At 44.1% G+C, this 565,952-nt stretch overlaps 4 protein-coding genes and 1 long non-coding RNA gene across 14 annotated transcripts; 2 read left to right on the forward strand and 3 right to left on the reverse strand.

Annotated features, from left to right (window-relative positions):
* The first annotated feature begins 35,591 nt into the window (after positions 1-35,591).
* Positions 35,592-361,492, forward strand: EML6 (EMAP like 6). Of its 2 annotated transcripts, XM_019500824.2 has the most exons (41): positions 35,592-36,298; positions 162,466-162,625; positions 171,021-171,119; positions 173,906-173,974; positions 177,435-177,620; positions 179,875-180,010; positions 190,656-190,857; positions 204,022-204,159; positions 207,163-207,419; positions 210,408-210,620; positions 235,681-235,848; positions 237,374-237,480; positions 242,971-243,089; positions 244,058-244,244; positions 246,689-246,794; positions 266,095-266,188; positions 274,558-274,658; positions 282,373-282,575; positions 285,516-285,627; positions 288,306-288,433; positions 290,716-290,857; positions 291,050-291,202; positions 291,442-291,573; positions 294,611-294,699; positions 296,021-296,197; positions 296,310-296,511; positions 296,786-296,912; positions 318,900-318,978; positions 323,743-323,872; positions 327,482-327,580; positions 330,216-330,389; positions 334,499-334,707; positions 335,380-335,537; positions 336,223-336,337; positions 339,113-339,301; positions 340,741-340,913; positions 341,488-341,650; positions 344,012-344,115; positions 345,512-345,665; positions 345,856-345,956; positions 359,104-361,492. In XM_019500824.2, the coding sequence occupies exons 1-41, from the start codon at positions 36,102-36,104 to the stop codon at positions 359,126-359,128; spliced, it is 5,877 nt and encodes a 1,958-aa protein (XP_019356369.1). In that variant the 5' UTR covers positions 35,592-36,101; the 3' UTR covers positions 359,129-361,492. The 2 variants fall into 2 exon arrangements, with proteins under 2 accessions (XP_019356369.1, XP_059575381.1); XM_059719398.1 differs by lacking the exon at positions 339,113-339,301.
* Positions 361,493-362,306: 814 nt separating this feature from the next.
* Positions 362,307-428,379, reverse strand: RTN4 (reticulon 4). Of its 5 annotated transcripts, XM_059719404.1 has the most exons (9): positions 427,871-428,379; positions 403,343-403,399; positions 400,146-402,602; positions 378,367-378,574; positions 374,837-374,975; positions 366,317-366,386; positions 365,645-365,691; positions 363,763-363,821; positions 362,307-363,349 (listed from the first exon to the last, which is right to left on the reverse strand). In XM_059719404.1, the coding sequence occupies exons 1-9, from the start codon at positions 428,295-428,297 to the stop codon at positions 363,307-363,309; spliced, it is 3,507 nt and encodes a 1,168-aa protein (XP_059575387.1). In that variant the 5' UTR covers positions 428,298-428,379; the 3' UTR covers positions 362,307-363,306. The 5 variants fall into 5 exon arrangements, with proteins under 5 accessions (XP_059575387.1, XP_059575394.1, XP_059575401.1 ...); XM_059719411.1 differs by lacking the exon at positions 400,146-402,602 and having other exon boundaries at positions 427,871-428,368; XM_059719418.1 differs by lacking the exons at positions 400,146-402,602; positions 403,343-403,399 and having other exon boundaries at positions 427,871-428,367.
* A 47,941-nt stretch (positions 428,380-476,320) lies between these two features.
* On the reverse strand, positions 476,321-500,779 carry LOC109286455 (uncharacterized). The gene is made up of 3 exons (XR_002094491.2): positions 500,683-500,779; positions 484,667-484,751; positions 476,321-476,523 (listed from the first exon to the last, which is right to left on the reverse strand). It is a non-coding gene; the product is annotated as an uncharacterized LOC109286455 (long non-coding RNA).
* A 30,514-nt stretch (positions 500,780-531,293) lies between these two features.
* CLHC1 (clathrin heavy chain linker domain containing 1) lies at positions 531,294-556,916 on the reverse strand. 5 transcript variants are annotated; one of them, XM_014595112.3, is made up of 12 exons: positions 556,787-556,916; positions 555,988-556,257; positions 552,338-552,525; positions 551,162-551,292; positions 550,154-550,361; positions 543,600-543,715; positions 542,043-542,130; positions 540,978-541,084; positions 537,262-537,436; positions 534,757-534,959; positions 532,125-532,298; positions 531,294-531,709 (listed from the first exon to the last, which is right to left on the reverse strand). In XM_014595112.3, the coding sequence occupies exons 2-12, from the start codon at positions 556,168-556,170 to the stop codon at positions 531,513-531,515; spliced, it is 1,770 nt and encodes a 589-aa protein (XP_014450598.1). In that variant the 5' UTR covers positions 556,171-556,257; positions 556,787-556,916; the 3' UTR covers positions 531,294-531,512. The 5 variants fall into 5 exon arrangements, with proteins under 5 accessions (XP_014450598.1, XP_006274500.2, XP_006274499.2 ...); XM_006274438.4 differs by lacking the exon at positions 556,787-556,916 and adding an exon at positions 556,693-556,734; XM_006274437.4 differs by lacking the exon at positions 556,787-556,916 and adding an exon at positions 556,693-556,732 and having other exon boundaries at positions 550,160-550,361.
* Positions 556,917-557,021: 105 nt separating this feature from the next.
* On the forward strand, positions 557,022-559,736 carry RPS27A (ribosomal protein S27a). Its single transcript, XM_006274436.4, has 5 exons — positions 557,022-557,140; positions 557,268-557,322; positions 557,416-557,501; positions 558,196-558,327; positions 559,227-559,736. The coding sequence occupies exons 1-5, from the start codon at positions 557,093-557,095 to the stop codon at positions 559,374-559,376; spliced, it is 471 nt and encodes a 156-aa protein (XP_006274498.1). The 5' UTR covers positions 557,022-557,092; the 3' UTR covers positions 559,377-559,736.
* The last annotated feature ends 6,216 nt before the right edge of the window (positions 559,737-565,952 follow it).

Genomic DNA, 565,952 nt, shown 5'->3' on the forward strand with positions numbered 1-565,952 from the left:
ACCTCTGTTCTAGGTAGGGAAACTTTTGCCATAGTGTCCACAGGCAGAAGCCGTGATGCCGCCACTATGTTGCTGTATAACGCAGTATAACTCCTATGGTATAACGTTGCTATAGCAATGTAGGGGCTAAAAACAACTGCGCTGCCAGCATGGCGCAGTATGGGCTGTTACTGCGCTGTCATTTAGTACTTTCTCAACAGCATCGTGGGGACACACGTAGGTGCACTCAATAAGTAGTGATACACTTCTCATTACAGCCTGTTTGCATCTGTTGTTTGATGTTGCCTTTTATTCATGGAGTGTTAAATTTGCAGTCTTGGCTGACCTGTAGTACAGTAGTACAGATTGAGTCTAAAAAAAATTAAGTTATGTAGGACTGGAACAAATTTTAAATGGTCTTAATTCCAAAGGAAGTGGAGGTGCTCAGCATCTCTGGAAATCATACTGTAAGTGACTCTGAGTCGATAGTGATTTATTGCCCAAACAGAAAATAGACTTGAATTTCCTGAGTCTAGTGCCCTTTCTACTGACCTGAACCATACAAAGAGAAAAGAATTGACAGAGATGGATGGGATCGCAAGCTTTGGTTTCCTCTTTCCATCTGCATCCAAGAGGGATATAATGCCATTTGTCCTATCTCATATCATGGGATCAAGAGAAACCTGTTCAGGTAATAAATACCCTTGATCTAGAACAACAGTAACCTCTGTGTCAAGTTCTGCCTGCAGCTAAACTCAGCTTCTTTGGTATCAGCAAACTTGCACAGGTGTAACTGAGAGACAATTTGCCCTGATCCTGCATCAAACTCCTGCATCCACCCAGGTCCCTGATGACTTCAGTTAGACGTCATGTAGGCCCAGGCATTTCCCTCCCTACTGCTCCCAAACCAGGCTGACTGCTGGATTGATGCTTGAAGTCAGAAGTAATATTTTAGTTCCAGAAAGGCTAGGATAACTGAGAGGGAGAGAATGTATTTAAGTGAATAATGGGAATGGAGCAGTTATGTAGTAATTTGTTGAAGGATAAAAGCTAGGAGCTGCCAGAAGCCTGGGCTGAAAATGTCTAACATCTAGCAGTTTTATTAAGTTAATTGTAGAATTCACACCAAATTACTCTTCACCACAGATCTGGGTTTTCCATTTGCCGCAGAAAAATGTGGATTTTCTCCTTTAAAGGAAAAAAAGGCGTGAAATGGTGGGTTTCCCCTTGTAGACTGTCAGGGTTATTGCCTGCAAGTGGCTGCATGGGTCTGGGGCTAGTGGGATGCAGAGGGCACCACATACATGTGCTGTGCATGGGTACATGTACATGGCCAGCAATATAGACAGGCAGCAGTGGAAAGTACTTCCCAGCTGCCTACAGGTAAGTCTATAGGTAGGAGGGGGCATAGGCAACGTGGGAATGGGGGGTAAGATTGAGGCCCCCATGGTGAAGGAGGGCGTGGGACAGGGTTGGTGTCTGGGGCTAGGGGCAGTGCCTGAGGCTGGGATGGGGATGCACTACTGTTAGGCCCAGCTGGAGGCTGGAAAGGAGCCATGGGTGGCTTGTCTGCAGGGTGGTGGGAGGGTCTGGCTCCTCACCACTCATACTTCTGGGGTGGAGGGCATGGGGGGGGGGCTCATCTTCCCCCAGATTTGTGCCCAGGGTGGGGGAGGATGTGGGCTGTCCACTGTAGAGTTCGGGGCTTCCCCACTCTGCTGCCCTCTCTACCCAGGGGCTTCTGCAGCCTAGCCAGCGGGACCCAGTGTTGGAGGGGGGAGCAGGGCAGGGAGACGGTGCTGCTGCTGTGACCACTGGGACTTCCACACCAGTAGTGGGGGGGGACAGCCACAGCTGGACTTGGATTCTGGTGAGCAATGGGGACAGGGAGGCTCTGATTTTTTATGATTAAAAAACCAAAATCAAACACCAAAATTTATAAGTATTTGGAATTGATTTTGTTATAATGTTTGAGGCACTGGTAGGCTTCTGAATTGATTTAAAATTGTAAATACACCACTAAAACACTGTTCAACTGATACCCATTATGTAATGGTTTTTAATTTTGATTGCAGAAAACCACAGATTTGGGGGGGGTTATCGAATAATTTGGGATTTTTAGACAGAAAATCAGGATCCCCACTCTTCACTCACTGTGATAAAACTTATTTTACCATTTTACCAAACAATCTTGCATCTTTCTAAGTGCTTGAGGGTTTTCAGGCTTGTTAGTGACCTTGACAGCTGTTGCCACCTGTGATTTGTGTTGTTAATCTATCCTGGTGACTGCTAATAGTGCTGTGGGCCCTGTTTTAGCCATTGCTTCCCAGCTGTCTCAGAGTGAAGCCGACTGCTGATGGTGCCAGCCTGTTTGATGGCTTTTTTTCCACAGTTCAAATGTTATTTGTAAGTCATGCAGTTACAAAAGAGAAGCAACTGCGTGGCTGCTGACATTACCTAGCAGATAATGTTCTCAAAAGAGAAACCCGGCAGAGCAGGAATGCTGTTAGGGATAGCTGGGCCACCTCTACCCCACGTCAGGTAGCCCCTGTAGAGGTAGCCTAGGGAGCAAAAAGGGATGGGCTTATGGCAGAGACTAATGAGCATAGCACAGACTTCAGAGCAGATGTAGAGAAGCTTCCTAGAGGCACAAAGGTTTGTTAGAAGGTGTGGAATCCAATGCCAAATCCTAGTCCTTTGTTTTTTGTGTGATATTGTATCCCAACAGGAAAGCAGAAGAAGATAAAGTGCAAATAATGATGTAGTTGGTGTGGGCCAGTCCTTTTTCTTTCCTGCAAAAATGTCCTATTTTTTAATTTGCTGATGCTTAAAAAGTCATTTTTAATATCCATTGGAGAAAAGATAGACAGACAGACTGATTTACCTTTTAACAAGGTAAATCAGGTAACCAGTGGCATTGCCAGTAGTACTTGCAATAGCAAATGTGACTCGCATCTCCCAGGTGTTCTTGCAGCTGGTGCCTGCAGTAGAATTTGGCACCGATGCTTCTCAAGGAAAACAAGAAACAAAAGCTCTGTATGCAAAGCAACTTGAAATAATTTTAAAGATCTCTTGAAATTAGAGCTGAAAAGAAAGCTGGCACTTCCCTCAACTTAATTTTCTTGCCTTTGCCAGATAATAGAAAAACAAAAATGAGAACTGTCTCCTGTGATCTCTAATGTAACTAAACACACTTTTTGCAACACCGAACCATATGATGGCTTAACAGTTGATTGGAAGTTGGCTCGTATTTGTCAGCCAAGAAAGGACGTGTATTAATTGCAATATTGAGGCTGAAATTGAATGTGGTTCTGAAACTGTTGCTTACTTAAACTTTAATACTACAAAAGGGTCATGCTAATTTAATACTTAGTGTCTAATTTAAAAAATCCACTCCGTTATACATAGTCCTTTTAATATCCTAAACTGTATATGTCTTATATCTCTCTCTCACACACACACACAACATTCATTTTGCTCTGTTTATAAGGTATTTTCTTCAAGAGAAATTTAGGCCTTCATCCTTCAAGCACAGAATGATCCCAGTCGTTCAGTCACTGATGGTGTTTTTACATGTGCTCTGGTGGTGGGGAAGTGGGCTTTAATTAAAAGTGAATTGGGTAAAAGTGCCCCACCGCCATTTTGAAGCGCAGGGATGCTGAATACATGAGATGCAGAGCAGTGGCAACGCGTAGGAGGTGCATGCTGTTCCCACTCCCTGGTTGGCGCTTGCAGGGGGGTCACCAGTGCTCCCGCCTCCCCTCCCCTCCCCATGTGCACCCCCTGAGAGTGCTGTTGCACTCCCTGACCAGCCGCGCTCGCTGCTTAGGTGACGGGTGGGCAGGCAGGAGTGCCAGTATCCCCCTGCGAGTGCTGGCTGGGGAGTGGGAGTGCTGCTCCCATTAGCAGCCGCAGCCAGTTCCAGAAACGCAATCGGCCCCTGGTCAGCCAGATCCAGCAGAGTCAATTAATTGAATTTGCCACAATGTGCTGTAAGTACAGCACATTGAAGCAGCATCCCCACACATCTGCAGGCATCCTGTGTCTGAAAATAATCAGGTATGAAAGGTCATTGATGCTCATAGTCCTATTCACTTCATGGGGATAACTCAAATAAAATTAGTGATGTGCTTAAGCATTTCTCAGTCACACCAGACTGATTATTAGGGATCAGGGTTTACTGTTTGTTGTGGAAAACTACAGATTTTCTGCTTTAATGGAGAAAAACATAGGATTTCTCCTTTAAAGGAGGAAAGCACAGGAAATGGCAGGTTTCCCCTTGCAGGCTGGCAGAGTTCCAGCTTGCAAGTTGCTGCTTGGGGCTGGGGGGAGCCAGACATGGGGTGCCACGTGCATGTGCACATACATGTGTTAGCCGGGCAGCAGTGGAGAGCAGCTTCTGCAGCTCCCTCCAAGGAAGTCCATGGGGGGAGGGGGGCAGGGACACGGTTGGGGAGAGGGGCAGAGCACAGGTGACACAGTGGGAGGGGGGGAGCAGGGTGGTCAAGGTGACGTGGTGGGGCAGGCGGACATGCGCCTCCTGAGATTTCTGTACTTACAGTGGGCCGGACCAGCTCTGGGGAGGAGCCACCTCCGCAGCCTAGCGTATGGGACCCGGTGCGGGAAAGTGAGGCATAGCGATGCAGGGTTGTGCTCCCCACTGCTGCTGGGTGGGTAGGAGGCACCTCAGCATGGTGGCATGGCACTCCCTCCCACACTGGGTCCCTCCTGCTGGGCCATGGAGGCAGCTCCTGCCCAAGCTGGTCTGGCCCAGCTGCAACCCTGCAGCCTGCTGTGTGTGCAGAAACCTGGTGGTGGGGGGCACATGCCTGCCCCCTGCACTCCCTGCCTCCCCCATCCCCCTTACACACCCACTCCCTTCCTCGCACGCTGGGGGCAGGGGGCTGTGGGTCGGGAGTGAAGGGGCACCAGCAGGGCCAGAGGGTGATGCATGGGGGAGTGAGGAGCACCAGTATATCAGGCCTGCTCAGCACCACAAAGCAACGGTGGGAACAGCCATAACTGGACCTGCATCCAGGTGAGTGAAGGGGCAGGAGGAGCTGTGATTTTCGATGATAAAAAACCCCCACAAAAACACTGAAATATATAGGTATTTAGAATTTATGTTATTGTGCTGATTGAGGCACTGGTAGGCTTCCAAATTGCTTTAAAATTGAAAATATATCAGTAAAACATTGTGCTCAACTGACACCTGTATATATGTGTGTGTATATATATATATATATATATATATATATATATATGTGTGTGTGTGTGTATATGTATAGTGGTGTTTCATTTATATTGTGGAAAAATTTGTATTTGGGGGTCTTAAATCAGAGAATTTGGGATTATTATTTTAGCAGAGAATTTGTCATTTATTTAAACAGAAAACCAGGATCCCTGTCGATTATACAGGAGAGCAGGTAATCTGAACAGATACAAAATACTGACAGATGTATATAGTAAACAAATTGGAAAAAGCAAAAATTGCATTTCTATTATCTCCTGTCTGTGGCAGTAATGAGGATGTAAAAACAGCAGGTTTCTAAGTATTGGGCAAATGGACAGAGACGTTGATTTTTGACTTACCAATATCCCTTTAAGGAGAAATGCTTTGGGGTCCTATGTGTCTCATTTATTTTAAATGGAAGTCAGGTTGTAAATTGGTCCATCAGGGCCAGGGCAAAACTATTCTAGTTAATAAGTGGAACAGTCTCCCCCTCTACATGTTACAGGTATTGGGCAATTAACTGAGTATTTGTGCAATTACCTGGAGACCAGCTACATGTGCAAAGTAGCTATCACACAATAAAAAGCTCCAACCAGCTATCAAGTTAGACTTCAAAATTGTGTTCTAACTTTATAGTTTGTTGCACATGTAGCATGCCCAGCAAAAAACCCTGGAGCCCTAGCCACCCTTGAAACCCCAGGCATCGCAGCTGCTGAGATCCCCAGGCTATGTCTTAAATACTTGTGGAAAAATGACTAACAGACTATTTTTCAACATGGGATAGACTATCCCATGTGGACTTCAAGCAGAAGGAAGGAAAAAAATCCCCAAGCCCTCACCCAGGATTTGACACCTGATATTTATAGGAAGGCAAACAGGCGTGATACCCACTGTCTAAGGCTCCCTCTACACGTGCAGGTAAAGGCACGATGGGATCTAATGTGTGATTCACACAACTGTGCCACCTGCCAGGCCACACGTGCATGGCAGGAAGCACAATTGTGGGATTGCACATAATATCCCATCATGCCTTATTGCTGGTGCTGGGGGAGCCTGATCCCAGACTCCCCCTGCACTGGTAAGAAGCAGGCTCCCACAGCTGGGGGTCCCATGCACCCCAGTTGAGGGGCTCCCAGGTATGGGGGCACCCCCACCCCTGAGCCTGTCGGATGGTTGCTGCAGCGATCCTCCTGCCCAGGGGTGCAGGGAAACCTCTGGAGCTGAAGAGTACACCAAGCTGTGGCAAGGCCTGGGGGTTTCATGCACCCCTGAGCCTTAGGGATTGTACCAGTCATGGACCCCACAGTCCAAGGTTTTCACGCACCTCTGAGCCCTAGCTATCCATTTAATTATTAATTTGATATGCCAATAAGCCCAACACTTCTGGGAAGAGGCCAGACTGTATCAGTCTCCTCAAACATCCCCAACAATTTCATTTGTGGGGTCTGCTCATTCTTCACCTGACAGAAGTACAGTATTACTGGGGGTGTCCAGGAAGAGCACAAGACCATCTGCAGATGCTTCCCTAGCTTGATGAAGGGTGTTTGTGCCTGAAAGCTTGCAAAGAAGAATTTTTCCAACTATTTGAGTTGGTTTAATAGAAGATACCTGATTTACCCAAAGAACCTTGTCTGCCAGTATTACTGGGGGATATTCTTCATCTGGTTCTTCATAGGGGGTGAACAACGGGCCCAACCCATTTAAACTGATTGATTGTGGTGCTGGGAGGGGGAACAAGCTTGAGGGTGCATATAGCAGCCTTACAAAGGGGATCACAGCAGGTCCCTGCATTCTCCCTGGGTGCTTGGAAGCATTTTGGCTATTTAGGCACACTTCTCTTGAGGTGAAGCATTTGGGGGCACTATGGTCCCTAGTGTCAATGTCTGACTGAAGCTCTATTTTCTAGTCCCAAACTGTGTAATTTACCATTCTGTTTCCAGATATTTCATTTGGATTGTGTAACAGCAGTGAACTGTCTGGTGCTGATTCTGATTCTAGTGGATTATTGTGTTCTGTTTCAAAGGACTTAAAAGGATCTTGAAGTACAAATTGGCTATGTGATACAGGAAACAAAATAAGATGCTTTGATAGAGAAATGCTTGGTACAAGAGACAAGCCTATGTAGAATTATGTTGTATACTCTTTTACCTCGGTTATAAAAAATCTTACTTGGTAGACCAATGTGTTTCCTGTGCCCTTAGCTTCCCTGCATTTGATCATAGCTTACAAAGGTTGAGATGTCTTATACCATGCATTAATCCTACTGAAGCAAATCTAGACTAGTTACGTGTACGATCACCTGATTTGAGTCATTAAGTATAGCGTAGTCATCCAAGTAGCTTCAGTAAAATCATGTGATCACATCTGCAGTGTGTCATAATGCAGGCATACAGTATGTACCCAGAAGGACAGGCATTAGAGCAGGAACAGATGATGTGTTCCTACGCGGCATAGCTTCTTAAGTATATCCTTCAGCTTAGCTGCTTAGAAGACTTGTAGTGGTGTACTTCATAGTAAAAATATTTCCTCCTGTAAAATATTTCACCCTAAATGTTTCATCCTAAAAAGTAGGAAATGCAACATTGAATGTATAATTGTATATTTCCCAATTAATCCTCCTCTAGTCTTTATTTCTGCAGATTATTTTGGAGCTTGCAAGTACCCATCCCAGGGTACAATTTGAATTGTACCCATTGTTCTAAAAATTTACAAAAGTATCATTTTACATGCATATTAAAATGAATTTTACTGAAATTATTAATAAAATGTATATTCTCTGAGATAATTTGATGCTTATTTTATAAATTTAGAAATGTTCAGTATCTTAAGTTGCACAGCTACTCTTTTTATTAATACCAACATTAAATTTTGCTTGGTTTAGAAAATAATTCACGTTCACAAAGTACTAGAGTTATCCAACAGAGGTCACCCTAATCAACAATATATGCAATAATTCTATATTTACTACATTTGGTAGCAGCACCTGAAAAGAAAATTTGGATATTATGATGCGCACTCAATCTGTCTTGAATATAAAATGACTTTTCATAGTTAATATGGTCTTACAACATTTTGTTTTCTTGCAGAATATGGTTATGTAAAATGAAATGTGAACAATTTCTATTGTTTTCCAGCAGTTGTTCTATCTAGCTGAGTAAATAGAAGGAAGCTATATTTCAAAAGAGTGGTTCACAATAAATATTTATTTCACAATTCACCTTGCTCATGTTCCACCAGAATTAAATTAGCAAATTACACTGGAATGAAAAACAGGGAAAGGACAGGGAAAGGAGACTTTACAGTCTTGGCAAAAGAATAGCAAAACTTTCCTTCTGCTTCTTTACCATCCATTGGTACAGCACTGGGCACTCTCATACCCCCTGTACTTCAGCCGCTGCTTCACTTGTGGCCGTGTTTCTCATGCCCCACTACTCCAGCTGCCATCACTTCCCTTCTCATCAATTGCTGCCAATTCCCATTGCCAGCAGCAGTTGCCAACAGGGAAATTGGTAGCAATCCCTGGTGAAGGAAATTGGCAGTGGGTACCAGGAACTGAAGAATGGTGGTTATGAGTGTGGCTGCAATCAGGCTGCAACTGCCAATTGCCACTATGTTTTGCACCCCACCTGGAAATCTTTTGTGCTCACCGTGAGAGGAGGAAGTACCCTCCAGTTTGGGAAATGCTTCTGTAACAAAAAAACCTAAAATTTTGGGAGAAATAGAGGAATTTCAGCAGAAATGTATCTATCAACATTTCACAGTCTTTGGACCTGATTCACATCCCAGGGAAGTTGATGGAGAGACTCCCACTATTTTCTGTGGACTTTGGATTGGGCTTTTTGTGTAAAATGCAAACTGATTGGCTTCAAGTTGCCACCATTATGGCTAGGAACAGAAGTTACACATAAACCAGTTTAAGGGATCAGAAACTGGTTTAAACCTGTAACAGAACAGAAGTTCAGTGCACATAAACCAGTTTAAAAATGGCCAGAACTGGTTTGAGATGAACCTGATTGAATGTAGTATCAGACTTGGGGGGGCTATGGCCACCCCTTTGAGCCTTGGTGCCACCACTCACCCTGAGCAGTCTGTGGCAGCTCTGCCTGCCCTGCTCTGTCCCACCCTCACCTGCAGCGCGGCGCCCTCGCCAGGGAAAGGCTTGAGCTCCTGGGAAACAATGACAGGGGCTGCTGCCCCGTCAGGGTTGCTCCCCCCTTGCCACTCCAGCAGCACGGACAGGGTGCACCCAGGGGCTGGCTGGCATTGCCCCCTTAGGTGAAGGGGCAGGGAAGGCGTTTATTTCCCCCTTCCCCCTGGCGTCTGGTGGAGGGGGCAGGGAGGGGGCTTATCCTGCCACTTGCCCCATGCAGGGGGCAATTGGAGGCAGCAGCAGCAGTGGTTGGGGCAGGTAGACCCTGGCTGCAGTCTCCCGGGGGCAGTGGGGTGAATGAACCCCCTTCCTGCCCCCTCTGCCTTGCAGGACCATGCTGGCCAGCCCCTGACTGAGCCCCAGCCCCTGCTGCTGCAGCAGCGAGGGGGGAGCTCAAGGTGGACCCTGGCTCAGGGCTGCTCTAATAACAACCCTAGGAAAAAGCAAGTAAGGTTTGTTTGATAATATGTTTTATTGGACCAGCTTCTTACTGAAACTGAGAGCTGTTCAAGAAAGGTCAGACACTGAAAATGGTTTGGTCTAGGAGAAATATACAAAGTAGAAACAAAAACAGGGTTTTCCTTGTATTTTCAGTGGAAGCATGACTGATAAAACATTGGGTCATTAATAGGGGCTCCAGGTAGGTCTTGGGCAGATCTGGTGACCTATATTTCCAGTCTCTGCCTATAAGAACTAATCAGACTAAGATGTGGGTGATGACTCACCACCTCTGGTCACAACTGCCAGTCTCTAAAGCTGTGGACTTAGGTAAACATCTAGTGCAAGGGTTTTCAACCCTTGGTCTGTGGACCCCTGGGGGTCTGCACAGTAGGTCTAAGGGGTCCGCAACAGATGACTATGATTAATTTAAATCTTGTGAATATCTACACTTACAATTTAAAGGGGTCCACACCTCTATTCCAGTTTTTTTAGGGGTCTGCAAAAGCAAGAAGGTGAAAACCATGATCTAGTGAAACAAATATATATGATGGACTGTCAGACTGGTTGGTTACCACAGAACAAATATAATGGCACTTCCTTTTTTCAGATTAAAATCTGCATATGTATAGCGCACATTTGTGTTTTGGAAAATGAGTTTGCTATTAATGCTGACTGTCTTTTGCCACCCTCAGATATGATATAAGCCCCTGGTTTTTTCCTTTCTGCCTTTCCCAATTAGATCAGTTGCCCAAACCTAGGGTTCAGTCTATAGTCGATGCAAAATTATATTTCCATGTAGCAGGGTTGGCCCTACAGAGATCACAGTGCACTAATTATTTTGCTATCCATTGAGCACATCTACACATGTATATTAATGTGATGCAAGAAACTCTGGTGCTTATCAAGCTGGAGTTCATTGCTCCCAGGCACCACATTTACATGTGTGCCCAGGACTGCAGCATGTTGAGCTGGGTCGGAGCAGCCCCGGCTGGCCAGGGGCCCAGGGGTGCCAGCCTGGGGCTGCTCTGACCTGGCTCAACATGCTGCACAGGGGCTGGCTGGGGCATGAGGGTGCTTCAGTGCGAGGTCAGCCAGGATGTAGCTCTTACACTGAAGCACCCCAGCCAACCAGGTTAGTCTCTACACACACACTGCTATGGAGTAAAAACTCAGCAGCAGGATAGAACTTATATTTACAAGTACTACCTTGCTGTGGAGTTTATTAATTTACTCCACCCTAATAGCCCCACACATGTAGCTGTGAGATGTTTACTGTGGTGCTAATTAGTAGGCATCTCTGCAGTAAATCTCTCATGTAGATGTGCTCAGTATCAAGCATTTGCACTGTGGCAGTAACAGGAGGCCTCAGTCTGGATTGAACCAACCTCATGGTAGGTGGTCAGCAGAGTTAGGACACGATTTTTGCCCCAGCCTGAAAATCCCATCTCATAATTTTCATTCATTTTACACTATTACAAAAGTCAAAGATGAATTTGCCCCATGGTATTTTGGAAGACCAATTATTCTAGATTCTGGACATGTAAATACAAAACCCAACACCCATATACTACTTTAATCCATGAAAGGTAAGCTGAAGTGTAATCTGTTATAGCAGTGTAAAAGATCTAAGTGAAAGCATAGACATTCCTGAGTTAGGGTATTTCTCCTGAAGACTGAACTATGGAGCGCTGCAAGGAAGGGGTCATTTTTAATTCCAGCTTTACTTAATAAGAACATAGGATGTATCAGCACAGACATAAGTAATTTGAGATGTGTGCAACTGGTGGCTGCTCAGCGTGGCATAACAGAGCACCAAAACAGTGTTTCAGCTCTCCAGTAGCTAGAGGGTGGACCAAATGCTATTTAGGCAGTGCCAGGACAGGATGCTAGTTTGGCTGTCACAAAATAATGGTAACAAAACACATTTCATGAGATCAAAATAAAAAATGTCAGTTTCCACTGCATGAAACATAAGCACAAAGCCACATACAAAATAAAATGTATGCCAGTTTCTCCTCCAGGGTTGTATTGCAATAGATCTTCTAGCTTGAAGATCCTTTTCCTACATCTCAGAGGTATTTTAGAATTAATAGTAATATGGTCCACAAACCTCACTAAATACCACACTGAAAATATTTGTTTTATTTTCCATTTTAACAATCAACATGGTTAAATTGTATAGAGGCTTTCTAATTTCTGTGCTGCCTGTATCTGACAGCCTACCTGTAGCCAATAATGATATTGGATAGGGCCAAGAGAGAGCAATTTTAGTGAGTCTACCAGTAATCACACATGTACAAGATAAGATCAGACTAATTTTTTTCAAATTGTTTCAACTTCTGTTTTTCCACATATTGATTTATACTCCCCCTCTGCACTGTTTATAGTTGTTCAGTGTGATTGATTACTATCATTATCTGAAAATAGTTAGTAGAAATCATATACAAGAGCTCCTCATGTTCCATACTCGTATAAGTGTAACTGGGCTTTCAAAGCTTCCTTCCATTGCCAGCATATAAATCATGTACAGGGTTGCCAAACCCAAGAAACTTTTCATTAGATTCATAGATATTAGGGTTGGAAGGGACCTCAGCAAATCATCGAGTCCAACCCCAGCCCCGGGCAGGAAAGAGTTTTGGGGTTAGATGACCCCAGCCAGGTGCCTATCCCGTCTCCTCTTAAAGACTCCCAAGGTAGGGGAAAGCAACACCTCCCTTGGTAGCCCATTCCAGATTCTGGCAGTCCTTACCATAAAGAAGTTCTTCCTGATGTCTAACCTGAATCTGCTCTCTGTCAGTTTGTGGCCATAATTTCTAGTTACTCCAGCAGGTGCCCTGGTAAACAGAGCATCTCCTATCCCTTGCTGTCCCCTGCCTGATGAATTTGTAGGTGGCCACAAGATCACCTCTCAGCCTTCTCTTTCAGAGGCTGAAGAGATTCAGGTCCCTCAATCTCTCCTCATAGCTGCAGGCCCCTAACCATACGAGTGGCCCTCTTCTGGACCCCGACAAGGTTATCCGCATCCCTCTTAAAGTGCAGCACCCAAAACTGGACACAGTACTCCAGCTGTGGCCTCACCAGTACCGCATAGAGGGGAAGGATCACCCTGGACCTGTTTGTGATGAACCTGCTAATGCATGATAAAGTGCAGTTAGCTTTACTGATCACTTCCTCACATTGATGACTCATGTTCATCTTGGAGTCAACTATGACTCCGGGATACCTTTCTGCTACAGTGCTGCTGAGAGGGTCAGCCACCAGCCTGTAGGTGTGCTGGTGATTCCTTCTCCCTAGGTGCAACACTGCGTTTGTCCTTGTTGAATTGCATCCTATTCTGTTCTGCTTTTCCAACCTCTCCAGATCCACCTAAATTCATTCCCTGCTCACTAGGGTGTTTACTTTACCCCATAATTTGGTGTCATCCACAAATTTGGACAGAGTGCTCTCCACGCCCTCATCCAAGTCACTGATGTAGACATTGAACAGCACTTGTCCAGGGACAGTAACTTGGGGAACTCCACTGCCCACATCTTTCCAGGCAGATGCTGACCGGTCCACCACCACTCTCTGGGTGCATCCCATTAGCCAATTTGCCACCCACCTGATCATGTAATCATCTATGTCACAGCCACTCAATTTATTTATGTGAATAGGGTGAGATACCATATCATAGATTTCATAGATTTCATAGACATTAGGGCTGGAAGGGACCTCAGAAGATCATCGAGTCCAGCCCCCCGCCCAAAGGGCAGGAAGTCAGCTGGGGTCATAGGATCCCAGCAAGATAAGCATCCAGTTTCATCTTGAAGGTGTTCAATTAAGGCGCTTGAACAACCTCCGGTGGCAGGCTGTTCCAGACTTTGGGGGCTCGGAGGCTCAAAGGCTTTCTTAAAATCCATGTAGATGACATCTACCTCATCCCCTGCATCTAAGCATTTTGTGACCTGGTCATAGAAAGAAACAAGGTTAGCCAGGCAGGATTTACCTGCTATGAACCCATGCTGGTTGTCCTTCAGCATTATTTTTCCTGCTGGACACCCATAAATGTGATCCTTAATAATTTTTTCAAAGGTTTTCCCAAGGATAGAGGTGAGGCTAACTGGTCTATAGTTACCCAGATCCTCCTTCTTCTTCTTGAAAACAGAGACCACATTGACCCTTTTCCAGTCCTCTGGGACCTGTCCTGAGCACCACCAGCACTTGAACAACCATGCCAGTGGTTCTGCTCTGACACTGGCCAATTCCTTCAGCACCCTGGGATGAAGATTTTAACAATCAACATGGTTAAATTGTATAGAGGCTTTCTAATTTCTGTGCTGCCTGTATCTGACAGCCTACCTGTAGCCAATAATGATATTGGATAGGGCCAAGAGAGAGCAATTTTAGTGAGTCTACCAGTAATCACACATGTACAAGATAAGATCAGACTAATTTTTTTCAAATTGTTTCAACTTCTGTTTTTCCACATATTGATTTATACTCCCCCTCTGCACTGTTTATAGTTGTTCAGTGTGATTGATTACTATCATTATCTGAAAATAGTTAGTAGAAATCATATACAAGAGCTCCTCATGTTCCATACTCGTATAAGTGTAACTGGGCTTTCAAAGCTTCCTTCCATTGCCAGCATATAAATCATGTACAGGGTTGCCAAACCCAAGAAACTTTTCATTAGATTCATAGATATTAGGGTTGGAAGGGACCTCAGCAAATCATCGAGTCCAACCCCAGCCCCGGGCAGGAAAGAGTTTTGGGGTTAGATGACCCCAGCCAGGTGCCTATCCCGTCTCCTCTTAAAGACTCCCAAGGTAGGGGAAAGCAACACCTCCCTTGGTAGCCCATTCCAGATTCTGGCAGTCCTTACCATAAAGAAGTTCTTCCTGATGTCTAACCTGAATCTGCTCTCTGTCAGTTTGTGGCCATAATTTCTAGTTACTCCAGCAGGTGCCCTGGTAAACAGAGCATCTCCTATCCCTTGCTGTCCCCTGCCTGATGAATTTGTAGGTGGCCACAAGATCACCTCTCAGCCTTCTCTTTCAGAGGCTGAAGAGATTCAGGTCCCTCAATCTCTCCTCATAGCTGCAGGCCCCTAACCATACGAGTGGCCCTCTTCTGGACCCCGACAAGGTTATCCGCATCCCTCTTAAAGTGCAGCACCCAAAACTGGACACAGTACTCCAGCTGTGGCCTCACCAGTACCGCATAGAGGGGAAGGATCACCCTGGACCTGTTTGTGATGAACCTGCTAATGCATGATAAAGTGCAGTTAGCTTTACTGATCACTTCCTCACATTGATGACTCATGTTCATCTTGGAGTCAACTATGACTCCGGGATACCTTTCTGCTACAGTGCTGCTGAGAGGGTCAGCCACCAGCCTGTAGGTGTGCTGGTGATTCCTTCTCCCTAGGTGCAACACTGCGTTTGTCCTTGTTGAATTGCATCCTATTCTGTTCTGCTTTTCCAACCTCTCCAGATCCACCTAAATTCATTCCCTGCTCACTAGGGTGTTTACTTTACCCCATAATTTGGTGTCATCCACAAATTTGGACAGAGTGCTCTCCACGCCCTCATCCAAGTCACTGATGTAGACATTGAACAGCACTTGTCCAGGGACAGTAACTTGGGGAACTCCACTGCCCACATCTTTCCAGGCAGATGCTGACCGGTCCACCACCACTCTCTGGGTGCATCCCATTAGCCAATTTGCCACCCACCTGATCATGTAATCATCTATGTCACAGCCACTCAATTTATTTATGTGAATAGGGTGAGATACCATATCATAGATTTCATAGATTTCATAGACATTAGGGCTGGAAGGGACCTCAGAAGATCATCGAGTCCAGCCCCCCGCCCAAAGGGCAGGAAGTCAGCTGGGGTCATAGGATCCCAGCAAGATAAGCATCCAGTTTCATCTTGAAGGTGTTCAATTAAGGCGCTTGAACAACCTCCGGTGGCAGGCTGTTCCAGACTTTGGGGGCTCGGAGGCTCAAAGGCTTTCTTAAAATCCATGTAGATGACATCTACCTCATCCCCTGCATCTAAGCATTTTGTGACCTGGTCATAGAAAGAAACAAGGTTAGCCAGGCAGGATTTACCTGCTATGAACCCATGCTGGTTGTCCTTCAGCATTATTTTTCCTGCTGGACACCCATAAATGTGATCCTTAATAATTTTTTCAAAGGTTTTCCCAAGGATAGAGGTGAGGCTAACTGGTCTATAGTTACCCAGATCCTCCTTCTTCTTCTTGAAAACAGAGACCACATTGACCCTTTTCCAGTCCTCTGGGACCTGTCCTGAGCACCACCAGCACTTGAACAACCATGCCAGTGGTTCTGCTCTGACACTGGCCAATTCCTTCAGCACCCTGGGATGAAGATCATCCAGGCCTGCTGACTCAAACACATCCAGCCCCTCCACGTGTCCCTTCATTAAGTCAATGCCAACAATTGGTGGGCTAGTTTCCCTCCTGTGCTAGTCTCTAATCCATGTTCAGGAATATGGAAGCAAAAAACTTTTTTTTTTCTTTTTTTTTTCTACCAATCTGCAAACATTTTTACTGATAACAAAACATTACTGACATGCATTTTCACTGTCCTTAAACAACATTTTTCTTGGGTTGACAACCCTGCATGACTGCAGCAATGATTTTTACCCTGTTGCCCCTGCCACAGGGGTCCCTCACTCACCCCATAACCTGAAACCCTGGACTGCACCCCATACCATGCTGCCTCTCCAGCTCACCCACCCTGACCTCCACTCCCCCTGTCCCAGTACAGACCCCACCTACTACCTCTCTTCCACCTCCTAGCCCACAGCTCTGTCCCTGTCCTGCAAGCCTCAGTTATTTCTAGGACATTTCAGCAGCAGCACTTTGCTAGAATAGGAGGGGAGAAGGAGCTACAGATGTTCACTGTAGGGCTCTGAACAGTGCTTAGACTCCAGGTGGCACTGATCTCCTCTCTCCGTCCATCACAGATGCTTGTATTTATTTGGCTTCAATCTCCAACACAGATCTTGAAATTAACTCAGTTTCTGCTTTTTATGGATGGCTTTTCTTACAGACATCATGGACAGGCATTTTTAGACTGTTAATTTATGGACTGTCTATACATTTACAGTCAGTTGGCAACCCTGGTCATGTATTTTACAACTGTAATATATTGAGTATCTACTCCTAGCTGTTAAGAAGTGGTATCTCAGGTGCAAAGTGGTATTTTTCTAAATTAATCAACCAAGACATCACATTTGTATGGAATTTCGCACCCATTTCTTGCTAATTCTAAAGCATGCCCCTCTGCCTGTCTGGCTTTATGGCATGTACACTCACACCTTCTTTCTCAGGTTCCCTCTCCCCACGGAGGCCTTTTTTGGAGCTGAGTTCAACAGCCAATTATAATCTGATTCCAAGACTCTGCAAGTGAGATCTGGCTAGGCCTAACTTTCAGACTCAAACATTGCTGGGTACTCCCTTGCCTGTGCTGAAAAGTCCAATTGGCAGCCTCTTCACCTTTGTCCATGACACCTACAGTTACAGAACAGACAAGCTCAAAAGAATAATTTTAAAGGGTAAAACAATAACTGACAATATGAAGTAGAGCAGTACATTCTGTTTTGAAGTTTCTATATCAAGTTTGATATACAACTTTGACTATACCTATGCTCCAGTGAAAACCATGAAGGACTAAGACTCTAGTACTCAATATTTCAGGGTGCAGTTTTGAGGCAGGTATGTTCTGCAACCTGGTAGAAACTGTGTGGGGGTAGGGGGAGACCAATTAAAACAAAACCTACAACAATGGACACAGCAGTATTTGCTCCCTAAAATATCAGGCACAATAGCTCATGCACAATGTTGGCAGATTAGAAGAGCTTCATATTCAGAATCACATGAGGAAAGTAAAGTAATTTGGGCTCCTGATCCTTGAAAAAGCCCCCAAGGTGCAACAGTAATAGACTACTTTTCACCAGCTAATCTCTGCTGACCACAGCAAACACTTGCTACTTCTCAAAATTAAGGTTCAGCTATTATTAACAATTACAGCACATCCTGAATTTTTACTGCTTACGAAGAATTTGTACAAATCTATAATTTGTGATTTTCAATGCAATGCTTAATATAGGTGTAAGTGGGTTAGCAAGCCTGCTGCCTCACAGGCTGGCTTAACCCCAGGGACTGCTCAACTAGTCCTTTAAATGTACTCATACTGTCTGTAAATGGGCTGGTGACCCTATTGACTGGCAGGCTGGCTTTGCCCCGTGAGAGTTCCTCAGCCAGTCCTTTACAATATATACAGCCCTTGCTCAAACAAGCCAGCAAACCAAAACATGTAGCACTTACCTAGGCAGTAAGTGAGGCCCTTTTTCCTGGCCCCTTCCTGGTATTAAGCTTATCTGGGTTTCAGTCCGTCTCTGGCCTGTGGGCCACTTCTTCCCTTTTGCTCAACTTTCCCTGCTCTCTCCTCTGGGGCTCTCTGTTCTCTGCCAGTGGGGTATTCCCTGGATGCGTTTACATGTTCATTAATGTGCAGTAGTGGCTGCGCATTTAGTTCAGTACTTGCTTAATAAAGTACTAACTAAATACACAGTAACTACAGTTACTGCACAGTAGTACCAGTGCACAGGTTTTTTATGTGATGCTTACTGCACAGTAGCCTAATATACTACTGCGCAGTAAGATATTAGCACAGTTTTTGCCCAGCACATTACTGTGCAGTGTTATTAGGTTACTGCGCATTAAGTGTCATGTGTAGATGTGCCCCCTGAGTAGCTAACTGTCTGCACCTGGGCTTCTACAACAGGGCTGTCTGCACCTACCTAAAGGGCCAGTCTGCCCTGTTACAGTATGCATTAATGATTAATGTGTGTTTATTTAATTATTATGTAATAATTAAATAGCATATTTTTCTAATCAGTGTCTAGGAGTGAATTGTTTTAGAGACCACTGCTGAAATACTTTGCAAAGGAGCCAGTACAAACTGCAATATACTAACACTGTTTGTAAAAACATCTGCTACTTCTTAGGATTACAGAATAGACAAGACATGCTGATTTAAAAGAGGTATACAATAATATTTCCTTTTACTATACCAGAAGACTCTTCCAACAGACTTCTGTAAGGGAGAAGTACACAATAGTAACATGGGAGGGGTGAATCCCTGCCAATCCAAGGAGTTAATGTTTCTACCCTGAAAAGAAGCTTGACTATTCTAACTATACTCCCAACCTGGAGTGACCTGCCCATAGGGCAAATATCTTCTATTCCCTAAACAGTTAGTGATTGTTTTATATCTTGGAGTATAAGGGTCCGTTAAAATGTTTTCCTATCTACAGTAATTGTGATGGTTCTCATTATTCATACAACATATTACTCAGATTCTTTTCTTCAACTATTTTCATGGCCTCCATCATACCTTTGTGGCAATGACCTGCACTGACTCATTTCATACATATATATAATGTATATGTAAAAATACTGCTTTTTTAATGTTTTACATGTGTTGCCATTCATTTTATTAAACTGTCCCTTCACACAAAGAGCACTTTTTCAGCAACCTGTAATCATCACTATAATTATTTTATTTACTGAAAATTTACAGTTTAAAACCCAGCAGTGCATGTGAATACTTCTAACTAGTCTTTCCAATGTACATTACATTGCATAAATCAGCGTTTAGTTTTACATGCAAATTTTTCCAGCTTTTCCAGATCATTAATGAAACATCAAGATTATTAGTATGGAACCCTTGGGTATCAGACTTACTTTTTTTGCCAGGTGAAGAAATGGATCATTTATACCTGTTCTTCACTTCCTGTTGAGCCAATCTGTAGTCCATGACAGAGGCTTTGCCCCTGTCCCACATGCTGTCACACTCTGTCTGTCTCTTTCCTGCCCCCTCCCCTCTCTCACTCTTTCCCCTAAAATGTTTAGTTTCCTTAATAAGCTTGAGACATTTTGTCAAAGATTTTCAGGGGATATCTGCACTGCTAGCTAGGGTTGATTTTAACGACATCCCCAAACCCATACCTGCTGTCCACCTATACTGAAAACCTTTAGGCATGACATCCCCCACCTCCTTCAGGTATGTGCAACCCCTGGCCTGCAGAGCTATGTAATACAGCCCACAAGACTTCCCCCCAGGGAGACCTGTGAGCCAGATAATGTGGCCCTGTGTGCTGGATTGGGCATGCAGGGTTGTGTGGGGCTCCATCTTGCCATGCAAGGCCAGGCCAAGGCAGCATGGCACCTGATTGGGGCATGACGGGCCAGGTGAGGGCAGTACAGGCCTGATCTAGGTGCAGAAGGCTGGACCAAAGTAGTGTGGGGCCTGATCCTGGCATGCAGGGCCCAATCCAGCATTGTGGTCTGTATTTTTGCCCCTCCTGGATTAGACTGTGGTTTAACCTTTCTTGGACCAGTGCTCTGCAGATTCTCTGTACTAGATTTACATGTTCACGATACAGTAGCTCTGCACCTAATTTCCATGTCATGTCAGTCCACTGGCTCACCCATTTTGACCATGTGTCTCTTTTGTAATATTTCACATTGAAGATACTGCCATTAACTAAAAGAATGTTCTATGAAGACATCTGCTAAAAATAGTTCTGTTTTCAATATCTCCAGAATATATAAGGGAGGATCAAGCCCTTGGAGAAGTACATGTGGCTATAAGATTTGTGTTCTTTTTTGCTGAGGTGAGTTTCCAGTTTACAACCTTTTGTGATTTAGAAATCAGTTATATACCCACCTTCAATAGTGTCAGTTAGACCAAGGGTGTCAAACTCAGGCTGTATCCTGGGCCAGATTTGTACTTTGGGGTTTGTTGCAGGATAGACCTAGCCCAGGGCATGGGGCAGCAGTGGTAGGACTGGTGCAGACAGCAGGACTGATGGCAGCTGTGGTGGGGACAGCTTCCGCGGGTGCAAAAATTATCACTGCCACAGCTTCTCTACTGCCAAAGTTTTGGACATGTGGGGAGCCCTGCAGACTGGATGACACGGTCCCACATGCTAGATTGCACTGGCACATGGGATTACTCTGCAGTCAGATCTGATTCATGAGATTGGGCCTGTTTGCCAGATTGCACCCATGGACTGAGCCCACACTGGATCTGGCCCATGGTCTGACCTCACCTGTGGGATCCAGCCCATGGACTGGCCCCATGCCCCTCATCTGGCCTATGGAACTGAAAGGTTAAGCACCACTGAGTTAGGCCATAAGGTGCCACACTGCCCTGCTTTCTGCCTGCCTTCAGACTAATATGGCTAACTAATTTTCTCAATGACAATTACACAAATTTTGTGATCAGAAAGGAATTTTCTCCCAGGTCAGATTGGCAAAGATTGTTGGAGGTTTTTTTGCTTTCTTCTGTAGCATAGAACATAGTCTGCTGAGAAGAATTATCTGAACACCCTAGGTGGCACCCTTGTCTCTTCTACTCCCTTTCTGCGGCACATTGTAGATTCTGTTTTGTGTGTGTGCACGCACGTGCGCGCGCAAGAAGGGACCAGCCTGGATGTTCCTATGGATTATTTTGGACAAACGTTAGCTTGTGAACACAGAGAACTAGGCTTCATTTCCAAAGGATAGGCATTTCATTCCAGTCTGACAGTCGTCATTCCTGTGTCCTATGTGAGATTTTCCAAAGCACTCAGAAGACCCTCATATAACCAACAAGTAGGCACATTTTACTCATACGTGTGGCATGATTAAATCAACCAGCGTGAGTTAGCACAATTCTCACAGCTAATTGTTGACCTCGACATACGTGGCACACTAGCTGACCCCATTACGCACAGATTTTAGAGGCCCAAAATATATCAGAGAATTAGAATTGTACAAGGAGAGAAGGTGTTACAGAACAGTAACAATCACGTACTATGGGCCTGCTGGACAAAGATTAGGCAGGAGTGCAGAACGGAATGGACAGCAATAGTGGTAACACGATAGGGGATGATGGAATATTAGGAGCCCTAAGAGGAAAAGTTGTCCCTCCTGAAGGGAGCTGCCTCAGAGGCTGGTACCAACAAAATACTTGGGAAATGTGATACTGAGTCAAACCCAGTACAGAAGGGCAGAATGCAAGTCACCAATAAACAGAAATAAACCTTTAGGTGAACTGATATAAATTCCAGAGCTACAAAAGGCTGCTAGATAATGAACAGTGTAGTGTAGTGATTTTCAACCCTTTTAGACTAAGGGCATACCTTGTTAGACTCAGGCACTCCTTGGAACATGCCAGCCCTTAATTTTCACTCTATTTTTGACTACAGAAAAATAATAGGGGAATTATTTTGTTGCAAATAACTCAGAATAACCATAAGAAGTCTGAATGCTTTTAACAAAATTCCTGTTTGAAGACTTGGTTCATCTTGTGACGTGTGTGTGTGCATCTAACTGCGATAACATTGTGTCCCATGGCACCTCTGACAGGATCGCAAAGCACCCCACAGTGCCACAGCACCCTGGTTGAGAATCACTGGCACAGAAAGGTAATTAAAGCAAGTTAAATACTTGAGTTTCACCTGCAAAACTTTCAGTTACTTATGGAAACAGAAATACTGCACCTAGCTAAATAGGGGAGCCACAAGGGAACAATTGCCAAGATAATTTTGTACCAAAATTATCAACCAAGGCATTACTGGCCATTGCCAGAGCTCTTTTTGCCATGTACTATGTGCTGCCTTAGAACAGGTTCCCCATGCATAAGGCCCTGTGCAATCACCAAAGGATTCCACTTGGTTGTAGCAACTGGATCTTTTTGCAAGTGCACTGATGGACCACATGGACGTAGCATCCTCATTCTTGGCCTCATCACTCTCTGTGCTGGGCTACTCGCAAGTCCATGATAGGATATAGTGAAATGGTCCAACAAAGTCAGATAAGGATTGTGTCTACTTCTTTCCCTATTAGTCTTTTGGTCATGTTGACAACTGATTCTACCTTCCTCTTGCTTTGTGGGTATTGTGTAGGAGAAGTCTTGTACTCAAATTGTGATTTTGTATGCATTATGGCCCACTGTCTGAACACAAGGTGTTGGGTATGCAATGCCTGGCAAAATGAGCCTTCAGTTTCCTGATTACAGTTCTTGTTTGAGGGTCTTCTGCCCCAAAAACTGGAGCAGTAATTTACTGTCACCATAACACAGTTTCTATCACTGAAAAGAGATTTGTCCTACTCTTTTGCCAAGGTTGTACTAGAATCTCATGAGGCTACAGCATCTACTTCTGTTGCCTGTCTCTGTGCTCTTTATACACCGTTCACTACTCCGTGTATGTCCTCACCTAGGAATTCATGTCTAGGTAGCAGACATGCCAGAGCTCGTTGCAGTTATACCTCTATCCCCAGTGTGAAACTTGTATTCTTTTTCATGATATCCTATCTTAAATTGGCATGGATTATTGGAGGCCATCAGAGAATGGGCAAGGTTTGGAGCTGTCTTTCTGGATGGAGCTGGTAGGATTCCTGGAACCATGGTTAGGGCACAGGTAAGTAGGGCAGTCCATGCTAAGGGTAAGTAGGATGGACCGTAGACCCCACACCTAAGTTCCAGTGTGGGAGGGCTGCTAGCAGTAGGGTTCGGCTGCAGGGTTGGAAAAGTTCTTCTGACTCTAGTGGGTGTTGTGGCAGCTAGAGATTTCCCAACTAGGTTTAGGGATGTAGTTTGGGGCTCTCCAAGTCTGTTGCTGTGGCCAGATTGCTCAGGGTCTTTTGCCTAGAGCTCAGGTTGGGGTTGTTGGGGTAGGGATGGAGTATGGGCAAGATTTGGGGTTAGGGGCTCAGGTGTTAGGGGTTGGAGGTAGGGGTTAAGGATTAGGGATTGGGGTTTAGGGTTTGGGTTTTAGGGTCAGAGTCAGGGGACTGGGGTTTGGGGTTTAGGGGATAGGGTTAGGTTTAAGGGCTTAGGCTTTAGAGTTGGGGTAGGAATTGGGGTTCTGGGGTTAGTGTTACAAGGGCTAAGGGTTAGGGGTTGGATTTAGGTTTTGTGTTGGTGTTAGGGATTGGGATTAGGATTGGGGTTGAGGTTTAGGAGTACAGAGAGTGAAAATTGGGCCTGAGATATCTGGTCCTATGTCTGGTTATAAGTAGGTCATCTGGTGACCTCTGTCTGACCCACCCTCTTTAAAGTGAGTGACAACTACCTATGGAAATGCTGAAAAGAAGTGCTGTGAGCACACCCACATGCTGGGTGCAGAGCCCAAGTGAATGGGGTGTACTACCCATATAAAAGGGGCTCTGATTGACAGGTCAGTGTGTGACTGTGGGTGTGTGGTGTGGCTTGACTGAGAGCTTGACTGAGAGGTCTGTGTGTGTTTGGGGGGGACTGAATATGAAAGCGGTATAGAGAGGCTCTGAGAGACTGGAGAAGAATGTTTGGTGGGGGAATTGGTTGTTGTGTTACTAAGGTGAGAGACTGGAGCGAGAGTTAGGATAGAGTGACTGGTTGCTTTGGCCAGTGCACCATGGAGGCACACCGTGCTGGATTCCAGTGACCTGTGAGGCTCCATCGACCTCCTCCCTCCACTGCGATGAATCTTTGCTGGAGGTAGCTAGGATCAGCTCCCCGGATTTCTTTCCCTCCGGGTGTGTGTACCACATAAAGCAGCAGCCCTCTACTTCCCTCATTCTTATCCTGGTTGTGGGTTACCTCTGCTTGTCTGTGAGGGGAAGGTAAGCCCTCCTGAGTGGTTGCCTGAGGAGCGGCCCACGTTTGGAAGACCGGAGACAGGAACACAAGCCTAATAAAGTTTCCCCTCTTCCTCAATAAAGCCTACCCCATCCTTGAGTGAATATTATATTGTTGTTGATTATATTTATTAGGGTTTAGATAGGATAACATAAGAATGATATTGTTGTATTGGTAAGGGTCATTGTGGGGACCGGCTGTGTGTGTGGGTTGTTTATTTACCTGTTATTTGTTGTGATTTAATAAACTGTTCTATTCATTCCAGTATATTTATATCGTGTAACTGTCCTTATTAACCATAGCTCTAATTGCTGGGTTAATTGGGTGGTGATTAGATACACCCTGGTTAATCCATTAGCTGACCTGGGGCCAAAAACCACCCCCGTTGAACTGGACTTGAGATAGCTGCTGATTGAGCACATACTTAGGCACTAATCAACTCCAGGCTCAACAGGAGTTAAATGGGAAGGGGTAGGGTTAGAGGTTAAGGGTAGGGACTTTGGTTTAGGGTTGGAGTAGGGGTTAAGGATTAGGGTTAGGGTATGACATTGGGGTTTAGGGTTAGGGTTTCAGAGTTGAGGTCAGGAGGCTGGGGTTCAGGTTAGGGGTTTGGAGTGTATGGGTTATGGTTTGGGGTTAAAGGTTAGGAGAGTAGGGGTTAAGGTTAGAGTTTCATGGTCAGGAGGCTGGGGTTAAGGTTATGGGTTTTGTGTTGGGGTTTATAGGTTAAAGATTAGGGTCAAGGGTTTAGGGGTTAGGGTTTCAAGGGTAGAGGTACATGTGCGGGCCGGGAGTGGTCCAAGGCCCCTTTTTTTTTTTTGCGCCATGGGCTGTGGCCAGCAGCCCGGACACGCTGGGTTGGGGAAGGCAGGCGGAGCGCTAGAATTAGGCACGGACGCTTAATGGTTGTTTAAGATTGTTTACTTACACCGAAGATGGTCGCTGTGCAGGCTGGAACTTTTCCAGGAATACTTCACTTAAATCCTAGTTTTAGGACTCGGACAGAACTCTGGATTCACTCACAATTCACTCACACAAAGTTGTCGAGGCTCTGTGGAACTTGCGCACAGGGAAGGGTACGTCGAGGGATCGTTCGGCCACGGGGAGAGACGAGAGGCTAATCAGACCCCTGTAGCCTTCTTGATATTCACGCTGGGTCCAATAGGCTTCACAGCGCTTAGAGATCTTCACGAGACGTGAAGTCTCCTCCTCCTGATGTTCGTGGAGTCCTCCAACTTGGGCAGAAACCACTCAAGCCTCTTATACGGCTAGCAAGCCAATCGCTAGCCACCACGTGGGAATAATTTAGAACTGACCAATAGTGGGGCACGAATTTAAATACAAATGGCGGGAACTCCTTGCAACGTGCATTTCCTTTCTGCAACTAAGAAATGCACCCTGCAAAGAAAGCTACAAACGGCGGGAAAATAATTCAGCAGTGCCAAAGCACACACAAACAAAAAATCACACCCTTGGGTTGTGACAGTACATAGGTCCACTATGGTTAGGTGTACATTCACTAGGGTTAGGCACAAGGATTGGGGTAGGACCACTAAGGTTATCATTAGGGTTAAGGGTAGTGGTAGGAGTAGAGGTAAGGCCACTAATGTTAGCAGTAGGAGTATGGGTAGTGCTAGGTACATTTGGGGTAGAGGTATGGATGTATCAGCTAGGGTTCTGTGTAGGAGTAGGGGATGGAGTAATGGTAGTGGTACATTGACAAGGGTTAGGCGTAAGGGTAGGGGTAGGTTCATACAGGTAGGGATACGTGAGCTGGAGATAGAAGTAGGGATATGGGTAGGTCTACTATATTTAGGAGTAGGAGTAGCGCTAGTGGTAGGTACACTATGGGTATGGTTAGGGGAAGGTCCACTACAGTTAGGTGTAGAAGTAGGGGGTAGGTCTCTTGGGGTTAGGGGTAGGGGTAATCCACTTGGGTTAGAAGACTATCCAAGGTGTAGTCCACTGGGGGTAGAGGGAAGGCATAAAGAATAGGGTAGGGGTATAGGTAGGTGCACTAGAGTTTGGGGTAGGGGTAGTGTTAGGTACACTAGAGTTAGAGAAAGGGGTGAGCGTAAGTCTATTGATGGTAGGGTTAGGTCCCCTAGGTGTAGGGATAGAGGTAGATTCACTAAGGGTAGGGGTAGGTCTACCAGAGGTAGTGGTAGGCATATTAGGGATAGGGGTAGAGGTAAGGTTTGGTCCATTACAGTTAGGGGTAGGTGTAGAAGTAGGGGTAGGTCCACTAGTGATAGGGGTACCAGTGGGGTCAGGCTCTGGTGTGGGACAATTTCTCTTGTTTGGAGGGTGTTGTGGTGGCTGGGAATCTCCTAGCTAGGCTTGGGAATCTGTGGGATTTCCAAGCTAGTTGCTGTGGTCAGGCTGCTTAGGGTCTCCTGCCTGGGGCTCAGATTGTGGCTGCTGGAGCAGCTCAAACTAAGGTTAAATTTAGGGTTAGAGAATAGGGATGCTTTAGAGCTTTTCCTCTGCGTGTAGTCACAAGCCCCCTGGACGTATATTTAGGACCTAGGGTTGTCCATGGTAAATATAAGTCTATAGGACCCTAGTTTGGAGAGTCCCTGCCTAGGATTAGTTATGAAGGACTCTGTGCAGTGCTCCCCAGAGTCACTTGCCTGGGGCCAGATTTGGGGCTGCCAGGGCTTTCTTCTATTCTGTTTGTAACATTTCCAGAGCTTTTATTCTGCAAGGAAAATGCTTCATGTTTTCTATTTTTAGTTATAGTTAATTAAGAAAAATGCCCCAACCATATAACAATTACTTGAAATCACAGTAATAACAATAGAAACCCATTTCAGTGTCCATATAATTTAGATAAATGAAATTTGGGTGTACGGATTTGGTATACGGCTACTGATTAAGGCGGCTGAACTCAGTCCAGAGGATGACTGTGAAAAAAGAATGTGTTAACTTTTGGTTTTTAATACATTTTTTCATATTGATTGCGAACATAGGAAAGATGGTTGATTTTTCTGAATGAATTGGAAAGAAGTTTAATTTTAATAACTACTCCTTTTGGAGGGCAAATGTTCCTTTCATCACAAGCCCAAGACGACAGCTTTCCTCATTCCATCCAAGCACCTCATCCATCCACAGTCACAGAGCATCAGCAAAACTATTTTTCAACCACTACTGCAGGATCTGGCATGCTGTTGCATCTACTCAGACAGTCTCCCACTTGGTCCCTTCTACAGCCCTTCTATAGCATTGGACCCTGCAAAATCTAGACAGGCAGAAAGACATGTTGTTTATTCAAATACTATATAACCCAGGGGCGGGCAATTACTTTGGGCAGAGGGCCGCTTACTGAGTTTTGGCAAGCCATCGAGAGCCACATGACAGGCAGCCCAGGGCAGATAAATATTAATTTTCTAAATTTTTTTAGGGGCCCCGCAGGCTGGATAGAATGGCCTGGAGAGCCGCATCCAGTCCCTGAGCCGCATTTTGCCCACTCCTGATATAACCTGTACAGCAGGTAAAAGGAAGGACTGGATAAGTTCTTAAGAGTTGATTAAGTCTTTACTAAACATTCTACTGTTGATTTTCAGACTGCATAAGGAAGCACACAAAGACAATACACAACGATTTTATGAAAGGAATATTAGGAGGCTCTGTGTATGTGGTACACAGAAAGTTACTAAACAGTGAGAAGACTGTAGATATTTTATTATAAACCAAAACTTGTATGTGTTTTTGGATTCTTGAGTCTTTTCAGTATCTTTTTTATGCTCAAGAAAAAGGTAGCTGACCTGTTTCTGGCTGCTTCCTTCAACTGCTTCCCTCTGTGATAGTGTCCCAATTTAAGCTAAATGACTAAGCTCTGAGCACCTTGTAGGCCCTCTGGTGGTAAAAAGCGATTTTTAGGATCTAAAAGAACACTAATATAAACCACTAATACAATGTATGCTTAGCAGGACAGAACAAGACAAAGCAACATCAAAAGTAGCTTTCTGGAGATTATTTATCAGTACAGTTTTAGAGAACCCTATCCAGAATTTAAAGCTGCTTCCCTTGGGGGTGAGTCCCTGTATGGCAGGAGTTGGCAACCTCTTGGGAGCAGTGGACCAAATTAGTACAACTCACTCCAAAGGTAGGCTGCATCTTCTGACCTGGCTGCCACTGTCTCCTGCATCGCTGAATTACTTTAATGCACTTTCAACTTGGCCACTGCTTTCCCTGCCTCTGATTACTCTTGCCACTCTAATGCTGCTAACTGCCAAACTTCATGGGCTGGATGAAATTGCTTATTGGGTTGGATATGGCCCATAGGTTGCCACTATCTGCTATATGCTACATGGTATTCTTCCCAGTGGGCACTGTGAAAGTGGAAATTACCTCCTCAGGGAACGAGTTAAATCTGGTCCATTATCTGGATCCTGCCTTGCCTTCCAAAAAGTTGATAAGCATAATTGCTGAGGGGATCAATCAAGAATTTTATCTGCTTTCACAGGGCTCCCTAACCTGTTGCTTTATAGAGTGGGACAGTACTGCATGGCTGCGGTTACAGGCACTGGTGCCACAATGGAGAATTCCCATGCCTCATTATGGAAGGAAAAGTGTAGGTGACTGGAAGGGCAGAGCCACAAAGGGATAAAAGCAGGGCTCTGACACAGAGAAGTCTGTCTGGCCAGACAGCAGGGCTAGGGACAGAAGTTGCACATAAACCAGTTTAAGTGATCAGAAACTGGGTTAAACCTGTAACAGAACAGAAGTTCAGTGCACATAAACAGCTTTCAAAATGACCAAAACTGGTTTAAGGTAGGCCTGGTTGGATGTAGTATCAGAACTTAAATGATTTAGGTCAAACTGATTTATGGAACTTCTGTCTCAGATCCAAGAGAGGAAGGACCTCCTTGGGGGAAGACTGCAAATAAATGTGGCACAGAGAGTAAGTCCATGGGGGTCAAAGCTGAGGTGCAGCCAAGATGTAAGTGAGGAGACCTGCAGAAAGGCCACCCCAGTAGCTGACATTTTTTCACTATGGACTATTGGTGTTGTTCACCTGAGGCATGGGGTGGCTGGTAGAGGACTAGAGCAGGCGCTGTGGATGCCTGACATGAGGATGCTCTTTGTTCTATTAATTTAGGGAAGTTGCCTTGTAAGAGGCTGTAATAGGTTGGTCTGGCCCTTTAAGAGGGAGCAGGCAGCTTGCTGTAGTAGCCCATTTGCAGGTGGTTAGTTAATGAGGAAATATTCCACTAGCAATTAAGCCCAGAGGAAATAGCAGAGAAGGGGAGCAGTTTGTAGACAGTAGGTAAACTGCAGCTCAGATAGGGTTGCTAGCAGGGAGGGCCACACTACTGTACTGGGCCAGATCTAAAGGGCCTCTCCTACTCCTTGGAGAAGAACAAAAAGCTTTGTTTGAAGGTTTGTGTGGTGCAAGGACTGTGTGTTTGTTGAAAGACTGGATGAGGAATTCCCAAGGGAAAAGCCAGCCTGTGAGGCAGCTTGCTTAGCCAACTTGCTTAGTCTTATAGACTAACCCAGGGAGGCTCAACCCGTCCATGGGCCGGATCCTGAATGTGATGCCCGATCCCAATGCACAGGGCTGGGCAGAGGAGGCACAGGGCCCCTGGAGCCTGATCTTGGCCCATAGGCTAGGGGAATCCTGCCCCAGTCTGGCTCTTCTGGGTACTCTCCCTTTTCTACCTGTCCTGCCATGCCTTGATGCAATTTATAGCACTGCAAGAGGCTGCACTAGGGTCCCAGTGCCAGCCTCAGTCCTTCAACTGGACTGTGCTCCATGTGCCCAACAAGCACTAGTCTTGCCTGCAGGCACAAATAACCTTAAGGGCATCACTCATGGCTTCCACCCTCTTCCCATAGAGAGCCTTCATGGCTGTCACTCAGTACTGATTCAAAGGGAACCTCCTCGCCCCCAACAGCACTGTGCCCCCCAGGACTCAAACCTTTGTCTGGGCTTCAGCCTTATCCATCTTCTCTGACTGTGCCTGTCAACCAAGATCCACTCCCCTGGACCTTGGCTCTGGGTCTCTTGGCTGTCTGGTCTTGGGCTCTGGGCCCCTCAGCTCTGGTCTCTTGTGACAACCCCTGGGAATCTCTGACCCAGGCAAGGCTGCTCTAACACTGCTGCACAGTCCCCAGTAGTTCCTGCCCCAGGCAAGGCTGCCCTCATTCTGTGCAGCCCTCTGTGGTCTCTGACCCTTACAAGGCTCTAGGCTGCATGCCCCTCAGGCACCCCTGTAGCCACAATCCTGATCTTGAACATAATATAAGCAAAGCATTTCCAAACTAAACTTTACCACCACCACTCTGGGTCAGTGCCTCACCACAAGCCATGCTTCCCCTTTAGCTGTCCTCATCTAGCTCCCCTGGGTTGCTTGGGTGTCCACGGACCTGTTTCCTGAAGCCCCTCTCTCCTACGAGCTCCTTCGCCTGCAGCACGCAGGGTCAGATTGCCTGCTTTGCCTCAAGCCCTGGGTTTCTATGCCTCAAAGCCCTACCGCTTCTGGTTATGTGGCTCTCCGGCCACATACAGGGGCTTCCCCTTTGCCTATTGGCCAGCCTGGCTCCTGCTGCAGCCCCACACAGCAAGCTTAAACTGCTGCCCCCTCCACTTGAAGTGACAGGAGCCCCTGGTTTCCCTGTCAGTCTGAACCAGCGCAAAGACCAGCCTAGTGCCCTTCATCTGACCTGCGGGGCTAAAAGGTTGAGCACTGCCAGACTAACCAAAATACATATAGTACAAACTTCTGTAAGCTTCATCTCACTTCAAGTAAGCTTCAGCTCACCCAAGCTTGTACTATGTATGTTATGTACACACACATACACACACACACACACACACACACACACACACACACAGAGCAAATCTATTCCGGTCAGTCTATAACAGTGGTTTTCAACCTTTTTTTCACTTGCAGACCCCTAAAAATGTCAAATGGAGGTGTGGGCTCCTTTGAAAATTTTGAATGGAGATGCAGACCACATTGAATTATAAGTGTGTGAATTCACGTACTTTTGATTGATCATAGTCATCATTCAGTGCACCCCTTAGATTTAGCCTGCAGACTCCCAGGTCCCTATGGATCACAGGTTGAAAACCATTGCACTAGATGTTTATCCGAAGTCCACAGCTTTAGAGACTGGCAGTTGTGACCCAAGGTGGGGAGTCATCATCACCCACATCTTAGTCTGACCTTTACAGGCTGAGACTGGAAATTTAGGTCACCAGATCTGCCCAGGACCTACCTGGAGCCACTATAAATAGCTCAAAGCCTTATCAATGTCATGCTTCCACTGAAAATACAAAGAAACCCTGTTTTTGTTTCTACCTTGTATAATCTTCAGCATCTGACTTTTATTGAACCGCTCTTAGTTTCAGTAAGAAGTTGGTTTGATAAAATATATTACTATTTTTTTTTCCCCGGGGTCTATAAGGTGCAAATCCATCTAGTCTTCTATCTGACTTCAGACCAACATAGCTAATAGGACTTGAATTGACTCCCACTTCTTAGAAGAGTGCATTAAGCTATGGAGCCTATCAAGTATTTTGTGTGTGCATATGTAGTGTTTCAATGACTTCTCTTGAAGCTGTTCCATACTGTATGAAAAAAAATCCATATTAATTATGAGAGAAAGAGAGAGTAGCCAAGTGGACAAGATGCTCATGTATAAAAATACAGAGTATATGGTTGCAGATTAAAGGTTAGGAGGGCATTCATTTCAGATACCAAAGATCTAGGATGTGGTCCCCTTCCATCTCCCATTGTGTTTTGTGAGAAAGGGATAAATTAAGTCTATTTCCAGGAAAGGTTTCATAGCTGAATCAGCCTTCCTTGTTGTCAGGTTAGTTACCGTATTCCTGAAAGGCTTTGACATTTCCTACTGGCTGCCATTTTAGGTCAGGTAGCAGGCCAGCTTTTGTGGATTCCGTTCTGAGCTGCTTCACAGTTTGAAAGGCAAGGATTTCTCAGAGAAATATCTTATTTAGACAAGCTTTCCAATGCAAGCCATTCTTTCTCAGTTCAAATTCACTGTATGGAGCAAGCAGGCCCCTAACCTAGGCCTAGCAAACTAGCGAACACCCAACTACATGCTACAATGCATCTTGTGTCAGGCACATTGCGCCCCACTCCGCTCCCATGGTTACCAGTACTCAGTAACATTGCTCCCCCCTCATTTCCACTGCACAAATGCTAAAGTAAATTTACCGTCCAGACTCTAGAATAATCCTACGTTGCCAGTGCAGTGGGATATACTCCACCCACCAATCGCTCGGCTCCCCTCAAGACACTCAATATGGGCCACCTTTTGAAAACCCTTTGACGTTTCCACTTACTCAATGGCACAAAGAATGGCCAGCACAAGCACCAATCGATCACCGCATCACCGCTGACCCTACAATCAGCCAACCAGGATTTAACTGGCCACATCATTATTGGGCACTTCTCAACTGTTTTTGAACAGTCACTGTGCCTCAGATCTATACCAGTGGGGCCTTCGCAATGGCAACAAATGGACAAGTTCAACCCATGTCCTACATTGTTGACTTGTGTCCATTTACAATGCTACCTGGTGGCCGTCAAGATCTTCACACTGGCGATGACATTGCCTTAAGATGGCTGCAGCCGCACACCCAAACTGCATACACTAAATAAATCAATTCAGGCCTGTGGTATGAAGGTTGCTAAGTAGTTTGGCAGATTTGCCAAGGTCTCAGGGACCCTTCTGTCCTCTCACCCGGGGCTCAAATTACACTTTGACACTTAGGCGACAGTCTGCAAAAAAAATTGGGCTCCCCATCACAATGCCCTAATAAAACTGGAGACCCCTCAGGTTATAATTGCCAAACCTTACAGGGGGGAGGCTCAGCTCCCCAAGCCCCCCATAATTCAAACCCTGTTCCCACCCCCACTCTCACGATTTTAGTTGAGTCCAGCTTTACACTTGTGTGCGCTCTTATTGTCCCAGCTACTGGGGTCATTTGTATCTGGGAGTCTGAGCTCTAATTAGGGTGGCCATCACAGAGGACAGTCCGGTTGCTCTCTGTCCTTTATCCATACAAAACTGGATGCCTTTACGTCCTCTATTTTCCTCTTCTCTTGCCCAAGTATTACAGATCAGGTAGCCACCACCGAAGACAACCCAGTTTTCTGCTACTCTGTCCTCTATCCATACAAAACCCAACGCTTTTACGTCCTGTTTTTCTCTTCAAGAGAAAAGATTTTTCTTCAAGAGACAAATAGAGGACGTGAAGGCATCGGGCTGCATATCGACAGAGGACAGAGCAGCAGAAAACTGGCGTGTCCCCTCCGCGGGCCACCCGAGCTGCAGTACTGGAGAAAGCTGGGAAACCCTCAGGCCGAGGAGGCCAAGCCTAATAAACCCGCGGGAAAGATCCAAGAGTCTCTCTGGTGGCTGTGACGCTGATGCCTATCCCCAGCATCCCTGCAGTGACTGTGCGGGAGGCGGGATTTGCCGGGCGGAGGCTCTCTCTGCTGCTGCGCTGGGAGGGGAGGGAAGGCGGGGGGAAGCCGGGCAGCGGCCCAGCCCAGCGGCGCCCGCGGGCCCGGGCGGGCGAGCGGGTCTCCGAGGCGCGGCAGGGCGCTGCTTCCCCCGCCGGCGCTCCCAGGGCGGCGCGCGCGGCAGCCTGGGGCTTGTAGGCGCGGGCCGGGAGCGAGGCGGAGCTCAGCCACGGAAAGGGCAGCCCTGTGCTTGGTGGGGGGCTTGCTCGGCACTGAATTGAAACGCAGGGAAACAAGGGGGTGTGAGGACGAAGTCTTTTTACCTCACAGGGCCCTGCTTCACCGCCAAATGAAAGCAGATGGAGCTCATTTTCTTGGTAGCTGGTTGGCGCTTTTTAGAACTGGAGAGTCATTTTTATCCTGATCATGACCGGCCACATGTGGCTAGTGTAGCTTTCTTGCCCAATCCCCCCGTGATAGAGCGGGTTGCCCATTTTTCAAGCACTATTTTGGTAGCTGGTTGGCTCTTTTTAGTGCTGGGGAGTCATTTTTATCCTGATCGTGCCTGGCCACATGTGGCGGGTCTAGGTTTCTTGCCTGATTCCCCAGTTAATTGTGTGGTTAACGACTTTGCACTTGTGGCCAGTCATGCTTTGCATGTGTGGTCTGTCTGCTTGGATTACCTGATTCACCAGTTGATTGCATAATGTGTGTAATGTGTAGCAGGGGCCTATTAGACTCTGAGGACCAGAGAGGTTAGCTCTGCTGAGGCCCCTGCTATGTTACTACATTAGGCAATTAACTGATGAAGCTCACAATAAATGGAGAGGGGCCATACCTGCAATGTAATTATAACATGCAATGAACTGGTGAGTCGTGTAATAAATGTAGGCCCACCACAGGTACAAAGCATGACCAGCCACAAGTGCAGTCATTAGCACACAATTAATGGGAATGGCACAATCAATTTAGACCAGGCAAGGCATGATCAGGAGATAACAATGACTCCCCAGTTCTAAAAAGAGCCAACCAAGTATCAGCGTAGTGCTTGAAAATGGGCAACCTACTCTATTGCTCGTGTCTATCCAGCTTTCATTTGATAGGGGAAGCAGGGCCCTGCCACTTTACATACATTGCTCAAGTAATGCAGACCCATGGCACATGTCAAGTCATCATTATACCATAAAAAACGGCTACCCAGTTCTAAAGAAGAACCAACCAGCTATGAAACTAGTGCTTGAAAATGTGTAACAACTTTATAGTTGGTTCATAACCAGCTTTCATTTGACAGGGGAAGCAGGGCCCCATTACTCAACACTTAACCAGTTACTTGAGTAATGTGGATAAATCCCCATAAATGCAGAACAGCGATACATGTCACGTCATCATCACACCATAAAAAATGTCCACCCAGTTCTGAAGAAGAACCACACAGTTATGAAATTAGTGCTTGGAAATGTGTAACAACTTTATAGTCAGCTTTCAGTTGACCCTGGACCCTCATGCCGGTGTTATGTGAACCCTTGCTTCCCCCCTCTCTCTCCCTCACGGAGTGATGATCCTGGATGCGGATTGGCAATTGATCCTGGATGCGGATTGGCAATTGCAAACTGCACATGAGAGCTCCCTTAGCCCTCCTCCCTGCCACCCCCTCGGACCTGTCAGGGGGCTCCACCCAGCCTCGGGGCTGGGGGCAAGGATTTAACCTGCAATTCCAATGCACTTTCCCCCTCTGGTCCCCACCCCCCTCCTCCATCAGCTGGCATGAAAAAGAAAAGGGGGGTGGGAATGAATCCGAGAAGCTCCTGTGTGCAGGAAGTTACTTTGCCAGGGCAGAGAGCAGCCCGGCGCGGGGTGGGTTTGGGCGTGTTTGTTGTCCCCAACGAGAAGTTGTCTGGGTTGCAGAGCAGACGCCGCTCGCCTCGGGCAGCAGCAGCAGCAGATTATGGTGGGAGCGCAGCAGGGCTAGCAGCAGCAGCAGCAGCAGCAGCAGCGGTGGCGGCGGCAGTTCCCAGCAGACCTGGGCTGTGATTGTGTGGTTTGCTTCCCCCACCCCCTGTTGCAAACCCCCGGGGGAAGCGCAGGCTGAGGAGCCGAGCGGGCATCGCGGAGGGGGGCCGGGGTGGGTGGCGCGGGCTGGCTGGGGAGAGGGCACCGAGTATCATGGCGGATCGGACAGCTCCTAGATGCCAGCTCCGCCTGGAGTGGGTGTACGGGTACAGGGGGCATCAGTGCCGCAACAATCTGTACTACACGGCCGGCAAAGAGGTTGTGTACTTCGTGGCTGGAGTCGGGGTGGTGTACAACACCAGGGAGCACAGCCAGAAATTCTTCCTGGGACACAACGATGACATTATCAGGTAAGGGGGGCAGGCTGGGTGGCTGGGGATGGCATGGCAGGGAAGGGAGGAGGGCAGAGGCGGGAGGAATGCCCCCTTCCTCCCCACCTCTGAGCCTGGCAGAGAAGCCCAGGCTGTGAGAGAAGGGGGAAATCTGGATCTAGCTGGATCTTGCTGATATCTATTTTGTGTGTGTGAAGCTTCTGAAATTTGTCATCTCAAAAATTGAAACCAAGTGCAGCTGCTCCTACTGCAGCAAAGGGCTGTGTTTTAAAGAAGCATGTTTAAAAAAAAAAAAGACAGAAAGAAATACCCAGTGCCACAGTGCTGCAGCCTCCTCCATCCCGCATGTGGGTTTTGGTCCCCTGCCCCCCACCCCCAGCTTTGATGTCTCAAAAGAGAGCAAGTGTAGATGTTCCTCTGACACCACAGAATCCAGATGTCTGTGCATCCCAGTGGGACAGCACCCAAAGACCCACTGGATCCAGCCGGTTTTGGGCTCTCGCCCTCCAAATGCCACTTAGAGAGCAAGTTGAGCTTCATGCATTCCAGCCAAGCTATGGAGGTATCCATGTATTCTGGGGCTACAGACCCACCAAAGCCCAAATGCAGCATCTGTGCCAATCTAATTTTTTTTTTTCCCCAAGCACCCATATGCTACTGTCTAAATAGAGAATGTGTTAGCCCCCCAGAAAAAGATGTTGTTTCTTAGTTGGTCTAATGCAAAATTCTAGAGTTTTGCATCCCATAGCCCCTCTTGCTGCACTTTAAGGATACTGCCCTTGGCACACCCCTGTTCAGCAATATTGCATGGGTTTGGCTCCATCAAGTTAACTTAAAGAACTAGATCCCTTATGTAAAAGGACCAAAATGTATTTGTCCACAAGTGTACAAATTCTGTCAGCAAAATAAGGAACAAATAGTGTTTCTGCTGTTTTGTTTCATGAACTTTGGACCCTAAATATCCTGGTACAAGGAAGCTGCATGGCAGTGGCACGCTGTTGAATTCAGCTCATTAAAAGGACCTTGTTGGGATATCATGCCTAGTTCCCTGCATTTCCATTTTTCTAATATTCATAGATTTATCTAGTCTGCCCCTTCCACACACCATAGCCACAAAGGACCCAATATACACCATCCCCTATAACATGCCACAGGTAAAGGGCTTGCTAATGTTGACTGCCTACTCCTGGTATCCTAAAAGCTGCTTCTAGTTAGCCTTAATAATTTGGAGTCCAGAACAGTTCCCAGTACATCATGGTGTGGCAGTGCTGCAGAAACATGTATCTAACATTGAATATGGTTGGGTATATTTGGGTTCTGGCACTGAATACCCAAATCATAAGATTATCATAAGTCCATAGGGAGTTTGTTTTTCAGAAATGAATCTACTTTGTGCAATATGAAGCTTTTGTCTACCATACGCATGTGAGAGTAGCATTGTTTAAGTCTCTCTTTATTTGTAGGCACCAAAGGGCTTCATTCTGGTTTGAGTCGTATTTTCAATCCAAGTGGTGTTTTGTGGGACTGGTAATACCTTAAAAATCAGTCAAATTTTAAGTACACCCACTACTTCTTGAACCTTCCCACATTATGTAGATGATGATTTATTTCTTAGAGGATAGGAAATACATTAGTTCCCATGTTTAGCAGATAGCATGCAAGTTTTATTTTGATACATTAATTCAAAGCCACAGGATGGAATTTTAATACTAAAAAGAAGAGATTTTTGTCAAAAATATTCTGTTTATTTTTATTATTTTCTAGTTGGGACTCTTGAGCTTTGATTATTTGGTATTTCATGTGCTGATGGAAAGTTGTCCTGATTACTATACTAGACCACACCCCCCCCCCCCCCCACAAAACACCCCAACCATATTGTGCAATGTGTTTGACAGTCATTTATGGAATATCTCAGATTAGAGGATTGTTTAAGTAATGTTACTTTATAACTGAAAGTGCTTAAAACATAATTAAAAAAAAATAAACCATAGGATCTTGAAAAATACTTAAAAATCAGTATGAAGGCCATAGCATTCTGTGTGGATTGTTTGCATTCTCAAATTCTGATCCATCCCTTTCCTTCTGAAAGCCTTCATTTGATAATGATGCTATTTTTTTGTGTGAGATAATGAACTCCATAAACAATAATGGTTGAGAACCCACACAGCACCCTGCACGCACCACCAGGTTGTGGACATGTCATGTATGTTTCTCCCGGGAAGAAAAGTCATGCATTTAAATTTTACACTTGTGCTTTCACTGTTTTATAAACTGGCCTATCTCTTGCCTTTTATCAAGGCAAATCCAATTGAATGATGATAATTTAGGGGCAAACTAATATATTTTTTTCCATTCTTAAAATATATGGAGGGTACAGACATACCTAATGCTCGAACTGTTCCAAAATGTCACTGATTGGAAACTGGCTCACAATTGTGCCTGGACAGAAGTGACTGCACAAACACTGCTAAGGATTCTACGTAGGACCCTCATTGTTTAAGGACTGAACTGCTGCTGAAACACCACCAGGAGATGGCAGAGTATCCAGATGGTCATGCCTTCCAAGAAGGAGTGGAGGGGTAGCTGTGTGGCCCACTGTTTGTGATTCCTGGGGTACTCCAGCTGCAAAGAGGGGCAACATGTGGTTTCCTCTTGTCTGCCTGGTCCTGCTGGGCATTCCTGGCCAGCCGAGGAACAAGAGCAAGAAAAGGGAACTGGCCTGCACTGCTGTCCCTTTCTGGAGCCTTCTCCCTCCCCCAATCAGCTAGGGGCAGAGACAGGAGTTGGGAGGAGAGGGGAAAAAGCGAGGGGTAGGGATGTGCTGCCAAGGATGGAGGGTAGTGGAGGGGACAGACTCTTGCATGTTTTGGGGACTGCTGCTCCTACAGCATGGTCTGAAAGTGGGGTGTGATCATGCTGCAAATCCACCCTCTCTGGATCTGTCCTTGCCAGTTTTGGGGGGGCTTTGTTGCACCTTGCTTGTGGTTCTCGGAGGACTGTGTCCTGTCCCCCCCCCCCCCCAGATCTCTGCAGCTTTTCATTCCCTGTCTTGAAAGCCATCCTGTCAATTGCACCCCTCTGCTAGAGACCCTGTGTGTTTGGGAGGGAACAGTGGGTGTGGTATGCAAATAAATCTGGTACAGGTGATTCACATCTCTCAGGACAGTAATTTCAATCTGTCTGAAGATCCAGGCAGACATCAATTATGGTGCCCCCCCCCCCCTTTTTTTTTAAGGTATGTTATAATCAAAAGACTTGAGGTGCCTTTTTAATGAAAAGATAACAGCTCAGGGGTATTTCTACTTACTGCACAAAAGCAAGGTGCATCTATCTTACAAAAGGCTAATAAGAAAAATTAGTTTGTGCTGAGGTCTGTGCTGCCATGGATACAGTGCTACTGGTTCCCAAGCTACCTAGTAAAGTTAGATTGGGTGTCTCTATACTGTTCTGTAATCTGCCATGTAGACCTGCTTTACACCTGTAACTTTTGTTTCATCATGTACATGGGCAACTGGTGCCTCTGGAATCTGGGGGGCACCCGCAGAAGCCGGGGGTGGTAGTGGTGGCGGTGGAGACAGGGCTGGCGAGCACCCTCAGGAACCAGGTCAAGGATGATTGTCTTGCATGATTGCCTTCTCTATGGGTCCAAAGACGGCTGATGAGGCTGGTCTGGGATTGATAGACTCTGTTGCAACATGGGCACATGTTTCTGTGCGGGGTGGGTGGCTCTGGATTCTTGATTCAGTCCATGACATGCTGTTCCTGCCACTCCCGCTTTATCATTCCTGTTATTGTTGTAACTACAAGTAAGATAAAACTGAGGACTTGAAGTTGACTACTGTAACAAGTAAACAGTGCAAATCTGAGAATATAGTGAAATGAGTCTTGTGACAACTTTATTTCAAACTGTTTCTTGAGGACGCAATGTTTGTCCCCAGCAAAGAAAGAACTTATGATTTTAAGTCCTGATCTGGCAAATAAATGCTCTAGTGTGATCTCTTGTATTTTATGGACTTGCACTTGCTTCAATGGGAGCACACATAAGTGTAGGGGTGTGTGCGGACAGATCCACTTTCAGGGCGTTTGCTAGTAACTGAGCTCTTCCAAGACAAGTTCAGATTTATAGCAGTTACATTCTAAATTATTTGTATAGAAACCCACATTTTAATTTCTCTCTCTCTCTCTCTCTCTCTCTCTCTCTCTCTCTCTCTCCTCGAAACATTCTTTACATTTTCCTAGCGTTTTGAGGCTTGAATCCTCATAGCGTGAAAAGTTCCAAAATAGCACTTCTCTGGTTTTCGACAATTGGTACATGTGAACAAGAAGTAGTTTACTATACAGGAAATAGCTAAAATAATCAGTTTAGGTGCTTACATTGTCACTTTTTAAAATTGGATTGATGTTTTTATTATTTTTAAAATGTGTAAATTCTGAAATTACATAGGTCATCAATAAACACACACATTTTACCACTTTGGGTTCTAATTGGTCATGTTCATCCCAAGGGTAACATCATTGCTTTTTATCCCATACATTATTCTTTGTCAGAAAATAGTGTCTTCTGAAATGTTGAGAAATATTGCTGTTGGTAACAATGTAGTGAGCATTTTTTTCCTATTTGTAGATTTCTAAGAATTTCTGTACTATTGAAAAATCTTCCTAGTGTTTCAAAGCCTGTTCAGAGAGCAGCTTTGAACTTGTATCAAAGACCTAGCCTGAACTTTTCATAAATCATATATATTTTTTGTTCTTTCTGCTATTCTTAGAACATTGTATGGCTCCTGACTGTTTGCCTTGACTTATGTTAAATGTACCAACATGCTATAATATTATACACCTACAAGAGCACATCCTGTATTATAGCTGGTCTAAAATAAATCAACTGTAAGGCAGGAAACCAAAAATCATACCACATTTACTAAAGTTTTATTTTTCCTACACAGAAATAATATAATATATTACCTAGAAATCCAGCCCACTATCCTCTAGTAACAAATCATGTTATTTATGTAAGGCAGGTTGCAACTTAATAATAATGTAGGATTTGCCAGAATAACCCTAAAAGTATGCTGATGTGTGTGTTCTACTGTGCTGACAGACTGAGATTAAAAAATGTTGATGTGCAAGGGGTGATGGGATTTATTGAGTTGAGTAAGCGAGTGAAGGCTTGTTTTATTCTTGACAGTGATCATTTCAGAAGACAGAAAACATATTAAAGCATGACTACTCATTTTTGCTCTCTTGATACAGTTAGGAAAAAGAAATGTGATGCTTTAAGCAATGTCTTACATAGTTGGGCAGAAATGTAATTTGAGAAGAAAGATTATAGGCAGAGTTGTAGTAATATGGAATTAAACTGTCTTAATTTCACTGTTTAAGTACAATATTACAATACCTGCGTTTAAAAACATTATTTCATGTTTTTATGATGCCTCTTTTACCCAAGGATAGTAAGCTACTTACAGTTTGGATATGCTGTTGTTACTGTTTTAATGGTAACTCTAGCTAGATGTTCATTACATAACGATAACTAGGCTGCTATAGTAATTTATTATGTTAAATGTGGGGGGAAAACGTTCAATAGTTTATGGCAACTGCTGCATGTATTGAAATGCAGTTCCCTTTGATATAAGGTTGTGTAAATTAACTATCTGAACACAAGTAACAGTTCAGACCCTCTTGTTTTATGGGTTCAATCCTGTCTCTTAAACTGTAACTGTTTTTGAAGTTAAGATTCTGGTACAAGTAGGGTTAGAGTGAGTTTTAATGCACAGTCTCCTTAAAATATTTCTCTCCTTTTATGTTCAAGGTGACATTAATTTCTCAAATTGACCTCTCTAATCTAGCTACTGTATTTAATTTGATGTTTCAAGTTAACATAGGAAAACCTTGTTCTCTAATAATTTATCCACAGAAAGGTTTTATTCCAAAGAGATAACTGTGGTTTGCCTGTCTAAATTCCTGTGCAGTTTCAACTCATTATGACTTTTTTTTTAAATTTCCTGCCTTAAGCTTGTTTAGCATTAGCCTGCTACATTCCACTTCACAGCTGAATTTTAATGATGAAAGAAGTGATTCCTGAATACCAAAACTTATAAAGCATATCAGCCTTCCAGAAGAAAAATGCTGTATCAGTGTAGGATAGTAGTATCTGTTACTAAAATGGAACTGGACTAAACACCTGGAGGTATGGAAAGGACAATGCTGTATTTGTAGGCAGAGGTACTAGATGATCTAGCATACCTTTTTGTTTGTTTATTTCTTTTGTTACTCTATCCAAGATTAATAGATGCCAGCATGCTTTAGGAAACTTCAGCTCCGTATGGGCTCATGTTGATGCTGAAAGTTGTATATATTGCTACTGCAGTTTAATTCTTGATTCCCAAAACTTCTCACTTTCAGTTCTTCCACTTCAGAAGCATTTGTTGTTTGTGCAGAATTTAACTTTTTTAACAAGCAGTAAATCAAACATTTTGACATGTAGTAACACTTAAATCTGAAATTGGAGTAATTTTCCCCACGATTTTCAAGTGGAGCAGGATTGGTTCTTTGTGCTCTACTGTTTACTATAGAAGGAACATCTCTAGCCTGTCCTCATTTTGTCTCCTTGCAATAAATTAGAGAAATTGCCTGAGCTGAGTAATCATTAAGAGCAGTTACAAATATGCAAAAATTCTATAGTTCAAGCGATGCGGGGGAGAGAAGACAGCACATTCAAGAGTGAATGAAGCCAACTGAGGCTTATCAGGTGCTTAGCTCTACATACCTATAAAGAAAATAAGAATAAGACTTAGTTATACATGCGGGTGTAAATTAGGAAGCGAATCTTGCCCGACTTTTATTTTAATAACATTCTAGTCTCTTACTCTATCTGAAGGCTTTTGCGGGGGGGGGGGGGGGGGAATAACCAGAAAGTAAATTGTATTTCTTGTTTTCAGTACCTGCAATCCATTATAGCTACTCTTGCATCCTACATTCTCCAAAGTGATTTCAGAGGCATCTGATGCAGTAAGTGGCTGCTTACTAGGGCTGTGCGAAGCTTCAGGTGCTGGTTCGATTCAGAGGAGATTCTCCCCGATTCGGTGGCTGAATCTCTGAATCTGAATAGAATCAAGGGACAATTAAAAGGTCCAAATCCTATTTTAAGCTCTCTGAATCTTCAGAAAAGATTTGGAGAGCTTTGATTAATTCAGGCAGTCCCAGTGGCTACAGCAGAGAGCCAGAGCCAGACTCTATGCTGGTAAGTACGGGATGGGGGAGGGGACCATGGGGGGACCCCTGCCTGCTTCTCCAGCCCCCCCTGATCTGCGCCCACTCCCCCAGACCCCCCATGGCTGCCCTGCCTGCCCCAGCTCTCAGTGCTTTAAAAAAAAGCCCCCACTCACCTGGTGCTGCCCTGCTGCACCGTGCCCGCCCAAGCTCCAGCCCTTTAAGAAAAAAAATGGAAAAAATCTCGGGACTCGCCATTCTTACAGCAGCCTCAGAGGGGCTCGTGGAAGAGCCCTCCATGTGGCGGGGGGGCAGCAGGAATTGCCCCCCACCCTGCAGGAACGGTGAGCCCGGGGGGGTGTTTCTTAAAGGGCTGTGGCTATGGCAGGTGGGGGGGCAGAGATTCATGCAGAGCTCCCCCACGCAGCATGGAGCAGTGGGGGACAGTGGGGATAACCCCCTCCACCCAGCAGCACCTGGTGAGCTCAGGGGTTTTGTTTTTTTTCAAAGTGCTGGGAATTGGGGTGGGTGGGGCAACAATTGCCGGGCTGGGAGAGCAGGTGGAAGATGGACCTGTGTGATTTGGAGGTTCAGCAGAATTGAATTGGGACAGTGATTTGAATCACTGGATCAAATTGCTGTCCCCCGAATCGGCCAAATCTGAATCCAAAGCGAATACTAGCCACTTCTCACAGGCCTACTGCTTATACTTAGAAGTATTTTGTAATGTCCTGATGCAAACAGGCTTGTTCAAACCAAGTTTGTGTTTGCCTGTGGCTTAGGTTAATTCTGAACTCTGAACCAAAAGCCCTCTGGACTTGCCCAGTTAATGCAAAAATCACTTTCACATGTAGAAGGGATAAAGCTTTAAATATGACATTTCAATATAGGTGCATAGGGGATTGTTTGCATTACAGTCTTGGAGCTGAACCTGCGATATGGTTTTGGTTCCAGCTTTATGTCTTTTCTTAAAGGGTTACAACTCCAGATGATGGAAAGTAATTGGAGGAGTTGGTTTCTCCTTATGTCTGTCTCAGACCTTCTCCATAATCATCTTTCTTTTAAAGTCACATGCCTTTTATACTGCATCTCTCACCAGTCATTCCAACTTTCTACCATGGACAAATTTATAAACTACATATCTATTGAAATAAATTTATCATAATACAAAACAGCCACTGGACAGTGTGGTGGCTTGTGCCTCCTCTCTTGTGACATCTGTATTTATTCTGAAATCTCCTCAAAACAAGGACTTCATAAAGTGCCAGTTTTGAGATGTGAAAGCAAAAAAAAGGAAATTAGTAAAATTTGGCAAGTACTATTTGGAGTTGAAATTCATAAAATGCCAGTAATAGACCCACTACATTAAGTCCTCTATTTTATAAGGGTGTAAAGCAAATGGTTCTCAACCCATGGCTTAAGGGCTACATGCAGCCCAAACTGCACACTGCTGTGGCCTATGTGACATGCTTTTTTCTTTAAAGGAGAGAAATGCAGATTTTTCCAATTTAAAGGAGAAAAACATAGGAAATACCAGGTTTCCCCTTGCAAGCTGGCAGAGTTCCAGCCTTCAAGGGGCTGCTTAGGGCTGGGGGGAATGGGAGGAGAGTGATTAGGCAGGGGGCACCATGTGCACGTGCACACATACACATGCATGTGGCAGCCAGGCAGTATGGAGAGCAGCTCCCTCGACGTAAGTCTATGGGGGAGGTGCAGATTTAGGCACCCAAAGTGAGGGAGGGCATAGAGTAGAGTAGGGCTGGGGCTGGGGCTGGAGCTGCTGCCCAGCTGAGGTAGTGCGTGGGGTCCTGGACCAGGGCAGGCATGTGGCACTAGTATGAGATGCTAGTGAAGTGAAGAGAAGACTTACAAGCTCCAGTCACAGCCTCTGAGCTCAGGGCAGTCCTTGTAAACTTCTGTCACCAGGGGCTGCAAGATCAGGTGGGTGAATTAATTGGGCTGTATACATGGGAAATGGACAGGCCATGGGGTGCTTATGCCCAGACTGCCAAGCCACACAACCAGGGCCACAGATGGCCACTTGCTATTTGGAGGAGACACCGTGCAGTACAGCAAAGCTGAGAGTCATAGCATCAAGATAGGGAGCTAATGTAGACAATTCTGGATGCTGGTAGTTGCCCCATACTTGCAGGCCCCCCAAGCAGTCCCAGGCCAGTCTTGAAGGGTTGCAGAAATGCTCAGACTGGTGGGCTGGGCAGCTTCTGGCAGCAGAGTCTGGTGATCCTAGCTTGACCAGCCCCTCCATGGGGAGTTCTTCCACTCCCTGGGCAGGGATTAGGAAGCGGGAGGGGGAGAGGGATGGTGCCTGGGCAGCCTGATTGTGGGCAGTGGTGCTCATGATGCAGGACCAGAGGAGCCTGTGGCAAGAGACCCAGGGCCAGGGTGTGAGTACTCAAAGCCTTTGGGTCCTACTCATCCGGGGAGGGCTCCCACTCCACATGGGTGAGGATGCAGTTGGCCAGGGCTTCACAGATCTGGACAGCCTGTTGCTCTGTGGGGCTGAGCCATGCATACTGGCAGGGGGCTTGCCCTCTCCCCCATGCCTGTACTGCATGTGTTCACAATGTCAGGCTCAGTCTGTAGTCAAAGCACTCCTTCTGGTGGTCCAGCTACCCCTCATAGGGCCCCATGAGCCAGGGCAGGAGGGGGTAGACTGGGCTGAGGAGGTAGAGGGGGTGGGGGAGTGATATCACTGATGAAGAAATCGGGGACCCTGGGAGCATAGCTCCCACTCTGTCACCCCAGGAAATGGGGACTTGCACAAGAGGCGAGCAACCTCTCCATTGGTTGTGAGAAAGTCAGTGGCCCAGTCATACCCTGGATGCCTGGGTTCTTTGTGTATGTGTTTGTGCATGTGTGTGTGTCCAGGGCACCTGGGTTCTGTGGGGGTCAGGTGGGTGTCCAGGTGGGCAGCCTTGATGTCCCTGCCGGCCAGTCCAAGTGGCTCAACTGTTTGGCTTTGCTTGGGCATCTTTGGCAGCCTGGGGAGTCTGTGGGGCATGCTAGGAGGTACAAGACCCCTCCCCCTCCCCCTGCACCCCCACTGCACTTGGGTTGTGCAAGCAGGCTTCAAGCCTCCTTCCCCCAACGAGGGTTAATATATGTTCTGCTTCCTCTTGACCTAAACAGGGATTCTTAGGATAAAATTCAAAAGTTAGAGCGCTTCCACTGAAGGCTTCTTAAATGCCTGTACTTAGCCATTATTTTAAAGTCAGGCAGAAGGTAGGGCAGGGTGGCACCTTAGGACACCTACACATGTGCCTGATGCCTGTTCCAGCTTGTGCTACTTAGCACATATCAGAGCAGACTTGATTGAGTCTGCTGGCGTGTGCTAATTAGCATGTTTCAGCAGCCTTGGTGTCTTGTGTATTCAGCATCCCCATGCTTCAAAATGGTGGGCGGGGAGGGGCACTTTAACTAAAGCTCATTTGATGATCTTTAGTTAAAGTGCCTCTGCTGCCATTTTAAAGCATGGGATGCTGAATGCATGAGATGCTGAGTGCTTTAATTAGAGTGGCTCCTGAGAGCCCTCTAAAGCAGTGCCTCTCAAAGTGGTGGTCCACGGACCGGTGCCGGTCCGCGAGCCACCAGTTGTCGGTCCTCAGCGAGTTGCCAGGAAAGAAAGAAATATATTTTCAGAAGCATAACATTGATATGTCATTGTGCCACAGTTTGTACGTTCTAACACTCCAGGTGACGTCACGTCGTGCGAGGTGAGGAAAGAGAAAGAAACAGCTGGTCGCACATTTGTGTAGTGCTGTTACACGTAGTTGCTGCCACTGGCTGAACCGGACACCGGTCCCTGGCCCACTGGAAGAAAAATTGCCTGTCCGCCACATCAGATAGTTTGAGAAGCACTGTTCTAAAGTACCCCCTCCTGCCACCCCAGAACACATGTAAAGATGCTAACTGTTCAGAGAAGTTTAAGCTGTCTTCGATGACAGCTTATGATCTGATGAAACAGGCTGTTGCCTATGAAATCTTAGGTTTCTTTGAACAAATTGGTCTCTAAGTTGCCACCCTTCCCTGCCTTCTGCCTGTTAGATCAGGGACAACAATCTTAGGTAAAATTAGAGCTGGCTAGGACTATTAACACCTCTCTGACTTTGTCACAAAAGCTAGAGTTTACATTTGGTTTTGCTGCACAAAATTCATCCTTCCCTAGAGTATATGGAGTTTGCTGGTGAGCAAGATTAGCAAGTACCTTTGGACTGCTTTCCCATATTGGCTGTTATTGTCTTGTCACCATAAAGGCTGGTCACCAGAGACTTGCAAGTCTAGCTGCAAAAAGTAAAGCTCACATTGGATCCAAAATACTACCACCAACTGCTGTACCCACAAGTAAGCCTGTAGCTAAGAACCCTCAATGGCCAAAATTGATGTGAGCAAGATGTTTCTACTTTTTTCTATCAGAAGAATGTTTCTATGAGCAGTTCACAATTCATGGGAAAACAGAGTGTGTTTACTAGCAGAAAGGTTCCTGAAGTTGCTTTCTATCAAACAGCTGTTGCATCTAAATCCCTTTCAAAAGGTGGTAGGCTTTCTAAGTGCATTAGGCCTTCTAATTTCAACAACATATGTCGCTTCTTATACCAGAGTCACAATAAGGCTTCTTCATAACTGAATGGCACAGATCTCAATTGTTCATCTCAAAAAAGATTGTTGTCATTGACATGGTAGAATCACTCAGGGAATGTTTTAAAGAGAATATCACTCAATCCCCTCCACTCCCACAGTGAAAGCCAGTCTGGATGTATCCAAGAACGTATAGAGAACACATCTAGATAGTCTCTTTGTTTGGAATCACTGGCGTTAATGAGAGCATGCTATAAATAAAGAACTTGAATTAAGACCTCTTCATCCAGTGCTCAGACTATTTCTTCCTCATATCCAGAGTCTAATAGTGCAAATCATTCCAACATTAATGTATTACCTAAACAAACAGGGAGGAGCTCCTTTCTTTCAAATCTGCAAGCAAATGCTCAGGCTTTAGGACTGTATATCTTTTACGGTGTTACCCCAGTTGCTCTGCATTGAGCAGATAAAAAGAACAGCTTAGCAGATCAACTCAGTAGAGATGTAACAGTTACATGAGCAGTAAGCCATCTAAGATTTATTCAGTTTCTGGGGTTTCTGAATATAATCTCTCTGCCATCAGATGCAGTATGAAGTATCTTTGTTTCTGTGCAAGGATGGACAGAGACACATTAGCCAAATCACCTGTTTTCCTTCTGAAGTGAGGATCAAGTATACTATGCACTTTTTTTTCTATTATCTTATTTTTTCTATTATTCTATTATCCTTATCTATTAATGAAAAGAAAACAAAGAAGAAGAAGAAGAAAGGCCAGTTGTGACCAGGGTGCTTCTAATCACTCTTGTCTCTTGAAACAACAGCAATACACGGCTTGGTTTCAACTTTCCAGGTGGGCATTCCAGACTTTAACAGATACTGAACAATCTTGCACTATAAAAGTGCAAAAGGTTTTAATCAAGCCTAGAAATAACTGACTAGAAAATGTTGTAAGCTGAAGTGATGGAGATTTGTACCCTTGTTATTTGGTAAAGCTGTAAATTCTCGACAAACACTCATTCAGTGTATTCTTGAATATTTCGTCCATTTGAAATCTGAAGACCTGCATAGCTCAGTGTTTTACAAAAGATGTGCTGCATCTTGCTCTGCACATGCATGGTGCGTCTGCTCCTCCCTGCCACTGGGCAGGTAAGTACAGGCCCCTCCTTCCCATCCCTTGTCAGGGTCAGCCTCTTATGGGGCGCCAGGAACCCTCTTGCCCAGCCCCCTCCACACTGAGCTGTGAGGACCTTTGCCAGGTAGGTGCAATCCCCTCCCTGCCCCAGCTGTACCTGCACCCCAAGGCCTTCCAAGGAAGTGCAGAGTTTATAGATTCCCACCACCCTGGTCCTGGGATGCACAGGAGAATGACTCTGTGTACTCTGTTGTAAAGGCTGCTACCCCAGTTCAGCTCGACACTGCCTTCCCCAAGGAAGTCTTTCCCCAAACCCGTGCTGCTACTTCTAGACATCTGAAAATTTGCGTTTGTGCCATGGCTGCCACTTTTCCCTGCTCCATTACTTGGGTGTAAGGGCGAAGTGTGACACCACTCTTAATCCAGAAAAAAACTGTGCCCCAGGTATCACAAGTTTGGGTAACACTGATCTAGCTTCTTGGAACATAATCATATAATAGTATTTTGTCATGTACTCATAGTTAATCAGTTTTACTCAAGATAGTTGCAAAAGACATTGAGATTTAGGGCATTTTGACACATGCTCTGAGGGTGGAGGGGACATGTTAATTAAAGCACCCGCATCATCTCATGTATCAGCATCCCCGCACTTCAAAATAGTGGCTGGGGTGCTTTAACTAAAGCTTGTTGAACAATCTGCACCTAACCAAAGTGCATGTGTGTGTGTGTGTGTGACAGGCACAAGCTTTCATGAGCTCACTTCATCAGATACTGTGAAAGGACTTGCAGAAAGCAGAGTATAAAGAGATAAATTGGCTCATGAAAATTTGTGCTACACCCCCCCACTTTGCTTATATTTACTTGACTTCAGACTAACACAGCTAACTGTGTCTATTTGTTTCATAAAACACTTTTTAAAAATAGTCATTACTTTAATAAGGCAAAGAAGTGTATTACATATCCTCTTGGCAGACCCACAATTCAGTCTTTCTCATATGAATAAAGTTGTTCATCCTCAATTCTTTCTAAAATTGGTATCTGATTTTCATATTAATCAGTTAACTTACTGCTCTTCTTTCTAAGTCTCATGTTACAAAAGGAGAATGAAAACTATGCGCCTTGGATGCTAGAAGAGCATGAACTTATTAGTTGAATAAAATCATAGAAAAGTAGGACTAGAAGTGACCTCAGAAGATCAGATAGTCCAATCCCCTGCTGAAGGCAAGATCATCTATGACTAAATCATTCCAGTCAAGTATTTGACTAGCCTGTTCTTAAAAATTTCTAAGGATGGAGATTCTACAATCCCTCTGGGTAGCCTGTTCCAATGCTTAACTATCCTCATAGTGTGAACGTTCTTCCTAATTCCTTATCTGCAATTTAAGATCTTTTTCTGTGTCTTGTTTCTTGTGGTCACAAAGAATAGTTTGTCACCATCCTCAGGTGTTTCAAATCCCCTATTCAGTTTTCTCTTCTCCAGACTACATAATCCCAGTTCTTTCAGGTTTCTTTCCTGCTCAAATCCTTCTTCAAGTCTGGGGTCCCAAACTGGACACACTACTCTAGGTGAGGCCTCACCTGTGCCAAATAGAAAAGAAGAATCACTTCCCTCAATGTGCAGTTGACACTCCTGTTAATACAACCTCACTATTGGGTTTTTTTCTTGCAACAAGAGCATTAGCTTATATTCATCTTGCAGTCTACTATAGCCCCTAGATCCTTTTCTTCAGAACTGCAGCCTAGACATCCCCCAGTCTGTATTTTTGCATATGATTGTTCTATCCCAAGTGCAGGACTTTGCACATGACTTTTTTGGACCATTTCTCTAGTTTATTGAGACCATTCTGAATCCTAGCCCCATCCTCCACTACGTCTACAATTCCATTCAACTTGATGTCATCTGCAGATTTGCTAAATATGCACTTAATCCCATGATCCAAATAATTAATGAAGATAATAAACAGTATTGGACCCAGGACAGACTCCTGGAGGAATTCCACTTGATACTTCTGTCCAACTATCCAACTAGATGTCAAGTCAATGACGACTACTCTTTGAACATGATGTTTCAATCGGTGATGTGTTCATCTTACAGTACTTTCATCTAGACTATGGACATGTGTAGACAAAATGAGAGGCGTATGCACGGCACTTCAAAGTGGGTTAAATGCTTTTGCATCACTTTAATGATGTTGGTGTTTGCATGCGTCAGCAGTGTATTGTGCATTAATTCCAGCCACTGTAGCACATTTGGTGGCATATGTGCCTTAAATGACTTTGGGGGTGCAGCAAACTAAAACTCCGAGGAGTTTTAGTTTGCTGCCCTACAGCTGTGGAGTGAAGCACCAGGCTCCATGCAGCTCAGGAACTGTGCAGGCAGACTGGCAGCAGCTCGGGAAAGCAGGCTCCACTGAAAGGGCGGGGAGATAAACAGCAAACCTGATCTTTTTCTTTTCTTTTCTTTTCTTTTTTGTTTTGTTTTTGTTTCCCCCTGGAGCCTGCCTGCCTACATGAGCTGCACAGTGACCTGGTCTTTCCCTCCACAGCTGCAGTGCCCTTTGGGACTGCCGGTGGGGGGGGGGGTGCTGCCGCTGCTGCTGCCATGGAGGGAAGCACCATCTCCACCCCCCCACCCCCTGCAGCCCAGGGGCTGCTCTGTCTGCTAGCAGCTTGCCATCTCCTCCCTGCCATCAGAGACAGGTAAGACATGGGTGTACATGACACCTGGGGGGGAGTTATTTTGTCCTAAATTGAAGCGGTGTTTTAAAAAACCCAAGGCTTCAATTTAGGGCCCCCATTTTGTCTACACACATTCTATATTTCTTTATCTTATGAATGAGAATATTGTGGGAGATGGTGCCAAACATCTTGCTAATATCAGGGTATGTCATAGCTGTTGCTCTCTCCCTGTCTACAGAGCCCATCACCTTGCCATGGAAGGACATCAAGTTGGTTGTGCATGACTTGTTCTTAATTAATCTATGTTGGCTTTTCCTGACCACCTTGCCCTCCCTCAAGGTGTTTAGATTCTTTCATCACCTGGTTCCTTTCTTCCTCCCTGTCTTAAAGATGGGCACTATATTTGCTCTTTTGAGTCATTTGGGACTATGCACCCAGCTTCCATGAGTTTTCCAAGACAGTAGATGTCTTTCATATTGCATGAGAGATCAATTTCCAGATCTATGAGCCACTGTCTGGTATTGCTCAATGTGCAGTTCCATTTGCCCCATCTGGGCATTTGTAAAGATTGCAGCTTTTGATTAAGTACTGTGCTGTTTCTTTTGGACATTACATTCACACAGGTGGCTGTCTAAGATGTTCCTCTTGTGAAGTGTTGTTTTGAAGTGCCTGTATCCAGATCTGTCTGTTCAGTTTGACCACGCTTCTCTGTCGAGGTCATGCCTAATGGGGGATTCATTTGGTGTTGGTATAAAATGCTGTAGGAATAGGTCTCGCCTTTCCCAGTGGTTGGCCCACTTTCTTGCTGCCCGTTGGTTTGGTTCAGCATCCCCAGTCTCTTCCTAGGAGCTTGTGGGCTTCATGTATAAATGGTTTACGGCTTCTAAGCCTCTATTTATTCGGGTCTTCAGTTAAAAAATCACTTGCTCAATCAGTTGTTGTCTTTTCTTGCCTCCTATTGCCAGTAATCATGATAGGATTTGTCATCTTTTATCACTTGATCTAATGCTTCAGAGTACAGGGAGTACATTTGTGTGTGTGTAAGTGTGAAGCCTCTAAAACAACCTTAGCCAGTTCCCTGAATAATCCAGGATGCATCCTGTACAGCCTGCTGACTTAAAAACATCTAGCTTCTGTTAAGAAATTCCTAACCTGCTCTTCCACTGGTCTAAGCTGCTTATCTCCCCTTTGATCCTTCTTGCCAATTGAACTTGTCCACTGATAGCTGACTTGTGAATAAAAGCTGAAGTACAAAGGCGATAAATACTTTAGCCTTCACATAGTATATTACTAGATTGCTCTCTGTGTTCAGTAAGGCTAGGTAGAGAAATTACACAAACCAGTATAAATGATCAGAAACTGGTTTAAAACACATAAACCTGTATCAGTGCACATAAACTGGTTTAAAAATGGCACAATCCGGTCTAAAGATAAACCTGGATGGATGTAGTATCCGATTGAATCACCTTAGTTTAGGCAAGTCTGTTGAGCTTCTGTTACACATCCCCTCCTGACTTAAGTCACTGTCCTGTGGCATCCCAGGATCTTTTGCAGGTCCCCACTAACCTTCCCTTGCCCCTGGGCTGTCACAAAGCTGAGGCGGCAAAGCCTCTGCTCCCCAGGCCTGTTTTCTGCCTGTGTCCTGCCCCCATCTCCCCCAGACTCAGCCAGAACAGCGGGGGGGGGGGGGAGTGCATGGCAGGGGCTCCCCCTCTCCACTACTGACTGGCCCAGCATGGATTCTGTCCAGCCCCACTTCTACCAGCTGCTAGTGGGTGCAGAGAGGCTGTGTGGTCCCAGCAATGTGGGAGCAGCCCCAGAACTGTGAGGAAGATCTCCATGTTTGCTTCCCCAACCCTCCTGCCCCCACCACTTAGAGGCAGTGAGTGAGGAGGGGCAGGGCTGCGGAGGGACCGTTGCTGGCCAGCAAAGCCAAGAAGCCTCCCTGTTCATTCCTTCTGCACCTGTCCCACATGCTCTGGGCTACCTAATGGCTGAGCTGTGTAAGGGGCAGAAGGGCTGTGGTCTGACAGCTGGAACCTCTGTTCTTGCCCAACATTGCTCCAGGGGTGGGGGGGGAGTGTACTGTGAGACCAGGGTGGGTTGGGGGTATGTGCCTGACAGCCAATTAGGGATGGCCCTGCTTGGCTGCCCTCAGCAATGTCTGGGATGCTGGGAGGCATGCAGGAGCACCCACCACCTTCTGGCCTCAACCAGTGCAGACATCTGCATGCCTCCCTCTACCAAAGGGCAAACATATGTTCCATTAATTCCTGATTCAATCTACGCAACTTGGAGAAACCTACGGAGAATGGATCAATTCTGCCTTGGGCTTTTTGAATGTCTGTACTTGGCCTGAGGGACCTACGCTTTCCTGGTCTTCTCTTACTTTTCAAATGCTTTTTTTATGACCTTTTATGTCCACTGTTAGTTGCATCTCAGTTCATGCATTGGCTTTTCTAATTGTTTCCCTGCATGCCCATGCAATCCTGTTATGCTTTTCTGTGGGTCTCTATTCATACTTTTTCAAAGTTGTACTCTTTTAACTATTTTAGATACTCAGTTTGGTAAAGCTGTGCTTCACTTTTCATTTACTTGGAGCTTCCCTGTCCTATTGTCTGATTTAATGGCCGCTGATTACTAAAATGCCACGAATGGGACTACACAGGTGTTCACAGACAAAATAGAGGCTACTTACTTTGCTAACAGAGTTCTAGTAGTCACATCTATTATGCCTCTGTGCATTTTAAAATGGCCACCAGGATGCTTTAGCTAAACCTCGCCAAATGACATTAAGCTAAAGCTTCCCACAGCCATTTTTATACATGCAGGGGCTTAATAGATGTGCCAATGAGGTGTTTTAATTAGAGTGGCTCTTTAGGAGCTGCTCTAATTAAAATGGCTTCCCACCCCTGAGTACATGTATAGGCAGCCCATCATACCCCTTTTTTTTTTTTTTTTTTTGGACCCTTGTCCTTAAAACACTTGATGGGCAGTGTGAAGGCCAGGAGCAATCCGGGCCCTTTTTCGCGCCGTGGGCTGTGGCCAGCAGCCCGGGCACGCTGAGTCGGAGAAAGCAGGCAACACGCTAGAATTAGGCACGGACACGTAATGGTTGATTCAAGATTGTTTACTTACACCGAAGATGGTCGCGGTGTAGGCTGGACAGTTTCCCAGGCAAAGCTCCGCTTAAATCCTCTTTTGAGGACTCCGACAGCATTCGGATCACTCCCACGGAGTTGTCAAGGCTCCGTGGATCCTTTTTGCGCGCAGGGAAGAGGGATATGTCGAGGGATTAGGCAGCAATGGGGAGAGGCGAGAGGCTGATCAGACCCCTGTTTCCTTCTTGATATTCACGCTGGGTCCAATAGGCTCCGCAGTGCTTAGAGATCTTCACGAGACGTGAAGTCTCCTCCTCCTGGTGTTCGTGGAGTCCTCCAACTTGGGCAGAAACCACTCAAGCCTTTTATACGGCTAGCAAGCCAATCGCTAGCCGCCACGCATGAATAATTTAACGCAAGCCAATAACGGGGCTTGAATTAGAATACAAATGGCGGGAACTCCTTGCAATGTGCATTTCTTAGCTGCAAAGAAGAAATGCACACTGCAAAGAAAGCTACAAATTGGCGGGAAAATAATTCAGTAGTGCCAAAGCACACACAAAACAAAAATCACACCCTTGGGTTGTGACAGGCAGGAGGGAAAGGAAGTGACATCTGAGCATTCTACTAGACATTGTAATGCTGCAACAAGATTTCACTGGCCAAGCTGCACTGGCTGGTTCACCCCATGAGTATGAATGTGGAAGGTGTATTTTAAAGAATTCAGTTAGGAATGAGTCCTGAAGGCTAAGTTTTTAGTTCAGTTGATTGTAAAAATAAACACCACATTATAGACCTAATACAAACTACTGTGTTCTGTCACATTCTTTGATCTAAGGCTGTATTGTTAATCACAGTGCAATGCAAACTTGTTATGATGATAAGACTATATAACATTCATTACTCATTGGTATGGGTATATAGAGGTAGTAAAGGTGTATTGTGTCTTCCTATGTGTTTTACAAATCTAGACTCTAGCGGTATGTTTGGGGGGGGGGGGTTGCATGCAGTAAAATTATTTAACCATTTTAAAATGTATTAATTATGCTGTAATTTGGTGCACAATGTCTTTTTAAAATAACTATTGGCATTCCTCTTGAATTCTGTTCTTTGCTGTGTGAAAAAGTATGACATTGCTGAAAAACAGGTGGATTATCTGTGTATGATAATGGAATATGATGCAATTATTTAAATAACAGTTAATCGATTAGGAGCAAGATTGTTGTCTGATGTTAGAGTACTGATCTCTACTGAAATTGTGACCCAGTGCCATAGGGATAGTTGGCAGCAACCCTCATATTTAGGTTGTCTAACAGTCTTTCCATTCCATTTCAAAGATTCTTGCAAGCTTTTTATTTTATTTATTTTTTTTTAGAAAGCTCTGCTGCCTGGATTGTTTGCAGCAGGCCTTTAAATTTCGCAGTGGGAAGCCCAGAGTAATTACTGTATAATCATTGCTAACCAGTAATGCAGCATATATGCAGTCATATAAATAATTTGGTGTGTCTGCTTCAACAGTGAGCATATATGTATGCACAACACTTACTTCCCAGACTTCAGCTACCTATTTAACTTTCAACCCGCACAAAAACATAATGCAAGCCTCATGTGCTGTCACATGCTGACTACAGTAGTATGTAACCCTATGGGTGCATCTACACATGCAAATAAGTATGACTAAAGTTAATGTAAATTAAGCTAATGCTTATTAAGTGATTTTTAAAAAAAATATTTTTTTTTGGGCAGGTGTCTACACAGGTAGGGACTTGGGTTTAAATTTTAAGCCCAAATCCCTCCAGTCCTGTTATGTGCCCCTGTGGTCACCAGGGGGAGCTCCAGTGTCCACCCACATAGTTGCCAGCACTTGGCAGTCATCTTGGAAGCTTCAGTCCCTGGCCAGCCCCTTCTCTTCCCTTCCCTTCCCAGAAGCCATGTGCCCAGCGCCCGGGCAGCATGCACCAGCTCCCTCCCTGCCCATCCTGCCTTCCTATGCCAGGGCAGCTCCTGTCCCTGCCCCTGCCAACAGTGCTCAGCACCCCATTGCTCCAGCAGGCCCCCCACTCCCACCCAGGTCCTAGGAGAGCTGCATACCTGCCAGTGGGGGCAAGGGCACTGGCTGCAAAAGGCCCTGCTTGACCCCCCTCCTCCTGCACTCCCCACTTCAACCCATCTGCCCCACTGCCCACACACCTCCTATCCTCTGCCCATCCCCAGAACAACTCTCAGGACACATATGGGTGAAATGAAAAAACTTTATTGCTCTCAGAACCCCCTCCCTACCCCACCCCACCCCTCCCCCCCTCAATGAAGAATACCCCTATCATCCTCCCCACCCACCAACAATAAAAAACCCACTTGCAGGAGGCAAACCATATACATGAGGCAAACTATATATATATATTGAAAACTTAACAATATTTTGGCCATTCAAGCCCACAGTGGGGAGACATAGGGGAGGCCCAGGAGGTAGAGCTTTGAGGCAGGTACCCAGCACCCCAGTCCTTGAATGTTCCCTCATGGGTCTGGGGGCTGTGGCAACTCCAGCAGGTGGTGGCCTCATGTGGAGCCAGGTCTTCAGCTGTGTGGTGTGGGGGAGAGAGGCAGGGCTGGGCCCAAGTGAGTGGCAACAGGTTCGGGGGAGAGGGTGGGCCAGGGGGGCTGGTGATCAGAAGATGCCCTAGGACCTCCTCTTTGGGCCAGGCAGGGGCCTGCTGCAGGGCAGCGGGTGGACACAGGGGCCCTTCTGGCCATGGGTGGGGGCCAGGCAGTGGGGGAGGGTACACGTACATGGCTACCAGGACCAGAAAGGTCTCCATGGCCTGGTGGTCAGTATCCCCCTGCTGCTAGAACTGCTCAAGGTGCTCCCACTGGTTTGGGACCAGCATTAGTGTCTTCCTTGGCATGAGAGGCCTGTGCCTGCCCAGTGGTGGGGACACAGGCTGCTCATTAAAGTGCTGAACTGTGTCCCTCCTGTGTGTTTGCTGTGGTGAGGGAACCCAGGTGGGCTGAGCAGGGAGTGGGGGTAGGGGCCAGGGCCAGAGCCAGGTGCAGGGACTGGGAGAGCCCTCCCCCAGTGAAGGACTTACCCTGTGTCCATGGCTGGCAAGCCTGGCAGATCAGTGCAGGCCATGTGACAGCAACCAGCTGCGCCTGGTGTCCATAGCACATAGTACACGGTGGGCTGGTGCCTGGCCAAGGCCCCACTCCCAGGGAGAAGCTGGCACTACTGGCAGCTGGCAATGGCTTTGCTGGTTGTTCCTTATGCTCCGGTCTGGGGCTGTGCTAAAGGCGAGGCAGCTTCTAGGCAGGCTCCCCGAGATGCCAGTGGATGCAGCAGCTGGGGAGGAGAGTGGGGCAGGGTGCTGAAGGCCCAAGGTCCCCTCATCCAGTGATGTGTCACTGGAGGCATCAGGATGGGCAGGGGCTTGGGCAGGACGCCCCTGCTGGTGGCAGATGTGTAGCCTGGCTCCCAGCCTGCCAAAATGCTAATCAGCTGCAGTATAAAGAGTGTTGACTTTTGAGCACAACTGGACTGAGAATTGAAGTCAGTCATGGCTATCTACTGTGCCCATAAGACTTTGACCTTCACATGGCACTGCTGTGCTGACCAAGATGCCCTCGCTCCCACATCCTGCCTGACAGGGCCTCATAAACGTGGGTGTTCAAGTGCCCACCTCTACACCATTGGCACGGCCCTAGAGCATCACAAGGTCACCAACCTCCTCCCGGGCCTAGTTGGTGGCCCTGGTGGTTGGCATGCAGGTGGGGCTGGGGCTTAACAGAGAGGAGGAGGGTAACATGGTCATCCCATGCCAGCTCTCTGGGCTCCTACGCAGCTGTTCCAGTGTGGCCATCCCTGGACAGCTACCAGCAGCGCTCAGGGCAGGGGCACAGCCAGGGACTGGAAGCCATGTGGCAGAGGCACTTCACCACAGGACCTGCAAGCACAGGAGACAGCTGGGGGTGAGCAGCAGTAGGGAGCAGGTGCTGGCCCTGCTGGCAGAGGCAGGCAGACAGCAGTTCACAGGGGATCTCGGGTCTGGACAAGGGGTGCAGCAAGCTGCAGCCCTTTGCAACGCTCATCTGTGGCCAAGCAGCAGCTGTGGAGAGGGGACAGAGCAGGCAGAGGCAGCCTGTGGCCTGTCTAGGGGAGCACATGGAGCCTGCTGGGCTCCTGCACAGATCACTAGTCTTGTCCAGCCTCCTGGTGGGTGTCCCAGGACACAAAATGGCTGGAGGCTTTTATAGCCTGAAGCTAGGGCTGCTAGAGAGCAGCCCAGCCCTGGGGGAGGGGAGGCAGCCAGCCAGGAGACTTGGGGCGTGGCTCAGGCCAGCCCCCTATTGCCTGGGCAGATCTGGCACTAAAGTTAGTGCAGGGGTAGGCAATGTTTTTTGGCCGGAGTGCCAAAAAACATCACAATGCCTACTTTGGAAGGTGCCAGAGTGCCAGCATGCCAGAAAACAAAATGAGGCCAGGGGATACATGGTCGAATGCCCTGCTTGTGCCCCAAAGCCTCTGCCCCCCAGCCCAGGCTCTGTGGCTGTCAGCAGCTACCCCAGCTCTGGGTAGCTGCGGGAGCCTGGGCTGCTCCCAGCAAGGCTTGCAGCATCCCACCTGCCTGCTGGGAGCAGCCTGGGTTCCCAGCTTGGAGCAGCTACTCAGAGCCGGGGCTGGCTGCAGGTAGGAGGCTGAAAACAACTGCGCCAAGCTCCGGAGCCCTGGCATCAGCTCTGTGCTGGCAGCAACTGTGCGTGCACCTCAGAGCAGACAGTGGGGCAGCGCAGCCCGCCCTGAGGTGTACACGCAGTAGCTGCCAGCATGGAGCTGATGTCAGAGCTGTGGAGCCTGGCACAGCTGTTCTCAGCCTGCCCGTTGCTTGCTGCAGCTGCCCAAAGCCCAGGCTGGCTACCAACAGCTGCATCAGGCTCCAGAGCCCGGCACAGCTGTTTGCAGCCTCCTGGCTGCAGCCGGCCACAGCTCTGGGTAGCTGCTGCCAGCTGGGAAGCTGTGCTGCTCCCAGCAGACAGCTAGGACACTGCAAGCCCTGCTGGGAGCAGCCCAGGCTCCCTTGCTGGCAGCATCTACCCAGAGCTGTGGCTGGCTGTGGCATGGTGAGCAAAATGGCCTCGCGTGCCATGCTCAGCATGTATGCCGAGGGGTGCCGACCCCTGAGTTAGTGCCAGGTCATGACTACACGTACATTAAAGCGCTTTAACTAATTGCACCTAAATTTGACACCTACATTTACAGGTATCAGATTTAGGTGCTATTAGCCTAAATTCACCATTTTTAATACACATTAAATTAAGCTAATGCACATTAATGCATCTTGTGTAGACGTGCCCTATAATTATTATGTGAACTTGTGCCAATAGTCACCACAAAGAAAGGGCATTCATTCATAATGGTTTTAGGCAGGATATAGCTGAATTCTATAGCCCAGGAGACAGTTGCATGTTTCTTTTTATTCTTTTTTAAAGAAGATTCTTTGTTCTGCAAAGAATCTTTAGTAGAAGAGACAAGTTATAAATTATGCCTCCATTTCCTAATAGCTTTAATTGTTCTTAGAATAAAAGGACTTCTTGTTCCCAGGCTAGACCATTAGACCATGCTACCTCTTTCATGGTAACCTACATATCTATAAAGAAAGCATCTCCTATTATGAAAGAACAGACAAAAATTTGAGTCAGAGCCAATCATCTAATTAGTGATCAACAGACTTTTCCTTAACCTTTTCTTTTATATTTCCATCTTACCACTTTCTAAACAATAGCAGCCAGATGCCAGATTTGGTCCCCAAATCCTGAAACTTAGTGGAAGCATAATTAAATAAATTAGATTCTGTCTCTCTCCTGAGTTTAATCCTTCTCTTTTATCTCTTCTGTGAAAAAATACCAGAAAGATAAGTAGATATATATTGGTAACAATTGCATAATTATTCTTGGGTCTTGCCCACATTGGGATCAGCACAGTCCAGCTACAGCCATGCTTAAGCTAAGTTGTCCTAGCAAGGTTCCAGCAGCTTTCTTAATTTTTGCAATTTGTCTTTAAAATAGTTTACTGATATAAATAGAACAGTATTTTAAAAATAATTGCTGAACTCCTTGTCAGGACAGTTTTGCCGATGGTTAGGAACTATGGACATCTTTACACATGCTCAAGGGGTGGGTGCTTTAATTAGAGAGGCTCTCAGGAGGTGCTCTAAAGTGCCCACAGTGTGTTGTGTATTCAGCGTCCTGTGTTTCAAAATGGCAGCAGGGCGCTTTAATTAAAGCTCATTAGATAAGCTTTAGACTCAAGTAATCAAGTCTGCTCCAGTGCACTGTAATTACAGCATGTTGGAGCAGGTGTCCCACATGTCTATAGTCACCATTTGTGTCATCATACTTGTAACTTCTAGCTATTCTTGTTTTGACCCAAGGTCAGGTTATGTCAGTCAATGGGTTAAGACAGACACGCAGGGTTTGTCCCTGAGCACGCTGCAGGAGAGCAGGGGTGGGGAGGAGGGGGCATGATTCTGAGAGCTGGGGGGTGTACGATTCTTATCCAGTCCTTGGCTGCTGCTGCTGCCGCTGCTGCTACCACCACGTGCTCTGCCTACCCTGGCTTTTGCTTTTAAAGCAGCAGCAGCAGAATGGTGTTCATGCACCAACTGCTGCTGCAAAAGCAACACTGTAGGGCTGCTCTTGCTGCTGGGGTGCAGATTCCATGGGGATGGGAGACCATTTTGACACCCCTCCTAAGTCAGCGACTGAAGCTGATGCCCCTCTTGCCCACCTCGTATTACACTTTGGATACAGTTTCAGAAACTGTTTTAGAATGGGGGCCTTAAATATGATACATAGTCATGAAGAAAATTGTATCTCTGAAGTTTAGGGATGGGAACAGGGTTTTTGGGGAGGAGGAGGAACCCATTCACATAAAAAGGTATAGCACTGTCCAGAAGGAAATGGCAGGATTCACTGCAAATGCACTAATTTTAGAAGTGTTAAACAGATGGTTTTTCACAGGCTGGACTATCTATCTATCAGAGCCTTGTGGCAGCTGTGTTAATCCCTATGGCTTCTAGAACCACTGGGTGCCTATAGACGTGCTTGTTCATGTTCTAACTGGACCACGTCAGAGCAGATTAATCAAGTCTGCTTCGTGTTATAATTAGAACACTCCAGTGTCTCCTCACTGTCATGTGTATTAAGTCCCCATGCATTTTAAAATGAGCTTTAGATAAAGCATCCCACAGCCATTTTAAAATGCATGGGGGGCTTAATATACATGACGATGAGCCATTTTAATTAGAGCAGCTGTCTGGGCACCACTGTAATTAAAACAGCACTCCCCTTTCCCTCCCCCAAGCACATATATAGGCAGCCATTGTGTCAGCATAGCTCCAGAACCCAGAGCATTAATGCTACTCATCAGCCCTCTACCCCTTACTTGCTGCTGAAATTTGGGGTTTTACTCACCCCTGGTGACTAAAACCAGGGGGATAAGCAGCAGCAATTCCTTGGGTCTCAGAACCAGGCTGATATGGTGGCTCCAGCAGGCACAGGGATTAACACGGCTGCTGCCTCTCACCGTTGTCTGGTCCATCAGAAACCCTATAGTTTGGAGCTGGCCTGTGGCTCATGTGGTCTAGAGCTGATCCACTGGAAGCCCAATATCTGGATTTCACCTGTGGGGCTGAGCAAACTTAACACCACTGTACTAATCCATTTACTACATTAACAATTGTTTCCTTTATTTGGTAAAAGTGAATGTACTTAAATTGCTTTAGAAGAGTCTATTACCAAGGTAAAATTTTACTTTAGTTTTCTCTTCAATAGAAAGTACAGGGACAGGTCTCTACCTCTATTATATTATGTAATTTATTCTTTCTGAGGGCATAGTAATTGGAAAAAATAATGGTCTCCGCCTTTGAATATATTTTCTTCAAAGACTTTGTTTTGAACACATTAGAATGCGAGTGGGTAGAAGAGATTTTCCATTTTATTCATTGTTACTGGTAATCCTTATCCTTTTTTATTTTATTTTTTTAATTTTCTGCTTGTAGCAGTAGTTTAAAAGAAAATTTGAACTACTGTAGACATTATTATACTATGCTTTTTCATTAAGATAATTGATACACATTAAATGAGGCAATAGCAATACTACACACAGAAACAGCAATTCAAAAGTACATATTTTGTGCTTGGATCTATTGAATCCCATTTGGGGATTTTGTTGGGTTTGGGGGTTTGTTTCTTTTTTAATTAAAAAAATCCCACACCCTGGCCCTTAAATTCAAAATAGACTGAACCCAGTTCAGTTTATATTTAACTTTCAGTAATCACTGGGCACATCTACACATGCAATTGATGCATATAGTATAATTGTTGCTGTTGTTATCATTTACCTCTGGCAAGTCAAAGGATGGTTTTGATGTTCCAAATAATGCCTGGTAGTTGTCTGTGAGGGTTGTTCCCAAACTTTAAGACTAGGTCAGACAATTATCTAGGACACTATCACTCAACGTTTTGGCCCTAAGGAGATGGGGCCAGTCTGTGGGCTGAATCAGGCCCTGGGGCCCTATGCTGCCCCACCTGCTGGGATCTGGCCTCAGGTCCCCACTGTCCCCGCTTAGGCTTATGTGCAGAAATCAGGCCCAGGGGGCTCCACACTGCCTCTGCCTAGACATGTGCTGAGATTGGGCTCCAGGGGCCCTGCAATACCGCTGCACACTAGGACTGGGCCCCGTGCTGCGCTGCATGCCCAACCTAGCATACAGGGCCATGGCCTATGAGGCTCCCCATGGACCAGGTGACATAGTGCCAGGGGCTGGATCTGGCCCAGAGGTTGTGCTGGTCTAGGATGGTATAGACATAAACAATCCTGCCTTGAGCAAGGGGTTGGATTAGATGCCATCCTGAGGTCCCTTCCAGCCCTACTGTCCTATGATTTTAAGCAATATTTGTAAAGCTGTAAAATATAGCACATTTTCTCACATATTACCCCCTCTCCTCCCCCCACACCTTTTCCCCTAAAATCAACTGGGGGGAAAACTGGGGTATACATTGTATGCAAAAAAAAAGTGGGGGCTCCTGCCAGTCTGAAATTTGGGAGGGGAGCAGAGTGGTGACAGAATTAATTGCTGAGACTCTGGGAGCTGCTACTGTTCACTGTCCCCCCTAGCCCCACAATGATGCATGGGATTGGTCCATGGTTGAAGTGGTGGCTTCAGCCGAGCACATGGCCCTGGAGCTAGCATGTGGCTCCAGAGCCAGTGCACAGGGTCAGAGATCCAGCACGCGGCTGCAGCCAGCATGCTGCACTAGGCCTCACCAGGCCGTGAGGTCCCCAGCTGCAGTGTCAGTCCCCAGTACTGGTGTGCAGAATCAGGCTCTGCTGAGCTATGTGGCTCCCAGCCGCAACCTGTGGCCTCCAGCCCCAGTGTGCAGCCCCCAGCCCTGGAGACCCAAACCTCTGCTACTTATCCACAGTCCATTACAATTTATTTTTCTTCTAGGGACCTTGTACACATAGCGTGTGTGTTATATTTCAGGGCATGGTACATGTGCAAAATATGATATATAGACTGTAAACAAAGTTAACTTGAAGGAATAAATAATTAATTTTATTTAAAATGAAATCTTATGTCAAGTAAAATTTCAAATCTGCCACTTGCGTATTCTCCTACAGCAATGATTCTCAACCAGGGTGCCATAGCACCCTGCAGTGCTGTGAGGTCCTTTTAAGGTGCCATACAATATAGAACTGTTAGGTAAACAACTACTTGTATATGTATAACCCTTCTGCTGAGTACCTGTCAGCAGCAACAAGAGCCAGGTTCACATTTGGGGTACTAAATATATTTTACTTTGGCTTGAGTCCCCACCTAGTCTACCTGGGAAACACTAGATAAATCACTAGGATGTCCAATAAAACCAACCACCCTTCCCTCACAAGCAGTATGAATAAAAAACCCTGATTTATTACAAAGACAAACACCCGCACGCAACATATGGTCAAGCAAAACAAAAAAAAAGAAAACACTGTCTCGGTTCAAAGTATACCCTATGTCACCTGTATCCCTTTTGGGGAGCCTTCAACCCCAGGCTCGGCCGTCTGGGAGTGGGGGAGTCTCAACCCAAAAGAGGTTAGTCCTTGGGGTTTGGGTATGTCATCTCCCTTGCCGCCACTGTCCGCTGGGGGTGCTGGTTCCCTCTGCGCTACAAAGGGCCCTTCGCTGAGTTGATGTAGCTCCGCCAAGCTGCTGGGGAGTGTCAGTCTCTGCTCCCGCCCTGAATTCCTGTTGATGTGACTCCACCAAGCTGCTGCGAGGTGCCGATCTCAGCTCCTGCCTGAGTGGCTGTGGGGGTGAGCTACCAGCTCCTGCCCTGGACTCCCAGTCCACATCCCACAGAGCTACTGGACTTGAAAAACCCTGGTGTTCTGTATCACCTGGCCTCAGGCTCAAGGCAGGATTCCAGCATTCATCCTCCCCTCTCCAGGAGACGCAGGGGAAAAACAAAGAAAGAGCACCCCCCCAGCCCAGGTGGCCTCAACCTTAAATAACTTTTCTGACCTCATCCAGGGTCGCAGCCAAAAAGCCTCATTGGAACACTGTTAATGCAGACCAACGAATTTATTCAGCAGCACTCCAGGATTTGGCCAGTCGCTCAACTGGTTCTCCAGGTCCTGTTGAGGAATCTTAAGGTAATGGTCTGGGGGGGATGGGAGGTGGTCCTCTCCACTCCTAGAGGAGGCACAATATACAGCAATCACACAGAAAACATGATCATACTTTACAGCCAAGTAGGCTACACAGTGACATGAAAAATACTTTATAGCACAAAATGACTTGTACATTTTGGGTGTGCTACACATGATTCACAAGATAAAGCCAGAGATTTCAAATAGGAATCCCTAGTGTCAAAACATTCTGACTTGTGGTCTTTCTGAGTTTTTTGCAACAGAAGAATTGCTTTATTATTTTTCCATAGTCAAAAAATGAGTGAAAAACTAAGAACTAGCATTTTCTGAGCAGTGCCTTGTGTGTTGTGAGGGGTCCCTTGAATCCTAAAAAGTAGAGAACCACTGTCCTAGAGTTGTATCAGTCCTGAATAAGAGGCTTGTCTGTGCAGGGAAGTCAGAAGAAAGATAACTTTAGAATCTTTCATCATTAATATATTACAAAACCCATTTGTATTTGTTTCTTTTTTCCAGAGGTAAGCAGGCTTTCTGCAGCTTTTATCTCCAAGACACTGTTAATGTATCCTTGTCCTAGTACACTTTGCAGCTTCATCTACCATATTATACAGACCATCTTTGCTATTGCAAGCCTATTTAGCAATGTACATTTCTACTGCTTTGCCCAGTCTCAGTTTAAACATCCTCATACACCCCCCCCCCCCCATCAGGAAATGTTTTCCAATATATGGCCTAATATCCTCCTCTTATTATCCTCCTCTATCTAGTTATTACTCCTATTACTCTTTATAATTCCTTTTTCTCCTTGATCTTTAATCTTTTCAGACATTTTAAAACTATTGTAGCATGTTTGCCTTTGTTTAGCTCAGTTTAAATATATTTAGCTTCTTTAATCTTTTTTATTATTTTTTCCAATATACTCTTAGTTTTTGAATGTTTCTTTTCTTATAATGTGATGCTCAAAGCTAACTGCAAGACTAGGTGTTTTATGACAAGATGTCTTTGCACAGTTTGCAGATGCAACCCAAATCACACTGAATTGCTTTTGAAAATCTTTTGGCATTGCAAATCCACGTTCACTCTTACCCATTGGGTCTCTGGTGATGTTAATCCTTTCTGTTTTGTCCCTTGCTTCCTGACCAAAGGTGTATTTTTGATCATTTAATATTTCATGGGCTTTGAGAGTTCTGAATTTGAGAAGAGTGTGTTCTTTACTTAGCCAACAAGTGCGTACAAACAAGATCAATGTATTCATGCTTGAGGTCATTTACAACTTCAGATGGTTTAGTTTTTGCTTAAATGTTGTTGACAGCTTTAGTGCTGTAGTCATGACCTCATCAAATTTCAATTTATTTGCTCACCAAGTCTGCTGATGGATGACTCACCGATAAAAAAACTGCGCATCTGGGACTCATAATTTTTTACAAGAGTACAGTATCCGATATTTTTCTCCATCACTGACCTGGCTCATCAGTTGTAACAGAGGAAAATTTCTAGCAAGAAATCTCATTTAAATGATGAAAATGACTTAACACAATCAAAAATATTTTGGCTTTCAGTTGTGTTATTCAAAGTTAGCAAGTGTTTCTTTACAACTAAATTAGTTGCTGCAGTCATGGTTGTTGCTGATTGTTCTATGTTACTACATTTTGATCTGTCTGCTGGCAGTGAGTGGCATTGGCAAGTTGTGATAACAGCATGATGTTGTGTAGACAGATGCAGATACTCATCTGTTCCAGAGTTCCATCTGCCATGCAAAGTGTTTTCATGTAAAGCTGTAGGAGCCTGACTTCACACTAAACCTTGAGTGTCATTTAGGGTACATCAAGATGTTCAGGGAGGTAAGGGGGAGGTTTGATTGTGTCCAAAATGGCCACCCAATCATTCTTAGTTTGTCCAGGTGTAGACCCTATACCAGGGGCCAGCAGTTATTTTCAGTGGAGGGCTGCTTACCCAGTTTTGGCAGGCTGTCAAGGGCTGCATGGGTAGCCCCGCCCCTTGACAGGTGCCCCACCCCCTGGTCACCATCTTGAGACCAATGTCCCAATGTCTTGGGACCAGTGTCCCAGGGCCAGCACCAGTGGGGCCTAGAGCAGGGCGCAGGCCAGCAGGGGTCTGTGAAGCCGGGCTGGGCTGCACCAGCAGGAAGAGGGGGGAGCTGTCCTGGCTCCATAGAGCCCCTGCCAGCTGGGACCCCACGCTCCTGCCACCCTGCTCTGAGCCCTGCTGGCACTGGCCCCTGGACACCAGTGTGGACCCTGTGCTTCCACTGGCTCCCCGCCCGCTCACACCCAGTGCCCCCTAGCCCCACAGTACAGGCGGGGGGCAGTGCATAGCTCCAACCCCCTGCTCACCAGCAGGGAAGATGCTGGTGCTGAGCACAGGGAAAAGCGGCCCCTCCCCACCCCATGGCTGGTGCTCCCTGCTGCAGCCACTTGCAGCCCATGTGGGGCTGTCCGGAGCAGGCACAGGCAGCCCCAGGCAGGCTGCAGGTGGCTGTAGCGTGGGGCACTGGCCATGGGGCAGGCAAGGGGCTGCTTTTCCCCCACACTCAGCACCAGCTTGTAACCCTCCTCACTGCCAGCCTGGCAGTGGGGCCAGGTTACAAGGTGGTGCTGAGTGCAGTGGGGTGGGGAAGCAGCCCCTCCCCGCCCCATGCCCGGTGCCCCATGCTGCAGCTGCTTGCAGCCCACCTGGGGCTGCCTGTGACTGCTCCAGACAGCCCTGAGTGGGCTATGAGCAGCTGCAGCAGGGAGTGCCGGCCATGGGGTGGGTGAGGGGCCACTTTTCTCCACACAGGGAAGGAGCCCAGGGAAAGCAGCCCCTCCCCTGCCCCACGGCCGGTGCCCCATGCTGTAGGTGCTCGCAGCCTGTGTGGGGCTGTCCAGAGCGGGCACAGGCTGCCCCATGCAGGCTGTGAGCAGCTGCAGTGTGGGACACCGGGCGGGGGGGGGGCTGCTTTCCCCCCCTGAGCACCTTCCCTGCCTGGGGTCCTCCCCCACTTACCTGAGCTTCCTGCGCTGGGGCAGCCATGTGCTCCCAGCCCAGAAACCCCGGCTGGGGCTTCTGGCTGGGGGGCGGGGTCGGGTGGGCCTGCTGTTGTGGGAGACTGCTGGGCTTCCCTTGGGTCCTACTGCCCTTGGTTCCTGTCACTTTTGACAGGAACCAAGGGCAGATAAATATTAATTTTTCACATTTTTTGTAGGGGCCCCGTAGGCTGGATAGAATGGCCTCACGGGCCGAATTCAGCCCGTGGGCTATATTTTGCCTACCCCTGCCCTATACTTAAATCCCTAGTTAGGTTGATCTAAGTGTGAACTGTTCAGGAAGGTTAAGTTGGTCTAAAAATGGCCAATCTAACTGAACTTCTGTACAGTTCCCAGCACAACCTCTGGGAAACCCCAACCACTGGCCACAGACCTTGGTCTGTGCCCCTCACCCCTTGCACCAGACTATTTTTAGCTCCCTGGCCCGCCTAACTTCCTTGAATGCCTGTATCTGTTCTTAAGGGTTTCTCTGCTAGGACTATGAAATATTAAATAGAGCATATATAATTGTTTCACTGTCTTCCTAGATTCCTTCTTCCAGTCAGCCCTACTTTCAAGGTCTTCAGCCAGTCTATTCCAGTGATTCCCAAACTAGGCATTATGATTTGCATATGGGGCAATGGCAGTGAGCAATATTCTGACCCACAGAGAAATTCAATAATATTGGTTGGACTCAGCTCAAAAATGGGGTGGTGAAGTTGGGCTGAGGCCATAGTGGAACAAGTTGGAAACCACTGCTTAATGCCCACAAGTAATTTTAACACATTTTCATCTCCTTTCTCTGATCTCATTGGATACTGCTGAAGGATTAGTACTTTTTGAATGCCAGCTTATTGGATGCCTCAGTGAGACTTTGGAACCTAACTTTAAGTATTTGTTTTTAAAGAAACATTGGGCTTATGTTTTAGAAGTATAAAATTGTATACATTTTTATATAAAGAAATGGAGTCCTGTAAATGTGTTTATAGTTTACAAATAGGTAATTAGTTAGTAGTTGGGAAGGAGTGGTCTGAGGAAAGGACAAGAGAAGCTACCACCCATTATACAGATTTTGCAATGTACAGAAGGGTTATTTTTTAGTAGACCTTATGAGGGCAATTTCCTACTCCCTGCTGAGATTCTCAAAGTTCAGAAACCAGGAGCAGATACATGCTTAAAGTTTAGTTAGTGAAGTACTAAACTGTAGAGGTGCACCAATACATTGGTCTGATATCAGATCGGCACGGATATAAAGAAAATTGACTGTATCGGAAATTGGCTTTTTTGCCTGATGTGGCCAATAAAGGCCTTATGCATGCATGCAGCACATAAGCAGCAAGGAGCACAGCCTGGCAGCATGGAGAGCAGTGTCCAGCTGGTAAGTCTGTTGTGGGGGAAAGGAAGGAGCATGCAGGGGGGCAGATCAAGGCCTCCACAGTGAAGGAGGGAGCAGGGCTGGGGCTGGGGTAGGAGCCACGGTTCATCGGGAGGGCTACCACCACTATGCGCACCCCTGGAGGGCATGGGGGGTGCGTACCCCCTGGATCTGTATGAGGTGGGCTGCCGCTGCAGGCTGGAGCTGAGGGCTGTGCTGGGCTTTTCCCGGCAAGGGCTGGGCTGTGCTTGAGGCAGGCACAGTGGTACTGGGAGGGAGGTTTGGGGGGCCTGCAGCATATTTTAGGGTGGCTGCAGTAGCAGCCTGCCCCAACCTGTGCAGATCTGGGGGGAACATGCACCCCAGGCCCTCCTGGGGTGTGCGCAGCGGCGGGAGATGCGCCCCCCCACTGCCCGCCCTTGTACCTCCTGGACAAACTCTGGTTGTGAATCCTGCACCTGGCCCTGGCTGAGCAGTGCCTACCCCAGCCCCATTTCCTCCTTCCCACACCACAGGGACCTAGATCTGCTCCACCCCCATGCCTCTTCTCTTCTCTCTCCCCTTCCACCACAACAGACTTACCAGCCGGACATTGCTCTTCAGGCTGCCAGGCTACGTATTGGAAATCAGATCAGTATTGGCCAATATGCCTCCTTAAAAATTGGCTATTGGTATTGGCTCCAAAAATCTCTATCAGTGCACCCCTACTAAACTGCGTAACTGGCTGAAATGTAAGGCAAGCTTTTTGATGACTGCTTTCTCGATCAGCTTTGCATAGATGACTTATCTTGCAAAATATGTTGTGCATTGCACCTTGAAAGTAAATGAAGCAAAATTAGTTGCACACAATTTTGTACTATATGTTTTACAACATACTAATTTGATGTGAAACTCTATAATATACAACGTAATAGAAAATTATTATTTTGAACAAATCTAACAAAAAACATATTCATATCAGAAGTCACATATAACTTAGCTTTTACTACAGTCTAGAAATGTGTAAGTGTTGGAAACTGAAAATCAGTACTTTGTTCACAGTTAGATGAAAAATATTAATGCCAAACCCAAAGAAATCCAGAAGGGCCTATTTAAAATGCTTATAACTGCTAAACCAGTTGGGTTGGTTTAAGGCTCATAGTGGATACCCAAGAAGTTCAATCCCTGTTTAAAGGCAAATGTCAATGAAGAAATGCCTTTCGCATCCTGTTTTCTACATATGGCATTTGATCTGTTTTTTTACTTCAGTTGGTGCTTGATTGCTTCCAGTACCTGGCATAATCAAGCCCTTTTCCTACATCCCATCTGTTAGTATGTGAAATTGTTTGAAATAGTATAACAAATTAAAATATAGAATTACAGTCTAAATCTTGGTACAGCCAGAAGTTGGGACACTACTTGGCAATGGATTGCCCTTAAGTATTGAGGAACTGCTAGTAAATAATTGTATTTAAAAATAACAGGAAAAAAACCTCTGAACTACTTCATTTTTGCTGGTGTTTATTTTTTTTAGGTAAAAACAGCCAACACTTGTCAAACACTAGATTCCTTAAAACACTTTAAAATGCTGCTTTGTTGCATTATACTGTCTTATAAGGACATTTCTGCTCAATTTGGTTAACAGGCAGGGAAACAAACGTTACTGGTACTGCAGTACCAGTCACTCTATAACCTCTCCCTGCAAGTATTTGGCAATCTTAAACACTGTTCAAAGTTGTCCCTCAGAGCCATTTGACATTTTGCTTTCCTACATGTGGAGATTTTCATATCGTTATGATCAGGAGGGAGGTATACAGGTAAGGGGAGCAGATGTACCAGGGAGTTCCAACAGAGAAATCTTGCCCTTAGTATATATGAACTAGAATAGCCTTTACTGGAGTAATTTTAAACTTGGAAAGGAAATAATAAAGTAAGGGAGATTTCCACCCCCCACCCTCTGCCCCCCAAGATGAATGCACAGAATGTTTTCACAGATGTGTAGCTCAATGCCAAACAGTGTCATCAGTATTTTGCTGAATGCAACCAGAAAAAGATGGGCTTTCTGGGTCAACTCAAGAGTATGTGAGATAAGGATGTTGTATTATCTCCATCATTTATAGGAAGAAAAATATGAATTATTGCGTCTCTAAGAGGAATTTAAACTGGATTTTGTGAAGCCATCTTTCTTTGGGTAAATCAACAATACTACAATCAGGCATACCCAAGCAATATCCAGCTAGCTTAGGTATCAACACCCACTTAGAAATAATCCTCTGACATAACGTTTTCTTTTTCAAATATATTCTTTGAACTCCTCTTTAAAATATGCTGAAGTAATTTATGTTATGACCTTAATGTGTGTGATTCTTTGTAGAGTTGTTTGAAGGAATATTTTGTTAAGTTGCATGCAACCTGTTTTGAATGACTAAAAGTTTAAAAAGATAATGTTTGGAATGTAAATAGTAGATCACTAAGGTTACTATAGTAGGGTAAAAAAGAAGGGTAAAGGTGTCAACCCATCCGCAACTCATTGCCACAAGCATTCACAGTGTGTTTCAGGTAGAGCTGGTCTACCCATGTCAGAAAAGTCATGTTGCTAATCCAAAGTAGTATATGTAGCCGTCATATTGGAATCCAGGATGGCTGCCATGTATTCACATTTTGGTCAATATTTCAGTCCCCAAAAGGGTTAGTAAATTAATTCCAATGACAAAACCAACATTGTATGAATCAAGGAGATCAATCATAACATTTCCATTGTGGTAGCCATACTGGAGTCCAAGATGGCTGCTGCAAAGTTACAGTTTTGTTCATTATTAGATACCTGAAGAGACTTGCCCTTAAGCAAATGTTACGATGGAGCTGATGGCATCACTGAATCCGGTGAAGTACAGCAGATATGACTTTGAATCTACAAGATGCATTATATGTCTGGAAGTAGGTTCACAGTCAATGGTTAGCCAAAGTACACCTGCCGGAATTGCATGAATAAATGAGACACTCATTCAATGTAGGACAGTTGCTGAATTCGACACTTGTTATGGCAGTATTCTTGACAGACTGTCACATTATGTTGATCCTCTACTGCACCATTCCAAAAGTCTCAATTGGCACCATTCTTGCTATAGTTCTTTTACACACAGAGGATGTATTGAGAGACTGTTAAGAAAGTCATGCAAGGCAGAAGATGAAAGGGAAACCCCACCAACAAAATCAAGTGAAGAATGTGCTAGGACATCAAGCAGATTATCTACTTCACCAGTTCACCAGAGGATGTGCATATTCTGACAGCAATGTTCTAATAAGAAGAGACTGAGTCAGGTGTTGTGTATTGCATTGGCTGATTCAAATGACAAGCTGGCAGAGAAAAATGAAGTGTTGTGTTGCTGCATTAGTTTTGAAGATCTAATGGCAGCTGAAGCATATTGACATCCTGAATGCAGGTGGGAGGAACAACATAAGCAAAAAGTCTCTCATTCCCATTCACATGTGGAGATAGCACAAAAAGATATCCTTCTTTCTCCTGAAGTGAGCTTGGCATCAAATGATTGATGAACGAGATGCTAGTTGTGTGGAAAAAAAATCAGTACAGTCTAAAAGATATACTTGAAAAATATTGTGATTTAGCAGAAGTTGAAGGTGGTGAACATCCTGTGACCACAGGGAAGCAAATGCAGCAAGAATTTCAGACTCACTGTAAGACAGCAATTCAGTTTCAGCACCAAAGAAATGCAAATCTTCCACTCCTTGTCTTCTAAACTGAACAACTGGCAAAGCCATACAAGCAATTGTAACATTGCACATAAATGATGAGGAAACCGTTGGCTTGAAGTTCAGAAAGGAGTTTTCAGACGCGTGAAACTTGTACTATGCTGCTCTTAAGGTCAAGGCAGATTTGAAAGTTATAGCTAGCATGAAGGGATATAGCAACTTGAATGAAGAGCAAGCCCAAAAATATGTTCTTGATAGTCTTTACTCAGTGATCGGTTTGATTTTGGAAGATCACGGTGATGACTTAGATATTGAAAGTTATGTGCAAGATAAAAATCTATACTGTATATACATATACTGTACTGAATATATCTCAGGATTTGGTTTACCTGCAGTCAGGGGGCAAAAAGATAATGCCAAAACACGTTGGATTATGTTTGCTGATACATCACATAATTGGATCTAAGAAGCTGGTGCAAAGTCTCCACGCTGCTTGATGCAGCATACAGTATGACACAGTTCTTTGCATCGAAACCACCATTGCTGAGAAAAACAAAGTCATTTTTGGGAAAATTGAGTTGTTATCCAAAGGATTCTAATTCCTGGTCATTTTGTTCAGTTTTCATTGGATAACGTCGTCATCTTGGAGGACATGCTGGATGGTAAACAAACATTTCATGTAACGCAAATTGTAGCATTTCGAAGAGGACTGTTGAAACCAGTTGAGATTGAAGAAAGCACTGACTTAATAGGAAGGAAAAGAACCTTGAAAGATGTACCACTTAAATTTAACAAAGTAATTGCAGCAATGATGACTTGTAACAAGTCATTGAAACCACATGTCCATATTACAGGTAGTAACACAGATGAAAAGCTCAACAGCTCAGCTGTTCAACAGATGTCAGTAGAGTTACCATGGACGCTGGGTAGAATATGAGCTGACAACCAGAACATTGCCATACCAGGGTGGACAGCATTTAACCAGTTTCTTATTGATGATAGATACTTCACCACCATTGATTGTTGGATTTTGTCTCATACTGCATGCACCAGCATCAATGAGTATGACACTATTTGGAGTGTCATGCAGTGTAAAACAATTGCAGGCCTGGGACAACAGCACACAGTCAAAACATTTAATCAGCCATTGTATTGCAAAGCAAATTAACTTGTCTGGGCTTAACCAGAAGAGACTAAAGGAGTAATCATTTGATTGGGAGGCTTCCATTCATAATGGTTTACCTACCAGGAATTGGTCAGCATTTTGCTTCTTCAGGATTTGAAAACTGTTGAAAAGAAAGTGGATTATTTTTGGAAACACGAACATGATCAAAAGAAAATGGTACAACCATGCTGTCAGAGCACACAAGATAACATTTGAAGCAATATGGAATATTTTGATAAATTAATTGTGTCTTTGCCCAGCTCAAGGGAAAAATAGATTAGGATTTTGTTGACTGGCTTTCTGGTAGCATAGCTGTTGCATTCAGAAATGGTGGTTGAAACAGGAAGGAACACAGTGAAAGGACTATTAGAACATCTTCCAGTGATTGTCACTCTACATTAAGAATTTGTGGAAGAATACTCCCATCAAGGTATATTCATGTACTGGGTGAACTATTTGGAAGTAGTCAATATACTCTTGTGCTTCATCAGGACTGAACGTGAAGGAAACTGGCATAAGCATTTACATGCCTTTGAAGAAATGCTTCCACTGGTAGCTGTGCATGATCATATCAGTTACATGAGATGGAATCCAGTATATCTTCAATGTATGAAGGATTTAGTTAATTTTGCTCCTATGGTGTATGTTGAGTTTGTAGAGAAGTATTTCAGGTCAAGACAACTAATCTCCCATGTATAAACATTTCAACTGACTAGGCAATAGAGGCATTAATAAGGTTTGCAAAATTGTCGGTGGCATAGTAAACATAACATGCAATGAATCAGCTAGACCAGTGGTTCCCAAACTCTGACAGATTGTGCACCACCAATTTAAAACAATACAACCTTAAGAACCACCAGCAATTTTTTTCATATAAAGTAATTATAATAAATCTGTTAACACTTACCACTGACAGGTTGTCTATGTACCACTGGTGGTACCTGTACCATAGATTGGGAACCACTGAGCTAGACAACCACTGGAGCTGAACTACTGTGAAAGAGGTCACCTAAACAAGATGGTAAATCAAATGCTTGGGATTAATACAACATCTTTTAATCAACAAAAGACAAAGGACACAGCTGAATTGAGATTATAACAAATGTCAAGGTGCTACAAGAACAGTTCAAAAAGTTCCATTTGTTTAAGATTTCCAATCATGAGCTGTTATGTTTTTTTTTACGGGAGATGTTGTGCTGGAAGATTCATAGAGTCGGAAGGAACCTCAGTGGGCCATGTAGTCTGCCTGCCTCTGGCAGGCAAGAAAAATCACCAATCCTGGGGTCATGTGATCCCAGCCAGGTGCCTGTCCAGTCTCCTCTTGAACACCCCCAAGGATGGGGCGAGCACCACCTCCCTTGGGAGCCCATTCTAGATTCTGGTAACCCTGACTGTGAAGAACTTTTTCCTAATGTCCAGCCTAAACCTTCTCTCTAGTAGCTTATGGCCATTGTTCCTTATTGTTCCAGGGGGTGGTCTGGTGAACAGATCATTGCCTACTCAAAGCCAGCGGATCACGGCGCTTCAGGGAGCCCACCCCTGCCCCAGCCCTGGTAAAATCTGTGGGCAAGGAAGGAGCCCCCCAGGGTGCACTTGCCTGCCTGTACACTAATGCCAGGAGCTTGGGGAATAAGCAGGAGGAGCTCATCCTCCTGCTCAGTGCAAACAATTACGATGTCATAGGGATAACGGAGACCTGGTGGGACTCCACCCATGACTGGACCACGGGTATAGATGGCTGTACCCTGTACAGGAGGGATCGTGTAGAGAAAAGGGGCGGGGGTGTATCTATCTATGTTAAGGAAAGCTACACGTCCCTGCAAGCCGATATTGGCAACCAGGGTGGACGGCTGGAGACCCTCTGGGTTAAAATCCGTGGGGAACATGGCACAGGGGACACAAAGGTGGGAGTCTATTACAGACCTCCCACCCAAAGTCCTGAGCTTGACCAGGAGTTTGCCCAGGAACTGACTGAGGCAGCTTGCTCCAGGACCATGGTTGTCATGGGTGACTTCAATTACCCGGACATCTCGTGGGAGGATCGCTCAGCAAAATCTGAGCGGTCGCAGAGCTTCCTCTCGTGCATGGATGACCTCTGCCTGACTCAAGAAGTCTATGGGCCAATGAGAGGCAAAGCGCTGCTCGACCTGGTACTGGCTACTGGGGATGACCTAGTCAGCGACCTAGTGATCGATGGGAAGCTGGGTGACAGCGACCACGAGCTGATCACCTTCACCATCCACCGAAAAGCTGGCAAGTCAGTCAGCAACACGCAAGTCCTTGACTTCAGGAAAGCCGACTTTGACAAGCTCAGGAGGCTTGTCAGTGAGGCCCTAAGGGACTGTGACCACAGGGAGAGGGGAGTTCAAGAAGAGTGGTTGCTCCTCAAGGGAGCGATCCTCAATGCCCAAACTAAGTCTATTCCATCTCGGAGGAAAGGCAGCAAGAGGGCACAGCAGCCCCCCTGGCTCTCCAGGGACCTAGCAGACCTCCTGAGGCTAAAAAGAAAGGCCTACAAAGGATGGAGGATGGGAGTCACCTCCAAGGAGGATTATTCTGCACTGGTCCGGTCCTGTAGGGAGCTGACCAGGAAAGCCAAGGCTGCAACTGAACTCCAGCTAGCTTTGAGCATCAAGGACAATAAAAAGTCCTTTTTCAGATATGTGGGGAGCCGGAGGAAAAGCAGGGGCAACGTTGGACCCCTGCTGAACCAGATGGGGCAACTGACAACTGACGCCTCGGAAAAAGCCAACCTATTAAATAGGTACTTTGCGTCGGTCTTTCATCAGCCCCATGGGATGCCCATGCCCGCTACAGGGCCGGGAGGTCCGAGTGAGGGTGATCCCTTGCTCTCCATTAATGCTGACTTTCTGAAGGAACATCTTGAGAAGCTGGATACCTTCAAGTCAGCTGGCCCTGACAATCTTCACCCCAGGGTACTCAAGGAGCTGGCGAGCATCATAGCCCAGCCTCTAGCACGGATCTTTGAAAACTCTTGGCGCTCTGGTGTAGTGCCCGAAGACTGGAAGAAGGCCAATGTGGTGCCTATCTTCAAGAAAGGGAGGAAAGTGGATCCGGTTAACTATAGGCCCATCAGCCTGACTTCTATCCCGGGGAAGATCTTAGAAAAGTTTATTAAAGAGGCCATCCTTAATGGACTGGCCGACGTCAACATCTTAAGGGATAGCCAGCATGGGTTTGTTGCGGGTAGGTCTTGCTTGACCAATCTCATTTCCTTCTACGACCAGGTGACCTATCATCTGGACAAGGGAGAAGAGATTGATGTCATATATCTTGACTCCAAAAAAGCCTTCTATCTGGTGTCCCATCATCGCCTCTTGGAGAAACTGGCCAATTGTAACCTTGGGTCCTCCACGATCCACTGGCTGGAAAATTGGCTCCGGGGTCGGACCCAGAGGGTAGTAATTGATGGAAGTCACTCATCGTGGTGTCCTGTGACCAGTGGGGTCCCCCAAGGCTCTGTCCTTGGACCCATACTGTTCAACATCTTCATTAATGATGTGGACACTGGAGTCAGAAGCGGACTGGCCAAGTTCACTGATGACACCAAACTTTGGGGCAAAGCATCCACACCAGAAGACAGGCGGGTGATCTAGGCTGACCTGGACAGGCTCAGCAAGTGGGCGGACGAGAATCTGATGGTGTTCAACGCCGATAAATGCAAGGTTCTCCACCTTGGGAAAAAAAACCTGCAGCATCCTTATAGGCTTGGCAGTGCTATGTTGGCTAGCACTATGGAAGGAAGAGACTTGGGGGTCATCATTGACCACAAGATGAACACGAGCCTGCAATGCGATGCGGCAGCTAGTAAAGCGACCAAAACGCTGGCTTGCATCCATAGATGCTTCTCAAGCAAATCCCGGGACGTCATTCTCCCCCTGTACTCGGCCTTAGTGAGGCCGCAGCTGGAGTACTATGTCCAGTTTTGGGCTCCACAATTCAAAAAGGATGTGGAGAAGCTTGAGAGAGTCCAGAAAAGAGTCACGCGTATGATCAGAGGTCAGGGAAGCAGACCCTACGATGACAGGCTGAGAGCCCTGGGGCTCTTTAGCCTGAAAAAGCGCAGGCTCAGGGGTGATCTGATGGCCACCTACAAGTTTATCAGGAGTGACCACCAGTATCTGGGGGAACGTTTGTTCACCAGAGCGCCCCAAGGGATGACGAGGTCGAATGGTCACAAACTACTTCAAGATCGTTTCAGGCTGGACATAAGGAAGAATTTCTTTACTGCCCAAGCCCCCAAGGTCTGGAACAGCCTGCCACCGGAGGTGGTTCAAGCGCCTTCATTGAACACCTTCAAGATGAAACTGGATGCTTATCTTGCTGGGATCCTATGACCCCAGCTGACTTCCTGCCCTTTGGGCAGGGGGCTGGACTCAATGATCTTCCGAGGTCCCTTCCAGCCCTAATGTCTATGAAATCTATGAAATACTTCATGTTGCTGTCCCCTTTATGAATTTGTATGCCAGCACAAAGTCTCCTCTCAGCCTTCTCTTGGAGAGGCTGAAGAGGTTAAGGTCTCTTAGCCTTTCCTTGTAGGGCCTTCCTTGCAGGCCTCTAATCAGGTGAGTGGCTCTTCTTTGGACCCTCTCCAGGTTGTCCACATACCACTTGAACTGCGGTGTCCAGAACTGGACACAGTACTCCAGCTGTGGTCTGACCAGTGCTGCATAGAGGGGGAGAATCACTTCCCTGGACCTGTTTGCAAAGCACCCACGGATGCACTACAAGGTGCAATTGACTCTGCCAACTGCTTCATCACATTGGAGACTCATATTCATCCTGGAGTCAACAGTGACTCCAAGATCTTTTTCTGCCTCAGTGGAGCTGAGAAGGTCGCCCCCCAGCCTGTAGGTATGATGGCAGTTCTTCCTCCCTAGATTCAGCACCTTGCACTTGTACTTATTGAATTGCATCCTGTTGTTCTCTGCCCACTTCCCCAGCCTGTCTAGGTTGACCTGGATCTGGTTCCTCCTCTCTCGGGTGTTAGCTGCACCCCATAATTTTGTGTCATCCGCGAATTTGGACAGGGTGCTTCCCACCCGCTCATCCAGATCACTGATGAAGATGTTGAACAGTACCGGCCCCAGAATTGAGCACTGAGGGACTCCACTGCCCATATTTTTCCAGGTTGACACTGACCCATCCACTACCACCCTCTGAGTGCGACCCTTGAGTCAATTTGCTACCCAGTCTACCATGTAATCATCCAAGGCAAATCCCCTCAGTTTATTTATAAGGATGGTATGGGATACCATGTCAAAGGCCTTCCTGAAGTCCAGATAGATAACATCCACCTCGACTCCTGCATCTAAACAATTGGTGGCCTTGTTGTAAAAGGAAACTAGGTTAGTCAGGCAGGACCTGCCGTCTAAAAAAACATGCTGGTTACCCCTCTGCAAGATATTGCATTAGACATTTTGAATGCACTTGACAAAGAGAAATTATGAACACCATTATCCAGAAATGTCTTACTGCAGATGTTACCAAGAGCTTCTGTGCAAACATGCACAAATCAAAATTGAAAACCTTCAAGGGTGTAAGTCAACTATAGGACAGTGCAGCAAAATGAAACATATGGAGAATGCAAAGGAGATCCAGCAAAGGCTACTTGGAGTGGTTGCAGCAAATAGAAAGTTTGATGCACACTCTCTCCTACAGCATAACTGTCTGGATACCTTCCATCACTTTTTAAACCTGACAAATTACTCAACATGGCCAGCAAAGCAGCCTTGTCATGGATCTTGATTGAAGATAAAGTAGTAACTGTTCTGCTGGATGTTGCTTCTGAGAGAGCAGCTGTTGTTATTGACAGCATGGCTCTTGTACAAAGACTAGGAAAGCCAAAAACTGCACAAACATTTGGAGATTTGACTGATTCCTTTGTGCAACAAGTGTTTGCCAACTATTCCAACATGGGCGATTGAGTCAACATTGTCTTTGATCAATAAATATCACCATCCATAAAGTTAGGCACAAAAATATTAAGGACTCTAATTACTAGGCTGCTCTGCAGAATCATTATCAGCAGATCTTGTCCCCTACCAGCATCATGGAGTAGTTTCATATCCTTACCAGCAAACAAAGAAAACCTAGTTAATTTTCTAAGTGAGGAGCTTCTTAAGGAATCACACAGATGTTTCCAAAGTGAATGAGTACTTATTATTGGTAGTTTCACTGATGGAACAGCAAAGCACTTTGGCTCCTGTGACATTTCACAACTGCATTCACAGCAAGAAGAGGCAGACACAATAATGCTCTTACATAGCAAATATGCAGTTGGTCAGGGATAGTTCTCTCTAGATTTTCTTTTGACGACACAGACATACTTGTCCTTCTCTATGGTATAATCTTGTGCCTAAAGTTTGGATGAAGAGAAGCAACCAGTAAGATTCATTCCAATTCATGGTATTGTGTCAGAATTGCTTGAGTCAGTCTGTACATCTATGCTTGGATTCCACCATGTCATTGGTTGTGACACCACCAGGCAATTCAACAGCCATGCTAAGAAAACTGTTTGGAAAGTGTTTATTCAACATCCACATCTATTGGCAGATCTACGAAGCAGGCCTTATTAATAAAGATTTTTACACTTGTATAGAAAAGTTTGTTGTGTTGCTATATCAGCCATATAACATCTTTGACAACCCTTCAGGATGCTAGGGTGTAATTATTCCATCAAGGAAAAACACTGGATAAACTTCTACCTACATGCAACGCTCTTGTGCACCATGTATGTAGAGCCAATTATCAGTCTCATTTGGCGAAATGCGCTTGAACCTAATCCACCATTTTCATCTTGCCAACCACACTGGTCAGGTGATGGCAATGATACCATCATAAACCCTCTTGACCCATTACTAGCAGAATACCTTTGGATAACAAGTTGCAAGTGCAGGATGGAATGCTGGGGACCAGCATGCTCATGCAAGCAGGTTAATGTGCCACGCACTCCTGGTTGCGAGTGCTATGAGAGAGCATGCTGCAATCATATATATGTAACTACAGGGATTCAGAAACAGATTCAGAAATGAGTTCAAGTGATGAAGAGATCTGAACAACTGCAATTACCCATTGTATTAATGTTATATATACACCATTGTATTACCATTGGATTAGACTATTACATTTTCCTATTGCCTCAAGCCAAACATATGCCTGTGTGTTTCATTGCCATTGAGTTATATATTATCTGACTTATCCACATTCTGAAATAATAAAAAAAAATTGTATTGTCATATTCAGTATAACTTGAACAAGTAGACTAGCCTGAGTTATAATGTTTTCAATACTGTAGGCCCGCTATGAAATTTGTAGTGATAGAATTTGTAAAGTTTTAGTATTAGAGTATTGTTTACTGGGTTTCTTAATTACACTGAGTCAATACATGCATGCTAAATGTGTCAGCCATCTTGGAATCTAATATGGCTACCACGACAGAAATGTTACCATTGATTTCCTTGATTTATACACTATTGTTTTCATAATTTGACTTTATTTTCTAACCCTACTGGGTGTTGAAAATGTGAATTCAATATGTGAATTCATCACAGCCATCTTGGATTTCAATATGGCAGCTACATGCAATACTTGACAGATTGTCAGCATGATTTTTCTGACAGGTGTAGACCACCTCTACCTGAAACACATTGTTGCCACTTGTGCAATGAGTTGCCTATAGCAACAAAATCTAGAGATCTTATTGGTCAACTTATGCCCTACTACTACAGTCATAAGAGGTATGAAACAATGTTATTGACAGCATAACAAAATTGAAAACATTGAAATAGAGAAAGCTGGGTCACTGGTAGTTCCCATTGTCATGGCGGGGTCCTGCAGGAGGGCCGTGATCTCCTCGAGGTCCCTCGCTCCGTGTCAAGGCTGGCCCAAGGCACCCTCTTATTCTCGCCCACCACGTTTTGCTGGTAAATATAAGGTTGGGAGGCTGCCTATGACTCCCTGGGCGCAGCTACTCAGGACCTCTGTCCCCACGGTTCTTCCGGACTCCTGTGGTCTCCCGGTATAACGGGTGCTCCCCAGGCACCCTAGCCTTATGGGCTACATGTGGCTCCTACCACCCCTAATACCATGCCCCAAGCCTCGCTGATGGGAAAGACGTTGTCCTGTCACAATGCACCTACGCCCACTCTTGGGCCTTCTCTACAATACACTAGTCCCCTCTGGGATGTCCCCTTGAGCCGCTGGTCTTTTAGGCCCACCGCATCACTACCCTCTCTAATACAGGCTCACCGCGCTGCTACTCCCCGCCCTCTCAGGGGGCAACCGCAGCACCTTGCCCTTCTCTGGGACGCTGTACTGCTAACCCTTTCTGTCTGGGTCCACCGTAGCACCCTTCCCCTGTCCTGGGCTTTCCGTGGTGCTAGCCTGTTACCGGGCTCGCTCCTCCTATCTGGGGTTTCTCACTTGGGCCCCTCTCGGGCTCCTCAGTATGGCCCCTCTCGGGATCCTCAGTAATCACCCCTCCCTGGGGCTGGGCCTACGCACCCTGCAAGTGATGCCCTTGCTGGCGTCTGCTGCGACCGTCCTGGGCTCCCTAATATGGCGCTCCCCCTCTTTGGGGCTCGCTGTGCCCACCTCGGGCTTCTCAGAAGACCAATATGGCGCTCCCCCTCTTTGGGGCTCACCGTGCCCACCTTGGGGTCCCTCATAAAATCGCCCCTCTCTCTGGGGCTGGGGTCTACGTACTCCGCACACAACCTGGGGTCTGTGTTCCCCATCCGCAACCCACTGGTTGCGCTCCTCACTACCAGTTGTGCCTGCACTGGCGTGTAAGCTGCGCCTTCACTGGCACTGTGAGAATAATGCGCCCTCTTGGCGCTAGACTGCGCCCTCCCTGGCGCTGGGGCCCCACCCCTCTGGGGTCCCTATGAGGACACTGCGCCCTCTTGGCGCTAGGGCACCCCACAGTCTCTGGGGTCCCTATGAGGCTCAGCCGCTCCTCTCTGAGCTTAACTGATCTCCCAACTCTGCCCTGTAACTCTCAGGGCCTAGCGCGCCCTCACTGGCGCTGGGGCCTCACACTCCCTTGTGAGTCCCCGATGAGGCCTCCTCCAACCCCTACAGCCTCACCCAAACCTCCAGTGTAATAACAAAGCCTGAACACAACCATAAACTAGAGCCTCCTGGCCATAACTCAGCTCAAAGCCACCTGGCTATAACAACATTGCTCCATATGACAATGGTACTTGCTACTAGGCTCCTTTCCACATCCTTGCTCCCAGAGCTCCTGCCTCCCTGGCTGCTGGCAGAGAACTGCCAGCCTGGCCTCAGCCCTGGGCTTTATAAGGGCCAGGCCCTGCCCCCTACAGGCAGCTGGCTCCCCTTAGTTGCTCCGGCAACCTGCAGCTGCGCTTGTTACCCTGGCAACCCGCAGCTGTGCTCATTAGGCTCTGCCAGGGCTCTCTCCCTGGCAGTTTCTTCTCTCTAGGAGCAGGCACTGAGGTGCCCTGCGACACCCATGAAGGAAAAAAGTCCATCATGTATATTTATAAAATATTTGCTAATTTTTTTAAGCTGTGTAACAGCAGTTCATGTGTCTCCCACCGCTGATTGGCTGGGGGGCCCTGGATAGCCCTGTTGTTTTCTGCTGAATGGCAAGGAGGCAAAAATGGCACCATGTTTTAAACCATGGTTTTAGCTTCCCTGTTGATCAGGAGGGAGTGGCAGTGTCCTCCGCAAATCAACTGGAGAGGGCAAGCAGGGGCGGGGAGGGTAGGAAGGGGCAAGGTGCACATGGGGGAACATGCAACACTCTGCTTCTACTATGAATTTGGTAGGTCCCTACAAATGGTTGTTCTAAGCTTTGGTAGTGTCATGGTTAATGTCCAGACCATTTAGCTGTGTCCCATTATGAAAACAAAAATTATGGATAAGGAAACTAATTTTCTCTTACCTGAATAGCAGGCTAATATAGTATAATGTGCCTAAATGGCAAAAATAGTTATTCAGATAAAAAAGAAAAAATCTCTTAAATGCTAAAAAGCTTGATTTTTTTCCCCCCATTAAACATAAAGACATAAAACTATTAATGGCAATGGATCTGCATTTCTAAATATTTAGAAATACTTAGAAAAAAAATGGCCTCAATCTATGAAGATGATGATGCATTGCTTAAAGAAATCTCTTAAGGAAAGTATCTGTATGAGTGTACCTAATTAGAAGAAATAAAGGATGAATTCTGTAGTGAAGGTTAATGCAAAAAGGTAATTTTACAATGGTGAATGGATTCTTAACTAAATGTTTATTGAATATATGCATGCAGGATTTCAAAAGTGAAGGTGGTGTTTGCAATGAACTCAAATACTAGTTACTAAAATCTTTGTCTTTATAAACTTTATAACCCTATTTTTAAAACTTTGTTTTCATATTCTTGATATATACATGCTATATTTTCTTCCTATGATTTGCAGACTTCTCCTAGGCTATTTTATATGCCAAATCAGTAAATTCAGAATCTAATTTAATGTATTGGTAATTTAGCTTTTGGCTTTCATAAGCAATGCATAATTCAGTTTATATTTAAAACTCCATACATAAGAGAAATATCCATTACAGATTCCAAATCAAAACTGAAAACTAGGGCTGTCAATTAATCACTGTTAATGTGTGTGAATAATGCATTAATTGGTTCTTGCATTAATTTTTTTAATGTGTTAATTACACATGGTTTTGGAGTCTGTGCCCAGGCTCATCAGTGCTGCCTCCAAGCTGCCCAGTGGGGCAGTGGTGGTAGTGAAGAGGAGCCACAGGGCAGCCCTGGCATGATCTCCAGGCTGCTGCAGCAGGAAGGTGTGTGGGGACACAGACACACACGCACATAAGCAGCCACAGCATGCACGTGGCCAGGAACACAGCCTGGTGGCATGTAAAGCAGCACCCAAAAGATAAGTCTGTCAGGGGGGAAGGGGTGAGGGGAGAGGGAAGGGGGGGCAGATTGAGGCCCCCAGGGTGAGGGAGGGAGGGAGTGGGGCAGGGGCTGGGGTGCATGGGGCCCTGGGGTTGGGGCAGGTCATGGGATAGAGCCACAGACAGCTTGTCCAGGGGTGTGGGAAAGGGTGCAGCTCCCTGTTGGTGCATGCACCCCCAGGGGAGGCATGGGGGGGGCACATGTCCCCCAGATTTGTGCAGGGCCGGAGGCTGACTGCTTACTGCAGGCTGGGGCTCTGTGCCATGCTGCCTTTGCCCTGGGAGCTGTGCAATGCCATGTTGTGCCTCCTGCCACTGAGCAGACAGGGGATACATGGCCAGCACGAAGCTCCCAGGGCAAAGGTAGCAGGGTGCAGAGCCCCAGCCTGCAGTGGGCAGCCCACCTCTGCTCTGTGCACAAATCCAGGGGACACATGCCCTCTGTGCCTCCTTTGGGGGTGCACACAGTGGCAGGAAGCTGTGCCCCTAGACAAGCTGCCCATGGCTCTGTCCCATCACTCACCCCAGCCCCAGGGCCCCATTCACCCCTGCCCCAGTCTCTCCCTCACCATGGGGGCCTTGATCTGCCACTGCCACCCCTTACCATCCACAGTCTTATCTGCTGGGCACTGCTCTACAGACTGCTGAGCTGCATTATTGTAGGGTTACTACATTCTCAGTTTCAAAAAAGAAGACACCTGTGGGGGTTGTAATATGATTGTGCAGGGGGCAGTGATGTGCCCATGCCCTACACCTGCCCCTCACTCTCAAGCCACAGCCACTACAGTGCTGCTGCTGCCCCTCACTCCTGACTCACTGTACCCCGCATCCTGCCAGGGTGTACGGGGACCCCCCGATTCTAGGGCTCCAAACCCCCCCCCCCACACACACCCACAGCCCCTCACACCTTCACAAATTCCCTCCACAGCACACACCCTATACCCGCCCCCCAACCATACAAAGTACCTGCATAATTTTGAGTTTTTAGCTGTGCGATTATAAACGCGATTAATCGTGACTAATTTTTTTAATTGTGCAACTAATCATGATCAAGTTTTTTAATCATTTGAGAGCCCTACTAAAAATGGTAAACATAACACTGTGCAGTCATTTTTTTTCTTTTCAATTCTGCTAAATGAGTAAATGAATCAAAAGTTTCAATCTGGGCATTCATTCTTACTGTCCATACTAGCCAATAACATTGTTGAAGAACATGACATATCCCTTCCTCTGTTACTCACTAGAATGTTATAATAGAAGTTGAATTATTTATATGGGCTAAAGGAAGAAAGAAACAGAATCTGCATCTAGTTGGGCACCCGTATTCTCTTCTCCTTCTCATATTAGAGTACTTTATCTGATAGACTAAAAATGAGTCATGGTTAAGTCTTAGAAGAATGAAAAAACAAACCAAACCAAACCAAAAGAAAACTATAGATACACTGTCTGAGAGACTTAACTGTTCTAGAAAATGACTTGATGGGGTAATTGGAAAATGGACAACAAAAATAATAACACTTGGTCATGTCACTGCTATGGGAATTCACGAGTAACCAAGTGAGTCCAAATAAATCAATGTATATAATATAGAGGAATGCTGTTACTTAAAATTCTAAGTATAATCATTAATGACAACAAGTCAGCTCAAGGGATGTATAAATAGTGCTGAATCATTTGGAGCAGTGAATTTCATCTGATTTCCGTCAGTTCTAAGGTTCTATTTCTACAATAAATCTCTGGTCTCTTTATGTGTGGTAAATTTTGCAGTGTTAAACTGCCACTGCTTTACCCAGGGTCAGTAACATAACTAGGGGTGGGTGTGCCATAATAGGAGCGGCACCAAAATCACCCCAATCCCCAGTGGAGTCCACACCCCACCATCATGTCTATGCTGGAAACTCAAACATGATGCCCAGCTGCTGCCACTTCAAAAACAACAGCCATGGTGGGCAGAGCGTATGTGCTGGCACCAGCAGCTCAGCTGGGACTGTGTAGTTCCCAGCTTGGGTAAGACTGCTGCCCACACCTTCAGATCCCATGCTCCCTGGGACAGCTTTTGAATCCTGTCCTTCCTCCTCCTTGGAACCTGTGCCCCCCACAAGCCATGTTTCCGCCTCCCCCCCCCCCCCCAACTGGGAACTGTGTGCCCTCCTCACTGTCCCCAGCCCCCAACCCCCCCTGCTCTCCTACAGGATTTGTCCCAGTAACAACTCTGCTTGTTCTGCCACTGCCTAGGGGTCACTAATAACAGTTTAAAAGTTACAGTTGTTGTACTCAGAGGCACTTGTGCTATTGCTTCGTGCTGTCTCTGAACCAGAGATATATGCAAAATGCTTGTTTACTATTTTTCAACAGTTCACATTATCCTGCTATGAAAGTAGATTTTCTGATTATCACTTTAGCCTGAATGTTGACTTCTTTCCTCATTTTGGTTTGGTGTGCAATATAATCATGACACCAATGGAGGAATAAAATGCTTAAGAAACAGATGTAACATCCACAATACATATTAATAAACATACATTGGCAGACTTCTTCTAGAAATAGAACTGGGAACGTCTTTGATTCAACCTTATTTATAACACCCTTCAAAAAAGCACTAATCTCTAGAATGGCTGGTGAGGAAGCCAGCTATTTGTCCAGGTTGAGTTATTTCATATTGGATTCAGGTAAGGGTTCCCTGTTAATATGCATTTCTAAATAAAATAAATCAAGGAACAGATGGAAACAAAGATGGACAATGAAGTTTCCAATTTAGCTCTTATAACCACTCATTAAAACCATTATACTTCTTGTCAAGGCCAGGTGGTCTTTTAAACCTATGAAACCTTATAAATTGAAGGGCAAGACCATAAGGCAGTAACTAGAGCATGAAAAGAAGAAAGACCTCTTTTAAGGAAAATTGAAATATTCAATATTTTTGGAGTGTTAAAGATTTTGCAGCCAAAATTCTGGCTGTTCTGGATTTTATACAATTTTGATTTTATGAAATCCATCAAATTGTATCTAGGACATTAAGAACAGCTCTGGAAACAAATTGGGATCTGCCTTTATTTTTTAAGTAAAGTGTATTGGGCCATCTGATTCCAAAACAGGAATTTATAAATAATACTATTTAGCTTAGCAGCAAAAATGTTAAACCTTCACTGTTTCTGTTTGTTAAATTGGGCTAGAGATGGTGTTCTATCTAAAAGGAAACAAAAACAGACTTTAAAAGCTTTAAGTCCTATTTGGCACTAGATTCAATAATTACAGGCACACAGTGAATGAGAACTAAGAAGAAACTTTTTTTGTGGAGCAGCAAGCAACCTCTGCAGACCCTTTATCTGTCTCACTAAATCACTAGGTAGCTGCTTCTCGAGGGACCGTCTCTCATTTTTCAACTCCCTCAGTCTTCTGTTGGCTTTATAAATTATAACCTCTGCCACTAATCCCCTTTCATGTCCCTATATTTCTAGAACTTTAATGCATACTGCAAACCACATGTTGGAGGTTTCTTTATTGAAAGGAAAATGATAAGCACTGAAGTAGAAGGTGCCAAGAAAACAGGATACTGAGGGTCAGGGCCTCAGGTGGCATAATCTGTGACAGCTTCAATGAAACAATGAGTTTATTTCAGTTGAGGGATTTACTTTTTGTTTTTAGGCTACCTTGTGTGCGGGCCGGGAGCGGTCCGAGGCTTTCGGGGGCGCGCGGCGTGCTGTGGCCAGCAGCCCTGGCACGTGGGTCGGGGAATTCGGCACGGCAGACTAGAATTAGGCACGGACGCGTAGTGGTTGATTAAAGATTATCTTACTTACACCGTAGATGGTTGCAGTGCAGGCAGGAAAACTTGCTTGCGTTGCAGTTACAGATAGAAAAGAAGAAGAGCGGACAAGAGTTCTAACCGCGAACTCTGGTCCAAGGCCGGCTGAGAGCTCTAGAACCGCGAGCCCATCGAATCAACCGGACGAAATAACCCGAGAAAAGCTCTGGATACCACGATGAGAGTCTGAAAGGTGACTCTCCACGAGAGCGCAGGGAAGGGTACGTTGAGGGATCAGGCGGCGACGGGGAGAGGCTAGAGGTTGATCAGGCCCCTGTATCCTTCTTAAGGCACACGCTGGGTTCGTTAAGCTCCACAGCGCGCTTAGAGTTCTTCACGAGATGTGAAGTCCTCCTTCTCCTCCAACTTGGGCGGAAACCGCTCAAGCCTCTTATACGGTTAGCAAGCCAATCGCTAGCCGCCACATGGGAATAATTTAGAAACAGCCAATAGTGGGACACACATTTACATAGGGGTGGCGGGAACTCCTTTGCACCGGGGTTTTCTCTATGCAACTGAGAATTGCACCATGCAAAGAAAGCTCCTTGTGGCAGGAAATAATTCTGCAGTGCCGAAGCACACACACAATCATACCCTTTGGGTCATGACACCTTGATTTCCTGAAATCTTTTTTATTTCAAATTACTAGCTGCTCATGTACAGTGCTGGTTCTACAGACTGCATTTTAGCTGAAAATAAATGTTGTTAAAGAATGCAGTTTGAATTTTGGAATACTTCTCCCATAGATGGCTTACACTTATATGTGTAACAGTCTAAATAATAGCCTTTCTAAGTCAGCCTCATTGGGAGAATATTAAATATTTCACAGCATGATGAGGAAACTAAAAAAAAGTTAACTAACAAAAAATAAAGGAATAAAAAATACCTTCTCTGAAATGGGTGTTATCTAAGGTCTTAATTAAATGGCAGAAATCCAAGGTAATTGTACTTCTTACTAAGGTCAAGTTTAAATGGTCTTTTGAAACTGAAAAACCTTGTAACTTGAAGTGCAAGACCACAAGGCAACTGTAGCAGGAAGAAAAAGTGGGAGGAGAGGAGCTTTTCTCTAATTCAGCCCACTGGTCTACATTTGATACTTTTCCCAGTGTGTCTAGATAATTCTGTCAACATTATAAATACCAATAATAATAATAATAATAATAATACCTCTTTGATTTGAGTTTGAAGAGTAAATGGAATGCAGAGATAGATATATTTTTCCTATTCTAGCAATTAAATACTATTAGTTGATTCTGGCATTTCACCAACAGGATATCATGATTATATCTACAAAAAATCTTAAGGGGAAACAAACAGTAATACAGTATAACCTCATGAGTCCGGCATGCTTGGGACCGAGCACCTGCTGGAAACATGACAATTCTGGATTTTTGAAACTGGAGTGGCTGTTGGTCCAGGAGCAGCGGGGTGGGAGGTAGCAGCGGCTGGTCCTGGAGCAGCAGCCGCACGCGGAGCGGTGGCACAGGGTGGTGGATGGTGGCAGCAGTTGCCGCATGTAAGCTTCCCTCTGCACTGCTCCAGGATGGCCACTTCTACTCCCCAATGAAGTGTAGTTTTTAAAAGTGCCAGTGTCATGGCGGGGTCCTCACGGAGGGCCGTGATCTCCTTGAGGCCCTCTCACCGCGCTACTCCGGCCCGAGGGCACCCTCCATTCTCGCCCGCCACGTCTTGATGGAATATGTAATAGGGAGGCTGCCTTGTGTTTCCTCGGGCCTGTCAGCTCCTGGACCCCTCGTGGGTCTCCCCATACAATGGGCGCTACCCAAGCGCCCTAGCCTTATGGGCTATGCGTGGCTCCTACCAGCCCCTAATACCATGCCCCAAGCCTTGCAGATGTAAAGGACGTTGTCCGGTCTATACGCCTGCTTCCCGGGCCTCCTCTCTAATGTGGCCCACTCTGGGCTCCCTCTCTCGTGCCCAGTCTCTTGCTGGGACTCTCGCCTGGCCCACTCTGGGCCTCCCCTGCCGGTGTGGTTCCGCTTCGGGACTCTCTAGTGGGCCTCTGGCCCTATGGGCCAACCGCACGGATACCCTCCCTGACTCTGGCTCCTCAGCGCTGCTACTCCCTGTCTTCTCAGGGGCAACCGCAGTGCCCTGCCTTGGTCTGAGGGGGATTGCCGCACTAGCCTGCGGCCGGGCTCGCTATGCCCGTGCGCCCACATTGGGCTACTCAACAAAGCACAATGGCGTTCCCCCTTTCTGGGGCTCGCCGCGCCTACACTGGGCTACTCAATAACGTACAAGGGCGTTCCCCCTCTCTGGGGGCTCGCCGCGCCCACGCTGGGCTACTCAGTATGGCCCCGCTCTCTAGGGCTGCTCAGTCTGGCGCTCCCCCCTTCTCTGGGGCTCGCCGTGCCCACACTGGGCTACTCAGTAATACCGCCCCTTTCCTGGGGCCGGGGGCTATGTTCCCCCCACACGCAATCCGGGGTCTCGGTCCCCGTCCGCAACCTACGGGTTGCGCCCGCGACCCACTGGCCGCACTCCTCGCCGCCAGCTGCTTGCGCAGTGGCTTGTGAGCTGCGCCTTCGGGGTCTATGTTCCCCCACACGCAATCCAGGGTCTAGGTCCCCGTCTGCAACCTACGGGTTGCGCCCGCGACCTACTGGCCGCGCTCCTCGCCGCCAGTTGCTCACGCACTGGCGTGCGAGTAATTGAGGCCTCCTCCAACCCCTACAGCCTCGCCCAAGCCTCCGGGTGTAATAACACAAACACAAAGCAAAACCACAAGCCCCTAGGCTGTAACACAAATGCAAGCCGCATGGCCATAACTCCTCATCATAGCTCAAGCCTCCAGGGCTATCATGAGCTGTACTTGCGACTTAGGCTCCTTCCCATATTTCGGCCGAGGGAGCTCCTGCCTCTCCAGCTGCTGGCAGAGAACTGCCAGCCTGGCTTCGGCCCTGGGCTTTATAAGGGCCAGGCCCTGCCCCCTACAGGCAGCTGGCTCCGCTTAGTTGCTCCGGCAACCCACAGCTGTGCTCACTTGGTTCTGCCAGGGCTCTCTCCCTGGCAGTTTCTCCTCTCTTAGGAACAGGCACTAAGGTGCCCTGCGACAGCCAGATTTTCGATAATTCTGGATTTTTGATATCTGGATTTATGAGGTTATACCAGGGCTGTCGGGGGGGGGGGGCACGGGGAATCAGGACAACCACCCTGGGCCCTGCGCTTTAGGGTGTCCCATGGACAGTGCCATTCAGGCCCCGCTGTGGCCGCCACACACTGCCAGCTCCACCATGGCTGCTGCATGCCACCAGCTCCATGCTCCAGCTGCTCGCCACTTACCACCCCCTGGCCCTGCACAGGCTGATATGCCCTGGGCCCTGCACACCCCTAGGGATGGCTCTGGGTTATACTGTACTTTACTATGCAATCTTCAAGCAATAATCATTAATAGCAATGTCATAACAACAGATTAGGTGAAAAAGTTCTATGTAGTAAACACTGACCACCTTAAAAGTTTACAAAAATGTCAGTACTTTCTTTGTTTATGTAGTCTTTGGGCTACTTTTAATTTTATACTATTCTACAGCAGTTGTTAAAAATGCTTGGTATGATAAACACTCCTTAAAATATACATTTGGCATTGGAATTCAGTTTTCACATCCTTAAAATCCAATTCTCTTGGTCTACAATTTACATATTTTCACAATACAAGTAGGTATCTATCCAAATTGAGGAGGTAGGAGGCTGATTTCATGGGCAGATTGTGGGACTAGTTGCCATTTTCACAAGCTTATCACAGCAGCCCCCACACTTCCCTCCCGTGCCTGTGATTGGCCAAGGGCACCCAGTGGCCCTGCCCCTTGCTGCTGATTGGTTATGAGGGCTGTTCATTATACAGCCCTGCCCCTCACTGCTGAATGGTGGAGAGAGGTGGGGCTGCATGACAGGCAGCCCTCTCAGCCAATCAGCAGTGAGGGGTGGCAGCCATATTGGGTGCTCCCCTTCATGCTGGCATCTCCCCTCCTAGCCACAGCAGGCTGCACAGGTGGGCCACAGCAGGCCTGAGGACTGGTGGCTCCCACTGGGGAGCCAGCATTTTATTTGTAGTATTTTTTGTTTCTTTTTGTGGATTTTGCAGACTTGGCCTGATTTTGCAATTTCCATGACATCCATGAAATTGCAAATTGAGTAGTTACTTAACTATAAGATAGGGTTTAATATACTAATAAAAAAGGTTTAAAAATATTATTGCATATTGTACAAGGAATCAAATGTGTAAAGACCACCATAAAAAGAAAGTTGTGCAGGATTTTTTCATGGAAATTTCCTTGTTGATCCTGGTCTCACTAAAAACTTGTGGTTGGAATTAAGTGGTTTGTATAGGTTGTTGTATAGGTTTTTTGGTTCTTTTGTTTTTGGGGTTTTTTTTAACAAAAGGTATAGGCACCAAGTAGGTTAGGTGCACTTTTACTGGCAAAAAGTGCTGTTGCAAGTATATATTGTTTTGTTCAGGAAACTAGCATAAGCTAAACTGGCAAAAACACTTATAGCAGTAAATGTTGGATCTGTACTGGGCATGGGATGGACAGTGATGGGAAGGTTTGCTAATACAGTTATATCAGCGGATACAGGATTGTGTCCTTGTGCAGTAACTGAGTTACAAAACAGGTAAATGCTGTCATATTACATCTTTCTCTTGCAAATGAATAGAACTGAGTCCAACAATCTGCTAATTAATTTATGGTTATTAAATGCTGTTTCTGGAATGGAAGTCTCATTGTTCCCCCAGTGAGTTTATTGAAACCTTTATGATGTATTTGATAATCCTTCTAAATTAATGCTCATTTGGTAGCTGTACTGAGCAAGATAGTCAGCATGTTCTTTGACCAAGCATTGAACAACTTCCTGTTTCTTGGGAGTATGGTGTGTTTGCAGCTTGTAACAATATTGAAAGAGGGGAGAGGCTTTCTTGTCTCAACTCAGTTTTGGCTCAGATGAGGTATTTTTACAAACAGTCATCCTCCTGGAGTTATTATTGTTTGATTTCCATAAATTAGATACAACTGACTATATAATACCTCTTCATTTAGTGGCTGACGCATAATTGTAACAGGGGACCCTGCCCTGTAACCAAGAGCATGAGAAACTGAGGACTGTGCTTTTAAGGCAAGCTCCTGTGAGGTTGGAAGAGACATGCTGGGGGCTATTGAAGACCTGCAACAGGCAGAGGGCCAGTCTGACTGGGCAGAACTGGAAGAAGGAGCTTGCTGCTGGGAGCTCTGTAAAGTGCTGCAGAGATTTGGAGACTGACCCTGACTCTGCTAATTTGAAGGCGCTCCCAGGGCATGAAGCCAAGAAGTAGGAGAGACCAATGAAGGAGCTTAGTAGGCCCAGGAGGGCCAGAGCTGGTGAGACTCAGTAGGACTGAGTAGGAGCCTGGAGAATGTTTTTTGAAAGGCTCCCCAGTTGCAACTGAATTGTAGTTGAATCCTGCTCATTGCATTTTGTGAGCCAGGAGGCATGGGAGTGCCTGAAAAAGAGAAAGGAGGCCACTGATGATCCCCCTCAGAGAGGTCTAGTTTTTTGCTGGGTTGGCAGGCTGGCAGAGACCCAGTAAACAATGACCAGGCTGCCAGAGCTCTGAGAGACAGGGCAGAAGGACAGGAACCCCAAGAAATGCTGCAAAGCAGGGCACCCAGGACCACATGCTCGTTCTCTGGAGCCAACCCAGAGTAGAACAAGAAGATCAAAGGCATGGCAGGTAAGGGAAGGGGGATACCCAGACGTACTAGAGTGTAAGATATGGTATTAGAGGCCACAAGAGGTGCCACTCCTGCCACTAGCAGTGAATCCTGCTACTGTAATTAGTCATTCAGGTTTTATTTCTTTATGCAAGCACAAAATAATGCATTCGATCTTTCTCTTTTGTTTGCTTAGGTGAATTTTTTTTAATATTTAAAAATTCTTTTCCTGGTGCATTTTAATGTCAGCACACACTCTGTCTCTCTGCTTTGCAGAAGTGCCAGTATTTGTAAACACCAGTGTGATGTGAAGCATTATCTGAAACTCATTTCAGCAATTCAGTTCCTTATGAAGATACATTTTAGAAAATACTGTACGTTTTAACCAAGTTCCCCGTGGTATAATGGTTCTCAGTGGACACATCTCCACATGCGCTTTAATGTGCATTAGCTTATTTTAATGTGCATTAAAACATCACTAAAAACCATGCTCTTTAGCTAATGGGCATTAAAATAGGCTAATGTGCATTTTTCTAGTACCTCACAGTGGAGGTACTATATTTAATGCACATTATCTAAAGCACATTACTAAATGTGTAGATGCACCCAGTGTCTTCCGTAATTTAATTCTTTCTCCTTACTAATATGAGAAAGGCAGGGTGATTGTGACACCAGCTTGAGAACCTCTGTGGTAGAAGCATAACTAAATGTATAGTGATTGGAGACAGCTGTTAGTAAACTGTTTTTTCCTTCAGCGTAAAATAGCTTTTTCTTCAGTATTTTGGCATGGTTTTTCTGGTGCTTTCCATCTATCTAAGAGTTCTTCAAGATGTGGTGACACACACCAGACATTTCAGAATCATCTTGGCAATCTATGTCCGGATCCTAGGCCAGTGAAAAATTCTCTTGCTCTTTGTATAATTTCATGAATGTATAATGTGTCCTTTTGCCTTTCATAATGAAGCAACACTTTTCCCTCATGCTGCTTTCAATACATATATATTTTTTAGAATTACAGCAGCAAAATACAAAAACACAACATGAACAAACCATTAACAATGAGTAACAGTAGTGAGATTTTTCTCTTTGTTCTTAGCTGTTCTCTAGATGCAATTTCTTGTTCAGTATTCCCATAAGAATATAAAGAATTTAGCAGCCTTGTCTCTGAAACATTATGGAGTGTTTAATTACTAGATATAAATATTCTTTGAAAATTCAAGAATTCTCATGCATTATGGAAGATAATTAATAAATTATCAACTTTATTAAACTATTTATTAATTATGAAACTAAATCCTAATTTACATCTCTTTTTTTTAATGACTCTCCTCTGGCAGCATAGCAATTCATACCTTAGCATTGATGGTCTGCCTAGACAGCCAGAGTGGCAGCTGGGAAGTAAATCCTGTCTAGGATAGCTGAGTCACTGGAGAGTAAAGAACAGCTGTTTGCCAGTACGGTGTTCGGAGTTTATAAATTCAGTATGCTCCTTGAGCCAGGCAGTTTTCCTTTTGTAAAAGCTATAAACTACATACTGGAAAAAGAGTGACATGGTAAAATCTGTGTGCTAGGTGGGCAGTTTAGGCTGCTGTTAACCTACCTTTGGGCTAGGGGCTCTCCAGACAAGAGCTATTGTAAACAATTAGCCAAAAAACAGTCTGTTCATACAAAAATAGAAACAATAAATGTCAAATGCAGAAGCAGCTGAAGGATGCAGTTAATACTTATTATACATTTAAAAGCTAAACATGACCATGTCAGATAGCTAGCCTGAAATCATGGTCTGTATCCAGACGAGCATGGATGTTTGTTTCTCTGGGGACAGATAGCAGCAGCACATTGTGTGCCGTTGCTGTTTATCCCCAGGGAATGCCCATGTCACATGCACTCTGATGCATGGCAGGTTACCCCAGGTGGGGTAGGAGAGGCTGGGGCCAGCAGTCTTATCTGGAGCCCTAGGGACCTCCTGGGGCTGCAGCAGGAAGCCTGGCTGGCAGGCTGAACGTGCGCTGCCCTGCTTTTGTTCAGCGTGGGGTTTTTTGACCCTAGGATCTGCTGGTGTCAGAAAATGCCCCTGTGCTGCAAGGTAGCAGTGCAGGGAACGCCTGAATGTGCTGCATGTGGTGCCGCAGACAGCTCTGCAGCACCACATACTGCGCATCTGCGTTGGTCTGGACATGGCCATGTACAGTATTGCAAAAACCATAAAAATCATCCAGTTGTGCTTGGATCGAGCCCATTAACTTGTTGAACAAGAATGTCTTTTAGAAACAAACATTCGAGCTTGATTTAAACATTTAAAATAACAGAATATCTACTACATCCATTGGTTAATTACTCCAGCTGTAAAAAGAGTCTTATTTTCTGTTTGAATTTGCCTACCTTTAGTTTCAAGTCACCAAATCTTACTACTCTCTTTTTTCCTAGATCAGAGTCTTGTGCACACTGCATAGACTGTTTGTGGCTTCTGAACCTTTGAAACACCTCCATAGTAGTTGGTGCTCTTTTGGTTTTTTTCTTTTTTCTTGATTTGAAAAACTTCAGATATACAAGGATGTTTCAGAAAGTAATGGCAATTTCAAAATAACACCATTTTGTGTGCAGTGAGTAAGGAACTACACAGCAGTGAGGAACATGGATGGTTGCTTTTTTGTAACACGCCTATCATTTATGACTATGGAGAAGTGGTGTGGTGCAGTAAACGATCGCTGTGTAATAATGGGTTTCTTTCAAAATTGCTGTAACTATATGAAACACTCTCATATCTAGTTCTTATGATCAAAATAAATACTGAATTATCCAACATTTGCTGTTTCAATGAAATATTAATGACCAGGGGCATAACTTACAAAAGCACCTCAGTGGAGTATAAATTCCATTTTCAGAAGAGAGAGGTGTACTTCTGGCCCAATTTCTTAATAAGCTGACATCTCTCCTGATGCCAGTAGTGGCATTCTGAAAAACGCTGAGCTGCCTAATTCGTACAGATTTCAGTAGAAGTCATGTGCGTTTGAAAATCCAGCTAAAAAGCCTACCTGCATCTTTAGACATCTTTGTATCTTAAGAAATCTGGCCATCAGTGCCTATGGCATTTGAAAATACAACTTATACCCCATACACACTAAGGTAATTTTTAATGTTTTACTCCATATTTTCCTTTACTTTTCTTAGTCTTCCTTGGGGTGAAACTGTTTCCTTAGGTTGCTTTTGCAAGATGGAGCTATCATTGTCATCATTGGTGGAAGGCAGGATGGTTCAAGGGCAACAGACGTAATTATCTTTTAAAGTACTCTTAATACTCCTTAGAAAAGGATAAATGTGTGCTCCTCCCTAAATCTGCCTCAAATATTAATATATGTGTCAGGGACTGGGACTGAGCCAACATGATATACCACACTCTTGAGCTATAGGAATGCTGGTTTCAAAAGATTCCAGTGAGTCCTGTAATAAACTCCTCTCTCTTTCCCCGTAGGTGCAACAGTACAGTTTTGGGTCTGTTCTGTCTTATCCTTCCTTCTCTCCCCCTGCCCCCCTAATATTCATGTATCAGATATGGGACAGAAATTTCCCTTTATAGACCTCTTATTGTTTTGTTTTGTTTTTTTATACCTCTAACATGATTCTTAGTCTGTCCTCTTTTTGGATTTATTTAAGGATTTTTCTTCTAGAAAAGCATGAATCTATTTTGATAAATGTTATAACCTTTTTGTTGGAGTTCCATCCTGTTTGATATACAAAGTGTGATTTACTGGTTTTTCTTTGCCCTGCAATGACCTTAAAGATTAAATGTTTTATCCAAAGATAGTTTTATGGAAAATAAATGACTGTAGTTAAAACTGCTATTAATATCTAAGTCACGGAGTATCCTCTATCCCTAATTCTCTTAGAACAATGTTTCAAGTCAAACACTGAAACTGTGCTTAGTACATATCAAGTACCTTGAATGTGTAGTGACAAGGAACCCCTTATCTCTGTTCCCCTCAGAGGCCATGATGAGAATTTCCATTGTAAATATCAATTTTTATCAACAGCATCTTTCCTTCCATCTTGGTTTGGCATGCTGTATTTTTGGCAGATATTCTTAATGTTTATATGCAAGTTTGTGATGGATGTCTATGTGAGTGTTCATTGGACTGTTTCTCATGAATTCTTACAATTTATTTGTCTTTTCTATCCCAAATACTGTAACATTAAGCTCCACCTGAGTGGCTCCTTCTGAAAACAGTGGTCCAAATTGGTGGGAACCTCTGGTGGCTGTGTGGGCTTTAAGCCCTGTGGGCCCATTTAGTAGTCCACCTGCCTACTATACCAAAAAAAACCTTGTGCCCTTTACATGCAACATAAGTCACATATAAAAAGATTAAAGCATAACTATGGAACACTACTACCCATCTATTAGATGTCTATGTATTTCTTTTCTACCTGCCTGAATCCTTGAAAAAGCATTCCTTCTCTAAGGACTTCCGCCAGGTGAGATAGGATCATTTGGGAGGGCTACACCTTGGGAGGAATAATAAAAAATTGCTACTGTTAGTTGTACAGATATGAAACTGAACTAAGAAGCATATTCCCAAAAGTTATGTGGATACCTGCATGTTACCGTAACTTACATAAATTAACACAAAATTGGTATTTTTTATGACGATTCTTTTTAATGCAAACAACTCCAAGTTCCTCTTGACTATTCTTTCCTCTTGGCTTTTCTGGATTTGTTAGTTAACTATTACAAGCAGTGATCTTTACCCTGTGACAGGTAACTTTACCCTTTGTGAAATTGCAGAGAAGAGCCAGATATCCTCTGTATGGGATTTTAAGAATGTCCTTATCATATTTAGGACACCCATTGTTTGTGCGTATTGTAGGATGTTTTTATATTGACAAAGCATTGTGGTCCAAAATATGCAATGTAAGTTGAGGCAGTTTTGTTGTGTTTACTGAATAGTACTTTGTTATAACATCTGTCTTTTCTCAAGCTGGCTGCTAGGAAGGTGTTCTGTTTAATCTCTGCATCTGATCTTGTAGTAGCAGGAGAGAGAGCCGCTACTATTCCTTCTGCCATCACTACTTGGCTTCTGCGAAGGACATAAGTAGTTTCCTATTTCTGCCTCCTTTTCTTTTCCGTCTATTTTTGATTAAATGGAGGAAGGACCATTTTTTTTGTTCTTCTGAAACCTCTTACCCCTGGCCACAAACTCCATTTCAATGAGCTAGGTAAGTACATGGCTAACTGAAGCATAAGAATAGTCCTGTTGAAATAAATTGGATTAAATGTGTGCTTAAAGATAGGCACCCTGCTCTCCTGAATCATACTGTTTGGCACAGCCTTCCATATTTATTAGTTTGTTCCTATGATCGTTGCTTTGACTGTGTGACAAGAATACAGCAGGTATTGAGTAAGCTTCATAAGAAGCCCTGAAGAGCTGCAGACAGCTCAAGAAGCAGAGCCTATACATTACTGATCTAAAATATTATTCAGTGAGAAACTTACTAACTAGCTTTTTAAAGCATTAGAAAAGGTTCCTTTTTACAGGAGGTTTTCTGTGGCCCTTTGGATGCTTCATTGCGTTAATGTATTCATATGAATATTCTCTCTCCCCTACCCCCTCTCTTATTCCCACACCTAGCAGCCACTACCAACTCATTAACTTCCCACTGTGAACAGCTTTGCTTCACATGGCGAAGCTGTCATGTTGTGCTCTGGTGAGAGTCACACACTCAACACATCAGCATCTCTTTGCCAGAACTTCATCAGGTGTAACCTGTTCTTTTAGCTGTGAGATCTGCAGAAGTAGTGAAAGCTAATATTGACTTTACTTGCCCTTATCATATTCATCCACTTCATTACTGATTCACTCTGTTCTCTTTATCATTAATGATGCTTCATGTACCACATATGACAATGATGAGTTTCCAGCTTTACAAGTTATTGCTGCTGTGTCCACTGCTCCAGATGTTCTCTGTAAACACATCTCAAAGATTTTTATTTAAGAAATACATTATTGAATGCCAGCAAGTCACTTATCTGTGACAAACACAGCAGAATATTTTGACTGTCTTTTCTCCTGGCCTGACTACAGATCCATAAATTCATTATTATGGGTTGTTATACGTAGACAATCCAAAGGAAAAGTATGATATTAGTGCATATTCCTTTGCTAGATTGCATGCTCCTTCAACAGACTGTCGAGTACAAAATACATAGTGAATATTTACCAAGTTTATAGTACATGAACCTTTCCCCAAACATCAGTCCCCCAAAATTAGGGTGCATGTCTTTGGCAGGAAGTTGATTTCTGCCTCAGAATTGAAGTGTAATGGCTACCAGGGCTGTCTTTCTTTCCCAGCCAGGGAGGGAGGGGCACAGCACATGGTCAGAATTAGCTTCTGCCAATTTGTCAGTGGCTATGAAAGGGTTAAAACACTGGCTTTTGCCTAAGAGGTACTTGTCAGGATTCAGCCATATGGTCAGGAATATTTTGATTTGTACTAGCTCTATGTAAGTTTTATATGTACTTTTATTGTGTATTAGTGATTGTAGTTGTCTCTAGCGGGTTATGGAATAGAGAAAATCCCACACAATTTACTGATTCCTTTTGATGCACTGGCTGGGGGAGTAGTTAGCTACTTGCACGATTTCACAATGATTACACACTTAATTCATACAACACAATTTTATTTTAAAATTCTTTGCTATGCATATAACACTGCTTAGCTTTAAGAAATACCACAAACATTAAGAACACAATAATTACATATATCAGAAACAATGCTCCGAATGCACTTCCTTCCCAAACAATGCTATAAGAATTAGTATTACAAAAACAACTACAATAACAACTAAAAGTTAAATTTGAATCAATACTATTATTTTTCATAATATACTTACAATCCTAGAATTCCGAGAAGCCAAACACCTAAATATGGTTTCATTCCTCAGTAGTACAATTTAATGGGTTGGCCTCAGTAGTACGGTTCAATGGGCTCGCCTCAGCAATACAATTCAATGGGCTGGCCTCAGCAGTGATAGGACTAAGTCCCCTTCCTTCAGTCCCTTTTGGGTGCTCTGCAGCTTCAGCGTGAACTAAGAGATTCATGTTCACGGAGAGGGTGGTTCAGGTGATCAGTCTGATCCAGTCTACACTTGCGATTCTTCCTTCGTTGTTCTGCAAGTGAAGTCACCTCCAAATTGGAAGAGTAGGTTACAGTTTTTATTGAGTGAGTTGCCGTCCTGGGCCCCTCCTACCCAAACCTGTCACTACTCCCAAATTTGGGCTCGGATCTTTCTCAACAGATTCTTTTGCTTGGTAATTAGTTTGTTTCTTGACCATTCTAATTACTTTGGGGAACTTCCATACCACTGCAAGTGACCTTTTCTTTCCAATTTTTTCAAAGGCCCTAGGGTTTGATCTCTCAGAATTCGGGATATTTGCTTAAGGGTCATTTTTAGGTTCTCTTTGTTAAAGGCCTCTTAAGATAAAATTCAAGAGTTAAGACTTTGAGCAAAGTCAGGACCTTCCGCACATAGACCAAAACAATGGCCTAGATAAGGAGATAAATCTTGTCTTCTTCCTAAACTGGCTAATGGGCAACTATTACAAACATTCAAACTATTTCATTCAATATGACAGTAGTCGGGGCTCAATGGGTAATCTATAGCAATGGGGGCCAACCTTTTTTGGCAGGTGTGCCACAAATTAGCCTTGCACCTTCCCAAGTACCATTCAGATCCCCTTTTTCTGCCCAATCAGCTGTTCTGCTTTTTGCTTCTTGCCCTGTGGTCCCTGCCTTATCTGCTGCTTTGCTTTCATCTTCCTTCCCTATGTGCCACTGTGCTGCCTGACCCCTCCCTGGTCTGCCACATGCCACATACAGAGGCTGCCTGTGCCACAGTTTAGCCACTAGTTATAGGATGTTTCCAACAGGAACTAATGACACAATGGGTAATTCATATAAATCCCCCATACTGAAACAATGCAAATAATAAATCTTTTACATTTCCCACTCTCCCTAGACAAAGTATAGACCAATTTGACCTGGTTCCAAGAACTAAGTAGATAAAAGAATTGACACTGTAAAAGGACAGCCCTACCCCATGGGTCAGAGACCCTCACACTCTACCCAAAAACTGACAAACATGAGGCTTTGATATAAGCCACCTCCAGGGAGAGGACTGTAATGTAACTGATGAATGCCCCCCTCATTTATTTCAGAGAAAATATACCTTAAAACAACACTCAGGAGCCAACATGTATATTACTTTTTTAATATCAATTCTTGGCTTCTTGTAGGCTAAGATCAAGTATTTGGCTAGTCCTTGTACAGCCCTATTATTGCTCCATTATTTAAGTGTGTTTTGGTGTATTTAATTCAAATAGTTCAGCTTTATGCAGATTCTTCTGTCTACATTGGGAAAATTTTGGAATTTTCTCTTCATTCATTTTGAGAGTTGGGGAGAGATCATGGAATACTTTTAGTTGTGAACATTTATACTATACTAGCAAATTGCCCATCAAGAATGATGGGGGGTGGGGGGTGGTCCAAGCTAGTTCCCCACCTTCCCCTTCGCCACTCTGGGTCCGGCCCTGTTTCCCCCCTCCCCCCCTGCTCTGGGTCCATTCCCCGCCCCCACCGCTCTGGGTTCAGCCCCACTCTATCCCCACCTCCCTGCATATCTAGCCCAGTTCTTCCCTCCCCGCTGCCACTCTGGGTCTAGGCCTGCTTTATGCCGCCCCCCTGTGTCTGGCCCCTCTCTACCCCCTCTCCCCTGCCACTCTGGATCTGACCCCACTTTACCCCCCTCTCTGCTGCTCCAGGTCCTGTCCTGCTTCCCCCACTCAGGCCACTCCGGGTCCAGCCCCACTTCCCTTGCCTCTCCAGCACTCTGGGTCTGGCCCTGCTCTACCCACATCCCTGCTCCGCATCTGCCTGGCATGCATCTACCTACCTCCCCTCCCTTCCTGCCCACTGCCTTCCCCTCCTTGCTGGCTGTTCTGGGGGGCATCGGGCTGGGCAGTGGGGGCGGGGGGGGTGCTGCCACCGTGAGACCTCCCCTTCACCCTCAGGCAGGGATGCATGGGGAAGCCCTGCTGCTTGGGCAGCCAGGGCATGTTCACTGCCACCACAAACTTTGCTGGCAGCAGCATAGACTTGGGCCCCCTGTGCAGCCAGTCACCATCTGCCCTCTCTGGCGCATACACAGTTGCTCAAAAGTGTTACAGACAGACATACAGGCAGACACACAGACAGACAGATTAAGCCTTTTATTATATTAGAATTCTTGTATAATAGTGTAGATTACAACAGAGTGTAGGTTAAATGAATCAAACGCTTACTATAGGATAAGGCAAAACCTCAGAGTTTAAAATGTCTGGAAATATTTAATAAATAGCTATTGTTGGAATTATACTAAATGTACTCTGTTCATCATCTTTCATATTTCTTCTTTCCTCATGTATTCTTTACTTTTCTTTTTGAATCTTTGGGATTCCCTAGTGCCTAAGGTAACTGCTCTTTCACATTGTCAGTTCAGCATGACTTCCTTATGTGTGATGACAGTCAAGTGCACTGTAATACAGTTGTTCTCTTTACTTTCACCCTCCCCTTTCCGTATTTATTACTGAATCAGCAGAAACAAATGAGCACTCTGAAACCATCTCCAATGATTATGAACTTGTGCTGACTTAAATCTAGCATGCAGAGCTGCACTGATAGTTTCTTCACTCATCCACCATAATGAACTCTTTATATTACTTTATCTGAGGGTTTTGTTGTTTGTCTACATTACTTTCAGATTTTTTTGACTAATGTTCACAGCTACCATCTGTAGCATAAAAATGTTCTAACAAGTCATTGTAACTATCTGCATATTTTGGTTTTTTGGACAGCCAGGCTAACTACAGTCATACTTTACCCAGAAAATGTCCTATATCTAGATAAAAAAGATACCTCCATATAAGAAATGTGTTGAATTTTGTTATGATGTTATATTTGGTCCCCAGGACAATCTGAATTACACAAAAAGGGGACATTATGACTTCTTGAAAAAGGCAAAGTGTTAGAAGTCATCTACTTTCTCCTGGAAGAGTTTAAATATACAATTCAATTAACAGGATGTTATTTTTAAAACTGGAAGAGATGTAGGTTGATTTTTATGTTTTATATATCTAAAGCCAATTCAAAGGGAACAACCATCAGGACAATATAACCAATGTTGTGGTCTTATGACATTAAATATCTAAAGCAGTGGTACTAAACCTCTTTGCCCAGAGGCCTTGGATGGGCAGCACTTTAATCTGTCCATGGGCTGGATCTGGCTGGTAGTCCCAATCTGGAGCCCAGAGTCAGCATAGCAGGGCCCCATCTAGCCACATGGAAGAGGGGTGGAGGATAGCTCAACCCCAATCCAGCTGCAGGGGAGAAAGATGTTTTCCTGGCCCTGCCTTAGTGCAGCTCTGCAAGGGACAGGGACATGACCCAGCCTGCATCCAGCTACACAGGGGGAGGATGTGCAGCCTGGCTGCATGGAGGAGAGGGGAGAGAGTGCAGCCCAGCCCTGATTTGGCCATGTGGAGTTTAGTAATTTGGCAACAGGGGAGGGTAGAGATATTAATTTCTGCTGCTCCCCCAATGCAAAATGTCCCGATCTGTGAAGAGCCCCATGGGCTGCATTTGGCTCTCAGCCCAGAGGTTGAACACCCCTGATTTAAAGGATAAGGGTGTTTTTTCTATAATGTGGGAGATATATGTGCAAAAACATCAGCTTTGTATCTGTATTTAATGCTAGTGTATTTTTTCCTTCAAGTGATATACTTATTCCACTATTGGTGGGTGCGCATCCACTGTGGTCAACCCAGATTTTGTTGTAGTCGGTAGCATCTGCTGGAACAGTACATGCATCCTTGCACTGGGAACCAGGACCAAAAGGGGCAGAGCCATCCAGCCATATCCCAGTCCCTCTTACTGCTTGTGCATGACTTGGAGCACCTCAGTTTCTTGAGCTATCAAGACTAAATTGTAAATAGTGTAAATATTTGTCCTTGGTATAATTAGCAGTTCTTAATTGATTAGTATTTAACTATTAATTATTTTCTGAGTTTGGAAACTTTTCACTTGTATTTTTAGTATCTTTTTAATTTAGCACGGTCTGGTCATTCTGTTGCAACATATGTTTGAGTTAGAGGTACTGCCCATTTCACAAGCTAGCATTTCACTGGGTAATATTACACAGAAAAGAGCCATTTTCCTGACTGCTACAATATTTGTAGGAGCTCTTCAAAAAGGGCTTAGTGGCCCAGGGAGTCAGGTCACGCTTTTTTGCTACAGCACTCTTATGTGACCTGGTTCAGATCCTTATGTCCCTACACCCAAATCATCAGGGAACCAAAGATCTGCAGAATTTTATACCCCAAAGCTTTGATATCCAGGATATCTGAGTTACCTGACAAGGTCCCTCCTTTTTCAGAACCAAAGGACAAATCTAGATAAACCTTCTAGGAACAAGAGGTGTAGATTGCCTTCTCTTTCTAGTCATCAGAAGCTTCCCAACTTCTTAGCTCTCAGACCAAAAGGTGCATCAAGATTTTATGTAGTACCATTGAAGTGGCTGCAGATTTACTTTGGGTATTGCTTGTTACTGTTCCTACCATTTTGACCTCTTGAGCACAGAGAACTGTGCTACTATTTTCATTGACACCAGCACCAGCAACTGCAGAAATTCTGTCTCAATTCTGTCTTATTTAGTAAGCCAAAAGTAGCAACCTTCTCGCTGCTTTTTCTGCTCTGTCTCTCACTTGTTGGTATTGGCATCTAGCATGCTAGCTTCCATGGAATTCATGCATTCACAGCGTCTATCGGTAAAGAGACCTTTCTACATTACAATAGAATATTCTGTGACTTCGACCTACACTTGTTACTCATCCCTTCCTAACTCCTGAGTTTGGTTGCTGCCTCACTTCTTGTTCCTCACCTCCAACTTGTGGCTTAAGAACAATGGCTTGTTTCTAACCAATGACCACTGGTTTCACACTGCTGGCTTATTCCCAACTTCTGACTCCTGGCTTGGACCCACTGCTCCTGACCACAACTTTAACTACTAGGCAAGATTACCTATGTCCTGGTTTTATTACAACTGATATTGTACCCATGGAATTTTTTTTCCATTATTCAGTGTTCCATTGGGGACCTCACCATTAAAGAGCATGGTTCGCCATCATACTTTAAATCTCAATCATCATCCCTGCTGTTTTTTAGGAGGAATGCATCACCCCATTGACTATGAAAAAGGGTAAACAATTTGCTTCACCTCTTCAAGAAATCCAGGTGTTGGAACATCCTGCTCCAGCCAATAACTTGTAATTTCAAAATGAGGTTCTGGTGTCAAACTAAGCTTCAGCTCCTGAAGGTTATAGGAGAAGCAAGCATTTTTGAGGAACAACATCTCTTTTTTAAACTAAATGTATGGGTGCCATTTGAAAGAGTTCCTTGTGCCTAAAAGCTTGCCTAAGACTTCACCCAGCTATGGTAGGTCCAGTAAAAGATCTCACCCCCCCCCCCCCCAAAAAAAAAAAAAATTCTTGCCCCTCTCATATTTCTTGGACCGTCATGGCCACAACATCACTCCAACACTACCACAACATGAACGATTATAAAATCTTTCAAGATTTAATGAGTAGACTAGCAATGCCTCTCAAAAAAATACCAAAGAGGCACAAGACTGTTGTTGCAAACTCTTTGATATATTGCAGGCCTTGGTACTGGGCTGTTTGGTGATCCCAGTAAGTAAAGGTTACTAGACTTCGCCAAAATGTTATGGCAGATGCTAATGTTGCTAATGCCAATTTCAAAGCATTAGAAAAGACTGTCCCAAGTACTGACTATCATACCCAGGGAATTCCACTCTCCTAATATAGAAAACTCATTACAGCAGCTAATAAGAAATCATTGTAAGGTCAGCAGAGATCAACAGAAAAAGCCTAAGAAGCACAATCTTCTTGGCCAGAAGTCATTTAGCAGCTTTGTCAAATACTAGTTTCCAAATTTTCTCTTTTATGCAGTTTTCAATATAGTATTTTACAACAGCACCTTAAAACAGGAGGCAGAATCCTCCATAACTCTCAGTGTAAGATAAGAAGTATTGCATCATCAAAAGGCTGGAGGGTTTTATTTGAGATATTTTCGTATCCCAGTGAAAAATGGAAGCCTTCATCCCTTTCTAGTTCACAAACTTTTCTTATATAAAGAAGTTTAGAATAGTATTGCTAACAACTGTCAGCTTGTCCAGGAGAACAAACACTAGTGTGTTGCTTTTGACCTTCAAAATGTTTATTTCTATATTGCCATTCACCTTATCCACAAACAGTTCCTGAGATTCACAGTAGGCAGTTTGCCATCACCCAGATGGAGTTTTCTCCTCTGGACTGAGTGGACACATCTACATGATATGCTTAACGTGCAGTAGACTAATTCTACTATGCATTAGCCCGTCACGGCAAAAACCTTGCCAATGCGCAGTAGAATTAGTCTACTGCGCATTAAGGGCACTTATACACATACATTTTCATGCTCTGATGTGCCAGAGATCTGGCATCTTGGAGCAGATTCGATTAATTGAGTTTGTTCTGCATGCACAGAAAATGGCGGCGGTGCATTTTTTAACTGAAACACCTTCGATGTGTTTTAGTTCAAAAGCGCTCTACCACCATTTTCTCAGTGCTGACATGCATTTTGCTGCTTATACAAGTGTATGCATTGCAGTACTGGGTGCTTTAAAAAGCACCCAGCGCTGCAGCGCAAACATGTGTACAAATGCCCCTTGTGTCAAAAAAGACTGTGTGCCTCTGCTACTGCGCATTAGCGCCAGCTACTGCACATTTAGGTAGTACCTCAAATTAGAGGTACTAAACTTAATGTGCAGTGGCAACAGCACATTAATGCATGTGTATATGCGCTCAGTGACTCCAAGATGTTTATGGTTTTTGCAGCCACCTATCTCATCCAAACATTTAATTGGACAATTTGTTGGAATGGGATTACTCAAAACAGTGAGTACGCAAAATCTGAGGAACACTCGTATGCTATTTAATCATCCAGGCCTTCTAGTGAAAGAGAATGTCAGCTTTAATGTCAGCTTTAAAGAACAGAGTTAATTGGAGTTAATTGATGCCATACTGAACTTTACCTCATCAGAAGCTTTTGTGCTTCCTAGCAGATTCCATGCCACACCATGCCTCTGTACAAACTCACACAGTTATATGAGTACACATGTATCAAATTCATGGGCCTCATCACATTATGTACCTTTGTTCACCAAGCATTACAAGACTTTTTTTTTTCTCTCTCTCCTTTTGGGAACAAAGAGCCACGTGTGTGTGTGCATACACCCTACAGATATGCTAATACACATCACACATAGTTTTGCGATCAGTCCTGGTTCACTATCCAAGATTATAACAATGGATGCATCTATAATGGGCTGGAACACTCACTCTGTATATTAGGAACTGTGGTCTCCTTTAGAGAGGACCTTGCACATAAATGTTTTAGAACTAAGAGACATTCATAGTGCATGCAAGGCCTTTTTTAAACATCATTCAGGATTGCATTGTTCAGGTCATGTAAGGTAATGTAACTTAAATTTTCTGTCTGAATAAACTAGATAGAAAGATTAACCTAGCTGTGTCAGGAAATGATACAACTATGGAAGTTTGCAATGAAATGCAATTGAATCCTATGCTTTCAACAGTCCTCCTTTCTGATAATGACAATATGAGCAGCTAATTAATTATCAATCAAGAATGGTTAATGAAATGCCCATATTTCAAATCATTAAAAGTGGGGGTCCATCCCACAGGCCTTTTCATAACATTAGAAAACAAAAAAACACTTCTTTCCTTTGCTTTCCCCTGCCCACTTTCCCCTGCCCTCTTTCCCCCTTTCCTCTTCCTCTTCCTCCCTTCTTTTCGAAGAATTTAAGTAACGTATGGCTACTAGATTCATTTCTTCTTCGTTAGAATCTCAGGCTGTTTTATGTATTTCTACCAGCTGCCCTCCTGAAGGTAATCCAGAAAATCAGAAGGAATAAAACCAAACTCATCTTAATACCTTGGTAGCTAGACTGTCACAGAGAGTGTGTTCACATAAAGCAGAAAAGATTCTCATCTGAAAGTAAGAAAAATACTTTTGCATTGATTTATCACAAAGCGCCTAATTAAAATCTGTGACAAGCTAATAGGAGATCTCTTCACCTAGACTTTTTGCACACATTTCTCCCTGATGCTCTACATACAATCTACAGATGCAGTTCCAGTCAAAGTAAAAGGAGTTTATTCTTGGTCTTTAAAATGTTAGATTATATTTCATATTGTGGTTAGAGCTTTGGAGTACTCACACCATGGTCTTTGTGGCTAGTGTAGGCACTGAAGTGTGCCTGGAGTCTTTCCATCCTGTTTTATGTATTTGTTGTCAAGCACTACTTCATTAGACACTGCTGACTATAAATATCTTTCCCATTTAGTGCACTGTATATACATTCACAAGCAGGAGACCATGGATATGAATTGAACCTCTGAAAGATTATTGGTTCCTAGATAAATCTGTAAGCTCCTTTCCTTCCCTCTCCCCCTGCCCCCACCCTCTCTTTTTTCCCTTTCCTTTTTCCTTTGCTTCCCATGAAGTAAGGTAGATCCAGAGAAAATAGTTTATATCACTGGTCCTTAATATCAGTGACTGAAAATTTAAAATATTTAATTTCTGTTAATACATTTTAGTAACACTATAACATGCTAAGAAAAAAAGCTTGTGATTAGATTCAGAAAGTAAAAATATGTTAGAAATCTCCCTATTGTGAAATGTATTTCTGAGACCTTAAATATTCAGAAAATTCATGTGTCAGTTTCTGTTGGAGGAAGAAATTGTGAGTAAAAATGTACCCAGCTACAATTAATTTGATTTTGACCTCATTAGGTTTTTTGTTATTGTTTCCTGAAGGTGACTAACTGCAGATGCTACTCCATATGATACAGCTACATTTTTCCACTAGCATTATTTTTAATATTTCCTTTAGTGCATTATCAATTCCATCCAGTTAAGTGGATTTTTGGCTGCAGTAATCTCAAGATTACTCATCTACATGTCCCTAAAAATTTCTTTTCATCAGCAATATTATGCTTCCCAACAAATTGGGAATAGTTTGATATAAAACTGACCTTCAGGCTAGCCTCAGCCTGCAGAGATTTTATCAAGATGAGCTTGTTAACTTCAAACCTTAAAAGAAGGTTTGTTCCATTCTATGTATTTAATTAACAAGAACAGTAAAATGTTTTTCAGAAATTCAGTGGAGGTCTATAATCAATAGGGAATAAATATATCTATTTCTCCCAGTTGTTCTATAAAAAGAAAAAACGCTTTATACACATCAGCAAATATATTACAAAACCTGGATCTGGAAGAAGCATGTGAAACCTAGTGGTCCACGTTCTGCCTCAGAGTCCTATAAAATTAACAATTAAATTGGTCTTTGTTCCGTAAGATCTATGCCTTCTCAAATTGCCAGAATTCCTACTGCTTGGATGTTCTAAGCTTAGTTTTGTAGTATCCTGAGTTTTATATGTATTTCTTTTTTCTTTTTCTTTTTTAAAATAACTTAGACACAAATCAAAAAAGGAAATTTGATGTGCAATTTCATTGTCACTCTGTTCCTGACTTCTGGAATGGAATTCAGAAACCTTAGTTTAGAGCCTAAAAGTTCCATATACAGTGGGCACATCTATATGTGCAACTGCTGCTGGAAGGGTTTACTCCAGAGTAATTTACTCTGGAGTAGTCCTACCCTGGGCAGGCATCTACTTGTGCACCCATTTGGGAGCAGATTTGCTGCTCCTAGCAGCAGTCTGTTCCTCCCCTCACTCTCACCCCCTAGCCCTGCACTGGCTCCCTGCAGCAGTTAGGCTCCCCCTGGGTGCTAGCCCAGGGGCTGGCAGGGAGCATGGAGACTGTTCTGTGCCCCTGGGAGCTGCCTGCCACTGGGATGGGCTCTGGTGGTGGACCCTGGGTAGGGACAATGTCCCCCTGCCCCAGCAGCAGGGAAGGAGGCTTTGAAAGAGCTTCAGGGGAGAGGCAGGTTCCAGCCCCCTGCTCTGAAGCACCAGGGGCTTGCTGCTAGCTGCCCCATTAGTGTATTGGGGCAGGGGGCTGAGACCTGCCCCTCCCCTGCAGCTCTGTCCAAGCCCTGTGCCTTTATCACTCGATTGGGGCATGGGGCTGGGAAAAAGCTGAGGGGCTGGGACCTGCCTGAAATAGAACAGTCCCCAGCCAGCTCCAGGCTCCATGTACAGACTTTCCCACTCAGCCTGGGAACTGCCCCAGTCTGAGGCAGGTCCCAGCCAGGTCCAGACTGGGCAGGGAACTCTCCCCATGCAGGGAGCTCCCTGCCCCAGCTCCATGATTGCGATCATGAAGCTGGGGGAGGGAGCTCCCTTCTACTGGGGCAGGGGCCAGGGAGTAGCAAGCAATCTCTTGCTGCCTGCTGCCCGGCTGACCAAAGCAAATTTGCTCCTGGTCAGTCATCCACACATGCCTTACTGCACAGTAGTTATTTGGCAGTTAATTTGCTTTCTGCAAATACAAGAAGCAAACTAACTTCTGAGTAGAGCAAATTACTGCACAGTCTGCACATGTAGATGCTGACACTTATTTTACTGTGCAGTAGAGCAAATTACTATGTAGTATCTCATGTAGATATGCCGAGTAAGCAAATAGTGTTGGGAGCCTTGCATTGGGATTTACAACAGTCAGTCCATTGAAGTGTTGAGGGAATCAAGCTAGCCAATAGGATATATTGAAGATGTTTCTTAAATACTTTATTAGGAGGAACTTTGCAAGCAGATCAAGAGAAGTGATTTGTTCCCCTCTTTTCAGTCCTGGTGAGACCACATCTGGAGTACTGTGCCCCCTCCCCCCCCCCCGGTTACAGAAAAGTTGTGGACAAATACGAGAGAAGTCAGTGGAAGGCAATGAAAATGATGAGAGGGCTGAAACACATGCCTTCTAAGAAGAGGCTGAAGGAGCTGGGCTTATTTAATCTGGAGAAGAGAAGATTGAGGGGGGTTTAATAGCAGTCTTCAACTACCTGAAGAGTGGTTCCAAAGAGGACGGTGCTAGACTATTCTCAGTGGTGGTAAATGACAAAACAAGAAGTAATAGTCTCAGGTTGCTGCAAAGGGAGTTTAGATTAGATATTAGGTAAAACTTTCTCATGAGGAGCGTAGTAAAGCACTGGAACAGGTTACCTAGAGAGGTTGTAAAATCTCCATCCTTAGAGTTTTTTAAGACCTGGCTAGGGGTTTGGACTAGATGACTTCCTGAGGTCCCTTCTAACCCTGGACTTAAAGTGCCTTAAATGCCATTCCTTGGGTACAGATAACTAGTTCTATCTTTTAAAATACAGTTGTTAGTTGGTGGCACACTTGCCTTTTGTATAATAAAATACTGGTTAAAGCAGGGGTGCTCAGTCTCCAGCCTACAAGCCAGATCCAGCCTGCAGGGTCCTGTCATCTGGTCCATGCGACTCCTGATGGGTCTGGAAATTTGGCAATGGCAGAGCAGTGGCACCATTCCTTCACTGCTAAATTTCTGGATCCATGGAGAGCTCCAGGCCCTGATGCCCAATTACAGGGCACAAGGCTGGGGGTGGTACTGGCCCCCCAGGATCCAGTCCTTATGTTGGGGGCCTGGGGGGGGGAATGGTGCTAGCCCTTGGGGACCAATCCCAGTGTGTGGGGGTTGGGAGGGGGTGGTGCCAGGTCCCAAAGCTGATCCAGTCTGTAGACAACCTGAACCAGCCTGCAGATGTGCTCCACACCATCTGTTTGACTTGTGGGCCCAAAAGGTTGAGTCCCACTGGGTCAGAGCATCAGCTAAGAGGAGGGATCATGAGACTATTCAAGTCTTTTAAGTTTTCCTAACCACTGTGCTACAAAATCATGCTTGTTTTCATTTGTTCTTTCTAACCCAATGAATCTTGCAGTTGTTCCTGCCATGGTGGCCCAGCTTCAACGGGTATGTATGGTGCATGTCCCCTTCAACCTAACCTAGCCCCTGACCTTGGTAGTTAGGGAACTCTCCTAGAAGATGTGTTTTTGAAACCTTTAGACAGAGAAAAGCCCAGAGTTTAGATATCTCATTTCCTCAGTGGATTCTCTAACTAGTAGGCTATTAGCTAAAAGGTAGGTTGCAATGTTCCCACCTTTGCTGGCCATGCTTTCAAGTGGACGTGTTGAATTCAATGCTATGAGGATGGATTAGACATCCTCAGAGCACACCTACCAGACTGGACCCCTGAGATGACTTTGGTACAAGGACATTTAGTTTGTGAATCCCAAATAGCCTTAAACATAAGAAAAGTACTGAGATGTGTAGCTCAGCTGAGGTAGCAGCAGTTCTGGACGTGAGCTGTAGCACAGCAAATACATTTTCTGGTAGTAAAAATGTTAAGTTACCTCTAGCCATTCAGGTGTCTCTGGTTCAACAGGGTGTATACATATTATTCATTTGAACCTAAGCACATACATTTTGCCTAAGTTGCACTTCAGGCACACAAGTCTTTTGTATCTGGCCCTTCCTCTTTCAACTGTTTAGTTTAGTTGACATTTATTAGGATTGCTATTTGTTTTTTGAGCCATATTTCTGCTCAGTATCCATATTTCTTTCAATTATTGGTCTCTCAGACTGTTTATTTTTAGATCTTCCTCTAATTGCAAAGCTGATTAATCTGCTTCAGAGTTATTACAGTGTTCTTTGATAATAGGTTTTAGTGGTCTATTTCAACTGGAATATCTCCTGCAGTTAAATCAGAAGATGTTAGCCTTTAAAGGGTATGAAGCAACAGGAAATTTGAGTAGCCTATTTGTTTTTTTATTCTTGTTCTTACTTTCTCACTGTACACTACATCGCTTTATAATTCTTGTTCCTGTGCAGGATGAAGAAAAGAACTATTAAAATACCCAAATGAAATTATCCACATCAAAATTTGGAATTCCTCCAAAACAGCAGCCACTTAATATATCAGCCTTCCCTTTGATATATTTTGATACATTAAAATCCACTAGGAGTGCAGTAGGAGATATGAATGATTGAGCTTTGCCAAGAAATTTGGTTGTACAAGATTACATTTGTCACAATTTAAAGAGAAGTTGAAGTTGTCCTGTGTCCCTTGAAGTTGCATTAATTTGAAAATGTTGTGGGTTTTTTCTTGGGTACTATTAAATTTATATTTTAATATAAAAAGACCTAGATCATGTTGTGCTCACCTGCCCTCGAACACCCGTTTGCATGCCGCCTTGCCCCGCCCGAGTAGCCAGTGATGGACGTGCCAATGCTTTGTGCAGCCCCTGAAGTAGGTCTCGATCATCTCAGTGGCTGCCCCCAAACTTTCCTGCCATGACTTTGAATGTACTACCAGTGGCAGGGTGAGCCGGTGGAGATCCCTCAGGGGTGGGACTCCACCTCCCCTACACCCCAGCCTCACGCCAACTTCCGGTGGGACACCAGGTCTTGAGATGGCCGTCCCTCTGGTGTAGATATTTCCTTGGCCTCAATGCCTCCCTCGGGTTTTATGTCCTGAGGGTTTACGCTTGCAGTGGGCCACGGGCCTACTAGTTACATCGATTGGGTCTCGATCACTTCTGTGATGGGGCGTACGCTATGGTCCCACCCTGGGGCAACCCAAAAAAGCAGGGAAACAAAAAAAAAAAAAAGAAAAAAAAAAAAAAGGAAGGAAGCTGCAACTCACTTCCCCGTGCCAGGGCCCTTCAAGACTAAGAGGCTCAGTTCATGAGGCCTGCATGCCTTGTCAATACCCCAAAAGGGGGAAAAGAAAAAAGAACAAAACAAAGTAAAGATCTGGGTGGCCTATTGGGCGGTTCCACCGGCCCCACTGTCAAGATTCAATGGGGTCCCCTCGACGCCCCTCCTTAGGAGTATCTTCACCTCCGCTACTGCCAACCCATCTCCTGGACCCGGTACCTGGGAGTACATGGGAAGATGACCCGTTGTTTCCCCTGGGTCTGCTACAGCCCCTTTTTCTGGGCCATTGCTCTCTTCACACCGCCGAGTGCAGCTTGCGGTGCTGCTCTCCCTCAGCATTGCCTGAGGTGTCCTGCCCCCGGTGTCCCTCAGTCCTCAGGGCTTGAGTCATCCATCACCAGAGCAGGGAGACCCTGCTGTCTCCGCTGCTGCTCCCTGCCTGGATTTTCCCCTACTGTACCGGCCCTGGCCGCCGGCAGTGTGGAGAGCCTCCACCGCCTCTCCTGCTCTCACTGCTTCTCCTGTGGCATTCCTTCTTATTTTCGCTGGTCGGTGATTGCCCATGATGTCACTGGCCGGCCTCAGCTGGATAAAGGCATGGCTTGTAACCCACACAGGCTCTGTGCCTCGTTCCCACAGCATTGTGTGTCCTGTTGCAGGTGAGTAGTTTTCTTGTTTTTTGTTTTTGTCTATGGTCCCCATCTCATGGTGCCCCCAGGGTGCAGCTCGGGGCTCTTTTGTCTGAATGCCCTCCAGGACGCATGTAAAGAAACAGAGGGTGCGTTTACATGGGACGCTACATCTCCGTAGCAACACGCTACAACGACATAGCATTGGTGGGCACAAACCGTGACACCTCAGCTATATCACCATAGCGACATGCTCCCTTGCTGTAGCATGTTGCTATGACAGCAAGGTGGCTAAAAATAACTGCGCTGCCGGCATGGCACAGTACGGACTATTACTGCACCATCATTTAGCACTTCCAAAAGGAAGTACTAAATGACAGTGCAGTAACAACAGCGCCGTAGGGGTATGTGTAGACGCTTCCAGAGCAAAAGAAACTTTGGTTTATAATTAATTGTAGTTTGTTTTCAGTGTAGACTTTTTGTATTGAAAAAGTATTCAATTAAGAATAAAATAGATGTGCGTTTCTTTTAGGACTGCAGCCAGTGTTCTGAAACAAAGTACATAACAATGCTTTGCTCTTATATAGCTTTTTCCTTTGGGGAATCTCAAACTGATTTATAAACTAAATGCCAGGTTATATAGGTATTGTAAGAGTTACTTCATTAGGAAACACATTTTGGAACTCTCATGTAGCTGGAGTAAGGACCTGCTGCAGATGTTTCAAAGATACTATTTAGTATAATAGTGTTACAGATCCAGTTATTAATGAATTAAGTAAGCTTCATATTTAGCATAGGGATCCTCTTTCTGTAGGTGGGAAATTATCATAGAGTACTTAGGTCTATTTATTTAAGATTGTTCTTTAAGTTTGTGAACTTTTTTTGTGTGCCCAACTTGAAATACCCACACAAAAAATTTCAAAACTAGATCCTGAATATGAAATTAATATCCTATATTCCAATCTATGAGCCTACATTAAGGCCTTTAAAGAAAAATACTGATCCAGAAGCTTCCACTGACCCCAGTACCAGATACTGGATGTTCAATGCTTTTAGTTAGGCCCCTTATTCAGGTGCATAAATGCAGAGCTGAACCTTACAGTAGCACCCATTTTTTAAAATCATGACACTAGAGCATGATGTTAAGAGATGCTTAAGTTCCCACTGAAGTCAAAGAGTGTTTTAACATTGTCAAAAGAGAACTGGTGCTACTCCTCTTAGGGGTAAACATGTTAAACTCCATAAAATCTGGGCCATCTACAAAATCTTAATTACATCAGTATAAAACTGGAGAATTCATGTTGACTTAAAATCTAATTGCTCTGAATTATCAGCTCATGCTTTGCAGAAATGTAACTCAGAGCAGATAATGTAGCATTTATCACCAGTGTGTTTGCTATAAAAATAATGGGCAACTGGTGCCTCCCAAGTCTGGGGGGACAGCAGATCACCGGCAGGGGGAGGGGGGGGTCCCCCAGTGGCTGATTGATGACCGGGTGGGTCCCCCAATGGCCAATCGCCAAACCCAAAATCACCAGCAGCAAAACCAGAAGTGCACTTCTGCCAGCAATTCTGGTTTCGTGGCTGGTGTTCGCAGGGGGTGCACAGCCAATCTCAGGGGGTGCATGTCTGTACATGTTGCCCATGTTAAAAATGGTTGTACTATCCCTAGCAAGCTTAATTTTCTCTTCCTTATTTTTCCCGTCATATATAGGCAGGAAGGTAGCTTTTATTTAACATTTGTTTGCTGTCAAACTCGGCTTTAATTTTCATTTGACAGTATTGTCATGATGCAATGCTAAATGGTGCAGTACAAGCACAATTTAATTCATCAGTAAAATGACAGTTTGATGTCTAAGCTATTCAATATTATATTCTTAAAAGGATCTTGCTAGTAGTTTTGATGTGTATCTATAGTATTCAGGGAAGTATTCAGAGAAGGCTCCATAATCATTGTAAAATTGCACACTGAAAGTAAAATTGATTGATACAACTAAAATATCAATGGCCTATATATTATAGAAGAGAAGAATTAATTTTATATCCCCAAAGTTTGAAACAAGAGATAGTAAAGGGTTCTTTTGTTTGTTTTTTTTGACAAATCAGAAATATTTGTAAGTCTGAGTACTGTAATTTTTAGACTTTGTCTAAATGAATTATTTTTGAAAATTTATAAAAAAAACTGAGAAAGGTTTGATAGTTTTCTGAAAAAACTGCTATTATTATGTATGTTGTATTAGTTTTCAGACAGATCCTGAATTCATTTTGTGAAAATGAACTGTCTGCAAAAAAACCCAACAACCATAAAAACAAAAAACAAACAAACAAAAAACCAACCCAAAAAAACCAACCTTCCTCAAGCTATACAGCAGTTGTGAAGCCATTCTGCTGCTGCCAGTTTACGCCTTGAGGCAAATGTTGTCCCTACAGTTGTTATACTCACTCCACTCTTTCCATGCCTTTACCCATTCATGAGGTTTGCCCAGTGGATCAGCACAGAAGGGGAAAGGGGGGTGGTCTCTCTCCACCTAGCTACCCTGGCCCTGCAGTGCATCACTGCTCAGCCAGAAGGGCCTCAGGAGAGAGGTCTGGACTCTATCTTCCCACAGCAGTCCCTGCCAGGCAGCAATGGATTGTGGGGCCATAGCTGCTCTAAGGACACAGAGCCCAGACTCCTTTCCCTCGTAGCGCCCCCAGGTAGGCTGCAGTGAGTCCTGGTACTGGGGCTGCTGCAGGGAGATAGAGCCCAGCCCTCTTTCCCCCACAGCTGCCCTGCCCCCTGGCAGGGGTGCTGCAGGGGAAAGAAGTCTGGGCTCTGTGTCCTTACAGCAGCCCCAGCCATGCAGCATGCTATAGCCCAGCAGGGGGGCTCCTTCTCCACCCCACAGCCCCGCCAGAGTTTCCAGTGCAGTGCACAGTGGCACCATGCTGCGGCTCCTGGCTGTAGGTGGGGGAAAGGAGCCCCCCTGCCAGGTGGGCCTCTCACAGCTTCCTGGCCTTGGTCTTGTTGGGGCCCAGGCCCCCTGTGGCAGGGAGGATCCTTTTCCCCAGCTGCAGTACAGTGCCACTTTTTCCCTGCGGAAAAGGAGTCCCTGTGCCATGGGAGCCCCAGTCCTGCCCCCACCAAGACCCAAGGCAGGAGGTTGCAGGGGCCTGCCCAGCAGGGGGGCTGCTTTTCCACCACCTCCACCCTGCAGAGTTTTCAGTGCAGTGAAAAGCAGCACTTCTCTGCAGTTCCTGCTGGCTCTCTGCAGGAAGTGGTCTTGAGGGTGGGGGGTGTCCACGTCTAGTCTGGCCTCAAGTGATCCTGCCCTGCACCCCTCCACTCCCCCAGTCCACAACAGTCTTGGCAGGACAGGTACTCCCAGTTCCCACTGTGGCTCCAGGGAGATGCCAGTGCCTAGCCTGCTCCCACTGGCACTCAGAAGACAGGCTCCCCCACCTGGATCCTGGATCTCAAGCATCCCAGCTGAACATGGAGGTCCCTTCCAGCCAGCTTCTCCATAATCTTCTGATTCCTGTCTCTGATAGAGCAGTGGGGGTGGTGGGGACTGCTCCATACCAGGCAGCCAGTCAGGGATGGCTTGCACATTCAGCTGCACTCGTGAGTTTCTGATAGCCTTGGGAGTCTGCTGGGCATACTGGGACGTGTGGGAGAGCTCCCCCTACCTGCTGGCCTTGGACAGCATGAGCCCTCCCCGCACCGAATGGAGACAGTCTGTTCAGTTCAAATGCGCTCTAACTTACAGTGCTTTAAGTACAGTGTGATAGTTAGAACATTTTTGCCACAGGCTTTTTGAACATCTGTACATAGCCTACATTTCTGAGCTTGTAGGGCAAAAATACTTGCCTCTCAATGTGCTATGCAAAATAAATGAGGAAAAAATACCCTGTCCCAAAATGTCAAGAATAAACCATAGTATGGCAAAGTATGGAGACAACTATGTAAAAAGTATATATGGAATAAATCAGTTTTAAGAAGGTTGTAAAAGAGGTAAGGGTGAATTTTTTCATGTGTGTTTTTTAGGTTCAGCATTTCGGTGTAATGATTTGAAACAGCTCCTCACACAGCAGTATATCAAGGGGCAAGAGAAACGAAACAGAAAGCTCAGCCCCGAATCCTGTAGCATATCTGGAAAGGGACGGGGAGTGAGCAGGGTACCAGGGGCAGCAGCAAGTTTGTTCTCCAGTGGTGGCAGCTGGAACTCACCCTGCTACAGCAATAGCAGCTGTCGCTTGAATGCAGAAAACAGGAACAGGTCACATCTCATCCCCCTTCTTCCCACCTCTCCCCCTGCTGCTCTCCAGTGGTTCACATAATCCCCTCCATGCCTGTCCCAGGTGCCGAAGGAGCTCGCTATGCTGCTGGGTCTCCCCATCCCAAGGGGATCCTGATCCTTGACAGCCAGTCATTTCCTTTGCTCCCTTTTAAAATTGGTACTTTAGAACCATCATTTGTTATAGCAGCAAAGCTAACAAACCAGATAAACTGTTTTATTACTGCTTTAAAATGGCAGAAAGGATTGGATGGTTCCAGGTAGGATTCTTTGAATGGATTTCAGGATGTCTGTACAAAGCTCCTTGCTACACAGTGAGTTTAGTGAAGATTCTGGCTACCTCTAGCTGTTTACCTGAGTTTGCCATTTGTAACCTCTGTTTACTATTAGAAAAATGCTTCTCTTCCCTAGATTTTTCTAATAGTAAACATATGATTTGTGACGTGGTATCTACATAAATATATAAATCAGTCATATTCAAACTTTTGTTTCTTATCCCTCATTGTAGTTCAAAATACACCAGCATGGTACATACATCACTTGCACATTGACACAGCCAGCAATCACAGAAGGTCTTCATCAATATAATTTTACTGCTATGACTTTTGTGCTAGATGATCTGGAATTGGGAAGTGAACAAATTTTAAAGGAAAAAACTAGTTCATTAGTGCCTCAGATTTGCCTCTGTATCCAGAGAAGGTGGATACAGTTGTGATATTTGGTCCTCAGAAGCTGTGGACATTTTTAACTCTACCAGGCTTAACCAATTTGAGCTTCTCTGGATTTGTTTAGAATCAGAGAAAATTAGGGTTGGCAAGGACCTCAGGACACCATCTAGTCCAACCCCCTGCTTAAAGCAGGACCATCCCCAACTAGATCATTCCAGCCAAAGCTTTGTTGAACCAGGCCTTCAAACCTCCAAGGATGGAGATTCCACAACCTCTCTAGGTAACCTGTTTTAGTGCTTCACCACCCTCCTAGTGAGAGAGTTTTCTCTAATATACAACTTAAATTTCTCTTGCTACAACTCGAGACTGTTGCTCCTTGTTCTGTCATCTGCCACCACTGAGAACCGTTTAGCTCCATCCTCTTTGGAACCACCCTTCAGGTAGTTAATGGCTGTGATCAAATCCACCCTCAGTCTCCTCTTCTGCAGACTAAATAAGACCAGTTCTCTCAGCCTCTCCTCAGAAGTCATGTGCCCCAGCCCCAAAACCATTTTCATTGCCCTCCACTGGACTGTCTCCAACTTGTCCACATCCTTTCTATAGTCGGGGTGGCCTAAAACTGGACAGTACTCCAGATGTGGCCTCATCAGTATAGAGTAGAGGGGAATAATCACTTCCCTTGATCTACTGACAATGCTTCTACCAATGTAGCCCAGCATGCTGTTATTCTTCTTGGCTACAAGGGCACAATGTTTACTCATATCCATCTTATTGTCCTCTGTGATCCCCAGGTCCTTTTCTTCAGAGCTTCTGCTTAGCCAGCTGGTCCCAAGCCTGTAGCAGTGCAGGGTGTTCTTACATCCTAATTGCAGGACTTTGCACTTGTCCTTGTTGAACCTCATGAGATTTCTTTTGGCCCAGTCCTCCAATTTGTCTAAGTCACTCTGATTCCTAGACCTACCCCCCCAGTGTATCTACTATACTCTACCTCCCTTACTTGCTTCTTGATTTTTCAGAATAACCAATGGCTGGAGTAACATTTGAAGTCACAAAAGTATCTACCAGTTACTTGATGTCCTGGGCTAGTTTAAATAAAAAACATCCATACTGGTGTGGTGGTTCACCATACTGGTGAACAAGTTAAGAGGCTGTGACTTGGATGACTACACAGTCCGGTGGGTGGCGAATTGGCTGGAGGGTCACACCCAGAGAGTCGTGGTAGATGGGTCGGTTTCGACCTGGAAGGGTGTGGGCAGTGGAGTCCCTCAGGGCTCGGTCCTTGGACTGATACTCTTTAATGTCTTCATCAGTGACTTGGACGAGGGAGTGAAATGTACTCTGTCCAAGTTTGCAGATGACACAAAGCTATGGGGAGAAGTGGACACGCCAGAGGGCAGGGAACAGCTGCAGGCAGACCTGGACAGGTTAGACAAATGGGCAGAAAACAACAGAATGCAGTTCAACAAGGAGAAATGCAAAGTGCTTTCCTAGGGAGGAAAAATGTCCAGCACACCTACAGCCTAGGAAATGACCTGCTGGGTGGCACGGAAGTGGAAAGGGATCTTGGAGTCCTAGTGGACTCCAAGATGAACATGAGTCGGCAGTGTGACGAAACCATCAGAAAAGCCAATGGCACTTTATCGTGCATCAGCAGATGCATGACGAATAGGCCCAAGGAGGTGATACTTCCCCTCTATCGCGCACTGGTTAGACCGCAGTTGGAGTACTGCGTGCAATTCTGGGCACCACACTTCAAGAAGGATGCGGATAACCTGGAGAGGGTCCAGAGAAGGGTCACTCGTATGGTTAAGGGCCTGAAGACCAAGCCCTACGAGGAGAGACTAGAGAACCTGGACCTTTTCAGCCTCCGCAAGAGAAGGTTGAGAGGCGACCTTGTGGCTGCCTATAAGTTCATCACGGGGGCACAGAAGGGAATAGGTGAGTATTTATTCATCAAGGCGCCCCCGGGGGTTACAAGAAATAATGGCCACAAGCTAGCAGAGAGCAGATTTAGATTGGACATTAGGAAGAACTTCTTCACAGTTCGAGTGGCCAAGGTCTGGAACGGGCTCCCAAGGGAGGTGCCTGTGCTCTCCCCTACCCTGGGGGTCTTCAAGAGGAGGTTAGACGAGTATCTAGCTGGGGTCATCTAGACCCAGCACTCTTTCCTGCTTATGCAGGGGTTCGGACTCAATGATCTATTGAGGTCCCTTCTGACCCTAGCATCTATGAATCTATGAATCCAGCTCAAACATACTGCTGAAGCTTGTGTCAATCTGAAGATGTAATTGCAGAGTGTGTACAGCCTTGTGTTGAGTTCCAAGGTACAAACCAAAGGAGATTCTACTTTTTATTACTATTTTTATTTATATCTTTGAAACTATTTCTTGCTGTTACTTGATCAGACTGCTGATGGGTTGATTGAGTAAAATAATTAACTTCCTAGTAGAGAACTCCTCAGGCAATCTGCCATTGTATGGACCAGTGCACTAGAATGAACATGCTGTAGTGAGTAGATAATAAAGCTATTTACTATTTTCCCTTTTAGTTTCATTCATTTTTTTCAGCCGAGCATGGAAACTGCTTATATAATATTACAGTAATTGATTTGGAAGAAATGTTCTTTCTTAACCACAAGGGAAAGGTTAAAAGTTGAAAAGCAAATTAAAAAGTGTAATAGTTATATTGTACTGTGAGAATATGAACGTTATCAACAAAACAAAAAACAAAATAATAAAGATAAGCAAGCTATGATTTGTAATATATCAGATTTAAAAAAAAAACATTTCCCAGAATCTGCTTGATCATAATTTATGTACACAGTTAAGCTTATGGTCTGAAATGGTGGCCTTTCAAAATGAATTTCATACAGTGTTAGTTTTCATGTCATTTCAATTTTATGTGTAGTTCTTACTGAGTATTAATTTTAATAGGAAATATTTGACATTGAGATCTGGGTAAAATCTGTCTAATGTTGTGTTGGCAACATGTATATTTAAAAGTAATTGTGGATCATATCTGTCAGGGAAGTGAATCTTGAATAACTTGGGGAAAATGGCTGTTTATTGAAATATTAAGTATATTGTTTGCAAAGAGACCATAGGTTGTCCTCAGTTAATCCAGTAACTATTTCCCATTAATCTGTGCAGATGGTAATTTAGGCTGCGCCTAGAAAATAAGTCCAGCACATCTTATTTTTTTCCAGTATTAGCAAAGCTAAGATGCCATCAAGAAAAATGGCAGCCCCCTGTATTGTAAGGATATAGAAACACTCACTATGAGGGACCTGGTATATATTTTATTCTCTTCTACTCAGGCTTTCTCACCACACCATCAGAATGTCTTAGGTTGGGTATGTCTACATGCCACATCATATAGCTACATTACAGTGGTACTCCATCAGGGCTATTTAACCCTTCTAAGACAGTATATTAGCCTAACTGAGGCACCACACCAGTCCAGCTTAACTAGATTCTTCAGAACTGGTTCAGGTGTCTATGCTTGGCACTGCATTGCACCAAGCAGACACCTTATTCAGTAGAAGAGGGAGGACAAAAGTGAAAATGGGGGCATGTATAGATGAAGGGAGTGGAGGGCAGGAATGGAAAGGTGGGATGGTTAGAAAGTGCTTCCCTTATGTTTATTAAAGAATTGAACTACATTCTATTCAATCACACCAGAGAAAATTGCAAGTAATTCCATTGCTGTCAGGGTAACTGCTCCACAATTAAAGCAGTGGAAGTGACAGCAGAATTTAGTTAATTAAAAAGAGAAATATCTGTCCATGTGAAACACATTAAACACTGGTTTGCAATCATAAGTATTTGAATTGGTGTAGTAATTTTTTTACTATCAAGTGCTTTAAAAAATGAATGTAGGCAGACAAGGTTCCTTGGGTGAATCTGATATCTTTTATTAGACCAACCCAAATAGTTGGAAAATAATTTTTAAGCAAGCTTTCGGGTTCAAAAACCCTTCACCAGGCTAAGGAAGTTTCAGCAGTTGGTGTGTGTGTATGCTTTTCCTGGATGGAAAAGTTCTTTACTTTACAATCTCAAGGAGAGCATATGCCCCCCCATGAGCCTCCTACCAGTCACCTATGACAGGAATGGGGTGGTGGCTCCCACCGCTGTGCATGACTCGTCCAGTGTTTATCTGTTCCTGCCGCTGCTCCTGCCACTTGTCCGGGAGGGCATGGGAGAGGGGCCATAGATCTGCATGGGGTAGGGCGGGGCGGGATGGGGCTGGGCTCTTACCAGCTGGCCAGATCCAGGGGCATATGCTGGAGGAGCAGCAGGAGCCACCAGATGAGCACTGGGTGAGCCGTGTGCACCAGTGGGAACCACTCCCACCCACTTCCCACACCTCCCCGATGAGCCACACTTACATCCTGTGCCTGCCTCAGCCCCAGCCCCAGCCTGCAGCTGCAGTCCTCCCCACACCACACAGATCGGGGGGGTACACCCTCCCCCATCCCCTTGGATGAGCTGCCTGTGACTATCCTGTGCCCCTCCCCACCCCAACTGGTCAGCGCCTCCCTCAGCCCCAGCTCCAGCCCTGTTCCCTCCCTCACCGCAGGGGCCTTGATCTGCCTCCCTGCTATACCCCTTCCCTCTCCCCTCCTACCACACCAGATTTACCATCTGGACACAGCTCCTCGAGTTGAAGAGGTGTGTATTGGAAATCATATCGGTATCGACCGATATGCCTCCTTAAAAGTCGTCTATCGGTATCGGCCCCAAAAATCTCTATTGGTGCACCCCTATAAATTAGTTGTAAGTCATTCAAGTCTCCTCCCTCATTCACTTCCAGCTTTCTATCATCTCCAGCAACTGAAGTAGAGATCTTAGAGACAACTGCTTCCTTCATACCTAGTAGTTCTTTGGAAAAATAACACATTATCATAATCTAATGATACTATATCATAAGAGACTATATTATGATACTTGTGCCTAAGGGAGTCAAGTTAAATTTGCATAAGTTATTTTGAGTCCAGAATTTCCCAATTTTTGGATGCATGACTTGCAAAATATCATTAAAAATATTAAGATTGAATGTAATTTTGTATATTTAAACCCCTCTCCAGATAAAACGACAAGCTGGGGAAAAACATTCTGTTTTACAGACCAATCTTGACTCATGCTTAGGCCAGCAACAGTGATGGATCCATTAGAGCCATATTACAGTCCTCTGCTGATTGAACAGAAAGGGTAATTGGTAACAAAAAATGGTTATCATCTTCTTTGCTGCTGCTGGTATATGGACGAAATGCACACTTCATTACTATTTGCTAACAGCAAAGAAATGTTGAAATGCAGGAATTTTGGGTTCAGTTCCAAGTTTTGAGAGAAAAGTTTTCTAGTGGTTACAGAAGCCCTCTGCCTCTGTCAGTCTCAAGAAGTTTAATACCTTTTCACACCATCCCTTCCAATCTTGTCCCAGTCCTATCTGCCCTTCCCCCTTAATTCCTAATCCTTGTCTACCCCACCCAGGATTCTCATCCCAATCCTAGTCTCTTTTCTCAGCCAGTCTTAGTCTTCCCCACTGAGCTCTTTGACTGAATCCTATATCCCTCCCTCTCTCTCCTCCCACCCCCATCCTCAGCCCCTAATTTCAGTCCTACGTGGCTTCCCATCTACTTTCCAATCTAGTGGGTGTCACATTATAATCAGTCTTAATCTTTCTTGTCGGTTTTACTTTTCTCCAGCCCTAAAATCCTTGTCTGGTCCCAGTCTTCCTCTTGGCACCAACTGTCTCTCGGAAGCTCCTTGTTCTAATCTCAACCCAGTCAGTCTTAGTCTCTGTCCTTTCTTCCTGCAGTTTCTTGTCCCTGTCTCTCCCTATGGGCTTGTTGTATTCTTACCACCTTCCCTCTCTGCTGCCAGAGCACCATCAGGAGGAATTTTTGGGAGCAAAGAAGAGACGGTCTCTCTGCTCCCAGTTTGTGTTCCCAGCGTAACTGTAGCTCATGAGCTAGAAGGAGGAAATGTAGCAAAAAGTTCTAATCCATTTATACAACACCGGAATGGAGAAGATTAGAACAGATAGCATCTTCAGAGAATTTTCCTACCAGGCTGTAAAAGCCCTACTGAGATTTTTCAGCAGCATGTAACTGGGACAACTGTGGTCAACTTATTTTCACAGGAGTGACAAAAGGCTCATCCCAGACACTCAGGGGACCCCCTATGCTAAATACCAAATTCTATTTTCTCTGGAGGTACTCAAATTTCTTCTTAACAAAGAAGAGGTAATGTAAACCTACACCTTCCACTTTGTAGGAGAGTGCCCTAACCACAAGACTAGAGGGAAGGCTGGAAAGTGGACACTCTCAATGTTTCCTTCTGAAGCTTAAGATCTAAATTCTGAGCAAACGTGCCTTATTATGGAGGTGGATAAATAAGAGAAGCAAAGGGAAAGAGATGTGACTCACCATTACCAGGACCCACTCCTTCCTTCTGGAACTATTTACCATATCTGCAATTGAACATGTGTTGGATCTTGGATTGGCTTTCAGCAGCTCTTTTATTTACTGGAACTTCATATTAAAGGACTTTGACGATATCCAGGGAATCCCAATGTAGCTAATTAACTGATTGGCCTTAGGAAAAATGTGCCCTCAGCTATGCTCTCAAGCACAGAACATATTTACAGAAATTGTAATGCAACCTAATTGACATCGTAATGCTATAGGCATTTTATTAATGCATGCAGATATATCTGTTCACTGTAACTAGAAATGTTAAGGATGATCAATTTGTTCTTTGCTTGAGTCATGATCAGATCTGCACATTTGGGAATAAATACAGAGTTTAGTTATTGCAACTCCAAAAATGAACTTAAGCCAAGAAGTGGACAGTTTATTTGCTAGCAACAATGCACAGTTCATGTCATCTGTATCAGTCATGTCCAGGATCAAGTCCATCAACACAGACTCAGTTATTGAAATACAATAACAAGCTTCCTTTGAGTAAAAGGCTTTCTGAAACAGAAGAAAAGTAATAAAAAACCCACAGGAAATAAATCAGGACTAAATACCTTAAACTGCTTCCTATTTTTCTCTTTATATTCAAGTATATAGTGACGTGACAAATGAGTTCTGTCCAAGTAGTTATGGTGAATTTATTTCACATTTCTATTGCTCATCAGTCTGTTTTTTCAACAACCTGTTTAAGAGGAATTTACTTTAAATATAAGAGTTCTTAGAAAGTAATATAACTAACATGTGGTCATATAACTAACAATAAGACTCCAGTGCCATTTTAATGACTCATTAAAATCCCCAGATCTTGTGAAAACCATTGAAGTCTTGTTCAAACCTACTCCTGCTTTCCTTGTCTGAGAGTTTGTTAATATCAGTGCAAGTGACTAGTATCAGAGTTCAACCAGTTGAAATTAAAATAAATCAAAAATTTAAGTTACAGTTTGTTTTCATTTCTCTTAACAGTTTAGTTTTAAATTATTTTTAAATCATAAATGAATGTGCAAAACATTCAATTTTCAATTCTTTTTAACCTTTGACTAGTAAACATGTTATTTTGATTCCAGGTAATATTCTCCATTACAACTATGAGCAATACCTTTTTTTGACACAGGGCTAGCTGACTTACAAGAAAAAGGTGAAGACACTTTTTAACCACAAACTTTAACCTTTTAACTGTAAAATAGAGATGAAAGAGTTAGTTAGGTCATCCAGTCCATCCTCCTGCCTGCAGCTAGTGTGCCTGTGACTAATGTTCAAAGAAACTTACCCTTCTAAGATTCTTTTTAGTCACTTACAGTGTTAACTACTTGAGCTGAAAATTTCTATACTGGGCATCTGCTACAGGCTGATTCTGTTTTGAAAGTTTCAGCCCAAAAGTTTTGTCCATTTTTGAAGAATTAGACTAAAGGAAAATATGAAAAATGTAAGATTGAAATTTGTCAGGATGTGAGGTTTTTTGTTGTTCCTAGGAAAATCCATCCCCATTTGGCAAAGACTTTACAGAATCACAGGGCACATACACTCAGTAGAGACATCTTTGATTTAGTGTTAAATTCACTGAAGACTCTGTCTGTATCTTTCTTGCTCCATCTTAGAATCATAGAGAATGAGGGTTGGAAGGGACCTCAAGAAGGTCCTCTAGTTCAACCCCTTGGTCAAAGCAGGACCAGCCCCAACTAGATCATCCAAGCCAAACCTTTGTCTAGCCAGGTTTTGAAAACCCGTAAGGATGGAGCTTCCACCGTCTTTCTGGGTAACCTGTTCCAGTCATTTACTAACCTCCTGGTGAAAAAAATTCTTCCTAATATCTAACCTAAACTTCCCTTACTGGAACTTGAGACCATTGCTCCTTGTTCTGTCATTTGCTACCACTGAGAACAGTGAGGAACATCTTGAGGAAGAGTAGGATTTTTCTTGCAATAGAGACTGTGGGCTGATCTGGGTATAAGTCCAGACAGCTGGAACACACTCCCTGTTTTCTCAGTGATGTATCTGTCTAGCTAAAGTAGTGTGTAAAAAGAGGGTGCCTGATTCCAGTGAAGAAGAGTCAAGAGCCAGGCCTGTAGAACAGGGCTGGGAAAGTGGATTGAGACAAGGAGCCAGAGGCTGATGGGGAAGAGGGGCAGAATAGAAGTGAGAGTTCGGGAAAGTGCTGAGGTGGAGACTGGACCTGTCTATACAATGAAACTGAGACAGAGAACCAGCAGAGCAAGGAGAAAAGAGGTGAGAGGCATAGGTGAAAGGTGGAGAGAGACACAGGGAGACATGTGCCCCCTTCCCCTGATTTCTGTGCCAATGGTGAGGTGCAGGGCTGCAGCCCAGCTGGAGCCAGCACCTGGCAGCAGCAGGGGCTGCAGCAGCAGCAGTGCATAGTTGTGCCCCACCACTGTCAACACTTGCATGTCATCTACGGTGAGAGGGGCAGGTCTGCTGAAAAGCTTGCGTGCACTAGGAAAACTCAACCTGGCTGAACAAAAAGAGGCTAATAAAAAGAGGTGTCTGGCTGAGTAGACGAGATACAGGATCAGCGTTTAAGATGAGTGCAGAGGGGTGCAACTAGGCAAGAAGTGTAGACCTGGGATGAAGAATGTAAGTGTAGGAAAGAGACAGGTTGGAGGGTGCTGGACAGAAAAGGTCTTGATTGGCATGATGGGCTGGGGAGTCTGGCCTAGTGGAATACGCTGTCTTCCAGAGCCTGAATACAACCCAAGATTCCTGTGTTTTACCCTTCCTGCGCCGATAGTAAATATCTGTGAGACCCACTGTCAAAGCATACACAGTATCTCTCTTGAGCACTGGTCCTCAAAGAGAATTCAACCTGTTACTCTTCACAGTTACTCCACTAGCTCCAGTGATGGAACCAAAGGGCATTTTTACACATGCATGCGTCGCAGTGCCTGATGCTTTGAAAAGTGCCCAATGCTGTGATGCATGCAGTTATATAAGTGTCAAAATGCACATCAGTGCTGAGAAAATGGCAGCAGTGTACTTTTGAACTAATACACCTTGGAGGTGGTTTAGTTGAAAAGCACACCGCTACCATTTTCTATGTGCTGACATGCATATCACCACTTATACAACTACATGCGGCGCAGTACAGTTTGCCTCAGCTTGCGTATGGAGCACACTCGATTAATTAAGTCTGCTCTGAAGTGGCGGATCTCTGGCACATCACTGGAAAAAAAAGTATGTGTATAAATGTCCAAAGGCTCTAAACCAGGCTTGTTCAACATATGGCCTGCGGGCCGCCATGCGGCCCGCCAAGCTGTTTTCTGAGGCCCATGGTGCTGCAATGGGAAATGAAAGTAAACACAGTTTACTTTCATTCCCACCCCTTGTCCCTCCCCCAGCCCCTCAGCAGCTTCCTAATGACTGCTGAAGGGCTGGGGAAGGGACAAGGTTCCCACACGCACACGTCAGCTTGATGTTGCCGACACAGTGCATGTGGAAAGAGGAGTAGCCATGTGCCTCTTGGGACAGGATGAGCCCAGCCGGAGCAGCACGGGCTCAGCTGCACTTTCCCCCTACCTGCGCTGGTCAGTCCCGAGTGGCGCACGGCTCCACTGCCGCCTCTGCTGGCACCAGGAGGAGCCCGGCCAGGTCGGCACCAGCCAGCAGAAGTGGCGGTGGAGCTGTGTGCCACTCGGGACTGACTGGCGCAGGTAGGGGGGAAATGCAGCTCAGCCCCTGCTGCTCTGGCCAGGCTTGTCCCATCCCAAGCGGCACATGGCTCCACGGCCGCTTCTGCTAGCCGGGTGCAGACCCGGCCGGGCTCCTCCTGTCCCCAGTAGCTTGTGGGAAGCTGGCTTCAGCTGCTTGCTGCTCTGGATGGGACAGACCCAGCTGGGTCAGCACTGGCCAGGAAAAGTGGCATGCAGCTGAAGTTGGCTTCTCACATGCTGCTGGGGATGGGAGGAACCCAGCCGGGTCTGTACTGGCCAGTGGATTGGTATAACGTGACAAGCCTATGGCTGGGGAGAGGTCAGGCTCCCTAGATCTGAGACCTGATGTAGACTCACTCTGGAACAACATGCTAATAAACTTGTGTCTGTACCTGCCAGGAACCCAAGTAGCAGGTGGTTGATACCTGGTAAGCTCATGTGAGTAAAGACTGCTTATTGCTTTCTATGTGGCCTTCAAAATGTTTTTATCCTACTAAAATATGCCATACTTTGTAAGAGTCATTGCCTCTGTATGAGAAAGCAGAATCATAGCCACTGAACTAAATTCATGCCCCGTGGGAATAATCACAATTCAGCAAAATGGGTGAGAAGGAAAAGCCGGAGTTCTAAGTGTGCACCGTAAAAGAGGTCATGAAAGAGTCAGAAGCACAACCTTAGAACCAGGACAGCTATCCAGTGATGGCAGTCCAGTAGGCATGATGGGAATCCTCTACTCTCATGAGATTTAGGAAAGCAAGAGGACATTAGAGCAACATGTAGGCTGACACAGTGCATGGCCTTGGAGCCATGTTAATAAGTGAGGACAACTGTGTTCCCACTCTGGTCAGTGACTAATTATGGGTACATCTTCACTAGCTTCAAACCTGATGCCAAAAAATAAGCCCTTCCTACTTCCTAACCCACTTACACTTTACCTGCCCTGAACTGGAAATGAGGCAGTGAGGGCCCTTCTAGGGTGGTCCAAGGACAGTAGAAGCAGATCGCACACAGAGTGAGAGATTTTCCCAGAGTGTCCTCACCACCACATTTCTTCTGAAAAGTAGGGATGTCCTTAGGTTCATTTAATGTTTGTAAAATGCTTGGAGAGCCCCACATAGATGCACTGCATAGAGATGCAAAATATATTTTGACTTATTTGGTTGTCACCTTGGGCTGAGATTTTCAAAGCTGAGTCAAAAGGCCAACTTCCATTAAATGAATGGGATTTAAAGGGCTCCAAATCTTTTATGACAACTTTGTAACATGCTTATCTACCCCTTTTTGCAAATCTCAGCCATAGTTTGGAAGCTCAGCCAAAGAACATAAGAGCATAAAAAGTGTCATGCTTGGTCAGCCCAATGGTCCATCTAGCTCAGTATCCTGTCCTGAACAGTGGCAGAGGTGGATGCTATAGAGGGAGAGTTTTGAACTGGTTAGACCCATTTCATTGTCATTTCCTGCAACTTCATTGGTGTCAAAGGTCACGTGACATCACTTCCTGATGTGATACCGCTTCCTGTGAGGTCTTTGAATATAGCTCGCCAGCCCACTGGGTGATAAAAAGTCCATGATCTGGCCCCACATTATTGGACACCCCTACTCCAAACCTTCTGATTTTACTATTTTTACCATAGGATTACTGCCTAGTTCATGGCACAGAGTGGACCTCTGGAGGAAAATCAGTATGGTGTACTAAAAGAGGCTGCTGTTGCCTGTAGGACCAGCCTTATATGCTGCAGAAGCTGGAAAGTGTGGAATAAATGAGGTAGGGGAGTATAGGAAGAGCAGGGAAGGTCTCTTGATTAGAGCAGCTGAATGCCACCAGAGAATTAGATTCTGTCCCTGCCTCTGGTAAGCAGTTTTTATCTGACGCTTGTCAGATTACTCAAAACCAAGCTTTTCACAGATGATCATTAACACTCTTTATTTCATTTTCTGGGTAACTGAATGAGACACTGGAGACTGATTGTAGAAGTGCACAACAGTCACAGATGCAACTGGAATTAATAGAGAGCTACACTTTGAACATATTAAGTACTGTATAATCTCTGTACTCTGAGACATCCAATTCTGAGTTCAAACTGCATCAATGTGGACATGCTAAATGAATTGATACAGTTGACCTCAACTCCTTAAGTTTCTGTTTCTCATGTATAAAACTGGAAAAAATTGCTCACCCTCACCTTACAGGGCTGTTGTGAAAATGAATTAATTGATATCAGTGAAGCACTCGGGTATGAAGCACTATTGTGATGAGCAGCATTGAAAAGCTTGAGAGGAAATTACTAATTCTGTTGTCAAAGGAGGCTTGAATAGTCTGCACTAAATAAGGGCTGGAGCCACACATAGAACAACAGATTATTGAATAGCTGGTCATTTAATGAGCACTGTCCATTCTCTGTAAAGAGTGAAGCAGCTCTGTGAAAAAAATAGTATGCCATCCGGTAATTAAAGACTGTTTCATAATGCACATATAAAGTGTAGGGCTGTGTGAAGCTTTGGGTGGTGATTTGATTCAGAAGAGATTTGGCCTGATTCAGTGGCTGAATCTCTGAATCCATATCAAATCAGGGGAACAATTGAAAGGTCCAAATTGATTCAAAGCTCTCTGAATCTTCAGGAAAGATTTGAAGAGCTTTGATGATTCGGGCAGTCCCCAGTGGCTGCAGCAGGGAACTGCAGCCAACTCCGAGCTGGTAAGTACTAGGGGCAGGGAGAGGAGGGGCTGGGGGAGGGGGGAGTGGTCCATGGGGGGACCCCTGCCAGCCCCTCAATCCCTCCGTTCCCCCAGCCCCCCACAGTTGCTCCCCCGCCCCAGCTCTGTACTTAAAAATAAAAAAGCCCCAGTGCTCACTGGGTGCTGCCAGGCAGGTGGGGTGATCCCCGCTGCCCCCCACTGCCCCATGCTGCATGAAGGACTCTGCCATGAGCCCCCTGGCCCCCCCCCAAAGGTGCCCCACCCAGGCCAGCTCCGGCCCTTTAAGAAAAAAAAAAACAAGAAAAGCCCCAGGACTCACCACTCCTGCAGCAGCCTTGGGGCTTCGGGGGCTTGTGCAGAGCTCCCCATGTGGCACAGGGCAGCAGGGGACAGTGGGGATCACCCCCTTACCAGCAGGAGTGGTGAGTGCAGGATTTTTTTTGGGGGGGGGTTCTTAAAGGGCTGAAGCTGGCCCAGGAAGTGGGCCTGGGGGCTGAGGGAGCAAGGAGGGGTTGGGGGGCTCATGCAGAGCCCCCCTATGCAGCATGGGGCAGTGTGGGGCAGCAGAATTCGCCCCCTGCCCTCCAGCACCTGGTGAGCACCGGGGCTTTTTTTTAACAAGTGCCGGGATCTGGGGCAGGTGAGGCAGCCATTGCTGGGCTGGGAGAGGGGCAGGGGATGGGCCTGGTCTGGCTGGTTCAGAGATTCGGCTGATCTCCAAATCAGATTCAGCCGAATCAAATCGGGACAGTGATTCGAATCACCGTGCCCCGAATTGGCTGAAACTGAATCCAAAGCGAATACTAGCTGCTTCTCACAGGTCTAATAAGGGGTGCAGCTTTGCCAGACATTCCTCAAGCCTTTTGATGACCAGCTGATAGTGATGGGAGCATGATTGTGAGGTCTGGAAGCTCTTTGTCATGAACTGGCAGGAAAGTGGCATTTACAAGAAGGTCATCTAGCACTTGGACAAGACAGGAGTGCAACTTGGCAGCTGTGACTATGACTAAGCAGCACTCTTCAGGATCTACTCTGCTCACCCCACAGGGGACTAGAAAAAGTGCCCTAAACACAGCCTGTGTACCTTCTTCCTGACTGGATAGCCACGTCCAGTGAGATCACCTTTACTACAGTTGAAAATACCAGTGAAGACCATCATTTTTGGGACCTGGAACATCAGGAACCTCATGGACAACCCTAATAGTGAGCACCCAGAGCACTGCACTGCAATCATGGCCCAAGAACTCAGGTGACACAACATCACTGTAGCTTCACTGAGCAAGACCCAGGGAGCAGGAGATGGGCAGCTCAAAAAATATAGAGGTGGCTGTATCTTCCTCTGGAAGGGTAAACAAGAAGGAGAACACCAACTTCATGGAGTTGGTTTTGCCATTGTGAATAAACCCATAAACTAACTTAATGAGTTCCCTGTCAGAATTAATGAGAACCTTATGACTCTCCATCTTAAACTGGCAGGGTGGCAATATGCAACTGTCATCAGTGTGTATGCTCCAACTCTTGATGCTGCCAATAAAACCAAGGAGGAATTCTACACCAAATTTGATCAAATCCTTTTTGATGTTCTGGAGGGAGACAGACTTATTCTTCTCAGTGATTTCAATGCCAGAATTTAAAGGGACTTTAACCTCTGGAATGGAACCATCGGCAAGGAAGAAGTAGAAAAGGTCAACTCCAGTGGCCTCCTGGAGTTGACCTTTTCTGAGTTGACCAGATGTGCAGAATGTGGACTCACCATCACCAACACTCTGTTTCACCAGAAAAACAGGCACAAGATATCATGGCAACACCCATGATCTAGGCTTTGGCACTTGATTGACTATGTCATTGTCCATGGTTGGGATCGCATAGATGTCTGCATCACCTCAGCTGTGCTAGGACTGGATAATTGCTGGACTGATCACCAACTCATCCTCTTGGTTACGTCACTTAAACTGGCTCCCAAATGATGGCTACAGCAGAAGCAATACTGACGGAAGTTCAACATTGAAGCACGCAAGGACCCAGGCAAGTGAGACTTCCTCCACTAGTGCCCCAACAAAAAATGGTGAATTACAATCAACATCAATGAGAGAATATCAGCAGCTTGTGGCCTCAAGGCAACTGTCATCAGCACCTGTGAAGAGACACTTGGATTCTCTACCAGGAAACATCAAGATTGGTTTGATGAGAACACCCGGGAGATCCAAGAACCGATTGATCGTAAGCGCAAGGCCTTTTGTGCATGGCAAAATGACACCAACTCCAAGCAAATAAATTGAATCTCCAACAGGCCAGGGCAGAAGTCCAAAAGAGAACCCATGATTTGAAGAACAAATGGTGGGAAGACAAGGCTAAGGCAATTCAACTTCTTGCTGACATCTACAATATGCATGGTTTCTCTAGTGCCATTAAACCCATCTACAGTTTGAGCACTCAGGGACCATCCCTCTTGAGACTTAAAGATGGAGGAGACCGATCAAGGAAAGGGGAGCCATCAGTGCCCATTGGAAGGAGCATTTTGAAGACCTTCTTAATCAAAACTCTTGTTCATGAGAGTGTTCTCAACTCTATACTGCACAACACCCAGTTAGAGATGATCTTGGAATCCCTCCAACCCTTCACAAGGTAAGGAAAGCTATCAAACAGGTGAAGAAAGACAAGGCATCTGGAGTGGATGGAATCACCACTGAAATCTTCAAGCAGAGGGGAGAGGAGCTCACATCATAACTTCATGGCTTCATCTTAAGGATCTGGAATGATGAGGAAATTCCAGATGACCTCAGGGATGCCATGATTGTGACAATCTTCCAAGAAAGGAGACAAATCCAACTATGGAAACTACAGAGGGATTGCCTGGCTGTCCATCATTGTGAGAACCCTCCTGAACCATCTCCTTCCACTTGCTGAAGAGATTCTCCCAGAATCTCAGTGTGGGTGTAGGGCTTCAAGAGGCACAACTGACATGATCTTCACAGCTCACCAGCTTCAGGAGAAATGTCAGGAATAACATAAGCCTTTCCGCATGGCCTTTTTTACCTCATGAAAGCTTTCAACCCTGTCAGCTAAAAAGTGTTATGGAGCATCTATCTGACGTATGGATAAAATTTGTCACCATTGTGTGTATGACAGTATGCAAGTGGTGGTTCTCAGTAATGGATCTATCACAGATCCCTTTGAAGTTAAAACAGGAGTTAAGCAAGGCTATGTCATCATCCCAACACTCTTTTCAATATTCCTTACCACAGCACTATATCAAATCACCAATAAACTTCCAGCCAACTCCAAGCCAAAACCAAAACCATCCCAACCTCAATCATTGAGCTCCAGTACACTGATGATGCTGTAGTGCATGCTCAGTTGGAAGCAGACCTTCAAGCAATTGCCATCTTTCCCAAGGCATACAAGAAAATGGGACTGACACTTAACATTCAGAAAACAAAGGTCCTCCACCAACAAGCTTCTAATGAATAATCCCCAGGTCTGGCAATCCAGATCCATGGTCAGACTCTGGAGAGCATTGAGTATTTCCTGTACCTTGGAAGCCATCTCTCGCAAAAGGCTAACATCAATGAAGATATCCAGCTTTGCCTCAAATGTACAAGTGCAGCTTTTGGAAGCCTGAAGAAACAGGTGTTCAAAGATTGCAACATCATATCTGCAACCAAGCTCATGGTTTATCAAGCAATCGTGATCCCCACCTTACCGTATGAAGCTGAGACATGGATAATGTACAGGAGACATCTCCAGTTGTTGGAGAAGTACCATCAATGCTGCCTGTGGAAGATCCTCTGAATCCATTGGGATGACAGACACACTAACGTTAGCATCCTCCTGCAAGCAAACACCATGAGTATTGAGGTGATGATCATCTAATATCAACTTCATTGGGCTGGCCTTGTTATTTGGATGTCTGACTCCAGACTCCTAAAGCAAGTTTTATTCTCCTAGCTTAGGAGAGGAGAACAGAGAAAGCATTTCAGGGATGTTCTTAAGGCCAAGTTAAAAAAAATGCAAATCAATGTCAACTTATGGGAGACTAGTGCCCTAAATGGAGGAAGAGTCTACTGCAGGGATCTCAGTACTGTGAAATCTCATGACAACAACAGGAGCTGGAAAAGCAGGAGTGGCAGAAACAGTGTGCTTTGGACCAAATCAAGAGCCCAGTGCTGCCCACCCCACACAAAAACACATCAGAGCTGCACAAGAGTCTATCAATCCCAGACAGGCCTCATCAGCCATCTTTGGATACACCGATAGGATAATCATGGAAGACGATCATCCTTAACTCTGGGGGATTGCCAAAGATCAGGGGTTCAAATTTCAGATGAGCTTTAGTTCTGGCATATCCTAAAATGTTGAGTACTTGACTTCTGCTTTTTCAATGTAGTATTTTCTGCCTTTTAAAACAAATTGCCTCAAATGGTTCTTGGCTCATTCAGAATTTTGCTTCCCTTCATTCAGATACAGGATTTTATTGATTACCCATAAAGGGTCAGAAAAAAAGATCTATTTATTTAGTGGCTTCCTTCTCTAAGGCTTAAAAAACACCTCTCTATTCACTGTTATCTGGGTCTTTCTTCTTCCTTTGCAGTGTACAGTGAATAGGAAAGATTGTGCTCTTAGTCTCTAAACAGCATCTGCTTTCTTGCTGTACAGGAAATATCTGAACACAAGAGTTGCTCTGTCACATCCCTTCTTTCCTGTAGTCACCAGCAGTAAGAGAAAGCAGATGAGAGAGAGCTGGGGAGACAGGTTATCTAATGGGAGGAGTAGGAGGTGGCATTAATCAGGAATGGAGAAAATGAGCAGATACAGTGCTTTAGGTGCAGGGGAATAGGCTGGAGAAAGAGTACCCTCAGGCAAAATGTAGAGAGAAAAATACAGGAAACAGAAGATGTGAAAGACAATAAGGAGGATAATACCATTAATTGTAGGGTTAGAGAATCTAAGAGTAGAGGAGGAGGAATTATTCAGCTGGAAATTGTAGGTACCATTTATATACTACCTAAATGAGATGATTCTAGGCCAACACTAAAATTTTGTGAGTATTTCTTGAAGGAGTCAGTAAGTTTTGCTAACTTATATTCTTATTCAAATTTTATTTATGTAAAAATATTCCTTGAAGAAAATCAGATGCAGTATTAATATTAGATGCGTGGGATAAGAACAGTTGCAAAGCATCCATGCTCACTACTTATCATTGCCAAAGTTTTGGAGTCTTTCAGGCCTACAAATTGTTCATAAAGGATCTCTCTCCTTGTAGAAGGGCACAGTCACTCAGACACTTTGCTATTACCAAAGCAGAACAGTTTTTCATTCAAAGAATTTTGCTGTAAATTTATCAAGTTCTTTGCTACATTCCTTTATTTATCACTTTAAAAATGGAGGTTTTGCCTTTGTTCCAAAACAAATTCAAATTTCAAAACAAAAATTCTTCAGTCTGTAACATTGCTGTCTCCAAGGGTGGCCGTGGATACTGTTGAGGGTTCTCCCTTAGCATCACCCAATTTGCATTAAATTCCAGTTCGAGAAGAAATCTTTCAATGCCTTATTTTCTTCTTCCTTTTACTGAACATTTCTGCAGAGAGAGGGAGAAGTCTTAGGAGTTCCTCATAGTGAGTTTTTGCCGTGTTATAGGGTAGTTTATCACTTTTCATATAACTATATAAAAATAAGCTTCCTGCCTAGATATGTCTAGGTATACTTCTTTAATATATGTTTATCAGAATTAGTATTTTTGTCTTTTCACTTGGCTGGGGTGTTAAAGAGGTTATTTGTTTTCTAAACAGTTCTGCCTGCTGACACTGGATTTTTGAAGCTACAGAAAAGTTTAAGTGTGATTTTTGAAGTGATAGGGTATATGTGTGTATAATATTGTGGCACTGTCATGCCTGAAAGAATAGAATAGAATTGTAATGGGTTGGGGAAAAAAAAACAGATGCTATGTTAGAGAAGAAGAATTATGGATAAGTAAATAATTAACACATTGATATATGAAATATAAATATATACCATGTAGTTGTATAGAAGTGCAAAGTATTGTGAGAGCCAGTCAATGGTAGGATTTTGAGTAAAAGTCAGTAGCTTTGGTCCTTTACCCCTCGTCCTCTGTTTATATTATTTCTAAGCTATGTGCCCTATTTGTTATTTTAAAAAATTATATTGTAAGATGTTTTCAGGAGAATTATGGACAGGCTCATAGTGATTAGAAATGTGAGTCATATTGCTATAGATTAAGCCTTTCCCATCATAAGGGAGATATCAGCTTTTAAAATGATAATCCATGTGTTCTTACTCAAAGTTTAATTCATAACTGGGGACAGACTTTTGGCCCAAAGTGGAAAAGATTCTGCTTTCTTTCAAGATAGATTTCATTCTTATATATGTAGTGTGTGACAGAATATGACTTGGAGTCCCCCTTAGGTTTGAGCTGGGGCTATTCCAGCTTTCGGTCCTCATTCTCTATTTCCTGGATAAAGTTGGTTTGGTTCTGAAAAGTAGTATAATCTTTGTTTTTTAAAAGGCAGCTAAAAATAATCTAAAAAACCCAAGTGAAAAATATTTATTTTGCAGAGTTTGGAAATAGTACTTTATGTGCCCTTAGCTTTACATTTGACTTCAGTATTAATGTAACATGTTCCTTATGTCTTGTTTTACTTCTTACTGTACTTATGTATAAAAAAAAAAGTCTGGGGGAAAGCTATGTAAAATTTCCACTTCACATAATGATTAGACTTAAGGGTATTGTGTTCATTTTCTGTTTGACTGCCTTTATTTATTTATTTCTCTATCTTGGTTACAAAAACCAAGCCAATAAATTTAGAGTTTTCATTTTCTTTATTCAGTTGTGTTTTTCACAGGCATTTAGGTTCTTAATGAAGCACAATAAATGATTTTCAAGACAAAATTAATGTTTTTAACTTGTAAACAGACTTGTTTTGCAGATTCAAAATGCTATCATGCCTCTGCATTCAGATGTAACAAAATAATTAGATTGTGTGTGTCTGTGTGTGTGTTATGTTATACTGAATGTGTTTATGTAGGGTAGGGATTTCTTTCAGTCTGTAACAATTGTATTTATAAAATGAACCCTACTGTGTTGCATTAATAATTTGAAGGGAATTTTGAAGAGGGTTACATGGGAGAAAAATCTCTGTCAGATTCTTGCCATTCCTCCTGTCCTGTTTCCCAGAGTATGGTATGGTAAGGCCTGTCTACATAGAAGCTCTTTTCTTCTTTGTCTCCAAAGTCACACTCCAGATCAGCATATCTCCACTCCCATTCCCCAAGTCCCATGCTGTGTGATAACGAGTTTTCTCCTGTTTCTCCCCAATTCACCCAAGACAACTTTTGTGTGTCATCCTCCTTTGCTACTGTTGCTTTCTATTCTTATTCTCTGCCTATGTCATTGCTGATCTTCACGAGGAAGAGGTATTAATGTAATCTGTGGGGTGCAAAACTCTCAGAGCTAAGGACCACACTGTGAATTGCCTCCTGACTGATACTACTGGTCTGTTGGTCAGATGAGTTGTTTTCTCCCCTTTGGTTCTGCCACTAATGAGAGGAGATAATTCTGGCCTGTAAAATGGGCCCAAAAGATTTGGGCCCAGGAGTATATTTGCCTTGCTTGCACTGAAAGACAGCTCTGTTCCTAGCACTACATATGAGCAACAAAACAAACCAGAGAAGATTCCTCATTTCCATTTATACTCACTGGCCCAGGCAATTCTTGAAAGTGTCACTTCATTCCATACTTAGAACTAATAGGCAGAGCAGTGGGCAGCAAACCAACAAGAAAGTATCTACTGGCTAATAATGCTTTATTTCAGACTAGGCTTAGAGCCACTTGAGGCAAGCAAATGTGCAAGGAACAACCTAGTTATGTTGTTGTATCCATCTATCACTCATGCAGTATAGTCAGTGTCAGTGCCCTTACAGCTTCCTTGCATGTTTGACCTAAGGTTTGAAATAACATCTTCTTCATAACACAATACCACAAGCTAGAGATTTTTTTTAGATTGGTCTCCACTTCTGACCAATAAATTCTCCAATTTTAATGTAATTTCCTATGAAAATGAATCTTGTTGTTTATTTTATACTGTCCAAAATGATTCATTTTCATTGTGCTGCATAACTTTACATTGAATCTATAGGCAAGCCCTATAGTTAAGGTAGGAATGAATGTAAGGTAGGAATTAATGTAAAGTGAAGCAGCTATTCTGAAATAATTTTTCTCCATATGGAACTATTCAGGAATAACTGTTATTCTTTAATTCGTACCCTGCCTCTTCTAGAATTTTTTTCATGCGTAGACAACCTTTTACTAAAAAAGAACTGCCAAGGGGAAGCTGGAGGTTTTGACTGTTGCTTATGGGACAGTTGAGGCTTTTGGCACCTGTGAAAGTGTGGAAGACAACTGGGCTAAGTACAGACAGTCAAAAAGCCCGAGGTTGAATTGATTCATTCTTTGCACGTTAGATGGTGCAAAGATTGAAAAAGCAAAAGAACAGACATTCACTTTTGATTCAGGAAATGCAGCTACATGCCTGCAGTGGCTCAAGCCAGAAGCCAGAGGGCACTAGAGCATGGCTCTCTGGCATGTAGCCAGCATGGGCTGTGTGTTTGCTTCCTCATCCTGCTGCCCCAGAGGTGTCTGGGATTTGCAGGCCAGAATCAGAGCAGCAGGACCCCCCCGCAGGGTTGCTCATCACTTCCTCTTCTTGTTTCCAAGTGCCTCTGGGACTTGTCATCCACAGTCGCAGACAGCACTAAGTTGCAGACAGCACTAAGCCAGCAGGGCAGGACAGCTCTGTACTCAGGGGAAGGTGAGTTTAACCCACCTCCCTGGCCCCAGACCCCAGCTGGGGTTTGCTTGCTTGGGCCAGTGAGCCAGCCAGTGAGGCCAGTGAACTGATAGCTGCAGTGGGGGAACAGAGGGGCAGGGCCAGCCTGTTCTCTGGAGTAGACAGCACAGCCCAGCCCAGGGCTGCAAATCATGCTGGGATGCTGGAGGACTCTGATTTAACTTGAACCAGGAAGGGGTCTGAGACAGAAGTTTCATAAACTGGTTTGACCTAAATCAGTTGAGTCTGATACTGCTTTCAACCAGGTTTATCTTAAACCAGTTTCAGCCATTTTGAAACTGGTTTATGTGCACTGAGCTTCTGTCCTGTTACATGTTTATACCAGTTTCTGATCACTTGAACTGGTTTATGTGTAACGTCTGTTTGTAGCTCTGGAGTTTGTAGAAGCTTGTTTGCTGGGTGCATAAATGATCAGCAGTGAAATAGTTCACAGAAGGTTTATAGCTTATGTTGAAATTTCATTCCTTGCTTTTCATTGTTAGCACCCTTTTTATATGAATGGGCATTTCACAGTTCTTTGAGCTTGTTTTTCAGCTAATGGAAACAGAAGCAAATGTCACTGTGTTGGGTTTGGCTTAGCTCATTTGGGATTTTTTTGGCAATGTGGAGCATGGGTACATAATTAGATAGATAGACATTAAGGCTGGAAGGGACCTTGCAAGATCATTGGGTCTAGACCCCTGCCCAAGCCACTTATCATGAGGTAAAGGAGCTATCAGCTGTTCTTAGGTAATACCCTTGTGGCACACTCTTATCCCACAGTTAATGAAAGCTAGCCTGTGGTAGATTAGCACTCTGTGAAAGAGGAGTAATCTTTCAGGAGTGAACTTCACTTAATCACAAAGTAAAAATGTTCATTCAGGCAATTGCCACAGAGCAGCTAAACACATAAAGCCCCACCCTTCTGTATTTCACAACAAGAAACCTTGATTCTGGAGACTGATAAAGTGAAGTGTGAATTTTGTAGGGAATCTGAGCCTGAAGTGTCTTAGAGTAAATGGCATCATATTTCATCTCTAAGAATGCAATTTTTTAAAGCATTTTTTCAGAAAGAATATCTGATTTGGGTTTAAATATTCATTTTTCTCAAAAGGTGTTGTAAAATAATGCATGCTTCTTACTGAAAGACTACAATCTTATGTGATTATCTTGTGAAGGATAGATTCTTCTTAATTTTATCTCCCTGCTAAGATTGACTTCTTTCCTCCACTAGAGATATAGCACATTTTGGAGATTTCCGAGGTTCCAGGGCCTCAGGATAGTTCAAATAATTATGATGTAATTGGTAATGAAGCTACCTGAATTGATTAAATAGCCTAGCATCTAAAAAGATGCACAATATCTTTAACATGACATTCAGTAGTGTGACATTAACATACTGATTGTCACGTTATATCAGAAATGGAAAATACATCTTTATAAGCTGGCACCTGCTTACATTTATAAGAGCACATCATTCAGTCTCTGATTATTTAAATGGGGAAAAAATGGCTACCTAGAAAAAATATACATTCTGTTGACTTGAGAATGGCGAAGAATTCCAAGTTCCAGTCTTGGATATGTCATGCACTACCACTCATCTCAATAGGACTTATCTTATGAGTTTCTCTGTCTCTAAAGATAATAGCAATTACTTTTGCCATGTGGCATTGATGATTAATTAGTTAATGCCTGTAAAGTACTAAGAGACAAATGTTTTGTTACTTAAATTACTTTAGACTGTCTTGATTTATTTCAGTATTCATTTATTCTTGAATTCTTGAAGCTATTTTATAAAATTGAATTGATTGCTATGAATGATGCAGAGAACAAACCACTTTAAATAACTAAAGGTACCCACCCTTTGTATAATAATAGTTTGTGGATAATTTTTCAAATGCTAATACTATATATTTTTAATTACTAATTCCTTTCATCTTGGTTATATGCTAAGAAAATGAAGACAAAACAAAACAAGTGTAGCTCCTCAGATTTCTCTATGATTCTTTGTTATGCCTTCTGGAACAGCTGACTTCAGACGTATCTAAAGTAGAGACATGTCACTCATATTTTCCAAAGATGTGAACTACTCTCAGAACAAATTTTCCTGACCTCATACAGCATTTCTGCCTCTGTGGGAGCTCAGCAGCTTGGTATTGCCTTTCACACACTAATTTTCCTACTAGATCTACTATAAAAAAATATGAATAAATATGTATAAATATGTATTTTTATATTCAGTAGGTTTGAATATAAATATCTTTATATTCAGTAGGTTTGTCCCTTGATCAGAGGTCTTTGCACCCCTCTGATTATAGTAGGATATTTTTAGTTTCCATAGTTGAGATCTGTTGGGGGCGGGGGGGGGGGGGTTGTTTTGTTTTGTTTTTTGCTTTATTCACACTAGTAGTCCCACTGAAATCCTTTTTTGCAATTATCGAGGACATTTCCTGTAAGCAAAAAGAGGATGGCTCTAAGTAAATTACTGTTTTATTTGTGAAGTTAGTACTTTTGACACTATGATGTGCACTGTGTGATCATAAATATGATCACAAATTTATAACTACTGTGGCAGGCCTGTGCACTACAACCTATGGAATTGGATCGCCCCAAGTCTACTTGCCCGCCACAACTTATAGTACATGTCTTCTGTTCCTGTAACAATGTGAAGATGTTCTTGCTGGCTCTGGGGCTTCCCTCTGGTGCCTCTTCTGTGGGGCTTCTCCTGTCCTACATCCCACCCCTTTCCTTTCAGGTATTCTTGCAGATTGCAGGCTGTGCCTAGGTGTTCAACGTAGTTGGTTCAGAGCATGGCTGGTGTGATGTCCAGTTCGTGGCTGCTTGCCATGATGTACTGTGGTTCGGATGAAAAGGCTAATGCAAAAGAAACTGAATAACTAAACGTAGCTTAGGCTGAGTGGGGTAGGACTCCATTGTGGACTCCAAGATGAACATGAGTTGGCAGTGTGACGAAGCCATCAGAAAAGCTAATGGCACTTTATCGTGCATCAGCGGTTGCATGGCGAATAGATCCAAAGAGGTGATACTTCCCCTCTATCGGGCGCTGGTCAGACCGCAGTTGGAATACTGCATGCGATTCTGGGCACCGCACTTCAAGAGGGGTGCAGATAACCTGGAGAGGGTCTAGAGAAGGGCCACTCGTATGGTTAAGGGCTTGCAGACCAAGCCCTACGAGGAGAGACTAGAGAACCTGGACCTTTTCAGCCTCCGCAAGAGAAGGTTGAGAGGCGACCTTGTGGCTGCCTATAAGTTCATCACGGGGGCACAGAAGGGAATTGGTGAGCTTTTATTCACCAAGGCGCCCCCGGGGGTTACAAGAAATAATGGCCACAAGCTAGCAGAGAGCAGATTTAGATTGGACATTAGGAAGAACTTCTTCACAGTTCGAGTGGCCAAGGTCTGGAACGGGCTCCCAAGGGAGGGGTGCTCTCGCCTACCCTGGGGGTCTTCAAGAGGAGGTTGGATATGCATCTAGCTGGGGTCATCTAAACCCAGCACTCTTTCCTGCCTATGCATGGGGTCAGACTCAATGATCTATTGAGGTCCCTTCCAACCCTAACATATATGAATCTATGAATCTATTGCCCAGCGCTGAGCTGCTCACTCCCAAGTCCTGGAGTGTAGGGGTTTTCTGCTTCACCCACTTTGCTCCCTTCTTCCTTTGGTGCCCCCTTGTTCTCAGGGGTTCTTCATGGCTGTCTGCTAGCTGGGTGTCACTCTGGTGCCTCGGGCTTCCTATCAGGTGTGCCTGGGGCCAGTAGCAGTGGGTTCCCCACTGGCACGCTTTGTGCACATGGCCTGGTTATGTGGGCTGTTAGGTTGTTGTGGCTTACCACTGCCAGGTTCTTCCTTGCTGAAACCTGATCAGCTCTTCCCTGTTGTCACTGGCCTCAGAGGGATGTGGACATTGGATGGGTGGGAGTCGCCTGGCCCAGGGGCCCCATACTGCACTGGGAACACAGCCCAGTTGGTCACCTGTCCTGGCCCACCTCTGGCCCTGAGGGGTGGGGCCAGCTTCCCCAACTGGCATGCTACCAACGGCATCCATGGCAACAGCAGTGGTGTGTGTAGTGGTAATGGTGGCATGTGTGGGAGCAGTGGCAGCAGCAGCATCTGCAGCAGCATTGTGTGCAGTGGCAGTGGTGTGACTGGTTGCAGTGAGTCCCTGGTGATGTGGGTGGCGTCCAGTCCTGGCTTGGATGCCCAGCATCCTCCGCCCCTGCCCCGACCCCTGGTTGGTTGGTCTTTTATTGCTGCACCGTGCCCCAATCAGAGCCTGGCTCATTCAGCTGTGTGCTTGCACCTGCGCCACATGCAGCCCAACAACCTGTGCTGCGGGGATCAAAATCTATATTACAGTAATGAACAAGCTAGTGTCTGTAATGCTGAAAGTTGTAATCAGAGCTGTACAATTGTATGTCATATGTGTTAAGTTATGAAATGGGATTCGGGACTACTGCATAAAGGATTGACACAGCAACTTGTTCAACAAATGACAGAAAGGCTTTATTTACTACAACTATTCACTATTAAATGAACCTAAAGCACAGCAAAGTCCAATATATTTATCTGTAAAAGTGGTAGTATCTCACCAATACAGGCAAAGGGGCAGTCTCAGTCTTGTCACCTTCTCAAGGCATGGTTCTGTTCACCAGAAAATCAGCTGGGCGCAGTAACAGTTCTTGTCAGAATGATTTCTCATTCTTAAAGCATGCATTGTTAGCTACTTCATTCCTCTTTTATACCCTTCAGCTCAGCATCTTCAAAGCGTTCTTGTAGTTGTGTAAATCAAGTGAGAAACCCAAGCAGTAATTAATAAGAAAATCGTGGTAATCAAACTGTTCATTATTGATTATCAGAAAGTCCCAATTTTGATTGAATTATCTTCCTCAGTAACAGGAGAGTATCACTTTTACTGAGTTGGAACATATCAAGGAATTGATTAACAACCAGGAAAATCATAACGTTTTCAAGAAGCCATCCTTGGAAGGTAAAGGAAACTGCTGAGGCAAAACAAAAGTAGATCAGGAGGAGACCCCTATTAAAACCCATATGGAGAATGCTTCTTCCTGCACATAAACATGAGTTAATTGCAAAGAAATATTTACTCCAATAATTCATTAATTATATAAATTCCACACGTCACATATGAGCCTGCTTAAAATCATCATATGTATAGTAAAATAATCTGGAAGTGATGCCTCGTTATCTTTTTTGGATGGTTCAGCCACAAACTTACATCTTCTTGCACTATGCAGTTGTCATCAGTATTTTGTACTTTAACTTTTATGAGAAGGCCCAGCTCAGCTTAAACTTCACAGTCATCAGTTTGTCCTATACTGGTATAAAAACCAGCTGTACATTCTTTTTTGGTTCTCATGATAAGCGGGGATCTGGGTTTTCTGTTTCCCATGGAAAAATGCGGATTTTCCCTTTTGAAGGAGAAAAACACCAATTTTTCTCTTTGAAATGGGAAAGCCACTGTTTTCCCCTTTTGCAAACAGCTCTTTGCAGGCTGGCAGAGTTCCAGCCTGCAAGAGCTGCTTGCAAAAGAGTGAGCATCCCTAAGCCAGGGGTACGCAATTATTTTGGGCGGAGGGCCGCTTACACAGTTTTGGCAAGCTGTCAAGGGCTGCATGGGTAGCCCCGCCCCTTAACAGGTGCCCCATCCCCTGGTCACCATCTTGGGACTAATGTCCCAATGTCTTGGGACCAATGTCTCAGGGCCAGCACCAGTGGGGCCCAGAATGGGGTGTGGGCTGGTAGGGGTCTGTGGAGCTGAGCTGGGCTGGGCTGGGCTGCACCAGCAGGGAAAGTGGGGAGCTGGACTCCATAGAGCCCCTGCCAGCCAGGACCCTGTACTCCTGCTACCCTGCTCTGGGCCCTGCAGGCGCTGGCCCCGGGACGCCAGTGTGGGCCCCACACTCCCACTCACTCCCAGTGCCCCCCAGCCCCACAGTACAGGTAGGGGACAGTGCACAGCCCTGACCCTCTGCTTGCCAGCATGGAACAAGCTGGTATGGAGCGTGGGGAAAAATGACCCCTCACCTGCCCAGTGGCTGGCACTCCCTGCTGTAGGTGGGTGTGAGTGACACTGCGAGGGTTGGTGGGGGGGTCTGCAAGGAGAGTTGGCAGGGAAGGGGTGTGTGGGTGGGGGCTGGAGCAGCATGAAAGGTTCTGCAGGCAATCTCAGGCCAGCATGGGGGAACCCAGGCAGCATCCCCACAATGGGACCCAGCCCTGCTGTGCCCTGCCAGGGGTAGTGTTGGGCAGGCAGGTTCTCTTTCTTGCATGGAGGAAGGTAACGGCAGTGGCCATGGTGCTGCAGCTTGAGGGACACCGAGGCATGCAGAGCACTACTACTACTGGTGATCACCCTGTTCCGTGCTGCAGGCTGGGGTGGCTGTGGGTGCAGACTGCCTTGTCCAAGGCCATGCAGCCTCATCCCACCATGGCTCAGGCTGGAGCTGGGGGCAGTCCCTAGCCAAGGCAGCAGTGGCTCAGTGTGGAAACATGTGCTGAGCCCTCAATGATTGAGGCTCTGATAGGCTTTCCAACTGTAAATTTATCAATAAAACATTGTGTTCAGCTGATACCTGTATATATAGTGGTGTTTCATTTTAATCATGGAAAAATGTGGATTTTGTGTCTTTTAATCAGAGAATTTGGGATTTTTAAACAGAGAAAGCCAGAGTCCCTGATGATAAGGCATGTTTTTTGGTTGTTAAAGGTTCAGAGGTTTATCCCCACTGATTTTCAAGAGGTAATAGCATGCAGCTGCAACTGCCACAGATTGATAAAATATGTTGTGTGTTCTCCCTGCCTTTTTCTCACAAAATGAATTCACAATGCCATGTTTTCTCTTATCTGTCATTGTTTAGCATTTTTACAGCAGTAGCATATTCTCTAATCTGATTGTATTTGCAATACTAATATGGTTCACATTAGAGACTGTTTCATAGAGGCATAAGCTTTCATACACAACATCAGATACCAACTAAGTGTACTGTATACTTTTTCCATTGGTCCTTGACTGACTGTCCTCCTCCCTTTGCTCAGTAATCCCTACCATAACCCACTATCAGGTTGCCTGGAATGATTTTTTTCTTCCTTTGGCAGTGCTTCTCATTGTCACAAATTAAAGTCAGCATATAAAATTGGACACAGTTGGGCTCAATGGGTAGTGATCATTGGCTTAAGGTTTAGTTGGCAGCTGGTATCAAGTGGAATGCCCCGGGGGTTGGTCCTGGGGCCAGTTTTGTTCAATATCTTCATTAATGATCTGGAAGATGGGATAGATTGTACCCTCAGCAAGTTCATGGATGACACCAAGCTGGGAGGAGTAGTAGATTTGCTGGAGGGTGGGGCTAGGATTCAGAGTGACCTAGACAAATTGGAGGATTGGGCCAAAAGAAATATCATGAGGTTCAACAAGGACAAGTGCAAAGTCCTGCACTTAGGACAGAACAATCCGATGCACTGCTACAGGTTTGGGACCAACTGGTTAAGCAGCAGCTCTGCAGAAAAGGACCTGAGGGTTACGGTGGACAATACTCTGGATACGAGTCAGCAGTGTGTCCTTGTTGCCAAGAAGGCTAGCAGCATACTATGCTATGTTAGTAGGAGTGTTTCCTGCAAATTGAGGGAAGTAATTATTCCTCTCTACTCTGCACTGGTGAGGCCACATCTGGAGTACTGTATCTAGTTTTGGGCCCCCCACTGTAGAAAAGATGTGGACGAGTTGGAGAGAGTCCAGTGGAGGGCAGCAAAAATGGTGAGTGGGCTGGGATATGTGACTTCTGAAGAGAGGCTGAGGGAACTGGACTTATTTAGTCTGCAGAAGAGGAGACTGAGGGTGGATTTGATAACAGCCTTTAACTACCTGAAGGGTTACAAAGAGGATGGAGCTAAACAGTTCTCAGTGGTGACAGATAACAGAAAAAATATATGGGGTAGAAGAGGGCCTGGGCCATAAAAAGAGGCAGGTATAAAGATGTAGTTGGCAATGGAGGAAGAATATCTCACATTCCCCAAGGCTCTACAGTTAAAATCAGTCTTTTACCCATTTCACTTGTCCCTTAAAACAGAGTTGTCCCAAATGCCCTCTAATAATGATTTGGGATCCAGTCTGTGTTGTTATTAGATTACTGAATCATTATGGCTCTTTGGAGGCTCCGCATTCCAGGGTGCAAAGGACTCAAGCTTCTGGTACCCCGTATGTCTTTGCACAGTCACTAGTGTGCACAGAATTGGCTGTGACCCTCTCTGTTGTTATGATAAAGTAGAAAAGGTTGGTGGCTTTAAAGGAGTGGAGAGAGGTAGTGAGTCATATTAGTCTGAAGTCAGGCAGAAGGCAGGGTAGATCTGCATCTTATAGACTAACTACATCAGAGAGACAGCATAAGCCTGAACTGTGCAACTGACAGTGCAACTTAAATTTGCAGCCCGTATTTGCCACTCCCTCCCACCCATTGCTCTGGCTTCAGAAGCAGCTAGGGTCTCTGCACTCCCTTTCCCTCTGGATTTTCCCTTCTGTGCTCCAAGGGAGAGGGCAGTGCAACATGGCACAACCCATGGTGCTGGGGGAGCTCACAGCCGAGGAGCTAAAGGTGAGGTGGGGAGCCCAGATGTGCAGTGCAGTGAAGGAGGGCACTCTGGTGTGTGGTGCAGCAGGGGATGCACAGTGCAGTGGGGCTGGGGGAGGGAGAGGGGACCACCAGCACATATGGTGCAGCAGCAGGGGGTCACCAGGCACTGGGCCCTTGGCCTTTAGTGCTGTGGTTCTCACTAGTGCAGCTTGCAGCCCCCAGCCATTCAGAATTTGCACAGCCTTGGTATAAACTCTTATACACTGTCTCTTCACACTATCTGATGAAGTAAGCTGGCTGCTTATGAAAGCTTATGCTATACTTCTCTGATTTAGTCCATAACGTGCAAATCTATCCTGCCTTCTGTAAAGGAACTGGAAGTTACTGGCTATGTTCTGTCTGATAAAGTGGATACAAGGAGTTCACTGGCTTATAGAAGTCAGTTGTTGGAGTTTGTCTTTGTAACCCAACCTTACTGAGCTAGCTAGATGTGATGATAACCATGATTTATTTGTATAGACCAGATCAACTAATGTGTAGTTCTTTAATCATGATTAATTGACAGTGCTGAATGTAATTTGCCCTTGTCACAGCTGACTGGTTTGTTACTGATTGCTGTTGTCAGTCATAGCCAGCATCATGTCAGTTTGTAATTTGGGCTAGGACACAATAACATTTAGTGTATGGACAAGCACAAGTTCTAAGGCTGGTAATTTTTGGGCAATGTGTCTGGTTGTTTTTAGAAGCTCTTTTCTAGAAGTGGTCAGAACTCAAAATTTACTTTCTGCAAGATATTCTGACATTTTAAAATGTCCTTTAATCCAAAATGAGAGTGAAAAAAAATTCCCACAAAATGAAATCTTGGAAATTATTTCATTTTAGAAAAAAAACAACTTTGAGTGCTTCGACTCGTGTTATATAATAACATATGGTATATCATAACCACAGGATTGAGAAACTCAAAGCAAATGCTTAAATATTTTGTCAAAAATATCAATGAAAATGCATGGTGGTAACATAAAAAAAAATTATTGATGACTTTTGATGGAAAGTTCTTTTATGGTACTTAAGACACAATCTAAGTAGCTCAGAGTGACTCTGGTAAGACTCTGAGACATTTCTAAGTAAGGAATTTATATATGGTAGGTCTCTATTTTTGTCTCTAATTGAAAGTAGAGATTCAGAAGATCTATGCTACTGATATGAAGTCATTCTTACCATTTTAGGAAGTCTTTGACTAAAACGCAGTTCTGGGTGATGAAGATGTATGTTCCCATATGAAGTTATTTATTGTAAATTCAAAGCAAGAGGAAAGTAATTGACCTTCAGCATTCTACATACAAGTAGTACTTTTAACATATGAAAACTGTTCCTTTGCTGCTTTTAAATATATGTGTGCACATGCACATGCACGCGCACACACACACACACACACACGTTTATATATAATTGTTTGTGTGTGCATGGGTGTATATTTTATATATATAGTTGTATGAAATCTAATATATAATCTGAACAGCATCAGTACAGGTATTTAAATATTTTCTGTAAATTGATAAATAGCACTACTTTGGTCTAGAGATATGTAATGTGTAACTAAACATTTATTAACTAAATATTTATTGACATTAACCTTACTAAATTGCAGTATAGTGTTTTTGTTTTAGGCTTCTTTCCTTTTTGATATTTTCTTCCATATTTCCAAAATAATGAATGGTAGAAGAGTGATGCCATGTCATCTGGTAGTGCCTGTGGGGTCTTGGTGTCCCTGGGTGGGTGGGAATCTGTTTGCAAGAGTGTGGGTGGGTGCCCAGGGGATCAGGTCCTGGCACATGGCTCTCCCTCTCACTCCAGCTGGGTGTGCTCCCTGCTCCAGTGATCACAACTCCACTGGCAAGGCCCTGTCTCCCCATAATCCCAAACTTTCTAGGGGCTTCTACTTGATGACCTCAAGATGTCTGGCTATACCCATCAACCAAATCCCAAACTTTTCTGGGACATCCACCTGTCTGCCCCAGCTCAGATGGTCATGCCTCCCCACCGGCCATGACACCATGACTGCCCTAGGGACATCTACCTGCCAGCAGAGAACTCCCCGTCTTCACTCCCCTACCCCAAGATAATATTGCCCAGGTACCTGCTGGCCTGCAGAGCCCCATTATCCAAATCCTGATTCCACCCCAAATCTGAATTGATTCAGACTGGCCCTGCAAGCAGGGCCTGGAACATGCATCATATGTGGTGCCTGTTTGGGCCATTCTGGGAACTGGTTGCATGCAGTACCCCAGGCACTCCAGGACATGCACTGCACATAACACTTGCTCCTGCTGGTCCAGGACCAGTGCTACAAATGGTGCCTACAGGCACTGTATGTAGTATGGTTCACAGATCGGCTGGAGCAGGCACCACATGTGGCACAGTTCCAGACCAGCTGTTGGGGGTGCCACAGCGCAGATCCCAGACATGTGGTATGGTCTGACTAGGTGCCATGTGTAGCACAGCACCCATTCTGGCAGCTCTGGGATCTTCACTGCACATGGTACCCACCCCAGCCACTCTGGGATGCATGTCATATGCAGCACAGATCCCATAATAGCAGGAGCAGGTCCTATGGGCTCTGGATCCGGCATGTGGTGGGGTGGTCTGGGGTCTATGGGGCCATTGGCCTGATGCAATCTATGGACCAGCTCTGCATCACTCATCCAACTCACAGTGCCAGATGAGTTTGACACCCCTCCCCTATGCCTGAGCTTAGAAGTGGTCTAGATTCCAGTCCAAATTTACAAGTTGGGCAGAAAGGATTAAACTGGAACATGAAATCCACTGGCTGCCTTGAAGAAGTTTGGTTTCCAAGTCTAAACTTCCTGGCTGAGTTCCATCTCAGTTCCAACCTCAAGTGTTGCTTTAAAATGTTTAGGAGCTACTATGCAAAATCAGGAACATTTCTGTTGAGGCCGGAAACAGCTATTTTCAGTCTCTTAAACTGCTTGAATGGCTAGAAGGAAAAGATTCTTTTGGAGTTCGATATTGCCACAACAGAAATTGCGGAGGTAGTAAGAGTTTACCATCTGGCAAAGCCCCCAGACCAGATGGATTCACTAATGACTTTTTACAAAGTATTTACTCAGCCCCTACTGGAACGCATGACTGGCATATTTAATTATTCTAAATTAACAGGGTTCCTAGTCTGGGTACTAAAATCATGAGAAAAAGGCCTGTTCCCAGAAACCTGTGAAAAAAGCCTCTTCTCAGAAACCTGTGATTCATTATAGACCTTTTTCATTAATGAACTGTAATGCTAGAATCTTGGCCAAGACCTTGCCTGTTCATCTTAAGTGAATTATTTGTGCAATTGTTCATGCAGATTAAATCAGTTTTATCAGTGGTATTTCCTGCAAATACATCTAACTGTCTAAGGATTGTTAGCCTCATATGCTGTGTTCTTTCTCTTTTTATATGAGAAGAAAGCTTTTGCTGTTATAGATTGGGGGCTAGGCTTGTACAGGGAACACAGGAAATGTCTGCATTATTTTTATGAAAAATATGCATGCCTTGGTTTCTTCACTTGCTTTTGTATTAAGTAAAGGGATTATAGGGATCAAGTTCATTGGGAAAAGAAACTGGGTAAGATTCATGCAGTCAGTAGGCATCTTGACTAGTATAAACGAACTGTCAAAGGCTATCAACATATGGATGGTGTTACCTTAGAGAAGCAAGGGAAGACCAATGCCCATAAATGAGCTTTTAATGACTGGAAGCCAAAGGAAGCAGATGTTAACACTTTGTGACAGGAGTCTTAAATAAACATATACGGTGGCAGGACAGTGTGATAAGAACACACTTCTCAGTGTAATGGGAGAGATGAAATCCTATATAAGGGTGGAGAGTGAGGGAAATAATGCTACCAATTTGGATGTATAAGTAAATTTGCTTTTCTATCCTAAACTAAGAACCCTATCCAGGGGTCGACAATCTGAAAGCCATAGGTTAGAACTGGCCCACAGAGCCATTGGATCCGGCCCATGGAGCTGGGAGACTTTGGCAAAATTTGGTGGTGTGAGTGCTTCACCGGTGCCATGCCACAGCTAGGCAGCAGGGCGACATAGGCAGCAGGGTGGACAGGCCCTAGTGGCAGCCTGCTTCTGAAAAAGATTGCCAACTACTTCTGTATGCTGCATTTGTTAACTAGCTTGCTGACTGTGTTGCTGAAAACCCAAGTTGAGTGAATGGCTCCCAGAAGGATAAGTCCCCCAACAGGATGCTGTGCTCAGGGAGGAGCCACAGTAATATACAAAGCATAAAATAAGATGCTCAGTTTCAATTTAACAGAGCTGTGGAGCTCTAGATTTGCAAGAAAGTGGATATATGTACATCTAAAGGGGTATATTTCCAGAAGTGCTGTATAGCGTACCCTGTGAAATTGTGATAGTTTGAAATGTTAGAAGTTTGATGTAGTTGCATTGTTGCATTTATATAATAATTTTTACCTATGGACCACCTAGAGACATTGAGCTTAAGACCTGCAGAGAGATGCTGATTACCTGGTGATAAAAGTCTTTCTTATTTCTAGATGTTGTTGTGTCTACTGAAAGAGAATGATAGCCTTTTTTCATTATGCTGTTCTGTGTTGTAAATCGCTGTAATTGGTGCAGATAATCTATTCTATTCAAACTCTTATACCAGGCTTGGTACCATGGTATCTAAATGATTTCCTGTGGTGCATTCATTAATGTGGTTAGTACCTCTCAACTCTGGCTATTTAATTTATAGTTGTTATTTTTATATATGTACAGTAAGGTGTTTTCTCGGTTTTAATGAAGGGAAGGTTGAGCTGCACCAACACCTGCAAGGGAGAGGTGTGAGGTTTGTAGATGCTGTGGAAGGGACTTAGTGAGTGCCATACTGGGCATGTCTGTGCGAGATGCTTACTCCACATTGGCCTAATAACACTGTGCCATAGTGTGTCATGGCAAAAACCATGCTAATAGCATACTGCTCAGTGCTATTGGGCTAATGTGCAGTAAGCGTCACTAAATAACCATGTGCCAGTGCTACTGCACGGTAATATAGGTACTGCCCATTTAGTTAGTACTTTATTAAAGAAATACTAAACTAAATGTGCAGTACCTAAGGCACATTAATGACCATGTAGACATGCCCAATAAGTGGGAAGGCAAGTACACATGGGACAGTCCATTTGTTCAGTTGAGGTGCATCCTACATGGTATGGTATGAGGGACTTTCCCTCTTTTTATACTATTTTCAGCTGTTTTTACTGAAACAAAAAGTATTTTATTTTGAAAGTCTTATTGAAATATGTGCAATTTTTCACATTCGTAAACTAGCATTATACATGCCTGTGATTTTAAATCAGTGCTGAGCTGCCCTTAGCCTTCTGTTGAATGCCAATTTATTTATAGAAAATGCTGTCTTTATTCCATATGTAGTATGCATATTCCTGCATATTTCTAAATTGTTTCTTCAGTAACATTGCAAGGCAAACTTTATACTAGTTAACTCAGTTAAGGTTCTGGTTTCTAAAATGGAGTGCTTTAAGTTATGGGGAAGATATCGTGACAGTGGTTAGGGATTAGTATAAAGCGAAGTTTCTGGAAGTGTGCTACTGCTGATAGAACGCATTGCTGTTTTGCAAAAACTGGAATTAAGTTAGCTAGAAGGTGAGGGTTTTTTTGGTTTCATTTCTGTAATGATAAAAAGCTGTTAATGTGTGATAAGGCATATTTATGTCCATAAGCCATACTTAACATTTTTTTTAAAGCACTGCTGAGTAGTTCTGTAAAATATTTGAAGCCTGACAAAAATGCTTCCAACACGTTGAAATGGAAGTGAAGATTAGTGTTTAAACATGGAGAGGAAAGGATATGGTAGGCAAATCAGAGGATGCTTATCCTGGTCTGTTTTGTAGTGCTGCGGGAGGGGGAAAGCTGTTTTAGGAATTCTTTGGATTACTGGAAACAAAGCTTGAAATGTGAAACGTGAACATTTTTACTTGACTGCGGTGTGGTAAAGATGGAGGGACTGAGAATATCCTTTTAGGAAATAGATACATAGTCAAGAAATCTTTGAATCTACAGGGGGTAGCACAGCAAGCAGGCTGAGCATTAGAGAGTACGAGAAAGCAGCAGACGGGGCAGTGAAAAGTGGGCATTTGGAAGCCTGAAAAATTTGCCACTGTTGAGGCGGGGGGCAGGATTACCTTTTGGGAACCCTTGCAAAGGTACAGTATTGTACTTTATACCAGACAACCCAACTGATACCTGCTGATCATTCTCATGGCTGCTAGTGCAATAGGTGTCCTGACTCATTCAGCGCCCCATATACTTTCTGCATAGAATTAAGTCCTTTTTAGGAATTATGTTATGTGTTTAAAGCATTTATAAATCAGAACATGACTTTCTCACAGGGTAACCTGTCCGGGTGTCTGTGGCCATAGACTGGAAGGCAAGTGACTATGGGGTTTTTCTATTGCAGTGGTTTTCAACCTGTGGTCCATGGACCCCTGGGTAGCTGCAGACCAAGTCCAAGGGGTCCGCAAAAGATGACTATGAACAATCAGAAATAATTCTGATTACTTACAATTCAAAAGGATTTGTGCCTCCATTCAAAATGATTTAGGGGTGTGCAAATAAAAAAAGGTTGAAAACCACTGTTCTGTTGCATTCCACTATTGCTAGGTAGGGAAAACTTCCCATTCAAAGAGAATAGTCTAGGAATTTAAGATAACATAAGAGCAGGGGTGAGCAAAATGCAGCCCAGGAGCCAGATGTGGCCCGCCAGGCCATTCTATCCAGCCTGTGGAGCCCCTAAAAAATTTAGAAAATTAAGATTAATTTGCCCTGGGCTGCCTGTCATGCGGCCCTCGATGGCTTGCCAAAACTCAGTAAGTGGCCCTCTGCCCAAAATAATTGCCCGGTCCTGCATAAGAGCTTCATAGAACAAGTAAAAATGAGAGGTTTGCGTGAGCTGGATTTAGTGCTAACATACATCCTTTTTGGTATATTTTAGCAGAGCAACAAAATGATGGCAGGTAAAGAAATTGTTCTACATGATATATACATATCACATGCTTCAGTACTCCTTTATTCCTCAAAAGTATTTTCTTTAACGGACAACACAAATAATTTGGATAACATTTCCAAACAATTTGCCCAGTTACAAAGCAGCTGAAAAGAATTTGTTCTAATTAACATCCCATGTGTCCCTAGGTAGCCAATTAACCATAGAATCCGCTTTCTTGCCACAGAATGATAGAGCAGAACCTGAGACTATATTGGTGTCCCCTAAAGCAGCATTTATCAACCCGTGGGTCATCGCCCAAAAGTGGGTCACAAGAGTATATGAAGGGATTGTGAACAAACTTTAAAAACGGATTCTCCTTTAAAGAAAAACGTGGGAAACTGTGGCTTTTTCCTTGCAGGCTGGCAGAGCTCCAACCTGCAAGGGGCTGCTTGGGCCCATCCCTGCCCCACACACCCACCCCCTGTCACACACACTGAGGGGCTGGGGTAGGGGACAGTGGGTAGAGAGTGAGGGGCACTGAGTCAGGACTGGCCATTGATGTTTACAAATGGGTCCTAGTACAAAAAAAGGTGAGACCCACTGCCCTAAAGCAGCAATCTGAAGCTTACTATAATGCTGCAAGCAGGTTGCCTCCTGAACCAGATGCAGTTTAGCTGTATCCACATGGCGCTGTGAACAAACTAATGACCATTGCAGAAAGCTAATAGGGATTGTCATGCACCAGTGCTAATTAGCTGACTGAAATACCAAATAGGCATGGCTACACTGCTTCTAGTTGAGGAGGCAGCTCTCCTGGATTAGCAGAGCAGGCTTGGGGGAACACTGCTCGAGTGCTGGTTGATATACTCTGCTTTCTGCATGTCCATCCACAGAAACTGATGAAGTGAGTTGCAGTCCATGAAAGCTTGTGCTCTTTCTCTAGATGTATCTTATTTAATTAGTCTATAAAGGTCCATATCTACCCTGTTTTATGACTGCTTCAGACGGTCACAGCTAACAGCTCTGTTACCACTTAGACACAGTGGGCATGTCTACATGTGTACATTTACTGTGCAGTAACTAAAATTACTGCACAGTATGGGCAGTAATGCCCATACTGCTCAGTAAATATGGTGATTTACACTGACTTGAACATAAATTTGATAGCTGCATCTTGCAGGTATCAAATTTATACTCAATTAGTCACTGCACTGTAACACAAGTGTAGACACCTTACTGCTCAGTAAAGCTTTGTGTATGGACTGACTTGGGACTAACTGTAGTCCCAAGTCAGTCCACTCACAGTGTTAATGCGCTTTAACACCTACATGTGTAGATGCCGGCCTATTCCCACTTACTGTGCAGTAACTTACTGCACAATAAATTTAGGCCATTGTAAATGCGCATGTAGACACACCCAGTCTAAGTTTTTCTTTTCCAGGTTAAAATACCATATATACCTGAATCCAAGATGACTTTGAATTTAAGATGAGCGCCCCTCCTCCCCCATTATATTCTATACATGGTAAATTATCCAACATCTGGTTCCCTCTTGTTTAATGTAAGTATGTATTGCCATGACACAACCTGCGAATTTAAGACTGTTGTTAATTGCACTAAATAATGAATAATGTAAAGAAAAATGGGGGCCACGATACTGACTGTTGTATTCTCCTCTTTAAATTGAAAGTGTTGGGTTTTTTTAAATTAATTTAGAGTTGCCTCTGAATTTCCAGAGAATACCAGGGACTTCTGCTGTAGCATGTAGGTAGATGTATGCTGCATGGTATTCCATTTAACAGGTTTGTTTTGGAGAGAGTTATGGGATCAGCATTCAGAGCCAATTGCTCTGTTACTAAAGTCGTCCAGCATAGTGCTTATAAGACATTGATATATATAGTCATGTTTTGAGATGTAATTATTTATATCCAAAAAGGAAGTAACACACCTGCTGTTGTAGTATTTGTTGTGGAAAGCAAGAGTGTTTTTATTATCTATCTGGAAACATAAAGTAAAATATGTAGATATAGTAAATTTCAGCTCTCCTGAGGCTAACTAAATACCTAAAAATAGATCTGTAAGCACACACAGTTCTTAACATCAGACACAGAAGCAGCAGCATAACTCTCCATCCCTCTGAGGCTCAGTCCTTAAAAATTAATGATTAGGGCCCTCCTGATCATAGTTTAATTAATCGTGAAAATATATACTTTACTCAGCTGCTGGCCTATTTTTTTTTTCAAACTATTTAGGTTGATGTGCCAAAGATGAATAATTTTTAGACATTAGTATTTATATTTTCTGAATTCATGTTAACCAACTACTTCCCTGTCATTGCAGTAGCAAGGCATTGGGAGAGCCCTCATCATTCCTACCTTTATCTGTGGCATGTTTTAAGGTGTTCTTGGTGTTTTGGGTATTGTTCTTTGGAGTGAAACGTGCGGGCTTGAAGCTGTGATTCTTTGAGTTAGTGCTTGCCTGTGAATGGGGGGACTGGTCTTGATGGCCCAGGAGCCCCCTTTCAGTTCTGTGTTTCTATGTAATAGCATAACCAGTCAGGGTAAGCAGGGCACCAGCCCTGGGTGCTGACTGAGAGGGAGTGCCAGTGTGGTCCCCTGCTCCATCAGGGGTCTTTACAAGGGTAGGTACAGCTCTGTGCTGTCTGGTCATTAGGAGCTAGGCAGGCATAGCCCCATGCCCAATAGTGTATCTGTACTCTCAGACCCAATAGCATATCAATAGTGAAATGTCCCTCCCCCAAGAGGCTTTACTATGAGGGGCACAGCCCTGCCCTCAGGTTGTGGGGAGGGGATGAGTAGTGCATTAGGAGTGCCATCCCCCTGGAAGCCCATGCTACTGCCTGTTCCTCAGCTGCACCTGCTGCCTGAGGAAAGCCCTGTTAGGTAAGACTCCATCCCCCAGCTCTCCAGTGGTCAGTATAATTCCTGCCCATGCCCCAGGAGCCAAAAGAGCTTGCTACGCCTCTGTTCTTAGCCACAGTCATGGAAAGATGAAAGAGATCCATGGGAGACTGGCCAGTCACATAAACAAAATGTCTAAACGACTATTATGTTTATTTTTTCCTGACAATACTCTCATTAAAATTTTAATATAGGCAAAATTGGACCCTATTGATCATCTTTACCTGTCCTAGTTGAACATGCTCTTTAAAGGTAAAAGTAATTAACACTGGGAACAATTTGAAAGCTTTTTCTCTAGAGAGTCTTGCTATGGTCATTCCAATTTGTTAAAGGAATTGCATTTCCTTAAAACAGAGAGAGATGTAATTCAATCGATATTTATTGTCCTCTTTCACTACTTCATAATATTTTTCAGACTTGGAAACCAAAGTGTGGTTTTAAATTATATTTTCTTCCAGCCTTGCAATACATCCAGATAAAACTCTGGTAGCTACAGGACAGGTTGGGAAGGACCCATACATTTGCATCTGGGATTCCTACAGCATACAGACTGTTTCTGTTCTCAAGGATGCACATACACATGGAGTCGCCTGCTTGGCTTTTGATTCAGATGGCCAGGTTAGTATTTGTTCATTTACTATATTTCTTATGTTTAAATGTCATTCTCTGACAGTACAGACAGGTTAAACATTGAAGTATTTTCTATAGATGTAATTAGCATATATAATTATAGCTTTTCATTGGGAGTTATGCTGCAGGTTAAAATATTAATATAAGTATCATATATAAAATACTAGAAATATGTATTTTTTCAATGTAGCATCCAAACTAGGTAGCTGGGTTGGGCAGCTGACAGATGCCAAAAGCAAAAATAGCCCTTCATGGAAATATAGTTTTGTCCCTTGAACAGCTTTAACCTCTGTTTTGGCCAGTGCCCATTTGCATCTGCTGTTCAGGAATCTTATCCAGCAAGGGTTCCCAAACTGTGGTATGCAAGACATCTCAGGGGGGAGTGTACGTGGGAGAAATTGTGCAATGGCAGATTTAATCTTCATTATAATAATAACTGGCATTTAAGGGGATAAAATATAAAACGTATGCTATGTGGACTATGTGGCAGCTGGCAAATCTGAAAGGGGGTATGCAATAAGGAAAAGTTTGGGAACCTCTGTTCTACAGAATGCTGCTGTGAGCTGTCCTACCCCTCCCTGGGTAGCAGAACTCCCTTACTCGCTGCTAAGGGATTTGCAGCACCTGTGAAGCCCAGGATGTTTAATTTAGTGAAGAGTTAAAAGTATACAAATTTGGAACTTAGAGTAGGAATCCTGCCAAAAAAAAATCAACCACTCACAAAAATCTTTAACAGTCCCAGTGTTCAGACTAATAGCTGCTATAAAATTAATGGGGGAACTTGAATTGGGAATTAGTAGCTGATTCAGTCTTGCAAGCTGTTGTACATAGAAGTCAATGAGCCCCAAAGAAGTGATGAGATCAGAGAACAGCTGCAGATTCAAGCTCATATTTTTGTATATTAAAAGTATTCCAGATTATTTCAAATATTTGAATTTTAAGTAAATCCCTTACACAGGGATTTCTCTGATGATGGCTGCAAGCGCAGAGGGGAAAACTTGGGTCCCCTCATTCTTCATTTTCAGTTGCATGGGGGAAAATCCTTTGCAAAGGTGTGCCTGCAATTGTGGAGGGGAGGACCTGAGTTATTCCTGCTTGTAGACATGCTCACTTTGGGACACAGCAGCCAGGGAGGTCTGTAGACTTCCCTGGAGCACAATCAGCTGTGTCATGACAGATCGTGGCACAGCTGATTGTGCTCCACACAAGATGACTGTCTTCAGGGTTTGGTAAAACCACAAACCTCAAAAATACCATATAGATATCTCCATGTTTTTCTCAGAAAAGGGGAGAACATGAAAGAGGAAAGCAAGAGTGGGAATTGATAAAAGTTCCCTGCAAAAGGTTTATATTACTTTTTTTTTTCTTCTGGCCCCTACATACAAATCTTCGTGCAGTTTTTTTTCTAGGAAAGGGAGAATGTTCAAGGACAAGAACAAAAATTGGCCTTTCCTTAAGATTAAGAAAATACTTCGCTTTTTTACTGAAATTTGTTTTTTGTTTCTTCCTTTTGTTTTTATTTCTTTTCCTAGGTCCACAATTTTCTTCTTGTAGACCTGTTGATGAAACACAGATGCTATAAGTTAAATACAAATTCTTAGTGTGTGTGTGTGTGTGTTTGTGTGTGTGTATATATACACTTGAGATATAGATATATATATCTATATATATAGATATATATATATACATCTCAAGTACCTGCCTCCTAGAATAATGACAAATCCTTCCACAAGAGGAGAATAATCCAACTGGTCTTTGATTTGATAGATTAACCTTTCTAGATATAATAACCTTTTTCATACCTGGGGGTCTTAAAAAGTGTCTGACCAGCCTTTAGTATAGTGTCAATTAACAAGGCTCTAAAATTGTCTGTTTTTCTTTCATTCAAATAAATATGTCGGGCACATACACATATGCATTGTAACATCAATTGGTAAATTCAAAAATTCATTTTTTCTGTAACTCCTACATATTTATTTGAAGAGTCTCAACATTTTCATTAGTTTAAATTGTGCATTGTCTAAAAATATTATTTAAGTGTTTAAAGATGATATGATGGGTCTTATCTTTAATTTTAAATATCCTTACTCTTGTCAGTCTGTGCCACAATTGTATGCAAGTAGCTAGAGTGTTCCTACTCTATTGCTAAGAAAATGCCATATTTACCCAAATCTAAGACGACTTTGAATTAGATGACCCCCCCACAATAATTAGATTTTATACATGGAAAATTGTTTGTTATAGCTTCCTATGTATAGAATCAACTTATTGGAGGGCTGTTTTAAATTCATCACCTACACCTGCCACGGCAGGGAAAGCAGTGGTGGGGGGAAAAGGCAGAAAGGCAACTTCCCTCTCCCCTACCACCCAGTGCCCTCTCTTTCCCCTCCCCCCTCCACAGCTGTTTATCTTATGCAGCAACTTCATCTCCAGGTCTGGCAGGGAAAGAGAGCACATGGGGTGGGAGCCAGAGCTGCAGCAGCTACCCTGCCACTGTGCAGTCTTCTCATGCTCCCTGCAGCCTGTACCACATGATCTCCCTGCTTTTCCTCCCACCACACCATGTGGATACCCCCAAATTGGGGCCAGAGTTGAGGCTAGAGTCAGAGTTGGAGCTGGAGCCTCAGCAGCTGCCTGCCCCAACTGTACTCAACAAAGTTTCTGTTTCCCCATGTTGAATAGGTAAAAAAAACCTCATTTGGAATCAAGTAAATACAGCATATGGTCCAAACTCCTTTCAGGGATTGACTTTACTGTAGTTTCAGTTACCAGCACTAACGTAATCCTCAGCCAGTACTAACCAGCACGAACATAACCTTCAGCCACAATCCTCATCCCCAGTTTCCCTGCTCTTACGTTCTTAAATTTTGCTGCAGAACCTCTTTATCCCAGAGGTTATTTTTACTTTAGTAGGGGTTGAAGGCATCCATCTGTTACAAAGTCTATCATCATCCAATATTCTTATTGTCTCCATATGCAGACACTCATACAAGAAAAATGATGGTATACTCAGATTCAGTTATATGTAGGTTCATTGCTCTGCACAAACTAGGAAGAATATAGATGTATTTGGCAGCCAGCGGAGGAATGTTTACCAGAATACATTTCATGGTTTGTTGCAGGCTATTGCTGTGGGCACATACTATTCCCTAGGTAGAATTCAACACGGTATTTTGATATTAAGAGATGACAAATGTGTCGCATCCCAAGCAGCCAAAGGTAATAGAGATGCGTTTATGTGCTGCTGAATAAAGGAACTATGACTATAGAGGAGCTTAGGTGTAGGAATTTATTTTTCATTTTCTGGGATATGTAGCTGGCCAGAACACAGAACAGCAGGGTTTCAGACACATGCAGAGTCTTCCAAAAAGCAGGTGAGAAATAAAGCATTACTTTATATTAGTGTAGGTGCATCTATACAAGATGTTTACTGCTCAGTAGACTAATTAGCCATGCAGTAAACATATCGGCATCTACACATGTGCCCCTATTGGGTTAGATTTACTATGCAGCTTGATAGTGCTAGTAAATACTACCTTGTAAATACAAGTACTATCCTGCTGCAGAGTAAAAAACTCCACAGCAGCACATTGTGACTGTAGATGCTGTCCCAGCTGCCTAGGGCACACGGATGCTTTAGTGTGGGGTCTGCCTGCCAGCTAGCCCAGCAGTAAAGCACCTTCATGCCCCAGCTAGTCCATCCACAGCATCCTGAACCCAGAGGAGCAACCATAGGCTGGCAGGCTTGACCCCCTGGACCTCTTTCCAGGCTGGGCTGCTTTGCCTAGGCTCAACATGCTGCACTCCTGGGCACATGTTCAAATGGCAATAAACTCTGGAGTTTATTGCTCTAGAATTTATTGTTCCCAGGCACACATTCAAACGGTACACCTGGGAGCAATAAACTCCGGAGCAATAAACTCCAAAGTTTATTGCTTCACATTAATTGCATATGTAGATACACCCTGTGAAACTGTATTAACTTTTTGTTATTCTCTTATACAATACGTATCACGCCAGAGTTTATTTCTCCCAGGTGCTACGTTTACCCATGCGCCCAGGACCGCAGCAGATTGAACTGGGTAGGAACAGCCCTGGCTGGCAGGGTGTCCAGGGGGTCAGCCTGCCAACTCAGGGTTGCTACAACCCAGCTCAGTGGGCTTTGGAGGGGCTGGCTGGGGCATGAGGGTGCTCCAGTGTGGAGTTAGCCGGCAGACAGCTGCTAACTGAAGCACCCTTCTGCCCCAGCCATCTAGGTTAGCATCTACACATGTGCTGCTGGAGAATAAAAAACTCCGCAGCAAGATAGTACTTGTATATACAAATACTCCCTACTGTGGAGTTTATTAGTTTACTCCAGCCTAATAGTCCTGCACATGTAGACTCTGAAGCTTTTACTGCAGAGCTAATTAGTCTACTCCATGGTAAACATCTCATGTAGACACACCCACATGGCCTTATCTTCCTGCAGGTTCCCAATATTTGAGGACTGAATTCTGTCCATTCTGAAGGGGAGAAAATTACATCCATTGACAGAGCTATCCATGACTTGGGTGAGGTGACTTTCAAGTGAACCTTCAAGAAACCTTTTACTCTAGAGTCCTTAGTACAGGATGAAGTGCAAGGGAAAGGAGAATTATTAACACATTTAAAACTCTTGCAAATGATTTAGATCAAAGATTAGTTTTCTAAATGTCAGTGTATTTGTTATTTTAAAGTTTAATATCTCTGGACTGTACGTATTTTTTAATGAGTGAGCTCACTAAAAATAGGAAATCTCCACTTTTGCAAAGGAGGTGAAATTTCTGGGTTGGAGTTTCTGCTGGAATAAATTAGTGTAGTTCCATTGATAGCAACAAAGTTAGGCTGATTTATGAATCTGTCTCCCATTTCTAATACCAATGAGGTTACAATATATTTCTGGAGGGAATTTGGTAGGGAAAGGATAAAACTTTTTAGAGACAGCTGTGATAGAACATGGTTAGGCGTGGCAGGATTCAATTTATTTTTTTTTAAATTCTGACTGCAACATTGGAATTTTCAGGATTGTGCAAAATGGGGGGGGGAGTGGGGAGGGAGTTCTATTTTTATGAATTCAGTGCATACGCATGCACACATGCATGGCAGCCACTGCAGGAGCTGGGGACATGCTGGTAAGGCTGTGCTGGGAGGGGGAGTTGGAGGTGCAGGGCTGATAGCATCTGGAAGTCCAGTGCTATCAGCTGCTCACTCAGCCCAAGTCCCAGCCAGGACAGAGGCCAAACTCTTGGAGAGCCCAGCCCAGCCTCCGCTGGAGTTTGGCCCCTACCCCAACCATGCAGGGGCCATATTCCCAAGGAGTCCGGCCCAGCCCAGCCCCTGCTTGATAAGGGCAGGGGCCAAACTCCCATGGACCCCAGCTCAACCACACCAGGCCCCCATGTGATTGGGGCAGGGGCCAAATTCCCGCAGAGCCCAGTGTGGCCTCCGTAGGAGTTTGCTCACTGCCCCAGCTGGGATCTGGGTAGAGTGAGTGACTGACGGCACTGGGCTCCCTGCTACTACTAGCCCTGCCCCTCCAACTCCACCTCCCAGCACAGCCTTACAAGCATGGCCCCCAGCACCTGTAGTGGCCATTGCGTGGGTGCATTCATGTGTATGTGTATGTGTGCGCGCCAGATTTCTTTACCTCCATCCTGGATTTTTAGTTAGTTAGTTAGTTATTTTACATTTCCTTTATTTAAATTTCAGTAGTTACCGACAGAAATATTTTTCCATTAGTTTGTTAGTGTGAGGTGAAATCAATGTTTATCAATGTCTATTGATTTTAAAAAATCAAATCTTGCCAAGCCTAAATATGGTAGTGTTTTATTAATACTTCTATGAAAATGGTGCATGCCTCACTTTCCCCAGCTAGATTGAATGCTGTTATTCATCAGTAAAGAATGGGTTAATTTGGCCTGGACTAGACCTGGAAGTAGATGTGATTTTTCTGCACATAGCTAGCCTAACTAGTAGAGAATTAGCCATCAAATATTCAGTGGAACACTTTTCATGCTGAGGCAGGCTGAATTCAGGTCCCATCTGCTATCTCTGGTGCTCAAGTCACCCATCAAAGGATGCTCCTTTGGGGGAGGAGTTTGAAAAGAGACACAGAAGTACAAAGGGGAAGATGGGATGCAGAGGCTCAGGACAATCAGCATGGCTGTCTGACTGAGTGATACTCTGCTTAAGGTTCAGTCTGGACATCCTGTCAAAAGGAATTTGCCTGTTATACTGGAGTTATCCAATAAATGCTGCCCTGTTTAAGCAAGTCTGCCTGCTTTGCTGTATGTGATTTCTGGATGAATTTCCCTAAAGGACAAATGTATTTTTGGGGTGAAAGAAATGTTGCTTCAAGGGGGTCCTGAATATTGTTATTAATAGGAATGTGTCTTTAACCGTTTACAGTCCAACTGTGACTGGTAATGATGATCTTGGACTTGCCATGCTACCCTTCCTACCCAAACAGAAAAAAAATGTAACTACATTTACATGGTGCTAGGAGCAGGCAAATGGGCTCTGTCACTCAGCACCACTAATTTGTCCATCCCTGGCAAAAACTATGCCAAGGACTTGGCTATGCTGCTTCTGTTCAGGATGGAAGGAAATAGTGTGTAAGCAATCAGTGCAGAACATTTGAGGGCTCTGGTACCAGACATGGTAAGTTTTGGAGTTCAGACATGGCTGCGGGGAACTGCATGTCTTGTAAAATGGAAGCAGTTTTGCATCTAGGTTCTGCTCTGTCAATGCTTCCCCACCCCAACAAAAATTCTGCATATCTTGCAATGTTTGCTACACTTGAAAGGCTTACACCTATCTATTTGCTGGCTTAGAGTCCACTGAGCTGCAACATTGGCCAGGCATCCTCCTCCAGGTATATCATGTTCTATAGAAAAGAATGTTTCTCAGAAGTCTCATAACAATGTAACCACCAATTCAAGAACCAGGTCTACTATTGGATTTTATCCTTGCCCTGATTTATGGGGTTCCCATTGTGCCTATGGCTTCCTCTTTCTCTTCTCTGCTTTTCAAAGAAAAACAGCAATACCATTGCCCAGGAGAGTTTCAGAACTGCAGCTTTTCATGGCGGAGCTTCCTCCCATTGTATTCTCGAAGAAGAAGTTCTCTTTGAGGCTATGTGCAAGGTCACTTCAAACTTTCACTTTAACCAGACAGTTCATCTACTAATTGTCATTAAGGTCCACTCTGACAAAGATGAGGCAAGGTGTCATTTGTAGGACATTCATTCTTAAACAGACAGAATAAGACAATTGAGACCCTCATTTAGATTATTTCCTAGGAAAAAAGAATGAAAGGACAGACTATCTGTACAACAAATATATAGCTGGATTTAATCTAGCTAACAAACCATTCCCCATGCAAGTAATTATCCATTCTCCCACAGAAAAGCCACTTAAGCAACTTTCTTGAACAGTGTTCTTATGACAGGCATTTGCAAAGGTGCTGCGTGGTCTTTATAATGTACTTTTGCAAGATGTTTTGCTGTACGTTAGGTTTCCAGATTCAATACAGGCTTTAGCAAACCAGTCCTATGGTTTCTGTTTAGATAGACTGTGAAGTGCCATCATCTGCAATGAGAACTGCCTGTGAGGCACCTACAGTAGAACACATATGTGCACAGTCACTCAAAGGAGAAACAAATGTTTTTTTAACACTATAGTAGCTGTTCTTCAAGATTTGCTCTACACATGTATATACCAACCCACCCTCCTCTTTCTTCAGTTCTTTGGAGTAGCCATCATTAAAATTCTGATGTGAAGGAACTGAGAAGGAGCGAAGACTGCCATGATGTTTTATGCCCTATTTGCTTCTTTTTACCCTTCGTTTCTGCACAAAGGGTTGTTTTGTTTTGGAGGGTAAGAAGGACATCTACTTTTATTAAGCTTTAAAATTAATTAGTTACAAATTCCTCAAAAATTAAGTAATAAATCATATTATATAAAATAATATTTTGAAAGTATACCCACAGAAACAATCACTGTAGACATAATTGGGTGCGTGTTCGGGGGTTGTGGAGGCAGGAGTTTTATCGCCTCTTCCCTTTCACTCACAGGTCAGTAAGATCAAAATGCCAGTTGCTGTGCACTTAAAAGTAACTGCCTCAATCTTCTGATGAATAGGATCTGTATCTAGGATATCTAAGAGTCGAGTTATTAATTTGAAACTCCTAGAAAAGTCTGTGTCCTAATGGTAGACAGATATTTAACATAGATGTCTCTAGCAATTTATTTTTATTGTAGGTCCTTTTGCACAGAAATGTTGCATATATGATATGAACTGAACTGATGAACTGATTTGGAACTGATCTTTGATTAACTATATTATTGCTCTTTTTTCTCAGCGTTTAGCTTCAGTGGGACTGGATGCCAAAAATACAGTCTGTATTTGGGATTGGAAGAAAGGAAAACTGCTGGCAACAGCTACAGGCCATTCAGATAGGGTAACTGTATAAAGGGATTATCTGAATATTGTCTTAAGCATTTCCAAACTATTTTGATAAACTTTAAAAAAATATATTTTTATTTTTCCATGAGTCTAATACATAGAGAATTTTGTCATTTTAATTAGATTTGAAAATATGGAATATGCATGTTTTCTTACATTGCCGCAGTGCAAAGCACACATTAGTGAATGAGGCACATGATGGATGTTTGGGTAGTCAGTCAAGCACACTGAAGAAGTACTCTGTACTTCACTGATTAGACTGATTTTCAACTCTTTATATAGGATGTGAAATGCTGTCTCCACAGGTAGGGTTAATGTTAACGCATGACACAAAGATGTTTATCCTGAAAAAGCAAAGCATGTTTGTCTTTTGCTTTCATCTGAGAAAGTTATTAGCAGCAAAGTGATAATTAGGGAAACATTTTCTTCTTGGATCCACTGACATCAAGCAATTCTGGGCAGCAGGCAAAATATGGGAACGGAAGTTCTCTGAGTGAATCTGAGGGGAGAATATTGCCCAAGTTTATGAAATGTTTACACAAATATAGCAAAATTAAGACAAGAAAATGAAGAAACCCTAACCTAGCACTCAACAAGCAAATATCTACTTATATACATTAAGATAAATTACAGATACACTTTGGTTGCTATCTTTTCATTTTGCATTTTACAAGATTTAAATTTATGTACTAGCTGTATAATAGGTTGATACACTATGCATAAATAATAGCAGTAGATTAAAACTGCATGATGCACTGTGTGTCTACATAGCCTATATGTGCCACGCTTGTGAGCTGGGTAGAATCAATGTTTCACTGCACTATGTTTATAATATACTGGGATTGAATTTGTATTCATTTTTTAAAACTGCCCTTTCAGGGCCTAAACTAACACCCTCTCCCCCCCCCTCTCCCCCCCCCCCCCCAAGTCAGTGCCATATGATTAGGCTTGGCAGGATTCAATTTTTATTTGTTTTTCTGACCACAAAAATCAATCCTTATTTTTAAACGTTTATATCTTTTTTTTTTAATTGGAATTTTCAGGAATGTGCAAAATTAGGGGGCTTTTTTATTTTATTTTTTTAATTCATTCAGTGCACACACGCACACACATGCATGGCAGTCACTGCAGGAGCTAGGGGTCATGCTGGTAAGGCTGTGCTGGGAGGAGAAGTTGGAGGGGGAGGGCTGATAGTCTGTGGCAGCCCAGTGCCATCGGCTGTTTGCTCAACCCAAGTCCCAGCCAGGACAGAGGCCAAACTCTTGGAGAGCCCAGCCTCTGCTGGAGTTTGGCCCCTACCCCAACCATGCAGGGGCCAAATTCTCAAGAAGTCCAGCCCAACCCAGCTCCTGCTTGATCAGGGCAGGGGCCCATTATGCTACTGAATTCAGTGAGAAACAGATCAGTTTTGAATTATCAGTGGTCTGGTTCTCCAGGCCATGAGTGAACTTGTTAGGGTCCAAGCCCAGCAAGTCCTTCATGTACCAAAGGTAAAAAGTTATTTCTCATGAGGGGACTTAGCAAATCTCACATTTTAAAAGAATTAGCTCTCATGTGGGCATCAGAAATTGTTTTTGCAATCAGACAGTAATTTACATATCTTATATGAATTACCTGACATACATAGGTATATATATGCACATATTATATAGATATATATATATGCAAGCCTCATTTTCAAAAGCAATTTTGGTGATATGGATGCCTCTGTTTCCAGATGGTCAACTTGAGACAGTTTAAATTTGCAAATTTTAGAGGTAAGCTGCCCAAATATTGAGACACTCCTCAAAATGGGGGACTCTTGTGGGTCACTGTATACAGTCTTTAGCTTCAAGTATCATCCAGCATGTCTTCCAAGGTCTAATCCTGAAGTTATAACCTAGGTCAAGCTCTCATTGATAACTATCGGAGTACTCCAGAACACAGCAGGAGTTTGTACTGGGTATGGAATACAGAAACAAATCCTCCCTCTTATTCTCAGTAAGCCATATACAATTTGGTCCTTAATTTTGAAATATGCTTACATTGTGAGATAGACACATTGTCTGTCAAAATGAGGACTTCAGCTCAGCTGTACATAAATCATAGCACTAGATGTTATTATAGAGTAGGCCTGAAAGCATTTTCAGTTGGTATCATCTAATTTAAATTGCTAATACTTTTTATCGTAGATGTGAGAACTGAAAGCACAGTTAGTGGTCTTTAATAGTAACCCATGGGGGACATTATCTTACCTCATAAAACTTCCACTCTCTTTGGTACAATAAATGGTCTCTGTTCAAGCGTATTTTAGTAGTGGAATAGCTGGGTTGTTTCAAGTTCAGAATGAAATTTGGGAGAGTTGTGGGGGAACCCTGCAAGCACATGTTCACAATTCTTCAGTCAAGACACTCATATTTAATATTCATATCAAAGAGCAGTAACTGCATCTATATAAGAGCATAAGAACATAAGAACTGCCATTTACTGGCTCAGGCCATAGATCCATCTGGCGCAGTATCCTGTGTCACACATGGGCAGAAAGTGGATGCTGAAAGGGAGAGGGAAGTGGGTATGACCAGGGGTTTTTCCACAGATCCTCTCTCACTTGCAGCCTCCAGCATTTCAGGTCTAGGAAGTTCTGTGCTCTGAATTTTATCAGATTGTGTGCTCTAGATAGTGTGCTCTGAATTGTTGTCAAATGCAAAGCAGCAACAATTGCCTAAAATGAGCAAAAGAAAAAATCTATAATGTATGAATCTAGTTTACAATTCAAAGTGGTGGCTTTGCCTTTCTTGACAGATTTTTGATATTTCCTGGGATCCGTATCAACCAAACAGAGTGGTTAGCTGTGGAGTGAAACATATAAAGGTAAACTGGATTTGTTGCTTTTATTTTTTGTTAATTTAAAGCATATAAAGCTTATGATGCCTTGAAGGCTCCTTCAATTTTTTTCTTCTAGCAGGTGGTTTTTCCTGCTTCCTAGAGCTTATCAACATTTTATATATGTTTCTATGTCTGAAGCCAATTCAAGATAATTTGTACTTTCTGAAATGCAAAATGACTACAATGCAGGACAACTTAAGCAAAGTGAAGAGAACATTTCATGGAACTTAATATTTACCAGCCTTTATTTCCATTTTGGGGCCTCTGTCCTATCAAAAGTGCCCTCTTAAAGTCTTCAATTATCTTTCCCTGGTTAAGGGTCCAAAAGTATCCCTGGTTAAGGGTCCAAAAGTATCACTGGACATGTCTATATGTGCCCCTGTGGTGCCATTGTCACTATGCCTTCATTTACTACTTCCTTTCAGAAGTATTGAATGAGAGTGCAGCAACAGTCTGTATTGCGCTGTCTGTGTAGCGCATGGTTATTTTTAGCCATTACATCGCCACAGCAATGTGTTATACTGAGGAAGCATGTCACAATGGCGATGTAGCTGTGGCGTCATGGTTTTTGCCCGCCAATGCTACGTCACTGTAGTGCATTCCTATCACGACATAGCATCTCATTTAGACATGCCCACTGTGTAGCAATAGAAAGATCTGTGGAGCCCTGCTATATTCAGTGCAAAGGATAGAAGATTGCCTTGACTGAGACAGGTCCCTTATTTGCCATGCCATGGTTTGTGTGGGACATAAGAGAACAGGAGCATGCTCTGCAGGGTTCTGAACACAGGTGCCGTGCTCTGCCTGGCTCTCCACTCAGTTGTTTGACTCGGCTCCCTGTTTTTTTGCATATTTGATCTTATGGACCTGATGAGAGAATGTGAGTACCCTGCAGTCTCACTATTTGCTTCCTTTATATGTTTGTCACCAGTGCAAATGTGCATGACCTTAAATATGTGAAGCAGGGATTTCTTAGGGTGATATAGTAGCATAAGCGAGCATCTTCTGTTTAAGTTGATCCCTTTTGGAGTAGGTTAGGTGAAGAAGATGGTTTCTCAGTTTTTCCAAAGTTTTTCTGCATAGTTGCATTGCAGATATAGAAATATACATGTTAGCCAGAGGGTTGCAGATGACAAGTCCCCTTGGAATAACATTATGTTTCTTGCACAGGCTTAAGAAGAAGATGTGGGTGTGTAGTCTGACTTCCTTTTTTATTTAGGTTATGGATTTTCCATTGTAAACTGCAGAATTCAATGCTTTCTGTAATATGGTAGCATAAGAGAGATGTTGTAGCCTTGATGGTCCAGAAATTATGCAAGAGGCAAGAGGTTCTTAACACCCGAATAAATCCTTGCCTCTGGACCATCATGGCTACAAAATAGTTCTTCATGAATCTTAAATGCAAATTTTGCCAATCATCTTCCTGCTGTTCTTTGCCTGTCTAGTATTAAAAATAAAATACAACCAAAAATTAATATTGAAATCAAGTGAAAAATCCCCAGTGACTACACATCTTGTATAAAATCTTCTTTGGGCTTTTGCAAAGCTTAGAGGGAAATCCCTGTTTGCCATAATTTCCCACAGGTTTGTAGTCTCCCCTGTCTTCATGAGCCAAGCCTCTAACAGATGGCAATTATTTCACGTGATTATGGATAGGAAAAGCTTTGAATTGACATTTAAGGAAACCTGTTAATCTTGCTTGTTCTCGTTACTGAGAAGCTTTAAGCCCCTCACACTGACACTGTTTTCAAAACAGTAGGAAGGTTTGGCAGAATTAATGCCATCTGCTGTATTCTGTAGGCTGCTTCTCAAAACTTATCTTTGTTTGTCACCTGTGTTCACTAAAATCATCATAATTAACTAAAGAATCCATAATACTAGTCACATAGATGTGGATAAAGGCATATGAGGAAAATGGTGTTTAGGATGTTTGAGGATGAAATGTTAAGATTCTCAGCAAGAAATGTTCCCAACAAGAAATGTTCAAATAGCAACCTTACTATTTTGGTACCTTTAAGGTTAAAGAGATGGCATTATTTCTCTAACTTAAAAGTGAGTAAAAGTATCTACAGGTCTATACTGTAAGCTATAATACACTGTTTTAGAGAATCCAAATTAATATTTGGGGAGAGCAAACTCAGAAGAATTAAGTCTTTTTCTCCATCACATACCTGGGATGCTAAAGGAAGTCCAAAAGACAATCCAAAATATTCCTGAAGCATCCTGCATCTGAACAGAGCTTGTAGGCACACACACACAACACTGCATTAATGTGACTGCACTCTTTCCAGTTCCAGATGTGGCACATGATGGGCGCATCTACACAAGATGTTTCCTGTGGAGCTGCCTAATTAGCTCCACAGTAAAGTCTCAGTGTCTACACATGTGGCTGATTAGGCTGCAAGAAACTAATTAACTCCACTGTAGGTTAGTACTTGTAAACATAAGTATTGTCCTACGGTGGCATTAGTGTGCAGCAATGCACATGTAGCTGATGGGGCTGGCTGGGGCACAAGGTTGCTTCAGTGCAAGGACTGCCTACAAGCTAACCTTGCCCCGGAGCAACCTCATGCTGCAGTCAGCCCCTCTGCAGCACATTGAGCTGGATCAGAGCAGTCCTGGCCTGGCAGGCTGAGCCTCTGGACCTCCTTCCAGCCAGGGCTGCTCCAACGTGGCACAATGTGCTGCAGTCCCAGGCACACTTATAAGCACAGTGCCCGGGAGCAATAAACTCTGTCACGATCTGCGCCAGAGTTTACTGCATCACATTAACTGCACGTGTAGATGTGCTCAGGGAGCGGGTATGGCATGTTTCAGTATGGTACTGCCTTGCTCTACTTAGACCCCCCCAAACAGTATGGTATTTGAGAAATTCCATCTCTTCTCAGTCTATTGACTCTTGCGAATCCCATTCTGAAGTACCTGTGTCTTCCTGTGTATTACATAGGGAGCATCGGCATCTAATTCAGGGTTGCAGATTCTGTTACAGGAGCCAGGGGCCTATGTCACTTCTTGTCCATTACCTCTTATTTCATATATTCCATTATTATTTATTCTGCACCAGAGTTGTGCATGGAGCTTTTTTAGACTAAAAGAACCCCAGGTTCTTATCTTAAAGCTTCCATTCTATTAGATATCACACTGCAACATGGGATAAAGAGATGGTAGAGTTATAGGAAGTACAAGAGTGGATTTTGCTTCAGTTTCATACTCAACTTTCTAGCTCAGTGTCTCTGTGTATGTGTGTCTAATCTTTATATCTACTGTGGTATTTTTTTTAATTCTTTGTAAAGTATTTATAGCATGATAGAGCAGTCTGGTAAGCATACAAGAGAAATTTTGGTGCATAGTTCAGTAACTGAATAATATGGAAGCATGCCTGTAAGACTGATCAAACCAAAACTGCTGCAGTAACTTCTGTTCATGTCTCATTTACATTTCATAGTTCTGGACATTGTGTGGAAATGCATTGACAGCAAAAAGAGGAATATTTGGCAAGACAGGGGATCTCCAAACTATCCTTTGCTTAGCATGTGCAAAAGAAGATGTCACATACTCTGGTGCTTTAAATGGAGACATATATGTTTGGAAAGGGCTGAACTTAGTTCGCACAATTCAAGGAGCGCACAGCGTAAGTTGTGTTTTTAATGCTAACTTACAAAAACTTAACCTTGTTTATGGAACAGAAGGATCTTAATAGAGGTGGTCATTTAAAAGGTTCTACTCTGTCACCTTAGAAAAAAGTTTGCACAAGTGCACACTAAATTATGAGTTTAAGTACTGTTGACTTCATATACTAGTTATGCTTTGTGTGTAAATATTAGCTATAGTATATTGTGCTACAGATAGAATTGCCTCTGGTATGACAGTGAATTCTCTAAGTAGTCTAAAAATATAAGGTATCATCTTGACAGATTTTAAATTAATTTGAGTTCTGAATAAACCACTTTTATAAATATGCATTATAATTAGCCAAAGGTATTTAAAATGGGATTTCCTCATAGGATTTCTCAATATTTTGTATCAAGTTTTTAATTAATATTGGGGATCTTAAGCATAATAATGGAGCTTTTTTAGCCTGATTTCCACCCCACCCCCCAGTAGCCCACACAAATCTGTTTTACAACTGAGATTCACTTTGACGATCTTAGAAACTATGAACAAGATCTAAAAAAAAATCTCATTAGTTAAATATGTAGTTACTTAAAAATATAATTCAAAACATTTCATTTCCCAAAGGTAGGGACATGCTTTACCACCATAAACATTTATTACTAGCAGATGTAGCTCACAGTGTTATTGTATGTTTTCTCTTACCAATCCAGACAGGGATTTTTTCTAGAGAGCAGCCTTATAAAACCCAAATGGCAGTCTGTATAGCCTTCTTCTAGAACCTTGCTAGAAACAACAGTTTCAATTTACAGTTGTTGCTAGCAGTTTCAACAGGGGTGTTTTGAACAGCCTAAGAAAAGACCATGTCTATTTGCTATACATCAGAAGTCATAGCAATATTGAAAAATAGAAAAACATATTAACATCCTAGTCTCAAAATTCTTACTCGTAAGTAATCCTTACTTTTGTAAGTAGTCAAGCTTAAGTTAGCGGTGCCTCTGACGTAACCATATTGCAATCGTGCCCAAATTAGGGAAAGGAAAAATGTAAAAATGACATCTGCTTATTTAACAGACCTGCTTTCTGTCCATAAAGTTGTCTATTATATTTGTTTTCTGAATAAATAAAGTTTTTACACTGCTTTTTTATCTCTAGGATCCCCTCAGAACTTATGCAGGTATGGGGGGAAGGAGCAGAATTTAATTCTGGCTCTCACATTCTGGACAGAATTGCTAATTAAGCTCTGATTGTACAATTTTTATTGCTTGCTGATGATGCAGAAACTAGAGCTAAACTAGAGATTTCATATGCCACACTGAATACGGAAAGTTCATCCTCTTATTTTAAAATTGAGCAAATACAATGTGGAAATCTCTGAAACACAAAACCCCAAAGTAATTTGTTCAGAATTGTTTTACAGTGCTTCTAGTCATGGAATGCAAACTGTTATTTCTTTCTATATAATGTGTTACATATTTCACCCAAGAGGCTGAGACTTTCTGCATGTTACTTAGCTTTCCCTCCCTTTCCACCACTACCCCAGTCCTTATCTCCATTTAGTTACTGATGAAGAAGTCAGACACTGACAGCCTCAAAACAAATTAGTTTGCCTCTGCATTAGTTTTTCAACAGCTTAGGAAACCCATCTCTTACCTTATTAGGTCTCCAGCACAGCAGTGTATTGTCTGAGGCATTTGGACAGACTGGAAGAAATACTTTAATGCAAAAAAATTGCTATCCTTTATGTTAGCTTGGCCCTTTCAAAAGTGAAAAGCAGTTCAAACTGTAATAGATGCTTTTGTGTTGACAAGGAGAATAAAATTCACACTTCTTCAGTTTGAGTCAGATTCCAAATGATGTCTGAACTGAATTCATGAAACAATGTCTCAGTCATCTCTGCACTTCTAAGAAAATATGTATGGCTTGTTTGTTTTTGTTTATCTGGGTAGCAGTTTATTTGAAGTGTTCTGTCACTTAATACTCCTTGTTAATTTGGGAGTTACAGGTGTAAGCCATGTCTCTGGTATTTGTACAGAGCTTCCATTATAATTCACTCTAAGTAGACTGGTAAGAGAGCACTTGAAATAAATCATTCCCAATATTTATTGGTTTGTTTTCTGGGTGGAGAAAATTGTGTCTTTTAAAAAGTACTACCTAACAGCTCTTAACAGCTTGTAGCCTTTAACATGAGGCTACTCAAATTCATTTTATTTGTTCTTATGTGTAACCAAACTGTAAGCAACTTTAAAAACTATTATACTATTGATTAACAGGCTGGAATTTTTAGTATGTATGCTTGTGAGGAAGGTTTTGCCACTGGTGGGAGAGATGGTTGTATTCGGTTATGGGACACCGATTTCAAACCAATTACTAAAATTGATCTCAGGGAGACTGAACAAGGATACAAAGGTAATAAATATTCTTTATTAATGGATTTTGCTACGTTTGGATAATGGATTTTTTTGTACATTTGAAGATTATACAGCTTATTAATGCTTCTGCATACAGCTGAATGTTACATTCAATTTAATAACCTGCATTCTTTTTTTCTTTTCTTTTTGATAATGATATTTCCTAATTTCTCTAATTTTTTTTTCATATTCCATAGTATACATAGAAGTATGCTTTGTAGTTATTTTTTAATGTTCTAGAAGTGTCACAATGACACACGTAAAATTTTACTCACCATAAAAATGTATAACAGTGATCTTGCTTGTGCCTTCAAAACATGAATGTAGAGGGGGAAAATAAGTCAGTATGATCAGGACATTTAACTTTCTAAAAGGGAAGTTATACAGCTGGGGTTGTAGCCAGGGTTTTCCAGTTCTATTGCTTGTGGTTGGAAGCTGGTGCAGGAGAGAGGACACTGCATTTTCACCCCCCTCTCGCTTCTCCCCCAATATCTGAACCCACATTTTCAAAAGTAGACTTTAATTTTGGGTTCCCAACCTAAGATCTCTGTATACAGAAATGCTGAGCATCTGAAAATACTATTGGCTTCATATGGAGTTGCAGGTTCTCACCATGGTGAATAGACTCACACAGCTTGATTGTCTCCAGATTAGAGATTGCTCTTGAAAATTTTGACCACAGTATTTTGTATAACTAGACATACTTTCCACCGTTCCACTGGGTACATTCTGCCTCTTGTAGGCAAGCTGCCTTCATTCATTACATTATAGCTCTAGAAACCAGCCATCCAACCAGGCCTTTTAACATTTTTACCCCAATCATTTAATTGAAACAGAACAAAAAACAAAGTGGGAAAATAGTCCAGCACATCTTTGTTTGCAGTCTGTATTTAGACCAGCTTCATTCTTAAATTCAGTCATCAACTAACTCCAATTGCAAGTGTTTCCATAGGACAGTGTGCACTTTAGAAGGTTATAGGGTGCTTGTACACATAATGAAAATTGCTCGTTTTATGGTTTAATTGCATCACACTTTACACGTAAGGGTTTTTTTGCAATTTAAATGAGTTTATTATGTTGCAAACTAAACCACACCCCCATGTAGTTTAGCTTGCAACATTGGTACTTCTAACATTGCAGCCTTTAATCTGACAATTTGCCCCCTAGCCATGGGAGAGGTGTGCTGACGGTAGAAGCGGCAAGAGGCCCAATCCTTTTTTTTACTCCCGTTGAGCCTGTCTGCCTCTCCCATGGCCGGGAGGGGGAGCGTGGGCGGGTGAGCTGCTGACAGGCTAAGCGGCCCCTCAGCTTTGGAGGTCCTGGTCCTTCCCTCCACAGTGGCAGTGCCCCCTGGGGCCACCCAGGCAGGCTGTTAACAGGCTGGGGGCTGCCTCAGCTCAGAGGCACCCTATCCAATGCTTTCCCAAGCCCACCCAGGCTTCCAGTGCGCTGTCCCCGCCGCCTTCTCCAGCCACAACCACCCTCCTGCCACCTTTCTCTGCTGCCCCAGGGGTGAGCCAACCCATTCCCAGGTGGTCCCAGGCAGCAGGAAGGCAGCAGGGACAGTGCATGGGGCACTGCTCCCTAGGTGATCTCAAGGAAGAGTTGGAGCTGGCAGGTACTGCCCACAGGCTGAGCAGCTCCTGAGCTATGGGGAGCCCCGGGCCTTTCCTCTGTGGTGGCGGTGCCCTTCGGGGCTACCTGGGTGGGCTTCTAGCAGACTAGATGTTGCCCCAGCTCAGAGGCAGCACCCGCATGATCTAAATCTTCCCCGAGCCCACCCAGGGAGCAGCATCGTGTTCATTGCCCCCACCACCTTCCCACCACCTGGGATCACCCAGGAATGGGCTGACTTGCCCCTGGGGCAGTGCGGGAAGGTGGCAGGAAGGTCGCCAGGTATGCTGGCAGCTGGAGAAGGACCAAGGATGGTGTACAGCATGCTGGAAGCCCGGGTGGGCTTGGGGAAGCATTGGATCAGGTGCCTCCGAGCTGGGGTAACCTCCGGCCTACTGGCAGCCCGCGTGGGTGGCTCCAGGGCCACTGCTGCCATAGAGGGAAGTACTGGGCCCCTGCAGCTCAGGGTCTGCTTGGCCCATGGGCAGCTTGCCCCTTTGCCATGGAAGAAGTAGGCTGGCCTTGCTGAACAACAACAAAAAAAAGGATCAGGCCCCTCACCGTAACAGGGATGAAAGCCCCTAAATTGAAACAGCAGGTTTTTAACAATCACAATTAAAAACCCACCATTTAAATTTAGGGAACTAAAACCCCATTGTGTGTACAAGCACCCTTAGATTTTAAAGTTGTATTAACAGTCTCATCACAATTCTTAGCGCTCTATCTGCCACACTTCTTTTAAGATTTTTAAATTTTAGATGTGTGGCCTGATTTTCTGAGATGCGGAGTGTTCCTAGTAACTGGAGAATGTAGTGGGAACCGGAGTATTTCAGCATCTTTGAGGATTAAACATTTCATATTCTGGGTTCTACGGTTCAATTTTGGTTGATGTTGCACATTGGGATGAGCAGCTCTCATATCTCCTCTAATTCACATTTTCAGAATCACCTGCTATATTAACATTACATTTGAGAGCATCAAGAAGTCAATAAAGGATCAACAGTTTTCTTTCCTACAAATTATAAAAGCACTAGTACTATTTAGTTCTCTTCTGCTTCTTGAACTCTTCTCTAATGACAGTTTGTTACTATATTTATTAACTCTTAATTTTATTTCAATGAGATATGTCATTCTGAGGCATACCTATCTATTTTTGTGCCCTGGGCACAGCATGGGGGGGAATCAGAGAAAAGAGGGGTTCTTATGAGCACGTGTTCTGCTGAGCGTGGGGGTGAGAGGCAGCATGCAGAGTCTTACCAGCTGTGGCCTGGGCTCAGTCTAGTGCTGGAGGCTTCTACCACGGGGAGTGGAGACAGAGTATATTCATCAACCCCTCCAGGAGATGCTCCTGCTGCAGCAGCTACCAGGTTAACCATCTCACAGCAGCCACTGAGCTATATGTAACTGTAAAAGCCCTAATTCTTCTATACCTGTGAGAAGGGGGGGGGAGTGAGGCTGACAAAAGGATTCCTGCTTCTGGACTACAGGACTGGAGCTAACGGTTCCTTGGTGAGCTCTTCCCAAATACAGCCCCATGCTGCTACTCTGATGCCTCCGGTCCCCATTCTAGGCTTACCCCCCATAGTCAGCACCAGAGGCTCATGTCCCGTTTGCCATTCCTAGTTACACTGCTGTGCAGTCACTCCAGCAGCTCCCCTGGATGTGGTTCTGGTTTTCAAAATCAGTATTTAGCCTGGTATGTTTGCTTTCAGTTTTTAAAAACTGTTAAATGGACTGTGTCAACAGAGTGTATTGCTGGCACAATTTTTGGCAACTGAAATGACTAATAATTTGTATAGAAGTAAGCTATAGAAATTCCTATTAGTGGTTATGTTAGTGTGATCAAATTCTGAAGCACTCAAATTCTTAGAAAATGTTTCTTGGTACTGTGAAGAAAAGATGTGGGCTGTAAGTAAATCCTAATTCTCTTTCTTAAACCTGGCCCTAAAAATTTAGCTGCTTGCAGATCTTAAAAAAACAAAACAAAAAACTGTGCTTTAGCAGAAGAAGCAGTGCATTACTTCAACCTGGCTCTGCAACGTTTGTATAGATTGGGGACTTCACTGGGGCTTTTTGGCACATTTAGCTGAAGCTGATTCAATTGGCTATTAGACAAAAGCGCCAAAAAAGCCACACACACAAAAAAAAACCCCACACTCTAAAAAAAAGCCACACTCTAAAAGTGCCCAATCTATACAGATAATGGGAAAGCCAAGTGTAATAACAATGCCTCTTCTGGGCATACATTGGGCTTGACATGGGAGCATGTGGAGTTTAAAGTGAGCCGGTTTGTTTGTTTTCTTCTTTAACGTCTGCAAGCAGCCTTCAACAGGCCAATTCCAGCACACACAAAAAAGAATGGCTGCCCACTGCAAACGTTGTAGTAGCAAATGCCTGTTTTTGGCTAACATAGTCTGTTCTTAACAAGAAAACTGTATGTGAGGGGCAGTACATGGTGGCTATTGCTGGTTCATAGAATATACAATCAGAAACATCTAACTTTTGGTTCACTTTGAAGAGGGTTTAGCTAGGTACATAATTTTGAGTGGCAGGAATGAAACTAATTGCCGTCTCTTCTGTGGTGTTCTTGCTGCCTATAAACTTTCTGGCATATGTTCCTATGTGCACAAACAAAACTGATCTTGGATGTGTGAATTTATTGAATTAATGAAATGCTCTACAAAAAAATATTGCTTCAAAATAATAAGCAACATTAGGAAGCCATAATTTATTTATAAAGGCCATCAGTTCCTAATGCGCTTCCTGTGGAGATTGACTATTCTTCTGCAGGAGGTCTTAGGAACAGATTTTGATACAGAAGGAAGTTAAATCAAGTAGTTTCCTTTGCTAAAAGGAGGAAAACTGTTTTTAAAGTAGCTATTAAGTAGTGTTAATTTAGTGCCATTACCTCTACCATCTGTTAAATGTTAAAAACGACAGAACTCTAAAAAGGAGAACAACTAAGTTCAGAAAAAAATTGCATAGCAACAGCTATAGACTGCCCATGCTAATTCTGTGTTGTTACAAGACACGGCTAATTAGTACAAAATTCCATTTGCAGAACAAATGATGAACTCAATTTCCACTTAAACAAATGTGATTATTAACATAGCTTTTATTAGCAAATAAATTAAGTAACTTCTAAGTTGCAGAGAGCTGAAGTTAGAAGCATTTAACCTATCATTTGCCACCTGAAAATTTGAGGTTCAAATAAAATAACATTTAAGCCACTTTCTTTTAAATTTGATTTTCCAAATCTAAAACAGGCTTTGTCCTTCTCTTCTTAGATGGTTATGACAGACTATAAATCTGACTTCAAAACATCAGTATGTACTGAATGATATTATAGCTCCTATACTGGCAGGAAGCACTCCTGTATTCATAAATTAAAGAGGATCTGCCCAGGAGCATAATCATTTTGACCAAGGAAGAAGAAACACCAGAGTTTATCTGTGAAACCTGCTTGCTAATAACACAGTGAACTACAAAAATAAAAATATATAGGGTCTAGGGAGAATTGCATTAATAAAATACAGGCAACCTGATCATCTTATTTCAGTACCTACTTTTTTGTTGTGTCTTTCCATGCTTTTTTTCTGCTTTTCCCCTTTACTTTATCCTTTCAGTGTGCTCCATCTCTTACCTGCCTGTCTACTTTAAAATAAGTTATGCCTCTTTCTGTGGTTCTTGTATTATGACCCACCGCAGATCTGTTCCATGTTACTGCACTAACAGCAGATGCTGTGGACGTTCTGTGACAGCTTCAGTTATATTCTCCAAAGCCCTGACTCTCTGAAGCACATGCTTAACTGTGAGCATGTGTGAGTAGTCCCAATTTCTCTTTTTCTTTCCTATCAATTCTCTCTGAAGCAGTTTGCAGAGGCAACCTGCTGCCAATTGTGTTAGGGTTCTTCACAGCTTGAAACACTAAAACTTTTACAGAATACCAAAACCTCACAATCTGATCATGAATAGAGCCTTTGCACTTATATATAAATCTATCACTGTTCTAATAAAATGTTTGATAAAGAATAGGTTTCTTTCACCTTCAGCACAGAAGACATGGCCCCCTGGAAATTAAAAATGTGTATGTGGCATAAGCTTTTTTGTACCTGTGCTTTAATACTGCAGTGCTGTCCCAATGCTAACTGTGTTGCCTTTCAAGAGGAAGTTGCTGTCAGAAGTACTTGGACCATTTCCTAGAATGCCCTGGTCTAAACCAATCTCTGATTTTTTTTGAAGTTGGAAAGACCAAATGAACAAATGTTCTTTTATCCCTCTCAGAGGACAACACAACATGCTTACAACACTTTTTATTTATATTGGTAATTTTATTAACTAGCAGTTTTCAATCCATATTCAACCTTGTAATATTGTAAATAATGTAGGTAGAATTAACCATGTAATTGATTATAACATGACAGTTTGATTTTTTCATTTATTCTTTGATTTAATCTCACAGTGCCTTGTCCAACTACTGAAGTTAATGATTTTTTGTTGATTTGCTAAAGCAAAAGGTTAAAAGGACTGCAAGCAGCCAAACAAGAAAATGCTCTCAAACAAGAAAATGTTATTGTTTCATGGCAAGTCAACTTCAACTAGAACAGCTAAAGAGACAAATCAAAAGAGCATCTAAAGGGTTTGATCACTTGTAGATTCCTTTCTAAATATTGCCAGCAAACTTTTCTTTTTTCTTTTGAAGGAGATATTGAGATAGGTAGCCCTAATTATCCAATTGAGACACTCAGTTCTATATTGATGCTTAAAATAAACATGTTCTTTGCTGGCTATTTGAAAGTCTTAATATGATAGGTCAGCCATTTAACTGGAAGGGCAACAATTTGTATGCTAAAATAAATACCTTGACATTATGTTCAACATATGGTCTGGTTTTGATTTCTGGGAGCTTATATCAGGCAACACGAGAAGAATCTAAAGTGAAAATTTAATAAATGTAGCTGTATTAAGTAGGACCAAAATGTAATGGCTGATAGTACTAGCATTCTGGAGTCATTGAGTGTGGTTTTCTAAAGTACCTAGCTCTAAGGAAACTAGATTCCAAATTTCCCCCAGACACTTTGTAGTGTTAGGGCTCATGTACACGCCACGATTTTTGCCCTTTCATGCGCTGCACCTATATCTGTTTGCACGAGCGGAATTTCCCAATGCTTTAAGTCTCTCTTGTGCATTAAACTAAAGCTCCTAGGACGTAGTTTAGTTTGGCTCTCTGGGAATTAAAGTGTCACATCCATGGATTCATTGCATGCAAACACAAAGGCACTCAAAGACCTGTGATGAGCCTCTTTGTCCACCAGATGCTGCTGCAATTTTTTGGTAGTTCACCCTTTCAAATTGCTTTCACTTTCAAATTGCTTCTGCTTTTTGTTTTTTTCCACCCCACTTGTGTAGTTTGCCAGCTCCCTGCTTCCACAGCTGCATGGCAGGGCATGGGCACAGGGTGGGTGGAGGGCCTCAGGCTGGGGGGCCAGTGCTGGACCATCCCACTCTCCTGCAGTGCTGGCCAGGGACCCAGCTTAATTAGTTTGAAAACCTAGTGCGTGTAAACACAGATGTGATGCTCCAAAATAAACAAGTTTAAATTTTATAAACCTATTTAATTTAATGAGGATTAAAACCTGTGGTGTGTACAGGCACCCTTAAGTTTCAATGAAAATCAATGGAACTTAGTTCTGAATTTTGGGCATTTCTGAAAATTTTGCCCATAATTCAGTAAGTCATTTCATGAACCATGAGTTGTTGAATAAAAACCATGAGTTGTTGAATATGTACAGCTTTTGCTTTCACTAAAAAAGAAAAAATAACCTTATAAGTCAGGTGTGCAAAAGTGTTGGCATAATGAACTTACAAATTAATGGTGAACTGAATCTTCTGAAACTTAAACCTAGGCCCATTGAAGTAGTGATTCATTTCTTTGTACAGTCTTCAGTAACAGTGTTTATGCTGATATTTTGATCTTACAAATGAAAGTGGTTTCATATCTCTGGGCTGTGGCACATCTCGTTTTACAGTAGTCAGGAATCTGTTGTGATAAAACAGATGCCAATCCTGCCTGCAATAATAATTAACCATTTGCAACATTCTTTCATATGTACTTTGTTAGTACACTCAATGTTAGTATCCTAGAGATAAAAATAGTTATTAGACATTTGCTATAGCAAATAACTCCCATCACTTACAGTTCTTAAAAAAGAAGTAACTGTGTATAAATTAATCTGTGGTTCCAGCTCAGGTAAAAAGTAAACAGAATATTGAAAATATATGTAGGCAGTTCCACAAATTAACAAAAAAATAGTTCACGTTAAAAAATAAAATCAGCACAAAATTGGATTGTGAGGCTGGGGGTGACAACAAAACAAAACGACAACAAATACCCCCTAAATAATCACCAGGCTGAATCTAGAAAATTGACTAACCTGAAAATGTGCATGCCCATCTCTTGATCTCTCAGTATGCAAATATGGCCTGATTATCCCTTCCCTTATGCCAGCCTTAAAGCAGTGTAACTTAACTGATTTCAGTGAAATTCTAAATTTACAGTGGCACAAATTGAGAATCAGGGCCAATAGTAGAGATTATGTAAAAATCAAATTGTGTAGAACTAATTAGTTAATTTTAATGACATTTTCTATTGCAGTGGTGGGCAGGTTGGCCCATGGGCAGGATCCAGCCCACCAACTGGTTGGATCTGTCCCATGGCCTGGTACCCACCAATTGACTGTATCCTTTTCATGGCTGCCCCTGTGGCTCTCCATATGGGGCTGAGCGCTGCCAACTGCCACCTGTGGTGGCCTGTGTTGTGCTCCCACCTGCACCTACTGATGGCCTCAGGCAGCTCTCACAGCTTCCCAGCAGGGCTACTCCCAGTACGACTGTAGTTTCATGGCTACTGCTCAGCTTTATCTTCCGCTAGTGGCTCCTTGTCCTCCTCCTGCTCCAGGCAGCAAGTATTGCAGGGAAGTGACAGGGTCGGTGGGCATATGTGCCAGGCACCACATGCCCAGCCAGGTGAAGGGAAAGCTGCAGCTGGGTGGATCGTGTGCCAGTGTGTGGGGCTTCAGCTCCCAGCCAACTTCCACCCACTCAGCAGCCTGCAAGTGGCTGTTCATTGTGCCAGGCAGGTGGAGTGGGTGGAAGGCAGCAGAAAGCTGGAGCTGGAAACCCATGTGCTGGGGCAGGAGCCATCCAGCTGCAGCTTCCCCCCGCCACCACTTGGCTGGGCATCTGCTGCCTGCCATCCACCCCCATGGTTTCCCCACATTACCTGCTACCTGGAGTGGTACAGGAAGAGGAGGAGCCACTGGAGGCAGGGAGGGCGGGGGGGGTCAAGTGGTATCTGGGCAGCAACCTATGGGAAGCTGTGCGTCCTGGCCTGGGCTGGGAGCAGTGCTGTCTGGTGAACACAGGATGGATATGGGTGGAAGCACAGTGCAGGCTACCCTATGAGGGAGTGTGCAGGGCTCAGTCCCATGCAGAAGGTTGTAGGGGCAGTCATGAGCCACATTGGTGGGGGCAGACTGCACCTGCTCTGCAGCAGTCGGGAAGGCTCTTCTGCATGTGCCCCTTGTCCTGCTTCTTGCCCCCCCCACCCCACCCCCAGCCAACTTCTAGGACCTAGCACACAGACATGCATACACCTCCCACATGGTCATAATATACAAGAGTAAGACTTTATTTTGAGCTGTTATGTAATAATCACCTATATATACAGTACTCAACATAAATCAGGACACAATTTTTTAAAATAAAATTAAAATATTTTATAGTATATGTTTGATTTTTTTAGTATATGATTTGTTTTTTATCTATAATTTGATATCTTCTGAAAGATTGCATGTGCAGCCCTCGACAGCTCACCAAAACTCATTAAATAGCTCTCCAGCCGAAATAATTGCCCACTTCTGTTCTGTTGTCTTATTCATGATTCCTAAGTATGGGTGAATAAGAAATACTAATAAAATAATGAGCAATAAAAGTAAAATCTCAGCATGACCTTCAAATAAACATTTGAACTTAACATGTGAGCGGTCCCTTGAAATGAAGGACAGAGCACCAATATGGTCCATGTATACCTTTTACCTCATAAAATGGGCAGGAGGGATGATAACTTATAGGGCAAGGATAGTTTTGTGATTAAAGCACAGAACTGGTTAATCGAAAGCCTGCATTTCAATTCCATCCCGCCACAGCTCTCCCGTATGCTCTAAAATAAGTCACTTAAGTCATGTCTCTGTTGGTGAATTTACTGATAAAAACTGGTTAAAAACCATTGAGTTCTTTAGTATATTTAAAATTGCAGCAGCAGTAATCATTTTTTGTAATTGTTTTATTTAAATTTACAAATAAAGCAAAACTTATGAAGCGAGCAGCAAAAAAAGTTCAGGTTGCAAAAGTTGAAGTTCCCATAAACTTTTTACATGACGTTAAATCAAGTTTGATTTAACAAAGCTTCAGAGTCTGAAGCACTTGGCAGGACTGAATCCTTCATCTCCCAGAGTCTGATGTAGCAGTACCATACTCAAGAGTGCCCTGCTACTTTAGGTGGGTGCCTCCTAAACTGGAAGCAATGTAACAATATCTACATGTTGTTGCTGTGGGGAGGGAGGGTTAATTACCATGGGGACAAGCTAATGGATGTGGTCATTTAGCAGTGGTAGTTAGCCCACTCACAACACAGGATGCGCCTATGCTGTTCCTGGTTTAGAAGACATCATATGCAGAACAATGCAACAACCTTAAGCACACAGCTGCCAAGTACAATAAATTTACTGCGGAGACATGGGCTTGGTGTCCTTTAATGTAAAATGGAAATAGTTATATTTGCTTACCTAATAAACATTTTCATACTAAGCAAGCGATACATTGTTTATAGATTGAAGGTGCTATGTAAATTAAAAATATTGGGGTGGTTATAAATGAATTTTCAAAAAATCTTATTGTTCTCTATTAATGGTGGATGCCACTTTGTCTCATCATTGCTGTTAATCTGAGATTATTCTGTTCTTTGCCAGGTTTGTCCATCCGAAGCGTTTGTTGGAAAGCAGACAGACTTTTAGCAGGGACACAGGACAGTGAAATATTTGAAGTGATAGTAAGAGAGAGAGATAAACCAATGCTGATAATGCAGGGTCATTGTGAAGGGGAGCTCTGGGCTTTGGCAGTCCATCCAAAGAAGCCTTTAGCTGTCACAGGCAGTGATGATCGATCCGTACGGTAAGGCTGAAACTCATTTGCTTATTTATATTCAGTCATGTAGAAAACCAATATTCTTTTGAAACATTTGTCATTCATTTAAAAATAATATTAATGGTAAGTGAGAAGTTGCAACATTGTCACAAGAAATATTAAAATCTTTAGCTAAACTTTAATTATGATAATGTTTTCTTCCACTTAAATCCTGGCAGCTCTACTTTTGACTTTGCCCTGGTGTTCACATACCATAAATCACATGAAAATCATCAGAAATTACCTATAAAACTGTTTTAAAAATACTAAAATTCATTTCAGCTACAGTAGGAATTGGAAGGTGTCCATGGGTGATTCTAGTGTACCCACAACAGCATCCCTGCATGGGACAGCCACCACTCTTAGTTGCCCTCTTCTAATCCTCACCTGCCATGACTTCACGTGATGTTCTTAAAACTATGAGGCTACCTCTTGGTCTTTCTTGCGTGGCTATGACTCACTCTCTTCTGTGGGCTGCTGGTGACATCTGTCGGCAGGGCTCCTTCCTTCCCCTACACCCTGCTCCCTTACATCTGGTGAACAAAATGGAGCTTGTGCCTCTCTTTCCCACTTTTCTGTTTTCTTTTAGTTTAACTTCTGTCTTCAGGGGCCACAAATGTATCTGTTTCCCTTTAAGTGAACAAAATGCATTAGGGTCTTACCATCTGGTTTCCCTCTAGCCCTTGGACCCCAAGAGTGAGGGCTCCTTGGCTTCAGGGTTCAGCTTGCCTGTCTCTGCTCTCAATCTCGTCCCCTCTCTTCGGTCTGGCAAGGTCCTTTCCTATGGACTCCAGGAGGAAGAAACTCTTGTCCCTCAGCTTCCTCACCTTCTCTCTCTCTCTCTTCCCCCTCACTTCTGTGTTCAGCAGTCCTCTTATTTCCCTGTCCTTGTTTGTTGCCAAGGCAACCCCTCCTAGCAGCTGAAGCTGGCTATGCAAACTTAGGCACACCTGGGGAACTGCCAGGGTGTTCGCTGTTGTTGTTTTTTTCCTTTGAACCTGGAGTGCTTTGTCTCCATCAGCAGCAGCATCCCCTCCTTGCTCCTTAGACACCCTCCCTCACAGGTAAGTCCCTGCCATTCCACAATCCCGATCACAGAAGGCATTAGCTAAACATTTCATCACTGACAGGCCTCCTCCACATGCTACATTTCTGCTGTGATTAAAGAGTTAATTGTAGCATAAATGGCAAGGTTTCTACCCATGCACTCAATTTAAGTATCTATTAAATGGTAAATGAGCCATAAATATGTTCCACATATAACGTAGAGAATTTTTATGGCTGGTTTGTGTGGCACCTTAAATGTAATGTTTGGCCAGGGCTGACAATTGGCTTATAGTCAGCTCTGACCCAAGGCTGAATACAGGAGGGGCTCTAAACACTATGCTTGGCAGCTCTAGGTGAGCTATTGGCCATGGGGGAACAGAGGCTCCCAGCAGGGCTTAAAATCCCCAGTGAGGAAAACCCTCTGGCTTCTGCTGGGAGACTTTGATCTCTCAGACCTGGCAGACCAGCCAAAGCTTCTAGGGTGAGGGGTTTTGACAATCAGGTGATTGTCAACCCTGGTCCAGGCACCCCAAGCCTCAAACAGGACTGGGAGGTCTCTAAACCAGAGCTGACAATCAGCTGATTGTCAGCTTAAGACCTGGGACTGCAGTGGGGACTTGAACCAGCCCTGATGCAATCTGGGGCCAGGGCCAACGCATAGCTAATTGTCAGCCCCGGTCCCAGAAGGCATGAAGGCCAATTAAAGTCTCCAGTGTGATCCTCGGGCCACAGCTGACAACCAGCTGATTGTCAGCTCTGGCCAGGCCTACAGCACTCTGCTTTCAACTTGTCATTGTCAGGCAAGCCTGGAATTACATTCCCAGGTTCCCTCTGTGCTGGCAAGTAGAAATGGCACAATTGGCCTGATCCCAAAATTGTGTCTCCTGTCATGTATTCGTTGCATGGCAGGAGGAACAATTGTTGGGATCAGAGATCCTATCATGTCATGATGTGGCCAGGGCCACATTTTCGTGTTTTTCTCATGTACTTCTGAGCATACTACGTGACTTGGAATCCTTCCGCAAATGTGTCAAAATAATTTTTGAGGTCCAGTTTCTCTTTAGTGTGCATCAAAATTAGAACCTATTCATTACCCTTCAGAGTGACCGTATTCAAATATGAATACATTATTCATGTATTCAGAACATGAATATATTCAGTCCATGAATACATTAATACCTGCATTTTATTTTATTCAAAACATGTCACACTTCTCAAACTACTGTATAAAAAGTAATGAATTATTGGGAAAATATAAAGTAAATGGAGCCAAAGGTGCTATGGTTTGAGATTTATTTCTGAAATTCAGCATCTGGTAAAATCACATTTATAATCTAGCATAAAAAACCATGATAGAAGAAGGTATAAAATAAAGAAGCTAAGATCTATATAAATATACCCTGTGAATAGGTAAGTAGTGTAGAAGTTATGACATTTTTAGTTAAGGATACCTGACTCTTTCCATTATAATATACTTGCTTTTGAGTGGCATATAGCTTAAACAAATGAGGCTAAAATTTTCCATATCAGGTAGCTAAGCAGAAAATTAAATTGAAGAAAAAAGCAGTGTTTTGCCATGTTAAGAAGTCTCTAGAGCTGTTTAATTGAGAAGTGCTTATGCCTTAATGTTTGGGACAGAGACATTAAACATCCCCATAGTGACAAGGATGTCTCTTTTGCTATCCCTCACCTGTGCACTCTACCACCACTCTCTCAGAGTGCTCCTCCCTCTGCTGGAGCTGGGAGAGGTGCTAAGGGGGTGTAACAGAGAGCCAGAGGCTAAACTATAGAGACTATAAAGTCCACAAGCAGGAGCAGGAGCAGGCAATTGAACCTGGCCTAGTTGCAGCAGAATAGGCAGCTAGGGAGCTAAACAGCTGCAAATAATAGGGCTGTGTGAAGCTTTCGTCACTAATTTGATTCGGCACAGATTCGGCCCAATTCAGCGGCTGAATCTCCAAATCTGAATCGAATCAGGAGACCCTTTAATCTCTCTGAATCGAATCAGAACACTCCAAATCAGTTCAGAGAGATACAATGATTCGGCCATAAACACAACTTCTAATGTTTTTTCTATATACCTCAAGGTATCAGGTGGCTCATGAATGCTGAGATGCTGGCGTGGATGGAGTGTCCTGTGGGAGCGTGGTGGGGTCTCCAGCATGCTCAGTGGCAGACCTGGAAGTGCACCAGAAGTATTTCCGGTCCACTACCGAGTACATGGGGTGGCCCCCCACGGTCCTATGGGATGCTCCATCCACCCCAGCATCTCAGTGTTCATGAGCCACCTGGTACCTCGGGGTATGTAGAAAAAACATTTAAAACTGTGTCTATGGCTGAATCACTGATTCTCCAAATCAGCGTCGAATCTTTGCAAAGAAAGAGATGTATAGGCAGTGAAAGCAGGGGGCAGCCACTAAGGAGGCATGCACCACCCTAGCACACTATTGCAGGGAGTCAGTTAGGCAGGCATTCTCAGCCTGGGAGGAGGTGGGCAGTGGTGTTCCGCAGGGTTTGATCCAGTGTTATTTAATATCTTCATCAGCAATTTGGACTAGGGTGTGGTGAGCACCCTGTCCAAGTTTGCAGATGATACCAAATTATGGGGCAAAGTAAATACACCAGAGGGCAGGGAGCAGTTACAGGCTGACCTGGACAAGTTAGGACAATGGGCGGAATGAAATAGGATGCAATTCAACAAAGATAAATGTAAGGTACTCCATCTAGGAAGGAGGAATCCCCAGCACACCTGTAGGTTGGGGGATAGCCTCCTCAGCAGCTGAGAGGCTGAGAGAGATCTTGGAGTCTAGTTGACTCCAAGATGAACATAAGCCGGCAGTGTAACGAGGCCATCAACAAAGCCAATCGCACCTTGTCATGTATTAGCAGATGCATGACCAACAGATCAAGGAAGGTGATACTCCCCCTTTATGCGGTGTTGGTCAGGCAGCAGTTGGAGTACTGTGTCCAGTTTTGGGCGCTGCACTTCAAGAGGGACATGGAGGATCTGGAGAGGGTTTGGAGAAGGGCCACTCACATGATTAGTGGCCTCCGTGAAAGACCCTACAAAGAGAGGTTGAAAGATCTGGATCTCTTCAACCTATACAAAAGATGGCTGAGGGGTGACCTTGTAGCCACCTATAAATTTATCAGGGGAGGACAGCAGGGAATTGAGGATGCACTGTTTACCAGAGCGCCCCAGGGAGTAACTAGGAATAATGGGTGCAAACTAGTGGAGAGTAGATTTAGGTTAGACATTAGGAAGAAATTTTTTACAATAAGCATGGCCAGAATCTAGAATGGGCTTCCAAGAGAGGTGGTCCTATCACCTAACTTGGAGGTCTTCAAGAGAAGGCTTGACAATCACCTGACTGGGGCCTTCTGACCTCGGTCCTCTTTCCTGCCAGGGGCAGCGGGTCGGACACGATGATCCATTGGGTCCCTTCCGACTCTATAATCTATGAATCTTCAGATTTGGATTTGCCCCAGTCATATTGAGACAGTGATCCAAATCAACAAATCGAATCACTGTCCCCTGAATCGGGCCGAATTCAAATCCGAATTGAAAATGGCCTGCTTGACACACCCGTAGCACATAACTACCTGGGAGCTGGCTGCAGAGCAATAGGCCATAGGACAGAGATCCATGTAGGTAGCAGGGAAACAATTCAGCAGTAATCTGCTCAGTAGGCCTTGGGAGCACACATATGGTTGGTCATGGGAACACCTGACTGGAAGACAAAGAGCTCAGCAAATATAAACCTGGGTGCCTGGGGTGGAGAGACCAATATGTTGCCCTGAACTTGACAGTAAAGAGCTCCTGCCAGCCTAGGCTGTCAGCAAGTGAAGTTTGCAAGCCTGCAGGTAGCCCACGGGCTAGTAGAGAGACAGTGAGAGGGGAGGGGGATTCTGCAGCAGTATGATGATTCAGAAGGGCTTTGAGTGTTTAATTTGAAGCAGATTGCTGGCATTTTTGGTTTCAGTTTCCCAGAGGAGTGGGTTGTGGCTGTGACTGTAGAGGTGGATTTAAGGCCACATATCAGGGTGCCTGGGGGCACTCTGTTTCAAGTCCTGCAAAGGGACAGGAGGATCGAGGTGGGTTAAGGCTGAGAGAGCCAAGGCCTGGGCCTGACCAGAGGGGCAGAAGCCTGAGAGGAGTTCCAGCCAAGATAGGGCCTGGAACCCAGACAAATAAATAGGGTCTTGCTACAACTAGGGATCAGGCAAGCTGGTGAACAAGTTGAGAATAAGACCTGCGATGCCTGGACATGGCTATGGGGGAGGCTGGAGGGCATTATTAAGGCCAGCTAGTGTCCAAGAGCATAGGTAAGGCCAATAGGACTCGATCAGTACATAAGACATGGGTGCTGGTAGACACATAGTGGTAGCGGGTTTTGAATCCATTGCCGTAAGTGAGACAGACATGACAAGCAAGGGACACCAGACCAAGCAGGGACCCTGTGGGCACACTCAGGTACTCTAAGGAACTGCATCTCAAATAAAATAGAATTTACATCAAGGTCTGGCAGGTGGGAGAATCAGGAGGTGGAGCTGAGAAGACAGGTAGTCTGGCCAGTAGGGAACTTTACGGCCAGCCTTGGTGGTTAATCATGTCACAGCTGGGTACAGGGACTCCAGTCTCTGAATTCTGGTGGGGGCCATCCTGGACAGTAGAGACAAAGCACACAGGAGAGTGTCCTGTCCCTTTGGATAAATTACCTTTGTTTCTTCCTGATCTTAGTCTATTTCAGTTTCTCTGATAACTTTGGGTGCTGCCCATGGGCAATTGGTGCTGCCTTAGTCAGGAGGGGGGCACATGCCCCCCCTGCAACCAGTCTTGCTGCCAGGGGGACTCCCCTGCAGCCGATCTCACTGCCTGTGATGGGGAGGTCCCCCCGCAGCTGATCAGTGCCCAGAGGGAGTTCCCTCGCGGCCAATTGCTGAGGCCGATTGCTTCAGCTGCTTCTGGGAGCAGCTGCTGCAATTGGCCAGCACTTGCAGCAGGGGCACCGGCACTCCCGCCTGCCCCCCCCCTGCCCATTGCCTAGGCGGTGAGCGCGGCTCCTTGGGGTGGACTGCCGCTCTCAGGGGTGCACATGCACCCCCATGCACCTGCTACGCATTGCCACTGGTGCTGCCCTTGGATCACTTGATACACAGGGGCTTCCAAGAATCAAGGCAGTCTTGCATGGTCTTCCACAATACCTATGCCTGTGCCCTAGGTATTTTCTGTGATCTCATTAACCTCTTCCTTGACTCTCTCACTATCTTTTCTTTCTACTTCATATCAAACAGAAGTTGCTTGCCTTTAACTTATAAGGCCCGTTATATCTTATGCATCTTAGTTTAAGTAATAACGTTGTGATATCAAACCTTGCCTTCACTCAACAGATGTTTCTGTTTTTACCATCAATTGACTTCTCATATAAACACAACTGTGCTTTCTACTGCAGAAAGCCACAGAACTTGTGAATAGAATCAACTACCTGATATAATCCTACCTGACAGCTTCTAGTATGGATTTATATCTGTTTTCACCCTTAGCCATCTTCAAATCCTTTCTTGAGGTCACCTTTGTCTTAAAGCCTGGTGATCAGACAGGCACATGAAAAGTTGTGATGCTCCCTCTTCTCCTTACTTTATGCGCAGACAGAAGTGACAGCAGTTTATGCCTGATCTAGCCCCTGAAACTGTGGCACCAATTGCCCATGGGCAGCACCCAAAGTTATCAGAGAAACTGAAATAGACTAAGATCTAGCCCCTGAAAGTGCTCTACACCCATGACCAAATGGAAGTGCATAGCTGCAGAGCACTTTAAAGGGGCCTGATTCTGTGAAAATCTGACCCCTCATTGTATGCAACCCCTGCTCCCCCATTCCCCCCCTACCCCCCATCTTTGGCTGGCTCCTGGGACCTAGTATGAGGGCAGCCCTGCACACACATGCACTCCATAAGTAATAATGTTGTGATATCAAACCTTGCCTTCACTCAACAGATGTTTCTGTTTTTACCATCAATTGACTTCTCGTATAAACACAACTGTGCTTTCTTCTGCAGAAAGCCACAGAACTTGTGAATAGGATAAACTATCTGATATAATCCTACCTGACAGCTTCTAGTATGGATTGTATGAGGGGTCAGATGAAGACACTTCAAAGTGGAGTGCCTTCGGTAACTTTTGTCTACGCCACCTCTCAGCCCTGTCACCATTTTCAGAATGGGAGGGAGGAAAGGGAGTGGAGGGAATTTGGTCTGTGTTTTTTTCAGCTAGCGCTGGAGGGTGGGGTGGGTGGATTGGAGCCCCCTGAGGTGGGTTGTAGGTGGGGGGCTCCAATCCACCCACCTCACCCTCCAGGCTGGGAACCTCTAGGAGCTCCCTCTGCTCCCTCCCCCCTCCCATTCTGAAAGCAGTGTGGAGGCTGGGAGGTAGGAGGGGTGTTGCTAAGGGAAACTGGCTGCAGGCTTGCAGCCAGCAGCTGGATTCCCCAACCCCTGAGACTCAACAGCATACTTCTGTTGGGTCCAGGGGATCATTGTAACTCATGCAAAGTGGCATGAGTTACAACAGGGAGCTGCACTTCTGTTTGCACCTTTTATTACTATCTTCCCTCTGCCTACCATTCCCCATCCTACATAATTTATTAAAAAGCAAATTTCATTACTAACAAAGCTGTGACAATTGTTTACTGTAGTCCTCTACTTGAGTACTTTCATTTTTTTTTAAATCTGTTTATATCTTTTAGATTATGAGCCTTTTGTGACTAGTATTGCCCCTTTTCTACAAACATAATTGGATCCATATCCTGATTTAGTGCTTTCAGGCACTACATAATATAAATACTTACTACTAATAATACTTAAATTACTCTGCCCTCCAACATACAGGGAGTGTCTACACATGCATTTACTGCACTGTATGTTACTGCGCAGTAAGCAGCTATTAAACTAATGTCTATACATGTAGGCAATTACTTCGGTGTAAAGTTATTCCAAAGTCAGAGAACACGCACAGCATTACTGTGCAGTAAGGTGTCTACTTGTGACTTACTGGGCAGTAGCTACTGGGGAGTAAATTTACTAGGCTAGCCATCATGCAAGTAGCAAATTTACTCTTGAGTAGCATAAATAGCCATAGTTACTGTGCAGTAATGGTGCGCATGTAAACATGCCCACTATCATTCAACCTGCCCACAAGGCTAAGACTTGAAAATTCTTGGGGTTCGGATGAGACTGTAAGCTCTTTCGCATGTCACTAGTTCTTACTCTTGGGAGTAATTCCAGACTTGGGTGTTTTGAGTGAGAATGAAAGAATTACAAGAGGAATGCCACTCAAGTTTTCTTCACTGCTAAAATACTGGATTAATGGCTCTGGAATGCAAATGAATAACATTATCAAAAGAACTTGTCACAATGAATGGAATTAGAATCTACATGCAGTTCCTGATATGGGGGAAAAAAATATCACAGCATACCACTTTTGTTTCTAACGTGTGGGGTTTGTTTACCTCATCCATAGCATGAAAGAGGAGCTCAGCTGAGCACTGCAGTCTGATCACCTAGAAATAGTATAGCTACATCTTTGATGTGAAGCATGAATTTGTTGTTTTAATATATCATAACAATAACATTTGCAGGCAAAGCTACAGCTGCTGTTTTTACAAAATGCAAATCAGAATTTACACATGGTAGGGCAGATTCTGTTCTTTTATAACGGTCCAAATTAGGAAGAATTCCTTTGATTTAAGTGGAATTACCATGGATGTACATCAGTGTAACTGGAGAATATTCAAATTCATATACAACATCCAGGAAATCTTTTACCTCCTCCCTCAAAGGGCCCCTGCCACCACTGAGGGGAGCTCCAGGCTCCCCATGGGTGCTAGCCTAGGGGCTAGCAGGGAGCATTGAGCCAGGAGACAGCCCTGGGGGCTGCTTGATGCTGGGGTGGGGACAATGTCCCCCTGTCTCGGTAGCAGGGAGCTCCTGGCCATGGCTTTCCAATCAAGGGCATGGGGCTTGGAAAGAGCTGTAGAGGAGGGGTAGGTTCCAGCCCCCTGCCCTGATCCATTAGTGGAGCAGCTAGCAGATCTCACTGCTAGCTGCCCCACTGGTGGATTGGGGTGGGGGGCTTGGACCTACCCCATCCCTGCAGCACTTTCCAAGCCCCATGCCTCAATCACGTGATTGGGGCATGGGGCTCGGACCTGCCCCTGACTGGGACAATTCCCAGCCATCCCCAGGTTGTGCAGGAAGGTCTGCATATGCAGCCCAGAACTGACTGGGGACAGCCCAAAAGAGGACAGTCCACGGCCACCTTGAGGCTGTACGTGCCAGCTCTAGGCTGGGCTGGGAACTGTGCCCATGCAAGGAGCTCCCAGTCCCTGCTCTGCAATCACAATTGCAATTGTGGAGTGATGGCTGGGGAGCTTGTTCCCAGCTCCCGCTCCACGATTGCAGAGCTGGGGCTGGGATCAACAAGATTGTGATCAGACAACAGGGGCTGCTGCCAAGGCAGGGGGACATTGTCCCCATCCAGGCATGCAGGGCAGGGTCTAGGGAGCTTGTTTCCCACCCAGCTGCATAAGCACAGAGCTGGTGGGGGGAAACAGGCTGGGGAGCATGTTCCCCCCACCAGCTTCACGCTGCAGAGTTGAGCAGGGAACAGGCTCCCCAGCCCCTGCCAGGAGGGAACTCCCAGCACCGGCTCCATGACCATGGGGCCACTGCTGGGAAATGCTTATCTCCCAGCCTGAGCTCTGCAGGTGGATGCTCAGGCTGGGAGGCCCTTATCTCCCAGCAGCAGTCCCATAGTCAGGGAGGCACTGCTGGGAAATAAGGGTCTCCCAGCTCAAGCCCTATGACCACGGAGCTCAGGCTGGGAGATAAGGGTCTCCCAGCCCCACTCCCTGGTCACAGTCTCAGAGCAGGGGGACATAGTCCCCACCAGGGCTCCTGTGGCAGAGCCTGCCATGGCAGCAGGCAGCTCCCGGGGGCAGGGAGCAATTTTCTGCCCTCTGGTGGACACCTGACTGGGAGCAGATTTTGCACCTGGTCTGGCATCTACACAAGCACTATGGCATCATTACTAATGCTGACTAAATTTGCACCCAGTGTTTCTTTATTTCTGCATTTACAAGAACATTGATATAAAACCATATGTTATACTTAAATTGGTTTGAATATTTTTTCATGTGTGTGATATTTTTGCAAAATTTTTCTTCCATTAAATGCTCTGAATTAGTATCAAAACTGCTTTTATCAAAGCTATTCCTTTTTGTGCTGGGAGCGGTTGCTAAGTAAGCCTTTGGAATGCATCAAACAGTATGTGCTCCAATAAATAAATAAATATGTCAGATGTACTATAGAAGAGAGAAGAATATTACCAAGCAAATAGCATGTGCTTGAACCTTTCAAGGCTCATCAAAGTCAGTAGTTTAAACAAATTAATAGAAACATTTCTAAAGAAAGGGGAAAATGACTTTGGCAATACATAGGCTTCTTGTGCAATAGTAGCCAGTCCAAGCTACAAACTTCAATTCTACACTTATAAAAGAACATGCCCAAAAATATGAATTTTTTATATGCAAGCAGAAAAATAAGTGCTTATGTCCTCATAAGCACGAGCAAACACTTACAGTGCACACAACGGGCCTGTGTACTTTTTAAACTTCAGAATCAAAGACCACAGCTAAATATTTGGCTGTATGAAATTATTCTCTCCTTCACTCCAAAATTTGTATTTTGGAAAACGGATCTACTCTGCTTGCAAGTCTATGTGCAGTAGCCAGGCCTTTAGAACAGGGGTTTCAAACATGCCCTGTGGGCCAGATCCAGTGTGTGGAGCCCCAGCATCAAGCCACCAGTGCTGCCCCTGGGTCAGCCCCAATAGGCAGGGCCCAGGATGCCCGCCACATGCAATGCCCATCCCAACTGCTTGGGGACTGTGCCACATGGGCAAACGTGTGAGGATTGGAACCTGGCAGGACTGGAACTGGCACTACATGTGGCACAGTCTGTCTGGGGGCATGTAGCATGGAGCCCAGACCAGCCAGAGCAGGTACCATGCTAGGCACAGTACCTGCCCTAGCCAGACTGTGCTACACACAGCACCTGTGCCAGCATCTGGGACCTGCACCACATGCAATGTGGGACTGGCCGGAGCAGGTATATGTGCAGTGCAGTTTGGTCAGGGCAGACGCTATGCGCAGCATGATGCCTACTCTGGCTGGTCTGGGACCTGTGTGACAGCCCTCAGCCAGACTGCACCACACGTGGCACTCATTCTGACTGCTCTGAACTCCATACCACACACACAACACAGGACCCAGACTGGCTGGAGCAGGCACTGGGTCCGGTATGCTGGGGGAAGGAGGGGATTTGTGGGCCTGATCAGCCCTGTGCCACTTCTCCAGTTCATGGGGCTGAATGAGTTTTGACACCCCTGTTTCAGAACATAGGGCAGCGCAACCCATGTGGAGGATACTGCCTTAAATGCAAGATTTGTCCTTTGTACTTAATTATGAAATTACTTTAGAAAAACTGAAACAAGAGCTAAATTCTACTACAGGGGAGTCCCAACAATGGACCCCCTGCAGTAGATATAAACTCTGATGTTGCTCAGGTCATACTATGAATCTTATGGTGAAATAGATCTCCAAGTCATCTACGTGCATTAGCCACATGAGTCAAATTAGACAGTCCTGTATCTGTATACAGAGTATACAACTATTGGAATTTGGAATATTCTGACAATTTGGAATATGGAATCATCCCATGAAAACTCACTGATATAATTCAGCTATTATAGATAGTTTATGTAAGCAGTGAAGTATACTATAGATATAAAGTATATATGTATCATATTATAACAGGGGGGCATCCCAGGGCAGTCAGTCATTAGCCTGCCCGCCTGTCTCTGAGCTAACTGCCCACCTTCCTTGCCTTCCAAGTCTTGATGATAATAATTAAGATGTCAATCAAGTGGGAGGCTGCCTATTTACTTGCCATGATGCCAAGGGCATTACACATGGCTCCAACTTTCCCTTACCACGTCCCATGCCTCACAGATGGCATCCTGTAGGCAGCCAAGCTCTCCTGTACTCTTCTCCCTCTCAGCAGTGCCCCCCACCCCCCAGAACCTTTGGCCACACAGACCCTGGCCCCATCTTCACAGGCCAGTCGGACCCCATGCCCCTGGCTTTGGGTGTCTCTCACGGTGGGCCCCTGGCCCTTTTGATCCCCCCCACTCCCCACCCAGGTCCTGGCCCCAGCATTGACCAGTCAAGGGTCCATCCAGTCAGGATTCTGCTGTCTTGCCTTCTCCCCCTCACAACTCTGCCACCCCTTCGCTGAAGTTCTCTGTCCCTTGAGCCTCAGCCCTCTCAATATTCACTCTGCTCTGGGTTCCCTGCCTGTACCAGCTCACCCCAGGGCTTCCTGCCCATCAATTCCACTCCGCGATCTCTCAACCCATAACTGTGGAGGCTGGGGTTATAAGGTGCCCCTTACTTGCCTTTCACTGGGGAAGTGACTGGCCTGGCATTTCTTGGGAATGTCCCGCCACGAGTAGCCCCACCAAACCAGCCCGGCCCAGCACAGTGCAGTTTTTGGTCATGCCCAGGACCTGGAGCCTCCTCCTTCCCCATAGCTCCTGCCCATATACCTCCAAGCATGTCCCATGATGTTGTGAGCAGTAGCTCCAGCCAGGAGGTGTTCTGTCCAGGGTTGCAGCGGCAAACTGCTGCCTCAGCCCTGAGGGCCAGGATCTAAAATGGAGGCTGCTCAGTCCCCTCCTCCAATCCCAGGGCCCTCCTGCGGTTGTGTGACTGCCTCATCAGGGCTGGCCCACATCTGCCGGATGCCCTGCTGCCTGCTCTCTGCCCTTAAAGTTTCGGGCACCAAAGGTGCTCTGCCACAACTATGTTATGGGGGGGGGTGTGGATATGTAATATATATGGACACATTATACCATAGTGCATATATATTTACTTTTTCATGTAAGTATATTATAGATAGTGGAATTAGGCATGTCTTTTCTTAGCTGACAATCTGGAAAAATCCTGAATCATAAATAATTTACTTCAGTTTCAACTTTTCTTTGTGCAGGTTATGGAGCCTTGCTGATCATGCCTTGATTGCTCGCTGTAATATGGAGGAAGCTGTACGCAGTGTATCTTTTAGTCCTGATGGATCCCAACTAGCTCTTGGGATGAAAGATGGCTCCTTTATCGTTCTCAGAGTAAGGTAAGAGGAGGAAAATTGAATTTCAGGGCTGGTAGTTCTTTCTCTAGTAACTTAAGGCCAAATCCTGAAGGCCTTATTTGAGACTTTTTAAAAATCAATGGGTATGTTATCTAAAAAAAAAAAGAAAAGATTGAATTGAACTGAGCACAGACCACAATTTCTCCAGTGTGTGTAAAGACATGAATGTTTGACTTGCAAATAGTGTAAACTCATGTTTCAACTAAACTCACGCTTCAATCTATAAGAGTGGTTTTCTACCTCATTAGACTCAAGGCACCCCTCATTAGATTTTCAGGCTGATCTATAACTTTGATTTAGGTTTAAATTAAAATCAAATACCTCTTTTACCATCACTAATATTGCCTACAATCAAGTATTTTAGAACTAGCATGGTCTCTGTGAAGACCTCTGCCTTGTGTCTTACTGCGATTCAAATGAAATACATTTTTGCAGAACAGAAATTATGTTTTTGATATACTCATAGATGTTATAGGTTTGAGATGGACATTCTCATTACATATGTCAAGAAAATTTGCAAGCACATGCACATTAGGTGCTGCTTTCACTTCCCATGTCATAAAACAGTCCCTTTAAACTTTCTTGAATGGCAGTAATACCATATCAAAAGTCATAGTACTGGATATTTTTTATTTGGAATAATGGAAGCACATACATTTGAAAATGTGGTTTATTAACTTTTTCCTTGCAGCTTATATACAGTTGTGGATTGCTACATCACATGGGTGTAATATACTTCAGTTATTTTTAGATCGTGTTTTATACTTTCTTTGCAGAGCTGCAAAGGCTACAGAAGTACTCAAGGGTACTACTGTACTCAGGAATAAGGATCTCTATTTTTCTTCTTCATGTTCTGAAAATATTAAAAAATACAAGTGCTAATTTCCCATCAATTTCTCTTGTTTTCAAGGGTAGTATAAAATGTTATTATTATTTAACACTCTTTGCTTTGGGAAAATGACCACTTATTTTATTTAAGAGGATTTGGTTTAAGGCCATAAGAAAGCATTTACTATGAAGATTGTGGGAAGACAGATTACAAAATGACTACATAATGAAAGTAAAATGTGTGATTTTTTGTTTGTTTTGTCAGACTTTTTAATAGGAAGAAGGAAATATGTCTTTGCATGCCTTGTGGGCTATATATCCAGACAAAATAAGTACAAGGGCATTCCTCGTCCTGTGGAGATTTGCATATGTGCACACTTGGGCACTGTAAACAATCTGGTGGTTGGGAAAGCAAATGTGGTTAAAAACACCCAGGAAGAGTTGTCAGCATTTTTTGTCTTAGAGAATAATTTTTAAATGCCTCAGCTGATTCAATTCTGTAACATTTTAATGTGTTTGCTGAAATATATTAAAACTACAGTCACATAATAGTACTAGCATAGACTTAAATATCCTTAAATAATATTCATATTTTAAAACCTTCTTAAAAGATCATTTTCTTTCTTTTCTGGCTACTAAGCTTTTCTGTGTCTGACAATCATCTTGTTCATAATCTGGCTGGCATCTAACATTATTTATGATTCCAATGCATTTCAATCTGGTAAGAATAAGTCATGAGCCTGGTATTCTATCTTTAAAAGTATGGCAACCTGTTTTCATAAAGCCCTTAATATAACTGTTTCTCTGTCTTTTCCATGATTTTGCTTTCTTTTAGATTAGCAGTTCCACACACCTTGAATGTTGGAAACTCTGGCCTCTGGCATTATATTTTTCTCTTGACTCAAATGGGTTTGGTCACTTGGGACTTTCAAAATATATTAACTTCAAGCCATGATAGGGAAATCCAAAATATGGGCCATCCTTCTCAGTAACAGCATTTATTCTTGTGCAGTACAGTCCCCTCCCTGTATTAGTATTAAAGCAAGGTTGGTCAAAACACAAAATTTCATGAAAATATTTCTGTTTTAATTGGCAGCTTTTTGTTACTAGTTGAAAGGTCTGTAAAAAACTTCTTTAAATGATGAGGTTAGCAATTTAAAAAATCAAATTTACATTTTTTTGTGGAAGATGAGGAAAAAAAATATTTCCTGGTTAGCTTCAACTGTATTCTCTCTGCATTCCAGAGTCTCTTTCTACCATCTATTGTTGCTGTTGACCCATAAGCGTGTTACCCACCACATACACCTCTGGTGCATAAGAATTATTCAAGACTGAATGAAGTGTATTTATAGTTATATGCCAGGAAACTATGGCACAGTAAAGAAATAAAATTTAAGTTACACACATGCATGCCTATATGAGTGTAATTTATTTCTTTATTAGATTTATATACATAAATATATAAAGTGTGTGTGTGTATACACACACACACATACATATGTGTGTATGTATATGTGTGTGTGTATAATGTATACATATACACCTTTATGTGTGTACACACACACACACACACACACACACACACACACACACACAAAGGTGTATATGTATATATTGGATACATGCATCTACATATGTGCAGATGGTGTCTGCAAGTCAGAAAACAAGTTCTATTTGATTTTGAGTTTTCTTGGGATATTTGATAGTGGAAAGTTTTCTTTCCTTGTTTTCCCCCCTTCCCCTCCACCTTAATTATTATTATTTAATTTTACCCGTCCTTCGGATAGGCAAGGCATCCAGATCTGCCTAATAAATCTTTTTGAAAATATATTCTAAGAGCTCGGTCTTCATCTACCAGAATTGCTGTTTTTAATTCTTTGACCGAAAACCACTCTGGGGAAGACTTTTTTGGGGGGAAAGCAGCATAAAAATCAAATAAATTAAGTATAAAATATTATTTAGGCGGAGGAGAAGGAATTATTTATATCTTTCTTGATCCATCAAAAGGCAGACAAGATCGGAGGAAGAAACAACTAGTTCTTATAACGGAATTTGCCACACTCATTTATTCAGTTTTTGTTTTCAGGCCAATTCACTGAAATTTGGATTACATAGTCATAAATTAATAATTTATATTCTCACTCTTCATTCTTGTAGAGATATGACAGAGGTAGTTCATATCAAAGACCGAAAGGAAGTAATTCATGAAATGAAATTTTCGCCAGATGGCTCTTACCTTGCTGTGGGTTCTAATGACGGCCCTGTGGATGTCTATGCAGTTGCTCAACGGTATAAGAAAATTGGAGAATGTAATAAGTCATCTAGTTTTATTACTCATATTGACTGGTCTGTGGATAGTAAATTCTTGCAAACCAATGATGGTGCAGGAGAGCGACTGTTCTACAGGATGCCATGTAAGTTTACCAATAATTTTGTTCTATGGACAGATCGATGGCTTATAAGGGGGAAACAGAATAAGTCTAATTCAAATTTTACTTCTCAGTTATTTGTTTATCTCTATACTTTCTTCATAGATTTTTAGATTCATAGATATTGGGGTCGGAAGGGATCTCAGCAGATCAGTGAGTCTGACCCCCTGCCTGGGTAGGAAAGAGCACTGGGGTCTTCCTAATGGAAGACATATTTACAGTTCATATTAAACTTTAGCTTTTGGAAAAAGAAATATCTTTTCTTAACTTCATTTATCATATTGTACATTGTTCCCATATTAGGCATAGTATAGATCAACTCACTAAAGAAGGAACTCATTTTCATCATGAATGGCTTAAAAATAGCTTCTGCTGTGTGTTCCTTTCCTACCATCTGATGCATAATTATTAAGAATTTGATTTCTAGAGGATAGGAGAAGTTGTCTGGGTAAATTTCAAGCCTATTCTTTAGGCTTGAAGAATAAAAGACACCGTGGGCCTGGTGATCCAACCCATAGATCCGTAGATCCATAGATCTGGCCTGCAGGGTCAGATGAGTTTGATAACCCCAGACTAGATAATCTCCTGAGGTCCCTTATAACCACACTTTTCTAGGATTCTGTAGTTCTTTAAGATTTTTTTTATAATACTCTAAGTAGCACATAAGAAACACCTCAGTAATTTGTGATATGTTACAAGCTAAATTGATCCTCTTCAGCACATATTTGAAGTGATAGTGCTTCCAAAGTACTGATAGATTTACATTTTGATTAAAATGATTGGAAATATTCTGCTAAACATAAAATCTAGTAGACTTGGTATCCCAAATCATCCCATGGTTGATAGCCCAGAGGTTGCAAGTTCAAGGCCACAGCAGAGGTATGACCATGTCAGTTTCCAACAAATCTGTGCATTCTGCTAAATACCTTTTCAGAAGGACACAAAAAAGGAAAGGAAGAATGAAAGCTAAAGATTCACACTGGGTACATATACACAAACTATTAATGTGCAGCAATAAACTCCGAAGCAGCTCAAGCTGGAATCAACTGCTCCCAGGTGCAGCACCTACATGAGCACCCAGGACTGCAGCAAATTGAGCCAGGGTAGAGAAGCTCTGGGCTGGCTGGGGGTCACCCCCAGGCTCCAGGTGTTTGCGTCAGGTGGCGGAGGGGCTGGCAGGAGCAATTTGCGCCTGGTGGTCACCATTTACATGTGTGTTTGATCACATTTAATGACTCCTTGGAAGATAATCCTGTCCCCGACATGTGCTTTAATATTGGCACATGTGTAGATGGTGATGCTTTACTGTGAAGCTAATTAGTCAACAGTTTTGAAAAACAAAGGAAATATATAATTAAGTGGTTATAGATTGTTTGCACAAATATTCCTAAGCCTGGCATACAAATGAGCTTGAATTAAAATGCTGGATCTAATGGCCAAAGACATTCAGGCCAGCTGGTATTTAGTTGGGTTTATTCTCATTTTAAAACTTTATTTTTAATTGACCTTTGTTCATAGGTTTACAATGCAGGTAATGTATAATGGTATGCATTCTATGTACAAGAAGGTTCACTATGTTTCCCCTATTGTCGTGGTGCACGTTCTCCAGCCTGCAGAGACATGTCCTCTGGCTCAAAGGGCTCCCCATAGGTTTGGAAATTTGGTGGTAGGGGAGCAGTGGCAATTAACACTCCCAGTGCTCCCTCACCGCCAAATTTTCAAGACCTGTGAGCTAGATGATGTGGACCTGAGCATGGGGCCAGGGCTGCAGATATAAACAGATTTAGGGCCCATCTAGCATGTGGGGCTGGGACCAGATGTAATCCAGCATGGGGGGCCAAAGTCTGATCCAGCTAGGGCCTGATACAAAGCATGGGGCCAGGGTCAGGGCCTGATCCACCATGTAGGGCTGTGGGCACAGTCTCGTCTGTGGGGGCAAAGCTAGGGCCTGGTCCAGTGCGTGGGGCCAGGGCTGCAGGCACGATATGATGTGTGAGACCAGGGTCAGGGTCTGATCCAGTGACCCCCACACAATAGATTGGGCCCAGAGACTAGATCTGCCTGCAGACTGAACCCACACCACTCATCCAGCCCACAGGGCTGAAAGATTGGACACCACTGCCGCACAGCATATTCTCTGTATGACTAGCTCAAAGATCTTCACAATTCTTCATAGAATTCTTAAATTGTGTGTGGTTTCAGATATTATAAAACTGATCATCTCTTGCTGTTTGTGTTGTGATTTTAATTCTAGTAGTTACATTACTTCTTTTATGAAACATGAATCAAAATGCATGTGAGCTGATCTTTTTTTCCCCAATTATTTTTATTCTCTTGGTATGTACAAGATATCCAAAAACACTATTTATATAGAACATTGAAGCTTCCTATGAAGTCATGTCGTACCTAATTAATTTAGAGTAAAGCCATTAAGTATAAAACAGTCTCTGCTAATGGCAATAACTACAGCATAATGACAGATTAACTAAATAATCTTATGTTACTGACCTCATATAATCCAATAAAGCAGACTGCTGCACCAAGTTGAAAATCTGAAATGGAAAATGGTCAATTTAGGAGTAAAAAGCTATATTTTTAGAACTATAATTCCTATTTCAAAATTGGAATTAGTGCATATTATTAAGTTTAGAACAGGTATAAATGCAATAGCTACTTATGTGTACATAACTGCCTTTTTTTAGTTGCTTATTTTTTCCAGAATGCTATTCATGATTAACTTTTGAGCTAAATTAATTCTTAGTATTTTAAATGGTGCTGGGTCAGGACCTTTATGACGAGCCATGAAAAAATTCATAACCAAATAGATCATATTTGTGTAAAATAAACTAATGGGTCTTCGAGTCCTTTACAGAAGCAAAAACATGAAGCTCAAGAAGAATACAGAACTGCAATGTAAAAAATGCATATTTATTTTGAACTATATAAACATCATATTAAATTGAATGTTTTCAGCTGGAAAGCATTTAACCAACAAAGAGGAGATCAAAGGAATTCACTGGGCTTCATGGACCTGTGTGATAGGGTCTGAGGTGAATGGAATTTGGCCCAAATATACTAACATCACAGATGTCAACTCTGTAGATGGAAATTACGGTAGCTCAGTGCTTGTGACTGGAGATGATTTTGGATTGGTTAAATTATTCAGATTTCCTTGCCTAAAGAAAGGTAAGAGTTTTTTGTTGTGGAGAATGCAATGATAAACGTCTTTTGAGTGTACATGATATTACAATGATCGTACACTAATATAAGTACTTTGGATTTAATTTTTCTGTGATGTCTATTCTGAAATCCCAGTAATATTCAGAAGTCTTTCTAATGTTAATAACAGTTATATGCATGCTATTGGGAGATTATGTCTCACTGACTCTAAAAGGATCACTCAATATTTGTAATATTTCAGTGGAGTTGTATCTTGCATTCAGTAACACTTGATATAGGCAGATGTCAAATAAGACTGTTCTTATCACTTGTTAACAAGATTTATTTGTACAAACTGAGACAACGTCTGGTATTTTTTCAAGTATCCTTCTGAGTTGTCAAATTATTATGTAAGTGTTCAATTCCATGCAAGTTCTAAGATTTAATTGTATGTGTTCTTGTACCTATTTGACCTTTTTAAAGCTCAGAACCCGTATTTTTATTAAAACTTTGATCTTTGATTTTTACTTAAATATAATTGTATTAAATTCAGGCAGTCTTGTCTGAATATAGCTTTTCTTCTTTGCCTTTACTTTGTAACTTTACTTGGTTGTTCTTTTTCTTTGCCTTGAGTCTATATGATTTAATTCTGTAAAATTCACTTTTTTTAAGTGACAGGCATACACAATTAAGTAGTATTTGTATGCTTTTTATTGTCAAAATAAAAAAAACATATTTTTTTCGGCATCTTTTAAGATAATCTTCCAAATAATTAGAATAGGTAATCTAATGTAGAAGATTCACAGGTTGCAAAAAGGATATGTATTTTTAAAAAGCTTAAACATGTATGTTTCCCTGTGATTTGTATACCCTAGTGCAGTGGTGCTCAACCATTTGGCCCTGCTGTCCAGGTGAGTGGTATGGGGCTGGTCCTCAGGCTGGATTGAGCCCTGTTCTAGGATTGGCGCCAGGGACCCAGCACCACCCCTTGCTTGGCCCATGCACCAGGATTGTGTTGCAGGAACCCAATAGTGCCTCTTTCTGCTGGGATTGGGCCTCAGGGCCCCAACACCACCTCCTCCCACCACTACACACTAGGATTGGGCTTTGGGGGCCTGGCCCTCCTCTCCTCCTGTTGAGATCAGTGCCTGGTTTTGCCCCCCTCCCAGCACCCCACACCAGGATTTGGCCCTGGGGCCTGGCACCACCCCACTAGGCCTGGCAGGCTGGATTGGATGCCCATTTCCCACTACCAAATTTCCAGACCTATGGGGAGCCCTGAAGGCTGGATGACATGGCACCATGAGCCAAGGGTGAGCACTCCTGCCCTGCTGTAATGCAGTGGCATACTCTGCAGCATTTTCTGTGTGTATTTTTTCTAAAATTAGAGGACCTATCCTTTCAGACCTGTTTGGTTGTGAGTAAATTCTCATTCTGTAGTGCAACTGCTCACTGCAACAGCTGGTTGGGCCAGGTAATGTTCCAGTTTCTTTTGACATATTTCTAACACATTTCAGTGGTTTAGCTGCCACCATTTATTTTCCTATTTCACACTACCAGCTATTTTTTTTAAATTGTAAAATACATATTAGAAAAGAAAAATGAGCAGCTAGCTCCCAATTTCAATTTTTAATTAAAAACCTAAATTTAACAGAGGCTTTGTTTTCCCTTCTTTAGAAGACTCATTAGAGATAAATAGGGAAAATATTGCTATGCACGAAGCTCCTTCCAACGTTCAACGCTGATTAAAGAGGGATGGAGATGTATTCCTGCCAGAGTCTGTGATATTATTCTTTAGGCATTTGCCTGTACTAAAAAAATGTATTGGCTTCAGTTGATTTAAAAATAACTAAGTTAAACCAGTACAAAACCCTCTTACCATAGGCAAGAAGTAAGCTGGTTCAGGTGCATCTGTTTTCAAAATGTGCACAGATTGAATTAGATCAATGTTTAAATGATTTGTGTTAAATGCATGCCCTTAGCTTAATAATATAAGGATGGGTGTGCGAGCAGGGCAGAAGCCCTAGGCGCTGCCTAGGAGGTTGGAATGGAGTTAAAGTCATGCCGCACCCTCCCATTTTACCCCTCACCCTGCATCTTTAGAAGCTCTGGCTCCAGCTCTGGGAGCAGGGTGTGCAGAGAAGTGGTGCCAGCACGTGGTTGCTGGGTCAGTGCTGCTGGGGAGACATTGCCTCCTTTATTGCTGCTAAAAATATTCTGTTCTTTTGGGTGCTCAACACACATTAGTGGCTAAAAAGGAAGTGACATCTCCCCCAGCTATAGCAGCAAACCTTTAGCTGCTGAAGCATGTGGTGCTGCCCAGGACATAGACTCTGGTTTAGCAAATATAGGTCAGCCCTAACGTAACTGAGGATAGCATAAGTCAGTCTTCTTAGAATAATGTGGTCTCGAAGAAAAGCTTGTGACATATGGTCTGATGCAATATTAGATTGTGTTTAAACCATAGTTTCTTCCTTTAAGGAAGTCCCCACTTTCAATTCCTCTGGTATATTAGGTAGCAGTGAAACAGAGCTAAATTATATGCTTGAAGATGTCTTGATTACCCCATTTATATCCTTTGCGTATTTTTAATAGTAACTGTAAAAGAGTCCAAAGGAGACTTGAGGATATGCATTGATTACAACAAACAATTCAAAGAGTTCAAGATAGCCACTCACTGACAGAGGTTTGTTTTCTAGGGGTGGCCATGACACCTCCTGATGCCCACAGAGTCCCTGCCCAGCTCCAACTCTTGGGTGCCCTCCACCTCCTTACTGACCCGCCATGCTTTTGATGTTATTGTTTTATTGTGAGTGAGGATACCTAAGGGTCCTAGAGTCAACCTCAATTGTTTCCTGTGTCAGGCCTCTGCCTTCTTTGCCTTCACCCTTTTTCTCTTGTACAGGCCCTCCAGCTCCAGTTCACTGTACTGGACCAAGCTTCCATGTCTTAGTTTCTCATCTTGCCCCCTGAGGCCTTTGCCTCTGCCCCCTCTCGAGTGCTGAGCCTTCCTGGGCTCTCTCTCGGTATGGGCCGCTGGACCTGTCTCTGCCCTGCTTGGGGTGCTGGGCCCTCTGACCCAAAAGCTCTGCTTTGTCTAGAATCATAGAAAATTAGGGTAGGAAGGGACCTCTGGAGGTCATCTAGTCCAACCCCCTGCTCAGAGCAGGACCAGCCCCAACTAGATTATCCTAGCCAAAGCTTTGTCTAGCGAGGTCTTAAAAACCTCCAAGGATGGAGATTCCACAACTTCTCTGGGTAACCTGTTCCAGTTTTTACTACCATTCTAGTGAGAAAATTCTTCCTACTATCTAACCTAAACCTCCCCTGCTGCAACTTGAGACCATTGCTCCTTGTTCTGTCATCTGCCACCACTGAGAACAGTCCAGCTCCTTCTTCTTTCAAACTTCCCTTCAGGTAGTTAAAGGCTACCTCTGACAGAGTCAGTGGTGCCTTTTTGCAGGGGGTGCACTACCACGCTCAGGGTGTGCACATGCACCCCCTACACATCCCCCCTGTACCTTATAGCCCATACATCAGTCCATACATTGATATTATTGTTTTATTGTGGGGAAGGCTACCTAAAAGTCCAGGCTTTCTGGGCCCCAAATCCAAATCCTGCCCTTCTCAGGCTCCAGGCCCTGGGGCCCCCAGGTCTAGCCCTGCTCTAGGATGTGGGCCCTCTGATCCCCAGTTTATGCTTTGAGTCTGCCCTGGACAGGGCTCAAAGTGATTGCATGCCTCTTAGGCACCAATGGGATTGATGCACTGCAGGCACTATGAGATCTCCAAACCACCAGATAGAACTGTAACCAAAACATAAGCCATAATTTAACTTCTAGCCTCCTGGCTGTAACGCAAACTCTCAGCCTACTGGCTGTCTCCTAAACTCTTTCTTCCTTCTGGGTCTCTGTCTCCTGCCAGCCCTCAGCTTCTCACTTGTTGTCCTCAAGCTTAGTGGGGTCCCAGCCAGCCAGCTCACTCACAACAGAGCTCCTTCCCCTTCAGCCTCTGGAGCTAGCCTGCTGGTCCTGTCTCTAGCTCTAGCTTATTTCTCTCCCAGGCCCTACCCCTTTCCCTTCAGGTGACTCCCCAGGGATGCCTGCAAAACCCCTTTAATTAGGCTCATTACCTGGGCTCCATGGCAGTCCAGATGCAGCTGTGCCCTGCCTCTCCTGCAGGGCTCTCCCAGGGCTCTTTCTCCCTTTAAGGGACAGAGAATCCCAGATGCTCTGTTCCACCCCAATAGAAAACATTCTAGTTAAAATACCAGAAACATAGTTTACCTGATCATAAAAAACTGGCACCTAAAAGTAAAAAAAAGTTTTAGTTTTATAGTATCCTACAAATTACTTCTGTGCCACAGAATGCATTTCAGATGTTCTGAATGCACTGGGGACATTTCAGAGTTTAGTAAGTGGTCTGACCCCAGTTTTGAGAATTAAAAACAGGTGACTTGATTTTTTTTTGCCCCCCCCCCCCAACAAAACACAAGAACATCAGGTAACGCTGGAAAGGCTTTGAAGGTTTTATGGGTGAGGATTTAAACTTGAAGGAAACATGCCATTTTGCAATAAATCACTTCACCTTCCTGGGATATATAATCAATAAGAATGTCTCAGACCTCCAGACTGGACATTATAAAAGACCTGGAAGGTTTGGCTTAAATTGGGGCAGGTATCATGGTTTGTAAGCTTGTGAAGATTCTATGTGAGGTATGTACTTAATTTCAGAGCCTGCATGCAGTGATGCCATCCAAGAAAAAGTGACTTTGGACATAGTTTGCATCACTTCCAGTGCACCAGATAATCTAGGCCATCCTGACAGAACATGTTGCACATATGCATCTTTTGTTACAGTGCCAGCTGGCACTTAAGTATTCATTTCTTTCCCTATGAGATCATTTTTCAACTCTGGCGGCACAGGCTTCTTTGTGACTTGATGTTCAGGCAGTAAGAATTGGCAAATCCCTGTGCATTTACACACACAGGTGATGCAACCGAGTCTTCTGTCATTGACATCAGGGCAACATTTCCAGCAGTGGAAGAATAGATGACACACAAGTGAGCCAGCTAGGCACAAGGTACCCAGGTAAAGGAAAATTACGTGCTCATAGAGGAAGGAGGGAATGTGTAGCAATGCAGCTGAAAAAAGCAACCGAGGAAAATTTGAAAAAAGGGTGTAGTCTGAATGCTTGAACCTCCAAGAAATAAAATGGAGATAGGGAGAGAGAACCCCAGCTACTCCAATTCTGAAAAGGAAAGTTTATAAGAATATCTACATCAAAGTAATTGATTTTGTAATATTTTGTGTTAAATCAATATTTTAACAGAAAAGATAAAAACCATAGTCATAACCTTGAAACTCTCATAACACCAGAAAATGTAACAGAAATCCAAGTTTTAAGATGTTCTTCAGATGTATGTTTCCAGTTTAAACTGTAATTGACTGGTTATGGTTCCACATCTGTTGCAAACCAGCTGTCAGTTTACAGAGAGATTATTGAAGTTGTTACAGGAATATCTCTGTTCACTCAGCCAGACTGAGCATCAGCTGCTTTCCACTGTGGTAAAGTTGATAAAAATTATTTTTTGTTCAAAGCAACCAGAGCTGTAAATAAGTATAGTTTCTGGGTTGTGCATCATATTAACATATGGCTTTGATTCACAATGGGACAACTGCTGCTCAGGTAGTACAGAATTTTATAGGAATACAAGACTGATGGCTTGAAGCTTACAGGCATTGCAGAAGAACTAATCTAAAGAAATCAAGGGCAAAGATCAAGGTTTTGAATTTGTCCAGATTTTAAATTCATTCTTATCAGCCACACTTTTAAAAAGTAATTCTTTCATGAGTAGTTTTATACTATGACTGAAATCTTCCACTTGTAATTACATGTGATAAGATTCTCTTCCAAACTCTTTGATTTCTTCATTAATTCAATCCTTAATTTCTCTGAGAGTGGGACCTTTTGAAGCCTAACCCAAACCCTGAGTTTTCTATGCCTCTATCAAAGCAGGGCATGCACTCCCTATCCAGGATGAATTATTTAAACATATCCTGTTTTCTGTACAGATTAGATATTTATTGATAATGAGTATATTGTATAAGTGATACACTACTGAAGGGGAAACATATATATGGAAATAGTAGAGATAGTATGTACAAAAAATCATGTCATAACAAAAGATAGCATCGCACTTGGATTTTGCAAGAGTTCTGACAAAATGTTTGGGGAGAATCAAACTTTGCCATACTTACAACTATCTACTCAGAATATCTTGTCTTAATGCGCTTTTTAATGGTGAATGTCTTTCATTCTTGAACTGGAAAATGTGTAATTGAAAACCTGTTGAAAAAGATTGTATATATTGTTCACATCCATATTACATTATTTCAGGTATCCAGGTTGTAGCTGTATTGGTCTAGAAGCAAAAGGAATCAAAACTCGTGGTAGTGGTGACGTCTTTTATTAGACCAACTAGATTTTTGCAAAATTAAAGAAATTAAAGAATTAAAGAATTTTTTTTTTGCAAAAATCTAGTTGGTCTAATAAAAGATATCACCTCTATTACATTATTGGGCTTTTTCTGGTTTGGTTCTTTCTATCATGTATAACAGAATCTGGTCTCATTTTTTGAGGACTAGTGAAGATTAGAAGACTGGGAAGTACTTCAAAGGTCTCCTAAATTTTCATGTATCTGATCTGGGGTATGAGCTCTTTTACAAAGATAGCTCATTTATGACTCATGTTATGCTAGGCACTGAAAGGGTGACCCTAATCTGAGCTATACATTTGTAATGTTTATGGCTTTAAAATAAGAGCACAAAGACAGTATCCATTTCATATAGGGCACTAAGGTATTTTTTTAAATTATAGCTTTCTCCCTTCTCAGTTATGAAAATGCTAAACATGTTTAAGCATTGAAAGTTCTGAAATATTAAAAAAGACAGTTGCTGCATGATTGTACTTGCCAGTTTAACCAAGGAATTTATCATTCAAGTTACTGAGAAGAGTTAAACATGTTTCTCTTTATGTAAATTTTAAACAGTTCCTTAGAAAGAGAAACTAACTGAAAGGATATATTAGTTGCTTATCTCAAGGCTGTCCAACTGGTGGCCCATGCAGTCCCCCAGGGGTTCATAGATTGTTAGGGGCTGGAAGGGACCTCACAAGATCATCAGGTCCAGCCCCCCTGCAGTAGGCAGGAAAGACAGCTGGGGTCAGGTGACCAGCCAGTCTCCTCTTGAAGATTTCCAAGGTAGGTGATTGCACTACCTCTGGAGGGAGCTTATTCCACAGTTTGGATGCCCTGACTGTGAAGAAGTTTTTCCTAATGTTAAGCCTGAAACGGTCTTCCAGAAGTTTCTGGCCATTACTCCTGGTTTTTCCCAATGGTGCCCTGGTGAACAGTTGTTCACCGAGCCCTTGATGTATTCCCATGTTGTAGTGGTAAGCTGCTACCAAGTCCCCTCTCAGCCTTCTCTTTTCAGGCTGAAGAGACCCAAGTCCCTCAGCTTTTCCTTGTATGGCTTGCAAGTCTCTGATCATACAGGTGGCTCTTCTCTGGACTCTCTCAAACTTTTCCATGTCCTTGTTGAAGTGCAGCGCCCAGAACTGGACAAAGTTCACATTAACATGCAGCCCCCAGGCTCCCACCCAGCTACCACTCCCTCTGTTGTTCCAGATGCAGCACCAGCCAGGATCTTGGTTCTCCCTCTTCCTAGTTGTCTGGGGTTTTCCGTATTGTTGCTGTTGTATACATCCAGTGATATCAGTCTCAGGAACTGTGGTGCCAGCAAAGTTGCAGTCCGGAGATCCCAACACTAATCTTGTCTTAAAGAATGACCACCGGCTCCATTTGGTGGTAAAGATCTGGCCAGATTTATTTTCTACCAGCACACCCCTAACATGTTTTGGCCTAACAAGTACACCAGACAAGGAGCTGAGGCATTTGTACTTGTGACAAGGAGTCAGTACAACACCAGGCAGGCTCCCCCAGACTCCCTACGAAGTTTCTCTCCTTTCCAATTAACTTTTTAAACACTGATCAAAACAAATTACGTATTGCACTCCATCTGTATTTTGAACATCTCAAACCGCCCTGTACCAGGGGCTTGTTTCATATTCTGACCTAGGTGTTACCATTTCAGCCTTATTGCCCTGGTACTGGACTACCCTAGATTGTACCATCATCTCTCCCTCCCATCTCTTGGCAGGAGTGCACATCTGGCCCACATGTCAAGTTTGTTTATGTGAGGAGTTCAGGCAGTAAGGCCGACTCTGGCCAATGCTTTAGCAAAGCCTTTGTGTGAGCAGCTGATATTGATCAATGCTCCAGCAAGGCCTACAGCCTTCTGCTTCTTGCTGTTGACTAAGGAGGCAGGGCTGGATGGGACAGCATGGTACACGGTGCTCGCAGAGTCTGTAGCTGGGGCACCAAGTGGAGCCCAAGCTGCAGCACATCAGGGACAGGGAGAAAGGCCCACACAGCATGGTGTAGTGGTGGAGAGGGGACAGTCGTGCAGCACAGTGCAGCAGCTGTTGGGGGAATTACCCATGTCATGTGGCACAAGGCCATGGTCCACTCTGTTGCAGTCCACATTGTGTGCAGACTCCACTGGTGTGCTACCCAGCTGCTTTGAAGTTGGACAGCCTTGACCTGTCTCATACCTGAGAGGACCAGTGTTATAGAGCCAATTAGGAGGCTGGACTGGAAGCTGCAGGCAATGGAACTAGTAATGGCAGTGAAAAGCGGAATATGCCAGGAGGCAGGAAGAAGTAGATCATTTTAGCTGTGTAACCAGGAGAAAAAGTGAAGATTTTCATATTGCATACAGAAGTGCTACATTTTACAGCAGCTATTGGCTTAATTGCAAGCCATTTTTATATTTGAAGAAACACTGAACCAGAAAAGAGAATTGGAAGGCATGTCTGAATTGCAAAAAAAAAAAAAAGTATATGGGAGCTTGAATCAGAATCTCAAATCCAAAATCTGAGTTCACAATATAGTCCCTTCTCTCTTAATTTCCATATATTCTCATCTATAATCCACACCTTTTCTCACAAAACCAACTGGGGAAATACAGGATGTGTATTATATGCTAGAAAAAACAGGTTGCCCTCCCCGGCACCATCTTTCTGGTTTTTCACGCCTTAAGTGGGGCACCCTTGTAGCCTGCTTTGGAATTCTTCAGTCCCGCCCTAATCTTGTCTGCCACGTCTTGATGGAAAATTTTGTTTATGCGAGTGGGAGACTGCCTATTATATTGGGTATGTTGGGGTTGTCTTGGCTGGGAAGAACCGACCAAGGAAAACGCTGGTTAATTAAGCGAACGTCAGGCGGGCTGGTGGATGGAGAGGCGAGACAGCGTATTGGTTGCAAAATAATTTTTACTTATGCCGCTGGTGGCCGTGACGCAGGCTGTATAGGCTGCTTATGTAGTTGCAACGAGTTGCTCCAACTGGCAAGAAACCGAGCCAGTGAGTCCACAGATGAACCAGGCATGCAGGGGAAGGGTACGTCGGGGATAAGCGCTCGGCGACGGGGAGAAAAATCGGTAGTTGATCAGGCTACTGATTCGCTCTGCCACGAGTCAGGAATTCTTTTAAGTCACTCTGCAGCGTGCTCAAAGTTCTCCGACTTGGGCAGAAGTCGCGCGGATTTTTATAAGGCTAGCGAGCCAACAATCGTTAAGTGGGAATAATTTAGAATCAGCCAATAATGGGGTGCGAATTTACATACAAATGGCAGGAACCTCTTTGCACCGGAGTTTCCTCTCTGCAGCAGAAAACTCCACCGTGCAAAGAAGCTCCAGTGTGGCAGGAAAATTCCACTGTGGCAAGGCACCAAAATCATTGGGTTATGACATGCCCCCTTGCCAACGGCACAGCTGGAATTATAAACACATGTACATGTTATAAGTAATTTTCATCTAAGGACTCATCGGCTTTACAAAGCTTAGATAATTTAACAAATACATATAAACAAACAACTCTATAGACTGGTCTTCAACAAACTATAAAATACAATAATGTAAACATATAACAACAATTATTGGTCATCATCTGACTGGAGAACATCTATTTGGGACTCCCCTTTTTTATTAGTTAGTGAAATGTGATTCATAACGAAGTAGTTGCCACGGAGCGTCCGTCTGTTTCCATAGCAGACAATGCCAGCTGAAATACTTACAAATATTAGAAAGAGAGTTCCATCCACTGCACTACTGATGATGGTACCCCAATTGCCTTCCTGCATTGCTGTTAAGGTTAATGTTGACGCTAAACCTGTAATGCTATTAGTTGAAGGATACCATGAAACCATGGGCGGTCATGTGGTAGTAGTGGTAGAAAGATCTAATATGTAAATAGTCTTTTGATCGCTTCTTTGACCAAGGGAATTTGTTACCCTACAAATGTAAGTCCCAGCATACTTGTGGGTTAGTGGGCTATTGAAATGCAGAGTATTGTTTATAGACAATAAGCCTTTAGGCCATTGTCCATCTAATCTGGCCCAGGTAAATTTTATAGGTGGTGGATTAGAATTAGCATTGCACTTAAGCTGTACATTTTTTCATCTAATAAACCAATTTCATCATAGCCAGTTATTGACACTTCAGGAGCGTATTGAATGTCTAGTATGTAAGAATACCTTATCTCCTTGTCCAAAGCTGGGTGACTTACAACACAAGTTATGCATCTTCCGTTTGCAAATCTAGTAGGAATGATTTTATATTGACTTGCAACTGTCACTGTTTCATTTGGAAAGGAAGTTGAACTAAATTCTATTTTACCAAGGTCTCCCTCCCAATCAATATCTGCAGCAGGTTTTCCTGTGGCTGCTATACACATGGCTGCTACTGTCCAATTTTTACCATCTATTAAGGGAGTTGGTCCCTTTGTAAAGCTCACGGTGGGTTCAACAATTACAGTTATAGTTGTTATTGACTCTGCATTTCCTAATGGGAATGTAACTGCTTTGCATACTTTCCTGCATCAGAGAAGCTCACATTGTTTAGGTTGATTGTCATATCACTGAACGAAGAATTTTTAAATGCCACTTTTTCATGGTATTGCCCTTGAACAGAAAACCCATATTCAGGATGGTGTACAACAATAGTTTGTGCACTTTTACCATGCAATTTTTCCCATGAAATTTGTATTATGGTGTCATTTATATTAATTATGCACTTTAATGTGATATTATTTCCCCAAACTGCTGTTACGTGTGGATCAACAACTGATTTGACTAAAGCACCACAGCAGAAATGGGAAAGAAGCAGTGTAAGAACAAGTTCTAACCCAGCGAACATTTGCCGTCTCGGTGCCCCCACGGCGACCATTGCTGCGTCGACTTGAAGGTGCTGCGATTCGGTGCTTGGTAGATCTAGCTATCGAGCAGCTGTAGATCGCCGCTTCGTTACGGTCGGACCTGTAAGGAAACAACAACAAAAAAACAAGAGAAAACCGTAATCGGGTTCACTATAAGGAAACTGGGTGAACATCAGAACGGCGAGTCATCCAGTTGTGGTGAGCGATAACAGAGGGACGATCGGGCTTTTCTTCTAGTAAGACGGAATAGGTGTTAGGATACTTTTCCGACCGTTGAACTATTCCCTTGTAGACCTGTGGATGAGATTGACGAGGGTGTGGTACTGAAACCCACACGAACTCATTTGGTCGGAATTTAGGTTCCCAAGGTAGAGGCCCTTTTGGTATTAGCCTTGTCCCATAGTGGCTTTGAGATGTTTAATGAAATGAGGACATCATGATTATGCTTAGTCCAATTTTTGTATGTCCCTCCTCCCTTGAGACGAAGTTGTTCCTTAAATAAGCCGATGTGTCTCTCCACGACGCCATTAGACTGCGGGTGGTATGGCAGATGAAGATGCCATGTGATGTTATGAAGACAAGCGAATTTGTCCAGAGTGCTAGAGTTGAAAGGGGGTCCTCCATCAGACTGAATTTCATGAGGAGGTTGCCGGGCGGCAAATGCAGCGGTTAAGGCAGAGACAACAGCAGTGGCGTTGCTCTTTCGTAAGGGGATGACCTGTAACTGACGCGTCCCCAGATCAACAATGACTGACCCCTTATTTGGCGGTTTAGACCCCAGGAGGGGCCCAAACAGATCTACTTGCCAGACCTTTCCCACTTGGAACTGCGAAGTGTCGAAAGCCCCAAGTTGATGTTTGGTTCGATGGCATTTCTCCTTGGCACATACCTCACAGGCTTGTGCTACCTTTTCCCAATCACGTCGAACTCCATACGAGGTCATCTCGGTAATGGCTTGGCGCCAGCGTCGATGGCTGGCCCGCGGTCCCGGGTGACTCCAATTTTCATGGAGCCACGCGAGGAATGGGTTTATTCAGGACCGAAGGTAGAGGTGATAGGCAAAACTATGTCGGTCCGGAGTGGGTCTTCTAAGAGTTTATCGATGACCTCATGCACTGGGTCAGTATCCGGACGGTGTGACTTGGTATGCTTAATCAATGGGAGTCGTGTAAATTTAGTTAGAGTTTTCCAGATGTCTTCCCACTCACCTAAATTTTCGCTGGGAAGGGCTGTACCAGTGAGAATCTTATAAATGTACTGTGAGTCAATTGCAATGATTGGAACTGGGAGTGTATCATCGTGGTGTGCTAAACAGTGTTGTAATACTTCAAAGAATCCCAAGAATTCACATTTTTGGACAGAGGTGTCATTCGGGTGGACCCAGGATATTTTCACATCGTGGCAAGCCTTACAATAATACCCATAGCCTCCACCGTGTCGGGAGGTCCCATCTGAAGCCATCCAGGCCGGGGCGGAGGTTCCATATAGCGTTGGGAGCTTTTCCTCATCCTCCAGGCTAGGACTAGGTTTTGTGTCCTCAAATTTCCAGCAGCACCAGTTGTAGTGGTGGGTAAGCACCAACGTGTTCCATGTCTTAGGTTCCCCCTGAAAATGCGGGTCGACTTTCTCTGCATCTAGCAAGGGCAGCAACGTGGCAACGGGAGCTCGAAGTGTCCTGTGCCCCCTTGCTAATGGCTCCACTAGCTGTCCAGCTAGGAGGATTTTTCCTATAGCTCCATACCGATGTTGTGCTGCTTGAAGAGTGTTATGGGCAGTGTATACTAGTTCATCATGAGGGTTGTGCGCAACAGCCCACACGTAGTTCATGGTGAATCCAAGGGTTATGATCAGTGGTTCACCAAGATTGATTGCATGGAGCTGCATACTCTTGACAGCAGCTAACAGGCGAAGTAGATTCTGCTGGTCCCCTTCTGTCCAAGGTGTGGATTTTCGGGACTTGTTACGGATCTGTCGCTGTAATTTAGTAAGGAGTGCTAAATGACTAGGGTTAACATAATGCCGATACCAATTTAAGTGACCTAAGAGCTGCTGAAAATGTCTCTTAGTCACGGGCCGAGATTTCTTTAATGGGTCGATGTCAGGACCATCATGTGAGATTCCATGGCGGATGGAGCCAATGAATCGGGTGCCAAGGAATGTGATGTCATCTACAGGATGTAGGCATGACTTTTCCTCATTAATCGTCCATCCCTCACTCTGAAGGTGGGCGTCCAGTTGGTTGACTATGCTGGTAATGATGGAACTGTCATGAGCCATGATAGCGATGTCGTCAATATAACTCCAGATTCTCAATTCCTCTTCTGGTGGAAGGGTATGTGAGGTGCGAAAGTTCTTCAGGGTATCATTCATGACACCGGTGGCTAGTGACGGGGCATTGCAGTATCCCTGTGGGCAGACCGTCCATCTGTACATGGTGCCCTCGGTGCACATATTCAATACTCCTTCAGGGTCAACTATCGGAATTGAGAAGAACATGTTCTTTAGGTCCAGTGTGACCCCGACCCATTCGTTTCACTGGAATTGAGCCATTTCGAACATACATTGTGGTAGGGTAGAAGGGTTGGGTTGCTGAAGCACTCGACACCTTTTGTTGGCCTCCCTGTAATCAATGACTAGCCAGGCTTCGTTAGGTTTCCCAGGCTTTGCAACTCCCCACCCCGGTGACAGGTAAGTACTGGCAGTTACTGGTTTGATGCAACCTTGTTGTTCCAGTCGTTGCAGGAGATCAATGAGGGATTTTTTGAGGGGGCCCTTGGTTGGAATTGGTCAGTATCGCCAGGTGGAGGTGTTGTAAAGCGTTGGTTGATGCCAGTCCGTCTTCGGGATAGTGATGGGTAGTGCTTGTAACACTTGTTCCTTGAGGTTAAGCGCTTTGATTCCCGGAATTCCCAGAATATTGATGCCCCCTAACACTGCCCCTAGAGCGCGTTGATAGCCTTGGACAGTAAATTTGACTTTTGTTGTAACTGCAACAGCGTTAAGTCCCTGTACCCTAATTGTTTTTGTGGTTCTCTGGTGGGGTATCGTTGAAGTAATTACATTAACTTGAGCTCCAGTGTTGAGGAGGAAGAATACTTGTTGTTGATTACCTGGATCGGTGGGATCGTAGACAGTAAGCTCGGCGTAGGGACAGAGATAAGTGGGGTCAGGTTTGAGTTGGAGAAGGCCGCCGGCAGAGCCGACGGCCTTTATTCATTTTTTGGCTTGTCCCCGAATTTTAATCCCAGTGCGCCAGCTAATTGACGTTGGCCCTCATTCCCAAGGATACGCAACTGCTGCTTTGTAAGTCCAGAGTGGCTGAGGAGGCATCCGAACATAACTCTTTCCTCCGCTGATCTTTGGGGTGACCACCATGGCTCTCGCCGTAAGTCAAATTCCTGACGCCTCGGTCTTGGTGCTCCAACCGGATGCACCAAAGGTCGGTCTTTTGCATCAATAGGAGTCCCCTCGCTTTGTTTCATGAGCCCCTGTAATTGTGGGAGATGACCCAAGAGGTTTCCCACTGGTTGACCTGCCACTGAATTAAGAAAGAGTCGGTGTGACAGCGTCCGTCCCTCCGTACACCTCTACACAGGCGTCTATAGCTTCCAGAGGTGTTGGAATTGCTCCGGGGTTTGGTAAGTGGCGATGAGCCCATTTTTCCCTACGCTGGGCAGCTGTTAGTCCCAGTGGATGTATTCTTGGGTTCCACGTAAGATATGACACTCCAATTATGGCCAAGAGAAGTTGTTCCGCGCTGGTCTTTTGTGGGTGGCGCTCATGCCAGGTGTGGGATTTATGGGCTACCTGTCCCACCACGAGCGCCGGGAGAGGAATGGGCCAATGTGTGTTTTCCGAGACCACGTCCAGATCAGTGGCGCGTCTTCCACTCCATGCCACTTGTTGGGTCAAGGCACTTGCCTCTTCTAGGTGTAGTATGTCGGATGCAAATTCCACAATCAGTCGTCCCAGCCATATGGCCAGAGTTTCCTCAGGTTTCATTTTTGAATCCCTACAAAGTTCTTGTATCTCTGGTCGGGTATGCGTGCGAGGTGTAATGATAGTACGTGTGGTACCTTCCTCATCTGCGACATGCTTTATTAATGCTACTGGGTGAACTGCAGCCAAGAAAGGGTTAAATTCATCAGGCGGGAGCACCGGATACATCTTCCCTCCCATTGCCCCCTCCCCATGGCAAGGAAGCGGGGCCGTTGGGAATGACGTCACTTCCGGGGGCGGGCTTGCTGGGCGGATCTCCGCCTGTTTTTCTGAAGCCCCGCCCCACTTTTCCGGGTTGTGTTTCCCTCAGCGCCATTTTCTGGCGGTGAAGCCAGGCGACCGGCACTATTTCTGAGCGCCGGTTTGGAGTCCTCTACCATCCACTCCAGTGAATCCTTGCCCGCTGTATATAGCTGAGCCTCTAGGTTTGCATTCTCCCATAGTAGACCTGCTACTGAACAGAATAACACATTTATTATTTTTCCCTTTTTCCACTTTATTATCCCCCATCTTGCCACGTGGCGACCCTCGGTCTCCAAGTCTTCTTGGAGTTGAACAAGGAGTTCGTGACCACGTGACCCAGGCACTAAAGCCGGACAGTTAAACCAGTCTGTTGGGGTGGGTTCCCCTCCTTCCCTCAGGTATCGGGTGCATTGGGCAAACTCCTGAGCGGGGGTCAGCTTTTCCGCCTTCCTCACCTTCACCCCCGCTAGGGGTAGGGTCGGTGTTTCCTCTGGAGGTCGATAGTAAACCTGCTCACTGCTCATTATACACCTGAACTCCCCGAGAGACAACTTTGTTCTCAACTCCTTTATGACTGCTCCTTCCCTTTTTACTGAGAAGTAGCCGTCAATGTTTCTTCTATCCCCTCCTTCCGCCTGGTGGTAGGCGATATGCGCCCAGAGCTCATTTGCGCTTTCCACGCGGCGGATCCCGGTGCGCCAGGGGCAGCACTCAATTAGATTCATCTCCTCCACCATGCCCTTAGATCCTGTTCGTGACGCCATGTCTCGGCCGGGAAGAACCGACCGAGGGAAACGCTGGTTAATTAAGCGAACGTCAGGCGGGCTGGTGGATGGAGAGGCGAGACAGCGTATTGGTTGCAAAATAATTTTTACTTACACCGCTGGTGGCCGTGACGCAGGCTGTATAGGCTGCTTATGTAGCTGCAACGAGTTGCTCCAACTGGCAAGAAACCGAGCCAGTGAGTCCACAGATGAACCAGGCATGCAGGGGAAGGGTGGGTAGGGGATAAGCACACAGCGACGGGGAGAAAAATCGGTAGTTGATCAGGCTACTGATTCGCTCTGCCACGAGTCAGGAATTCTTTTAAGTCACTCTGCAGCGTGCTCAAAGTTCTCCGACTTGGGCAGAAGTCGCGCGGATTTTTATAAGGCTAGCGAGCCAATTACTAGTCGTTAAGTGGGAATAATTTAGAATCAGCCAATAATGGGGTGCAAATTTACATACAAATGGCGGGAACCTCTTTGCACTGGAGTTTCCTCTCTGCAGCAGAAAACTCCACTGTGCAAAGAAGCTCCAATGTGGCAGGAAAATTCCACTGTGCCGAGGCACCAAAATCATTGGGTTATGACAGGGGTCTCTCCTGTTATGGCCAGACCCCTGTTTTCTCTGACTAGGCCTCCCTGTCCAAACCCACTAAACAGGGTTTGACTCTGAGGCTCTAGCCTTTTTTTTCCTTCCAGTGCATGGAGGCTCGTGGCCCCCTTTCCTGCTCCCTTTTGGAGCCCGGCACTCCCTGGCCCAGAGGCATGGGAAGCAGACCTCCCCCAACTGAAGGGCTGCGGGTTCAAAACCAGGGCACAACCCCAAGCCCACCCCTGTCAGTCCAAACAAGAAAAAAAAACAAAGCACAACTGCACTCCGGTGCACCGGGTTTCCATGGCCTTTTTAAGATCATCCTTCAAGTATCGGGATTTGTGTCCCCCAAAAGCCACGCCCTCACTGGCGCCAGGGTTCCCACTCCATAGTGGGTCCCCAAAATGAGCTGTGCCCTTGCTGGCGCTGGGGTCTGTGCCCCCCAAAACTGTGCCGTCACTGGTGCCGGGGTTCCCACTCTGTAGTGGGTCCCCAAAATGAGGCCTCCATCCCCTAATAGCCTCACCCAAGCCACCGGTTGTCCTAGCAACCTTCACCTGGGCATTTATCTCTGCTATACAAGTAGCAGGCGCCTTAGTGCCCTGCTACATACCCCATAGCTCCAAAAATTTGGTGGAGGGAGGGGAAATGGAGCAGTGGCAGGTTAATCACTGCAGCTCTGAGAGCCGTAGCAATTAACACTGCCACCACTCTCTCCTGGCCCCCATGACCCAATTTCTCACTCATGGGGCTGGTCCTTAGCCAGAGTGCCAGGTCCAACCCCATGTGTTGGCTCCAGAGGCATGTGGTGGGGTCGACCTAGCACAATGCATGTGGAACCACTGGTTCTGGGGCATGTAGTCCTGGACATAAGCAGGGTCCAGACTGGCTGTATTTCAGAGCCAGCATGGGGCCTCATGGTCCCAGCATCAGCATGCTGGGGCTACACAGTGAGTCTAGGACTTTGCTCTGGCTCTAAAGCCAGAGGCCAGGTCCAACACAACTCAGAACCCCAGAGCCAGAGCACAGTTTCAGACTTGGCATGTCTGGATCCAGAATGTGGGTCTGGAGCCTAGACAGGGTACTGGACTCACCACATGGCCCCCGCGCCAGCATGCTGGATCATATTCTGCCTTGCGGTTCCAGTGCTGGCATTCAGGATTGGGTCCCCAGCCCCAGCTTGCTCTCCTAGCCCCAGAAACCCCAGACCTTAGTCACTCACTTGTAGGTATGTGTTTTTTCTTTTTGTCATTGTGGGGCCTTCCAAAAATAGCGTGCATACTATAAAAGGGGACATGCTATATGCAAAAAATACAGTAGTTAAAAGTGGTACAAAGTTTGAAAAGTTTAGGTTCAGATCTGTATTTTAAAATTTCATGTTCGAGAACATTCTGATTGAGGGTTATGTTTCTAGTCATCACATAGATGGAAAACTCAGAGCTGCACTGTTAGTTTGGGTCTGTTTCTAAAAGAAATATTCTGGAAGTAGAAAGGCAACAGAAAACAACCTACTGTTAAAAACAACCTGCCAACATCAATGGGTGTTTTTGTTTTGTTATTAATTTTAGTAGAGCCAGGATTTCATCCCATCTGTTTACCACTTAATTGCCTTGGTCTTTATCATAGTCCATCCATTATTTTCTCTGCTCAGCATGGGAAATATTGTTATAAAATTAACAAATGTGGATGACAGATACCGAGTTTTTATTGACATCTACTGCAGCAGGGTAAAAAAGAAGACAATGATGCTGAATATAAAGTTGAGCCCAGTGAGGCCCCAGTAAGTCCAAGAAAGGTGACAATCACTGATAGAAATAGAAGGAAAATACTGAAAAAGACTTAATGACACTTCCACAGAATTAAGGAAAGTCAAAATAGCAGCATGAATGACAGAACTATTCAAGCAGTGTGAATACCCATTAGCTGTCAATGGCATCTGTGAACAGCATACCAAAAAGCCATCCATCAGGAGCAGCGTAGAATATATTGTGTCATGATTTACATGATATATTGTACAATATTCATAGACTTTCCTGAAAGATTTATTTGACTCATAGAATATGGACACTTAAAGCTGCTGGTGTAAAGTATAATTTAGGGGAATAGTTATTGAGATATTAAAGAGAAGGGAGATAAAGAAAAATGAATGTAGCTAGTGGTGTATATATAGAGGGAGAGGAAAAGCAAGAACTTGAATCTTAGTTGTTGATACTAGTCAGCATATATTTACATAGTATAGGGATGTACAATATAATTGTTAACAATCCCTTTAGGATCAAGTTATTAAATATACTTTGATTTCTTTTCCAAAACATACTTTGATTTCTTTGAAAAAGTGTTGTATAGTAAACTCTAATTAATTCTCCATTTCCAAGGGAAAGCAAATAGTGGCAAATTATCCCATGGTAACCAATTATCCAGAACTGGATGATTAGGGAAAACAGAGGAATTAGAACAACAGTGAATGATATCATAGTTTGTATTATCTGTCAATACTTCATTTTTATTACATTTCTATTTTGTTAAGTTGTACAAGATTACAGTTACTAAATTATTAACTTTATTTAATGAGTCAAATGAATTTACACGTATAGAGTGTTTCTCCTGACTGCTTTTGAGATTTCGATCTTCAGAATCCCAGAGAGCAGCCACTGGGGATGCCCCTGGAATGGTTTCACTGCTGCATTTTCTAGGTTTGGTGCTTGGAAAGGGGAACAAATTCAAGCAGAGGTGGGAGAAGGCATGCCAAGATATACTGACAACGTGATGTAGACATACCTTTTATATGTATTTTGTCCAGAGTAAGGTATAGACTCCTATAACACTCATAAATTTCTTGCCACTAATCAGTATCACAAAAACTCAACCACTAACATGCCACCAGATAATCCATTTTTCAGCATATCCTTCTCTCATTGTCATCAATTCTACAACTTTGTCCAATGACTCTTTATCTTGGAGTTCCCCAGCAAATAGAAATAACTACAAATGTTGTAATTGCACTTACAGTAGGTTAACTGCTCACTGAATATTATATTAACCAGAACCATGCAACTTGATGCAGGACATAGTAAATAATAGAACATTTGCCAGAGTATGAGAATGTTGACTATCATCTGCCAATATCTATTTTGATAATGTCCAAAAAAATGTTTTTTATCAATTCCCTTTCAATAATTTTAGATATGAGATTTTAAAGAGTTAAAATCAGCTTCTGGGTGTTATCTACTGTTGTATTTATCACTTGCCCCAGCCACTTCTTAGTTTACAATCATGGCTTAATCCCTTCCCTTCCAGCAGACCAACAGCACACCACTCAAGCCTGCCTGTGGCCATTACCCCTTCCTACGCCTTATTTTACAAGCAAAGTTATTGTTTGTCCTGACTAGGACCAATAACTCCATTTTAAATTGCACATAATCTTCAGCTTCATATGCCCCAGCCCAGGCTACAGTGCACAACTCAGAGTTAGTGGAAGTAGACCACCTGATAAAAAGAAAAATGAACATCTCAATAGAATTTAAAAGATTGAGTAGGTACAGCAGTATTTGGGAGTCTACCAGAGCTATCATGTCTTGGCGGGGGGAACTGAATTGAACAGATTGTGAATTGATATGTATGGTACAGGAAATTAAGACTGAAGAATACTGGAGAGGCTGTGTGAGAAGAATGATGAGGAGCAAGGGGCAAAAAAGGTCTAGTGGAGACAATATAGTGATAACATTACTTCATCTGAACCTCTTGAATTTGGTTTGCTGGAAACACCTTCTTTTCTGTAGCAGAGCTCACACCAGGTCTATACTGGGGTATATGGATGGACAGGGTTTTTTTGTGGGAAGCTCATTCTGCACCTATTTTATAGATAAAAGACACCAGTATCCTGGGGTGTAAATTTGGCCTCCTGATTAATAATATATTCAGTGTAAGGTAGCAAATGTATATCTGATCCTAAGCAAAAGATAAGTTCAAGTCAGGTCTTATCTGATATAGTTACTTTCTATATCTCTACACCAGTTGTTGCATTCTCTCCATCTGGAAAGCAGGTCATTATTGCCCTTATTTTGTAGAAACAACTTTTTGGTTTAGGGTGTTTTTAGAAATTTATAGATGAGACTGAGGTTGCAGGAAAGGAGATTCTCCTCTTTAGAAAGGAATATTCTTCCTCGTTATAAAGAGAGGAGAATGGTTAAATAGTTGCAATGATACATGGTTGCTGAGCAGAGCATATAGATGTACTGTGGCTATGTGACCTAAGACCAGGCAGAAATATGGTGCCTTCCTCAGCACACTGAAAACTCAGACTGCAGGGTTTGTCAATGAAAGTCATCTGGGGCTTGGTGTAAAGTAGACCGTGCTCTGTGAAACTGCCTGTGTTGCACATTCCTAAAACCAGCTCTGCATCTGGTACTTCAGCATGTATCCAGTGCTGCATACAGCATTTATTCAGTCCAGTAAGCAACATTCAGTAAAACAATTTCTTTACTATATAACCTCACATCTTATCAATTTGTTTACCTGATCTTTTTACTAGTGAGCAAAAGTGTCTGTGTATAACCCATTAGTATTAATGGATGATGAAGATGAGAAATATGATTCTGCAATTTCCAGTCAAGAAATATGCCTTTAAATAAAAATGAATATTAATGTCTAGTTTAGATGAGTTTATACTGACATTTAGTTCTGTGCTAAATTTAAATAGAAATGAAAGGTACATCCACAGTTCCAAATGCAAGTTTTCTAATTTTGTATTAGATTATTGTCTACAGTTTTCATAAGAAATCTTGGCTAATGTATACAGTAAAATCCAGCCTTATTCTGAGGCCATCCACGTACCTGAAATCAGACATATAAAGCTAATTTAAATATGGTTAGCTTTATTTTAGCCCAGAATCTAAATTTCTGTGGAAGGAAACTACCATAAAATGCCATCAGAAACATTGTTTTATAAGAGTGGACTCATTGAAAAATATTTTGGAAATACAGCTGTTGAAAGAGCTAGCTACTTTATCATATGAAAGTCCACAGATATGTTACAAGAGAAGCTTTAGCCTGCTGGCAATGTGGATATGTAATACTGCCAAAAAGTTCTGCAATCACAAGCCAGACTGCAAAAAAATCATGGGGCTCACCCCAAACTTTTATTTTAAAAGATTCTATCATATTTTCGGATTGCCTTCACATTTTAAACTCTCACCCACCCTGGGGTGTTTGCTGACAACTATAATAACGCTAACTTCTAAAAATGGTTAATGAATAACACAAGTTTGGTTTCCCCTGGAGGAATTTTTGCTTGAAGACCCATGTCATGGAGATCAAATTGTGTAAATGCTGCCTTATGGTAATCCCAGGAGTTAAGGATTTAGGTCTGGATAGGATCTTCACCATCTTCCTCCCTATCCTATGGTGGTGTAGTGCTAATTCTCTCCTTCCCAAACACGGTGTTGTAGGATCACAGGAAGGAGGGGGCAGGCCCTGTCTACCTCCTGCAGCTGCCCCAATTGGCCGTTTTTCCTCAGGAAGTGGGGAATTGGCAGAAGGCAGCCAATCAGAACTTTTTAATAAGGCTGAAAAGCATGTCAGGGCTACAGTTTCTTAGATTGTCATTTGTCCAAGCTAAAATCCAATTATTTGTGATTTTGTGTGAGTCCACAACACTGCACCACTCTGCGGTTTTCTCTGCCCTGCAGAGACCAGTGGCTCAGCCAACTAAGAGGTTAGCGTAATAGTGGCTCTGCTGAATTCCCAGCCATGTCTCAGGGACTGCAGCTCTTCATCTCCACGTCTTGTGGCATTTGCAGCAGCTATTGCTCACATGCACTTCAGAAAGGTTAAGGAAAGCTAGGAGGTAAAAAGAACTGTCCACCTTCCCTACTTTATCACCTCTTTAAGTGTCTCCCTGGGAAGTTTGTTTGGCTTTTTGGGCAGAATGCAATTTTTCCTCGGCCCATTTCTTAGCCATCCCTTACCCTGGGCAGGAAAGCAATTAGGCAGGATTGGAAAAACTGGCTCTAAAAAAGGGGTGTAGCTCCCCCAGCTCCACCACCTCCAGGAGGGGAAAAGTGCCAGAAGAGCAGTACAGCAGGGGGAAAGTTTCAGCTAAGCCCTAAAGCCTGCACCAACAACTGGGTGAAAGATTTCTACCAGAAAGAGTGGCCTTCTCACAATAGTGGCTTCTCACAGGAAATTGTCAGCTTTATTTACCTTGAGTAGTTACTATTCAATCTGATAAATGATCCTGTCGTGGGATTACCATAGTATTAATTAAGAAGGAGGGAAATTTAAGGATTTAAGGAAGAAGAAAATTCATGTTCATCTCTTGTCATAAAATACACAGAGAAAAAGCTGAAACAAATGCACAGTTTCTGGTGCATTTTGGATGTATGATAAACATAAACATACATTTCCAGGTAATTAATCATTGATCTGAGCTGAGGACATATACTGTCAGTTATCAGGGCTCAGTTCAGAAGCATGTTAGCAAAAGATAAAGGTGGTGATAAAGGAAAACAAGCACATCACAAAAACAAAAAACATGTCTTACTGGTAATGCTGATTGTGTACACAGACATGCTTTATGAAGTAAAGTTCATAATTAATATGTCTGGCGCAGTTTTTATAAATGAGAGAGAGAGAGAACAATCAGCCAGGGTGAGGAAAAAAACAACTCCTGCACATATTTGTTAGTGCCTTGTCCACCTAAGAGGCGTTAAATATTTGCGTGGCAGAGGAATAAGGCCAGCACCTAGAAATGTGCTCATTCATTATGAAACAGTGTGATGGGTTATTATTGCTTGACATTTTGCCTCCTGAAAGAGCAATGAAGAGTAATGGATCTGTAAAAGATGGCATTCAATATTTTTGATGTTTCATATACTGAAAGATTTTGTTAGCACTGCAACATATTGTTTATTCTGACCTTACTTAAAAACTGTTGTAAATAAGCATTTATTTATAAAATGTTAGCTTATGTGCTCAAATTAACTTTAGAAGAGGTCCAAAAGGTTATCTCTTTTCAAAACCATGCGGTTATTATCTCTTTACATTGCCCTTTTCCTCAAGACATCACTCAGATTTTCTGCCTGGTGACAGCCTGACAAATGATTCCAAATAATGAAAATGCTGTCTACTGCCATGTAGGAGACTTGACACTATTGAAATCAACGGTAAAACTCCCACTGATTTCAATAGTCAAGATTTCAGTCAATGTCTCTTGTTTGAAAATGGTAGTGTACAGATTACTGCATTCAGGGATCTTTTATGAAGATGGCTACCACCCAAAATTCCTGGCCAGAGAGATGGCTGCTTCAATAGAGAGCCAGCTTCCAAAGCAGGAAGAATTGCATTTCCACAGAGATGCAGAGGATCTTCCAGAAAATAAATTATCCACATGTTGTATTGTCACCAGCCATAACAATTCTAATTAGCATGTAGTTGTGTCCAGTCTCAATTTGTTGCCTCCGTCTATCATTAAGGAACAGACATTTGTAAATGGAACATTTATAGAATCCCCTTGGAAAATTCTGACTTCAGAAGATTACTCTGCATAGGCAAATACTGAATATACTAAGCTAATTAACCTTTAGATTTGTGGCAGGGATCATCATTAGCGTCTACACCATGTTCTGGTCAGGCTTCCAGAACTGCACAAAGGATATAGGGAAAGTCTTTGTTCTGGTGGTAATGGGCTTTTGTCATTATTCTTAAACTTCAGCTGAAGTTTTGTTTAGATTAGAAAGAAGTTAAAATTAGGCTGGATTTAACTAACAAACTGTCCTGACTTCAAAAAACTAAATAAAGGCAATAAAACTGTCTGTGAGAGAGTGAAAGTTGGGGATTAGATGGTCTTCCTGAATGTGGTGTTTTTTGTTTTGGTTTGTTTTCATTTTTTACAATACCATGCTGCTGCTTTGCTACTGTGCTGATCTTTTAGCCATACAATCAAGTAGTTAGGATGGTAGAAGCTCAAGATGAAGTGTTTGTACATTTTGGAATAAGGATCAGTGTACTAGAGTATACAGGACACCAGGAAGATTTTTATTTATGTTCCCACTAAAAAAAAAGTATAATGAATATGAACTATCCCTGTTTGTGTGTGTTGTTCATGCAGTGACCTGTGGATTGTCACACATTAATAATTTATTTTTTGTATTTCAGGAGCTAAATTTAGAAAATATGTTGGCCACTCAGCCCACGTAACTAATGTCCGGTGGTCACATGATTTTCAGTGGGTGTTAAGTACAGGAGGTGCTGATCACTCTGTTTTTCAATGGAGATTTATTCCAGAAGGTGTAACAAATGGAATCCTTGAAACTGCATCCCAAGGTAAAAGTACCACTTTCTAAATGTTTGTTGACAGTATTTATTTAGTTATATTTTTGTTCAGAAAAATGAGAGAAGGGTGCAACACTGAAGAGTTGAAGGGGAAGACATTTTTTTCTGTTATTAATTCCTGGAAAGCATCCAGCATGTTCAGGGTCTTTTTGTTTCACCTTTACACCAATAAAAATAATAGTCTGGATTGTTATCATTGGCTGATGATCAGCTACTATGTGTATCCACAGGAGCAGGACAGGAAATAATGAACTTGAATTGCAACATGGGAAATGTAAGTTAGGCCCCCTTTAAATGTTACAGCTATTGTGCAATTAACTGCTTAAATGCACAGTTACGTGGAGATCAGCTACACATGATAAAAGCTCAAACCAGCTATCAAGTTAGACCTCTAAAATGTGTACTAACTTTATAACTGGCTGCTATCAAGCTTTTTTTTTGTTGTTGTTGCATGTGTAGCAGGATCTCCCCTGAGGCTGGGAGCCCCATCACATGTAGCATGGCAGGAACTGTGTGAATTGTGAATTAGATCCTGTCGCACCAAGAGAGGTTGTGGATTCTCCCTCATTGAAAGCTTTTAAATTCAGGTTAGACAAACGATTATCTGGGATGTTTTCGACAGAGGTGATTTTGCTTTGAGCTAAAGGATCGGGCTAGATAGCTACATGAGATCCCTTCCTTGTTTTTTTTAATGCTTCTATGCTTTTTTATGCTTTTATCCCAAGCTAGGTCCACTGATGCAGGATGCAGATTATAGGCTAAGGAAGAGACCAATATTTTTTGTTTGTTTGTTTGTTTGTTTTGGGTGAGTTTTTTGAGGCACATTAAACCTTAAAAACAGAGTTTCACTAAATCAATGTCAATTATCTAACTAGATTCTAAATTGCATGACCAAATCCTAATAGTGCATGAAAAGAGCATATAGCTGTTTGTGTGTGCTGAAGTGCGAATATGGGCACATGTCCCCACATGAGGTTTGTGTGGTTTAGATGATTACAGTTGAAAATTTTACCTGTCATGTTTATTGCACCTGTAATATTCAGTAGAAACATGAAAAGTACATTATGGTAAATCCTGCTACTGAAAGTTGAATTCCCCTGCAGCAAAAGTATCTCCTAGACTGCAGAAATTAATTATAAATATTTGATATAACAAATGCTTCAAACAAAGGGGGAGACCATGCTGCCCACAGAGTTTAAGGAACCCCTTGTAATTTTAGTGCATTCCCACAATCACAGTTATTTACAGATATGGTGTAATTCCAGTGCAGTGAATTATAGCAATAATTATTCAGGGGTTTTTGCAGCGCTGACCTGGATATTGAAAAAAAGGGATTAATGCCTTTCTTTATATAACCAGAATATTTACCTAGTCAAAATAATTTTTGCAAACACTTTAAAGCTCTTGAAGGCTTTGCATTCATTGCCCTTAATCTAGAAGCTTTATGAAAATATCACATATTTTCTGATGAGATGGTAACTGCTATAGTATATGTGATTTTTTTTTTTAAACTCAGAGGGCAGTATCGATTCGCATAGTGAAGAATCAGATTCTGATTTGTCTGATGTGCCAGAGCTTGACTCAGATATCGAACAAGAAGCTCAAATCAACTATGATCGCCAGGTGAGTCAAAATTAAAGGACAGTGATAGAAAACCAGCTATCTAATAATCTATTGTAGCTTTTTGGTGAGCCGCATCAAATAAGGCTGCCATAAATTCATCAATCTGCTTTGAGAAAATTATTTTGGCAGCATTTATCATGATTATACAACCAAATAAAAAAATGAAAGCAGAGTTCACTTTTTCTATAAATATTTAGGAAGGCTTTAAGAAATAGTATCTGTAAGTACAAAAATCAAGTTCTGGCAGATGTGCGCTTTTATTTAATAAAGAATATGCCCTAAAGAGGAAGGATGGTCTTGTGGTTATATGGATTTTATGAGTTGGTTACTGTTTCCAGCTCTGTCCTAGTCACAGACAAGACTCTTCAGTCCTGGGGGTCTCTCAAGCCTTATTGGCAAAATGAGGATAATGATTTTTTTTATGTAAGTTCCTGCCTACTCAAAGCAGAATACTCTTCTTAGTGAATCTTAGTTTTTTTGTGGCAGGTTCTCTTCTTATTCAGAAGGTAAATATCAATCTATTTTCATAGTATCTTTGCATGAAGTAAAACTGGGTTTGCAATAAGCACTTACTATGCTTAAGGGACTTTCACATGTTTAGTACTACTGTGTTTGTAAAATAATTACAAATTTTGTTTGTAAGAAGAACATAAGCCTAAATAAGATTCTTTTTCTTACTGGGTTGGTGTATTTTTTGGCATTTTACTCTCTTATCTGATTTTAATGTTAAGTTTTATCTTTTTAAAATAAAAGCCAAAGTAGCATATGCCTTGTCTCTGTATTATGTAATGTTTTAAATGGGTAGTTGCATCTAAAACACATTTCATTTTCACAGAAATGCATGGGATATTTTATTCTAGAAATTAGTCCCGAGATATCTATTTATGTGACAGACCCTCAAAATTTTAGAGCTACCAGATGTCCCCCAGGATAGGGACAGACATTACACATAAACCAGTTTAATTGATCAGAAACTGGTTTAAACCTGTAACAGAGCAGATGTTCAGTGCACATAAACCAGTTTGAAAATGGCTGAAACTGATTTGAGATAAACCTGGTTGAATGTATTCAGTAGAGACTGATTTGGCTCAAACCAGTTTATGCAGTGTCTATCCCAGACCCCTTACTGGTTTAAAATCCTGGCATGCTCTCTGGGCTGGGCAGGGCTCTCTTTTCCACAGCAGGGCTGGCCCCTCCCCTCTGTTCCCTGGCTGGAGCTCTGGCAGAGACTTGCAGGCACAGCAGGATCTGTCTGGCTGCCCCCTGCCCTACCCCCTGCTTGCTGCTCAAGCAGGAAATCCCCCCTTCCCTCCCTCCCATCTCCCACAGCAGGGACCCCAGCCCCATGGACCCCAGGCATGTGGTATGCTAGCTAATGCAGACGTGTGTGTGTCTCCAATTTCACTGGAACAGGCAGACAGAACAGTGACCGCTTAGGGCTATTTGGAGCTAATCAACAGGTCAGCTGGTAAGATGTTTAAGAAGAGTTTGAAGTAATGGAGAGAGGCTATTGTTTTGTAAAGAAGTGGGGAGGGAGATTGAAAAGCTCCATATCATCAACAGATGCATGCACTGCACCCTCCCCCCTTGCCTCAGAGCGCTAGCAAGAGGCTGGGGTCTGGCAACACTCCTGCCCCTTGAGCAGCAAGCAGGTAAAAGCCTGGGATAGTGCAGGCAGACCTCCCTAATCAGATTGTCCTGCCGGGTTCTGGCCACACCCCATCCCTCCTGCCCCCCCGGTCCCTCAGCTCATCACTGTGCAAGGGAAGGAAGGGCTGCTTTAGTGCGCCTCCCCTCCCCCCCCCCCAGCTTCTGTCCTGAGCCACTGCAGGCATGTGTCTGAATTTCCTTGGTCCAGAGAGAATGTCTGCCTGGTTACAAACTGGTTCAGCCTAGCCAGGTTAGACTAACCTGCAAAGATTGAATCAATTCAGGCTCAGGCTTTTTTAATGTTTGTCCCTAGTCCTAGAGGTTAGTTCCCATCTATCTGCCCAACTGACCACCCAGATGCCTAGTCCACTCACTTGCCACACCTTTGATGTTGCTAATTTCGGTGTAGGTCCTCAGCCTGGTCAGGGGGAAGTAACTTCATTTACCTCTTCCTGCCAGCCTCAAAGTGCTCCCTTTCCAGGCCCTTATAACTGTCTCATCTTGGACTCCCACACCTTCTACCAAATCAGTCTCCAAGCCTTAGCACCCCAAATCAGGTCACCCAGTGAACCCAGCCCAAACTAGTCCATCCAATCCCAAATCAGTCCTAAGCAACTCATCAGCTCCCAGTAGTTGCATGTGACACTCCTTTAAGGTAGTACAGCTACAGCCTCCCCTCTCCCCTCACAGCTACCCCATGCCTCTCAGTCAAATCACAATCCATCAAATTTCACTTCCTACTCCAGCCTCTCACCAGGCCTTCCTTACACAGCTGAGCTTCTCAGTTGAGGTTCTGGGATCCAGCTTTACCAGCTACACCTCATAGGAGCTCCTTAGGGCTGTGCGAAGCTTTGGTCCCTGATTCAATTTGACGGAGAGTTGGCCTGATTCGGTGGCCAAATCTCCAAATCAGAATTGAATCAGGAGACCCTTTAATTTCTCCAAATTGAATTGGAACCCTCCAAATCAATTCAGAGAGGTTTGGAAAGATTTGGTGATTCAGACATAGACACAGCTTTAAATGTTTTTTCTACATGCCTCAAGGTACCAGGCGACCCATGAATGCTGTGATGGTGGGGTGTATGGAGCATCCCACAGGAGTGCGGGGGTGGGGGTGGGGGGTCTCCCCAGCGCGCTTGGCAGCAGACCCATAAGTGAACCAGAAGCACTTCCAGGTCCACCGGAGAGCGCACGGGGGCCCCCCATGCCTCCCCAGCTCAGTGACTGGTGCCTCCTGGGTCTGGGGAGGGCACCCGGGGTCCCCCTGTGGCTGATTGCCGAGCCAGGGAGGTACAGGGGGGGCCCTCAGCTCACTCTCTGGTGAACCCGGAAGTGGATCAGAAGTACTTCCAGTCCACTTCTGGGTTTGCTGCTGAGCATGTGTCCCCCACCCCCCACGCTCCTGTGGGATGATCCATCTGTCCAAGCACCTCAGTGCTCATGAGCCGCGTGTGGTACCTCAAGGCATGTAGAAAAAACATTTAAAGCTGTGTCTATGGCTGAATCGCTGATTCTCTGAATCAGCATCGAATCTTCAGATTCAGCCAAATCGAATTGGGGACAGTGATCTGAATCAATGAATTGAATCACTGTCCCTGATTTGGGCTGAATCTGAATCGAATACAGCCCATTTCACACACCACTAGAGCTCCTCTCCCTTCCACTACCAGGACCTTCTGTCAAGTGCATCCTGCTACTTGGGTTACACAGTCCAGTAGGAGCAGTGCTTCCAATCTCAGCCATCAGCCTTAAATGCACAGCTCCCTCTACTTCTTACTTTTCCGCTCTCAGTAGTAGGGCTAGGGGTCTCCCATTACAATGTGTATAGTATTGTTTCCATTTTGGAACATGCGGAAACCCAATATTCATAAGCTTATGCATTGTTTTCATTAGGAGGAAAAATTGATAATGAAGTCAAATAATCAGGATGCAATACTATGTCCTGTCCAAGGCATAACAGGCAAATTCAGCACCCAGGGCAGTGACAGTGGCAGTGGCTGGACTAGCAGTGGTGTCCACTGCCAATCTTGTGCTCCCTCTAAGTCAGCACCTGAGGCTGGTACCCCATTTGTCCACCCCTAGTTACGCTACTGCATCCTGTCTCTCTAACACAGTAGGAATCAATCAAAAGAAAGACTTTGTCTTTATAGTCCCAAGGCTCTTTTCAGTCACTATTCATCCATAAAGTCCTCTCTCCTGGCTTTTCTCACAGACTCATGCTACAACTACTTTTCTTGCTTTCTCATTGATTTTCTTGCTCCTTCTCTCTACCTGTTCTCTGAAGATTGCTGCATTCTTTTGCTCCTAGGCACATATACCTCTACAAAAAGTAGCCCACCTTCTGCATTTGCATTCATCCCCAGTGAAATCTCTTTGCTGACACTTCTTAGCTTCCAGTTACCTCTGTATGTGGCCCCAGTTTTTGGAAGTGGTTTTTATTATTTTAGCTTAATCCAAAAGGGAATTTAACTACTACAGATATTTATCGAGAATGAAGGGTGTCTGCTACCCTGTAGTATGTGTGTATCGCAATATGATTTTAATTTAGCTTAATATTTTAATGAATTAATTACACAGTCTCATGCTTAATTTTCCATGTGTGACCCTTTGCTTTATGTACTATGCACTATTCAAATCAGTTCTTTGAAAAGAGAATTACCTGTTTCCTCATAGGCTTTTGTATGGTGCTCTTCACTGCAGTAGCAGAGTGCTAAGCAAACATTAATTAAATTATCTTTACACTTCAGTGGAGTTGAGGAGATTGTACTATCTTCATTCTGCAGATGAGGAGCCGTGGAACAGTAACTGACATCAAAAGTGTCCACGTTTTGTGCCCAGTTTGAGACACACAGGAACCAATTTTTCAGAGTCCTTAGCATTAAATATAGTACTTTTAAATTCAAAGCACAGCTCTCCATTGCTTTCAGTTGAAGTTGTCAGTGAAAATGATACAGAGACTCCTCCAGTGCTTAGGATTCTTTTTATCCATAATATACGCTGTTTAATGGTAGCATCCTTTGTAAAATTGTGGAGGTGGTGCTTAAATCAGATAAGACAAGCATATATATTCAGTACAGTACTTTCTAGCAGCAGGTAAAATGTCTAGAAGTTCTGTTTGTTTGGGCAACCAGAATTTCAGATACTTACCTGAATTTATGTGAACCTCAGTGTAGTGAAATTTTTAGCAATCAGATTAGAATTAGTTTTTTGCAAGAAATTTTTATTCTCTCCACTTTGACTAAAATCAAGAAATGCAGATAGAGAAAAATAATTTAAAGCCATGTTTTAGAATTCTAGTGGATTTACTTGATGGCAGCCTCGACATGGCTTCAAAAGCTATCAGCTCCAGTACTTATCTAAGAGATTTACATGTTTAATAATTTGTATCTTTAGTGCATGGATAAAACGATAATTCTTTTTCGGGATTCTGGTGATATTTGCAGATTATGTAACCTCTGAGCTCACTGCATATATCATAGAACTCCTTGATGGAATTTGTTCATTATCGTGTATAGTTTAAGTACCTATATTAACAAATCAAGTATGAAGTTGAGAAAAAAATTAAAGAGTTGTTAATACTAAAAATCATTTTCAATAGATAACACAGAAAATATCTTGATTAAGAAGGCCTTGATTCCATCAATGTCCTATACCATTACATCTCCCTGCAAAAATCGTGTCATTATCTTGAACTCTATAGGGAAGGGGCAGTGATGACTTACGAGTTGTGTTAGTTTAGAACTAAGAATAACAATTAAAAATGGTTAAGGGAGCTGGTCCAAATGTATTTATATTAAGGAAACTAATGATGTGTAATTAAGTTTAACTGTTATTCTTTAGGTTTACAAAGAAGATCTACCTCAGCTGAAACAACAAAGTAAAGAAAAAAAACATTCAGTGCCCTTCCTTAAAAGAGAGAGAGCGCCTGAGGACAGTTTAAAATTGCAGTTTATACATGGGTATAGTAACTATTAAGTAACGGTTCTTGGACTTTTTGTCTTTTGTAAACCATAAGCTAATGAAAAGCAGCTTTTCTAGAAAAAATGTGCGTTTTCTTCCCTATTCAACTGAATAGGACAGTTCCTAAACAAATACACAGAATACATATGTATTAACATCTTGACCATTTTATTTTGAAATATTTGGCATAAAATATTGTACTGCTTTACCTACAGTTTAATTAAATGACCTAACCCTTACTGTAGTAGAAATTGGAGTATCAGCTGTACATTTATTTTATTTTAAAGTTTTCATTAAAGAAGAGGTAAAATTAAAACTGTACCAATATAGCTAAATAATATCTTTATTTTTTTTAGGTAAAGCCACATTTTAAACTAACAGCTGATTACCTGATATGTTCTGGAACAATGAATATTTTCATTAGCTGAATTTCTTGATTGTGGTTGTTATAATTGCTTAAGGAATGTATGATAGGTTTGCAGCAGAACCCAAGACCATGCATAACTTTTCTGGGCATAATTTCATATGAACTTGAACTTCATCTGTACCATATGGCACCTGTAGTTCCTCATGATTTTGTCATAAAATCAGATGGATGTCATAAAATCAGATCAATCTTGGATTAATTTTTGGTTCAGATTAATCGTGAAACTTAAAATGAAACTGGAGAGACAGCCCTATGCGTGTAAAGAAAACAGTTACAAAATCAATGCAAAGAAAGCGATGGAGTTTCACACAACTCTAGTTGCTAATAATTATGTATTACATGTAAGCTTTTTCAATGGATGTAGTCAGCCTGTATATTATGATATTTTTATGCAACCCAAGTTTATATCACAGCTTTACTCTTTGCGAATGGCTTTTCAACCTAATGTGACATTGTTTGCACAGCTAGATAGTTTTCCCCTGAAGCATGGAAATATTTTTGATACAGTCTTTGACATTGCTTACTTTATATTTATTTCAGTTACAGAGGCTATGACTGTCGAAATAATTTGTTCTACACACAAACTGGAGAGGTAGTTTACCATATTGCAGCTGTTGCTGTTGTGTACAATAGGCAACAACACACCCAAAGACTGTATCTTGGTCATGATGATGACATCCTCAGCCTAGCTATCCATCCAGTGAAGGACTATGTTGCTACTGGACAGGTGTGTATCTACAAGTCACACTGGGCAAAAAATGAGGGGACTCTCTTATGATTTGTATATATTGCATCAAAGAAGCTTGAGTATCTTTATCATCATGGATTCTAGTTTTCCCTGATAAAAAATCGCAAATTCTCTGATTAAAAACCCAAAATCTGTGATTAAAATGAAAGCCACTATTATATAGGTATCAGTTGAACACAATGTTTTATTGATATATTTATAATTTTAAAGCAATTTGGAAGTCTACCAGTGCCTCAATCACTATAATAAAGTAAATTACTAAATACTTACACATTTTTTGGTATTTGATTTTGGGTTTTTTTTATCATGGAAAATCAGAGCTCCTCCAACCCCCTTAACTGAGAGAACACAGGTCCAGGCCCCTCACTCCCAAGCCACAAGCCCCTGGCCTTGCTGTTGCCCCTCACTCCCACCCCTGCGCCTTCTCCATCGCAGCAGGGGAGAGCAGGGCCACACAGGGAAGCTCCCTGCTGCTGCGAGCTCTGCACTGCCCTGGCAATGTGTCCCCTACCTGCACAGCAGTAGTGGGGGGACAACCCTGTACCATTGTCCCCACTGCTGCCACACGGGCAGGGAATGTGTCACCAGGACAGCGTGGGGCTTGCAGTGGCAAGAAGCTCCCCCACGCAGCTCCACTGGTGCCCTGCCATACTGGGTCACACCCGCTAGACTGTGGAGGTCATGGGGGAAGGCAGCATGGTGGGGAGCCCAAGCCCACCCCCACCCTGCGCACAGATCAGGGGGACCTAGGGGGCACAGATCCCCCTGCCCTCACAGGAGTGCATGCAGCGGTGGGGAGCCAGCCCCACCTCCGCCCTCTGGACGAGCTGCCTGTGGCCCCGACCCACTCCCCACTGGGGCCCTGCAGCTATGCATTCTGGCCCTGGGCCCCAAGCCTCATGCACCACCTGGCTGGGCAGCACCCCAGCCCCAGCTCTGCCCAACTCACTCCCTCTCTCCCTATGGAGGCCTCAATCTCCACCCCCTGTCAGACATACCTGCAGGAGCTGCTCCCTAGGTTCCCTGGCAGCCATGTGCATATACACACATGACACACCCTGCCTGACTGCCCTCCTCCCGCTCCCCCCAGCTCCTTACAGGCTGGAACTCTACCAGCCTGCAGAAAGCTCTTTGCAAAAGTGCAAAATCCACAGGTTTCTTCGTTAAAATGAGAAATCTGTGTTGTCCTTGGGTAAAGGGGAAAATTTGTGTTTTTCTCTGTTTTTCCATGGGACTCAGAAAACTCGGATCCCTGTATATCACATGGAGGAACACTTTCCTGCTTGGAAACCCACAGATGAACTATTTTGCCACCTAAATAGCTCCTTAACTGCAGTGAGGAAAGCAGTAATGGAAAGCCCACTATTCCATTATTCCTAGAAAATGGAAAGTCTGGTGCCAAAACAAAAATCAAGTAAAAGACTTTCCTGATTTAAAAGCTCAAATTTCTGAGCAAGATGCTTAGGCAGAGCTGAGTGAAAAGAGGTGATAAAGCAAAATGGCAGCTGGTGAAGCTAGTAAAAAGGAAGTTGCAGTCAGTCATATACAAGATAAGGGACAAGATGAGAATTTGGTGGTGTGGATAGAGAGAAGTCATCTCTTGGAAATTTTCCAAGAAGTAGCAATAGTCAGACTCAACTTCTGAAAATGAACAAGAGAAGAAAGACTGGGTGTTAATTTAATGGGAAGCAAAAGTCTTGCATGAGGGGTTTATAGTTTGTTTTTGAAGTCAGGGGGCGGGGGGACAAAAATACACTTATACACAGAGAAGAAGGAACCTGATGAGACTGAGGCACAAAGGTCATGAGACTGGAAGAAAAAGATTAGAAGGGTTGAAGGAGAGTAAGAAAGAAGGGTCAACATCAATGGCAGAGAAGAAGCAGCAGAAGGACAAAAGAAAAAAGTGAATTTGTAGGGGGAATTAGCACTGCTGTGGGACATTAGAACCATGAGAACACCATAAGAACAAGACAAAAGAGAACAAATATAAAGAAGAAAATTCTGAGTTTGAACTAGGGAAGGGTATTAGCATAATGCATCTTATAATGGGAAAGGGGAGAAAGGAGTCAGGAATTGGGCGTGGAGTGGGTGACACTGATGAAGTAGTCAGAGGAGAAGAGAACAAAGCAGGGAAGGAGAGACAGGATGATAAAGGAGGCCTGAATATTGACAAAAATCATGGAAAGATGAGGTCACAGGGCAATGATGCAGGAACAGATGGGTTCTAGTAAGAGAGACGTGGTGATCAGGAGGAAAAAACAGCAATGGAAAAACTCAGGAGAAAAGGTCTTGGTGAAGATTGAGTAGGAGGGTTTTTTGGGTTGGGTTTGGTTTTTTTAGGTTTTTGAAAATGAAATAGTGTTGATTGTTGATAGTGGTATGCTAGGTTGAAAACAGATACTTAGGTTATTTCTCTGATTTAGGTTGGAAGAGATGCTGCTATTCATGTATGGGATACCCAGACACTAAAGTGTTTATCATTGCTGAAAGGCCAGCATCAAAGAGGAGTATGTACCCTGGATTTTTCAGGTAAGCAACAGCACAGCGTCTGGCAAATTAAAAAGTAGTCAACAGTTAAAAAGTAGTCATTCAATCTGAAATTTAAATGAACTTTGTTGTGTGCATAAACCCTCCTTTTTATAACAGAGAAGTTTCAAAAGGGTTTTGTACAAGCCTCTGAGCAGGTTTGTGTATGGAGACCACATAAAGGGCCTTTTTCTCACTGAAACTGGGTTGATATATTTAGTCCCTATCTTGCCAAGTTATTGGCAGAAATAGAGTGCACTGGAGTGCACAAGCCCCAGAAGATTGCACTTGAGAAGCAAGCCAGTTTATTCAAAGAAAAAATAGGCCAGATGCTCTTACTTACACAAACAGTCCTTAGAAAACACTGTACTTCTCTGAGCTCCGGCATAAAATATCAAGAATGCAATTAGTGGACCCAGTTCAGTTGCTGAGTCCAAGGTGGCATGAAGATTTAGGAACAGACAAAATAGTCACCTAGGCTAAGTACAGGCAGTCAAAAAGCCCAAAGCTGAATCAATTCAGTCTTTGCAGGTTAATTTAAACTGCACAGATTGAGCCAATAAGCAAGTGAAGAGACTTTCACTTTTGATTCCAGAAATGCAGCCACATGCCTGCAGTGGCCTGGGCCAGAAGCTGGGGGTTGCTAGAGCAAGCCTCCCTGCTCAGCTGGAACAGACAACTTGGGCCAAAGCTAACCCACCCACCCTGTGAGGAGGGCTTTGCAAGGGAAGTGCAAAGCATCCTGGGATGCTTGGGGACTGGGACTTATCTGGAGGGGATTTGGGAAGAAGTTCAATAAACTGATTTACCTTAAATCAGTTAAATCTGATACTATATCCATCCAAGTTTATCTTAAACTGGTTTCAGACATTTTGAAAGCTGAAAAGTGGTTTCAGCCATTTTGAAAGCAGTTTATGTGCACTGAACTTCTGTTGTGTTACAGATTTGAACCGGTTTCCAGTCACTTATACTAGTTTATGTTTAATTTCTGTCCCTAGTCCCAGAGTATATCAGTGAGAGGGGGGTGCAATGTTCATGCTGAGTCAATTCCTAGTTGTGATTAGTTTAGCTGTGAGTCTGAGGCAGAGGGCAGTACAGTACCCAGTTGCCTTTTGCCTCTTTTGCATATTTTTCTGAGATGGGCATGGACTGATTGGGTTGCATGGCTTCTTGGAAGGTTATCCAAGATTAGAAGAAAAATATTCAGATGTACATGTATTCTTTTTATATATTTATAAAAAATATAAGGATATGTCTAAAATGTATGTGTTCATATATACACACAGATATGCCCATTATTGTTTATTATTTTAAAAATGAAAGATGATGTATGGAGGGAGGATGTTTCCTATGCTTTTGTGTACTCAAAGCTTTGTACCATTGTACATAAAAAGTAAAAATTGTATCTGCCCTTCATGTCATAATAGGACAAAGTACTATTCAGTAGTCTATTGGGAATTGTACGGGGACAGTTTCTATGAGAACTTTGCTCTTGACCCCAGAAAATAAGCTCAGCACAAAATTAAGTAATATTCCTTTAATACATTGCAGTTGATATAGGATACAGTTTTCAAAATAAGTGATTTAGGAGCTTGAGGTCCACTTTCAAAAGTGACTTGTACCAGGGGCATCACATATACAGCCTATGGAGCCCCATTATCTGGCCCCTGGGTCCAGTGTTGAACCACACACTGCATGCAGCATACGCTGAATCAACCCCATGCACAGGGCCCAGGATATGTGCCATATGTGGCATGCATCCCAGTCAGCCTGTGACCTGCACTATTCATGGCATCCACCCCAGCCGGTTGGGGACGTGCACCATATGCAATGCCTGCTCTAGTCAGTCCTGGGCACTTGCCACACACAGCACCCACTCTTTCTGGTCTGGGATGCATGCTGCACACCCCTCTTCTTCCCCCAGCCATTCTGGGGTGGATGCTGTGTGCAGCATGTGTCCTGGACTGACCAGAATGGCATACATCCCAGACTGGCTCCACATAGGCGCCGCATGTGGCACACTACTTGACCAGCCAGAGCAAGTGCTGCATGCTCTGGATCCAGCATGTGCAGAGGGAGGTAGGAGTGAAGCCATGGGTCTGATCTAGCCTGCAGCACCAGCCACATGCCATTCATCTGGCCCATGGACCGGCCTCACACTGCTCATCTGGCATGGAAGCCAGATGAGTTTGACACCTCTGACTTAGATAATTAAACATCAGGATACTCTGATTTTTTTTAAATGTTGCCCATCGTCATCTAATTATAGGTTAAGGGCTAAATCCAATAAGGATTTAAACGTCTAAAAGCAAGGTGCTGAAGTGTTGAATTTTGAATTGTTGAAGTGTAGTCCAGAATGCTGTCAGGGAGCTGTACTCCACTTACATTGCATAGGGAAAGGGATGCATTTCAAAGTGGAATCAAAAACAATGTCCTGAGCCGGGACCTGCTTACAGTCAGTGCACACCGGTGGCTTGGAGCTAGATGAGGACAGGGATGCAAGTCCACTCCTCAAGAGCCTCACTGAGGGGCTGCAAGGTTCAACGGCATAAACATTTCTCAGGAAGGTAAGTGCCAATGCACTTTCTTTAAAAAAAAGGAGCAGAAATCACTCTGAAAAAAAGATATAAATACGGCAGCAGGAGGAGATAGTCAACCAGCTTCCGGTGTAACAACTTACTGATTAAAGTGGTGGCCTGTGGACCGGGAGGTGCAGGTTCAATTCTCTCTACCTCAGAGAAGTCAAACCAGTCACCTCCCATGAGAGGATCCTTATTTCTAAGGTATTGCCTTTTCTGGATATAGAGGGGCACTCTTCACCCCTCCTTGCTGAAATTATGCCACTATGCTGAAAACAGCCAGGGCCCTCCCAGTACTCTTTTTGAATTCTACATTAAATTGTCATTGGATAAAAGACAGAAACTGTTTTAGGACCTGGAAGTGGAATCTGGGTTTCCCAGAGACAGGTACTAAGTTCAGTACTGAGTGGGTGCATCTACACATGCGCTTTACTGAGGAGTTGAATAATTAGCTCCACAGTAAAGTGTCACCATGTACATGTGTGCCAGAATTAGGGTGCAGTAAATTAATTAACTCTGCCATAGGATAGTACTGTCTGGGACAAGTATTATCCTACAATGGGAGTGATTTATGCCACCACAAGGCACATGTAGATCGTGACTGGAGCTGGCTGCAACATGAGGGTGCTACTGTGTGGGGGCTGCCCACCACTGAGCCCAACACTGTAGCACCCTTGTGCCCCAGCCAACCCCTCCGCTGCCCAATGCTGCCACCCGGAGCGGTGTTCCCTCTGTGCCATGCGGTGTACACAGTTGCACAGGTGCGCTCATGGCATGCTGCCAGGTGCACCTGTGCAGCCACACACACACCACACAGCTTAGAGGGAACGCTGATCCAGAGCCCTTGCCAGTCCAGGGCTGCTCCACCCTGGCTCAATATGCTGCAGTCCCAGGTGCACGTGTAAACACTGTGCCAGGAAGAAATAAATTCCAATGCAAACTTTATTTCTTTGCCCTAATTGCACTTGTAGATGCACCCAGTGAGTACTCAGCAAGTGCTCACCCTTGCTCAGAAGTGTGATCCAAATTCACTCAGGAAGATGCATAGCAGCCCTGTTCTCTCAGTGGGCATTTTGGTGCACCCCCAGAGACCAACCCTAATCCTCCATGTACAGTTGCATAACTCTCCTATTCTAAGGATGGTCAGCCTTTCTTGACCCTAATCCACTCCAGGAAGCACGTAGTTCTCTTCTTTTCTATCAGTGGGGAACAATTACACACCATATCTAGGGTCTGTCTCACTGAGGAGACTTCTACATCGACTGAAAATGGAGAAGAAGGGCCCATTCCTCTTCTGGCCTGGGAATGAGAGCATTTTTCTGGGAAGTTGAAACTGTGGGTTCCAAGCCCCCTATACCTGAAGAGAGCCTACAACTCAGGTCTTCAATTTTGTGGGAAAGTACCCTAACTCTTAATGGTATCTGGACCCTCCTCCTCTTTATGGTCTTTCTGCAATTAAGGGTTTGGGGACATATACAGAAATTAGGCACTCTTCCAGGTGGATTAGCATTGCAAGAGAGTTTAAGAGGAGTCTGATGCCTCAGCACATGCACTAGCCCAAAATGGAGATGCATAAGCATCTAGACATCCTAGTGGTTTGGTGGCTGTTGTACAAGGTGAATAAAGATCGTGTTTATTAACTTGGGCATCTTAGAGATGGATTAGGAATTGGCCCATTGTGTCCAATTATTCTTTATGTTAAAGCTATTTTATACCACACTTGCAATATAAATGGGCCTTTAAATTAATCAGATACATTTTATTGATGATGGCTGAACTGTTCTTTGGGGTTTTTATAACTTTTTTTGTACATGTGGGTCACATCTAGATGAGCAGAGGTTTGCAGTTTGTGATGCCACAAACCTCTTTGTGGTGCCACAAACCACATGTGGTGAATGTTAAAATGTGCCATGCTTCAAATTTTGCTGCCAGGACAATCTGTCCCACAACAAAGCACATGTGCAGGGGTGTGCGCTGAAGCAATTTGTGCTCCTGCTTATCTGGACTCAGGCCTGAAATATGTTGTGATTAGATACTGTTTCTTTCATAATTTCCTTTACAAATGTGGAAATAGTTAATTTTACTATTTATGAAAATGACTAGGTTATGGTAATGAAATAAGGAACTTCTCATATCTTGCTCACTAGTTCAGATCCAACATCATGACCAAAAAGTCATCATTAACTCTTATCACCCTTAGTGGCTCTAAAATAGTAGCTTTAGTCCACTTCCTAGGTTGTATATTATAACTGGAACTACAACAGGCCCCTTTAAAGGTGCGGCTAACTGTTATATAGTGTCTTGTCTGTAGCGTGAAAATTAAATCTAATTTCCTAATTGGAAACCCAATTCTGAAAATCATAGCAAGAAGACCAAAAATTAAATGAGTCTGAAGATGGAGTTACTGTTGCCTCAAAGGATGAGATATATTACAGGAAAAAGTGTAGAAGCTCACACTACCCTGATCATGTTTTTGTTTCTCATACTTACAGAAATGTTTTTCAATCTAGCAGTTTTCATGAGCATTAAAAAACTGAATTTATAACAATACAGCACTTCAAAAATTATAGGAAGTTGCAGGCATAAAATCAGTCACCTTTTTTTTCAGTGGAAGCATGATACAGAGATCCACATCACACCTCACCAGAACAATACCTGCAGGAAGGGGGGGGGGGGGGGGGGGGTGCCTCTGGAGACTAATATTCCATCATGATTTTTTAGAATTTTCTCCAAAATCATGCTTTCGTGGTAGGATGTCTGGATACTTCACCCTTTGTCCCTTGTGGAAAAAGCAGTGGCCCTGCCCCAAATCTCCCAAGATATGACGGAGGCAATAGCTGCCTGTAATCCCATACCACCCCAAAACCCTGGTGATATGGTTCTAATGGAGTCACACTACCATAACATCTCTACTTCTACTACCTGGAGGTGATTACAGCCCTTTTAAGGGGTTTCCACACTATGACCCAGTCTAGCTGCTTCCTCTCCCTCATGAACTGCTAGGTCACAGGGAGGGGAAGCTTCGTGGTATTATTCTTTATCCACTAAACAGCATAACCACTAATATTAATGGTAACTTAAAATGAATGGAAATTAAAGGTATTTCCCTTTTACCATAGCTAGTCTATTCTACTTTATGAATGTACCAGAAATTTATTAAGGATTAGGAAAAAAGAAAAATATATTTATTTTAAAATCAATAGGAGGGCTATAACTGTTAATGAAAGTGTGTTTTCATTTGTCAATATTTACATGCTTCTAAACTTTAATTAACATCAAAGATATTTTAAATGTGTGTGTTTTACTTCAACAGAAGTAAGGATTTTCTTGTTCTTTTTACATAGAAATATCAATATTTTTATGTAAACTTAAAACATGAACTTGGAGCTTGCCTTATATGATAGATCTTAATAAAACATTAAAAAAGAACAAAATAACCATAGCTATTATCCCATCAATACCTTATGCCTTGATTCTACAAACACGTGTTTGGAGACATGCATCTCATCACTATACTCACTGGTTTGATCCTATGTAAGTAAAGGTAGTACAAATACTAGTTTTTTCCTTGAATTAGTTTCAAGTCATGTTACTCTGGCTCTTGGTATTACCATTACATTCACACAATGTTTGTGTATGCCCTCTAGTGGCTAGTTTAACACCTGTAATTTTCCATGGCTATTAACCAGAAAATATATAACTTATTTTATACTTATTTTATGCTTCCTATGTGCAGAGTTAAAATCCTGTTCTTTTCTTACTAACATTTATAATATCTTTTTCCTATATTAACTGTGCTTTCTTTTAGCACCTATTTTTACACATTGAAAAATTATTTTATAAGACTATTTAAGCCACTTTTTCTTAAAAAAATAAAACATATTATGCCATAGTAAATGTTTACATGAACTGCTTTTAAGACCTTTCTATAGCACTAACGATACCAAAACAAAATATATTCTATCTCCTTTCCTTTTCCTTCTTAGGCCTCGCTCCTATATTTATTTACAGACACAATTCTGGTTTCCAGCCTCCTTTTTTCCCCCACTTCTCTACGTCTTGCCTGTTCATTAAACACCCTCCTTCCTTCAAGTTCTGTTTTACTCCCAGCTCCATCTCTATCTGTTTCTCTCTCTGCTGTCTTAAGCCCTCAGTGTGTTTCTTTCCTGACCTAGATTGTCCTAGTATTCAGGCCTGCAGCATGCTAAGCACTCTGACCTTAGTCCAGTAATGAACTCAAGCATCTACTAACTTTAAGCACATGAGTCATGTCATTGAAGTCCTCTAAACCAATGGCACTTCCTGAATTCTTAAACATAAGCAGGTGCTCAAAAGGATCAGACTATAATGCTTTAAAATGTATTGCTTTGCACCTACTCCTGCAAGGTGTACAATCAGCTCCTACTGATTTCACTGACTACTGTAAGCAGCTTCCCCACTCTTCTGTGCTTTCTCCTCTGCAGTCCTTTCCCCTAAGAAGAACAGAAGATAAGCCAGCTCCACTCCAGCTTTTAACCTGGGCAGTTCAATTATCTTACTGCTCTGATTATGTCAGCTTCTCTTGAAGTATTACATGACCGTTTTTCTCTGAATTTTTCCCCCCACAAAAGTTGTGTGAATCCTTACTCTCCATACTGCCTGCTAACACTGTTTCTGTATTAAATTTTAATTTTTCTTTTTTCTTTGTCATTATAAATGTCACCACTGTATTCATGAAATAGCCTAGACTCCAGGGCTTGGGACAGACATTACACATAAACCGGTTTAAATCATCAGAAACTGATTTAAACCTGTAACAGAACAGAAGTTCAGTGCACATTAAGCCAGTTTCAAAATGGCCAAAACTGGTTTAAGATAAACCTGGTTGAATGTAGCATCAGACTTAACTGATCTGGGTCCAATTGGGTTATGCAACATCTGTCCCAGAGCCCTTTCTGGTTTAACTTAAATCAGAGTCCCCTAGCATCCCAGATGCTTTGCAGCCCTAGGCTGGACTGTGCTTTCTGCTCCAGGGAGCAGGACTGGCCCTGCCCCACTGCTCTAGCTGGAACAAGGGCAGGGGACGTGGTCTGTCATAGCCCCCTGAGGCAAAGGGGGCAGGGAGAGAAGTTATTCCTCCCTCTCTTCCCTCTCCTCCCAGGGGACCCCGGCCCATGTCTGCCTAGCCGGGGCGTAGCAGCCCATCAGGAATTTCCCCCTCCTCCCACCTCACCTGGAGCTGCGGCAGGGGGGAGTGTGGCCAGCTGCTTCCAGCAAACAGGGATAGAGCGGGGTTTAATTCCCCCTCACCCTTGTTCCACCTGCATAGAGCTAGCTAGGGGCAGAGCCAACTCAGAATGCAGCTTCTGCCTGATGGCCCCTTCTACCCGTTAGACAGCAGGGCCCATGCCAGCCCTGGCCCCCACAGTTATGCACAGCACAGGCTCACCCCTTTCAGATCTAAGCCCTATACCTGCAGCTGCTGGGCACTGAGCTGAGCATGCCCTGCTCATTGTTCCCCTACCTGGTGGCGGGGTCACAGCACATCCCCAGGTGCCAGGCACTACCCCTGCAACTTCCCTGCCACTGGCATTGTCACCATGCCATCAAGGGAAGCCTACCCTGGACTTACTGGTAGGAGCCACACATGCCAAGCAGGCAGACAGCCACAGCAGCAAAGCCATAGGAGTAGCACCCCACAGCTGATACATGGGGTTGTGCTGCACCTTTGACTCCCCCCCCCCCCTGCTGCTGCCTCTGCTTTGGGCATGGCCAGACACCTTCCCAGCATGGCCCTGTTAAGGTGAAAGGGTCAGGGAGGAGGTTAATTCCTCCCTCCATCCCCTTCTCCTCCTACAGACTGCAGCTGGGGTTTGCCAGTCCTGGCCGCACCTCTGCAGCTTGCCCACAGCCAGGCAGGGAGGGAGTTAATTACTCCCTCTGTCCTTTCTCTGCCCCCAGGGACCTGCTGCAGCAGTCCCAGGCCTGGATGGGGAAGAGCAGAAAAGGAGACAGAGGGAGGAATTAACCCCCTCCCTGCTTGGATGTGGGCAACCCTGATGGTCCCTGGAGGCAGAGAAGGGAATAACCCCCTTCCTACCTCCTTATCTAAGGGGCCCTACTGGCCAGCCTCCAGCCATGCCCCCACCTGGCTGCTGGAGCGATGAGGGGAGAGCACCCATGATGGGGGCAGCAGCCCCTGTCACAGTGTCCCAGAGTACAAGCCTCTTCCGGGGGGGGGGGGGGGGGGGACCATGCTGCAGGGTGGGAAAAGTTATCATGGACTTCACAGCATTCACAGCACCAGCACTGCAGGGGTTGGGGTGCTATGACCCCCTCCAAGCCCCAGTGCTGCTGCTCATCCTGCAGTCCTGCAGTCCACAGCAGCTCTGACTCCCACTCATGGCCTTCAACGGGAAGAGGCTCACACTCCACGACACCAGAACAGGGGCTGGTGCCCTGTCAGGGCCCTGCCTCCTCACTGCTCCAGCGGCTGGGTGGGGGCAGCCAGAGGCCAGCTGGCAGGGCCCCTTAGGCAGGGGGGCAGGGAGGGGGGGGGTATTCCCCCCTCCCTCCCATGTCTGGCAGAGGGTGCTGGAAGGGGCTTATCCCACCGCTTGCCCTGTGCAGGGAGTGATCAGCAGCAATAGCCACCAGGGTGGGCAGACCCTGCTTGCAGTCCCCAAGGGGTGGAGAGGGGAATAATTCTCCTCCCTGCCCCATCTGCCTAAGAGGGCCATGCCCTGCTGCTGCAGCAGTGAGGGGAGACGCCAGGCGGACCCCAGCTTGGGTATGTGGGACAGGGAGGGGGGAATTAAACCTCCTCCCCAGCCCGTTTACACCAGCTACTGCTGGTGCCTGGCCATGCCTTCCCAGCACAGCTTCCCTGCAGCTGAGAGCTGCTTTAGCACCCCTCTCCCCCTTTCCCCGCTCCCCTCCTCCCCCGGTCCTAGTCTGAGCCACTGTAGGTATGTGCCTGCATTTAGTGAATGTTTGCTCACTTTTAAATTGGTTCAATCTAGGTAGGTTAGACTAACATGCAAAGACTGAATCAATTCAGACTCCGGCTTTTTGAATGTCTGTCCCTAGCCTTGCTGACAGCTGATTTGGGCTTTGCAACTTCCCATCATTTTTGTGTTTTCATTAAATTTTCCATTAAGTTTTATCCATCTGTATATGATTATAGAATAATTTATTTTTGCTACTTTTCAAAAGCAAAGAAAAAGAAGGCATGGCATCTTATCAAAGCTTTTCAAATAAAATGGACCATAATTCTGGATTTCTTGGATTTGAGGAGTTGGATATTTATTATCTCGTTAAATCAAAAACCTATCTTTGGTGTAGGAATATGCCAATTCTGCCCTGGAAGGAGGTAAACTGTTTTGAGGTATACTGTGCCAACCAGAGGTATAAGAAGATAACTGAGTACCTGAGGAGCACCGCCACATTATGCCGGCTGCATAGGAGTAGTCGGTCTGACAGCACATCTACTGCAGTTTTTTAACTCTGCCCCACCCCATTGTGCTATTGGTGCCAACAGTTAATAAACATAATATAGACCGAAAGCAAGTCACGTGTATAAAAATGATTTAAAAAATACACCATTAGGATTTCTTGAAAAAGTCTTGTTATTAAAGGGCTATGTGATGTATTTTGTGGGCTATCACAGCTACAACATCACTCCAATACTACTGAAGTGTCAACCATTTACAGTTAAACAAAATACAGTTATGGATCACTTGGCCAGTCCTCCAACTAAGATTTTTTATAGAAATCTGCAGACTGGAGTAACTGGGCCAAAATTCCTTCTAACTTAATTGAAAGGAGGTTCAGGCCTTGTGTTAGCACCATTAGCCTTATACCTATTGAGTAAACTGTTCTTTTTCTAACTTGAGTTCTTTTTCCTGTGAAATGGCTTTTAAGTTTAAGTTAAAAATTGCATGGGCTTCCATTTTACTTTAGAACCAACAATGAAGGATTAAAACAAGGTTGGCTGCACATAGAGCATTGACTTCAAATTTATAAGAATATAGTGGCAGAAATCACTCCACAGAAGTGAGTTGTTTAATGCTTAAAGTTGCATCCTATATGTTAATTTGCCCGTTAATGGTACCATAACTGGAAGTTTAGACACATGACATATTTCCACTGGAATAATTTACATCAGTTCTCTACACTGGTATAAATGACACCTGGATCCTCAGGGGTAGCTATAGAAAACAGGCTGTTATTACCATTCCTCTCCTCTAGGTGGTAGAGGAACAGGTAATTCCAGTTTGTCCTGAACACACAGCTGCTCTGGAATAAGTTGCAGACAGACAATGCATATAAACTAGGGCTGTGCAAAGCTTCAGTCCCTGATTCAATTTGGCGGAGATTTGGCCCGATTCAGTGGCTGAATCTCCGAATCTGAATCGAATCAGAGAACCCTTTTATCTCTCCTAATCGAATAGGAACCCTCTGAATTGATTTGGAGAGATTTGGAAAAAATTGGCAATTCAGACATGAATGCAACTTTAAATGTTTTTTCTACATGCCTCTAGGTAGCAGGCAGCTCGTGAATGGTGCAGTGCTGGGGCGCATGGAACATCCCACAGGAGCGCGGGGGGCTCCCCAGCACACTCAGCAGCAAACCCAGAAGTGGACCAGAAGCACTTCCAGTCCACTTCTGGGTCCACCCGTGACATCCCAGCTCGGTGACTGGAGCCTCCTGGGTCTGGGGGGGCACCTGGGGTCCCCCTGAAGCCTATCGCTGAGCTGGGGGACACAGGGGGAGAGAGGGGGAAGACCCAGCCTTCTACACAGCCACTACACATGCACCTTTCCCAAGATCGTACTTGTCTGATGTCATGGCCTCTCAACTTGTGCAGGATTACCATTTTTAGGAGTTCTGTACCACAGAGGAATATTGTGAAGGTAATTTGTTTAATTATGGGAGGTTTATGCAGTACTTTCAGAATGACAAAGGCTATGTCAGTCTTAAGGTCCAGATTCTGATTTGCATTATGGAGGTTTACATCTGGAGTAATTCCACTGGAGTCAGATGTATGTCACTGCAACTTAGATCAAAATTTGGTCTTAAGTTCCTTTCCCCGCCACAATAAAAATTAGCTAAATTTAAGCTTATAAAAAGATAACATGAAAAAGTAAGTTTTTATGAGTTTAATAGTAATTTTTAAAAGGCATTCACAGCCTCAGTAATCATGATATTTGGCTAACACTGGCCATGTTTATAAAAAGTTAGGTAAGATCTTAAACCATGTTAATTAATATAATTTTACATATGATTCTACACAAATGTGGATAGTTGGGTTAAATATGCTAGCTGGCCATAGTCACCCTTCATTTAACCAGGACTAGCTAACAAGAACTTTAGCACAGCCCACCCTGTTTACATTAGAGGCATAATCCTATATAAAACCATGCTTGTCGCTGTCCTGGGATATTGGAGACCTGCATTCAGTTTCTTGCTCTGCCATAGGCTTGTTTTGTGACTTTGGGCAAGTCCAAAAGTCCCAAAGATCTTAAAGGATATGTCTCCCTTGTGCCCCCTTCTCAACACCCCCATCCACCTGCTCCTGCTCACAATCCTGCTAAGTGATGAAGCTGCTCTCTGAGTGTGTCCTACTCCTTTCCCCAACAATTGCTCTCAAGCACACTGGAAACAGAAATCTTAAGAACAGCCACAGGAAGGCATATCCCTGGGACAACTTGACATTGCCAGTTTTGGCATGCATCAATGGGAGTGAGCAGACACTTGAGAGCATCCCTCCTTGGGAGGGCTGGGTATATGGTGTAGACATACCCAAAGAAAGGCTATTGCTGAGAGAAATTCACAGCCCAGACACATGTACCCAAGCTCCATATACCATGTGGATTTTACAGTAAACAGGCATTGGATAGTAAGTATAAATAATCCTCAGAGTAGGGTTCAGAATTTGGTTCCCTCCCCTAATGGGTAACTACCCTAATCACTAAGAGGTGTATCTACACATGCAATTAATTCGGAGCAATAAACTCTGGTGCATATCATGCTAGTGTTTATTGTTCCTGGGTGTACCATTTGTTCATGCGTCTAGGACCGCAGCACGTTGAGCTGAGTTGGAACAGCCCTGGCTGGCAGGGAGCCCAGGGGGCCAGCCTGCCAGCCCAGGGCTGCTCTGACCCAGCAAAATGTGCTGTGGAGCAGCTGGCAAGGGGACAACAATGCTTCAGTGTGGGGCTAGCCAACAGGCAGTCCCTGCACAAAAGCACCCTTGTGCTCCAGCCAGCCCCATCAGTGTCTACACATGCAGTGCTGCACGCTAAAAAACTCCGTCACAGGATAGTACTTGTATTTACAAGTACTAACTTGCAGCGAACTTTATTAGTTTACTGAAGCCTAATAGGGCAACACACATAGATGCTGAGATGTTTACTGTGAAGATAGATAATTAGGCAGCCTCGCAGTAAACTTCTCACATAGACACGCCTAGAGAATAGCAGTGCTTCTTCTGGTTCCCTCTCTGTGGCCCAGTGAACTGTGATTTTTTTTTTGTGCAAAACATATTTATAACAGGAAGAGTGAAACATACCCTCTCCCCCAGCTTTACAGAGTAGCTGACAGTCTTCTGGTTAGGGCACTGCCCTGGGATGGGAGAGATGTAGGTTTGAACCCCTTTAGACTGAAAAGGGCATAACTCTTTCCCTTGGCTACTAAGCAATTGTACACAGGTATACTAGGCCTATTTCCAACTTCTCCATCAGTTTCAAAGAAAAAAGTAATCCCTGCTTTTATCTGAAATGGGTGATTTAGGTCTAAGTCCAGGCTGTGAATCTAAGCCTGAGACAGGTGTCTCCTAGCAGCCCAGAATTGAGTGCTTATTCTCTTGGCAGAGGTATAATTTAATATTATCCTTTTCTGCAGCCTGTTCCATTGCCTGTGCTAGGTGCTTCGCCACTTAGTGTGCTGGCAGTTGTGAATCACCTACCTCTCCCTGTGCATTGTATTGGGAGTGTAGGTGCCTTGATTCAGAGGTGTGGAATCCATCCTGGGGGTGCATATTATTCGTGCAGGGAGACTGCTTCGACGTGCTGTAATTACAACACATCAGAGCAGATTCTATTTATCGAGCCTGCTGGAGCAGTTACCATGCTTCAGCAGACTCCAGTGTGACATGTGTCAGCATCCCCATGCTGAAAGATGGTAGTTAAAGCGCGTTTGACAAGCTTTAGTTAAAGTGCCCCCGGCACCATTTTTCAGCGCAGGGACACTGATACATATGGCGTGCCGGGGTCTTTAATTAGAGCTCTTGGAGCCACTCTAATTACAGCACACCCCCCCTCCCTACTCCTGGAGCATGTCTATAAATGCCCTAGGTGCCTTAAAGTTATAGTGAATTCCATTGGTTGATAAAGCCCTCAAAATAAAAACCTATGGACTTTAGGGACTTAAGGGACTAGATCCACATTTGAACTTATGTGCCTATATTATAGGTTTGCCTGTTCTTTACTTAATAGTATGCAATAAGTTTTGGCTTGCAGAAGAATTGGTTGATAAGCTGCTAAGGCTAAGTAAATGATTTTTGGTGAATAGTTCATCTGCTACAAAAATAAAGTTCAGTCAACCTGAAGCTTATCGTGAATCTGGGTCAAATTCCTTGAATAGTTTCAGCCAAAATAATGAAAAAGAAAAGATGGAAATGTTGAAACAGCACTTTTTTACATTTTCCAACTGAATTGCTTGGATTTTTCAGGCCACGTTTCAAATGAGACTTATCTGCCATGTGTAATACCATGCTGTGACCTTCTCTTTACATGATGATGAACAGTTAGGACAGGCCTGTCCAGCTGGTGGCTCATAGGCTGTAGATAGCCTACAAGTGCTTAACATGTAGTCTGCTGTTCCCCTTTCCTGCTGCTGCATGGCAGAGGAGGGCCCAGGGGTCTGTGAACTGCCAAGGGAGTAGAGGCCCACATGCTTCAGGACCAGGCCAATTCTGGGGGCTGATCCTAGAGTATGTGGCTCATGTGGTATGTGGGCCAGGGGCTACACCCTGGTATGGCCTGCAGCTCCCAAGCACACCAGAGTTGGACAGCCCTGGATTAGGATATGAGCATGCAATGTTGCAACTTGAGCTTCAGACCTCCTCTCTTCCTGCTTCCATGCATTGAGTTGAACTAAGATCTCCCCTCTCTCAAATGACTACCCTAATTATCTGGCTTTAGCATAGTGTAGGGTCAGTCTTTTTCAGTCTCTCATGTTAACGCTGCTCCTCGTTGTATGAAATATCTACATTTTCATTAGAATGGAAAGATGGAATAACTAGAGCCTACCATTCAACAGGGAGAGGACAGATTTCTGATCTGCTCCCTGCTTCAATGTGATTTAAAGTTTATACAAAGTGTAGTTAAGGACATTATAGAAGGTAGAACCGATTCAAAAGGAGAGACTGAGAGAGAAGATCCCCTAATTTAGGGGAGCTCAACCCCCTGCCCATAGGTCAGATTTGGTCTGTAGAGTCATGTAATCCAGCCTGTGGATCTTCCCATCCACCATTCCCCTGCAGCCAAATTTTCAAGCCCCATGTAACTGGCTCATCCCCAGCCTGGCTGGCCCTGTGGAGAGGGATCAGGTCCTGTTTCCACACAGCTGAATTCAGCCAGGGCTTCATCCAGTTGCAAGGAAATGACCTGGTTGGGGCCTGATCCACCTGCATGGGAATGGCCCAGCAAGAGCTGATCCAGCCACATGGAAACGGCCCAACCAGGACCTGGTGCAAGGATTATGTTTTGGCTGGGCTGTTCTTGCACTGCTTGATCAGTCCCTGGCAGGGCCAGCACTGCACATCAGATTGGGCTAATGGATGGACCTGGCACCATTCATCTGGCCTGCAAGCCAAAAAGGTTGGCTACCACTGCAGTAAGATATCCCACTGTATGTTGTTTAGGACACTCTTCTGAGTGTAGTAAGGAACCCTGGTTCCAATTTCCACTCTGAATCTGACATCAGGGTTCCTGGGGGGAAAAACAAGGATTTGTACTTGCATCTCTCACATCCCAAGTAAGTATCCTAATCATACTAGGAATAAGATTGGATGGGGAATACCACTACCTTCCTTGTCATTAGTTTTGTGAGTGGCAATTAAGTTGTATTGTGAATATATGAAAAGTACAGTGTATTTGTTAATACCTTTTATTGAACCAACTATGTAGTTAGGTGAGGTCTTAAACAAGCTTTTGGGCACAAGTGTTGTAAAGAAGCAGATACAGCCTAAGCTAAGCACTAGATAAAACAATGACTTTTGTTTAACTCTATTTTGTAAATGAAAATAGTCACTTAAAGAAAGGGAAGTGGGCTGGAACCATGAGGAGCAAAGAGAAGTGATCGTATATAGCTGCAATGGAAATTCTACAACAGACAAAAAAAATAGTCAGACCACACAGTGACATCTGCTTCCTAAGCTTATGCAGAAAAGCATAACATCATCTCCAGGGGACTTACCATCTGCAAGTCCCTGGCTAACATGCACACAACTCTAACTACACAGCACAACTATGCAGAAGGACTTCAGAAAAACTGAAAAGCTACCAGCCTCCTTCTCTTAACATACTCCAAAATTAATCAATTTAAGCAAAAAATACTTATATACTACACCAAGTTAAAAGAAATACATCAAAAATCATACTTAATGACTATACAGCAGACCCAAACCTGCTACCAAAAGTCTGTGAAGACAGCCATCCAACTTCAGAAGAGGAAGTGGAACCGACTAATTACAACAGTCACTTTGCAGACATTGAAACAGTTAAGTGAAAGAGAACCCAGACAATTCCACCTACTACACTAGCACCAACTTATCCCAACAACCCTCTGGGTTGTGCTTGAAATAGCTGTACTCTCCAAAGGCCTAACCTTTTCCAGGACAAACAACCTGACAAGATACTATTATGTGGAAAATTGGAAAAATTCTTCCTCTAACTCTGCCTTAAATAATTCTTCTACAATCAAGACAAAACCTTCTCTGACTACCTTCTCACCACCGATAATTATGATATCTACAAAAATGCATCTGATTGGATGCCTCTCAGCAGACAGAACCACATTTTGAACTACTACATTGACTCTTTTAGGAAGACAGGGACTGCACAGCTCTATGAAGACAAGTTATGCTTTTTAACTAAGATCCAACAAAAAAATAGTGAGGAAACCAGTACGTAAAGGAAGAGCCATAGTCATCCTCAACCACCAGGACAACATCAACAAGGCTAACAGCACAGTAGTCATCCTAAGGAACTACAGAAGAACCACATACTACTATTCACTCTTGTTCTCAAAGATGTTATCAGATCCTTTTCTCACCAGCTTCAAGAAAAACTGCACAAACTGTTCCCCCCACCTTAGGAACATTTTACATGCCTTCTAAGATGCACAAACAAGGAAATGTTAGCAAGACCCATCATATTCAACTGTGTTAACCTAACTGAAGAACTATCAGGACTCACAGAAACCATCCTCAAACAACTCTTCACTCAATTCATTTATAGAAGACACAACAGACTTCCTCAAGAAGATCCAGAATACTGCCTCCCTGAGAAGGTCATGGCTGCAACTGTGGATGTCACTAGCCTGTATGCTAACATCCTGCACCACGAAGACATTGCTGCCTTTGATGTACTCTGGCCCCAAATGCAGCCAGGGTTGCCTTTGAGACATACTTCCTCACAACTTTGGGGTGCCCTTCTGCTTCAAACCCATCCCTGTCATCTGCTGCAGACCACTGAGAACAAACTGAGATGAGCCAAGGGACAACTCCTTGGCCTATGTTGCCTCAGCTTTGCCTGCCTCACTCAGGACTTGCCAGCTGTTGGCAGACAGGATTCTACCAGCTAGAAGAATCATGCCCTTTTCCAGTCATGTGCTCAAAAAAAATAAATTGCCCCCTTCCTTGGAAGAGACCTGCCTGTGTAGTCAAATACGGTGAAATCACACTAGCCCTGTCAATAATTAATTGTAAAAAATAACAAAAAGATTATTAAAACAACAAAAGGAAATATAAGAAATCAGTAACCATATGCTGAAATACAGAGATATAAGAATAACAAACAAAAGAAAATATCAGAACAATAATTTAATCTTACCCGTCATCTTAAAGTGAAGAATGTAGCTTATACTGAGCCCACTAGCTGAGAGACCAAAGACCCCTAGCCCCAGGAAGCTTTAGGACAAAGACTTGCTCTCAAGGCAAAGCTTAGGCATGGCTTTTTATTCGACCATTTGCATACTTCACGCACTGGATTCATAGGGAGCCCACATTGTGCATATAAGTTCCTCCCCTCCCCTCCACCTCCAAAGGTACACGTTTACCAGACTAAAAGTCTTTCCTCATGTACTAAATACCAGGAGAATATTTGCATCATTTCAGACATATCTAACAGATACTGTCTCTCACTTAATTTCCCCACTCTGAGACATGCCCTTCTTTAGCTAGTCTGTTGCCAGGTTACATTCCTACTACTGTCTTTCATTTTAAAATATAAATTTTTCATGGCCTGGGAGGACCTGTTTGATGACTAAACGAATTCATGTCAGATGCTAATTCTTAGTGATTACTTCTCCCAGTTGTGAATAGGTGAGGAACACTTGAGTGAATCACTGCCTTATTAAACATTCTTAGCTAAAGTATAAAAATATATCAAAATTACATTTATATCAAATACTACAAAGCATACAGACATAACAATAGGGCAAAGTATAGCTCTACTCTACCTATATGTATAACCCTTTTATTAAACATTCCCAAAAACTTAAATAATTGTATTGATTTTCCAATTAGTCAAAAAAATTAAAGAAAATTAGTTTAAGTCAAATGAGGGCAATTTTTTTTTAATTTGGGTATTTTTTTCTATTATTTGCATAGCTCTACTTAGACTAAGAAAGGTGTGAGGTCATTAATAGTAAGTTTCCATTGCCCGCAACTGCTGTACTTTGCCCACATGCCCATATTCATTGACCTATTTATTGGTCACTCTAACAATAGCTTCTGTGCCTTCTTCTCTACATGACCCTCTACTCTTGGTCTAGCTTCCCTAATGACACCTGAAAAGCTCTTACTCTTCCCATATCTACATTCTATAGCAAATTTTGTTGATTTGTATAGACATACTGTTCCCCTTCCTTGAATTCTGAATACTTTGCTTTTTATCCATCTATAAGCTCCTAAGGAGCTTCTTTCTTACGTGTCTGGAAAGTGCCTAGCTTATCACAGGTGCTACCATAAATAAATAATAAAGGTATTGATTTCCATAACAATAGAATGTCATATTGTTGTGGGATCTCACAGATTGCACAGTCAATATATACCTCTTCATGGGGGTTATTTGACCAGTGATTCATATAATCCCAAATATACTAGTCCTGAACTTGGTGTGATGGCAAATATGCCCTCCATGGAAAAGTGAACAGATCCTCCAAATATCTATATAGACCTCTATGTATGCCCAGTATACTATCCTCTTCCCCAGCACTATACAGCTACATCAGTTCTCCTGCATTCAAGGTCTTGCATGGCATATGTTAGAGGACAAGCAATAGCCTTTCAGTGTAAGAAAGTGTAATGATGTATCTCTTGCCTGAAGAAAAGGATTTAATTTGTGTTGTTATTGATACTTTAAAATCTCTTTGCAGTATTTGTTGCATTATGCCAACTGTTATCTTTTCAATTAAACCAGTAGCAGCATTGACATGGAGTATTGCTTTTATACAGCTGATGGAAAGTGTTTGGCATCTATTGGGCTGGATGATAACCACACCATTGTGCTTTGGGACTGGAAAAAAGGAGAAAAGTTAGCAACAACCAGGTAAGAATATTTCCAAGTACAACTCTACCTTGTGGTGATAGTTTCCTGCATAATTATCTATAACATATACGATACTATATATAGGAAAGAATACATCTAGTTGAAAACAGGGATAAGTGTTTCACAGAATATAGATAAGAAATGTTAGGACACATAGATTAGAAATGCCTTTAAGATGTTTCTACCATGATCTTTATCCTTTCTGTAAAGATGGCTACACTGAAATGGTTAACAAAAAGCTCATTTAACATGTCACTTCTTTCCATACTTCCATGCCTTGACAATGCCTTAAACTTCTATAATATCAATCAAAGATACTATAATTTCCCTGATAAGATGAGTAGTAATCTAGGTTGGAGATTCCCTCTCAACATACATCTGCTGCTTAATTTCAAAGGAGGGAAGCTAGTTCCTCTAATATAAATAGATTTTTAAGGCCTGCTGCTGCTGCCAGGCCACCTGTCTCTCTGCTGTATCAGCTGTTTCTGAGATATTCATTCCCTTCAGTCACCAACATGAAAGCCTAGCTGCTAACCCAGCAGCGGTTAAGAAGCTTTTGTAATTGCTTGAAGGGACCACATATTATGGATGGAATTTGACTGCAGGTTGGTTGCCTGACTGCTTTTTGATAGATTTGTTTTAAGATACGGAATTGCATCTATTTCTTTTGATTTAAATGATTGCGTTTGTAGCAAAGTTCTGACGAACCTTGGGTTTGATGAGTTCTTCAGTCCAGTGGAAATCCAGAGTAACTCTGTTCAGTTCAGTAGAATTAGAGTGAGGTAAAGCCAGTGGGAGAGGAGAATCAGTCCCTATATATGCCTCAATTTCACCAAGGACAGGGATTCGTTCTCCAGTACTTTCTGCACCACTTCAGAGTTTAGTGGCTGTAAACCACAAGTCATAAAAGGAACATAACAGGACCCCCCAGGGCAGGGGGTTGGACTTGATGATCTATTTAGGTCCCTTCTGACCCTAGCTACTATGATACTATGATAACTACAAAAATAGTTTTGCTTCATTGTGAAAAGTATCTTTTTGACAATGGCATATTCAAAGAGAAATAACATTTTTGCTGGAAATACCATTTGCTAGCATTTACCAGATTATAGAGAAGGTATGAGTTAGTGCCAAAAACAGTGTATACAGTTTGCACAGTTGTCTATGACATGCTGTAGCATTAGGCAGCATGTTCTTATCTCCTTTTCAGAACAAACAGTGAACAGCTACCTTAGCAACAGTGCTATCTGTTTTATAAAACATGCCGCTCTAATTTGTTTTCCAGTCCTAGTGTCTCAGTTTCTTGACTGAATGGGTTACAGACTCTCAGGGAGGAAATGACTTGCATCTCTCAAAGGAGACTTTTAACTGTTTAAACCAAGGCAGGAGTGTGCCTGAGAGGCTATTCCTTCCCTACCTGGGGATTTGAGGTAATAGGAAATAGTAAAGTATTTTGTTGGTGACTTGATTAATCTACTGTTTACTATTATTGTTTATTTGTAGCAGCTAAAATATGGTAGGAAGTTCACAGAAAACAAAAAGAGATGGTCTCTTCCCTAAAGGGTAGTTGTTGTTGCTGTTGTTTGTATTATGGAGGTATCTTGAGATCAGGATCCTGTTGCACTGTGCACTACAGAACAGAACAAATTTTCTCAGAGATACCAAAGCGAACTCTGAATAGGCTGGTTGGGTTCTAAAAGTGTGATGGGCATGTTAGCATGGCACTCTGCTTCGGTGAAGTATGCTGATTCTCACCAGAACTAATTAATCAAGACAGGGAGGCACATTTTAACATTGCTACATTAATTCTGGTATCATAGCTAACTCATTCATTGAGAGGTGGCTCAGGTATCTACATGGCACTGCATTATGCATATGTAGGCATAGTCAAAAACACAATCTGCCTAGAAGAGTCTACTATCTAAATTGTAAAGGATAACAAGTGACAGTCAGTAAAGAAAGAGTAAAGAGAGGTGATGGAGTGAAATAAAAAAAAGGGTGACACTATGATCATCTGGACATTCAATACGTATGAGAATGCATATTAAGCATGCATTTTGTTAGCTTTGTAGGAATTTGCCTGGAATTTTTTAGGTTTATTTACAAATTTTAATCTTCCTGAGGTGTTTGAAGCTCTAGGAAAATACTTCTACATTAATATCTAGTTTTCTTGGACTTTTCTAATGTTCAAATTGTATCCCCTATTTTTTCAACACCCTATTGAGGTAAATAAACTAGGCAGTTTTTACTTTAATATATTTCATAACCTCACAATGTTGCTGTATAGACTTTTTTAAGACTTTACTAAATGAGTACCTATTTTAGGGGCAGGCGTTATTTTTGCCCATGGACCACACAGGCTGTTCTGGGGAGCTGCCGTGGTTGGTCAGCACCCCTTCCCCCCATCCCCCTTTGCTGCAACACCACAGAGCCCACAAGCCACTGCTAACACTGCACAGACTCCGGCCCGCCCTGCCTTTCTCGGCAGCCAAGATGGAAGTAGCTCCTTCTGGCTGCCGCTGCCACCACTCGTCCCAGCCCCACAGTAATGGTGTGGATAGCCAGTACAGTCCTGACCTGGCCTGCCCCACATACACAGTCCCAACCCAGCCCACCCCATGCCCACTCTGAACTCGGCCCAGCAAAGCAGACCAGCTGGAACCCACGCGCAGTCCCAACCTGGACTTCCCTGCACCTGCTCCAGACCCACCCACCCACACTGAGCGGTGGCAGCATAGAGGAGCGGCAGGGCAGCCCAGGCATGGGCTCTGGGCATCTGCAGCAAGAAGGGGCCAGCAGTGGCAAGGGGGAGGGACTGCTTTTCTCCTGTGCTGAGCAGCAGTACTGAGTGAACTCAGAGACCTGTCAGCCCTGGGGGCCTTCGTCTCCATAAGGTGGTGAAGTTCCTTGGGGTGGAGTTTGACCCAGACAGAGAGCATGGGAAAAGACTGAAGCCAAAGTCAAACAGAGACTGGGACTATGGCACATGTGCCACCTGTCAATGGGGGTGCGTGGCAGTCATGAAGGCAGCGTTGCTACCAGTGCTTCTGTACACTGCACTGGTCTTTCCTGCCTCAGAACAAGTGAGCTGCAGAATCCAGAGCACAACGTGCATCTTCTTCTGGTGCTCCATATGGGAGCATATGGTGAGGACCACACCGTACAAAACAAAACAGTTTGGGGGCAGAGGAATGCCAGATGTCCTGCTATTCCTCTGAGCCTAGTACATGAGCCAGATTTGCACACTGGCAACAGGGACAGGATCAAAAACAGCTGTTTTTTAAAGTATTTTGCAGGGCATCTGCTGTGACAATGGCAGGTATACACAATGACCAATTCAAACCCAGGGACCATAAAATCACCGCAGTTTTACAAGATCGTGGAACACTTCTAAAACAAATACGAGCTGCACAACAAGGCCCCAGTGACCCTGACAAACCACCATAAGATGTAGCAAGTGGTAAGGACAAGAGACATTAGGTTGACCATGGATCTACTACCCAGTGACATTGTCTTGTATTTGAGTAAATATGGTAATGAGTTACACAGTGCTCCATTCTAGTAGAAGAAAGCATAGCAAGATCTAGTTGTGAGGAGCTGAAGCTGAACACAGTTAGATGAGAAATATGGATATAATTTTTGTTTACAAGTTAGGTCAATTAACCACTGGAATGATTTACTTAGGGATGCAGTAGGTTTTTGGTCACTTACGGGCTTTAAGTGAAATCTGGATTTTTTTTTTAAGATATGCTATCAAATCATAACAAAATAGGACTGGAATGGACCTCAGCATGTCACCTAGTCCAACCTTTGCTTAAAACAAGATAATTTGTCTAAATCCCAGCCAAGTGTTTGTCTAACCAGCATTTAAGCACTTCCGGTGATGGAAATTTCACATCCTCTCTAAGTAATCTGTTCCAATGCTTAACCCCATTTAGAAAGTTCTTCCTAATATCCAACCTAAATTTCTCTTGTTACAATTTTTCGAATCTTCCCTCCATCTTTTCCCAACTAAATAGTCCCAATTCTTCCCATCATTCCATGTATGCCATGCTTTCTAGACCTCTAATTATTTTGTGTTGCTTTTCTCTGGGCTTTTTCTAATTTGTCCACATCTTAATTGAGGTGTGACACCCAAACCTGGATACAGTACTCCAGGTGAGACCTCATCGGTGGTAAACAGAATAGAACAATCATTTCCTTGACTTTCAGGTGACACTCCTGTTAATACATCCCAATAAAAGCTGGGCTTTTTTGTTTGTTTTGTAACAACAGCACACTGTTGACCTGTGGTCCTCCATAATCCCCATGTCCTTTTCTGTAGTTCTGTACCTTAGCCAGTTGGGACATCTTTATGCATGCTCGGGGAGGTGGGGGACGGGAAGGAGGTGGCACTTTAATTAGAGCAGCTTTGAGAACTGTTCTAATTAAAGCACCCACAGCATCTCATGTATTCAGCATCCCACACTTCAAAATGGCAGTGGAGGCACTTTGACTAAAACTCATTTGATGACCTTTAATTAAAGCACCCCTGCCGCCATTTTGAAGCAGGGGGGTGCCGAATACACAAAACGTGGAGGCTGCTGGAGTGTGAGAATTAGCATGCTCCAGCAGACTCAATTAATCGATTAATCAAGTCTGCTCGAGGCGGCAGGAGAAAATATTATTTGGGGGCATGCCTCCCCAGCAGGTAAGTCCCACCCCCCAGCTGGGGCCCCATTCAACTTACCCCTACTCCTGCCTCTACGGCACTATTCCTCACCACAGAGGCCTCTATCTAGCTTCCTCCCCTTCCCTCCGCCACAGACTGAGCTTCTGGGCTGGGGCACACATGTACATGCACGCAGGCACTCAGACCCCCACCCCAGCCTCAGATCAACTCCAAGAGGCTCCGACATCTACTGGTGGATCGAGATCCACTGGTTGGTGACCACTAGTGTATTTGATTATTCTATTCTAAGTGCAGCATAAGCTCTTTTCATTGTATTAATTTCAGACCATTTCTCCAGTTTGTTATGGCAATTTTGAATCCTAATCTTATCCTTCAAAACAGGGTCATCCAACTTCTAAGTCCCTGGGGACCATACCAGCAGGGGATGCACACAACATGGGCCACACAAGGCAAAGCACTAGCCACCAGGCTGTGCTCTGTACCGACACTCCTTCCACTGCCCTGTGCACCCACACAGGCACCCCTTCCACTACTGCACTGAGCTCCCCCTCACCTCTGTCCAAGATAGGTGCAATCCATTTTGTATAGTCTGAAGCCCCCCTTCCCACCCCCCCGGTCCCCTCCCCCTGCCATGTAGAGCCCCAGGCTCACCCTCAGCTCTCTACACAGCATGGTGCATTGCCTCACCCTCTGGGGTAGAGGCAGGAAGCAGCAACCAGAGGAGGGTGGGGAACCAAAAGACTCTGGCCACTGTTGCATGTGGAGCAATGGGGGAGGGGAAGGCTGCTGGAGATCGCAACATAACCCCATGCAATCTATGGGTTGACAGTGGGATAGCCCAGCTCAGTGTCTGCTACCTTACTCAGCTTGGTGTCATCTGCACATTTACAAAACATACGCTCAGTTCTGTCTTCTAAGTCATTATTGAAGATATTAAACAGTACCAAACCATGGGAAAGCCCACTTTATATTTCCTCCCAGCTAGACATTAAGCCATTGATGACTGCTTCTTGAGCATGACAGTCTAACTAGTTATGCATCCTTTCTAGACTGTATTTCCTTTGCTTACTTATGAAAATGTCAAGGGTGCTGATATCGAGAGCCTTAGTAAAGTCAAGGTATGCATGTACAATGCTCTTTCCCCATCCACAAAGCCCATCCCCTTGTCATAGAATACAAATATATGTTATAGGCACAATACAGAAATTATTGGATGAGATTATTTTCCTTGTGTTATGCAGGAGGTTAAACTAGCTGATTTTAGTAGCATACAGAGATTAAGTGACTCATCTGCAGTCACACAGCAGGTCAGGGTCAAAGCCAGGATCAGAACCCGTCTCCTGACTGGCCACTCCACAGAAGTTATTGACAGCATCTGATGAAGTAGGTTGTTGCTTTCAAAAGTTCACACTTCTCTGAACCATCTAGTCTCTAAGGACATTTATACATGTGCTCCAGAAGTGGGAGGGGGGCCGCACTTTAACTAGACTGGCTCCGCTAACCACTCTGATTAAGCGACCAGAGCATCTCATGTATCAGTGCCCCCATGCTTCAAAATGGTGGCAGGGGTGCTTTATCTAAAGCTCGTAGAATGAGCTTTAAATAAAGCACCCCTGCCACCATTTTGAAACACTGGGATGCTGCTACACAAGACACAGGAGGCTGCTGGAGCACGGTAATTGCCATATATAGGCAGTATAAGGTGCCACCCCACCTTACCTTCTGCACAGTAGTTGTCAGTTCACTCCTCTCAACCAGAAAGTATTTATTTTTAACTTAGTTTTCTAACTATCTGTAACTAAAATCTGTGTATTTTTTTATAGAAATGCACAGGTGACTTAGGAGCCTGTTTTATTTTCAGTAAATTTGGCATTTAGAAGCCAAATATCATTGAATTTCAGTGAGATTTAGGGTATGCCCATACAGTGAATTTACCATGTACAACAGTGGCATGCTCACATGCCCTGCACTGCCCCAGACAAGACAGCTGCCTGAACTGGAAGCAGTACAGCAGCAGACCTAATTAGCAGCATTGAGTAACAATTCTAATTACCCTGCCACCATGCTAACTAGCCCACTCATTGCACCACCCAAATATGGCTGCAGGGCTTCCAGTTCAGGAAGCATGAAGCACTGTGGGGCATGTGAGAGTGCCATTGCTGGGCACAGTAGTTTTGCCATGTACTCATAGCTTTAGGTTTCTAAGTACCAAGACTGCAGACAGATGTAACATTTGAAGCCTTTCAGATACCTTGGAAATGTTTCAAAGGGCCAGTTTTGAACTGAGGCACTATTTTGAAATGCTTCACTTCTTGTTCCATCTGTACAAGAGCGGGAGAGTGTTACAGTACTCTCTTCTCCTCAGGAAGGGAGGCAGAATAGTGTGGGGATTGACTGTCTGGCAGACGGACCAACAGCCTGCCAGACTGTCCAGTCACTGGGCCCTGCTCCTGGGTCTTCAGGGTGCTCCTGGCATTCTGGGTGCTACTGGATCCCAGGGTGCAGGTGGATTCCTGCCTGCTCTGGCCCTCAGGGCACAGCTTCAGGACTCGAGACACTTCCAGGTCTCAGGACACTACAGGCATTTGGGGCACTGCTGGGCCCTGAGGCACTCCCAGTATTCAGGGTGCTGCCAAGTTCCCTGGCTGCTCTGGCCCTTGGGGCATCACTCCAGTATTCAGGACACTGCTGGGTCCCCATAGGGACCCCCACTCCTCTCAAGACTCTTGCTCCTCACCTCCACCAAAGAACCTTGCACCCCTACCACTGCTTCACCACCACTTCAGCTGGGGGTCTGGGTCTCCAACCCCCAGTACCCATATTTTCTGACTCCAGCAATGGGCTGCTCAGGAAGAGCAGAGGTTGAACAGCAGGAGACCATCCACTATCAGTGGCTCCACTCCTCCCATCTCTCATCTACTCCCCCACCCTCTGGAGAAAGGGGAAGCAGGGAGCAGATTTGCAGGTCACTGTAGCCTCCTGTGGCATGCCCTGGCAGGGACAGCATGTGGCTGGCTGGATGCAGCTGTGGTGACACTGAGTCACTCAGTATGGGATGTGCTGTGGCTGAAATGCTATCTTTTTAAAACAATTCCAAGCCTGTTACCCTTGGAAACATTAAAATTGTTAGGTCTCTATGCTCCCTAAGTCACTTGGAACCTCAGAGCTTCAGCATTGTTGGGCCATAGCCTTATTAATTGTCTTCTCCTTTATGAGCATGAACTAGTTTGCTGTTACAGGATTTTTTTAAGAATAAGGCCTGGGTCACCTGTACAACTTTACATGTTAGGAAAAAGATCATGGAAGAAATTGTTTTGAAAGACTATGTACAGGGTAAAAATCACCCCCTTACATGCTCTCTCTTTCTTTTCCCTCTCCTCACACCCATCTCCTGTTCTCGTCCACTGCACTGAATCACATATAAAACCTAATATGAAGATAGACTATGTGTGAGAGAACTGTATTCATGGCAGGGACCAGAGAGACCAATCCCTAACCTGTTGTATAACCTACTTCAGCATTGTGGCCTCTCTGTGGCCATTATCCCAGTTGCTGGGCTCTTATGGGGTTTAATTCTCGCAGTTAACTGTAAGCCTGCAATATTGTTGTTTGTGGCTGGTTTTGTAGTACTGTATAAAATCAATTATTTATTGAAAAGCTATCAGCTACTCTTTACCATGTTTTTTGTTTCTTGCAGGGGCCACAAAGACAAAATATTTGTAGTGAAGTGTAATCCACATCATGTAGACAAGCTAGTCACTGTTGGGATGAAGCACATCAAATTTTGGCAACAAGCAGGTAATGTATTGAATACTACCTACCTGTAAGTACTTATACAGCCTCACTGCATTAGCATTCAAGCATTTGTGTTCTTTCCTATGTGATTGACATCATTATCCTCTGTTGGCAGATGGGGAAAACAAGACAGAGAAAAGTTAAGGGAGAGCTCTCTTTCACTTTGTGCCCAATAGCACTTACCCAGCCCTGAAACTACTGTTTTTGGCACTTGCCCACATCTAGCAATCCTATTTCACATGCATTGCAGATACACAAGCAGCCATATGTCTACTTAGCATGCATAGTAGGCTGTGCTCTGACTGGGCAAGAACACATATCCATGGGCACTTACATGGGCAAGGTTAAAATCCAAAATTGTAGCCTGTCAAAACCATATGCCTAGTGGGTCTTAGATGCCAGAAGAGGACAATCCTCATGTTTTAACTCTTTAGTTAAGGCACTCACCCAGGAAGGAGGAGACCTGAGATCCAGGCCTTTCCACAACCCAAAAGTAGTTTTAGAACTTACATATCTCCTGCTTTCTAACATAGCACTCTAACTACCATTTTTATATTTGTATGAATTACTGTGGTTGATATTAATGTATTGTTATACTTTCATAATACGTCAAGGATTGGGTAATCTGGCAATGGTTGCAAGCAGGCAATGATGGTTTGCACTCCAAAGGGGAGGCCTTTTGCAAAGGAATGCTAAGGCCTGGAAGCACTCTGTTCAAAGACTGATGTTTCTCACAGTTGGAGAAAATAAGTGATAGACCACAACTATCTCTCTGATAATTGATAACTGAGGATATTGGGTTAGCCTAAAAGGATGTGGGTATTTATTAGACTTAACTGAATAAGGAAACATACCTAACTTGTCAAACGGATATACATGGTGGGCAGGGGAAGGAGGCAGTTATATGCCTAGTTTATACTCCCCAAGAATTGAATGGAAGCAGGTATGCAAATAAATAGATAAGGACAAGTATTTAAGAGTTACCATGGCAGTAGGCCTTTGTCTAAAAATTCTGGGGGCATTGATACAACTTAGTCCCCCATCTGGCCTAGCTGGACACTGGACAGTGCAAGCTAGCAAGCTGCTGCTAGAAAATTCTAACGGGGATCTGAATTAGAATCTGCATTTTTAGGGGTAAAAAGTAGAGGTAAAAATCAAATCATAGTTCTTTTATGTTAATCTGTTTGTTTAGTTTCCATATCTCTGTCTGTACTTAACATTAGAGTTACTGATTTTTTTATGGTTTCTCTTGATTATGTAATAAACTTTTTTGCCATTTCTTATCGTTCATTTTAAGTGTTATTTCAGAGCATTTGACTATGCAGGCAAGTCTTTTCTGTGGAGGAGAGGTGTCATTTTTAGCACAGGTTGGGTAAAAGGTGTGATTTTTTTATCTGGCATAATCTCTGCTAAGAGCTGATGACACGTGTAAGACAGAAAGAGGTGAGGTACCCAGGGCCAAGGAGTTAGTTCCTGTAAGACATGTCAGCTTATTCCTGGTGGCCAAGCGGTAGGGCTGTGCGAGGCTTTGGACAGAGCTTCAGATCCGGAGAAGCTTCAGATGCTTCAGGGTCCGAAGCAGCACATCCGGGTCGAAGCGCTGGCCTCATTTGGCTTCCTGAAGCGGTTCGGAGCTGCCTCGGAGATCTGGTCATAGGGTATAATGGGGAAACAATAAAATATCTATAACTTTGTTGTTTTTTGTCCATTTTGGATTAAATTTTCAGGGATAGTAGACTCTGCAGAGAGAATGAAGCCTGCCAAGTTTCAAGAAGATCAGTGCAGGAGTTTTGGGGGAACTACACCCCCCAAATTCTAGAAAGCAAAACTCCTGTCATGTCTATGTGTTACAACACAGAGGGGTCAAAACTGCAGGGCTGGTAGCTCTTGCTGGCTCCACAAAACCTGACAAGTTTCAAGAAGATTGGTGCAGGGGTTTGGGGGGAGCTGCCCCTCAAGCTGTGGACAAGGAAAACTCGTGCCATGGGTAACACTGTGTGTGTTAAGGCACAGCGGGGTGACAACTGCAGGGATGGTGGCCCCTCCTGCAGCCACAACACCTGCCAGCTGTTGAGGAGATCGGTGCGGGGGGGTCTGGGGCCCTGCACCCCTAGCTGCTGACAGGCAAAACTTGTGACATGGGTGTTTGTGGGATTGACTGTCTCTGTCTTGTGGTGTGGGAGACACTACTGCAGGCCTGGCTGCTAAGCTACTGTGTTACCAGTCACCAATCAATCATGATTCACTCAGGGACCAGCTCAATACACAGGACCTAGCTAATGTAGCCAGTTAATTGCCATCAATTAGCACCTACAAAACCAGACTAAGGAGAGGAAAGAATCAATACAGACAATCAACTGCCCCAAGACAGACGCAGTCAGTCCCACAAGCACCCATGGCACAAGTTTTGTCTGTCAGCAGCTAAGGGTACAGGGCCCCAGAGCCCCTGCACCGATCTCCTCCACAGCTGGCAGGCGTTGTGACTGCAGCAGGGGCCACCATCCCTGCAGCTGTCACCCCGCTGCACCTTAACACACACAGGGTCACCCATGTCACGAGTTTTGCTCGTCTGCAGCTTGAGGGGCAGTTCCCCTCAAACCCCTGCACCGATCTTCTTGAAAGTTGGCAGACTTTGTGGCCTCAGTAAGAGCTACCATCCCTGCAGTTTTCACCCCCCCCCCCCCGTGTTGTAACACGTAGATGTGACAGGAGTTTTTCTTTCAAGAATTTGGGGTACAGTTCCCCCAAAATCCCTGCACCAATCTTGAAACTTGGCAGGCTCTGTGGCCTCACCAGGGGCCACCACCCCTGCAGTTTTCACCTCCCTGTGTTGTAACACATAGACATGACAGGAGTTTGGCTTTCAAGAATTTGGGGTACAGTTCCCCCAAAACCCATGCATTGATCTTCTTGAAGCTTAGCAGATTTCATGCTCTCAGCAGAGGCTACAATCCCTGCAAGTTTCATTCAAATCGGACAAAAAACAACGAAGTTATAGATATTTCATTGATTTCCCCATTATACCCTATGGCTGGATCTCCGAGATGGCTCCGAAGCTTCGGAGCCACTTCGGCTGGATCAAGGCAGAAACCCGGTCCAGAGCTCTGAATTGGATCACTGCCATCCGAAGTGGCCGGATCCGAAGCTAGATTGGATTGCTGCCGACTCGCGCAGGCCTACCAAGCAGTAAACAGTGAAGAGAGGTATGGAGTGAAGGACCCCTCTGAAGGTGTCAGTATACCCTGTTGTGTGTCACAAGCTAATTATACATAAAAGCCAGAAATGTGTGACTGGGGAATTACTCTTTGGGCAAGTAAAGGATTCTGCCTTAAGTGTCTTTCCCCAGATCATTCATGAAGTTTGTCAAAACGGAGAACTGAGCCAAGGTCTCCCAAGTACTCGGACAGTACCATGTTCCCTCTAATTTAAGATTACCATTCATTCATACCTCAAAAGTCTCAGTCCCTCTGATGTTTCTGTCATCAAATACTGTGGAACTACCAAGCCTACTTCTGTTTTAGTTAATGTCACTATATTCTTGTGTGACTCTTTGGAAGCCAACTAACAGCCATTTTAACATTAATCATCATGTTAGAGGCTCCGACGAGTGTGTCTGTTTGACTTTCAGAAAAAGATGTATTCTTGTGACTCAGCTAAATAATTTAGCCAGACACAGACACAACTTCTGTGAGCTTTCCCATGAGGAAGCCAGCTGGTAGTTTAGAATCTTGTTAGGGACCTCAGGCAGCACTGCTAAAAATGATAGTATCTTAGTTTCATGTACAGATGTAACTCTTTAGTAATCCTCAGATTTTCTGTATAGAATTTTCTTTTGTCATCAGAGAGATCTAGCAGCCTGGATTCAAATGCCAGATTGAACAGATGGGTTTGGGAGTAACCTCAAAATATCTCCTTATCTGGAAAATGAAAACCAGATGTTTTGCGGAAATAAAGTTGTGATTTAGATGTACTTCACTGGCCAAAAATGCATCATAACCCCATATTATGATATAACATTATGACTATAAAAGATTTACAGGGTTTTTATCAGTTCCCATTCAGTTAAGAACATTTTAATGTTCTGCAAAGCAAATTTTATGACTAAGCAAATTTTATATATTGTGGGAATGACTTTCAGTATGGACTGAACTGTCAAACTTTGCAGTAAGAGCACATTATGTAGCCTTGGTTTCTGAGTAGAGATCTGTTCTTTAGGAATGTTGTTATCATAATCATGAATTACTATGTAAAGTAACCTCATAAAATGTTGCATGTGACACACAAAGATGGGACTGAAGCTAGTTCAGGTTTACCCATTGACTGTCCTCACATGCTTGCTTAGAAAGCCAAAATGGTTCCAAATTAACAACAAGAATTTTTTCTTGTATTTTCAAGTTTACACTATTTTGAATTATTTCTATAATACATATATGCACTTCAAGGGATTCTAGATGTCACCAAGGAACAATTGTGCACAGAGAGGGGGATGATTTTGTCTTCACTTATCTGCCAGAGACATGTATTGTGCTGAGCTCTTCTATTGGCCATGCTGTCTGACACCTACTCACATTAAGTAGTATGTATACTCCAAAAATCATCTTACTGAAACAAATAGGATTTATTCTGGAGTTAATAGTTTCTCAGCATGAGTAAGAGCAATGGCACCCAAATGGCTCAGGGGAGGTCCATGGATCCCTTATGGGGTCAGTATGCAAGGTCAATCCATGGATGCAATCTAGAAGCCAGGCCCAACCCCACGTGCCTGGATCCAGCTGTGCCCTGGCATGATCTTACATGCAAGGCCTACAGGACTCTCCAGAGGTCCAGAATGTTGACAGCAGTGGAGCAGCACTTAATATTGCCACTGTTCCCCTGCCACCAAATTTCCAGATCCCTGGGGAACCCCATGGGCCAGCTCTGTGGGCTAGATTGGGCCTGCAGGATGGAGGTTTAGCACCCCTGAGTGAGATGACAGTATGATCTGGCATACATGTGAACTGAAGCAAATATGCTAAATTCTAAAGTATATCCTTATTATCTTAGCATGCCTTGGTCAAGTAAATGTCCTTGGCACACCCTAGGTCTCTAGCAGTCAAATGAAGACAAAATCTTCCCACTCTGTGTGCAGAATTGATCTTTAAGTGACTTCTACAAATCCATGTAATAGGTTTTCCCTTTCTGTGCCAGTCTCAAAAGAGGAAAAGGGGATTTGGCAGGTTAATCTATGTAGCACATACTCTGCCAACCAAGCCCTTACTTTTTCTCACCAGAACTCTTTAGCAGCTCAAAATAATCTCCTGTGATAGCTGTGCACAGCTCTGGCACTGTAATCATGCCATGAAAATTTCTATTGCAGCTGGTCCTTTTACATTTACATGAGGTGGCTTGGATTGGATTTTTGGGAGTCTTGGTAGACCACAGACTCAATATGAGTGTGCAGTGTGATGCAGGTGCACAAAAGGTGAAGGCAGTTTTGGGCTGCTACAATAAAAGTATTAGATGAAAGACACAGGAGGTGATAGCGCCTCTTTACTCGGAACTGGTTAGTCCTCATCTGGAGTACTGCGTGCAGTTCTGGGCTCCACGTTTTCAAAATGATCTGGAGAAGTTAGAGAGAGTCCAGGGGTGGGCAATAAAAATGATCAAGGGCTTGAAAGGCAAGTCATATGAGGAAAGGCTAAAGGAGCTAGGCAAGTTCAACTGGTGGAAAAGGCACTTAAGAGGGGATGTGACAGCAGTGTTCAAATATTTGAAGGGCTGCCATAAAGAAGATGGAAAGCACCTTTTATCTCTTGCTGCAGAGAGGAGGATGTAGACGAATGACTTGAAGTTGCAGCAAGTAAATTTAGATTGGATATCCAGAAAAACTTCTTCACTGTGAGAATAGTGAGGCAGTGGAATAGACGGCCTAGGGAAGTTGTGGACTCTTCATCACTGGAGGTGTTCAAGAGGTTGGAAAGCCACTGGCTGGGGATGCTCTAGGCATAGCTATGCCTATTTTCTACCATGGTTATTTCCCAGGCTTCTGGGCTTTGCTGGTTGCTCCTGCCCCTACTCCTCCCCCTCCCTCTTAGCTGTGTTGGCTACCTCTAAGGCTGGGGAGTTCAACTGGGGTGTGCCAATTTTCCTGCTAGGAGCAAAGCCTAAGGTCTCTGGCTAGATAATCACCACGATTAGACTGATCACAATATTTGGGGTCAGGAAGGAATCTTACCGCATGGTCAGATTGGTGCAGACTGTTGGGGGTTTTGACTTTTTCTGTAGTGACAGGCATGGCCCTCTCCCCAAGACATATTGAGCATATGCTGACAACATTTTAAAGAAGCAGGACATTAGCATTTTAAAGAAGCAGGACATTGGTTCCCATTAGGGCTGTGTGAAATTTCACTGGGTCTTTTGTTTTGAAGCTGTTTCAACACATTTTGAACGTGAAACAGCAACATCGAAATGAAGCAAAAGGCTTCAAACAAAACAGGGGCACTTAAAACGTTTCAAAAGTTTCAAAATGTTTCAATTTTCGAAGCTGGGCTTACTTGCATCACCTCCCAAGGGAAGCCCCCAATACTCATCTGCCACGTCTTGATCTCTAGTTGAAGTGCAGAAGGTTCCCATCTGGTTAGTACTTGCTTGGAGATGTCACCTGCAGACATCCTTGGGGCTCCACCTCCCCTACACCCCTTCCATGTGCCAAGCTGATGGACTTAGCCGTATGGCAGATGGTTTGAGCTCTCTCAAATACCAGTGTGTGTGGTGTGGCCCCAATCTAGCCTTCAATGGATTTTTATGGGCACAGCATCTGGATGCACACTGGTTGCAGGATGGTGGTTCTTCTTCCTATGTTTGGCCTATAGAGTGTTCAGCATACCCAGGAGGTCACTCTCCCTCCTTACAGCTATGTCGAGCTGGTCAATCCGTTCTGGTCCTCTACCCAAAGTCCCTGAGAGCCCCTGGTCCCTCAGCCTCAGGAGCAATAAATATGACTGCTGTCTCTGGCCCCACGGGTAACATGAAATTACAAAGGAAACAGAAAAAGAAATGAATCAGGGAGGTAGCAATCTCTCCTCCCTACTCACGCATCCTTGCATGTAAATCAAGAGGTAGTCCCTTGGTGTCCTTCCCTTGTCCAGTGCTGGGTGTCACTCAGCCGGAAAGTAAGCTCCTCTTCAGGACTTGGCTGTATGTCCCTGACTTGAGGCAGCACCAGGTGTACCAGCTGGGAGCACACAGCTGCCTCCAAGCTGTTGCTCCCTGGCTTCTTCCTGGCAGCTGGCTTTTAAAGCTCACTGCTGGTGCTGCCCGATGACATCATCATCCTGCACCAGTCCCAGCTGCACAAGTAAATGGTTGATGAAGCGCACAGGTGGCTTCTCCAGATCTGCCTGCTCTTCACTGCTGTGCCTGCACCAGGTAAGTATTCCCTGTCATGCGGCTTTTGGCTGTGGGGCTTTTCCAATGCTGTTCAGCCCTGGGAAAGTGGTCTCCACCCCTTTACTTTCATCACTCTACGACACCAGGGTTGAGGGTAGTCTTATGTAGAGTTTAAATTATGGTTGTATGGAATGGTTTGGATAGGGATGATCTTGCCTCAGGCAGGAGGTTGGACCAGATGACCACTGGAGGTCCCTTCCAGCCCTGTTTCTCTATTACTGTGACGCATTTTGGAACATTCAAGGTCAAAATGAAAACACCATGAAGCTTACCTTTGTTTACATTACAGGTGGGGGCTTTACATCTAAACGAGGGACCTTTGGAAATATTGGAAAACTGGAAACTATGATGAGTGTTTCCTACGGGCGAATAGAAGAGCTAGTATTCTCTGGAGCTGCTACTGGAGACATTTACATTTGGAAAGACACACTGTTGCTTAAGACAGTTAAAGCCCATGACGGACCAGTATTTGCTATGCATGCATTGGATAAGGTATTCATCACCTGCTACTGTCTATTATTTTCATTCCAATTCAGGATTTTGAAAGTGGATAGCTACACACTGTAGGTAGAATTCTGTTTCCGTGTGCACCAAAAATGACACATACACAGGCTTACAGATCTGTTACCCCTGCAGCATGGATTTGTAAGTGGGCATTCATAGACTGAACATTAGTAATGTAGTATGCACTGGCTGCATGCATATGCAGCTACATGTGTGCACTTGTGGTCATGTGGGTGGATCCAGGAGGCAGGGCAGGAGGGTAACTACCCCCCACATTGGCAGTGCATGAGCAGTGAGCTCTTTGTGCTCACCAGCTTATCAACACAGCTCCTGGCCACTTTCTGCCACCCTTTCCACTGCAGCTAAATTCGACAGCAGCCAAGGACCAGCGAGCAAGGGGGTTAGAGGACCAGCAGTGACATTTACCCCCTGGGTTCTGGATCTGTACCAGTGGCAACTCTGGCCAGGAGATGTACTCCCAAGCCAAACAACTCAGAGAGCTTGCTGCATGTGTACTGTACAGCCAAAGGGACCTGCAACCATACTGACCCCAAGATCTGCCCATGCCTGTGTCTAAATCTCAAAAGTACATGTGGCCAGAATCCCATGACTACCTGGTGTTAGACTGAGGAAGACCCCTTGTGTTTTAGTCCCAGTACTACAGTGGTTAGGGTACTTGCCCAGAAGGCTAGAGATTTTAAGCCCCTTCCCCCTTGCCCAGAGAGGTTTGCCCTGCATCTTTCTGATTCCCAGCACAGTGCTCTAACTGCCATATCACAGATTATGCATTATCCAGTGCCCTCTCCAGCACTAGTTTTGAACCTGGTCCCTAGGCAGCCAAGAGCAGGAGGTATGTGGAGCCATGGAAAAACAAGAAATTCATAAGGTATGTGGCTTGGTAAAATCAATGCTGCCTTGAAGAGGAGCAAGCCCTAGGTTCTTGCCTGGCTGCTACCCTCTACATGAGGCAAAAACTTTCCCACTGCTAGTTTGTTATAATTTTCCATGTATAGACTCTAATTAGTAGAAGGCTATCTTACATTCACCCCCTGCAAACTGCTGTGGCTGAGAAAGCAGTGACAGGGAGCAAGGGACCAGACACCTGCTCCTTATTTCTCTGCATCTGTCCCCACCATGCCTGCCTCCCACCATGTGCACCCTGCCGCACGTCCCCTTGTCACCTGCACCTCTATGCTTGTGCCTGCCCCCATCCCTGCCCCTTGTACCTGTGCCTTTGCCCCCACTCTCTGCCTCCCCAGCACCTGCTCCACCCTGCAGCCCACCCCACCCACCCATTGTCCCCTTGCAGCCTGCTCCTCCATGCCTATACTCTTCCCCTTATGCCCTCTGCCACCTCTTCCCCTTATGCCTTCCCTACCTACTCTCTGTCCACCCTCCTGTTTAGCTTCCATTGCAGCTGTGCTCCTCCAGGGCACCAGAAGCAGCTGCAGCTCCTCACCAGGTTGGCTGTGACTGGAGGGACCAGAGCAGAAAGTAAGAGGGGTAGGGCAAAGCTGTAGGAAGGGGAACCGAGTCAGGGGGCAGCCAATGGGAAGGAAGGCTTCAGGTTCCCGCTACATGGTCTCCCCTATGCTCCCTGTGGCTGCAATCCCTCTCCCCCACTAAACAAGCTATTCCAGCCCAGGGCCAAAGCTGGTTCCAGCCCAGGGCCAAAGCTGGAGCGGAGTCACCAGCTACTATGGGGCAGGTACTTGAATCCAAGATGAGGCTTTTCCCCACCATGCTAACTGGGGGAAAAATGGTATCTTGGATTTGAGTAAATTTGGTAGTTGGAGATCTCTGCAAGTCCCCCAAAACTGTTTTTATCATGAAGCTGTTCATGGAGCATGGGCTCCCATAATATAACTAGATCCATTATTCATTAAAATATCCCTGTCACATGGGCAAGCAAGAGTTCCAACAGCAGGGATTTTCTTGTTTTCAGGATAATTTGCCCCGTGTCAGAAGTGTTTCTTTTTTCTTGTAATGTCTTTATTAAATTCTTACAAGAAATTTCATATTTCATAGATTTCATAGACATTAGGGCTGGAAGGGACCTCAGAAGATCATCGAGTCCAGCCCCCTGCCCAAAGGGCAGGAAGTCAGCTGGGGTCATAGGATCCCAGCAAGATAAGCATCCAGTTTGCTCTTGAAGGTGTTCAGTGTAGGTGCTTGAATCACCTCCAGTGGCAGGCTGTTCCAGACCTTGGGGGCTCGGACAGTAAAGAAATTCTTCCTTATGTCCAGCCTGAAACGGTCTTGTAGTAGTTTATGACCATTCGACCTAGTTGTCATCCCTTGGGGTGCTCTGGTGAACAAACGTTCCCCCAGATACTGTGGCAACAAATGTGGCAACCTGTATCATAGTGGATATTTCATAAACTGTGCCTTCTTAAAAGATTATTAGGTGCTAAATTATGACCCCAGATTTGTTCACAAAAGCTGAAGTTGAAATATATGCTTTCCTGAGGTCTAAACAGTTTGATCCTAAGAATTGCAGTTGCAGGAAGCTACTGCCTATAAACATCTCTGTTTATTAAACAAAGTTTTAGATGGATCCTTCAGCAGTGCTTGCTGTCCCTAACATGTTATAATTTCTGTTTTTCAATCTGTTTTCCTTTTTGATGTGAGAACTATCTCTTCTAAACAACTTTCTTTCTCTCTTCCACGCTAAACTTGTGTGGCAAGCCACAACAGTCTTAAAAGAATCTAATGGGACACCTGGTTGAGAATCACTTGTCTACACTCTCTCCCCTGAGGTGTACAGTGGTCCTGAAGACCACATACTCTGAGTAAGACTGTGTGATAAACACACCAAAAAAACTTTTACCGTGAATAGTTTACTATGGAGGCATCTATTCCTCTGAATTAGCTTTGTAATGTTACAGTATCAGTTTCTAAACATATTCCTCAAATTGTGTTGTACAGGGTTTTGTAACAGGTGGAAAAGATGGAATTGTGGCACTCTGGGATGATATGTTTGAGAGATGTCTGAAGACATATGCTATTAAAAGAGCAGCATTATCTCCTGGCTCTAAAGGTATCATTTTTTCAATATGTACTAAGAAAAGGTATATGCATGAAGGTTAGTGAAATGGGATAAATACGTGTGTGCGATTATGACGGGTAAAGGAGGTGACGGGCACATGGGTGTGCAGTTTCAGTATTGTAACAGGAATGGTGATGGTAAACTATATATATATTATGGACTGTCAAGTGAACTAGACCAGTCACAAGACAGAACTGTAAAGGTGTAGGCCTATTTATTTATTTATTTATTTGTGTATATAGAAATATATATTTTTGTAAAAAATAAAATTGTTTGAACTATATACAAATAGGTACAAAAGTGGTGCTTAAAAATGTGTTTATGCAGTAGCTGCACTGAAACTTGCAGCATTTTCCAAAGAGGTAAACTGCATCAGTTCTGGATGGATTGTCTATGGGTACCTGTAGTAACTTCATTATATGCAAGTTTTATAGATTTCATAGACATTAGGGCTGAAAGGGACCTTGGAAGATCATTGAGTCCAGCCCCCTGCCTCAGGGGCAAGAAGTCAGCTTGAGTCAAAAGATCCCAGCAAGATAAACGTCCAAATGTTTCTTAAAAGAGTTCAGAGTAGGTGCTTGCACCACCTCCGGAGGCAGTCTATTCCAGGCCTGGGGGGCCCAGACAGTAAAAAAGTTTTTCCTTATGTCCAGCCTGAAATGGTCTTGGAGGAGTTTGTGACCTTTTGACCTTGTCGTTCTTTGGGGCGCTCTGGTGAACAGGTGATTCCCCAGATCCTAATGTACTTATAGGCAGATACCAGGTCCCCCCTGAGCCTGCGCTTTTCCAGGCTGAAGAGTCCCATGGCTCTCAGCCTCTCATTATAGGGCCTGGTCTCCTGCCCTGTGATCATTTGCATGGCTCTCCTCTGGACTCTCTCAAGCTTTTCCACATCCTTTTTAAATTGTGGAGCCCAGAACTGGATGTGGTACTCCAGCTACAGCCTCACCAAGGCCGAGTACAGCAGGAGGATGACATTCTGGGATTTGCCTGAGAAGCATCTATGGATGCAAGCCAGAGTTTTGCTCACTTTACCAGCTGCAACATTGCATTGGTGGCTCATATTCATCTTGTGGTCAATCATGACCCCCAAATCCCTTTTGGCTGTGGTGCTATCAAGGATAGCACTGCTGAGCCTATAAGCATGCTGCAGGATTTTTTTTCCCAAAGTGGAGTACCTTGCATTTTTCAGTGTTGAACCCCATCAGGTTTTCATCCACCCATTTTCTGACCCTATCCACCCATCCATTTTCTGAGCCTTAGCCTGAATTACCAACCTATCCTCAGGTATGGGCACTTTACCCCAAAGTTTGGTGTCATCGGCAAACTTGGCCAGTCCACTTCTGATACCAGTGTCTACATCATTAATAAAGATGTTAAAGAGTATAGGCCCAAGGACGGAGCCTTGAGGGACCCCACTGGTCATGGTGCACCGCAATGATTCACTTCCATCTATTACCACTCTCTGGGTCTGACCTCAGAGCCAATTCCCCAGCCATCAGACTGTGATGTAGCCAAGGCTGCAGTTGGCCAACTTTTCCATGAGGAGATGATGGGGCACCATATCAAACGCTTTTTTAAAGTCAAGATATATGATGTCAATCTCTTCTCCCTTGTCCAGGTGATATGTCACTTGGTCATAAAAGGAGATGAGTCTGGTCAGGCAAGTCCTACTCGCAACAAACCCACACTGGCTAATCCTCAGGATGTTGCCATTAGCCAGTTTGTCAAGAATGGTATAGAGGTCAGGCTGATAGGCCTGTAGTCCCCTGGATCTACTTTCCTCCCTTTCTTGAAGATAGGCACCACATTGGCCTTCTTCCAATCCTTGGGCACTTCACCTGAGCGCCATGAATTCTCGAAGATCTGTGCCAGTGGCAGAGCTATGATGCCTGCCCGCTCCTTAAGTACCCTGGGGTGTAAACTGTCTGGGCCAGCTGACGTGAAGGTGTCCAGCCTCTCAAAGTTTTCCTTTACGTGGTCTACATGGATGTAGGGTAACAGTTCTCCCTTACCCTGGCTGTCCCATGCTGTATTAAGCAGGGCAGTCCCTTGGGACTTTTGAGAAACCTGCATTAAGCAGGTTGGCTTTCTCCTGGGTGTTGGTTGTCAGTTGTCCCATTTGGTTTAGCAGGGGTCCAGTGTTACCCTTGCTATCCCTCTGGTTCCCCACATATCTGAAAAAGGACTTTTTATTGTCTTTGATACATTACTACAGCTATGTTTATTTCTAGGTCAGTGTTTTCAAATTTCCCCCTCACTTCCATGGGCTCAGAGAAAGGGTCTGACAGTAAGGAAAAGTGGGGGGCGGTGCTGTAGGAGAAAAGTTGTAGAGGGAAAGGGGGCTATCTGACCACCCAGATTTATTTTTCCTGCTGTAACAGTGGAAGGGGGGACACATTCAAAGCAAACCTCCAATTATTAGATTCTATAACTGGAAAATTCTATCAAATGTATAAATTTTCCATATATGGAATCTAATTATTGAGGGGGTCATCTTATAATCAAAGTCATCTTATATTTAAGTAAATATGGTATGTTTTGCATATTACGGTATAAGTACATTAAACAGATTTTGATAATGGACACTGTAAGATAAAATAATAATTAAGGTTTTTCCTTTGAATTTTCAAACAAAAAGTTCAAATACATATATTTTTATTCTTCAGGTTTACTACTGGAAGACAACCCCTCCATTCGTGCCATTACCTTAGGACATGGGCATATACTAGTAGGAACTAAAAATGGAGAGATACTTGAAATTGATAAAAGTGGTCCCATGACACTGCTTGTTCAGGTACAATACTAGCTTTCTTCATCAAAGTATACCTCATCTAAATGCACAAAATTCTATGGTTTCCCCTGTTGCATTTTTCCCTTCCCTTCATCCTTTTGGCCAGTCACTCCCCATCCATCCTTCTCCCTCCTCATACAGAGATTGATGTACAATAGGACCATACTAACTCATTATAAAGTAAAGATCCATTGTGAATTACTAAATTTTGAAAATGAGCCCACTGACTCTGAGTCCCAGTCTTTTTATTAGAAGATTGGGACCCAGTAATCAAGCTAAAAGCTAAAAAGCAAGGATAATACAGAATAATTTCTTCATTTTTATTTTGACAATTGTAGCTCAGTAAACTGAACTACAGATCTGTCCAATTTTGGTGTGGCCAGGGGCTGTGTAGACCACACGCTCCAGGTGTGGCTCCCCTGGGGCCCCTTCCTACCATGCAGGCTGTGCTGGTGGCATACAGCCCCTGCACCAGCAGCACACATCCCCACCCCTGCCAGGCAGCACCAACGGCACAAGCCTTCTCCCAACCACCAGGCAGCAGTGGTGGCATGCAGCCCCCTTGCCACCCAGGAAGCGCTGATGGCACATGACTCTGTCCCCTGTTGCATGGGCTGTGCCAACAGCACCCCAGATCCTCCCCCAATGCATGGCAGTGGAAAAGGCAGCTGCAGGGGCCTGCAGGCCATATGTTATCCATCCATCCATTGACAATCAGTTGGACAGCCCTGATTTATATTATATTAACATATTTGCATCCTAGTAAATTCTCTATTTTTTATTTTGTGAACAGTATTAAGTATTAGAACTATAACAACTGATTGCAGCAATGTGCTATTAAATATTTGTTGAGAAGTAGAAAGAGCCTGCTCTCCCTGTAACTTTTTTAAAACTTGGATTTCTACAAGTATTGCTTAAAATTTTCTCACGTACATGTCCTGTAAGATCTCTGATGTTGCTTTGCTGTAGTTAACTTTACTAGCTATTACCCCTTCTATATGGAATGTTGTTTTAATTTTTCTTTTACACGTTTGTTTTTTAATTCAGGTGTGGCGTTTATTATTTGTACTGTTCTATTACTGTTAACTGATATTTTTTCTTTTGTTTTAGATACATTGTATCTACTTGAATCATAGACACATCTGAGACTTTTGCCTTCATTTGGCTAATTTATTTTCTAATGTTCTAACCAAACATTATATGACAGTCAAATATTAAGCAACCTTTCAGCTTTCTGTAACATGTATTATATCCATAAGGGCATAGGAGATGAGAGGTTTATCCTGGACTTATATTTTAACCAGAAAATTGCAAAAGAAACTCATTCTCATGTATTTTTACTCAAAGGAATACCAGTATTAATGTCAGATGATACTGAAATTACATGAAAATAATCTGATTGATGCAGATTGTTCTGGTAGTAAAGAAAAGATATGGGCTACCTGCATCCAGGATAATTAAGTTACATGGAAGAAATCTCATAATTTGTCATGCAGATTACATTATTATGATACATAGATCAGCTCAAAAACAAATGGAAAGTATGTAAAATGCAATCAAGATGATCCTACAAGACTCTAGATGATCTTGTTGTTTTAATGACATTTTCTCTTGTCTATGAGTTGCAGATTGCAAAATTGGATTATTAATAAGTGAACTGACCTTTGTCCTGGAGTGCTGGCAAGCTGTACATAAATTGCAGGACATCCAGAGAGAGCAACAAAAATGACTAAAGGTCATAAAACTAACCTGTGAGAAAATATTAAAAGAACTCAATATGCAGATGCTGCTCTGTCAGTTGAAAGATGGGATTTTTTTTTTATTGTCAGAGCTATACCATCTCCTGAAAGTAACAAAAGCTGTGCTTGCAAAAGGTGTATTTTGCCAGCAAAGTTGTATCCATGCTGAGGAGTTTTGCCAGCAGAACTGTCACTGAAGGGCATGGCTTTTCAGTCCTAGCCAACATGCCTGGCCTGTAGAACTTCATCATGTAGACACAAATATTCTCCTTGGATGTGGAATCACTCCAGGAAAGTGAAAGTAAAAGTCCTCTTACCTGAAACTTTTAAAGGAAAGTTAATAAAGCACTAGACAATGTCCTTGCAGAGGAAATGTTAGTTATAGCCATGCATAGGCAGACAAGGTTCTTTGGGTAAATGTCATATAATTTATTAGTTAGTCCATTAAAAGATATCACATTTACCCAAAGAGCCTTGTCTGGTAGAGGAATGAACTGCAGAGGTCGAACAGTGTTATTTGTCTATAATGTCTCTGATTTTCTCTAGGGACACATGGAGGGGGAAGTCTGGGGCTTGGCAGCTCACCCTCTTTTGCCTATATGTGCAACAGTGAGTGATGATAAAACACTAAGAATCTGGGAGCTTTCCTCCCAGCACCGCATGCTGGCTGTGAGGAAACTCAAAAAAGGTAACTCTCTTTTGACTGCATTCTGTCATAGAAAAAGTACCACTACTCCACCTTCCTTCTGTTGCTCTCATCGTTCTTTACAGATATTAATGATTAAGCCCCAATATACCTACTACCCCCTATAAGCAAGATTATTACTGTTTTCCCCAGCAAAGTTATAAGCAATAAGATATTCCTTTTGGCCTTTTCCAGGTGGAAGGTGCTGTGCCTTTTCTCCTGATGGGAAAGCCTTGGCTGTAGGGCTGAACGATGGGAGTTTTCTGGTGGTGAATGCTGATACTGTTGAAGATATGGTCTCTTTTCATCACAGAAAAGAAATGATCTCTGATATCAAATTTTCACGAGGTGCAGTTAAAAGATAAAATAAGTTTTCAGTGGTAGACTTAAAATGCAATGTTAAGAGGGTATGTTTGTTTCACATATGTTCTAGGCTAAGGGTTTTGAGTATATTTCATTTCAGTGTGGTTGTACAGAGCCGGGGTCTTAGTTGAGTCCTGTGGGTGCTACTGTAGGATGACAACAATAGCAAGAATATTGATGCATATTTATGGATTCCTTTGCTAAACTAAATGTCTGTTTTACAGATTCAGGAAAATACCTGGCAGTGGCTTCCCATGATAATTTTGTAGATATTTACAATGTGCTTACCAGCAAAAGAGTTGGCATCTGCCGAGGTGCTTCTAGCTATATCACACACATTGACTGGGACTCAAGAGGTAAATAGTAAATTGAGATTACAATTTACAACTATGTGAATTAAAATGCCTATGATTGCAGTAAAAGTACATGTCAAATAAGCATGTTTTTACACCTGTGTAAAGGAGGCTTATAGAGGTATTAGCATTTTGTATTTCCAGAGTCTTTTTTTTCACTAGAGAAGAAATGGAATTTTTTTCTTACATCCTGTTCTGACTTTAGCACAATGTCAATAGGATGGAATAGGCAGCAAAGCAAAGAATTTATATACAACTTAATTTTTAAGCATTAATCATGTAGTTACTTCAGTAACAATATAAAGACCCCTAAAATAGAATAATCCCTTATACAGAAAGAATTAGTAGGTAAAATGTTATGATGAATGTTATGCAGGAGGTCAGACTAGATGACCATGATAATGCCCTTATGGCCTTAAAAAGGTATTTCCTCATTTAGGATTCTCTGCTGTTTGTGTCCTGCCATCACCATCAGACATTAATATAGTTCTTGGAATAAAAGACTACCTCCTTATTTGGTGAAAATCAGCATAACTCCATTGACTTCAAAGGAATGACACCAAGTGACAACAACCCAGGGTCTGGTTTACCATTCCTTAGGAGACAGCTGCTTCCCTTCTCAAACCAGATTTTGGAAAACTCCTTTTGAAACAAATCCCCAAATATTTTTTTTTTAAGTAGCTTAATTTTAGATCATTGACATTTCCAGGTGCTGCCTTCAGTTTTGGATTGAAATTTATAAGGAAGAGTGCTGCTTCTGAACATTTATGAGGAAGGATATCTGAGCAGCGCACCTCCAGCTCATCAGAGTATCTCAGTTTGCACCTCGGAATGAGACCTTTCTTGCCCACAAGCCTTACAGCTGTAGCATAGGAGACAGAGGAGGGGTTGTAGATTTCTAGGCCTGTTAGCAGCCAGGTGTGCCATAAGCAGACTGAGATGCAGGAAGATGCTAATTCAGAACTAGCACATTAGGTTGTTTCTCTTCCCTTGTTGGAAGGGCTGAAGAAACCTTTCACCCCCTGGACATCAATAGTTCATGATCACCCAGAAAGTTTTAGAATCATTTGGTTGATAGGACTTCATTTTTCAGCAGAAGTTTTATTTCAGAAATATCTCAGTCTTTCTTTCTGCTTCAGTTAAGCTCAAATTTAAGGCATTTTCTGCTTCTTCCTTTCATGCCTGAAGGCTTACTAATGTGCAGTCAATTTCAACCTCATCTGCCTGACTGTTAGCATATCATTTGTGTCACACTTCTAATGTTCCTATTCAAGGATGTAGGTATACATTTATACTTCATGCTACTAGGGCAGTGTTTGAATACTTGAAAGTAACATTTTCAACCTTTATGTCACTTATTATGGAATCTTGCAAAAACTGTCATGAAAATTACCAGCCCAGCCACACGATCTGTTTAATTTTAGATCTAATTGACATGTCCAGGCACTGCTTTCATTTACCATGCAGATGAAAACACTAATAGAATATTACACACCATCAAAAATATGTATTGTAGGAGCCTAGAATTTTTGCAAGGTGGTTGCATGATACTTGAAATCCTACACTTAGGACTTGATCCAGTAAAACTACTTAGCACTTCTGAGGACCACTCAGCACCAGGCATATCTGGACCCACACCCTGCTCTCTCTGACTAACTTCCAAATAGGATCATATGAAAGCGGGGCCAGAAGGGACTTCACAAGGTCATCTGATCCAGTTCAAGCAAGGATCATCCCTGAGTAAACTATCCTTGCAAAATGTCTATCCAACCTGATCTTGAAAATTTCCACAGTTTTTCTAGGCAGCATAGACAATGTTTGACCACTTCCATAGTCAGAAAATTCCTCCTAACCTCTAACCTCAATTTCTCTTCTGCATCTTGAGTCTTTTGCTTTAGCTAGTCCTGTCCCTACAGCCACAGAAAAGTCCAGCTCCAGCCTCTGTAAAATTACTCTTCAGGCAATCCCCACTCAGTATTCTCTTCTCTTTAATCATTTTTGTTGCTCTCTGCTGCACTCTTTCCAATCTGTCCATATCCTTCTTGAGGGGTGTGGCCCAAAACTGGCTGCAATACTCCAGGTGAAGCCTCACCAGTGCTAAATAGAGCAGAAGAATCACTTCTCTTGATTTTCAAGTAACACTCCTATTAATACAACCTAGTATCCTGTTGGCCCTTTTTGCAACAGGAGTACACTGTTAACTCATATTCAGCTAACAGTGTACTGTAACCCCTCTGGTGCTTCTCTGCAGTACCACCGCCTAGCCAATCATTTCCCAGCTTGCATTTGTGCATGCAATTATTCTGTCCCAAGTGCAGGACTTAGCAGTTGTCCTTGCTGAATTTCATCTGGTTCGTTGTGCACCATTTTTCCAGTCAAGATTTTCTTCATGTAAGTGTTCATAGCTGGGGTCTACCCAACTTGAGGAGGTGGCTGGCTGATTTTGTGGAGAGATTGCAGGGCCAGCCACCATTTTCATGGGCTGACTGTGGTGCCCCCACGCCTCTGGCCAATGGGCCCTGGTGGCCCCCATCCCTGGCTGCTGATTTGGTTGTGAGAGCTGTCCGTCATATGGTCCTACCCCTCACCACCAATTGGTGGAGGGGTGGGGCCACACAACAGGCAGTCCTCTCAGCCGATCAAGGGGTAGGGGTGGCAACCATCTTGAGCTCCCCTTTGTGCCAGCAGCCCCCATGCCCTCTATCTCCCTGCGCCAGCAGGCTGCACGGCTGGCTGCAGCACTATGAGGACTGCTGGCTTTCTGTAGAGAGCCCACATTTTATTTTCAGTAAGTTGGGGGCAGGGGTTGTTGCAGATTTTGAAATCATTGCCCAATTTCAAGGGCAATGCCAGACTTCATGATCTCTGTAAAATTGTGATTTCATTAGGTCCCTATTCATACCTAGATCTTATTGTCTAGTCACAAATAGCTGCGCAGATGGTACATTACAGTTTGTCATAACATTTCGTCTTTAAAAAAAAATTCAGAAGAGTCATAATAATGTATAAAACACACAATATACTGTTACTTCATTTACAGGAAAATTATTGCAAGTCAATTCTGGCGCCAAAGAACAACTATTTTTTGAAGCACCCAGGGGCAAAAGACATATTATAAGAACTGCAGAGGTAAGATCATGCAAATTGCACTTTTAAATATTTCACGTCAAACTAACTTCAAGGTTTCGCACTTTGAGGCTGCATGTAGATGACATGCTGACTGTGTAGTCGTTACTGCGAAGTCATTTATTACTTGTTTATAGTTACTGCACTGTACTTGTTTATAGTTATGTTGATAACCAGAGGTCCTGCACCATAGCGTTGCCAAATGGCTCTTCTATGACGCTAACTACACAGTAGCCCAAGACTACTGCAAAGTAGCATCACGTCATGCTTCCTGCCATATGACACTACTGCGCAGTAGTCAGCATCTCATGTGGACCTGGCATAAAAGTTGCTGTTATACAGCTAAAAATCAGTACTTTATGTATTCCAATGCTTTATTTTTTCATATTCAAATGTTGATTGTTTCAGCGGCTGTGATAAGAACTTTTTATTACTCTATATAGGTCCTTTCATAACAGCTACAATGCCATTTAGTTTGGGATGCATATTAGTATTTTAAAAATAGAATTATTTCAGACCTGATCTAGCATTGTTAACACAGTGAGCAAGATTTTCAGAAATAGTTGGCACTAAGCTACTACTTCTTTCACTGAAATAAAATTAAAAAGTGCAAATTTGCTAAAAAAGAAAAAAACAACAAGTCTAAGAATTAAATTGCATGAATACAAAAAGGAAAAAAAGTACCAAATTTTTCATTACCTTCAATGTCTATAGGTGCATCCATTTGTTCATGTAGAATGAAAAATGCAAACAAATAACTCAGCATTGAAAACAAGTAATTTTGCACCATCCTTTTATAAGAACAGTCACCAGTTTTGTATGTTGTTAGTGTCCCTGTATTTTCAAGTGCAACTTAGGAAGCTACCTTAGGGGATATGGGGTGCATTTGCATGTACTGTTAAGGCAATTAAATAAACTCAGGCACAGTTCTATATGTGCACCCAGGACTGCAACACTTTGAGCCAGGGTGGAGCAGCCCCGGGGTGGCAGGGAGACTGGGGGTCAGTCCTGGGTTTTGGGTGGCAGTGACAGGCAGCAAAGGGGCTGGCTGGGGCACAGGGATGCTCAAGTGTGGAGCTAGGCAGCAGGCAGCCCCCACACTTTAGCACTCTCATGCCCTAGCCAGCCACTGTCACCATCCACATGTGCATTTGAGCCACACTGGAGTTAATTAACTGCGCCCTAATACCAGTGCATGTATAGACTATGATGCTTTACTGTGGAGCTAATTAGTCAACACCATGTTAAAACACAGGTGTAGACGCACCTACTGTGTACTGGACAACAGTCAAAACCCCTTTGTTTTGGGAATTTTTGTTTTCAGATAGAGAAGATTGAGTGGGATACTTGGACATGTGTTCTTGGTCCTACATGTGAAGGAATTTGGCCCAGACACAGTGATGTCACTGTCGTAAATGCAGCCAGCCTTACCAAAGATGGAACCTTGTTAGCTACAGGAGATGATTTTGGTTTTGTGAAGCTTTTTTCATATCCAGTGAAGGTACCAAATAGTATTTATTCCTCTAGTTGGAAGTTGTGCTGGAAAAGGAACTGAGAAAAAAATACTGTGGGAAAATGTGAAAAATTGGTAACAGGAATTCTTTGTGTTACAGGGCCAACATGCAAAGTTCAAGAAGTATGTGGGTCACAGTGCCCAAGTAACCAATGTTCGATGGTTACATAATGACTCTGTGCTGCTGACTGTAGGTGGTGCTGATACTGCTCTGATGATCTGGACCAGAGAGTTTGTGGGTATCCAGGAGAGTAAACTGGTTGACAGTGAGGAGTCAGATACAGATGCAGAAGAGGATGGAGGTAAAAGGGTTACATGAAAAACATGTTTAGTTTACCTCTGATCCTACAGTGACTCTCATGCATGCTTAACTGTAAGCATTTGACCTTGATTGCGTCAGACTCTTCACATACTTAAAGTTAAGTCTGTGTAAATCTTTGTAGGATCAGGGCCATGGTTTGCCTATTTTGTTGCATATCTTTATTTCTTAGTTTTCTACTTTGAAAAGTCAGTGTATTGGGCACCTGTCCAGCTGTAGCAAACAAATTGCTCATTTTATCTTTAACTTTATTTAAGGTTATGACAGTGATGTTGCGAGAGAAAAAGCTATTGATTATACAACTAAGATCTATGCTGTAAGCATCCGAGAAATGGAGGGAACAAAACCCCACCAGCAACTGAAAGAAGTTTCAGCAGAGGAAAGGTATGTCATGCAAATACATTCACTACTAAGTAAAGAGTAAATTTTTTAAATCTCCTTTTATTGAACCAAAAATATTCCTTTACAGATATTAACACAACATAATATTTACACTTTACAAGACAGTATTTTGAAATTTTACTTATGTCCCACTACCTCATGAGGTGTGTGTGTGTGTGTGTGTGTGCGCGCGTGTGTGTGTGTACATACACACAAAGCGTGTTGTTGTTGAATGTATAGCTGTCGATTATCTTTATTTTTCTAAGTATACTTTGTAATCATATGGATTCACTCGTGCTGTTTGATCTGAAGTACCTCATACTTTGAAGGAGGAGCTTGTTCCTGCCACCATATGCGTACTTGGACCTACAAAACTGTAAAAATCAAATCAAATTAGGGCATGGCTTGCAAGTTGATTCATCTTGATCGCTAGAGGATGTTTGTTCTTATTACAAAACCATAGAATTCTGGCAACAAGAGCGTCCTAGGGCTTGAATAAAAGAGGTATTTCAGATCAAGTCTGAATTATGGTAGAACAGATGGGTGGGTATACTCTATTTAAATGACCTTGACTAATATTGTCAAATTCTCACTTTTTAAAACTTTGCTGTTAAAATGCCAGGGGAGAAAGGTTTCATGATCTTTAAAAAGAGTGCCAAGCCCAGGACAGATTGGGTTTCCTAGAAAGCTCAAAATCTTCTGCTAAAATTCTGCATTCATGGGGTGAACACCAGTGCCTATTGAAGTCTCTCGCAAAATTCTGATCAGCTTCAGCAGAATGATGATTTCAGCCCTTGAAAACCTGATGTGCACAAAGATATGCAGGATCAGCTCTGGAATGAGTAAACCAGCTGCCATGCTATTTCATAGCTCCTTTTCTAGTTTCCTATTTTCTTTGCTTTAGGTAATAATACTTTCTAAAAAACATGTTGTCTGAAGATACTCCCACTCCAGCCATGCAATCAGTGCAGACCCAACCTTATATCTTATACATAGTTTGTGACCATTTGCACATTTCCCTCTACCTTTAAATGATTGATATATGTTCTTTTAGTTATTATGCACGTCCATGTATATGTATGAAAGAGAACTGGTATCACTGCTTATAGTAAAGGTTGACCCAACAGCACTTGCTGTTATAAGATTCTTCACCAAGCTTTACCTGTTTGTGCCATGCCATTGTCAGCTTTAGGTTGAAATATTTTGGAAAGATTCAGCTAAAACAATCAACTTTATCTGAGACCAAGATGAGGAAAGAGGACAAACATTATTTTGCCCATGTTAAAAACTCTTCAAGTTCTCTTACTGAGAAGCTGTAGTGCCTTTTGTTTTGGATGAAGGTTAAAATTTCCTGGAGAAGGTGTTGTCAGTCTGGTGCTAGGGTTGTTTGCTTTTTTGTTTAGTGTTGAATGTGGCTTAATTGTAAACTACAGAAAATCTGTTTATGCATCCTCAGGAGAGTCTTGGTATAATCTGGCAGCTAACGTCCCCAGAGATTCCTCCCTTATTCAGTGTGCTGTGGTCCAGCTTGCAGAGACAGAACAGAGCTGCTATGATGACAAGCAGAGGAACTGAGACTTGTGAGACTGTCCCTTTTGGGGCTCTTAATGCTCCTCTTGCTGACAGCCAATCTTTGTGTTGGAGAAGGAAGAAACAGTCTTTTTCAAACACAGAGGGATGAAACTGAATAGACACAATGAGCAGAGCTTTGCAGGAACCATATGATGGGAAGAAGCAGAGGGAATAGAACAGAGGTTCCAGAAGAGCAGGTCAGAAGGAGGCTAGAGAGGAAGGAGCAGAAACGACTATTGAGGGGCTGGGTTGGAGGAGATGGATAATAGATCAGGAGCTGGAGAGGAAGGTTCAGATTAGTGATTCTCAACCAGGGTGCTGTGGCACCCCTGGAGTGCCTTGCTCCTTTCAGGAGTGCTATAGGATGCTATGCAGTGTTAGCACTGGCAGTTGTGCAAACATGATTCACAAGACAAACCCAGAGATTTCAAATAGAAAACCATAGTAAAATCTTCCTGACCTGTTGAGTTCTTGGCAACAGAAAAATAGTGCTCTATTACCATATTTACTCAAATATAAGGCAACTCTGACTATAAGATGATCCCCCTCACCCATAATTAGATTCTATAAATGGAAAATTTATAATTTTTTAATAATTGTCCAGGTGTAGAATCAAATTATAGGAGGTTTGTCTTGAATTTGTCCCCCTCCCACTCTCCTGCAGCCCCGTCATCCCCCCCCCCTTATTGTCATACCCTTGTGTCACTGAGTTCATGAAAGTGAGGTGGAAATTTGAAAACACTGACTTTGAAATCATCATGCCTGTAGTAATTTGCATATAGGGATCAGCAGAGAGCCTAATTAATGCCTTAAGGTCAGAGAAAGAGATTGATAGAACATTGGGTTGGTGGGAGTGGAGGAGAGAAACACAAAGCCCACGACCATGGCAGTGGTGGCTGATAACCAGGAGGTAGAAAGAGAAATGAAGAGTGGAAATAAAGGTCTTTAGACAGAGGGAAAGTGGATAAAGGTGAAAAAGGAGCAAGAAAAGAAGATAGCAAAGGTAAAGTCAGGAACAACAGCAGAGATAACAACAGAGGCAGTGGCAAAGATGGCAGTGGTGAGAGAGATGAGGCCAGAAGGACAACAGGAGCAAAGGAGAACAGGAGACACAGAGGGAGCAGCTGAAGAAGGATCATTAGGAACATGAGGAAAGGTCAGGCCACCAGGAATGGTGTAGTGGGAAAATGTGGAAGAGACACCACGGGATGTTGGTCACTAGTGGAGACTATGAATAAGAGCAACATTTAACTGGCATTGGCGTGCAGAAGGGATAGATGATGAACAGATATGATTTTGTGGAGAAGGTACTGCTTGAGATATTGGGGATGCATGCAGAACTCTTCACCACCATGACTGCTTTCTCCAACCGAAAGCCATGGCAATTAACTTATTGGAACGAAGAAGAGTATGACAAATTTTGGCAGACATATGCAGAAGAAGGGGGAAGAAGGAATTAAAAGAGTTAAAGTTTGTAGCAGCAGAACAGTCAAGGGGAAAAGTGATTATTTTCCACATGAATATGGATAAATTAGAGGCAGAAGACATAGAATGGTGTCTGTAAAAATATGGACAAACGCTTCTGTGAGTAGAGAAAGTGAGGGACAAATGTGATATTTAGATAAAGGCCTTGGGGGACTTAAGCAATGTTAAAACCAAACAAGTGGAGCCCGGGTGGGGTGCAGGGCCTCCCATCAGTGGTCCAGATAGGGCCAGACTGGAGTTTTATATACCATGGGCAACTAAAGTAATGTAGCAGATGCAGGAAGGAAGGTCACCTGGCTGCACACTGTCCCCTCATAGTGTGTTACCAGTGTGAAGAGATGGGGCACAGAGCAGCAGGGTGCCAGGAGTTCACAAAATGCACTGTCTGTACTGGGGAAGGACACTTGTACCATAGATGCCCAACAGTTTTTGCAACTGAGGTGAGCCCTCCCCCTCCCCATGGAACCACAAGAATTAGAAAGGGACAGTGAGGAGGAAGAAGAAGGGGAGAGATAGAAATGGTAGAAGAGACTCCACAGAGGGATGGAGACAGAGGGAAGCGGAATCTCTGTAATAGAGGCTTCACAAGAGAGAACTGGAGGCAAGGTGGAAGGGGATCAAAAGACATGGAGGTGGGGGAGGGAAAGAAAAGAAAGAAGAAACCCACCAGACACCAGAAGTGGAGATAGAGCAAGGAAACGAGCCAGAGCAACAGGCCAGGAAAAGGAAGACAGCACAAGGACAGAAAGTCAGGAAGAAGAAACCTGATAAACATGGAAGTGAGTTGTAGTCAGAGCCCAGAGAGCAGCTTCCTTCTATTAACTCCCCTCGGCTCCAGCCCACAGTGGAGAGCAGGGAGCGGGAAGCAGCAGGTAGGCAGGAAAATGGAAGCCTTCCTAGTTGCAAAAGCAATCCAGCAGTTTGCAAGAGCAGCAGGCAGGAAGGGTTGGGGGGTGGAGTCAACCATGATGAGCAGTGGCCCAGATGATCCATAAAAGGAAAGGCACATTCAGTTTAACACATTGATTGCATTGATTATAGCTTTAATTAATGTCTTAACAAGGAAAAGGTGGGAACAGGTTGAACCAATGTTAAATCAAGTAAAGGCAGACATAATCTGCCTACAAGAATGTGATGTATCAGGGGAGAGGGATTATAAATGTTTTGAGAAGAGGCAGAGATGGGGACCAAGTTGGTGCTCAGGGACAAATGAAAACAAAGCCGCTGAAGTGGTGATAGCACAGGTGAAAGACATCATCAGTGGTAGACTGCAGCAAATGATATTATCAGTCAGGGAGCAAAAGTTTTAGAATGATTTTTAGAAGTTTTCAAAGCATATGCACCACCAGAGCAGGAGGGGAGGAAGGCTCTGCTTAGAAAGCTAGCAGTTTATGTGGCTGGAGGAAGATCACAGATAATAGCAGGGGACTTCAGTTACATAATGAAGCAGGTGACTGAACAGGGAAGGGGGAGGTGGAACTTCATCCAGATTGTTAACAAATAATTAAGGAAGAGTAACTAAGAGATGTGTGGGCAAGGGAGAATGTTTTCACTACAACTGACCCCAGGTGAAAGAAAGAGTCATGAATTGACTTTGTGTTTGTATCAAAAGAAATAGAGATATGAAAGAAAGAAACCATTATAAGAAACCATGTAGTGATCACTGGATGCTGAAGGTGGGACTGAGTCTTTATATGGGTATTGTAAGGGGAAGGGGAGCGTGGAAGTTAAATGTGCAACTGTTACAAGATGAGAAGATACCTTAAGCATACATGAGACAGTATGAGAGGTGGAAAACACTGAAGAACTATTTTAAGAGAACCAGGGAATGGTGGATGACGGCGACGAAGAGGACGGGAGAATTCTTCAGAAAGGAAAACCAAAGAACTGCGGGGAAAAGAATGAAAGAGTTGAGGGAGCTACATAGAAAGATGCAGGAGCTGCTAAAGGAAGCTTCAGAAGGAAGACAGGTACAAGAAGAACTAGAAGAAACAAGACAAGAAATAGATAGCTGGTTTAAAAGAAAGACGAGAGAGAAAATGGTTTTAGCACAAACATCCTATGTAGGAGAAAACAAAGCGTGGTCCCCATACTTTTTGGCTAGAGTGAAGATGGCAAAAAGAGAATTAAAAGTGATCTGAGAAGAAGGTGGTACCTGGGTGGAAAATCAGGAGGAGGTGTTAGAGACAATGGGAGGGGTATAATGGATGTTTTTGAGAAAATAATGGAAATGGGAGGCACAGAAAGATTTTACAAGAGACATTCTGATCTTACTCTTCAAGAAAGAGGAGAAAGAACTCCTGAAAAAAACTGGAGACCAATTACACTCCTTAAGGACTCTAAGTTAATGGCCAAGACACTGGTTTTAAGGATGAGGAAGTATGTACAGTACCAAGGAGAAGGAAATGATCAGAATGATCAGAAATGCACTGTCCTGCATCCAAAAGAGGAAAACAAACACAGTTATAGCAAACCTACAGTTAGAAAAAGCATATGACAGAGTGGATCATGATTACATATTCAAAGTACTAAAAAAATAGGGTTCCCAGATAAATTTATATATTGGATAAGGCTATTGTATAGAGAAGTGGAGCGTCAAGTCCAAATTAATGGGCACCTAAGTGGGGCCTTTAAAATCCATACAGGAGTGAGAAAAGGGTTCCCTATCACCACTACTGTTTGTACATGGCATGGAACTGTTAGCACAAAGAATAAGAAAAGACAAGGTCATCAGCATAGTAAAGATACCAGGAGGGGAAAAGTTTATTATATATTATGCATATTATACATGAATGGTATAAATGTAGTAGTTAGAGCTAGACTTTTGATGGAAAGGGTGGGAAAGCATACAGCAGAGTACGGAGAAGAGTGGGGGCTAAACTAAATAGATTGTATTCCTACTGATGCAGCAGCAGATAACAAAAGTACAGAGGCAAACGTGTTTTTCTAGAACACCCAAAGAGAAAAGGTTGGCTAGAGCTGAACTGCACAAAGCAAGAGAGATGGAGGGATGAGGACTGCCAGACTTGGGATTGTTTGTCTGTACAACATATGTAAGCTCAATGTGCAAGGCAGTAATGAAAGGAGAGAGGAAAGCAGCATGTATCACCCAATTTCACACAGCTGCAGTTTTGAGGAAATGGGGAGTATATCAGACCTCTTTGAAGAGTCCATGGGTGTGACAACCTCTGATTCATTACATCAGGATGGAAGGATTCATGCAGAGGTATGAAATAAGGAAGGTAAGGCTGGAGGTCCTGAAGGACCATAAGAAATTCTTGAAAGCAGTAAAGGAAAGAGATGGTACAGCGCCAGTGGGAAACTTCACAAATAGAAGTGAAGGTGTGGGGAAGACGTGGTTGGTAAACAACTAAAAGGGGAACGTGCTGACTTAGAGTGGATGGTTATAAGAAATATCTTGCCAGTGAGAGAGGTTCAACACAGATAGGGCTTGATGAGCTCACGTAGGTGCCCATGGGAGCGGCGCGGGGCAGAAGAAACAGTGGGGACATGATTTGGGAGTGTACATAAGCAAAGAGGGCATGGGAAAGGATCCACCACATTCTGAGTGTCACCAAAAAAACCCTGTTGTTAGCACAGGAGTTGGTACTATATGGACTCATACCAAAGGGGAAAAGTTATTAAGGACTTTATCAGCATGTTTTAAAACTAGTTTATGGAAAGTAAGAAATACCCGTTTTTTTAAGGGGTTGGCTTTCACTGGAAAAGAGTGTCTGAAGCTGGGGCTGCATGAACTGAAATACCACATTGATTGGAATAAGGAAGAGATCAGAGAAGAAGAGGCAGAGAGGTGGAGAAAAAGGGAGTAAACCCACTTGTTTCACTAAACCAACAGACAGGACTGATGGAAGAGGCAGAGAGTTTCAGGCAGTTACTGAAGTAATCCTTTTTCATAGGTTTCTGGATGAAGAACAAGAGTTTTGTAAGGGGTTCTTTTGTGGGAAGTTGATGAATGCTGTTTAAGGGTTTAATACATGTAGTTGTTTTTGTAATATGAAATTTTGGTAAAACAAGGATGCTTAATGTGAAGTTTTGTAAGAACAGGGTGATAACTGTGTTTTTAATAAAATTTGCATAAAAACTAAAGTTCATGTTGCCCAATACGGGCCATGGGTTTTACAGTCACACTTAAGTGTTGGCTACATTTAATCAGCTTCAGAGTTGGTTTCCATGACTGAGCAAATGCTGCTTTTGGCAGCCATTTAATGATAAACAATGTATTTAATGAGGTTTCCTTGTCTGTGAATGTAGGGTGAGAGTTTTGCCTCCATGCTAATTGGGGTAGGGAAAAAATCATCTTATATGTGAGTAAATATGGTATTTTTCATAGTCAAATAATGAGTGAAAACTAAGAGCTGGAATTTTCTCAGGGGTGCCTTGAATTTAAAATGTTTGAGAGCTGCTTTCTTTTTATACAGTCTCTGCTCCATTTGTTGCAGAAATTGGAAGGTGTCTAATGAAATGAGGCAGGAATGGCAGGAAATGTCGTCTCAGCAGAGGCTAGAATTGAGTGTTGCTTTGGAAAATTGTTTTCCACATGTTTCTGCCATAAAGTTCTTATATGATGCTTGGAAAGTTAAGAGTTTTTTCACAGGTAGCTACCAACTCTGTTGGGTTTTTTTTGGGTGCCTAATGTGAGATATATAAGGTTAGATTTGCAGAAGTATTGAATGCTCACAACTGCAACTAAAGATGATTTGAGCTGTGCTTTGAACACAAGAGCACTTTATACTAGTACAAAAATCAGGTTTTAGATGGACATCCAAAACTAATAGACACTTTTGGGAATTTGAGTTTTATCTCTCTTTGTGCCTCAGTTTCCCAGATGCAAAATGGGTTTAATAATACTTAAACTCAAAGGGATTATGAGGAGGAAATTAATATCTTTATATTCAGTACAGGATTTAGGTAGAATTAAGTGAGGACTGAGACCACACCTTGGGTCTGTCAGGTAAAAAGAGATACTGAATTATTGAATGTGGCCAGGGCCCTTTGGGGAAAAAAATCATATGATCATGTAATCAATTTTTGTATTAAAATGTATATACATGAAGACATAAAATTAAGATTTCAGGGGCAACCTTAATTTTCAGATTTCCTAAATTCTAAGTCTTTGATATTGCAACTGTAACCTTTTATTAATATAATTTTATATACTCTATCTAAAACCTATTTTTCTTCATTTTTATTATGATAAATAAAACAGAAGCAGAAGTAAAACATTCTCCCACATCTTCCTTTTCCTCACACTTCGCCACTGTACTTCTATATATTTGCAAGTACTAGAGAAGCTAAAGTGGCTTGTTTTTTTGGCAGTGGGCAGTTTGATTTAACATAAGAATATAAGAATTGCCATTCAGTGGGTCAGACCATAGGTCTATCTTGCCCAGTATCCTGGGTCACAGTGGCAGAAAGTGGATGCTGAAATGGAGAGTGAGCTGCCTGAGTACGTCCCCATGAGCGCACACATGTGATTTGTGGTGTCTCAAAGCCATCTGAAGTGCCGCAAACCACACATAGCGCAGGTTTTGAAATATGGGGGAGCCGGGGGGGGGGGCTGAGGCCCCCATAAGAGACAAGAGCCTCCCATAAGCCCCCCCATAAGAGACAAGAGCCCCCCCCCAAGAGATGAGAGCCCCCAGCCCACCCCATGCCTTTCTGAGCAGCTCAGGTGGTGGTGGCTGCTCCTTCCAACTTCTGGCTACCACTGCTGCAGACCCCCTCAAGAGTCAGAGTGTAATTTGAACCCTGACACAGCATACGTGGGCCCATGAACCACTCTGCTAATATGCAGCATGGCAGGTTTTTCTGACACTGGAGAATTAAGTGTGTGATCTTGAATTTTGACACAAACTTCCTTCTTACATCTTCCTTTCACTTCTTCTATTCCTCTCCCATATGGGGTGGTGCAGGAATTATCCAGAACATGGTTTGAATGTCACATTCTGATTTATGAAACATATTTGTCTCTTGATATAAAGATAAAAAAAATCTTCACCTTTGCTGCATAAAGTCATGAATTCAACAGCATTTGTTTGCTTGAATTGGATTACACAGAGGCTTTTTTTTAAAAACAAGGTTGTCCAACTTCTAAGCAACTGTGGGCCACACATACACCCTGTGAGCCTCAATAGTGGGGACTGTGCACTCAGGTGTCTCCCCACCAGCTTCCTGCACTGCCAGGCACCCTGTCTCGCTCCAAGCTACCCAGTCACAGGCCTCCAGTTGGACAACCATGTTTTAAATTATATGTTATGTAGACCTATAACATTCCCAAAAACACAATCCTAACTGTATAGTTATACCACTTACATATTTGATCAGTTCCCTAAACTTCCTCTTAAATAATAACAGGAATATAATTAATGGACAGCAATGAAGTATCCATTTAAGAGGTCTTAAATTCCTTTATTGCTACAAACTACCAACAAAATCTTTGGGACATAGTTTTATGTTTTTACTGTAATTCTTACAAGCAAATATAAAATAGAGCAAGTTTAATAACTGCTTTTGCAAATATCAGGAGGATCTAAATAAAGAACCGTAAAGAGCTTATAAATTATGCAGAATATCTCCTTTAATTGCAAATACATCAAACCTGTCCATTGAATTAGGTTATGTATAATATTGTTGGAAATTATAAGAGATTAATTAATCTAATTTCTTATTGGTCTGTCTTTTTGTCCTCTAGCATTTTGAGCACAGGACTGAGTCAAGAACCCTGGCCTATATTTTTATCTCAGTTTTCCTGCGTGTGTAGTATAGTATTCAGATGTTTTTGTTGTTGTTGCTGTTCTAAGGTGTAGAATGGTGGATCTAACAGATTCTCTTAAAAGCATCACATTCCTATCTTAGGCCCTGAGTTTGGAAAGCACTTAACTTATACCTGAGTCCATCCCTATTCAGCATTTCAAGTGAGCGTTTCCTGGCATATATAAAGTTAAACATACTTAAGCAACCTGCATTAAGAAGGATGCTTTCATGGATCAAGATGAGGATCATTATTATTTACCTACCATACATGAGGAACTCATTAATCCACTTCAAAATCCATAATAAAAAATGTAGGAACTTAAAAATTGCCCTCATTATCTCAAAAATCAGGTAATATATTTAAATATCTATATAAAGATAAAGGTGTCTCTTCAGCTTGAGCATTTGACCTTGCTTTTTTGTCACTTAGAAGGTTTGGAACAGGGACACGGAGTCTGAAGGTTAATGTGTTTCTTAAAAATAAAATTTGGGGCCCTCATTATTTTTCCCTTCTTTCCCAGCTGTCATCTTCACTTTCTTTCTTAGTCATATAAAATCTTAGCGATGTAAAAAGCATATAACAATACCTACTGTGCATCAACATTTTGAGATTGTTACAAAAGTACAGTTTTAATTATTGTGGAAGGACAGACCTAAGTCAGCATTATGCATGTATTATTCAGGTGCAGAATACGTGCCCCCCAACATCTAGGCTAGGGACAGATATTCAAAAAGCCAGAACCTGAATTGATTCAACCTTTGCAGGTCAGTCTAACCTGCCTAGGTTGAACCATTTTGTAACAGTACAGACATTCCTTGGGAGAGAGAGTGGGCTTCTTGCCAGGGGGGACTTTGGGGGTGCTCATGCCAGGCTGGGGTGCTAGCGCTCAGGCAGGGGCTGGGGGGGCTCACCCTCGGCTGTAGTGAAGCTGTGCTGTGGGGGGCATGACCAGTCAGGGCTGAACTGGCCAGAGATGGGTTTAGATCCCCCCCTCCCTGTCCACCAGCAGGGACTCGAGTTGGGTCTGCTGGGCACTCCACCATCATTGCTGCAGCGGTGAGCCAGCATAGCTCCTGAGGCAAAGTGGGCAGGGAGGGGGCTCGTTACCCCCTCTACCCCCACAGCCCCCAGGGGGCCTCAGCTGGGTCTGCCCTCCCCGACTGCTACCACAACTTGTTCCCTGCTTGGGGCAAGCAGTGGAATAAGCCCCCTCCGCTGGATGCTGGAGGCACAGGGAATAACCCCCATCCCTGCCTCAACCCCGAAGAGGCCCTGCTGGCCAGCATCTGGTCACCTCCCCACCTGGTCACTGCAACAGAATGGGGCAGGGCCATTGATGGGGGCAGCAGCCTCTGTCATAGTGTTGGGGGCACAAGCCCCTGCCCAGCAGGGGGGCCTTGCTGCAGGGTGTGCAGAGCTTTGGAAGACAGCATGGGGGCCCGGGGGCCAGGGGGGCAGAGCCCTCCAGACCCCCCCTCCCAGCACTGTGGTCCGCAGCAGCTTTCCACGCCCTGCAGTGCAGCCTCTCCCCACCCTCCCACCAGGAAGGGGCTCATACTCTGGGTAACCATGATGGGGGCTGCTGCCTCTGTCACAGTCTCCAGCGTCTGGGCAGGTGTGGGGCCAGACACTGGCCAGCAGGGCCCCTTAGGTGTCAGGCAGAGAGCGGAGTTATTCCCCCCTCTGCCTCCAGGGCACTGCAGTTGGGCCTGCCCACCCTGGCTGCCGCTGCTTGCTCTGTATTCGGGGCAAGCAGGAATAAGCCCCCTCCACTGGACTCTGGAAGGAGTGGGGCAGGAGGGGGCTTATCCAAAAATTGGGGATTTTTTTATCAGAGAAAACCAGGATCCCTGGTAATTATGAATTCTCCAAAGCTACTGATCATAATTTAGCGTAATATTCATGCCTGAAACCTCAGCAGATGTTATCCAGTCTTAAAGCTGGTTGTCACAGTTTACAGGCTTGATGGCCAAATATGTCAGAGGTAGATGGGTCAAGGTTTCTGGAGCATGTTTATTTGCCTGCTTCTCTGAAACCAATAATGAAGACCGTGCTCCTAACAGCAGGGCTGATAGTTATCCACTAAAGCTGAGACGTAGGCCCGTATACCTGGATTCCAAAACATTTGGTGGACAAACATCAGGGGCTCTCAGTGTTGACACTAAAATCAGGTTTCAGTGCATTAGTATAACAATGGTTGTTACAAATGAAGTGAGCAGAGAGGTGAAATATTCTTGCCCTGATGCTGAGTCAAAAATCTGATCTGTTACTGCTCATACAATTGGTAGGAAGAGCCCCAGAGTAGCTTCTATTAGGAATAGGAGATATAGTAATTAGGAATAGGAGATATAGTAATTAGGAATAGGAGATATAGTAGATTTCTCACCAAGAATGAAGTGGATACCCATAAATACAATCTAGCCAAAGCTCTGCTTATGTTGGAATGGTCACAGTAGTGCATTGTCATCAAGCACACTAAGGCTTTGATGAACTGGGATGAAATTGATGCATTGGCTATTGGTGAATGCCAAGGAATTATTAAAGTGTGATCTAAGGACCTGTTGGCTTAAATGGTGCTGATGCGTAGCAGCTCTCCTCCAACATCAGGAACTGCTTCAGCAAGAGTGAGTCAGGCTGGCTGGCACAAGCATCTTCCATAGTGTCCTTGGTGGGGCAGGAGGGTTCCAGCCTTCAAATGCCTCATCTGCCTCCCTCACCCCATCATGCAAAGATCTTCATCCTTCCTCATTTCTGCTGACGAAAGAAGGGAACCACAGATGTTGCCTCTGTCTCTGAAGGGAGATGCCAGTACCAGCCTCTTTGTTCAGGCAAGGAACTGGGAAAGCAGAATTATTCCATGATCCCTCTCCCTATGTCAGTAGTGAGGGTCTTAGCAGGTCTTGCTCCTCTGCACCATAGGAAAAAGGCTGTGCAGAGAGGGTTGGTGTAGTACCTAAAATGTCCCTAGTGAGCAGTGACTTTGAGCTCCATTGTTGCTGTTACTCTGTTCTTTGCCTACCACACATCAAAGCTCAGAAAAACACAGGAAGAGCCTGCTGTACTACACTAGCTTTTCAAATAAGTAAGACACTGAAAGACTGCAAAATACTGGAACTCTAAGAAAGAGAGGTTATGTAGAAGTAGGATTTCCATGCATATAGGGAAAAGCAATGACTTGTGAGCATCTAGGCTAAGTACAGACAGTCAGAAAGCCCGAGGCTGAATAAATTCAATCTTTTCAGGTTAGTCTAAACTGCAGAGATTAAACTGAGAAACAGTTGGGCAGACATTTACTTTTGATTCAAGAAATGCAGCCACATGCCTGCAGTGGCTCAGGCCAGAAGCTGGAGGGCGCTAGAGCACAGCTCTCTGGCATGTAGCCAGCATAGGTTGTGTGTTCGGTTCCTCTTCCTGCTGCCCCTGAGGTCTCTGGGATTTGCAGTCCAGAATCGCAACAGCAGGACCCTGCAGGGTTGCTCATCACTTCTTCTTCCTGCTTCTAGGTGCCTCTGGGACTTGTAGTCCACATTTGCAGCCTACAGTAAGTTGGGCGGGGCAGGGCAGCGCAGCTCTGTACTCCCTGGCCCCAGATCCCAGCCAGGGTTTGCCAGGGGAAGGGGGCAGTCCCTGCCTCCCCCACCAACCCTTCTCTGCTAGAACAGATAGCACAGCCCAGCCCAGGGCTGAGAAGCATGCTGGGGGACTGTGATTTAACTTAAACCAGGAAGGGGTCTGGAACAGAAGTTTCATGAACTGGTTTGACTGGAATGACTTAAGTCTGATACTACATTCAACCAGGTTTATCTTAAACCAGTTTCAGCCATTTTGAAACTGGTTTATGTGCACAAAGCTTCTGCTCTGTTACAGGTTTAAACCAGTTTCTGATCACTTGAACTGGTTTATGTGCAACTTCTGTCCCTAGCCCTAAGGTGTTCCCTTAGGAAAGGAAGTGAGCGCTCTTTTAACATATGTGTCTGTCTTAATCCCTTAGTTTTGTAATAGAAAATTGATGATTCTGTAAATAATGCTGAGGAAAGTAGAAACCATCTACATATTTTAAACTACAGGATTTCAGATGAGTCATGACATGGGACTAAGGGAACACTATAGCCTCTAGCTGACTCCAGCAGTGGGAAATTAGAAGCCGAAACCCGCTTTCAGCCTTTGCAACTTGAAGTGTGTAACAATCATTGCAAAGCTGGGCCTGTGGGGAAAGTTTTTAAAATGTCTTTGCAGTTGTATTAGTCGGGTACATTTAGTTAAGTGAATTAATTGATTGTTGTTGTTTCTCTCTCCTCTTCCCCACCTTGTTTTTCTTCACCCCCTCCCTTCCATGTCTGTCTTCTTTCCTCTCCTTATTTCTTTTCTCTTCCTTTCTTGCTCCTCTGATCGGCATTCTGCTCCCTGCTTTACATACATCGTGTAGAAGTGGGGTGCCAATCAGAGGTGCTGCAGGAACAGTCTCGCGGTGTGGGAGCCCAAAGGTCAGCGCTCCCACACCACGGGACCACTTGGTCAGTGGTGGGCCTGTCCCGGACAATCCAGGACCATTGTAAGCCATATTACATATTACTCAGGAAAACATGAAGGAATTGTATCTTATGAGAAAATATTTCATTGCTGAATCTGGACCATTTTTAACTGGAAAAGCTAAAATTTAAATGACAAGCACAATGATCCTATTGTCTAATATTATGTTTTATGATACTAATATGGGGGGCACGGTTATGTCTGCATTTTGCATTCTACTAACACCTGACAGATATCCAGTGTTTGCAGCATCTATTAATTTGACTTGCATGACTCAACGTGAACTAATATCTCCAGTAATAAACACAGTGATGGAGAATCCTTATAAGCAAGTTGAATGTGTTGAAAACCAAAGAGCAGTATTAGCATGTTTGGCTAGTATTCTGCTTTGTACCCTACTAGCCTGTCTTGCTCGCTGTAAGGCCACCTATCCCAACTGTGTTATATTGTGTATCACTTGTTATCAGATGTTCTTGTAGGATGTATAAGAAGAGAATTTTCTCTCCAGATATTGTTTGTTCTTTTATTATGAGGTGGTTATTCTTTTATTATTATTTATTATGACATAGTCTGAGATTTCAAGGAAGCCTCCAAAACTGTGATCACAATTTTTTAAGTGAAATTAAAGAGACTCTTGCTTACACAATTTGTTTATTCAAATTTTGTATGCACAATTATGTGGTTAATTTCAAAGGTTGGTTTTGAATATGAATCCCTATTTGCAGATGTGAATTTGTAGAGACAATTCAAAACATATATAGAGAAAACCATGTCTGGAGAGGAAGAAATAGCACAATGATAATTTTTAAAAGAAAGTTGTTTGCTGGAGCTGAGCAGTGGCTCCTGGGATATTCCTTTGTTATGCTTTTTGCAGCTTCATGGAAAGCTGACCTATTCTATGTATAGTTGGTAGATCACCGCTTCAACCCTAGGGCTAAATACAGACAGTCAAAAAGCCTGAGGCTGAAGCAATTCGGTCTTTACAGGTTAGTCTAAGCTGCAGAGATTAAACGGAGAAACTGCTGGACAGAAATTCACTTTTGATTCAGGAAATGTAGCCACATACCTACAGGAGCTCAGGCCAGAAGCCAGGGGGCACTAAAGCACAGCTGTCTAGCATATAGCCAGTATGGGTTGTGTGTTCGCATCCTCTTCCTGCTGTCCTCAAGGTCTGGCATTTTGCAGTCCAGAATCACAGCAGCAAGGCTCTGCAGGGTTGCTCATCATTTCCTCTTCCTGCTTCCAGGTACCTCTGGGATTTGTAGTCCACAGTCGCAGCCAGCAGTAAGTTTAGCAGGGCAGGGCAGCTCTGTACTCGGGCAAAGGGAAGTTTAACCCCACTCCCTGGCCCCAGACCCCAGCTGGGGTTTGCCTGTGGGAGGCAGTCCCTGCCTCCCCGCCTCCCCAACCCCACCCAATCTTTCTGTGCTGGAGCAGACAGCATAGCCCAACCCAGGGCTGGAAAGCATGCAGGGATGCTGGGGGACTGTGATTTAACTTGAACCAAGAAGTGGTCTGGGACCGAAGTTTCATAAACTGGTTTGACCCAAATCAGTTCAGTCTGATACTACATTCAACCAGGTTCATCTTAAACCAACTGGTTTATGTGCACTGAGCTTCTGTTCTGTTGCAGGTTTAAACCTGTTTCTGGTGACTTAAACCATCGTATGTGTAACTTCTATCCCTAGACTAGTTGTCCACCTAAAGTTCTAATCTAAAGTCATTATGATCAAGGTGTTTCCAGTCCTTGCCAGCTTGTTGAATTCAGGACCAATCTTACTTCCTTAGCAGGAGAGGACTCAGTTTTCTCACTAGACCTGATGGCTGGCCCTTGAGCGGTTTTTTCTGTTTGTTGTGAAAAGCTTAGTGTGCACAAAAATGCAGACTCTCACAGCATATGAATCCATACAAATTTCCACCAACTTTTCTCCATCCTAACTGGAAGATTGCTTTCTGCTCCAGCATTGCTCAGGAACTGTCAGCTGCTTTGAGTTTTGTTTTTAATATGTGGACTAGAGTCCAGAGCTTCAAAGAGATGTCATTTATGACATGGCTTGAATCCAGGTAGGCAGAGGTGAAAGGCTAATGGGTTCACTGACTGTACAGTTACCTTTATCCCAAATTTTCTCCATGCATTTTCCTGAATGAATATTTTTATTTATAAGAAGGGCCATGTTACCAAATGCTCAGAATGCATATATTAAATTCAGGCAATAAATGGGAAAGACATGCCCTCCTCAACTAAGCAGCCTCTCAACCCTTGAGATAAGCCTAGGGAAAGAAAACCTTGCTGAGTGTGTTACTGTCCAGGAAAGAGAATTCCAGAGATGAGGAGTTTCCAGTAAGATTCTTCAGCTACCACCCCTAGTCACTTTGATCTGGGACCTCTGGTTTGAGTGACTCTGCTAATTGCAATTGCTTGATAGTATATGGGGAGAGAGCTGTCTCCCTAATTGTCAATTCAAGCTTTTTAGCTCAAAGTCAGCAACTTAAATTGTTCACCAAAGGCAGTGCAAGAACTGCTACATATACATACAGTGTTTTGCTTGCTTCAGCAAATAGACATGTGATGGGATCTTCCGACTAGCCTTATTTATGCATCCCTTTATGTTGGAAGGACCAAAGTTATGTGCAATAGTTACACCAAGGACTTGCAGCAGTCAAGCAGTTTAGAAGAGCAAATTCACAGGATGTTTAGGACAGTCGGCTAGTTTAAACGTAAGGTCTTTAGAGCCCATTCGGAAGTTATTATAGTTCTTATTAATCCACTTTTCTGCTTGTTTATATTTGGGGACTGAATTAGAATGACATGTGAATGCAATGAAGTTTCCCTTCTTAAAAATATGAAAATGGCTATGATCACCATGCATTCTGCAGTATCTTGTCTTTTTTTAAAGAGTGCATCAGCATACATGTAAAATAATACAGAATATTACAGGAATGTTAATTGCTTTGTTGCACTGATATAATATTTTTAAAGAGCATAGTTTACAGTTGATGTTTTCCTCCTGTTTTGCTTAAATTTTGCAGTGACTAATTGATCATTACAGAGCAGGATTTTAGTAGTGTCAAATAAACCTTTTTTCCTACTGTCTTATATCTACATCATATCATAGTACTAGCTAGAATGTTTGTATAGACTATACACCCATGTGTATGCTAGGATGGGAGAACCTAAAGATGTTTTATATTTTACAAAATTTTTTAAAGATTTTTCAGAAGTTCTGGATCTTTTCTAACATATTTTTAAACCATTTGAAAAACCATGACAGGTCCTTCCCCAACACCCAGGGAAAGATACTTTTTAAAACCATGCTAATATCCTTTACCAAATGAACATGTTCCTAAATCTCAGATTTTCGACTCTCCTGCAGGGAGATTTCCCACGTTCTGAGGCTCTCAGCCTCTTCTTCCTCCTCCAGGAGTATATGCTCATTATAGTCTCAGAATAGGTTCTCTCTTGCCAGCTTGGCAGCCAGCCACTCGGCACACCGTTTTCAGTTTTACATCCAGCACCTCACATTGTCTTTCTTTTAGCTGCCAGGGCTCACTCTTTATTTCTTTTCATTGCCAACTGCTTCATTTCTCCTAAGGATTTTTTTCTGAGGACTCAGTTCTGCTTCCAGGATTATCATTATCATGTTTATTATGGTTGCACCCAAAGGCACTAATCACAACCAGACTATGCTGTGTGCTATACAAACACAGACAAAGAGATAATCCCTGTCCCTGAGAGCTTATCCTAGTTCTCTTTATGACCTGCCCTTTCCACTCCTTTGCTTTCCTACAAAACAATCCCCTCTTTTTCTCTGCAGTATCAGGTCTCTTTTTTCCTCCCTTCAAAAGCCTGTGCACTTTTCTCTCAAACCCAATGCACTTGCTCTTTAAATCACTCCCTTTTCTTCCTCAGAATGGCTCTCTCTTCCAAATCCCCGATTCAGCTCTTGCCCTTGCTGTAGTTTCTGTTCTGTCCCAATGCTGCCACTGCAGCTTACCCATGATTTAGTCTCCTCAATGCTTGGCCACTCCACTAGGGACTCGCTGGTTAGCTGACGGGAGTGAGTGAAGGGGCACTTACCTTTTCCCACTGTCACAGTCAGCCAGCCAGAAAATGGGCCTGATTTTATCCTCATGTAGGTGTAAATCTTAAAGTAAGACTATTGAAGTGAACAGATACATAATACCTGAAAAACTGGTAAAAGAGCAGAATCAGTCCCATAATTTCTAACAGAAATAGAATCTGTGAGACTCAGGATGTCTGCAAAATTCATGCCCCTAGTATGTGCGTGTGTCTGAACTTTTTTGGAACTCATTCTTCCCGTGACTTGACTTGCACACATTTCTTTTAAATTACTGGAAAGAAACCGTTAATACTTGTATTATGTTTTAACTTGCTTTCCTTTGGAGGCAGGGAATTGTCAAGTAAGTATTAACACCATACAAACAAAAAGCATAGGATTCTATGTATGGTATAAATTACCCAGGTCACAAAGGGTAAATAGATATATAATTTGCTACAGTGCAAATTTGTCATCCTTTACACTACCATCATACGTTTCAAACCAAATTAGCTATAATCATAGGCTTGTTAAAAATGAAAATGAATTTGATGCTGCTTTACTTTTACATTTATTTTATGAATAAGGTGAAGATAAAGCACTGAATGCATATATGTGTGTATATATATACATGTATATGTATATATAAATACACACAGTATTTGTGTACCTGTGAACTGTGTACAGATATATATGAAATATGTGTGTGTGTGTGTGTATTTTCAAATTTAATCTTGTGTTTACTATATAGTAATTATTTCCTGATCATGTCATAGTAGTAGTGTCCTCACTTTCATCACAAATCTTGGCTTGCTTTTGTCATAAACTGTAATAGGCATTTTAGGTGAAGAAATGTAAAATAAATTTATTTTAAAATCACACTAAAACAGAAAAAAGAGCAGGAAACATACAAGAAAGCAATTGACTCTGTTTGGAACTGCTGATTCCAAAGCTTCATATTAGTTCTGGGTTCACAGTGACCTTTGCAAAATGTTCTAGCTTCACTTAATGTTGTTACTTTGGAAGGGAGTGAAGTTTCATAATCACATTCCTCCCATCTATTTTCTGGTGGTTATTGTACCATTAATTGATTCAATTATAATTGATGATTATATAACATGCTTTAATTAAACAGTTTCAGAGAAAATAAAGGTACCTTGTTTTCATGAGAGGAAAAAACCCCCACAAAAATATAGACTGTCCCCAGTACACAAGTTGTCCTACCAACAAATAGCAGAAATTGTTAGACTAAATTATGCGATGAGCCAGACCAGAAAACAACCATCCATTTCTATGAAACTTTCAACAGCATTCACAAACCTGCTGTTAGTTTCCAAGAATTGCAGTTTCTAGAAAGCACACTGAAATTATCAAAGTACACAGCAGCATATTTTCAGTTCAGCACAAAGTGGGAAGCATTGATATAGCTTCCTTTTGTCTCCCTGTCCTGTAGGAGCTTTAGTGCAGAGTTTGCCCAGTGATGCCAGGGTATGACCTTTCTGACTTCGTAGACTGGTGCACTCTTTAATTTCTGTTTTAGTTCTTGCTGGCATGCTGGAATAGCATGGTTTGTGACACTCAGGAATGACTGGTCAACTCTAAAAATGCTTGTGCATGAATACAATGGTCAGAAATACTCCTCTAACGTGTACTAAGTTTCTTACTTGGCTTTATTTGCTGCTTACAAGGGGATCAAGGTAATTCTTTCGCTCTTTTAATGTCACAAGACCACCTCCTAATATATTTTGCTGGTGCTTTGTGAGCTTACTCTGTGTTTGATTAGTGAGCTTCTTTGTGTATTTACTTTCAGCTTTCTCCTGTCCTTTTAGAATTTAAACTTCTTGTACTACATCTTGTTGTCATAAATACACTAACAATATCCTTTGGAAAGTAGCACCTTTAAAGCCCCCACAAAAATGATTATCACAGAAAATTCAATGCAGATCTATTAAATAAAAGGTGGTTAGTTCCTTCTGCAAGAAACAAGATACCATTTACTGCTTGTATCAGAAATGAAGTTTTGCCAAGTGAGGATTAATAGTACTTGCATTTCAGGATTACAGTGCAAGTACCACAGGCATTTGGGAGGGGGCTGATGGGTATAAATGTCCAGGCTCTTCCTTTTCAACACAGACTAACTTGCATAGGACACACATTTTATTCAGGTTATCTGGTTTGTTTTCAGTAGCTGATGATTAGAGAAAACATTTGTATGATTTTTGCTCTTAAATGGCTGTCAGCCTTTGCCATATTCAAGTACTACTTAAGTAAATCAGGGCCAGGTACTGGCTTTTCTTGCTTAAAGAACTGTACTGTTCTCTAATGCTCAATCTCCAGCATCTACACTTGTGGTATGACATGTAATTTCTAATATATTTACACCAGCCAGAGTTCCTTTCATATGATATTTCAGAGCTGGCATTTGATACAATCTGTTCTATTGTACACACCCTTATCTTTCAACACAACAACATAATTTCTGTACCTACCTTCTAGCAGGGAGAGCTGGATCCTATGTTACTGAAACAGAGTAGAATTTGGTCCACCTCTATTTTTATTGAGAAGTAAAGGAGGCTGGGGGAGGTGGGAATCATTGGCCTTAGAGTAACAAAATTATATCTGAAAATGAGACTGTGCAGTATGGGGTTGATCTTGCAAGTCAGTAAACAACGTTTAGATAGACTAAGTGCCCTTGACTTCTCCTGGATGCAGTCCCCTCAGGGGTTACTCTGCCACTTTGAAGGATCAGCCAAATATCCCCTTAATCACTGCTCTGCTTGTAATCACAGAAACATTTTTCCTTAGCTAATTACAGCTTGCTTCCATTTTGCTCTCTCACAGCAGTAAAGGTTATCTGTAGTTAAAAAGCATGCTCGTGAATAAAATTCTGTTTCAGTCTGTGTTCTACATTCATGTTTTAGTTGCTTTTTGTGACTGTAATTATAGCAATGTACTTTTTAAGCATTAATCTCTGTTAAATTCACACCAGTGAATAATGAGTCATACCTGAAACTGTTGCATTTTTGCCATACTTAAAGCCTGATCCAAATCTCCTTGAAGGCAAGGGAAAGATCTGGTTTTAAAATCAAGAAAGTAGTTAGAATTCTGCAATGGGGTTTCTTTAAAACGAGTGATCTCTTTTCCCTCTCTCGCTCTCTCCCTCTCTCTCTCTCTTTCTCATCTTGGGGGAAGGCCAGCTGCTGGCTGTTCAGAAAGCTTCCACTCCACTTCTAAAGATAGTCTGAGGGTAATGCAGAAGGCCAAATGTATATCATTTTCAAGGAGTTACTCTGGATTCAGGCTGGTGTGAGTTTAAAAGAATTTGTCCCAGCACTGTCTGTTCTGCCATTCATTCTCATCAGTGGCATTCTTCAGTAACGTTTCTACACCAGAACGGATCCAGGTTCAGTGCATTTGCTATAAAATCCTGGAGACAGCAGGCACTAAACCTTGCTAGCTATACTTCCCATTCTTCTGTTTGTACACAAACATATTGGATAGTTTTGAACATTTTCTTTTGCATTGAAATATATTGATTGTCTTCTTTTTGTTTTCAATGTATTGTTTCAGGCCACCAGTTAGCAGAGCTGCTCCTCAACCTGAAAAACTGCAAAAGAATAATATCAACAAAAAAAAGAAACTGGTTGAGGTCAGGCTTAAGGATTTTTTGGTTTTTATTTATTCATTTTGAAATTTGCTTTGATATTAATGTTTGCTAGGTAAAATCTCCCTATAGTTTAAAGGTACAATGCATTCTTTTCCATGAAGTATCAAGCCTTATTTGTCAAGTAATAGTTTTCTCGTGTAGGAAAAGACATTCCCTTTCCTTGACACACTCCTCCAGGACCACAAAAGGGAACTAGGGCAAAACTTAGGAAGAGCAAATGGTAACCAATGGGTGTGTGTAGATTAAACAGAGGCCCTAAATTGAAGCAGTGGGTTTTTAAAAACACTGTTTCAATTTAGGGCCCTATAAACCCCCATGTTGCGCACACACCCAAATTTACCTGCCTCTCTGGTGGCAGGGAGTGGGAGGGTGAGCTGCCAGTGAGCAGAGCAGTCCCTGGGCTGCCGGCGGGGGGCTGGTGCTTCCCTCCACAGCAGTGGCAGGCCCCTTCCCACAGGCGGCAGCCACCTGCAAGCGTCCGACTCCGGCAGTCCCAGGGGCATCACAGTTGCAGAGGGAAGCACTGAGCCCCCACGCAGCTCAGGCAGGCAGGCTCCAGGGGATAAAAAAAAAAAAAGATCTTGGGCAGAGCCTGTCTTCCCCGGCTGCTGCCAGGCTGCCTGCAGGGCTTCCTGCAGAGCCCCTGAGCTGCACAGAACCCAGTGCTTTGCTCCGCAGCTGTAGGGGCAGCAAACTAAAACTTGGAAGAGTTTTAGTTTGCTGTGCCCCAAGTAGTTTAAGGCATATTATGCCACCGAATTTGCTACAGCGGCTGGAATTATTGCACAATATGCCACTGACACATGCAAACACCAACACTATTGAAGCGGTGCAAAAGCATTTAACCCACTTGAAAGTGTCGTGAACACATGCCGCTCATTTCATCTACACACACTAGTGCTATACATGGCAATGGATGAATCCATATTGGGCCATGAGAGTCATTATCAGGAATCCTAGTTTTCACTCTTTAAAAATCCCAAATTCTCTGATTAAAACCCCCCAAATCCGTGTTTTTTGCAGTTAAAATGAAACACCAGTGTATACATAGGTATCAGTTGAACACAATGTTTTATTGATATATTTATAATTTTAAAGCAATTTGGAAGCCTTCCAGTGCCTCAAATGTTATATTAAAATAGATTCTAAATACCTATATATTTTGGTGTTTGATTTTAGTTTTTTTATCATGGAAAATCAGAGCTCCCCCTCCCCTGCCTTCATTCACCAGGACACGAGTCCAGCTGCAGCTGTCCCCCCTGCTGCTTTGTGGCACTGAGCAGCCCTGATATACTGGTGCCATGCCCCTGCCCATACCATTGCCCCTTCTGATACACAGCCCCCTGGCCCTGCTGGTCCCCTCATTCCCAAGCCACAGCACCCTGTCCCTGCTAGTGCCCCTTACTCCTGACCCACTGGCCCCACCGCCAAGCCCCAGCCCCCCCAGTGTGTGAGGAAGTCAGTAGGTATGTATGGGGGAAGGAGGGGTGTGGGCACAGGTGACATGTGGAAGGGGGAGCACAGGCAACATGTTGGGGGGCACGTGCCCCCCCTAAATTTCTGCACCTTCAGTGGGGTGTGGAGCTGCAGCTGGCCTGGACCAGCTCCAGGCAGGAGCTGCCTCCATGGCCCAGCAGGCAGGACCCATCACAGAAGGAAGAACCATACCACCATGGCTACCAAGGTGAGGCACCCCCAGGGCTCACAACTCCACACTGCCACCACTGCAGCCACTGCACCTCACCTTAGTGGCTGGGCCCCAGCTATTGGGCCACAGAGGCAGCTCCTGCCTGGAGCTGATCTGGCTCGACTGCATCTCCACACCCCATAGTGGGCACAAAAATCTGTGGGGACACATGCCGTCCCAGCACCCCCAATGCCTGTGCTCTCCCGCCCCCCCAATGCATCGCCTGTGCCCCCTGCTGTCCCACCAGCACATTGCCTGTGCCCTCCCTGCACCCCCCAGATGCGTCACCTGTGTTCCTTCCACCGCATAGACTTACCTGGAGGGAGCTGCTGGAGCTGTTCTCCACTGCTGCCTGGCTGCCATGTGCATGTGTGCATTTTGTAGTACAAATACTGACAAACAACACCTTGGTACTGTACTGTGTATAAAAGGAAGGAAGTACTTGCTCTTTGTCTATTAGTTCTAATACTACTAGGTACCAGCAACAATTTGGTGGATTTCCTTAGTAGATGGCGTCACCAGTCATGACTGGTCACTGTGTAGATGCATCCCTGAGGGTACAATTTTTGGGAGACACATCCATAGACGATTTAACACCTGAGACAGTGCCACATGTCCACACATCAGTTCCAGTGGGTGCATAAGCGTGGAATCCCTACTGCCAGTCTTCTGCACTGGGTTCAAGGTCTGGTTTATGCTTTCCTACTGATTCCTCTAATCTCCAGAGTAGAGACCAGACCAGGCTTATTGTTGATCTTCTGCGCACTAGCAGAGATAGGTATTGCTTGCTACAGACTTGCTACATAGGTCTGTGTGACCCCAGTCAGGCTCCTAGACCTCTTGTCACCAAACCGGGGACAAATATACTACTGAAACTAACGGCCTGGATACTTACTGAATGTGTACTGTGGAGAGACTAAGAGAATCTTCTCACATATTCAGGATGTCTTAGCTGAAGGTAGGCAATAGCAACGTACCAGGAAGTGCTATCCTCCAAAAGGAAAAGATTTTTCCTCTGTAGGTGGCCACGGCTTAAGTCTGACACAAAACATGATACCAGTGTTTCTGGGCTACCTACTGTGGTTGAAATGTTCTGGATTCTACTTCAGTTTGATCAAGATCCATCTGTTAGCAACAGAGATGTAGCATCTGATACTATCTCTCTTAGTCTTCTCTCCTCTAACAGCTTGAAAGGTCTTTCTGGTGGCTGCCACATGGGCCAGTAGAGTGAGCTTGCTGCAGATACTTGTGGTGCAAACCCCAGACATTTTGTTCTACAACGACAAAGTGATACTGAGACTTGATGCAAAGTTCATCTCCAGAGGAGTAGGTGAATTTCACCTAAACCTCAATCACTTTACACACGAGGAAAAGAAATACTTTGGATATATCGCATGTTATGTGGTACTTCACTAACAGGATTAAATCTTTCAGACTTTTTCCATGTCTATCCATAAGTATAGATGGCCTCTCTAAAGGCAAAACTGTTTCCTCCCAAAGGCTGTCAAAATGGATAACATAACACTCATCTCTGGCAGGTGTTCTTCCCCTCACCGACCAAGGCCCAGATAATTTCTTCAGCGTATTTCTGAAACATGTTGGTATCTCAAATCTGCTACATCAAATAATCCCTTTACATTCATAAAGTATCATACCTGAACTGCACTGCTAGACCCAGTGACAGAGTTGAGGGAAGAATTTCCTTTTATTTTATTTTTATTGATGCAGCTAATACTCCTTGTTCCCATGCTTCCAAAGAAGATAATCCCCATCAGTGACCAGCAATGGGATCTCCACTTATACATACTCTAAGAAGACAGTATGGTTACTTACCCTACAGGAAGTGTGGTTCCTTGAGATATTTTAGGCAATTTGGATTCTGTGATCTGCAGAATTTATATGTGAAGAAATTTAGGGGGGTCGTAGCCACTGTGTCTTTCATAACCACATGTGGGAGCACATGGAGGCACAGATCAGGGCATGTGAGGAGTTCTGACTGACATATCTGTTCAAAATAACGTGAGCTCCTGCTCACGAAGTAAATGTGCCTCAGTAGTCAGCTTCACACTGGCTACAGCCTCGCAAAGAACCAAATACTGCAAAGTCAGAAATCATTCTATGGCACATGCCTATATATGTGTGTGTGTATATATAGAGAGAGAGAGAGAAAGTGTGTTATGGGCTGCACATTTTTTCTGAAATTTTAGACAGTTTAAAAAAATGCATGAAGGATTTGTGCACTACTTGTGCAGGGACATCATGGTCACATAGCAATGCCATTTGCAGGCTAGTTTTACAAAATAAACTGCTATTTCAGGGCCAGGGCCAGCTTCATTAGGTCTTCATTCTGAGGTACAAGGACTCACTGAACAGCCACCTAAAAAGCATCTCTACATCTCTAAAATTTCTCTCTTATGAGGAAAATTTTCCTGGGAATTGATTATGATTGTCAACTCTAATACAATTCTAACTAATGCTTTACCCATAAACTTGCTTAAAACCTGTATTTTCCCTGTTTAAAGAATAGAATTTTCCATATTTTAAAAGATTTTTTTTTTAATAAATGATTTTATTTATTTTGGTACATTTGATGACAGTTTATTAGCAACAGATTACTTCCCTATCTGTGAAGCCTCTCGAAATGTATGTCATCCAGAAGAAACTTTCAGTGAAGTAATTATGTTCACACATATTGATTGCAATCTCTTTGACTAGTATGAGAAATATAATAAATATATACCGTTATTGACCTTGAATCTATTTTGCGTGGACCTTGAGGAAGCAAGAATGTATTGCTTTTGGTTTATTCAGGAAATTGGAAAATAAATTCAGTGCTTCAGTGAATTGTAACAGTGTAGAAGATGCATGAGAATGTCATGCCTCTGTAAACTAGGAGAGGGGTAGGAATACTTTACTAATTATTGTATAATTATTCATTTGCTTTGGCAGAATATTTCTTGCTTAATTACTTTAACACTTTGCTTTATATATGAACTTTGCAATTGTCTCGCTTATTCTTTTATTCCACCATGTTTTTTTTTCTTGTTTTACTTAACTAGGAGCTGGCTTTAGACCATGTTTTTGGATACAGAGGATTTGACTGTCGTAACAACCTTCATTACCTCAATGATGGTGCTGATATTATTTTCCACACAGCTGCAGCAGGCATAGTTCAAAATCTTTCCACGGGTAATTCAAGATGAAACAATACTTCGGACTAAAAAAAACTGCATGGCCAAGACAACCTCATAATTCATAATTTTGTCACCCTCTGACACCCTTTTTCTATTTTGTATCCTGGTAGAGGATCCATGTGAGCATGGAAAAGAACCTATAGCTGTCTCTGTGCTCTGCAGTAATTATAACAGGGTTGCCAAGTTCTCCTTTGGAGCCATCCTGTTCTGGTGACCAAGGGTATCTCCCACTCAGAGATGCAAATCGAATCTTCCAACTTAACTTACACAGCTGTTTTGTTGAAAATCACCATGAATAAAAGAGAGATGAATGGCTCTCTGGAAAGAAAAAACTAAGAACCTGGGCTGAGCAGTTCCCAAGTAGACTAATTCTACTGCCCATTAACACATCACAACAAAAACCATGCTAATGCACAGTAGAATTCATCTACTGCACATTAAGCATCACAAAAAACTATGTGCCTTTGCTACTGTGCAGTAGGTCCGATGTGGCTAAGAAGGACCTTTCAGAGCAGCCAAGATCAATTGTTTCATTTTAAATCTCAGGAAAGGAGATCATATTGGTGCTATACATGTGTGTAGAGTATTTCATGAAGAGTATAAGAAAAAAGAAACAGAAGAGCAAGAACAAGTTAGGCTGTACTTGACTGCACCTTCATCTCCACTTTCCCTAGATTTCCCTGAAGAAACACAGCTGGGAGTTAATATGGCTTTCAGCTTTCAGCTTATTTCCTCTCAGCCCTATTCTTTAGTTGCTATTGATTACCTACGGCAGAGGTGGTAAAACCATGGCACAAATGCCACACACGTCACAGGCGGCCTCTGTGGATGGCATGTGGCAGATCAAGGCTGGAGCTGGGAGGACAATGGCAGATAGGGCAGGAAGCAGAAAGCAGAGCAGCAGATTGGGTAGGGCAAAGGAGTGGCACTCAGAGAGGGTGCAGGGCTCAGCTTCTGGCATACTTTCCAAAAAGGTTGGCCACCAATGACCTATCGGGAACAAACTTATGGCAGTAGGACGTGTGATGGATCTTGCTGCCAAGAGGAAAGGAGAAGCACCAGAGCCATCATGCTTTCATAGCTGTGGGAATGCCCTACCTAATGTGACCTATGGATTGGGAAGAATCCTCCAATTTCTTATTCTTTGGCCCCTTCTTCAGAGGGGTACAATTTGAATTTAACCAGATGAGCATGGCCATCTGTTTCCCCAGAGACAAGTAGCAACTTGTCCCCAGGGACTATCTGTGCCACATGCACTCTGGCATGCAGCAGGTTACCCTGGGTGGGGTAGGGGAGGCTGGGGCCAGCAATTGTGGGTCCTGGGGGCCTCAGGAAGCTGCAGCTCTGGCACTCCTGCAGCTGGGACCCCTGGCTGACAGCTGGAGCATGGCTCTGGCTGGCCAGGCTTCAGTTTTGGGTGGCACACGCTATGCCACATGTGCCACCTTGATTTTTTTTTACCATGGCTTTTTTGAACCTCCCTCCCCACCGCACTGCAAGGTAGGGCACTCCTCCTCCTGTACCACACTTCCATGCTCATCTGGATGCCGCCCCTGGTTCCTTTCTACAGGTTTTTTCTTGTTAGGCAGGTGGCCTGGGCTGCCCCCTTCCTATGTAGGTTCAGCAAGATGGCAGCTAGAGGGTTTTTTTGGCCCTTGTCGAGACTCCTGAAAATGAACAAATAGCTTTTTTTATATAGTAATTTTAAAACCATGTGCTATTTTCTGCAAATTTGCTCTGTTCCACATAAATGAGAGCAAAATAAATCCTTTAAATCGGGGGTTGACGACCCTCAACGTGTGTGCCAGAACATGGCACATGATACTATTTTGCCCAGCATACCACAGTCAGCTTAAGCTCTGTGTAGCTGCTGCCAGCCACAGAACCTGGGCTGCTCACAGCAGGTAGTTGGGATGCTGCAAGCCCTACTGCAAGCAGCTCAGGCTCAGCAGCCCTGGCAGGCAGCTCGGAAGTTGCCACCAATACACCAGTGTCCAGAGCCCCAGCCCGGCTCCATGGCAGTAGTCGCTGCACTCGTGAACCCCAGCCCCTTCCACATAATGTGCCCCAAGGCACACATGCAGCCGCCACCACCACAGACCCCAAGCTGCTCGCAGCATGCAGGCCGCAAACAGCTACTCTGGGGTCTGGAGTCCCAGCACAACTCCATGGCCAGCAGCAGCTGCACACGCACCTTGGGGCACACAGTGGGAAAGGGACTGGGGGCAGAACAACCCTGGCCCCTTCCCAGCTGTATTCATCAGAGTGCATGTGCAGCTGCTGCTAGTCACGAGCCGAGTTGGGGCTCTGGACCCCAGTGCAGCCAGCCCACAGCTGCCTGCTGCAAGCAGTCTGGGCTTGGTGGCAGATGGCAGCTGCACGCCTGCCTCAAGGTGCATGGCAGGGAAGGGTAGGGTGACCACCCATCCCGAATTGGGTGGGATAGTCCCAGAATGGAAACCTTAAGTCCCAGTCCCAAGCTGCATGACTCCAGGACTGCACATGTCCCAGATTTGCAGCAGCATGCAGGGATCTGCAGGAAACAGCAGGTTTCCCCTTGCAGGCTGGCAGCATTCCAGCCTGCAAGGGGCTGCTTTGGGCTACTGGGATTGGGACGCAGAGGGCACCACATGCATATGCGTGCCCAACCACATGCACGTGGCTGGGAATATAGCCAGGCAGCGTGGAGAGCCGCTCCCTGAAGGTAAGTCTATGGGGGGAGGGGAAGGAGGCAGATTGAGGCCTCCACGGTGAGGGAGAGAGTGGGGAAGGGGCTGGGGCCACTGCCCATCCAAGGCAGTGCATGGGGCTGGGGCATGGAGCAGGACAGAGCCATGGGCAGCTTGTCCAGGGGGCACAGGGCACAGGGCAGCTCCCTAACACTGCATGCACCCCCTGAAGGAGGCGGGGGGGGCATATGCCCCCCCCCAGATATGTGTGTGAGGTAGGGGAAGATGCCGGCTGCCTACTAAGGGCTCAGGGTCCCTGCTCTGCTGCCTTCCCCCTGACAGCCCCATGCTACTGTGGCAATGTGCCCCCTGCCTGCCTGGCAGCAGCAGGGATGGTGGCAGAGTGGAATTATACCCCCTGCTGCTGCTGGGTGGCCAGGGGGCACATGGCCAGCACAGGGCTCCCAGCAGAAGGGCAGCAGAAGCCTGCAGTGGGCAGTCTGCATCCACCCCTGCTCAGCTCTGCTCTAGCCATGCTGCTGACAGAAGCGGGACGGGGTGGGGGAAAAGGCAGACATGTGTCCCACCTTTACATTTTAAAAAGGTGGTCACCCGAGAGAAGGGGTTGTGGTTGCAGGCATGCAACCACTGCCACCATGGAGCCAGGCCAGGCTGAGGATCAGGCCCTTTGCAGCTCCCCCACTGTCCATCCCTGGCACGCCAACATCTTCCAAATCCAGGTTGCATGGGGTTTTTGGCACTCTGCCCAAAAACGTTGCCAACCCCTGCTTTAATTTGTTGTAATCCTTCCTCTCCTGCCCCCTTTGAGAGTATAGAGCGATGTGTAGCAAAAGATGACTTTAAAAATTCTTCACTTCCATTGTAGTCTATTGTAAAATACTGTTGTTAATAAAAACTTGTTTGCATTTTGTTAGGAAGCCAGAGTTTCTACTTGGAGCATACTGATGACATTCTCTGCCTGACTGTGAATCAACATCCAAAATATAAAAACATTGTTGCTACCAGCCAGATTGGTAGGTGATTTTCCATATTAACACAGTTCTACTTGAATAAAATCATCAGGGCACTGATTTGTTGTTGGCTTTTGATTTAGGAATCTTGGTTTTACCAATGTTGCTGTCCTCAGATTATTTTTTCACCCTTGATGAGATCATCAGTATTTTCTTATGATTTCAATACATCTGCTATGTTGTCATCTCTGTGAGTTACTAGATTTTAGACCATGAGATACCATGCATGTAACAGTGAGTAAAATCAAAGGCTCTAGTAGGTTGCACCAACTCATCTCATTTATTGGTGATCATCTCATTTCACTTCCTGTGCTCAGAGCACTGTTCAGAAGTATCACAAAAGCATTGCTGAACACTGGGAGAACATTTTAATGAAAAGCATCAGTGCAAAAAACAGTTAAGTGTATAGAAAAAAATTACAATGACATATAAATAGCAGTAATGACACAGAAATGGACCCAACTCTGAAATCATACTTATTTGAGTCATAGTTGGTGTGTCCACACAAGATGCTAAATGCACAGTAGACTAATTCTACTGCGCATTAGCACATCATGGCAAAAGCCATGCTATTGCGCTAAAGTGCAGTAGAATTAGTCTACTATGTGTTAGCATCACTAAAAAAGGTGTTCAGTAGTGCTGGTTACTATGCATTCAGTTAGTACCTGTTATTACAGGTACTAAACTTAATGCGCAATACCTACAGCACATTAATGCATGTGTACACATGCCCACTTACTCCTATAAATAGTCCCAATGGCTTCAGGTCACAAGTAACTGTTGCATGATCATGACCTTTTGCCCACAACTTCAGAATAGAAATATATTTTCAAGTTTTCCTTTCACTTAATTACACCAGTATTAAACCAACTTAACTCTATAATCACTGGTGTACTAATTTATTTACATCCCTGATTTTTATCACTGGGAGTAGAAGTCCACGACTACTATGCTAATGAACCTTAGCCATAGCGCAGGAAAACAGAAGCATATCAACACTTTAACAAACTTGTAGTCACTTTTACTGAGTGCTGTCAAGTCCCATAGAAACTAATGGGAATGTGGCTCTCTGAGCAGACTCAAATTAGAGGATATATATTTAGTCTATACCTGTAGACAGGGCTGTAGAATGGCAATACATGTTACCCTTATCTGAAGTACAAGTTCAGAATTCTAGTGTCAGGGAAATTATTTTTAAAAACTGCCAAGTAGAGTTATTTAGTTTCTGTGTAATGCTTCTTTATTCAGTATCCTTTTATTAAAATATTACATGCTACTCTTGCTAATATTTAGCTTCTGTCAACATTTCTGTTAGAAACCTTCATTTAGAGAAATTGAAGACTTGCCCATAAAAGTATCCTGAGGTGACATTCAGCAGAAAAAGATTTCAGGACAGAAGCAAGGATTACTTTGCACTTTGGGAAAAAAGTTGGGCAAAAAACCTCCATGGCATTTTTTGTGGATACCTTATGTTTAGGGTTAAAACGAATAGACAAAATATCCACTTCCATATGGTTTTCATGCTGTATTTGCTTCTGTCTCATTTAGCTATTTCCACAGTGTCCCATTAAGAATTGTAATAATATTTTAGAGCAATACATTCATATTTGTGCGAGCACATTTAATCCTGGAGGGTCTCAAAGGAGGTCATAGGTTGGCAACATATGATATAATTGAAATGTAGTAATTTCTGCTGTGGGTGGGTGGGAGCCAAACATAGTACAGAATGCTGCGTGTCCTAGATTTTGAGTCCGAATCCCAATACAGCAGTTTCTGAATCCTTTTAGAGATTTGTTTAAGATCTGTTATTTTCAGAATTATTCCTTGAAATAGAATACATAGACATTTTTCTCAACAAGTTTTCTATGATGAGATAGCATGAAAAAATCAATTATTGCAGACAGCCCCTTTTCCCCTCCTCTTTGAGTGCTTAATGAGAACCCAGGAAATCAATGTTTCTAATATTTGCTCAATAATCTAGACAACTATTGACTCTGGATAAAATTCAAGAACTATAAATAGACCTGCATAGGATAACATTTGTTTTACATGCAATTTTTTTTTAATCTGGAAAAGTAATAAATAAATATTGTTGTTATATAAAAGAGAGTGCACCCAAAAGGTTCAACGGTATTCCTGCTTTTTCTTTTTTGGTTTTATTTATTCATGTCCATTTTCAAAATTTTACTTTTGTGCTTCCTTCTGGTGCTGATGTTGAGTACTTCAGCATTAGAAACATGACTTATTTCAGCTATTGTTTTCCCTTGGTGCTTCCTCATTTGCCATTGCTCTCACAATGCAGGTGATATGACAGAATTTCCAGGTAAGGCTGTTTTGTTTGTGAGTTCTAGTCAGCAGAGTTATGTAAAGTTTCATGTTACCTTGTTGTATCTGTGTGAATTGCGGATACAAGTGAAACATCTACAGACAATTTATTTTGCATGAGATTCTCCATTAGTGTATTGTCGTCCATTTAGAACTTGTCTTATTTCGCAAACAACAGTAAGTAGTGTGGTTCTTAAGCTTAACATGTTTTTAATTGTCTGTTTTGATGCTCTGTTCTTGGAAACTGCTTTTATAACACTGAAGCTCTCACAAAAGGAATTAAGTCTCTTTTAATTTATCTTTTTGCATTTAGGTACAACTCCTACTATTCACATATGGGATGCTATGAATAAGCAGACTCTTTCTATGCTGCGTTGCTTCCATACCAAAGGGGTCAACTATGTTAACTTCAGTGCTACTGGCAAACTTCTGGTATCAGTAGGAGTAGATCCAGAGCATACCATCACAGTGTGGAGGTGGCAAGAAGGTAAATCTAGAATCCTTATGCTTTCAGCTTGAGAAAACTGTGTGGGGTCATGTACTTTGTCTGCCCAGGCTTTGAGCTAGATCCCAGAAAGAACTTAGGTTAGAGTGACCATATTTCTTGAATCTCAAAATGGGACACCTCCCTCTCCCCGCTCTTGAGCATCCTTAGTTGTTTCCAAGCTCTGGTCTCAGCAGAGCTTGCTGGGATGTAGGGGATGGACACCTGTCCCCAGCATCTTGTTGGTTCAGGCTGGGAGATTTGTAAAAATGGGACAAAAGCGTTCAGTTGAAGAAACTGACAGGCCCTCCCAGACAGGTATTTAAAATGGAAAGTAGGATTTATGGTCACTCTAACTTAGGTGGAACTAAGGTGCCCAAGTCAAAATTGGAATCCACCATCTAATCCTGGAAGTGCAGCTCACTCTTGGACATTAATATTCCACAGCTGCCTTCAGTTCTGCTTCTGTGCATGCCTAGAATTGCCCTAGTGAGCAGTTTGGTATTAATCTCCTACTTAACCTCAATCAGGATCCAGAAGCTAGGCAGTACCCTAGTGGCAGCACGCTGTTGTATTGTGTTAGGGTGCCTAGAGCTTTATTTAGGCATGGTTTTATTATTTATATCTAGATAAATAAAATACTCTGCATCTGTACTCAGCTTCTAAACCAGTGATTCTCAACGAGGGTGTCATGCCCTGAGATCCTTTCAAGGGGGTCACAGGTGTGCACAAGACAAACCCAGAGGGCATGTCCAGATGAGTGGGAACCTGTGTTTCCCTGGGGAGAAGTAGCAGCTGCTACTTGTCCCTGGGGAATGCCCGTGCCATGCACACTCTGGCACGCAGCAGGCTATGCCGGGTGAGGTAGAGGAAGCTGGGGCTGGCAACTGTGCTAGCCCTGGCAGCCTTACTTGGAGTCCTGGGGGCCTCTGGGAGCAGCATCCTCAGGTGCTTCTGCAGGAGGAAGCCTGACCAGCAGCCGGAGCATGGCTCTGGATAGACAGGCTCCAGTTTTGGGCAGCACACACTGCTGCCATGTGCGCTGCCCCACTTTTTTTTTTGGCATGGTTTTTTTTAACCCTGGGACCTCCCAGGGTCAACCCCTCCCCCCCCCCAATGTGCACACGCGCGTGCGCCTACACACACACATACACACTGCATGCCTGCATGTGCAGTGTGTGGCACCACAGATAGGTCTGCAGGTCCACATACCACGTGTCTGCACTTGTCTGGATGTGACAAGAGATTTCAAACAGTTGTAAAAACTGTTCTGGTCATTCTGAGTTCTTGGCAACAGAAAAAAATTCCATAGTCAAAACACAAAGTGAAAACGGGGGGCTGACATTTTCTGAGGGGGGCCTTGAATCAAAAAAGTTTAAGAGCCACTGTTCTAAGATGTCCCATGTGCCACCTCCCAGTATAGATTACTGGTGGCAGACTCAAGGGCAGTCTGCAATAGGGCTCTGCTTAAGGACCCTGACTCAGAGCATAAGGCCATAAACAAAGTGGCCATGCTTTCTGAACCTGGATGGGCTTTCCTGAAACAAAAGCTTTGCAAATCTTTTCCTAGATTTTTGGGAGAGCTCACATTAAGATAAACAATTTGTACTGAACTTTTCCCCACTGAGAGCAGGTTCTCTGTGATCTCATACTGAAGTGAATCATCTCTTTGTCTTCTAATTCACAGAAATGCTCTACATCTCTTGAGCAGCCATACAAGGTGACATTGATTCCCATGGACATCAACGCCACTCTGTTTTATGTTAACAACTGTGGAGATGCCCAATAAGTGTAGGCGTGGACTCTAACCTGAAAGACATTCCTGGTTTTCACTTACCAAATGAGAAGAATGTAAACAGAGGCACTGTTAGTCGCTCATGGAACCTCCTGGGGGTGTCTTAGGCCAGGGAGCTTTTTCTGCCCCTCATTGCACAATAAATTAACAGCTGCCTTCAGACACCATTAGGAGAAGCCCATACTAGCAGTACTTAACTCTTCCACCTGCTATGGGAACGGGGATCTAATAAGGGCTTCCCCCTATAGCCTAGGGCCACTTGTACACACCATGGGAGGTTTTACTTCAGTCTAAATTGAAGTGGTGGGTTTTTTAAAACCCGACTTCAATTTAAATCGAAGTAAATCCCCATGACGTGTACACAGGGGTTGGGGCCCGATCCTTACCTGCCTCTCCAGTGGGAAGGGGAGGGCAAGCTGCTAGCAGGCCGAGCAGTCCCTGAGCTGCAGGGAGGGGTGTGGGCACTGGAGTGATGGTGCGGTGCTTCCCTCCATGGAGGCATCCCCCAGGCGGCACTCACCTGCAGAAACCTGGCCCAAGCAGTCCCACGGGGCACTGCAGCCACAGAGGGAAGCACCAGGCCCCTGTGCAGCTCAGGCAGGCAGGTTCTGGGGAGAAGAGAAAAAAAAAATCAGGCTCGCCACTTTTTTTTTTTCTTCAGTGCAGCCTGCCTGCATGGGCTGCTGCTGGGCTGCCTGCACAGCCCCTGAGCTGCACAGGGCCCGGTGCTACCCTCCACAGCTACTAAGGTAGCAAACGAAAACACCTTGGACGTGTTTTATTTTGCTATGTCCCAAAGTCATTTAACGCACAATATGCTGCCAAACGTGCAAACAGCAGTGCCATTAAAGCGGTGCAAAAGGGCATGTAACCCACTTTAAAGGCCAATTTTGTGACGTGTACAAAGGTCCTTGGTTACTAGTATTCCTGGCCAAATCAGGAGATGCAAGTGTTCAGAGGTCTTAGTGGCTGTGGAAGGTTTAGCTTTCAGTCCTGCTGTAGATCAGTGATAGCTTTTCCCATCAAGCTGTGTCACCATATGTAATCACTCAGAATCAGAGTGCTTCATTCTTTGTCACTATTTTTCACACCCCCAACATGTTTATCCCCATATGGTGCTTGAGGTTTGACATTAAGAAAAATAGTTTTACTTGGAGTGGACTAAAACTCTTAACCCCTGACACTACCGTTCATTTTGATTTTGTAGATGCTGCAGTCTTGGGCCTCAGTTCAGCTCTGGACTGTGAGGCTCTTTCTAGGCTGGATTCAGGCTGGGGCAGTGATAGCAGTGGTGGCACTGGCCATTGCAGCAGTGGCAGCCACCAGACCCATGGCAACAGTGAGCACCATAGCAGTGGGGCAGGCATCCATGTGACAGGCAGCCACTTGCCTGCTAGAGGCATACGAGCCGTGGCAGGTCAGGCAACCACAGGACAAGCAAGTCGCTCCCCTGACACTGCAGACCATGTCCATTGGGGCCCCATATTCTGTGTCAGGCCATGCCCATTGCAGACCATGTCCCCAACTTCTAGTAGCCCCGCAGGCTGAATGGAGTAACTCCACAAACTAGATCCAGCCCACAGGCCATATATTTGACATCCCTATCTTGAATGGTTCAAATAATATTTTTCAGAGATTTGTCCTTGTATGCCTCCAGTTAGCAAATCATGGCATGGCTCAGGTTATCAGAGCCAGGGTGGCCTGAGTTGCCTGTGTTAACTTCCGTTATTAGTCCTTTAAGTCGACATTCCCTAAAACATTACATGAATCCCAGGAGGGAGCACTGACAAACCACTTCCATTAAAAAAAAGTACTTTCACTTTTTTTAAAGTTATTTATGGTTGCAAGGAAACACTTAAAATGTCACTGAGTAACCAATGAACTGATACCTGTCTGAATTTTCAGAAATAACAAGAACCAGAAACATAACTCTGACACATGAATTGTCCCATGCAGTTTGGTGGGAGCTAACTCAGTCACAATACTTAAGACTGGAACATTGCTACCTATTACACTAGCCGTCAAAGGGTGCAATAAGAAAAAGAAGTACTGTGTTTTGAAGGCCTATTACAGCATTTTCCAAGCGTGGGGAATAGAAAAAACTAGCCCATAAAGGGTGGCTTTCAAGATAAATTTGGTAATAGTATAGGTTGGTTGGTCATATGAGTTTTCATCTTCCTGAAGAGGGACTTCAGTGTATGGAAAGCACTGCTGTAACCCATCAAGTAGCACCAGTCAATATCTTTATAAAATCATATGGAAGGTTACTGTTGCAGGTAAATTTAGCTTTATTTTTATCCCTTCCTAATTAAAACAGGGGCTAAAGTGGCCAGCCGAGGAGGGCATCTGGAGAGGATATTTGTTGTTGAGTTCCGCCCAGATTCAGACACTCAGTTTGTGTCAGTTGGGGTAAAACACATGAAGTTCTGGACATTAGCTGGCAGTTCTTTGCTTTACAAAAAAGGAGTAATTGGTTCCATGGAAGATGCCAAAATGCAAACCATGCTTTCTGTTGCCTTCGGAGCGGTGAGTTCAGGTTGCTTGTAATGGAATTTCTTAATATATATTTTAGTATATATATTATTATTATAGCTGGCAGGGGGGTGAACTAAATGACCTCTGGAGGTCCCTTCCAGCCCTGCTTCTCTATGATTCTATACCTAGACACCATATTTGGGATAGTAGTACTGCAAATACTGTTCACATGAATAAGCTGAGACATTGCACCATACACTCACTGGGTAACTGCTTTCCAGTCACCTACAGTGAGATCCCCATTGACACATACTTGAAAAAGAAAGGATGACTATTTACCTTACAGAAATCCTAGGTCCTCAAGACATAGTGTGAATTCCCACAGCCTAGTCTTCAGCTGAAAACAGACCCTGAAATGTCAGGAAACTGAGGAGGGTCATAGTCACTCTTCCCTTTGTGCCAGTGTGTAGGTGCGCTCACAAGCACAGGACACATGGTCCTTGATGAATGTGGCTGTTTGAAACATTTGGAGTTCACATGCTTACCTACAGTGGGATCTGACTCCAAGAACAACCAATTTGTTCCTTCCCAAAGGTTCTGCTAAATTCCAATACTTACATTGTCATAGGCTTTTCTGTGAGACATCCAATATCTAAACCAGAGTTCTACCTCAAACTGTAAAAATGATTTTTTTTTAATATTAGAGATTGTTTTTTGTTACAGACTAACCTTACATTTACTGGTGCCATAAACGGAGATGTCTACGTCTGGAAGGATCACTTTTTGGTTAGACTGGTAGCTAAAGCTCATACGGGTCCAGTGTTTACAATGTACACAACTCTTCGAGATGGACTAATTGTCACTGGAGGGAAGGAGAGACCGTAAGACACATACCTTCTTAAAATGCATAGTATATGTCTGTCTTAGATTATTTTTACTGTTATTTATGCTGTTCTCCAGAATTGCACAGTGCTTAAAAACATGTAACAAGGACAGGTACCTGCCCCAGAGAGCTTATAGTTTTAACGGCACATAATGCATCAAGAAATGGTAATACATAAAATATGGGGCAGAAGAGAAGGTGGATATGGGTCACAACAATAGAATAGGGAACTTAAATAGCATGTGCAACCTCATTACAGGAGCGGCTATAAATCTGGTGCAACTTTCTTTCTGTTTGGGGGACATTTAGCTTTATGCCCCAGGCTACTTCCTTTCTCCAGTTTCTTTATCTTTATTTACATGTTCTTTTTTTTCAGAGGTACGAAAAATGTTTAGCAAAGTTTACCAGTTTCAAAGCCAGGGTGACAGTGATTTGAAATTAACAGAAAGAACAACTTGCAGTTTACATAGTAGAGGAGCTGTTTTGGAAACTATGAAAAATTGTGATTTACTATCCGATGGTTATACTAGTTACTTTTCTTAATGCAGCCATGATCAAGCCTCCTTTAAATACAGTAAGAGATGGTACTCATGTTATGCATGAATGTCAGAAAAGTATCACAGTAGAAATGTAAGATGCATAGGAGTGGGCAGCCTCATGGAATATAACATGCTTCTTTTCAGGACAAAAGAAGGAGGTGCTGTAAAACTGTGGGACCAGGAGATGAAGCGCTGCCGAGCTTTTCAGCTCGAGACAGGACAGATTGTTGAGTGTGTGCGTTCAGTTTGCAGAGGAAAAGTAAGTAAGCCAACACAACAGGTTTGCAAGCTCACTGCCCATGGTTTGCTACCTGTAAAGCCTTGCCTGAATCTTGTTGAGTATTATACGGAGGAGTGGGAGGGCAGTGAAGAGCTGATGATTAGGAAGGCCCAGATGTACATGAATCCCTCTAATTCCAGGCATTAATCTGTCTGATTTATATGCTCATCTGCATGCCCAGGTATGGGATTTGTATTGCAGGGAGATCTGTGAACATATTTAGAAGCCTTGTTATTTCTGTGCCTCTGAGAGCCAAATTCTGCCCTTGGATCAGTGACCATGTAACTTCAAAGAAGCTCCTGCTGACTGTGGGAATCACACACACATGTAGAGGCCTAATTTGCCTTGAAGCCCTGAGTCTCCATGCAAAGTCAATGAAAGTACTCATACTTCAGGCTAGGCATATTCTTAAGTACCTTGTGCTAAACTGAAACCTTAAAGATTTAATATAGTCTTGACCAAGAGCAACACTAGTTAAAAATAAAAGGCTTTTGTTTTGTGTTCAGATAATATGTTCAGAAAAGAAAAAGATATTTTTAAAGTAAATTGCACAACCTGCTTAACTTGCATAATCTTAAAATCAGTAATAGACTGCACTATAGAAATGTTGAATCCTAAACTTGTTAAATAGTTTTCTAATAAAAAAAAAGGTGCAAGTAAAACTTTATCACTCAGCATTACTAGTAGTTATTTTTTTTGGGTACAGGGAGAAATAGAAATTGTGGCCTAACTTTTAAGGTGGTATGCACAGAGCAGTATGTCCAGCTTGTGCTCAGAAATGTCCTAGTCACAGATGCAGCTCAGGCATTCCCATGCATGTTAAATGACAGTTGGCACAAGTTAAAGGAAGGTCTAACAGCTCGTTAGGCTAGTATGGTTAAGGCACAGAAGAGAGTGCTGGGGCTAGTACTACATCCAGCCACCTTAATCTGAATGAGCAGGTACCCATTTACAACAGGATCAACTGAGGGCAGCCCAGATATAAGTACAGCACTTGAGTTTGTGCTTCTAGAGCTGCAGTGAAACACCTTAAACAACCACTCTGCCATCTAGTCCTTGGCACAAGCTCAAATCTAAAGCCATTTTCTCTACTTAACTTTGCATAGTGAGCCTAGGAATTCAGACATCTTGTGTTCTGGTCTACAGTAAGGGGGACAAATTAAATGACAATAACAATACTTTTTACTTCAAACAGTAAGTAGTTCCCACCCTACTTTGAATTACATCTCCATAACACTTTTCATTAAATCCTTGGTGTGTAACTGAGGGCCCTTCCACACATGCAGGTAAAGGCATTATGGGATCTAATGCGTGATCCACACAGTCATGCCTCCTGCCATGCTACATGTGCATGGCAAGATGCATGATTGTGGCATTGCACATTAGATCCCGTTACACCTTATTGTTGGTGCAGGGGGAGCTTGATCTCGGGCTCCTCCTGCACTGGCAAAAAGATCTCAGCTACCACAATCTCCCATCCTTGGGGGACTATGAAACCCCTTTGACTGGGAGACCATGGCTGCCATGATCTCCCAGCCGCAGGGTCTCATGTACACCCAAGGCTGGGATATTGCAACAGCCATGTTCTCCCAGCACCAGGTGTTTCATGCACCCCCAAAGCTAGGAGATTGTGGCAGCTGTGACCGCCTAGTCCTGGGGGCGCTCCATGTACCCCCAAAGCTGGGAGGTTGCAGCCATGCCCCATGACTGCCAGGACCCAGCTGGGTTCCAGCACCAGGAGGCATGCTGTCAGGACCCAACATCTGCAGGTGCAGGTCTCTAGGTCCCAGTAGCTGTGGGGTGCTGCTGGGACTGAGTGGGCAGCTGCTGGGGCTAAGAGGCCCCTCAGTTACGGGACTCCCAGCCTTGGCTGTGCACCCCTGCGGTCTCATTACCTTGAGACCCTGCTACACATGCAAATTAAAGCTGAGTAGCAACCAGCTATAAAGTTAGTACACATTTTCCAGATCTAACTTGATAGCTGGTTGGAGCTTTTTATGGCGTGATAGCTACTTTGCACATGTCATTGGTCTCAAGGTAACTGTGCATTTAATCAGTTAATTGTATGATACCTGTAATGTGTAGAAGGGGCCTTAGACCAATTTAGGCCTAGACAGAGGCAGGAATAAGTCTGTCTAAAATGGTCAAACTGTACTTAGGAGAACTTGACTATTGTTTGTATTAAGGCTCCATTAGACATATCTGACTAATAGGAGAATCCAGCTCTAAATTAGCATAAAGGGATTTAAATTACTCCAGATCTTACATCTCCTCTGAATTTCACCCACGCGTGTATTATTAGTTGTCTGTTGTCATTGTCATTATATGGTAGTGGATGTTTCTATTTGACTATAAAAGATTTGGGGAGATTAGTGGAGAAAATCAATAGTGTGGAGAGTACTGACATTTGTAACAGTCTTGTGGATGAGTATTGCATTTCTGTGGAAGCAGCATCACTGCTACTCCAAACCTGTGCATCTCATGAGCAGTCCAGGCAAGACGTATATGAATTCTATTATATGTACAAAAATCCTCTAGGGACAAGGTTGAGATTCATCAAAGGTCATTTGAAATCTCATTAGCAGACATAAAGTGTGAGTTCATTTTACCGCTGATTTAAGATGCTAAATGAAGAAACAATACAAATTAAAACCAGTTACAAAAAGTGCTCTCTAAGAAATCAATATGTTAATGCGTTAATATTATATAAACTATACTAATAAGCTGTTTCCCACCACATTTCAATTACAACAGGGCAAAATTTTAGTAGGAACAAAAGATGGGGAAATACTTGAAGTAGGAGAAAAAAATGCTGCCTCAAACCTGCTGATTGACTGTCATATGGAAGGGGAGATTTGGGGCTTAGCAACTCACCCCTTGAAAGATATATTTATCTCTGCAAGTAATGATGGAACAGCAAGAATCTGGGATCTCTGTGACAAAGTGAGTAGCATTAAAGAGAAACACTTGTCATTAATAGCAGTAATATTACATAACCAAGCTATATGCTGCCTCCATCTACACCTGCTTCACTGAGGTGCATACTTGCAATGGGGCAGTGTTCGCCCTGTAATTTTAGGATACTTCCTTCTTAATCCATAGCTGTACAAAAAAAGATCCTTTGATGACGTGGTTCAGTGCTACTTCTAAAAGAAAACTAGTGGCATTTTTCTGAGAGCGACAGCTATTCAAAAACTAGGACAGAAGTACCTCCTGTCCTGTACAAATTGTCAAATGGTTTTAAAATAGAGTTTGAGCTACGGTGGACTGAAGAAGTGTCCTAATTGAATTCTGACAGTCACACTTTCCTCTGTCACAGGCTAGTGTGACTTCAGATTGTGCAGCGGGCACTCCCAACCCATTTCCTGTCAGCAAACATAACTCTTTTCTCCACCTCTTAAGCTTTTTTAGCTTCATTCCATAGCATTCTAGCATAGACCTGAATGTGTGTTAGCTCCCTGACTGGAATTAGTTATCTAGAACTCGCAGAAATTCCTAACACCATTTTTTTTTTGAAAAGTTACATTCTTAGTCTTGTAGACACCGCAGAGGAAGGGTATATTTGAAATAAGCACTATTTCACTTGAAACTTTTAAAAAAGTCATTGCAATATTTTTGCTTGTGCCAGACTACATACAATCCTCTAAAAAGTGACTTTTGTGGTCCAAATTAATTGACAGTGGGGACGTCTACATGTGCATTAATGCGCCATAGTTATGATGCATTAAATTTAGTACCTGAAATAACAGGTAGTAACTCAACGTGCAGTAACCAGTGCTACTGCGCAGTAGTGCTGGCGCACACCTTTTTAGTGATGCTGATGCGCAGTAGACTAATTCTACCATGCATTAGCATGACTTTTGCCGTGATGCAGTAATGCACAGTAAAATTAGTCTATTGCGTGTTTAGTGTCTCGTGTAGGCACACCTAGTGCCTCAGAAAACAGGGGACCATTTTTGAAAATCAAAATTAAGTTAAATATAAAGACAGTCAGGCAAGTAAGGGTGTCAGGCAGAAGCAGTGTAATGATTGTTGACGTTAATTTGCTTAATCATGTTCAGTAGTTAAATACAATATAATCAATGTTGAAATGCATTTGAAAACTGATTTAACCACCTTCCTTGTGGTGTCAGAAATTTTTGGAAGTATTGAACTGTAATTCAGTCTTTATTTTCAGATCTATTTCATGTTGTGCTCCTGGTAAAAAGTGACTTATTTTGTGAATTTTTACATCCGTTTTGAGGAACTGCTGTGCAATTTTCTTCTGAATGGTTTTGATTCTCTCATAGATGCCTTTTACTTAGCAGGTTTTATTGATTTTATCGATGGTTTTCAACAACAAGAACAATACTGGTAATAAAGCATTGCTTTTGTTGATATAGAAACTGCTGAACAAAGTGAATTTAGGCCATCCTGCTAGATGTGCTGCATATAGTCCTGATGGTGAGATGGTTGCTATTGGCATGAAGAATGGAGAATTTGTCATTTTATATGTAAACAGTCTTAAAGTCTGGGGAAAAAAGAGGGACCGGAAGTCAGCTATTCAGGATATCAGGTATGTCAGAATTTCTACTGACAAAAGACAGTATGACTTGGAAAACATACAGCGCTTCTTTAGGAGCATTTCATTCATACGAGCTCAAACCCTGAGTTGGTTACCAGGTTATATAACCCATCATTTGTTGAAAGATGAAAAGTCATTGTTGGCTTGCAGATATGTGGATATTCATACTGGCTTTGTACATAACATGATCATCATATATCACACAAGTGTTTATTTCCATAGCTAATTTAATCACCTAGCTAGTAATATAGCTAATAATTTTTGGCTATAATCCCTTTGACAACAGGATCTAACATGTTGGAACACTGCAACATTACCAAACAGGACTGGGAAATCCTGTTGCTTATCTTCAGAAGATTAATGATACTCTTCACATATTGGGTTAAGCACTATATAATAATGGAATATTAACATCCCCAACTATGTCTAATAGCTTCAGGCATCAGTGTGCCTTTGTGATTTTATTATATAATCATCAGTGGTGAGGTTTGGTTTGGGTTGGATTGGAATTTGTGTTGAAATAAGCTTTATTGGTCTTTCTTAAACTGAATATTTTGTTGCCTAGGATCAGCCCTGATAACAGATTTTTGGCAGTGGGTTCCCAAGAACATACTGTAGATTTTTATGACCTCACTCAAGGCACAACTTTAAACCGGATAGGCTATTGCAAAGACATTCCAAGCTTTGTCATTCAGATGGATTTTTCAGCAGACAGCCGATACATTCAGGTATGTGTTAACTGATTGTACACTAGGTTGCAAGGACTGGTTTATCATCAAATGTAATAAAGGGATGTCGGTAAGAATGCAAAAGGCCTGCCACAACTCAGTACTGCAAAGCATAAAGAAAGGAACTCAATGCATCCAACAAGCATTCACTAAGGTTATCCATTGTTTGAAGAGATTAAATGCCACGTTGCTGTGAATTAAGCCATGCACTAAATGAGCATTTTGGAATAGTGGCATTCAAAAAAGTGCCCCTATCAACTGTGACTGGCACCAAAATTTCTTTCAGTGCTGAAAGAGCAAACAGTTTTGGAAATAAAGGTGTGTGAATCTAGAGACACGTCACTACTTTTTCTTCTCTTAGCCTTCAACAGTAGGGTACAACAATCTGGCTTAGGGTAAAGCTGGGTATAGCCAAATATGCAATAATAGCAGAGAGGTAAAAATGCTTTTACAGTCTGGACTGCAAAGCACCCATAAAATAGGTGATCACATGCTCATGCACCTCTTGACCTTAGGCTCAAATGTGCCTTTAGAGTGCTGACAGCCATGTAGGGATGCTGAGCTATGCTGCTACCATAGAGGCTGCAGAGAGCATTAGCCACAACATGTCTTGGGGCCCTAAAGTATGCAGGCAGGGCATGTCTGATCCTAATTCTGTTACAAGGGTGCAGCATACATCACCTCCTCCCCCCGCAATAAAGCACTATATCAGGAGTAAAGCATGCTGGGATCTTTTGTTCCTTGATTAGAACTAGCATGGTTATGCCTGTTCACTCCACTTCCCTGCTGCGGTGAGTACCCATCTTCAGAGAAAAGCAGTAAACCTATCTCTCTAAGATGAGGCATTGTATGTCTCTGCACACTAAGTAGATCTTTAAGAAGCAAGCAGCTGAGTAAAAGCCAGGCAGAAAGGGTGGCATTCTAGTCTATCCTGGTGGCCTGAATGGGCACTTCTGGAATAAAAAAGCATATGTGTGTATGCCTTTCTTTTATCCCTATAGCTCAAGGGCTAGGATACTCACTAGGATTCTGGGGAGCTGGCAGTCTTAGGTCCTAGGCCTCCCTCACCCAGGTTTGTTGGGAAGTGTTGATCTGGGCCTTTCTCATTTCCTAGAACAACACTCAGGCCATCACCCACAGGTCAACCATTGCTCCCTCTCTTTTCCAATGCTCCTCTTAACGCTGACCCACTAACCTAGTCATTGGGAAAAATGGATGGAAGACAATGCAAGGGGGAAGGCTTCTTTCTCGCTCAGAACAGGCCAGCAGCCATCTCCCTGAACCACCCACTCTCTGGCATGCTCCCTTCCTTCTTCCTGGTCTGTCTTTCTTATGGCTGTCCAGGGAGCCAGCTTCAAAAGAGATGCTGGAGAGGGGCCTGATAACAGCTGACCTGTGGTGCGGTTATTAAGAGTGCTGTGCTGGGAAGCCAGAGAGACCCAGCTACAAGCCCTCTTTGCATGAGGATGGCCTACAACCCCAAACCTCCCATTTGCCAAACAGATCTGGTCTGTCTTTAGGTGACTATGTACTTGCTCGTATGTGTCCAGGAATAGAAATTCCCTGCACATGTAAGTGTCCAAAATGCCCTGTAGACAACCAAAAAATGGCCACTTTGATGACCAGGGGAGAATAAATGCCACTCAAAGTTCATTTCAGAGTTTTATCAGTCATAGTTTCCTTCCTTCCTTTCCCAGGGTTGGAGAGATGCAGTACCATACTACTTGAACCCAGATACGAATTTTCCTTCCAAAATGTCTCCACAGACTTTGACAAGAATGTGTGAGATGCTGCAGCAAATATGCAGTCATCTGAGAGAGCATTTGTGAATTATGACAGCGGTTCTCCACCTTTTAGACTCAATGTACCCCTCCATCTCTCGTCTGAATTTAGCAAAAGCCCATTTAAAAAAATAAATGTATTTATTACATTGTGTAAAAACAAATATGACTGCAACTGTCCTGTTGCAAAGAACTCAGAAAGACCACAACAGGTGCAAATGTTTTTGGCACTACAGATCCGTTTGAAATCAGTGTGTGGATATTGTGAATCATATGCAAGTGTTTACACACCTACAAATATTGTGTGGCATGCTGTAGCACCCTTACTGCAGTTGAGAATCACTGGCCTATGGCTAATTGATGTGAGCAGACCATTTATCATCAGTTCATCCAGTCTATCTGATGTTATTTTATATTGTATGTAAGTCAATTTTAACTGTTCAAAGAAAACCATAAACTCTAAGATATAAAGCTTTTTGCTACATAGTACCTATGGCAAATTGTTGGAAAAAAAGGCTTTTGATTTTTAAATGTTGGCTTCAGGTATCTCAAGTTTAATAGTTTCTATTTCTACATTCAGGTATCAACTGGTGCCTATAAACGTCAAGTTCATGAGGTGCCACTGGGAAAACAAATAACAGATGCTGCACTAATAGAAAAAATCACATGGGCCACATGGACAAGGTAATGCATTGTGAAAGTCTGGAGATCAAAGCACTTGATTGTGCCTGACTCTGGGGGTATGGACATATGAGCAAATTATATCAAATTAAAAGCGGGAGGGGGGGAGGCTTACTATGTACACTGCTCTGTAGTAACTGTTTCATGTGTCCACTCCTATTCCTTGGTAAAAGGAAACCAAGCTGTAGTAGCTTAGCCCCATTTCACTAGAAGTAACTAGCTCTGTAAGGTAATGAAAGTAATAAAATGAAAGTAAAGCTTTCATTTATCATGGGAGAAGATTGACCACATGAAGCAGTTACCACCAGGGGGAGTGGATCCCCCTGCTTTTAACTTGGTATCAGTTATTTGTCTGTATATGCCTGTATACAGAAATAGGTTAAGGGAAGGTACTCTTACAAAAAATGCAGTAAGTGCAAGGCTTCACAAGATTTAATCAAATTTAATACAAATACATTTAACATTCAGTAACATTCAGTGCATTGGGCTGCTTTATATTTGCAAAACTGTTGTTGCTACAAAAAGCACTAGCTGTTAATTCATGAAGTCCTATCTATCTACACCATAAAATATAATTCTTTACCTGAACAGTAAGTATTTTGTTTCATGTCTCTTCACTTGCTTTGTTTCCGTGCGGAAGGAGGTTAATACTTAGGGTTTAGAATTGATACAGGCATGAAGCAGATGATCTGACAATTTACAGTGACATGATAAAACAAACATGATTATCTTTACCGGACCCAGGGGAAAAGTGTGAACACACCCACTTGTACTGCAGTGTTGTCAAGCAAGCAAAAGAGTCTGCTGAGCCTTAGCCATTATGTGGGCCTCCTGTCAGAGAGTGTGGGAGGGGGGCAGATAAAGCTGACAGATGATATCTAGGCAAACATGAGTAATTACAAAGAAACACTCCAATGTGAGGGAAAAACAGCTATTTTAAGAACCTCACAAGATACAATCTATATTATAATCCCCTTGCTTGAGACTCTAGGGCCCAGGGGAAAGGGTACTGTTCAGAGATATATCACTGATGAAAAATTTCACCGTGGGAAGGAGTATTCACCCAGGTGGGCATTTCACAGAAGCAAGACATTACTTGCAGCTCATGAAGGAGGCCCAAATAGGGACTTGAGTCTCCTGGGGGAGAGTGGTTGTGTTTGGGAAGATTCATACATTTGTGGGATGTGGCCATATTAGGGTTGCTTGCTTCAATTAGGAAGCAATATTTAGGTGTAATAATGCCCAGGAAATAGCTGTCTCAGCAGAGAACAAGTGACTATGGTCACCCATTCTGTCCTCCTCTGAAGTCATACACCACGTACTAAGCATGCTTTCCAGGAAAGGTAGTGGTATGTGTTTCTTCATGTTTAACTTTTTTTTCCTTTATGTTTTGGGGCAGCATTCTTGGAGATGAAGTCATTGGAATTTGGCCACGCAACACTGATAAAGCTGATGTCAACTGTGCATGCGTGACCCATGCTGGCTTAAATATAGTTACAGGAGATGATTTTGGTCTAGTGAAACTTTTTGACTTTCCATGCACAGAAAAATTTGTAAGTAGCTGTTTTAGATTTAATTTTAATCTTAAAAAAATTAATATTCTTGAGTGCAAAAGTGTGTCAGTAGATTAGAAGTCTATCACTTTAGCAAACATGCTTGGTTTTATATATTTGTGAAAGAATATACTCACTTTTATTGCTGTAATTTTGTCCTCAATGACAAATATTTCCTTCTTTCCAATAGGCCAAACACAAACGCTATTTTGGTCATTCTGCTCATGTTACCAACATCCGCTTTTCTCATGATGACAAGTACATCATAAGCACAGGAGGAGATGACTGCAGGTAATGTCTTATTTACTCTTTTGATGATAGAGAGTTGTTTGTCTACAAGTATATGACAACTCCAGTGCAATGTTCAGCATTTAACACTCTCCCAGTGCAATGGCCCACTTGGCACAGACACATATGTATATGGAAATACAAAGACTAGATTAAAACATTCAAAATAGTTGACCATCAAGGATGTGGCTTTGATAAGGATATTAAATGCACCAGCACAAAAAATACATTTCTTATTCAGGAAAAAATAATGCAAACAACAATGTAAAAGAATACAAGCTAGGTTAAAAAGTTATAAAGGATAGCAGCCTTATTGTCTCAGGAGTTAAGCCAAGCACTAAATGCCAAGTTCTAAGGAAAAACTTCACACAAATTACTGCCGATTTTTCCATTATGTAGGTTTTATTCTTTGAGGAGACATATTTGGTACTGGCCACAGCTAGAAATGGGGCATTGCATTGATATCTGTTATAGCAATTCCTTTGCTCTTTTGAATATAATAAAAATAAGAGTTTGGCCTTCAGAATAGGATATGAATTTGCATCAAATTGACTTTATGTATAGTTACAATTAAAAATAATCTTAAACAGTTGGAGATTTCAGGAATTTTGCCTATAAAAATATTCTTCTGAGTTTTTATAATTTCTTAATTAAAAGGATTCACCTTCTCATTAGCACATTTTAAGGTACCAGAAATCCATGTGCCCACTGCTGCTTGAACCCATGCATTAGGGCAGTGGTTCTGAACCTTTTTTGTACCCATTTGTAAACATCGATGGCCAGTCTCAACCCAGTGCCCCACACTCCTGACCTGCTGTCCCCCATCCCCAGGCCCTAGCCCCCCGGTGTGTGGGGCAGGGAGTGTGTGTGGGGCATGGGAGACCCTAAGCAGCCCCTTTCAGGCTGGAACTCTGACAGCCTGCAAGGAAAACACCACGATTTCCCATGATTTTTCTCCTTTAAAGAAGAAACTATTTTTTACAGTTTGTTCACAACCCTTTCATATATTCTTGCGATTCAGTTTTGAGGTTGAGAAACGCTGCATTAGGATAACCACAATATGTGCACCCTGTTTGCTATGTGTCATTTAGAACTGCGGGTGGGGGGGCTGGCAACCTTTTTGGCAAGTGTGCCACTCCAATCTCCTTCTGCATCCTGATCTAACACTGTGGTTTCTGCTTCCTGCTTTGTGCTCCCTGCCCACTGTATTGCTTTGCTTTTTGCTCCCTCCCCAATCTGCCACATGCCACACACAGAGGCTGCCCATTAGAGCTGTGTGAAATGCCTGCATTTTGTTTCAGTTTCGGATTCGGAGTTTCAGAGGGACAGTTTCATTTCAGCATTTCATAGGGCTGTCCAAAACGGCCGTGTTTTGTCTCATTTCGGATTTGGCATTTTGGGGGGACAGTGACTCATTTTGGTGTTTCGAATCACTGTCCCATTTTGTTTTGGCCAAAACTGTTTAAGATTTTTGATGGTGTTTTGGTGTTTCGGCCATAGGCTATAATAGAGAATCACAAAACTGCCTATAACTTCGTGATTTCCTGCCTGATTCAGATGAAACTTGCAGGGGTGTTAGCCCCTTCTGAGGCCATGAAGCCTGCCAGCTTTCAAGGAGATAAGTATAGGGGATTTCTGGGAAACTACACCTCAAGCTCCTGACTAGCAAAACTCATGACATTTGACTTTGTGTGTGTGTGTTAAGGGAAAACAGGCTGAAAACTGCAGGGATGGTAGCCCCTGCTGAGGCCATGAAGCCTGCCAAGTTTCAAGGAGATAGGTGCAGGGGTTTCTGGGAAACTGCACCTCAAACTACTGAAAGCAAAACTCATGTCGTGTGTGGTAAGGTTGTAGCCATGTTGGTCTAAGGACATAGCCCAGACAAGGTTCTTAGGGTCAATCTGATATCTTTTCTTAGACCAGTGGAATAGTTGGAGAAATTCTTCTTTGCAAGCTTTCAGGTTCAAAAACCCTTCGTCAGGCTGAAGAAGCATCTAGCTGGTGTGTGTGTGTGCACTTCCTGGATGAAAGGAATAGTAAAGAAGCCTGAGGCTGGCATGCAAGGCAGACAAGAAAGCCAGTCAGTGAAAATGGAAATGGAGGCATCAGGGAGTGAGAGAGAGGCTGGCAGGGAGTGGGGGATGGAAGGGGGATGTAGCAGGTAAAAGTGGAGAGGTACCTGCTACCTGGGGAGTCAGATGTCTGGCAGGCTGTAGTGTGTCATAAATCCAATGTCTATATTCAATGTCCATGAGTTTCTGTATCCAGGAGGTTGATAAAGTGAAATTTATAGGCCCATCTGAAAAGTGGTTTGTAAATTCAAACAAGCACCGAACCTCACTAACCTCATCACCAGAAGTAAACTTCCTACAGCCCAAAACACACTGAACGGATCCAGACCATGCCATGACAAGACATGCAAAACCTGCCAACGTATCTCCAGTATCCACACAAACTATGCACCAGAATATATCATAGACAAGAATACCCAACTATCTGTGAGGGCACATTTCTCACAAAAAAAACATTGGGTCTCCAGTCTCTCAGTCCTGATCCTCAAAGGGAATTTACAAATCACTTTTCACAGATGAGCCTATGAACTTCACTTCATCAACCTCCCAGATGCAGAAACTCATGGAGTCTATATAGACATTGGGTTTATGACACACTACAACCTGCCTGACATCTGACTCCCCAGGTACCTCTCCACTTTTACCTGTGCTGCTACATCCCGCCTCCTCCCCCTGATGCCGCTATTTCCATTTTCCCTGACTGCCTTTCTTGCCTGCATTGGCCACATAGGCCAAGGGGTCACAGTCCAGTGGCTCCACATCCTTGATGAGATAGGTAGCCCCCGAAACTTCAGCGCTACCTCCCCGAGGCTGGGGTTTGGTGCATCTGGACACCACCATGGAAGCCGTGCCCTTGGCCCGCATTGGCAGTGGCTGGCATGGAGGAGACTGGCTGCTGCTGGGAGTGCTGGCACATGGAAGTGGATCCCTCTCTTCCACGTCCCCTCGCCCTGCCCTTCTGCCTCCCTGACTGTTCACCAGTACCTCCATCCAGTGATTGAGGGTTTTGGTGCTGCCAGTGCACATGCTTCTCTTCACCCTCGGGTCGCACATGCCTTCTAGCACGTGAACCATACTGGACCACAACAGATCCAGCCATTTTTGGTGCCCTCCTTCAGACACCTCACCGGTGCCTGCACCTCTGGTGAAAGCAGCTTGCCCCAGCCAGGAACACTGATCCCCTGGAACTTCTCCATTTGGGTCTCAAGCTCCTTGACTATGGGGATCACCTGGCTAAGGAAGGCTAGCGCTGGGGGTCTCAGTGGCCTCAAGGAATGGCTTGAGGACCAGCAAGATCTGGAAGATAGTATCCCACTCAGTTTTGTGAAGGGGGCTGCTGATCCCAATCTCCCCAAGCAAGGCCATCTCATGGATGGCCTTCTGTTGCTCCACCAGCCTCTCAAGCATCAGGTATGTGGAGTTCCACTGAGTCTCCACATTCTGGATGATTTTGTGTTGTTCAGCTCTGTTTGTCCCGCAGCATCTTGCCCCCCTTGATGCTCTGGTGGAAGTAGCCCACCACCTTCCTGCATTTTGAAATGAGCTGGCTGGTTATGCTGGTGCTGTCACCGGCAGCCCTGTCCCCCTCCAAGGCGTCCCTGAGTATGGGGTGGAGCTTGTGTGCCACACAGCAGATGCCAACAAAGTTGGCATCACAGACCACCTTGACCATGTTGGCCGCATTGTCAGTGACCATGAACCCATGGGTGAGCTCGCCCTGCACAATGAGCCACCCCTGCACCATGTGGTTCATGATCCCTATGATCTCCTTTGCCCTGTGGTACTCATCCATCGCTTTGGCTTGAAGGAGAGCCCACTGACAGCCTAACTGATGGCACCAGTGCCCTGTGAGGAAGAGATAGGCATGATCTCCACCCCAGCTGCTCCAGATATCCAAGGTGAAGTACAAGGCCACCTGTGGACCTGCTTTGTGCAGCTCCTCCCTCAAGTACTCCCTGCATGCCTCATACGGCACCACTGTCCTGCTGAAGGTGGTGCATGCGGGCGCTTGGTAGGATGGGGCCACGAGCACCATGAGCTGCCTGAACCCTGTCCATTCAACTAGGGAGAAGGGCTGGCCATCCAGAGCAAGCATCTCCCCGATGCTCTGGGTGATCTTGCTCGCCTTTGCAACATGCCTACCTTTTTGTCTGCCTTTGCCCCACTGTTCCAGGGTGGCCTGCCTCTGCTTTGGGGGGACAGGGGGCTTTGGAGCAAGAGGGGGACTTCCCTTTGGGCATGCTCTCACTGGTGCCAATCTGAGGAGGAGCAAGGGTAAGGTGGGTGATGCCTGTGGAGATGCATCATTATCCCTGTGGTGCTATACTGTTTCTCCTCTTTGCCACTGCTGTTCTTACATCAGCAGTGCAGGCAGATAGCATACCTGGGATCATCTGCCACCTCAAAATGATCCCATACCACACTACCCCCTCACTTCTGGGGTGCAGATGCGGATCCTGCCTGATCCCCCTCCTCACAAGGCACAACAACACAAGGAGCTGACTCAGCTGAGCCACTTGCCTCCACAACCTCAGTGTCAACCTCCAACCGAACTGCCTTCCACGCAAAGTGACCTGGCTCTAGGACAACTCTGAAGGGAATGGAGCACAAACTCAGATTCCTCCTCAGCCCCCACCCCAGAATTTCTTTTGCTAGGGCACTCAGGTCCCCTGCTTCCAGATCCAGCTCCTCCTCTGGCACTGGAAGGCTCAGGCTGGGAACTGAAATGTGGGTGGAGGAGACTGTCATGCTGGTGCTGCTTGCCATGCTGGTGGGCTGGGGGTTATTATTATGGTTGGTGTTATTGGAAAGGCACCGGTCCCACCTCCTTGCTACCACTAGCATCAGAAGAAGCCTCATGCCTCCTAGTGCTAGGGAAGAGGTTGTGTCTAAGTTTGGGGGGAAACTTACAGCTCTCCCTCTGCCCCCTCTCCCTCCCCGACCAGAAGACCTGGCACCTGCATTTCTAGCAAATTTCATATTTCATGCGCTGGAAACAAATGTATGTCTGGGTGAGTGTGTGTGTAATAAAATTAAATGTATGTGTATTGAGTGGTTTCCAGACAAAGCACTGCTTTCTTTTTGTTTGGGAGGCGGGGGAAAAAGAACAAATAACAGGAATTTTGGGGAAGAGTAGGCACATGTAAATAAACAGGAAAGGATTGGCAAATGGCTACAACTTGGTAGCAAAGCACTACCAAGCTGCAAGCTTACAAAATGATGCTGCAGTGCTCTGTCTCTGCTGCTCCTCCTGCTGGGACAGAAGCAGCTACAAAATGGCAGAGACTCAGTTCACAAACAGCCTTTTATGCTGCTTCTCTGTCCATCCCCCAGAGCACTGGGATTGGAAGGGACCTCAGGGACAGATCGTTGTCACTGGCCAGATACAGATGTCAATATCAGCTCCGAAACAGCTCCGAAATATCCAAAACGTTTCAGAAACATCTGAAATTTCTGAAACATTTTGGATGGCCTGTTTTGTTTCAGAGCTGTTTCAGAGCCCTGCGTTTCGTTTCGGATTCAGTGTTTCTACCATAGAAACGTCCAAATCCAAAACAAAATGAAACGGCCTAAATTTCTCACAGCCCTACTGCCAATGGAACTTGTGCCACCTCTGCCACAAGTTGGCCACCCCTTACTTAGAGCATGTTTAACCCTAGCCCTGCCATCTACACACCAAAACCTCCAATCTAACATGAGTAGTACTTCCTACCTGGTTTACTTGACATAAAGAGGTTGTATGGTATACAGTCATGCAAGCTGGTAAACCATACGCTTTGTGGGATGATGCACATTTATGGTTGTTTTAATTCAAATGATGCCATTGCCTTAGGAGCATTCCTTAGGGGCTTTGACTGCAGCAGTGTTCTGTAGGTTGAGACCACAGGGAAGGTACCTTGGGTTCTTTTTTCTTGTCTGGGATGGTTCAGTTAGGGATGATCCTTCCGTGAGCTGGACTCAATGAGGTCTGCTTTCCTATGATCCTACAACTGAGCAACATACTCGTGCTCCTAAGCTGAACATTCAGGCCAACCAAGCTCTATACAACACAAGCTGAGAGAAAAAGCAAAAGGCTAAGTGGCTTTAAAATGAGAAAACTATGAGAGTCTGCTGATGTGATACAGACCGCAGCAAAATGATGTAAACCACAGAACCAAATGAGAAACATTGATAACAGTTGCATATTGTAGATGAAAATCTGCTTTCCAAGAAGAGCAAGTGTAAAAGCAGCTCAAGTTCATCCACTCAAGAAGCATTGAGAAGTTAGGAAATGCCAGAAATAAAGTCCTCATGACCTCTAACTTTATCCCCCACCCCTTGTGCATTTACATTATTTTAAAGGGCTAACTATACAATGGCATGCTTTGTCAGGGCAGTCCGACTGGCTGCCTGCAGCCCCCAAGGTGTTAAACTGTAGCCCTCCCACCAGTCCAGATGCCACACTAGCAACTGCTCCAGCTGCTGCTGCAAATGCTGGAGTCTCTGGGCTCACCTCCCTCCTCCAGCTTCTGTTCCTTGCCCCCACCCCAGAGTGAATAATGGGGCAGCGTGCCTTGGTGAGGCCAAGGGACTTGGGAAACCCAGGGTTTCCACACAGCATGAGAGCACCGCATGGTGCAGCAGGGAGGGGTGGAAACAGGGTGCAGTGTGCACCAGGGGGCACATGGCACAGTGTGAAGGGGTGCTGGAACAGCGTTGTTTTGGGAGATAGCAGGGGTGGGTGCTCAAGGCTTGCACAACTCACATTCCTGCCCCCCACGCCCCCAGCCACTCAGAAGTTGGATAGCTCTGCTTTGTGTTTCACAGGACCTCTGCTTTGTTGAGTTCACCGAGGAGGTGGTTCAGCTAGTGAGCAGTTGTATTCTGTATTAGCTCCATTACTAAATGTATAGCCCCGTGCTTTGCTGAAACCCTGCTGTGAACATATCTTCTACAGTTTCCTCATGGGCTTCACCATGGCCTCATCATGGTAACCTCTGTTTTGCAAACATGAATGTCCCTTCAGACATGCTCCAGCATGATAAGATTATCCCCTGCTTTACAGTGGGAAGGGGGTGGGTGGAGAATCTGAAACATAGGAGGGGGCTAGAGCCACAAAAGGTCATGGGCATTGCAGTACTGAGTGTTGCAGCACCTACCCTTGAAGTGCCTTGCTGCTACTGTACTGTCTGAGTTCCTGCCTGAGAGAGTGCCCACAAAAGCTTCCTAGTCACTAGTGTAAAGACAAGGCTGGGTAGGCAGTATTCTTCATCAGTATGCTCAGCCCTTCCCCTACCTCCCTTGAAGCATAGGCACTTTGTAGAAAGAAATGTAAGAGTTATGGGACAAGTGAGAGAGCAAGCAAGAACAGCTGAACTGTGATAACACTCCCCTCCTTTAGAGGATTTAGACACTGAATCCTTTAATGAGGACTTCATTCTTAGGACTTCCACTGCGCTCTGTACCTCCCAAGAAAATCAGGAGTCCTGGAGCTAGTGAAGATATCTGAAGGATCTTGGCAACCAGTTTGACCCTCCGTTACCAAAGTGGTGGGATGGAAGGGGTTAGATATCAGGTTGTAATATGCCCATGAAAGAGGTCAGTCCCTTATATAGTCTATAATTGTATACCAGGCAGCACGGTCTGATAGTTAGATACCTAAAACTGGAGTCTTCCCAATGAGTAGGATTTCCTACCTACTAAGTCTAGCCTCTTGCATTCCTTATCCTAGCAGGTGCTCCTTAACTGCTTGCTTTTTCCCCTTCATTAGCAGCTGCTACAGCCAGGCATGATGCCGTTGCTTAGATATAGCACGAATCCACACGCTTGGAATCACCTTGGCAGTGTTCGTTGACGTGCCTGGCTGTAGAACTGGAGGTAACCAAAGTCTGCCAGAGTAATCTAGCCATACCCATGCGGCTTCGGTAATGGGGAGGACCTTACTTTGCCTGGCATGGACCGCTGGAGCATATTTAGGACCTTATGACTCTGTAGCAAGCTGGAGAGGCTGGGCTTATCCTTTCCATGAAAGCTTGTAAAGTCCTAAAATTATCTGTGAGGTAGTTGAGATTAACACTAGTTAATCCAGGAATTAAAGGGTTAGTGTCAGCCTGTTCCACCAGGTGGGAAGTCTTCATGCTCCAGTGATAATGGATAGGTTCTGGATTTAACCAGCAGGCTGAGTCCAGGGCCAGCAGGACCACACAGGTATGGGCTTTCAACACAACAGCTTCCGTCCCGCAGGCCACGTAGTGGATGGGCTTTATGCCCACTACATAGGGAGACAGCTTCGGCAAGTCCCAGTGTAAGCGTTCCGAGTTCCAGCATCCTTGGACTTAAAGTCAAGAGGTGGAAGGTGAAGCAGTGGTGAAGAGGGTCCTAGTGCCAGTGATGTCACTGGCTCAGCACAAGGGACAATATAATGGGCACTATGGCAGAGAAGGCTGAGATCTCCCAGTCTGTAAAGTAAGAGGTTGCTACTGGGGCAGTTGTTGTGGATGAGTAGGCAAGGATGAAGATTGCTCAAAGTTACAACACCTCTTGGTGGAACTGACGCTACCAGTGCCAGAATGTAAGACTTGGTGGTGGTGCTGTGGAGGGCTCCCTCCAGCACTTGGCTTTGAGCTCCCCTGGCCCTGAAAGAGCATGTCCCCTGCTCCAGGCCTCCGTGCCAGAGCACTTCTAAGCTTCACCGGAAGCTACGGGATTAGAATTCTGTGATCTTGATAAATGAAGACACAGTTGCCATCAACTGCTGTAGTTCACATACAATAAAGACGTGCAAAGGACTACCCTGAGCAAGCATTGGCTTGGTGTCAGCAAGGAAAGGGCAAGTAGAAATTAGGAAAAACTTTCACTTTAAAAAGAGGAGGTAAGCTCTGGACCAGGAGTCTTAGGGAAGGAGTGGAAGGCCCATCATTTTGGAGAACAGGCTGATGATGCAAGTAAACTTGATTCTGCTTCAGAGGATAGATTTGAGCTCTTGAAGTCTCTTACAGTCCCACAGGCAGAGGCATAACAGGTCAGCCAGGCATCCTGGGCAGCTGCAATGAAGAGAGAGCAGTGCCTTCCAGCTGCTGCTGAGCTGTTGTGACTGCAACCACAGCTGCTGTTTTTTGATGCCTCTTCTCCACCCTTCCCCAGGCAAAAGTGAATGCCAGGAGTTGCTACCAGTTGCCTCTCCCTAGTTATGCTGCTGCACACTAGTATTTTACACCTTAGTTCTTCCAAATTTTCAATTTAGAGGTGTGCCTCAAGATGGTTTGGAAACCACCTTTGTAGGCTAGTAAGCTTTTCCCATCTAGGTGCTGTGAAGAACATCAGCTTCTCCTGTGGTAGGGAAGACAGTGGAGGGAAACCCAAAATGACTAGGCAGATGTGGTCTTTTGGGGAGTGGAAACATCCTGCTGGAAAGAGATTGCTCTTCATTGAAGGACTGACATAGGAAAAACTGATCATAGGTCAGGTGCTAAACTAGGAGCTGAGAAACAATGGGGACACGTAATAAAGCTGGTGAGTATGTTAGTCAAATGGCAACATGCAAAAGGGTCACCAGAAAATAACAGCACAACCAAACTACAGGCAGCAGACAGGTAGAGGCAGTCACAAGGGAAAATTAAGGAATGCAGACTAAAGATGTAGCATGTGGACCAGAAGCAGGCACCCTGCATAGGAACCTGTCCACAATGGATAATACGTCTGAGCTGCTTTGGCCGTTCCTGTACTGTTGTGTGACTGTGCCTCTTTTCTTGACAGAGTGAATCATTGGCTCTGATACAGTTGTGAAGTACTTTAGATAGTATTACACAAACATTAAGTAATTGCCAACATGCCTGCAATGGAACTATTAATTAGCCTTCTCTTAGAGCCATAAATTGAGTGGCTTGGCCTCTGATGCAACATGAGTAGTGGAAGCACCAACAGTAGCAGCCAAACATCTTTGCAAATAAGACACTCAGGATAAGCTGTGTAACATGCTAGGAACTAAAACCAAAGCACAGGCTAGAGTTTGGGTGTTGCTGTATGACAAGGGCAAACAATTATTTCAGCTATAGGGCCGCTTACCAAGTTTTGGCAAGCTGTTGAGGGCTGCATGGGTAGCCCTGCCCTTTGACAGGTGCCCCACCCCCTTAGTCGCCAATTTAGGTCCAGAAGTCCCATCCCCTAACCTCTGACCTTTGCCACCAGATGTCCCTCCCCTTGTCCCTGGAAGTAATCCTTTTGGCAAGGGGGGTTTGCCATCTCAGAACCAGAAAAATACCAAGTTATATTCTAAAAATCAAACATCTACAACATTCATTAATTTGATTTCAAAAAACTCTTTTGTCCTGCTTTACTTGTGTTTGTGTAGTGTACATAGAGGTGATGGTATAATAGCTTAAAATGTAGTCTTACTCTCAGTGCTTCTGCCCACCCAGTTGCCCCCACTCTCCCCCCCTCCACCCCCACCCAGTCTGCCACCACTGCCCCTTCTCCTGCCACTTCCCTACCTTCCTGCTTGCCACGGCCACTTTCTTGCCCACCCCCTCCTGCCGGTGCTCCGGCACCATGCAGTTCCCAGTTGCATGGCTAGGTCCGCAGAATGCAGGAGGAGCAGGCCTGGCCGGCATCACATGGAGCCAGCCAGTAATTGTGGGGGCTGGGCTGGGCTGGCTCCTGCTAAGCCTTGTGGCCCAGTGATGCAGCTGGGAACTACGTGCCACTGGAGCAGCCAGCAGGTGAGAGGGGGAGTGTGGGGAAGAAGTGGCGGCAGCAGGTGGAAAAGCAGGGAAATGGTGGTGGCAGTGGTGGCAGGTGGGGGTGGGCATGAGTAGCAGTGGGTGGGAGTGCAGCGAAAGCTGGGCAGGAGCATGGGGCCAGGGCTGGTGGGGACCCAGGGTGAGGTGGCAGCATGTGGTGGCTCTGTCTGTCTCCATGCTGGTGCAACCCAACCCAGCTCTAGAGTCCAGCCCACGGCCTGTGCTCCTGCTTCCCCACCCTGGACCCCTGCTGGCCCTGGCCGCAGGGCACTGGCACAGGCCCACACTCCCACCCAGTTGTCACTGTACTCCCCCCCGCCCCCCTCCCCATTTCCTTGCTTTTCCACCCGCTGCTGTAGGACAGGGTAGGGGAGCAGGCTCCCAGCTGGTGGGGGGCGGCGGGGAGCAGGCACAGCCAGGCACGCCTTGCTGTTGGCTGATGGGTCCTGCCCTAGGTCCTGCTGCTGCTGGCGCCTTGTCATCTTGACAGGTAGCCGAGGCAGATAATTAATGTTCTAAATTTTTTAGGGGGCCCCCCACAAGCCGGATAGAATGGCCTAGCAAGCCGCATCTGGTTCACAAGCCATATTTTGCCCACCCCTACTGTATGAGGACACAAGCAGGGTTTCCTTTCAACAGTGGCTGTCCTGAAACAGCCCAGCTTCTTAGCCTGTACCTTTTAACATCAGCTCTGGGTTTGGGGGTTTTTTTGGCTTGGTCATAAACCACAACCAACTCTGAAACTGTGATGTTTCTGATAAAATGTGTGAAGCAGACGGGATTAAACCCACCCATACAAGACTAGATGTTCCAGTCTCTGGCCCTGCAGTGCCTTTGATCACATGGCCGCATACACAGAGGGAAGAAGTTTGTTTAAATAAGGAGTCGGCAACCTATGGCCCATGAGCCAGATTAAGTCTGTGGTGCTGGGGAGGCTGCAATGACATTCAGCTGGCAGGGGTGATAGGAGGGGCTTCACCAACACTGCACCATGCTGCAGCTGGACACTAGGGCATTATCCCATGCCACGCAGCAATCAGGCAGTGGAAAGAAGCAGTGAAGGAGGCACCTGGGTCTTAGCACCAGATTCTCTCAGATCTCCGGTGAGCCATTCTGGCCCACTGGTGCAAAGAGTTGTTAAATGCTGGTTTCACCTGAACCACTTGCTTCTCACTATGGAATGGTGTTGCGTATTGACCAGCTTATCACAGGACCAAAAAGATGTTTAAGGACTTAAATAGCACGAGCTTCAATGTGTAAAAACCAGGGCCTTTTAAAAAAAAACAAAAACCCACACACCCTGCCATCTGCCTCATGTAAGGTATACCTTACTGTGTGCAGTGCGCAGCCCACTGCCACCACCCCACCCCAACTGCTTAGAAATTGGACAGCCCATTTTATACTGTCAAATTAACTAGAAAAAATTGCCAGGCATTTAACATTTGAGAGCAGTCATTAGGATTATGCGACGCTTCAGGTGGCCGAATCTCTGAGTCCGAATCAAATCGTGGGAGCCAATTTAAAGGTCCAAATTAATTCAAAGCTCTCCGAATCTTTGGAAGAGATTTGGAGAGCTTTGTTGATCTGGGCAGTCCCCAGTGGCTGCAGCAGGGAGCTGCAGCTGACCCCAAGCTGGTAAGTACTAGAGATGGAGGGGGGGGGGCTGGGGGGAGGGGACCATAGGGGGACCCCTGCCAGCCCCCCCGTTCCCCCAATGGCTGCCCCCCGCCCCAGCTCAGTACTTTACAAAAAAGCCCCGGGGCTCACTAGGTGATACTGCATGGAGGGCTCTGCCACGAGCCCCCCCCCCAGGTGCCCTGCCCAGGTCAGCTCTAGCCCTTTAAGAAAAGAAAACCCAAGAAAAGCCCAGGATTCACTGCTCCTGGTGCAGCCTCAGGGGTCCATGCAGAGCCCCCCATGTGGCGCGGGGCAGCAGGGATCACCCCCCACCAGCAGGAACGGTGAGTCCTGAGGGTTTTTTGGGGTTTTTTTCTTAAAGGGCCAGCAGCACCTACTGAGCCAGGGCTCCCCACCCCCCCACAAGTGCGGGGAGCTGGGGCTGGGCAGGGCAGCCATTGCTGGGCTGGGAGACGGGCCTGGCTGATTCTGAGATTCAGCTGCTGCTGAATTTCCAAATCAGATTCAGCCAAAGCAAATCAGGGCAGCAATTCAAATCACCCAACTGAATCAGTCCCCCGAAGTGGCTGAATCTGAAGGGAATACTAGCCACTTCGCACAGGCCTAGAAGTCATGAAGTCGAGAGTAGCCAAAACATCCATAATCTCTCCCCTTTCACATTAAATTAACAGTTATCACCAGGCTCTGTAAGGTCAACTTTATCAGTACTTACTTTATTTTTAGTGTATTTGTGTGGAGATGCCTTTGAAAGGAAAACTCCCTGGCCTCTGCTGCTGCTGCAATTACTCTACAATGGCAGAAGACTGGAGAGTCAACACCTCTTCCCCTTTGGCTGCTGTTATTTTATTACACAAATGCTGCATGGATTACCCATTTTCAGATGCGTGTGGTTACGAGTACTACTATGAGCTTGCATTTGGAAGGCTGCAATGCCCTTGGAGAAGGCACTTGTTCGTAACAGCTGTTCCCAGGCCTGGGTGATGAAGTGCTCCATGCTTGAACTGCTTTTGCTAAATATTTTATTGTTCAAACCACGTCAACAAAAGTACAGCTCAACAAGAAAGCTTGTGGGGCACAGTTGCCCTTTTGACTTGCATAACTTTAAAATTTATTGTGGGATTATTTTTTGTTGGGTTTTTTTTGTTTATATACATTCCATCAGGAACGTTCACAATTTTAAACGACTGCTAAAAAGTCCAGTGTGGAATCTAATGCGGGGTAAGCAAAGCTCTGCCTAACTTGCGCTGAGCACAGCTGGTCTCATGTCTTAGGTCTCAGTAAGCCAACGAGCCAAGTATTGCATTTGAAAGCTCTTTTTTAAGTATGTTCCATTGGCCGTTTTCTCTCCACAAAGTGCCTTTGAAAAAGATATTTCCAATAGTAAACAGGCTACAATCTAGCCTTCCGCTAATGTCTGCTTTCTACATATGGTGCTACAACTTTCACACTGAGGAGGGCTAAACACAAACCCCTTTTCCAAACATGTATGTGGGTCACCCATATTTTGCTTTACAGTTAATACTTCCACAACTGAATTACAACCTGTTCCCTTCAGGGGACTGACTATACACCTTGTAAGAGCAATTACTGAATCTGGAGTGTTAGTGGCAGTTTACCAAGGGATGGAGTGCATCTGGCCCCAGAAAGTGATAGATTAAGCCCAGGCTTTTAAGCTCCACCCAGAGCCTGGAGGTGGGAAGCACACACAAAAAATGTGTTTTAGGTAGTAGGAAAGATAAATATAAAGTTCCACAGTAAGTGGCAAAGGAAGTTAATGAAGTGCTCTAGACACTTCCAAGAAGTATCATTTCCCATTATTCATATAGCAGGGGGTAGAAAGATGCTAACTGAAGGCCATGAAGGATGGGGAAACCAGTGGCAGAAATAGCTTGACACCGTTTTCTAATTTAACAAGGCTGCGCTGTTTAGCCACAGCAAACAGGCAGCTGTGGTGCTACTTAGTTTACTGGAAGCATGATGTTTCCTGGAAAGTACGGTGTCTCTTCCCTCAGCCCTACGTGGCCTGCAACATCCTATAGGAATGGATACCTGTACCCAAAGTCCTGCTGTGGAGCTGCTGTGTTGAAGTCATAGACTCATTCTGCTTAAACTGGAAACTATTTTTTCCTCCTCCTTAAGAGCTTTTTTTGTACCTCAACAATGAGTAAAGCTGGTAAATTTTCCAACACATTTAGTCAGAGAATACCTCTCAAAACCAAGCCCATGAAAGAGTTAGTTTTGATGCACTGTTGTCAGGAAAGGAATCAAACATTTTTATGAGATTAAGACATTCTGGTTTGGCATTTTCTGAATGGCATGTTTCAATTCTGTTTTAAAATGCCTTTTTAAATGTAGAGAGGTCTATTCTAGGGTGGAAAGAAACAAACTTGAAATGTTCTCACTGATCAGAGATGACCTTTTTGAACATTTCTTGTGAAATACAGAATAGTAATGATTTCAGTCCAATTCAGGAAAATAACATTTTGAAATCATAGAAATAAACTCCAGTTCCCCCACACCTCTGATGAGAAAGTAGCTGTTGATTGTACAGTGTCTTTGGAATGATGGACAGTAGGGCCCATTAAGAGAGTAAATCAATGTATATACAAAAAGCACACAAAAAAGTGCTTCAGCAACCTCAGTCTTTTGTTTGAATTGATGGAATTTATTAATGCCTTACACTACTCTACAGAAGGTCAGTTTGTGCAACACAGAAGTCCCTATGCAGTCTTAATTTTTTTTTTTTAGGAAACTTTCTTCTGAATTAATATAACCATATTGACTGGTGATGTTGGTTGAGCACCTTCTTTGCCTATGTTGTAATGTTGGCCTTTCATATTGATTGTATCCTAAATAAAAATAATTGTGTGGCAGAATGAATTGATCAATGGTGATATGGTAAAAATATATAACAGCAATAGTGTCTGTCAGGAAAACACTTAAATATGATTTGTATTTGTTTATATGGTCTGTTATGTATAAATATCCTCAAAAGTAATACTGTATTATATTGTAAATTAAAATATTCATGCATGAATTTATTTTTCAATGGCCAAGATTAGTATGATTTCAAAACACCTGTGTGTCAAATAAATTTGGTTATTAATTTTCATTGTTGTTTTCATTTTTACTGTCTGGTTAGTACAAAATTGATGTTTACCTAAAAAATGTTGGACTCTTTAGATCCCCCATCATCTCTTGACAGCCCAGATATGGAATTCCGTGTACAAGACACCCCCAAGAAAGAATTAAAAAAAAAAAAAAAAAAAAATTTAGTCCTTTTAGTACAAATAACCTCAGTTTCATCCATCTGCATTTCCAATATAAATTTGCAGCAATGAATGTAACACACCAAACAAACAAGTTTGGGAATAAAATGAGCAACATCCCTCAAAATAGAGGCGTTCCAAAAGACATTTCATTTTGATTTCTGCATTATAGAGTTTTTTTCATTCCAACTGCCTTTTCCTGAATGCAACCAACTTACTGGCACCACAATCAAATACCTTGGGGCACTCAAACTTTTGGCCCCATGCACCAGATAAATAGCACAGGGCCAGTCCATGGCCTGGTTAGGCCCCCACATCTCACCCTAACATACTGGGGTCAGGCCTCATGCTGACCCCTGCATGCCCAATCTAGTGAGCAGGCCAGATGACATGGTTTGGGGGGCTGGATCTGACCTGTAGGCCAGGGACTGAGCACCCCCAAACTGCACCACTCTCTAAATGTTTGGATGTACTGCTGGAACTAGCTGTGGATTTAGATTCTTTTCAGGGCATCTTCCCTGCTTCATAACTGCAGTCTATCAGAAGAGACTTCCACCAGCACACTAATTGCTGAAAATACAGAAAATGTATATTTCACCAAGTTTAAATAAAATAAATACCAGTATATAAATCAACTAATCTTGCAAAAGTTAAATGTCATTTTTTTCAGTCTATAAGCTTTATTGATACTTGGGGTTTTTGTTTTTACATTTCACAATGCATTCCACGGACTTAGTTCAATACAGCTTAAACTGCAAGTGTATAAATTTTCAATTTCTTGCATAACAACGTTCGAAATTTCCAAACAACATTTGCAGCATTAGATATTCGGTCCACAGTTTAGCAGAGTTTGAGAGACTGTAAAAGTATTTACTCAAAATCAGCTACAGTATATTTATGCAACAAAGTTTACGCTGTAGGTTTCATATATATAGATGTGGAAGTTCATTTGTACATAGTTGCTTTTTTAAAACTGATGCTAGTGCTCCTAGAAGTATTTTAATTGGTTTTCAAGCTTGTGCGCTATGGAGCTAGTCCTAAAAATCAGTCAAGTCTCTGAAATATCAAGCACTGTGGAGCAGCTGAAAGACCTAAGCTTTGTGAAACACATATATATATATATATATATATATATATAATTGGCAATTGATAAAACAATAAAATCACAATACAGCTATACTCATACCAAAAGCAAGGTTTTTTCAAACTTGCTATAATGGTATATTCTTCTAAAACATCTCATTTTAGAAAACCTGCATCAATCTACACAGACCAGACAGCGCACAAACTGGGAAGTGTTAGCCTCCGCCCCACCTGCACTACTTCTTCTGGAACGCAGCAGGACTACCTCTGATGAAGCATAATGTACAGCTTTCTTAAATCTTTTGTATTAGCCAGTGCTGCACACAGGATAAACAAAGATGAGTAGTTTTAAATCCATACATAGCAGCTTACAATACTTAAGATGATGAAACACATGGCAGTCAAAAACAGTTATTTTTCCCTCAAACACTGCGTTGCTAAAAAATAAAGATCTGTGAAATTGCACTGCAATGTCAAGGTTTTGCTAACCCCTGACCCTCCCCCACACAATCCAAATGAGTATTTCCCCCATTATAGATGAACATCCTATTGATCGGTTGCTTCAAATTTTTTTTTACTCGGTTTTACGCTTCAATCCAGGAATCTTAGCTTGGATCCTACAGGAAGAACAGGGAAACAAAAGGAAAGGCATATAAGGAAAGAAATAAAGTAAAGTTCAAAGCAGAAAACACTCTCAAAAACATCACTGTTTGGATGGTAATAATGGATACATGACTAATAGTAGTAAGGAAACTGGTTCAGCCATGATCTGCAGAGGACTTAAGGCTCTCTCCACTGGCCTCATCCATATACTTCTAATAGAACTGCATGATCCAAGCATTTTCTATCAAATATTTTAACTGCACCAGCAAGAAGTGAGATGATTCTTTGCATCTTGCACAGTTTTTAAACAAGTTGTGGGCATTTTTTTCCTACCAATTGTAACAACCTCCTGAACACACACAGGAGTTGCCCATACTTCAGGAAGTCTATGGAACCAGTTTAAAACAAGCAATATAAGCAAACTCACTTGGCCATCGCATCTTTGACATTTTTGTTCACAAGTCCCAAATAGTGGTCAATTTGGGCCTGAAAATTTAAAAAGACAGAAGTGTTAAAAGTCAAGAAAATCTCTTTCATTGCCATAAGTTCTCTATGTTCCTACACAGCAGGGGGTTTTTGCCAACCCTGAAAAAAATGCTAAAGAAAAGCAAGGTGCCATCAGGGCATTTATTTTGGTGCTTCGGACTACGAACAGCATTTACAGAACACGGGTATACACAATTCTCCTCCGCTCTCTCCCAGTCAGCAAGTGAAGCATCCCAGCTTCTAGTGTAAACAGTGCTCTACTGTGGTCAATGCCTGGTGGTAAAAATGGTTCCTAGAATAACATGGACAGACAGAGGGTGGGTTCATTGCAACAAGCACTACCAGCTGCAGGGCAAATCTCACAACTCCCTTCTACCCCATCCTATCCACAGACCGCAAAAAGTGCCATTGGAGATGCAGCTCCTGCAGCTTTGTGGAGTTTGATCTGCACAGGCAGCAAGTCAGCATTGAAGCCTGCCTTTTGAAACGCATGTAATGCAGCAGGGACTATACGTGAGCTTACACTAACAAATAGTCCATCAAGTGCTCTATGCATTTCTAACTTGCCCAATTATCAGCGGTTCAAAACCCCTTCCTCATTCTCCCACTTCAGGATGGATAACCAAGACCGTTGGGCACAGAAAACAAGTACATTCATCATCCTGCCAGCTTGTTTTATTTTCAGGGACTGCTGGTACTGATGCTTCCAAACCAGGGATTTGTCTGTACCTCTGCCCTATACAGGTGAAAGGGGAGAGGAGAAGAAAGAGTGGGACAGACTGGTAAGCCCCTGTGTTCCAGCCAGCACCATTCACCTGGTCAGTCAGACCCCAAGGGTGGCTTGCACAGTGCCAAGGCAGCCTTGATTCCTACAACTGCGATTCAAGTGACTGACTTCCCAGTACACGTCAGATCTCCAGCACTTCCCAGTGGCAGCTGGAATTTGTTCAGCTCCTCGGCATTCTCTGGGCCATGGGAAACTCCATGAAGCTGGACTGTTATTTCTAGGCTTTTAGAAGGCACCACTGGTTGAAGTTAACAGGATGAGGGAACCTAACTTAAAAAGGAATAAGAGTCTTTTTTATTTCCCCAAAGCCTTGGAACTCCCCTTAGATTTTAGGGCATCATTTTCTAGGGCTGGGCAGCCTTGGCTGCATGGGTGGGCTTGAGTGGAGATGCCAGGAATCTGTACAAATTGGTCTGAGCCTCACTGCTCTCTTCATTTAGTCTCCCAGCCAGAGGTGAGCCCATACCAGAAATCACTTGCCCTGCTGCCCTGTGCCCTCCTGCATCCAGTTCCTGCCTATTTCTGCTACAATCCATCTCCCTTACTTTATTCTGAACTCTGCTTCTCTACTTGCCCCAGTTAGATCAGCTGACAAATGTACTGGAGCTGTGCTAGACTGTGCTGGGTTCTCTGCAGTGTTCTAGCTACCGCTACAAAGTCTACGGACTCTAATCTTAATTGAGATGCCAATGCAAAGGAGCTTTCTCCAAACACTACACTTTCATTTACATGCACTGCTGCTTTGGTACCAGACAAATCTGAACAGAGCAAGAGAGTGAAAAACCATGCTAATCAGCCCTATCCTAAAACTGTTGACATGAGAAGCCTTCACCTACAGGGGAAGGCAACTACACCAGGGTCAATATACTAATGGCAATACTGCTGGCTGTTGTCAGAACGACAAATATGTTTCATAGTTAGCGGTTTGGGAGATTAAAGTCAGGTTTCAAATTCTTAAGCATTCCAGATTCAACACGAGGGATTTTTCTTTCTTAAAAACAGGATACTGAATGGATCATGTTAACCACACACTCACCTGATGTCTTTCATAAATAACAGGAACGCTGAAGAGTGAAATCAAAGCTGGAAAGGAATAGAAAATGGGTTAGATACAAACAAGAGTAATATGCTGCTTGGCTAAAAAATTTAATCCTGCTTTCATTGCTTGATGTTTATTTTGAGGGTGAGAGAAATAATTACATTATAGTGCAAAAATATCTGGCTGAAATATCAGTTCAAAATCTGTGCATCTGACATACAATAGAGGATATTTTCTTTAGTGCAGATGTTGGAAATTCTGCAGCATCGCTGTATAGGCCCCGAGCCAGAAAGGGCTATTCTCTGCTGAAAGGGTTGGTTACCCTGCTTTCTGGTCAGAATCTTGGCAGGAGGTGACCATAACCAATTTTTCCATTGCTGTATCACTTAAGAGAACAGCAGTTAGCACTGGAGCCCAGTGACAAGCAGAATGGAGTATCTGTTAAATGATGTTACTTTGCCCTAAAAAGCCCTGAAGACAAATACTGAACCTACCACCTTTCCAATTATGGCACCATTTAAAAGAAGAAAAGATCATGTAGTAAGCTGTATTTTGTTGTTCTGCACTTGAGCAACAAGAGGATAACATCTGAGCACTAAATTCACTGCACTGCTCTGCTCTGCCAGGGTCATTTTATATGTCAAGTATTAACCTGATTAAAGCACTTACCCAGTATCAGCAATGTCAGACCATTAAACAAGGCGCCAACATACGTGAACACCCACATCAACACTGCAAACTGAAAGAACACAAGTCAATTAGTCCTTAAACAAGCTAACTGGAAAGCACTAGTTAGCGGGAACCAACCTTTCTGGCAGGTGTGCCATAAGTTAGTCCCAAGCCCATCAAGTGCCCTCTGATCCTTTCTTCTACCCAATTAGCTGCTCTGCTTCCAGCCTTATCTGCTGCTGTGCTGCCTGGTTCCTCCCCACTCTGCCATGTGCCACACAGACTGCCCGTGGCACCTGTGCTGCAGGCTGCCCAGCCACATCTGGATGCTAAATGAGGACCTTAAACAAAATCACTTTCTGTATGTATGTATGTATGTATGTATGTATGTATGTATGTATGTAGCTCAAAAACCCACGACATATTCATATGTCAAATATAATTATAGATGAATGACTAGGTGGCTGAGGGGTCTGGTAATGAGATACACAACCTCTCAGTTCTAGGTCACCAGTCTGATTTCAGCCCAAGTCAGCAATGAGTCAAAGTCGGTAGCGCTTGCTGCCAGCTCCTCATCCCCTGCATTTTCCATCCAGCATATCACAATCCTGGCACGCATGATTCTTTCCCTCCACTACATACAGAGATCAAGTGAGGTCAGCAAAAAGTACAGTGTCTTGCCAAGTCACAGAGCTAGTCAGTGGCAGAGCTGGAAACAGAAGTCTAGAATGATGTAGCACACAGCAAGTCTCTGATGTGAAGCATAGTCCCCAGTCTACAAGCACTGCACAGCTGCCCCTCATGTGCAATGCAAACCAGTAGTGATATTAAGCCTCTCATCACTGAATAGGCAACTGCATCATAGATGTTAGGGTTGGAAGGGACCTCAGTAGGTCATCAAGTCCGACCCCCTGCCCTGGGCAGGAAAGAGTGCTGGGGTCAGATGACCCCAGCCAGGTGCTTGTCCAGTCTCCTCCAGAGCCCATTCCAGATTCTGGCAATCCCTACTGTGAAGAAGTTCTTTCTAATGTCCAACCTAAATCTGCTCTCTGTCAACTTGTGACCATTGTTCCTAGTTACTCCAGGGGGTGCCCTAGTAAACAAAGCATTTTCTATGATCTAGGTCCCTCAGTCTCTCCTTGAAGAGCCTGCCTGTAGGCCTCTGACCCAGCTGTCAGGCAGGTTATAATACATTATAACCTTATAACGTTATAATACATTATAAACCTGCCTGACAGCTGACTCCCCAGGTACTTCTCCACTATTCATCCCCCTTCTCTCCCCTGCACCCAGCCTGTCTCTTACCCATTGACTCCTCAATCTACATTTTCACTGACTGCCTGTCTTGTATGCAGCCCAGCCCAGCCTCTGGCTTTTTTTACTTTTCATTCCATCCAGGAAGAGCACACACCAACTGCTGAAACTTCCTTAGCCTGACGAAGGGTTTTTGTACCCGAAAGCTTACTTAAAAATTGTTCTCCAACTATTTAGTTGGTCTAATAAAAGATATCAAGTTCACCCAAAGAACCTTGTCTGCCTGTTAGCCTTGTTGATCACTTTGTGTCACTAACAACTCATGTTCATTATGGAGTCAACTATGACTGAGAAATCCCTTTCTGCTGCTGTAAAAGGTCATCCCCCAGCCTGTAAATGTGGTGGTGGTTTTTTCTGCCCAGGTGCAGCACTTCGCACTTGTCTTTGTTGAACTGCATCCTATTTTGTTCATGGAAAGCACCATTACCAACACCTTTTTTGCCGATCTGGCTCAGAAAGAAGCTAGACTGGAATGGGCTCTCCAGCCTTGATCGGTTCTGCTGGGTGGAGGCCCAGATCTGCACAGGCTGCTGTGGGGAAGTATGGCAAGTCTACGTTTCTTTTCACACTTGAAGCAGACATGCCTGTGGCAAAAAAGCCTAAAATTCTACAGGACTGAAAATCGGGCAATGCAGAGAATGTTCTGGTAGGAAAGACCCCTTAAATCCCCATGCTGCTATCATTTCTGAGTTACAGACTCAATGCCCTGGCGCTTCACAGCTGAACACTTGTCAGACAGACCATCAGAAAAAAAAAAATGCAACTTGGCCCAAATCCTCACAGACTGTGCCCGGTTTGTGCTTAGCACGCAGTAGGATGCCCCAAGGAGTCAACTAACTCCCCCATCCTGGGGTCAGTTTTATGTCAATACTGAAGATAGTACAGAGGAGATCCCAGGTTGCTCTAACTTTGCCAGCCAGTACTGGCTCCAAAGAACAATTTGTCAGGCGAAGAACAGCTGGAGCACAGCCTGTCCCACCAGGTTTCAAACTAGCTTCTGTGCTAGGGCTGCAGACTTGACACTGCCAGCTCCAGCTCCTTTTAGGATTCTGCTATGAGGGGAAATTCAGACAGTTTCCACCCCAGCTCCTTCTGCACTGTCGTAACCAAGCAAGGATCAGAGACCTTCAGTGCTCAAAACACAGTGGATTTTACTGGCCTGTGCTATGCTGCATTTGCAAAGCACTGAAAACATGTTCAGCACTGTACAGAATGTGGAGAGATAAGGCATGTTCCCCAAGGGCACTTACAGTCCAGTGCACCAGATAGATCTGAGTTCTTTTTTATGGAAGACAGTAGAATGAGGCAAAAGCAGATTTTAAGATGTGATGGGGAGGGTAAATGCATGCTGCATGGAGAGAGGCAATCTACACAGTGACGACAGTGGATGGAGCACACAGCTATGAGAGTAGGAGAAACATACCAAAGAAAAAAAAGTTACCACTAGGCAGAAACATGTTGAATCAATGCTGTGTTTAGAATTAGTGAAGTGGGAGAAAAGGAGAGAATAGCAAGTGGATCAAAGATGCAAACTGAAGTAGGCTTCATAGAGCCACTCAGAAATGTTTCAGGATGTACAAGTCATGCCCATCATAGAGGGGCCCAACAGGCGTTACATTTATGGGTGCAAGTAGCCAGTTAATCACACCATAAACAGTAAATGTACTACAAGTTCAGGCAATTAATGGCACATGCAGGACACCTTTGTCTCTGGTTTCCATGCCTTAAACTAAACATGTCAGAGGGTAAATCAGCTGCATGGTAGGGTTTTAAGCTCACCAGCTGGCATGAGGACAGCATGGGAATGGGGGAGCTCTACCATATCCACCTGCTGGCACCCTTTCCCCATGACAGTGTGAGCACCCGGGGGAATAGAAGAGCACTCCCCCCTTTCCATCAGCTTCAGGTGCTGGCATGCATGGGGCTGGACAAGGCAGCTTTCAGTCTGCGAATATGTGGGGAGCCCATCAGTTGTAGCCTCAACACTTCTGGTCCCTTCTGAAGCCAAGGACTAATGGGCACCAATACATCTTTACAGGTGTTGGATGTTTCTGTATCTAAGGCCACCAGAAAACGTGCGGCTGATTGTGAGAAAGTTGCAGCATTTCAAGTTCTATTCAATGACTAGGCTCTGCAGCATCTTGCTTGATGAATGCAATGGTGCCTTTGAACTTTCCACTGAACACCAACTCAGGACTCAGCTCTAGGGCTGAAGTACAAACTGCTGCTCCTCTCTACGTGCGAAGACAGAATTAGAGCTGCCTGGCTGCCACTTTATGAGACAAGACAAAACAGCACAGAGCACTTAGAAGTGCATACATTAGGAGTAAATTTATGACTTTTTCCCCTTGGGGTAGGAAGCATGGTGTGACAGGCTTCACAACAGCCTGGAGAAAGACTCTTCCATCAACTGTATGATGATATAAAGTCTCACTTTGCTGTTAGAGCTCAGAGAATCTTGACTCCGTCATCCAAATAGTTTTTGCATGGATATACTAATTGCAAGAAATAGGGCATCAAGCTGATTAAGATAAATATTTAGAGTCATGTAGCTGAAGCGACTAACAGATACTTTTAAGGTACTCTGGGTTAATCAGGCAGAGGCAGAACAGACACAAATCAATCATTAAACAGTAGCAGTGCCAGACAACTACCATGTACTTACTCAATTCCAAAATGGAGTTTGCCCCCCTTTAATGGGAGGGAAAGCAGCTCCTTTGTCTTGGAATCGAGTACAGGGGGGCAGATAGCTGCTGCAGCTCTGGCTCTAGCCCCCAACCTAGGATTGGGTCTAGAGCTGCAGCTGCTGCCCGTCCCCACCCCCACCATCTTCCCCCCTGCAGCCTCTCCTCCCTGCCTGCCCCTTCCCATCCTGTTATTTTCCCCCCCACAAACACTGGCAGACTCCATCCGTGCTGAAGCCTGGTGCACAGAACCTGGCCCCTTAGCAGCAGTACAGAGCTGACACAGCTGCTACAGGGTCAGGCTGGGGCCAGGCTCTGTGCACCAGGCTGCAGCAGACAGAGTCTGCTGGAACTGGAGCAAGGGTAAGAGGAAGAAGGGCAGGGAGAAGAGGGAGGAGCAGAAGCTGTGGGGGGTGGGGAGGAAGAGGGGAGGCCCAAGGGGAATCAGGCAGCAGGGCATCAAGTGGTAGTAGGGAGCAAGCTGCTTAACCACCCCATACCACCTGCAGGGGTGGGGGGGATACACATTGAAAAAAGACAAGCCCCAGAGTAATTGTATTCTATACATGGAATATAATAACAGACTTATATCATTTCTATGCACAATATCTATTTATTGGAGAATCATCTTAAGTTCAGGGTCATCTTGGATTTGGGTAAATATGGTACCACATTAGTTATTCAGCAGGAAGGTTTACGATGAATTTTCAGCACTGAATTTAAGCAACAGAAAACTGAAGCCCAAAGCCCTAATTCTTAGACTTAAGAGTGCGGCAATTAGAAATGTTGGTCTCCCTGCTCTGGGGAGCGCCTGCCCCAACTGCTTGTAAACTCTAAACCTGGTCTTTAATTTCTGTAATTTTCTTTTTTTTTTTTTTTTTTTTTTTTTTTTTTAAATACTGCAGTCTCCAAAGGGTCCTGTTGAGAAAGACAGGCCTTCTCCTGAAGAGTTCACCCCCCAAAAACGTCACCCGAATTGTGAAAACCTCCCTGTTGTGAGAAAAAGCACTTTCAACAATTAAATGAAACAGTGGGGAAGAACTGGAGTTGACTCTCACCCCAGAGTCACATACCTAAACAAAGCGAAAGAGCTGGCTGAGTACAAAAGGTAGCTGCTTTTTCCCTTCAATTTTTTCTAAAAGACTTTTTACATCTATCGCTCCATGGCGGTAGAGCACATGGAGTCCTGATGCTAATCACAGAAATAATACTGCTCTTCCTGCACACTCAGTACAGGAAAGGATGAAAACAGAGTCTAAGGTCACTTTTTAAACAAGCTACAGCGATGGTCTCGGGTCTTCCTTATAATCCTGATGTGTTGAACTAAGTGGATTCTTTACAATCATTATTCCAAAAGGCCAGTAAATCAACTGCACGGCAGCCCCAAACATGACATGATATGATGGCATATTTAAAACCCCAAGTGTTTGTCTCTCCAGGGTACTTCACCAAAATATAATAATGGACACCATTAAATCAAAACAGCACTCAAAAAACATGAATTGAAAAGTAACCAGGCCTTAACAAGATTGTTACTCATTACCAGGGATCCAGGTTCTCTGTTTAAAGAAACCAAATTCTCTGATAACCCCTCTGCCAATTCTGATTAAAAAACCCAAAGTTTGCTTTATTTTTATATATCTATCAATGTTTTATTGATATATTTACAATTTCAAAGCAATTTGAAAGCCTACCAGTGCCTCAACTGTTATAATAACATAAATTCTAAGTACCTATACACTTAGGTGTTTGATTTTGCTTGTTTTAGCATGGACAAAAATCAGAGCTCCCCCTGTCCACTTTGCCCACCAGGATCCAGGTCCAGCTGTGGCTGTCTTCCTGCCCCCCTGCTTTGTGGTGCTGAGCAGCCCTGATATGGCAGTGCCCTGCACTCCCAAGCCCCAGCCTTGCCAGTGCCCCTCGCTCCGGACCCAAGCCCCTCAGTCCCAACCCACTGACCCCCACCATGCCCCAGTGTGTAGGAGTGTCCTACCACAGGTGATGCAATAGGCAACATGTTGGGGGGAACAGGGGAAGGGAAACCCCCACCATATTTCTGTACTCACTTTAAAGGGAAAAATCCATGATTTAAAGGAGAAAATCCACATTTTTCCATGGGAAATGGAAAATCCAGATCCCTGCTCATTATACAGCCTATGGATAGATTACTATAGAGCTACACATCCAGGTCACAGTAGTGTCTACTTTGGCTTTCTTTGGGCAAATAAAGCCATTTTTCAAATTCTGACAAAGCCATTAAGCTTTTTTGCTATGTATAAATATTTAGGTTTCATTTTTAAAAATCTTACTGTCTAAAAAACATCTTAGTAATTATTAGATCCAGATTTTATTGTCAATGTAAGTACATAGAATAAATTAGATCATATACCCATTTTCCATCAAAATCTGGCAAGATGGAATATTGTTACATGTAAAAAAAGTGCATCAGTAATTGCCTACAACCAATATGTTTAAGCAGATGAGCCATCTTCAGTCATCTGCCACTACTTTTAATATATCGGATTACATGTCTAGTAAAAAAAGGTATCATCTACAACAAACTCTCCAAGGCATCAGGATTGTGTAAACCAGCTTTGTATGTTATGTAACGGGCAAGAATTTGTGAGTGCGAGATTTTCTATTAGACCAACTATGATTATTTTTAAGCACCATAAAATTAAGGTAACATGGGTTAAAATTTCACTCCAAGATAAATTCACCTATATCAATTTTGCTAAAAAGGTCAAAAAGAGAAAGTCATAGCGTCAAACAGGACAAGTCCTGTTTTACCTCCTTTTACCACAGGCTATAGCTTTTTTTTGTCTTAAGAATTCAAGAAGTCATTAAGTATCGAAATCTGACTCTGGTCACTTAACAGACATCCGGTTATTACCATAACACAAAATTTCAGTCAGACAGCATTTGGAATGGATTAGTGGACTAAAGGTGGCTTAGTGAGCTAAAAATATTACTATAAGCATAGTAAGCAAGACACCTCAAATTGAGTCCTAAATTGTTCACCTGTTTCTTCAGTGTAGAGAGGGTACACATTCAGCCCCTAAGTCAGACGATGAGTGCTGTGTAGGGTGAAAGGGAAACAGCAGCCAAATTACATAGGCAGACTGCAGAAACATTCACTAGATGGAAATAGCAACTGATCTGCTTAGACCACCTTGCTAAGTGACTGTAGGACCAGACAGAAAAATGCAAGGTACAGAAAACAGGAACTCACCAGTTCTTCAGGAAGATACTGGCATAATTCAAACCTTCCTGCTGTTTAGGAGTGGGAAAGAAGAAAGGTGATCCTAGGCACCTTTTTAAGTTTTGGGTTTTTTTGTTGGTTTGTTGGGTTTTTTTATTATTAAGCCTCCTTTTGTTGGAAGCTTGTACAACATTAGAGAATGCATTATATTCTTGTCAAGCTCAACTTCAAGTGTAATGTTCACACAGTGACCTACAGCCTCTTAGGATACCTATAAACTCTTTTTGGTATTTAAGATTAGCACAATGGGAAACTGAAGCTAGAAATTCACTGGGTTATATTGTGATCCTTAAGGAAACTGCAAAAAAAAGCTTTTGCAAGATTATTTGCATTTTACCATGCATCCTAAAGCATTTCATGAATAATTTAACAGAGAATTCCATTTCAAGAGGCTACGGCTAACCAAAGGAAGCACCTGGACAAACTATGATAATGGATTTAAAAGTAGCAAGAAGAGCAAAATTATCTGAATCAACTTGGGAAAGAGCCGTCAAGTAGTAGTTTTAAAATCTGACAGCTGAATCCAAACTAAACTGTTCGTGGCAATTTCTGAGCAACACTCAGTGAAATTTTGCCATTGCTAATTGGGCTCCATTGTCTGTGATATGGTATATTTGCTACTTTTACAGACACACACAAGAGCCTGAGCTTTTGGCCACAATAGCCGGTAATGTTTAAATCTTGTTGCATCTCCTTGGCTAAGCAAGAGCCAGATCAATGTACCCCTAATACAAGAGAACCATAACTATATGCTGACCATTGACAACAACATTTGAGTCAATGAGCTTGAAGGCCAATAAACTAATGTACGAGTCAACTGCTCGATTCCCCACGCAAACTCCGAGTTTTGAGGGATGTATTTCTAACACATTCTAAGCATTCACACATTATGGTTCAAATCAAGTTTTTGGGGGGTTTTTTTTGCTTTTTTTTTTTTTTAAATAAGCTCCCTTAAGGATAGCACACTGCTAATTCCCACTGTCCTGTTGTGCTGCTTGAAGTGCTAACAGATTGCCTCCAATGCAGTATGCAAAACTGTAGAAAGACCATCTTGTTGACACATTTGGAGGCTTTGCTTGTAGGTGGGCATGTCTGAGCCAAATACTTGATTCAGCTAGCAGACAAACTCAGACACTAAACATTTTGACATTTAAAATAAATACTGGACATTGCCGAGCTTCTACATCAGGGAGAAGGGACCATCTTTTGCAAGGAATGCTGTTATGTCTATAGTGGTATAATGAATACTTAATCATTTACCTTCAGAGAATCAACTAAGTCATCGACTAGGAAGAGGCGTCTCAGCTCCTTTACTGTGCCGTTAACGTGACCAAGCACAACATTGCTGTACTTCTGAACAAGCTCCTCAGACACAGCAACATCAGACTCCAAGTAAGCCCTGGAAGAAGAGGGTCATTTGTGAGATTTTTGTAGTAACTCGGCCAACCTTTTCATATGGTCAGTTACAAACAGGAGTTCTTGTGCCAAGCAGAAAAGGCTCCCAGCTGACTGAATAAACCCCCATCTCTGCCAAACTGTTCAGACCAGGGAGCAGTGAACCCAGAGTAAAAACCCCAAAAGCTTAGAATGTATCATTTTCTGTTGCTGAGCTTGGATACTTAAAAAAATAAAAATAAAAAATAATGGCATCTGAGTCTCTTATAGAATACAATTTAAAAGTGGGTAGCTAATTAAATGCTTGGCGCATATTGTCTAGACTAGACAATATGCTCTACCTATAGTACATGCTAGTATAACCAAACCAGTTCTCCATTTGTTTTAAAATATACCCTGCTTTGTCCGCCCTAGGTTTTTTAAGAACACGTTAGCTAAAACAAAAAGATATTGCATCTTTTGCGGTTAAGAAGGCCAGCATGGGTAGAGAAGACTGTATTTCTTTTTGCTGTATAGAATAAGACTTTAAAATGAAGCTTTCCCCCTCTGATGGTTTTACTTTATGATTTCAGGCCTTGTCTGTCAAGAAATACCCTCGCTATAGTGACAGTGACTGTAACACTACTAAAGATGTGACTGAACAACAGACAAGAGTGAAACTGATTAATGGGAAAGACAAGACTTTTAGTCCCAATAGTCCAAGACTGAATGTCTATTAATATTCACTTCACTTGTAGGACTAATTAACATATACTGCATTCATCATACAGTCAGAAGTCAGGTTACTTTAACTACAACATAAGAAGCTCACACTCTACACTGCAGATACTTTGTTAGCAAAGACCAGACAGATGCTTGGCATTTCTCAGGCAAATTAACAAGTAAAGTTGTTTGTTTGTCTTTTAAAAGACGCACACAAGCAATGTCATGTTATAATCAGGAATACCTTAAAAAAAAAAACAACATAATTTTCACAAGATCTTCACAGCTCACCTTTTAAGCAATGGTAAAATGATGGGCAACTTGACCAGTTTGTCAAACGGAATTTCTTAAAGCCAATAACTGTAAAACTATTCTAGAGAAGGATTCTAGTCTGTGAGGATTAATGCCTCACTTCAAGAAAGTGAAAGGTTAACATACACAACTTGTAACAAGACAAACTTCCTCCACTTTGCCTAACTTTCCAGATGGTTGAACAAGAGTTCTGGGTATTCCCCCCGCCTCAAAAAGAGATGCCATTCCAGTTACTTTTAAAGAAGTGCTCATTTTTCTATGCTCCATCATTTCATTCTACTCTTAAATTTTAGATTCTTTAAATAAAAAAGGGTCTTTTTTTTAGGGCCAAGTTCTGTACTGTCCCACATCAGAAAAGGGCTAAACCTGTTCACACAGAACCTCCCCAAATGAACCCACACACCAAAATATAGAAAAGGGTAACCACCATGCGTCAGCTGTCCCGAGTCTACCAGCATATCTCTCTTCCATCATACACCCTTGTATTTGACCCTCATCTCTCTCTCAGCAACCTGTTTCAGTCTATCAACCAGAGGTACAGTACATGAACCTACATGCACATGACCTTCAAGGTCAAAATCTGAACCTGTGACTTTAAACATCTTGCTTGCACCTGAAGCTGTATACACATAAGTAAAGACTATCTAGATGTTCACAAAGGCATCTGGGAAAACCTTAAGCAGCTTTCAGAATTAGAATAACACATGTAAGTTATTTCCAGAAGGACATCACAAGTAGAGTAATTATAGGATGGGAAAATGAGAGGGTGAAGAGCCTTTGCACCAGCTCAGACAAAGTGTTCCAGTTGTAAGGAAACTGGATGAATAGGGCATAGAGGCTGCTAGTATCGGCAAAGGCACAGAAATTAAAGAGACACAAAGCGGCAATAATCAGGATGAGCACCTGGGTGATGGCATCAGCTAGACAGACAGAAAAGGGTTCCAGATCCTAGCAAATAATATGGATTTAACAATAATTTTGGGCAGATCGAAAACCTGCAAGAGAACCTGCAGAGTAATTTAGCAAACTATTCCTTAAATCAAAGGCTGTCCTTTTAAAGCAGCTTCCCTGAGGCTGGTCTTGCTCTGCTGAATGTTACTGGAACCATGCATTTGTTATCTACAGCCTAAATTGTGATTTTGTGGATCAGGAGTGGACACCAAAATGATGTTCTCTTGCAGAATTTTGGCCAAACCCATTTTAAAGAGACAGAACCTCTGGACTGAGGTTAGCTTCTGGAAAGATGACCATCCAACTACATATGCATTCATGGAATGGAAAAAACAGACCTAAGTTTCCACATAAAATCTCTTGCTTTAGTTTTCAAAATTGCAAACGGGAGACGGGGAAAACTTCTTTTAGTGTGGTTTCACAAGGAGGAAAAGCTTAAAAAGTTACTGCACATCAAGACTGTCTGGAAAGATGAACTGGTAGTAGCGCACAGATTAGCAGAAGAGCAGTAAATGCAGGAGAAGCAGGACCTTTCAGAGGGTGCAGAGCAGGAAGAGATATAGCCATAACACTCCCGACAGAGGCAAGCAGTTGTTGGTTAACAGCTGAAGGAGACTCCATACAAAAAGAGAAACTGAGCCCTCTTAAGAATTCCTCAAATACATTCATGTGAAATGCTACTCTCTGCCCAAACTTCTGCATCACACAGAACCTCAAACCTTCATGCCACAGGATCTTCTAGGCCATTATTTACACAACATAATAATCCGTTCTGTGGGGATTTCAGTGAATTCAGTCATTATTTAAGCATTCAGTCTTTACAGCTTTCCTAAAAGTCCAAGTTTTCGTATGTATCCTTTGATCATGTCATAATAATGGATTATAAATGAGATTTCAGATGCAACAAAGATAAATTTAGAGTAGAGTATAGACCCAGTCAGTTTAAGAGTTAAGCATACCAGTAAGAAAAAAAACATTCCAGGAAAAGGTATTAAAAGAAAAAAGGGTATTTAATAACTTTGACCAAACACCTGTATTACTGCTCTACATCCAACACATTTTCAAAACAGTACAGCTGCTGCTGTCACTGGATATCTGAGGCCTGAATGAAGTACCAATATGCAAGTTATTAAACCACGCTGAACTCCATAAACCTTTTCTATGCCACTGGAGTTGCTCCTGCATATTCGATTTCTTTGAAGAGGTCGGACAAAGGGTCTCAAATCCATTTTCCTTACAAAAGAATGGACACAATATATGGTAAAAGTCATAATCATGTTTAGGAGTAGCCAGAGTAGAAAAACAAACTGCACCATGATGAGGCTGTTTCTGTTGCATCACAGTGAGGCAATTTATGGTTTAAATGCAGTTACCTGCACCTAAAGTTCTGCTTGAATAAATACGTACTTGGTATTGAAGAAAAACCTCACCTAAATGGGTGGCCTTCATCAGACTTTTGGATTGCATGGATAACTCCCTTGTATATCCTAAAGCTGATCGTCACAGAAAGCAGGGCCAAGGCAATGTAAGCTGTCACACTCACGATGCTGAATACTGTTAATGAAAGGAGCAGGAACAAGCTGGCACCAAACACCACTCCTGTCTTCTTAATGTCTCGCCAGTAAAGGAGGTCAACAACTAAAAAGTTAAAAAGGTAAGAAATTAGAACACAAGACCTCTTACATCCATACAACAAGAGTATATTTGATTCATCTGGATAGCGAAAGTCTTAAATAATTGGACTCAAGACTTCACTGTCAAATGACATATCCAAGTTATGTTATGTAATTAGCATCTTGGAGACCAACTTAGACCTGATTTTTTGTACTGGACTCAGAATTCTTGGCATTATTTCAAGAACATTTGCTAAAATTACAGGTGCAATTCAGCCCTGAAGAGAGACTACATGAAAAGGAATTCATTTTATCAGCTTTCCTTTTCTTTTTGACAGTATTCAGATTCATAATCAGCTTACACTTCAACAGACAGAGCTAAATTCACCTACCAGGTGGATACTCTTTCTACCCAGGGATAAAAGATAATTACTTATTGACTGTCAAACTATTACACCTGTGCAAACTCAATTGAGGTAATGGCACTGTACAGAATCACCACAGACATTGTTTTAAGCTAAGTGGGTTGTTGCAAAGATGTAATGGAAGGCACAACTGGGCGATGTCTGATGATTGTGATGTTTGAGATGGGAGGAATCCAGCTGGATTTTCAGAGGAGGATAAATTTGCAGAGCTCAAGAGAAAAAAAAAAAATGTTCAGTTTACACAAAAATGTTTTTTCCTTGTGAAAAAGAAAGGCAATGACCATGGAACCACATAATGCTGGTTTTAGCATCACTGTTTCAGACTAGAATTGCATTCTTCAGTGAATTATAGTGAAATAGCTTGAGATCTCCATCTTTATTCATCCTCTTGGGTTGTGATCTGTTACATTTAAGTGAAATATCACATGTGGTAATCTACTTGCAAGCAACCACTGTTCATTGTCCAATATGCAGTTATGCAGGGGATTCTAATTCACCTCTTTTTAATGCACTTGTCAGTCCTACAAGGTAAGCAAAACACACCCTGAATATTTTCCATCCTCACAGGTGTTTTAAAATTTGCATAAAATCAACCTCTCTCTTTCTGTCACAACAACCGTAACTTCTTTCACATCAACTCTTTCCAACAATAAGGATCATATAAAATTTACTAGGTGGAGGACCCGATATAAAAAAAAATTAGATATATAGAGAGGGTCTTATTAGCATTATCAGTTAAGTCAAAAATTTGCACACAGTCTTTTTAAAATAAAGCACTCTTTTATTTACCATCAACTCTAAAAATTACCAAGATCAATTTATCTACCTCAATTTGCTGGTAATCTTTCTATGAGCTTACTACTCATGCTACATCTTGGATACATTAAACACAGGGGAGGGCAAAATCCAGCTGGAAGCAGCTGGGAGCCCCACCAACTCGGCTCCACTTTCGGAGCCCCTGGCCAAGTCCTGGGAGCTGCACATGGTGGCAGGGACCAGGGCCAGGTCACTGGCTCCATCGTGTGGGGCTCCCTCCAGTGGTGCACGGCTCTAGCTAAGTCCCAGGAGCTGCACGGGGCACAAGAAGCCCCACATGACAAAGCCAGCCAGCCTGGCCCCGCTCCCTGCTGCCACGTGCAGCTCCCGGGACTTGGGTGGAGCAAAGCGTCACCAGGGGGCTTCACCTGCTGCAGGCCATGAGTGCCCTGAAGGCCCACTGCCTGCTCTTGCGACCACCACCAGGGGCTGTGCACCATGGGGGGGGGGGAAGGGTGTGGAACAGGCCCCCACATGCACCTTCCCCTACAAACCCCACACCCTCCATATACCCCCCCATACCTCCTGCCCCACAATATACAAGAGTGGGGGGGGGGGGAAGAGGAGAAGAGAATGTGTGTCGGGTAAGCCTTTATTCTGAGCTATTCTGCAATTGCCTCTATACCATACTACACACAATGTAAATCAGGACAAAAATATTTTTTGAAATAAAATGTTATAGTAGATGTTTGAATTTTAGTATACAATTCAGGTTTTTTTTCCCCCCCTGGGTCCAAGATAGCAAATCCCCCTCCCAAAAGCAGTACTTCCAGGGGAATAAGGGGAAGGACTCCTGCTAGCAAAGGTCAAAACCTCTTTAACCAGCCATCCATCTGAAATAATTGATCATCCCTCCACTAACAGTGTATTTTTATTAACAGGTAACTACAGAATCAGTCAGTCACAATTGAAAAGAAAACCCAACTTTCATTCAGAATAAGATATACCACCAAATATTACCTCAATTGTTTTGGGTTTTTTATAGTCTGATGAAAATGTACATGGCTCTAGCGGTAAATAATTCTGGGTCACCTTTTTATCAGACAAGAACCTGCTAATATTTAGGTGGACAAGCAGCTTCTCATGATGGTAATTATGAACACAAGTAAGTGTTTTTGTAATATGGCAATTTCAATATGCAACTTGAACTGATCAAGAGACATCTACTGAAAAGACCAAGACCCTAAGGTTTGAAGATACCAAAAATAAGTCTCAAATTTTTAACAAAAATTTCAAGCAAAGGTTCAAACAGGCACTTCCATAAATTTTACAAAGAAAAGAACTTTGCACCCAACTCTCATGGTATTTATACAGTTGTGTGACAGCTATGAATTCATACCCATCCTCTTGAAGACTGCCTTTCTATATCTAACAAATGAAAATTCACACCAGCTGAAGACAGCTGCTCTTCTCCATTGCACTATTTAATCCATATTAAAAAAAGTCAATCTGTAGGTTTTGACCATTCTTTTTGCACCCGCTGCAACTCCCACCCCCCTTTCAAAATTAGAGCATTGACATCTCTATAGCTCCTTATATTTGCAGGCATAGTAAGAGGCTTGGTCCAGAACACAGTGAAGTCACCTTAAAATCCCCCACTGGTTGTAGGTCAAGCCCCACATACCCACAAAACTTGGGTGGGGATTCTCAGGAGTGCCCGATTGACTTCCAGACAAAGGTCCTAATCCTGAAATCAATGGAACATTTGCTTCTGGATTACTCTTGACATTTTTGAAAAGCCCCACCCTCCATGAAAATCTGCTTAAGCTACTTCAGCTAACAAAGCTAAAACTTATGGTTATCCGCCTCGAATGTGGACTATATGATAGTATTATAGTAACATTTCAAACTCCAAACAATTTACAGTTGGTGTACCCCCTATTGTCCACCATTTGTATAGCATATGCTCATTTAATTAGCTTTTATCTTCATATCACTCCTTCCTTTTTCCCCCTAAGTCCCAAATATAGTATAATTAAGAACTGGAAGAGAGTCACAAAGTTATAGATGACAGCTCCATCATCTTCAGTATATATACACTTTTTCAAAATCTGCATTAATAATAATGTCTTCTCATCTCCTTACAGGAAAATAGCTTGTAACCTCATAATGCTCTACATCTGAACTCAGTAAAGAGATGCACCAAATGTACAGGCAATAGTTTAGAAGGCTGTAAAAACACTAGGAGGAAAAAAAAGGGACACAGGGTATTTTTTATGAAAAAAAAAAATCAAAGTGGTCCACAAGTGCCATCCTACAAACCACAGAAACCAAGCTTGAAGGGTAGTAGAACACTGGAACAGGTTATCTGGAGTGCTGGCAGAACCTCCATCCTTGGAGGTTTTTAAGATCCAGCTAGACAAAGTGTTGGCTGGGATGATCTAGATGGGGATAGTCCTGCTCTGACCAGGGGGCTGGACAAGATGACCTCCTGAGGTTCCTTCCAATCCTAATTTTCTATGATTTTATGATAAATCCTTTCTTCGAGTGACCAAATAGAGAGGTCACTAATCTAGCCCTTTCTAGCTTATGCATTTTATTTGGCCTAGAAGTGAATTTTTTTATTTTTTTTTTTACTCTCTCCCCTACACTGTTCTCTGTTAAATTAACTACCAAATAAACCCTACATTAATCATTCATATTACACTGTTTTGCTGTAAATGTTTCAAAACAGAAATGACTACTGTAGAGCCAATTACAAACCAGAGTTGTGACTTAGTCCAGGTGACTGATAAATGATAAAAGCTGCTTAATATTCTCACATCTATTGAAGAAGAGGTAATTTGCTTAAATTTAGAAAGTCTAACTTTGCATGTTAGTAGAAAGAAACAGCTATCTGGTTTAAAAGAGAAACACTATATATTCAGAAAAAAAACAGATGCTCCAAAGGATATGCTTATTTAAGCAAATTGTTTGAGCTTCAATTTATGCTATATGAACTACAAATTTCATCCCTTCAGTTAAGGTATTCCAGGCCTATTCTAAAGCAAGTGCAGCTGCCTACATTTGGTAAGCCTGAACTGTCATTTGGCATATCTAAAAATAGCAGTGCTAGCATCCGTGCCTTACATGCAGAACTCATCCAATTACATTTTGCTTTTAAAGCTAGTGCTTGCAGAAGAAGCTGATTACAGAAGTCTCCAAAAATCGTTTCTTTGATCACCAGTTCTTATTTTAAACTGAAAATGTTCAATAGCTATGAGAAAAAAACAAAACAAAAAACAAGTGCTTATATATTTGACCTGAAAAATCCACTAATAAAAATAAATGAGCAACAAGAAACTATTTGTGCCTTATGGACACAACTGAAAAACCTCAAGATTCACAAGAGTTTTAAAGTCATGTATATTAAATGGAAAAAAAAATAAGGACTAACCAATTTTGGCATCCATCTTGAGTTTGCGTGCATGCACCCAGACCTTGTACAGCTGACTAGCTGGAGCCTTTTCACTTCCTGCTAGGGCATTCAAAGGTCAGCCCGACATACGCAACTGCCTGCCTGTCTCCCTGCTGCAGCTAGAAGCCTCCGACTAACACAGAAAGCTTTAAGCCTTCAGCCAATAGCTGCTTCTCCAGTAAGTCCTTGGAATGCAGTTAGAGCATTAAAAAAAAAAAAAAAAAAAGACGACCAATGTCTGCAACTGACTAGGACAAGAAAACATTCGTCAAGTGTAAAAAAAAACAAAACAAAACAACCCCCCCCCCCCAATTTCAATGCCACAGAGTATACTGGGGGGGGGAAAAATGAACATGACACCAAACATACTGTTATTTAAAATAAGTTGCCCATGTAAATTAGGAAACATTTCACAAGTACCTTCTTCTAGCTTAACTATTAAACAGAAATTCCTGACAGCAGTTTCATTCAAGTGCTTGTAAAAAAAGTAAAGTGCAGATAACTGCATTTTTTTTTTTATTTTCAGTTGTGCCAGGGTAACCTGGAAAGCTATTATAAAAGACTGAACATCTGCAGCTATAGTGAGCACCTGAAAGGCATGTGTTTTTGTCAACAACTGTAAAGGATGAGTATTGAGATATTACCACCTTACAGAAATTTCCCACAAATAGGTCTTATCTTTACCACAGCAGCTTTTTTCCCCAATCAGACATAAGTATACATAAAGTTTTCATGACTGTAGTCTCCAGAACACAGCCTTCCCCCCCAATAATAGGAAGCAAGCAAGCAAGCAAACCTACTTTCATTTAAGCCAAGGGTAATTAAATGGGCTAGGGGCTAAAGGCACAAAAGCTAGAGAGCAAACATAGCACAGCCACACGGGGGCTGGAAGACCAGCTCAGCATGATCCCATCTCATTTGGATTTTTCTGGATAGAAAAATCTTTTCAATATGGCTACCTCATGCTCTTTCCAGGGCAGTAGCACATAGATTCTTAACTTGCAGTATTATCCATGGAAGAGCATTAGAGAGGCAAGTCCAAGAAGGAGCTAACGGGATGGAGATCAAAACAGCCATCAAAAGATGCCGCCAGGAGTATGAAGGCAGAACTAGGGGTGCACCGATAACATTTTTCTTGGCCGATACCGATAGCCAATTATTAACCAGCCATATTGGCCAACGCCAATCTGATAACTGATTTAAATAAATTTACTGACATAAATAAAACCTTCTTTGGCATGCTCCAGCAGCCTCCTGCATCACATGTATCAGCATCCTAGCACTTAAAAATGGTGGCAGGGGCACTTGAACTAAAGCTCATCAAATAAACTTTCGTTCAAGCACCACTGCCACCATTTTTAATTGCGGGGATGCTTTTAAACAGAGCAGAGCCAAGCAGGGCGAGGGTGGGTGTGGGCTGCCCGCTCCACTGCCTTTGCCCCAGGAGCCTTGCATCAGCCACACAACCTCTACCCATGCAGCAGGGGGTACTACTCACCACCTCCACTGCTGGGCAGGCAGGGGGTGGGCAGCTCCTGAGGGAAAGGCAGCAGAGGGGAGAGCCCTGAGCCTACAGTGGGCAACCCACATCCACCCTGCCCACAAATCTGGGGGGTTGGGGCACATGCCCTCCCCATGCCTCCCCTGGGGGGTGCACACAGTGGTGGGGAGCCAGCCCCTCGCTCACATCCCCTAAACAAGCCGCCTGTGGCTCCTTCCCGCTGCTTGCCCTGATCTCAGGTCCCATGCACTGCTCTGGCCAGGCAGCACCCCCAGCCCTACTCCCTCCCTCACTGTGGGGGCCTCGATCTGCCCACCCCCTCCCCTCCACAGACTTATTCTGCAGGCAGCTGCTCCCCAGCTGTATTCCTGGTCACGTGCATGCATGCAGCTGTGCATGTACACGCAATGTCCCCTGCATTTCGCTCCCAGCAGGCCCAAGCAGGACCCCTTGCCAGTTAGAATGCTGCCTGCCTGCAAGGGGAAACACACTGTTTCCCCAAGGGAACCCAAGCATCCAGGGGCCCCGGCCCTGTAGGAGAGAGGAAACCCAGGTGTCCAGGGCCCTGGCCAGAAAGAATAATTATCAGTAAACATCATCAGCTACAACTGCCAAAAAGAGCTAATGGCCAAATAATATTATTTCCCCTTTTATCAGTGCCAATCCAATAGACAACTGACATATCGGTGCACCTCCAGGCAAAACAGCACTGCTTCCTTTCTGTGCCACTTTACAGGAATTTGCATGCTATTAGAGACTGAAGATCTCCAAACTTAACTAATGATTACCAAAAAAAACCAACCAGCCGGGGGAGGGGGACAAAGCTTCTAAGCCAACAGCAACTGCAAGATGGCGGTTAATTTTGAGACTTTACCGAAAAGAAACTAAATTTCATTACATCTTTTGATGAATTCCTGCAGTCCAACATGGTGCACAAATTAAGGGATGCTAACATAAGCAAAATGCATGCAGTGGTGATGAATTGATAACACTAACTCTGAATTCTGTTCAAACCCAGCCTAAATTCTCTAGCCCAGATGAATTAGAGCCATATATAACCACATCATGGCATTTCACAGATCCCTACAGTTCTGCAAGGATCAGTCTGTGTCAAATAAGGGACTCAGGGGGTTTAGTTACAACACAGGTCCAATTTATACTATAGATGAGACATGGACTACGTTCTACAATCATATAAAGACTTGCTGTGGCTGGAGCTCGTGCTCTTTCTGCAGCCATTCACAGTAACCCACTGGAGGGGATAGTCTGGGCTATAAAGCAGTTCTTCATGCTGCTTAGAAAGAGTCAAAGCTGGACTAAACCAGCTCTTTGCACTGCCTGGCTGGAGGATCTGGATGCTGGGACATCCAGGGAAGGTAAGACTGCTGTTCTCTTCCCCATACACCAACTCCAGGGACACAGTTTTGCCCAGAGCACAAAGCTCCTTAGCTATGCCTCTGCTCCTGCCTGCTTTAGGTTTACCACAAAAACCTAATACGCTCATTGCACATGGCAACACCCTGAATGAGCAACACTTAAGTAAATGGAGGCAGCACAACGGTAGTTTTTAATCATGGGTGCTATCAAACTAAATACACACACATGGAGAGGTGACCTGAATCTAAAAAAGGCTGAGAACCACTGCTCTAGTCACAGGGCTAGATTTCTCCCCACAACCAGTGAAAGGATGCTGAGAAGCAAGTTTCTTCTTTGGAGCTGCCAGGAGATGGCCGATTCCAAAACTGCACCACTGATGAGCCACAGCTTTGTGAAACAACCTACACTGCTGTGCTGGGCTGGGGCACGATACATAGGGCTGATCTACTTACATTTTACCTTCACACACATGTGTGAGCAACTGCATTTGCACTAGAGGCTTTTACTACTTTATCACTTCCTGAACCAATGAGGTTGTAGCGGCAGAAATGCTGTGTGTAGACCAGAAGTATGTTTGGCAAGGCTTCATTAGTAAATAGGAAATCCCAGTTACAGATTAGGCTTCCACCAACCCTCCATTTAAAATTTGATCTTTCAAGGCAAACCCCTTAAAAGTTTCCCCATTCAGAAAGACAGGTGGACATGCCAAAAGATTTGTTTCTATTTATTTTGGTGCCAAACTTGTGGTCTAATAAGTTTGTGGACTTTACTCCTTTGCTCCATTCCAGGCCAGCAGAGCTTAGATTACTAGGGGTGGAGGAAGTAACAACATACCCAATTTGAAGCCAGAACTGCATATCTATATGTAGCAGATATTATCAGAAAAGGTTTCAAGAACTCATCTGGTGAGTCTTGTGTCAAGACTCAAAGGAATAGCAGGATATCTAAGGGAAAGAGAAGAAGATTGGAAGGGACTCAACAAGCCTGACTTTCCAAAGCATTCTGCCTCCCTAAAACACACAGAGTTTTGTTTGCAATTTATTTGGAGACAAGGCCTTACAAATAAAATACTTCTTTTGCAATACTAATATAGTTAAATCAACATCCACCCTTCTCAATGTTGATGATGTTATGCTATTAAATGTTCATAAAAGAAGAAAAATAAGGTATACTATACCAATTGCATCCATCCTGGGGGGTTGTACCAGTATTGTTGTGTGCGTGTAGGGGGGAAGGGAGGGGACAGGGAGGTTAAGAATTGAAATAGTTATACCTGTATAAAAATGTGCATGCAGGCTTAAGCTAGGCTTTACTGGTCTGACAGTTTCTTTCATACACAGTTGCCTATTCATGGCCACAGCCAGTTTTTGTGCAACAAAAAAAAGCTATTTTGTGTTATCCTTATTTTATGATATTCTTCACACTGCAAATACTAGAGACTACGAGTCTCAATTTCCTTTTACAAGGGAAAGAGCGTTCTCAGGGTTCAGAGAAGAACTGGAAAATGTGGCCTAGTATTCTCAAGTCACGTAGGGACAGAAGTTACACACAAACCAATTTAAGTGACCAGAAACTGGTTTAAACCCATAACAGAACATAAGGTCAGTGCATATAAGCCAGTTTCAAAATAGCTGAAACTGGTTTAAGATAAACCTAGTTGAATATAATATTAAAATTAACTAATTTGGGTCAAATCAATTTATGAAACTTCTGTCCCAGACCCCTTCCTGGTATAAGTTAAATCAGAGACCCCCAGCACACTTTGCAGCCCTGGGCTGGGCTGTCTACTCCAGGGCTGCCCCTGCCCCTTAGCTATAACAGGACTGGCCCCGCCTCTCTGATCTCTAGCCAGAGCAGAGGAGTGGCCAAACACCAGCAGCATGGCCCCTTAAGGCAAAGGGGCAGGGAGGGGGTTTATTCCCCCTCCCTCCCTTCTCCCACCGAGGGAATGCAGCCAGGGTCCGCCTGGCCATGGCAGAGCAGCCCATTAGGGTCTCCCCCACACCCTTACTGCTTCAGCGGCAAGAGTGTGGCCAGACCACAGCTGGCATAGCCCCACCATCCGCCCACTTAACCCAGGGCTGAGGCTGGGGAGCTTAGCCATGCTGGACTGTGGGTGCTGGTGGGCATGGAGGGGCCAGGCTGGGCCACAGGGGCAGGGCCCTTCCCAGCCACTGCTGCTGCTGCACCCCTGCATGGTGGTTGCTTATCAGTCTGTAGCTGCCGTGGGAGACAAATGGAGCAAGCCCTGTGCAGGGGATGTGGCAGCAGTGACAGCTGCAGGCACACGAGCCCCTGTGGCAGGCAATTGCCAGGCTCTGGGCCTGCCAGTGCATCCAAACCAGCCCAGACAGCTGTGGGCACAGTGGACTTGTCCTGCATGGATAGTCCAGCTGCCAACGTGCCTGCCAACAGCTGCAATGGCGTCATCTCCATGCCGCTGCCCAGCCAGCCGCCATCCGTGCGTGCTGGGCTGTCATGGAGCTGCAGTCAGCTGGGAAGAGTCCTGCCCCCACAGCCCAGCCCTGCTATCCACTCGCCTGATCTGGGGCGGAGCTGGGCCAACTGCAGGAGCTGCTGAGGGTAGAAGAAGGGTTGGCCCGAGCCACCAGGGCAGGGCCCTTCCCAGGCAGCTGCAGCTCTGTGACAGCCAGGCCCAGCCTGGGTGCAAGGAGCTGGGAGCAATCCTGGCGCACAGCTCCTGTGGCCCCAGTTTGAGCCACAGACAGCTAGGAAGGGCCCTGCCCCCATGGCCACACACAGCAGTTCCAGCCCCAGGAGAAGCAGGAGAATGGCAGGGCCATGCCCCCCAATGCATGAGCAGCCAACAGGGCAGAAAGCCAGGCAGACCCTAGCTGTGGTCCCCACGCCCATGGGAGAGAAGGGAGATGGGAGAGAGTTTAATCCGCGTTCCTGCCCCACCTTCACCTGAGGTGCTGCCCTGGCCAGTATCTGGCCCACTTGGGAACAAACCTGGCAAGGGCTACTTCCCCCTTCCCCATCCAGGCACACCCCAGCTGGCATCCCTGCAGGCCAGGATGGCGGTTTAAACCCCTTCCCAATCATACTCAGCCTGCCAGGGCTTGGCTTGCTCTAGCGACCCCCCGGCTTCTGGCCTGAGCCACTGCAGGCATGTGGCTGCATTTCCAGAATGAAAATTTAATGTCTACTCAATTGCAAATCAGTTCAATCTACACAGCAGTTTAGATTAACCTGCAAAGATTGAATCAATTCAGGCTTGGGCTTTTTGAATGTTTGTACTTAGCTATCAATGGTAAATTAAAATTCCACATTGTTTAAATGAATGGGTTTTTTGAGGCTTAATACACGGAGTCTTGAATACTAGACTGTAAATTGAAAGTCTTACTAAAACACCGAAAGAGGATTTTTAATACTTTAAATAAATTAGAAATTCTAATAAAAGCTGAATTTCTTGTTTTTTATTTATCTGCTGACAGGTTTTCCTATCCTGCTTCTGCTAGACACATAGAGGAGGTTATTGTGGGGTACCAAATGCATGCTAGGCAACTGGTATTTAAGCTGGTGAGGGAAAACTATCTGAACTAACAAAACCCAGCTATAAAAGCAGGCAAATTTTAGAAGCATTGATAGGAGCCTGGACAGGCCCCTTTAAGAAGCCATTTCTGCTAGTACCTAAAGATTAAATACAACTAAAAAGCTGGTCTTGGTGATAAAATATGATGCTCACCTTGTATAAACAGGATTTCAAAACCCTTATATTCCCAGTACTAAAGAAGATCCACAGAGATTTAGAACTATAATCTCCAATTGGCAGTTACAGGTACAAAGGTCAGTCGTACCAATTTAAACCTAGCTACTTATTTACCTAAAACTAAAAAAGATTATGCTGGCTAATTTTGAGAATTAAACATTAAAAACAGCATATCTACAATCCAATAAGAGTTCAAGTAATCCTAAGCAATCTGCATTTAAAGAATACAAATGTACTTCCCCTGTAAAAGAGAAAAAAAAATACAGCCTGCTGTATTCTGCATCTAGCTACAAGTCATGAAATTGCTAGACAGCTTCATACACACTTAATCTGATCTGTTTAAATAATTCAGTTACATTAATTGTTAATACTAATGAATTGTTTTCGAAGAAATACACTGGGTAAATGAAGACTGCACTGACATTTGTGCAGTGCATGAAAGAGCAAGCTGTTCCATGTTATGATTCATATGGCTGCAAAATTTTATTCACCAATTGCTTTGCATCATAGATGCTATTTTTCCTAGATAAATAACATATTCCTCAGCACTAGTCATGCATATTCATTTTGGTCAGAGACCTGTTTCATTTCCACATACGCCGCCATTGTATCAAACATCTCTAGGTACATATTTTTCATCAGCACTACACATCTCATTTACTAAAAACAAACCACAGCATCTCCAGCTTAAGAAAAACGTTAAATAAATACCCTTATCTTTCCAATTGCTCGGCTGACTGTCCATCTCTCCTCCAACGCTCTACCCTCCAGCTGTGATTATCAATTATGCATACCAAGAGAATAGCTGCAATTGGAAAATTCTACAGTCTGTGATATGAAACATCAGTTTCCCCAGCAGAGGTCTGCAGTCTCGTCTGCTGCACAACTACTGCAGGACTTAAGTCACCTGACTGTCTTCTGGGTGTGGAAGAGACTGACGCAGTGCAATCTGTAACTAAGCTACTAATGTTCCAGCACTAATTCTAAAATTCAATCTCCTTACTGATGCAGCCATTTGCTTGCTACTGGTAGCAAAATGGAACTAAAAGGAAGGTAGGAAAAGAAATTAGTAATTCAAAAGGTGGGGATAAAAAGGCTGCACTTGTAATGTCTCAGTGCTAAGGTATTAAGTTCAGCCTCGTTGCAGAATCTTGCATGTGTGTCAATAGTGCTCTCTTTCACCAAACTGACAGTCTGTGACCATGGTTTTCATGTCAGCTTAAAAGCTTTACTTTAAATTTTAAGTAGTTTTCTTTTAAGAGAAAGATCAAACCTTACATTTAGCATTCTGCAACATCTAATTCTTGCTTTCCCCTGCTCTCTTCTCCACCCTCCCCCCAGCCTTTTTTTCCTGCAAGTGTTTCTCATACCTCCAATGAAAGCTTTAGTCATCCTGCCATTCATATAACCTGAATTTCTGATCATCACTGCATTTCTTTTCAGTGAGAAAACAGTACAACAATATTTCCATCTTTCCCATAAAGGAAACTCTTTAGGAGACTGAAGGAAATCTCTGTATCAATTACCTTATTCCTTAAAAAACAGCTCTCTCTCATTCTGTGCATGTCAATGAATAGGTATTAGTGAAAAGGAGAGGGGGGGATTTTTTTTCAAAACCAAAAACCTACTGCCAACTTGGCAGCATCTATTGTTGTCAATTCCTACTATTTTGTTTTGAGCCTCTTGATATTAGAAACTGTAGCTCCTGCAATCACGATTCTGAGACTGGAAGAGGTGTTAATTTAAGAGTTCTCTACAACCTTGGGACTAGAACAAGTTTGTAAACATGGTGCAAGTATAAGCTACAGCAGGGCTGTCCAATTTCTAAGTGGCTGGGGCTACCCCATTCTTCAGGCAAACCTGCAAGGGCCACAGACCCTGGAGGCCACATGCCCCCCTTCTGCTGCATCGCGTGACCCAGCACCTATGCTGCTGCACCACACAATTCCCTGCTGCTGCTCCCAGTGCTCCCCCAACTCACCCTTAGCAACCTGGCCACCAGCTCCCCCACTGCCACTCGGACTCCCCAGACACTGCAGGCTGCACTGCACTGCCCTGCCCGCTGGGGCAGGGGCAGGAGGAAGCCTAGGAGCCACAATTAACCCCTCATGGGCCACCACCAGTTGGACAGCCCTGAGCTAAAGGATAAAAAAAAAATCTGGAACAGACAAAAAGCTCAAAAATACATTTATTCTCCCCCGAAAGTCAGAACATAGTTAAAACTTTAAAAAAATAACTCCCCCCATTTTTGAATGCTTGGGATTAATAAGAGGCCAAAAAAGCACCCCAGCATGGACAGCGATTGCAGAATAAACCCAGACAGACCACATCCTAAATCTAATCCAGAAAAAGGACTTCACAAATTTCCATGAAAGCAATTTTCAGTTTGACACTAAATTAGGTATTCCTATCTTAACATTTGGTTTTCTCTACTGAATGTATAGTTATCCTTCAGTGCAACATGAAATGAAAACAAGTTTACCAAAGTCACATAAAGCCCTGGACACCTACTGCCTTTTGCACTGCTCTACAGTCAGTCACTTCTCTGATATTGTAGGTACAAATATGGCCTTAGAATTGATGCAACATTTTATTCCCGTCTAGAATCTGTGGGAACTTAAAATCAGCTGCATATATTAAGACTGTGGCAATTTGTCTTTTTTTGCATTAACTGTTTCCCCTTTGAGCTATAAATATTAATGTCAACTAGTTCCTACTAAGATGTGGGCTTTTCCATTTCCCCCCCCATTTTTGTGTTATTTGGGATAAATCTGATTCAAAATAACACTAAAAGTTGCCTGCTAGATTTGACACACAAGAAAATTAGTCACCAACACACCCTTCTTGTTGCCATTGCTCTGTAAAAGTTAAGTATTCTTAGAACTGTCAGAGTACAACAAAGCTGCATTCACTTTAGTTTCTGGCTGAAAAAGATGTCTATTTTCTATTCCAGGTCCCTATCCTTTTGATATGCTTAGGATACAGTTAACTTTATTACAAATAAAAAGTTAAACTAGAACCACCGGATGCCATTGGCAGCTCATTTAAGCAGTTATAAAATTTGTGGAACAGAAATTTAGAATGTCCTCTTTTCTCATACTTAAGCGTTATACACACGCACAAAGAAAACAAAGTAATTTCTATTGTCAAATCCCAAGTGCATTAGCCCCATATGCAGACCCTTCCTCCCTGCTCCTTGCACTTGGTCCCTTTCATTTCTTCTCTACATGTACAATATTTATTCCATCTTCCTCATGCAGTCATTTAGCCCAAAAACTCCAATATAATGAAAACTGTCCCTTCACAATTACTTGCACCTTATTTCAGATAACGAACCCACATGTCATGCTGTTAAGCATACAAATGGAGGTTAACAATTTATTATGGAATGAGAATGGTTTATTGAGTGTTAATTCTATGCTGATTTCTGGAACAATTTTAACTTGGCCAACAAGCAAATTATAAGGAGTGACAGCATCAATTAATGCACATCTAGAATTGGCTCAACCAAATTCAGGACATAGCTGTATTTGAATAAGAAGGTTCACATGTATAAACCCAATCAATTTAATCAATATTCTAACCTAGAACAACTAGTATTCTAGGATCAGCCTGCAGATCTCATCAACCTCTGGGTTTTTTAATCATAGCTTAGAGCAGGACTTTTAAAGCGCATCTACATGTGATTTAAGGAGCCTTAGCCCGATTTAAAGCACATTAAGGACATGCATCTACACATGTGCACCCTTAATGCACCTTAAAAATGGCAATTTTAGGCTATTCACGCCTAAACAGCTAAAGCACCTTAATGCACGTGTATGTTGACTGACTTGGGACTAACTTCAGTGGGAATAGAAGTACGGCAATGCCAAGTGCTTTTAAGGACATCTACACATGCTTTTACACATTCCTAAACATAATGCACATTTCCCTAATGCGCATTAAAGGCGATTTAGGTGCGTGCCTACACATGCACGCGCTAAGGTACATTAAACAGGGTGTACAGACCAACTTGAGATGAAAATTAGTCCCAAATCAGTCTGCACACCCCGTTAATGTGCCTTAGCGCACGCACATGTAGACGCACACCGAAAAGTCACCTTAATGTCCATTAGGGAAACGTGCATCATGTTTAGGCATGTGTAAAAGCATGTGTAGATGGCCTTAAAAGCACTTGACATTGCCTCATTTCTGTTCCCACTGAAGTTAAATGGTGAAGTTCTCACATAAGGCTCTAGTAGAGACTTCTATGAGACCGTTAATGAATAAACTAGCAAGAGCTCCAGTTTCTCATAATCTTGTACCATTTTTAATGAAAAAAAGGTGTAGAATACCGAGTAGTAGTACTCGGTTAAACATAAAAGCCTTCTGCCTCCAGAAAGCTGGGACCCAGAGTATTTTAAGTAGAACACATCAAGGCTATTCATCACAAGTTCCAGGGTAACTGGAAGCTTGTGTCAGGAGCATTCAAAGATTGGAATGGCAGGAGTGGTATCAACTGAAGGAAGCTAGCATAGCACCGGCCTGTAAAATGCCAACTAACATCGCTCTTAGTGGTCTAATTTCATAATGAAAATTCACAAAATGCTCTGTCAAGAAGTAAACTGCACTAGTTTGCACTAAGTTTTCTGCCTGACCATTTCATTTGGGGAAAAAAAACCCCAAACAAACACACACACACACTTTTCTCTGTTCTTTTTCCATCTCAAATCAGACATCTGTTTACTTTTTTTTTTTAAAAATCAGTATTTCAGAAAAGGTGAGAGAGCCCCAAAATAGTTAATCATGTTTCTGAAAGCAACTGTAAAATTCTTTAAAAAGTGAGCCTTCTTTTCAATGATGGCATTTCTTGGCAGCTAAATTCTTGTTTATATCTGACTACTTACTGTAGTACTAACCGGGATATGGAAACAGAGGAGAACAGCAACTGGTTAACGGTGATACACAGTAACATTCCTCTTGGCTAAAGCCTCACATAATTTTTAGAGCAACTTGGATTCAAGTTACAGACATACGAAAAGACAAGTACTTGATTTGTGCTCCCAGAGACTAAAATAGATGGATATATTTTTAATCACACCAGCAGTGGACATGTGCAGCAGGTGAGACTACCTTCTCAAACTGTGGCTCAGCACTTTCATGTCTTATGCTTTACTCTGTAATGGCAGCTTTTAAGGGAATGTGAGGTTTTCATATATTAATTGCATTCAGTCTGAATGACATGAAGTGCCCTTGAGCAGACAGCCGACTAGAATCCACAAACAAGAGACTCACAAACCCATAGAAGTTCTGAATTTTTAGTCTTAAATTAAGCCCAAATATTTTTTTTTAAAAATGAGTGCCTAAATTAGGAATCTGATTTTCAGGAGTTGAATAGAACCCACAGCCCCTACCAACTTCAACTGCTACAAATGGCAGTCAAAACTTCTAGAAGCTATAGGGGAAACATGCCATTTCCACCGGATGATTTCAGTACACAACATGGATTTCAATGCTCTTAACCTCTGAAAAAGGGGACAACGCTTCATTGTTTAATGTTCTGCTGTTGCTAGATGCTTTGAAAGTGCGACATTCTGATTAAAAATTCATTAAGTTCTTAACCATATACATATTGGACATTTAAAGTCTTCTACATTCCGAATACATCGTCAAAACTCCTATTTTGTAGACATTAAGGCTAGCAAGTAGTTTGGTGGCATCTTCAGAACGTTTGGCAGCCTCTTTCCATGAATACGTAATAGAGAAGATGCTATCTGTTGTTCATCTTCACACAAATATCACTTTCAGATCCACTAAAAAGTCTTGAAGGAGTTAAGATTGACAGGCAGCAAGGATTAAGATAGGTTGCAGTGGCTTTTTAAATTTTCTAACTCCCTAGAGCATTTTAGAAAATACAAATTACAAAAAAAAAAAAAAGGAATGAAAAAAGCAATTTGAAAATATCTTAAAAACTGCTCTACTGCTACTTCTCTGCTCTACTTTGGAATATGTCACACCCTTGGGCAGCATTTTCCATGCCATAAATTATCTTTCATTTATAAACACTAGATGGCACCAAACTCTAATTTGAGAGAGATTGTTACAACAGCTGTTATGTAGACACTATCATGTTATATACATATGTATACACACACTTTCTGGTTTAATTCCTTTCATTGTTATTCCCCCCTCCCAATCTTCCTATCGAAGTACTATGGCCTATGTCCAGTATATTGTTGGACAACTCTGAAAACCTAGGGATATGCTTGGCAGCAATTACATTTAAAATTAGACCATTAAGAAGGGATTACTCTAAAAGCTGATGTATATGAGCAGCAGGTTTTTGCAACATTTATGCATTTAGATGTTTAAAACTCTCAAGGGTTGCAAACAGTGCACTACAGTTCACTCCAGATATCAAGGGCAATTTTTTGGATGTACAGGAAAGCCTTGCTAATCATGAACTCTGGATTCGCGGGTTCAAATATTTGCAGGGGAGGGCAGAGCCGGGAGGTGGGTAGAGAGCGAGTGCTGGGGACATGGAGGGAGGCAGCAGCATCTTCTCCCCCAGAGGCAGCCGTGGCGGCACTTGGGGGAAGGGGTCAGCCCTCAGGCACTGCAGGGGAGCCGCAGGGACAGGGAGGAGCGAGGCAGCGGCGGCATCTCTGCTGCCACCACTGGAGGCATCCGTGGTGGTGTTAGGAGCCGTGGCAGCGGCAGCACTTGGGGGGGGAAGGGGTTGGTTCCCAGGTGCTACAGGAGAGCCCCACGAACAATGGGGGGTGGGGCAAGCAGGGAATGTCTGTGGGGTCTGACAGGGAGCCCCATCAGTATTCATGGATTTCGCCATTCACGGGGATCTCTGGAATGTATCCACCGCGAATGGTGAGGGTCTCCTGTACATTAATATTCTGGTATTTAAATTGACCTTTAGCAATGGCACAGGAAAACAAAGTATTTAAGGAGTACACCATCACTCAGCAGTGTTTTTTCAAATGTCTGCCTGAATATTAAGTTAAACTAGCTTTAGTGAACATTAATGCTTAGGTCTGGAGTTAAAATCATGAACAGGTTATTGTTTTTTCTAGGTATTATGTCATTGCCATAATTATTGAGAGTATGGTAGAGATGAACAAAGATGGATACAACAGGCCACAGGCAAACACCCGTTGTTTGCCCTCCGGGTTTTTTTTCCTAAGCGTGAAAAAGCACTATGAGAGGTATATTCATCAATGCTTTGATTTAGAGTTCTACTACTTAAAAATTGTGTATTAATAGTATGGTTTAATGAAGAAACAATTGTTTAACTGCTGTCTTCTCTAACTACACTGAGATCTTCAAAAAGGCTACGTAAGTCAGTAATTACAAAACAAGGTGGAGAGACAGAGACAGTGCACGCACGCGCGCGCACGCAGTTTGTGCACATGCATTTCTGTGCTAAAAACCTACAAAAGGATTTTGGACTGCATCTCTTCCTGATTCAGCATTCTTGCCAGTTTGAAAATTTGTCAGCAAATTAGATCCAGGTTCCAACTGTCTAGAAGTTCTCTAGGCTTTAACTGATATGTTCTCAAGAAAATATTCCAATATCTTTAACACACAAAATTTAATATCCCATCTCAAAGAACTACTATACAACACTAGCTTTTCTTAGAATCTACTAGTAAAATAAGGGTATTAAGTAAGCAAATTTATGCTATCTCCCTAGAGTTTTCCTTTGTGTTTAAAGGACAGCACTTTCCTCCAGGCTTATGCAGGCTCTAGAGAACTGACTGGCTATATTTTTGAGTAAAAAGGTTTTATTTATTTCTTTCATATGTTTTTAAAGAGTATACAAAAAGTACGATTCGGACTTTATAAAACACAAAGACCAGCAAGAAACCTCAGCTGCAAATGCCAATTCAAAAAAATCTTAGCAATTCACTTTCCAAACAGCCTAAGAGAACTCTACAGGATTAAAAGTTTCATTTTAGTACTTCTCATCTTTAAGCTTGTTATTAAATTAGTGGCAGTGATATGCCAGAAAAACATCTTTGAAAAATCAAGTTTTGGTTGGGGGGGTTTAAAGCCAAGACAAACTCCTGGGTCATGTCCATACATACAGGCAACATGCGGTTTGTGGAGCCACAAACTGCACGTGTTGCATGTTAAACTGTGCACGGCGCTGCTAATTTGCAGCATGGGCAAAATTTCCCAGTAGCAAAAAACAAAACCAAAAAACAGGAAGAAAAAGGAGCACAAGGCGTAAGAAAATAGTGTGTGCTGAGACAAATGCAGAAACTGGGGAGCAAGCAGCTCTGGGCTGCCTGCTGCTCATCTCTGCACGCTACAGAGCCCCCATGCCGAGTCACACTGCACCCCAGCCAGCCACGGTGACTGGCTGGGTTACATACAACATGCCTTGTAGGCAGCTCCTCCATTTCTATGTGCTGCTCCTCACCTGGCTGGGGTGCAGGGTGCCTCAGCCACACCTGAGGCCAGGCCAGGAGCTGGGAACAGGGGGTTTGCACACAGTGGGTCAATGCGTCCTGCAACAAAGGGCACATGCAGAGGTGTGAGCTGCAGCACAAAGTAGTGGCAAGTTTGTGCCACTACTATATGTGCCACTGCAAGAGCATGTCCCTGCTCATCTGTAAGTGGCCCTGGAGTTCAAATGAATGCAGGAGAATCCATTTTCAAGAAAAGCACTGGAGGAGTCAACTGGTACTGGTATCAAGCCTTCATAAAAGCAACAAAGAATAATTTTGTGACAGTACAAAGACTACTGTACTAAGTGACAACTGTATCTGAAAAAAACAAAAAGGTAAAAAACTTAAGAAAGAAGAACATTGAGTACTAGGAAAAAAGATACATGCGCATAATTTCAGAGGTTGTCCAGTCTTTAAAAACCTGAATTCCTAGGTGCAGGTGTAAAATAGGGCAAATAATACAGCCACACATTCACACACCAGAATTAGAGGCAAGATGTATACACGTAACATGGAGTCTACACAAAACAAAAAGCTGAAAACTGGACAGGATGCATGTGGTAAAACAAGATTTTTTCAGAATGTAGATTACTATTAAATACATACATCCAAATTATTGCTGATTTATAGGTATTCACATTAATACCAAACTGAAAGCTAAGGATAGACTGCCCGTGCTAGAAGTAGTTTTTCACTAAGTCATAGGCTTATGTATAATTCACAGGAACCTTTCCAGCACAGGCACAGCAGTGGGAGGCAGGAAGCCAAGCACAGCTTTACTGCATCTTACAAATTAGCTGCAACTGACTGTGGCATAAAATTGAGAGCAACATGTATAAGAAGCAAAATGGCTAAGAGACCTACCTACCTTTAACCTTTCTGCTCTTTTAATTTAAGAGTATAACTAGACAGCAAATACTATGCTGGAGTTCAGCAGACTATTTGGAGAAGAAATACAAGTCCTCAATATACCTGTATTGTGTAAAGGAATTTTAATGGTCACAGAATACTGAACCTCTTATGCTCAGCTTTTCCAGTAACCTAAATGTTAGACTCCTTGATGTATGTCTAGGCCAATGGAGACCTAACAACCTCCCAGTCTTTTCTGGTTATAAGCTTTACATGTAGTGACAGAAGAGATAGCACTCAGAAGACTTAAGATCTCCAATTGAACTCTGTATAAGAAATAAAAGCACTTGGAATTAAAAACAAAACAAAAAACTTAGACACAAAATAGATTAAATATACCCTCTATTACCCCTGGAAATTTGTTTCTTCTCCAATTTCACAGTCCTCCATGCCATTTTTAATCATTGCTGTGCCTGCTTCTTTCCTCAGACCTGATGAATGCTTCTCATTTGAAAGCTCGTCTAAGCTTATCCCAAACCATGCCGTTGGTCTAATTATTAAAATCACCACCCAATCCTTGCCCCTCGCATAATTCCTGGACCATGATGGTTATATCACTCCAACCCTCCGCAGCTCAGTCTTACAATAATATGGCTTTGCACAAGAATCTAGTTGAAAACAGCTTAAAACCACGGGGACACCCAATTAACAGCTAGGTTGCACAGCTTCTGATGCCCTGGGTTTCTTTTTTTTCCCCTTTTAAATAGAGGACTACAGAGGAATTTGAAATAAGCATTAAACTGTTCTCTTAGCTTGGCATAAAATTCTTTAACAAGAAAACACCAGGAGGAGGAGGAGAGAAGAAATCCATATTGTGTGGCTGGTATGCAAGTAAAAAGTACTGATAGTCAGAATAGGCTGGTAGCACCAGAAGTGTTACATAATGAAATGTATACAGTGATCTACTTCAAAAGAAACAAATCATAATATGCTTAAATTCAGCTAAAGAAACTGCTGAGGAACGAGATGCAAGACAGTATATGAAGATTACCTGAGGATTTACTCAGCTTTGCTGAAAATATAGCAGGAGTTTTCTCCTTTTCTTTACCAGATGGAACTTCTCTCTCCACTTCTTTCTCAAGAGCTTCAGGTTTTACTATACTAACTACCTCTTTTTCAGCAGACAAAGATGAAACATCTGCAGGTAGCAAGGATGCCTTGGATATTTCAAGCTCTTCTCTGTTCACAGCCTCTGAAGGTTTTTCCAAAACATGAACATTTTCTTCTGCTTTCACTTTTACATTCTTTAAAGATAGATCATGGGGTAGTTCTGGGCAAGGCAACTGCCTCAGCTCACCTTTGATCCCATTAGTCATCTCTTTACTCTCATCTTTGTACAGTATTTCTTTACCAAAGACTTCTGTCACCAGTTTAGGCGTGGATTCAGTGGTGACCAATGTCACAAAGTCTTCTGTCACTTGGACTGGAGAGGACTCTGTGGGTAAAAGAACTTTGTCTCCGATTTTGGACTCCTCAGCAATATGCATTTCAGCTGAACAGGCAACAGCATTCAGATCTTCCATCTGAAGGGAAATTTTTTCCTTCTTGTCTATTTCCATGGAAGCCGCCTCTACAGGCACCGGAGCCGGCATTCTGGAAAAAGCCAATTCAGGTTGGAAAGATTCCAGATAGGGCTTGGCTGTAGAAGGCAGCAGCTCCTCAAGTTCTTCCATACTTCCATGATCTGTTCCAATCTTCCCAGTGTTTTCAACTGATTTACTTGTCGCAGTAAGAGATGATGGAACTTCATTTTCTTTCTGAGGAAAATCAAGTGTTGGCTGATTGCTGAGCAAGTCATAGTTTTCAGGCTGAGGTGACAATTTTTCAACAGGCTCTTTATGTTCAAGCACATCCTGTGAAACACATTCTGCTATCAGTGTCTCCGAATAATCTGAAAAGATTGGTGAAGGAGATTCACTGGAGACCTTTGTTTCTTTAATTAAATCACATGCAATAGATATATAAGGAGTCTCTATTTCTTCAGTTACAGCCCTATTCTTATGATCAGGTTCTTTGAACGCAGCTTCCTCCTTTATTCCTTGAGCCTCTTTTAATGATATATTCAGTTCCTCTTGGTACAGTGGAGGTTTCTCAGACACTTGTTTCACGTTATCATAACTAGCCACAGAAGTAAAAGTTTCTAATGGGGAGGCTTCAAGCTGTACAGCAATAGCATCTGCAGAAGCAGCTCCAGTGTTTGATGGGGCTTCCATGACAATATCAGGCAAGACTGGTGATGGAGCAGCTTCAGGTCCTTCAAATGAGGGACAGAGCTGTGCTACAGGATTCAAAGGCTCTTGTAAGGACTCAGATGTTTGAACTAAATCAATCTTAGTTTCATAAGCAAGTTTTGTACATGTTGCATCATGCATTTCACTCTCATATGCTTCTTGCACTAAGTCTGGAGTTAGACCTTCAGGCACATTTGCTGCATTATCAAACGATATATTTGATAAAGTATCTGTTTTAGCATAGTCAGCTTCTAGACCTTCCTGCCTGCCTACTAATTTAAAATCACGTTCTATCCATGTCTGGACTTTCATTTCTGCTATTTTTTTCTCATCGGTTTTGTTTTCTGAAGCATCATCCTCCAACAAAGAAAGAGATTTGACTATATTGTCCTCAGATGTTACGGTAGGTTCAAATTTAGCACATGTAATGTAAGTTTGTGACGATCCCTTTATAGCTTCTGGGGTGCTTGGGAAAGAAAGATCTTCATTACTGCCTTCGCTCTCCTTTTCATAATCTTTCTGTATTGTCAGCATCTTATCTGCATCAAATCTCTTGTCTAAGCTGCTTTCTAATTTGCGATCTACCTCACTTATTACAGCCTCTTTCAAGCTGCTAACTCCATGACAAGTATCTTTTACTTCCCATATTGGTTCATATGGTTTGAAATCTACATATTGTTCCCTTGAAGGAGTGTCTTCTTTCAAAGCCATCTTTTCACCACCATCATCAATATCATATTTTGCTTTCTTAGAAGACTCCTTTTCATCATGCTTTTCAAACAATTCCATGTGGGCTTCTGGAGACGCATCCTGCTGCTGTGCAGTGATTTTTCCTAGGCTATATATTTCTTTACCATTTTCTAGCAGCATTTCTTCTTTAGTCTGGGAGACAATGGTTGCTTCGACTTTAGTGGATGGAGATTTCATTTCTGAGTATTCCATCTCTGGGGCTTCTCTTAAATTTTTCTCTATGAGAAATGGATTTCTTGTATTTTCTGTAGTTTCTTTATAAATATCACTTCCCTTTTCTTTGTAAATGGTTCTTGCAGATAATCCCTCTGATAACATATCAAAGGTTGCATGCTCTTTAAAAGGATCAGCTGAGAAAGGAGAGAAGGAAGGAAGAGAAGCAGCAGTGTCAAGCGGGACAGCAGTAAAATCCTCTTGACCAGACGACACAATGCTACCTGGCTTCTCCTGCAAGTCCATAACTTTTTCTGTGACCATGGACAGAAAGGAAAGTTAGAGAATGCAAGTGTTCTTAAAAAGTTAATACAAACTTTATGACAGGTTCAAATAACGTTAGTTATTAAAGATTCCTCTAAATTCTAGCCTAACTACTACTGTCCATTTAAAGATACGGGTTAAAAAGTGTTATTCTACTTCACCTCTCCTAGCAGAGAAGTGGGCAAACGTTAAAGAAGCAGCAACTTTGTGCAGTGCAAAGATTACAGTAAAGCACAACAGGCCATAGAAGAACAGATCACACAAGAACATCAGGCATTTAACCAGGTGTAGGGAACAATCTGTATTTTTCCCCTTTTACAAGGGAAGCTAGTGACCAGAGTATAAAATGAAAGGTCACTCTATATCCATTATAGATAGACAATCTATTGATGCAAAATACTGCAGAAAGTTATTATGGACTAAGTCTTTCTACTAAGCATTAAGAGCAACTATACTTTAAAATGTTAACCTGTTAACAGAACCAAACATTACCCTGCATTAAGATCCTATAACTCACAGACAGCTATACTTGTTTACAAGTTGTGTTTGCTTCTGTAGAGTCTATTGAATCTTGAGCAAATAGATTGCAAGCTTTAATATTTAGAAGATAAATGCTATACTTGGACCCAAACTAATTTTTGAGTTAATGGAAGCTAGAGGGAAGGTGTTAATGAGATGGAAGCTGAAGCGCAGAATGTACTCAGACAAAAGGCTAGCAGAAAGAACTTGCCTGCAGAGGAGTATATCAGAGGCTCAGATGCAGCAGGAAGAGCAAAAAGGGTCTCATCTGAAAAACAAACAAACAACCTCAGAAGAAATAAAGATTAGGTAGTTTAGAAAGGGAAGAAAGCAAGCAAGTATTCAGTTGACAATCAGCATGTACACCCACATCAAAAGCCACAAGACTAGACAAACCAGAGAAATGAGAGTGTGGCCCAATTATTAAAAACTTTCCATTTCATGGTGAGGTCACTAAAGACAAACTTCCCCATCCCCCAAGCTAGGAACCAAAAGAAAAATTTGTATGCAGCAATTTTAATTTTGGTCCAAACTTCTGCACTACAGTTCCAATTAAATTGTAGCACCAGGAATAAATCACCCTGAGCTGACACTGATGTGTCATCCTTACATGTATTCAGCTTGTCCAAGGGTCTCAGAACAGTAACCCAAGCATAAGAAAAATGAAAGATGCTTTCAACTTGAGAATGTGTTTAGAAAACAAGGGGGATGGGGAAGTGGTTCCAGGCACTAAACTCCATTTTTGGTTGCCATTTGTGATAGTTACACCATACTGTTTCCCTTATTTAAAATGCGCCCCCCCTCATGTTGCTAGACCAACTTCCATTTGTAAAAATGCACAACTAGCCACATGCTGTCAAACTGTACAAGATACAAATAAATATATATTTGTTGTTACAGCTACCTAAAGTAATCTTGGCTGCCATTTACAACACTACTAAATAAATTCCCAAATGAATTGTTAGGAAACTGAATGAGTCTCTTTAAAAATATAGTAAACTGACCCCATGCATATTCCCTTTCTTTTGTGAATAACCCCAAAAATCAAGTTTTACAAATGGAAAAGCTAAACCAGAAGTTCTCAAATCATGATCCAAAAATTAAACGGTGTACACCACAGTATGGTTTTCCTTGCTATTTAGTGTCTCTCCCTCTGCAAGTCCATTCATAACCTCTGAAGGGGCCTGTAGCCTATGAAAAGTATATGCCTTTCTGAACAAATTAATCTTTAAAAGGTATCATTCTGCACTGCCTTCTAAATTAAACTTCGATGACAAAGGGACATAAAGGTCCAGAGACATTTTGAGAGTTGGGTCCCACTGGTAAAAAGGGAACTGCTACTCTGGATCTCCAATTTCTGTCAGAATGCAACAAATAAAGAACAGGAAACACTTCCACTGGCATTAGTTTAAAGGCGGCCATTTTACATTACAAACCACATACAGGAATATTTACTTAAATAAGACAACCCCTCCAGTAACTACATTCCATTATATGAAAAAAAAAAAAAAAAAAAAAAAAAAAAAAAAAAAAAAAAGTATGTGTATTTGTTTTTATTTTCTACATATAGAATCTAATTATTGGAGGTTGGTTTTGAATTTGTCCTCTTCTATCGCTACAACTGGGAAAATAAAATGGGGGGGGAGAGGGGACAACTGACCCCATTGCCCTCTGCACCCAACTTCTTCCCCCTGCAGCCCCTTCACCCCCACCTTACTGCCTGCTCTCCCTGAACGCATGGAAGGAAGGAAGGGGAAAATTTGAAAACACTGACTTTGACATAAACATGTATGTAGTAATTTACATATAGGCAAATTACTACAGGTACCCACAGACTTAGTTCATCCAGAATTGATGCATTTCATCATTTTTGAAACGGCTCCAAGTTTTAGCACAGGTACTCCATAAACACACTTTTAAGCAGCACTTTGGTACCTGCTTACATAGAGTACAAACTATGCATTGTCACAACCCAAAGTTGTGAGTTGTTTGTGTGCGCTTCGGCATCGCTAAATTATGTTCCCGCTAAATTACAGCTTCTTTGCACGGTGGAGTTCTCTGCTGCAGAAGAGAACCCCGGTGCAACGGGGAATTTCCTGCCAATTTGTAGCTTTCTTTGCATGGTGCATTTCTTTTGCATCTCAGAAATGCACGGTGCAAAGGAGTTCCCACCATTTGTATGAAGATTCGTGCCACATCATTGGCCGACTCTAATATACGCACATGTAATGGCTAGCGATTGGCTTGTTAGCCGTATAAAGAGCTTGGGTGGCTTCTGCCCAAGTTGGAGAGAAATCGCTTAGAAAGCGTGAAGATCTCTAAATGCTGCGGATCCTCAAGGACACAACGCATTTCTTAAGCAGGCAACAGAGGTCTAAATATCCTCTGGCCTCTCCCCGTCGCCGAGCGCAATCCTAGACATATTCCTTTCCTATATACTCAAGTTTTGAACCCACAGAGCTTTAACAACTCCGGGGCCAGAGAGCCGAACCAAACCCACGGAGCTTCAACAACTCTGTGGGAAAGAAATTGCCAAACCCGCGGAGCCTTAACAACTCCGGGGCCAAAGAACCGAATTTGTCGTAGTCCTCCAATGAGGACTTAAGCGAAGCTGCACCTGGAAACTGTCCAGCCTACACCGCAACCATCTTGGGCGTAAGTAAATAATCTTTCAATCAACCATTATGCCTCTGTGACTAATTCTAGCCCGTGCGTGCCTTGCTGCCGCACGGTCCTCTCTGGCCTCGCTTGCCCAGGCTGCTGGCCACAGCCCACGTGCGCAAAGACGGGCCCGGCTCGCCCCCGGCCCGCACATGCATGACAAGACCAAAGCCAAAAGGCTACCATGCAGTTAACTGGGCAGGGCCCCAGCAGTCAGTGTTTCAAGACATGGTGACCCCAAAGCTCAGCACTGCATGTGTACTTAAGATACCTCTGCCCCCCCGCCCCCCCCCAAGGATAACCCCCTACCCCATGCACTAATTAGCCCCCCACTCATGGCTGGAACTGTGTATTCTTGTCATGAGTCCTGGGATCTTCCAAAAATTGATATGCAGATGAGGTGCAGGGCAACCTAGTCTGGCTCTACCTAATGGAGGGTGAGGTCACACTAATCATATGCAACAGGCTAAGCAATGGGGCAGCAAAAGGATTCTGGGGAAACTGTTTGGGGCCCAGGCTGGTGAAGAAACAGGAACCATTGGAAATGGGAAAGAAAGGCTATGGGAATGAAAAGAAAGTAACAATGTATTCAGGGAAGTGGCTCACCATAACTTGGAAACGAGTCAGTGCCAAAGGAGACTAAACACAATGGGCATTGCCATATATTTTACTTGGTTCAGCTGTGCTAAGCTATGTTTGTGGTAATTTCCCACGAGCCTTTTGGCTAAAGTCAAGTGGGAGCATTGGAATCCCAAGATCTCTCGGTTTCGGCCTGCATGTAGGACGCCTGCCAATAGATTTGGGAGTACCTAAAATCCCAGGGTGAAAGCCCGAGAGAGAATATTCGAGGGTTGTAGCACTACATATGGCATCTAGAATAATTGAGTTCCGCCTTCTCAATCAATGTGGCTTTTGGAACAACTAAGTTCTACTCAAATCAATATGATTTGGAGCTGATTTGACCTGGAACACTAAATATTTTATTTATATTATATAAAAAAATAAAAAAGTATGTTTGCCCAAGATGGGCCACGTGTTTTCTAGTCATGCTCAGTGTTGGCTGCATTTAATCAACTTGACAGTTGGTTTCCATTACTGAGCACATGCTGCTTTTGGCAGCAGTTTAATGATGGACAATGTATTTAGTAAAGTTTCCTTGTATGCAAATAAGACAAGGAGCTTTCTTACCCAACTGATGACGGAAGGCAGGGGGGAGAAACTTTGTCTTATATTTGAGTAAACGCAGTAAATGGGTTTTATACAACTGAATGAATACACTGAAACAATCCGATTATTTGATGCAAGACTTACAGAACAAAATACTGTACTGAGCAGAATGAAATTTTGCTAACATAGAAAACCTGATTTAGGAACAACTTCCCATTTTGTGTAAGCAACGAAGATACTGAAGTTGGAAACGAGCATAAAGTTAGAACCAGGCTTCCATGTAGCACAAACTCCACCGGGTTACTGATTCAAAGCACAGCTCTTGGCACTACTATAAATTCAAATAATGATGTTGGTGGAGTTAAATATTTTTCATTAAAGAATCTAAAAAAAATGTAGCAATATTAGCACTTACATGTTGGCCAGGTCAGAGAAGAATAAGTTCTTCCATTAATAAAATGTTACGTGAACATTTAAAATGTCCCCAATTAGATCACATTCTACAACAGGGTTGGCAGTGTCTTTGGGCAGAGTGCCAAAAACACCTCAACTTCAACCCACATGCCAGAGGCTCGATCCTCGCTGCCAACAGCAGGTGCATGCGTGCCTCAGCTGGGCTGGGGTTGCACTGCCCCAGCTCCTTTCCTTGTGTGGCTTGCCAAGGCGCACATGCACCTGCCACAGCTAGAGCCAGTGCTGGGGCTCCAGACCCCAGTGCAGATAGATGTTTGCAGCCCACCCACTGCCTGCTGCAGCTGCCCAGAGCCCAGGCTGGCTGTGGCAGGCAGCCAGGAGGCTGCAAACAACTGCACCAAGCTCCAGGGATCCAGCTAGGCTCTGTGGCAGTGGCAGATGCCTCAGGGTCCACAGGCAGGAAGGGACCTGGCGCAGTGCAACCCTGGCACCATCCCTGCTGTCCACCAAGGTGTGCATGCAGCCACTGCTGCCAGAATCTGGTGTAGCTGTTTGCAGTCTCCCAGCTGCCTGCCACAATCAACCCAGGCTCTGGGGAGCCGCAGCAGGTGGCGGGCAGGCTGAAAACAGCTGCACCAGGGTCTGGAGCCCTGGCACCAGCTCTGTGGTTATGCTGCCCCTGGCCCCTTCCCAGACGTCCACCTTGAAGCACATGCAACCACGGCTGCCAGAGCCTGGCGCAGATGTGGCATGCTGAGCAAAATGGCTTCATGTGCCATGCTCTGGCAGATGTAGAACAGGGGTTGGCAACCCATGGCACAACTTTTATAAATGGAGTGGAAGGGAAGGGAAGACTTGTCACCTCTGTTGTTGCCATTATTCACTTGGAAAAATTTCTGAACAGCTATGTTTGCATACAATCAGCACTTCTGTTGACACTTTGATGACTGTATCTTTGCAAAATTACTTGCTTTGAAAAAGATGAAAGAAAGACATAAATGTGAACTTTGTTAAGCCCCAAAATGTGTGTTAATTCTCCTAGAAAGTGAGCTATGTACACTCAAACACATAAAACAGAATTAGATAGGATTTTTTATTACTTCATTTTTAATCTCTGTCACTAGGAGATCCTCATGGTACATCCTACATCATTGAAGCTATCGTAGACAGCAAAATAATAAATACAAGACATCTTCCTGTGGAACCAAAAGGGGTAAAGATATTTTACTCTTTTCATTCAAATTTATTACTCTACATTTTCTTGTAGAGATTAAGAGACAGAAAAATGCTATCCCCCAATTTAAAGCGCATGAAAACACTATCCTATTTTAAAACTACAACTTTAACTGTGGCAGAAATGTTTCTACCATCATTCCCATACAGGTTGCAGTATGCAGTAGCAACCTGAATCTTCAAGCTCCCCTTCCTATGGAAGTGGGGAGGGGCCTAGGGGCATACACACAATGATGTGTGGGGCCAGTTGGAGAGAGGGTTTACCCACATGTAGAAGAGGCTTCTCTCTGGTGTTCCCTCCCTGTGCCTATACATATCAAAGGAAGCAATTTAGCATGCCACAAGGGGTCACACAGTAGCTAGACTCTAACATACCATATTTGCTTACATACAACATGCCCCAGAATACAGATCATTTTTGAAATTCAGAATGAAGGAAAAAAGAGATGTTACCAGAGTTGTGACTGCCCTGAGCAGGGACACAGCCTAATCTTCACCTGACTCCCTTTCCTTCTTAACTACAGCTGTAAACCTAGCTGTTGCTGAAGACTAGGGTTCATGTGTGTGTTTATGATTTTGAAGAGAGCTAAAGGGTCTCCCAAACTTTGAAATAGGGAGAGAGACCAGAAGTAAATAACAGAAGGCAAAAGTGCCCTAAGAAAAGTTACCTTGATTAACCATATCAAAACCATTAAAAACTAAAGAAGATTGTTAACACTGCTGGAGTGAAGAACAGTGAGGCATGAAGTCAACCAGCTCCCTCAGCATCCTGAACAGCAATGTAACAGCTCCTGTACTGAGGAGCAGGACTCAAAGCAGGGTGCCAGTCAAAAATCAGATTCCCCACTTGACATACAAAATTTAACCTTCTCCCTCCCTCCCCCCCAAATTTGAATGTATGCAAGAAACCATAGTAAGTAAGATGGTAACTTATATGATGGACTGACAAGGGGAAACAAACAAACAAACAAACAATCATAGAAAAAACAAACAAAAAGACAGACAAGGACTAGAGAAGGAGGGAAGAAAAAAACAACTGAAAAGTGGACTGGGAAAAACGAGGATCCAGATGGAAAGAAGTGACTAAATATGGGGGCAAAGCAGGAACGCATGCATGGGGAGGAAGAAGCAGGGGACAGATTGCCTTGCCATGGAGGACAGGGGTGACAGAGAGATGCAACGAGCCCCTGGGGAGGGCAGATCATTCAACCTGTGAGGATTACAAAACAAAAAAAAAGTACAACCTTAATTCCTCCTGCCTTTATAATCTATGAAAATCCACAAGAAGGCCATGGTGTTGTGTTTCAGATTCCACCTTGGTAAATTATTGTACAGAAATGTTTTGCTAGGATAAAATGCAATACACATACAGTTGTTTTAGCTATGGATTTTCTAGTTTCCTGTAACCAAAGCAGAAATGCTATCCTTAGATGCCAATTCTCCTGTGAAAAGCTGGTTTATAAAAAAGAGTGATGTTTCCTTACCACCAGAGAACTATACTGGGTGGAACTGCACCTTCTTCCTTTGTTACAACAGATGCTCAACCTCCAGCCCATGGGTTAAACACAGTCCCCAGAGCTATTGCATGTGACCTGCAGACCTCTACATGGGTCCAGAAATCTCAGGGCAGAGAAGAGGTGACCATTAGTACCACCTCCCAGGGCCAGGCCACTCCATCTTACCTCTCTGTGGGGCCTTGTTGGGGTCTGGCCATGTCCACTTCCTTCTACACAGGGCTGGGTCAAGCTTATTTCCCCTGCGGGGCTACAATGGGACCAGCCTGTCCCCACCTCCCTTCTGCACAGCCAGATGATAGCCCCTGTATCCGCTCAGCCACTAGATGGGGAACATGGGCTGGATTCAGCCTCCAGACAGACCGGGTACTGCTAATCTGGCCTATCAGGCCAAAAGTCGGGCATCATTGTTTCATAACAATTCAATACCTTTCTGCACTCCCAGTCCTGGCATAACCAGCACCACACAATAAGGAAGGAGACTGTGACCTCAGCTGCTCACACCCCAACATGTTTGATACTGAAGGTGACACCTGCAACTGAAGTTACCGATCCAGTGCATGGGATCACACCACAACAGTGAAAGGCATCTGGCCCGCAGACCAACCCCACACCCAGTCCACGGGGCCACATGGTTGGTCACTACAGGTCTATCAGTGGTTCTTATCTAGGGTGCTAAAGAAGGCAGGTGGAATTGCCTTGTCCCCCCCACCATGCAACAGCTCACCAAAACTCCCTATGTGAGATGGGCCCCACGGTAGGCGGGGAGCAGTGTCACAGTACAATGACAATGTGGGGCCAGGGCCAGGGCCTAGGGCAGAACTGCAATCCACTGCCTGCATGCCCCTGCAATGAGCATTGGATCCACAGGCAGGGTATGCAGGGAGCAGATCGTGGCTCTGCCCTGGCCCCCTGCTGTCACCACCCCAAGATCCCAGACTTGGCTCCAGACAGCTGCCAGCCCAACCATGGCCCCATCCCATCTGCCTGATTGCCATAAAGAACCTAGGATAGTGGCCAAGGCAGGGCAGAGCCATGATCCACACACCCACTGCCTGCAGAGCCAGGGCTCTGCCCCAGCCTCCCGCTGTGACAACCCTGCAATCCTGGTGTCTCCATGGAGACCAGCCGGGAGCCACACAGGCAGGGAGCACAACCTGGCAGCTGCATCCAAGATCTCATGGCTGTGACAGTAGAAGACTGGACCCAGGGCACAGCCATGATCTGCTCCCTGCATGTCCCTGCACATGGAACCCAAGCCCATCACATGGGCATGCAGGCAGATCACGGCTCTGCCCCATGTCCTGGCCCCACATTGTCACCACCCAAGTCTTGGGGTCTCCCCAACCCTTCTGCTCATTTCACTCCTGGACGCTGCTCCCCTGCTGGCCCTTTTCCAGCTGCCCAGCCAAGCACTCTTCCCATGCGGGTCCCACCGCCAGTGGTGAGTGCGGGGTGGAAAGACCAGCATGCTCAGGTAGCGGGAGCTGCCACTGCTGGGAAATGCGAGTGCAGATGCTGCACTGCTTCAGCCTCACTGCACACCAAAAGGCAGCAGGACAGGCTGCGCCTGCCATGGCCCAGGATGTCCCCCATGCTTGGGCCAGACAGGACCAAGGGACCCGCCGCAGGACAGACAAAATCCCTTGGCAGGCCAGATCCAGCTTGCAGGCTGTATTTTGCTCACCCCTGGGTTAGCTGGTAAGCTTGAAGTGGGCAGGGGTCCTGCTGCAGCCCTTCCTGGCCCAACCCCACATGGCATCTCCTGGAAATGGAGGGGCGCAGGGGCAGGTGGAACAATCCTGCATGCCTGCTTCTGAGTGGGGGGGTGGAAGGAAGCTGCAGGTTCTTCCTGCTTCAGGTTTAAATCAAATAACTAGGGGTGCACCAACAGAGATTTTTTTGGGCCGATACCAATGGCTGATTTTTAACAAGCCAGGTCGGGCAATACTGATCCAATTGCCGATATGCAGCCCGGCAGCATGGAGAGCAGCACCCAGCTGGTAAATCTGTTGTGGGGAAGGGGTGTGAGGGGGCAGATTGAGGCGCCCCACAGTGAGGGAGGGCGGGGCTGGGACAGGGGTAGGCACCACACAGCCAGGGTGGGGTGTGAGATGGAGCCATGGCTCATCTGGGGGGGGGGTGTGGCTCCTGCTGTTGTACACACTCCAGGAGGGCATGGGGGGGGGGCCTGTGCCCCCAGATGTGTGTGGCGCAAGGGCAGGCTGTTGGGGCCAGAGGCAGCACTGGACTCTTCCTGCCATGGGGGACTGGGCTGGGCTTCACTCAGAGTGGGCGGCAGCAGCTCTGCTATGGGGGGCACCTCTACAAATAACCCTAAAGCAGATGAAGCACACACTCCTTCCACAGCCTTTCCCAATCTGGATGTACACAAGATGCGTAGGGCAATTCTAAATGGCCGTGGTGGCAAGATTAACTTAGTTGAGGACCAAGGAGTTAAGATGAGGAAGCACAACAGTGGCTCTCAACTGGGATTCTGCCAAATTCAAAAAAGTTATGGAAGGTTGTCCTGTATCTGAAAAGGTTGAGAAGCACTGATCAATGGACACAGACAGGGAAGTGGAGACCACTACGGACAAGTAAGAGCAGACATTCTCCCTGCTACTTTTACTTTCCTCTGGTATGACAGGCTCAAAACTAGAAATATTTATACTCCTAGATCCTGTGCATGAAACATTTTAAAGAGGACTTCAAGCCAGGCAACTGCAAGGTAGTGACAGTACTTAAGTAATACTTCTGGGAGCATATATGTACTTCCTGTGGAAGAAAAAAAAAATCTCTACAGCTCTATTCTTTCCTACAAAAGCTAGTCTACCCGTAGAGACAGGAAAAATAAAAATTATGTAGCCACCATTTCTCTCCTTTAAATACTTGTTCATTAGTTGTATTGTTTAATCGATAAACAAAAGAATTTACATTAGCACAGACTTACTAGTCCAGTGCAAGATTACAAGAATGTCCTTTCTCCAGCTACGTACCAATAGGTGGCAACTGTTTCTTCCTCCGCCCCTCCACCACCCAACCAGTAATTGCTAGCGAGTCTATTCTCAAAAATGCATTTAACTAGTGTTTAAAAACTTAACGCACAGCTTTAAACTATTTGAAGCACTAAACAAATACATTAGTACATAAAGTAGCATTTTCAAAATGCCTTTCCTCAGATAAGAGTTAGGTCTCAAGTCAGACAGAAGGCAGGGTAGATTTTCACCTCATGAACAAAATCAGAGACGTATAGCAAAATATGGAAAGGGGGGAAAACGGTATTTAAGAAGGAGTTTGGTATTTTTATTGAAGTCATTACACATCATAATTTATTTAATCTAATAAAAAAGAATTATGCTTTATCTAGGATATAGTTAATTCCTATTATGCTTTCTGAATTACAATGCATCTTGAAGCTCACAAAATCTCTAGAAAGAAACACAGAATTTAAACAGGTTGGTTTGCTATCATTGATGAGATTTCATGATTTAGCCATTATTGTATTTGTTATACATCCATTTTCTGAAAGGTTTTCTACTACGTTACCTACTGCAATATCTGGAGTCATATTCTTTAGGGAGATAGCCTGACAGCTCTGCACAGCTGGCTTACAAGAATAACCGGGTCTACATAAAAGCATCGCTGTTTTCTGAAAAAAGAATCTCCTTTAGGGTCTTTTTACTGTAGAGAGTATGTTCTCCTCCCCCCCCCCAAAAAAAAAAAAAAATACACTTGACAAAAAGAAAGGCTTCTGGAACCTAGTTGACCTAAGCATGGCCTTTGGAAGGAAAAGTGTTCTCCCAAATAAGGAGGACAGGAATTGTATCTACCTTTATATTTGTGAAACATTTACTGCTATGAGCCTATAGTTAATAAAAATGTTTAATAAAAGATAATGCAAGGTAAAAAATGTACACAGCAATACTGAAATTAGGTTTCCAAAGAATGAAAACTGTAATAAATGTTTTATGTAAAAATTGTGTGCAGAAGCCCTAATATTATGTAGCTGATATGAAAAAACTATCCAAGTTCTTCTCCAGCAAGTGTAGGTATTAGGATACTTACTGAAAAGACTGACTTAAATACTATTTCTGATGCCCCCCCCTCAAAAAAAATCTGTTACACAATCAAAATATTCCCAATTACTGTCACAATTTCTATGCATTGCTCACTATTTTGAAGTCCATCTTCAACCTCATCAAGTAACTAAGATTTAAAAATAAAAATTAAAAAAAAAAAAAAAAAAGTATTGTAGAACAGCCTGGGCGACTGGTGCCTTCCGAGTCTGAGAGGGCACCAGATTGCCAATGGAGGGAGGGATCCCCCAGCAGCCAATCACTGAGCCAGCAGCGAAAGCAGATGGCACTTCAGGGGGTGCATGTGCACCCGCTATGCATCGCCAATGGTAGAACACAGATCCTGTGTAACGATATAATGTTCTTGGACCTAGCAAAGATAACTGACACTAACACAATTTAAAAGACATAAGATACTTAGAAACCTAAATCCTAATGACTTCCAATATCAGTGTTGACAATGGGATGCATTGGATTTCAAAAAATTATCCATCATCTCTTAATGAACAAAGAGTGAAAAAACTTATCTCCCAAAAGAATGTCATGACAAAAGACTATAATGTCAGTTCCCTAAACAAAATACATTTAAATAACATCCTATTACATGATCACTGATTACTATGACTACTAAATAAAAAATAAACACACTTCCAGTTTTAACGTGTTAAGGAATGACTGCAAAAATGCAGGAAGAATTTATTTTGCTCATTAACTGTGGTTGTATTTAGTGAAACTTACCATTTAAAAAGCTCTAGATCCCAACAACTTGACAGCAAGTAAATTGGGAAGAGTCTATCAATTTGATCTCAATAGATTCCATTTCACCATCAAAATCAAGAAAGCTGGTACAACAATATAATGGGAAAAAGATCTCAGTGGAACTCCTAATTTCCACCAATATTCACAGCTTATTCTTGTATTTTTTATATAATTAAAAAAAATGAAAAAGTTATCCCACCTAAGATCTCTGTAAAGAGAGCTCTAGTTTTGGCACCAATGAACCTATATCCATGTAGCTAAATAAAAATCTCTATTCAAAGAATCCAAACCAGATTCTTTTCAATATCAAGTTTGCATAGAGGGTTTGTTTTCCTCAGAAACAACATTTCTTCTTTTGGGAATCCCCCAATCTGGTCTCTAAAGATTTGAAGTCTGATATGATAGCACTAAGAATTGTAGCTCCATTTTATCTGATTAAACCATAAAGTAAAAGCAGCATAGACAGCACCATTACAAGATCCCTTTAATCACACTGCCATGAACCAAAGCCAAGACAAATACTGACTACACTAGTTCAGGCCCTGTGCTCCTACTTTCCTTTACTACTCCAAGACTGACAAAAGGGATGCTGATTACAGTGATGTTTGTGCAAACAACATCAATGCATTAGGGATTGAACTGTGACCACCTATTCATTCATATAAACCAAACATCAATTTTGTCACTAAGTTGTGAGTAGGAACCAAACAAGCAGAGAAAGCTTCCATATGCTACTTTCTAATTTCCAATCCCAGGCACTATACAGTACCTCTAAAACTATTATTTTTAAACAGGGAAAGAAAAGAGTAATCCAACATAATTTGTTTTTAGTGCTTGGAATTCTGTGAGCTCCATTAATCTATTTCTCATCTCAAAGCTATCTAGGAATAGGAAACCCGTGGGAAACAAAGGGACATGGACTCCTAACACGTGTATCAAAAATATATATTAGCTATTAGGCCATGCTGTCCTCATCATGTCTAACTAAGATGTAGAAATCAATTGAAACTTAGTGCCAAAACTGAAAGAGCAGGTCCCTAACATACACCAAGTATGTGTTGTCTTCATAAAAGATTTAGTAACTATCATCTAACTCAGGGGTTTCAAACTCACCTGGCTCAGTCACTGGACTGGTTTGAGCGCCAGATAGGAACCACACACCAGAGCCAGTGTGCAGGGACAGGCCAGTAGAGCACTGCATGCAGTGCACACCCCATGGTGCTCCTCCACAGCTTGCATTACGTGTGCTGTACAGGCTGGATCCAGCACCCACGCTGGATCAGCCCTGCATGCTGGCTCTGGGGCTGGTCCAGATCTTGCCCCAGATGGTGTGTGCCAAAGCCAGCACACAGGTCCCGTCCAGCAGGGTGCCAAATGCAGCATGCCCCATACTGGCCCCCTGTGCCATGTGTATGGTGAGGCCCCAAGCAGGGCTGGTACCTGCTGCATACAGTGCATGGGGCTGAACCAGCTGTACACACTGCATGCAGCACCTCGACCAATGCCACATGCAGCACATGGGGTTGGTCCAAGACCCACAGGCCATATGTTTGACACCCCATGTCTAAATTATCATTATGTGGAAATAAAAATCTCCCTGTGAGGAAGCCACCCTGGGGTTATGGACTTGGCACTCAAAAACAGTTAAGAAACACCACTCAGATTAGTTGGAGGAGACAGAGAAAGATAAAGCCCTAAAAACTTTAACCAATTGCAGAATGGGCATGAGCCACTCGATTGACGCATCCATTTAAAATAGCATATGTGATCCAAGCACATATCAGATGTAGTGTGGCCAGCAGAGGCAGGAAATATCTAACATTTTCCAGGTATTATTAGGAGAGGAGACTGGAAGAGCTCATGGGGGGTTTTTTGTGTGGTTTTTTTGTGTGTTTGTTTTGGGTTTTTTTTTAACACTGGCAAAAACAAAGGCTGACAAGGAATAGCTGTACTGGAAGATGAACACCAAAGGAAGAAAGATCTTCTGGGTAAAGGATGATTTTCACACTGGAACATATAACCTAAGTTTGCATCTGGTCAGTTATACGTGAGAAGGTCTCCAATCATTAGAAAAAAGTGAAATTCTAGAAAAAAAGTCATCCAGCACAAATGAGATGGGCAGAAAGCAACACAATATAATCTGTCCAGCTTTAAGATGGAACCTAATATGCTCCTAAAAGAAGCTGTATAATAATATTATCTGCAATTACAGGAAATTAAATTTGATAAGCCATGAAGTCTCTTTCAAACCTACGCTGTGCTGTGAAACACCCGAGACAGTGGCTCTCAACCAGGGCCCTGCGGTTTACTAAATAACCCTAATGTAGCATGTTCATACATTCCTGCCTCCAGCTCTTCTCAGCCTAGCTGTGCACAAGACACATGGGATATTTTCACCTGGCCAGGCCTGCAGCAGATCCCCAGCTAAGAACAATGTGGGGCAGTACAATAGTGGGTCTTAACTGAAGTGCTGCCAAGTTCAAAAAAGTTATGGAAAGGTATCCTCAATCTAAAATGGTTGGAGAATCACTGGCCTAAAGAGAGGGTACTACCACCATGCCCCAGGCTGGATCCAGCTCATAAGGAACCCCAATCCAGATCCAGCCTGGTGTCACAGGTGACTATGCCACCCTTAAGTTTCAGCATTGAAGAGAGACAACACTCCAAAAAAGAACTGTACTTGGGGTGACCAAACCGCAGCACTCAAGCCACATGTAGCTCCTATGCAGTTTAAGTGGGACTCCTAAAGGAGTAGTAGTAAAATGTACATAGAGAAAAAGAATATTTTTTTATGCATTTCTATTTTATTTAATGACATTATTTTTGGTGGGGAACTGTGTACAGGTAAGCAATTCTGCAGCAGACTCACCTCAAATGTTTTCTGTTCTGTGGCTTTCAGCCATGTCAGGTTTTTGATTTGTAGCTAGAAGGGTTAGGAAGTTTGGCCACCCTTGAACTTAAAAACTTACCTCCAGAATTTCTCCAAACACTGGTGATCTTCATGCCACCATTCAAAAATAATCAGTCATTAAACATGGAGATTGCTCTAATCAAGTGATTTACTAAAACGGATTACTTTTAGGAGATACAGATTTTTCCAACCCTCCCCAAAATACAAATTAAATAATATTTAGATTAATTGTATTATGACTGAAAACAATACAACTTAATCGGCTAAAGCATAGTTCAATAGGACAGAGTAAATGCTACTGATTTCTTCCAATATCCACTGCCAAAACATTACCTTGGGTGCTAAGCCTTTGACCTAAGAAATTACAGCCTTTAAAACAAAAGTAAATTGATGCATCTCATTCAGTAATCTCAAATTAAGCAAAAATAATCAAGTTGCTAGCATTTGTTAAGTGCAGTAATGGGCATATGCACACACAGGCATCCTTTAGAGAAAATGCAGACTAAAGCTGAAACATCCTTGTATAATGTTTCCACTCTATCCTTATACTTTCCCCTTTAAGTGTATAAGTGTTCAGAAGTCTCATGCTGCTGCATTAATTAGTTCCAACTTGCACTGATAAAAAGTCCTTTCACTGTTATCAGCCTCATTTTTCCAGTGTCTTTTATAGAGGTACACCGATTCAATCAATTTTCATTATATTGGTACCGATCCGATATCGGACTGATGCATTGGAAATCGGCCTGATGTGGCCAATAATTTGGCTGATAAATGCCTGTGCATGCGCAGAGCTGCAGCACATTATGTAGGCAGCAAGGAGCATAGCCCTGCATGCAGCTGCCAAGTCTGTTGTGGTGGACAGGGAGGGAAGGGGTGTGGGGGGGGCAGATCAACGACCCCCCGCAGCAAGGGAGGTAGTGGGGCTGGAGCTGCCTAGCCGGGGCAGCGCAGGGGAGAGCTGCAGCTCATCCAGGAAGGGCGGGGAGCACAGGGGGGCTGGCTCCTGTTGCTGCATGCAACATGGGAAGGCACAGGGAGCGTATGCCCCCGGATCTGCGTGGGCAGGGGGGAGGACATGACTGCAGCTGTAGGCTGGGGCTGCACCAGGCTCTTCTTGGAACATGGAGGTTATACTCAGGGTTGCAAGGCCACACTTGGGCCTGCGCTCCCTGTGCATGGGGGCTGCGCTCAAGGCTGCACTTGGGGCTGGCAGCAGCGCTGGGAGGGGGCCACAGCAAAATCTGGGGTGGCTGCAGCACCCCTCCATAACCCCACTCCCAGCACTGCCGCCACCCACCCCAAGCATAGCCCCAAGCATAACCCGCAAGCACAGCCCCACGTGCCAGGAAGAGCCTGGCCTTGATCTACTCTGTTCACCAGGATGCCTCTTGGGGTAACAAGGAACAATGATCAAATGGGGTAACAAGGAACAAACTGACAGAGCAGATTTAGACTATATATCAGGAAAAAAAAAAAACAAAAAACTTTGTGGTAAGGGTGGCCAAAATTTGGAATGGGCTTCCAAGGGAGGTGGTGCTCTCCCCTGCCTTGGGGGTCTTCAAGAAAAGGCTGGATAGCCATCTGGCTGGGGTCATGTGACCCCAGCACTCTTTCCTGCCTAGGCAGGGGGTCGGACTCGATGATCTGCTGAGGTCCCTTGTGAACCTAGCATCTATGACTCTATGCATCAGAAATCGGATCAGTATTGGCCAATATGCCTCCTTAAAAACTGGCTAATCGGTATCAGCCCCCAAAATCTCTATTGCTGCATCCCTAGTATACCTCAAGCTTCTTTATACATCCTCATGGCCTGAATGATTGACCAAGATATGTGGGTTTTGCTTGTTCAACTTAAGATACTGATTTTTTTTTTTTTGGCACGCCTCCCTGGGACTCCAGTGACTAGTCAGATTTTGACATCACAAGACTAAAAATTGTTTGAAAGGGACAATTCAGTCAGACTTTTTATAAAGTATTATTGTTCACACTTAACTCTTAACTAAAATGTATAGAGGATGTTAGAATTTAAGTAACACATTTTTCCTAATACTCAAAAAAAAAAAAAAAGAGTCAACCATCTTGCTTCATCAGTTAATGTGCAAAGCCTCACAATTCACATCTAAGACCCAAAAAAGTCTAGCTGCCAGAGCCATCCCTAGGGGTGTACAGGGCCCGGGTCATATCAGCCTGTGCTGGCAGAGCTCGGCAGCGGCACCAGAGCCGGCAGCGCTCAGCAGCAGCAGCGCGTGGCAGGACCTGTATGGCACCGTCTGCAGGGCCCCCACAAAGTGCGGGGCCAGGGCCACTCACCCCAATTCTCCCCCCACCCCCTGGGATGGCCCTGCCTGCAGCGAAGCCTGAGAAGACAGACTTCGACACATCTAATGTTAGTAAATAGCTGGGACTGGGGAAAAGAAAACAAAAATCTTTCCAGGCTTTCCATGTACCAGAAAGCAATACATAGGGCACAAACTCAATTTAAAAAGAAATTAAGTCACTACTGCCTTTAATTAAAGCCTGGTATTCTGACAGCTATGCAGATAACTGATTATTTCACTTGAGAAAGTTAAACCATTTTGATATCAATAGATTCTTTTGGCCTCCATACAATATTAATAAAGCCATTAAAATTCTTCTATTGCTACTGTAATGGTTCTATCAAGGCAAGTGTTCAACACACACACTTTTACTGAAGAACTATAGACCACCGGCTATCAAACAGAACACAGATAGTATAGCTGTATTCCGGCTGGCATAACTACAGTCTGATAAGACTGACATATTTTATGTAGGATCTAAGAACCTTGGTAGAAAACTTTCCTATTTCAGATTACTAACAAAAATTTTAAACAAAACAGATGGTCAAGTACACTTTTTGGTTTATTCCCTCAATAGCTGGTTTTCTTTCATTTATATTACAGTTTGACAGTTACTTGACTTTCCTCGTTTGTTTGTACTGAACATCTCAGCCTCTGTTTATCGGGAACCTACATGAGGCAAAAGAATAAATAACCAAATTCTGATGGATTACTTTTTTTTTGGGGCTCGAGAAAGGTTTGGAGCATTGTGGCTATTTTCAGTTAATGAAACTATGCAGTGACTAAATATTTTTATCTAAATAAATAGTTTTCATAAAACTCATTGATATAAAACAAAATTGACTCATACAAGTGAAGTGTATTAAGCATGTTTCTAGACAGATCAAATTACCTTTATTATTTCAGGATTTTGTCAGCACACGATCTATGCTTGAGCTAAGCAGTTTCCCAAAGTGGTACTGGCACATTCACTGTGGAAATTTTGAATGGATGTTTCTCCAAAAGTTTGCCTAGAGACATCAATATAAATACTGGTCATTGAGCTACACTACATTAGAAAAATAGGATTTGCTGAGGTGCTCCGTGATGGATAATGGACACTTACACAGAACTGACATTTGAAGTCCATATCCACAGGGTCTCTCCAATTATTTGGGTCTGTTAATACAAAGGGAGTGCTGAATCTTTCTTTCAGAAACTAAAATGTTCTACCCTTCTTGGTTGAGAAGTTACTATTGAGAACATATAATCAATGGGAATAAAATGCTAGGGTTGAAACCCGTGTTAAATGCTTCTGTATCACATCTTGCTTGGATTCCTGTTAAGGTAGTCTCAGGATGAGACCAATGGATCTGGAAGACATGTTAGTTCTTGTTATGTCTTTTACATGGAAGTGAAAGCCCAGTGAAATGCCGAGTTACTTTACATCAATATTGGCCAAGACAACACAGAGGGCAAAAAGGGTGCAGATGTAGCTCCCTTGATTTCCATTCTTTTCAGGGTTTTGAATGAATGGAATGCGCCAGGGCATGCCAAAAACATCAGTTTCTGTCTGCCAATTCCCTAGGGTTTGTTTTTTGTTGGGTTTTTTAAACAAACAGATTTAGCAAACATCGACACACAGCTTCCCACTTTCATACTAAAGAGGAACTGTAATTGCTAGGGAATCAGAGGAAGAAACCATAACCCTGAAACTACTCACAACTATGCCTCAGCTTTTTGAAGAGAAGGAACCATGGTAAGTTCAGCAAAGGCAACCCTCCATGTTTAGCAATGATACCATAGCATGTCACCTGGAAGGAGTCCGAGAGACTTCTTCACTGAGGCTCCTGGGAATTGGACGTAACAGGGAGCAGCTGCAGCAGCAGAATAAACATGCCTACAGCATACTGCAGATCTGCTTATTATGCACTCCCTTCCTTGCCAGCAGCAAGCAGACCCCCCAACCTTCAAGCACACCACAATGAGACCAACACGAATACAGAAAAAAATGACATCCAGAGTTAGAAGACGCAATACATCTTTAAAGCACTGGTACTCAACACACCCCACCCCATTCTCATTTTTCCTGTAATCAAAAAATGAATGAATAGAGCAATTCTTTTGCTGTAAAGAACTCAGAAAGGCCATAACAGGAGGGTAGAACATTTTTGACACTGTGGATTCATGTTTGAAATCTAGGTTTATTTTGTGAAATCACACTGGCACACCTAACAGTACTAACTAACATTGTGTGGCACCCCTGAAAGCACCTCAATGCACCCTGGTTAAGAATCACAAAACATGTGCTAGAGAGCAGGCTTTTCAAACTGAGAGCTCAGAGTCGCATCTTCTGTGGATCCAGCACTCACATGACATACGACTGAGAGCAAACCCAATATTTTAGCAATGCACAGCAATTTATAAATTGAAGATTTTTCAGAACTTGCTCCCTCAATGCAATTTCATGCAGCCATACCATTCCACCATAGACAGCAGACTGTCCCTCCTTAATCTGAAAAATCCTTGCTTAGGGTTTGACGATTTTTGCTCAGATACTGCTAACCCAGTAGCAACTGCTAGCCCAGTAATAGACCAGCCATTGCAAATGAACTCGATACAGAGCCAGCAACTCTATGAGGCAGTAGGAGAACATTGGTCATAAGCAGGGATCCTGGTTTTCTGTTTCCCATGGGGGAAAAAAAATCAGAGAAAACATGGATTTCTCCTTTTAGCAGAGAAACCCACAGATTCCCTGCTTTTGCAAACAGCTCTGCAGGCTGGTTGAGCTCCAGCCTGCAAGAGCTGTTTGGCAACACGGAGGGAAACCCCAACCCCTGCCTGGAAGGGAAGGGGGAGGGGGAAGGGCAGGGCCTGAGGTGCTCAGTCAGCCACAGCTCCGCTCCACTCAGCTTTACCTTAGGCTCCAGGAGTGAATAGTAAGTGGGGCTTGCACAGGCCTGGGGGCAACTCTGGCAGGGCCGGGGAGAGCCGGCAGCAGCAGTGGGCGAGCCTGTTCCATGCTGCTTCTGCTGCAGCTGCCTGGGGGCAGGGAGCTGTTGACTTGGGGCCCTAGCTCCATAGGCCTGGGAGCCCCCTCCAGCAGGGATGGGAGGCAGAGGGCTTTAAATTTTAATAACGGATTGGGGGGTGGAGGGGTTTAAAAATCGGAGAATTTGTGATTTTTTTAAATCGGAGAAAACCAAAATCATAAGCACTGGACTCCTAATTTCCCTAACTCTTGAAAGGAGTATTGTTTACAGTGATGACAGGGTGTCATAGTATCATACTGCTTAGGGTCAGAAGGGACCTAAACAGATCATCAGGTCCGACACCCTGCCCCGGGCAGGAACAGGTGTTGGGGTCATATCACCCCAGCCAAATATCTGTCCAGCCTCCTCTTGAAGACCCCCAAGGTAGGAGAGAGCATCACCTCACTTGGGAGCTCATTCCAGAGCCTGGCAACCCCAACTGTAAAGTAATGTCTCCTGATGTCCAGCCTGAACCTTCTCTTTAACAATTTGTGGCCATTATTCCTAGTGACCAGGGCAAGATAACTCATTCTGAAGCACAGCATGGTTCAATAGATAAGACTTAGATTTGTCGTGGTACAGACCTTAGTTTTGGTCCTGAGAGACTTGAAAAAGTGTTGACACTGAAGGGGACTGAACGCAACGGACACTACCATATATCTTATTCAGCTGGCCTACACTAACCCATTCTTGTGGTAGGTTCCCATCAGTATGTTTGCCAAACATGAGCCATGTGTTTTAGAGTCATGCTCAGTGTTGGCTGCATTTAATCAACTTCATACTTGGTTTCTATTACTGAGCACATGCTGCTTTTGGCAGCAGTTTAGCAACAGACAGGGTATGTCTAAACAAGACGCTAGAACCACAGCAGACTAATTCTACTGCACATTAGTGCATCATGGCAAAAGCCGTGTTAATGCAATAATGTGCGGTAAAATTAGTCTACTACACATTAGCATCACTTAAAAGACATGTGCCAGCACTGCTGTGCAGCAGTGCCAATTACGGCACATGAAGTTAGTACCTGTTATTACAAGTACTAAAGTTAATACACCACAATTACAGCACATTAATGCATGTGTAGACATGCCCACAATGTATTTAAAGAGGTTATATATAGGCTTAGTCTGTCCATAACAGACATGGAGCACTCTGATTGGCTGCAGAGACAACCAATCAATGCTTACTGAAAGAACCAGAGTGCTCCATGGAGTGCTGCCATGATAGCAGGGGGAACGAGGCCAGTGCTGCTGGCCTTGGCTCCTTGGAGGCAGTGGAAGTGTGGGGTGCTGGCAGAGGGGGACAGCGGAGCAAGCTTCTGGGAGGCAGCGGCAGCGCAGGGTGGGGGCACTCTGTCTCTGCCCCCCCTCCACTCCCCCATCATTCTTGACAGGGAATTCGCTAGTACAGTAATAACCAGCATTTCTGCCAAAGTCTGGGACCTCAGCAGCTGGAAAAGACTGAGGTGATGGAGAAGCTGAAATACCCATCACTCACAGAATGACTATGACCCATCAGTGATGCAGCCATGAAAGACATACAGATTACAATACTTTTTTGCATACAAAACACACTTTTCCCAAAAAACAGCTGTTGGAAACTGTAATGTGCATTATATGTAAGAAATAAAGTAAGAACAGTTTCTGCCAGTTACAGGCAAAAGTGAACATACAATCGCAGGCAACTCATAGGAAGTAGAACAGTAAGCAGACTTGACTTCCAGCTGCAGCTACTCAGTTACTACAAAGAAAAATATATTTTCTTCATTCAGCCTTTCAAAAATAAGTTGTATACTGTACTCTGGGGCATGAAGTATGTGAGAAAATATGTTAATTTTCAGAGGATTGCAGTTCATAGAAGTACCTGTTGCCCTTTTGCCTCACCAACAGCTTGCAAGGAAGTGTCTGTGTTCTGCTGTTAAGTCACGCAACGTCTTCAACAATATTTATATTCATGCGTAAGAAAGTAAGCTGTTAATCCTCAACACATCCAAAAAAAATACTATCAGTACAAATATTTAGAAAAATCTAAAATATTTTATTTAATTTGGAAATCTCAAAAATTTACACTAAAAAGGTGTCATATTTCAAACTCTCTCTGTATATTTAAAATAATGTAGGGCAAATAATACAGTAGATCATACATCATCATTTCAAAAACTTAACACACACACACACACACACACACACACACACACACAGTATTTATTCTTTGTTTAACAGCTCACTGTACATATGCTTGCTACAAGCAATACCACCCCATTTTTTGCCATTTTATGACTTTTGAACATGTTCAAGACTAAAACACATCAGTAAATCTCACTGTAGAAGACTTCTGACCAAAATACTGCACATTTTAAACTTCTAGATCACAACCATGAAATCTCCACTCGCATCTTAAACCTATATAAGGAAGAAGAAGGTAAGCAACTATAACACTCCAAAAGAGCTGAACTGGTACAGATGCATATCATGTTATTTCTTCACTCTCCTATATGCCGCAAAATGACAGTAAAAAGCTAAACTAAACATTCTGGTTGGGATGAACAGTTCCAACGTTAGCTCCTACGCTCCAGCTTCAAAAAAAACACCTGGAATTTCAACACCAATATGCTATAAACTTAAAATACTCTTCCACCCAAGAGAACTGAAGTACTCGTGCTGTTTAACTAAGTTCATGTCTAAACATTATTTCCTTAGTTAAGGGTATGCTAATTTTATTTTTACGTTAGAAGCAATTTCAGATTCTTGGACTTGAAATATTTCCCCAGCAACTGCTAATCCAAGGTCTATGCCTACCAGGAAGGGTGTGAAATTTAGGGAAAGTGCAATTCTATTTGTACTTTCAACCCTTATCTATAAGCCACACTTGCCAAAGATGCCAGCCCAACAAGGAATCAGTAACGCTGTCAGTCTTATCTAATTCAGGCCTCACTAAATTCTGCCCATTCCAAGTGAAATTCTGCAACTGATCCCCACTGAAAAACACATCAGATACTAGACCCTCTCTGACCCATGACCCTCTCCTCCAGCACCTAACAGCCTGTATTATATGTTGTGGTTACTCTAAAAAGAAGCAACAGCTCCGAAATTACTCCTATTCCTGCTTTCCTCCCTTGTGGGGAACAATAAAACACATAGAACAGCTCCATGGACTCTGCTCTTTCCCTCTAAGTTAAAGGAGCCTCTGCACTTGGCCCACTCCTTTCCTTTGTTGTGTCATTCTGCTCAAGCTCTTCTTCCCCTATTCTGTTCAACTCACTTGCCCAGGCAAAAATTTCTACCCAGTCAGCACACAGAACCCCTCCCCCACCTCTTCCAGATTCCCTTGTGAGTTTTCGTGGTTTTAAAATCCCATGATTTCATCCAACTGGAATGGGGAAATAGGAAGCAGTATTCTTCTCAACCTTAGAAACATAGGACTGTTGCTATGTAAAGAACCAACACTGACTAGAGAGACTACAGCTACCTGATGAAACAGCAAAGCTGCTAAATGCACAACTTAAATGAGCTGCAAGACTCAGGAAAACTAAAATGGACCTCGAATAGAAAACAAACACTTGTTGAAGGCAGGAATCTCACCAGTTACATCCAAGCCATTTTAAATCACACCCTTTATGCACCCATGTTGCTGCACGGTTGTACGTCTTTGGCGCACATGCTATGGCAGGGCTAGGCAAGCTGGGGTGGGGGAGGGAACCTGCATCTAGACTTCCTTTTTTCTGGTTCCAGCTGCCTGAAGTGGCTTCTTTGACTAAGATCAGCATTTCAAGCTGAGTAGGGCAGGGGCTAAAACAGAACGGCAACCCCCCTGTTACAAAGCAAGAGCCACACGCAAACTGGAGACCCCCGTAAAAAACTTCAGCAACATTGACAGCAATTCTGGTGGCGCTTCCTCCATTAGCGGTGCTGAACCAGCACCCACCACACTTAACAACGGAAGGCTCCTCCAGATGCTGCCTCTAAGAGCTCCAAAGGCAAGCCCCTGGTCTTTTGAGATCTTATTCCACTGCCTCCCAAATGTTTCCTCAGCAAAACCCCATTTATGGCCCAATTTCCTCACTCCCAAACCCCAGCCCCCCACCCACTGAAAATTGCGACCCCAGTGCTGCCAACTAGCATGATTTCTGGCATTTGTTCTTAAAGCCTATGCTCTGGAAATGTGAAAGGCTGAGCATCTCTCTCTCAGAGCTATAGATATCTCTCTCTCTGAGAGACCGAGAGAGATCGAGATTTATACATCTATGTTAAGTTTTTATGGAAAATTTTAGGATACGAAAGACTCAGCATAGATAGATAGATAGATAGATAGATAGACAGACAGACAGACAGATACTGGTTTTCACATTTCCAAGGCGTAGACTTTAAGACCACCGCCAAAGATCACTCGAGTTGACAACGCCACCCCCAACTGGGCAACTGCCGCCCTGTTGGCTTGCGGCCTCTAAAGCCCAGAGGCGGGCCGCAGGGGCCGGCCCCTCCGCGCTATAGGCGCAGCACCCGGGCACAAGCCTCCTGCGCAACCCCGCGCCTTGCAGAGGCCGCAGGCGAGTTGCGCAGAGGGGACGCCCCTTCCCCGGGAGGGCCCGGGGCGTGGCCGGGAGGCGAGGCGGGCGACAATGGGCAGGCGGCGCCGGGCGCTGCAGACAAAGGGGCGCGGCCGCGGCACTCACCGGCGGCGGCTGAGGACGGGCCCCGGCGGCGGGGCGCGGGGGGCAGCGGCGCGGGCCGCGCAGGCTCGGGCGACGGCGTGGAGGCAGCGGAGGAGGAGGAGGAGGAGCCGAGGCCGGCGGGGGAGCCCGGGCGCTGCGGCGGCTCAGGCGCGGCGGGGCGCGGGGGCTGCTCGCCGCCGCCCAGCTCCAGGCGCTGCGGCGCGGGGGCCGGGGGCGCGGCGGCTGCGGCGGGTGGCGGGCGCCGCTCCATCACCTCCAGCTGCTCGTCGAAGTCCTCGTCCTCCTCCTCCTCGTCCTCGTCCTCCTCGGCGCCGTCGCCGCGCCCGCCCGTCTCGGGCTCCCGCACGAACTGGTACTGGAAGCGCGGCGGCGCCGGGGCCGCGGCCGCGGACGACGACACGAGCGGCGACTGCTCCGGCTCGTCCATGGCGGGACAATGGGCGCTGCCGGGCCGGAGCTGCCGCCGCTGCTGCTGCTGTGCGCGCGTTCCACGCCCTGTTGAGTCACAATCGGCTGAGGGGGGGCCCTTTGTCGGGGAGACGGAAGGAGCGGGCAGCCAATGGGAGCGCGAGGAGCCGCCAGGCCCCGCCCCCGCAGCCAATGAACGGGCGCCGCCGCCTCATGAATAATGCAGCGAGGGGCGGGGAGAATTGGCGTCGAATGCGGGGGGCTCGGGAGTAGACAGCGCGGGCGGCGGGCGCGGTGCTGCGCGAGGCCCCGCCCGACAATGGGGATGAGTCAGGAGCCGAGTGACACAGCTGAAAGCCGGAGGCCGCGGGCCCCGGCCGGGTCCCCACCCGTGGTCACTTCTTCCTGCCGCGCTGGGTTTTTTTTGAGGGGGGTTATTAATATATTTAGTGCTCCGGGTCAAATCAGTTCCAAATCATATTGACTGAGCAAAAAGCACGTGGATGAAGCAGGCAGTACTCGATCCTTCTAGACACCATGATGGTGCTACAACCCACAAGCATCTGCCCGCCCAAGCTGTCACTCTGAGACTTCAGATACCCCCCAGATCCATTGCTAGGTATCCCACCGGCAGGCCCAACTGCAAAGTTCTTGGGATTCAGATGCCCCCACTGAGACGCTTGATCTGTGGGTGCTTGTCCTGGCACTGCACCACCTGGCTGGGATTCATCCTGTGCTACCCCCCTGACACCCCACCCTGGAAAGAGGGCTGAGCAGCATTGGCAACATGTAGGGGGTATACACAGGTGCATGTGCAGCCCCTGAGAGAAGCACTGCCAACACTGCCGGCAGCAACCCCGGGCAGTCACTGCTTGCCCCCTCCTCCCCCTGCAACACTGCAGGCAGCATCTGCAGACACTCACCAACACCGCCATGGCCACCTATAGGGCCTCCGTGCTCGCTGCCACCACAGCCCCACCACTGCCACCTGCGCCCAGTCACCATGACCCCCAGCCTCCGGGGCCACACGTCAGTCATGCTGAGCAGCATGGAGGCCTCAGGGACAGGACTTTTTTTATTTAAGGAAAATGTTTCCTGTCCCAAGTCAAATTAGCCAAATCAATTCCAAATCCATGTGAATCATTCAAGAACCATACATGGGCCTGCTACCTCCACCCCCACCTGGGGTTTCAGATATTTCCAAATCCTTTGGTGGGCATCCTACATGCAGGCCCAGGCCTGGAGGCTTGGGGTTCAGATGCCCCTGAGTTTCACTTGCCCTCAGCCATATAGCCAGAGGAGCAGGCTAGGGCGGAGTCTCCCATTTCCAGAAAGTCAGCATGTAGCCAAGACCCTCCCACTGAAGTCAAAGTGGGGGGCTAACTATTCATTATTTCGGTGAGGGTACTATCCCCTCCCACATTTGTGGCTTTCCCTTGCCAGTAGGAAAACCATCTTGGTGGTCATGGTATGTCCCCTACCAGGTAACAGGACCCTGGCATCTGTCAGCTGTGAAACTGTTCTCTGCTCCCTCAGGTTCTTGTTTGAGACAGAGCCACAGCCCAGCCATGGGACAACACGGTGGCAGCTAGCGAACAAATGGTTTTCTACAGTAACCTAATGTGTGTGGCATTTCTCAGACATGAAACGGGTTCTCACCCCTGGCCTTTTCATTCAGCCTGCGCCACTCCCCCCATAGTCAGGACTTTGGTGGAAAGGGAGCAGTAGCACTGCTCTCCTGCTGTCAAATTTCCAGGCCGGTGAGGAGTCCCAGGCCCTGGCTGCTAGCTCAGGCACCCAATCTGGTGTGCAGAGCCAGGCAAGGCAGCATCCAGGGTACTGGCCTGGTGTGAAGGGCACAGCCAGGCCCCAATCTCGATATAAGGGGTCTGCCGGGTACACTGCAAAGTCCCCAGCACCCAGTTGTGGTGGGAGGGGGTGGTGCTTGGCCCCAATCCCAGTGCGTGGGGCCAAGAAAAGGTAACTTCTTGCTACAGCCACCCAAACCCCGGGCTGCCCTGCCATTCCTCTGAGCTGCCATCACTGCCCCACTGGGTGGCCTGAATGCAGCAGCGACAACAGTGGAGAGGAGCAGCAAGGCAGCCCAGGCTCAGGCTCCAGGCAGCTGCAGCAAGTAGTGCCCAGCAGTGGCGAGGGGGAGGAACTGCTTTTTGTCCACACCAAGCAGCAGCTTCTGCCCAGCCACCACCACTGCTGCCACTGCTCAGCATGTGCAGGGTGTCTGGAGCAGGTGCAGGGCAGGTCAAGGCTGTGCACGCAGGTTCCAACTAGTCCGGAGCTGGTCTGCTCCACTGGGCAGAGTCTGGAGCGGGCACGTGGCAGGCCAGAGTCAGGGCTGCATGCTCATTTCCCCACCTGTACCGCAGGTCTGGGGACAGTGGCAGCAGCAGCAGGAAGGAGCTGCCATTGCCTCCTGGGCTGCCTACAAAGGCAGGGCAGGCTGGGGGCTGTGCACTATTGGCGGTGGTCCATGGGTTCTAGCCTGCTGCAGGGGGGCAGGAGGGGAAGGGGTGCTGACTGGCCTGTGGCAGATCCCCAGAACTGCCAATGTGGCTCATGGGCAAAAACAATTGCCCGACCCTGATCTAGACCCAAGTCTGCAGCTTTGTATCCATTGCATTGAACTTAAAAATGTCAGCAGTCTTCATAAATTAAATTAAACTATTCACTTGACTAATGGAACCACATGAATTAGTAAGTACCATTTGACATTAATATTGCAGAACCTTCAGCACGAGCCCTCTGCAAGAACTAAGTCCCAATTAAGCCTCATTTTGATGGCTTTAGTTGTTCACAGGCCTTGTGCTGGCTTTGCACAGGATTCTATTTCACCTCTTGTTAGCACCTGAGGTCCCTGTCCTGCCAAACAGCTGACTCAAGGGATTGCTAGAACTGTAGACTTCTATTTCATGGTTGTTCAGCTTATTACTAACCAAAAAATGTTAATTTCTCATTTTCCTTTGCATTTCAAAATCATATTTGCTATAAATGAGATCAGTAGAACAGGTCGAGCACAGGCAGAGCCAGTATAATGGTCTGCTCACTGTGCCTCAACCCACATCTAGAAAAATCAACTACTAGTGAAATGGATGATTCGGGCCCTGTCTATAATGTGTCAAAATGGATGGCAGGGAGGACAAGACTGAACACTCCCTATGTCCCTTACATTGAGTCTGCCGACACTCCAGAGCCAGAAGTTCACCCAAAAGGCTGTTCCAGATTCATTCTCTGCCTGCCTGCTTTTGTTCACCAGTGAATCTGAGAGCAGGCATTGGAGATGAGTCCAGAGTATGCTTACAGGTGAACTTTTGGCTCTGGAGCACGTCAGTGGACTTGTATAGGAAGAACATGTTAAGTCCTGGCCTGTCCAAGACCTGCCACGTTGTGGTATAGACAGACCCCCCAGGGCGCATCCAGACTTGCGTGGACGTTTGGTTCCCTGGGGACAAGAAGCAGCGGTGCACCTTGCACCGCTGCTTCTTGTCCCCAGGGAACACGCATGCCACACACACACTTTGGCATGCAGTAAGTTGCCCCGGGTGGTATAGGGGAGGCTGCAGCCAGCACTGTGCTGTCCCCAGCAGCCTTACCTGGGGTCCTGGGGGCTTCCTGGAGCTGCAGCCATGGCAATCCTGCCAGGCAGAGCTTGGCTGGCAGCCGCAGCACAGCTCCGAGCAGTCCAGCTCTGCCTTTTAGTAGCTCATGCTGCACGAGCATACACTGCTTGGGGGATTTTTTCCCCCCACATATTTTTTTTTTTTTTTACCCCTGGATATCCAGAGGTCAAAAAACACTTCAGGAAAAAAAAATGGAGCAGCACACACTCAGGCAACGTGCTCTTCAGGCACGGAGAACTCTGGACTGTGCAGTATGTTGCGCTGCAAACGTGTTTGCAGCACCACATAACAAACGGCCAAACTCATCTGGACACGCCCCCAGTCTCCAAACTTTTATTTAGTCCTAATATTCACTGCTGAAACTAATTATTAATGCAGATTTTCTTTAATGTGTACCCAAGCGAAACCAAGATAATTTTCTTATTTCATATAGCCATAGGATTGTAATACCTTTCAATTACTATTGATATGAGACATATCACCACTGCTGAGGAAGAGAGAGGTTCCATGCGCTATTTTCTATTCCCTGAAACACATATCCCCTTCATCTCTTACTGAGTTGCATGTCTGATTTCAGCTGGGTATTTTATATCCAAGTTTGAACATACTATAGACATCAACCATTCATTCAATTTCCTGAAAACTATCTGGAGGAGGAACATGACACTAGAAAGAATCTCCTGGGCCATGTTCTCTCCCCTGCTATCACAAGCAACCACATCATATAATCTCTTTATAAACTGATCAAGCAGCATCTTATAAATACTTAGGGTTTTGACTGGGGTTTTTTGTTCCTTTGTTTTGTCCCCACTTCACCTATGGGAACTTATTCCAGAACCTTGCTGCCCTGGTGGTTAGAAACCTTCCTTCTAATTGCAGCTTCTATTCATTTATGACCAATTTATACCCATTTCTTCTTTTGTCAGCCTTTTCAGTGTTTTTCTCCCTTCCTGGAATTGCACCCCTAATGAATTCATAGGCACCAACCATATTTCCTTAACCTGAATTTTGCTAAACTAAACAAGCCAAATTCTTTCAGCTTCCTCTTGTGTAATAGGCTCTCCATTCCCCCACCCATGGTGATATCTTTTCTATGTAGTCTGAGCTCATCCTTCTTGAACATGGATGACCAGAACTATACACAGTATTCCAGATGAGGTCTGACCAGTGTCTTGAACAATGACATGAATACTTTTCTCTTTCTCCCTACTGGAAATACCCAAGCTATTACTATGAGAAAACTATTCTTCAGGAATAGTTTTTCTGGAGTATAGTGAAGATGGCAATTAGCATTACTATAAGAAATCTGTAATTCAATTGCATGTGGATAGCATTTAAAACAGTAAGTCTTTGTGTAGTTTCCAACCAAACCTTTGCAGAAAAATATAAAAAGGAAGAATATTGTAGTGGTAGTAAAGCAGTTAGAGTAAGTTAAAGGTGATGCTAATGCAGAACAGAGAAACAAATGGATTCCAGTGAATGGACCAAATTCTAATTCTGGTTACATTTATACTGCCACTGAAGTGAATGAATGACACAAAAGGTAAGACAAGGGAGCTAACCGAATCACTCCAATTGAAGTCCAGGGAGTTGCATTGCACCAGGACAGGATTTATTGCCGTGTCCTACCTTCACATTCAAATCCTGAAAGTCACCTTGAATTAGGATAGGAATCCTGAATGCTGCTTCATAGCTACTAGAGGCTGTGGAGATCCTAATATGAAGAGCCATGGACCAAATCCCCGCCCTGTAACTCCACAGAAATCAGCTGAATTGCACCAGGGATGAACTTGGTCCATTTGGAGGGGGAGGTAGGATTATATTTTGTATTATTTCTAATGATACATGATCTTACATCCCAAATTTTCCCCTTTTCTCACATATGTATCCATTCATTCAATATAAAAACACCATTTGATAATGCCACATTTAGTATTTGACAAATCTTTCAAGTCACAACAATCTTTTTTTTCTTCCTGCCATCAATAGTAAATTTATAGAACATGACGGGGAGATGACCCAAACCTGAGAGTCATACAAATACAATACTCAGTGGTTTGGACAATGTCATTAGGAAGCTTGAACTGAATTTAGTAAATTGCCTTAAGAAATTAATCAAAAGAAGTCTCAGGGTAGGCCAAATTTTCTGCTGACATTAAAAAGCACAGCTCTATCATTTCAGTGCAGTTTCACCAGCAAAAATTTTGGCCTACGATACTCCAGTAAGATTCTAGCTATGTATGTATTAATTCATTACATATTGGGAACAGAAATATCTTCTGCATTGCAAAGTAACAGTGATTTAGTTGTATAAGGTGATTCTTCATCGCTTTATCTACTGTTCTAATTTTTTCATCTTTTCTTTGCCAAAATAATAGATTAAAAAGTACCTTTAAAATATATTCTCAGGCAACAGAGGAACTATTTTTAACATTTTTAAATGCAGTCACAGAAATACAGCACTAATTTAAATGTCACATAATTGTTACAGTGACTTTGTCTTTTAGAAGCAGATACCAAACTACATATAATTCAGTTTGTTTTTAAATAGCAGCCTTCAGATGTTTTATCACAGACTACTTGAAAGAGTGAGAATAAATCACCCTCTAAAGAAAACTAAAGGGTTTTTATTTAAAGAGAGGAAGTGACTCAATATCTTGGAGGGAAGCAGGGAGCTCCAGATAGACTGCGCAATCCAAGTCAAGTGACTGTAGGAAAAAGAGCTCCTTGCACCTAGTATAATAGAATTGCTGTTGTACAGTAAAATGGTTCAGAAAGACATTTTAGGGGGGTTTTATTAAAAAATGTATCAGTAATTGAAGGCCACTGCAGACATTCATCAGATAAATTTGAAATTTTAAAACAAAGTTTCATATGGATTTTTAAGAAGGTAGTCAGTTCATGAAAAAAGAAATGCATCAGCTAGTGTTCTTCATATTTTTTTGGTAGAATTAAAAACAATTACGTTTTATAAGGGCTGTGTTTTTAACAGTCCAGTGTGACCTTCTATTTGATCCCATACTCAAGTAATATGATATCACAGCCTATAGCTAGGAAAATAGTTGTGGCGTTTCAAATCCAGCATTATGACTTCACAGTAGGATCACACAAGAAAAGCATTTGGCTTGTGATGGTGCTTTCAGAACAAGGTGTTAGAGTCACAATTCTGTCCCCTTCCCGTCTTCTTAGTAGATCCCCTCATACATGTCATGCATCATAACTTTACCAGTCCTAAAGTGGAATTCCACCATTCTCCTAGACCAAGCCCTGGGATACAGATCCCTGGGAATAGATTAATACACTGTTCTTACCTGGCAAATCTATGTAAGTAAAAACAACCACAGTGCTGATGTGAGAAGGAAAGATTATGTTCATTACATAGAATGGTTGTCAGATTCAAAATTTAGACTTCATTGTTATATCCAGTTTTACAACAGCTTGTGTGAAATATCGTTATAAGTAAGAGGATTTTAGCAGGTTGTCATCATAACAAAAGAAGAAAATAACCTGAACATCTGTTGCATAATATCTTTTTACCTCTGAAAAATACATTTCAGAATACCTTCAACTTACCTTACTACCTTTTCCTTTGAAGTTTATAATTAAATCATCATAACTGTAAAAAATACCCATACATATAGACTCTTTCACTCAAAAGGACTCCAAGAAGATTCACAGCCTTAAGCTAATGTTAAAACCACAAACAATCAACACATAGTGAAAATGTACCTGTCTCTGAAGTGCAGCACAGCAATCAGTCAAAAGTTGCACAACACTTTGCAGCAGGTAAGAACACGATGCAAAGAATGTATCAAATCAAAACTGCAAGGGAATGTTAGATATGTAAATGTAATTATGTCTGAACTTACACAAGCTAAAAGGTAAGGTAAGTGGTTAAAGGCAATACGTGATTAGGCACCAGTTTTAAGTCTTACCCAAATTTTAGCACCTCTAAGGATGCTGTTTTGAGTGCTTTGAAATCATTTAAATCTTGACTTACATAGTCAGGTACATGGGCCATTTGTAGACGTGCTCACCAGTGTCTCAACTGTGAGAACTGATTCACATCACAGGGCACGTCCAGACATGCAGGCACATCTGCTTGCAGCAACTCAAATATGAGCAGCAGAAATTTGAGCCCAGGGATTTTTGCCTCAACACATGTGCTTGGACATGGACTTTGGTGTGGGGCAAAATAACCCTGCCCAACTCCTCCCAGGTCTGCAGCCAGAGGGAGCTAGAGCCTGGGGCCAGCCTGTGCTAGCCCCAGCAGTAATAAAACCTGCCCAGGCAAGCAGCTCAGGGCTACTTACTCCTAGGAGTTTCTGAGGCCTGGCCAATTGATATGTGGGGATACTACTCCTTGTGCCAGCTGGACTGCTGAAACAGCCCTAACCTGGAGTGGCCCCTGCACCCTCTACCCACTGCAGCAGTCTGGCAGTGGGGGCTGTTGCCTAGCTGTGACCTGCTGCCCCCTGTGACAGGACCTGTGGCCCCAAGGCTGTGCGCCTGCCAGACCTGAATGGGGTGCCTCCGCTCTGCCATCTTGGCAGCTAACGCCCAGAAGATGTGCTCCTTGCAGCGGCCTGCTTTGAACTGTCCAAGTGTGTCCTCTAGATCCCAAATGGCCAAGAGGTCAGCCACCTCATCTGCCTTCCACCTGGGTCCCCAGTGCTGGTCCTGGACAGGCTCCTCTGCCCAGGTCTCACCACTTGTCTCACCAGCAGAGATGCTGATGTTCCCTGTTTAAACATTTCAAATTCTGTAATAAAAACCCAAATTCTTTCATTAAAATACCAAAATAGTATTCTTTCACTATTAGTATGAAATGTCACTATATACAGAGAGATCAGTATCTAATTCTGTTCTCATAAATAAACTGACAGGGTATGATGTAGATGATTACATGATCATGTGGGTGGCATATTGGCTTAAGGGTCACACCCAGAGGTTGGTGGTGGACTGGTCAATATTGACCTGCAAAGATGTGGGCAGTGGAGTCCTGCAAGGCTTGGTCCTTGGACTGGTATTATTCGATGTCTTCATCAGTGACTCGGACGAGGGCGTGGAGAGCACCCTGTCCAAGTTCAAAGACGATTCCAAATTATGGAGCAAAGTTAACACACTAGGGGGTAGCAAACGGATCCAGGCAGATCCGTACAGGTTGGAAAAATGGGCAGAATGAAATAGGATGCAGTTCAACAAAGACAGTGCAAAGTGCTGCACCTGGGCAAAAAGAACCACTAACGCATTTACAGGCTGGGGGATGACTTTCTCAGCAGCACAGCAGTGGAAAGGGATCTTGGAGTCATAGTTGACTCCATAATGAACATGAGTTGTCAATGCAACGAAGTGATCAACAAGGCTAGCTGCACTTTATCATGCATCACCAGATGCGTGATGAACAGGTCCAGGGAGGCGATGCTTCCCCTCTATGCGGCACTAGTCAGGCCACAGTTGGAGTACTGAGTCCAGTTTTGGATGCTGCACTTCAAAAGGGATGCAGAGAATCTTGAGAGGGTTCAGAGGAGGCCACTCATATGGTCAGAGGCATGCAGGCAAGGCCCTACAGGGAGAGACTGAAAAACTTAGATCTCTTCAGCCTTCGCAAGAGAAGGCTGAGAGGTGATATTGTGGCTGCCTATAAATTCATCAGGGGTGGGTAGCAGGGAATAAGAGATGCTCTATTTACTAGGGCACCCCCTGGAGTAACTAGGAACAATGGCCACAAATTGACAGAGAGCAGATTTAGGTTGGACATTAGAAAGAACTTCTTCACAGTTAGAGTTGCCAGAATCTGGAACGGGCTTCCAAGGGAGGTAGTGCTCTCCCCTACCCTGGGGGTCTTTAAGAGAAGACTGGACAAGCACCTGGCTGGGGTCGTCTGACCGCAGCGCTCTTTCCTGCCCAGGGCAGGGGGTCGGACTTGATGACCTACTGAGGTCCCTTCCAACCCCAACATCTATGAATTTATAAATCCGTTGGGCAATGTTTTATTGATATATTTACTGATTTAAAGCAATTTGGAATCCTACCAATGATTCTATCATCATCTATCTATATAAAGGGCTTAGTCTGTCATCTGTGTGTCTGTCTGTCCATAAGGCTGGCGTACAGTTGGATGTCCAGTGGGGCGCTGGGTGGCAGTGGCAGCCGCCACATGCAAGCTTCACCTCCTGCCCTGCATCCAGCTGGCTGGGCAGCATCTGTGTGACCCATAAAGGGGTACCACTGGCCTTCCCAGCCCTGCTCTGGGGAAGCAGTGGAGGCACAGGGTGGAGCTGACAGAGCTCCATCCCCACCCGCCCCACCCTTCATTCTTGACAGGCAATTCACTAGTAGTAAAATTAATTCTAAATATCTATATACTTTGGCATTTACTTTGGCTTTTGTGTCATAGAAAAAAATCAAAGTTTCCCCTATCCCCTTCACTCACCAGGATGTGGAGCGCTGAGCAGCACTGATATGCCAGTGCCCTGCCCCTGCCCTTGGCCCCTCACTCTCAACCCACAGCCTGCCCGTTGCCCCAGTTCCCTCACTCCTGACCCACAGGGCCAGGTATGTGGGTGAGGGGTTTGTGGGGGTAGCTCGGAGGTGTAGGGTTTGTGGGAAGATTGTGGGGGGGACTGTGTGTGTGGGGATGCTCAGGAGGGGTGGGTCCCCTGACCCACAGGATGCAGCCCCCCCCAAACAGCTCACAGACTGCCCCCCCAAGGGCCACAGCTCCCCCCCACAGGGGCCACAACCCCACAACAGGGCCTACATGCCCCCCAACAGAGGCCAAAGCCCCCCCTGAAGGGCCCATATGCCTTCTCGCAGGGGCCAAAGTTCCCCGACAGGGCCCAGAGCTTCCCCACAGTAATAGCAGCCATCAGGGTGCTCAGGCCCTCCTGGAACAGCTCACCTGCATGGCGCAGGGCAGCGCAGGGCAGCACAGCTTGGCCCTGGCTGCTAGTACCTGGCACTGTCTGTGCCCCATTGTGTGGACCCGGCCCAGCACAGTGCCATGTGCCTTCAGGCAGCTCTGGTCCACTTGGGCTCTGTGCCGCTCATGGGGACCGCATGTCATGCTGGGCTGGGTCCTGCATGCACAGAAGCGGCTCAGCCCAATGGCACGCGGAGCCCATGCACACAGGACCCAGCCCAGAGCAACACACGGTCCCCACAAGTGGCATAGGGTCCCAAGTGACAACCTAAGCAGTCCAGAGCTGCCCAAAGGCACACAGCACTGTGCTGAGTCAAGCCAGGCCTGGCCTGCGCGATGGGGTGCAGACAGCGCCAGGTGACCAGGGCCTAGCCACATTGCCCCACACCGTGGGGGGGGGAGGCTGTTACAGGAGGGCCCCAAACCACAATGGCCCCTGCTGCTATGGAGTGGGGGGCTGTGGGCTGTGCAGGGAGCAGGCAGGGGACCCACCCTTCCCAAGCAGCCCTCCTCTACAGTCCCCCTCCCCCCCAGTCCCCCGCACCTACACAGCCCTGGCTCCAGTTCCCCCAACCTTGTCTCTACTTACCTGGGGATGGAACCCAGGTCCAAGTCCCTGTAGCCTGCACCACTCCTTGCCCCGTATGTGCTGCAGCGTACTGCAGCACCAGCACAAGGGGCAGCCATAAAGATGCTCTGGCCAGCTACCAGAGCATCTCTTTGGAGGACCTGAGCCTCCAGTTGCCTCAGAGCACAGTCCAGGTGGTATATCAATGTTGTACTCATATCGATGTAATGAAGTCTTGGCCTAATTTGGCCTTTTGTTATCACTGGGCCCCTGTCCCCTGTCACTGTACCTTCTGGTGCTGGGCTCTCCACAGCCCTGTCTCTGTGCCTCCTGAGTCGGGGCACTTTCGCCGCCACCCCCCCCAGCGCCCAGGGGTAGCTGCACCGACTGCGAAAGCAGCATTCCCTCTAAGCTGTCTCTAAGAGGGAACATTGCCTGGAAGTGCTAGCAGCCCACCCAGAGGGATCAGGGATGCACCCGGAAGGGCCAGCAGCACTTTTCCTAGTGTCCCCACTCCCTGGCCACTGCTCTCAGGTGGGGCACCAGCACTCCCGCCTGCCCTCCCACCCCCTATCCGCCCGCCTGCCACCTAAGCAGGGAATGCTGCTGTGAAGGAGTGCATCAGCACTCTCAGGGGGTGCACGTGCACCCCCTACAAGTCGCCACTGTCCATGCCCTCTCTGGTCCTGGGGCTCTATATGGTTGTGTGACCCGTATGAGGCCTCCTCCTCCCCAGTTAGCCTCATCCCAGTCCAATGGTTCAAATAATAACACAAATACAAGTCCCTGGGCTACAACATAACAATAACAATAACCATAACACTGGAGACCACACTCTTCCCCTTTAAGAAAGCAAACTTCTGTCTCCATAATGTGTGTCTCCTAGTCCCAGGTACTTTAGGAGCTCTTGGAGCCATTAGTCTCACCAGTATGAGAACAGGCAACCAAGTATCTCCAAGTAAATTTCCCTGAAAGAGCTCCTTCTCCCTGGCTGCTGTCAGAGAACTGACTCCTGCCAGCCCCAGCCCTGGGGCTATATGTGCCCAGAGCCTTGTCTCCTTCCTGTCAGCTGACCATGTGCAGGTGCTGCAGAGCACTGCCTAGCTCTCAGAGCTCTCTACTCAGGCTGCTGCTGCTCTTAAAGCAACAAGCACACTTTAGTGCCCTGCGACAGACTGATATTTGCAACACTTATCTGCATTCCTAAGGAACGCTTATCTGAGTTCCTAAGGACTGTTTTTCCTAAAAGCAATGCCTTACATACATATTAATTAATACAGTTTAAATTGCCTAGTTCAGACTACTCTAGTCTGCATTAACTTTAATCCTTACTCAATGAGGATTAGTTAATTTGGACTGGAGCCAATTTTAATTTACACTACAAATGTCCATGTGTATATAGTGATGCCTTATATAATCTATATTAAACCTAGAGAAACATAATGTCTATAAACAGCCATACTGAATTACTAGCACTATTTGCTGCAGTATGTACTTCTTCCTGGATACTGACCCTATGACCAAGACTGCTTAGTTTGCACAATTTAGATGGTATGCCTTCAGAATAAATATTTGTCTTGAAAATTACCATTTGCTTTAGGGATGCAGGTAATTCTCACAATATCTGGGTCACATGATGGGACAGAAAAAAAGTCTTTAAATCTAGGTAAAGAATGGGGGTAAAAACACCTCAGCTTTTTGTTGTTACGGCATTGCAATGAGGCAAGGGCAGCTATATAAAATATTAAACAGTAAAGCGAACTCAGTACATGCATTAATATATAAACACCTTGTATCAGCATAGTGGGGAAACAAAGGCATAAGAAGAGGCACAAGGATCTCTTTGCTAAACAGTCTCAACATTTCCTTTTCAAAATTTATCAGCTCATTGTAGAAAACTACAAAAAGAATTTTACATAGTCAGTGAATGCTTGCTGCCATTCTTGCATATTTTATCATTGTGACCTCAAATGTATGGTAATTTTTTTCAAACTGTTCAAAACATGAAGATTTCCCATTTCAGTTTTAGCAAACCTTATGTTTAGTAACTCAATTATTTCTAAAAATACAATCAGATTGATCACTCTCAACTTGGACCCTAAGAATTTGTACTTTTGGGAGAAGCTGGACAACTTCTAAAACCCCTATTTCCTTTGGCTCATGCCCAGAAATCCATTCACTACTAATCGCCATTGGATACACAGATTGAAGATAGAATAGTCTCAGATATTTCTGTCTCAGTTTGTCACCAAATGCTCTTTCCTGACCAAATTTGCCTCTACCACCTCTGTCATGTAGTGCTGGAGAATCAGAAGTTCGTTAACAGTCTTCCAAAAGCAGCTGTTACTGTACAATATTTTGCCATGAAAACATCGTATACATTTAAACAGATGTACTCAAAATTAAAAACCCACATTAAATACTACAGGAATGTCCCAACGAGCACGTGTGTGCCGTTTACGGAGCCTCCACTCAGTTTGAGGTGCCGCAAACCGCATACAGCATACATGCACCCATTCGCCAAGCTGCGAATTAGCTGTGTGGTAGGTTTTTTGACACTGGGAAATCCCAGTGTCAAAAAAACTGCTGCTGAAAAAAGCAGTGCGGCACATGCGGCAGCAGCATGTGCCACCAGAAAGGGAGCTTGGCTGGCCAGGTCCATTAGTGGGAAAGGATGGTATGTCATGAAATATATGTAAGCACAACATGCTTGACAAGAAAAACAACTGCAGTAGGGTCAGTAATTGGTTCTGAACATAGGAGAAGAGCAGGAACAGAAATTACCAGCAGTTGATCAAAAGGTTTGGAATTCTAGATAACAGAAGTGGTGCAACTGGTTCCCACTGTGGGGAACAAGCTGGAAAGATCCAAACTGCCTGATGCTCTGTTATCAATGAACCAGTCTAACATGCCCCTTAAAGTTGAGGACTGATGAGGTGAGCTTGTTGAGATAGACACCTAGAGTCATCTTTTGGTAAATGTCTTCCTTTCCCTAGACAAGTCAACACATCTTTGTGAGTAGAAGGCCCTGTTGAGCTTCATAGTGCCTCCTTGTTTGCAGCTAGAGTATACATTCCTTGAGAATACATTATTGCCTTGTAGCTTCTGAGGGTGTACAGTGCCTCATCTCTTTTTAATCAAAAAAGTTGCACCTCTTCTAAGGGAATAGCTCAGTCATGTTCTGGACACACACACCCACACGAATTGGTTGGATCCTGCTAACGTTCACACACACACACACACACGCACACACACACACACACACACACGATGGTGACTCCAATCACAATGCACAAATCTCCCTGCTTAACACACCTGGTGGGTGGGTGGGTGGGTGGGTGTGTGTACATACATACACCAGATGTGCTAAACAGGAAGATTTGTGCATTGTGATTGGAGTCACCATCACGTGTGTGTGTGTGAGTATACACATACACACACACAGAGATATATACACTACATGTGCTAAACAGGAAGATTTGTGCATTGTGATTGGAGTCACCATCAATCCTGATAGTATATCTGCCAAATAAAGTGCCACTTGCAACCAAATTCTGGCAGCAAAATGTCCCTGAGCCACTAAGATTTTAAACTCCTTTCTCATACCCTGAGGGAGTTTGTCTCTAAACTTACTCATGAAGCCTCAGTTAATAAAGCTATATTCCTATTCAAGTGCTTGGTAGTTTGTTATTTGCATCTTAAGATGCTGAATAAGAATTTTTTCTAGTCTTTTGACTCCTTCCATTTTGGGGTGGGATTTTCCTATCCCTGCATCACCTCATTCACCACTAGGGAATTCACAAGTAGGGAACCTAGTATGGGATAAGAAAAGAACTGTTCAAAATCCTGTGAGGGGGACCTAATAACGGCCTTCTGCCTCCTTTGAGGTATGTGCTACATAGATGAGAATTTATCAAAGAAGGTTTCCAGGATCCAGCAAAAGAGTCTTAATGGGTAATGCCACTCTTGCAGCACAGCTGCCTGCAGAATATCTAGCAGTCTGCATCGCTCTCTTGTACTACCTTAATTTATGTGTCCAGATAGGATGTAAGCTTTATCACTAGGAGGTCCTCAAGGGCCTTATTTTCAAGAACAGGGGCGGATGATTCAGGTACCGCTGACTCATCCGGTGATGAGGATGCTATATGAACGTGCATGTTGCCCCTCTTCTTGTGGATCTTCAGTAAATGATTGACGATGGAAGTAGTAAATAACCATTCCGAGATGGTAGGAATGAAAAGGGAACAGGGTGGACTGAGTTAAATCAAAACATTTCAGATCACCAGTTTTAACCATGATTAAAATCAGCAAGGAGGAAACCTTGATTTAAATTATCTGTTTTCATGGTATCTGGCCTTGTATTTAACTTCTTTAGAAAAGTTTTTTATCAGGTTGAAACTCCATAAATGTGTTGATTTGCAACTAAATGTAGCCTACATACACACTATTTTTATTTTTATATAAAACCAGGAGGAAATGTTGTATCTTTATACATTTACTTAACAAGTTATACCGCTTATCATTTATTATTTTGTTTACATGTATATGATGTTAAAAATGGTGAGTGATACATTTTATCATTTATATAAGACGACCTTAAATTTGCCAAGGGAAAAAGAATATATATATTTTTAAAGATGTTTTGCATTATTAAACAAAATTAATTGAACTGATTGTTGTTGATCACTATATCACTATAAGCTGGCCCAGCTTCCCCTACCCCACCCAGGTCACTTTGCTGCATGCTAGAGCACGCATGCAGGGGTGTTCCCAAAGACAAATAGCAGGAGCACAAATATGTGTCACTGCTATTTGTCCCATGAGAAATGCGTGCCCCTGCATGTATGCGCTTGTTGGGATGCACCCGTAGGGTGCATATGCTGCTTCAGGCAGGAGTATTAGGCCAAAATTCTGACTTCAGTGCACTGAGTACATACGCTCTTCCTCAGGCATCGGAGAATGAAAAGATTGTAAAACTTCTCCCAAGGTAGAAATGAAAATTCATATTGTACAGGAGGGTGATGTAATTTCTCTTGGCTGGAAAAGTTAATTTTATGCAAATTAGGTTCAGATAAAAGTTGGAGCAGTCTATTTACCGCAAAGGTTTCTGAGGGCAAGCAGGATGTTGAATTATGCTTCTTTCTTGTTACGATGTTTCATATTTCACAGGAGAACTGGTGATGGACATTTTCTCCTGGGCAAGGAATTTCTGTTGTGTTGAGGTCGTTTTGCAAGAATGTAAATTTGGCTGAAAACAAAAGGCTGGAGCAGGGTCTCAAGGTGTTGAATTTTGCTCAAGGTGGTTCCAGGTCTCAGGGTGTTGATTTTTGCTAGCCAATCTTGTAAAATTATGAAGTTTTAATTTCAAAATGGCTAGTTACAATATCTTTCATGGTTCAGGGATAAAGGTTGTAGCTGGGTTGGTCTAAAAGTACAAGCAGTCAGTGTGCTAGAGGTGATGTCTAGTTGGTCTAATAAAAGATATTGCCTCTAGCACACTGACTGCTTGTACTTTTAGACCAACCTGGCAACAACCTTTATGCCTGAGTACACATGGAATGCACATATATGTGAACAAGTATTTCCAGACATGTGCATACAAGGACATAGAAAAAGCATACCAATCATGTTTTTTCAGTATGATTGAAACTGCTACAACAACCAGGTTTTTGTATAAACAAGATTTTTGCTAGCATGTGTTTCTGACTGTTGTAGACAAGGACATTTTTTCATGAGAACTATACTAGTGAAACTGTGCTGCAGGCTAGCCAGATATAACCATAGCTTTAGGAGGGTCGGAGAAACACATGATGAATCAAATCTGTGAACTGAGTACTTCTTTCTCATGTATGGCAAGGGGGGAGTTAAAACAAGAAGAAAAGACCTGGAAAATGTAAAAAGCTGAGGAAGCAGGGGCTATGCTGAATGTTCCTCTCTGTTTCCCCAAGACAGACAGCAGTCCCTCCATAAAAATCAAGCTCTTTGAATCTTCAAGGGCATGGCTAGCTGGCTGGAGTAATTTTTCTAAGCTCTTCTTCAAATGTTACTCTTGTGCACATACATATTATTAACATTGCCAATTAAAATATTGAATTACATATAATATTTATTCAAATTAACTGAACCAGCCCAAACTAGCTAAGATCAACTGCTTTAATCCTATTAATTAGGACTACAGTGTTATACAGTACACGTTTTGCAGTATGAGCCTGAAAATAAATAAGCACATGCTGGAAAGAATGTAGATGCTCGCACAGAGATCAGATGAGCTATTTCTGATTAATAACTTATGCCTGAAAAAATACCAGATCTGCAGTCAAAGAATGCAATCTCTAATCCAGCTTTCCACTATTAGTGCTTCTTCATATCAGATTTCAACTAGTGTTATATGATATCTATTTATCATTGTGTTATCAATATTTCTTTATGAAAAGCAAATGTTTATTGACAGGATTTTAGTTTAACAACTCTGAATTACCATAAATACTTTCAACTGATTTAATCTACTATATCCTTTTATTTTTTTACAAGTAGATAATCATGACAGGCCAGAGTATATTAGTACTATTCAAATAGTAGGTAAGTTAGCCTATTAAAAAGACTATGTTGTTAGATGCTAATGGCATATCCAAATAATTCTGAATGCACAAGGATATATTTCCTCCCCAAGCAAAAATATTGCAAGATTTCCCCAAGGACAATTAGCTGGATATCAATCAAATTGAGCAATTTATATAAACCAATTTAATTGGATTTATTGAGAAATACATTTAAAGATTTATTTTAGGTTCAGATCTATTTAAAAAGTGATGAGCAGTAAGAATGACAGAGCAATCAGGAGGCTCTAGACAGAGGAAAAGAACAGGCTACCTGACTGACAGCTTCTCCAGACTCCAGAAGAGGAATTGATTAAGACTAAACAACACGGAGATCCATCAAAAATTGAAGCCCTGACTTCCTCCCTGTCCCAAAACTCTCCAAATAAAGAGACTTTATGTTCATACACTGATCTAACATCTTCTGAGTCTTCACAATCTTCCCATTAAGTGAGGTAGTCTAGTTAGCAAACTGCAAATGGAATGAGCGTTACTCCCCCTGACTCAGGATTGAGTACAGATGTTGAAATCACAGGACCTCGATCTCAGTGCTCCTGTGATCCTGCTCAGATCTACTTCTTGACTAGAAAGGCTCCCCACAGAAACCTATTACCAGCTCTTCTCCCTTCCATTTAAAATACAAGACAGATCATATATCATCCAATCTAGTTGACTTAATTGGTAAGATTATGAGAATTCTGATGTTTTACATTTTTTAAGCGAAACATGTTCTGGATAGAAACAAATGAGGTATATTTTAATTGTTTCTGTTCCAAACCCTGCTTGTAAGTAAAAGAAAAATCTCCCTCCAGGATTTCAGCACCTGAAGCCTTTAAATAGATCATGCCCCTGAGCTGGTACTAAAGGAGCTGGACCTCATGTGAAACTCAGAAGTCACTTTAAGACCCAAGCCTCTGACCACTTCCAGCTCTACCCTCTCTAAAACTAAACAAATTGCCTCTCCTTCTCTGGCTTGCAGTCTGGTTTGGGGAGCTTAAGAAGCAGGAGACTCATAGCCACATGGTTCATTACTGAAGAGGGAAGTTTTTTGCTTTTGTTTGTTGCTGAGGATTAAGTGAGGCCTGCCTAATTGATACTCACACCTAGGCAGTGCCCTGAGCATGGGTTCTGTGGAGCAGGATGGGCCTGAATCTCCCTATCTCAACACCTCCAGCCAATGGGGTTAAGGTGCTGCAACTTACTGGTTAGTGAAACAGTTTGGATGACCAAGACAAGACCCAGATCAGGTGAGGCCTCAGAAACAGAGATGGCTCAGCATAATTACTAGCACAAAAGACTGTTCATGAGGTCAGTGGGCTTAAAAAAAATAAAGAGATGCCAGTAATTCTCCTTTTATAGACATGCTAATAGAATCCAGGCCTTGTAAGTGTTGCATTGTGGCATCAGAATGTAGAATAGATCCCTCTACAGGAAGGAATTACAACTAACCTTAAGCCAAACTTTGATAAACATCCTCTGAGGTGATGGATCAGGTTAAATCCCCCCTCATTTCCTTTTCCTATTCTTGTCTCCAGTCTGTCTTGCACACAATTTTTCTGCATTTAATATCTGTTCACTCAGCCATTACCCTGACATGCAAAACTCTTCTGGAGGCAAAACTGAAATTTTAGGAAAGTCACCCACATTGGGGGAAAAAAAGAGCCTAGGCAATCACACCTTTAACAACCTGTGTAAACACATAGATTAAGTAACATCTTAACCTGCCATATATTATACATGCAATTTAGTGTGCCATCAAAACACACCCTTATTAAACTGGTTTTAAAATTAACTTCTGTCTCATTGCCACTTATGCTGCTGTATATTAAATTTGAATTATTAATACATTGTAGATGTAATAACTTGATTGCCAAATTTCCAATATTACAGTATTGGTAAGTAATGGTGTATACAAAATACAAGCCTCATTCTTGCATTTAATTTTCTTAATAGAAACTTTGAGATTCCCTTGGATGAGATGTGGCATAGGACTTACAGCCTGGAAAGCAGGGGTGGCTAACGTGGCTCTGAGCCACCTCTCTCCCTGTCCAGGGAACTCAGACAGCCTTAGAGGTTGCCAATGGCTATAACATAGACAGATGTATAGGGGGTGCACATGCACCCCCTGAGATTGGCCATGCACCCCTGAAAGAAGCACTGCTGGCAGCGCCTGCAGGCAGTCACCACTTGCCTCCTTCCCCCTCACCCCCCGCCACCACCATCTATGGACAGTTGCCATGCCCCCCCCGCTGGAGCCTCCAGGAGCACGTTGTTCATGGTTATAGCAGCTTCCCCACAGCAGCAGTGTGCTTTGCAGCTCTATCCACAGCATACCTCTTTTTCTAGATCCTCTGAAGGCAGCTTTACAGTGGTCTTTTGTAGTGTCTCTGTGCTGATAAGGGAATCCTTTCCCAGCCAGATCAGGGTTTTAGGATCTTTTTACACCACTCTGGTCTTTTACCTGGCATAATGGGGAGGAAGGGGGGATGAGGGTCTCATCCCTTGTATTCACATAACAAACACAAGTATATCAAATGTGAAAATAATATGGGAAAAAATTACCTTGGGGACATCCTCATAGAAAGTACCAGATTATCAAAGGCATTTGATCATTTAGTGGAAGCACAAAGGTATAAGCAGATCAAAGAATCATAGAAAGTTAGGGTTGGAAGGGACCTCAAAAGGTCAGCTAGTCCAACCCCCTGCTCAAAACATGACCATCCCCAAATAGATCACTCCAGCCAGGGCTTTGTCAAGCCAGGTCTCAAAACCTCAAAGGATGGAAATTCTACCACCTCTCTGGGTAACCTGTTCTAGTGCTTCACTAAGCTCCTTGTAGGAAAGTTTTTCCTAATATCTAACCTGAACTTCCCTTGCTGCAACTTGAGACCATTGCTCCTTGTTCTGTCATCTGCCATCACTGAGAACAGTCCAGCTCCATCCTCTTTGGAACCACCTTCAGGTAATCAAAGGCTGCTATTAAATCTCCCCTCAGTCTTCCCTTCTCCAAACTAAATCAGCCCAGTTCCTTTCCTCAGAAGCCTCTCCTCATAAGTCATATGCCCCAGCCCACTAACCACTTCCATTGCCTCCACTGGACTCTCTTCAATTTGTCCACATCCTTTCTGTAGTGGGGGGCCCAAAACTGGGCCCAGTACTCTAGTACTCCTCACCAATGCTAAATAGAGGGGAAGAATAGCTTCCCTTGATCTGCTGGCAACACGCCTACCAATGTAGCCCAGTATGCCATTAGCCTTCTTGGCAACTAGGGCACACTGGTGGTTCATATTCAGCTTCTTTTGTCCACTGTAACCCCCAGATCCTTTTCTGTAGAGCTACTGCTTAGCCAGACAGCCCCCAGTCTGTACTGGTGCAAGGGATTGTTCCATCCTAAGTGCAGGACTTTACACCTCTCCTTATTGAATCTCATGAGATTTCGTCTAGTCCAATCCTCCAATTTGTCAAGGTCTTTCTGAATCCTAGCCCTACCCTCTTGTGTATCTACTACTCACCCCAGTTTGAGGGTACACTCCATCCTATCTTCCAGTGTTGTAACAATTGCATCAGGATCAAAGCATACTGATTATACAAGCTGTTACACTGCAATCCTAACACCTGGAGGAAACTGTAATGATACAAATGTAGCAACAAGCTGTAATATTCATCCTCTTTCATTAAGGAACAAAGTTAAAGCAACGTAGCTCCTTGGTTTCACTAAGGGGTCACCCCAACATAACAGATCCTAAGTGCTTCCAAGCAGCTCCCTTCCCCTTTTCAAGCAGCTAAAAGGTGTGGTTGTGGGTTAGGTGCGCAAGGCCTATTGAAACTTTAAGAAATCCTGCCAAGTGCCTTTCTGTATCTTGAGACACCTAAATAGATTAAAAGAGCCTATGAAATACCTTCATGTTTAAACACTGAAGTAGACCAAAAAACCTTAATAGATGCATTTGAAAACCTAGTCTCTTACTATGGTAGTAATTTTTTTAAACTGTAGCCAGTCATACAGACACACTAGTTATAAATTTGTAATGAAATAACTAAAAGATATAAGAGCAGATACCAAACCTTCCATACACACCACTCACAATCAGAAATGCAGATAAAGAACAACATATTAAAGCAAAACCTCTGGAAAGAAAAAAAAGACAATGGTCCAATTTGGCTATTATAAAGAAATATATCAGTAGACATAATGTTTTTATTCCAGCCCCTCATTGCTACCTGAATCTTCTGAAATTTGTTTAGGAAAAAAAAAATCAATATTTTAGTTTTATTTCCCATGTCTTTAATTAAATATCATTTGTACATTAATATGAATAAATGTGTACAATAGTATTCCTCCTCCAAATATTATACAAACAAAACCAAAAAAAAATCCAAATTACCATTTGGGAGAAAAACAAAACATATGCCCTGACAAACCAAATGCAAGAGATCATCATTGTTAGAATAAAAGCATATGAAAATTGCTGGAAAGCCATACTTACTGTGTAATAGCTATCAACAATTTAACTCTGAACCACTGGCAATTTCTTTTACCCAAGGCTATAATCTATTGAAACTATAAATGACCAAGGACATGCAAATGTGTTCCTATCATTCTAATATTGTATTTGTATCAGTTTTATTTATGCTATCTTATATATTTTGCAGGAGCAAAAAATCCTATTTTTGTCCCTTCAAATTTGACCCAAATAAAACCATATATTTCACAGACACCCTCTGACATTCAAAGGAAGACAATCTTTGTCCCTGTGAGATGCTGCTATGAAGTCATCTACTTGGAGGTCATTTCAACTATTTTATTAACTCTTATTCAAAGCTGGTTGATAAACCACCCCTATGAACAGAGTTTCATCAGACCTTTGGTATGAAGATATAAGTGGTGTCATGGTTACAGTGTAAGTTGTACCTGCTGACCCCTCCTGAAGACTGTCTTCATTAATAGTTAGGGTCAAACCTGAGGGTCACCATCAACCAGGCTGAACCATGAGCTGAACCCTTCTTATCTACAGCTAACTTGGCAGTCCATCTCACAGCTATGCACATTTTGCTTCCTATTTCTTCCTACTTCTGCACTGAGCAGTAATTACATGCAGTCCAGATAGGAAGTGGACTCCAGATGGATTGGAAGCCAAGAACAGGGAGTTAGATTACTGCTGTTGGACTGCTTGTGCTTACAGCCTGTAGCACCTTGATGTGCTTTAGATGTTGTCTCTCTAGTGCTGAATAGAGGGGAATAATCACTTCCCTTGATCTGCTGGCAACTCTCCTACCAATGCAGCCCAGTGTGCTGTTAATCTTCTTGGCAACAAGGGCATACTGTTGGCTCATATTTAGCTTATTGTCCACTGTAACCCCCAGGTCCTTTTCCGCAGAGCTGCTGCCCAGACAGTCAGTCCCCAGACTGTACTGATCCATGGATTGTTCTGTCCTATGTGCAGGACTTTGCACTTCTCCTTATTGAGCCTCATGAGACTTCTTGTAGTCCAATCCTTCAATTTGTCTAGGTCTCTGAATCCTAGCCCTACCCTCCAGTGTCTCTACTATTCCCCCCAGCTTGGTGTCATCTGCAGACTTGCTATGGGTGTACTCTATGCCATCTTTCAGGTCATTGATGAAGATATTGAACAAAACTGGCCCTAGGACTGAGCCCTGGGGCGCTCCACTTGAGACTGGCTGCCAACTAGAAATTGAGCTATTGACTACTACCCTCTGATCCTGATTTTCCAGGCAGTTGATTGTGAACTCCCCAGCGTAGGGACCATATCTACCTATAGGTAGAGAGCTAACAACAATGGGGCCCCAATCCTGACTTCTCCCTCTTTGCGTTACTGTGGTATAAATAATAATAAAAAACTGATGCAGGCTCTTTGATGAAGCCAGACTTCTCCCAACTTCAGAAACTGGCCAAATATATCAGCATTTGTGAGGCAACAGACAGAACACTAACCAATAATTGAGACTGCAAAACTTCAACACAAACCATTACTGAAAGCTTAAATGGTGTCCATACAAATTAATAGTATAGAAATACAGGACAATCTTGTTTCCATTAAGAAAAGAACAAAACAATTTCCAAGCAAAATGCAAAAAGTAGATAAATTCCATGTATCACATTTAGAAAAATACAGGTCTGCAAATGACAGCAATGTATTTTGTTCTGAAATGCTTTTTGAGCATTGGCATCATAGAGCTTTGTGGGTGTGTATGTCTGCAATGTGTATAGCCATATACCCCCTTGGACAGTGTCACCTTAAATTTAGCAAGGCAAGCCAAGATATGGTATGGTCAAGTACCTGCCTGTGGACCCCACAGGATGCTGCAAGAAGTGGTACTGGGGATTCCTTTGCCCTCAGCTGCCATTAGAAATGCTGGCACGGTTAGGAGGTGTGCACCACCACTTCCAAGGATTAGCTGTGTGGTAGGGACCACCCAAAGTGGTTGTCTCTTAGTGTTTGGAGTGGCGTCCTTCTAGCAGGCAGAGCAATGGGACATTCGAAGCAGGCGGCTGGTCTGGCAGCAGTGGTTACTTACTGTTGGGGTGGCAGTTAAGTAAGTTAGCTGGGCTTATCTGGAGGGGCAGTTGGACAGGGGAGTCCCAGATGGGAACTGGGAACAGCAGCTGGACTAAGAAAATGAGCAGAACTAAATGGGGCGATAAGAGTAGGAGCCCCTATTTTCTTTTAGGAGAGGTATATGAGAAGGAAAATGTAACAAGAGGCTGGACAAAGGGTATGACAATTGCTGTGCAAGGGAGTCAAAAGAAAAAAAAGACAAGAAAAAAGAAAGATAAAGCAAGGCAACCCCATATATCATAAGAACAGTGAAACTATAGGAGACAAAGTCACACTGAGAAGCCTAACTATAAGTTGTCTGGAAATGTTTGAGCCACTGCCTTACTCATATCTTACTTCATTTTCTCTTCTATTAGTCAAATTTTACTTCTTTCTACCAAGGGCAAGATCAAGGAGCATGTCTTAGGCACATGTAACAGGAGACATCCCATATATTTAAGTGCTTAAATCCAACAAGCAATTCAGAAAGCTCCAGTAGCTCCAAACCCATTAGGTACATCAGTACCCTTGGTGCCTACATTTTGGTCCTAGACGTTCCCTGGATGCTTAAACTGAGGCTACTACAGATGAGAAGAGCTCTTCTATCTGAGCAGCTGGGCATCTAGCTTCCTCCTGTATTTTATCATGATCCTAAAACAAGCAGAATGCTATCTAAGGTCCCCCTTAGCCTCTATTGGGGCCTGAGCTTGTAGACATACCCAAGGCATGTCTAATGTGCATCACAAGCACTGAGTCCAGCACAAGGCACAGCAGCCGTCACTTTCATTCAACTTCATCCCCTCCCCAAGAAAAAACCCTGTGGTGCCCAGCTTTTATATAAGAACCTACTAGCTAGAGCCCTTGCACACTCCTCAAGTTGAGGTGTTTCAAACCCACTTCTAATTCCCTGTCCACCAACCATAGACTAACTGGGGGTAGGAGGGACACTTTCCTGTTACCAAGGAGTGTGTTGTAAAAAGGACCTGCATTCTCATCCTTGCATCACCCCTGTGCTTTGGGTTAACTTTTTCTTTTTTGATCTAATGACTATGGTGTAAGATGGATAAACAATGTGAAGAGCAGGTACTGGAACCCCAGTCCCCCCTTTCCCAAGGGAGTGCCCTAACCAGCCCTGCACCCATGCTCATTTAGACTCCTGCCCTCAAATGAGGACCCTGGATTTCTAGTGGAAGGAGGTGCCTGTGAGTCAGACGTCTTAGCTCTAGCAATGGTTGGGAGAGCAGAAACAACCGTGGGATCAGTTTATACTATTGGCTAGCTCGAGGCCAGCACAGGATAGGAAGTTTTGTGGGTAGCCCTTTGAAGGCATCTGACTCTTCACTGACTGTACTGAGAGCCAACGTATTTACTCCATCGCTTTGGTTCATCCTTCTGGAAGCAGGTGCCTTGTCTTTATGAGCAGTAAAGACTAAGTTGCAAGCATCTAAGGTGCCTTTCTTGAACTTGCTCCTATTTCTCCTTATGGCAAATGCCCATAACTCTCCTTGAAGTCACAGATGTTGTGCAAGGGGATCTGAGGACACACTAAAAGTTAATCTGATGCAGGGCAAAGGTATTAAGAGTCATTCTGCCAATGCAGAGATAATGTAACAGATTTGTGCTAACAGGGATTGCAGCTCTGACTAGCAGGATAAGAGATACCATCACCATTTCTGAAGTGGGTTAAGTGAGTCAGCTCATGTGTTTCTACAGTTTGTAATTCTCTAAAGAGTTAATAACAAAAAGGAACCATACTCTAAAAATCAAGATTACAAACAATCACAGATGCGTTATTTTAAAGAATGAAGAGGGAGAGAGAGAGAGAGTATGTACAAACAATGTGCATTCCAGCACTCAGATTAAATTGTTTGCAGATAGAGAATTTGTTATCAACTGGGTATTAAACAAAACTGTCTAGACTTAAAGGGAGTGTTGACCTTCTGAGCATCCTTGAACCCATAACCCACAACAATCTACAATGAAAGCCCTCAAGTCAGACCTCTGGGGGGCAGTTCAGCCCAAACGCAGAAGCTCTGCAGTAAAGCCCACCTCTAGCCCATCCAGTCTGCAGTGTTTGGAACTTACCCTGGCACCACGGACAGCAAACACAGGAATATCTATCAACAATTAGAGATGTGCCATTATTTCATTCTTGCCATGGATTATTTTTTCACTCACAGTCAACACAGCTTCATGACTCCAAAACAAAATTCAACAAACTCAAATGAGAAACACAAAATAAGTCCAACTTGCAAGAGTTTGAGACAATAATTCTACATGAATACTGGCTGACAGAAAAAGGCCAGGTATTTCCAAGAGTAAAATCCTAGAAAGACTAAAGAGCTGAGCTTTTCTTGGTATGCTAGAATACATTACACAATACACCTAACAACTCACAGATACTACCCATAATCAACAGTGCCCAGCATGAGACCAAGGAATGCAGGAACAGATCCAAAAAAATGTCTCCTTTCCACTATCTTGTGGAGCGGAGCTCATGCACTGGATGAAGTACATTCCTCTATGCACACAGAACAGGCGTAGGGAGATGATGTTTAGCAGAGAGACAGTCTCTCCCATACTTCTCCAGGGGTCATTTTTCTCTCTGCAGATCAGCTGTAAGAAGCATAATCTAAGAGAGTACTATACTAGGAATTCATTACTCTGAGACAGATAAGAGATTGTGCAATGGAATTGTTACAGTATACCTTTTTTAAAGGGGTATCAGTAAAATCATGCAAACACTTGCCAAAAGATTTCTTTCTTTGGACATCCTCAGTGTTAACAATCCTGGGTAAGGCTCAGTTTGGAGGGGTTCAAACTCTATTCCATTAAAATGAATTGTCATTCAATTCAGATATAACCTGTATGCAGAATAACTCTTGGCTTAGTCCTCAGTGCAGCTTTACTGAATTCTATAGAACTGGATAAATATATACCAGCTGAGAATCTGGGCTGCTATATATTGTTTTAAGAAACTCAGAATGAACAAATGAAATAAGTACCAGAAGCTTTGAGTGTAAAAAACACTAACTAAAGACTGATCTCAAAGCTACAAATATCATAGTCCTTTCCTTTTCATTTCAGAAATATTTTCATTTTCAAAGCTGTCTTTCTACTTTGAGAGCTGAAACATACAGTAGGTGGCCACACAGACACTTGAAGATGAAAACTAATCCTTCCCCCCCAAAGTAAGTAAATTCTCCCTCACATTGTAGTCTCTAATGCCCTTCAATAATCTTCCTCTGTATATAGGAAAAGAGAAATGTAAATACTACTACTGTTACCATTCAAGTCCATATTTCTACTGCTTTATTAATCCACTTTCAAATTTGAAGTTGCACATAGCAGTGACACCAAAGAAATCAAGAGATGGATTTAGTAGGATCATTCTGTGATCTCAAAGCAATAAAGAGCAATCCATATAATGTTTAAAATCAAGAAAATAAATACATCTTTACAAAAGAGTCCAGGATTACTTAGAAGTTAATCTTTCCAGTACTGCATGATAGTGCTAGTGTGTGTGTCTTAAGTGTATCTGGATTAAATAGTATGAATCCTGAAGAATAAGTGGTGCCTTTGCAAACCTTACGAAAATATTTTTAAAAAGCAGTGTAATGAGAAAGTATGCCTAAAAATGCAAACTATAACAACCTCACAGGACAGCTGAGACTCTTTACCAACTAAGAACTGCTTCCCAGAGGGTTTTTCCATCTATTGACTCCTCTGTGAAAACTTATGAAATATGAACTTTAATTTCTACCCAGGAGAACTTTTACAATCTTTTCTCTGATGCTTGATGAAGGGTGTTTGTGCCCAAAAGCTTGCAATTAAAGAAATTTTTTTGCAAAAATCTTGTTGGTCTAATAAAAGATATCACCTCTGTCCACAAGCCCCAATTGTTTTTAAACTATAACAACTGCACTTATATTCATACTGAACTACTATACTGTCCTTTTTCTTCTGAGCCTAGTTGAATAAACAATAGCAAGACATCCTCCTCCAAATCTTTCTAAAAGCAACTGATTCAAATATTTCTATTCATGTTTAACCACAGCACAAAACACTGAAATAGCATCAATTAGCATCACTGACCTCTTAGAGAGAGCTGATAATAAGTGCAGCTGCTTTGAATACAACTATTTCATCAACTTTACGTATTTGATAATAGAATGTAATGTTCATGTTCTGAGTCTCCAATTAAAACCAGTTTGTTTCTTGGTTAATGGATTTAACTACTTCATTAAACCAGTTGTGCATGTCCTCACCGTTCTATTCTCAATCTCTACTTTGCGCCCTTGTACCTTTCACTTAAGGAATTTAAGACAACATAGTAGGGCTTAAATTTCATTCATATACCAATGTTACACAAATTTGTGTTAAAATCTATCCTCATTATTGTATCTGCCACTTCTTTACTTTTGTTTACTTAACTGATGCAGTCCAGAATGTCCAGACATTCCCATGCAAATTCATCCAAACTAAACACAACAAATATTTGTGTAATCTAGACACCTACCAACCTCAATCCTATACTACTTCTACTATTCTATATACAGCTTTCTCCCAATATTAGTAGTCCAGCTGGACTCTAATCTGACACATGAAAGCTTACTAGGCTGAAATCTGTCTTCCTTCCCCTTTGGGAATGCTGCCAGCGTACGTGCTTATTTTCCTGACGCGATTGTTCTTCAGACCTGTTTTGCGCCATCTAGACTAGTGAAATGCTAGACCCTTTCTGCTGGTATCTATGCATGCAGGATTAAGGGACTTTACCAGTTACAAAAAGATGCTAGCAAGATTCTTGTCAAGAGCCTCAGTGAGCAAATAATTCCCCTCCTGGCTTTGTTACCCTGGTTGCCAGTCAGATTCCATATTACCTTTAATGTGCTTCCTCAAATTTGTTAACACCCCGTGGAACCTTGATCCAAGCTTGCGATCTGATCTGCTGACCTCTTACATCTGTAAGTGCCAAATAAGCTCATCGGACTCCTACTCCTCTCACCAGTCCATATTACAAATGTCTCACACATGCTTAAACTTCCTCTACAACACTGTCCAGAGACATCCCTGCAGCCATAAACTATCACTATCTGAATTCAGACTGTAGATTCAGACTTTTTGCTTTTGCTCCTAGGTACTAGTTTGGCATCAGCAGTTATATCAAATTATTTTGCTCTTCTGGAAATGATTTTCAAAATAACAGAGAAGTTCTCAAAATAGCGTAAGACCATGAATTCTAGTGAGATAAAAGAAACAATGCATCACTCATGATATTTCAGTCCATTACTAGATAAAAGATAGAAAGGATTTCATGTAGTCATGTACTCCTTACTCCATATCCAGTATACAATTTTTCATTTTGATTCAATAAAACATTCGACAAGCAAGTCACTGGTAGAGGATATGCAATTCAAACTGAATACTATAGTTTTTTTCCCTGATGCCCCGGCACATGAATAAACTATATCCAGACTCACCATGCCTTATTTACTACATGGGATCCTGATCCTTGAATACTTGCATGGGTTTAAGCATTCCTAATGAAATCCCTGCAAGTATGCAAGGTAAGAAAATTAAGCACATAATGCAAGTGCTTGCAGGATGGCTCTATGAAAGGAGTCTGTACAGTGAAAAATGAATATTCCAGGATATCAGGTTATATTCTGAAAACAAGCAAAGAAATTCTGGCAAATCTTTCTGTGCTAAATGATATGAAATCAATGGAGTTAAATGAACAACATCACTTCTCATCCAACTTCCTTAGCCCCTTTGTGCTACCCCCAATGCTGCTGGTAGCAATAAAGCATAAATATTGCTTCACTTCATATTTAGAAAAACAAATCTATATGCCAGACTTTAATGACAGAGGGAATACAACTGTGGGTGCATCTACATGTGAAATTAAGGTAACATGAACAACTCTGGAGCAGTTTGCACCAGAAAACACTGCTCCTGGGTGCAGCATCTACATACGTACCTGGGACAGCAGCACTTTAAGCCAGGACAGAGCAGCCCTGGGATGCCAGCAGGCTTTTGTGGGAGGAGGAGGGGGTGTCAGCCCTGGGCTCTGTGTGGTGGCAACAGATAGCAGAGAGTTTGGCTGGCGCACAAGAGTGCCAAAACTGCAGAGCCACATGCAGAGCCATCAGTGTGCGTGGCGGCCACAGTAGGGCCTATGTGGCACCGACCACGGGGCTCCCCAAAGTGTGGAGCCCGGGGCAGTCACCCCGATTCACCCCCCAAGGGATGGCCCTGGCCATGTGACTAGGTTGCAGACAGGAGTCTGGCCCCCTGCTGCCTGGGCACAATTTAGGCCCATGGTCACCAGCTATACATGCATTTAGCCACACTTAATTACACCACTGTAAAATAGTACTGTACCCAACAGTACCATCCTATAGTGGAGTTAATTAGTTTACTGTATCCTAATACCAGCGCACATGTAGATGGCGACACTTTACTGTGGAGCTAATTAGTCTACTTTGCAGTAAAGCACATGCAGATGTACCCTATATTACCAAGATTTCAAGCTTAGTTATTTTAAGCCAAAGTAACTGAAGAGGTAATTAAAAAAACTGGTCAATGAGTATTTTCAGTAAGATTTGACGAACTTTTTTGTTTCACAAGTAAACTCTACCAAGTAAAACATGTTTTCTCAATGGTCCAATATGAAAGAAGATTTTCAAAGGATGAACTTTTAATCTATTTTTACTTTCCACATCCCAGCCTTCTACAAAAATGTTGAGCCCTATTCTGAGATTCATTCCTTGCAGAACCAGAGCCTCTTAAGATCTGTTCTTAAATTCACTGTCACATTTGAATTATGATAGAAAATAGTTATTAATCCCTGCATGGCAGGCCTGTTTCAGAGCTCTCAAAGGCAGCACTCAGAAAGAAGGATGACCCCCTGCCCTGCCTAAAGCCTGGTGGAGAGCTTGGCTTATTTCCAGCCTTCCCTAAATTCAGCTGTCTGCTCTAACCTACCAAATGACTTTTGAGAAATATCTGTAGTCTACAAAAATCAAATTATTCAACCACTTTACCTTTCAGGGATCATTTTCCTAGGGGCCTCTTTTTATTCTTACTATGTAGGAGAAAGCTTTCCATCCATGACAGTTGCATGCTAATGGCTAAGCAACTGCAAGCACTGTTTTCAGTGTAATTGCTGCCATAGGTACACTGTGGCTGCTACAAATCAGGAACCATCTTTAACAGATTACAGGAAGGTGTGGCTTGCTTTGCGCTTGACAGGGGTTCTGCAGGAGCTTTCCACAGCAGAGAGAAGAATCCAACCGTATTTTTATTTTAGCAACAGGAGCTGTTCAGCTGATGGTATTTATGGAATGAGGTCATGTATTCAAGCTGTTCAGATACAAAAGTGTTCAAAGATGTCAGTCAGGCTCCAACTAGATAAAAAGTGCATCAGCTTATCAGTCAGGCATTTCTAGTGCTGGTATGCTGCTCGCATTTATTAATACAAGCCATGCATAGCACACATCACTCTCAGGCAGAAAGAGGATTCTAAAACCTTACTCCTTTATCATTATTTATCAAAGTTAAGGGATATGGGAGTGGTGCATGTGCATGGGTATGTATGTGTGCGCTCACATTTTAATGGCTCATGGGTTACACATTTTAATGACAATGGGTTACATATTTTAGATACACACTTTTGACCTGCATTAAGAAAAGTCCCAATAAGAGAACTGCACCTGAAGTGCTGATGGAAATTCTTCAGTAATATAAGATACTATATCCTGCATAAATTTATTCAGTTTAAATTTATCTTAACAGTGTAAAGGATCTGAAAACAGTGTTAATGATCTGGTCCATAGCTGGCAAGTTCCACTTCAGTGGAAGATCTGACTTGAGAAGTTCTTTGAGTTAGGGTATATTTGAATGCTCCTATCTATTTGTGGGAAGAGATAAGGCATTATTTCAAGAATGTAGTTAGCTAATGGATTGAATTTAGTAATTTACAGCTAAATTCAGACCTGATGCAACTATATGCAAGTTTGTTGGAAATGTGCCTGATAAAATCCAGGCTGAATTTGACCTTTAGAACTTAAGTAGAAAAAATAGATAACTGTTAATACATTGGGCCTAATTCAGACCTGTTGGACAATTTAATTGAATTCATTGGAATTGTAACAATTTCCACCATATCTGAATTTGGTTCAGTGTCTCTAATATTTAATTTGAAAAAAAATTCTAAGTAAAAAAAATATTTTCCCTTTTTCTGAACACAAACAGCCACAGGCAGATTTACATCTAATGGGCCTGTGACAACTATTGGGAAGGACAACTAGGACTATGTCTGTTTTAGTTCATTATAATAGCATTAGTAGTGTTTGAGGACCAACAGTTCTGTGAAAGTAAAGCCATTTGATTGAGGTTTGAACACATAACCATTTTGCCCAAACAGTGGATTGCCTTAAGCTTTACTAATGCTTTTGCTATGTTTATCCATTACAGCCCAAAGCACTATTAGAAACTATGTGCATAAAAATAGATTAGGAAAAATGAGACAAAGTCTATGTGCACTCATTTGGTCTCCTATCATGAATAAATTCTCTTCACAATCCACAGCCATAGAAACCTGAATTGCCAAGAAGCAGTTTCCAAACTACATTTGTCATTTAATGCTTTAAATTATATTTCTGGTATGATCATGTAAGACTACCATTATTATTACTACACAGGTTGTTGAGCAAATGTGCAGGAAGGTGCAGTCACTCCTATGAAGAGTCTATTCAATATCAGCACCTTAGGTTGTAAAAACTTAGCACCCAAATAATCCCAACAAGCATATTTGTACTGCCTAGCCCTAGAAGAGTATAGGGGCCTGCAGATCTCACTGAATCATTCCTGTCGGAGCCTGTGTCACAGACCCCAGCAAAAGCTGCAGTGAAGATGTGCTGAATTATTATTAACAAACACTTTCATACAGTATTAGTCAGCATGGAATTTTACAGACACTAATGACACCGAGCCAGATCCTCAGCCGATACGAACTGGCAGAGTTGTATCAACTTCAAGCTCCATTGAATTCACTGATGTGAATTTGGCTGGCAACATTTTTATTCCTAGGGATGCTACACCATTTAGAAAGTACAACCATTTGGGGATATGGTTAGCCATATGTGACAACTGGCATAGAACAGCAGCACACTTGTTGCTATTGGCTTAATTCAGATCGGCCTTAGACATCATTCCTGAGATTCACCCAAGGTATTATAATAATCTCCCAGGAACACTTTACTTTGCATGTTTGACCGCTCCAAGTGTTTCTTCCAGCCAAGATGGGCTGTATTATTAAATACAATCATCTGTGTAGTATAGATTCTGAAGAACGTACTGTAATGTGTGTCTTACAGTTTTTAACTAAAACATTAATCAGGGTTAATTCTGGTCTGTAGAACATAATAAATGTCTGAAGAACCAGTGCTAGTAGGAAATGTACTACTTTTATTCAAGTATTTCAGATCGCCAGTTTGCCAGGAGATCCAGCTCACTGGAGTGCCTCACTTCAAGGCTGAGCACAGCTGCCAGCATCATTTCGAATCTGATTCATAAAATCTGCTATTACTATTTACAGATGGAATTCAAAGAGAAGAGGGTGGCTTGTATCTATTTCAGTTATTTATCAGACATAACAGTAATTATGTTCTGAAGTAAATGGGATGTTCTGTAATTTGCTGTTAACTCAAGACATAGCAGCATGTAAGCATCCTGATTACAGATTGTACCTACTTTTGGCCAGATCCTCTCAGCTGGTGTAAATCAGCATACCTCTGTTTATGTCCACGGAGCCACGTTAATTTATGCCAACTAGGTATATGTCCATATGAATTTTCTTTCAGAAAAAGATGTACTTTAAAAATACCTGAGGCCAAATTCTACTCTTGTTGACATCAGAATAATTCAGAAATAATTCACTTTGACCTAACTGGAGCAACACCAGTGTCAAAGAGTTCAGAGCAGGTTCTAGATTTTTTCCTAATTCCATTGGCTTAAGTTCACACGCAAACAGAAAAAGGTTGCTCTGTACCTGGAATGTGCTACCATCCATTTCAGCCATGTATCATATAAGTCACCTTATGCACCACTCTTCTCTAACATGTACAGCTGGGAGATTGTAATGACAGTTGTTTCAAGATTTCTGCATCAGATCCCTGAAGGTTTTTACATCAGATCCCTAAAAAACGCTCTTGGGGGACTGACTCAGCACCATCATGCAATGATGCTGTGTCACTTTGGTTGTTTCTGCTGCTGCATATTTCCTGAGGTATACGCCTTTGTTGATAAATCAACAGTGAGTTCACAGGGCACCTGGCAACCTCCCACAACAAAATGGCCTGTTAAAAATAGCAGCCAAATACACAGGCTCTAGGGAAGGAAAGATAACCCCTCCCAAGCCCCAAGCTGGGAAACTTCTCTATCCTTTAAAAACAAAACAAAACAAAACACCATACTGCACCAGCCAGCCCCTTTTTAAATCACAGATTAAACAGTGAAGAAAGCAAAACTTCCTGAAAGGCAGCTTAGGCTGCTGCAGTTTGGTCGGCTTCCCTTTCCTTCAGTCCTCCTACCTTTCCCTTTTCCTTCCGGATTCTCTGCTCTTTGGCATTTGTTTCCCTCAATTACATTTCCTAACTGTTCCCTTCAAAAATTTTTTAACAGAAAATAATTCCTTTCTCTCATTCTCTTTTCACTTCGAGAATATTGCTGTTATTTCCCATTTCTCCCTACATCTACTTAGAGAGCGAGAGCTCTGTCTTCATTATTATCTCCCCATTCTTCCCCTCCTTGTTGTTATTTGTCTTCCTCCTATCCCCATGCTTTGTTCCTTGGGTGCAGTGCAGGAGGAGACAATTCACTTGCAAGACATGAGGGGCCTATTCTACTACCAAGTTCCCTTATAATTTTTATTTTCAACAGTTCTCTCTCCCCAGTCTGCACTTACTCAGTTTTATTCCTCTTGGCCAAGCTCTTTCTCTACCTTCCTCTCTCTCCAGTTCTGTCCCCTCAGCCTTGCTTTGAGCATTCCCATCTCTAGGTGTTAGCAAGAGGAAGAGAAAGGACCAGGGAGTTAGAGGAGAGCTGTTATATAACCTACTCCCTCTGCAAAGCAGCCCTTCAGCCTGGGACTGATCCAAAATCGTATCTTAGCTTCCTACTCAGAAATCTGCTTTCTGGGTCTGCAACAAGGTGCACTTAAAGCAGTGGGATCAGGCTCCAAGAGGAACTTGGCAGCTTTCAGGAAGAGTGAAGTCATTTGTTGGACTAGCCCAGTGGGAGGTGATAATAGTCTCAAATCTGATTAAAGCACAGCACTAATTACAGTTGTTAAATAAGAGTTCAACATTTTCTCTGTGTGTTGGAATTTTTACAAATAATGCTATGGACTTTTTTCACTTTTAGATGGTCACAAAATAGCAACCTGATTTAGGTGAACAGCAGATGAACCACGATTGGACACAAATACAATGTACTACAGAAGTATACAAAAAAGAATTCTGACTTTTCTCAGATGTCATCAATATTTTCTGTGAATTTCCCTAATTTTCCCTCTCATTTTTTACTGTAATTTCTCATTTTTATTCCAAGCAGCTCCCTTGGTTTTCTGTTTTAAATCTATCAGTTAACAGTATCTTTGATTTCGCTTGCAATTTAGTGACGATTTCCATACCATGAATCAACTCACCTCTTAAATCAGTCAAATTTTATACTGCATGTTACTGATAGTCATAATTTTGAAGTTTCCAACAACCAGCTGTACTACCCAGCAAGACATACTTGTCAATTAAATATAATTCAAAAATATGTATAATCAAGGAGAAACTATTTGATGCAAAAAACTTAAATTAGTTTTCCTTTCAATATTGAGGCATCAATATACTGGAAATGCCATTTGTTGTACGTCATCCTTTCACTTGTTTTTTTCTTAAACAAATTGACAAGGTTAAAAATTAAAGCATAAGCATCTGTACAAAGAGATTAGCATTACTAAAATTATGAATTAGATCAATTACAGTCTTCACATACTAGTTAGCTATTAAACATCAAGTATTCAACTCTAAATAGATAATATAAAGCGCCATCATAATGCAAGTTTCTGATTCTGCAATTGTGCAACATACACAGTCCCAGTAATGTCAAAGATTCTTTCCACTGATTTCAATAGACTTTGTATTTGACTTTTGGATTGAACTGGCTGATTTTGCTCATAGATACTTAACTACCCCAATCATGCTCAACTTACTTCTGCTTCCTGTTCCAGCTCTTACATCCATATTTTGAATCAATGGTGTGTTTTTTTATTTTAAAAAAAAATGTAAAAACCCCTCATCCCATTTGTTACAAAGTTTCCTATCAGCCATGTTGATTTATTCTTTATTTTAAATTAATGAGTTTCCTTTTTCATTGCTAAGTGAGGTGGACAATGAACAACCATGTTGTTTTGCAAATGCATTTCATTTAAAAAAAAATATTAGTGATGGTGAACATCAACTTACTATCAACCCATGTAACCCATGTGGTCTCTCTGACTTCTCAACACAGTACTCTAGCCACCACATCACAGGTTAGCTGTTATCTATACCCTGCCGTGTTAGTGAGCAGAATTAGTCTACTGCACTTTTAGTGTCTGATGTAGATGTGCCCCATGATACCATCCAGGTATAACAAGCAGGCAAAGATAGGCAAGCTATGTAAGACTGGCTCCCAAATATGGCAGATGTGCTACACCAGTAAAAGCCATCACTTTAAATTGTCCTGCTATGAAAGCAGTACTTCTCCCATTATCTGGATCCACTTTGAAGATCCAGTGTAGAAATGCAGAATGAACCTGCTAGAGCATCCAGCGTACCACCTGTTCATGATAATGGAGAACAACCCTAATCCCATTAGTGTTTATACCCTTACAATTCATTTATTTCTCCCCACACACTAACCTGACAGGGCAGTCCCCAGTTTCTTCTGATCTGCACCCCTGTGAAAAATCCTACTCAGATTACCAGAGAGCAAGGAGGCACATTGATTATCTCACCCAGTTTTGATACTACAGCTGAGCACAAAACAAAGAAACAAAATTATGACACCTAAACTTTTAATAAAATATAGTGTTGATTGTCAAACTGAAATGCAGCAGCAAAGCCTTTAGAGCTTGTCAGGCTCAGAGGTAGTGTGAAAACCAAAGGAAGATAAATTAGAGAGCTAATTCTTAGTCATTCTTCCTATTTATTCATTAGTTATAGCTCATCAGGCCTAGTTAGGGGTAGCAAATTAAGACTACAAGACCCCTGTTGATATCAAGTAAGATTCCAGACCAATGAGAATCCTCCCAAGTATATATGTGCATAGCCATCTGCGTGCTAAAAGATTACCACTGACAGTTTTTCATTTTACTGAATATATCAGCTTTGGGATTTTGAAACAGACGTACCTCCATTAGTTTGTATCATGCAATGCAAGTTTTAGCCAAGCACTGCCAACTGGGAACTGAAGCCAAGTCTATTGATCTCCAGCTTTGTGACTAAGCATTTTTCCTACAGGAAAGATGCTCTGTCATTTCACCAGTGGGACAAAATTCTGCTCTCTATTATAGTCCTGCAATCTTCATAGTTTCCAGTGGGTTTATATCCCTAAAACTGAATGGGAATGTAGCCCTTCCTATATGACTGGTGACCTTATCACATGTCAGTGCTTCTGCTTGCATGTTATTAAGTTCTTCTCCTGAGTTGCATCTCTCCCATCCTGTGACTTGACCAAGATAGCAATCTGGATAGAAAATGAATGGAGAGCAAAACTTTTATTAAAATTATTGGAACAGAATCCTCTCTGCCACAGTACAGTAACCCTGAACTTAAATCAATTTAACAGAACAGAATTTGGCTCATTTTTCTTTTCTCTCAGCAATAGACTCGCTGTGTCCCTGGCCAGTGTCATCAAGAAGCAATCCGAAATGATGAGTCAACACAATTCTACTTTATATTTTATGGTAATAGCTCAAAATGCTACAATATCACCACAGACTGTACCACTTTGAATCACTGCTGTAGATTACTCTCATGCTTTTTGTACCTTTTTAAAAAAAGATGTGGGAACAAAGCTTTCCAAAAAATTCTGCTAAAGAAGTGTCTCTGAGGAACAGAAATAGGCTTCTACCAAGGCAAAGGACTTGCTTTGCCTTGCAATCATCTGGGAAGCCACTATATACTGACTAAAAGTGTCCTTCTCATTATATTCTATACACATTCAGCTCCATAGTTGTTTTTGTTTGCAAAGGACAGTGTTACTCAGCAACGTAAGAATATGAAACAGAAACAGCATGAATCGGTAAGAACAAAGCAGGAAGTCAGTCAGTTTCTATTGGATTTGGTAGCTTTTCTTTCCTGCATTTTCACGGATGTGTGATCTAGTTCTTCCCTGTAAATTTCCACAGAGTCTCTCAGAGACAGCCTGGGTCCATTAGGCAGAAATTACAAAAGAGGGACAGGAAATTTATGTAAGTGAGTATGTAAATGAGATGGTTCCTCCTTTTCTAGTGGCTACGCTCTACACAGAAATAGGGTTACATGCAATCCTATAGTATGGGACAAACAAAGCAAGTATGGATGCGACTCCAGTGATGCAAGCAGAATGGAAGCTGTTTATATCATAGTTTCTCAACCTGTGGCACACATACCCCTGGGGGTACGTGAGACACAGGCAGGAGGTACACGGGTACCCCAATACACTCTCTCTCGTCCTCTTTTCCTCTCTCTCTTGTCCTTTCCTCCTCTCAAGACTATGGTAAAAAATTTGGTGTGCCGCACACTGTGCAGTACTTTAAATTCTCCAGTAATAATCTGATGTGCCACACTTTGCGCAACACTGGGTTCAGCCCTCCCAGCTTTGGCCAACATCACCTCTAGCCCAGGTATATACTTGAGTTGTGCACCCCTGGTGTAATAGATGGTAACCCTACCCACACCAGATCAGACATCTGTCATATCACGGCCTTATATACACAGCGCTTGTTCCCCTGTTCCAACATATGGCACACATTAGTCTGTAAATATAAAATCCCCTGGAAAATTGAGTGTTGGGGTATTTATTAACATTTTCAGATGATAGGGGGTACTTGCTACTTAGAAGATTGAGAAACACTGGTTTATATCACGTCTGATCTTGGCTGTAACTGGACATTATGGATGTTTCAACCTTATTTATTAGTTCTGTATCTGACATCCCAATGTAAACAGGAAGACAATACCAAACGGAAAAAGCAGGGCTCTAACCATCAGTTTCAGGGCTCAGGATGACATGGAACCATATTTCTAAACCAGCAATAGGACTTAGAGTAGAAACTAGTTTTCCCTTAAAGAGCAGTCTTAAAAATCACATTTGCTCATATCTGCTATTATCTAGCTCCTGGCTTCATTTATTGATTAGAAATAGAAAACTGGAATCACAAAAAAGCCTACCAGTCTTTTTTAACCGTTTGATGGAGGGCAAAAAATGATATGTCCAGACACTGGGATGAGAGATGGAAAGGTTAGCATCAGAGGCAAATTTCTCCGAAGTTCAGAGGCATTTGGATCTATATCTTGGTTGAACTCAATCCAGATGCGACTTTCAGCTAAAGTCCCTTGTTTTTGCTTGCTTTCATTTCCAGAGTTTTGATTCAAGTCGGTCCTTTGATAAAATGCTTGATTTCAAAGTGGTATCCCTTCCCATACCCATCAAGGAGAAGGCAATCGCTTGGGTGCCTACAGTATCATCAACACTGATGCCATCATATTTAGTTCTGGAACAAGGCTTTGTTAGTGCTGTGGGAGGCTTGCTCTTCGTCTTAGTGGTGAGAATTATCTCCTGTCACCAAACCTCAGACCAAACAGCCCACAGTTGAGTTATTAATACACAGCCCAAATCAGTCAAAGACAATACACTGTGATTGGAGAGTCTCTCCATAACTGCCTCCAGAGCTATTCTCAAGAACAAATAAAGAACATAAACCTTGAGACCCATCATCTTTGGGACCCTGCAATTCATGTGGGCTCCGAACTCACTAACCAGCCTCATCTCCATTTCCATTTCCAGGAATAGAGCCAAGACAGGAAACAACTTCTCTCCAGTAGCTGGTCAACTTCTCTCCAGCTTGATCTTCTCTCCAGTAGCTGGTCTGAGTAGGATGGAATCTTGATATCATGTCTCTCTCACCCCTTCCAGAGGGAGTATGGGAGAAGGATGTTAGTGGGGCTTGATTTTCTCATTTCTAGCAGGTTTGTATACCTGCCTATTTTAAATTCAGCCTGGAATGTTTATATCACTGCCAGCTGCTGTTCTCCCCCATCTTTTCCAAAGGCTCATCTCTGCAGTCATTGCAGGATAAAAGAAAAAGAGAGAGATCAGTCTCTTGTACCAACTAAACCAGTGAACTTAGCTTCTTCTTCCACTGACCTCCTCCTAGTAGAATACATACTGTTCTGTGTAACTGAGCTATAGGCTTGGCTAGATACGGGAAAGGTAGCACTGGCTACCACCCATCACTGAGACAAGAGGAATAGGAGGTACTCCATCCTCCATCAGAGTAAGGGGAATGCTACAGGACACTCATATCCAAAAGGGGACGTAGTCCCCTTTGGAGATGTATTTCTTTTTAGCCTATCTGTGGGCAGTATGAGCTCATCTCCTCCCCACTCTTCTTCCTTTAAATGAGAATCCAAGTGGAACTTTAAGGACTTCTCTCTCGGTAGGAAAATGCCTGGGTTTCATTTAAAAAGTCCCCCAGAATCCTGCTCAGTGTCCACCAGTCCATGTACCTCTCCATTTGGGCCCATTGGGAGCTCTAGAATATCCACAAGCACAAGCCAGTGACTACGCCCTTTCACTTTCCCCCATCCAGGGCTAGATCTGCTTCTCCCAAGAAATAGTACAGACCTTCCAAGACAGGTCAATCAGAACCGTAGCTATGATTTTTTTATGAACAGATGGAAGCTAAGTCAACTGTGCTCTGCCAAAAGGACATCCAGATCTGGACTTGGTGTATTTGCCACAAGATCATGTTGCTGGTCCTATATCTCCCCTATGACTCCAAAGGTCCTGAACCAATATGCTGAACAAGTGATAATGATAATCTTGCCATGACTAGGATAGCTCTGAAGCAATTAAGAACAGCTACTGACTTTGCATCACATTGCTTAGGCTCCAGCTACCATTTGCAAAGAGGTTATTTGCTCCTGTTGTACTTCCCAGACAGCTTCAATTTATTGCTTGACATATATAATTTCTGTAGTGTCTGGCAGGAGCCAGAACTATAAATCAGATTTTCTGATGACTCCAAAGAGCCTCAGCTTTCCATAAAGCTTCACTGTAACACTAGGGAAAATCAGTTCCCCTTTTCCAGACATCTGATCTCAGGAACCAAATCCCAGATAACTACATAAAACAGATCTGTCTTCCCCAACCACTTGCCACAAGAAGTCTTTGGCCTGAGTCTGTTAGGTACAGAGGGATCATACTTGCAATACTGATCAACCTTACTAGCACTGCTTTTGAAATGAGGTGCTGGTACTCACCCTAGCAGTTCACAACTTCCCCTACTTTCCAGAGTGCTGCTGTTGGCATTTCCTGCTGCACCCTCGCCAGCCCTTCCCCATAGGTGTACATGTTAATCTTGCCTGTCATGTATTCATTTTACTCAGTGAGCAAGTAGCTAGACAGAAGGAATGTCTAGTTTGACAGGGCTTGAGGCTTTTGCTGGTCCCTCTGATCCTTCACTGCTTAGGTTTGATCATTACTTATTCTGGTAAGTCTTCTGGGTTCTTCTCCCCCAGGCTAATCATATTTCTCAGTCCTTGTGAATAGGCCCAACACCCAGCTGACCTTCTTTGGGGCTTATCAGGTCTCCCCCTATTTCCTGCACACTTACCCCAGTCCTTCTGGATCTCTTCTTGAAGCTTGCTGCAGCATGAGCTCCTGCCTTTTCCACAGCCAAAGCCCTTCTGCCTGCCTTGCTACTAGGGCCCTCCCCTTATACTGCTTCTAGGGGTGTGGACACCAGTCTCCCTGGTTCCTCCCTGTCCCCTTCTTCCCTGTAATGGGGACTGAAGGGGCCCTGTCACACTCACCTTACAAACAACTGATCACATTTATCTATTTATTTAGGTTGGCCTGATGTTTTCATGCTTTGCCAAGAGTTTTCATGCCCAAAGAATTTTTCATGCTAAAGGGGAGGGGTAAGCCAGTGCTTGCCTGGACTTGGCTTTCTGTAAAGTAGTGTTTCTCAAACTGTTGGTCACAACCCAAAAAGTGGGTCACAAGAATATATGAAAGGATTGCAAAACTTTAAAAATGGATCAACAAACTTTAGAAATGTGTAGCAGGCTTACCTTTCCAGGGCTTGGGTTGAGTCCCAGGCTCAAGGGTCTGCTGTTTGATTGGTGCAGCCCGGCCACCAATCCGGGGGCAGCACAAAGGAAGCAATGCCTCACCCTTTTCCAAAAGGAGGGGGAAAAGAGCAGCTGGACCTGAACTGGAACTGCACCAGCCAGGTCTGGAGAACTTCGGGTGTGAAGCCCCTGAAGAGTATAAAAGGGAGCGTGCTAGGCATGCTGGGCGGAGACGACAAGGGACAGTGAGGAGAGACAAGCTCCAGAGATGGCCATCCTTGGGACCCTGCTTGAGCTTCAGTGGTGTGTGAACTGGCACACAGGAATCAGGCTCTAGGAGCTGCTCAAGGCGGCTTGAGCCTGCGAACCCGGCAAGCAGCTGGGCAGTTGGTGTGCAGATCGGCACATGGAGAGCTGGCCCTGGGAGCAGCTTGCGGCTGCTTGGGCCCCACATGGCATGCAGATCAGCACACAGATAGCCCTGGGAGCAGCTCATGGCTGCTAGGGCCTCACCCAATGTACGGGTCGGTGCACAGAGAACTGCCTTGGAAGCACCTCGTGGCTGCTCACATTAGCCCCGGCCCTAAGCTGAGTGACTGGAACCCCGCAGTGTGGCTCCACCTTTAACTAAAAGAGCCCCAGTGCCCAGAGCCGGACCCAGGAAAGGGGAGAACCCCCGGTGTGAGACCAGGGAGTCGGAGCCTGCACGGGCTTGGCTCCCGCAAGAGAGAGAGCCCTGGGTGCCTAGTGCAGGGTGCCCGGCCATCAAGGAGAGCCAAAGGCGCCGCTGGGGAGAGGTTCTTGTGGGATTGGCCACCAGGGGACGAGCCTTGACTTCTCCAGAGAGGAAGCGTGAGTTACTGGGGAAGTGGGCCCCACAGAGGAGGCTGACATGAATGAGGAGGGTCTGCCACCTCCACCCTCCATTGCAGGAGGGGTGTGTCCACATCCCAGGGCCCTAAAGGGGAGGGGCTTCAGGGAAACCCCTCAGGGAGGTGCTGAGTGCACCCCCAATTTTGATGTTGTTGTTGTGTTAAGGGCTATATAGCTAGGTGGTATTCTTTAAGGGGTTTTATATGGTTTATGTGTTTTAATGCCTCAATGTGTATATTGGTATTGTTATTTGTGAAGGTTTAAAGAAATATTATTGTTAATTTGCTTGGATTATATAGGTTAATATCCCTATGTGTTAATTGTGTTATATAAGTTGTAAGTTATTTGGTTCATATTTGGTATTATATGTGAATTGTGGAATATTATATATAGTATTATATGCTAAGCCTTGTAAATATTCTATGTTTTATATTAAGTGTCTGTATTTATTCTTGTAATAAATTGTACATAGTTAAGTACTTGGTTTCAGCATAGCTCTATAGGGAGGGGAGGAAAGCCACTTTAGTAGCTGACCCCTTCCTCAGCACCCTTCCTGACCATCAGCACTGTCATCAGAGGGCAGGGCACACCCCCCGGATATACCCAGGCTACAAATGGATTCTAAAGAAAAAAACATGGGGAACCATGGCTTTTCCCTTGCAGTCTGGCAGAGTTCCTACCTGCACAAAGCTGCTTGCCTCCTCTCCACCCTCATATCCCAACACACCCACCCCCCGCCCCACACATGGGAGAACCCATTTTTAAAGTTTGTCCACAACCCTTTTATATATTCTTGCAATCTTCTTTTGGGTTGTGGCCCATGGGCTGAGAAACAATGTGTAATGGATCTGTGGACCTCAGCCCAGTGAAAAAATGGAAGCATTAGAGACTTAGTCTACTGCAGAATGATGACTCAGGGGGAAGCACACTTGGTAGTTCAACAGTCAGCAGAAAGGAAACTAGTATTTGGTGATGCATGTCACCAATAGGCTTTGTTGTCATCAGCAAGTCTCAGCAATTTAAATTAAATTATACACATGAAACTACATTTGAAAAAACCCAAAACACTCTGCTTGCAAAATCAAGCTCTCCTTAATTCAGCCCTCTGTCTGTTTGCATGATGACAATTTCTTTAACTACATAATTGCATCCTATTTTCCATGCATCTCCTGCGACATCCAGTGAGCAGAATGGATGGTGTTCTGTTGGTGAGCAACTATTCAGTGCTCTGCTTTCCTATTGTTATTCAATGCATGGTCTCATACCTTATTTACTGTTTTTTATTTGAACCGGACTTTAGAGAGAAAAGATTAATTTCCATGCAAGTTTTTCTATGCTACTTATCACCACCATATCTGAGCCCTTTACATTAATAAGTAAGTCCATCTACATAACATGCTATGAAGCAAGGTGGTGTTAACCCCATTTTACAAATGGAAACTGTGAGGCACAGAGACTGATGTTAACATATCCACTGATTTAGAGTGCCCAGTTCGATGCACCCAGGATTTGATTTTTCAGAGCACTTAATATACATATTTTATATTTTCAAGCACCCCCCTATTCCATTGACTCTAGTTGTAGTTGTGAATACTCAGCTATTCTGCAAATCAGACACGAGGCTCAGCTCCCAAAAATGGGAAACACAGAGTGGCCACCTGTAAAAAGGTTGGTTAAGTGATTTGCATAGTATAAAACAAACACTCTCTGGGAGAGGCCAGGATAGAATCCAACTCACCCTTCTTAATAATGACAGCCTTCTTCATCCTCCTGAAATGTCCTTCCTCGTTTGTCATGCCTCTTCCCACCCCTGAATCAAATGAGGCAAGACTCTAACAGACAAAAGCCTTCTTTACTACACAAGCCTAATTCATCCTCAGAGTGGGCCCATCCTGTGCCCTGTAGAAGGCAGGGATCTCCTGGAAAACAGTATGTAATCATATCACTTGTACCAGAAGAGTCAGGAATTGCTCCATATGAGTGCTCAACATCAAAACGTTACTAATGTGCTTTCCATGTCATTTTTTCTGTGTGTTTATTTTACGTAGTTTTAAGAAAGGCAGACTGGAGAAATATGAAAATCCAAAACGTTGACATCATACTGGCATACATACAGGTCCATCAACAGGTTTTCAACCTTTAGGTCCAGCATGCAGATGTTGGCCATTTGAGCTAACAAAAGTAACTGATCGTAATGAAAGGTTATAATCTTCTATGTGGTATAGAGAGACAAGGAGAAGAAGAAACTTCTATCAACTTCTGTTTTCAAACTTCCTAAAATCATGGAATCCTCTCATATGACTTCTTCTGCCATGGAACCCCATCCCAAAGGCTGATGCTGAGCCAGGCGAGTGGGTCTTTCCAGCATTGGTTCACAGTGTCGGAATGCTGAGATTCAGAAATCTTGGGTACCATTCCAGGCTCCTGAGGGAAGCATGCCATAGTGGGCACGTCTAGAAGTTCATTAATGCATTTTAGGTAATGTGCATTAAATCTAGTACCTCCATTGTGAAGTATTAGAAAAATGCGCATTAGCCTATTTTAATACACATTGGCTAAAGAGCATGGTTTTCTTGTAACACTTTAACGTGCATTATGCACATTAAAGCACAGGTGTAGACGTGCCCAGTGGGTGCAGAGTTTTCTGCCCATTTCACCCAAACTTGAAGCATCCTGCCCCATCACACCCTACTTTTGCCACACCCAGGACTAGACCAGACCCATGTCTTTGTCCCACTCATTCTCTTTGCCTAATCTTAGTCCCAGTCACCTGTGTAGGCTGCTCCTGCTCTCTATGATCACAATGTCTCCTAGAAATTCCATTTGGACAAAGCTTCTCAGACGCCACCCTTAGGACCTGCCTGCAGCTAGAAGCCACAAGTCAGACTGGTAACATGTTCAATGCACACAGTGAATAAAAACTAGTTTGATCTGTGGTCAAGAACCACTCTTTATAATGTGAATTTTTGGCATGTTAGCATGATGCTCTATAGAGGATAAGTAAAAAATATAATTAAAAAAAACATTCTGTACCAGATTCTCAATTCAGTTATGAATAGAGATGTTTCCTGCCTGGTTTTGTTCATAACAATGGTTCTCAAATGTTTTGGGGTCACCCACCCCTTTTCAAGTTTGTTGGACTGCTGTGTGTGTCCCTTTGACCTGTTATACATTAAAAAAAAAAGTATTTTTAGGCTAGGAACAGACATTGCAGTTGTCCCTGGATAAGTTGTGCCTGTGTTTATCCTGGAACAGAAATGTCCTGGGATTGGCATGTACAAACATTGCCCTTCTAATCAGCAGGGATCCTGATTTTTTGTTACAAAATCCAAAATGCTCCAATTTACAAAAAAAATCCCAAATTCTCTGATTAAAAACCCCCAATTTTCTCCAATCAAAATGAAACACCATTATATGTATGTAGGTATCAGTTTAACAGTTTTATTGATATGTTTACCATTTTAAAGCAATTTGGAAGCCTACCAGTGCCTGAATCATTATAATAAATACATTCTAAATACCTGTATATTTTGGTGTTTAATTTTTTTTTTTTTTTAATCATGGAAAATCAGAGCTCCCCCTGCCTCTTATGTTCACCAGAATGTGGCTCCAACTGTGGCTGTCCCTTTGCTGCTTTTTGGCACTGAGCAGCCTTGCTGATGCCCCTAACTCCCAACCTGCAGCCCCCTGGCCCTGCATGCTGCTGGCCACATGCATATGTGCATGCGCACACACATGGTGCCTCCGGCCTCCAATTGCTCTCCTTCATTCCCCCCAGTGCCAAGTAGCTCCTCACAGGCTGGAAGACTGACAGCCTGCAAGGGGAAACCTGCAGTTTCCTGTGGTTTTCTCCTTTAAAGAAGGAAAATCTGTGTTTTTCTCCTTTAAAAGAGAAAAGCTGCAGTCTGTCTCCTTCAAATGAGAAAATTCGTGTTTTTTTGCAGCAAATGGAAAACCCGGATCCCTGCTAATAACAGTGGTTAGAGCCTGCAGGGAGGATTTTCAAAAGCTACTCAGATTTGTGCCTGTAGCAATTCCAGAGTGGTGAAAGTGCTACAACTTTAACCCTGCTGTATCCAAGCTCAAAGTGAAGGCGATTTGGATCACCAGGTACGGCTACCAGCTCCTGCAGATGCAGCAGCTACAGCATGACAGCTGCTGTGCGTTTTAGAGCAGCAGCTCCCCTCCACCTGCCTTGAACTGCCGCAAATCTGTGCTTGGCCTGTACCCTCAGTGTGCGTTCCCCAGTTTCTGACTAGCCAGCTCCAGACCACGAGACCAAGCTGGAAGTAGTGCTCACCACTCACACTGCAACCAAATGAAAGAGAGCTGTGCCTAGGACATGAAGTGCTACATAACTACTCTGACAACTTATGTCCCTAGGTATGGCAGCTGATCCCCCAAAACCGGTGAATAATCTTGTCCTTAATCTTTATGCACCTCTGTTCTTATATTAAAAGGAAAATGATTATACTACCTCAACAAACAAAGGCACTGTGAAAAGAATCAGTTTATTAATATTTATGAGGCGCTCACTCTAGTGATGAACGCTACAGAAAAGCCCAGAAGGAAATCAATAATTTTGCCTCCAAAGCAGGGTACATTAAATAAAGCAGTAAGCCACATATAAACAATGAGGACAAAACAGTATCGACTATCTGCTCATTAAGTGGCCAATGTCCAGCTTGTTCAATATGAGGTAAAGGTCCTGTGGAAAAAAAAAAAACAGTAGTATGTAAGGACTATCATCTTATTTGTATGTACACAGTATACATATTTCACACGTGTGTGTGTGTGTGTGTGTGTGTGTGTGTGTGTGTGTGTGTGTGTGTGTTCTCAAGGTAGCCAAATTAAGGGTGCACAGGCAAAACTTAATTATGCCATTCCCTAACTTTTGAGTGCTGTGCTGCATCTGCCACTTGTTCTAATGGACTGACAACAGTAGCAACAGCTTGTCATCCTCTATGTTGATAAATACAAAAAGGATGAATACTATAGGAGCAAAGGAATAGAGAGACTTTGGAACTATGGGTTCCCTTTCAGGCTCTGAAGGGACATGTTTTCTAGTGAGCTCAAATGCTCATGCTTATTCCCCACAACCTCTCACCATGTCCCTTCTTACCTCTCCATGCTCCATCACCACCTCTGTCCCTTTACAGGTTTCCCTTGCTTTAATGCAGGTTCTGTATGTGCAAATTTGCTTTTATGCGATGACCCTTTAATACCAAAAATCTGTTATATGCGAGGTAAATTCACTCTTATGCAGTCAGTGTGGTGGAAGCTTGCAGTCAGCTGCTTTATGCAGTGTATTGTGGGAGTGATGTGCACCAAAATATAGTCTCCTGTGTGGATCTGTGCTCCTCGCTCGTTGTCTCCAACACGTGATTCTGTAGTTGCCATCCCCATTATGGTAACATTCACCACTGCCCTGTGCTTGTGTGTACTGTCTGCTGCTGGGGAATACCAAAATTGTCTTGTAGAAGTGGTAGAAATGGGTCTGGGGGTCAGTACTGTTGAGGTCTTGGAACGTATCCCTATTGGTTACATTGTAAAGTAAGTTCCCTTTATGTAAATTTGAGTTATGTGCCGTTTTCCAGGAACAAGTGTACATCATAAAGCAAGGGAAACCTGTACTTGTTCCTCCTCCAGCAACCATCTTCCTCATCTAGACAGTCTCCATCTCTATTCCTAGATCTAGCCCAGCCACCAGGAGCAGCTAAGAGCAGGTACTACAGGGGAAGTCTGGTTTCACCTGTAGCCCCAGTCTGGAGAAAGCTCCCATTGCTCTGCGGGAAAGGTACATGTACCATCTGGATTACTCAAAGGAGCTGCAAAGGGTGTGATCATGCTCAAAGAAGACAACTCTCCAGAGATTCTAGCTGGGAGCTCTAGTACATCTCAACTCAGCATGTGTAAACTGAGATTTTTCAAATGTTTATAACTTGGCCAAATGTCGGTGGATTTTCACCAAGATGGCAAAAGAAACAGCCCTGACCTGCTACTTTTCATTAAATGTCAAGTGCCTACTCCAAAGCATGGGGACACAAAAGAGCCTTCTAAAGAAAAGATCTAAATGTTTTTAACATGGAGAAGCAATGTGTTCCCCCTATTTTGCCCTTGCCTTCTTTGAAATAGCTGAAATGTTTTGGCTGAAATATTCCAAAATAATTCAGTTGGTAGCAGACACCCAGTATACAAATGAAAACGCAGGCAGTTAAAGCTTTAAAAGGCACATAAAGCAATAAGGCACAGAAAACTGTCCTCTGCTGAGAAGAGCTGGGAAACTTTAAAAACATGCAGTGCCGCTGGCCCACATACAACCCTGTCTGTCTGAGACCACTGTATGGGAGCAAACTGTATTGAGCGATGGTAATAAAACATTTCTTTATCAAGTATGTTCAGCTGCAGAACAAACTTCCACGGGAGATTTGATTAATACAGTGGCTGGCTCTATAGGGCAAGAACCTCCTCTGAGAGCTTGCTATCTTCAGCAGAATAATGTATTTTTATAAAGCAGCAATTCTCAGTTGCAGGAGGCCACACAATATTAGCAGAGTTAGGTGTGCAAACACCTACATGATTCACAAGATAAAACCAGAGATTTCACACAGGAATCCCTAGGGTCAAAAACATTCTCACCTGTTGTGGCCTTTCTGAGCTCTTTGCAACAGAAAAATTGCTCTATTATTTTTCTGTAGTCAAAAAACAAGTGAAAGCTAAGAGCTGGCATTTTCCAGCGGGTGCCTAGAATCTAGCAAGACCAAGAACAGCTGTTATATGGTTTCTATGTATGTGCCTAAGGTTGTACTTCCTATAATGAAGGGGAAAAGAAGAACAAAGAACTCCATGAAGTCCACTGGGAATTCACTCATGCAGATCTAATGGAAAGCACTCAGATAAGTACTGGGCACTGTAGAAAATCATACATGGACAGACTGAAATGAACAAGTCGAATTTAAACAGCATTCCAGTTACAAAGATGCATTAGCAGGTTCATCCAAGTTAACTTCAAATTGGGGGGTAAGAAACCCAAACAAACATGTTTTAGCAACATGCTTTTACCGCTTCAAATGTTTCCTACAAGCAGCAGAGCAATTTCAAGCTGTTTATTCCTTTATGCAAAGCGACCCTCTGCTATTCTTGTGCCAGTGAATTGGAGACTGTGAAACAGTCTCTGTAAGCAGAAGAGGAAGAAAGCTGCAGTCACATGCAGAGTCACATCGATGAAGTCATACACTGGCATAACAGCAAGTGTTGTCGGTTTTCAAAGGCCATCTGTAGCTAGCAGACTTAAGCTGTCATCCTGGAAAAAGATGCAAACAAGCCTAATGGGCAATTGCATTATCCTCTCCCTGGCATTCAATGAAGTGAGGCTTGTTCTCCGAGCAGATACGGAAAACAAAGAACTGCATTCTTTCCTTTGCTTTTTTTAAAAACTGTTATTTTTTGACGCTTGATAAAAATTCAAATGACAGAAAAAATGGGAAGAACCAGAGAGAGCTCCAGAAATGAAGAGTGGCTTGTGAACTACAAGCTGGAGAAGGTAGAAGCTCATTTGCTGTTTCAAAGAGATTGCCTTAGCAAAGACAGTTTGCACTGTAGTGTGGACCTGTGCACCAAAGCTTTGCATCTTTTTGGCTTCTTCTCTGCAAATTCTTGAGGCAGGGACTGTGTAGTCTTTCCTGTTTTTCTGCAGCACCATACATAGAGCAGGCACTGATGGAAATAGGTAATAAATACTGGTTCAGTTCCCTGGAACAGTAAGTGGATGCAAATTTTGAGATGATGCATTAAATACTGCCAAGAAAAGACATGGAGATGAATGTATTCTCCAACAGGTATCAGAGCGTAAAAATCAACCTGTAATTTCAGACAGGGGAGATCTAATGATCTATATTTTCATGTAGTATTGTGGGAAGAGAAAAGAAATAATCTTATTCTGTGTTCCTGAATCTCATAATAAATGTGTTTGTCTGAGTCCAGTGGAGGCAGGGGTGGGGGATGGAGAAGAGCACCGAAAACTGAAAAATGAGTCTTGGGATCTGTGCCTGGTACTGATGCAAATGAAGGTAAAACTATACAAACAGTAACACAATCAGACCATTCATCACTCCTTCATTAGCAGCTTGTCTTTGTAACACCAAGGGTGGAGGGGAAAAACTTCCTTCTTTTTATGAACAACGAACGAAGAAGACCGAAAGACAAAAAAGGAAGCTTAATTGGTGAGGACACAGTGTGTACACTGTTTGTAAGATTTGCCTGTTATGCAAATGAAGTCGTGCTGAATGCCTAGGTGCTGTTAGTGTAACTCAGTTTACACAACAGATGTAGTCAAGAATCTTACTTAGTATGTGTTGTGTCCCTTTGATTTTGGCAGAACTATATCTGTCTACAAGATAAATCAGATATGAACTTCCTGCTTCCAGATAAGGCCAGAGACATCTTTTCTAGGACGTATTTACATTAAACTGTGCAATGCACTTAACACGTGCAACTTAAATGCACATTTCACATTTATTCACATTTATTTTTAGCAGAAAAAAAATTGTATTCTGAGCAGATACACTTGGTATTATAAACAACGTTGTTTAAAAGGGCCAAATAAACCTTTCTTTAATTCTGTTCATTAGGTTGATCTAACATAAAGAATGAGATATGATATAGGCAGGGCTGGTAGCACTTCATGTTATTCAGATTGCCAATTACTCCCCATTGCAAGACTTTGTTTTCACTTCCTTGTAACTGTGACATTTTACTCTTTAGGCTGAAGTTTTCTATGGTGCAGTATGGCAGAGTCTGAAAATTTTTGGAAATTTTTAGCCAAAATGGCTCAATGCGTTTCAAAGAACTAGGCTAGGGGATAATACTTTGTTTTGCCCATGTTAAGATATTCTGAGACCTTTTCTTTGAAATGTTCTGGCACCCCCATCTCTGGTTCAGTGGCTTGAATTCTAGCAGGGAAGCACCTTTTGATCTCCCAGTGAAAAAACACCCAAACTTGGCCAAGATCTAAATTTTTGGAAAACTGGACTTAATTTTCAGCAGCCAAAATATCCACACCCAGCCCATACTTGAGCCCCTCATAGCTGTGGCACATAAGAAGAGTGTGTATGCATAGTCCACACAGGGCAACTGAGCACATGCTCCAACTCAGGGATACAGGAGTTGAGAAAGACATTCCCTATCCTTGCTACTCCCATATGCTGTGGGCCAGGGTGAGCTGGGCACTGGGGAGTCTCTCTGTTCAGCATGGAGAAGCAACCCATCTGACTCAAATGCAAATGGGATAAGAGCTGGATCAGCAGGCTACAAAAGCAGTAAAGAGTCATCTGGTCTCTCTGTGCCTCACCTCCCATTTTTAAAAAATTGGGAATAATCTCACACTCTGACTTTGCCAGGACTTTGTGATAATACATGAATTAATGTCTGTGAAGTGCTTGGAGACTGGAGATGGAAGCATCATGGAAAAGTCTATGACAGGGGTCAGCAACCTATGGCATGCATGCTGAAGGTGGCATGTGACATGGTTTTTATTGGCACGCAGGTATGTGACATGCTTTTTATTGGCACGTAGGCTGCTTCCTGCCTCAAGGGGCGGGAAGAGGCGTGCCCAGATCAAGCAGCACGTGACTGCCCGGGAACAGCCTTGCATTGCCGCCAACCCCAGCCCTAGAACAACCTGACTGCACCACTGACCCCAGTCACAGGTAGGTACCTAGCAAGGTAAAAGCCCCCCGGCCCCAAATCTAGCCTGGCACCACCACCACCACTGGCCCCAGCCACCGGCCACGTGCTGCCAGCAGTCCCCAGCTGGCACCACTGCCACGGCTGGCCACAGGCCCCAGGCCCGGCACCACTGTCACCACGGGCCCTGGGCCCAGCCCCACTGTTGCTGTGGACCCCAGCCCCAGCCACACTGCCAGGCCTGGCCCTGGCTGGCACCACCACTGCTGCCCGCCCCAGCCCAGTACCGCCACCAGGCCGGAGCCATCAACAGCACCGGCACCACCACAGGCCCCAGCCCAGTGCCAGCACCAGGCTGGAGCCATTGGCAGTGCTGGGATGCAGGGCCCAGGCCCATCCCAGCGCTGCCGGCAGTCCCAGCCACGTGGTGCAGGCAGGCCACCACTGCCTGCCCTGGCCCAGTGCTGCTGTTGGGCCAGGGCCATCAGCAGCATGGGGATGGGGCCGGGGATGGGGCCAGGGCCAGGGAACTGTGCAGGCCCTGGCCCCATCCCGGCACTACTGACAGCCCCAGCCCCAACCCAGTGCTGCCGACAGCCCCAGTCCCAACCCGGTGCTGCCAACAGCCCCAGCCACGTGCTGCCGGCGGGCCCAGTCCCAGCCCTCACCACTGCCACCACTGTTGGCTCCAGCTCTGCACTGCCGATGGGGGGGCCCTGGCCCCTGGCCCCAGCCCCACACTGCCGGGGGGCCCTGGCCCCAGTATTTACTTTACATACAGCAATAGTTTCATTATATAGTTCATAGATGTTAGGGTCGGAAGGGACCTCAACAGATCATCGAGTCCGACCCCCTGCATAGGCAGGAATGAGTGCTGGGTTTAGATGACCCCAGCTAGATGCTTATCTAACCTCCTCTTGAAGACCCCCAGGGTAGGGGAGAGCACCACCTCCCTTGGGAGCCCGTTCCAGACCTTGGCCACTCGAACTGGGAAGAAGTTCTTCCTAATGTCCAGCTCTCTGCTAGCTTGTGGCCATTATTTCTTGTAACCCCCAGAGGCACCTTGGTGAGTAAAGCCTCACCAATTCCCTTCTGTGCCCCCATGATGAACTTATAGGCAGCCACAAGGTCGCCTCTCAACCTTCTCTTGCGGAGGCTGAAGAGGTCCAGGTGCCCCAGTCTCTCCTCATAGGGCTTGGCCTGCAAGCCCTTAACCATACGAGTTAAGGGCTCTATATAGAGAGAGACCTTATAACACTAATATGCAGTGTGTCCTGCTATGTACTCCTCCACCCTCGTTTTATTTTTCTGATATGCCAGCACTCTGGCACCTTTCAAAGTAGACAATATGTTTTTTTTGGCACTCCAGCCAAAAAACATTGCCTACCCCGGTCTAAGAGAAAAGGAACAATTCTGTCTTCAGACTATGGTTCAAATAGTAGATAAGATATGGGCAACATGATGAACAATGAGAAACCAAATACTGAATAATTCATCAGTAATTTCATACCATGCATCCTGTGCAATGAATGAGACAAAGGTCCTGTGTAGAGATCGTATATAATTATGTAATTAAAGACACTATCATAATATACAGTAGGGGGTCATATTATGGATGCTCAGGCAACCTGAAGTCTGGCATCTCCTTATTTTTAAATGCTTGGCTTTGCAACCTTAATAGTAGTCTTCTAAAATGCTTTTTTTTTTTTTTTTGTAGGAAATATATATTAAGATATCTGAGAGGCAAGGGTTTTTTTATGATACATCTGTTGGATCAACCTCTCTCCCAGGTGTACAATTAATTCAATAAAAGCCATCACAAAAACCCCTCACTTTTGGGACATTTTCTGGGCTATCATGGCTATAGTAGCACTCTAACTCAGTAGTTCTCAACCTTTTTGACTCAAAACACTCCTCATTAAACCCCTTGGAAAATCTCAACTCTTAATTTTCACTCATTTCCTGAGTGGAAACTTTTGAGCAATTCTTCTGCTGCAAAGAAGTCAGAAAGACCATAACAGGTCAGAATGCTTTTAACATTATGAATTCCTATTTGAAATCCCTGGGTTTGTCTTATAAATCACGTATGCACATCGAACAGTGCTAACAGTGCATGACACCCTGTGGCACCCTTGAAAGGATCACAAGAAACCCCAGGTGCCTGGTTAAACATCATTCCTCCTCTATCCCTACTAGTAAGATATACTGGAAATGGTCTGATGGCTTCTAGTGAACCTCATGTGCTCTATAAAAAGAAACATTAAATCCAAGTTTAACTCCATTTGATCACATCAGGTAATGGTTTGGCCCTCAAAATGTCCCTGATAGCCTACCTGCCCAGAGGGCTAGCATGGCTAAAGCATAACAGTTTCCATAGTCAATAGCGTACCAGGGCTGGACGCGAGTGGCATCACATCTGGCTGCCTTTGCCTTAGGTAGTCTAAACTCCCAGGTACCTACCTGTGACTGGGTGTAACCACAAAGCTGGTACTTCTGCTTCTGAAGCTGTAGAGAGACAACTTGTCTGCCTGCCACAGCTCTTCCCACTGCAACCATTCTGGCTATTTTGGTTGTCAGTAGTTACACAGATGTAACCGAGGGCAGAATTTAGGCTGCATGGTCACTGCCCATTTGTGCTTCACACAGAGCTGCCTCTTCCACCAGCTTTCCTTGGTGTTAGTTTCTTATTTTTAAAATAGAATAAAGCATTGTCAGGTTAGTAAAGATCACTGACGGTTGCCTTAGCTAACACAGCTAGTTTCCCCATTTTCCTTTTATGTCCCAGTCAGATTCCTGCATCCTGTCTGAACTATTTGTAATGCTTCCTTTTAAAAAGCATGGTACTGACCAAGTCGTTGGCCTTGTGGTAAGACAGCTCTGTAGGAGATCTGTGTTTGATTTCTGACCTCTCATTTCTCAGCACCTGAGAGTGAGGCAAAAGCTGTGAGCTCAGCTCCCATGGAGGAAAGCTTTATACCACGCAACAGTATCCTCTACAGACCAGCTGTGGAGAAGCACTGATGCAATTCATGGTATTCTGCTTTCAGGGTCTTCCTCAGCTGAAACAATGGTTAAGCTAGGACAGTGCATGACCAAGTGAACCTAACATTTAGAAAGGGATTGCACCAGGTAATGGTTTAGCCCCCATAATGTCCCTCATAGTCTACCTGCCCAGAGGGCTAGCCTGGTCAAGGCATAGCTGTTTCTGTAGTCAAAGGAAAATCCTCAGTGCTCCAAGACATCTGAAGGATCCTGTCAAAGGAAAAACAAACAGATGTTACCTCACCAAAATCTATGCAGAAGTAGAAGGAAAAACCTCTAGGAAGAAGAGAGACAGACAGAGAAAGGCATAGGTACCAACTTTTATTTTTATCCAGGGAGTGGGGGCTGGGAACCAAGATGATGGATATGTGGAAAGTTTTATGCATTTCAGGTGACAGCCCTCTTTCCAAGGGGAGCCAGGGCCCTTGGGCCCCCACATACTTAGCTTCTGTGGCAAGGAGACACTAAACGTATACTACAAAATACCCAGCAACCATTTGTAACTGGTTTTCCAAAGGCAAAGGCATATGCTAGGGATGAAAATAGATTAAAACCAACTATTTAGACTGTTACTCAATATAACAGTCTCCCTGTAGTGCCCAATAATAAAGTTCTTGTTTACTCTGTCCTCACCTCTAAACAGGAAGGTAATAAAACCAAATCTGAGCATAACACTGGCTGCACACAATTACAGCTCCCCTTCTTCACAGTCCCCTTAGCCACAAAAGATGCCCTGTGTTTAATGTAGAACAGATGAAACTGCTGAATCATCAGAAGACTGAAGTTGGGAACATGTCAGAAATATTATCAATAAGAATCTGATCCAAAGTCCAAGCATTTAGAGTTCAGCTGGCCCAAAATCTTACAAACGGTTCTCCCAAATATTTGGAGAGTGATATTTGTACCTTTTTAAAAAATTAAATCCAGTCCTGTTTGTCAAAACTGTCATATTGAATGAAACAGTTTGAATGTTTGTAATAGTTGCCCATTAGCCAGTTTAGGAAAAAGACAAGATTCATCTTCTTATCTAGGCCATTGTTTTGGCCTACGTGCGGAAGGTCCTGACTTTGCTCAAAGTCTTAACTTTTGAATTTTATCTTTAGAGGCCTTTAACAAAGTTAACATAAAAATGACCCTTAAGCAAACATTCCAAGAGATCAAACCCTAGGGCCTTTGAAAAAATTGGAAAGAAAAGGTCACTTGCAGTGGTATGGAAGTTCCCCAAAGTAATTAAAATGGTCAAGAAAATAAACTGGTTACCAAGCAAAAGAATCTGTTGAGTAAGATCCGAGCCCAAATTTGGGAGTAGTGACAGGTTTGGGTAGGAGGGGCCCAAGATGGCAACTCGCCCAATAAAAACTGTAATCTACTGTCCCAATTTGGAGGTAACCTCACTTGCAGAACAATGAAGGAAGAATCACAAGTGTAGACAGGATCAGACTGATCACCTGAACCACCCTCCGTGAACACGAATCTCTTAGTTCACGCTGAAGCCTAGGAGCGCCCGAAGGGGACTGAAGGAAGGGGACTCATTCCTATCACTGCTGGGACCAACCCTAAAACCATAACTAAAGAATGAAAGTATACCTGGGGATTTGGCTTCTCGGAATTCTAGGATTATATTATAAAAACAATAGTATTGATTCAAATGTAACTTTTAGTTGTAATTGTTTTAAGGAAGTGCATTTGGAGCATTGTTTCTGATATATGTAGTTATTGTGTTCTTAATGTTTGTGGTATTTCTTAAAGCTAAGCAGTGTTATATGCGTAGCAAAGAATTTAAAAATAAAATTGTGTTGTATGAATTAAGTGTGCAATCATTGTGAAATCATGGAAGTAGCTAAAAATTTCCCCAGCCAGTGCATCAAACGAATCAGTAAGTTGTGTGGGATCTTCTCTATTCCATAACCCACTAGAGACAAAAACCAGTACCAGAAGGCAGACATTTTGCTGGATCCAAAACTATTTATTAAAAGAAGTCAAAATCAGAGAAACCAGCCTAGATGCAGGGATTTCTATTTTAAACCCTTCCCTATGACCCTCAAAATAAGGAAGGGTTTGGTTTGGAACAGTGTTCCTCAACCTAGCTGGCTCAAGGGCTGAATAAGTGTTATGGAGCCAGTCCACAGACCAGATCCAGCATGGGGCTGGTCTGCAGGTGCAATGCAGGGTGCTGGCCCAGGTGTGCACACTGGATCTAGTGGTGGCCTGACCCCATGTGCCAAACTTCGGCACTAAGAGACCCTATGCACCAGCATGGTCCAGTGCATGGTGCCATGTCATTCAGCCCACAGGGCTCCCCACACATCTGGCAGCAGGGGCATGGTGGCAGTGTTAATTGCTATGACTCTGGCACTGTTACCTCTCCTCCACTGCTGCAGGTAGGATTCTACCACCATTCCCCCATTGCCAAATTTCTGGACCTGTGGGGAGCCCCACAGGATGGATGATACTACTGGTTTGAGAAGTTTGCTTTTTTACTTCTGCCCAGTGGAAACGATCACGTCATCTCTTGCCCTTTGACAAGCTGCTGGCCAGTTGTGCCTTATTTTTTTACATCTAAACATACAGGAGGGGAAAATATATCTATAGAGCAATTAAAAATACAGAGCAACCTGGCTAATCAGCGCTATCATCCTCTGGACCATATCAGCCATCATATATATATATGCAAAGTTATTAGCTACATATTTATACATCAGCAGCATTCAGCGTGCTAGGAGCTGTACAGCTATATAAGAAGATGCAGTTCTTGCCCTGAAAGATTTACAGCCTAAAGTTGTAACACAGGTTCCTCTGGACTTCATGGGAGTGCCATGTAGGCACAGGCCTATGTGAAACAGTTCCCAGGGTCAGGACCCAAATGGACACAAGACAGACAAGGATTGAAACATGAAACTGAGCATTGGCCCTGAGGTGCCTCTTGTAGACTTCAAGGCCTTTAAAGCTTGGATATGTAGTTATAGCCACATGCCTGCATCCTACATGAAATTACATACAAGTCTTTCTGCCTCTTAGGTAGGGGAGTAGGCAAGGGATATCTGGGGTTAATGAAAAACCTGCAGGGGGATCCCTGGACATAGTATATGGGAGTCTGGGAAGGGGAGCAGAAATCAGCTTCAGGGGAAGCCCAAGGATGGTGGTATGCTGGAGAAATTAGCTAAGACACAACCATGAGGGGCAGCAAGACTGGTTAAGGTAATGAAAGACAAGCCCTGAGCAAAAGCAACCTGGAGCACTACCTGGCTGACAAACTAGCCCACCAGCTAGCAGGGTACAGTATACCTACCCAGTGGCCAGAGAACCAATAAGTGCATGTTATGATAGTTCTGTGTTCATTTCTATATATACAAACCTACTATTCTGAGTCTATTAACTGTCAGTTCTATTATTTTAAGTGAAATATACTTGAGTTTTGTAGGTGACGATGCTAAAGGATTAAGATAGAAAGGATTGAGATCCATAAGGGAGGATGGCAGCTGATGGAAGGTCACTTCAGTCTGAAGAGGCCCAATTAGAGAATGAACAGATATCTGTAAGAGAAAGATAGCTCTGCACCTACAGTTTAGATCAAGAGAGAGTGCCAAAGGCCATACAACCACAACCCAGTTAAATCTTACAGATTTGATCAAAGCTATTCAAACATTTCTTTCTGTACAGCATTCCCAGGAGGTAAATTTAGTTGCACCAACACAGAATTACTCATGTTGATGCAGCTTCCTCCTATCTTTCAGGAGGAGCACGGGCACAGTATATGATACACTTCTATTTGAGCATGAGCCAAAAGATGAAGTAAAATTTTGCTGCATCTTTCAAACAAAATACTCTGTAAAAGTTGCTACCAAGACCAACCACTTTCCATTTGTAGAAGAGACAGCCCTTTCTAAGGAGGGACAAAGGTCATAATTTCTATTTCACAGAGAGTGAATCTGTGGGTCTGTTTGCAGTACATTGTGGAGGTACTCATGCTAGCTTTAAATGAGCTAGCTCAGATAGAGGAAATAGCCCAGATGCAGGAGCATAGAGCTTGGCATGGGCTAATCTATTCTACTTTTCGCGGAAGGGGGAGGGCAGGAGGTAAAATCAGTCCATGCTGATCTGCGTGCTACCAGGGCTAGAGTGCCTATCAAAGCCCAAGATATATTAGATTACAAGATTACAATCTCAAGTGTAGACAATCCTACAAAATCAGTGATTTGGTCAGTGACAGTAAACTTGTGGTACAGTCAGGCCTAGAAATCAGAGCATCCTACCTAGGGGACCTACAAGCTGGTGGAGCTGCCTCCCTTTTATTGTTTTCCTCTCAAAACTGTCTCTTTTGAGATGCAATAAACTCAGGTTACTAAATCACTAGGACAACTCCTCACTATGGTCTTATTAGTCAGGACACTGAATCCTTGCCAATCCTACTGATTTAAATCAATTTAAATTACAGCTCTAGGCACAGCTCCGCAGTGGCAACAGGAGGTTTTGTAGGCAGCGGCCGTCACCGCTGGCACAGGCGGCCCCACAGGTAAGTGGCAGCAGCGGTGACGGCCGCTGCCTACAAAACCTCCCGCTGCCACCACTGAGCCATGCGTGGAGCTGTGCAGCTGGCAGCAGCGGTGCGGCACTGGATGAATTGGTGGTGGGGACGGCTGTGTGCTGCCCAGCCACAACCACGCTGCTGCTGCCGCCCAGCAGCTGGCCTCACAGTTCTGGACACGGCTCCACAGCAGGAGGTTTTGTAGGCAGGAGCCATCACCACCATCACAGCCCTCTAGGTAAGCGGCAGTGGCCCCTGTGTGTGAGCCCAAGCCCCTGCCCCCCCATCCCTCACCGTGGCTGCAGAGCCAGCCACAGAGCTGAGCTCCAGCCACATGCCAGCCTCCCTCTCCCCTGGGCAGGCAGCCAGGCGGCATGTGTGTGGCCTGCACATGACGGGCACCACCACACTGCGCCCTGCATTGCTTGCCTGCAAAGCCCCCCCACAGAGGGGCACCCCTGCCCTTACTCTCTGGCCCTGCTCCAAGCTGCAATGTGCCGCCTGAAGCTGGCAGCACCCCCCACTCCCTCAGCCCCCAACCATCTTCCCCAGCCCTGCCCCACAGCCCCCAAGCCCCACTTACCTCTAGGATCCAGGGGCGAAGGGCATGGCTCCACGGTGGCAGTGCTTGCCCGCAAAGCCCCCCCCAGCCTGCATGCAGCCGCCACCATCCTATGCCGCCACAGAGCTGTGCAGCTGGTTGTGGGGTATGTCGCTGCAAGCAAGCCCCCCGTTTCACCCCCCGGCTGGGCAGCACGTATGTGGCCCGCACACAGTGGTTGCCATCACACTGCCACTATCGCGCTCTGCACCACTTGCCCACAGAGTTGTGCAGGTGGCCGTGGGATGGTAGTGCAGGGTGCAGTAGCAGAGTTGAGGTGGCGGCCTCCATGTGCAAACCTCCTGTTAGGCCAGCCGGCATGTATGTGGCCCACAGAGTGGCACCCCTGCCCTCGCCCCCTGGCCCTGCTCCTGGGAGTGGGCACAGGGGCACACTCCTCCCCCTCCCCCCCCCCGGCCAGCCCCACATGTGGCACATGGGGCCTGTTTTGTGTGCACTGTGCACAGTATGCTGGTCTGGGCCAGGGCACATGTGCATGTGGGGTCAGTCTGCGGCACACATTACATGTGGCATGCAGGGCCAGTCCAGGGTGTGCAATGCATGAAGTGTGCAGCACATGCTGCAAGTGGCACTACACTAGACTGGCCCCGCATGCATGTAGAGCATGTCTGTGGGCCTGATCCAGCTTTCAGGCAAGACCCAGGACCAGATGAGTTTGACCAAGACCCATATGGCCAAGACCAAGACCCATATGGCTTACCACACCAGATGAGTTTGATACCCCTGTAAAACTGTATCTGTAACTAAAGACTGGTTAGAACCAGAAATCTGAGCTATGTTGTTGGTATCACTAATCCCTCATGGTTGAGGATGATAACTCCCACAGGTCAAGTGAAGGGTTGTAAATGAGTCTGTTGATGGCTAAGGCCAATCCTAGAGCTGCAGACTCTGGCAGATGCCACAGGCGGTGGCTAAAGGGAGGGTCAGATCACAAGCTCAGACCCTGACTTCATAACCTAATCCTATTTTTAACTGCAATTCTAAATTCATCTCAGTTTGGACCTGCTCCTCAGACAAGATGCACAGGTTAATGTCCATTGCGCCCCCGAGAGCTGAAGACCCGGACCTGGACCCAGATTCCACTAACCCCCCCCAGCATAGAGCAAGGAGGTAAGGGAACCAGGGCCAGGAGAGGGGGTGGGCGAGTGCAGGGTTGCTCAGAGGGGGTGGGTGTGTGTGTAAGCATGTACAGGTAACCCGCACTATTCATGGGTTTGGCATTCGCGGTTTCAAATATTCGTGAATGCCGAACCCACTTCTTAAATACGCTTAAAGATGCTCCTTGGGAGCTCCGTGCTTGCCGCCGCTGCCACTGCACTCCTACCACTGCCGCAGCAGCCATGTCCCCCCCAGCCGCCGGGGGCACTGAGTTCACGATTGTTGCACAAACGGCTAGTTTCGTGCCCCTGGAGACTTGTCCAATCCACCCCAGGAGAGAGTCACACACAGGCTAAGTCCAATTTCAGATTTATTTGTTTGCAAACAGACTGACCCAGGAGTTGAGCCACTCAGATCAGGGTCGACAACAAACTGGGTCTGAAACGTCTTTTTATAGCCAAGGTAAACAATAGATTTCAACGTATCGTGCAATTATTGGCAGACTTAGCATTACGTCTTGCATCGTATGTCTAGCAGTTACATGTTCTATGATGGTTTACATACATGTCTCATTTACATCTTAAATCCCCTCCCAGGGGCAGTTCTTAAGCCCCTCGCGGTCATCCTTTGGTCTGGGTCTGGTCTCTCCACCTCAGCATCTTCCCTGCCCCTCTTCTCTTATCTCTCGTAAGGAGTTATTTATTGCATCTGTTCCTGGCTCTGTCTGCAGAAGTTTTTGTGCATACTCGTAAATCTATCATTAGCATATATGCCTTAGCAAAAGCAATTATGAAAATATGCAGAAGCAATTATAAAAGCAGGAAAATATAGATTATGCTATATTTTTACCACACGATCACAGACAGCATTCAAGAATGCAGTGCCTTATTCGTGGATTTCGCCATTTGTGGGGGATACGAGAACATATCCCCCGCGAATGGTGAGGGTTGCCTGTATGCGTGCATGCATGCGTGCATGTGGGGCTCCACCAGGCGGGATGCACCAATGGAGTGGAATGACTAAGCTGGGTCCCTACTTAGCTGAGGCCACCAGGGAGCCACATGACTGGACCCGCACAAACAGAATGTGCAAACAGATGCAGCTGTACTTGGGCGCAGCAGTTTTTACAGGAGTTTATGTAGAGGGGTGAATGGTAGACACCTGGAGCACTGGTCTGAATGATGAGCCTGAGGCCAGAGGCCTAAAGAGGAGCTGTTGGGACCAGGAGGGGCGTGAACTCGCTCTCAACTGTGGAAGTGACTCATCATGCCCGCAGGCTTCATGGCACTGCCAAGATCCCCACCCAGACAGAGCCCATGGCTCTGGCCCCCACCCAGATGAAGCCCCTGGCTCTGGACTGTGGGGTCTGTCTGCCATGAGTGCTGGCAGCTGGGGATGGGGGCACCCCCACTTGTGGGGTATGCTCCCTAGTGGAGTCTCTGGAGGGCTGAGTACAGGAGCTCGAGGAGGAGGTACACCAGCTACGCACCATCGGGGCCCACGAAGACTACATTGATGGCAACTGCCAGGCCCTTCTCTAGAAGAAAGAAGAAGTGAAGGAGATAGAGATGATGGCCAACAAGAAGGCTGACCATAAAGACCCACCTGGCGCTACGTGGAAGACAGTCACCTCATGCTCCAGGAAATGCAGGGCCAGGGCTGCTCCTCTCCTGGCACTGCACAACAGGTCTGCTCCCCTCTCCATGCATGAGGAGGCTTCGATGGTGACACCGGAGAAGGAGAAAGGTAAGCAGCATGCTGTCACCCCCCAACAGGAGGCACAAGATGGCAATGGTGGGGGGCTCCCTCCTGCAGGGGAAAGAGGGACCCATCTGCCATCTGGACCCCCTAGCCCAGGGATGTCCAACCTTTTTGAATGTGGGGCCGGATCACGAACTTTTTATCACTCAGCAGGCCGGCGAGTCATATTCAAAGACCTCACAGGAAGTGGTATGACATCAGGAAGTAATGTCACGTGACCTTTAACACCAATGAAGTTGCAGGAAGTGACAATGAAATGGGTCTGGAAATGTGGTTTAAAATCAAAAATAAAAACAATATAAAAGCAAGAATGAAATAATGCCAAACACTTGACTAAAATAAACACTTTCGCTTCTACTCACTTCTCAATGAATGAAAGAGGCATAATGCAAGTCGACGGATCAAATGTGGAAAAGATATCAGCCAGAGTGGAAACTAATCAAAACAACAAAATACGGGCATTTTTGAGAATAATCTTCAAGAAGAAGATTCAAGAGAATCTTCAAGGGAATCTGGGACCTGGGGGGTTGGGGCTGTGTGTGTGCATGTGTGCATGCATGTGCATGTGCTTCTAAGCAACCGTGTGTTGCAGCAGACAGAGTCAAAGCAGCTATTGGGATGTGCTGGGAAGCATGGTACTTTTGTCACTGGAGCAAGGGCTGTGGGCTGGGGTGGGGACTGGGGTGCTGGCCAGGCTGGGTATGCTGCATGTGCTCTGTCTGCTGCCCTGCTCTCTGACTCATGGCTCTGGCCCCATTCTGGCACCTGCTGCTGCATCCTGGCTGTGTGCTGCTAGGCTAAGTCAAAGTCAGCCGCATTGCAGCCCCATGTGGAGAGCCCAGTCTGGCCTGGCCACATCCTGCCCTAAGCAGAGAGTGGAGTGTGAGGCTGGGGCTGGCTGCCCCTACCCAGCCAGGGACTCATGGCCAGGATGCAGCTGCAGGTGTAAGGATGGGGACAGAGACAGGGCCAGAGGTGTGAGTCAGACAGAACCCATGCAGAGCCCCCAGTCTGGCCAGCACCCCAGTCTGCAGCCCTGGTTGTGGTGAGAAAGGCACTGTGCTCCTGACAGCTGCTCTGGCTCTGCTCACTGCCACACACTTCAGCGTGCATGCATGCGTGTATGTGCACGTGTGTTTGCATGTGTGCCTTCCCTTGTATCTCTCCATCCTGGATGTCCCAGTCTGAGGGACAAATGCAGCCGCTGGGCTGGGCTCCTCCTGCCTCCCGCCCAGCCCGGCTCCGGCAACCGTGCATCTCACAGCCCCAAGGCGCCCCCAGCTCTGCAAAGGAACTTACCCTGTGCCTCCATCTGCCCCTGCACGGCCCCAAGGCGCCCCCAGCTCCAAGCGGAAACTTACCTCGTGCCTCCATCCACCATGCACGTGGGCAGGGCTTGGACCATGCTGCAGCTCCCCCGGCCACGTCCTGGGGGCAAGGGGCGGAGCCAGAGAAGAAGCTGCATGTGCTGTCCCCAGCTCATCTAACCAGGTGCAGCTGAGGCAGCCCTGCGCCGCACAGCCCTCGGGGCAGTGGTGGCAGGACCCAGCTCACTGATGAGCCCGGCCCCACAGGGGTAAGCAGCTCCCCTCCTCTTGCTGCCAGCTGGGGCCCACGGGCCAGCTCTGCCCGCCTCGCCTTGCCTCGCCGCTGCCCTGCCTTGCTGCTGCCGCAGCTCCACGGCGCTGCCGGCTCCGCGCTCTGCGGTGGTGGCAGTGCCACCCCCTTGGGCCAAATAAAATGGCTTGGTGGGCCACATGGTGGCCTGCGGGCCGTATGTTGGACAAGCCTGTCCTAGCCCATGAGGTCTGCTGCCTCCCTGGGGCCAGCATCCGGAAAGTTGTGGAGGGGATCCCTAGGCTCATCCAGCCCTCCGACTACTACCTTATGCTCCTCATCCATGTGGGAACAAATGACATGGCCAGGAATAATCCAGACAGGGTCATAAGTGACTACAGGGCTCTGGGGGTTGGGCTCAAGGGGTCAGGGGTACACATGAATGATGCGTGCCCCCGGCGGCTGGGTGGGTACAGCGGCAGCAGTGAGAGCACAGTGGCAGTAAGCGAAAACTCCTGCAGACACCGCTGGCGCTGTTGGCAGTGGCGGGATGGCAAGCGCTGACCAGGGGTCGGCAACCACCCGCAGACGCTGCCAGCAGTGTCAACGGTGGCCAGCAGTGATCATGGACCACCCGCAGACGCTGCCAGCGGTGTCAGAAGTGGGGTGGCAAGCAGCAACTGCCTGCAGGCACTGCTGACAGTGTTGATGGTGCTATACGTTGACCCTGGAAGCACAGATAGTTTTTTCCTCTGTGCTGCCAGTTGCGGTCCATGGTCCTAGGAGGGAAGGACACATCAAGGAAGTGTACTGATGACTCCGGCAGTGGTGCCACTGAGAGGGATTTTGTTTCCTTGATCATAGTGCACACTTCAGGGAAAAAGGACTCTTGGGAAGGGACGGCATCCACTTTACATGGAGACGTAAGTCCCTGTTTTTAGCTAGGATGGCCAATATTCTAGATAGGGGTTTAAACTAAGATTGCTGGGGAACAGGGAAACACTGACTGAAGCATGCCCAGGGACCAACATAAAAAAAAAAGCTCTATAGACGGGGACACTAGGAGAGCCACTCCTGCAGGAGCTAAGGGAATAGTTCTCCTTCAGGATGACAGGAAGTCAAGGGTCTCAACTGGAAGGCTCAGGTGCCTGTTCACTAATGCCAGGAGCATAGGGAACAAGCAGGAGGAGCTAGCCCTCCAACTCTCCAGTGGCCATTAACATCTAGTAGGGATTACAGAGACCTGGTGGGACCCCTCATATGATCGGAACGTAGCCACAGAGGGCTACACTCTGCACAGAAAGGACTGAGTAGGGAAGAAAGGCAGAGGTGTAGCTCTCTGTGAGGAAGCAGTACACTTTCTTGGAGGCTGACATCAGTTCCAAAGAAAAATGGCTTGAAACCCTCTGGGTCAAACTTCGGGGGGGTGCAGCAAGAGAGACCTAACTGTAGGTGTATACTACAGACCACAGAACCAGGGGGAGGACCTCGATCTGCAGTTCTCTCAAGAACTGACAGAGGCCATGAGTGCATGGGACATGGTCATCATAGGCGACTTCAGTTATCCAAACATCTCTTGGGAGGAACACTCGGCCAAGTCGAATTGGTCACATTCCTTCCTGACCTGCATCGAAGAGCTCTTCCTGACTCAGGAGGTGTACAGACCAACCACAGGTAATGCTCTCCTAGACTGAGTCTTGGCCAAAGGAACTGATCTGGTGACTGACTTGAACATAGAGGGCAACCTGGGTGACAGCGACCACAGAACCATCACATTCACTGTCCATCGCAAGGCAGGAAAATTAGATAGGGTTTAAGTTTTGGACTTCAAAAATGCAAATTTTAACAAGCTCAGGGCAAAAGTAAGGGAAGTGCTGCAGGACCAGGGACTGAAGGCAAAAGGAATGCATGAAGAGTGGTCATTCCTTAAGGACATGATCCTTGAAGCACAAAGGAAGTCTATTCCCATGTGGAGGAAAGGTAGCAAAAGGGCTGGAAAGCCCTCTTGCCTAAACAGGGAAATCATGGTCTCTTAAGAAAGAAGAAAGAGGCATACAAACAATGGAAAATTGGGACAGTTCCCAAGGAGGACTATACAACAATGGCCTGCACTTGTAGGGAGCAGATTAGAAAGGCTAAGGCAGCAACTAAACTTAAATTAGCAATAGAAATCAAGGACAACAAAAAGTCCTTCTTTAGGTACACAGGGAACAGGAAAACAAACGGGAGTGTGGAGCCATTTCTCAACTCAGGACAGCTGGTTACCGACACTCAGGAGAAAACTGAACTCCTGAATGACTACTTTGCTTCACTATTTCACCAGGCCAAGGGGAAAATCATGCCAGATAGGGCATAGAATGGGCATGGTAGGAATGACTGCCTTCCTGTTGAACTGGTGTGTGATCAATTAAAAAAATCAGACATTTGAAGTCAGCGGGACCAGATGAACTTCATCCATGAGTGCTGAAAGAGCTGGCTGAAGTCATGACAGAACCCCTGGCAAAACTCTTCCACAACCCGTGATGCTCTGGAGAGATCCCTGAGGACCAGAAGAGGGCCAATGTTGTGTCCATGTTCAAGAAGGGGAGGAGAGAGGACCCAGGTAACTATACACCAATTAGCCTAGCTTCTATCCCAGGGAAAATCCTGGAAAAATTCATTAAGGAATGTGTGTGTGCTAGGCTTGCAGAAAGTAGGATTCTGAATGACAGCTAGCCTGGCTTTGTCATGGGCAGGTCTTGTCTTACCAACCTCATCTCCTTCTATGACCAGGTAACTTGCCACCTGGATAAGAGAGAGGTCAACATTGTATACCTTGACTTCCAAAAGGCCTTTGATCTGGTAACCCGTGATGTTCTCACAGGAAAATTGGAGGATTGAAGGCTTAACTGAATGACAGGTGGGTAGGAAGCTGGCTGCAGGGTAGGATCCAGAGAGTTCTAATGAACAGATCTGTGTCTTCCTGGTGAGAAGTGGCCAGTGGTGTCCCATAGGTGTTGTGCTTGGTCCAGTTCTTTTCAACATCTTTATCTATGATTTGGATGTGGGAGTGAAGAGCTCACTGGCCAAGTTCACAGATGACACCAAGTTATGGGGGAGCGTGATCACGCTTGAAGATAGGCTGCAGATACAGGTGGACCTAGACAGGTTAGCAAGTTGGGCGGATCAGAATCAAATGAAGTTCAACATCAAGAAATGTAAAGTGCTCCACCTGGGGACGAACAATCCCCAACAAACTGACCAGCACCACGACTGAAAGGGACCTAGGGGGTAACAATAGACCACAGTATGAATATGAGCCATCAGTGCGATGCTGTAGCCAGCAGGGCAAACAATACTCTGGTATGCATCAATCAGTGTGTCTCAAGCAAAACCAAGGAAGTTATTCTTCCACTTTACTCAGCATTGATGAGACCACAGCTGGAGTACTGAATCCAGCTCTGGGCACCGCACTTCAACAAGGATGTGGTAAAGCCTGAGAGAGTCCAGAGAAGAGCCACCCATATGATCAGAGACTTGAGAGGACTTGGTAGTAGCTTACTGCTACATCAGAGTGTGACACGAGCACCTTTCAGGCCCGGTACTAGTATGACCCTGCCCTTCCCTCTGGGCAAACCGCCCGCCTTGTTCTCCTGCCACACCTTGCTGATAAATGATTGTGATGTTAAATAGGTGGGAGACTGCCTTTCATGCATCCAAATGACCATGGGCAATAAATACATACTCCTACCACCCACACAATACAAAGCCAGGTTCAGCTGGACACATAGTTGTGTCTCTCTCACGCTACCTTCTCAGGCCTCACACACACCACCCCGCTTCTCACCAGGACCTCTTGCACTCCAATAGTTCTCACCCTTTCTTGCATACTGCCTATCCAGGCCACACACACTCTGCCCTACGCAAGGAGATCCACAGGCTTTTCTCTACCCCCGGGTCAGCCCTGGCACGGTCTTTTGGGCCTCTCCCATGACACTCACCTGAACAGGACTGAGCAATTGCTCAACTATGGGCCTACTTCACCCCTGGCCCCTCACTGGATCACTATATCCCTCTCTCAGGCCACAACTCCACACCCTACTCTCTGGGGCCTGGGGTCTTCCCCCCAACAGGTTCAGGTACTTCTCTCCCTTAAGTGTGCCTGACTTTCACTCTGCCCTCTCCCAGGGTCAGGGTCTTACATCCCTAGGACTCAGGTGCTACTAATTCAGCATGCCTGGCCCCCGCTCCAGGGTCCAACACACCATAGGGCTCAGGTGCAACTACTCTGCATGCTTGGCCACCTTTAATCCTCCTAGTAACCCACCCAAAGGTGCAGGCAGGGGTTTAGGTGTTCCAGCCTGCCTTACACTGGGGAGGTTCTCGGTCCTGGTATTTGCATCGCCCTGCCCCACCACAAGCAGGACCACCAGACTTCTCTATCCCATCAGGGTGCAGTTTTAGGTCATGCCCAGGACCAATGAGGCCTTCTTCTTCCCCATAGCCTCACCCTTACCTCCAAGGTATTCCTGGAGCAGGAGCTCCACCAGGCAATGTTACTTCAGAGGCAGCTGAAAACAAACTGCTGTGCTCTTATAACATGGCTCTCCCAAAATGGCTGATCTCTAAAGTGGCTGCTCTCATCAGCCACCTGGCAGCTCCCTGCTCCAGCCCTAAAGTGACAGACACCCAAAGGGGTTTTCTGTCACACAGTGGAATACATCAGGGGCTTGGTGAACAACTGTTCACCAGGACACCCTTGGGGAAAACCAGGAGTAATGGCCACAAAATCCTGGAAGACTGTTTCAGGCTTAACACTAGGAAAAACTTCTTTTGTCCAGACTGTGGAACAGGCTCCCTCCAGAGGTGGTGCAATCACCTACCCTAGAAATCTTCAAGAGGAGACTGGACAGTCATCTTGCTGGAGTCACCTGACCCCAGTTGTCTTTCCTGCCTAGTGAAGGAAGGCTGGACTTGATGATCTTGCAAGGTCCCTTCCAGCCCATACAATCTATGAATCAGCTGTATTTTAGCTGCTTTACTTCAGTGAGATGAGCTGCATCAGCAGATACTGCCAGGTCTCATATCTATCCTGAAAAATATAAAGTTAACTGTTCTCTAAAAGTCCTTTGGAAAAGGAACAAAAACTGAAAACTGACTGATGTTTTTTTTCCACTAGTACATGCCTGAGGGACTCTTACCCAGTAGCCAGAAGGATCTGTCTGTAAAAAGTCTACTTTTGACTTTCATGTTAAATGCAAGAAGAGCCTATTTTAAAGCAGAGGCCCAAGACTTCAAGTATACTGATGTGTGTAAGTGTGTGTGTAGACATGCGTGCATGCACAGGTGTCCAAGGGTAGGGGGCTGCCTCTCTTAGGCATCTGAGAACTACATTCCACATTATACATGTACTTGATCTAGAATGGTTTTAGATGGGGGAAGGAAATCATTTTGCTCTCCCTTGTTAAATCTTGGAGTATCTTATTTCTACAGGAGGTGATTTCCTCTCCTTCTGTTATAAGGCTAGTATCATGGCAATACTTCTTTAAGCAAGAGCTCAGAGCAAGTATCCTCAGAAAATCCATGTGCACACAAGTAAGTAAAAAAATAAATTCACAATTTGGCAGTCCAAAGGAGATGGACAGAAGAATGCTAAACCTCACTGGATTAAGGTAACACATCAAGTCCTGGGTAAAAAGGACACCACTTGCTTCACCAGATTTATTCACCATTCCCTTATGAAGTACAGAGAGAAACAAGTTGATACATTCTGTAAAATAGTGTTGCTTGGTGCTAAAATTACTCTCTCTCTCTAAATTAGGACCTAAAAATCCCTCAGAGCCATTACTAGAGACCATTTGTTAGTGGAACATACTGTTGCTGAACTCCAATCATTATTACCCCAAAACTATGCAGAAGTAGAGCTAGGAGTATCACCTCTCATGAAGCTGTTAGAGAGCAGCAAGGAAGAGTATTATTGAACTTGTTGGAAGGTTTGATCAGAATCTAAATGTCAAGTTCTTGTGCTACAGACAGAGATGACTGTCAGAGTATGTGGAGCCCAGGGCAAATCAGCCTGTGCAAGGCCCCTTTAACACTGTGAGGGGTGGGGCTGTAGCCATTTTGCCTGGCTCCACGGAGCCCCCCAAAGTGCAGGGTCTGGGGTGGTCGCCCTGATTTGCACCCCCCCAAAGGACAGCCCTGGTTACAGATACAACGGTGGTACAACCTCATTATAACAACCCACTTTAAACAACCCCAACAGCAGCAACCAGTTTTTTCATTATTATGATACAGCAAATTGACTAAACCTATTTTAGCAAACACCCTCTTTTAATGAACTTTTGTCCCAGACCCATAAGAGTTCATGACAATGGGGTTGCACTGTATTTCATAAATCACACACACACTTCAGAAGCTAAGACTAGGACTTTGGTTCCTCAGCATCAACAACAGTAGCTTCTACCACTTGAACTAAGTGGAATCTCATTGAACTACACATAGTGAAGTGCCTCTCTCTCTAACCAGCTGTCACTGAAGAATGTTCACTCAGTGCCAAAACACCCCATTAGACACCCAGATCCAAGTATCCTCCTTACCTCTTCTTTAAGGAAAATTCAGATGCAGTTCTGACTGAACTCCAGAAACAAAGCTGGTGCGTATCACAAGACTCGGCTGGTTCTTCAAATCCAAATATCCCCTACGTTTGAGAAAAGTAAAGATTAGAAATGTATTAACTAGGCCTGTCTTTACTAATGCCACATGAATTTTGTCTACCACACATTATTCCAGCAATAAGAACTGGCAGTTTGATAAGAAGCATCAGAGCTTCTTATGACAGAGATCAAACTTCATGAAAGTGGACTTGCTAATTGTGGCAAGTCAATTCCAACATCGCTTAGAGCTGAAAGCCTTGCAGTAATTATTTAAATGAACCTGCCTATTATCTTCATTTCCAACTACATTACATGAAAAACTGCTCGGAATTGCTTATAGTACTCATGTCAGGTAGTCATTGTTCCAAAAAAGCTGAAAAGCAACAAAAATGCAAGAGAATTTCCATTTTCAGTTTAACTCTTTTTGAAACAGCAGGTTAAAACTTAATACTTGCTCCATTGGAGGGCTAGATTGTGAAAGAAAGGGAAACAAAAGGAGGGTTGGAGCCTCTCAGCTTCTGTCTGTCTGTCTCTCTGTATCTTGTTTATTTAGCATACACTCTTTGGAAAAAGAATGGTCTCTCGCTCTGTGTCTGTGTTGTGCCTTGCACAATGGATCCTGATTCCAGCTTAGGGCTTCGACATGCTGTCCTAGTAAGAATTTTTCACTTGGGGGATGATTGGTGCTGTATCTAGACACCACTGGAGGACTTATTGGCACAGCATGCTGCACAGTAGGAAAGTATAACCTCATGCAACAAATGGGAAAAAGAAGATACATTTAAAATCATGTGATTTAGTAAATGTCAAATCAAAAAGCTGTGGCAAAGTCTGCAACTCAGGTATCCAACTCCTAAGCCAATGCCTTATCCACAAGGCCATCCTTTCTCCCTGCTAAGCCTTTCCTTGCACTAGACAAAATGAGATCACCTAGGCAGCCAGTATACCTGCAAATTAGTGTCTGCAAAGTGCTGCTTATTATATTCCAGTCTTTGACAACAAGGAACTGATATAACCACACAATTTAAACAAAGCAGTGGGAAGCAGAAATTCTACATTCTAATCCCCTCCTTAACTTTGACAAACCCTCAAGTAAATTAGGGCCTGACTTTTTCCAGAGGCACTAAGTACTGCCAACTTCCACTGACTTCAGTGGGAGACGCACATACCTAGTATCTCTGAAAGTCATACCCTTAAACTCAGTTTCATTTTCATCTGCCAAACAAAGATAATGCCTACTTCAGAGAGCTCTTGCAAGAATGATATAATGTTGGTAGAATGCTTTGAGCATGACATGTGCCCACTATTGTTGAGAGTGTGACAGCTGCACCTGCAGAAAGAGCTCACTAGTCTTCCATTCCAGTTAATCTAGAAATACTAACATATAACTGCTAGTTTCTAAAATGTACTAGGAAACTTTTTTTTCTCATTAATTAAAAATGTGTCAGTTTATTTTACGTATTTCACAATACCAATGAGAGCCTGTACTACTCTATGCCCTGAGAGTGGTGTGTTACTATAATCTAAACCTAGTTACTTCCCTGGGGACTAAGTAGTAGATGCAAGACTTCCTTTCAATACACAAAGCCAAAGAGGGGCAAGTGTCTACAAAAAGGCACTCTCAAAATGAGAAAAATATTTATTGTAATATCACTTGCACTCTCTGTATATAAGCGTCAAAACTAGCAGCAGCCACCAATCCTTCCATTAGTACTGTGGTGAGCTCTGAGGTGGATCTGAAGACAGGGTGGAACTACAGGCAAAAGTAGGGTCATTGTAACATATTGTGCAGCTCTGAACTGAGTGATCTGATGAGATTTGTGTACCTTTTCTTTCAAACAAGCAAGATGTGAGAACCATACACTGCGGTTTCTCTGGTCTGTCCTTGCAACCTGGAAGTTCACTGATCAGATTACCTTCCAAGAAAAACAAAGTCTGAGCAGGCTCCACATCTGCAATGGCCAAATGAATCACAAAAATGGATCATACCTGGCACCGCACAAACACACCTTTTAATGAGGAACAGCAAAGGGAACGCTGCATACACTTCTGTGCAGCTACGTCAGGACCAGGGATATAACAAACATTCTACAGAACTGTATTCCAGGCTACTGTCTTCTCAACTTACTCTTCTGTTCCTTTGACTTTGGATGACTGAAAAGGACATTCATAGGAAAATCTATCCTCTCATGCCACAAAAAGTAGAGGAAATGTGGCCAGCATCAAACCACAGATAAAGCACAGCCATCTTTCTGTCAATAAACAATGCATAGCAATACCAATGGAAAGTATTTCATACTACACACAGAGTGCATCTACTCAAGATGCTATGGCACTGTAGCTCATCACTACTGCGCAGTAGCAATGAGCTACTGTGCAGTATGGTCGGAAACAACCTGTACACCACTGGGACTATGCAGTAATAGCAGTTACTGCACAGTCAGGCACACATGTAGACGTGCCCACAGAGGCAGACTCAAGAACAGGAAGCATGGCTACAAATCACTGATAAACACTCAAAACAGATAAAGTCTTTGCAGTGTTTAATGCACCAACTGCACAACTGTGAAGCCAGAATACTGTAATGGAGATCTTTGCTGTACATCACCTGTGTATAAAATTATACATTTTCTGTTATCTTTATACTGTGAGAAATAGAGGTGCACCAATATATAGGTCCATATCATATTGGCACTGATAAAAGGAAAATTGACATTATCAGCAATCGGCTTTTTTGACTGCTGTAGCTGATAATGTCACCGATAAATGCTGTGTGCATGCACCCAGTCACAGCATGAACACAGCCAGGAATGCAGCAGGGCAGCGTGGAGAGCAGCATCCAGCCAGTAAGTCTGTGGGACGAAATGGGGGGAAGGGGTGTGGGGGGGGGCGCAGATTGAGGCCCCCATGGTGAGGGAGGGAGTGGAACTGGGGCTGGGGCAGGTGCTGCCCAGCTGGGGCAGAATGGGGGATGGAGCCACAGATGGCTTGTTTGGGGGCTGCAGGGGATGTAGAAAGGGCGGCGGCTTCCCGATATCCCCAGGGGAGACGTGAGGGGCATGTGCCCCTCAGATTTGTGTGCAAGGCAAGGGCAGGCTGCCCACTGTGGGCTCAGGGCCAGATGTTGCACCAGCCACTTCCCAGTGTGGGGGGGCTGGACAGCGACTGCACTCAGGGTGGGTGGGGGTGGGGCAGGCAGTGGTGCTGGGAGAGGGGGCTATGGGGCGGGCTACAGCCACCCCAAAATTCTCTGTAGCCCCCCCCCCACAACCTCCCCTCCCAGTGCTGCCACTGACTGTCCTGAGCACAGTCCTGGCCCACCCCACCCCCCTGCCAGCACAGCCCCTGCCCCCAAGCCTGCAGCAGGCAGCCCACCCTCACCCCACACACAAATCCAAGGAGCACACCCCCCCCCCATGACCACCTTGGGGGTGTGTGCAGCGGTGAGAGCTGCCTCCCCCACCCCCTGAATGAGCTGCCCACAGCTCCATCCCACGCCCTATCCCAGCTGGCCAACACCTGCCCTTGCCCCAGCCCCACTCTCTCTCTCTCTCTCTCTCTCTCTCTCTCACTGTGGGGACCTTGATCTGCGTCTCCACCCCAGATTTACTGGCCAGACTCTGCTCTCCAAGCTGCTGGGTTACATATCAGCTATTTGATCAGTATTGGCTCATATAGCTGGTTAATAATTGGCCATCCATATCGGCCAAAGAGTTTTTACTGGTGCACCCCTAGTGAGAAAAGCTAAAAGAAGAGAAATATATTAAATAAATGGGCAGTAGCAAAATCTGAGCTGCTGTCACATACCATCATAGCTGTAGACCACTTAGCATGGCTTTATCATACTACTTTACCAAAGAATGGGATTATGTCATTAAAGACTGAATCACAATATATGCATGCAATGCCCAATGCAGACGTAATCTTAATTCTACTATTTTTTCATTTTGGACTCCCTACTTTGCAGTCTCAATAAGGTTCTTCGAGACTTCTGGAAGGCAATTTTCTAGACATTTAGGAAAAATCAGTCTGAAAACCCAGTAATGTTATCATGTGGTATCATGCACATAGGCCTTTAGCAGTACTAGTATCTTTAGAACCACAACACAGACCTCTCCCACTCGCACCTTTGCTGGTCCTGGGAGCCATGTTGGGAACCCAATGTAACCCAATGCGGGGAGGAGCAGTCAGGAGGAAGAGGGCCTAGCAGGTCTGTTGGGGGGGTGGGGGGGGAGGGTTGGAGGGGCTGGTAGATCTGCGGGGGGGAGTTGGTGGATCCCCAGAAAGGGTTATCCATCTTGGGGTGGGGGATGAGAGGGCTACAAATAGCCTGGTTAGGGTGGGAGCAGGTAAAAAGAGCGCAGCCCCAAGGCTGGGGTGAGCCACTGGACTTTCCCAGCCCCAGAACCATGCTCTGAATGTGTGCAGACATTTGATAGATTGGGCTAACCCATTCCTAATCTAAATTAGTTTGCCTCCTCAGGTAAGCTAATTTAGATCAGGCACACTATTTTTTGCCCAGTTTAACCTCCTCAAACTACTGCACCTTGTTAGGTCAATCTAAAAGTAAGTTCTGCACATACCCTGAGAGACTAGCTGGTAGTAGCTTTTATGTCCTCTGGATAGACCAGTATTAGAAAGCATGAAATGCTTTGTCAGTGAGTTTCACAGACTCAGGTCCATATCAGCCTCAGGAGCAAAGTGTTTTTTTAGTCTCATAACTATTGAAAAGCTGTTCCAGAACTTCAGTCACCTGATGGTTAAAAACCTTCTAATTTCCAGCCTGCATTTATTCATGGCCAGTTTATACCTATTTGTTCTTATGCCAACTTTGTCCTTTACCATAAGTACTTCTTTCCTTCTATGGTATTTATCCCCAGTGTATTTCTAGAAAGCAATCATATCCCTTCTCAGCCTTTGTTTTGCTAAGGTAAACAAGTGAGACTCTTTTAAGCAAACTCCGTTTTTATGAACATCATGTTAACTACTTTCTGTACCCGTCCCAATCAGAGTTCTTCTGTAATACAGATGATCAGAACTGTACACAACCTTCCAAATGAGGCCTTCTTGGTGCTTTATGTACTGGCATTAATACTAGTCTGTTTTAAATATATTTTGCTGGAGACAATCTTGTAGGACTGTATTTACCGTTTTCATGGCTGCCTCGCACTGCCGGCTCATATTAACCTGTGATTGAGTAATGCTCTCAGTTTTTCTCCTCCTCCTTCACTTTCAGTGGATGAGCTCCCAAAATACTTCAGAAATTCTTATTGGTCCCTAAATGCATGACCTTGTACTCTAAGGCTAGGGACAGCTATTACATGTAAACCAGTTTAAGTGATCAGAAACTGGTTTAAACCTGTAACAGATGTTCAGTGCACATAAACCAGTTTGAAAATAGCTGAAACCAGTTTGAGATAAACCTGGTTGAATGTAGTATCAGAATTAACTGATTTGGGTCAAACTGGTTTATGCAATGTCTGCCCCAGAGCCCTTGCTGGTTTAAGATAAACCAGACTCCTCCAGCATGTTCTCTGACCTGGGTGGGGCTCTCTGCTCCACAGCAGGGCTGGCCCCTCCCCTCTGCTCCCTGGCTGCAGCTCCGGCAGAGACTTGCAGGCACAGCAGCGACTACCTGGCTTCCATCTGCTCTCCCCCTCCCCTCCCCACTCCCTGCTAAGCAGGAATTATTCCCCCCACCCTTCTGCTTTATGCAAACACCTCAGCATTAGCTAACAGACCACATACTGGCTACAGTCCATGCTGTGGGAGATGACAAAGGCAGACAGGCTTTTTGGAACTAATCAACAGGTAGCTTAATGTCTTTCCTTGGAAAAGCTGTTTAGGAAGAGCTTGGAGAGAGGCTCTGTTTTCTTAATAGTTTGATAAACACTGAGTTAGGAGTGATAAACATTCCCTGCTGGGCTGTTTGCGGGGGGGGGGGGGGGGGAGGGGAGAGGAGAATAATAAGAGCATTCTGCTAGGGCCTGGCCATGCCCCCCTCAGCTCAGCCCTGTAAAAGGGAAGGGAGGGCTGCTCTAGCACCCCCCAGCTTCTAGCCTAAGTCACTGCAGGCATGTGCCTGCATTTCTGGAATGAAAACAGAATGTCTATCCACCTCCAAATCAGTTCAAGCTTGTAGGTTAAACTAACTTGCAAAGATTGAATCAATTCAGGCTCAGGCTTTCTGAACGTCTGTCCCTAGCCTAAGTGTTATATCATTCCTCTTACCCCAGCCCTCGGATTTTCAGAGTGAAGGCAAAAGACACATCCTTAAAAATAGCGCCACTCCCCTGTGAAGTTTCATATCGTTGGTCCAAAGCACAGGGTACATAAGTGTGTTTCAAAACAAGATTATCAGATCTGCTTAACAAGAACAAAACAACATATTTTCCCCTAACCTCAGAAGCAAGCTAAACGTGATACATTCAGGCTGAGGCTGACACACAGAAAGGAGGATTTCAGCCCAAATGGTGAGAGTTTGGCAAAGGGTCATAACAACAGAAACAAGGGGCTTCTAGCAAGTAAGTATTGAGCAACCCTAATAATTGACAGTGCTACCACTTCTGCCTCTGTTTTGGGTGTACCATACCTTTAAATGTAGAGAAGCCTCTCTCCCTGCTTAAGAAACAGCAACCATTTTATGTTTATTCATACAGACCTTATTTCTGGTCTTTCCTGTTTCATTGTTCTCTTAAGACACAGGCCATGCAGATTAAAAAGATATGGCTGATCTTAATTATGGAAAAATATGTGTCCTTACTGTGTAAAACGCTGTTCTGAGGTACTGTTTGTACATCTGCCACTGCTAATGGCTGCCTGAAGCAGGCGTCTTGCAAGGATTTTTTCCAGTCTGCACTGTAAGGTGAAAACATTTTGCTCAGAAAGCTATGTAGTATTTGGGAGGTGTTCTGACTGTGTTTGTTTTTCCTCCAACTCCTCCAACAGGTCCACAAACTTCTCCTCTGTTTTTTGCTAATCAGCCCTGTACCTTTCGCAGCATGGCATTTTACTAAGAATAAAATCTTGGCTACTCTTAAGCTTTTCAGGCAGGTTCCTCCGCATTCTATAGCCAGCAATCTCATGAGAAACTATAGTCCCAAGGGAGTAGGTTAAAAGCCTTTGACATCTATTTTAAGTTTAATTCTGTAACTCTTGAGTCATTAATACACACTGCATTTAGATACTCTAAACTATGTTTCCTGCAGAGTTAGATGGAGTATCAATTAAAGTAACATTAAAAAGATTATATATTAGGAACAAAAATATGCAGAATGCATATGCCATGATGTGTTTCTAAAATACTGCTTGATGAAAAACAAAGCTGATAAAAGAATAGCATTCCATTGCATTAAAATGTAGTACTTTTTTTGGAAAACTGATTATCAAAAAAGCAGATCTGATATATATATTTTTGTGTGCCATTCACATAGAATGAAGGAGCCTTCCAAAATACCATCTGAGGAAGCAAACTGGTTTTAACCAATTTAATCCACATTGTGAAACACTATGCTAAGGAACCAATTATGGTTTCATAAATCATAATCTAGATACCATAAAATAACTGGGATTTACAAATAGCATTGTTATACTTTTAGTTCAGTGTGAAATTTCAGTAGAATACAACACTGGATCTATGTCATGCATTAAATATAAAATGGGTACATTGTGTAATAAACAGGCATTTAGGAATACATGTTTTTAAATATGTTTCATGTACCATGAAAAAATCCATCAGTAGGGCTAGTGAAGGATACCTCTGTTGGTCTGTCACAGTAAAAATTATCAATACAAATAAAAATTTCTTCTGACATCAGACACAAACAAAAGTGCAAAGAGTTAATAAAGGGGTTTGGGTTGTAGCTGTGTTGGTCTAAGGATATAGGCAGACAAGGTTCCTTGAGTGAATTTGATATCTTTTATTAGACCAACCCAAATGGTTGGAGAATAGTTATTAAGCAAGCTTTCGGGTTCAAAAACCCTTCGTCAGGCTAAGGAAGCTGCACACCAACTGCTGCAGCTTCCTTAGCCTGATGAAGGGTTTTTGAACCTGAAAGCTTGCTTAATAACTATTCTCCAACCATTTGGGTTGGTCTAATAAAAGACATCAAATTCACCCAAGGAACCTTGTCTGCCAAGAGTTAATAAATAAATTGGTTGCTGATAACTAAAACTTCAGTCCATGCCATGCTCTCACTGCATGCAAGGTATTCCCATTGATCTCAATGATAGGTGTCTGCAAAGGTCATGAGAGAATAAAGTTTTGGAAAACAAATGGCTTGAAATCTAAGCTCCTCGTTTCAGCAAGATACGTTTACATTTACATTATATTTAGCATTAATCTGTTGGGTCACACCTCTATTCCCATCCTCATCAATGCTTTAAGACATATAGATCATGTTCAAGGAAAAAGTATTGAATGGCTTGATGGAAACATATCAGATACCCTAAAACAGCTTAAAATGGGGGGAGGGCATTGAAAGAGAGAGAAAGAAAAAAAAGTCATCCATCGAAGCAACTGAAGGAATCAGACATGAACTGACATGAACGTACCCTATATTATTGCATCAGTTAAATCCTTGCTACAGAATTTGCTAATCACAGTAAAAGCAAAGACAAATATATGTGACTGCCAAAATGCAAAAGGCAGAGGCGGGGGCGGGGATTATAGAGGGCAGTTTAGCCAGCAGCCTTTATAGTTTAAAGGATACAGTCCTGTTCTCAGAACTTTCTACATGACACCCTGAAGAATGCTTACCTAATCCTATTTTAATCCTTGTGTATGTTTCTCTTAGGTGATGGGATCTAAAGAAGAAAGCTCCTGCTTCTAGCCATCTTACAGTACTCATTCCAGTATTTATAAGTGGAGAGTGAAAATTTATTTGCAAAGTGTGACTAAGCAGGAAAGTTCATGCCTTAAATACATTCATCATAACACCATACCCAACTGTTTACTTGATAGTAATCAGCTTCCACAGGGTTTTAAAGGATTGTGATGGGCATCTATTGCTTCGGACAAGTCAGATTCTTTTTTTTTTTTTTTTTTAAATGTGAATCCCCATCTGGAACTAGATATTTTGTTTTGCCATTGGCATTACCCCTCTGGAATACTACAGTATTTCTCCATGCCTGTTATTGGGGATGCAGTCAAAACTTTCTGACAAGAGTTGCCTGGAAGCATCTGCCCCTACAAGCAGTAATGATGATCATTCACCTGATTGCAGATTTGTCTTATTAGTGTACAAATGAATCTTAAAAGAGCTGAATATAAACAATTTGCTGTATGAGACACCAAGTATCCCTGGTCCTACAACACCCAGATCCAAGACTACATATTCTTGAGCACCATCTACTGGCCCCTTGTTGACTATTTACAGCTACAAAGAGAACAGGCCAGATTCTGTTCCACACAGTAGGTGCATAAATGTGATCCTATTCCAGCCTGCTTGAGTCCCTGAAAAATTGTTGTATCTCCACTTGTAATGTACCCTCACTATGGCCTGAAGACTCAGTCACAAAAACCCCACAGAAAAGCGAGGAGGAGGGGGAGGACCCGCACACCTCTTGCGTTAATGTTTTTTTAGGGTGAAATAGGATTGCATGTGATGCCTAAAGGCCTTGTTACATGTTGCTGCAAAAATGCTGATGGGTCAGTGCTAGCTGGAGTCTGGAGCAGTCAGACATTCAAACCAGCAGGGGCCTTGAGGACTGAAACGTAAGTATCCTCCCCCCCACCCCTGGGGCTCCCGGGGCTCCCCTCTACCTTTCCCCCCTGTGGCAGGGCACTGTTTGTGCTTGCCACTTTAAGGGCCTGGAGCTGGCAGCTGCCAGGTGCCCGATGAGGGCAGCCATTTTGAATCTGGGGCTGCCCATATAAACCCCCTGCTGGTATCATCTGAAGGTAAGGGTAGGAGCTGTAGGGGGTGGTCAGGAGGCTCCTGGTCCTGACCTAAAACTGCACCTGCCCGGAGTGGGTGGCCTGGTGGGGTTCTCAGTGGCGCGGGAGTCCCCAGGAAATGCCAGGCCAGTGATCACCCCGGTGAAAGGTGGGTTGGGGTGCCTTAACCCCTAGCCCCCATGACCGGTGAGTTACCTCTTGTTTGGAGGGTCTGGAGGGTGGACCCCTGGAGAGAGAGAAAAGGTCATAGACTCATGCCTGTCTGAACTTCCCCTGACCGGTCCATGCTGGGGCCGGGGCCAGGACCAGAAGGGTCGAAGGGCCGGGGGCCCACCATGAGGAACGCCCAAGAGCTGTGGGCCTGGGGTTCTGCCTGGCCTGGAGGTGGGCCAGGGCTAGAGAGCCAAAGGTCCTTGGGGGGGGGTGAAATCACACCTGAAGGGGAAGCAGTTCAGGGAGATATGCTGTCTGGTATGAAGGTTGATGCGACCGCCTGAGGAGAGGATTCTAGGTTGGGGTTCAATCAGGAGGATTCTGAGGCCCAGTGTGGGGGGCTGGTGATTATGATAACATCTAGATGCTATCAGCAAGGCTTGGGCTGCGATGTAGGGAAGGAACGGAACCGCAGATAGCACCCCCTGGCATCAGGACAAGAAGTGGGCAGCCTCCTACTTAATTACATCATTAACTAATTACCAACAAGGTGTGGCAGGCGAGAAGGTGGGCAGGTAGCCCAGAAACAGGTGGGTGGGCCACAATTAAATCAGCCCTGAGAAGGCCCCCTGCTACACCCCACCAGATTGCCTGCACTCCCCATGTCCCCCAGCTTACCTGTGGTTACCCTTCCAGCCCAGAAAGTGACAGTGCTGGTGGCAGCTGGGGAAGCAGGTTTCCTTTTCCTCCCTATTCCCCCAGGAGAGTGCAGCAGCCACAAGTAAGCTGAGAGGGATACAGGGGGGTGAGTGGGGTGCTGGGGGGGTGGGAGAGAGGTGACAGCAGGCCTGATCTGGACTGGTGGGCTCCCCCTAACCTTGTAGGGTTCTGCCCTGCTCCCCTTGTCCTGCCCTGTGTCTTACTTTTGGCTGCCAGTGCTGTCCTGGGGGAGCAGGCAGGGAAGGGGAACCTGCATGCCTGGCCCCTACCCACCTGCTGCCACCACCAAACTGCTGCTCTTCTCTGGGCTGAGCCCAGCTCGGAGAGTAGCAGCAGCAGTGACAGCAGTGGCTGGGCAGGTGGGTTGCCCTTCTCTGCCCACTCCCCTAGGACAGTGCTGGCAGTCAAAAGTAAGTCCGGGGAGGGGAGTAGGCAGGGGTGAGTGGGGATCTGGGATGCTAGGGGGCACAGGGGATGGCAGGCATGACCTGAGGGTGGAGGGAGAGGCAGAGAGGCAGCAGACTGATCCTGGTGGGTGGGGGATGGTGGCATAGGGGCTGATTTGGGCTGGTGGGGGAGGTTGGGTGATGGGGGACTGGCCTCATTGGAGGGAGCAGGGGAGAGGCAGTAGGCTTGATCTAGGCCAGCAGGGGAGGGAGGTGGGTTGCTTACACTAATGTGAGGCCTAGAGCAGCCACACCTTAGTGTAACATGAGCTGGGTAAAATGGATTAGAGAGAGATGTGCCCTGGAATGGCGTAACTAAGATGCCTAAAGTGTGCTTAAAACTAGTTTCAGGTGTGAATGTGTGGACAATCCAGGGGTTAAGGGCTCCAGAAGCTGCCTAAAATTAACATGTAACAAGCCCCTAAGAGGTGGAATAGGACCTGGATCAGTGTGGGGTTTTTTTGTTTGTTTGTTTGTTTTTTAAGACTACTAGCAGAAATCTTCATTATCACCTTTTTAAAGTATGTAGACTTACATTTTGCCTTCATAGGCAAGTTGTGGAGATTGTTCACAACTCATCAAAGCTGTATTATAAAACATGTACATCTTCTTTTACAACTTCTAGGAAAGATGTAAAAAGAGTCATGAGATTGGCCTAAATATTGTGAAGTTTGTTTGTTTAAGGAAGATTTTATCTATTTTAGTCTCAGGAGTTGTGAGCTGCCTCTGTCCATCTCCAATACATGCATGAAACAATTACTGTGCTATCATCTCCCTGAAGTATACACCGGATATTGGGGGGAGTTGTTTTTTGTCCCCCCCCCCCCCAGCTGCACAAAGCACTTGATGGAAAGATCCTAATGAGGTTGAGTTCCACATATCTGTATAAAATGCTGCCTGATGATGCACAGTTTCCAGCCTCCCGCCACCCCCTACATTCTAATTAACTTTGTCCCACCTTAGCCCTACATATTCTCATCCCTCAGGGCAGACATTTTTTATGAATCACCACTGCCCAAAATCAACACTGCCCCCTCAACTACATATCCATTCTGGCTGCTGCCTGTTCTACTTCTCTCCCTAGCCTAGCTCTGGTCCTCCTGAAGCACTAAGGGTTGTAGGGCCCAGCTGCAGCAGGGCATAATTTCCCCTTCCCAGACCTAGGCATAAAGTCAGCTCCTTAGAAGGCCTTGTGTTGCCAGTAAGGCAAGTCAGAGGGTAGGAGAGCCGACCCATCTTTTCATAGGAGGTAGAGACAGCGAAATCAGAGACTGTAGGGGCAATGGTTCCCTGTTCATCACTTGAGAAAACAGTATAAGCTCCTTGCCTCCCCAAAACCACCTTTAGCTCCTCTTGCAGTACCTCTGTTGCACTACACCTCCCCAGGAAGACTGAAAAGAGACCTGGAAACTGCACAAAGGCTGCTAGTTCTCATGTCCTTGGGAGGCTGGCTCCAGCAGGGACAAAAAAAAATTGCATTCCTGGTGACAAAAAGTCACAAGACTTAGCAATGTTGTCCAATGAACACGGGCCACATGGGGCTTCTGCTTTTCTCTCACGACATAATCAGAGTATAACTATAAAACTCTAGTTACTAGAAAACAAAGGGAGTCACTATCAGAAGTGAATAACCAGGATAACTGCTCAAGAGCCCACTAAGCTAAAACAGGTCATATCTATAGAGCAACAGACCAAATCATTGAATGTGCATATGGGAGGATGGAGGGGCCCATGCCTAAGCCTCTATGTGGGGACCTCCATGAGTCCAAGGCCAGCTCTAAACACCCCTGGCTCTAAGTGCTTCCTCTTGGTCAATCCCTCCTGCCAGTCACTATTCCCCATGCAATCCCATGGAATAGCTGCCTGTCAGGAGAACACCATCACAACAGCTGTGAATTGACTTTGGATGCTGAGAACATAACTATGTTCTGCTTGTCAGCACTGTTCTTAATCCAGCATCTCCCCAGCGCACTTGGACCAGAGCTGGTGCCAAGCCATGAAACTCTGCCCTTGCTTATGAATGCTGCCGCGCGTCCTAGAAGTGGTCAGATGTGGGGTTCTGATTTGGCTTCTTACAAATGTTGGACATATCAATCCTCTCCCTTTCCAATTCAGAAGGATTTACTTCGAAGGTTTTATTTCCTGCCGATTCCTATGCCTTGGTACATCCTTTCCACATATTCTCCACAGGCACAAATATGGAATCAACGTATACTTACAATTAATGGAAAACATTCATATTGTAAGAGCTAAGCGTATGAAAGACAGCAAGCAATTACTGCAACATTAATAACTCTCACATTAGCTTTTGACAGAAAGGCACCACCACAGGGATCTCATTGCAGTATAAGAAGATTAACATATATAACATACTAATAAGAGATGTATGTAAATCCTTATACATAAGGATATGCATGTCCACAAACAGTGCTGAATGACAATTGTGTATATAAGTTCCATCAGCAGCTGCAAGCTCCCTGATTTACAGTTGAAATCCCAGCCTAGAACACACCCTTGATGTTCAAATGCCTGCAGTAATAATTGCCTGCGGTCATTAAAGACTAGCTGGGCTGTCTTCAGGGAATGACACCAATTCTTTTGTGCAGACTGAACTTCAAAGATGATATGTTTTAAAAGAAACAATAGGCTCTTTCCAATTGTCTAACCATCAGCAAGTATCTAGAGCAGTAGTTCTCAACTTTGTTAGACTCAAAGCCAGCTCTTACCTTTCATTCATTTTTGATTAGGGAAGAACACTAGAGTACTTCTTCTGCTGCAAAGAACTCAGAAAGCCAACAACAGGGCAGAATGGGATTCCTATTTGAAATCATGTTTATCATGTGAATCATGGGTATGTGTTTGCACACCTAACAGTGCTAATACTGAGCAGCGCCCCACAACACACTTAGAAGGATCTTGTGGCACCCTGGTTAAGAATCACTGTTTTAGAGTAAATAAAGACACCTGCCTTGCCAAGGAAAAAAAAAGATGTATAAAAACAATTAAAAAATCCCCTCATAAAGAAAACAGAAGACTGAAAGCCAGGTTAAAAAAGCAGAGAATATAACGGTGGAAATATCTACAATATCTGAGTCCTTTGTCCATTTTAGTCTTAAAATATCCAGAAAGATGAGCTTCCCTTGGCCCTTCTCACAGCCTGCTCCACTGCACTGTCAGAACATATTTCCTGAACTAAGCTTTTCTTACATGTTTTTCCCCTACCCTGATGTCAATCTGAACAATTCCTCTCCTTCTTTAGGCTCATTCAGCCCCTTTTTGCACAACTCACAGGGAAACACACCTTCCCGTCCCTGAGGCTTCCCTCCTCCCTGAGATCTGCCTGCTAATTCTTTGATCAGGACAGAGGTTGTGGAAGCGTGGGAAAGAGCAGCATGCAAGCCACACCCTGACCTGGAAGAGATGATTCTAATCCCAAACTGAAAAAAAGGGTATGTTGTTTCTGCCTGTCTTCTGCCACCCTCTCACACCTTAGTGCAAAGATGTCAAGATACAGCCCATGGGGCTCCTGGAGGAGCTGGGGCCCACTGCCAAAATCCTGGATACAGGGCTTCGTTGGGGACACATTTCAGAGGTGACAGGGTAAGTGATAGTTGCATTAACCTCCAGATGCTGCTCAGCCCACAGCCACAGGTGGGTCCATATCCAGCCCGCAAGGACCCCACAGGCTGGATCTGGCCCAGAGGGCCATGCAAGTTTGTCACCCATGCCTTAGTGCAATTTTCAGTAGCTCCACCCTCAGGGTGCTGGCTCCTGCTCCCAGAGAATCTACTCTGAGGTCTCTTGTCCTTAATTATTCACTCTAGATCCTCTGTTTTTCTCCATGGTTTCCTCTTCTGTGTTTTCTCTTCCCTGAGGAGGAGTAGGGGCAGATGATTACTTCCCTCTCCCTCCCCATTTGAGTGTATCTCTCTTTTCTGCTACCTTTTAGCTCTCCTTTCCCCACAGCATTCCACATATTATTTCAAGGAAATGAAAGATGTCTGATCACAGGGCAAAGAGTACTTTAAGGCAGTGGTGCTCAACCTTTTGGCTTTGTGGGCCAGGTGAGCAAGGTGGGAATGGTCCATGAGCTGCACCAAGCCCCTGGCATCACCTACTTCCTGCCCCATGCACCAGGAATGGGTCCCAGTCATTGGTCCCTGGGGCTGAGCACCACCCCTTCCTGCCCCAGCTTGCTAGGATGGGGTCCCAGAGGCCTGGTGCTGTCCCTCTCCCAGCCCCACTCATATCAGGATTGGGCCCTGGACCTGGACTCTGTCCCCACCTGGCTCTGCATGCAGGGATCAGGCACCCAATCCAGCATGCAGGGCCTGGGGCTCTCCGTAGGTCCAGAACTATAACAGCATGTGACTGGTGTCAGTGCTCTCCCACTGCCAAATTTCCAGACCCATGGGCCAAATGGCATGATGTCAGGGGCTGGATCTGTCCCACAGGCCAAGGGTTGAGTACCCCTGCTTTAAGAGACATCACTGCATACTGATGGTATGAATTTCAGGCTTCCACCCAGTCCAAATCTTAGTATGGGAACCTCTTCATAGTCCTGGTTATCTGGTAACATGAAATTCAGCAGCCGTTTACTGGACACTGGGCAGCAAATACAGGAGGTCCCTTAAAATCCAGGGCAGATGATTACTATATATAATCAATGTATAAAAAATGTCCTTCCTCACTATGCCATGCCTTCCTCACTCCCACTTGCAGGACTCTTAGGGCCTCCAAGCTCCCCAGCCTGGCTTACCTTGGTTTGCTTATTTGTTAGGTCTGCCAAAACCCTGCCATTGGTTCCTCAGCATCCCATGCCGTGTTTGGAAGGGGCAAGAGTCCTGCCCCCTAACCTGTTCAGCTGGAAGGCAAGGCAGCAGCCCTCAAATGAGAAGAGGAGGCAGTCACAGGCTTCAGGCAGACTCAGGAACTGCCCTAGTGACAGCACATATCCCCAGAATCAGCATTAACTCCCCTGCCTTCTGCTGCAGCCATTTCTGGTTCTTTAATGGATAATAGGATGTGCAGGGTGGGCTGTCGTTGTTTGTAATGATCACCACAGAAGTGGTGAACTAAGAAAATGGACTCCCTCAGAAACACCCTCTACCCAGCTGCAGGCAGACTTCAGCTCACATCCTTTTGCCTTCCAGGCCACAAAAATCAACCCCAGTAGTACTGAGTCAGCACCTAGACTAGGTTGCTTTCCGTCTCAGACTTATTAAAGGGTGTTGACCAAGGGAGTCAAAGCAGCCCCCAAATTATCATCATCATCATCAATAACAACAGCAATAAAAATAAACTGCCATATCAGAAAGGGTCCTATGGCCAGGTAGGAAAAGCCACAAGCAGCCTCGATCTTACACCCTTCTAAGTGCAACTCTTATTCCCGGTGCCACCAAGCACCCAAGGCAAGCAGCCTTTTCTCTTGGGCTCCTTATGTGGTATGGGCCAAGAGGGTCTGGCACCTCCAGTGTTAAAAACAAAAGCCCAGAGCCTTCTGCCAAGAACAGGAGGCTATGGGCATGTTCAAACTCATGCTTTTCTGCTCCCAAGAACAACACTCAGCCCCAGCACCACCAAGCACCCAGATTGGGCAGCTTTCTCTCTCAGACTCCTTATGTAGTATGGAGCGAAAGGGTCACAGCAGCCCAAAAATTTTAAAAGGAATGTAGCTGTCCCAAGTAAGGACCCCTGCCCAGGCAAAGAAAACCACAGGGAGCCTCAAACTCACACCCTTCCTCTCCCAAGGGCAACCTGCAGCGCTGGTAGCACCAAGCCCCCAGGCCAGACTCCTTATGCAGGATGGATCCAAGTGTTACAGCAGCCCAAGAGGGCCCTCTGCCAGGCAAAGGAAGCACTGAGCAGCCTTGCACTCACCTCCTTTACCTTCCAAGCACAAGGCCCAGCCCCAACACCACCAAGAACCTCAGTAGGGAAGTCGTTAGTGCTGTGCGAAATTTTGCCGGCCATTTCATTTAGATACCATTTTGACTAATTTCAAGGTCGAAACAGCAAAATCGGAATGAAACAAAGGCCGTCAAAATAGCCTCGAAACAAAACAAGGCTAGTCGAAACGTTTCGACCATTGGCTGGGGATGGGAAGTCAGTCCAGCTGGGCTGACTTCCCATCCCCAGCACAAGATCTAGCACCAGGGATGAGGAAGCAGCCAGGCTGGACTGCCTCCCCAAGCTATCTAGCGCGGGGGATGGGAAGGCAGCCCAGCTGGGCTGACTCCTGGACTCTAGTGCAATCTAGTGCTGGGGGATGGGAAGTTAGCCCAGCTGGGCTGACTTCCCATCCCCAGCAAAACATTGAAACACCATCAAAACAGCTTTTTTGTTTCAACAGAATGGAACAACTGTTTCAAATCAAAATTAAATTCAAAACAGAACGCTGTTTCTTCAAACCATCGAAACTCAAGGTGAAACAGAACGGTGCCATTTCGCTCAGCCCTAGAAGTCATCTCTCTGAGACTTCTTATACTGTATGGTCCAGGGTGGGGTCTCAGCCACCCCTAAATTAAAAAATAAACACACAAATAAATAGACATGCAGCCAAGATGGGCCCTCATCAAGGTGGCCAGGGCTCTGGAACCCACAATATTAACCTTGGATACTGGCAGGTGACCACTGGGCTATGGCAACCAGGTCAACAGCTTTTTTTATACTCAACCCCTTGTTGGGTTGGCAACCTTGCTGGGAAATGGACCAAGCCTCAGGCACTGCTCTGGGCCCCAGCCATAGTTTGGCCAGACCCAGCTGCACAGACACTCCCAGAGCTCAGATTGTAGCACAGGCCAAAATCAGAGGTTCACCACACCATGTCTCCTTCCAAGCCTGCTTCCATCCCATTGTGCCAGATAGGGCCCACTGAGACACCCACATGGGATCTGGATATAGTGCACACCCCAACTTTTATTAGCTGTTTTGGTGAAAAAGTGTGGAGTATATGTGAGAAAAATACAGTATATTTACTGCTGTCAGTGTAAACCAACAAGGATATTTTTCAGCAATAATAGTACCTCTCCTCTTCTGACACAAAGAAAGGACCAGCTTCAAAGGGATGAATCCAGCATTGATACCATTCTTTGAGAACTTTCAGCAGCATGCTTGGAGCAGCACCAGATGCCATGCTGTTTAGCTAGTAAGTCAAAATAAAGTCTGGTTGGTCTCTATAAGGCTCAAATACAAAAGCTTTTCTTTCCCTCAGGCAAAGGGAAGTTCCAAGTCCTGGCATGGCTCAGTTTGGTTAAAGTCTGAGAAATTGTATCTTCAAAGCTCTGTTTGTTGTATAAAGAGCCAAAGACACAAAAATAAGACAAGAAAACACCCAGGCACTGTAAGGTGCAAATAACACACAATCAGCCAGGCAAGACTCCAAGGGTTCTGGTAGCCTTGGGAATACAAGCCAGCAGTCCAGCCACCTCAACATATTGACAAACCACAAAGCCAGACCTTTGCAAAATGTTAGAAGTCCTAACTTTAAAAAAAAAAGAAAAAGTCTGACTTTTATTGTACTTCTGCCTTTTGAAGATTTAGAGGAATGCAGTATGTGCACGAGCTTGCAAGGGTCAAAACCAGGTCTCAAATCCACATGCAGAACTGTGTCATCCCAACCCCCTCCACCATCCTATGCTGGGGAGCTGCCATCATCACCTCCCATCTCCCACTTCTACATTTCCCCTAGCCTCAACCTGTCTCCAGCACTCTTCTCCCTTTCATTCTCCACAGGCACCTTTCAAAAGTCCCTGTTGCTCCTCACAGTCCCCACATCCTAGTATTGTCCTTCAGAGCCATGCAGAGCCCTTGAGCATGTCTTCCATGCAGGGGAAAGCCCCAGGACTTAGCAGCTTCCCTGACCCAGAGCAATTTCCCTGGTAGTTTGAGAGGAAACAGTAACTATCTTGCTGGCTTCCAACCCACTGAAGATGACAACCATGTGAAAGGAAGGAAAATCTGAATGAAGTTGGCAGCTTCTCCTTGTCTCCTGGTGTTGTTCATGCAAAAACAAAACCCTACGCTCTACCAAATCATTAGAACCATGATAAGTCATGAGATTTGGTAATGTTGATGCAGCAAGGACTCACAAAATAGTTAATAACCCAATCCTTACCCAAGTTAGTTAATCTAGTTAATTACCCAATCCTTCAGTTATCGGCTAACGGCCTGCATCTTTACTGGAGCCCCACTTCCCCAATTCTCACCATGTGACTCAGTCGCCCACCCCCACAGTGCACGTCACTGACAGCCCTCAGAGGAACCAGTCGGTCACTCCCAAGCAGGGTTGCTGCCCAGGGCAGCCACTTTGCTCCTTTTTTATGTAGGCAGGAGAAATGAGGAAGCTAATCCCTTCCCTACCAACCTCTGGCTAGGATTTTTATCTTCCTCACAGGATTCAAACCAACTGTAAAATATACATTTGCTGATTAGGCTAATCCCAGTTTGAAATCTCAGGGGAAAAAAATCACAAGGTTTGCTCGATTCCTAAAAAGCAGTGCTTTGAAATAGCTTTTTATTATTTTTTTAACCTATGTCCCGTTGTTCAAGCCTTTGAGTAATATTTTGTCTAGATCAGATGTTTCAATCCAAGGCATATTGTATGAAGTCATGCCTACAAAAAGCTGCATTGTGGGTCTATTAATGTCAAAGGTTTAGCTCTGAGGTAATGTAATACTTCTGCAATGACAGCTCATGGCAGTTCAGATCAAATAATGTTTTCACCTAGGTTTTTCACAGTGAAACAATCAAAAGGGCTTAAGTGAGTGCTATTTAAGTAAAACAGCAGGCAGCAACAGGAGATAAACACAATACAAAATAGCCCCACATACCAGGGAAGTGCATAACACACAACGCGGTATTTTCAAACACCCCTTACCCATCTGTAGACTGACTTGAGCCGAGTTTGACTGAATTTTCCCTTTAAACTGATACGAGTGAGTCTAGTTTTCAATGCTGGTATAATTTATTGTATGCGAATTAGGAATGATCTGATTCTGGTCCTTAGTTGGTCATGGGTCATAGAAGTCATAGGTTAGAAGGTCATAGAGTGGGAGGGTGGGGTTCCTGCTTAGTAGTAGCATAATGGATTGTGACTGTCACAGAGCAGACAGAATTGACTAATTTGGTTTACAGCCACCATAAATTAAGAAGACAATAAAAACTCATTTTTATTTGGAACTGGCATTTCACTTTATGTTATGTGATATCTCAGTTTTGAGCCATCTTGTCAGAATGGCAAGATCACAGTAGAAAAATACAGATGATCTATTTCTGTATATAAGCAGTAAAACATACCTTTTATACTAAACTGTTGCTTAGATTAGCTGGTCTGGCACTGGTATGTTGGGCATGAGACAGCAGTTGGGAAGTGGGGCTAAGTCAGTCCATTAAACTCTGCAAGTTAGAGAAGCATAATAATATTTTGACTATGAATTCAAAAGGCCAATTTCTCCAGTTACTAAAATTAATCCATCTCTATGGTGAAACTCCACAGTGGTTCAGTTATGCATATCCACAGTGTAAGACACGGTAGAATACTGTGTTCATTTTGAATGACAAAAATAATTTTGTTAAGCAGAATATAAGTACTCCAGTTAGTTTGGTCAAGACATTGGGTTTAATACATACAAAATGTTATGACCTTTTTTGACCTCATGTGGCCAGGGCCTGTTTAGCAGACAGGGCCTGCTGCTAAAATATTAATTTAATTTTGTAAAGCTATGTTTCAAATTTTGGATGGGTGTTTTTCCATACTCTGAGATTATATTATAAATAATAGTTTCAGAGTAAGTTTTATCAGAATGACAAGAATGTAACTTTCTGGATTTTTTTAAATAAAAGTAAATTATTAATGGAAAATTACAGTAAGGAGTTATTTTTCTATTGTTTAACATCCAATTTCTTCTGCAATCTGAATCTATGGGGATTGACCTCTGTTTCACTTATCCCAGTGAGAATTAGAAGTAACTCTACTAAAATCAACATGCCAACAGTTATCACAGTGTTAAATTGAAATCAAGGAGAGGAGAATCAGGTTTGTGGTGATTGGGTTTTTAGTGTAACCCTAATTAAAGGATGCTATAGCAGACTAGCATAGGAGTAACTGAGGATATAGACACCTAGAGCAGGTTGTAGCTGCAATCAAGGCATTTTTGTCCACCCACAGTGCATCATCACACTCTAGTGGTGGCAGCACTTACCCCAGTGGGGTATCTAGGTTCTGTTCCCTTTTAGGCTTGAGTGGGTTCAAGGACACCTCACACCTATCCCAGAAAACTGCCCTAACCGCCACACTATAATTAGGTAAACTGGTTTGACAAACTCTCCCCACACTGCCCTGCTGAAGCTGTGCCACTCTGAAAAGAATTAATGATTAATTTGGGCCAGACAGACCAAGTGTGACTGCTGCCTAGTGGTTTGAGCACAAATGTCAAACATAAGACCTGCAAACTCCATGGTGCCACTGGGGCTGCCCATGCCCTGACTCTTGGCTGCCCTTGTGGGAAACCCTGACACTGTTGCCAGTTGGGACTCTGGATGCTATGGCCTAAGAGCTGGAGTGTGGCATGTAGGCACCTGAAAAGCAGGGAATGTGGTCCTCCAATTGTTTTGAGCTTGCCTCCCTGGGTTAGGGTTTTCATCAGAGTGGGAGGTAATTCTGCATCAAAGTATCATAGTGCTTAGGGTCAGAAGGGACCTAAACAGATCATTAGGTCCAACTCCCTGCCCCAGGCAGGAATGAGTGCTGGGGTCATAACACCCCAGCCAAATACCTATCCAAATATCTATCTTGAAGACCCCCAAGGTAGGAGACAGCACCACCTCACTTGGGAGCCCATTCCAGAGCCTGGCAGCCCTAACTGTAATGTCTCCTGATCTAGCCTGAACCTGCTCTCTAACAATTTGTGGCCATTATTCCTAGTAACCCTGGGTGGTGCCTGGGGGAACAGAGCTTCACCCAGTTCCTGCTGGTTTCTAGGCTGGGGAACACCCTATAGAAGGGTGTTCCCCAGCCTATAGGTATGTTGCTGGTTCCTTCTCCCTAGATGCAGCATCTTGCAATTGTCTGCATTGAACTCCATCCTATTCTCATCTGCCCACCTCTGTAACTTGTCTAGATCTAGCTGGGTTCTGTCCCTCCCCTCCAGCATGCCCACCTCGCCCCACAGCTTGGTGTCATCAGCGAATTTGAACAGCATGCTTACCACACCCACATCCAGATCGCTGATAAAGATGTTGAACAGTATAGGCCCCAGGACCAAGCCCTGGGGGACTCTACTGCCCACATCCCTCCAGGTTGAAAATGACCCATTCACCACCACTCTCTGGGTGTGACCGTCTAGCCAATTTGCTACCCATCCGACTGTGTAGGCATCTATGCTGCAGTCACCTAGTTTTTTTTTTAAGAGAATGTGGTGGGAAACCGTGTCAAAGGCCTTCTTAAAGTCCAGGTAGACAACATCCACCCCAACACCCTCGTCCAGGGACTTTGTGACCTGATCATAAAAAGAAACCAGGTTAGTCACGCAGGACCTGCCCTCAATGAACCCATGTTGGTTGCCCCTGAGCATTACCTCCCCTGCTGGGACCTTGCAGATATGTTCCTTGATAATTTTCTCAAAGGTCTTCCCAAGGACCAAGGTAAGACTGACTGGCCTATAATTGCCAGGGTCCTCCTTCCTCCCCTTCTTGTAAATAGGGACCACACTCGCCCTTTTCCAATCCTCTGGTACCTGGCTAGTGCCTCACAAGCGCTCATAGAGCCGTGCCAGGGGCCCTGCTATGACCCCCGCCAATTCCCTCAACACCCTCGGGTGAAGAGCATCTGGACCTACTGATTTAAATACATCCAGCCCCTCCAGAAGTTCCCTAACTAGGTTGTCCCTGACCCTAGGCACGGCGGTGCCTCCCCTAGATCCGTCTGCAGTTCTAGTGGGGGAGATGTCCCAGTTCCTGTTCAGGAATAGAGGTAAAGAATTCATTAAAGAGGTCAGCTTTTTCATTTGCTGCAATCACCAGATTGCCAAGCCTATCCTGTAGGGGCCCCACATTACCTGGTGCCTTCTTACTCCATGTATGTGAAAAAGGACTTTTTATTATCCTTAATTCTGGTCGCTAGTCCTAGCTCCATCTCTGCCTTAGCCTTTCTAATAGCCTCCCTGCAGTCACGAGCAACAGAGGTGTATCCTTCTTGGTGACAGCCCCTTGCTTCCACTGTTTGTACACCTCCTTTTTTGCCCTGGATGCCTTTGTCGAGCCATGAGGGCTTCTTAGCACTCTTGCCCCGCTTGGTGCACATTGGGACTGACTCTCTTTGAGGATCATCTCCTTGAGGAACAACCACCCATCTTGGACTCCCATCTCATTGAAGCTCCGAGACTCCAATGCCTCTCCTACTAACCTTCTTAGCTTACAGAAGTCGACCCTCCTGAAGTCGAGGACCTCTGCCTTGCTGCTTGCTTTCACCACCCTGTGCTGGATAGTAAATTCCAGCAGGCGATGATCACTGTCACCCAGGTGGTCGAGTACCCGCAGACCCCTCACCAGGTCATCGTCTGTGGCAAGGACCAAGTCCAGCAAGGCATTTCCCCTGGTGGGACTATGCAACTCCTGGGTTAGGTGGAAGTCCTGTATCCTGGCTAGGAACCTACATGAGTAGCCAGACCTAGCTGACTGCTCCTCCCAGCAGATGTCTGGGTTAGGTCACCCATGACAATCACATCCCTTGACTTTACAGCCTTCATGAGCTGACCTGAGAATTCCAGGTCCAGCTCATCCCCCTGGTGAGCCGGTCTGTAGTAGACGCCCACTATCAAGTCCTTTTCCCCACAACCCCTTTGTATTCTTACTCAGAGTGCCTCATTTTGCCCCTCCTCTGATCCCATTCTGATCGAGGACTCTTTGATGTATAGCGCTACACCCACCTCCCCTTTCCCCTCCTCTGTCTGCCTGTAGCCCCCAATGTTCACTGTCCAGTCGTGGATAGAATCCAACCAGGTTTCCATGAGCCCCACTAGGTCTGGGTTTTTGCTAGCTAGCAGGAGGGCAAGTTCCTCCTGCTTTTTCCCCATGCTTCGAGCATTTGTGTAGAGGCACTGGAGGCCTCCTGTAGGTGCACATGCCACCCCCTTGTTCCTAATCCTGCCCTGGCCCCTGGGTACTACCTGTGAGCGTCACCTGGCTTGATGGCAAAGTGTCCTCATTTCCTCTGTGTTCCCGTCCCCTGGCGAACCTAGTTTAAAGCTTGTTGTACTAGATCAGCCAGCCTGGAAGAAAAAACATGCTTATCTTTTGGGGAAAAATGAAGCCTGTCCCGCCTGAGCATGTTCTCTATGCGGAAATACGGGTCATGATCCAAGAACACAAGGCCCACCTGGTAACACCAGCTCCGAAGCCGCCGGTTGACCTCGCCAATGCATGTTTTGTGGCGCTGTCCATGTCTGCTCACTGGAGGGAAAAGAAAAACCCCCACCTGTGCCCCTTTCTCCTTGAGCTTTGCCCCTAGAGCCTTGTAGTCTCTCATGATGTGGTCTGGGTTGTCCCTGGCCGTGTCATTCGTTCCCACGTGGATGAGGACCATGGGGTATTGATCAGAGGGTCGGATGAGGTCTGGCATCATCTCTGTGATGTCCTGAACCTGAGTTCCAGGCAGGCAACAAACCTCATGTGCCATGGGGTCAGGGTGACAGATGGGCCCCTCCATTTCTCTTAGGATGGAATCGCTGATGACAAGGACCTGGCATCTCCTCCTCTTGGTGTTCCGGTAGCTCTTGGCCTGTGCCGTGCTTGGAGAGGCATCAGTTCCCTTGGAGGCAACCTCTCCTACCTCCTCCTCCACGGCTGCCAGGGCCTCATACCTGTTCCCCAGCTGTACCTGGAGAACTGACATTGAGGTAGCATGGGTGGCCCTGGCTCTGGAGGTGACCACTGAGGTAGCACGAGTAGCTCTGGTTCTTCTGGGTTCTGTATCCTGTTCACAAGCCTGTTTCTGTACTTTATCCAATGAAAGTTGAATGTAAGATATAGAAACAATTCTTGGTGCAGAGAATAGAACCCAGGAGTCCCTCTACTCGCAACTGAATGCCCTAAACAGTCATAATTCCTTCTTATGCTCTTTCAGGCTCCATGATTTCTGAATTCTGTTTTTCACAGTAACACAACTTCAGCAGCAGGGACGAAAAATACCCCCATCACAGTCTAGCCTACTCTAGATCCAGCAGATGTTTCAGACACAGATTCTACTCTGTAGAATCTTCAGATGCTTCCTCCTAAAACAACTATCACTTCTGTTTTATTAGGAACAAATTTCAGCAAGTACGTTTTCATCCAGGTCCTCATCTCTGTTAGACACTAGGGAAGTTATAAAACTGTAGAATGTGGATTTAATGTAAAAAGGCAGAAGTGAGAATAATTAGTATGTTGTTGATGCTGTAGCCCCAAATATTTCTCAGTCTCTGCCAGTGATTAATCCTTACCTCTCTGTGTGTCTCTTTTGTGCAATATGGATGATAACAACACCTACCTGTATGAGGCAAGGAACATAAAGCTTGTAAAGTATGTAAAAAGAGATTTTTAAAAGTATTTAGTGATAAGAGATGCAGAGAGGTGCTTTTGAAAATCCCACTGTCTAGCTGTATCTTCAGCTATTTAAATACCTTAAGAAGCATGGCTTTGGGGAACTTTGGCTAAAAAAGAACTCTACAAATATTTTGCTATCTTTTTATACAAATTTTCTTAACAGTTTAAAACCATATTTTCGAAGACAATATTGAACATTCTGCAGTCTTTGAATAAAATATGCAGGGCCAAATCCTGTTTAAATCCACACAGATGCTTAGGGACTATTCTAATTCCTGGAGAAATCCTCTGGAGTTTTTCCACTGACATTCATACGAAATGGACCAAATTCTTCTTAAGCAAAATCGGGTAAACATTAACATTTGCGCAATAATCTCCCACAGACTTGAATAAAACCTTTGTCTGCACTAAGAGTTCTGGTTCTGGTGCCATGCCTATGTTGTGCTTGCTAAAGGACACAATTTCTGGAGTTTCTGCAAAATATTTCCTGCCTATAACATCTGATGAACTGGCAAGTAAACAGGCCAACCAAAGAAGCACATATTGAGAAAAGAGGCAGGCTGGCTATTAGATAGTTTATCCTGGTTAGAAACCATGAACTGCATGGTGAATCTCTGAAAATTGGCACATCTTACAGGAAAGACAGTCAAACTCCCTGTGTCTAGTCTAGAAGTATATCTCACTCACTTTAACTAAGGGAACTGAATTTTCTTTAATTTCTTACATGCTGCAGACAGTCACTGAAAACTATAAAACCACCCAGAGATAATCACAATTATTTTCTCCTGCTTTCTAACATGCTGCATGCTTTTACACAATAGGGATGCCCACTATTGCTTCATTTTTTTGATTTGATGCTTAGGAGCAGAATCTGATCTTTACTAGCATAAATGAAGTTACTCTGGGTTTATATCATTGTAACTAGGATCAGAGTCTGTCCCTATCTTATCCTCTGAACTATGTGGCTGGCTGATCTAAAAGTAACTTAATGATACTGCTACTCTTCAAATATGACTTACAATATAGATTTAGCACAGGTAGCAAGGATGTCATACCCAGATCCCCAGGACACAGGGCTCCTTGTGGGATCGATCCAGATATGGCAGTGGGGTAAATAATGGCAGCTGCAGGGGTTAAGGCAGCTGTTGCTCAGCCAACATGCATTCCCAGCAGGGCTCCATACCTTGGATTTGGTTGGCTCCCCCCCTCCCATTCACCATGACCTGTAAATTGCAAGAGACACTGGCGTCCCTGTCAGTAAGATGACACAGCTCTGTGGGCCAAATCCATCCCACAGGCTGCATGTTTGACACCCCTAAGCTATAGCAAGAGAAAAAAAAAAATGAAGAGCCCAATTCTTTTGTTGCTCACTGCTGTGAATAGGAAGTAACTCCCTGAAATTAAGAATAGGACAGAGTAGAATCTAGCCCCAATCAATACATTTATGACATGGCTAATTCATCATCCATCTCTTAATAATTTCTTGTTATTTTTATAGTCTTATTAATGGCTCCTTTCTTCAGTATATACATATATTTGAATATTCCTTACGGTCTCATCTTTACGTTTTGTGTGTTCAATTCCAACCCCAAGCTTAAAAGTTATGCTTCTTTTTTTCTACAATTCTACAGCTGAATTGTGTTTAAATAGGCAAAAAATATCTGCATTCCTCAACCCTACCCTGCCTGCCTGCCTGTGCCTCTGTGACAAGGAATTTATGCTGAATGCAATTGTTCCTCATTCCTTAATCATGACACTGGCAAATGTATTGTACATAGGTGGAATGAGGCTGGATGAAGGGAAAACCCACTGCTGCAAAAGGAGGAATAGTAAGCTTTGGGGAGAAAAATTAAATATTTAAATATAGAAAAGTGTACGTTTCTTTTAACACTGTCCCTGAAGCATACTATAAAGCAAAAGTCCCAGCATTCTAGAGAGCTTCAAACACAGAGCACAAAGCAAACTTTGAGATAGTGCAAACATAGGCAGCGTGTCATTTAATTCTTATACCTCAAAGAGGGCTCTGTAAAATGAAGCTAACAACAACAGGCCTTCAACACAAATTTTACCTTTAAATCTCACTTTCTCTCTTTCCCCAGTTTCACTTTATCTTTCAACCCCTCTGTCTCAACTAAGATGTTTCCAAGCTCCTTAACCCTTTGTTTCCCAAAGTCCTAGAAATACCTCCTCTACCCAACAAGTGGGGAGTAGAAAGCATTAGAACAGAAGAGGAGGCTGGGACACAAAAACAGGGATTCTAAAAAGGCCCATATCCCCGTCAAAGACCCTCCCTTCTACAAGACTGTCCTCACTCAAGTACAGCAAACTGGTCAGCATGGGATGGACTTAAATTTATTTTAAGAAAAAAGCTTGACTGATCATTACCTTGTCCACCAAGACAGTCCAACTTCTAAGAGGCTGGATCCCCAAGGCTGTACACCCTGCTGAACCTTGCCCCTGGGCAGCCACCCTTCATAAACTTTTGCACAATGCCCCACTCCCTCACTGCACTGCTGCAATGCCTGCAGGGGCAGTACTTCCTTCCTTGTACTGCACATGTGGGCAGCCTCCTCCTTAGCTCCCTTGCTGCACCATGTCATGGATTCCCTAGTGCTGTGGGCTGCACCACCCTGCCCACTGGGGCAGAAGCAGGCTTGAGGGAGTGAGGGACAGGAACTCTAAAGACCTCAATTGCAGCAGCAGCCAGGTAGGAACCCAAGGGCAGTACATTAACCACTTGCAGGCTGCATGTAGCTTATATCTATACATAGCTATATATAGATCTCTCTCTCTCATATGGATATAATTTCATTTCAAAGGCCAAATCAGTTCCAGTTGGGCAAAGCCCAATAGTCAAGTTCCAAAATTTGACTAAGCAGAGCTCAATCATCATGTCTGTGTGGCTCTACCACTGGGCAAATATTCTCCCTCTCAGACCCATTTGTCTGAGGCTCTGGTTACTCCCCAAACCCATTCTACATACAAGCCCCAGGCCCAGAAACCTTGGGGTTCAGATGCGCCGTCTTCCGAGATCTTAGCCAAAAGCCTGAGGGTTGCACACAGCTTATGGGCCATCAGCTGAACAGCCCCATCGTACCCCAAGGATTACCCCTAAATAATACTGCTAAAGATTGTTAAGTCTTAGGGAGGAGTCATCCTTTAGAGCCGCAGTCAACAACCTTTTCAGGTTGTAGGCTGAAATGACGAAGCTTGGGTCAGAGGTGGGCAGGCAGGTGCTAGGATATGGCTGCTGCCACTGTTTCTTTTCTCCATGACAGCATGGGGAGAGCTCCCACAGCCACCCCTTCTTCCCTCCACGGTGGCAGAGGACAGAGACTGTCACTGAAGTGTATTTGATTCATGAACCATAGTTTGCTGACCCCTTGCTTTAGAGTGGCTGGAAACTTCTTACCACATGGTGGGTTCTACCACACACACACACACACGATTGTTTTGTACCACTAATCAAGGAAACAGGAAAGAAAATAGATGCCCATCTCCAAGGTGTGAACCTACATACTACTACTATCAGCAGGCTTTGAATGTTCATCTTTGTAAAGGTGGTTCTAGCTCTGCAAGTTCTGGCAATATAAAAAATACAATGAATCACCTTTAAAAAAGTCTGTGTGTTTAAGCTAAGACAGAACAGGGATCATTAGTGCTACTATAATTATAAAATTATAATATTTAGGAATATGCAACAACAATGGGTAAAGGCAGAATCTGCTTAACAGTCTTCCTGTTTATTCTGGTTATTAATATTTGCAGCTCTCACACCCAAACTTTTAAGAGGTTCTGGACACACCAATCTTTTTTTTCTGCTGGCAAAAGCTGTAGATGAACACCTTCATTTTCCCAAGGCTGTGCTACTTATCTCTTCAATAGCAACATTAGCAAAATAAGATTTCCATTATTACCTCTTAGGGTATAATATGAATCATATGATCTTCAGATAAGCACATATAACTTCAACAAAAAATAACAAACGTTGATACCTGTATCTGAAGACAATTTGGCCCTGATGGAACAACTGTCGTCTGTCCTGGCAGAACTCCAAAAAATGTTATCACAATAATCCAAGTAATTTGATGCCCCTGATCACACCCAATTCCCCCTTCATACACTTACAAAAGCAACTAGACTAAAGCACGAAAATGGACAAAAGTACTGGAGTACTGTGTCCAGTTCTGGGCACCCCACTTCAAGAGGGATGTGGACAACATTGAGAGGGTCCAGAGGAGGGCCACCCGCATGATCTGGGAACAGCAGGGCAGACCCTACAATGAGAGGCTACGGGACCTGAACCTGTTCAGCCTTCACAAGAGAAGGCTGAGGGGGGACCTGGTGACCATCTATAAACTCACTAGGGGGGACCAGAAGGGTTTGGGGGAGACCTTGTTTCCCCTAGCACCCCCCAGGCTAACAAGGAATAACGGCCACAAGTTGTTGGAGAGTAGGTTTAGATTAGACATCTGTAAGAACTACTTCACAGTTAGGGCGGCTAGGATCTGGAACCAACTTCCAAGGGAAGGGGTGCTGGCTCCTACCCTGGGGGTCTTTAAGAAGCAGCTCAATGCCTACCTGGCTGGGGTCACTTGAGCCCAGTTTCCCTCCTGGCCAGGCAGGGGGTCAGACTTGAAGATCTACAAGGTCCCTTCCGACCCTACTTCTATGATTCTATGAAAAGCAAATCTGAAACTTCGTGCATTAGTCAATGCAAGGGAAATGCATATAAAACCTAAATGTATGTCAAGATATTCATTAACAGACCAAGTTTATTCTGTACTGAAACTATCTTTCCAGTCAAAAGAAATGCACACAGAGGTAATTAAAAGGAACAAGTAATTTGTTTGATGGTAACAAGAATTCTCAGCTCCATTTCTGAGAGATCAGTGTTTTCTATGGTTCATAAAAACAGCTAAAACAATTCTTAGGTCAGATACTGTAAGAGCTCCCCCAGTTGCCCTCCAGAAGAACTACAGGAAAACGTGTTCCATTATCTTTGCATCTTCATCATCTGGCAAAATCTCAACCACTCCTTCCTGTGAAGTGAGGATGGAGATAATTTCCTTAGACAATTGTTCATGCTTATTCTCTGCACATGTATCTGCAATCTTCTTCCAGCCTTCCACAGTACAGACGGTATCGTTTAGTATAATTTGTTCCAAAGCATCTGATAAAAAAAATAATAAAGTTGCACAATATTTTCCCTAATAATTTTATGCACCGATGTTAAACATAGCACAAGAAGATGGATCTCTCATGGGGGATACGACTACAAATTGATTGTTCTTGTTCTCTTCTCAGTTGGATAATTCTAAGGACCAACAAAAGGAACCAAGAAAGTGGTTCCTAAACTTTTTGCACTCACAAAATACTGTCAACTCTAAAAATTTCTCAGGGTCCACCATGCAACCTTATCATCAAATATTTTTATTCATTTTGGTGTTACTTGCAATTTAATTGCTTTGTTATTCCCCAGCTGGCAATAACAAATATCAAGAAACATTAAATAGATAACAATAAATATCTATATATTTATATAACTTCACAATAACTGTTTGTAAATAACATCTTAATGTACTTACTCTTCTCACTCATTTCTTCCAACAGATGTAAGCCATGTTGCTTGTGAGCAGTAGAGATGAGTGAGAGGACTATAGCCCCAATGGATAAAGATGCTGGTTTCCTATTCCATTCTTCAGTTAGACAACAAATTAGCTCAATACTAGCACAGTTTGTCAATAGGAATATGTAATCATCTAAAAATCAAACATCAAAACATTATTACTTGAATATATTCACACATGATATATGATCATGGCCCAGATTCTGATCTCACTAAAACACTCTGAAGCAGCAATGTCAAAGATCTGGGCCACGGTGCTGCCTGTGGGTCTTGGAGCGATAGCACATGGGGTCGGTTCGGGGCATGCACTGAATCCAGTGCATATCTGGATCAGGCCCACAGACCAACCCCATGCCACTCTTCTAGCCCGCAGGGCCAGATAAGCTTGACACCCCTCCTCTAGAGAAACTCCCGTGAAATCAAGGTAAGCCCTAGCATTAGTTTTCTAGGGAAAAAAAAAAAGAAGATAAACGTCAGAGTAACTTCACAGATGATAAATTGTAGAGTGCTGTTGCAAATACCAAAGAGGATAGGGAAATAATTAAATTATAAACCTTGTGGTTATTGAAGCCTTGGGTAAGAAATAAAATGAGACAAACATGCAGCCTAACAGAACCAAGTAATATTAATGTGAAAAAGGATTTTAAATGGGAAAGAGATACTTGAAAGGCTAAGCCTAAGGGGACGTAGGGAAGAACAGAAAGCAAAACTGACTTAACTTTGCACTGTAATACGGCCACAAAAAGAAGCTAATATGATTTTGGTCTGTTTATATGGAGATGTCACATCTCAGATCAGAGAAGTGATAGCCATTTTCCATAGGGCACTGGTGAGACTGTACATTTATTAGAATGCTGCAGATAGTGACAAGCACCACACTAGCAGATGGAGGCTGACATACTGAAAAGATTTACTGTGATTTACAGAAAAATGATTGATTGAATAAAGGAAACAAAAATATATGAGCTAAGTAGCACAACCCTGCAATATACTACAGCTAGCTCTTCAGTGCCTACTGTATTTCCTGCTGCACGAGGCCCTAAATTTGTATCCTTTGGCTACATCACTAGATAGGTCATAGATATTTTGAAAGGAAAGAACTACAGGAGAAATCCTGGCCCCACTTAAATTACTGGCAAAGCTTCTATGGATTTCAGCAGAGTTAGCATTTCATCCTCAAGGGAAGGAGGAACTGGTTAATGTGAGGACTCCAAAAGGTAAAATGCTGCCTTTTCCATGAGTGCATCTGCATGCAAATGTTAAAAATAGCAACTACAAATCGAAATGGCTGTGCTTTCCCTTTTCAACAAATGGTACTTTCATAGTAGTGAAGCAACAGTAGAACCCAGATTTTTTGCATGGTCCACAACAGGTTCCTAAAATAAGACCAACCTGCTCAGCTGCTTACTGTGGCTTTTACTTCAATGGGCACCACTTCTCCAATCAGCACTTCTCTTGGAGCACAGCTCTGCCCTATATAACTTATTAGAGAAGCAGTATCATTTGGAATAAACTCTGCAGCAGAAAGCTAGAATGCTTCTGTGGTCCTGTACAGCTGTTTGCTGTGACTACATATACCCTTACCTAGATCACAAACTCGCATTTTCTCAGGGGTGTAAGAAACATAAAAATTGCAATTTCTACTATACAAGGAGATGTGGTTTTATGAGAAAGCAGAAATACATTAGATGAAATCTAAACCCCAAATGAACACAGTGGTAAAACCTTCACCAATTACAACAGACCTAGGATTTCACACCAGCAGACCTGGGGTCATGGCTGTCTAGCTATGTGTTCAAATGTACTCTCTATCATAACTCATAGTCAAACTAAAATCCAACATTTTGGTGTTGATCCAACTACTTAGGCACATGCAATGAGTAAAAGCACATGCCTAAACAGCGCAGGATCAGGACCTTAAAATAGAGATATCATAATGTATATATTACAGAAACACTCATGTACACAAACACAAGTTGTGAAGCATGCCAAAGAGAGATAGAAAGAGGATTTTTTATACAAATGCGTGAACAACAGATAGCTGATAAATCAAAAAAATAATATTAAGAGGGTAAGTAAATTCAGTCACACCTAGCTTGGCAATAGTCTTTTACTCCCACTGAGCCAAACTTCAATTCCTACAATGTCTAAGCAATAATACTTCACAAAAATATGTAGAGAACTCTATGTGGCTGCCTGTAAAAAACTAGATGGAAACCGTGACAGTTGGTTGGAAAAACAAATATTGTGTAGTTTTTACAATGACCTTGAGGTTGTAGTCCTGCTAAGAAACAGCAAAGATAGATGCAGTCAGACAGCCCCTTAAATACAATTCTTATGAAGAAAGCAGAATCTAATGCACTGGTAGACAGAAAACATTAGGGGAATTTTCACATCAAAGGGAGGGCATTCTGCCACTACTTTTTATGTTAAGATCATTATGTACAGAATTAGATTTTTCACATGAATGCATTAATGCTTGCTTTAAAAATTCAATGCAAAAAGTTACCAGAAGGATTTTTTTTTACCTGAAAAAAAATGTTCACCGAATCAATGATGAAAGACAATGTAAGACATATTCTGATATTTACCTGAAGAAAAGGATTTCAATTGCTTTATATAATCCATTGCTCCACAAATCTGGCCCTGTTTACACAGACACAGAGCAGCTTTCTTGTGTATATCGCACTGACTATAGACAATCTGAGCCAACGCCAGGCATGTGGACTTGCTGTACGGCTCAACCTCCCCATAGTCATAAATCACATCCCCTATTGCTTCAGAGAATGTCAGCCTGAAGGAAACAAGGTAGTAAAACAAACTAGTGTTACAAGTTAGTTTTCATAATTTGGAGTACAGGATTCCCTCGCCAGCACTGGGCCATGGTGAGGGATCGAGAACACCTGGTATACAGAATATTGAGCGTGGATGCTCAAAACCGTGGTTGGCAAAGCTGTAGTTAATGAGGGAAAACTGTACTTCAGAATCAACCACAATACAACTATGTTTTGTAGGTATCTTAAGGCACCAGACTAACTTTCCCTTCAAACCTTTGCTCCCCCGCCCCATCTTCTACAACGTTCCTAGCCTGATGCCAAAGCAGAGGGGATTTCTCCTTCTTTTCCATAATGTCTGAGTGCACAAGAAAGTCCCATCAGTACCTAGTGCTGTCTCAGTTCTTGGAAGTTGGGACTATATCCCTTGCAACACTCCTGGATGCATGAAATGCCAGATGAGTTTCTAGGATGCACGAGGAAGGAGGAAATGTATATGTACAATGTCCAAACTGTGACATATGGGAAGTCAGGAAAAGAGGCTGTTATTTTTGGGATGGAAACCAGATGCATGGGGCTGGACCTCTTTCTTTAGGAAATTCAGCTAGATGAGTGCATGTTTAATGAGGATGGTATATAAGAACCGGACAACATTCAGAATAGTTGGCTAGGGGAACTGTGTGGAATTGGACCAACTTCAGTCCAGGGAGAACAGTTGGAGATTTTTGCTGCCAGCCTCATAACTAACTCAAATAAGCATATAAATAGAGCAGTTTTCAGAAGCTTCTAACTTGGCCAAATCTGGATGAAATGTCACAAGGATCAAAAAAGGCACTTCCTTGGCCAAGGAATATCAAATATCAACCATCTACTCCAGAGGACAGAAACACTTCAAAGGCTCCATGGTGAAAATAACTGTTCAATACTGGCAAAAAAAACCCTTTTCCATATCATTTTTTAAATAAATAAATGGCTTTTAATTAAACTTTTTGTAGGAAATCACTTTGCAGAAGACAGTTGACATGAAAAATTTCAGCCCAAACAGTTAAAAATTTGAAAAGTTTTAAGCAACATATTATAGGGACTTAGAATGGAAAGTGTTGAGCAAGCTGAACTTAAACATTGGTACCAACTTTGTTTACAAACCAAATGATTATAATATTTGTAAAGTGCCATTTTAAAATCATGGTACGAACTGTAATTATATCAGATACATCATTTTTAACCTTGTTGTTTTGGCACAAGGACCCAGGTTTTCTATCCACCTACGCATATAAGGTATGCCATGTTTCAGTATGATACCACCACTTGCAGCATCTTATTGTTTTATTAATTTCCCTAATTCCAGTGCACTAATAAAACATACTTAAAAAGGTATTTTAGAAAGGCTGTTGCAAATGGTGGCAAAAGGAGAGATAAGGAAATATTGCTTGGAGTCAGTCAAATCTAAATCAGCCAAGTCTAAATCAGTAGATTTAGAATCCAGGTTCAACAGCCAAAACACAAGCTAGGCTTTGAGAATTACTGCTATGGTTTTCACATCACTTCAAGTCCAGGTGCCAGAATTATAATTAAGACTAATGCCAAGCTGAATGCCAAGTTTGTTTCATGGGATTTCTACCACCTTGAGACCAATCTGAATTGGACCTAGAATATGGGTCCCTTCCAGTTTGGGATCTGACTCATAAAGCTAAATTGCAAAGGCAAATCTGGTTCGGGAGATTCAAATCTGAATGCATCCTGATTCTCATAAATAAAATGCAGGGATTGGGGGCCACATGCGAGTTAACAGTTCAGGCCTCTCTCATAATTCTACTTAATACTGTGGATGATATTAATATTATCATTGACAGTACAACAAAAGTTATGGCTTTCCAATAACTGCTGACTTCTAATTTTTTTAAAAGGTATCAGACCAAACGTATCTTTTTAAAAAAGGTATTAGACCATATTTGAAAATCTTTTTACGTACATTTTTACTGAAGTGGAAGAGAGAAAGGATATGGAACAAATTTGTGCTCTAGAATGATCTAACAAAATTGACAGCAACTTAAAAGAAACACTGTATTTTGCAAAAATAGCTTTCTGTACCTTTCATTTGTCTTAGTTTATACTCACAGTGAATTTAAGCTGGATTTAACAAATGGCATCAAAGAAAGGTATCTGCTAATTTAACACTATCTGCATGGGTCTAATTTACAAAAAAAGGAGGAGATTCGCTATAGGTAGGGCCCGACTGCTTATGAAAAAGCACAAATACAAATTTTCACAAAGGGAGGGCACATACCCCTATAATTCAAAGAGCCCCAGAATCCCACTTACCTTTGCTGTGTGACCCAGTGTATAACTAGATTTAACTGTTTTTCAGACAGTGCACATTTGATTGCTTCCAGAGTCATAGCTGCATTCAGAGGGTGTTTAACTGCAGTACTTGAGTTTATAAGAGCCTCAAAATATTTCAGCAAAGGAAGAATCTTCCCTTTAATAAAACCAAGTGCTAAGGGAAGAAAAGGAAAGCCACTGATCAAAACACTTAGGAAAACAGCACTTTTACTATATTAAGATTTTTAAATTTAATTTGGCTTTGCTAATGTTCCCAAATTCCCTGGTGCCCAACCTTTTTGCCCTGCGGGCAGTGATGCCTGGTCCATCTGCAGGTCAGATCTGGCCGATGGGCTCGATTTGGTAAACAGGACAGGAGCAGAGGGACCTAGAGGACAACCCAGCCCTGATCCAGCTGCGTGGGGGAAAGGCGTGTGACCCAGCCCCAACCCAGGTGGGCTTGGGATTTGGTAGCAGGGGAGGCATAACAGTATTAACTGTCACTGCTTTCCCACAGACAAGTTTCCCAACTCATGAGGAGCCCCACAGGCAGGATGCTATGGCTCCACAGGTTGGATTTGACCCATGGGCCAGGGGTTGAACATCTGTGCCCTGGACAAATTCTCACTAAGGTTCAAGGTGCAGTGCCCCCTTAGCTGCCTTGCCAGTCATTGAGAGCCCAGACTGCCCTGTAGCAGAAAGGCTTAGTTCAGAGTATTGGGTCTCATCTGTAAACCACTAAAAAGCACATTTGCAAAACATGTGTATTTAAACCAGGCAGTTCACAGTGATGCTGAAGGGAGTAAGACTGAAACTCCTGCACATCACTTTGAAAATACACCCCCTAGTGGTAAGGCTTCAAACAGTTCACTATCACACATTCTGCAAACATCAGTTTTCCTGTTAGCACTATTGGCAGCTATAACTCTAACTCTTTCCTTGCCTTTGTCATTTATTATTACTGATTTATTCTTATTCATATTGCAGTAGTGCATACAATCAGGATTGGTGTCCCACTAGACTGGACAAGCTAGAATTCATAAGATAACTCAGTCCCTCAAAAGAGTTTACAGTCAGAGGGAGGGCCCAGTTCTACAAATATGCCTGGCTATGCTCACATGAGCAGTAGCACAGAAGTCACGGGGGCCTCTCACATGCTTATTGCTAAGAATGTGAGAAAAATTTTGGCAGATCAGGGGCCCAACATAGAGCTTACCAGCTCATTCAGACTCTAAGTATTGGTTTAGTGTAGTTCTTTTGCAATTCATTGCTTTAGATCTTTACCAATTGCACATACAGTGACAAAGAAAGAAAAACAACATTTTTCAGTGATCTTCCCAAAATTTCCTCTAGTTCAGTGGTCTCCAGCTTTTTAAAGTAGGATATCACTTTTTGAATTAAAAAGCAACCCAAGATCTACTGTGTGCCACCCAGCAGTCTACCGTGTCTCCCTGCCCAGCAATCAGTCTGTGGGGAGGGAAAGTGGGGGAGCAGATCAAGGCAGAGAAAGAAAAAATTATTTGGGGGTGTGCCCCCCGCAGCATGTAAGTCTGTGGGGAAAGGGTTGGGGGGGAAGGAAAAGGAACATGGGGGTGGGGCAGATAGAGGCCCCAGCAGTGAGGAAGGGAGTGGGGAACAGGTTGGAGCAGGGGCTGGGGGGAGTGGGGCCCTGGCTGGGCTGGGTGGTGGGACAAACGGAGGCTCGGGGGGCCACATGCCGGGTGGTGGCAGCTCTGGGAGAGGGGCGGGGGGTGCTGCAGCCAACCAAAAATTTGCTGTAGCCAGCCCAACATCGCCCAGTGCTGCCACCGCTCACCCCAAGTGCAGTCCAGCTCAACTCCCCCTGCCAGGAAGAGCCCAGCGCAGCCTTCCCCTCCCCCCGCCCCTTCCCCACCCAAGGGCATGGGGGCCATGTGCCCAGGATCTGCATATGGGGGAAGGCGGGCTGCCACTGTGGGCTGAGAGGCTGCACCGGGCTCTTCTCGACAGGGGTTGAGTTGTGTCACTCGGTGTGGGTGGTGGCGGCGGTGGGGAAGGGGTTGGGGGGCCTACAGTGAATTTTTGGGTGGCTGCAGCCCCCCTGCAGCCCTGCTCCCAGCACTGCTGCCACTTGGCTCGAGCGCAGCCCTGTCCAACACCCTTGCCAGGAAGAACCCAGTGCCCTCATGGCCCCAGCCTACCCTGCCCTGTATGCAGATCTGGGGGTACATGTCCCCCATGGTCTCCTGGGCTGGGTGCCCCTCCCTCCCCACGCCTCCAGATGAGCCCTGCGCAGCTCCATCCTGCGCCCCACCCTGGCTGTGCAGGGTCTGCCCCTGCCCCACTCCCTCCCTCCCTCCCAGCTACTGCAGCCACCCACGCTGCCCCACATTTGCGGAGGGGCACATCCCACACCCCCCCCCCATCCCCGATCTGCGCGTGGGGCAGAGGTGGCTGCCGTTGTGGCCTGGGCTTTGCATCCTGAGCCTCGCTGCAGCTGACCCAGGAGCAGCTCGACACCATATGCATCCTGCCACTGGGCTGGAAAGTGGGATGCATGTGGTGTCGAGCTGCTCCCAAGCCAGCTGCAGCAGGGCTTGGGGTGCAAAGCCTAGCCCACAACAGCAGCTGCCTCCGCCATGCACAGATGCAGGGGGATGGAGGGGGGAACGACACATGCCCCCCCCGGGGCCTCTAGGGTACACACAGTGGCAGAAGCCTCCTGTACCCCTGGACCAGCTTCCCAGGCTCGATCCTCCCACCACTCGCCTGGCCGGGGCCCGTCTCCTTACCCCTGCTCCTGCCTCACTCTGTCCCTTACTATGGAGGCCTCAATCTGGCCCCTGCCCCTTCCTTCTCCCATGGACTGACCTGCTGGGCTGGCATTGTGGGGGGGTGCATGTGTACATGCGCGCTCAACCCCCTCAGCCTCAGATCAACTGCAAGAGGCTCCATGATCGATTGACCAGTTGGTGACCACTGCTCTAGTTCTTGCCAGGAGCAACACAGCAACAGCTTCAACTACTGACATTAGCAATCATACCACAATATTTTATGTTGCCAATTCAAAGGAAATAATTGTAGGGGGGCAGGGGAAGCAAGACTAACAATATCCCAAAGAGTGTATTTCTGTTGTTTTGTGAGCTTAAGCATTCTTATTAGACTAAAAATTAGCTATATTTTAGATCTGAATGTCTAAATGAATGGAATGAAATATTGCGAGATGGTTTCAGCTAACTACCTGGGATAAGGAGTAGGGACCAAACTTTCAAAGTGAGGTTTGCATGCATCTAATTCATGAGTGGAAATAAGATAGCTTCAGGCTAGCTCTATAATCAGAGAGAGAGACAATATTCATCCTAAGCCACATTTAGACCTCCCCAGATCCTCAGCCTATTTTTCTGGACAAGCACAGAAAAGGTAGAGGAGGTAGCAGCAAGTCAGCCACGCTGCCACTACACAAGGGCAATCCAGCAAACTAATCCTTTTTCATTGCCTGACTGAAAAGTGGCCAAACAAGAGATAAAAAGTCTGAGCCCCATAGGCTCTTTGGTATTGGAAACGTTACAAGTAAACCCCACAGTAATTCATGTTTGCTCTCTCAAGGTATCTTTTAACATGAATTAGAGTGCCAGATTTCTAAATGGCATGAAACACTGCTATTAAAATCAATGGACTAATACTGATTTTTATAGGCTGAGAGTCTGTCCAGGACTTTTTTCAGCTTAAGTCCATACCTTTAAATTTCAACAGGGTTTCTTCATTGCGAAGGATTCCTCTAGGGCAGTTTGCTGCATAAAATGCTGCAGCCTCATACTGACCACTTGAAAATAATTCATTGAACCTGGGGGAGGGGAGACAAAAGAAAAGACAATGTAATGTGGCATTGGAACAAAATTTAAAAAGAATGACTGGTTGGTTTCTGATCTAAGCTGCTTATGGTGGGTTTATACACCAACAAGAAAGTGGATGACATACCTGATGGTGGGCTCATCCAGCAAGCTCATCAGCTGGCTGTCTATTAGTGACAGAAGTTTACACTCTGCTCAGCAGAGGCAAGGGTTTTGCTGCTGCTGCTGCAGGGAACCTTCGAGTGCAGACATACTCAAAGTTCTGCCAACAAAACCTTGTAGCAATCGGCAGTCTGCTTAGTCCACAGCACAGATGATGGGGGAGAAAGGTAGGCGCCAGACAAAGTGCAAGCAGCTACCTGATTTATTGCTTCTGCCAGGACTCTGAATTATAATGGAACCAAACTTAAGTAGGCACTAGCAGAGAGGCACATGCTTATAGTACATTATTTCAGAATGAAATAGCTTAATTCACATTAAGTAACACCTTTAGTATAAATGCAGACAGCAGGGCTAGGAGGTACCTTGTGGCACTGGCACACATTATAATAATGCATGATGAGATCTGATCCTTATCCCAATAATCAAACATCCTGCCATGCCACATCCCCCAACTGCACCATTATTTTAATGGGACCCTTGCAACCCAAATGTGGTTTGGAAGGTACTTGTCAGAGGAAGCCAAGGGGGTCCCCCAACCAGGGAGTTTAACCCTATGTGGCCAAGCAGTCCAGCCTAGAAGAGACTAGCCTGGCACACTGACTGCCTTAACCCGCAGTTCTCACAGAAGCTGTGGGATGAAATTCTTTAAAGCGCCAGGTCACAGCAAGCCTCAGAGCTTGCCCAGACCCAACACATTTTCTGCCTTGCTCTGTAGTGCTGCAAACTGCAATACTGTAAACTGTATATATAGAACTGAATAAGGATCCGTGGTGTTGTTTTTTTTGTTACCTTTCAATGTATTCAAGCAAATCTTCAGCCTCTTTACTCTTGCCTGGGTCATATTCAAATACATGAGATATGCTAGAGACAGCAGAAGCTGGAATATAAAAAACTTCAGTGAAGGGTAAGTACATTATAATTTCACTAGATAAAATTAGCATAGAAGTTGCCAAAGTAGAACAAGCATGAATAGACTGTGATCCATAGAAACATATATTTTTAGAACGTGAAGACTGAAATCTGTTGCATTAACAGGCAGGAATGGACATTATATATTAACCAATGATCTTTCCATTGTTTTAGGAGACTAAGACAGCTCTTCTTAGTGGACACTCGGTTAGGAAACACTTCTAGTTACCCCAAGTAAATTCTAGGGCAGAATTTTCCTACCTATGTTTCCAACCTTATAATGTAGGTACTGGATTCTGTACCTAAGGGTCAAATTCGACATACTGAACCATTCTATATTTCCACCTGAAAATGAATGCAGCTACATAGAAGGTATGCAAAGGCAGAATTTGAACCTTAGCTCTGGGACAGGAGCAGAAACCACATTTAAACTCCCAGTAGCAGTGAAGCGCCAATATGTAAACGGATTCTGATCTCTATGAAACCCATGTACCTTCACTGAATTCATAGACTTCAGATCTATGAAGACGTTATGGAAGTAGAATTCAGCTCACAGTGTAAAAGCCCACTGGAAGGGTCAGAGTAAAGTAATAATGGAGGTCTGAAGATCTTGTTACATGATTTCAGTATAGTACAAAGTGCATCACTGCACTTTATTTCAGCTCAGAAAACCTTGATTACTGTCACTCAGAGTGTGTTACTGCTCATAAAAGAGTTGAGCACTGCAGAAGACCAGTGGCAATTTGCTGGATAACATTCTAATGATTATTCATCATCTCTACTTTGGGATGAAAAAACCTGGATGTCTGGAAGCATTAACAGCAAGAGACCTCTGTGAGCCCAGAACAGAAGGGACAGGAGAATGAGCAGCATGTGAGAGGAAGTGTTTATAAAACCTACCTCTGTGTTTATAAAGCCTACCCAGCCTCACCTTTACCTAAATAAAAGCAAAACACCTCAGTCCAAATTCATTCTTGTATAATTCTAGCAATGTTTTTCCCCCTATGTCTGTATCTTCGTTGTAGCCAAAAAACTTTTGTGCCTAAATGCCACACATACAGCAGCATGCAACAGGGAATGGGCATGTTTCTTAATGCATCTAAGCAGGAGTCCAATTCTAACCAAGGCCTTAAAAAAGTGACCTCATATCATGATGACTGGGACTTTCAAAGTTGGGCAACTTAGGGGGCAACTTAACTCCCACTGATTGTCACAGAACAGGGACACTAATTCCTTTCATCCCACTTGAAAATCCTAGTCTAGTTTTGGAAAATGAAAAGAGAATATGCCAGATTTACAGCTGACACAGGATGGTATAACCCCACTGAAGTCAATGGAAATATACCATTTACACCATCTGAGGTGTAAATGTTATATTTTATAACCCCATATTTTTTTGTGATTGATAATATTTTATTTCAATTTCAATCATTTTACCTTCATCAACTTTCTCTTGTTCCATAACTTGAGAGAGAAGCTCTTGCAGCGAGGTGTTCTTGTCATATTTTGCCCAAGCAGAAACAGCATTTGCAACCAATGTAATTCTACTATAACTATAAACAATTAAAGAAGGAACAGCACATTTCAGTAGACCAATGTACTCAGCCAGACCAGCACAGATCTCTGCAACCTTATGGTTGACTTCAAAGTCCATGACTTCAAGGACCTACAAACTCTACCCTGCATCACCCCACCAATATTCTTCTCATCTTAATCCCTCCTCCCTTGCTCTACTGGATTGCCTATCCATGCCTTTCCTAATGAAAAAGACACCTTTTTCCTTACAACCCCACTGAAAATGCACTTCTTCCATATGCTTAGGATGGAGGTGCATTATGTTTATGTCATAATGAGCCAGATGCCAGCAAACTCTACTCTGGTTTTCAGATGCATTTTGGGAACCCATAATCCTGGAGCCAGTGAGTCTAGTATAATTTCAAGATTTCTAAGCATTGTTCTCTGTGATACCAGTTAGAGCAGCCCACTAAATGCCCATTTGCCATCCGAGAACCCCCTTTGTCAACCGCAATCCCCTCCATAAGAAAACCCCTGGCTGCACTCCTGTGCCAGCTCTACCCCTATTCTGCTGCTGCAATGCAATACAAAGTGAAGAGGACTGGGGACCAGGATGTGTCTGTCCCCTTGTGCCTGCTTTGCATTACTCATCTATTTAGATTATATGCTTTTTGGAGGAAGCAGCATCTTCCCTTGTATTCTACAAGACGACAAGTGCAATGCCAGAGATCGAATAATAGATGTACTGCAAATATTATTAACAATGTCAATATTAACAGATACTTATAACAATCTATTGAAGTGTTATCTATGGCCCCCCTGCCATGTTATATTTCTGGTAACCAATAAATATCAACTAGCTAGCCACAAATATGTTGAATTTACAGTTCCATAAAATGGCAAACAAGCCTTGAAAATATTACTAAAAAAAGTGGGGGCACCATGAGCCTGATATTGGGAAGGTTCTCCCCAGTGTCAGGCTCATGGTGCTCAGAAATATATATTTTTTAAAAACAGGCAGGCATTCAGTCGGGGCTACTGGGGCTGCTTTTTAAAGAGCTGCAGCATTGTGAGCCCAACATCAGGGAAAAACCCTCCAATACTGGGTTCACTGCACTGAGCAGTAAGCAAACTGAGCAGTATGGAGAGAGCAGTAGCTCTATGAGTAACTCTGGGATAAGCAGCTGAGGTATGGGACTGCCTTGAAGACGCTTTTCTCTGTGCTAGTGACTTGGGGGGGCAGATTGCTGTTAGTGTTTGCCTAGTACGTGGTGTGTGTTTGGGATTTTTTTCCTGTGGTGTGTGATTCCTTCCTTCCTCTCCTATTTCTCTTTGTTCCCTTCCTTCCTTAGATACAAATAAGGCAGCAAAGTACCCAACAGCTACTTTGCCTGACTCTTCACAAAACAATTAAGCTGCCAGACACCTAACAGAGATTATCTAGGTAAAGGGGGAAAGTTGAAGGAGGAGATAACAAAAGAGATGGTTAGACAGCTTTTGTTGAGTCTGAATGAATTCAAGTCAGCAGAGCCACATGAGCTTCATCCCAGGGTCCTGAAGGAACTGACAGACATCTCGGAGCCCTTAGCAATGATCTTCATGAAGTCGGAAATGGGCCAAGTACCAGAGGACTGGAAAAGGGCCAGTGTAATGCCCCTTTTTTTAAAAAGGCAAGAAGGAGGACCCAGGGAACTACAGACCGGTTAGCCTCACCTCAATATCTGGAAATTATTGAAGCATATCCTAAGGAAGGCCATTTGCAAGCATCTGAAGGAGAAAAAGCTGATCAAAAGCAGCCAGCATGGATTTATGAAAAACAACACGTGTCAAACTTGATCTTCTTCGCTGACAAAGTAACTACTTGGGTGGATGAAAGGAATACTGTGGCTATTGTGGATCTGGACTTCAGCAAGGTGAGAAGATCCCACGTAATCTCTTGAGCAAGTTTGTGGATGTGAGCACATTGGATTGTGAACACCCTGGAGGATATAAGTGAAATTCAGAAGGATCTTTGCAGATTAGAAAGCTGGGATGAAGTTAACAGGATGAAGTTCAATGCGGACAAATGCTAGACCTTGGGAAGAATAATCAAAACACAAATACAAAATGGGTGACACCTGACTGGATGGCAGCACCATTGAAAAAGGACTTGGGAATCTTGGTAGACCACAGACTCAACATAAGCCTGCGGTGTGATATAGCCACACAAAAGGTGAATGTGGTTTTGGGCTGCATCAGAGCATGCAAGATGCATTAGGTGCAAGCCTCTTTATGCAGCACTAGTTAGGTCTCATCTGGAGTAGTGTGCGCAGTTCTGGGGTTCACATTTTAAAAAGGACTTGGAGAAGTTAGAAAAGGCGCTGAGGTGGGCAAGAAAGATGATCAAGGGCTTGGAAGGCAAGTCCTACAAGGAGAGGCTGAAGGAGCTAGGCATATTCAGTTTGCGGAAAAAGCGCTTAAGGGGGAACATGATAGCAGTCTTCAAATACTCGAAAGGTTGTCATAAAGAGGGAAAGACCTTTTCTCTCTTGCTGCAGAGAGGACATGGGCCAATGGCTAGAAGTTGCCACAAAGTGAATAGTCAGATAAAACTTCTTCAGTGTGAGAATAGTAAGGCAGTGGAATAGGCTGCCTAAGGAAGTTGTGGACTCTTCAACACTGGAGGTGTTCAAGAAGAGGTTGGATAGCCCCTGGTCAGAGAGGATTTGGGCATAGCTATGCCTATTTTCCACCATGGGTATTTCCCATGCTTCTGCGCTTTGCTGGTTGTGTCCTCCGCCCCTTTCTGTTATATGCGTCAGGGTGTTTTTAAACCTCCCTCAGAGGCATTAGATGTTGGTTACAACTAGGGTTGTGGACTTCAAGTGGGGTGTGGCAATTCTGCTAGCAGCAAAGCCAGAGGATCCTGGCTACAGGATCTTGCCCCTCCACTTAAGGTCAGACCCACTGCCACACAGTATGACCTAGCTGGCTTAACCGAAACATGGTGGGATTCTATGCATGACTGGGCGGTAGGCATTGAGGGGTACAAGTTGTATAGGCGAGAGAGTGGGAAAAAAAGGAAGGGGTGTAGCTCTCTATTTTAAGGAGCAGTACGCATCTTCCATCATCAAGGGGGGGATAGAGGAGGGGAATACCGAGGCATTGTGGGTCAGGATCCAGGGGGGGCCAGGGGAACAGGACTTGGTAGTGAGGGTCTATCACAGACCTCCTCATCAGGACGATGAGCTAGATGAGGTATTCTCCAGGCAGCTCTCAGAGGCCACTCAGGCAAGGGAGGCAGTGGTCATGGGGGGATCTAAATTACCTGGACATCTGCTGGGAGGAGCAGACAGCCAAAACAAACCACTCACGTAGGTACTTAAACTGCATGCAGGACCTCCGCCTACCCTCCACCTAACCCAGGTGGTGTCCAGTCCCACCAGGGGTAGCACCCTGCTAGACCTGGTCTTAGCAACAGGGGATGATGTTGTGGGGAACCTGAGAGTACACAGTAACCTGGGAGATAGTGACCATCACCTTATAGAGTTCACTATCCAGCAAAGGGTGGGAAAAATATCCAGTGGGGCTAAAGTGTTAGACTTCAGAAGGGCCAACTTTAGTAAACTTAGAAGGCTAGTCAGTGAGGTGGTAGAACTCAAGAGCATCGAGCAAATGGGGGTCCAGGAGGGTTGGAGGTTTCTCATGGGAGTGATCCTTGGGGCGCAAAAGGAGCCTATCCCCTTACGCAGGAAAGGGGGTAAGGGGATAAAAAATCCCCCTTGGCTGAACAGGGAACTCCAGGAAAGACTGGGGGCAAAGAAGGAGATTTATAGGCAATGGAAGCAGGGGGCAGCCACCAAGGAGTAATACACCTCCCTGGCGTGCTATTGCAGGGAATCAGTTAAGAAGACCAAGGCAGGACTGGAGCTTAGGCTGCCTACAACAATTAAACAATAAAAAGTCCTACAGATACATAGTAAGCAAAAGGAAGGTGCAGAGTAACATAGAGCCCCTGCAGGACAAATCAGGACAGTTGGTGGTTGACACAAGGAAAATGGCAGAGCTCTTCAATGAGTTCTTTGCTTCAGTATTCCTAAGTATTGACCAAGACAATCCCCCCACCTTGAACATAGACAGATGTCCAAAAGACACCAGATCGCCAAAGGTTAGTGCTGACTTAGTTAAGGAGCACTTGGAAGGGCTGGATGGGTACAAGTCAGCAGGCCCAGATGACCTCCATCCACAAGTCCTGAAGGCACTGGCCAGTGTCATAGCTGAGCTGCTGGCATGGCTGTTTGATTACTCATGGTGCTCTGGCCAGGTCCCTGAGAATTGGAAAAGGGCCAATGTGACGCCCATTTTTAAGAAGGGGAGAAGGGATGAGCCAGTGAACTGTAGACCAGTCAGCCTTACCTCTACCCTTGGGAAAATACTGGAAAAAATCAAAGAGTGCATTTGTGAAGGCCCAGCAGGGGAAATGATGCTGAAACAAAACCAGCATAGGTTCATCACAGGTAGATCCTGACAAACCTTATAGCATTTTATGACCAGGTCACACACTGCCTTGACACAGGAGCTGAGGCTGATGTCATCTATCTGGATTTTAAGAAGGTCTTTGACAGAGTTTCGCGTCCTATTCTCATAGGGAAGCTAACAGGCTGTGGAGTGGATGCTTACACAGTCAGCTGGGTGGCCAACTGGCTTAGGGACTGCACCCAGAGAGTGCCTGGAAGGAGGTGGGCAGTGGGGTCCCACAGGGTTCGGTCCTTGGACCGGTGTTATCTAATACCTTCATCAGTGATTTGGACGAGGGTTTGGAGAGCGCCCTCTCCAAGTTTCCAGATGATACCAAGTTATGGGGCAAAGTTAACGCACTGGAGGGCAGGGAGCAAATACAGGCCGATCTGGACAGGTTGGATCAACGGGCAGAACGAAATAGGATGCAATTCAACAAAGATTCCACCTACGGAGGAGGAATCCCCACCTAGGGAGGAGGAATCCCCAGCACGCCTACAGGTTGGGAGATGACATCCTCAGCAGCTCAGCGGCTGAGAGGGATCCCGGAGTCATAGTTGACTCCAAGATGAACGCGAGCCGGCAGTGTAACGAAGCCATCAACAAGGCCAGTTGGACCCTGTCGTGCATTAGCAGATACATGACCAACAGATCGAGGGAGGTGATGTTGCCCCTCTATGCGGCGTTGGTCAGGCCGCAGTTGAGAGTACTGTGTCCAGTTTTGGGCACCTCACTTCAAGAGGGACACAGAATCTGAAGAGGGTTCAGAGGAGGGCCACTCACATGATTAGTGGCCTCCATGCAAGACCCTACAAGGGGAGGTTGAGGGATCTGGATCTCTTCAGCCTTCACAAGAGACGTCTGAGGGGAGACCTTGTAGCCGCCTACAAGTTTATCAAGGTAGGACAACAGGGAATTGGAGATGCACTATTTACCAGAGAACCCCTAGGAGTAACTAGGAATAATGGATGCAAACTAATGGAGAGTAGATTCAGGTTAGACATTAGTAAGAATATTTTTATAATAAGGGTGGCCAGAATCTGGAATGGGCTTCCAAGAGAGGTGGTACTATCACCTAACTTGGAGGTGTTCAAGAGGAGGCTTGATAGACACCGGGCTGGGGTCATCTGACGTCGGTCCTCTTTCCTGCCAGGAGCAGAGGGTCAGACACAATGGTCCTTTGTGGTCCCTTCTGACTCTACAATCTATGAATATCTGAAGTCAGGAAGGAATTTTACCTCATGACCAGCTTGGTATGGACTGTCAGGGTTTTTGCTTTCCTCTGAAGCAGGGGGGTTGGCCCTCTACCTAGAACCTCTTGAGCATATGACATTTTATAGAAGTAGGACATTGGCTACCATGGTTCCCTTCCTTCACTTGTGGCAGATTAGGGTGTTAGGTCTATGCTGTGCGAGGGTTAAGGGTAGTCTTATACAGAGTTTTGATTATGGTTGTATAGGATGGTTAGGATAGAGATAATCCCACCTCAGGCAGTGGGGTTGGACTAGTTAACCTCTGGAGGTTCTTGCCAGCCCTGCTTCTCTATGACTCTACTGCACTGGGTTCAGCTGCACGCCCGCTTTCTTACATTCCTGGGTGCCCATGGAAACAGCCCCTGACGAGTGGGGGACTCCCAGCTCCCCAGCTGCTGCTTCCAAATTTCGTGGGGGGGAAAGGTGTAGCTGTAGAGCAGGGAGCTTTTTACTCTCCAGTTCCAGATGCCACCCCATGCTGGCAGCTGGCTTTTGCACAATTGGGGTTTGAGGAATTTTATGCCTCGCTCCCAGAATTGTGCAAACTGCCATTCACATGTAGCATGGCAGGTAGCGTGCTTTGGGGAATGAGGCATAAAATTCCTCAGACTCCAATCACATGTCTGCCAGCAGCCTAGGTAACAGAAAGGACACTGCAGAGAACCCTCCTGAAGCAAAAGCAAATATGACAGGGGTACCTGTACAAAGCAAATATGACAGGGGTACCTGTACCTAAGCCTCAGTTTCTTGTTCAATGCCTCTGCCTCATCTCGTTGACTTAATGAGCGCTTGAGCTCTTGCTCTAACACTGCCCTGCTCTCCCGAGGGATGTATTTTGTTATTATGTCACCTTTCAATTCCAGCACTCTCTTCTGTAGCTGAGCTAGGTGTTTAGAAAGAGTATCCAAGTTGAGTGATTCTTTTATACTCAGACCTGTGGAAGAAGAAAATGCCTTCCATGAGCTTTGGCTGTATAAACCCCTACAAGAAGCCCCCACCCAATGAATAGTGTAAGAATCCAGAAAGGGCTTGCACAGAAGGGCTGAACTTATCATAAACTGTCCCAGAATCAAGGAAATCTCTCCTCTGATCTGTACTGGCCTAGCACTGAATTTAGCCCAGAGACCTCAAAATTTGTACAATAGTAGCAACTCAAAGGACATAGAGAAACATGAGGCAGAAGTGGAACTAGGCTCTGCCTCTATTTCCTGGACAAACCAGTAGAACTTGATAACAGCAGCATATATATGCTTCCCACAGAAAATGAGATTCTCTGGAAAGTGGTATGGGCCAAATTCTCTTACATCTATTAGGCATATAAGCAGACTTTGGTGCCTAATGTGATTGGATTCCACTGAGTTGCTGAAGAACCCTTAATACAAAAGGTTGGTGGGTCCTCCTCCTCGTAGCTGCTTTTAATTAGAGACTCAGTCTTAAAGACAAGATGCTACAAGGTAGATGCATTAATGGATATTCAAGGATTTGAACAGGGTAGAACAGACTCATACTTAGATGCCCAAGTCCACTTCAACATCCAGTAAATAGAACAGGATCTGGCCCTGTTTCCAGTGAAGCACAAATCCTCCTACAGCTACCACTTGGTCAAAGTGGCTGTGCATGACTCCAAGAGGTGCAGATGTCTTGCAGATTCAATGCACATAAAGTTTATCTTTATTTGAGGACAAAGCACCATCTCAAAAGACACTCTCAGAAGAGCCGTATAGTAGATTTTACCTGGTATAGGCTTTGCAGGGTTTAATTGCTTTCTTTGTGTCAAAGCTTCTTTAGAGGGCACCTTTTTTATATCTCTTATTTTCATTATCAGATTTTGAATTTTAGCAGAATTTCTCTCAATGATCCTTATTCTGAAAAAGGAAAAGAGTCTCATTTTTTCCCCACTACTTTTGAATCCAAGACTAGGGGTAAGCAACCTCCAGCACAGGGGTCAGTGAGGCACACAAAGGCATTTTGCTTGGCATGTGCACCTCAGAGGCTATACCTCTGTACCTGCATAAATGCAACCAAATGGCGCTAGCCCTTAAAATGCGAGAGGTAGTAAAGCACTTTCCCAGCTTGGGAAAGTGAATAAATTATGCATCCTCCATTTCACAGGTTTCATGTTAAAGCCTCTTAATATACCATATTTACCCAAATCTAAGACTTCAAATTTAAAACAATCCCCTCCATAGTTAGTTTCTATATATGGAAAATGATTAAATTTGTAGTAATTTTTCATGTTTAGAATCTAATTATTGGAGGGTTATCTTAAATTCACCCCCCTCCCCATTGCAGCAGGACCAGTACCACTAGTGGGACACATGGGGGGACCCCCACCCCTTCCTGCCTGTCCTCCCCCTCCCCCGATGCATGTACACTCCAATACCTGTTCCCTTCTTACAGCACCGGTATAACCGGATGCCTGCCCCCACCCACATACACCTTGCCCCTCCCCCGTACCTGGTTTCCCCTTACACGCACTGGCAGCATCAGCTGCATCTTGTGTTTTGCCCCAGCCTGGGGCAAGAAGTACAGAGCATATGCTGCCTCTGACCCCAGTGCAGGGGCAGGGAGCAGAGGCTGAGGGGTGCAGGTGGACAGGGAGAAGCAGCTATGGTTCCCACTCTAAGGGCATGTCTACACACTGCCATATGGTGCTGTTGTTATGGCACTGTACTTTAGTGCTTCCTTTTGGAAGCACTAAAGCACGGCACAGTAACTGCCCATACTGCACCATGCGCGTGGTACATGGTTAGATTTTGCCGCTAAGGCAACATAGCTGCCCATCACATGTAGACCTATGTGATTGATACATTGTCCTAACATGACGCAACATATTACTACATCACCATACAGCAACTTGTAGATGCACCCCAAGTATTCCCCTATACAGTATGCTAGAGGTGACCTTACTTATCTTCAAGTTGGAATGCTCTTTTCCTATAATTCAACAAAGTTGTAGGCTCAGATGCCAGAGCTTTTAATTTTCCATGAAGATAAAATGCACTCCTGTGGTTGTCTTTTAATGCTTCAATAAATGCATCATACTCCTGTTTGATTGACGTCAGAATGTTCTTGTATGCTGAAACATGTTCTATTATCTGTAAAAACATACGTTTGGGTGGGGTTTTTTTCCATTTGCAACGTTATATACTGAGAGAAGTAATAGCAAAACAATTCTGCAAAAATCTCCTAACCACATCACAGGCAGATTAAATAAAAATCACTGGATATAATACACACTTCACATGGTTTCACTCTGCAATGCAATGCTAGTGCACAAGAACCATAAAGTGAAACTGGCAAAGCTTGTTTTCATTGTCTGGACTGACTGAAGAGCACAAAGCAGACACTGGATACAGCAAAAACTAACCTCTAATACTCCACTGACAATGCTGAGGACTTTCTAAAAGTCCTCTTAATATGAGACAAGGAATCTAATACCCGAGTTTGATTTCCCAAGTGCTTACTAAAAATTACCATATTTACCCATATCCAAGATTACTTAAAATTTAAGATGACCCCCCACCCCTAATAATTAGATTTGAGTCACACAAAATTATAAATTGGTTATGATTTTCCATGTATAGAATAATTAGTGGAAGGTGGTCTAAATCTGTTCCCCCACAGCTGTGGCAGGGAAAGCAGCAGCAAGGGGTGAGGGGTCAGATTCTTGCCCCTTGCCTCCCTCCCCATCCTCGTCTGCGCTGCCACTTGCCCCCCGCCATGTTACCCACCTGCTGCCTGCCCCCACACTCCCTGTACCCTCCACCCCCTGGCTTCCCACCTCTTGCCCCCTGTGCACATAACTGCCTCTCCCAATCTTCCCACCTATCTCCCCTATACCTGACCCATCTCCAACCTATGCCTGCCTCCACCACCTCCTTCCCTCCCTGCACCTTTCATTGACTGCTTACCTTCTGATGCTCTGCAATCAACAGCAGTGATAGCTCTAGCCCAGCCAGGGAGAAGCAGAGGCAGCAGCTCTGGGCCTGGCCAGGCCAGGGCTGGAGCCAGAACAGAAGGAAAGGTGGGGGAGGGAGGCAGAAGGCAGGGGGACAGGTGATGCAGTCCCCCTACTGCATAAGTCACCCCAGCTTGGAGCAGACAGCAGCTCAACTCCAGCTCCAGTTCTGGCCCTGACCCCAGGGCTCAAGCTGGAGCAGAACTGCTGCCTTTCCTGGGGCAGTAATCATACCCAAGGCAAGGCTTTTTATTCCCACCATGTCTTACATTTGAGTAAACATGGTAATAAGCTCATTAAAATGAGAGAGTTAGGTGGGGAAAGAATCCAACCCTCTTGAGATTTTATGAACCAGCTTTCTGTCTGCAGTAAAAATAAAATAAAAATGGCAGAGTTCAGAAAGAGAACAAATAATGGACATAAGATAACTGGCTGCATTGAGAAAAAGTAACAGGCTACCACTACAAGGTTTGATCTTCCTTCCTTGTGTCCTTGTGACAAGTTATTTATCAGAATTTGTAGATTCATTGAAATCTGACAGTCACACTTTTAGCACTTCTGCTACAGCCTCAAACTTTGGCAGGGTAGATTTGATGTATATAGATCAACATGGGTCTTACAAGACCAAAGGAAAGACCAACATTTATACTAAGTCTCTAAATCTATTTATCTTATGAATATATATAGTAATAATGGATTTCAGGTTAAATTAATTTAATGCATCTTAAAAACCACTAAAACATAAGTGTCAGGACAAAGTGTCAGCTAGTTTTAAAAGCACCTGCCTAGTGCATAGCTGCATTACAGAGAACTCTGTACACAATTCTGCTTATCTGGGGAGAAAGATATTCAATACAAAACCTTAAGGAAATTAGCATGAAGACAAAAAAAGAGTCTTTAAAGATAAGAAGTAAGACCCCTAATGGAAAAAATGTTAAAACACAGACACATTTTGTGAGGCTGCAAAGAAATTAATCATCTTCCAGGTCTTGAGATAGGAGGCAATACGCTGGGTATGAAAGCAGCCTATCCACACTGGCACCAAAAAATTGTTTCTGTGAGTGTCATTATCCCAGATTACTCCAGCGACATGTCATTCCAGTGCTTTGTAAAATGATCCTTTATAATGTATTAAGAATATTATATCCATTGTTGTAATGTCTGATTTCAGACACTATTACTGAAACTCAGGGCAATTTTCTTTCGATTTCCTGGCACAAAAGGGGTTTGTCAATTGTGCAGCAAATCTGCTATGCAGGGAAAAATCATTTTTTAAGTCAATGAGCCCATCCTCCTGTAAAATGCAAACTGCAGAGTCCTAGTAAGGGGCTCAGAAATTAAACACTAAACTTTGGGATTGTACCAAAAAGCCAAGAAACATCAGTATCTAAGAGCAGCCATGCTAGCAACACAGAATGTTCACCTTAAATCATGTTGTATGGTTCACAAATGAGGTTTTTTTTTAAATCACACTTTACTTTTTCTATAGATACTTTGCAGCTAAGATTTTGGGAACCTCTGACCTTCCCCTCAAAAGGAAAAAAAGCAAACACTTTTCAAATGATCCTCCTTTCCCTCAATGCATGACTGAGTTAGAAATCCTGAGAAATAACATATTGCTCACATCAGAAATATTTACACACAGAAGTCTATTTTAAGGTGCACTCCTAAGTCACCAGGTACTTTGTCACCAACTAAAACAGAAATATGCAGGGAAGTGACTCTGCATCTCTTGCTGCTAAGCACCTGTCTGCACCATCCCCAAACCACGTTCAGGAGTGTCAGACTCATTACGAAGCACAACCTATTCAACATGCACCAACTCATGAAAATGAGGTGACGAAGCTGCCTTAGAGCAGCCCTGAGCCCCTGCCTAGAGGTGCCCTTTGGCCCCATCTCAGACATGCTTCTTAGCATACCTGAGGGCTGCTCTCAGACTAAGCTACCTCTTTTAAGGGAGTTGGTGCTTGTAGACTATGGCATATATCATGTCAGTGCTCTTAAACACAGCATGGAGGCGATGTGGACAAAACCCAACCACTGTAAAGGAGTAGCTGCTTCCCTGTTTCAGAAATGCCAAATGTCATGATCAGCTCCTGTCACCAGTCAAGAAGTGCTCAGTGCAAGCAGAGGCGAAGGTGTGCAACTGTGATATGAATCCTCAAGCCCCAAGTGGCTGTCCTAAATGCAAAGACAGGAGCGGCAAAAAAAGTGCTCTGTTGGTTCAACATTCCTAAAATATCTCCTTACGCTAGTGCGTGCATGACTCTTGTCTGGGCAGCCTGGGAATGACAGAGCAGCGCCAAGGTGTCCTAAACAGCAGGAAAGCTATCCCTATATATCTCTGGAAACTGGTCTGCCTTTTTCTCTCCCAGAGCTGGTCTGTCTGGGTCAGACATGAGATAAAACATACTGGTGAGAAGTCTACCCTGCTGCTTCAAATCCTGTGGCTGAATGGAGGAACTGAATTTCTAGGGCTGTCAAGCCAGTCCCTTTAAACTGCTGATGTTTCATAATTAAAAAAAGCCCACCAGTCTGTAAGATAACCCTGCTGGCTGCTCATTTGCACAGAAAATGTTTTCCTCCCGTGATTTGTTACCTTGTCAAATACATGTCGGTATATAATGTAATACTCCTCAACTGGCCCTTGCTCGGTACAGCCCACTTTTTCAACTTCTGTAAGGATGTAGCTTTGTATGCTGTCCAGAAATGTCTGATCGCTCCTTGAGGGGATGGGAGGGAGGATGGGATGCCCCCTCCCTCTGATGCTACAGGAAGACATTGCGGACAAATGACTCGGGCATTTCTTTTGGCCAGTTAAGCCTGCAGTTGCCTCCTCTTCAATTAAAATTAACACTTTAGTCAAAGCCTGCAAGAGAAGGTGAGACCGTTAGACCAACCTAGCGCAAAGGAGGCAGGGGCTTGAATCCAGGAACACTGATGTCCCCAGCTGCGCACAAAATGCTTGGGTCCTTCACAAACAGCCCCTCTGACTCAAGGCCCAACTGCCTTGCCACATAGACAGGAAGAGACCTCGTCTAGAACAGGGACGGCCAAGTAGCCCCAGCAGCCTCTGCACGTGGTGGGTGGTAGGAAGGAAGGGAACAGGCAGCACGAGGACAGAAAGCAGAGCAAGAGATCAGTAGAGAACCCAAGACAGGCAACAGAACGCAAAGCAGCCAATAACGGGGAGCACAAGGCGGACAACTGAATACCAAACCGTCAATTCCCACAAAACCCCACCCCCACCCGGATGCCCAGGGCGTCCCCCCGTATACAGCTGCCGCCAAGCCCCTCCCACTACCGGGGCGGAGTTGCGTGTCTCCATAGTGACGAGCAGCAGGGACGCCCCGCCCCCGCTTCCGGCCGCAGGACCGCACCCCTTGCCCCGCCCCTACCAGTCACCCCGCGGCAAGCGACCTGCCCTCAGCCCTGCGCGCGCGGCAGTTGGGGAGCGCGGGGTGCATTGTGGGAGAGGGCGGTCCCGAACGCGCGGCGCCCGACCACCGCTCCCAGCAGCCCTCGCGGCTCGCGCGCCCCACCCGCCCGGCCACGCGCCGCGCGGCATGTCGGGAGCTGTAGTCTCCCGCGCGCATGCGCAGCCTCTCCCAGCCGGGCAGGGAAACCCCGTGCAGGCCGAGCGCGTCCCTTTTCCCCGGCGCCGCCATTTGGGCAGCAGCAGCTTCGGCCCTCCGTCCGCCGCCATGCAGATCTTTGTGAAGACGCTGACGGGGAAAACCATCACCCTCGAGGTGCGGGGCCAGGCCCGGGCGGGCAGGCGCCACGTGGGTGGGTGGGTGGGTAGGCGGGCGGGCGGCGGGGCCCCTGGGGCGCCCCACGTGTGCCCGGTGACCCATGTGCCACCGTGTCCCCGCGCAGGTGGAGCCGTCGGACACGATCGAGAACGTGAAGGCCAAGATTCAGGACAAGGAAGGCAAGTAGGGCCGGGCGGGCTGGCCGGGTCCCCGCTGCGGGCGGACCTGATCCCGCTCCCGCTCAGCGCCACCGACACCTCTCGCTCTTCCAGGTATCCCCCCTGACCAGCAGCGACTCATCTTTGCGGGCAAGCAGCTGGAAGATGGCCGCACTCTGTCCGACTACAACATCCAGAAGGTGGGTCTGGCGGAGGGGAAGAGCCCAGGGGCAAGGAGTTGGAAAGAGGCGGGTGCGGGTGGGACGTGCTCCCGGGGCTTGCTGGTCTGCCTAGTGAGAGGCGTAAATACATTGGAGTGGTGGCAGAGCCCGTTCCACTGAGCTCCCCCGCAGCAGATGTCTGCTCTGTGCTTCTGTTTGCAAGTGAAACAATGTGCCAGAGATGTGGTTACAGGAGGGCAAATGGGACCAGTTCTCAAGAGCATGATCAACATCACACGATCTCTGACTGTAAAAGCACCAGCCCTTGGGTTCTGGCGCTTGGAACATGCTGGCAACTTCAGTGCATTCATAGTAAAAACTGCTTAAACGGGGCTGGTTTGACCTTGGCTCGCTCCCTGACTGCGACTCCTTATAGTCCCTCTGGCTCTGTGAACCCTGGTTTGAACTACGGGGCTTGCCCTGTGATTACAAGCACCAGTAACAACCCCAAGCTCTGTTCATTAGGCCTAACTACTATGTGGACCCTGATGGGCAGTTTCTTCTGGCTAGTGTAGGTGTCTGCCTACAGCATGCTTTTCTTAAGTGCCTATAATTTTCCACGTGCAAAATTCAGAAAGCCCCATCACCAAATAAGAACCATGGATTCTGTACTCTGCACATCCAGCATGTGTGGGAGCCTCTTTTTCTTACCTTGTAATATCTTTATCAATAGGAATCCACTCTTCACCTTGTGCTGAGACTCCGGGGTGGTGCTAAGAAGAGAAAGAAGAAGTCTTACACCACTCCCAAGAAGAACAAGCACAAGAGAAAGAAGGTTAAGCTTGCTGTGCTCAAATACTACAAGGTAAGGATAACGAATTCAAGTAGAACTGATGTGTGAATTTGATTCTTTGCTAAGAGTTAAGGGATCTGAGATCCAGTTGGGCACTTGCTGCAATTCTTATTTCAAAGGGCTTGCTGCTTCTCTGGTGAGCTGTGTGGGAAGTACCCTTTGAAGTAAAAAATTGCAGCAAACTGCTGAGTAGGTTGTCCTTAATTTGTCCTTAACTTGCTATGAGTTGAAAAGTGGGGTGTGAACCATCTACATAAGAATTACTTGGGTCCTACTGAGAGGTAGTTAACTAGCTACCTTCTGCAGAAGGAAGGGTGGGATGGCACTTTATAGAAACTAACCTTCAGAGAAGCCCATCTTATCAAATACAAATACCTGCTACCCTAATCCTAGTCCTATGCATGTTTAAAAGGAAGCAGGGTTTTTTTCCTACAGAAGTAGAGCTTCTCTGTACCAGTTAATCTCTGTGCTCCCCTGCCCTACCTTCTGCCTAGTTTCTACTGTATTGCAGTGTCTACAATAAACATTGCATATCCCTTAATGTGCATTTATGGAGTCCTCAGCTTGAAGTCTTCAAGTGACTGACTTTTATGTATAGGCAACTGAACAGGGAGCTTGAAAAATCAGTGAATTTCCTCTAAGTCCATTGTAAGTTCTGGCATACTTTATAAACTTCTGTCTATTCAGAAGTATAGTTTCTTAAAATGAAGGGAAACTGGGCTGGTGCAAGTAGCCATTTTGGTTTGCAAAATTAGTAAAGAACATCAGATGAAAGCATTACCCAGGATGAATCCAATATATAATGGATTGAGTTCTACAACTATACAATGTTACAGTTTGTGCTAAATAGGGGCAAAAGCAAAAAGGAGGTGTACATAGCGAGATGTTACTTACGGAGCTACTCCTTTCAGGTGGATGAGAACGGTAAAATCAGTCGCCTGCGTCGAGAATGCCCCTCTGAGGAGTGTGGGGCTGGAGTCTTCATGGCGAGCCACTTTGACAGACATTACTGTGGCAAATGCTGTCTGACATACTGCTTCAATAAACCAGAAGACAAGTAAATGCATCTTATAACAATAAAAACTCAAGTTGTATGATATTTAGGATTCATTTTTTTTCTTTCCTTGCAATATATGTAGCACTGCCTTTATTTAGGAGCAATTTGAGTCTGTAGAACATCAGGGAATGTGAATGCTCTGTTTGCTTAACAATGAGCTAATGGTGTTACATATGCCTAAGAAGTTTTCTAACTGGATTTAGTGATGTCATCACTTTCTTCATCTTGAATGTAGGGAATAGGACTAAATTATATGATTTTTACTGATGAAAATGGTTTTTAAGTTGCATTCTTGTGCTGTTTCTAAAATCACATGATAGTACAGCTTTAATAAAATGGACACCACGGATGTTTGCACAGCTGATTACATGTGTTTGTCACCTTTAATATCCTATTAATTGTTGCTTTCTATATATATATATATATATATATATATATATATATATATATTAACCTGAGAAATACATAACTAGGGATCTGGGTTTTCCCGGATTAAAAACCCCAAAGCGTGATTAAAATGAAAGGCTCCTCACTCCTCTCAGCCCTGCTGGAAATGGCCCCCAGCTGCCAGGGCTGTGGGGCCAGGGACCCTGGTCTGCAGTCCCCTGACCCCAGCAGGAGGGGGCAGTTGCTGTAACAGAGCAAAACATGGAGCCTGCCCCTTTCCTCCCTGCCCCCCGGCCCAGCTGCCTGCCTGCTGTGAGGGCGGGGGGGGGGAAATGGCGATGGCTCTCCCCTGCTGTGCACACTCCTAGGCTGTGTACGGGGGGAGGGGGCAGGTTTGGGCTCCTGTCCTGTTGCTTTCCCTTGGGGCCTCCTGGCCCCACCCCCCCACTGCTCCCTGGGTGAGCTACCTGCAGCCTTGTCTGACTCCTGGCCGGGGCCCTGCAGCCACACGTTGCAGCACTGGGCCCCCAGCCCCATATAGTGCCCAGCTGGGCAGCAGCTGCAGCCCTGCCTAACTCCCTCTGAGGCCTCAATCCCCACACCACAGCTTACCTACAGGAACTTCTCTCCAGGCTGCCTGGTAGCCATGTGCATAGACATGAACACCACCCCCTGCCTGGCTGCCCTCCTTCCACTCCCTCCCCACCAGTTCCCTGCAGACTGGAACTCTGCCAGTCGGCAGAGTTCTGCAAAACTGCAAAATCCATGGGTTTCTCTGATAAAATGAGAAATCGGTGTTTTCCTCTAGTAAGGGGGAAAATCCGTGGTTTTCTCTGTTTTTCCATGGCAAATGGAAAACCTGGATCCCTGTATATGATTCAGGACATCAGGACTTGTAAAGGAATGGTTGCTTAAAAATGTAATTTAAAATGTAGAAACTTGTATGTATCATAAGACTTATTACAAACTCCTACACTTAATTTCAATCCGATTGTGTGGCTACTAGGAAACTTCTTATGGCTTCTCTCACCATGATACCTGGAACAAGGTTGAAGTGCTGTAACTGATCTAGGACAGGTGGGCAAAATATGGCTTGTGGGCTGGAATCAGCCTAACAGGCCATTCTATCTGGCCTGTGGGGGCCCTAAAAAATTTAGTAAATTAATATTTATTTGCTCCTAGCTACCTATCAAAGATGGCAGGACCCAGGGGGAGCTGGCAGCAGGAGCCCAGCCCTGCCCTACCCCCAGCCATTTCTGTGCTTCCTGTTCCTGCTCTATTCCAGCACCACCTGGCTCCCAGCTGCATGGCTAAACTTGGGAGCACAGGGACCTGCTGGTACTGGGGGAGAGGGGTGTGGCAATTCCCACACGCACACCACACTATATATCTACACCCATAGCTCCCCCTCACAGCCATACACGCAGACACCCACACCCCAGCCACCCTCCCCCCCACACACAGGTGCCCCACAAACCCCATGCCTACCCACACCCCATGGAGTATGTGGGTGTGTGTGGATACCTCACCCTGTACACCCATAGCCCCCCACAAACATACCTACCCCTTCACTGTCCCAAAGGACAGCACTGCCTAAGCCAAGTAAAACTATTTCTGGGATAACTGCAATGTTCCATTCTACAGACAAACCAAATATTTAAACAGGGACTAGACTATTGTTTAAATGAGAACCTTAATGTATTGTAACGTTTTTCCAGGAATATGATTCCCCTACCCCTCCCTTATGAAGCTAATAATCCATTTCCATCTGAAAATGAGACAGAAGTTGCTTGTAAATGCATTTTCCTAGAAGGGTGCCACAGCTGGGTCAGGATTTGTTGGTCCTAGAAAGTAGCAGTTAGTGTCTACACCCTCCTTAAGTTCATGGCAAGGCAGGTTGTAGAATTTTGAGATTGGTGGTTCTCAGCCTTTTTTTGTACCAGGACCCATTTTTAAGTATCAATGGCCAGTCCTGACCCAGTGCCCCTCATTCCCAACCTGCAGCCCTCCACCTCCCAGTGTGGCATGGAACTCTGCCAGCTTTAAAGTTTGTTCATGACCTTTTTGTATATTGCCATGACCCAAAGCTTGAGAAACACTGCTTTGGATGGTTCATTCAGAGCAATTGGTAGTATTCTCATATTGCTTCAAGGAAAAAGCTCAAATGTATGTTTTGCTATTTAACAAAAAGGCACAATAGCTGGTTAAGATTTGGGGATCATGGTTCATCATATTTCCAGCATCTCTGCACAATTAAGGAAAGCATTCATTTGACTCATCCCTCTGCAAAGGACTGGAAGGTGCCGGATTCTGGCAAGTTCCCTTATCTCCTCTGTGGGCTCCTATGTGACCTGACAGCATCTTTCCCAAAACTACTCTGCTACACCCTGAAGAGACATCAATCTTCCAGGGAAAATAAATTATGTACTTATTTTTTAAAAGACTAGGAGCTACCCTGCTGCTTCCCAAGATACATTTTGCAGAGAGCTGCGTGCATCCTGGAGCAGCAAAGAGCAATAACTTTTTACTAAACAATAACTAGTGTTTTATTTTGTTATTATGGAAAACTAGGGCTAGAAGAAACCTCAAGAGGTCATCTAATTCTAGATTGATTTAAATCACTGGTCAGGAAGCCTCGATTTAATCATTGTTTTCTACAAGTTCATTCTTGTTTGATATAACTTTAATACGTATTATTCACAACTCATAGATACAGGTTTCATTATTAGAAGGTACACGCTATACATTTTAAAGTGGTGATTTATTTTGATATTTTTCAGATTAATTTTTTAGCTACATCAGAAAAATGAATTATGGTTTGGTTATTTTATTTACCAAAGCTGATCGAAGCAGATACTTATGAAGTCATTGGGCAGTGAACTACCTCCAATTCACTAAATTAATTATGGATATTTGGGGGATATTTTTGCCATGCTGTATTAGGATGACATCAAATGAGCGCTACAGCCACATGTTATTAGCTTGGGGCTTTCTTGACTTTCTTCTAGATTTCTTCTCATCTTTGATTTCTTTTTTTATGGCCTGGCACGCCTGCTGCCGTGATGGGTTTTCCTTCTACTACACCATTCCCTCACTAGATCTCAAATCAATATACTCAGAAACTTATCCCTCAAGACTTCTGGAATATTTTACTGCCCCTTCCTCCTTGCATTTATCTCCAGACTCCTCCCCCTTGCCCAGATCTACTCCACCCCCAACAATCCTTTATTCATTTAACTTCTTGAAACTTCGCACTTTTAGAGAGAAAGAAGGGCTTGACTGCATACACAAACTTGCAGAGAGACAATATGGCCAGTGGGTGGGTAATCAGGTCTTTTATTTATCTCTCATCTCCATGTACAGCTGTTAATAAGGATGTTATCTCTCGAGACACAAATACACAGTTTGAGAACTGAAACTAAGCATCACAGAGATGCTTAATGGGATCTTCTAGACTGAGCACGGAGTCCCATTGGGTACAGTAGTTCTCTTTAAACTTTACTAATCTATAGAGGAGCCTCTGGGAGCCCCATAAGATTGGGCCCTTAATATAGTCCATGGCCTGTTGTGACCTATTTATAAAACTTTTCGAAAAAGGATATATGAATATATTGTCTCAAACAGTATACAATTAAAAGGTATAATCCCTATTCCATGATGATATCTTTGATCTTTAACATATCTTAAATTAAAACTATCTTTATATAGGTTTATTTTTTTTAAGCATCTTAAAAATTATTAGATTTAAAAAAAATTGATTTAAATTTAAAAAAATCCAAATTTTTTTTTTTAAATCGTTGCTTTTTATCCATCCTGTTTTTGTTTCCCTAACCTTTTTCAAAGTGGGGTAACCAAACTGGACAGAGTACTCTAGCTGAGGCCTCACCGAACAGTGAAAGGATCATTTCTCTCGACCTGCAACTGGTGTTCCTATGAATACTGTGTCTACTTATGGGCTTTTTTGCTACAAGAGAACATATTGAGTGTATTATGTTGGCTCATATTCAACACATGGTCCACTGTGAGCCCCCAGGTATTTTTCTCCAGTACTGTAGCCCATCCAGTGCTTCTCCATTCTGTATTTGGGCACAATTTTTTCCATCCCAAGTGCAGGAATTTTGCACTTATTGAAAGTCACTTATTGAATTTCATTTGATTAATTTCAGACCATTTATCCAAGATCATGCAACTCTACCCTCCAGAGTCTCTATAGTTCCACTCAAGTTACTGTAATCTGCTAATTTGTTCAGTGTGCACTAAAATCCCAATTTTCATATAATTAATGAAGATACTAAATACTAGACCAGCATAGACCCCTGGGGAAATCCACTTGATAGCTACACCCAACTAGATAATTGATAGGGCTGTGTGAAATTTCTCTGGGTGTTTCATTTCAATGCTGTTTCATAGATTTCATAGATATTAGGGCTGGAAGGGACCTTGGAAGATCGAGTCCAGTCCCCTGTCCGAGGGGCAGGAAGTCAGCTAGGCTCAAAGGATCCCAGCAAGACAGACGTCCAAATGTTTCTTAAGAGCCTAGAGTAGGTGCTTGCACCACCTCTGAAGGCAGTCTATTCCAGGCCTTGGGGGCTTGGACAGTAAAGAAGTTTTTCCTTATGTCCAGCCTGAAAAGGTCTTGGAGGAGTTTGTGACTGTTTGACCTTGTCATCCCCTGGGGCACTCTGGTGAACAGACGTCCCCTCAGATCCTGACGAACACCCCTTTTATGCTTATAGGCAGCCACCAGGTCCCCCCTGCGCCTGTGCTTTTCCAGGCTGAAGCATCCCATGGCTTTCAGCCTCTCATCATAGGGCCTGTTCTCCTGCCCTCTGATCATATGTGTGGCTGTCCTCTGGACTCCCTCAAGCTTCTCCACATCCTTTTAAAATTGTGGAGCCCAGAACTGGATGCAGTACTCCAGCTGCAGCCTCAGCAAGGCTGAGTACAGCAGGAGGATGACATCCTGGGATTTGCTTGAGAAGCATCTGTGGATGCAAGCCAGAGTTTTGCTCACTTTACCAGCTATGACATTGCATTAGTGGCTCATATTCATTTTGTGGTCAATCATGACCCCCAAGTCCCTTTCAGCCATAGTGCTGGCAAGCGTAGCACTGCCGAGCTTCTAAAGCATGCTGTGGGGTTTTTTCCTTCAAGGTGGAGTACTTTGCAATTTTTGGTTTCGAATGCCATCAGGTTTTCATCTGCCCATTTTCCGAGCCTGTCGAGGTTGGCCTGGATCACCAGCCTATCCTCAGGTATGGACGCTTTACCCCAAAGTTTGGTGTCATCGGCGAACTTGGCCACTCTGCTTCTGATACCAATGTCTACATCAATAAAGATGTTAAAGAGGACAGAGCCTTGGGGGACTCTACTGGTCACGGTGCACCACAATGATTCACTTCCATTGACTACCACTCTCTGGGTCTGGCCTCAGAGCCAATTCCCCAGCCATCAGACTGATGTAGCTGAGGCTGCAGCTGGCCAATTTTTCCATGAGGAAATCATGGGACACCATATCAAAGTCTTTTTTAAGTCAAGATATATGACGTCAATCTCCTCTCCCTTGTCCAGGTGATATGTCACCTGGTCATAGAAGGAGATGAGATTGGTCAGGCAAGACTTACCCACAACAAACCCGTGCTGGCTATCCCTCAGGATGTTGCCATCAGCCAGTTTGTCAAGAATGGTCTCTTTGATAATTTTTTTCCAAAATCTTCCCTGGGATAAAGGTCAGGCTGATAGGCCTGTAGTTCCCTGGATCTACTTTCCTCCCTTTCTTGAAGATAGACACCACATTGGCCTTCTTCCAATCTTTGAGCACTTCACCTGAGCGCCATAAGTTCTCGAAGATCTGTGCCATTGGCTGAGCTATGATGTCTGCCAACTCCTTAAGTGCCCTGGGGTGTAAACTGTCTGGGTCAGCTGACTTGAACATCTTGAAAGGCTGGACACCTTCCTTTATATGGTCTACAGTGATGTAGGGTAACAGTTCTCCCTCACCCTGGCTGTCCCGTACCGTGTTGAGCAGGGCGATCCCTTGGGGCTGATGAAAAAACAACATAAAATACCCGTTAAGCAGGTTGGCTTTTTCCTGGGTGTCAGTTGTCCCAGTTCAATGTTACCCTCGCTTTTCCTCCGGCTCCCCACATATCTAAAATAGGACTTTTTATTGTCTTTGATATGTGTAGCCAGT

The sequence above is a fragment of the Alligator mississippiensis genome, chromosome 1 (assembly GCF_030867095.1).
Source record: "Alligator mississippiensis isolate rAllMis1 chromosome 1, rAllMis1, whole genome shotgun sequence".
NCBI lineage: Eukaryota > Metazoa > Chordata > Crocodylia > Alligatoridae > Alligator > Alligator mississippiensis.

What these genes read in the sequence shown, in the direction of transcription:
- EML6 (XM_019500824.2), top strand. Translation starts at nt 36,102, where the DNA reads ATGGCGGATCGGACAGCTCCTAGATGCCAGCTCCGCCTGGAGTGGGTG. An exon ending in ATTTCCTTGCCTAAAGAAAG is followed by an intron (nt 210,621 to 235,680) that starts GTAAGAGTTTTT and finishes TTTGTATTTCAG; the next exon opens with GAGCTAAATTTAGAAAATAT. An exon ending in AAAAAAAGAAACTGGTTGAG is followed by an intron (nt 318,979 to 323,742) that starts GTCAGGCTTAAG and finishes TTACTTAACTAG; the next exon opens with GAGCTGGCTTTAGACCATGT.
- RTN4 (XM_059719404.1), bottom strand. Translation starts at nt 428,297, where the DNA reads ATGGACGAGCCGGAGCAGTCGCCGCTCGTGTCGTCGTCCGCGGCCGCG. An exon ending in TCTGATATACTCCTCTGCAG is followed by an intron (nt 402,603 to 403,342) that starts GCAAGTTCTTTC and finishes CCATGGTCACAG; the next exon opens with AAAAAGTTATGGACTTGCAG. An exon ending in TCTGACATTGCTGATACTGG is followed by an intron (nt 365,692 to 366,316) that starts GTAAGTGCTTTA and finishes ATTCCTTTCCAG; the next exon opens with CTTTGATTTCACTCTTCAGC.
- CLHC1 (XM_006274438.4), bottom strand. Translation starts at nt 556,716, where the DNA reads ATGGAGACACGCAACTCCGCCCCG. An exon ending in ACAAGAGAAAGTTGATGAAG is followed by an intron (nt 542,131 to 543,599) that starts GTAAAATGATTG and finishes TTTATATTCCAG; the next exon opens with CTTCTGCTGTCTCTAGCATA. An exon ending in GGAAGAAATGAGTGAGAAGA is followed by an intron (nt 531,710 to 532,124) that starts GTAAGTACATTA and finishes TTTTTTTATCAG; the next exon opens with ATGCTTTGGAACAAATTATA.
- RPS27A (XM_006274436.4), top strand. Translation starts at nt 557,093, where the DNA reads ATGCAGATCTTTGTGAAGACGCTGACGGGGAAAACCATCACCCTCGAG. An exon ending in GGAAAACCATCACCCTCGAG is followed by an intron (nt 557,141 to 557,267) that starts GTGCGGGGCCAG and finishes GTCCCCGCGCAG; the next exon opens with GTGGAGCCGTCGGACACGAT. An exon ending in CAAGATTCAGGACAAGGAAG is followed by an intron (nt 557,323 to 557,415) that starts GCAAGTAGGGCC and finishes TCGCTCTTCCAG; the next exon opens with GTATCCCCCCTGACCAGCAG.